Source organism: Lonchura striata, chromosome 1, assembly GCF_046129695.1.
Source record: "Lonchura striata isolate bLonStr1 chromosome 1, bLonStr1.mat, whole genome shotgun sequence".
NCBI classification, from domain to species: Eukaryota; Metazoa; Chordata; class Aves; order Passeriformes; family Estrildidae; genus Lonchura; species Lonchura striata.
In genome coordinates, this window is record NC_134603.1 from 9,802,961 (window position 1) to 10,379,676 (window position 576,716).

The following is a 576,716-nucleotide window of genomic DNA, read 5'->3' on the forward strand; positions in this document are numbered from 1 at the left end:
GATTATTTTTCTAATACCAATTTAAGTTCCCTAAACCTGAGTGTGCAGAAACATGTCAGGGGAATGTAGGAGGGAGAGCAGAAAGGGACAGATACACCTTGGGGAGGCATTGCTGCCAGTGCTTCTCCTTGGCTAAAGCATGAGGGTTTTGGTCATGCATGGGAGTCTCACATATTGAATGGCCTGATCACCCCTGAGCTCACACCCTGCCACAAGAGCTTTTAGGTACTGTAAAAGAGAGCCTTTGTTCCAAGTATCATATAATGAAAAAAAATCTTTGGTATTCCATGGTAATGTGAATCACTTGATCCAATATTTAGCAACTTAAACAGGCGCCAAGCAGTAGAGTTATTTGGGTATTTTCCAGAAGCATAGTTTATCATTGGGAAATGCCACTTTGTTGAAATGGAGATTTCTCTTGGGAACGTGCCAGTTTTGATGAAATTTTCTTAAGAAATGTTTCCATGGTAGGATAGGATTTCTGGTCAAAATGCCAAAGAGAGAGAGAGAGAGAGATGTTTTCACTCCTCTAGGAAAGCCAATAGGTTATTTTTAGGGCACTTGGTGAGGTCAGGACATCCAGATGCAAATGCATACCCAGAGCACATCTTTGGACTGCCCAGTTATCTGGTTGGGTATCTGAGCAGTCCATTTGCTGTTCTCAGCTGACTTCAGCATCCTCTATAAGAGCTACTCTGCATTCCCCAAATAACTGGTGGTGTAGGAATATGAACCCCAGTCCAAACAAGTCTTGAGACTCAGCCAAGCTCCTTCTCCTTTCCTGGCCAAATATTATTTATTCATTAGGAATGTAGTCATTGGAAGGAGTAGCTATTCCTCACTTAGCTTTAGTGTGCACACCCAAGTCTCAAAAGCTATGCAACACCAAAGCTTGTACCATGTCCATGTTTATAGCCATGCCTAGTTTGCCTTCCCTCCACACAGCAGCCTGGTGGACACCCTGCATCTTGCATGTAGATTAAAAAGTGCTGAGCAGCAACATGAGAGACAAAAATGCCCACATGTTCTGGAGGGCACATCCCAGCTCCACCTAAATCCAGTAGAGGACCCTGGTGAAGGTCCAGGGGTGGGTCTGGTCTGAGATGCAGGCTGAATTCCATCTCAATAAAGACAGCAAATGCAGACACTGACCTCAACAGAAGTTAAAGACATGGGTCACAGTGGATGACAGCTGCTAGGGTTGTGTGGATCCACTCCTTAAATGAATTAGATTAAACTAAGAATAGTCTTATTTCTTTAAATTTAGTGAGTGGTGCTAGATATCAGTTTTTGAGTTTGGCTCATCTCTGATATCTCCAGTTGAGTGAACTTCTGACTTTTTGCTGGTAAATTTCCATGGTTTTGAATTCTTAATGTCATCTCAGCAGACAAAGACCACAGGTTTTTTTCTTTTTTTAAACCACAAACCATTTTTTTATACCCAGAGCTCCTGAATGAACCACATTGTGGGCAATAATCTGTGAGAATTTTTCAAAGCTTTCTCCATGGAGTAAACATTATTTGCAAGTACATCATCCATCAGGGCTCTCTGAGGTATCGTAGTGATCAGCAGCATAAACAGAATGTTTTTTATCATGATCCCAGCAGGCTTTTTTCTTATCTACAGACTCGGTGCTTTAGATTATGTAGGAAAGGGTACATAGGAAGCTTACAGCATCTGAAATTTTTTCATTTTATTTCTCATTGCCTCATGTGTTGAACCAATGCAGAAAAAGTATATTTATATACTCAGTTATGAGGACGGTTCTGACTGTTGCTGAGTCAGAAAGAGTAGTTTTAGCAGGCCAGGAAGGGGAAGTGCACAGACTGGAACAGTTGTTTTGCCACTCTGATTTCCAGTTCATCACTTGACATGCCCCCAGTCATGAAATGACAGAGGGGGACAGAAGCTGAGCAGTGGCTGCCTCTGCCCCACTGCAGCCATGGGGTGTGCTTGAACAGAGCAGAGGTAGTGGGAATGAAGGGTACTGATAAAAGTGGAGTAAGGGATAGAAAACAACCAAAGGGAAAGTCTTTGCCTGCCAGAGACTCCCACCATGGACCTGCAGGTAAAGATAAACCAAGTGGTTATTGCCACTGTCACCTCTCTTTCACAGTGACACTGGTATTTTGGTCATTCCCTAAAGGTTCCACACATGGCACAAGCTGCAGTCAGAATTCAGCAGTTTTGAAATCTCAAGTTCACACCCCCCCTCACCCCTTGCATACCCAGGCAAATATGCTTTTCCTTCTAATGCAACAACAGGGTCTTCAGGACAGTAATAGTTTATTGATTTTTTTTTCCCCATTGGTAAATGTAGTAGAGGACAGACAGATGGACCATTGAAGTAACATTGTCAAAACAAGCAGCTGATAAAGAAGATTTATCTAGCAAACAGCTCACTTTAAGATATTAGTTTGGGGCAATCTATGGAGTGTAAGGGGAACATCTATCCTCAATTTGCCATCAGTTTCTAGACAGCCTGTACTGAAATAAAACTTGACGCAATTCCATCACCATGAGGATTGTCATCTACAGTATAAGCATCCTAAATATTTATGTTTGATCATTATTTTACAGTCCCATGCTTTAATACATGTGCATACATTTGAAAATATTTAATAAAATACACATATAAAGTTTAGAGTAATGATTTTTAAAATCACTTTTCTAAAGAAGTCTGGACATTTATTCTTTCCTTTAGTCATCTTGAAGGGAATATGACAAGAGTTTCAAAGGACCAGACCTCTATTGCATAGCTTACAGACAATGTCTTAACAACCACCAAAAGTTCTAAGACACTAGCTTAACAAAATGTGTGATGAAATCCAATCCTGATTGACAGAACACCTAAGGACAAGCCTAAGTTTCATTTTTAAGAGCAAATATTAAGTATGTCCTCGAGTCCTTCACAGCCCCAGCAGCTGAGCCAGGTTAAGGGACTTCAAGGCACCATTGCCTGACACATCACGCCTGACCCACATGTCCCTTTGCCATCTGGCTTGGTCTCAAAAAGCATTTTTTTCTCTCCCCAGCAGGCTGCAGCCACACCTGGATCCCCAGGATCCCACCTGGGAATATGACAGCTCAGTGGAAGGGCAGCAGCCCAGATTGTTGTCACAAGGAGGTACCAAACATCCACACACTGCTTTTCTTCAGAAAACTGAGTCTTTCTCCTTCTCTTTCTCTGAGAAGCCATAACAAAAAGGGAAAAGTATTTGTTTAGATAAGTTTGTTGACATGTAGCTAAGTGTTTGGAATTAAGGCAATACAGAATTTAAATTGTGGTTATTCACTTTGCACATTGGAGTAGAACTCAAGGTTGATTGCAGGTATTTCAGATACAGTCAAAACACAGATTCTAACTTAGGTCTAAATCAACTGCTTGCTTTAAAGCATAAAAGGGTCTAAAATATGTATATATAGAGGTCAGCAGTAAATTTTTATTTATTCATAAGCATCTGTCTCTACTAATGGCTGTGTTTGCAAGTATAACAGAAATGAAACATGGTCCCTTTTTCTCTGACTGCCCACTTGATCCAATAGCAAGATCCAATGAAATAATTAATTGTTGCAAAGATTGTACAACTAAATTCCTGGCTATTATTTCACAGGTATGAAAATAAATCAGGATTAATTCCATTGGTTTAAAACATGGCTATAAAATTTACATGGGTAGCATCAGCACCAGAATTTATATACAGTACATTCAATTATTATGTAAGTTTAAGCTTTGAGGAACTTTGATTTTCAGAGCAGCTTATCTGCCTGAACATAAAAATTCCTCCAGAGATCCCAGCAGCTCCAAAAGGACCGGGCTGTGAAAAATTTGGAAATACCACCGAGTTTTTAAGAAGTTCTCAGAGGTTCAAGTATTTGGTGCAGATTGCATCAAAATGAATCAATCAGCCTTCTAGGTAAGCAGGCAAAGTTTGTAGGCAGGAATGAAGTAAATGCTATACACACACACACACACACACACACACACATATATATATATATATATATATATATCAAGGTATTGGTATAGGTATATATATGTATGTGTATGCATATATGTATATATATATATATAATATAGATAGGTAGATAGATAGATAGATAGATAGATAGATAGATAGATAGATAGACAATATTTTTGCTAGTTTGTGCTAGTCCTGAGGTCCAGATATTTTTTTTCCTCCTGATACCAAAATTAAAAAGACAATTAAACCTTCTAATTTTCCAGTCCTGCCTCAAAAATGTTTACTCTGATTTAGCTAAAACTTCCTAAAATTTTAGAGAAAGCAAACATGCTTTTCCCAGGAATCCATGCACCAGAGAGCAGAAGAGGAATTGCTTTTTTTGTTTTTTTCATTGTTGAAAAAAATTGTCATTTCATCAAAATGTGAACATAACAAGGAAGCCTGATTATTTTTTTCTGGACAGATTTTGAAATATTTATGTGGACAAAAGTGGAACAAAAGCAGTTACAGTCTTTCTCTGAAGCCTTATATCTGGGGTAATGGTTTGGAATAAATGTGGTAACCAGTAGTTTCTATCCTTCTTAACTTATGGGATAAAACCAAACCTTGTTTCCCCAGCATTTTCCTGCCTTATTTATTTCATTATTGAACTTTATAAAATAAAAACCTTGTCTATCCATGCATATTGGGCAAAACAGGAGCCAGGTTTGAATGGGGGCTTCTGACCTGTGCTATTTTATAAACAATCACCTCTTTGTTTATTTCTGGCTGCTGCCAACCATCTCTCTGGACACTTTGTGCATGATGAGTTCAGTGCAGAGACTGAGTGACTCTGTTGCTGTGGGAGTCACTGGGAACTGATGGAGCAGAGACTGGAAACATCCCCCAGCCAGAGAAAGCTGCAGGTGCCATTTCATCACAAGGACTCACTGCAAGAGAAGACTAAGGATGTGACTTCTCTCTTTCAAGGATAGAGATGGAGAACAGAGCTGACCCTAAGAAATGTGCTCTTCTTAAAACTTTCTGAGCCTATAATATTAAGATGGGTGTTTGCTATGCTAGAATTACCGTGGTAGTCTCTAGGTATTTAAATGCCTAAGCCCCAGCCTATTCCTGATTTTCTCTGTCTAGACATGGACTCTAGGATCTTTTATTACAGAAAAATCTAATGCAGTGTTTTCTATTGACCTCCAAGCAGTCCATGCCAGGCTGAAAATCTTTCCTTGAGAACACTTTGGCAGATGACTGACTTTGGCCTTGCAGCGGGGCAAACATTGGAGGAGGGGATCTGGGGACAGGTGCTGTTATTCTTGGATTCACAACTCACATCTGCTGCAGTTTTAAATCTTGCCTTGCTTCCATTCTCCAGCCCTCAACTATTTTAGTGACTTCAGCGACTTCAGCTCCCAGCTCCAAATTTAATGAGTGTCTATAATCTGTCTACAGTAAACGTGTGGGTTTGACTCAACACGAACTTGCAGAATGTGACACAGACAGTTAAACCCAGCCAAGGAGGATTTGGGTTTGTTTTCTCTCTTAAAAAGAAGCTGTAATCCATTCAAAGTATTACCAAGGTATTTTTGAATCAAGCTAACTCATTTCTGAAGTTCACACTGAGGTAATGTGTTATTAACCTCAATTGTTCTATTTTAATCTTCTCTGTCCATGGGAACAAAGTTGAGTTTTGGCTTTGACTTTGGCTTAAAAAATAATCATCTACCATCCTGACAAAACTCAGAAGTGAATGGAGCTGTGTGAAGGAGAGGACAGCAAAGGACATGGGGTGCTACATCCTGCTGAGGCAAAAGCCAGAAGGATGAACACTATTTTCCAGACCATTACATGCCACAGGCTCATATGTCATGGGTTTACTCGAGTGAGTGGAGGTTTCACCTCTTACCAAGAGTGTCTGATCACTTCCACCCTTGGTGCTCAGTGATTAATCTACCCTGTGGTGCTTCCAGTTTGGAAAGCAGAGGCAGCCCAGAGGGAGAGGAGGCTGCTCAGCTCCACACTCTCAGGGATTACTGTAACTGAGTGCCTCCAGATCTTCACAGATGCCATCCTCTAATCCTCTGATGTATTCAAAGGACCAGGGACCATGACAAACTGAGAGTGACTGTGGCTAAAGAAGTTCTCTAGAAGCCACCAGCTGGCACTTTTCAGCAGTAGCTATAATCGAGGTTTACTGGCCAATTCCTTCTGAGCTGATTTTTCACCATGTAAAATGATTCTGCCTGCTCTGCTGCACTGATAGGGAGAGGCAAATGGGAGACAAAAACCAAGTGGGAAATGCCAGTTGGCACTGAGAAAAGTGATGTGCTTAGTATGGAAATGCTGGTGTTTCATGGTATTTAGCAAGCCCCAGGTCACGCTAGAGGATCTTAAAGACCTTCCCATCTAGGAAATATGGATAATTATTTTACAATTTCCTAACAAACAAACAACAGCCAAAAAAATTGTTTACTTGTGCAAAATATATCAGAGCAAGTGTCACAATCTGAAAATACTTTCACCAGTTCACCATCCCTCCCTGCAGCAGGAAGGAAAGGGTGGGCAGGGCAGATGTCAACAGGAAAACATCTGTCTCAACACCTGGCAGAGATACAAGGTAAGGATGTGGGTGGCAGCATCTTCCTGAAGGGAGCCTCAGGTCTCAAAAGCCTGGAAAACAATTCTCACAACTATGCAATAACTTAAAAATAACAATGCAATATATTCTGCGTAAAGTCTTCACATAATTGCTTGTCTCTCTTCACTCTGTCCTCTTGGCAAGGAGATCCAGATGCTGATTTCGCTGAAACCTGCAGATTTCACAGTCATTTTTCTGTTTCCTGTGAAGTGGTTTCTGCCTTTGTATTTCTCTCTCCTTAATTAATTCTGCATTATCCAACAGCCCCTTTTGGCATTCCTGATTTTTAATGGTCTTAGCTTTATATGGTTTTCAATTATAATCCTTAAAACTAAAGTGTATAGCTATCTATTTAATGCAGTTTTCTGCCTTCCTTCCTTTTCATCTCTGCAATATGATTCTCTCCCATCTTTTTTTCTGCAGGCTGCCAATGCCAAAACAAAGCTAGTCCTATTACTCCGGTCATACATTTTTAATGAATTTTTGTTTCATTCTCACTATTCCATTCTTTTTAATAGATTTCTATCTCTTTCATGCATCGTTTTTTACAGAGCTTTCTCACAGGTCTCCCTGCTGAGACTCTTTACCAGTAAGTCTCAGAGAAATAGAAAGACTCACATCAGCCAGCCAGAGAGAAGCTGGATCCAGTGCACAAGTGCTGGGAGCCCAAGTGCTCAGTGCTGCATCTTCACCCAGCTCCAGCACAGCATGAAACAGAGCTCCACAGCTTCTGGCTGCAGGAAGCTCAGGTGCAGCTGGCTCAGAAGAGTCAGAGTGAGCTTTTCTGTGCCATCATACACTACACCCCATGGCATTCCTCCCCAAGACAGCTGCCTCCGGGGAATGGCTGTCCAGCCACCTCCTGCAGGATTTTTCTAAGCAGCATTGCATAGACTATAACCTTGTCTTGTTTTCTGCCCCTGTCAGGTGTGCTTAGAGGAACATGCTGTGCATGCTTATAACTTCCATTCAGGCCTAGTTTATGTTCATTCAGTATTTTGTATTTGAACCTCTGTCTCCTTGGTTTATCCTCTCCCAAGAAGCCTGCAAGTGCCTTTGTTTCCAAAGTCCTTGGGAGGAGTTGTTTCTCCACTACTATTCTGTGACTTTTCAATTCCCTACTTGACTGCAAATAAGAAGGAGAAATGTTTTTGGATTCTGGATATTTCAGCATTTCTGCCAAAATAAGTATCAGTCTTTTTGGATGAAAGAAAAATGTCACTTTTCTCTGCCAGAGAAGAACCTCATGAAAAAGACTTCTTTTTCTTCTTGCCTTGCCACTTTTGAACTGAAATATTCTGTTTCATAGAGTTGAAATAAATTGGTCAGAAAACGTCTTCAAATCTATCACCTTCATCAGGACCTTTCTTTAGCAGCTAAGCCCAAAACCACTGGTGTGTCACTCCATTTCATTCCTCCAATACACTACTATCAAATCTAATTTTGGGGGCCCTCCATGGACTGTGGTTAGCTTATATTACATATCACATATCACATCCCTATCTCCAAAGCCATTCTGCCTTTAGAGCCTATTCAGATAGAAGGACTTATCCAAGAATCCATATTGAATGGGCTCGGATACTAACCTATGGCTTAATGTTTCATTTCTATAGGATGTGATGTTCAAAATATTATCACAGTGAGTAACTGCTCTGCCTCTGAAGACATTTGAAATGACTGGATGCTATTTAACAAGAAAAAAAAAAAAGAAAAGAGAAAAGGTCTATGGGATGGTCTGCAATTCTATGCAAGAAAAACAAGACTCTTCAAATATACAAATATGGATTTTTCTATGTACATTATTTCACGCAAGTATTTAACTTACAATTTCTTAACTTCAAGTTTAAGCTACCAAGTCTGTCTTCGTGAAGTACAATTATACAAAATCAAGTGTCAGTAAATATATTTTATGTGCACAATCTGTTTCCTGGAATTCAGGCAAAAATATTAGAAGAAAAGAACATCCTCACTGTTGTTTTAATTTTTTGTAGGAAGAAAACTAAACCTTATGGAAAATTCTTCAAGTATATTGTAAATCTGGCTGTTCTGTTGGCTTCCTCTTACAAATTCCAAAGTGATAGGGAGGACCTTGTACACAATAGCAGCTGACATTTGAATAGCTTGTATGAGGTTTTGCATCTCAGCCTCAAACACCTGGCAGTATTTCAATTTCTTCCCCCCCCCCCCCACCAAAACAAAGTTTAGAAGGAAAATAATTCAAAATTGAGTTGTCTGGAATTATTTTTGGCCTGAACTTGAATCACCTTTGGCATTAAACATACCTTTCATTTTGGTACTTGAGCTTTGCTCAAGGAGATGGGGAAGAGCACAGGCACAGTGCCATGTTTCAGAACAAAATACCCATTTTACATTACATTCCCACTGCCTGTATCTAATTGCATGTGAATATGTGACAGGAAATGGAACAGGATACTCAGCATTCAATGCTTTTAGGAAACAGATAATCGGTAAATTGGTCTTTGTTATAGTTAAAGGAACAATTGTTTTACTGGACTTACCAAAACCAAATTACACCAGGGATGCCAAAGAATACTGACAATCTGTACTCTACTGGGCGAAAATGGGATAATTATTTTTCTATCTTTTTTTTCTTTTTGGTTTTTGCTCCATTTCTTTCCCTGCTTTCATGCTGTCTCTGTGTAGGTGCGTGACTGGTAAGAAAAAATTATTTAATTTCGAATGCTGTTAAGATAATTAGCTGTCACATACAGGTTTTACTTATTCCTTCCCCAGTCAGGATAATGTCATGGCTGGCCCTACATTACAGAAATGAGCTGTGTTCCTAATGATCACCCAGCCTTTGAGATAGAAAGTGGCTTTGCATTTTTTGAGCATTTTGAGAGAGTGATCTATTTATATACCAGTGATCAAGTGGTTGAAGGATGTGGGAAACCTTTTTCTTTTTTTTCCCCATACTTCCCTGAGAAAGATATGAGGAGAAAGAATGCTTTTCAAAAAGAAGTGTCTAAACAGATGCTCGTAGCCTCCACCCAATGGTAACAGTAAATGATTTTCCCATTAAACTCTCCCTTAAACAACTTTCTTCTAGACCATTCCAGGGTGGTTGGTGAGCCCACATTTGAGGAAAAGTGTTCTTTTCATATGAGCACTTCCAATCATTGCTCAGCTTGATGGAACCTAAAAGGTTGTGGTTTGTTGTTGGGTCCCCTAAGGTCCATGACTGACCTACCTGATCTTTCCTTTCTCCTTTTTCCTAGAAACCATATATCCACCTGGTTCAATTAATTGCATAAATTACTGAAGCATTTTTTGGGTTTTTGTTTCCCTTGTCTTTGCAGGGGAATCAGGAAAAAGAAGCATATAATCTGGATGGCAACTGTTCTTGCCTTCATTACACAGCATGATCTGCAAGTGGTGCAGATAATATTGGAGTGGATATGGTTTATGTACCCACCATGGACCCAGCCTAGAAAATGTAGTGCTGTTTTCTCAAAGAGTCATCATAACTAGTCATCTTGCCCAGTGTGGTTTTGTTAGTGCTAATGACATTAAAATATAAAACACCTGTTAAGGAGCAAAGCTAACTGAATGACACAACTTGGTGGGTAAAATCGGATGAGCCCAGGGGACAATTTGAGCAGCTTCTGGAGTTCTAAATCATTTCTCTTAAAATAAGAAAAGGAAACAGTGAGGAAAAGAGTACAAACATCTTACAAATATATATTACTTAAAATAAGTCATCTAACAAATATATATGATCTTAAATAAGGCTCGTGGGCAGCAAGATTATATTTTACTTTGTACATTCCTGCATGGGAGAAATAAAATATTTATATTAGAAAGTAGAGGTCTAATTTAGCTTAAACCATTTGAAGACTGACATGCCAGATGACAATCAAATTAATAACACTTTATAGTTTTCAGCATCTGTAACAGTAGGATAGTGAAGGACTTCATTAAAATTTACAATGCCCCTGCCAGATATTGCTATTAGAGACCACTAAAAGGAAGGTGACTTGCCCAAGGTAGTACTACATTGAATTTATAACTCATGAAGCTCAGAGTTCTGAGTTTTATTCCCTGGTTTAACTATATATAAACCCTTAACTATAAACCCTTAGCAGGTAAGCCTGGTTCCTCACCTGGGGGTCAGGCAGTGCTGGCAGGGTCGCACATCCTGGTGTCTATGGTGGCAATGACATCTTTTTGCTGCTTCTGTCTTCAGACAATTTGATGTGTCTCTTTGCCTCTTAAATACCATCTCAGCTGGAGATAAGCTAATTTTTGTGGATTCTGCATGGACAAAATCAAGTTCAACAGTCTCTGTCTGACAGATGACTCTGTGGCAGCTGAGACAGTGCTGCTGCACACAGTGAGAGCATTGGCTTTGTCTAGTAGGAGCAGCAACCACGAGCAGCTCTGAAAAATGACACAGATGTCCATTTGTTTTTTAAAGATATATTAATCTTTCAGCAAAGTGTTTCTGAAGTTGTATTTGGACTTGGCCTTCGTTAATGTCCCACATTGCTAATTGATTTTTCTGACCTTCCCAGCCCATATGAAAACAGGGCGGCTGGGGCTGCTGAGGGGAAGCTCTGTTTGCTACCACAAGAGCCACATGGCCGGCAGCCAGCAGCACAATTACACCACGTGCCTGGAATGATAATTGAGCCATTGCTCCCCTCTTCACTTTTAACCTTGTTATTGCCACTGATGCAGCCTCAGTGTGACAGATTGACAGACCAGACAGGCCACAAAGACTTACTGCGATGATGCTGCATAGAAGGTCCTCTGAAGGCACCACAGCGAGAGTTCACTTGGGTGCACCCAAGGAGGAAATAAGACAAATAGTTCTTATTAATAATTATTATTGTTGCTACTACTGCTGTTACTGCAGCTGCTACTGTTACTGTTATTACTTGCTGCGCTCAAGAAGGATCTGGGACGTGCTAGGGTGATAGTTTCTACTAAGCAGAGAGCAAGATGGGCAAGAATATCATGTCCCAGGAGGAAGAGCTACCATTTTTCATTCCTTCCATCCCCTTTGTACAGCTTTTACATCCCCTCTCATGGCTCTGTTCCAGTTTTTTTTGCCTTGTCTCAACCCCATTTTTCTGTAGCCTGACCTCTACTCATCATCACAGGGGCTTGCAAAACTCCTGGGGAGCCTGAGGACAGTTTCAAAAGTTGGATGTGGAATTAAGGAATTAAATTCTAAGCTGAAAAGTTTAATCAAAAATGGGCCACCAGTAAAGAATTTGGCAGGAACTTTCCCTCAGAATTAGGCCCTTTGGAGATTGATGGTGTTCAAGTCTGTCTAGCACATAATGGGAGACAGTCCCTTTCCTCAAAAAAAAATTTACAGGCAAAGTTCCAGAGAGGAGACCAAAGAATGGGAGATACATGCTGGGAAATAATAAAGAAGGACACAAAATTAGTTTATTTGACAGAGAGAAAACTTTGCTTTAAGATTAGAAATGAGGCAGAGAGGGTAAACAGTGGTAAGAGAGCAAAGCCTTTAGTATAGATGTAGACTGATTTAAGACTTCACATTTTAGTATTCCTAATTTTCAGAGCACATTTTTTTCCTTGGGTTTTTTTTGTTTTACTTTTGTTTGCTACTCTTTTTTAGCGGGGTTTTTGGGGGGATGTTTTTGTTGGAGTGGGGCTTTTTTGATTTTTTGTTATGTATACTTTGTGGTTTGGGTTTGTTCTCTTTTTTTGTATAGAAGCTGCAGATCTGTTCCCTTTTAAATTTTACTTCTCTTTAGGCAGGATACTTTGCCTTTTAGGTAATGAGATTTTTTTTTCTAGTAAATTCCCAAGATTTTCTCTATCTCTAGGCTAAACAGATGTAAAGACTGCATCTACATTACTTTAACATTTCTAGTCTTATTGCTGGATCCTTTTATCAGTATTTTTCATGCTTTACACACATCTCATGCGTACCAGGACAGTAATTTTTAGGCACAAATTTAACATAAGAATTCAGTCCAAATTTAATTATAAAATAACTTAATAACAATATACACAGCACCAGTAGAAAACAAAACCTCTGAGACAATATGAGTCATAACAATATAACAATCCATTACTTGCTGTCTTCTGCTTTTTTCCTCTTCTGCTTTCCACAATTAAATACTAATGGTCATAAAGAGATTTTCTGGGGCTTTTTCACAATGTAATTTTTCTCAAAAGCATCTACAGTTGCTCGTGCACTACTGCTCAAAACATACAAATACGCTGCACCATCAAACATTTCAAAAGTAGAATTTTATTGCCAGTTGGAGCATATTTAAAGTGCTCTTTACCAATTAAAGCTTGAGAGAAGCCAGGGAAGAGATGTTTATAGATATGCTCTGCGCTGTAGGGGTGGATTCAGACACAAACTTCATGGGGGCTGTGCAGCATCACTGCCTGTCCTGTCTGACTGAGCACTGCACTTAGCACGGCTGATGGAAGGATTAAATCCCATTAAACTGCCACATTTTCCTCTTATTATTCCCCCTTCACCAGGAATTTATCCAGCAGCAGGCTTGGACCAAAACATCACACACACACTCACGTGTGGGGCAGCTCTCGTTTTGTACTGAGACTCAGAGCAGTTCTGACAAGGATGTGATCTCCCAGTGACATCCTGACTCCTCCTCTCTTTCTCTCAGCTCTGCTCAGCTTCAGAAGCTCTAAATTTCCACCCACAAGTGAGACAGGAGCTGAGTAGGGTAACTGATTTGGACACTCCTATTGGAAAAAAGAAAGAGGAAAACAATATTGAAACCACATACAATAAATGAAATGACAGTGCCAACTAATAAGGGAGAATGCATAGTTTTCAGTTGTCCACATAAGAGAGCACTGGTTTAGTGACAAATTTTTTTCTTCTTTAAATAATCAAAATTAGTATTGATATTTCTGGATGGGATGTGAAGGAAAATTCATGAGTCTAAATTCACAGAAAAAGAAAAAATTCAACATTCTTATGGACCAGTCTGGCATGACACACATAGCTTAGTATAAGCACAAGGGTTCAAGTTCAGACCAATACTTTGTGCTTTGCTCATCATTGCTGCTCTCTCAGAGGCAAAGCCTGACATCTCTCCTCTGTCAACCTCAATGTTTTATTACAGCTCACATTATTGTGTTTTTTTATTAAAGACCATGCTCCTGAAAACATGCATTACACAACAATGTCAGTTTTCTCTTGAAGAAAATTAAGTTTCCAGACCACACTGCTCCAAGACAAGGCTTGGAAAACATGAATCTTAAGTTAAACATAAAAGCCTCAGAAACCAGATGGAAACTCAGAAGCATGCAACCATCTCTCTATTTTTTTTAATTTTTTTTTTTTAATACCCCCTTGCTTTTAAAGCTGTCATGCAATTTTTTCTTATACCTGACTCACAACTTCTGAGTGCCCAAGGTTGGCAGTCCATCTTCCCAAGATAGGAAGGTTTGCCAGAGAGAAGCCCAACAGCTCTGAGCAAGAGGGAAAATGAACCAAGCATCACCCCTGAGCTGTGCAGAACATCAGTCCACTGTGCAGAACATCACTCCCTCCAGGCTTTGTCAGGCTGTGTCTGCTCATGGCTCCAGGCTGCCTTCCCCTGCCCAATTGCATGAGCTAGGCAGGAAGACTGTGAATATTTAACAAATGTGGAGCTAAGTCAGGAGCTGAAGATATACAAACATTAAAGTGAAGACAGAGCTCTCTTCAGGATGTAAATCTAAGGACTCTCTGGAGATATTTCCATTGTCTGCAGAGGAAACCTTCTGATGACCATGACCCTCATCTAGGCATATGAATTAAGAGCCTAAACTCAAACTGGATGAAACCAGGCTGAATCCTTGTGTCTTCAACAGCTTCCTCTTCCAAGACAGACTTTTACTGCTATCATGAAGTGATTCTGTAGCTAAGAGAAAGTTCTAAATGGCCACCTGAGCCAGCTCACAGGAGAGTGTAGATAACCCATACCACTCATACATATCTCATTTTTCAGCGTATGTCATATGGATTAAAATTCATGCCTTGCACCTGCAGGACATTTTGGTGTTATGCAAAAAAAAAAAAAAAAAAAAGTCAATAGGTTTCTCCAGGTGTGCTTTAACAAATGCATGGGAAAATTTATATACAGGGGTTACAGAAATGCCTTTAAAAAACAGTCCCTTGGTTTGGGTATTTCAAGCTACAAGCTATGGTGGTGGTTTGAGGGGTATGAAGCAATCCTCGCAGCAAGAAGCAGGGTCATTAACTCATTAATCACTAAAACAGCAGGAATATACTTCCTGCTGCTCTCCATTAAAATCTCTAAGATACCTCCTTTGCACACACTTCTGTCAGAGCTGTTGAGTCAGCTGGGTTTAGCAGTGGGTCCTTCCACAAAGGCTGAGCCCTGGGCAGCAGATGCAGGGGTTGACCAAACCATAATCTCCAGTTTCACCCCAGATATTTATGGTTCCAAAGACTGGAAACAAGAACCACACATCTCTCCATGCCCAAGTGTCAGCAGGAGAAGGTGTGGGAGTTGAGAGGAAGAGAGGTTTTGGAAGCCACGGGGATAATTAGGAAGAGGAGGGTGGTGTGATCAGAGGCAGAGGGAAGCACACAGATGTAAACAAACACAACCCAAGATGCTGAACAGAAGCAGAAGGCTCCCAAAGCCTGAAGTTTGGAAATACCAGAACTAGTTGCTAGGGCAACCATAATTGGCCCCACTGTGTATAAGCTTCAATTAGATAAACCACAAACTATTTTTTCCACAAGACCTAAAGATCATTTCCAGTGCTGGGTGTGGCGTTGGGCACAAAGGCTGATGCCTCAGCAGTCCCACCCATAGTCAGGGGATAGCTGCAGGGACAGCAGAACAGAGCTGGGCAAGCAGCAGCAAAGGTGCTTTCACAGTAGTAGAAAGCACAGCCACAGATCCAGCAAACCAGGGCTTGTCCTTTGCTGTCTGATATCATGTAGGAAATCACAGATTCCTGTATTTTCACACCCAGTCATTAGTTGGGGATTTCTTTGGATATGTGGCTCAATGAAATTGTTCAAGGCCAGGCTGGTTGTGGCCCTGAGCAACCTGATCTACTGGGTGGCATCCATGCCTGTGGAAAGAGGGTTTGAAGGATGAGTTTTAAGGTTTTTTCCAACCCAAAGCAGACTATGATCCCATGATTAACACTTACAGGTCTAGAGGGAACACTTGCAGTTGAAGTCAGAGCACACTTCACCATGGAGCAACCCGACACATGAGGCTGGTCCTCCTGAAGAGCTCTTCTCTGTGTCATTGCAGGCTTTGGACAATTATGTCTTTCTAGTAAACCCTCATAGAAGCACCAGAGGAAAGTAGTATCTTGAAGTGACATGAAAGCTGCATCTGCTTGTTGAGTACTGAGGTCACAGACTGCTCAGAGCAGACACAAAGGCTGCTGGGGCTCAGCACAGAGGTGTTGGAGAAGAGGCTGCATTTCTGCCTCCAAAATCAACATCTCCTTTCCTTGTGTGAGCACCCCAGCTGTGGCCACATTCCTGTAATACTCGTCATGAATAGAACATTAGCAGCAAATACATGGCAGGCTTATTACACTGCTCCCCATGCTGCTGCTGCTGCTGCACCTGGGGAGCCAAGAGCCACTGGGTGACCTTACAGAGGTCATTATCCTGAGTCCCTGCCCCTCCTCTTCTCATATTTTGCCTCTCTTTTTATTTCATACTGGTGGCTTTTAATTCAAAACTTATCCTCACTGCGCTTTCACACTATGAGACATGATTTTAGTCTGGTTTTAGTCTGGTTTTTCAACCACTTTTCATTTCATTCTCATAATCTAAAGAAAACCATCTAAAGTACTCCCAGGTCTTTAGCGTGTCACTGCTGTTACAGCGTTATCAGTACCATCATTTCAATATTTCTGCTCAGCTCCATCACTAAATGATAATTTTGGATGCACACACAAGTATTTTTGAAGATGTTTTTGCTGACCAAGAGAGGAGCATGTTATTTTGGACCTCCCTTTTGAACATTAACACAAACTAAAATGAAGGAGTAGCAGAAAGGAAGTGAGTGGCTCACACAGTAAAATTGCTTTTGAGAAGAAATGACTCAGCCATTTTCTGCTTAAATGCAAACACATACTCAAAAATATCCCTGCCACATTATGCAGAAATCACCCTTGTTTCAGCTGGAAAAATAAAGAGCCATTGGAGCATGATGAAAGCAGCCAGAGCCAGGCAGCTCCTGCGCCAAATGCCCCACGCTGCCCTCCCCTCCCCTCGGCTCTTCTGCCCCTCCAGTCTGACCAAAAGAAAAGGGTTTAGAAAACCACAAGGGGAGGGGGATCATTCCTGGCCTGAAATCAGACTTTTGCTGCCAAGCTTCAGCCCAGAAGCAATTTCGTACAGCTGAGTTATAAAACTCTGGGCAGAAAAAGGCTGGGAAACAGAGAAGGTAGGAAGAGGGATTTTTGATGGAAAGACAGGCATGACCTTCAGCAATGCAAGTGGGTTATGCTGGAGTCTTCCAGGGGCATAGGAAAAAAGATGAAACACCATCCAACAACAATACAAAAAATTGAGATATTTTTCTTTCTTCCTTCCTTTTACTATTTTTATTTATTCATTTCATTTTCAGGCCATTCTTGCTCATTTGTCTGAGTTGCTTTGAAGTACCTGTCAGTCAAACCACTGAGTCATATAATCAGATATTGTCATTTTAATGGTGACAATGTCTCTTGAGCTGTGTTTTTTGTGTTTTACCTTTGGCAATTATTGAAGACACTTCCAGAAGTTCTACAAGCCCAAGGCCTGTAGACATCAATTGGAGTTCATCTGCATAAAATCTGCTTCTTAAAAATAATTTTCTGTGTTTGCAAATGTTCTCTATAAAGTGCTAAAAATCTGGACCTGTCTGACTTTAGACCAGTGGGTAAAATACCAGAAATTAACAATTTTGTGACTATTTAAACATGAGACTGTACTTGTAATTCATTCATTCTGATGCAAGTATATGTACAAACAGTGAAGAAGAAAAATTACATAGATAAAAGGGAGCTGCAAAGTGACTTGCCAAGTATCACACACAGGATTTTGGCAAATGGAGGACCTTTGTCTCATCACAGAATACAGAGCTGTGCACTTTTTATCACTTCCGTGACCTCAGAAGAGTGTTTCCCACCCTTGTAAATTAATGGGTATATTGATAGTTTTGAAACAAAATGAAAAACATACAAAGAAAAATATTCACAGAAAGTTTGTTGCAGTGTTGTCACAATATTTTTTATTTCTAAAAGAATAAAAAATAGATGCAATGTTAAACATTCATTTCTTACTTTTATTTTGTTCCTGTTTTGCTTGCTTGCATTTTGAGGGCTTCTGTGTAGGAGTGTTTTGGATGGGTGGGAACAGGGTTTTCAACATTTTGTGGAAACACCTCCAGATATTCTACACCAGTCAACCTTGTAAATGGGTTTTGCTCCAGCATAAACTGCCTCTTAGTGAGCTTGAGCTTGATCCATGGTGTCCGTGTTTATATGCCCTCAACCTGACCTTCAGAAAACACCACAGTACAGGAAAACAGGAATTCTGTCTTTAGGCCATTTACATCTTTGGTCTTGTGGCTTACACCACTGAGCATAAGTGCATCTGTGGTTTAGGGGGAGGTCAGAGATCACCCACCAGAAGTTACTGGACAGTCAATGATGATATCAGCTATGAGGCAGATGTGATTTTGTTGGGAATGGAGATTTCTAGATATTGATAATCTTGAAATGTTGGTAAGTTGCATTGTGTGAACATAGGACAGAGCCTTGTACTTTGCATTTTACACTCAGCTGCACTGGGGCTTGAAGCTCCAGGAGCACCAATAGTAAAGATAAACAGTGTCTTGGATGGCTGAACAGTTATTTAAATTCTCTTGTATTTTGACAATATTGTGAGGGGCTTTTTGTGTCCTTGGATCAACTTGGGGAGCTACTTGCAGAAGGGAGCTATTCTGTCTTGGATTTTGAGGAAGCAGTGACTACACCACAGCCTACAGAAAAATCAGTTCAGGGAACAGATGCTCAGGAGTCATCCTGCTCATCTGATGATAGTTGCTCATGTCCACAGTCATGTGAGAACCACTGACTGAGGGCCTGAGTAAGAAATGTAAAGGAAATATTCACCTTGCAGTAACTAGGATTATAGTCATGAAAATATGGCTCTCTCATCAAGACTCAGCATATTTTTGTGAGACCCTTCAGTGCACTCTGCTGCACAGCAGACACTGGTGTAGATGATTTTTTTTTTTATACTCTCTAAAAATAGTTCATAGATTTGTATCTTCTGGTCTCTGTCAGAATTAGGAATAGGGCCAAACCATATCCAATTACCAAGTTACCACTGATGCTGGAAAATATGAAAAAATTAAAATCCAAATTTATCCTTGGATTTTACTACACAGTTTTGCCAAACCACATTTACATAGTTCACAATTTGAAAAATAAATAGGTCTAAAAAATTTGAAGAATTTTCAGAACTAAAGTCCCATTTTTATATACCACTTCAGCCAGATCTTCAAATGCAGGGAAGTATGCAGCTTCCACTGAAGTAATTTGAAAGCAGTTGGGTCCTGAATGTCTTAGCTATTTAAAAACTCTGAACTTCAAAGATACCAGATCTTATATCTTATGCAAAGTCAAAAATTGGGCTTGTATATGACTTGTCCTGTCTGAAACCATTTAACTGGTTTATCCTGCTGTAAACAAGACTGGATATTTGATATAAAATTATGTGTTTCATATTTTTTGTTCCATTGGAAGACTGAAAATAAAACCCCTCTGACTGTTTTATTTATAGTGAAGATGCTTAGACTACCTCCTATGCAGTTTCGTGTTCATATCACAGCTGGTGTAAGCTGGTCTCAGACCTGGACAGAGGTTCCAGACTGGACACCTCAGTGAATTCTAGAGACTTGTATTGTCGCTGCTTGCAACTCAGATTCTCCATATTTGCCTTTTTTTTTTTTTTTTTTTTTTTTTTTGAGGTTTGGTGTTAGTTTCACATGCAAAATATCCAATCCAGGGTGCTGGTTTGCCTTTGCAGCTGTTAGCTCTGTAGAAAGTCAGCCATTTCATCCTAAACCAAACCCAAAATGTAGTTAAGAGTGAAATGCTGTGCAGAAGGCTAAAGGAAATGCTTCTGTCTGCTCCTAGATTATTCAGTCAAAAATCATTTTTAGGTTATCTGGCCACTTCCCAGCCTTTCCTAAATGGAAAATTCAGTCAGCCCTAACTCCACTCCTTTTAGATGTTTTTCTCCAAGTTGAAACCGACTGGAAAGATGCAGGACCAGGGAGTGTCTGCCAGGAGGCAGGGTTTGTGTCCCACTCCTACACATAAAGCCATAAATCATATTCTGCCATCAGATCATTATTTTTCTTCTGTTTCTTATAAACACAGCAGCAGCATCAAATGAAATATGAGCCTTCCAAGGCTGTTGGATTTCCTTGTATGTACTGTAGAAGGCAACATTTGCAGACATATGGCATGCAGGCTACTCTTAGAGAAGCATTTTGAAAACTGAACTTGTACATTTTTGAGTCCAATAATTGTAGGTGGTCTGAGTTACTTACCCTAAATCACTTCAGTGGTAACTATTTCTCCTAGTCCTACACATCAGTCTGTATGACTTTATGTTTGACAGGATTTTACTAAATAGATATCTCAAATATAATCTCCTGAAATTCACTATAAAATATTATCTTCTGAATGCATGGGGATTTTTTTGGGATTTTTTATTTTTAATTAGAATTTCTTATTTGGTTACAACACCCAGGAGTATGTTGGTCAAGCACACACTACTTGCAGTGTTCTGGTGAACAATCTGGACCTACTCTCATTCCTTCACCAATTTGTATTTCTTCCTGATTTTTGCCTCTTCCTTTGCCACAGAAGTATTGTTAGAATAATGACAAAAAATTTCTCAGAACTTCAGTTGTTACGAAAGAGGAAGACCATAGAAGTATCTCAAATATTTGTTAGTTTTGCTGTTTTGACTTACATTTATCCCCTATCTACAAAGAGAGAGAGAGAGAGAAATGTATAGGTCCATACACAGATACTCATATCCATGGATAAATACACATACCATATCTTTATAATTATTTTTATGTGATTGATTATTGAGATACCCTCTTCTGTGTAGGAACTGTGCTGCATAGGCCTTTTTGGAAACTGCATATTTCAGGCATGGCCATGGAAAAGAACAAAGGAAGAACAGCTTTAGTTTTCCTTGGTGTAGGGAATCTATGTGGGTACAAGCCCAGAGACTCAAAAGGGTGATGGGGATTGTTGTGGCAGTCAAGCGAGTGTGAAAAGCTTTGTGAAAAGACAAAGAGGCAGGATCTGGCCACGTGGGACCTTGTCTGCAAGGGTGGTAACATTGTCCTGACAGCAAGCACATCCAAAAATCCTCCTATGAACTCTCAAAAGCTTTGCTGCTTGCACGCTCTGCCTGTGGATGCTTCAAGGCTGCTGTGACCATGCAAGGGCCAGATCCAAGCCCAGAGGTCTCTACTTACAGGTTTGGAGGCAGGGCACCCTAAACCATCCCTGTAACTGAGCATCTCATGCATTCAGAGTAATTTCTCAGCTTTTGGAGAACAATTCTTCTCTGCAGAGCAGGGTGGCCACATTCTAATCACCGGTGAGGAGGGACCCTTGTCCCCTGCCCTTCCCCAGATCATGCCCAGGGGAGGTTTAAGAGACAGATCATCCAAGCCAAGCCATTATGGTGACTGGGTCTGGCATTTTCACAGCACAATTGATCAGTTCCTCTTCCTAGAACTGTTTCCTGACACCATTTAAACTACTGGTATGAATACAGCCCTTCACCTTGCCTCAGCCACAGTGAGGCACGTGGTCAGGAGCAGCTCACCCCAGCCAGAATCCCTCCCTGTACTTCCCTGTCACACTGCATGGCAGCTGTGACCCATCCACAGTGACACTGGTCCGAGGACAGCCTTTGTGCTGAGCGTGCAGCAGGTTTAAGCACAGTGTGCAGCCTTTAACATGATTGCATTCTTATTTATTGCTGCACTGACACAGACAGTTCAGCTACTCTGCTGATGGATCCCCTCATACATTAGCTCAGTTAGAAACCTGATTTCCTGCCTCTAAGTGAACTGAGAGATGCTCTAGATGCTGATACAAATGTCTCATAATCCAGCTACAGCATACCATTAGGATAATTGTCTTGAGACCAGGTAGTGCCAGATTGATGGTCCCCGTTCCATTTGCCAGCAGCGCAGGTGCAGATGCCATTAACAAATGCATCCACGCCTTTTAAAACACTGCTGAGCCTTTTGCTCCAAGGCTAACCTTCAGCAAGGAGTTCCTCGAGTTAATTATTCACTGTGTCAGTACAGATAAAATGCCCAAATTAGAATTAATAAAATGCTAGAAAGTTAACCCTGAAGGGAATATCTCAAAGAATGATGCTACACTGACAAGGAGATTGAGTAGATGACCTAATAAGAAAAATTTAGTCCCTTTTCTAATTTCTGTTTTAAGGCTTGACCAGATGTGCTCAAATCTCAAGCATATTACTTGCTTTGAAGTACTCCTCCAGCCCCGGGTGCCTCTCAAACTAATTTTTCTCTGTGTATAGAATTCCTCACTGTAGTCTCTTTGGCCTTGTTGCTGCTGACAAGACTGATACGTGCATTCACACCCAATTCCACTCAATTAACACTCACTGTTTGTGCTGGAGTGTTCATAGTGTAACAACTTCAAGGAACACTTTGGATAAAGCACGAAATCTTGTTAGTTGTTTACATCTCTTTGTTCTCAGCCCACCTCTGCTTTTAGTTGTGTCTGCAGAATTATAAGTACTTAAAACTAATGAAGTAAAGAGCATAAACAGAAGTGAATTATTGAATAGGCCTTCTTCACACCGAACTCTGAGATTTCAGGTGGTGTTTAAAATTCAGTCAGAGCTGCAACTGCATTATCTTCTGCTCACTCAATCCTTGATCGTGAATTGGAAGCATTCATTATTTATCCACATCTGTCATTCATAAACCTGTTTATTATGAAAGGGATTGAACATTTCCCCCATACAAATCCTATTATTCCATTGGATTTGTAGTCATACCATACTGCCCCTTTGAAAATGCTGCTCTCTATTCCTTTAGTAACATTGAGCAGTTGCTGCCATTCAGATAGACACAGGATAAATTCCACATTTCAATGGTCCTTCACGAAGTAGCTGCACTCAGTCACACTGTCATTCATCTCACCATCCACTTGCACCAAGCAAAGCAGTGGTAAAACCATACAGAGTGCAATGAAACATCTGAGGGTCCTGCCTTCCTCCCCAGTGTGTGGTAGGGGAAATCACTCTCAGACCAGGGTGTGGAGCTGTCCTGGACAACAGATATACCACAGCTGGTGTCCCCTGACACACACTGGGGGCAAGACATGGTCCAAGGACTGCAGGGAAATTAAATATTGGTAGGACAGTGATATTTGTAGCAAGAGTGAACAGAGGACAAAGAAACAGCACTGGTGATCAAAACCATGGCAGTCTTGGGAGTTGTTCTTAGAAAATGAGCTAACAGGAAGTTCTTTCAGCAGAAAAACAGGCCAACAAACCATGCCAGTTTTTTTTCATCTGGTGGGAGTTTTTTGGTATCAACCTTTCTAAAGACAGATATTTGGAAGGTAAGTATTACAGCAAGTATCCATTTGAAATGCAAATTTTCTGTACAAATGTCTCCAGAGAGAGCACAAATCTGAGATAATATTTATGATTGTTATTATTTATTATTGTTGTTGATACTGATTGTCATGTTACTCCTGGACTGAATGGGATGGCAACACATTAAGTAACAGGGAAAGATCTCTTAGTAGAATTACAAGGAAATATGGCCATTCTGGCAACAGGCTTGTTTTCCTTTATTCCATTGCCCCAGAATATGGCAGAAAACTACTAATATATAGCCTGGGTTCAACTGCTTCTAGGCACCACTGTAGGCACTCAAAAGCAGACCTGTTGATGCTGCTCACTGCATTTCCAAGCACACTTTTGGCTCCAGGTCTGAGCTGGGCTCTGCTGCTCTGATCAGCCAGCTCTGTGCAGTCACCACAGCTTTCCCCAGCAAGGCAGCAGATGTCTCCTGGGACCAGAGCCATCTCTGCCATAAGTCATTTGGTTTCACTGATGGAGGACTGCAGCTACACTCATCCCAGGGGTCTGGACCTTGACTGCTCCTCTGCACTGCCATATGCTCCACTATAATTGTAAGCTGCAAAGTAAAAAACAAATATGCAGCTTAAACAAGCCTGCTCTGTGTGGTGTTATTTCACTTAAGGATTAGGTGAATCAGCTTCACTGAAGAAGGCAATCTCTCACCATATGCCCATCCAGACCCCCAAGGGGCTGCTGCAGGGCAGGAGGGAGGTGTGTGCTGTAAGGTGTGCAGCAGCTCTGTGTGTCCCTGTGTTAATGCCTGGCTGTAGCAAATGGCACTTAGAGAAAATGATCTATCTTTAAACGAGGCCTCTTTGGGTAAATACCTGAAATCCAGCAAGGACTATCCTGAACTCTCAAAGAAGGAGCCTTGAACACCCATGTCAAAATTCCCACTGTCCTCAGTGAGCCCAGAGCTTCATCTTCAGACTCCTCTATTTCAATGCACAAATTCAGAGCAATGAAATTTTAAAAATAGAATCACCTCAGCTCCTGATGCTTGCATCTCTAAGGCAGCACTTATTTACCTGAAGCTCTCCTTTCAGTCAGAGGAGAGGCAATTAGCACAAGGAGTATCACCCACAGAGTCAGGCATATATATATATCACTGAGCATCAAGCTGTGACAGCTGAAGTACTGGGGCACCAGGAGACAAACAGGCAAACCTTGCATTTGCTTTTGAGACAGGAACATAGCAAAAAACTCCAACCAGCCTCCAACTAAAAAACCCCAAGCCTTGCAATCAATAAGGAACAGCAGAAAACAAGAAAAAAATATCAATATGTCAAATGGTAAAATTGAAATACATTGTGAGGAAGAAAAGATTAACCTGTGTGTATCTACCATAAAGACAAGTGATAGTGAAAGTTTCATAGGCATATTCTTTATTAAACCAATCAGAATAATGGGTGAAGAGGAGGCAGACAGGCTGATGGGCACACAGCCTTCTTTCAGTGAATTTCTGCATTGTTTTCATGGGCATGACACCTCAGGCTTTCAGATGTGTGCCAGCTCTTACTCATGTCCCTTCAAGCTGATAGAGGGCATGGCCTGAATTGGAGCTTGTGCAAAGCTTCAAAGTATTATCTGAGATACAACTGTGATTCCACCACTCTTATAGCTATACAGAGTGAAGTCTTGGTGGGAAACTAGTCAGATATTCCCTCCATGAGGCAAAAGGAAGGGCAGAATCTTAATTTTCTCCCCCTGTGAAGTGCTATTCTGCACAGTTAGCAGAAACAAAACACTATTTATGTCACTAGCAATGGCATATTTTATTCTGAATTCTTGAAGGAAACAGACATCTAGAGTAATGAAGAGAAAATAATAATAATTTCTTTTGAGGAGAGAGATGCTTCAAAATTGAAAAAAAGTACTGGACATGTTGCTCTGATAGGAACCATTTATCTTGCATCTGCACCCTTAACTTTCTCTCCAGCTCCAATTATATATGAACACAGCTGTGTACATGAAGGGTAAATATCCACGAGTCCAATAGTTCAAGAGTCATGTTTGCCTCTCTTTAATTTCATTTTTCATATCTTCATGCAGTTCTACCTACCTTATGGGCCTGACTTCAAAAACTCAGCTGGTGAAGGGACACATAAAGTCTGTAAAGTAGCACAATTCTTATTGTCTCTAAATAGATCCCAAACATACCCAAAAGCTTTCAGACATAGAAGAGTGGCCTTAGTATTAAAAGAATTTGGTTCATTACAGCTAGAAACGACTTTTTTTCCAGCAAATTCTACTTAGTTGGCTGTAAGATACTCATTTAATTATTTCACATAACAGTATCAAAAAAACACAGTAGGTATGAAAACAGTAAACAAATGGCACTGATTTTTTTCTCATTTACCTTAGTTTTATACCACTTCAGTTTCACTTTACTGTTTTTTATCTCATATAAATCAGTAGGTTTCTACCACAACCAATATCTCCAGAGTGATTCCATCAACTGAGGTTTAGCTCTATTTGGTTCAGTGAAACTACTACTATTTGTGCCATAGTAAATAGGTAAATCATCAGGTTCCATATTTTATATGTTATTATACTTCTCCTTATGAAAAAATATTACTAAGTGTATATGAAAAAGGTTTTAGAGAAGTGGGAGTGGACAAATGAGGAACATTCAAGGATTTCCTAAGCAAAAAGATAAATATATTTTATTGTGCACAATAATTAGCATTAAAACATTCTCAGCACTTCCAGGGTACTGCTCACACAGCAGCTTGGTTACAGCTATTTTTTGTATCTTTCTTTTTCCAGTGCCCCAGACAGTTTGGGTCATATTTTGTTGCATAAAGATGAAAAAATTAATTTAGATTAAAGGTGTCAACAGAGGGTAGTTCCATCAGTGAAGTGTATTTGTCTCATCTAAGCCTCTACAAGATTTCCAGCAGAGAAATGCCCATTTGCTCTCTTCCCTACTCCACTCTATGGAGCTCTGTAGGGTAGAGATAATTTTCTCGTGCCTTGGTATTGCTTTGATTCTGAAAGGCATAGGCATGGATTAAGGAAATGCCCCAGCTGAGCAGCTGTTATTTGTGAATCTATCCTCAGGCTAATCATATAGCTAAAGCTCTAATAAAGCAGTGAAACTGGAGCCTCAGTGCTGGCAGGGCATTTTTTGGCATGAATTGCAACTCATCTTAACAGAAAGGTAAAATGGTAAAAAAACAGAGAGAGTATTTATTTTAAAGCTGGAAGACATTGTTGTTAACGAACCAGATTATGAACCTCTTACTCACAATTTGGTCAAAAAAATAAAGGCAGAACAGCTCTCAAGAGGCTGAAATTTGAGGTAGTTTGGTGAGCATTCAGGAAATATATTTTTCTGTTAAGGTTTGAAGTAAATACAGCAAATCATTTTTGAAACAGCAACAATAGTCTGAAAAGAATGTGTCCAGAAATAGTCCTTATTTTAAAGGTCTGGTCCTCATGTTCATGGATCAAACAAATTCCATGTGGAATTTATGCACCTACTGGTTAAGGGGAAAGAACAAAAAAAACAAAACAAAACAAAAAAAAAAAAAAAAAAAAAAAAAAAAAAAACAACACCTATTAATTTTTAAAGTGACTATATTTGATCTTATGTCATTGGGAGTTCAAAATTGTCAATATCACCTTTCCAAACAATGCTTTTTGATATTTGCATTAAAAGTCTGAACATTCATCTTGCCTTCCCCCAGTGCCTTTCTACCAATTATAACTCAGGAGGCAGTAACAAATTTTTGAATTTGACCAATTCAATGAACTATCATAAAGCACTTACAGGTTCTCATGATAAAAATAAAATAACAAAGCTGTTGATTTCTCCTTTGGTCTCTTTCATAGATGAAGAAAAAAGAAAAGTGGAATGGAAACTATATGTTTTAGAAATGCCCTAAACAGGCACTACCACCTGTTTATTCAGTGGCAGCAGTGTTCTGCCAGGAGGTAGAAGGTTGGGGGTCAGTTCCCATTCCCCTCCCAGAGATGAGAAGCTAAAGGAGTTTGTTACTCTATTGCACAGGGGAATATTCTGCTGGGAAATACTTTGTGTCTTACTTTTTTTTTTTTTTTTTTCTCCTGTAGATCTTGTTCTACTCTGTATAGAATATTGAAATATTCATTAGGCCAGAGAGAACAACTCTATATCATGGTGTTTAGGCCGTGCAGAGGAGAGACAGGACATCACTTTCATGAATATTTCAATATTATAAACAAAGTAGAACATAGTCTAGCAGAGGTATTGAAAAAACATTTCTTCTGTCTCCATCCTGCATTGGGGAATACCAGTCTGCTACTTGGGGGCTGTTCCTGGAAATTTAGGTGGGCTCAGATCTCATCTGGCAGATGAGGAAACTAAAACCTTCTTCTTTGCATTTTGAATGAGTTCCTGCCAGATGAACTATTGAAAGACAGGAGACAGGTGGCTTTTTAATCAACTAATCTATCTTTATGTATATCTTTTTCTTTTCTGCTTCTCACCTTCAAGAATGACAAGCTCATCCTGACTTTTGGAGCAGTTTTAAGCCCACTGAAATGCCACTCTTGGGCAAAACAATTAACAAACAAAGCTTACTTAAATCTGAGCATATTTGTATGTTTTTCACAGCTTTAGGTTCATCTCTAGAATTATACAAGCCATGTCTAGGTTTCTTTCTATATCTCATCATACTTGGATAATTCTGATTTTGTGGAAAAGTAGATGGATAAGTTGGAGAGAAGGAAAAGGGGGCATAGGAAACACATCTCATTGTAATTAAAAAAAGATCAATTCGAATTGACACTTGTGAAAAAAACATTGACATGATTTCTATGTTACAAATTTACAGCTGAAAATTTAGTTTCTAGAAGCAGTGCTAAAATGGAATTTGTCCATGATTATTAAATTCATTGGATAGGTAGCTGAAGTTAAATTCAAGCAAAGTGCATTAAAAAAGTCCTAACCACTACTACATTTCTGTCTAACAAACAAACAAAAAATAAAAAGAAAACAAAAAACAAAACACAGAGAAAAAGTCTGCATGCTCTATTGAGCAATTCTTCCTGATTTTTGTGTGAATCCACTCAGGAGGTACAGCATGGTATTTCTTGCCCTGCTATATGGAATGCAGTCCTCCTTTCCTACCTAAAAGCTGGGCTGAGGGAGAAGAATTTAGGCCATCCATTTAATTTTATTGTGAATTTTGCTCTTATGACTATACATTATAACATGGGGGCATGGATAAAGTCAGGGAAGAACTGGAACAGATGAGCCTTTGGATGTTCAGAGCTTTAATTTCCCAGGCTCTGAATGATAGGCATGCTTAGATCAGGATAAAATTTCTTTTGTCATCTTCAGAGCCAAGAATATCCCTTTAGCTGGCTGAGAAAAATAATGTTTGGAAAATCTCTGTGTGATATTATAGTGCTTATATTATTTATTTTGCCTGAATTTGTTCTGTAGCAAGCAATCTGAAAGCAATGCAAGTAAAATAACTCAGCAAGGAATGACATAAATGCAGTGAACTGTCATTGCATATAGCTTCAAGAAACACTTTCCACATACATCCACCTAGTTTTCTTCAGTGCAGTTGTCACAGGAGAGTTTGCTAAGGATCCTACATGATGGAAATTTCAAACACATCTTCCTACTGCAGTTTATTCACCAAAGAAGAATCCCTAGACTCCTGAATACCCAGGGAATCTCTGATGTTCTGGCAGACAGGCTGTCACACAGAGGCAATGAGCCCGTGTGTGTGTTTTTGCTCCCCACAGACACACACTGATTCAGGCTACATCTGCATCCACAAGTGATGTGGTGCAGCAGGAGCACCAGATTATCCTATTGCAAATTGCAGCCATCACAAAGCCACTCGTGCTAAGGACAGCAGCTGTACCATGTGGCTCATGGGGGGTTTTCCTTCAGGACAGTCTAATCTTGTCCCCAGGACAGAACTCCTCTCAGCTGCTGGAGCACAATGGTGCTTGGTTGCCTGCAGCACAACATTTGGCTGGATCTGGCTCATGCACTCAGAAAGAAATGGTTCAAACCAAAACTGGAGAGTGGGGACAATCAGGAGAGTAAAAAGCACAAAGCTTGAAGCTAAAATCATGCCTATTCCTTACTTCAAAGCCATCATTTCTACACTGTTGTCTCAGAAAACCACATGCTCCATAAAAACCTCAAGCTTTCTTTCTCACAGAGGTGGGTAAAAGCAGAGACTTTTCCAAGCCACCAAGCCAGAGCACAAAGGGCTGCACAAAAGCAGCCTGGGTGCAGCTCCCATGGCAGCAGGGAGCCACCCTGGGTGCCTCTGGCATGGCTGTGGCACAGGCTCTGCCAAAATAGCTCCACTCTGGAGTCACTCCAACACTTTGAAGAAGCAATTTAGATAATCTGCTAGGATTATGCAGGTACCTGGAGCTGGGGACTCAACCATCCCAACTGGCCAGAGATATCAGGATGCACCTCAAATCAAACCTGTGTGTATTGAAAGAGAAGATACTACAATTTGAGCATATTGCAATGACCTGGGAGATGTCCAATGGCAGACAGGTTGTGACACTAGATGCAAAACTGTGATCTTTACTTATTTGGGAGTTGTGCTGAAGGACCCAGTTCATACACTGGCAACATCTCACACTGCAATGCCTAAATTGAGGGACATGGGAGAGCCACAGGGTTAGGACAATACCCAGAAAGGTTAATTTTGTGTGGCTAGCAAATCCTTAGGAAAATTCAGATGGCTTTGGTAAACCAAAACATCTCACCAGCTTCACTGGAGGTTTTAACACTTCTGTTTTTATACCCATACACAAATATAAAACTCCACAATGCTCAAATTTTCCATGTCAAGACAAAAATACATCCACTTTTCCCTCTGCAGCTGTACCTCAGCCATAGAAAATGCACTCTTCCACTACTCAGGTGTTATTCAGATCCCATAACTGTTTGACTCAACATTTAAACTCAGCTTTTAATAATATGTCAAAAGCTTACAAAGGAAGAACTTTACTTGAAACTCTCAGTTATAAAAGCAAATTGTCCTAAAAATGCACCTAAGCCTTTTGGAGATGGGGCCTACATCTTGGCAGGCTCCACAGGGTTGCAGCACATTACAATAGTTCCTCAACATAAATATAAATAATCTAGAACATTTTTTGGTGTCTGCACATCTCACACAGCAGGGATCAGACCCAACTGACCTCCTGATGACAGTGTCATATAAACATTAAATATTAATAGTACTGTTACTGTTAATTTGGCAAAATGTGATACTGTGTAAAGCAAACTTTGTCTCTTTTGGCTGTGCTGCAACAAGGAAAACACATGTTCTCAACATTTCTAGCTGAACAGCTTTCTTTTACAAATGTTTGCTTTTCTTAAATTAACATACATGAGTGGGTTGGGGAAGGGGGGATGGTGGGGGTGGAGTTGCTTTTACCTGAAGTCATTCAGCCCCATTTTTGTGAGTCACATTTACACCTACTGGAAATCTGGGCTTAGGTGACACTTGCCTCTAATTCAGAAACAGCCTCTTATTCATCAGATAAACACCAGGAAAAGCTGTCTAAAATCATTTCTGTCTTTGACTTTTGTAGGGTTTTGTGCAGTTCCTGTCATAAATGTAGGTCAGAGACTGAAGGTTCTGGCTGGGTCAAGTAAGTGCTCTATTTGACACAATTGCAGATCAAATGAAATACTTAAGAGTTTAACCATTATATACACACATTTATTCTTATGCTTTCTGTGTGCTGTAAATAGGAAATATTTACTTTCATACAATCTGGAGACAGTATCAACAGTGAAAAATAATCCTCATGAACATGGCTATCAGGATATTTGCCAGCGTTCTCTCTCCTTTAGCATTAAAAAATGTTTCTACCTTACTCCTTCATCAGTGTACTTGAATCTTGAGAGGTGAAGTAAAGATGAGGAGTCTGAAGGAAGTATCCCTGACACTCTCTAAGGACATGTGGTAGAGAATGAATTGCACTCTTAGATAGTTCTGCTACTAGGAACTTGTGAACAGTTCTTAGTAGTAGAGCTAGGGAAGGCTAAATGCTATTAGTTCAACACAGCACAAAAAGATGAGGTTTTGTTGGCCATTTCAAGTGGTGAGAAAAAGAGAAATCAACAGGAAAGTACAGCAATAAATGAGACCTCTAGAGAGAAAATATGATGGCATTATGAGGAAGCACAAGCATGAAGAGAGCAAAAGCTGGTGATGACTCTGTTCAGAGCCGGCTGGTGAGAAGATTGTGGAAAACTGTTTCACTGTCTCACAGGGGAAAAGGGAAGAAGCAACAGTGTTTGTAGAGATAGGTGGAGGATTAACCTGAGACAATGCTCTGGCACTTGAAACATGATGAGACAGATGCAATTGCCAAATCTGGGAACCCCAAGAGACACCCAGGAACAGCATCTGGAGGACAAGCAGCCATCCAAGGGCATCTCAAGTAGCCCTAGGCACTTTCCTGACAGTGGGATAGCCAGCCTTATGTACCTGCATGTAAGGCAGATGGATAAAGAGGTAGATGGTTGTGGAGGCTGATGTGTCCAGTGTTACTTTAGGTTCTGTGAAGTATCTGCCTTTTAGTACCCTAGAGGTTTTTCCAACCTAAATTGTTATGATATTATGGCTTTCTGGTGTCTCTTTGATGCTCTGTATGATATTTTGTTATGATAGGGTTTAGTGGGCATGGTGGTACTCAATAAAAGGAGGTCTTGATGATCTTGGAGGTCTTTTCCAGCCTTAGTGATTCTACAATTCCATACTGGCCAATCCACTGCAGATGTGCCAGGTATCAGAGGGGGTCTCAAACAGCACTGGACTTGTTCTAAACAGCAGTGTTCCCCTCCTTTGACACTACAGGCAATCTGAATTGCAAAGGGAGTTTCTCAGCCATTCTGTCTCAAAGAGGCCACTGAAAATAGTCCAGTTGGGTTCTTCTTTCAGATCTATAGACTGCACCTTCATTGACTATAACATTACCTTAGACATCTCATGCATATGTAGACTTCTCCAGGTAATGTCCCTTTAAGTCTTTAACTCTGGAGATGAAGTTTGGGGCAGTTCTTGGAATATTTGAGTGCTGCTGATCTGCTGAAGGAATAGGGCCAGTCAGTAGAAGTCACAACGTCAGCAATGATAGGTTACAGTTAAAGCTGTTTGAGAAACACAACACAGCCTGGGGCAATTGGATTGCCTGATGCCAGCTCACACTCCCTGGAAAAGCTGCCAGCCATGCTCCCAGCCTGCCCACCATGGGGCTGCAGGATCAACAATTGATTCATTTCCATGCAAACAGCACAGTCAGCTGCAGAGCTCACCCCAGCAACAATAAACATCAGCAGAGGGCTGTGAAAATGGAACTATGTGTCTTTGAGATGCAAAAAGCCATGCAACTATGCTAAAACCATCAGATGAATACAAAGCCTCAGTGAGAAACTCTTACAAAAAGCATTGCCAGGGGTTTTTAGGACCAAGCATGAGACAGGATAATGCAGACCCTGATCTGGTTAGGCAGAGACAGTGAAATGTCCTTAGGGTGAGACAGCAGCCACAGCAGGTCAGCTCTCTAATGGACAGGGGCACAAGACAAGGAACTGAGGCTATAAATAAGCTTCTCTACAGCCAATGAGCCATGAGAAATGCTCCGTGTAGTCACCGAGGAAGGAAGTTACAAGGCTGCAAAGAAAATGGATTGTTACATCTCTGGAAACTAGCACGTACTGCCTCTCACAGCAGTGAAAGCCTGGCAGACACTTGGGTATCTGCACTGACCCAAAACCACAGAACAGAATCACAACAAAAAAAACAAAAAAGTGTCACTGCTGATTAACAGTGAGCGAAGCCAGAGCACTTGGGCTGCTCAAGGCAAAAGTGTCTGCTGATGATTGCATCAAGATGAGTCTTAGGGGAAGTGCCGTGGATAATGAATTTCTCTGGGCTTGTGTTTTAGTCTCAGCGAGCCACAGGAAAGGTCTGGTGAATGTTGAATCACAAATGGAAGCCCTACCAGCAGCATTTACACATGTTTTTTGGAGCGCAGTCAAGAGTTTGCTGGATTAGAGGAAAGTCTCTGAGCGTGCTGTAACGTGGCTATAATCTGATGGGACAAATATACAAGCAGTTGGCATTTGGGAATTACATGGCTGGCCAAATCACAGGGAATAAATCCTCCTGAATGCCCAGCAATACATAGGAAGAGTGAAGCAAGCAAAACAAGTATCCATCTATCAGATTCCAGCCAGGTTCTTGGAGAAGATCAAAACAAATTTAAGAGGGAAATTGCATCATGAGAGAGAACTTTCCCAACTTCTAGTAGGTGGATGGTTGGAAGCCATTCAGGCAAAACTTCAGCGGGGAAACAGAAAACACATTTTGCAAGATATGACATAACCAGGTCCCGCACTCAGACAATCAAGCACATGACACAGTAGCAGAGTTTAAGTGACTCAGCACTCCAGGAGAATTTTAATACAAAACCTCTTCCCCTGGGTACACACAAAGCAATAGAAAAACCAGATCAGCACTAAATAGCCTGAGCTAAACATTCATCTGGACAAAAGAATAATCATGCAGGCAAATCTGGCAGGCTTATATGAAAAAGCAACAGGCTTGGGACAGCAGATGAAATGAAACCAGTAGCAATAGAAGAGTAATGGCAGGGAGCTGCAGCCCTTGTAGAACCGAGGCCAAGGCCAGGAAAGCACTGCAAGGCACCCAGCAATGAGCTGAGTCAGAGGATATGGGAGGTATGAGAGGAGAAGGCCAGAAGAAGGGATGGACTGAGCTGCCTGGTACAGCAGAGACACAAATCCTGCACTGGCAGGAGGCACATGCTGCTGGTGGCAGCCTTCTCTTTCAGAGACCTATGCCTGAGAAGGGCTACATGACTTAGTAGGTCGCTGCAAATTCTCTGCAAAAGGAATAACCATACATGTCAAACTTAGAGTTTACGTTTCTAACTCAAAGTTAGAAAATGCTTTAAAAACTAAAGACAAAAAGTTAAAAATTGAGTAGGTAGTGCAATATTTGTCATAAAGCCAAAAGGAGAAGCACAGGTTGCAAGAGCATGTTTTTTAAAAGGGTCACTAGAGGAGGCAGGCTGGGTGCACATGACTGGGGAGCTGAGTCAGAGACAGGAAGACAAAACCCTTTTGGGACATCTGAGAAGGTCAAAGAGAAACATAAACCTGAAGCTCAGATCCCTTTTTCTTTTTTTTTCCTTCCCATATTCCTTCCTAGGTCTTGCATATTGTGCTGCCCCTCTGAGTGCACCCACAAACTCTGTGGGTCAGGACACCAAGGAGACATCACATATTGTGCTGGGAATGCTGCAGTCTCTCTTCTGCTACTAAAAGCCTCAGCAATACATTCCTTTTTGCATTTCTTCTGCTTCACACCGTGCAGGGACATATCAGCACAGTTCCTCTTAATCTCCTTTTGCTCAAACATCCTCCCTTGCTCAGGCACATTTAACTGCTTATTAGGCCACCACTACCTTAAGGTCAATCATGATTATGTCGTTCAAAATTTCCGAGTGTTTCTTTCCTATTGACTAACCACATCATACAACAGACTAATTAACCCACCAGGTTCTCATTAAGTGGTATTCCTTTACTTTCCTCCAGGACCACCAGCTGTGCTGCAGATTTCCTCTGAGTTTTGGAAAATAACAAGATTCATTATTAGAAATGGATTTTTTTTTTTCTTTCAGTGTTTCACAGGCCCATGGTCAGGTTTAAAATAGCAGCCCTCAGCCTCTGGGGCTTGGGTCAGGATTTAGTTAGATCCTGCAGGGGATGGAGTTGAAGTTTCAGTGATTCTTTGGGGAGTGAAGGAAGGATCCCATCATGAGGAGACCTGGATTTCTACCCATATGCCCAGTTTGGAGGAAAAAAGCATGTTTTATTCTTCCACAGAACTTGATACATTAGATGCTGCTGGTTAGAGTGACAGCAGGTCTGCAGCTGCTCTCCAGCTCTTGGGCAACCCTTCTACCACTTCAGAGTTCATGTTCACCAGCTCACTTGCTTTCCAGAGGAAAAACAAGAATACTGACATGAAAACAGAGAAGGATGCTGAGCCCAAAACAGCATCAATTTACCCATCCTTTAGGTGGTTAACAGCCTCAGACACTACCCAGGATGTAGCAATTCTTGCATCTGGTTTGGACACCCTCTCCTCACATAGCAGCTGCCTGGTGTTCCTATCTGGTGAAGGAGCATCTCTCACCTCTGTCAGAATCCTGCCCAGCCTGTGAATTCACACCCAAATATCAGGCCTGGTAGCACAAAACACCAGGACACCAAAGTGCTCTGTTCTGGCAAGCCAAAATGTTTGATCCTCATACTTAGGTTTGTGGTGAACAAATTAGACACCAGTGTGTGCAGGTGCCTCAGCTCTGAACAGGCTTTAAAAACTGAAAACAAAACAAAACAAAACAAAAAAACCTTTAAAAATAGCTTATTCAAAGAATAATGGCCCATTTTATTGTCTCTCAATCACTTCCTAGTCAGTGTGGACAATGTGTCTGATATCACTTGCAACCAACTGAAGAGAGAAGGTTTCCTAATTTCTCCATCAATACCTGTAATTTGAAGGATGTTAAGATTGTAAAGGAATGCTTATGCATCATTTAAAATACCATGGATAGGCATGTGTAATGAAAATTTATGTTAATTCGTATTAAGTTTAATAAAATGTCTATAATTAATAAAAATTTCTATTGGCCTGTTGTAAGTAAAAGAAAGATTTTTTTTTTTAAGCTAAATTGAGCATAGAAATAGATATCCCATTTCATGAGACTCAGCAGCAAATTGTTACTTTGAAATGAAAGAAAAAAGCAAGACTTCAAAAATTTTCATTAAAACACAGGTAAAAAATTATTTGTTTTGATGTGTTCCCTAATCCCAGCCACTCTGATGTATTTAAAATTTAATAATACTCAGCTGTTTATGAAAATATATTACTTCAAAAATAAGTTGGTTTAGCTAAAATCATTCTCAGCATATCTTTATTCAGGCATTATTTAGTCTGATTTTTTTTTTAATGATACACGTGTAAATTAACTATTACCTTTTTTTATTAGAAGACGAGGGGAGTGTTTTTGCAGTTGGACCATAGAAAATAAAGGCATACAGAAGATTGCAAGGCTACTTTTATCTCAAATAAAATATTTTCCTTCCATAGCAAATTTTAATTTTTAAAGTTTCTAATTTCTTAATTAAACTGTGCAAAAGGGAAACACAAGGGATAAAATATTCATAAGGAAGAAAATCAATATATTGCTAAAAGGCTGTATATTACATGAAGTACATTAGAGTACATCAATTTTATGAAGTTGTCTTTCAACTGCTAATTACACATTCATTACAGGATTATAAATCTTAATAAAGTGATTGAGTCAATGTACCAGAGGAAGAAGCCTTTTCAAGTCTATGATTTGCATGACCAGGCTGTGGTTTCCAGCCTCACATCTGGACAGGTCTGCTGTGACAACAGGACTTCAGGCCATGGAAAATCTTTGTGTGAAGTCAGGAGCAGCCTGATGGGGCTTGTCCCTGCCTGTTCTCATCAGGGGATTTCCCCTCGAGCTGCAGAGCTGGAGCTGGACTGGGGCAGTTTGGAGAAGGGCCAAGGGCAGAGGGACACAGAGGGACACAGCTCAACAGGAACCTACGGACCTGACGTAGGACGTGCAAGAGGAAGCAGCTTCCTCAACATTCAGCCTATGACTTAAAAAACTTCTTAACAGACACTTCAGGTTGCTTGGGAATATTTCCTGTTGTTCCAAACTCCCTAGACAATCAGAACTCAGTGTCTGCAAACCATATTGTGCAATGTAAACTGTCAATTTTGAGAGAGACTGATGCACAAATCCTAAGTGTTCATCCATAGCCAAATTCTGGTTTTAATCTGGCCATCCCAAAAATCACAGCATCATGCCCTATTTGGTGCTGAAAGATCAAAATTACAGCATTTGATCCTGCAAAAAATACCACTGGGAGCCATGGAAGTGTGGAGCACAAGGGGCAAGAAGGACAGGTTCAACAACTTCCAGATGAGAATCTTCTTGTTCAGATGACTCTGACCCATGCACAGGATCTCATTACCTGTGCACAGGTAATGCAAGAAATTGTGGATTACATAAAAATATAGTCAAAAAGTAAGGCCTGCTTAAGGGAAGTACAAGTTATTCCACTGAGATGCCAGAGCAGTTTTCCAGGAAAAGCTTAAAGCAGTAGTTTTCTTAAGTGTAAATTACAGTGGCTCACTCATGCACCCTAAAAGCCACATTTAAACCAACTGGTGAACCCTGCCCACCTCTGATTTACAGCATGTTCTGTTTTACAAAACCTACTTAGACAACATATGGGAACAAGGGGGGGGGAGGAGACAAGAACATCTGCTTTCCCTGTCCTGGGTTTGCACTATTGCTGCATACAGCTTTTTGCTCTGGAAGACTTTCAAGTCTGAAAGAGTCACCAATCACTTGGATACAACAGTGTGCTCTGATGTTGCTGCTGTCTGTCTTCCTGCTGTGACTAACTCAGGATTTTTCTGGTTTTGACAGAGTGCTGACGTGCCTGGCAGTTTGCTTGCAGACTTTGCTGGGCAGGGCCGGGGGCCAGGGTCTCCACACCCCACACCCACCAGGCACCTCATGCTCATGGTCATCGATGAAACAGCTGTTCTTATTAAAGATTTCCAATAAGGGCACTCAATAAATGACTCTGTCTCAGTCTATACCACTGCTGTCACTTTCTATGTGTATTCCAGGGATGAAAGCATTATTTTTAAGAAAGACCAGCATTTCCATTTTGGAGGCAGCAGAGAGGGAGAGGAGACAGCCAGATGTGGCATTTGGCTTCGGAATGCGCCAGGGCTGGGGTCCAGCAGACAGAGCAGAGGTATGGCTCTGGTATGGTTGTGCTGTGCAGACTGGCTGGCTTCTGACAAAAATAAGATGTCTCCTCAAGAAATTGGCACAACTCTTATGAAATACAGTCCTTCAAGCCTCTACTGTCCTGGGATAAAAGGGTTTTAAATGCTCTTTCTAGTCCTCATTGTTACTTCTATGAGCTCCTATCCCCATAATTTGTATGAAATGTGGCAGGAACTTGACCCTTCCCTTGACAAAAATCTCCCCCCAGCACATGTGAGTGGAGAAATTTCTGCTTGTCTGAAACGCCTGGCTGCTCCTGGTCAGAATAATGTGTGAGCAGCAACTGCACAGAAGCAATCCCTGTGCCTGTATTTCAGTCAGAGAGCTGTCCTCAGCCTCTCTGCACACACCACATCTCTCCCACAAATTTTCTTGCTCCCTTCTTAACTCCCACATAAAGCACATAAAGCCTTGGAGTGGGGACTGATGGGGCTGTTCTGCTTTGCTTTATGACCACAATGATCAGTTATGAAATCAGTGTTTCCCAAGGCACAAGGGTAAGCACTCTGTGTAAAATCACTATAAAGATGGCCATGACAGTTGGGTTTGAAGATGCCAAGAACATGTCTGACTTGAGGGAAAGAAAATGGAGCAAGTTCTAATGTTCCCACAGGGCCAGATCCTACCACTCACACATCTGGTCCTTTGAAATCACTGCAGCATTAAAGATTCAGTGGCTGATCTGGCTGGCTGGTAGGTGGTGAAGCAAGCTGGGGCCCAGAGGTAACCTTGGGCAGGGGAGGAAATGCAGCCCAAGGCCAGAGGATCTCTTAGGATCCATTTGCAGGCTGCACTACCAGGATGCTCGAAGAGACACCCAGCAAGAAGCAGCAGCTTGTGAACTGGAACAGATTAGTCAGATGCCACTTGTCCTGTGCAAACAAATCCCTCTCTAGTTCCATGTCCTTCAGACAGCAGACCTGCTCCCAGAGCAGTGACCTGGCCTCTGAGCACCACAGGAAAACAGAACCATGAACTGGAAAATGGGTCTGAGAGCAGCTGCATGTACCTCCCAAAGCAGCCTCTGCTACCACTCCAGTAAGCACAGGCCTGTCTGCAGCTCAAAACTATCAAAAGTCACCACTAATGAGTATCTCCAAAACCAGTGTTATTTTTTGCCTCCATTACATTTCTCTCTTTCTTTATTTTCAGACTTTCTGGGTCACACAATGATAAAGGATGTCATTTTGGTTGTCATTAATGCTTTCTCTTAGTGCCATAGCTGAAAAGTTGTCCCAGACACTGCCTTGTCCATAGCTTTGTCATTTTTCTGACAAGTTATTTCCCCCATAGTAAGGTGCATTCCTTTACTGAACCCAAGGAGCACTAAGTCACTACTTTTCCAGTAAGTGGCAGCTATCACTCCAGCTGTAGAGAAATTAATATCTCCCAGCCTTCCTCATCCCCCTCCCAACTCCAAAAGGAAATGTTTTTCAAAATCCAAAGTACAGATCAGGACACTACCCCAGGTGGTGTACTTTTTGTGTCATTCACATTTTTGTCATACCAACAGTTAAAAATAAAAAGCAGTTTGATGCAAGAGCCCTTGCCAGGTCTCACAGCTTTGTCCTCCTGCCTTCCTGCATTAAACTCTGCACTCCCTCGTGGTCCATGCTCCTTCTCTCTGTCCAGTGTGGGCTCATAATCTTCTTTCACATTATTTATATGACACCAGTTTCTCATGCCCTGGTTTGTTGGCTTTTGGGGCCCACTGGACCTCAAGGAGAGAGCAAGATGTGTCATGGAGATGGTGACAGTCCAAGAACTCAGCCCCCACTCCTTAAACTGCCCTTCCCTGCTCTGTCCCTACATTATCACTCTCTCCATCCATACATTCAGTATGGTTTTATCCATTATTTTCCCCATTAACAACCAGGTTTTGGTTGCATTTTCCTGAGCAAACAGGCAGAGACAGTGGGCTCTGGCACTGCTGGTGTCAACCAGTTCTGTTTAACAACTACCACTGGATTTTCAGATGACCCAAACTTTGCTTGGACTCATTCTCTGCTTGTGCCTCTGTGTGCATCCTCTAAACCCACAGGCCACTCTTAAGGCCTGGAAGATGGCAGGACATCCCAAAATAACTGCATCGTTAGCCATGTCAGACAGGAGAGACTCAGCTGAGGAGAAGGCTGCAAAGCAAGCTCAGACCTTCTTGGACACAAAAGAAATTTCGTTAACACTCAAACCAGTATGAAGAAATAAATACCAATAAGCCTCAAGGCAGGAGAGGAATTCAGGTGCATCATTTCAGATCATGAAGTAATTACTTGCTTTCAAAATGTCATTTGAAGTTAGATTCACCTGAACCCAACCATTAAGAACAACTGCAGCTGTGATTGCAAGGCCCAGCTTGTTTTTACCCATCCCAGTCTGGCTCTGCTCCCTCACATGTCCCCATCAGCTCTTTAGGACCAGGGTCTGTCCCACAGGGCTCAACCTTGCAGCCACTTCACAGCCTGTAGCTCTCAGTGATCCCCACCTGCACCTGAAAGACAAGGGTGATCTTCAGCTCTGAAGTTCTCCAGGTTCATCTGAAAGATTGTTTTGTCCAGTGGGATGCCATTTGGTTTTCCTGTCTTTTGTGCAGAGGAAATCTGCTCTTCAAAAACATTTACAGGAAGGGTGACAAAGAGATATCTCTGTTCTGTTGGAATTTTGAGTTTATTCTCATTTAATGTTGCTGAGGGTCCAGAGCCATAGCAGATGACAGCTCCCTGTCTCATGACTACTCTTTACCATTTGCAGCATGTTTTCTGGAGTCACTGGGACAAGTGGAAGGAAGTGGGGAGGAGGGTTACAGACGGTCACTCCAGAGACCAACACTTCCTGTTCTCTCACCTCCAGTCACCTCAACACCCCAGGTCTGGCCCTCTCTTTAAGACAGTGTTGCATAGTTTTACTTGGACATTGCTGAAGTGGTGAAAGAGAGGATCTGGATCTGACCATCCAAATTGCACACAGAATCATTGCAGACTGCTTTTGACAAGTCAGTTACTATCCAAGCTGCATGCCTTCACACCCTGGATGCTAAGTCTGAACAGCACTATGAACATTAGCCCTTCCCAAAATATTCTCAAAATAACTGGTGAAAAAATATGGAAGGGAAAAAAAAAAGGGCAAGGAAAGCACTGATCCAATCTGCACTACCCTATGTGTGACAGAGAAAGCTCAGCATCCTCAGGGATTTGTCAAATACAGGACAAAACATGAAGATGTGTTCTGAGGAACATCTGCCAGTTTCAAAAATGTGTGCATGTCTCATCAGGGCGGTTTTCTCTCACCTGCTGACACTCTCAATAAAATCTCATGTTTCCATGGATACTTCTGCATTGGTTTTCTGTAATATCCTTCCTTCTGTGCTTCTTGTTGTCTGCACAGCTGGTTAGGAGACATCACAGTAGCCTTCTGGAGGTAGATTGTGGATCTGCAAGGTGACTTACACACCACCTAGGGGAACACATTTTTCTGACCATTGTCTGTACCTTTACACCAGTGGTGTTCCACACCAGCCTTAGTAACTCAAAGGCCACCCCTTGTGATGCTCCTTGGAAACAAAGATCCCCAAAGACCGATCCAGACTGAGAATTATATGGTCTCTCTCAGCCTGCCTAGGTCCCAGCATCATCCTTGATGTTACCATGGTATCATCTGCTGAAATACCACAGTTTTTAGCCTCTTCAGGGAAACATGGGAGGCAGGTGGGTTTGTATTCCCCTTTTTCTAGAGTTTTCTTGTGAAAATTGAAAATAAATTATTGTTTGAATAAGAAAGGATAAAAATAACCTTAAAAAATCCCATCACTGCATTTTGTTGAAGGACGAATGAGCTGGAGTTTTTGCAACAGCAATAGTCAAAGGACAGCCCATGGAAAGGCAGAAACCCACGCAACCAAGAGGGATGTGGAATGAAATCAAACAAGAGGAAAAGGCAAAATGTTGTGATAAATGCACCAACTGTATTTAAGAAAAATTAGAGGAAATATTTTGCTTGTCTTTTTAAGTGACTTAATGACAGAAATACAGCAGAGGCAGACTTGCAATTGAAAACCTTTTACCCTGCTTTAGAAATTATTATCACAGGCTTAGATCCTCCTAACACAGCTTCTACCAAAGAGAATCAGTTTGAAAATTCATCTTCCAAGTCAGGTAGAGACTCTATGGTAAGAGCTACGAAGCTGAAAGTGATTTTCTTTTACTTAGGCCATAGATTTGATTCAGCTTTCATAGAAAACTAAAATATTTGTGAATTACAAGGAGAAACTACTAGTGACACTGAAATCACTTTATGGCCATACCATAAATCCAGCTTTAGGACACCTGTTGTTAAATAAAGACCACTGCAACTTTACAATAAAAAAACACTTACATGATAAAAACTCAATCTACCAATACTGATTTTCTCAAAACCTTTGGGGAAGTCGACTTCATCCTGGCAGGCTTCAGATTGGAAAAAGTTATCACTGGCTTCTACTGCTTGACTTGATGACAGACCTCTGTCATTCCAAAGTCAAGCTGAATACCAGCATAAAAAACACAGAGCCAGCCTGAACTTTATGGTAAGCACTCAGCTAATTCCTTGGAAAAATGGTTCTCAGTCTTGTTTTCCTACCCTTGGTCTCAGTGGAAGTGAGCGCTGCTGGGCGATGGGTGAATGCACAGTGCCCATAGTGGGACTGCAGTCTCTGTGCTCCTCTGCCTCTCTCTGTGGTTTAAAGAAGGAGAAATTACTTTTTATCCCAGTGAATGCTTCAGAAAGATAAAATGAACCAATGCCAAAATAACTGGAAATAGTTGTTACCACAATATTAGCTCGCTTTGCCTGGGGTCTGTCTTGCAGCAACGTGTCAGGGTGCTCCAGTCCCTCAGCAACTTGGATTTCTCACCTTGAAAATTCAAGTACAAAACCCAGGGTGGTATCAGCCGGCAAAGTGCCACATCCTTGCCACTGTATGGAGTGAAATCCTCTTCCTGGCATCTAACTCGCTGTGCCCCAGCAGCAGGTGATGGGAGCAATGCAGCCAGCTTTGCTCTCTGCCCAAACAAGACTTTTAACTCATTTTGTCTGCAATTTTCCTCCTTCTTGCTTCCCTGTGGTAACATAGCCTATTTTGTGAAACAAGATAATCTGAGACTCCACTGGAAATTACCCACCTCTCTGCTGAAGCCTATTGCTTTATTTATGGCCAATTTCTCTCCCACGGCATCCAGAAAAACCCACACCAATGAGTGAGGAAACAGGAGTCCCTCACTGCCTTTAATAATATATTTCTGTTCCAGACCTCTATTTTGAGGGTCCTAATGTTGGAACTGCTTGATATTTGTCTTGTTTTGGTTTTTTGGGGAGTCGGACTATTTCTGAGATAAAACCAATGTCCACGTGTGGGGCCACCTTGTATTTCAGCCCTATCTGCAAACAACATTTCACAGGTAAATAAAAAGAGTCATCCATTTAAAAATCATACTGAGTATTTAATAGATTTAGAAACTGTCTTTGAAGGGCTCCCCAGTATCCAAAGAGGCCATCCTAGGGAGATACACACACATGCATTTTTGTTAGCAAATGACACTGAAATGAGCTATTGAGCTCAGTGAGTTTTTCACATGATTTAACAGACTTTGTGAAAAATGCAAATAAATGCACAATACACAAATAAAGAAATAAGCTACCTTCCACAATTCCCTTGGCTATTCCTTTTTGCCCATCCTACAGCATTTTTCTTTTCTTTATTCCTCAGGCATTGCTGAAAATACTTTTATGTTCTTAGGTCGAGTTCTGTGTGTGCTGGCAAATCACAAAATATTTGACAATGGGAAAAGACTGTGGCTATCTCAATTTTGTCAATGAAGAAACTACTATAGAAGGAGGATTTTAGAGGAATATGTCTTATTTGCAGCATGTACCATCACACAGTTACCTCATTTGTAATAAAAGTTACAACTGATTAAATAAAACTTTCGTTCACTCAAATACTTTCAGGAACTCATAAAAATATACTGAACCAAGATGAAGAGTAAAAATAGTGGAAAATGCTTTATGGATCAGAATTCTTAAAAATATTTGTGATTTCTTTAAAGCCTTATTTTTAAATATTTGGAAAATGTTCATATAATCTTTACCTTATTTTCCCTTATTTTTCTTTTACCTATTAGTGCTCACTCAAAAATAATCCATTAATTCATATATTTGTGTAACCATAAACTCCAACAGGAAGCATCTCAGAAGCAGCTGTTACATGTAATGTTGTTTATTTAGATTTATGATACTTATAGTAGAACAAACAAAGCAAAAAATTAATTCAGAGATTTAGGAGCAGCAAATATATTGCTGCCATCATTAGCTATACAGTTCACCCTTTTGTGTTTCTCAACACTATGAATTTCCCTCAAACAATTCAACACACCTGGACACAATTAGGAAGAAAAATACAAAACACCTTCAAAGTATTGCAATTAGGTTTGTTCTGGCAAGTCCTGCATCTGTATTCTGGTGGCAATTGGCTTCTGGTGCAAAGCATTGTGCCAAAAGTAATGTTTTCTTTTGCATAAAACATATGGAGGGCTTTTGCTGAATTCCACTGTGCAGCATGCCTCTGGTAATGCTGTTGTCCAGCCTGGGAGAGGGACAGACCAAGTTACTGCTGGGAGCACTGAGATGTTATCAGGGCTACTGAAAGGAGATTGTGGCTTGCAAGTTGGTGTGAAGGCTTTTATTGCAGTCAGAGGCCAACCAGCAGCAAAAGGTTTTCAGGAGAAATCTCTGATCTGCAGGAGAATGCTCTGATCTGCATGTGGTGGCCAAGAGCACCCTCAAACCCAGAGGGTGTAGGCAGAGAGGGGATTTATTGGATATGTGAAACAAGGAAAATACATAGTTTGCAAAATTATCCAGCCTGAGCCTGTACTGGCAAAGAGCAAAGTTGTGCATCATGCTCAGTGTATCTGTATCTCTATCCACCAATTGTTGTTTTGTGTGACAAATCTTTGGTCTCAAACACAAAACAGATTCTCTATGCAGAGTGCTCGCAAAGAATTTGATGATATTGTCTGAAAAATATTTGCATTGTTTAATTTTCTTGTTAAACTAATACTAAAACTTTTCTGAGAATGGTTTGCTGGCCATTGTAGTCATATTACCAAGTTCAGCAAGATGTATTTTGTCAGTGGAACTCCTCAGAAATAGAAAACTAAAATGAAAGCAAAAAAGCCAACCTCAGAGCACTCCTTCTTTCATAAACTTCACAAAAACTGTGGGTAGTAAATGGCTGTGTCACTGCACCAACTGATCCTTGTAGGGGAAGCATTGTCCAGCCCTCTCTGTGTCCACTCACCCATTTTTCAGCTGGTGAGGCTGGGCTCAGGCCAGAGGTGAGGCATCACATAACAGTAGAGCTCAATATTACAAGAGAGGCTTTGTTGTCCTTTCTCCTATGCACACAAAAGCTCTGCATTCTAGTGAATATAAAAGAAATGCACTGTTGAGAGAGAGTTTGATGCAGATCAGCAGGGTCCTGGAGATCTGAAAGCACCTGAAAGTACCAGGAAAGGATTTTCAGAGAGATTTGTACCTTGGACCTGCATGGATCCAGGAGTGAGGCTGTGCCTGCTGAGGTCTAACTGGGAATATTTGCAGCTCAGGGTGGCAGAAAGCTCTGAAGAAGAAATTGTGACTCTGACTTGAAAAGAAAATGGGCAATTAAAGCTGGTGATTAAAATATCTCTTTCATGCTTCAGTTGGACCAAGCACGCCTGATGGCAGGTTGTGAGCCAAGAGGGGGCTGCAAGGCAGATTAAGGGGTTTGGGGGGCTGCAGGGAGCTTAGGGCCAACAGTGGCAAGGATGAACATGTGGGTGTAGGTGTGTGGCAGAAGCATCAGCAAAAAACCCTGCCAGCTTGGCTGGAGAGTGAGACAAGTTTGCTTTTCACCAAAGCATTTCCTACTGCCCTTGAGGTGAACTTAGGCAGGAGCAGATGAGGGCTGAAGAGATGCTAAACCACAACATGACCTTCCTATGTGCATGAAAGGCTCAGCAACTGGCTTCAGATAAGGAACAAAGTAAGAGGGACTCTATCAGTTTCTACAATTAATTTCAGTGACTTCTCTACACCCCTGTGTATGGCTTTTTTGCACATGGAGTTTTGCAGTCTGTGCAAAGAGCATTGAGCACTGCAGAACTAGGGAGCTGTATTATTTCTGAGCTGTATTATTTCTGTTCCATTCAAACCCACAAAGCTGTGCCCTATGGGGAACATGCTTCACCATCTTTGGGCACATGAGACATCTGGAGCAATTTCCAGGAGCTGTACAAAGTGAACACAGGTTGTGCAATGTGTCCCCAGTCTCCCTCCCGGGAACAACAGAACTACCTGAGTTAAACTACCTTAGAAAATGTTGATTTTGAAAGACTATTAGCAAAATCTACTGTATTTTAAAAACAAAGACATATAGTGGAAATGTTTGGTAACCTGAGCTCCAGCATGATTCAGTGGCAGCCACACTGTAAGGATGGAAGACTGAAATTTTGTTTCATCCCTGAGTCCTGTGGGTCCTGAAATTCCTGCTTACAAGCCAAGAGAGCATCAAGTATCCCCAAACAGTTCTTGGGCAAATTCATGTATTAAAGTGACATTTCGGTTGTCATTGAGCAGAAGAACACCAGAATATCCATTAATCTGTCCTCAGAAAGAGATTTTGCTGAGATGTGAATGTTTGGCTTTTGGTTTTGTTTAGGTTTTTGTTTGGTTGGTTGGTTTTTATGCCCAAACTTTTCTTTTAACTCTTGGATTGGAAAAATAAGCCAGTAATGTTCACTTTAAAAAAAAATTCTAAACTTGCAGAGATAGAGAGAGCCTTTAAAGTTGTACTTGGCCTCAGTTCTGTTCCAGACCCAATAATCTTATCATTGATTGAGGTATTCTTAATGGGCCCTTTAAAAAATAAATAAATGAGAATTGGTAGTTCAATCAATGTACTATCTTTTATTCAATATTCATCCCAATTGATTTTCACCTCCAAGCTTCATTTTAGTATGAAGCAGGGCATTGTGTTAAGGAAGTTGAGGGGGAGCTTGTAGGTTTTGGCACTGGAATGAGTGGAAATTGTGGTTTTTAGATTAGAGGAAGGTGTGGGAACCAGTTTTTTAGTGAGCTGTTGGAGCAGCAGGGCTTGTGCATGCTGTTTGTGCACATGTTTGTTGTCAGCCCCACAGGCTACCAGGGGCAGAGGCACCAGTGGCTCCCACTCCAGTCCTGTGCTTGTCCTGCCACCAGCTCCCTCCACTGCAGTGACTGTATTGGGCCACCCCAACATCCCTGAGCTGCTCCCCAGGTGTCCACTGCCCCCTTAACGGAGGCATCATCAAATCCCCATGCCCACTTTAGCTGCCTGGGGGAAAGAAATTCCCTTTCCCAGCTGGGGCATCTCCATTTACAAGACTTCCAAGATCCTGAGGACTGCAGCTCTCCAGCAAACATATTTCCAGATATTTTCTGTGGCTGCACTATATACTCTGTGGTTCAGTCTCATGAGATATGCAGGGCTTTCCATGGCAACCACAGAGGTAGCTTTTTTTCTTAAAGAAACAGTGAGTAACAGAAAACAAGAACTTTACAGGCATAAAATCCACCCACTTAAGGACACCAAGGTAGCCCATCAAAACAAATCCTGCTCCCAGGAATGCATCTCTGTCCCCACAGGGAGCAGGACTGTGGAAACAATCACAGTCCTGGGTGCACTACAGAACAAGGCAAAAAGAACAGGAGGAGCAAAGCAAAAACCTGTCCAGTTTGTGTCTCACCTGTCTGTGCCCCTCCTTGCCACACCTGGCTAATCCTGTCCCAGTTCCCTCATCAACAGTCTGTGGTCAGGTTTTCAAGTGCATTCACACTAATTTCTGCAAAAAAAACCCAAAAAACAAAAACCAAAACATATCAAAAAAAAAGCCCAAAACAAACAAGAAAAAGCAACAAAAAAAAAAAAAAAAAAAAAAAAAAACCAAAAAAACAATCAAAAGAAACCCACAAAAAAACCAAGGTCATTTGCCCGTGCTTCACTGTCTGCCCAAACAGACATCCACACTGGCATCTTGACCATGATCCCAGCTGGTCTCCATCTTCTTTCTCCCTCTGTAGTCAAAAATCATTTCTCAGTATCTCCTTCAGTATCTTAATCTTTTTATGCAGCTCTCTGACCTCCTCTGAGATACAGAGTTGCCAGTTAAGTGGCTGGGCCATTCATAATGGTCCGTGCAGCACTTTGTGCTTTATTACCCCATATTTTTTACTGGGAAATCCTTTGAGAAGGCATCTTTCCACTTCAGCACTAGTGATAAAGGAAGGAAGCAACCACTTCTGAATTATTCAGCTAGCTGGTATATGCGACAAAAAATCATTACAGCTGTAATAAGGAATTTTGATAAATTAGAGGTAAATTTGGAAAATAATAGCAACTCCAAGGGATCCGAAGGGACTAACTTAGGATGATTAGAATGCCTAAAAATCCTCCCCAAATAAGGGTGTTAAAAAGGCTTCACTAATTCAACAAAGCTCTAATGGGTACACATAGAAGGAAAATACATGTTCAGGGTGGAGCTGAAAAAAACCCAGATAAGCTGCAGAGGATATCAAGAATCAAAACCCAAAGAGAAACCTTACACCTTGATATGGTTCTCCATACCTGACCACATGGCACAAAAAGCTGGAGTACCCAAACCAAGGACTGCCACAGCTGCCCTCCCTTGGCACAATCACAATCACCCATGTCCTGTGAATTCTGAGCATGACCTAAAACAGTCTGGATTTTACCCCTGAGAATTAAATCTCAGACTCTCACCAGGATGAGAAGCCAACATTTACATAGGGGACAGTTACCTTCCCAGCATGTTTTCCCTTTAAAGCATGGGTGTGGTCACTTGGAGAAATTTATATTAAAAGAATGTAAATCATCTGTTTGACACCAGTCAGAGAATGCAGCCACGGGGGGCAGTGGCATGGTGCACCAAGTGCTACAGCACAGTTTGGAAAACAAGTTACATGATTTGCTTGGAGTCCCATGGAAACAGACAGGACTGGCAGCAGAGCTCTGACATCCAAAGTTCCAAATCTGAGACGTAACCACAAAACTCCCTTTCCTTCCTCCCACGGCCGTGCTTGTGCAGCTTCACTGGGGGAGGGAAAAAAGACGTCAGTGCTCGCTAACTGGAAAATTAACTCAGGAGCAAAAGAAATCCTGTTTCCAAACTTTTAAATGACAAAGACCTAAGGGAGGGAAGGGGTACATCAATAAACCCAGGTAATCTACAGTGTTCTGCTAACTGTAAGCTTTATAAGTGAGCTACTCTCCAGATAGAATATGTATTCATCGTCACAAAATCACTGGAGTAAGAACCACAACAAATTGTTGCAGCTCCTTTGAAGTCCGCCAAGCTTCTGCAAGCTGGGCAGGCTGAGGACAAACTTTGGAAAACTCTCTCTTCATTTGAATATTAAGAGGACTAATAAAACAAAGAGGACATGGTAAGTTCTGGAGGCTTTTTTTTAGTTGCCAAGGGACAATTTGGATGTCAGCATGGTTTTTAATAGCTCTCTCCACTCCAGTCCTTTAGTTGTGCTTACAGAACCAGTTGCAAAGAGCATCTCCTGCTGCTTTGCAGATTAATTACCCAATGTTTGGGTGAAGTGCTGTGTCAGTGCTAAGCATTATTGCTTCCAGCACCACCACTCTGCACGCAGTGAATGCAAGTGGCCACTTTGGGAGGGCCACAGTTGTTTCTGCAAGACCTCCACATTCCCCAAAGCCATGTCCCACCCTCTGCTTCAGCAAGTGGGATTTCTCCATAGAGATCCTGACCTGCTCCAGCAAAAATGAACATAAGCAGCAAACACTGTGTGGTGAGTCAGCATTTCATGCACACTGACAGACCAGATACGAACCCTCAAAGGATGAATTCTGCCTGATTCAGTGCTAACACCCATCAAATCCTGCCTCATTACTCTTCTTACCTAGCTTAGCTGCCTACAGATTTTGTGTTCCTCCACCTTCAATTTCCTGTGCAACTGGACCCCATATCATGGAATTTATACAGCCACAGTGCCTAAAGATTGTAAAATGTTAATGTCTGTCTTATAATCACAGAAGAATGCATGGATTCTGCCATGGTGGTGGCTCCCTGCACATGCCTGGCCATAGAAAGCAGGACTTTAGGGTCAGGAGTACCTGCTTCTCACTCCACCCAGCAGGGGCTAATGAGACCCACAACACATAGCAATTGGTGTTTTTTCCCACGGTCCTTGGGACAATGCTGTCCTGTCTCCAGAAGTCTGCATGTGTGCTTTTACAGGGGAAAGTTATATAAAGTCCTCTCCTTGCCTGTTTTACTCAAAAGCCAGCCACCATCATGTCCTACACTCAAGAGAAGAGACCTCTGGTTAGCTGCTGTGGTCCCCTTCCTACAGCTGCCTCAAACTCCTTTTCACACTGATATCTCTCAAGATCCTGGGCTGCTGCAGCTCCACTCCTCCCTTGACAGGGCATTATTTGAAAGAACAGCCTTGGCAGTATTGCCTCCTACATATGTTATGAGCCAGCTCAGGCACACTGATCACCATTTCCAGCACAAGGAGGAGGAAAGCACAGAGCAAATCAGAATCAGGCTTTGTTTTCTCACCACCTTTTTAGCAGAAGTCTGGGAGAAAAGAGGAAGCAGCTGTGAGAACTGAGGTTCCCATTTATGTTACCATAGGAATTTCCTGTAAGATGGTGTGTACATTTTCCAAGGAATTCAGTTATTCACTCAACACTTATGCTGTCCACAGGGAAGAGAGATGGGAAAGGAACACTCATAGAAAATATATCCACACACAAGACACTTGTATTAATGCAAGTTTATACCTCATTGCTGAAATACACATGGAAAAAAATTCACATCACTTTTACACAGATCACTGAATTATTATTTTCCTAAAAGGAGCACTACAGATGAGTTGGAGCCAGACTTCTCAGAGCTGTACTACAGAGGGATAATGGGCAGCTTGATCTAACTTTGAACCTGACCCTCCTTTGAGAGACCTCCAGAGGTCTCTGACAACCCCAGTTACTCTGTGGTTCTATGATTAAAAATGAAATACATTCTGTATAGAATGTTTATTAGGAGGTAACAAGATTTTTAAAGATGCCTGATTTTTTCAGTACTAAGCTTTTATTTGAAGTCATCAAATCTGCCTGAAATTCTCCCTGATATTGTCTCCATTTATCTGAAAATTTCCCTGGTTTGCTTCAGAAGGCAAAATAAATAAGCCATCTCTGCATAAGAGCATAAGCTTATTAGAAATGCCCTTCTGTGTTAGATTTGTCATCCATCTATTCCACCAGTGACAGTCAGAGATGCTATTTTGAGTGAATACACAGGCCCAGATACTATTTGTAGTTAATTTCCCACACATTCCCCCAGCACCAACATCAGAACAGAGATGTTCAAGTTCCCTCTGGGTGCTGCTCATGGCCTGTTTCACAGTCTCCTCTAGCAGCAGTGTCAGAAGTTAGGGGACACCCCACAAAAGCAATTCTTTCTTTTTTGTGCTTTTAAAAGATCCTCTGCTGGTTTCAGCGCGTGTCAGGCAGTTCTGGTGTTGTGTGGTGTGGTCAGTAACTGCTCTGCAGTCACAACCCAGCACTTCCTCGAGGCTCAGTCTCCATCATATTCCCCCTTCAGCTTTGTCTTCAGCCAGAAGAGACTCAGCTTTTCTAGTTCCTTCTCATACAGCAGCTTCTCCAATCCCTAAGTTATGCTGGTCACTTTCCTTGCCGTTTTCCCTAACCCTCATGCCCTTGAGATGCAAAAACTCAGCTCATGCACCAGACTCAAGGCATGGAAGAACCAAAAATGTAACAGGAAAATGACTCTTTGACTGCAACATCCTTCCAGATGAGCTCCAGCATTTTATTGACATGCTTTGTTTCCACTTAACATGCTCAGTCAAGAATTTCAGAGAGCTGTCACTTATGGCTGCAGGATCTCTTGACCGAGTTCTAACATCATATTTTTTGATTTGTTACAAGAAGTCCATGCAGATATGTGAGAGCAAGAAAGCTCTGTGAGTAGGTGGTGTAAAATCAGGAGAACTAAAAGTACTTAACTCATTTATAAATGATGAGCTAGTAATCTGGATAATTAAAAATAACTGCCTTAGGTCTGCAATTAAAAAAAATCTTGATTGCACATCCTTAACTCTGTCCAATGTCCATAAGAAAGATGGCCTGGTCTTTAATTGTAGTACTGCACATTACATCTCAAGAAATACATTTGTTCAAGTATTGGAGCTTGGTTTATGTTTGTTTGCAGAACTGAATTTCATTCTATATACATTTTCCTTAGAAAATTGTTCAGGTTTTGATTTCTTACATTCTTTAGAAGCAATTATGTATTTGTGCACATGCTGTAAGTGTCTGAAGTATCAACATTAGTGTGGCTTCTTACAGCAACATATAAATGCTTATCTGGGCAAGAGAGATACTCCTGCCATACTTTTCTCCCTTATATGTTCAGCACATAAGCATGATGGATGTATTTCTCCTACACGGTTTCCATAGATTAAGTGTTTGTCATGAATTAAACCTGAAGAAGATATAACATACTCCTAAGATGCACAGAACTACTCCAGGGCTGAAAACAAAGAAGGATGTCCTTCTGGATTAATAATTTTATTTTCTGAAAAATTAATAAAATTCAGAGAATCATAGAACAGTTTGTGTTAGAAGGGATCTTAAAGATCACTTAGCTCCAAACCCGTGCCATAGGCAGGGACACCTCCCACTCAACCAAGTTACTCAGAGATCTGTTCAACCTGGCCTTGAACACTTCCAGGGATGGAGCATCCACAACTTCTCTGGGCAACCTGTTCCAGTACCTCAACACCCTCATTTTAATGAATTTCTTCCTAACATGTGATCTAAAGCTACTCTCCTTCCATTTGAAGCCATTACCAGTTACCCTATCACTACATGCCCTTATAAAAAGTTTCTCCCCATCTTTCCTGTAGCCTGTCTCCCCTTCCATTCCCTTCCCTTGGAATGTCACAATTATACCACTCTGAAACCTTCTCTTTTCCAACCCAAAGAATCCAAATTCTCCCAGCCTCTCCTCAGAGGGGAGCTGCTCTATCCCTCTAATCACCTTGGTGGCCTCTTCTGGGCTCTCTCCAAGAGATCAAAGTCCTTCCTGTGCTGAGAACCCCAGAACTGGGTGCAGGACTTAGGTGGGTCCTGTCAGAGCAGAGGAATCCCCTCCCTCCCCTGCTGCCCACAGGCCTTTGGATGCAGCCCAGGACATGTTTGGCTTTCTTAGGCTGTGAGTGCACTTTGCCAAGTCATCTCCAGCATTTCTTCCACCAGCACACCTAAGTCCACTTTGAGAGGGCTGCTCTTGATATGTTCTTCTCCCAGACCATGTTGATACGGGGGATACAGCACCTTCCACTTGGTCCTGTTAAGTCCCCTGAGATTCCCATGGGCCCACCAACTGATATAATCACAGCCTCAAAAACCAGTGTCAGAAGTGTACTGTGATTTTAAGAGTAATACGTTTGTAAGAAAAATGTAGGCAAACAACCAGATGATTAGCTATTATGACAATTAATGTAGTGAAGGAAAAAAAAACAGTAGGAACAACTATATTGAGCAGTATTTGCAGTTAAACTAAGTAGGTTTATGTCATCATTCAGATCCAGCAGCCTGCTGCCACTTCAGGAGATGTTTATTCTTAGTGTTTGGCAGCTGCTGAGTTCTGGGCTGTGGACTGTGCATTCTGATTTTTTTAGTGACTTTTATTTTGTCATGGCCTAAAATTATGAAGCATTTGCTCTGAAGAGCTCTTAAGAGCTTTTCACACTGCTGCCTCTTTTATTGCCATAAAATGGGAACATACACAACCTAAGGCTAAATGCTGCTCTGTACTGGACAATGAATAAGTTACTACGGAGAGAGCCATGTATGCAACTCATTTCAAAATCTTCCTCCAGGCTCTGAATACAAATTAAAATCTTTTTATACTGACTTCTTAGCTTGTAAATAAAACTGAAGGTAGGTGAAGAGAAGGGTCATCCGTCCTGGAATTTGAGCATATCTCAAGGGAGTACTGGTGCAGCAAACCTGATGTTTGGGCTGCCACAACATGATGAAGATACAGGAAACAATATGAAAACAGAAAACTCCATGAACTTCAGCATCAATGACAACAGACAGGTCTTTTATAAACCAATCAAACCAATCTTGTTATGCCTTTGAGCAAGTCCAGGTCACTCCTTCACTGACAGTGTGCTGGTGTAGCAACAGCACTTCCCTGGTGGCATTATCTCAGGGAACACAGCAGCATTTAAACCCTGGGTGAAGAATCACTTGGTCCTAGGAGAGTCTAAACTTCCAGTCTGGGGATCCCCCTGTCCATCATCTGAGCCAAACATTGAACAAATCCCTCCAAAATTCCATTGTTTAATAACATTCTCTTCACTAAATGAGACAGTTCTCTTTTTTCATCCACTGAATGGCTTTCACAGATGTATGCAAAATGCAAAGAATGACCATTGAAATAGACCCATGGAGAAAGCGTGGAGAACAGGGGAGTTATGACCCTGCTGGTTGAGAGAGGCCACCTGTAAGTACTTAGCTCCTGCCTGAACTAGGATATCCTCTCCTCTGCTTTTGAAATTGCTGTGGCTGACCTGCCTGTGCTATCTTCATGGTTTCTAGCTTTGAAAGAAAAGATTATAATAACCAGATTGTCATATTGACATCATAAATCCTGCTACATGTGAATTAAGTGCATCCATTCTCAAACTGTGAAGTTATTTAATCAAAACCACCCAGGAGAGGAAATATTTAGGGGGTTTATGATGTCAGATCATGACCTGGAGTGGCAGCGGTGGGTGCTACTGCTGCCAAAGCAGTAGATGATTAAAATAAGATTATGTTTGTCCACAGCCAGCACTAAAATAAGTCATTTAAAAGGGAAGTTTGTTTATAGCACAGTAGTATCTACAGTTCTTCTAAATATACTCCTTCTTCCAGGAGCCATCTGCTCTGTGATGAGCAGAACTGCTTTAAAGCAGCTCAACCTGTGGGTCACAGTGCTTGGGGAGAAGGAGCAGCCTCCTTGATCCTACTGTCCTTCCTTTCCTCTTCATTTAGCAAAATCCTAACATCAAACAGCAAAGAGAACAATGCAGCTACCTTCTCAGAGCTGATGTGCTATGAGAATTTTCTTTTTTACTCTCACAGTAAATTCCAGATGTCAGATGTTGCCAGTGGATGGAGATGTCAAACAGGAGCAGGAGCAGGAACAGTCACATGGAAGGAGTTGCACATCCACCCTTGGTGCTGGGAGAGAAATTACATGTGGAGATGCAATCTGTGCTCCAGAATGACTTATAGATATCATACCCAGAGTCAGGGCAACCTTTGGAGTCTCCTACAGCTCAAGCAGGAAACTTTTAGAAGTGCTGTGGTACTTAAAGGTCAAGGGACAGACAGTGACACCATAGAATATGACACTTCATGGTGGAGACTTGGTCTTACCTCAGTGGTGTTTCCTGGCTCTTGGCTTGAGGGAAAGCTCTCATCAGCTCAGCTTCACACACTTTTCTGAGAGTCTGTGCCTCCCTTGTTTGCACTACACTCATACATTTCTTACTTTGTGGTGTTCTTATTGTGCAAGAAAAGGACAACAATCCTCTCCAGAACCACAACTGTACCTTCCACCTTCTGATTGTCTCTATATTTCATCCCATTAGCTGTCATTAGTATGATATGACCACAGTGATCATAAGGGAGACAGACCATAAATTTTGTTTGTCTTTGCTGGGAAAAAACATCTCTTGATCCATGGGCTGGCTACTCCTGTAGTAAACAGTACAGAAAACAGCTTGGGCTCAATTTCCTTCCAGCTCATTCTGTTCTCATGATGAAAACTCTTCATGTCTTCTGTTTTACACCAGTCTGCACCTTGCCATTCATGGGCATGCAAAAACAAGTGATGGTATTGCACAAGACCATATCTTATTCAGCTGTGGACACTGTTTTAATTAATTTGGAAAAACATACACCACAATTGGCAAGACTGGTATTCATTTGATTAAATCAATGATCTAGATTTTGGTCTGACTCCTGTTTTGCTGAAGTTGGGCAGATGTTAAATATAATGCATGTGACTATTAAATAGTGTTTCCTCTGTGTTCATGTGAGCACATGCATGTGGGGAACTGGCAAGTCTTCCTGACTTAAAAGACAAATGGAAAGCACTTGAGCTTGGGACAGCACAAGAAGAACTTGGAAAACTGGATGACCTTGTGAATGAGAGGGAAATTCTCTCTGCTGTGCTGTGAAGTGTGGCCAGCCAGCCTTGGGGAAACTTATCACACACACAGAGGGGAAAACAATCCATCACTCATTGCCTCAGCCATAATATTAATCTGAAAATCAAATATTTCACCAAATAACTGCTGATGTTGTTCTGTATAACCAAACTGCAGAAATATAGCCCTCAGAAGGCATGTCTGACACCAGGGGCTGCAGCAGATAAGCAAAATGCTGGTGGAAGATGCCCTACATCTGCCTAGAAACCTTCCAGCCCCACTGCAGCTCTTCCTGGCAGCAGTAATGTCCAAAATAAACCATGCTGAACATGAGGGAAAACTCACCAAGGTTGAGCAATACTCTGTGTTCATTGCAATCACATTCAACATCTGTCAGTGTCCTCAGCAGGCTACTGCAATGCAGCTTGCTGTGAGAGAAGCAGGGCTTGGGCTACCTCTGCCCCAGGGCTGCTTTGCTGCTCAGGTCCTCTTGGACTGGCATCTCTATTGGCAAAGTGAAATTACCTTGGTAAAATAAAAACACTTCTACTTTACCCTCAAAAGACAAGATTTTTCCAGCAGGAGCATTTATATCAGGGATGAGGAGAGCAGCATTGAGAGAGCCAAACCTCTGCTCCCAGCCCCAGGGTGACTGGGCAGCATCGTGGGTGAGCTTCAGCTGGGCAAAGCCACAGAAAAAATGTTGGGGCTGTATCACATCACCCTCAGGCCAACACCACTGGGGATAACCACATCAGTGCTGGCCTTTCTGAAGTCCCACTGAAATACAAATATGAGTCCCTGTCCTCTCAGTAAGCAAAGGTCCAGGCTGCCTCTTTTGCCCCTTCCTTTGCAGGCCACTACTAAATTTCTTTGCTTGAAATAAAGTCCAGGACAACAGGGGGTAAAGTACTCTATAAAGACAGCCCTTGCTCTCTTCATTTCTCTGCACTTCCCATGCTTGGGACATCATCAGAAAATACCAAATTGTGGAGCTGGACTTCAGTATCAAAGCATGACATTTTTAAAGAACCAAATTTCTAAACCAAGCATTTTAAAAAAAATCACGTTGCATATATGAACCTTTTCCACTGAACTGTGCCCTGTATTCACAAAGCATATTTTCTCCTCCTCTAATCTCACTGCAATCAATCCTTAAATTATACTGGACACCTTCATCACCACATATAACATAAATATCAATTCTGTTAATTCTTTCTGTGTGGTCCAACTTCACAGAAACCTCACAGCAGTTATTATTATCATATTCCACAGTATCCAATCACTTCTCATTGCATTCACACATCCAAAAACCTGTCTCCCCCAGATCTCTGCAATGTTGCCATGAGCCTGCAGTAAAAAATACTGCGCCCAACTGAAGAGAAAAGCAAAATATTTAGGTCAGCTTGGAATAAATCAAATTCAAATAAGAATCTGTTTTGCAGCCACGTTAAAAAATAATAATAATTCAGTGGAGGAAAAAAAGCAAAACGCTTACTGTGATGTGCTGCTTAGGTAAGTTGGTAATGCAGGTATTTTGATGGAGAAACTAGGTCAAGTTTCTCTGAGACGTGGGCAAGGCCTCAGAGCTTGTTAAGCATTGTAGGAGTCTGTGGTGCTTCCAGGCACTCTGGTGAGGCGAGGACACTGAGGCAGAGCTGTTTTCATGTGGGTGCTATGGCACACAGTGCTATCAGCAGGGAAAAAGGTCAACAGACCTTTAATTTGCATCTCTCCCCTCCCTGTCCCTGGGAAATCAGCTGCTGAGAACTGAGGTGAGGTGCCCTCAAAAAAGAACTAATTTGCATCTACTAAAGAGCAATAGAAAATGAACGAGGCTTTCAGAAATTCTCTGTTTGGGTCTCATGCTTCACCTGTTTAATCCAAAAAGTACATTCAGCATGTACAGCACCACAGGGCCCACAGTGAGATGAAACTCATCTTCTTCAAGTGAACCCAGACATGTCCAAAGGGCACAGACCAGGCAGGGCTGTTTCCTCTACCAAGGGCACCTGCCTCTCCCCTGATGAGAGACCATCCTGACACAATTTGGGAACTGGGACCATCCTGCACAGTCACAGGGCAGCACTGAGAATCCATCCCTGCCATCTTCAGCCCACCCAGAAACCACCCCCTGCCACCTTGAAGGAGAAGCTGGGTCACACTGAGAGCAGGAAAGGTGCTAGTGGTCTTTCCATTAGGCTGCACACCATGGCATGGCCAGAAAGAAAACACATTAGTTTCACACAAACGCCCTCTTCTGCTTTTCTCCACCGTGGCATCAGACTGCAGCATCCCACCCACTGGACCAGACCACACACAAGCAGCATGTCTTGCCATGGCATGCATGTTAAACAGGTCCAGAACACCAGTTCTTAAAAGAATGTGAGCTAGAGGACCCCAACTACTGTACTGTGACTCCAAAAGATGGAGAAGCAGACTGGCTGCCAGTTGTGCCAAAGACTCCTCATATTTTGCCCCTGCTAGTACCCATGGAGTCTGCCTTTTCCAGCCCATTTCAGGTGGCAATTGAAGGATCTACTCTTGCTTCAGCAGCTTCTCCATTGACAACTCACTGACACAGCTCTGCTTGTGATGAAACATTTCCAGACAAAAAGTCCTTCTTGACTCAACCCTCCTGACAGGAAAACAGAAGTAAGATCCTTCCCCATGTGTGTGACACATGACTCACCTTCACAGATCTCTTTCCCAGAATAAGGAGAAAAAAAAATAGGAAGTACAGCCAGAAGAAAACAGCAGAAACATATCAGAAAAACAAGAAAGCAATGAAGTAATAAAAAAACCTGCTACACAGAGCTTCTACAAATCTACAATATAATCATGGAGATTATAATGAAGAGGCTTTGGAAATACAGACAGCACAATGTGGTGTGAGTTAGTGCTTGCAAGAGGACAGCAAATCCAGGACAGCATCCAGGACACTGCTATTAGTGTGGGATCTGTCAGGCCACATTAACACTGCAAATATCTTAGTGACCTGCAAAAAGCATTTGTGAGAAGGTAAATGAATTTCTGAGCTTTGTGTCCTTGCTGTTTATATCCTGCTAGTCGCTAAGTCAAAGTCAGCTGAACAGCTCTGCCAAGCCCCAGCTGCCTCCCTGCAGCCCTCACGTGAGCAGCAGCCACAGCAGTCACATCTCCCCTGTACCACTGCCAGCAGTACATTAAAACTTTGCCCTTGGTTACCCAGGCACTTATTTGGAAAGGAAGGGTGGGAGTCATCTGAATACATGAAGAAAATACAAAATACAAAATACAGAGAAATGCATCCCAGACCATCACTGAGTTTCCTCTAGCAATGAAATGAGAGGAACCAGCACCTGGGGGCAATAATCTGCCCACCTTGGAGCAGGCAGCAGATCTAGGGGAACTTGGAGGGCTGATACCTCCCCAGTGGCAATGCAGGGAGGCCACCTGATAAGCCCAGGTGCAGATGGCAAAAAGGAGGGGACTATTTCCATTCCCACATGCTGGTACATGCTGCATGGTCCATTAGACCACTGACACCCACCCCAGGGTTTGGGGTGTCCCTGAATGAAGTAAATCACCAGATTTCCATTTAAATCAAAGACACAAAAGAATTGGGGAAATTGTAACATGCTTCCCAGCTGGTTAGATTTGGTCTGTTTTCATATTTTCCTAATTCTCTGGAATTAGCTTTTCCGTTATTTAATTTCATGAACCAATGGGGTTTCCTCCCCTTTATGGAGGCTGGCAGGTTTGGGCCACCTGTTCAAAATCTGACATGAAAACCACCTGGATGACAGAAACAACAGTAGAAAGGACAGACTGCTCAGAAAGAAAAGCAAAATAAAACCGCCTTCGCAGCCCCAAGATTTTCACACTTGTATTTGCAAAGATCAATTCCCTGGCCAGTTTCAGAATACTCAATAAGTAGAAAGGGTCCTTTTATCCCATACCAGAATTGAGCCCAAGTAAATGCCAGCTTATCAGGTCCTCCCTCCTTACCCCCTCTCTGAGGAGCCCACACTGAGTGAACTTGCCCCACTTGCTGTCCCACTGTGATCTTTTGGGCACCCCAGCAAGAGGGAAGAGAGAAGACTTCTGGTAGATTTGCAAAACAGAATATGTTGCATTTATGTCCATGAGAAGAACTGCTCACTAGACACAGTCCTGCTTGCCAGAAGAGGCAACAGCTTTTCTTCTAATGCCACCCCCATGTGGTTTGCACTGAAATCCCAAAGCATCCTCCTCCAGCAGCTGAGCAGACAAACCACAGCACAGCCACTTTCTCTCTCTGTGTTTCAGTTTTCCTCTTAGCAGAAGGGATAATAAAATTACCCAGCACTCAGGAATGTAGCTTTAATTCATTAATATCTATAAGTAGCTTACAGCTCCTCAGCCATAGGGAGCTCTGGGAATGCTAGTGGAAATGCTTTGCATCTTGTTGCTGTACTTCAACTTTCCAAATTTCCCTATTGTATCCACTGATTCCAATAATTTGAGCTCTGGATTTTCTGACTTGGCAAATTCGAATCAGCTTTTCTCAATGATTCTGTGAGTGAAAAGGTGCTCTTTGTCAGAGAGAGGAAATGGGGAGCAGCACTAGGCTCTCTGTATGCTGGGTGAGTCAGCCACAGTTTGTGCACCTGCTGTGACTTACAGTCTGAATGCATGGACTGCACTCCGAGATGCTGGTGCTGCAAACAGATGGATTTTGTAAATCCTGTTAATGTTTCTATGTGTAAGAGCTTCCCAGCAGAAAAGGATCATGTCCACGTGAGTATCAGATCCACTTACCCTTATAAATTTTAGCATGGCAGATTCATTTTAGTCAGGCTGGAGATATAAACAGATTTATCGTAGAATGGGCACCTGGTTGTGTTTGTGAGAATGGTGACTTTCAGGAAATTAAATTTTAAATTAGCTGCTCTAAGCTGTAAGAAGAGGAGAAATGTGTGCCTCTACACACACTGGCTTGGGTGAGCTCAGTTCCACCATACTCCAGCAAAATACCCAGCCTGGAGACAGCACTGGGGTTGTGCATGCAAATGGCTTGTTCTGCTCTCTCTCAATCACAGGGTTTTATTCCAAAAAAGTTACTGGAATGTTTTGTTCTCATAAGGTTTAAGCAGCTTAGGCAGGGAAAATTGCATAACCCGTTTTCTAAGTTTCAGACTTTGACATGTACTGAGCTCCTTTTGCTTAGCTCATGTGTGGTTGCCTTTTGCATGGAATGGGACTAGAGAAGTAAACAAGGAAACTGAACTGGATAAGAAGGGAAAAAGAGTTCTGGGAGTTGCTGCTGCAAATGCAGGAGAAAGGGAAGTGGGAGGTAGCAGAAGCACAGCCTGTGTACACATAAAATTGCCAAAATCTCTCTATTCTCCTAGGCAAGGAGGCTGCAACAGGGTAGGGCACACACATGCCACACATCTGCTTGTGCATGCCATCATCTTCCAAGGGCACTGGTTGTTCTGGACTGGCCAAATATAGCAAAACAAGGGGGGAAAAAAAGTGGTGAAGGCTAACAAGCATCAGCGACCACAGCAGAATGCTCTTTGCCACCCCTGGAAGCAGCCTCTCTTGGCTGCCTCAGTGGTGGGTTTTAGCATGGCTGTGGTTTGGGAGGAGAAGGAAAAGGAGGAGGGAACTGCTAAAAAACTTGTCATTTTGGTATGTTTGTGAAGGGCCCCTAACACCAGGAGGGACTGAGGTGCTGGGGCAGGGATGTGGCAGTCCAGCTACAACCCCACCACCCGAGCTTAGAGACTGGCAGAAGGTGCACTTAGGACCTGGTGTCCAAGAGGCTGAACACAGCTCTCAGACCTGCCTGTGATTAGGGCACCATGACACTTTACTTCCCTGCATTGCTGGCATCATCAGTAATGGAATGCTAAAAACCCGCTGCAGACTGTAAATCCCTCACTGCTGTTACCGGAATTTATTATGTGGGCAATTAACATAGGCAATCCCATTACCACTGCTGGGATTTATCTGAGTAAATCTCACATGTGTTATTCTTCTACAAAAACAAGCCATCAACTTTTTGGCTTGGCCTAAGTTTCCAAAGATAAATGTCTCCCCTCATTCATTACTAACTACACAGCTTGTGGCCATGTGGCATGAGTATAAACAAACTGAACAAATGTCTAGTATGGGAAGGAATGAAATGTTAATGCAAAAAATTGATTCAGTGATCTCTTTGCAGGCAGTGAGATGGGTATTTCATTGCCAGGTCTGACTATGTAATATAGTAACTGTGTGATTAGCACTTAATGACCAGAGTTTGTTTCTTTTCCTTCCCAATCATTAAAGCCTTGTTGATTTGCTCAGAACATATCGATAGTTTCTGAATATATAGACAAGCAAATAAGAAAGCACAACAGCCTGCTCAGGCTATGTTTATTTCGCTGCACTGACACAAGCAGACCTTGGCTGATAGAGAGGTCTCTACCAGGGCCGGGCAGAGGACAAGGAAAAAGGGGATGAGGCACTTCCTGAGCTCTCAGTGCTGAGAAGTACCAAGTCACAAGACCACATCCATCCAGAGAAAGATGACTGAGGCTCTGCTGCTGTTAAATCTTGGGGTCAGCATCCCACAGAGCTGCTGAATACGCAGACAGCCTCCCTTCCTTTGCTCAGCTCACAGCCCTGAGCACAAACTTTGACTTCATGAGCCAGTCACAGCAAATCCTCACCTGCACAGGACCCAAAGCACTTCTTCTTCCATTCTTGGCCACAAAAGTCTTGGCTTCCAAGGTGGTTTCCTGCTTCCCTCCCCCATTACTTTCTGCAGCATTTCAGAGATTCCAAGGCAAAGCTGCCCTTCATACAGAGCACCCAGTGTGTCTCTGCACCACATGTCCATATGCATTTTAGCACAGCTACTGCTATTATTTTGCTTTTGATGACATCTCCAGTCCTGAGAGATCTGATCTTTCACCACCATTCAGGCTGCTACAAGTGGTGCTCAAAGTGGGGCTCCTGAGTACCATGGCTGGGATTTTCAAAGGTAAATTTAAGGTATTTAAATGGGGTAGGTGCCTACCTCCTGAAGTTTTACAGGAAGAAAGCATGGCTAATTCCTTTTGTTATGACTGCTTTTAAGAAAAGAGGCTCTCTGCCCACAGTGTGCAGCAAGGATGCTCTCGTTCATGCTGTGAACTGACCTGTGTGAGTACATTTATGTTCCTGCTCATCACTTGGCCCAGGGCAAGATGTATGTAGGCTTTGTGCCAAAATCTCTGCAGAGATTCTTGTTCATGTGGGAGAAAAAATCCCAAAACAGAACAAGCTATAGTTATGGATAAATATTCATCTGGCATTCAAGAGAAATGTAAAGATGCATCTCAAGTCAGTTTCCATCTGCTAGTGATGATCCCAAGCTCCGTTACTGGAAGCAAAACCCAACAAGCTAATTCATGCCTATTGCCTGCAATGCCAGAGAAAGCTGTTTCCTACCCAGGTCTGTGTTACCAGGCAAACTGTCTGCCTGAGTGATGGACTTCATTATGTGCAGGAGCTGTGCCAGGGCTTTGACTCTGCAGGTAGATGATGATCACAGCATGAGGGAGGGTGGCATGGTCGAAGGGATCAGCACATTGCTCTGGCTTTGTCTCCTTGCTCAGGGATGCTCCTGCTAATGTGCATGGATGGACAAGGCAGATCCCAACATATCAGTAATGAACAGTTTTGTCATGTAACCTAGATATAAAAAATTATGCTTGGGCAAAAGGAAAAACCTAGAGGAAAACCTTGTATTGGTAAACAAAACAGTCCAGGAAGTTTGAATCTTCTTAAGGGCAAGTGAAGTGATACATGTCTCACCATTGAACCCTCAAACCAGAACAGTTTCATCTTCACTACCTGCTGGCCCCTGCTGTTCTCCCAGCTGTGCCACAGAATCTGTGGTAACACTGGTTGGGATGGTCAAAAGCTTTAAGTCATTAGTAATTATGGAGAGGGTCTCCAGCCAGTGCCCTGGCCCTGTTTAGGTCATTTGCCTATGTGTAGCCAAAGGGCCTGACTCAGGAGTCAAGCCCTTTGGACTAGGAAGTCCAAAGCTGGCTTTTCTCAGTGCTGTGCTGTGCTGAGGCTGTGAGTCTAAACTGGGAATTCCCAAAGGGACTTGAATTCCCCTGTAATTAGTAAGGGAGCCTGGAGCCCATGTACCGTCCCACTTACAGCCCACTCCCACTGGACAGGCAGAGGGTCCAGATGGCTGGTTTTGATATAAAACATGTTTCCCCTATTTTTGTCACTGCTTCCCTGTTACTTATGTGTTCACTTCACCCAGCTGTGGTTCTCTCCTCATTGCAGTCTGGCTGTGGCCATGACATCGATGAATCACAGCAGAGCCACAAATGCAGGGCTCAATACCTGAGTGCAAGCCACACACCCCACTGAGCAGTACCAATCACTTACATAGAGCTGGAAACATGGCAAAGGAAATGGATAGAAATCTCCCTAAATCCAACTTCAAAAAACTGGAAAATAACTCACTGAAACCACTTTATCTCTGGGTTTGTATTTCCGATTGATACTGCTGTAGGTGGACATGTTAAAAAATTGTAGGTGTCCCACTGAATTAAATTTTGAGGGTTCTGATGATGTCATTTTACATTATAAATAGTGTCTGCCTAAAGCAGTTGAATTCATTCTTATAATGCTTTTTTTTTTTTCCCCTTAAAGTCATGGTGCCAAGTCCAATAAATTGGTAGGAGAACTCCCACTCGCTTCAGTAAATTTTGGATCAGATCCTGCAGGATTAGCCCACATGCGCTTTGCAGAGCAGGGGCTTGCAGACAGCAGTGACAGATTGATGAGACCATTTCTGTGACCAAGCATTTGCCGACAGGGGTTAAGTTTCCATGGCCAAGCACTAACAGACTTATGCCATCATTTTAAAAGCCTCTGCATCCATTATGTTGAAAGTGAAATGAGCACATCTGGGTGCCTGGACATGAGAATGATTAATAAAGGGGGGGAAAAAAGGCAGAATACTGAACAGGTAAAGTAAGGAATATGGGACTGTTCTTCAAAGAGTTTGGAACATATCTGTGGGGTTTGTGGATCTGATGAGTGGCATGTGCTCTTGCACAAATGTCCTACACTGATAAAAGCCCAGGTCTTGATTCCCAGCTGAGGGCTGCTGTCAAAGCTGTACAGAAGTGCAGTTCCTGCTCACTTTGGTAGGAGCTCCCTATGCACAGCAGAGAGCACAGTGGGAGCAGTAGGACCCAGGTCAAAACTCCTAACGTGAGGAAATTGGGAGTTAAATCTAACAACTGGCTGCATGCACAGAAAGAGTTTAAATAAACATACTCCAGTGAGGGGACAGGCAATATGTTTGGAAATCTAGACAGACCCTTTCTGCCGTCTGTGTTTTGTTTCTGAGTCCAATGCTATGATAATGAATAAGCTGTTTGCTCTTTCAACTGTGTACCACATGATAGCTAGTTTCCATCCAAAAGCTTTGGCCCCTGCTTGTAAATTGATCCTGTAAAGTTAACTCCTTTGTTCAAGAGGTTAAGTATGTGATGTATCAAATGGGCTTTTTGTGGAAAAGCCCCAGAGCAATACACTTACTGAGCCACACATGTATTACAGAATAATTTGCAGTAAAGGTATGTGGAAGAGCAAAGATGGATCATACAAAAAAAATTTAGGCTCCAGTTCAAGAAAGAATCAGCTCAGAACAGAAGAGAATTTAAGTATAACTCCCACTGAAATATGGCTTCTAATCACATGTTTCAGGTCAAGAGTGTAGTTAATGCTCACTCCAATAGGGAGGGATGTAGACATATACATAAAATCTCTGAACTGGGGCATGGATAACAAAAAGGCCTCTGGAGTCTGGACTGGCCAGATCAGGAATCAAATTTGCACCCAGTCTCTACCAAACCTACCAGGGAGACCCACAAGGCAAAAAAAAAACATTGGAAGAAAAGAGCAAGATCATCTGGAGATACTACAGAAGACCAGAAATACAATCTCAGGTTGCTTCCAACCACAAAATATGGCAATGACACATCCCTGGGATACGGCAGCACAGCCAGGAAATGAAGACTCATTGGCCTTCACCACTCCTACATGGACACCTTGCTTACAGAAAAGTGGAATGTGAGGATAGCAGCCCTGGACTCACAAGATCTATTTGTTCTTTTGATTCATGCCTTGGGCATGACCTTGGGCCACATCCCTCTCACAGTATGGTGGCTCTTGTATCTGCCCCAACCTCCCATGTGAGAGTAGAGAAGCAGGAAATGCTCTCAGCCATGGGAGCCACAGAAATCCCTTTTGTACATGGAAAAACACCTACATTCTAGTTGCTGTAACCATAAATATATTCCAGGAAGCAAAAAGGGCTTCTGTAAAGGTAGTTTTGCCACCATTGAGAATTCAGAGTGAAAAAGGAATCTGAGGAGAAAAGGAATCTTTCTCACAAGAAACAGGACTGTCTTCATATTGTCTTCTTCAGTGAAATTAACATTGCCTAGGAAGGATGACATCTCCTTTAACATCTTAATCCCTGTCACCTACCCCGCTGGCAGTGGGATCAAATGCATCTTTGGCAACAGGCAATTGGCATTTTCAAAGCATGTTAAATTCTTCCCTTCTGCTGCAGTACATCGGGACATGGAACGTATTGGCAGCCTTGCTCAATGTTATCATTTTATTTGAAACTCTTGAAGGAGCATATTTGTCTTATCCTTTTAGGTTTTTGTTATTTCTTTCTGGTAGCAAGAACCAACAACAGTGAGGTACTTTCCAGAGAAAATAGTGGCACAGTCTCTGCTTTGCAGGGTCATCAATCCCTTTAAAATCCTCTGCAGGGTTGTGAAATAAGAGAATCAGAAACCCAACCCCACTGTTGTGACAATGTAAAGGTATTTTCAATATTTCTCTTTACTGGGTGTCTGTGTGTGTGTGTGTTTAACCTTCATCTGTTTAATAAGGAGGTTTATTTTTCCATTTTAAATGGGAGGATTGGGAAAATAAATGTTCTTGATTTCCGTGCTTTAATCCAGCTCCTGCTCCAAGGTGGAGCATCACATCAGCTGTGCTGTTAAAAACCTAAAGTACTTTTCCTCTTCAGGGACCCTGGAATAAGTAATTCTTATAGATGCCCCAGCAAAGTCTGGAACAGCATTGGCTCAAAGAGTTTGTGGGGATTTCAGGACTACAGTCAGCATCTCATCTGATCTATACTGGTAGAGCTCTGCTGTGTTCCTCAGAGCTCTGCCAACTCATGCCAGGTGGGGATCTGGCCCTCAGCCTCTATTAATTGTCACAAGCACTCAGAGATGAAAAATACATTTATCACAAAGTAGGGAGGAACCTGCATGAGCTGCCAAAAGGAAAGGTGTTCACTCAGCTCGGCTCAGAGGGGCATTGCCTCAGTGGCACTGGGCACAGCCTGCCAGGAGCAGGGAGGCTCTCACTGATGTTAAACAGCAGTGACAGAGAGACCAGACAGAGCTTTGGAGTTCCTCCTCGCCCTATTTTTCTGTCTCTTATTTAACAAGGAATCAAGTCTCCCCTGTTGGTACAAAATGCAACAGCCAAGGGCAGGAAATATCTTGCAGGAACAGAGACTCAAAGGGTTGTGTGGCTCTGTTGAGACAGGATTTTGAGGGTAAATCTGAGCTTCTGCAGATTGGAGATATGGAAGGGGGAAACTGGGAGCTCCCAGTGGAGCAGGGCTACATGCAGTGATGGTGGTGGATGAATTCAGAGCAGCTGACTTTTCCTGGGTATTTCTCTCCCTGGTTTGAGAGGTTTCATAGGGATTAGTGAAGGATTTGTCAGGCTGTAGTGCCAAACCAGTGTTTATCCACAGAAGCCTTTTGATTTTTTAATTGTGTCAGAGATCTGTAGCTGGCATCTCTCTCTCCAAACCTGGCCAGTCAGTGGAAATAGAAGATTTATACCCAGCCTTTGTTTTAGGACTGGAAGTAGGCAAAGGGAGGGCTGAGATTTCTTTTATCTGGCTTTAAAAAGATATCCCCTCCTCTTCATCTGTTTCCAGCTCATCCTTTTGGCTGGCAGACATGGAAAAACTCCTGCCAGAGCTATGGAGGGGTGGGGGAGGCAGCAGTGTCCCCCTTAGTAAGAGAGCATCAATAACAACACAAGGCCCCCTCAGATGCACACGAGCCTTTCTGTTGGCTGCTGTGGGAGTTGCCTGCATATTTTAGGAGACAATTAGGCCAGTGCTGTGTACACTGCCTATTCACTCTTCATCTCCAACCCTGGGGAGCAGGAGGAATGATTTATTAGGGAGAGAGACTTAATGTCTTCTGGCTTTGGTCAGCTGTGATGTGAAAATAGCCTCATTGAAAGCAATTAGTATCAAACCCTAATTAAAAACATAATCATTCTTTGGGTTGCTTACAGACAGCTACTGCACTGGAGCACAGTCTTGCAGGGGGAGGACAGGGAAGGTGTAAGAGGAGATGGGGAGTGGTGGGAAAAGGCAGGAGCTCCCACTGATGAAGAAGGCAAGAGTGGGCACCACTTGGGAGCACTCAGCCCCTCAAGGAGAGCTGCCTCGCAATGGGAAAGTCTCCATCCTGCTCTGCTGGGACTGTGCAGTGACCTGAAAAGCTCAAGAGTTTGTGTTGACTAGTGCATATCCAGACAGTTCAGGAGAGACCTGCACTGCTCTCCATGGCAAATTCTCAATAATCCTCCCAAAGCAGAAACAAAAACTAAACAAGTGATGGAGCCTGAGCTTGCAAACAGGCGTGGGTGGCATTGTTCAAACTTTGGTCCCTGCCCAAATGGGGCTGGCTAAACCCCAGCACTCCCACGAGGTCTGTACCAGCAGAAAGCCCAGGTTTTCATGGGTGCTGGGATGAGCTGCTCACCCCTGGGCTGTGGCATTGCCTGCCAGACCTCATGTCCCTGCTGCTGTCCTGAAGCACAGCGTGGAGCTCCACATTAGCTCTCTCATTGAAAAGATGCTTGTTCTGCCCTTGTGCCTGGTCCCCTGTCAGGTTTATTGTCACTGGTTTCAGTGACACTGACTGAAACCAGTGCAGGGAGGGTGTTTTGTGCCTTTATACTAAAATGGGCCCTCTTTTGGGTGGCCCACTTCAAGCCAGAGGCTGCAGAATGGGATATCATGTGTGGGTGATAGGGAAGCTCCTGTGAGGCTGGATGAAGTCTCCAGTCCCCACTAGCCCTGTGGTGGGGGTGCTCCCCAAGCAGTACCCTGCCAGGTCTCCTCACTACATACAGTGCTCCAGGGGACACAGCAGCTGCACCTCTGATAACAAATTAAACATGCCCAGGCCCCTTCTCTGTCACTGAGGCCAACCAGCTTAGAATAGCCTGCAGCTATACCTCTGAGCTTTTACACTCTCCAGAACAGTGTGGTGTCTTCCAAGTTTCCTGCTGGGAGAGGTGGCTGACCCGTGCTGCTTCCTGAACTGCGCAGGAGACTTTCCTAACAGTGCAGACAAGTTCCAGCACTTTTGATATGGAAAACCTCCTAGCAGTATTTAATTTATTAGTCAAAAGAGAGATTAGATGTTTTCAGTATCTTCAGGTTAATAGAGGATTGTGATTGAAAGGGCTATTCCAAAATGCCTATGGTGTGTGAGAATTTTTTAGGGCTGGTGTTCTGGGAAAAGCAATGTCTGCTTGAGCTGAAGCCATTACTAATCTGAGCATGAGTCTATTCAGCAAGTTCACATCCGCCACATCTGCTGCAGCCAGGGGCTGTGGGGTTCCCGGTGCACGCCTGCCCATCTGCTGAGCACCCACCTGCATCCCACAGCTCTGCTGCTCTCCCAGCTCCCGCCCAGCCCTGCTTCCTACACGCCAGGAAGGAGACAGAGCCGGGCGCTGCAGGTGTTTCCAGTCAGCCCCACCGGGATGCCGGAGCAGTGCCTGGGATCCTGCAGCCCTGCTGGGGAGGGGATGTGCCCATGGTGCTGCTGATGGCTGTGATTCCCCTTCCACAGCACCCACTTCTCCACTGCCTTCAAGCTCACCACACATGGGACCTGTGAACAGCCTGAACAGCAAGCCAGAGCAAAGCTGGCCCATAAACAATACACATTGCTCCTTGTACTAGAAAACAGACTATTCTAAACATGAAAATTTGTGTCTGGAGTCTGCTCCTTAGGCTTATTAAAAGCTTTATTAAAGTTATATATATTTTAATTAAGCATCCAAATGCTTCATCACAGTTTAGTAAATCAGATGACAGATGGCAGCCCAGTAAACCAACCATATTTCAGCATTGTACATGCGTGGCAACATATACAGCAATGTATATGGGGGTAAGGGAAACTTGCTGATGACTCAGTACTAAAGTATGCGATCCCACTCAGGTCTGATAAGATTTCCATATAAAGAAGAGGTTTCCTGTCCTAGTTTCATTGGGATAGAATAATTTTCTTCTTAGTAGCTGTGCAGTGCCGTGTTTCAGATTCAGGATGAGGATAACTTTGGTAACACACTGATGTTTCAGCTGGTGCTGAGCAGAGATTTCCCTGAGTCAATGTGCACCAGAAGCCAGGAGGGAACACGGCCAGCAGAGGTGGCCTGGACTGGCCAAAGGGATATTCCACACTCTGGAATGTCAGGCTCAGAGCATAAACTGGAGGGAGCTGGCTGAAAGAGGGCTGATCACTGCTCAGGGATGGGCTGGGCATCGGTCAGTGGGTGGTGAGCATCACTTGTCTTTCTTAGGTTTTATTCCTCTCCCTCTTTCTGTTCTCTCTCCTCTCATTGCTTTTTTTTTTTTTGTTTGTTTACTTTACTTTGATTATTAAACTGCTCTTATCACAACCCATGGGTTTTATCTTTTTCTGATTCTCCTCCTCATCCCCATAGGGGTGGGGGAGTGAGTGAGCAGCTTAGTTGTTTAGTTAGGGTTAAACCATGACACTTCCTTATCTGAAGATTCAATAAAACTTCGGTTTCTGTTCCTAAGAGGAACTGATGTATGCTATCAGCTGTCCAATTTATTCTGAGGCGTCCTCAGGTTCCCCTGCATCGCTATGAATCACTTCCCCAGAATTATGCACAGTTATTTAAAATGTATGCCTGGAGTATTTAAAAAACAGAGCTAATTGCCAGTTTTGAGCTCCTTTTGCACAGTCTATCAAGAAGATTTTGAAGATTAACTGTTTTATTGTACAGGCAGGATTAGATCTTCAGCTGCATAAACTAGGACAGTCTCACTTCAAATTCCCATATATGATCTTTATCTCACTTGTGCATATGTCTTCAGCCTCAGGCTACACTCACTTCTGCATCCTGTGAGAAATCCAGTGGGTGGAATAACCTGTTATGTATCCTAGTGTGGGAGAGATGCTGTTATAGCACCTGCCCTAGAGCCCACAGAAGGCAGAAAAAAGCTGCACTTAGATTTTAGGATCAGGCCTAAGCCTGGCACAGCAAAGCATTGCATAGATGAGTAATTTACTTCCACTATGTGTCTCATTTTCAGTGACTTCAACGAGACTCAGAACTGAGATTTTCCAGAGACTGATTTGATGCTATGGTGAACAGCATAGCATTGTTGAATCAGAGCCTGGCTGGGGTTCTTTCATTTGCAGAAAAAGGAGAAGGGATTGCACTGAGGGATGCTGCTGCAGACCTTCCAGGACAGATCCTCTCACTGCCACTCAGTCCACCACATGCCAGATCCAAAATTTTCAGATGCTGCAGTTAACCTGCCACATTCCCTATGAAAATGTCCTTCACAACTTAATATGAAATTCCTTGTTAATGCCTATTTTGGGGCTTTTTAATAATTTTAATTCTAACAGGAAATTGCATATAAAATGCTGTAGAATAGACAGGAAATCTGCTGAATTTCAGGGGGTAATTCTGATTTTTTCTACAGTTCCCTGTCCTTGAAGGTCCTCATGATTTCACCAATGTTAAATTCTGCAGGACTTTTCCACAGAGAAAATCTGTCATTTATTTTCTTTGCAGTTTCAACTGAGCAAATACAGACAAAATAAAGTTTACTGTGTCACAAGGGAGGTTTGAATCTGAAGTCGCTTTTCAACAAATACCTGGAGCTGTGAGTGATAGCTCATGCCCAAGAGCTGAGTATGTTATTTGAAAAATCCTGTTACATGAGCAAATGAGAAGAGGAAAATATCTTGCTTAAAGCTTTTCACTTTTCCAAAGTTTCTTTTTTTTTCATTTCTTCCTCTATCTGCCTTGATTTTAAGAGACTGACTCAAAAAAAGTGTACTTTTCCTACTCAAGAGACAGCTGTAGCCTCAGAATTATCACATCTAGTCAAAACTGAATCTTGATCCATGTGTTTCCTCAAGCTCCAGACTGTTTTAGACTCAGGGTTGTGATTCAGGTGCATCTTCCAAGTGAAGATTAATTACATCTGGGTTTCCTTGAAGCTTCAGAGACCCAAAAGGCTGCAGAGAGACCAGCAGAGATTTGATTTTTAAATGAAGGAAGACCCACTGGTGCACATACATCTTTATATAACCAGTTTGTATATGCAAGAACAGGATGACTGAGTATTTGTATATGCCTTTGTCTAATTGGAAGACTAATTATCCAGGTATAGATTTTAAACAGAATGGAGAAAAAGGGCTGAAAAGAGCTAGAAGAGTGCATTATCAATTTCATCCTACCCAATCTATGCTACTCCATCCCAAAGACATACAGAGCCTTCTTCCCTGGGTGGGGATCCATCCACTCCTGCCATTCAGGCACATTATCAGGCATGCACAGGTGTTGCTTTAGAGTAATGAATCATTAAGTTTGGAAAAGACATTTAAGATTATCAGGTTCAACCATCAACCTAGAACCACTGACATGTTCATGATTAAATCATGTCCTTAAGTGCCATATCCACACCTTTTGAACACTTCCAGGGATGGTGACTTCACCACTTCCATCAGCAGTCTGTTCCAGTGCTTTACAGCCCTCTCTGTGAAAAGTTTCTTACTAATATCTAACTAAATCTCTCCTGCTGTTACTGGAGGCCATTACCTCTCATCCTTACATTGCTGTGTTAAACAAGGCCAAGCACCTATGTGCTATCTGGATGCATCCAGCATTGAAATTTGAGCCATACTATCAAAGCTGATTCATAATGATAAATAACATAAAAATCAAGAGGAGATTTTAGGCTTTGAGTTATCACAGCAGTGCAGGGAACCCTCCACAAAATGTATGTTTCGATTCAGTGCCCTGGAAATCTCACATCTGCAGCTAATATTTCTTTTCCAATTATTGCTGTGATTGGATAAAATATATTTTAATATCTTTGTGCTAATAGTTCTAGCTAGAGAGAGAGAGAGGTATTTCCACTGCACTGCAAGACCATTACATTTATTTGTACAATTCACTTAACTCTGGTCCATGATATTGCCAGAAGCTCTTGATGGAATTATGATTCCATAATTATAGCTTTTTACATTACAGTCCTTAATAGCTTTAGGGTTGAATTCTCACTTGCAATAAATCATCAGGGCTTCATTGATTTTATTGAAGTATATGAAGGAATGTCAACTTACACCAGCTGAAACCTGAGGTGAGATCTTCACCCTTTGAAGTCCTTGGGAGTTCTGCCATCAGCTAAAGGCAGCCAGAAATTAACCCTTGCTCCTCATTTTTCATAGCCACTTTGCTACCAAGAACTGCATCAAGACAATAAATTGTTGAAGCTAACGCTGTCAAAAGCAAGATGCTGCTGCTGATTAAAATCTATCATTATCACTCATACTCTAAAAGGCTGGGCACTAAAAGGTTTCATTCCCTACCACTCTGCACCTTAGATTCCCTTTGAATCTAAGGCACAGACCAAGTGCAGCATCCCACCCTCAACTCCTGCAGTACCCTCATACATTTTTATGGCAGTTCTTATATATGCACACATAAATTTAAAGTTTCAAATTATGTCACTGTGCACTCTCAGCTAATTTACTGTTCATATATGAGCCTTAGTGAAAGGAAAGTATAAATAACAGGGAGACATCCAGCATTTCAAGTGGTCAGCAAATGGATGAGTTCACTCAGGTTCCTCTGGTAACATCCACAGCCTTCTGACAAGAAGCCAGACAATGGAAAAGGAGGTTAAAATGCTCAGTGTGGGGAAATGCATTGCACTGGGGAAAAAAATATATAATATTCATATGTAGGTAGTGAAAATCACTCACTGCCATAGGTCACAGATTTGACCACTTGGGGTGGATGCAGCTATCAGTCACTTAAGAATAAGCACAGTAGGCTGTCAAGACTTTCCCATTAAAATAACATATACAGCATCAATGTATTTTAATGATAACATTTTTGTGGGCTTAAATTTTGCTATTTGCATCTTCAATTATGGAAAAGGAGCTGCTGAAAGTTTCAGTCCAAAAGAGACATTGATTTTCTTTGGCAACTGAAATGTGGATGTCTGTGCCTTGCCCAAAGTCAGCTTTGCAAGGCACATCAGAAATCAGCAGTTGCTAAGTCTGAGCAGTGAACTTTTGATTACAGCTTATTGCCCCCCAAATCTAATTCCTTTAAAAATCAAAACAGATCCTCCAGAGGAGGATTATTAGGAGTCTGCTAAGGATAGAGCAGCACAGGCCCAAATTTACCAACAGATGAGATGGCTGTGGCACAGGTGAAAGAAGGCATAAAATGTTTATCCCTTTAAGCCACAGTGACTGATGTAGGGTAAGCTGGAGGGAATGCTCTTGGGAGAGCTCTTCTGCACTGCACTGCTCCAGTTTTGCTTTCCTCTCTGCTTATGGTTATAACTGTCTTATTTGTGCTTCCACTAAGATAAACATAACTTTTCCCTATTTCAATCCATTATGACAAATTTATTGGGTTCACTCAGAGAAAAGCTATCTGTTGCTTCTTGATAGGTCCAGAACAGAAAGATAAGGGTGGGCTGGTGAAAACATTGGGCTTCTCATAACTAGAGAATCCATGGCCAAGGGACAGGCAGGAGATGAGGAAGCTCCTGCTCCAGTGCAGGCTGTGCTCTCCTCAGGAGCCTGTGGAAGCAGGAGCACCCCTTCAGCTCTGATGCATCAAAGGTGGCATTTGGGAAGAAGAACCATGACAAACAAAAAGCAAAGACAGAAAGTCAGGAAAATGGAAGAGTAGTAAAGCATTTCCATGGAACAGATAACTGAGAAGGTAAAATCACTTGGCCAGACACTTAGAAGTGGGCAATTTAGCTTAGAGGATAATGCACTGATGCCACAAGCTGCCCTGAAAGGGTAGAGCCCTTGTCACAATGGGCAGCTGGAATCCTTTCAGTCCCACTGCAGCAGGAAATGTAAGGGCAAGGAGGTGCCCAGCACGCACTCCTGAACCCACATGCTTTCATGTTAATGAAGCTCTAAAAATAACATTCTGTATCAAATGCAAATTGATAAAGTCAGTCCAGGGGTTTTTTTCTCCTCTGCTGTCACTTGAAAAATGCTGTAAGCAGTTTCATCTCAGTCATTTAGTACTAACAGATGCCTCTGCTCCTTGCACTGATAGAAAAAAGTGAAGTTTTCACATAGGGAACACAGTTACTCCAAACTACCTGCAAGTCAGTGATGAATACAGCCCCAGAGACCACATTTTTCTGGGTACAGCACATAAACAGAGCATTAACCAGGAGAACGTTAATTACACATTGTCGCTGCTGCTCACCCAAAAGGAATTCAGACTGGCAAAACATGATCATAAAAAAGAAGGCATTTGGAACAAATCAGTGTGTGTGTGTGTGTGTGTGACATAAAAATGTCATTTGCATCCTGCCTAGGAAGGCTCTGCAAGCCTTGCATCTGCCTCTCAAGGTCTCCACAGCACCATCAAACACACCCTCAGATGATGGTCCAGTGACTCTGCGCTCCACTTAATGAGCACTGACAAGGAGATTAGAACAAAACCCAAAATACCCTCTGGTAACATTTCCAGATATAAAACCTCATTTTCTAGGGAGTTTTGAGGTCTTTTTTTTTTCTTAATAATTCTGTTTTAAGACAGACTTCAACATTCCAATGACTGAGGGCCAAGACATCTGGGTCTCTGAGGTTAGAATGTGCTGTGAGGACACAACTTCCTGATTCTCTGCCCAGTTTCATCCCCAGAGTCTCCCAATCTGCTCAAAACTGCACTGTCCCCAGGGCCCAGAAACCAGATGAGGACAGAGCAGCACAGCACACCCCAAGTAGTCAGCTTGCACCCATCAACCCCTTGGAGGAGACCAGGAGATCCATTCTGCCATGTCTATGACTGCTGGAGATGACACAGTGTAGAGAAGAAAGTCCCAAAGTGTCAAATCAATTCCCCTGAGCCATAGAAAATTCGCTTTCTTCTCAGACCAGTTTAATGGAGTACTGATCATCCATCTTCAGGGCACTCTGAATGAAAGCATACCTGTCACCACCATCACTACCAAATCACTGCTCAGAAGAGCAAAGTGACTTGTAGTTTAAAGTCTATACAAAAGCTACATTCAACAGCTGGTTCTGTTAGAGAAACACTCTGTTGTTAATGTGTGCACACACATGGGGCACAGCCTGGTGTGAGCGTGCCACTTTAGGTTAAAGCCACCATTGCTATATAAATCGTGCACAATCATCTGTAATCTTTGCAAAATACAAAATACAGTTTGCTCTCTGTTGCCTGTTCTGCACAGCCCTTTCATTACAGAAACATCTGTTAGAAGTGCTTTAGCTGAGAGCTTGTCAGACTTTCCATTATAAACCCCCATATTCAAGGGGTTACTGCAAGTGAGCCATAAAAAGTTGCTCCAGGCTCAAACTTGGCATAAAAGGTCTCCAGTGGGAGAATTATTTTTTTCTAAGCCCAAAATGTTAAAATACATGCAGTTAAACAAAAGCAATTCACTTTCCCTCAGAGACTGCCTCTCCTGATTCTATGTGTTAGACTTATATGTACTAACATTGTGCATGAGCCTTTAAAAGCAAGCTGTTGATTAATTAATTCATTAAGCAATTTGTTAAAATAAAGTCATCGATTTCACAGCCTTACTGATTCATTTAAGTGGACAGATGATTTCAGATAGAAAAGCAGCTACCACATAGAAAATAAAGTATTCATCCATATAAAAAAGCAAGGTGGGGGGAAGTACTTTTAGGTAATATTTTCATCCTCAGCTTTAACTAACTTTTCTCTTGCAGAAAATGGATTTACCCCTGGGCTGACAGTAGGATACAATGACAAAAATGACCCGAGGGCAAGTAGAGAAGCTATTTTTTTTCAGAGGCAGCCTGCTCTAGAAGGATGGTGGAGATTAGCAGAAAGATGTTAAGTAGGAGGAAATATGCTTGTTTAAAGAAGATAAGCAGGGGCAGGTGGGTGTGTGCTTGTGTGTGTTTCACTGCACTGTACTGATCAAGGCAGTTAAGGTGATCCACTGATCCACAAGCAGCGGTAGAGACAAAAATCCTTCATGCAGCCTGGGGACAATGAAGAAGAGGCAGAAACCATAGGAGAACTCAATTTAGGAAAGACTGGTTTTCAGGTAAAGGAAGATGAAGCAAAGCAAAAACCCAGGAGACCTTTGAATTGAAGAAGGGCTCATTTTTCAAGCTTGAGGCTATGAGCAGTGCTGATGTTCAGCAAGGCAGCCCTTGGGTATAGAATGAGGAAAACTCTTGTTACACCATTAATTGTACTGTACCCAGCAGCTGCAGCAACAGACCTCACTGCTGATCCTGCAGGAATTTAAACCCATGAGTAATCCCATTTAAATTAATGGGATTATGTCTCAGAAGTGTAGAGTTAAGCATATGTGTATTGGTTTGCTGGAGCAGGCCTGGGGCAATGAGAAGGCACAGGAGCACCCTGCCTGCAGTGTGCTGCCATCTCACAGCTCCTGCTCTTCCACCCATCCAGCCATTGGGAAGAAAGGCTGCAGAATGAGCTACGAGGTTTCTAAGGAAAACCCGCAAACTGGGGGAAGTGACACAGTGATTCACCATGGAATGAGTGCCACCATTGAGTGGCACCATTTCCTCTGAGTCAGTCCTGAACAAAAGTCCCAGCAGAGCTGTAAGATGGGAAACTGTGGCTGTATGTGCGGTCCCATGGAGGAGATGGAAAACAAACATCCTGCTGGTCACCGCCACAGAACGTCTCAGTAGCTCATTTGGAGGGTTCGTTTTTTCACCCTGGTGTTTCTGGCCAAGATCCAAGTGCTGTAATTCCAGTTCACCCTCCCAGCATGGGCTCCTGCTGTCTTGTGGCCTTGGTTGCATTTCTGAACACCAATGAGCAGCTGCTGGAGCCCTGATGGGGGAGGGACGATGTCTCTGTACACACAACAGATGACCCAGACACCCCTGGAGAATGAGCATGACATGAAGAAACAACACTGCAACCTTCACTCATGATGAGGAGAGCTTTGGTTTGTATTAAAATCAGACACTGCTCAGCATGCTTGACTACAGCAAAGTGGCTCCCCAGCCTTCACTGGCATTGGAACAACTCGAGATTTCCCTACATTCAAATGTTCCCTTTAATCCACACCAAGGCTTCAGCTCTAGCAGTGAGCTCAGGGAAGAGCTGTGAACATTGTGCAGTACCTTATGTGAGTAATACACATATTACATCCTGCCTATGGACATAAGAGGAATATTTCACCACTGCAATCTTGCTATCAGCATGTGGCATGTTTGAGAGGCTCCTGATTCTTGGATGTTGGCCAATCTCCTCCAGAGCTCTGGAATTAACATTGACATCATCTGATGCACTGTGTCACACCCTCTCTTGAGCATCAGGAGCTCCTAGAAAGGAATAGCTCAGACAAGGAATCAGTCACTTAAGTCATAGGTTATCTGAAGTGAAGGCTACCCATGGCTTCCTTCCTTTTTCCTGTTTTCTGCAACCTTATTCTATGGCAGTTGTCACCATATTTCTGAGGTCAAGAGCACTAAGATTATCCCTCCCTCATGTTATTAATTATTATTATGAAACTATTAAAGTCCTCTAAATTAGAGTGTCCCAAATGACAGATAGTTGACTGGCTTGCCCCCCAGTGATTCAGTTTTCTGTTTTTGCTGTATGTTATTTACATGTTTTGACTGGTTCAAAAAAACTCATTTCTTAAATAAAAACGAATATTAAAAATCTGAAAACAAAAGCTGACATTAAGTAACTTGAAATCTGAGATTTCCAGGTACAAGCTAAAAGGAATTTCCTGTCGCTACTATGTGTATTTCTACCTTTAATCACAGCCATATTATTTTCTTATCCCTGGTTTTCCTCTATGCCATGATATGAGCAAATATCAGGCAGGTCCTACAGAAGCCTTTTAGAACAGACCAGTCTTTTAAGATTTGCCTTTGCTGTAAGAAGGGAATAATGTTCACAAAAGTTATATACTATTCCATGTATTGGAATACTTTTTTTTGGACAGTTGTATGTAATGTCAACTCTACCTTTCCATTATGAAATTTCAAACATGCTCATCTCTACAAGTCCAATTAAAAAAATATTTTTCTTTGTACATTCTTTATGTAAAAGTGATGGAAATAGTGTATTTAAAATGAATGGGAATGGCTTGTAATCTGTTACTTTAACAGGAAACAATATGGTATTTCCATTATCAATTAGACTGTGTTAATAGTCTATAATCTGTCATGCCAAGAAATGACAGAAGCAGCTTCTCAACTGTATAAAAGTGTCAGGGGTTTAGTTATGTTTCTGCTTTAGAGAAATGATAACTCATATGTCCATCTGGATCTAACTCAGCTGTTGTGAAAGAGCAGCATCAGCATCCAGAACAGCAGAAACAGCAGAGTCAGAGTTCAGGTCCCAGTACCATCCTGTTGTTTCTGCAAAAGCAAGGCAAATAACCCTGGAAAAATACAGCAGAATGCATCAGGGAGAGGTGTTATCCTTGGCTTTAAAGCTCTCTCTGAAGTAATCTCTGTGGGTGTTGATTTGCCTTTCTTTTATTTTGCTTTTAATAAGATCTGTGATCCTGTAAGCATTTTGCATGTCACAGTGAAACTTCACCCTAGAAAGGGACTGAAATGCAGATTCCTCAGCTGTGGTCCACAGCACAGTGGTGAGCTCACTGTGCCTGCAGTATGCCGACTTGCACCCTGGACTTCATTGAAAAGGAACAGAGCCAAGGGAAGGAGAAAAGATGAGATAAACAGCAAAAGCAGAAACCATGGTCAACTTTTACAGGAAGGTCAATACCCATATTCCTCTAAAGACCTCTTAAAAAGAGGCATAAATGCTTTTTCAGTATGATTTTCCATGTAATGTAAATTGCCACAGGGATGTTACACAATGATTTGGAGGATAAGTGCCCATGAGGCAATTTCTTTATTGAGATGTGGAGCTCATCACAGAAAAGCTGGAAAACACCTGCAGGTGTGGGAATAAGTTTCTACTCTTACTGAAATAATATACTCTGGTTATTGTGCTGGCTTTTCAAGATCTCATGGCGTACAACATCTATTTCTGTCTGTCCTCTGAAGGATCCCTTCCTTTTTTTTTCACAGATGAGCTAATTTACCTGGCATCTAGCAGAAGAAAAACCATTAAACTACACATTTAAGATGGTCCATGATGATCAGAAGCCAAGAGACATTGGCAAAGGGAGGAAATGAAATGTGTGAAATGCAAGATTATGCCAATCTTGAGATGCAGTGTTAGAATTGGCTTTCAATGCATCACGTATGTTTTATTCTCTATGAATAGGTACAGCACTGAACAATTCAGAAGTCTGACCTGAAGACCTAAAAACTGAGGGAAAGTTTCCTATTGACTTCAGGGCCTTTGGATTACAAGTTTTGCAAGAAGCACCGTTGATTACTGAAATAGCCTCAGTCATATGAAACCCCTGAGAAATTTAGTTCACTATGCTGTAGCTATTTCTGCCACTACTTCTACCTTAGCTGTCTGTCTCAGGCTGATCTATTTAAAATAATTATTTCTTTCTGGAACTTTAAAGGCTTGAGTCATCCAAGATGATGTATTTGCAGGGAAAGCTCCTTTTCCACCTCCTCCCCCCACCCTCCACATCACAGCACTGTAGAGGCCTTGTACATGAAACTTCACTCCTCCATTAGAAGAACTTGAAATTTGACAGTAGCTTGAAATTCAACAGTTTGAATATGGTTTTGCAAACAGACATATACTTTCACATCTTTGAAAGCCAGTATATACCACAGAATCACAGAAAAAGCTGAGTTGGAGACCCACAAGGATCATGGAGTCCAACTCCTGGCCCCGCACAGCACCATTCCCAAGAGCCACATCATGTGCCTGAGAGCATTGTGTAAACACTTCTTGAATTCTATAAGGCCTGGGGCTGTGACCACGTTTCTGGGGAGCTTGTTTCAGACCACAACCACCTTCTGCCTCTGGCTGAAGAAACTCTTTCTAATATCTAAACTAAACCTCCGCAAAGCGTCCTCTGACACAGCTTCAGGCCATTTCCTCAGGCTTTGTCACAGGTCACCACAGAGAAGATATCAGTGTCTGCCCCTCTGCTTCCCCTCACAAGGAATGAGGTCTCCCCTCAGTTTCCTTTTCTCCAGGCTGAACAGACCAAGTGGCCTCAGACACTCCTCACATGGTTCCCCTCAAAACCCTTCATCATCTTTATTGCCCTCCTTTGGACACTCCCTAACACTTTAATGTCTTTCTTATATTGTGTCACCCAAAACTGCACACAGGACTGCAGGTGAGGCCACTCCAGTGCAGAGCAGAGCAGCACAATCCCCTCCCTTGCCTGGCTGCTGCTGTCCCTGATGTCCCCCAGGACAGGGCAGCCCTCCTGGCTGCTAGGGCACTGCTGGCTCATGTTTAACTCTTCACAGACCAGGACCTCCAGGTCCCTCTTCATGGCTCTGCTTTCCAGCCTCTCATTCCCCAGTCTGTGCACACATCCAGGATTGCCCCATCCCAGTGCAGAATCCAGAACTTTCCCTTGTTGAACTTCCTATGGGTGGTGATTGCCCAGTCCTCTGATTTGTTGAGGTGTCTCTGCCTGCCCTCGAGGGAATCAGCGGCTCCTTCCAATTTTGTATCATCTGCAAACTTGCTTAGTATCCCTTCCAGTTCTGCATCCAAGTCATTTATGATGATTTTGAAGAGCACAGGATGTAAGAATGATCTAGATTTCCATGACCAAAATTGCCTGAGACACCCTTGCTACGTAGGATATGTTAGCCCCGAGCTGACCAGGGCTGATCTGGACTGCAATTGGGTCAGTACACAGACATCTGAGAACTGCCAAACTCACCCCAGCTGAGAAGAGAGGGAGGCTGAATCAGGGATCAATCAAGAAGTGAAAACTACATATTCACATATCCAACAGGGATGGGAAGAAACTTAAGAGACCGAAGATGGGGAAGAGACAGCTCTGCCACAGCTCTGCCCACGCAGCTTTAAGTGACTGATCTACACTCTCTTACAGTATGGTTATGGTATATTTTACAGTATGCATTGAATTTTAATTTTTCTGTGCAGATTTCACAGCCTTCCTTCCTCCTGTGGCTTTTACTACCCAGGAAGGGAGAGAGGCGGAACAAAAAGCTGCAAACCAAAGGGAGTGTGGGTGTGAGGGGGTTTATGTGTGCTTTGGGTTTGAAGCTTTGGCCTGAAAAGAGATATTTCTGTTAACAGACTACAAAAGAGGGATGATTTGCTGTACTGAAAAAGTTAGAAACTCCTGCAACGTCAACACAGTTCATTGAAAGTTAAGAGGGGGCGTGTTATTTTTAGGTGCTAAGTAATTCACAACATTTCGCATTTAAAATAAAATATTCATCTGTATCATTATGAGTCATCTTTGTTCAGATAGTTTACTAAAATATTCTCCTTATGTAATACTATCATCCAACATGCCTGAGATCTCTATCTTATTTTAAAGTTGGTGTACAACAGAAAGCCAACAGATACATTTGTGTTTTTAAGGTTAATGGTGAAACAATATTTCAGGTATAGTCACTATTAACAAGTTGTAAAATGTTGACTTCCCTTGCTATATTTTCAAATATTCTGTGTCCTTTCTATTATTTTTTTCTCTTTTGCAATTTATGTGCTGTACTCCTGCAGCCAGGAACATGTGTTTCCAATTACTTGAGCTTTCCATACCAGCTTTGCGTTCAATAGCAACATTTTTTTTAAGGTACTGCTCCTCCTCCCACAGAAGTTAATATTCCTCCCCTTTTTCAGGCAGCTAACAGCAGTGGCTCTTGATTTCAGGCTTATTTTAGAAATCATTTGATTGGGAGCTCCCCCAGACAAGAATATTGCTTTCTTCCAAATTTCTTGTACATTTTAAGTGAGAAAACCAAGCTTTCCTATTGAATGTATATGAAGTCTTGAAGCAAGACAGGGGAAACTGATGTAATCCAGTCTGCCTTGCATGACATTTTCTCTAGTTTCTTATACAGCAAAGAATCTGACTTAACCACTAGAGCCACAATGATAGAAATATGAGGCATCATGCCATCCTTAAAATGCATGCTTAGGCCTTACAAATCCCATTCCTGGAGCATCTGTGCAACCTGTGTCCACGTAATATCTTGTAAGGTTGTGATTATTGTGATTATTAACCATTTGTACATGGAGAATTGGGCAGATAGATGTTTTTACCTCTGTATTGGCTTAGACCTCAAGCTTGTATTTGACTTTTCTGCACATTTCTGGGACCCACCACTGAAGAGGGATCTGAAGTTCCTTAAATGTTTCCTGAGGAGGTCAAAAAGCCAGTGAGAGGGCTAGAAGTCATGTCCTGTGAGGAGCAGCTGTGGGCTCTGAGCTTGTCTGGTTTGGAGAAGAGGAGGCTGAGGGGTGACCTCGTGCTCTCTAACAGCTTCCTGAAGAGGGAAGGGGAAATAGAGCTGCTGAGCTCTTCTTCCTGGGATTTATTGGTAGGACATGAAAATGTTTTAAAGTTGTACCAGGGAGCTTTAGCCTTGATATTATGAAGCTTTTAATGGAATCACAGAGTCATTTTTTTTAGGTTGAAAAAGACTTTTAAGATTTTCAAGCCCAACCACTAACCCAGCACTTCCAAGTTACCATTAAACTACTAACCCTAAGTGCCACATTTACATGTTTTTTTGAATACCTCTAGGAATAGTGACTCGACCACTTCCCTTGGAAACCTGTTCCAATGTTTAACCACCTTTTTTCTGTGGATATGTTTTTCCGGTGTCCAATCTAAACCTCAGCTGGTGCAAGTTGAGGCCATTTCCCCAGCTATTGTCACCTGTTACATGGGAGGAGGGACTGACCCCCACCTCTCTATAAGCTCCTTTAGGCTGTAGAGAGCAATATCTCTCCTGAGCCTTCTTTTCTCCAGGTTAAATACCCCCAGCTCCCTCAGCTGCTCCTTATAGGACTTGTGCTCTAGACCCTACCCCAGACTGCTTTGCCCTTCTTTCCACATGCTTCATAGGGTGTCAAAATAGTGGAAAAATCATCCAAGAGGGGTGGTCAACACTCCAAGCCTGTCAGTGTTTAAGAGCTATAAGGGCATGGCCTTAACAACATTCTTGGTCAGCCCTGAAGTGATCAGGCAGTTGGACTAGATGAACATTTTAGGTTCCTTCCAACTGAAATATCCTATTCTATTTATCATCTGCATCAATTAGACATTGGTTTTCACTCAAGATTCAGTCTGAGAAAGACTCACCATACAGCCAAAATTCAGACACAGAGCTGGAAATTTAGATGTAGACCTTACAGACAGTGCCAACATAGCCAACATAAAACACCTAACAAGAAAATGGACTCCAACCTGAGGCATAGTCCAGCAAGGTAAGAGGTGTAGCCAGAGAGACCCAGGCTGTGTCTTGCCTAAGCAGAAGGTATACAAGGCAATGTTTGAGTGGAGTGGAGCAGGGTTACTGCACATCCTTTCATCCTGCTCCAGGCTGGGATTAAGACAAAACACAACTAGACAGCAGTTTGGCTGTGCCCTTGTATTTGTCACTTTAAGTGAAGTTTGGGTGATTTGACCAAGGCTTGAACTCGAACTTGGCATTATCCATGAACCTCCTTAATGACTTCATTAACAATTTAATCTGCCTCCTAGGACTAGATATAGATCAGAAGGGGCAAGCCACTGGGGCAGAGTGTGGTCTGGGCCCCAGGCAGCAGAAAGGCTAGTCAGAAAGTGTTTGGAATAGGTTATAAACCTCTGGCCTTTAGTCACTGAGTAACCAAAAATTGACTAGCAGATCTCTCATCTGACCTCCACGAGAGGAAAAGTCACAATCCCTTGTTTGCATGAAAAGAACCACACGAACACTACTTTGTGGGTATCTCCTTTTGAAGTACAAACCTGGTGAGTATGTGCTGAAATTACAAAGCAGGAATGTAAGATATATAGCCCAAGAAGAGTCATTCAGAAAGGGGATTAATTAATGCATGGTGTTGCATGATCTTCCTCCATGGATGTGCTTTGTAGACCTCAGATGCTGTGTTTGAAATCTCCAATGATAACATGTCAGAGCATAAATGAGAGATCCTGGCTGAGCCAGGATGAATGTTTCAATTGGTGAACACTTGCAGAGGGATCCACAGCAAGTGAGAGTGGGATGAAGGCAGCCACCACCTCCCACAAGAGATGAAGGAGCTTTTCCCAAAGAGAAGCCTATAACCAGAGTGTAAGCCAGAACAGTGATGTGATGAGGAGAAATATGGAAATGAGTTATCTGCAGAGCCCATTCCTTCTTTGGGGAAGTGCTGCAGTCTCTGTGACAATAGCGAGTCTCTTCTCTAATCACTATTTCTCCCCACAAACCCCTCTGGTGCTGGCCCCAGGTGCATTGGTAGCAGAGAACAGGCACTGCAGCCCTTCTGAGCATGGGATACAGCACTTTCTGATTCACTGGGTCTAACACAGGCCACCCATCACCCACACTGCCCTGGTTTTCTCCCCTTAAAAGTCATCTTTCTGCAGCAATCCCAACCTTCTGCTGGGCCATCTCCTTCTCATCTACATACATCGGGGCCATAACACAGTAGACTTCTATTTTGCCCTTTGGCTTTGTTTCTCAGTCCTGCTTCCTCATCAGAATCCTAGGGTTTGAGTTTTGATGACACCCACAGATGCATATGCATAAGCATAAAGATCTAAACTCCTAATCAATTACAGTCATGGAAAAAAAAGGGAAGTGTTTATCTTTCTTTTTGTAGGCATGTTTCCATGATGCCCATCACCTATTTTCAAAAGTTGTGAATACAATTAGAAACAACATTATTTTCCCAGTGGCCTTTAATTTTCTGGACCACTCTAAAGCTCTCCAGGCTAACGACTCATGCTCACAGCCTATGCTGCATCCAAATATTCAGTGCTTAGGGCATGTGATGCTTGCAGCATTTATAACAGTGTTGACTCTCACATGTCTATGACAAGTCTCATGGCACCCATCCATGCTTTCAAATGTTCAGCTCCTTGTGATAAAGGATTGACAAGAATATATAGCACTAATTTTTATGCATACATTTCATTTTCATTTGTAAAACTAGCTTAAAATAATTGCTCATATGACTCCCAAAGACCCAGATCACGAGAAGCTTGCATCTCTTTAAAAAAAAAAAATCCTCTAATTGCTAAACAAATCTGGTGATCAACTGGGGTTTGTCATACTGTTTGTTAATGTCTGGAATTCTTGACTTCTGTTTGTCATTTAAGTTTTCTGTAACAAACCAGTGGCACCACATTGAGAAGGCATCTTTTTCAACCATTTTTTAAAAGGAATCCAAGGAAAACTTTAGTGACAATTGGAGAATAAGACCAGTGTGATCCTCACATGTCCAAGGTGTCCTTTCAACCCAGCAGTTTCAGCACAACTGACATCCTGGAAACCTATGGAGAAGGATGTAGAGAGGGTCAGATTTCTCCACACAACATTTTTATTGCAACTTGGGTCTGTGGTGCATAATTCAACTTCTAGTTGTCACTCAATATTGTCTAGACTGTCCATATATCTTTGGGAAAAGATGAATCTAACAGCTACTTTGACACTATGAGGAGCTCTCTATGTGACATCTGCTTTCTTTAGTATCCTTTACCATACAGCATTTTTTGAGCAGAGCCAGTAAAACAATTGTTTATACATGTCTTTGGTTTCCTCCCTTCACATGCCAAATTGGAAGGAAAATAGGGGTGGGGGGGAAACTGTGAAAATACTCCCCATTTTTGCCATTGTAACAAGGAACAATGAAGGAGAGGCAAAAAAGGAGATGCTTCAGGGTTTGGGATTTTTCCTCATTTCAAGAAAGAAAACTAAAATCAATTGAAAATGAAACATGCCTCCTGAGCATTAGTGCAGCCTTTAGGTACCACTAGGGTCAAGTGCTTCTTGTCAAGGCAGTTTCTAATGCCTGGACCTTTTCATAACGTCAAGGGGTGCTATTTGCTTAATAAATGTATAAACATGTTGTTAAACCTGTTAGAACACAGCTTCTGCTGTATTTCACTGAATGAAAAGTGGGGAAAGTGACAATGTTTCTTGTGTAATGCAAGAGCACATGGTTTGCTGGATGGAGGGGGCTTGGTGCTTTTCCTATTGCAACACTGCCAGCAGGGATGCTCATCTCAAAAGTGAACCTCCTTGGCTGCTCATTTAGGAAGGAGCAGGACTAGTAATAAAAGTGGTAGGGATCTCCAAGGAAATGTTAAAATTGAAAGCCAGTGCACAAAGAGATATGTTTTGTAGTGCAGCAAGAGGTCTCTAAAGTTAATTACTGAAGTTTTCAAGAAAAATAGTGTTTATAGCTTATGGTAAATTGTGTCAGTGTTTATGAAATCCCTTTGGACAGTATTTTCTACTGATTTTCTCTAATGCTTGCAAAGTTTTATTATATGCTGTAGAAAATCCAGATAGAGTCACAGTGTGATTAGGGAACGTGGTTTAACGTGCCACAGTATTTCTCTGGCATCCAGTTTCTGGTAGCTAGAGAGAGAAAGGTCTGGGATGGCTGAGACACAGGGCTGGCCATGCTCTAAAGGGAAAGTACATTAGTTTCATGTCAATATATTAAGTCATTTTTTTCTAGGCTGTAAAGCCTCCAGGTGACTGAAGGGTGGAGAATGACAAAACTGGGACCTGCAATTTCTTTCTCCAAACATTTTATTTATTCTGTTGAAATCTTATCCAAATCCAGTAAGTAGGATGGTAAAGAGCTGATCTTTCTTTCCAATCTATAATGAAAAAAAAAAAATCCTAACTATTATCATATAGGGCTTGTAAGTGAAACATGAAAAGTAAGAGAGCTTGGGGCCTCATATGTTGCTAATAATTTTCTTGAGCATTTTGTTCATGATCTCTATAATTATTTCATGTGCTTTATCTTTCACATGCATATCTAAGCTCTTTTAATATTTAATGAACTGACTTGTCTTAATTCAGTAGCCATAGAATTCTTTATGGAAGAAGTGACAATTTTGTTATCAGCTCTAGGAGTACACAAAGCTTCATCCTGAGGATATAGAGAGCAAGTGACCAGAAAGCTCAGCTGCTGAGGGCACATCAAGGGTGGATGTGGTTGAGAGTTTTTCCCAATTTTAAAGCAAGCATCTTCACATCTGTACTGAGTAAGGCCTTTTTTTTTTTCCTAAGGTGATGGGGGATTTTTGCAGCTGCCGTATCCTTCCAGGAATCTTTTTCCACACTTTAGCTTTGATAACTCTGCTTGCTTGGGTTTGAAAATTTCTTTCTACCCCATTTCTTCTGGAATGTTTCTGTAAAGTTTATTATTATCAGCTTCATTATTTTGCCTACCATTCTATCTCTGTTGTCCCCTTTTCCCAAGATGGGCAATAACATCTTTTTGTAGAGTTTTTCAACACAAATGTCAATAAAATTAAACTTTTCACAATAAGCACAACCCTTTTTTGTACTTACTTTTTTAACTGGAAAAACAGGAAAGTATAATTTTTTGGGGATTCTTTCTGGAAATTGTTGTTATAAACTTATAGTTTTCCATTAAATATAAATTATTCCCCCCCACTCCTTTGAAATTTTTCTAGACGGAATCCCAGTTTTGCAGAAAGCACTTGCTCTTCTCCTTACAGCCTACTGAAGGTAGCTGGAGGACACTAGTCTTTTTAATTATTGCTTTATCCCCTCTCACCTTGACCTAACTCTGCCCTGGTAGGGAATGTTTGCCTACACCTAACTGATTTACAGCAGATGTTAGTGGTAATAAATTATATCCCACTTCCCCCAGATCCTTTTTTTTTCTAGAGCTGCTTGAATGTTTTCAAATGAAAAGTCTCTCAATCTTAAAAGGCTTTTTTTTTTGACAGACTGCATATTTTGAAGTTTTATGCCTATTTTCTCTATTTTTTTTTTCATTTCTGTCTAGTTATACTGAAAAGGCTGCACTTTATCCCTTTTCTCTATTTTTTGCTTTCCTTTTTCTACTGAAAAGTGTGGCACTGAGGGGAAAATACAAGAAAAGAGAAGGTGAAAAATACTATGAAAACAGAAGGACTTCTATGGAAAAAAAAGTGAATAACTGAAATAGCTCATTGGCAAAGCACATGGAACAAGAAAAAAAAGGGAAAAAGTTCAACCCCGACATGTTTTAATTTTTCCCTGGTTTTCCACCAATTCCTTCCTGACATCATCAAGCAACAAGGACCATTTGGTCCTTGTTTCATGCAGCACGTGCTAGGCAAGGCAGATGACTTCATGCCTCTAAAGTCAAGTATTTGTTCTACCAGGTCTTTGCACAGATGCAGCCACCAGTGCTCCAACCATGATCACAGGGACTGACCCCCATCACCAGGCTCATGCTTTCCAAAATGTAGTAGGAGAATGACTGGGAAAATGAGGACCCAACTTGAAAGATATATTTTGAGCCAGAATTAGGCTGGAGAAAAGATGAGAGTTCTGATGAAGGGATGCCCCCAAAGCCCCATTTTCCACCCCAGTTCTGCTGCCAGGCTCCCTGCAGCTAACACAACCAAACTCCATAGTCCAGGCATGATGTCCAAGCTTGGCCATCTCCAAGGAATGCTGTAACCAATGCTGGCTTGTCAGGGCTTCTGTCTTTGAATTAATAAGCAGAAACACATTGCAAGTAGTAGAAGGTGCTGAAGGAAGCATTTTCATATAGCACTTCTGTTTTCCTAGCACGAAACTTCATGTAATGATACAGGTTAATATGGCATGTGGGACTCACATTAGGGCCATTTCAGATGAAATAATTGCCAATGCCTTAAGCAGGGGCACCAGTCAGTGGATATTACCTCTGTGTCTAATTACTTCCACCAGCAAGTGAAATTCAAGGTACTAATTTTTATCCTTTTTTTAAAATTTCTATGAAGTCTTAGGAGAATCAGAAAATCTAAAGACATTATGGTTTTTTCTAACATGCTTTAGGCAGGACTGTCCCAAAAAGTCAATTTTCAGAGAGAGGAAGCATGTTTGGAAGTGGGAGTCCATAACCTCTGGAAAGCAGAGAAGCCTGGAATTGCCCTCCTCCAGAAAACACAGTGAAGTCCCCATTCTGCAAACATGCAGAGTCTTAATTGTGTGTGTGTGTGTGTGTGTGTGTGTGTGTGTGTGTGTGTGTGTGTGCTTGTAATAGTATGAATTTAAATTTGGCAACTCTTATGCAAACTTCATTTTGTTAATTACATCTATGGGGGCAAGGGGTCAGCTCTATGCAATATGATTGTTTCTCCTTGCCTTTGTAACTAGCTAAGAGCTTTACATTAATAGTGTAACCAAGGTAGAATATAAAATAAATATATAAAGTCTAGAAGTGATATTTTTTTGATGACAAGTGAACCACAAGACACAAAGAGCAAAATGTATATTCTGAAAATAACCAATGAAACAGGCGTCATTTAATTTTGCTAGGGACTCCAGAGTTTGTTCCAGAATTCATAGAATCATAGGACAGTTTGGGTTGGAAGGGTCCTTAGAGGTCATCTAATTCCAGTCCCTCTGCCATGGAACTAGATTCCTTGACAAAATGGCATAAAGGGAGTCTCCAAACTCCCCTGTTGATTTAAATAGCCTGTCCCTACAATTTCCAGGGGAGGAAGCAGGGGGTCCCCCACTGAACCAGCCTGGAATAAACCATCAAATATCCCACAGTGTATGGGAAATATCCCCCACACAGCCATACAAATCTTGTGTTACAGCAAAGGAGAAGTGGAAAAAGAACAGGCTAAACTATCTCAGGACTACCAAGTATCCACAGTCAGTGAAACATAGGATTTCAGGCAGGTTGCTGCAGGGCACAGGGTGCATCTCCTTCTCAGGGGAGGAAAATTATGCACCTTTCCAATAAAGCAGCACTATGTAGAAATCAGTGGAGTTAAAAAAGGCAAGGGCAGGGCTGAATGCAGGGCTGCTGCTCAGACTTGGGAGCGCTCAGGCTGCGGAGCCCCGCGGGCAGCTCGTGTTTCCAGGCGCCTCAAATCGCAGATCTGATTTCAGGCTCAGCCATGGGCAGGCAAGGGGTTAACAGGGACGCTGCATGTTAACTGTATCTGTGGAGATTATGGCATGTTTATCCAGTGTTCAGATTTCCTGTCTGAGTGTTTGGATTTCCTGAAATCCCTGCTATCAGCCCAAGTGCTGTCCACTGAGCAGACCTTTTTCTCTCTCTCGCTTCCCCCCACCCCCCCCCCCCCCCCTTTTTTTTTTAACTTTGCTCACATGGTAGGTTTTCCTTCCTGCTCTCTTTCCAGTTGTAGTGCCTGTGTCTCCTCACCAGTCAGGACATTTATGGATGCTGATCAACACCCTTAGACTCCACAACTCTGAGGATTGCCGTACATTGGATTTCCTTTTTATTATTATTATTATTTTATTTCATTTTATCATTTTGTGGCAAGAAAACCTGAAGAAACATGCTCTTTTTCAGCTGCCCATGGGAGAATATCTTTTAATCTGAGATGGAATAATGGCCTTAGGCTTGAGGACCAAATCTGGAATGGGAATTCAGACTGCACACGTCCTGGTGAGTTACAGCGCGTGGGGGCTGAGCGTGGCTGGCAAGGGGCAGCTCAGAGACAGGGACAAAGGCTGAGCCCGTCCACTCAATGCGGCTGCGGAGCAAACTGCGAAAAGCAGATGGGTGAAGCTGAAGCCAGAACTTTTTCCAAAAAAAAAGCAACTGAAGTCCATTTTTCGATCCTGAAAATATGCACACTGCTCCACAGCCCAGATAATGTCTAGGTAAACTTTGTAGCAAAATGTGTAAGGCCAGATTCTGTGAGTTCTTTCTCATGTAAGACACTTTTACTCACATAAAAAACCTCAGTGACTTTAAAAAGAGCTCATGTAAAAAAGGACTTGCAGAATGGGGCCTATATTGTAAATTGTAATGTCTCACTCTCAGCAAAAATTAACTAAAAAAAAAAAAGAAACTTAGCATTTTCTTATTATCTTTGCATGTTTCCTTGGCATTTTACATTTTATTGTGAATCTAGATTTAAGTTTTAAGAAGAATCCGTGTGCCAACTATTTGCCCTATTGTCTCTTAAATAAGTTTGCAGTAGGAGAAACAGTGTATTCCATGCAGCAGTTCCGGGAGGCCAGAAAGGGGCTTTCTGTTGTTGGAGGGAAAATGCTGAGTGCTGTGCTGCTCTGAATGAACTGGAAAGCTGCATTCAGACATGGGGCTTAGCTGAGGTTTTAGCTTCATTTTTGGATGTTAGAGTTCATGATGACATTATCAGCCTTAGGTGGTTTTAGCTAAACCACAGTCACAAAAGCAATCAGTTGACAGTCTCAAAATCGGTGACTCAGAATTTGAAAAGAAAAAATCTTCCTTTCAGGCCTCTGAAACAGATTTCGTTATTGGCATCCATGGAAGTGTTGCTGGAGTAAGTTGTGGAAGATAAAGCATCATCAGTGTTGCAACTTTTGCTCTGTACCATGGCTGGAGGCCGTGGTTGTGCTGAACATTCCTAAGCTGCTCACTGGAGCCAGTCCAGGGATTTGATTCTCTAATAGTAGGGGAAAAACTTGTTTCAGGATTTTCTTAGATGTAAGGAAACATATATAGTAAAATCAGCTTTTTATAGAAATTTTACTCTTTAATAGTAGTTTTACTGTTTTTCTTAGACTATTGAACAAGTCCTGAATTCTAGTGTACAGCACTGCATGAAACAAGAGACAGACATTTAAATTTTGGGGGGATTTAGTAGGACAGAATACTTTCCTTCTTATACCAATAAAGGAAAAGAGACATTTTCCCAGTTCTTTGCAAAGCTTTCAGATTTGAGGTTTTAAGCTAACTGCCTGTTGTGCCAGCTATCTGTACAACCCTTTGAACATGATCCCGCTGCTCATCTTCAAGGTTTTCTTTGCTAAAAGCAGGAGGAGCCAGAGGAGCCAGACCAAACTAATGTCTTGCCTGCCTGGGAACCTCCAGGAATTTAGTTTTAATTATGGACATGGAGCAACACTGAAACTGGAGACATTTTATGCATTGAAAAGTCAGTTCTTGCTGTGTATGTAGGATGTACTCTCATTCTGGAAGGGGTCCAAGGAACCCCTCACCTGAGTTAGACTGGACCATGGTGCCTTGCCCTGCAGTTACTGTGCAATTTGATGGTCTGTGGTCATGGATGTGATCAAACTGACTGCAGCAGAAATGTGCTCCTTTCAAAGCTGGCAGAAGAGTCAAATGTCATCAATGATCTGTGAACTGCAGAAAATACAGATGAGGAGTCAGGGAAGGTATAAAGACTCATCTAGGTCTACCCAAATCTTCTAGATTTGGAAATTTTGTTGGCCTTCCTATGAGCCAGATCCTTGAGACTCAGTCGGCTGTGGGATTTTTGCCCCCTTTTTGTAGGGCTGTCAGAACTTCTCCGGTTTCAGCCAGGTTGGGAATGCTGTGGGAATAGCTTTTCTGGTGGTATTTTGGTATTTCCTCTTCTGCTCACACCCAGAGCAGGAAGTACAGAAGCACAACCTTCAGCTCATTGTGTACCGGTTTCTTTTTATAAACCTGAATTCTCTGCCCGTCCCCCTCTCTTTTTTTTTTTTTTCCCTAATGGCCCTCACATAGGATTAATACTCTGTTGGATTTAGACTGAGAATTTTTAATATATTTTCATATAACAATACTAAGCACTCAGTAGTTTCAGTAGTTCCTTGATAATTCCTTAATAAGCGATTATCACTTAATAATTTTCAATTGCGGAAGTGCAATATTCCCAATCCCATGGTCAATAATGTCAATGTGCCAGTGTACCCCAGCAGCTGCTTCTGCTGGCATTTACTCCTGAACATTAAGCATCATGAGGACTAACTGGCCACCAGGACCTACTCAGTTGCCCATGAAGAAATTCTGCAAATTCTTTTTTTTTGTAACAAACTGCACCATTAAACTCTCTAAGATTAGATACTCAATGTTTTAATGTTCTTTCCCTCACTCATTTTCTTTTTCTGCATCAGTGAGGAGGTTCAACCCATGCACCCTCACTCCATGTGTCCAACTTACTCACCATCACAACTGCCAGTCCTCCTGCCTTTCTTGCTGTAGTTGGCAAGTATGGATAAACAATTTTGACAGGTACAGAGTCCTGCAGAGCTAACTTCATAAGCAGAGTGATGTTTCACTGCTCAGATGACAAATGGACCAGAGAAACTAAACCACTTTCACTGAAAATGTTCCCCACATAAAAAAAATTAACCCTTCCTTTTCACACAGTTTTCTTCAAAAAGCAAAGAATTCAATTTTGTTTCATACCTGAGAAAGCATATCATGCTTGGGTTGCATCTATCCCCTTGATTATCTTAGCCATGCTGTGAGCCCTTAATCAGCCATTTTAGAAATGAAAATAGAGTTAAAATGGATCTTAAAGTCGGTCCATGGCAAAATAATTATCTCTATCTCCACTTGGGTCTACTTTTAGGAACACTATATGAACAGCTATATCAGTCATGACTGGAAACTCTCTCCATGAGTTTGTAAGACAATTTGCTCCTCAACAGTTTCATAATCTTCAAAAATAAAAGGAAACACAAGCAAAGGGAAGTTAATTTACTTCACTAAAATCCTCTGTAACTTAAGAGGATTTAAGCAGATGCAAAGCAATTACTAAGGGGATTTGAGTTCTTTGCTTCTTTTGGGGTGTTTCCTTTCTATTGCTGTTGGCTCCAATTCTCTTTCTTGGGCTTTGGGGAGCTGCAGAGCTCCAGAGAGGGCACAAGGAGGGGGGGATGGAATGACAGCCTGGGTCATTATTTCAAACACTGATTAGCAGCAGGCTCAGCCTAGACCACACGTCACTCCTCCCATGTGACACCCAGGAGCCAAGCTCCATCCATGCTGAACAGGGTGAGATGTGAAGCTCCTTGCTCAGTCCCCCCTGAACTCCAAAGCTGGGTTCAGCCCCACCAAGTGATGCTTTTAGTGCATCTATCTTGACTGGAGTTAACAAAATCCATCTGTCTCTGTGAGTCAGCAGAAAAGTATTCAGCTTTTATAAAAGTTAAAGGACAAGGGATAGAGCAATGTCAAAGCACAGAAATCTTCCCCCAGCTTGGCACTTGTACATAACACAGGGAGAGGGGGTTGCATTTTCAATTCCTATTCACCAGAGGAGCTGATTTACACCAGCAGAGGATGTGGCCCATGGTGTGTATGACCACGGCTGCTGAACAAGGCTCCTTTCATCAGCAAACAAATGTGCAAACGGCATCACCCAGCACTCACCGTGACACGGCGGCTGCTGGCACTTTAGGAAAGTCAGAAGATAACTCTATTTTCTTCTCATCAAAAGCAAATTGAGGAAGTCTCCCCTCTCCTCTTCTGCCGCCACTGCTACCACCCTGGCTTGAGCAAGTTGATCCTTAGGTATTTGTGTGGGGGTTTGTTCTCAGTGGTTAACCACATAACAATTTGAAGCATGTGGCTCACTCAAAAGAAACTGCCTTTAAACTTCTGCAGACTGTAATTGTGTTGGAGAGAGTGAAGTCCCAGCTGGGGGCTGCTGGCCACCCTGGGGGCTGCGGCAGGAACCCCTAAACATCCCACAGCAAGGTCCCATGAAGAAGGAAGAAAAAGCTGATTTTATGTCTAGGAACTTCTCTTCTTGAAAACGCTCTACAGCCAGGGCCAGACGTTCCCACCTCAAGTTTTGTGTCTTTACTTGGTGTGTCAGAGCAAAACACTTGACAGGAAACAAAACAGAGAGAAAAGGGGTGGCAATAAGGGGAATAGTGTTTTGGCACAGTACTTTATTTATATTTTTGCTGTGAAGCTGAGAGTGCCTGAGACTGCTGCATGATCCCTGCAGGAAGGGGTGAGGCAGGCAGTGTGGGACTGGAGAGCCAGGCTCTGCAGGGCATGGCAAGGAACAACCCTGTTTGGGGTGGTAAAATGCCTCATCAGAATTATTCCATCCCTCAAACCTGAATTTATCAGACAGAAAGACTTGAGAAAGGAGGTGTGCAAACAAGATGAGCGTTTGTGCTAGAAGGGGTAAAGACGCAACACCTGCATGGTGCCTCAGGACTTGTTATTTCAGAGCTATGGGGCAAGGCTAACATCCAGTTTTAGAGTCTGAGGCTTAAAGAAGCCAATAAAACTGAAGATTGCAACATTTCTCCATGGGAGAAGATGTCTGTGAGACATTCTGCAAGTAATTTGTAACTCCCTAAGGCCATGGGCTTTTGATTGCCATCTGATCCAGCACATCCTCAGTCCATGGTTAGGACAGCCTCTCCTTGGCTACACTTAAACATGCTCCTATGTGTTAATTGTGAAAAATAACAAGTGCAACTAAACTTGTTCACCCAACTACAAGCCTCACTTCTATTTTTACCTTCACATCAGGTAAAAATACTGTATCTGTACAATTTCCAGAATGGCACTTGATCTAGGAAAGCAAACGGCTTTTGGAATGTGGCCTTAAAGGTTGAAAAGTTTAACTCATTTGGAGAAAGGGTAAATAAGGCCTTGCCAAGTCTTCTCTCATGGCTACAGTGACAGAAGCTGTAGCCTGGAGGCACAGGGATAGGATTGGTTTCCAGTTAGAAACTGAGCTATGCCCCCAGGTCCTGGGAGGACTGCAACCCCACACATTCCCATATCTGTTCTCCAGTCTGAGGAGAAAATAAATCAGCTCTTTAGTGGCTGAACAACACCCCTGGGATTACCACCTTCTGTCTCTGAATTATGATGGACAAGTCACTGCATGGCACTATCCAGACCAGCAGTAGGAGCAGCATTGCTGACTCCAACTTTCCTTTTGTTCATGTCTGCAGCAGCCAGAAGGGAGCTCATATGTGGGAAATGCGGAGCATGTGGTTGATGTGCTCCTCAGAATTGATGGGGCAAGGAGAGGGAGATGTCTCCTGCCAAGCCTGGCACAGCATCATGTCCTTTTTACAGCAGCTGGTCAAGTGCATAGAGAGCAATTTTGTCCTGGCCAGACCTGCCAGCCAAGAAAGGCATCAGGACATTTCAGGTGTGGCAGCAGCACTCTGGTCACAGAGAGCAGTCACAGACTTTCCCAGGCATTTTCCCAGGGAAGGCTGTGAGAAGATCAGAGAAAGAATGAGAAAAAATTCTTATCTCAACTTCTTGCGCCTGCTGTTGTGCACATGTGGAATATGTCATGGAGATTTGTTTACCAAAGGGTGATTTCTTAATTGGACACTGGATGGTGTTTGGATTGATTGACCAATTAGGTCAAAGCTGTATCGGACTGGCTGTAAGGGTTACTGGATTTCTTAATTAGTATAGTATAATATAGTATAAAATGATAATAAAGCAGTTGATCAGCCTTCTGCAATCATGGACTCAATGCTAATTATCACTCGGCTGGGGGCCTGCAGTGACATTTCAGACACTAAGGCAAGCCTAATTGTATCAGGATTCAGCCTAACACCAAGCCCTTAGCACAGTGCTATGAATCTACATAGGAACATAAAACCACCTGAGCCAACACTTCAGGATCTTGTGGCCGAAGGTGCATGAAAGGTTCAAGAGCTGAACAGGGAGGACATGTAGTGGTATTTCCACAGATAATGGTCCTAGCATTCCAGGATCTCATCTGGAGGATTTTCTGAGCTTTCAGAGCTCATGCTTAGGATGTACTTGTCCTGCAGATATTTGCAACATGCTTTGTAGGTTTTTTACTACTTAAACCAATACACATTTTAGGCATCCATTCAAAAAAGGCTCTGATAGGTACAAGAGATTTCTAGATAAAAATGAGTAGGCAAAGTCATGGAAGGAAATTTGTCCTGAATTTACAGTCATTAAATCATTACCAACAGTGACACTACAATCCTAGTTTCCTACCTGATTTATGGTAGTGAAATATTCCAGATTTATTTGTGAGTAAATAAGATCTATACCAGCACCATGCAACTCCAGTGTTTTATTTATATAATTTAGCATGGAACTATACTGCTACTTTCCTTCTGCATTAAAATTCAAGCAGTTAAGTATTCACACAAATTAATATGCCCACTGATGTAATTATTTACATAACAGCATATTTGTCATAAAATGTGTAATACTGCATTCTCTGCTGATGTAGAATATTGCCTCCATCCATCTGATAAGGGGCAGGTTGTAGTCACACATCCGTTAATAATTATTTCAGCAGGTATCCTTTTATTCTTGTTCATAATTAGTAGCTGAGTACTTAGCAAAGCTTGTCAGGATCAGAAATTCCTACAATTTAGTAGTTATCTATATTCATGAGCAGAGGATCTCTACCTTGGTAGAATAATTTCTGAACATATTTTAAAATAATTAAGATACTTAAACTAACAGGTACCATAATTCTGTATTAAGTATAGAGCTTTTGAATGATTATCAACTAGCAGGGTACAATTCTGATGTCACATGTGTCCTAAATGAATCTGATTCCAGATTAAATCAATGGTAAGATAGGTCTTAGCCAGAATCCTAGTTCTCACAGGTCATTTAAACTTTGTCATTTTTATTTTCTGTGTTTTTGAAGCTGTGGTATAGATTGATCTATCATATTTCCATATTGACCAGGATGGGGTTAAAAATCTAGTATCCAAGGTGGGGTTAAAAATCTAGTATCCAAGATGATCTACAGCTGGCATTTATTCTCACTACCTATACAAATGGGATTTGGCTCAGTGGAAACAAATTTCCTTACTATTGAGAATATTAGACTTAAAGGGCGTCAGTAGCAGAGGAACAAGGATAAAAAGGTGATTGTAAGTCATGTTGTGCTGGAGCCATACAACAGCCTACCTGACACCTGGTCTGAATTACACAAGTCTCTTGATGGTTGAGATTTATGCTTTTCTTCTCAGAGTTCCTTGGAAGCTCAGAGCAGTAATTAGGCTGTTTCCCCTATAGGGTGGTATATACATGTCTGCACAGGGCAGTTCATAAACTCCTACACTTCGTTCCCTCTATTGCCTTCCAGCACAGAGCACAGACTCTTCAGGGAGAAACATCCTTCCCTCAAGGATCATTTCTAACACTACTTCTGCCCACCTTAAGACAATTTTTTTTCCCAAAGAGCCACAAATGGCTGACATATGTATCTACTTCTCAAGTCTGGGATCTGCAACAGACCTGTGTCCTGTGAGTCATATCAGCAGTGTCCTAAGCAAAGCCCTCCAATAGCTTCAGCTTGAGCAAGAGGGTTAGACTTACAATAAAGTCCTACCATAGATTAACACCATTAGACAGATGACGCACAAGAAGGAACACGACCCCAGTCAGTAACACCAGGTTTAGCCTGACCCTAAGGAAAACAAGGAATCTAAGACAACACTTTTCCATGATGCTGGTGCTGAAAGACACCTTACCATTTAAGGGAACCTTATCCATGTGGTGATTATTTACATTCTGGGGAAAATAAAGTAACTTATATCGTAGGAATTAATATTATTTAAATAGGGTTAATAATGTGTCACTGAGAACTCTGCAGTATCTATAGCCTGTCTACAAGTGAGGCTGAGGCAATTGCATTGTGTGTGTATGTGTCTCCCCAACACTTTCAGCCCCCTCAACCAAGACAGATGGAGGAACAGAGGTCTCAAGAGCTCCTACACATTTTGCAAAAATAGGCAGATTGCTAGAAGAAAAAAAATACTGTTTGAAACCTCTAACTACCTCCTCCCAAAGGGAAAATCCACAGCTACGGTGAGGCTAAAAGAGAATTTCCATAGGACTGTAATGATGTGCTCACTGCAACCCAGGAGAAAAGATTCCACAGCATTTGCCCCTCCAGGCTGCCCATAAGGGGTTTCAAAGTTCCCAAAGCCTCTTGGTGTTCATGCAAACCTATGTGTGCTAATGTGGAGCAATAACAGTTCAGTGAAAGACACCTGTTGTTATTTGTCCCAGGAGTTAAAGTCTCTCTCCTTGCAATATCACAAGCCATTAAAGCACCATGTTAATGCAAGAAGTGTTTCCTGGAGATAATAATGTGCTGGCATCAGTATTGCTTCCCTACTAGTGTTGGCTGCTAGTACAGTGGCAATGTTTTGAGAGGACCCTGTTTGCTAAAGCTGGTCATTGAAGGTAAAATCTTAATTAGTAATTTTAAAAATTTGCCTAGAATTCAGAACTTTAGCTCATAACAAATTAGATAGATTGGATTATATTATTTAAACACCTTTTTGTAACTCAGGTTGATTATTTTAGCCTAGTAAGGGTTTTGCTGGACAAGAGTTCAGTGCTTCCTCTCAAGTGCCCCAGTGCAGGACAATGTAACTCTGCTCTGAGCTGCAGAACATTTGTTTTTACAATTCAAGGCCTGTTCTAAATAGAAATCATCAGGTGGGCCAGGCTGTTGAAGATAAGTCAATTTGAGTCTTGTGGAAAGACACTAGGCCCCCTGCAGAATGGGAACTTGGGAGAGAAATGGGGATGCTCAGAAAGGACAGGTTTGTGCTTTTGCTCCTTAGCACCTCCAACCATCTTCAATATACACGAGTTTAGAAGGTTTAGCAGGAGATGAGTGGTGGCCATGAACACCAGAACTGAGCAGTACCAGCCAGCTCCCACTCCAGAAGCAAACTGCAGCAGGCTTTTCTCTGGTTCCCACAGATGGAATGCAAGGGAGGAGGAACACCACAGTGACCAGGCAGCATCTGTGTGAACAGACAACACCCTCTGATTTCAACAGTAGTTATCATGAAAAAATATGTTTCTGCTTTGTCGTTTCTTGCACATGACAGAAAAAAACCAAAATTTTATTTCCCAAGAAAGGAAGCAGCTTCATTCTGCATTCTGGAACATGCTGGGCAGATCATGTTCTTCTAAGTACTGAAGGATATATATGTGGGATTTCACCATTTTTAAGCCCTCCCAGGATATTTTTGCAATATTAATTGTATTAGTTACAGCACTGTTTTTGCAGCAAACAGTATACCCAGTGTAAGGAAAACTGGCCTCACTTGTGCTGTTAAGTCTTTCTTAAAAGTACAAACAATTTGCAAGATCATAACTTCCCTCACAGACACTATGCTTAACTGGGGAAGAGTTCTCTTACAGGAGTAATATTCTTATTTCTGTTCACATCTGCACAGTATTTTCCTGATCAGGAGATCAAGAGAAAAAGAATCTGAACAACTGCTTCTCTAAGTAATAATGAACATAGAGCTGTGCAGTAAATCATAATGTTCAATAAAATGAAAAACAAAATTTGGCTGGAGATTAATGGCTGGGAAGGGACTTACTGAATTAAATTGGATCAGATGTTCCCTGGAAAAAAATCTGAGATATATTCACAAGGCTCTGTGGTGTTGGTTTTGTTTTTCACAAAGGAAGATTTAACTTGATTGTTTTGCAACTATTAACAATTTTTAGGCCTTGCAGAGTGATCTCAGGGTCTTGTGGTAGAGGATAGGCATTGGCTGGAAATTCTGGTCCCATTCAAGCAGAGGAGGGGAATGAACATGGAACCTTCCTGCTACACAATGCCACAAACTTCTTAAGTGTTAGAGGAGCATTGCATTTTTACAGGATAAGGATGGCTGATTTCAGTTGCCATGTTCAGGGGTAGATTCATGATTACAGGTCTTCTGCAAAGACTGATATCCCTCAGCTCCCTAAGGCTCTGCTCAAAGCCCAGCTGTACCTCTCATGTTTCCTCTTAGGTGGTTTAGGTGCCTCCTTCTTACTGTGTCTTCTCCTATAATCCCAGCTTTAAGTGTCCAGCCCTTCAGATGTTGGCTGAAGACACATATGGGCTCTGACTCAGGCTTTTGAATTTCCCCAAAGACTAAGGCCTTCTAAATCTGCTCTCAACTTGGTATTTCACTGCCAGATTTGCTTGTGACTCCAACCACAAGCAGCAAAACATTTACACTTCAGGAACAGCTCACTGAAGAAACCGACTTAAAACTGTAAACCAGTGATGGGGACCAACATTTCCTGCTGGTGCTGGTGGCTTTTCTAATCAGAGATGTCGCTTGTTTTATCACGATCCAGACTTGGTTCATTAATATATCAGATGAAGGAAACCAAAGCTGCATAAATTGTCACTGAGTATGCTAGAGATGCTGAAAACTCTTTCTCCTTCAATTAATTTGCTGAACTCAAAGTGAAACAGACCCGTAGCAGGACACATCAAAGGCCCTCCTTGGCAGGCATCATGTCGAAGGTAATGACACACCGCCCTTCTCGCCTGCTCCCGGCAGCCCAGCTGATCTGCAGTGCTGTGGTTAGAGACTTGGCCTTATTCACTCGTCCTTCTTAGGCTTTTGTGAAAAATGGACTTAACAACAGTTGCCTAGAGCCAGAAGAACAGGAGAGAGGCTATGTTATTAAAGTCTAGAATGTAACACCATTTTAAAATTCATCAAAGAGCTCAGAGCAAATTCTCCAGAGACTGGGGACTTAGTCATCCCAGGTTTCTCCAGCTCATTTAGATAATTGTCCTTGAAATAGCTGTCTTCTTTCTTCCTTCCTTCTTTATCTTTTCTTTTCTTTTCTTTTCTTTTCTTTTCTTTTCTTTTCTTTTCTTTTCTTTTCTTTTCTTTTCTTTTCTTTTTTTTCCTTTTCTTTCCTTCTTTTCTTTTCTTTTCTTTTCTTTTCTTTTCTTTTCTTTTCTTTTCTTTTCTTTTCTTTTCTTTTCTTTTCTTTTCTTTTCTTTTCTTTTCTTTTCTTTTCTTTTCTTTTCTTTTCTTTCTTTTCTTTTCTCTTTCCTTTTCTTTCCTTTTCTTTCCTTTTCTTTATTTTCTTTCCTTTTCTTTCCTTTTCTTTCCTTTTCTTTCCTTTTCTTTCCTTTTCTTTTCTTTCCTTTCCTTTTCTTTCCTTTTCTTTCCTTTTCTTTCCTTTTCTTTTCTTTCCTTTTCTTTCCTTTTCTTTCCTTTTCTTTCCTTTTCTTTCCTTTTCTTTTTTCTTTCTCTCTCTTTATCTCTTTCTTTCTCTCTCTCTTTATCTCATTCTCTCTCTCTCTCTCTCTCTCTCTCACTCTTTTTCTCTCTTTTGGTAAGTAAGTAAGTAAATATTCACAGGGCAGGCAGATCAGCTCCACAGCTGCAGAACAGCAGAAGAAACCTCCAGATACTCACCATGCATATCTGTCCTTTTTATAATATGAGCTAACCCCATCTAAATGCAGTCAAAGTGCATCCTGTCACTTGCAGGAACTCATTAGCCAGTTTAACTAATTAATGCACTGGTAATATTATTTTTTTATTAAGCACTTTATTAAATAATAGGAGATGTTTAGAAAATATGTGTTATTTATTTCACATTTTTACCTGCCCTCAAGGCCTGGATGCACTCAGTCTCAATACTTTCCCATCTTCTTGAAAACTGTATGATTTGCTTACATTTGTCTTGGTATAAATTCATGCTGTTACCAAGACAGGCAGCCCAAGTAGTGTTACATGAGGTTGAGCAGGAAACTGATACAAATGAAACAGAAAAAAGAGGTTATTTTTCAGATTTTGGTAAAAAAATAAATCTTACATTACAACATATAATTTTATTGTGGTTATTTTCTGTTACATCTATCCAACAAATTTTGAAAGATCAGTACAACTTGCCTTTGGATTGCCACTGGAAAATATCTGGTGCCACTGGTACATCCATGACAATGCACCAACTTTTTTGTGTTGTTTTCCATTGAAAGGTTGATTTGTTTTCTTCCTCCTAATGTCTCTTCCTGACTGTAGAATTAGAGGTACAGTCTTGTACCTGCCTATGGTATGGTTCAGGCAGAAATAAAAAGGCCCTGCTGCAGTGCCCTTAGGCATGCAGCATCTTTGGAGCAGGTCTTCACCTCTGGAATCAGCATCCTACTCTCTCTTTTAGTCAGTAGGAAGAAAGAAGCCATTTAGCATGTGATTCATCTGATTTTATAGACATCTACTCTATTATATCGGTTTTAAACTTCTACTTTCGTAGGATGAGGTGAGATGCAACCTACTTTTAGCTGGCTATGTTGACCATATCATCAGTCACAATGAAAGGAGTCTGGAGTGAACAGCCAAGGCAAAGACACTTTGTCAGATACATCCCACTTTTACAGTCTAAAATTTGAGTCAGAGTTCACTTAAGCGGAGGTAAATAATCCCATTTACATGGACTGAGTTTGGGTTAAGTTGTAAAGGTTCTGTTCTGTCACTAACTTTTGGGTTTATCTCCTTTTTCTGTGTAGATAGGACACAGAAAAGACACAAATATCCATGCTCATGGATCTGGGCATGACTCACTGTATGGGTAGATACAGACCTGGAGAGAATATTTAGGAACATCTTTCTATGCCTATACTGAGGTTTCTATGTGCCTTGTATTTTGGGAAATTCTCTACAGACACTTTGATAGTTCTACACTCTGCTGAAGGACAGGATGGCTAGAGGTATTACTGAGCCAAAATAAATTACATTTTCACAGGGCTGTTTAGAAGAGTGGTACCGCTTGGTGCATGTCAAAGAGGGAATGACAAACATGGCACTGTGAAGGACAGAGATGTATCAAGAAAAGTGGGGTTGTCACAAACTGGAGCCTGATGGTCTTGTCTTCAGTCTGCTGTAGCCATCCTGTGGGATGAGTATTCTCCTCTTGCACGGTTGGGGGTGTTGGGAGGCTGAGATCTCTGAAGCTTGCTCTTGGGGGAAGAGATTTATTGGAGAATTCAGGAATGCCCAAGCCTCGTGCTCTCAGGCGTAGCACGTGGCTGGGCTTAGGAGGATGGGGGAGGGGAGAGAGAAACAGAGGGTTTAGGAGAGGGGAAGCCCCAGGGAGGAAGGGAGTCCAAGAGAGGGAGGAAGTCCAAGAGAGGAGGAGAGGGCCAAGAGAGGGAGGAAGTCCAAGAGGCCGCATGGCCGCTCAGAGCCCCCTTATCAGGGGCTCCCAGGTGGGCTGGGACAAGGCATGGGCCAATGGGGTTACAGACTCTGTTTTAGGGGCAGGTACAGAGGTGCGGGATGAACCACAATCTTTTGCGGGGTGGGATGGAACAGTCCATTTCACTCCAGGATTCATCCAAGGGTAGAAGTGACATCCGGCTAGCTAAAATAACAATCATATCTATCTATCCTCTGCAACAATTGCCCCTTTTCGTTAAACTTTTGAAAAGGTAAATACAGACTTAATTACTATTTTTGCACAACTTGGGGTACATAACATATTGCTAATGAAACTATACTTATTACTCTAAAAACAATCAAGCTTACTTTACAGAGTTCCTTCAGCCAAGATGCAGAGCTCAAACCTTCAGATAAACTGTTTAGCTAGATTATTAATTGAAATTGAGGTGGCATTTATTTCTTTACTGATTGAGCATTTTAACCTTTTGACTGCTTTAGTCTAATGGAAGAATTTAACTGAGGTAGTGTTATTAAAATCTTTTGAGGAAGGTTCTACAATTGACTAGGTTGAAAAAGTCTATTAGAGCTTTGTATCAGTTAGAGATATGGTATCAGAGCTTGCAGTCTTGGCCAGAGTTACCCAGGCATTTGTCTTTGGTTAACCTATAGGTGAAATCTCAATACAAAAATTTGAAATAAGAGAACAAATGTAACAACAAGGGTACAAAATTAACATGCATGTGAAAATAAATGTCCATAGTCTTGAATTGTTTCTGGCAGGTAGTTTTCATCTCGTCTTAGCACAGTTCAAATCTGAGCGCTTGCTTCTTGGTTTGCACCTGCAAAGTCACTGCCATTGGTGAGGGCACTGCCAGATTTCGGTGTATGGTAAGGCTTTACATTCTTTGCCGGGATCCATCTGAGTCCTTCGCCTGTAGAGACACAAGCAAACCCTCTCTCCCATGTTACGAGGTTGCATGGGCTTTCTATTTGTCCTGTGACTGAGGTCTTGATCAAGACTTTTATTTTTACTTTTTTGTTGTTCAGGAAGTGTCTGTAAATGGGGATGTCAGGCTGTCCTATACAGCAATTTGAAAAATTGTATGCGTATGGGGCTTTGCTGAAGCTATTTTGGGGTGTGGCCTTATATATTCCCCTCTTCTGTTTAAATAAGCTGCTTTCTAGGGCCTCAGATGTCTTTTCTATGGTACCCCCTAACAGCTGGTAACAATAGGAGAAAGGGAAGCTACTATCTCCTGCCGCTACTAGGAATTCTCTCTCGTCCAGAGATGGGACAGCTGTCCACTCTCTGGGACTATGAGGCTTGGATATATGCCTGTCCATCAGTTGGAGGCCATCAATGATCCCCTGAGCATCTTGGGAAACTGAGGCAGCAGGGGTGGTACTGGTAGGGCTAGCACAGTTCTCCGTGGATCCTGTACTCGTCAAAGCAGTTGCCAGGTGCTGTTCCTCTTTCCCTGGCTGCGTGCTAAGCTGTGAATTAGATGCAGCAGCTGCCAACAGCTGGGGCAGAGGGGCAGGAGTGGAGACTGTCAGCAAAGGCTCATGGGAGAAACCTGAGGATGTGGAGGGCTCTCTCCAAGCTGAGGCTGCAGCTGTGGAATGTGGATGCAGCCTAGGAGAGGAAGTGGGGGCATCCAGGGGCTGTAGGGGCGGCGGTGGGGTGACGAGAACTACTTGTTGCACGGCTGGCCGGAGTTCCGGGTGGGCACCCGGCACGGAGGGCTTTAGCGGCAAACCCGGAAGCGACTCGAAATTCCCCGGCAGCGGCGGTGGAACTCCTTCTGGCGGCTCCAGGGGTCCTGCCGGTGCCGCTGCTGAGCTCGGGGGTTCTGGTTGATCGCACATCGCGGCACGGGCGGCGTGGGGATCAGCAGGCTCCATTGGCGGCGGGGCAGAGGCGGCGGGAACTGGCCGGACCGGGGACACCGCGAACCGCGCATGCGGGGAGGGCGTCACGTGGTCCGCCGGCCGAACCAAGATGGCGGCCGCGTCTGCCGCCCTGCCGGAGCTCTCTGGGGTTGGGGCCGCACCGCGGGGGGTTTGCCGGGAGGCGGGGGGTGGTGGGGTCTCGGCACGGGGCGCGGCGGGAGTGGCAGGCGGCGCGGCAGAGGCGACGGGGACCGGCCGGACCGGGGGCACCGCGAACTGCGCATGCGCGGGGCGCACCACGTGGTCCGCCGGCCGAACCAAGATGGCGGCCGCGTCTGCCGCCCCGCCGGAGCCTGCTGACGATGGGCACGTTCCGCGGGGGGGTTGCCGGGGGGTGGGGGGTGACGGGGTCGCGGCGCGGGGACCCGGGGTGTCCCCCCGTGGCCGCGGCTCAGGCTGGGGTGGAGGCGCCGGGCTTCCCGGTGCTTCCTGTCGCATGTCCGGGATTGGGGGCGTGGCCACGCGCTCTCCTGGCGCGGGCAGCGGCGGCAAGGCAGCGGCGGCGGCGAGCGCTGGATTGAGCGTTTGTAGAAGCGCGGCGAAGGCGCTTTGTAAGGAGCCAGCTAAAGTAGCAACCGCCGCTGCTATTAGAGGGTTTTCAGGGGGAGCCAGGGCGGGCACGAGCCCCGCGGCCAGTGGGGGGGGCGGGGCGGCCGCGGGTGGGGTCATGGTGGAGTCGGGAGGGGCGGGGGCGGCCGCGGCGGGGGCCGCCGAGCCCGGCGGCAGGCGGCGCGGCGCGGGGATCGGGGGGGTGCGGGGGGTGGTCGCGGGGGCCGGAGCAGCCGCAGCGGTTGGGGGTGGGGTCGCGGTCGCGGCGGAAGCGGCAGGGGTGGAAGCGGCCGCGGGGGCCGGCGCCCGGTGGCGCGGCGCAGGGGTTGGATGGGGGGTCGCAGGGGCCGGGGCGGCGGGAACCGCGTCACTCAGGGGGGCGGCCGCGGCGGTTGCGGCCGGGGCCGCGGCGGGAGGGGGAGGGGCGGGGCGGAAGGGGATCGCGGCGCGGTCGTCAGCAGCCGCGTGGGCCGGCCACATGGCCGGGACCGGCTTTCGCGGAACGAACAGTTCGGCCACAGCTCTAAAAGCTGGGAGTAACTTGCAAGCAACGGCGTCTCTCCTGGAAATCTCAATAAAAAGCCTATCACCTACTGAGTCCCAGAATTCTTTGGTAAAGGCGGCTGATCGATCTGCATGAGGGAAGTGGGGCAGGACCCATTCCAAAAGGGATTTTAACTCTTTCTTAGGCAAACTACTGTTATAACTACGTAAAAGATGGTTAAATTGCTTATAGAGATCTCTATCTTGGGTAGAGTGGGATTGTCCCATATTTTAGACCTGTGTAGCTCACCTCGAGTTCGCAAAAGCAGAGATCCTCTCCTCAGGACTCTGCACAGGTCCCCTCAGAGCTCCGGGCGTCTCTCCGGACGGCTTTTCCGTGCTCGGGACCTTCAGACCTCCCCCCTCGGGGCTTCCAGCGCAGGCAGTGCTGGGCAGTGCTCGGTGCGCTCTCTTAACGTGGCCACGTGCCACCGGCTCACAGCTCCTTGCTCGGGCAGTCCCAAGAGCTCCAAAAGCCGGCTATTCACAGGCGATGGTGCTCGAGGGTAAAATGCCTCGGCAAACTTTAAAGAGATAAGGCTTCTACGTTGCTTAGCAACGACAGCCTGTGCTCAGAGCGAAGAGGAGGCTATCACAGGTAATTACCGTGCATGGAGGTGTCGAAATTCGTGGGTTCCTTTTTCTTTCACGTTGGGCGCCAGTTGTGGGATGAGTATGCTCCTGTTGCACGGTTGGGGGTGTTGGGAGGCAGAGATCTCTGAAGCTTGCTCTTGGGGGAAGAGGTTTATTGGAGAATTCAGGGATGCTCGAGCCTCGTGCTCTCAGGCGTAGCACGTGGCTGGGCTTAGGAGGATGGGGGAGGGGAGAGAGAAACGGAGGGTTTAGGAGAGGGGAAGCCCCAGGGAGGGAGGAAGTCCAAGAGGGGAGGAGAGGGCCAAGAGGCCGCATGGCCGCTCAGAGCCCCCTTATCAAGGGCTCCCAGGTGGGCTGGGACAAGGCATGGGCCAATGGGGTTACAGACTCTGTTTTAGGGGCAGGTACAGAGGTGCGGGATGAACCACAATCTTTTGCGGGGTGGGATGGAACAGTCCATTTCACTCCAGGATTCATCCAAGGGTAGAAGTGACATCCGGCTAGCTAAAATAACAATCATATCTATCTATCCTCTGCAACACCATCCTACAAATATATATCAAATATATTAACTTCTGTGAGGTGTTCAGACACCAGGACAGTACATGACCTCATGAGTGCCTGACGAATCGATGAAGGCTGGAAGGAGGAGGTGTGGTGCTTGCTTTGCCTGAGTGCTGCCAACTCAGGGTAGAAAAGGTGCTGTAGGAAGGACATCAAAGGTTCAAATGCACCCAGCTTTTTGTGCAGGGACAATTTGATCTTTAACACAGATGCAGTAGGTTTAGTTTCTAATTTTAGTAATGACTCCTTTCTAAAAACTCAGACATGATTGATCTTCAATACAGCTAAAAATCAGTGGCTACTGAGAACAAGTGGGGGCACTGACAAGACTGCTTGATGTCATAAACACATTATGTTATTAATCTATAATCTATATACTATGCACAAGGTATTTTGCTATAAACTTTTTACTAAGTAAATAATTAGGCAGTGACTAAGCATACAGGGAAGGTGGGAAGGTGGGAAGCACTCTTGTGTGTTATTAGCCCCTCACAGGTTTCAGAAGTGGATTATAAGTAACTCAAAATCTTCGACAGCAAATGGCAACCTCATCATCAAATATAAAAAAAATACCCTTGACAAGATCAGTGAAAGCCCTGCAGAGGTCTGAAGCTGGGTAGCAGACACTGATTAGGTGCTGCCTTCACAAAATGAAACTTCTTCCCTGAGCCCAAGAAACAGCTGATGGATATAGTCGGAAGTGATAAAAAGGTCGCTCTTAAATGGATACAGGGAGATTTAACTCACAATGCCACCATCCTGAAGCCCTTAGACAAGTAATAAAACACAGTCTGCAAAGACTAGAAAGCCATTCAGTCAAAATACTTACACAAATCTTTGTCATCTGAGTCTTAAAGAAAATTCACCTCTGAACGAGACTGCAGAAAATGACCAAACAAGTACCCTTGAGCCCTCTGGCCCTCTCTGGCAATGTGCTATAAAATCCTACACTAAAAACTGTCCAGTCTTAGAATTATGTTTTGCAGCATGAATTCCAAATCACTGTTCTATTGCACCTGCAGAGCCCATCCACGATCATTTCATAATCATATGGCAATTATATGACATGAGACAGAGATCTAATTTCCATTCTAACAGTAATAACCATCTCCTAAAACTAGGCTCTTTTTAAATCAGTTGCTATTTCTAAAAGCACCATGCAAGAAAAAGTCTGAATTTTTAAGTTGATTTCCCATACATATTCAAACATGAGGGTATTTCAAGATGAATAGAAGAAATTTCATACTTTGCCAATATATTTAAAAGTTTGGTGTAACAACCTGAGGATTAATAACCCTCTCAGCTTGACATCAATCCAGTGCAAAACACTGGAATTTTTAATTCCAAGTATTATTTATAAAGAATCAGATAAAAATAATACAATTTATTACTTTGTTAATTACTCATTGCATACCAATCAGGATGGAATTAAGGAAAATACATTTTATTTCAAGAAAGCTATCTTGATATTTTTTTTCAGGTTTTAAATTTTCCTGGGGAAAAGAAAAATCTATACTACTTATGTATTATTTATGAACTTTGGTAGCACTCATGGAACTAAACAAAAATTTGATTAAAAATTTAGAAGTCTCCAAAATCATCACTGTAATGATTGAATAGATTAAAACCTGAGCAATTGACATTCTTGGAAACCCTCATAAGTGGAGACTCATCATCAAGAGGATGTCACTGAGCCTTCAGGGTCACTCCTGGGCTCTGTGCTGGGTTGATTTCCCACCATTGTTTTCTTTCAGGATTCAGCCCATGTCTATAAGCATGCTAATACTTCGATAATATATTTTTATGGAAGCACTGAAACACATAATGCTAATTCATGAGGTCAGGTGGAGCTTCTATTGCTTAGATCATACTAAAATCAAGTCCACAGACAAATATCCTCAGATTTGCTTCCCTGAAGTTTGTTAGACCACATCTTAATAGTGTTATCCAAATCATGGATTAGGGCAAAGCCAAAGAACATATGTTTGTCACATCCTGTTTGGATGATACCAACACAGACACAAAGAGAACAAGCAGATTTTGGCATGAAATGAAAGATATTTTTGTTAACCTCACAGTTGTTAAAGAACATGTCAGTTACCACTTGGACTGAGTCATTTAGTTCCATATTTTGACCATGAAAGTGTCTTTAATAACCTTTGCAAAATGTGATTTTGAGGACAATCTTTAAATATGTGATATCTGCTTTTCAACAGAACATACATAGAACAATTGCTTGATTCATTGCTGTTCAAATAACCAGCTTATTTTTTTCATTTGCGGGAAATAAGATTTTTCTACCTGCTTTATTTTAAAGCTTTTTGGGATATAAAAGCTTTCTGCTCAGTCATTAACTGTAAATTGCAGAATCAAGCAGTACCCTACAGCATTTCCAGATGAAGGAGTCTGTTTATACAGAAAGCACAAGAGCTATAATTACTACATGATCACATTTGTATATCAAGGTCAGATTTCTGTGATTCACACTATTGTTTGGACATAAAGGGAGTTGATGTTCAGCATGGTGGTGCACAACTACTATTGTTACTGTATCAGTGACTGTAGAAACAATATTAACTTTTGCTTGTTTGAGTTTTTCTAGTTAGCCTAACTCTGTGGAATATGGAAAATATGGGCTGGCTAGTATTTGCCCTAAAATAGTGATTAGACATGAAAAAATACGGATTTATATTATTGCTACTCAGGTCATATAGTCTATTATGAAAGAAAAAATGTCCTCTAAAACGAAAAGCAAGGTAAAATAGGCCATTAAATGACTTTTGCATGAAATCACACAGAGTTTAAGCAATATTAAGTGCAGGTAATTAAAACATGTAAAAAATATTTCCTGATATTTTCCTCTCCTCTGCAAAATCCCTGCATGATTTTTTTCTTGATTATTACCCAATACATTGACAATTTTTATATTCTCTTCCTGAGAATCGATTAGCTTTCCACAACATTTGCCCTGTTCTAAAACCTTAAAAATATAGGGATTCAACTCATTATACTTATTAGTAACACATTAGGATTAGTCAAGCACTTAGTTTGTACCAATTAATCCAATATAATTGTATGTATTTATAACTAGGCACAAGAACAAATGTTTTCCTCATCTAAGGACTAATAGAATCTGCTATTGTATTGCTGTATTGTGTCGAGTTGTCACCCAGCTGCCATTGATGTCACCCTGCTCTTCGTTAGGCCCCGTCCTTGCTTAAGCCCCATTAGATTTTCTCTTTTCAGGTGTAGGTGTTCCCGTGTGAAAGGCAATCATATTTCTCCAGTTTTCACTGTTCGCTATATGTTCTGGGCTTTTATATTTCATATCCACTCCCTGCTCCCACTCACATACTTGTCATATATAAGGATTTTTCACAAATCTGTCATGTTACCTCCACATTGCCAAGGAGAGTCAGGGAGCATAGTTTTTGTTTTTTTTGTGGGGGTGAGAAGAAGAGTCAAAATGCCATCTTGACACAGCCCAAATTCTACTACTGTCATCAGGTCAAGGGTTTCAGAAAAGCTGTATTTAGCCTCAAAAGACTCTTTGCCCAGATAATGGGTGTATGACTTGAGGAATTTGCCATCTGAATGATGCCCTAATAAATTGTCCAAAGTCACTGAATTAGTGTTGAATTCACATGAGCACTTTCACCACTAGGCCAGCATTCCTCTCTCTAGGAGAGCCACATATGTGTCCTTTTCAGCATTGTTTCTCATCAATCAATGATGATAACTTCAACCAACTTGATTTCTTTATAAATATTTCTCTGGATTTCTTTGCTATTTTATTTATTTGCTGATTGCTCTTGTATCAATAGATCCCAAAATGAGTAGGAGACCTAGAAAGGGATCATAATCATTCTATAACCAATGAGATGTAACCGAAAATGCTCATAATGTCACTTATACCAAATGAGCAATTAAATAATATTCAGTAGTTTATTATAGCAGACATAAAGAGATTCTGTGTCTTTTTAGACTTATGAAAAATAAATTGCCATCCCTTTAAAATTTAGTTCAATGTAAATCATAGTTACTTGTAAACTTAGGTCAGCATCCGATTTAGAAAATAATGAGCCATTTTATATTTTTTATTTCGTGCTTTGATTTGAATAACATAAACCTATGATGATAGCGACGTTTTTGCCTACAAAGATGAATAATATAATTAAAAGGAAGAGGTGTGCTGTAAAATTAAAGAACCAGCAGGCGTCATCATGGGTTGAGTCACATCCAGGGTTGCCAGTGGCTATGGGTTTGTTGTAAGATGGTGGTACTCAGTTGTCTGCCAGGAGATGCCTTTCCCAATCCACAAAAACACAGTGCAGTGCCAGGTCTGCCTTCTAACAACTTCTTCCTGCATGGAACACAATATTCAAGCAAAATGTTCTTGACTTGAGGCAGATACTCCTCCTCCTGGCCTTGGAATCAAAGGCCACACCCCCTCCTTATGAGCAGGGCCCATAACCATTTCCCCTCCTGTGCTGCCAAGCTGGTGGCATACCTAGTAAAATCTCAGATCCTTTCCAGGCAGCAGGTAAAAATCGGAAGTCTGCTGGTAAAAAAGATGTCTAACCCTCTTAATAATAAAAGAGCTCTTGACAGCATCACTTGAAAGTATCCTAAAGGCTCAGAAACAGAAGGGAAAAGAGAGATACTAACATCCCATCCAAAAACTTGTATGTTCCAATTTTTAATTGGATCTCATATGTCTTGGAGACAGGGATTATTCTATGTTATTTTTAATGGTAAGGGTTGGAAAACTTCCAGACCCACATGACATATCTGGAAACACAAAACAAACAGGACAAACCCCATAAACAAACTACAGCAGTCTCTGGAGAAATAGGTCAAAAGGCGTAACAAGGCTTCTCTTAGACAGAAGGTTAAAAAGAAAACACTCATAGGGAAGGACTTGTGTTTTTCCTCATGGAATCAAGGAATAAAGTGATGTGCTCAAATGAAAATGGGCAGACTGGTTAATCAAAGAGTGCAATCTGGGTATGGCCTCTCTCCCACTCCCCTGTTGCCTGGGCCTCTCTGTTTCATCTTATCCTTATGGGTCTTTGTCACCTCTCCCATGTGCCAGCTCATGCAGTCCACATCTCTCTGACTCATGGGGCTTGTCCCAGCCTCCCTGATTTACCGTCTCATGGCAATGGCTTCTCTGTAGTACTCTCCTTCTCAGCACCCATATCTGGCCTCAAGCCCCTGCTAATCTTTTTCCAGCTTGTACCTTTGGACCAAACATGAAGATCAGCCCAGAATGTCCCAAATTGAAAGGTATGTGCCAGCCCTACTCACCTGCTCAGGGCTCTGTAGCATGTCTAGGACCTTCCTTTCCCCACAGCAACACAAGTGTTAAACTGGAAAGAGTATGCAATATAGTGGCAGAAAAACCTGATGCAAAATTGTGAGACCACTTGTCCATATCCTGCCATGACTGTCTCCCCACACCCTCCTGCCCTCTCCCACATGCAGGATTATGTCCTGTCAGAACACTTCTTGTTCCCAGTCTCTTTATCCTTCAGATCTTATCTCCATCTTCTAAAAAAGATCAGTCTGGTGCATACACCTGACATTGAAATTTTCAGCTTGAATGGTTAGACTGAAGTTATATCAGAAAATAGGGTCTTCTGAAGTGTCAGACAGCTTGGACAGGCAAGTCCTCACCAGCACTGCACTCAGTGCAGCTGACTGAGTAGTTGCCACATTCAGTTAGACAGAGAGTTTTCCCAGCCAGCTAAACGAAGCTCTCCTCTAGCAATTTTTAACAAGGTGTTCTTTATCAGGGAATTTCTAATGGAACTGTTTACCACAGTGAAACTCACAATACCAAATGCAGCAATCAGATAATGAAAGATAATATTTCCACCACTAAAGAATTAACACACATTTTTTCAAATTGACTGTTTAAATAAGTGACTTTGTCAGTCCCATAGCTTTGGTCAGTTTTACTTACTTGATCTTTTCTCCTCTTCTAGGTAGGTTTCTGGTCGTGACAGATGAGACATGAGATCTTCAGCATCCAGGCTTTCAAGTTTTTCTTCAAGAGATTCACTATGGAATCGGTAAGAAAGACAAAAGACATAAATATAAATAACTAGTTTAAGAAGTAAAAAGCAGACCAGATGTTTTATCAATTCTAATACCTGCTAGTGGGTTTTTTTCTGCTTAATGCCACTTCAGACTTTACTATAGTGGGTGTTCCACAGTAAAAGTCTAACTATTGCCTTTCAAGAATCAAAAGTCCCAATAAATCAGTAAATCCTTACAAAGCATCGACCACCTGACCAATTATTGGAACAAACACCAACATTTATTATATTGTTTGCTTTGCTTTCATAGATTTCAAAGCTAGATGAGGGGTCTGGGTATACAAAGGACATTGTAACTCCTTTCAACTCATCTAGATCTTGTAGCTGATGTTGTTTTAACTTTGAAAACAACAAATCTCTCAGATCACCCTGAAAAATCTATGGCAAGATTTGTGCGGAGGCTTGAAAAGAGGAGGGACTCTCTTCTTTGCATGATGTAAAGTGCTGAATAGCACACAGTTGTCTAAATATGCTTTTTGTTTATTCAGTCTCTGAATGGTGAGTTCTCTCATTTTAAAGTTTTCATTCTCTTTCACTGAACCACTAAATGCTACATTTGGATTGCCTGACTTGAATCCCCTACAACAACAATACTGATGGTTAAGGTTGAAGTTTTCTTTGTACTGGATGCACAGGCTGGCCTACCCTGGCACAGATCACTGCTCCCTGTGTGACCACAGAGCACTGTGGGACTTTCATCCTTTCTTCCTCCCTGGGGGAATCAGTTGACCATATTGCAGTCCAGACCAGCCAAGAGGGTGAATCACTGCTGCTGATCTTCTCAAAACTGAATAAATCCTCCTCTAGCACATTTGCTTTGTCACATGGCTATACATACTTTTCCCTTTTTAAGTCCATGAGGTCTTAAATTAGCAAGAGTTCAGAAGTCAAACAGTCATATTTAAAAAAAATAACGCTATTAAGCTGGACATTCCTATTTGATTTTGAAATGGCACTTCCATTTTTATGTTCTACTGCTTCTAGATTTCCTTGAAGGAAATCACAACCACCAACAAGAAAATAAGTAGTGCTAAAATCCCTGAAGTTAATGAAACCAAATTTCCTACAGATCTGTGTCTGGATGAAGCTCCTGAGGAGGTGCAAACCATCATTGAAACTCTTCCCATGACTGGGACACTGAAGGGATCTTTCTCTCACACTAATCAACTTGACAAAAAACAAAGTGACAGCAAGCCTTTCCTATTCAAAGGGCAAGAAACATTTTTCCCCTGCTCATTTTTATTTTCTCGCAAAACTTCTAGGAGCTGAAGATTTTTGACATCTTTCCTGACGCCCTTTCCAATTTTCTGAGATCAGCATTGCTTTAACAAAAATCCTTAGAGGCAGAACAGATGAGCAGATGGACAACCTCTACAGTAGCCAATGGAGCACCAGTTAACTTAGGAAGCTGCAAGCTAAATTCAGTGGTTAAAAGTAGAAGCAAATAAGTAATCAGCAAAAGGAGCTGCTGTGATGGACCTCTAGACTGAAATTCTGCACTGCTAAATTTCATTTAGCACCATGTGAACACTGGCCCAACAGAAATTTGGTACACACAGCAAGACTATGTTCCAAAAAACTTCCATATGGTTATCTGTCATCCTGGGTTTTACCAGACCCTTATGACTTCAACATTCAAACATCTACATTAATAAAACCTGCAAACCATAATTTTAAATATGAGTAATTTTGCTTGAGCATAAAGGAGACATGTCTCAAATTATTTCAGATCTTATGTATCATTAAAAATTCTGATTTCCTCAATAAAAACAAACAAATATGCAAACAAAATAAACATAGACAAACTAAAACCCAAAAAGCATCACTCCTGAATTGAAAATTTATTATGCTACTTTCAAGTCTAGAGTCTGGCCAAGTGATGCATCCTTGAAAACAGTAGGTTATATAAGGGAAACACAGATGTGCTAATATGTTCAGTGGTTGCAAGGACCTTTTTTTATAACATCCAACATCTGCAGATTTATTTCCAGCCTTTCTCTAATGAGATGCTATTTAGAAAATTATGAGAAATAAAGTATGCAGAGACAACACTATAAGCTAGCACCTAAACTGTAACTCAGTAGGCCCATACACATTCACATCTGTAAACTGTGTTTTAGCAAAGCTTCCTAATGACTTCTGTTTATTATCATGGGGGTCTTCGCCCCTCTTTTTCCACAAAGTAATGCTAATAAAACTATAATACAGAGGTAGGAGACCCTCACAAACACAGATCTTTCTGATTTATATTTTCACAGTATTACAACTAGTAGAAAGAAATCCTTTCATTTACTTGCCAAACCTTTTTGTCTGTCAGAAAAAGTGCTGCCTAAACCCCCAGATACTTTTTGAAACTCTTACAATAAAATATATATTAAAAATACTTAGTTCTGACACATCAGTATTCAGCTGAAAAGGACCAGTGTTCTTTCACCTAGAAAATGAAATGTAATTGTCTGCATTCCACAAATAGAGAAATGATGCACACAGAGATCAGTTGCCATGTCAGAGACATGAGTGGCAGCTCAAGGACATGATCCCAGGTCTACAGAGGCTTTATTTCATTCTTCAACTGCTTCACAGGTTCTGAACCTTCATTTTTACTGCAGGCAAAACACTGCATGTTGCCATCAGCATACATTTAGCAGCTTCAGTAGAACCAGAGATGTGCCTGGTAATGACACAGCCATATCGTTTCCAGAGGGAAAGAGAAAATATTGAAATGTTTGCAATGTGGGTTGAGGCTTTATTTCATTCTCTTTTTATTTTGGAGAGCCTGCTATGCCAGCTGCCCTGCAACATGTTCATTTCTGCAGTATCACGCTCTGATTTTAGTCATTGCTATTTCTCATATTAAAAAGAAAAAAAAAAAAAAAAAAAAAAAAAGCAAGCACCCAGCTACTATGACTCCTTCTTTGGAAGGACTCTGATTCCTCTCATTTCAATAAGAGTATCCCTTCATGACATATTGCCTTCATCTTGTCCTTTGCAATCCCACTGGAACAGCCTGCTCTTCTGCCAACATGTCTGCAGTGCCCTTCCCAACAATCCTTCAAAGATTTGCTCAGTGTCAGGAATGCAAGGACAATCATGCCCAGGTTTCCCTGTGATGTTCCTCAGCCTCACCAATGCAGTGATGGTGGGTACTGCTGGAACACCACCTCCTTCAGGGTTGGCAGTTCTTGCCTGATCATCTCTCTGAGTAATTTTCACCTGGGTAAGGGTTAACGTCAAACCTGGGAGTGGCTCCACTGACAGTTTTTTTGTCCATCAGCACTTGTAAGAGTTTGATATCTTTGAACTGTCCAAAAACCAGTCCATATAGAAGAATATGCTGCTGTGCTTTTATATTCTGTAGATGTTATAAGAGCTGTGTTTGAATCTGTTGTCTCCTGATACACAGAATCATAGAATCATAAAATATCCTGAGCTGGAAGGGACCATAATGCCACTCAGTTCAACTCCTGTTTTTGCACAGGACCATGCCCAAGAATCCCATGTGCCTGAGAGCATTGTCCAAGTGCTTTTTGAACCCTGTCATGCTTGGGGCTGTTACAGCTTCCCTGGGGAGCCTGTTCCCATGCCCAACCACCCTCAGGGGAAAAACCTTTTCCAAATATCCAACCTAAACCTCCTCTCACACAAGTTCCAGCCATTCCCTTGGGTCAAGTCTCTGGGCACCAGAAAGAAGAGATGAGTGTCTGCCCCTCCTCTTTGCCTTGTGAGGCTGTTGGAGATCACAATGAGGTCTCCCTTCAGTCTCCTCCTCTCCAGGCTGAACAACCCAAGTGACCTCAGCTGCTCCTTGTATGGCTTCCCTCCAGACCCTTCATATGCATTATTGCACTTCCTATGAACTGAAGTAAGGTTTCTTAATTGATCATCTCTAACAAAAACCATCTGTGAAATAGAAATACCAAATTCAGTACACCTGTAACAAGAAAAGGACTATATCTGTCCTGAGCCTGCTGCCTCTTGCTGCAGGTGAGCATTTTGCTGTTTTCTTTTTTGGAGAATGCAGAGGTGGCAGGGGAACAGCCCATTGCTTGTTGTTACTGGGAGCCTGGAATGCCATTATGTGTTTGTCTGCTTGACACTTGATCTTGCATGACAAAACCAAAAAACAAAGGCAAAACTGAATCAGCAGATAGTCAGCTTAATCCTGTGTAACTAAATGCTGTACTTCATTTTCAGTACTGTTATTTTCAGCTGTCCTTTGAGATCGTTATTTGAGCTTTGTTATCATTCAGCCAAGCTACTTGCCCAGGACATTCACATAAATAAGATGCAAAATATATAATTCAGCAAAATATTTCTGTTGTTCTAATTTAATCTCTTTTCATTTTGTCCACATAGTGTTAAAACCACAAGATCTTAATGCTACTAAAATGTCATTTATAATGAGGACACAATGGGCTCTCTTTTTGCTCTCATTTTAATATTGAAAGAAAGTGAAAAGAACCTTTTGTTTCAGCCACTATTGTAAGTGCTAAAAGGTTTTTAAAATAACATGTAGTTTCTAAGACATTTGCTATCTTATTTTAAATATGAGAGGAAGACAAATGGTGGGAGATGCCAGTATTAAAATTGAAATCAGCTGATTCTTGCATTCAACACAGTCACAGCAGCAGCACAAATTCTTGACACAGCTCATGCAGTTCATAAGTCACATTAGCAGATACTGTCCCATAAAAACCACAGAACTGCAATCAGCATGTTTGCTGGACCTGGATTTTGGTCTTCTTCATGTTCAACAATGTGACACAGGCACGAAGTATTCTTTTACTTGAAAGTTACCAGACTATTCAGTCCCGGTAACATAATTTCAAAGGTTTGTTTGCAAATGTCAAAGTCAACAGCCTTCTTTCTCAAGTAGAAATACTCTGCAGTTTACCATGCACGTTTCCTTCAAGCAAATTAGCACCAGTCACAATGTGTGATGTAGGCTTCAGTGTTTAAAATAGACTTTGCCTTTTCCTGTGAGTACACCATGCACTTGTGTGATCTTAAATGTGCAAACATGCTGCGGGTCAAAATACATAGTTGTTACATTTCATGCAAGGCTGTCAGCCGTCCGACCATCCTCTGAGAGGACACAGCTCCTGGAGGTGAAATGCCTCCTGACTAAACATTTCCTGCTGAAGTACAGAGTGATATTACTTGTCCTCACTTAAATGGGGTGGTTTTGCTTTGCAAAACAAAACTATCAGAGTTCCATTAACAAAAAAAAGTTTACTGAGTTTTAGCACGTGAGATATTCCAAAACCAAAAGCATAAATCATCCTGCTGAGATTCTTGTTGAAGTTTTTTTTATCCCCTAAGCCCAGCATCCAACTCATGTGAAAAGAGCTGATATTCAGAAATATTTGTGGATATTCTAGTATTATGGCCATAAATTTAAATAAGCCTTTCCCATTAATTTTGTTAGAAGTTATCTGAAAATAAGACTATAAAAATGTAGGAACAGCAATTTACCATATAGATGTTTTTTTTCAGGAAACCTCAAATCAGTTTTGAGGTATCAAATGCCATGGATGTCTGTTGTCAACAGATACGATGATCTCATAGAGTTAGGATCAGGAAGAGGATGGGAAGTACTCCTGACTGCTGTGTTTAGCTGAAATGGATGAATCTAACGTCAAACCACAAACATACTCAGGATAGCAGTATAGTAGAGAAACACAGCCTAAGGATATTTTCCTTATGCATTTTAGCACACTACTTCTGTTGCTATTTGCTGTTGAGCTGGTGACATTCTCCATGTTTGTGGAGATGCTAAGGAGCATAAAAACAACAACTAAGAAAAGCATGTGCATTTCAATGATTTGATGTTTTAATTAAACAGTACTGTCTGTCATACTATAAAATCAGCACTTTTATCCGCAGTAATAGCCAAGACGGAAACATTACAAGTCAAGAAATGAATGTAGTTGTAAACCAGTATTTGCAAAAAGGCATCATGTTCATACTTGAGAATCAAAACCCCTTGAATTTGACATGTGAGATCCTGCCATGACTACACCTGCACTAATCCTGTCACTGCACAGAACCGATGTGTGCAGTGATTTCCTTCTCCAGCTAAGAACTCACTTCCATGCCACACTGAGAGCTTGCAAATGGCCAGGAGGCAGCTCATCTGAGCACGCTTGACAACACACTGATGCACAGCCAGGGACTCGGGTCAAGCTTGTTTCCAAAAGCAGCAACCACACCTTGAGTTTGCATCTCTGAGTTTGCTTCCTACGCAGCAGGGAAGTGTGACCTCAGGCTGGTCCTGGGGCTGCTCTCTGCAGGCAGCATAATCACATCCCACGGGAGATTCACCACCAGCTTCAGCCTAGATGAGGTGTTGATATCCTGAAGAGCTGACTTTGCATGACTCAAGCTAGACAGCCACAAACACTGCAGGGCCACAATCTCATCTATCTGGCTCCTTATCTGTAGTGGAAAAATAATCTTGCTGTTCTCTACCACATTGCTGTATGGTTTCAATAGTTAATTGCATTGATGATGTGAAGAGCTGTGCAAGTGCCATGTAGCTTTTCACCTCTGGCACATACTGGCCATGCTGCAAAGTTCACAGTGATGACAACATCATCACCTGTTCACTCCTGCTCAGCTCCTGTAAGCGAACTGATGATTTCAATCTAAATATAAGCTGTCCAAAATACTATAAAATGAAGAATACTATCATTGCTTAACACCTGTGTTGGTAGTTCATCATTGCAATATTCCTTAGACTCTCCCTAAGCATGGCAACTATCACCAGTACTGCAGAATTTGCTGTAATTAACTCTTCTGTTTGCAATCACAATAAAAACCAGGGAATCAAGTGGATTTATAGACTGAGTCACTGGGTGGGATGGCAAGACAACACAACTTCCTTGGCTGCAGTGCATCAGCAGTAAGGAGTAAGTGATTTCCAGTGCTGCTTGCATGATCCTCACTGGCATTAGCTTGTCCAGGATGGACAAGATGTATTTCACTTCAGAATACCAAAAGGATTGAGATAAGCATAACTCATTGGCAAACCTTCCATGAGAAAAAGGCTGTGGCACAGCCTCACCCAGGATCTAGCACAGACTGACAGTGTTGTAGCAGCCACTGTGAAATATAACTTTCACACTCTGATGATTATTCTTTGACATTTGTGAAGTGAAACAGTAATTTCAGTTAGTGACAATTTAAAGAGAGGTGCATCTTACAAATTTAGAATTGAATCTCGGATACTGATTGCAATTCAAAACAGGAAACGTGGTTAAATCTGAAATTCACTGAATGCTATTTGAAATACTTACATAATTTGACTAGTTTAAATATTAGCACATTTTTACAGGCAGCTAGTATATTTTTATTAACATCACATTAATTAACTGATCTTGTTTCCAGTGAATTTAAATGAAAATAATCCAAGTCTAAAGAGGTCATACCTATAGGGCTATTTTCTTTACTAACATTTGAATAGGGGAAGGGGAAATGCTGCTTTTAAGCAGCAAAACAGAGCACTGTATCTCTCTGGCAGAGTAAACAATTTCAGAACTGTCAAAAACAGACCAAAAGGCAACTATTATCTTCCTTTTTCATTTTTAGGCCTTGTGCCATTCTCTTTATTTACCAGTATTCTTCTGTATTCATTCTTTTTCTTAAGACATTTAATATGTCTTTCCAGAAGACAATTTTTTTCCCTGATGAAGAAACACAAAAGCTCAGTTGCGCTTACTCTGCTCTGCCTTCAGTTCTGTCACTCTTCACTGCCACAGTTTCCCTGGCCTGTCTACTACCTTTCTTAGTTGAATATGCTCTTCCACTCTGTAGTATAAATTTTCACGAAATAGTATGAAAGAAATTATGTCTTTAGCAATATGTTCAGCTTCTGGGGTGATTTGTTTGGGAAAACAGATGAGGTTATTTTACAATCCAGAGATTAATGGTCAAGCTCAATAACTACAGTCTGAAGAACAACAATTCAACCCTAACAGTGAGAGTACCAAATTAATTAAACCAGTTTGTCCACCAGTGTGATAGATTTATCCTCACTTGAAATCTGCCAGCGAGGGATCAGGGATCTTCCTAATGTGAAAACTGTGGCTGACCTTCGGGCCACTAGGAACAGCTGAGTGACAGCCCATGATTGCTGTTCAGCAGGAATTACAGGGGATGACCACAGAGACCCTGCTTGGCCCTCAGGCCATATCCTTCACCCATCCAGTTTCCAAGCAGACTAGGCCAAAACAGTTCTTTTGGCTGTTACCAGCAGCTCTTCCCTGGCCCAACCCCTCAGCCAGTTCTTTACTCTCCTTTCCATACTGCTTTTGATGCCACCAGCCATTTTTATCTTCTTGGTCTCTCTTCCTTCTCCACTGCTCTTATGAACACAATCATCAACTGATTTTCTTCCTACCTCTCCGGCTGCTTCTTCAGCGCTTCATTTTTTTTTGCCGAAATCCATTTCTCACTGTAACTCCCACACAGTTCTTTTCTTGGCTTCCTCCTCCTCTTGCCTACTCTACCTTTCAGAGTCTCATGACGTTTAACAATCATCTGTACAAGCTCAGAGCCTTTGTGCCAGAAAGCTGGATCACGTGAAGCAGCAGCAGCAGCAGCAATCACATGGCCGTATGGAGGGCTTCTACTAAGGCAATGAAATCACCGAAACATGTTCAGGCAGGACCACTGCTCAGGAGTGCTGGTCATATTTTTGCTAATAGAACTGCACAGAAATAATTTTTTATGGGTATACTCAAATCAGGTATCTCCTTTTTATCCTTACTCAGGCATTGCAGTTTTTAGTTGATACTGTAAACTATTTTTGAGCTGCACAGGCATTTTATTAGAATTATATATGAAACCATGTACAAGCCTAACCACATTGTAATGTGGTAGGTGCTTATACAGTGAGCATAAAATGCTTTGAAATGGATACAGCTGTATAATAGTGCTCATTCTAAATTGTTCAGATTTGAGAATATTTACCGAATGGCCCAGTTTCTGTGTAGAGAATCCCAAATATAAGGAGGAAATCACACAGTATGGCTAAATAAATCACACTGATGCAGCAGATGACCACAATTACTTGAGCCTCCTGAGACTTAGCCTTCTTTAGTAATGAACATATGGGACCCCAAACCTAAGCTAAAAAAAAAAAAAAAAAAAAAAAAAAAAGTGTCTATCTGTCAGCTCCCTGAATTACACGATACAACAATGGCTAAAGGACATGTTAACTATTCAGAAAAGCTGGCTGTGAGCGGACACAGGGCTGTAACCCGCGGTTCAGGGCACCGCGCTGGGCTCTGCGACCCGGCCACGGCAGCACCGAGACAGCTCTGCTCCGGAAAGGCTCAGGCACAGAACTGTTTACTCAAAATCAGCAGTAGCAACTTCAAGGGCTTCTCTAAATCGTAGCAGGACGTCTTAAAAATTAACTAAGTCTAAGGAGCGTAAAAACCTATGCAGTCAAGACTGCCGACAGGGGTGGCTCCCTCAGCGGTGGCTGCAGGAATCCTCGGCTCTACATCACCGGCGGATGGGGCTCCGACCGGCTGTGAGGGACCTCGGGAAGGGTAAAAAAGAAGCAAGAGACCCCGCGACCCGCCCTGGGGGCTCCCCGGAGCGGGAGCGGACACGCAGCCTGAGGCGGGCAGGGTCTCTCCTCTCCGCGCCGCCAGAAGGCACGGGACGCTCATTCTCGCGCTTAGGGACAGCACTGCAGGCCAGCACCCGCCGACCTTGTCAGCTCCCACCAGAAAGCCTTTTTTAATGATAAGAAAACGAAAGAGCGGCAGCCTCCCCCCCTCAGCAACCGCGGGGCCGGGGGAGGGGAGCGCCGGCCGCGCCTGCGCGGAGCCGCTTCCTCGTTGTGGCGCGCAGCGGCGGCGGGCGGCGCGTGCCCGTCGGCGGTGCCCGTCAGCGCGGCCCCGCGGCCCCGCCGCGCCCGGCCCGGCCCCGCCTCCGCGCCCGGGGGGCGCAGCCCGAGCCCGCGCAAGTCAGTGCTCGGCGCGGGCGGGAGCAGCGGCCGGGCCGGGGGGCGTGGGGGGTCGGCGCGGGTGGGGAAAGGGGCTGAGCCCGGCGCGGTCGCCGCTCCCCTCCCGCCGCCCTCCCCGCAGCGCCGCGGCGGGGCCGAGCTGGGCTGCTCGGAGGCGGCCGCGGGAGCGCTCCCCACCGGCGGGGCCGAGCCAGGGGCGCCGTGCGGGGGCCTCACCCCCTTCACCTCCTGCCCGGAGGAGGAGGGGGCGGCCGGGGAGAGGCTGGATGTAGAGGGCGAAGCCTCAGCCTCCCTCTGCGTCTCCGGTGCTTTGATGCTGCGGGTCTCTGCTGGCTGTTAACATCTTCTTCCCTCTGCTTTTTTTTTTTTTTCGTTTTATTTTTTTCCCTCACCTCTCCCCTCGAAACTTGGCTTCTTCTCTCTCCGGATCTGTGTGCCCGGCTTCTCCTGGGCTTTACCGGTGGGGCAGGATCATGCCGGACCAGATCACCGTGTCGGAGTTCATCGCCGAGACCACAGAGGATTACAACTCCCCGACCACCTCCAGCTTCACCACCCGCTTGCAGAACTGCAGGAACACGGTCACGCTGCTGGAAGAGGTAAATCGTCCACACCCCACATCCTATCCCCTGTTTTTTATCGTTCCCCCCCCCCACACACACACCTTTTTTTTTTTCCTTTTTTTTTTTTCTTCTCCTTTTTATTTCTTTTTTTTTCTGTATGCCTTCGAGAGAGCATCAGGGACGGGGCAGCACCACCCGCCCAAATCCACAGGAGCCAGAGGCGTTGGTATGCATGTAATCTGGTCTTTTAATTGTGGGACTTTGCCCTTGTGTTGAGCTAGTTACAGAAAGCTTTTCTGCTCTGGCGTCTCAAAGATTAGTACGTAAAGTAGTTATCTGAACTTAAATGTTGCTGTGGTACTTCTTGGTATTTTCAGTGTTGTCAGTTGTTGCAGTAGAAGAAAATGCGTGAATGTTGGGGATTTTTAGAGGGAAGATGAAGGGTGAGTTTTGTTTGGGAGCGTTAGTAGAGGTTTTCCCCAGCTACTCGTTACATCCAGTACGCAGAACTCTGCAGAAATCTGCCAAGGAAGACTTGGTTTAAGCAATGAGGTAAGGATGAAGAGATGAATGTGGAGTGAGGGAAATAATATGAAAACAGAATTGGTGGAAGAAGAGGAGCAAAATAATGCAGCAGAAGAGATTTTATGGTCTCAGCACTTCAACCTTGAAGGCTCAGTGCTGGGTTTTTTTTTTTTCATGCTTGTTATGAGCATCATTTAAATGTTCACCCTGCTCTGCTGTCAAGAAATAGGAGCATGAAAATGGGTAAACTTCCAGAGCTGGTTTCCAAGGAATATCAGTCCACTGCTTCCTATTTGAGGTTTCAGAATGATTTCCAATGGACTAGGTTAGTGGATATGAGGAAATGTCTTCCAAATGACTTTAAAACAAGATAGTGTGCAGCTCTTCTCTTGCCCTGTGCTTGCTTGAAGGTACAAGCATAATGACGCTGAAAGAAGGGAGACTTTTGCTAATGTGGCAGGGTTGCAGTTAGTTGTTGTTTTGGATTATACACTTAGTTCATCAAGTATTTGTTGATTCTTCAGGAACTGGCACGTATCTAGGAGATGGATTTAATAGAGTTTTTTAATTCTGCTGAATGTGTTGGCATGAGCAAAACATTTGGTATGCAAGGAAAGAGTATTAATTATTTAATTATGGTATGTGCTTGATAGTCTTGGGTATGGAAATAGAACTCCACAGGAATCAGATCAGCTGAAGTTTTAATAGAAAAACTGTCTATGTTCAAAACGGTAACAGTGCAATTGTCTGTGGTAACTGACTAGAGTGATTGTAAGTTCACATTTAGAATTTTATATTTTGTTTTTATTGTGTAACCTAGATTAACATCTGTAACATTTTCATAACTGTAACTAGTTTGGGTTTTCTTTTCTCTTGTACCTAAGTCATGGCCACTGATAGATTTCTCAAAAATCAACCTGTTAGGTTAGTGTTTGACAGAATTGCTGCCCCCTGTTCTTAACTATGTGGAATAGGTGCAGCCATTGATATGCTTGTTAGTACACGTGACAGCATGCATAGAGTTAATAAAAATATGTGTTTTGTCATCACTGGTGACTTAACTTCTAGGGTAAGAATACAGTGTAATGCTTTCATGGTTTGGGAAATACATCAGTACAGGCTAAATGTGATAATGCCTGTCTGAAGAGAAACAAAATATAGAAGATAAATACACAGTGTTCTGCACTGTTTGTGTGGACTGTATTTTAGAAGTTTTAATGTCAGATTTTACAATAAATCAGGGGAATAAAGAATGGTGGGTACTTCTGTTGATTGTGTTTCTCTTTTTTGAATTTCTTTTGTTTGTGTAACTGTTTTATGTGCCCTATTTGAACTGATTGCAGTTTAAACTGGACTTGTTTTGCTTTTTTTTTTTTATTATCTGTAAATATAAAAAAGCTTTATTTGGTGAGAAACAAGATTTAAACAAGCTCTACTGTTTCACGTGCAAAAAATCTGCAACTCTCCCAAACTGATATGTATTAATTTGCATGGGGAAATGCAGTCAGGATGTGGCTAGCAAAAGGCTCCTTTGGAGTCTTTGTGCATGCAAGCTGCAATTACAGTGAAGACATAGTTTTGCTGCTACTGCTTTTAAGCTGGGTTGGTTTCTACACACCTGTTTACCTAAAGCAGTGAATTCTGTGAAACAAGAGATTAAAGTGAATAGTTGAAGTGGGTATTCTGTAGCTCCTGCTGCTGTTGTTGATGTGTTGTGAATGACCTAAGAATCCTCAAACAGCTCCTGAACTTCAGTGTTGAGCCTGCTGTGTTAAGGCAAAGGGGATGATTCCATCCTTGCAGCTGTTTAATTTTTACTGAATGTTGCATCTGGACTGGGGTTCTCTCTGGGCTTCTGTAGGCACTGTCAGGCTCTGTGCTGTTATGGCGCTGCTGCCTGAAGTATCTTAGGTCATTATTTTACAGCTAATTTAATTCAGCACAACCTGCACCTACCTCAGTGACTATAAGCTAGTTTGTGGATTAACTAATTATTTTCTTTATTCTAAGCGATGTTGCAAACTGGAACTATTTTCTGAACGAAAATGGAAGGGAAATGAAACAGATTTAATGAAAGTTCGGTCTGTTTCCCAGCCTCTGAGTCTGGTGTAGTTCCTGCTCTAGCTCAGATCAGTGATTAAATAAGAAACACCTTTTTATAAAGAATGTGACGAAAAATAAATTTTTTCGGGTGGATGCCTTTACCTTGTTCCCTGAAGTTGTTAAAAAATTCTGAATTTACTGTTCCTGCCTAACTAACAAGTATTCTGAAATAATATGTGATGGAATCATTTGATGATTTTTTCACTTACTTGTCCAGCAGTAGAGGAGCAGTCTGTTCAGCTGGGTGAATTGCTATGTATTATTTCCTAGTTACCACTCTTTTCCTATTAAAATAATTTTCAGTGGAGTGTTTGGATCCAGTTACATGCAATTTTGGAACAAGTTTCAATTGAAAAATCAGAGCAGACGTGTTTACTGATTCTGATGAGTTTGCATTCCTAAGTTTTCAGTGGAAGGCCCAACAAAACACAAAGGCATACCTTGCAAAATGAGAACCATGGAAGTGCTTCTCCAAAGGACTTCTCTGTTCTCAACTTATTAAAAAACAAAAGACAAAACAAAAAAAATCCTCCACCCAAACTTTATTTAAATCTGTCATAATATTAATCAAAGACAGCAGTACAAACATGTTGCTCTATAGCAGTTCATTGAATAGGAAGGTTTCATGCTACATTGTTTAAAACTACTTAAGAAGATTTGCAAGGGATTTTTTTCCTTTTAAAGTGACCAAGCTTAGATTTTTGTCATCCAGTCACACCAGATTAAAAAACAGACCCTGCCATATTTCTAGCCAGGCTTAGGCATCTTTAACAGTAATTACCAAAAGCTGTAAGATTGTTTTATAATATTTTTTTAGAGCATGAGTGTTATGTAATTGCTTCCAAGTAAACACACATTTTAAAGTTCATTCTATTGCTAAAATAATAGGCTTTTTTCTCAAACTCATAGAGAGAGGAACAACCATTATATTGTTCTATAGGTCGAGTTGGAGAGAATTTGCAATCTGTACTCCTTTTTGTTGATTTCTTCAGCCTAAACTTATATTAATGCAAGAAAATATATTTTTAACATATTTCTGCATGCAGGTGGGAGATGTCTTTTATAATGCAACACCTTTCCTCTTTAGAAAGGCTGAGAGAGTTGGAGTTTTCAGCTTGTAGAAGAGAAGGCTCTGGGGAGACCTTAGAGTAGCCTCCCAGGGCCTAAAGGTGATGACAAGAGAGTTGGAGAGGGACATTTTACAAGGCTGTGGAGTGTCAGGACAAGAGGGAATTGCTTTAAACTGAATTGGATGTAGGGAAGAAATTCTTTACTGTGAGAGTGGTGAGACACTGGAACAGGCATCCCAGAGGAGCTGTGGATGCCCCATCCCTGGAAGTGTTCAAGGCCAGTGTGGATGGGACCTTGAGCAACATGGTCTAGTGGAAGGTGTCCCTGCCCATGGCAGGGGGTGGAACTCGATGCTCTTTAAGGTCTCTTCTGACCCAAACCATTATATGAATTTGTAATAACCATATGAAGAGGGAATTATTGCATATGTAAATGGATGGCTAATTACTTTTTTAAAGTAAAAAGCCTAAGTGGTAAATATAGACACATCACTGATACAATCTCTTAAAATGCAGCCTCTGCTTTGTTTTGACCAGACATGCTTTTATATCCACAGAAGCTCCATGATTTTTTATTACTCAAATAGATTTTGAAAAGTTGATTTTAATCATTGAGTTAATATTACTTTGTAAGCTAGTTGGAATTTTTCGAGAGTGATGACATCTGTTCTGAGAATAAGTAGTGCACATGTGGGATCACCACAAGACTGTCTTGATTATCATTCTGCTGTGTCCCAGCTCCAGCTGAAAGGACATCTTTGCACCCAAGGGATAGTTCAGTTATCATGACCAGGCAGTTCTGAGTCTTTCTCTTAAAGTAGCAGATGTTGTACAGGACTGTCTGGAGACAGAGATTACCCTTAAATATTTAAATTCTCTTTAGTCAGGCTTGTAAATATGAAGGGACAGCTAGAAGCTGATGATAAAATAAAGAATAGCTTCAGTTGTGATGATGCTGATTTTGCAGTTTAATGCCTGTTTTACTGATGTACTTCTGTAATACTTGAACATTTTTAATGATTAATGTTATTTCTTTCTTTCTTTTGCACTTGAATGAGAAGCTGAAAACTCAGAATGTGCTTTCTAATAATTAGATTGGCTGCAGATATGTTTGCATTTTGCTTTCAGGTTTTGGTTTTGTTATGTTTTGGTTTTTAATTAAAAAAAACCCAAACCAACACTATTCCTGCAATGATTGTTGGTCATTTTGTTTCTCACTGTGCTGATCTGCCTGAGCACAATAGTCTGTCAGTCTAGGCTGGTCCTATAACAGATGTGTGCATAACATCAGTAAAAGAATGACTGTGTGTCTCCTGCTCTGCTTCACACATTTTGTTGTTCTCGGTGCAAGTTTGCTGTAATCTAACATAGCTTGAAAGGAGAAGCTTTTTCATGTTATTCTTCATGTCCTGGATAAGTCTCTAAGATTAGAGATGGGAAAGGGGAAAGTATGGGGTTGTTACTTTTTTTGTTTTGCCTTTTTAAATTTTTTTCTTTCAAAATGTGTTGTGTATGAATCATTTTCACAGTTTCCCATATGTAGCCTTCCCTTTGGGCTTCAGTTTATGCATTTATTTCTTATTCTACTGTGAGGAAGGACTTTTGGTATAAGGATGAGGGGACAGCATTTTTCCTCCTTATAATTTTGTTCAAACTTGTGTAGCACTGAAACTGCTATAACATCAGATCTTCTGTGGTGATTTCATACACTTTTCTACCACAAGATCCTTTTCCAGTGACAGAGTATTCTTTTCCAGTGAAAGAGTATCGAAATCAAGGGAGGCAGGTGAAACCATGCATGAGAACAGGAGCATTTCCATTCTGAATCATCTTTTGCTGGTACTATACACTGACTTTGTTCATTAGCCTGGGCTGTGATAATGGGTAGGATCTATTCTCTGTGTTTGTCAAGAGAAAGAAATAATAGAAAAAATTGATATCTCTTAATTTCTTTTGAAACATTGCTTCTATATAATCAAAACAAATTAATGATATTTCTCCATTTTTTAAATTAAAATATATTTTTATTTTTAGGAAATAAATCCAGGGAACTCCAGCAGCACTAGATTTAAACACAGCTTTTCCTAACCTTGTAAACTATTACTTATGGCAGTTAGAAGGAGTCTTGCATCACAGAGAGCTTTGCACTTCAGAGCTGGTTTTTTATGTAACAGACCATGAGCAATCTTCAGTTTTTGAAGAAATACTCTTTTGATAGCAAACCGTCCTGAAAATAACAGATAAGAAAAATTTATTTGTGTAGTTAATGAAACTCAGGATAATTGTTGCTGCTTTTGCATTAAATGACAAATTGCAACAGAGTTGTAAAGATGGGCATGTGAGCATTCTGAAATACAGAGGCCAGAGTGAGAGCACATGGGTGACTCTGGATCACAATACTGAAAATCTGATACAGATGGAGTTGACAGCAGTGTATTGTATTTAAAATGCAGCTGAGGATGCTTTTATATTTGCATGCTACAGTATTTATTCATTTAGTGTGTAATCAGTTTTACCCTTCATTTGATAGCAGTCAAAGCATTTGTCTGTAATAAGCACGCAATCTCCTTTTGCTTAAATGTGACTGATGTGAGGAAAAATAAGAAACACTCACTGGTAGCTCAGAGTTTCAGTCATGGCAGATTAATTGGCTTTGCCTTTTGAGAATCTGTATTCATTTTATGCATCTTTTTGAAAGTACTTACTACATTTGGTACTTCATATGTTTTTTTGAGACGTACTGCTTCTTGTTTTGAAATCCCAACAGGCTTCTTCATGTTTACTCATCAGTTAGGAAGCTGTGAAAGTGCTCTTTGGTGCACTCTGTTCAGTATGCTGTGCAGATAAACCCTGACAGAGTGTGTACCATATAGTCATGGGAACTTGGCCTTGATGGAGGGGAGACACTTAAAGTGACACGACTTAAAGTTTAGTTTAATGTTTTGGGTGGAGTCCTGTGGAGACACCTTCCATAGTTAAAAAGCAATAAAAAAGTACTTTGAAAAAAAAAAGAGAGGGGGGAAACAACCCACAAAGCCATGTTTGCATTTCAGCAGGGTGTCACTGAAGGACTGCATGTGAATGATTCAGAACAGAATGAGGTTGGTTTCTTACTATGAGGAGTAAAACTCAATTTTCATAACTGTTTATGATTTATAACAATATGAATAAAGATGGTTGTTAATAATTTTAAACAGCAGATGTGAAGCAAATTTACAGAGGATAATTGTAAGACTGCTCATAGCATCTCATCTTGAATGGAATACTGCTTTGCAATAAAACCATTAAGTGAAATCAAACCTAGAATCCTAAGTATTGTTTCAAATGCAAAGGTAGGCAATATAAATGTGCTCTAAAAAAAGGCTCTCAACTAATAGTGTTTTTATATCTCATGGGAAACTTCTCAGAGTCCAGTTAGTAGCATATTTTGGTACTTCTCTTAGAGACTGTTCAGCCAGGTTTGTTTGATACTGGCTAAATCTAAAGTTTATTGATGAGTACCAAAGAAAATCCCTGAGATAATAGCATGAGTTTCCTTTCCTGAGGGAGTGCAGCTGGAAGTCCACTCCCTGCTGAGAAATGCAACAAACAATTGTCTTATATTTCTGAAGAGAGAGTGTTGCTCTGTGTTATTAATTTGTGACTATATGTTATGGGTTGTAAATATCACTATCAGTGGGCTAATACTGAGGTTTTGTATAAGCATTGTGACAAGTAAGATTTTGGAATACAGTGGTCTTGATCGTGGTGATTATGGAAAACATTTCCTTTAATGATCCTGTGGAAAAGCAACAAAATGCTGTAAGGATTCAATTTCCCACTTTATACACATAGATGTGCATGTGGTCTTCTTGTCTCTTAGTCAGTGGTGAAAGGAGAGGCCTGAAGTTGTGCCAATGCTATGGTTAAGCTGGAAAGTGTATGCTTTTTCTGTCTTTTAAATAGCCACCTCTTTCTTGTTTTTCCTTCTTGTTACATTTCTTAACAGAAGAAATATAAAACTCTTTCTGATGCAGAGATAGAAACTTAAAATGCCAGTAGAGTCTTTTAATTTCTTGGTTTTCTCTTGGTTAAGAGCAAAAAATCAATATGGTGCTGGAGGTAACTTCCTACTAAACTAAAGTCTGTAGGACTGTCAGACCTTAGACATGGTGTGCTCTGGGAGCCTTCTGTCCAAGCTGGTGAGAGAATGGACCAGGTAAGGGATCTGCAGGGTGGGTGGGACATGGACTGGGTTGCCAAGCCCAGAGGGTGGGATCAGTGAAGCAAAGCCCAGCTGGCATCAGGTTGCAAGTGGCACCAGTGCCTTCCAGGATCAGTTTTGGGATTAGAACTATTTAGTATCTTTTAATTGTGTGGATGGTGGGCTTGAGTGTGATCTCATCAAGTTTATTTGGATGATAACAAGTTGTTCAATGTGCTGGCAGCAGTCATCCTTCAGTGGGACCTGGAGAAGTGGCCTGATACAGGAGGAGCCTTGTGTGAGTCATTGAAGAGAAATATGAAATTGTGCTCCAGGGATGGATGGAGTTGCCATGTGCAGCAGTACAGGCTGGCCAGAAGACAGTTTTCCAAGGAAGAACCTTGGACTCAGGTGGATGAGCTGTTGAGTGTGGGTTCACAGTGACAAAGGCCAGCCACATACTGGGCTGTGTTAGTGAAGTTGCAGCCAGCAGCCAGAAAACAGTGGTTCTTCCCCTCTGGCAGGAACTGTAAGACCACATCTAAAGTACTGTGCTTGATGTTGACCAATACATTAAAGAAATTATAGACTGCCAAAAGTCCAGGTGAGGATCACCAAGATAATTAAGGGCCTAGAGCACATCACTTAATGAGGGAAGACTTCTTCAGCCTTAGACAGGAGACTAAGGGAAGGTCATGTTAATTTCTCCAAGCATATAGTATATGTAAAGGGAGAAAACTGATAGAGTAGAAATTCTGATTACTTTTGAGGAAGCTTTGAAGGGGTGTATTTGTGTTTTTTTATTATTATTGTTATTATTTTAGGGGCTTGTTTGTTTTGAACCATAAGTATGGTGAGCAAGTGCTCAGAGAATGTGAAACCTCTTGTCCTCAGAGACATTGAAAACTCCACTTGACCGTAGAAGTAGGCTCCTTAAAATTGTTTGGACTGCATGATTTAATCTTTTAGAATGTAAGGAGGCAGGGTAAAGCGGTTGTTTACTTTCATGAATGTGTTTTTGTGTTTTCAGGTAGGAGTTTACAGTAAGCTTATTCTTGGAAAAACAGCACATTTAAACCTAATAAAACCAGTTCAAGCAAAATTGAGATTTTTTTTTTCGTTCAGTGGAAGACTGCTTTAATAGAGGAAATGGGATACTACTCACGCTTCTGCAAAGGTGTAGTTGAAAAAGCTTATCAAATTTGGGGCTTTATATGATTTTTTAGGAATAGTTTGAATAGTTATTAAATGTTGGAAAATTATATAGTTATTTTTAAATGACCAGTCTGTACTTCTAGCCAGCTAATTTATTCTGTAAAGTTATAACTATATTACAGCTGAACTATGTGTCTGCTAGGTTAATTTTTTTAACTTTAGTTATTAACTTTTCTTTGTAGGTAAGTGGTTTGAATTTTGAATTCTGGAGATCCCACTTTGAATTTATTAAATTAATTTCCTTTCTTCTTGTAAAACATATTACTTTTCAGGTAAATTATCTTTTCATTTTTTCTTTTTGATTCTCAAAGCAAGAATTTTGGACTAAAGAGGGAAATACACCTGAAGAAGTGTCGTTAATACAAAACTTAATCTTTTCTATAGCACTTCAGAAAAACTTACTAGGGATGGAGGAGGCAGGAAAGGATAAAATATAGCAGGTTTTGTTTGTTGGGAGAGTTGTCTTGTTATGAGACTGCACTAGGATTTAGATATTCTATTTTGGTTAGGTTTTAAAAACTTCATTTTCTAAAGTCATGGAATATGGGGAATTTTTTCCTGATGGCTAATCTCAACCTACTATATTTCAGTTTGAAGCCATTCCCCTTTGTCTTATCACTACATGCTCTTGCTTAAAATCTCTTTCCAGCTCTGTTGTAGCCTCCTTTAGGTACTGGAAGGTGCTATAAGGTTCCCCTGGAGCCTTCTCTTCTCCAGACTTAACAAACCCTCAGATTGCTGAGGAGACTCTCATTTCATAGGAGTGGTGCTCCAGCCCCCTCATCATGTTTGTGACCCTCCTCTGGACTCACTCCAGCAGGTCAGTGTCCCTCTTATGTTGGGGACCCAGAGCAGAACACAGCACTCCAGATGGGGCCTCACCTCCTTCAACCTGCTGGCCACACTTTTCTTTGTGCAGCCAAGGGTACAATTGGCAACTGCACATTGCTGGCTCGTGTCTGACTTGTTTTTGACCACCAGAATCCTCAAGGCCTTCTTGACACTGCCTCACTCAATCCATTCATCCCCCAGCCTTCTGATATAGGGAGTTGCCAGGACCCAGGTGCAGGAAGTTGAGCCATTGGTTCAAACACTTTGGATGTGGTCATCAAGCCAATTCCTTGTCATCCAACCTGTATCCATCAAACCTGTATCTCTCTAATGAGTGACAAGGATGTTGTGTGTGACCAGGTCCTAGGCCGTACAGAAGTCAAGGCTGGTGACATAAAAAACATATGACAATCAAACTACACTAAAGCAATGCTCATGCAAAACAAACAAAACCATTTAAATTAATATTTCTACATGGTAATGTCATAGGCTTGAAAGTAGTTGAGCTGTTCTGTGCAGTGTGGAGTAAGGAAATGAAGACAGCTGTTAGAAAAATGTAATGGTGATGTTAAAAGCAACTTAGGATGCTTTTGTTCAGTGATAACAGAGTGCCTGTTTACAACCTTCAAAAACTGTTTGTTAATTGTCAGTTTATTAAACCGTTGAATTTTAATGAAGTTGAGTGATGCCAGGATGAGTATAGCAGAGTGTGAAAATTGTGTCAGGCTGTGCCACATTGTAAGTAAGGATCATGACAGGACCGTGATGGTCCATCCCTGTGTTCTTAATAATGTAGCATATAATGCTGATGGTGTTTGTGAAATTAGCAGGAATGGATGACTTTTAACTAAGAATTTTTAAGGAGGTAGCTTTAATTTAAGATACATGGATGTTGTAGGTTGTGTTTTGGCTGTGTATTTTTCTTGCCTCACTCAAGATTATGGGGAAAATTGTTAAATGAAGAGTGATGATGCTATGACAATGCAAGTGGGATATCCTGACAATGTCTGTTGTCCAATCCAATCTCTTATCTTGGAAAAGTATTTGTATTATCTGTGTTAGTCATGAAGTTGAAATGTATTAAAACAGACAATGAGTTTATAGCAGACAAGAAGTTATAACTAACTAGAAATAGGAAGTTGAATGAATTTGCTTTAAATGTTTTGACAAAGCTGTTTCTACTGTAAAACTGGTCTCACACACTACAAACCTTATAAATGATGCTTTGATTTCTTTTGCAAATTGTTCTTCCTATGAGACTTTGCCAAAATTAAGCTTTTATTATTTGATTTGGGAAAAGCTAATTGGGCAAAACAATATGATTTTGATTCTTTTGCAAGGCAGATGGATATATATTTTTAGTTTTCTAATATATTGTCATGGCTGCAGCACTTAAAATGGTATATTTTTTAGGGGATATTTTGTGGTGGGAATATTTATTTGTTGCCCCTTTGGTTGTAGCTTTTCTTCCCGCGTGTCTAGTGTCTTTTAGGGAGGGATGAAAGAAGCCTAAAAAGACTTTTGATGTGAAGACCTACTTAAATTATTTTTCATTGTTATGATAACAGAATGGTCTGCTCACAGATTTGGAAGGAATGGTCATATTCCTTAGGTGATGTGATTCAAGCATACAGAGAAGTAAAATCTTTTGGGGTGGGGTCACTTGCAGAAGCCCAGGTGCCCAAATATTGTCTGCTCACTAGTACAGTTATAAGGAAAGAGATGCTAAATCTCTCTAAACCCTCCTTTTTAAAAATGTTTATAATCCTCTGGTGGCAATTTTGTGGCCAAGCTTTCACAGGAAGTGCTTGGAAGGAGACCTTGTTTAAATTGGCAGAGAAAACATGAGAAGAAATGCCATTTTTTTCTTTGCTGACAGTTTGCAGGTTTAATGAAGCTCTTTGCTGCTGACTTAAACCCTTAGATTCACTTCCTGCACTTCCCTGTCTCCCCATTTCATTTGAAGTGCTCCATATGCTTCTCTGCTTGCTTTTTTCCACCATGTCTAGGACAGGTTTTTCAAATGGTTTTTTTTGTGGTTAAAACAGCTGTAATGGTATTGCTTTACTTCAGCAAAGCCTGCTGTATTTGCTGAACTCATGTGTAGTTTAGTACAGCTTCCTGTTTTTCTCATCCTATTTAATTAGGCAACATGTTGCAGCAAAGCAGCTTCCTTTAAAATGAATCAGTGAATGTTGTGCATATTGTAAATATGAAAGCAATTCATGTCTCTTTGAATCTTAAAAATCATGGGTATTTTTCCACAGCTTTAATGTTTGTGTGGAAGGCCAAACCTGGTTGCATACAAAGCAATTTTCTCCCTTTCTGTGTATTCATTTTTGATCTGATTTACTTTTTTTTCTCTATTGTTGCCTTTTGATGGTAACAATAAAGAGCTGTCCTGCCTTATTTTTTTTTGTCATGATCTCAATTGCTTCATGACATGTAACTTGTTCCTACAAGTAATGGTTGTGCTTCATTGTGTCCAGATGAGTGTATGCCATTAGATAACTCATCAATAAAATTGACAAGTACTTATTAGAACTGTATCATTTGTCTTGCAGTGAGCATGGTATAGTGTTATTGTTCTTATAGCAATATAGCTGTTTCTTTAAAACATTCCCTGTGTGTTCCCTGTGAGAAAAGGAAAGGGAAATGAGGAGTTAATACAATGTAGCTGGTGCAGAGCATAATTCATATTATAAACCTGGGAAACAATTACAGGCTTGGGCATTAGTATGAAATCGCTGATTGGTTCATGACTCAAACTGGTAAATACTGGGTGGAGTGATGACATTTTGCTTGTAGTTGAAGTATGCTGAAAGCACATGTACAATGTGTACAGAGATATCTGGATGGATGCCTCTTCTCTGATAGAGTGAGTGATTTTGCCTGTTGTAAACAGGCACCTGGACCTTTGTCCATGTGCCAAAAGTTAAACCAGAAGGCTGTGCTTTAGACTTACTCAACAGGACGTTTTGGAGTATCATTCATCAAGTTGCTAGATGACTCTCTAATTTGAAACAAACCTATAATCTTGTGGTAGAGAAAGAAAACCTGACTTTGTTCATTGTTAAGTAGAGCTGGAACTTGGCCTGAGGCTTTAAAACTAAGTAGATGCACCTGTAGTGAATGTTACTAGGTGCAAGAAACAGCTTACGTGGTGTTAGTGATTCCTCTATGTGAGTGAAGTGCTTGAAGGACTTCCCAATCATTATGGACTGAACTACCAACCTGCTGAGTAATTCCACCATTTGGGGAGTTCATGGTGCTTCTGCTGGAAGAATTTACAAATGTAGTTAAAGCTTGACCACAATTGAAAATTTTAAAATAAAGATCACTCTCAAAACAGCTGTAAATGAGTTAAATGTATAAAATACTAGGGTTGGATTGTTTGAATTTTTAACTATTGCTTATATATGCTGAAAGTCTTTTTAGTGTTGTTTCCTGTCTGTGAAAGCAATTGCAAGAAAAAAAATTATATCTCCTGGTCAGTTGAATGCTAGAGAAGTGGGTTTGTTCCTGTCCAGTTAATGAGTTTTTCTGAGGAAATCAAAAAATCATGTAGTGTGTTTTCCACATGATCAGTAATTGGAATTTCTTAATTTCTGAGAACTTGCCTTGAAGTTAAATAGCCTAGCTGAATGAAGAGAATACTGTGGCCTCCATGGGAAGGCAACTGAATGTATTAATTGACCATAGAAAACTTTACAAAACACTGGTGTACTGGACACTTAACTGTACTGGAAGATCTTAACTCTGATAGGTCATCTTAGTGTCTTTGAAAGGGCCCCAGGTAAATGAAATCATACTGAAAAATCCCGAGTTATAGTAGGGTCTCATAAAATGGCAAAAGAATATTTCATATTTCTGTTTTCAATGCAGGATTTGAGTAGCATGTAGTTTTAATGAGAAGGAAACATATGCAAGCCTAGAAGTTTATAATAAAAGTAGACTGAAAATGTTTTAAAAAGCAGTTCACTGAGTACCACTCAGCCTTTTGGGAAGATGGGCTGGGATAAATTAAAATGGAAGTCTATAGAGACAGATGGTCATTTAGGGATGTGTCTTACATGTGGTAACAATTAAGATGTGAATGGAGCCTGCAACTGGGCTTCTGTAAGCTAACCTTACTTTTTACCCTCTGTGTGTCAGGGTATATTCACACACATCAATACAAAAAATGTACACACACTTCAGTATAAAACTGAATAGAGCTACTGCTTTTCTGTCTGTGCTGTGGTTTCTGGCCCACTAAGCAATGCACATGGAGGATACTGACAACTAGTGCTCTTTCTTCCTCAATATGGGCATTTAATTTGAATTCAGCTGATGCATAGAGTTGACCCAGGCGTGTCACTTCTCTCTTGAAACTTAAAGACAGTTGGTAAATTTAGGGTGGTATAGAATCATAGCATGGTTTGAGTTGGAAGGGACACTCACATGCTTCTATTTCCAATGTTCCACTTATGAGAAGGAAGATCTTCAACTGATTCATGAGCTTTGGTTTGACTGCATTGTTTTCTCAAACAGTCTTCCTGTAATCCATGTTTGTATTGGGCTTGTATTTTGAAGCTTTATCTTTAGAATAATTTTGACCATTCTTAGGAAGCTTTTAAATGAGTTTGAAGAAGCCCTACTTCATACTTTGTGTGCAGCTTTTAAAGCACTTTTTCTGGTTTTTATTAATAATGGAATTTAAAAAATGGAATACAACAATATGTTGGTTGAAGAGATAGTTTATGTAGAAAAATGAAAATGCATGGAGCAGAATAATAGATGTGTTCCTCAAGTGCACATGTTATGTGGATGTAATGAGTTGTGCTGTCTTGGATGTTGCTTCCAAAAAATTGTGAGCCATGTGATGAAGTATAGAGCCAAAGGTAGATAATGAGAGTTTATGATCATGTTCCAGGATCTGCTAGGGACCAGGTATAGTTTAGTACTTAATGAATTGAAGCATCATGTTACTGCTCCAAAATGTTAGTCAGAACGCTTTCCCTTTCCTCAGCTGAAATGAAAGTTATGTTTAAAAGCTTCAGCAGTATTAAATTTAACATTAAACTGAGCAGCATTTTATAAAGAAATTTTATTAATTTCTTCTCTTTAAGCAGACTTTGAGCAGATCATTTGGATGGTACTTTCCACCCAGCTTTCCATCGTTCTGTTTTACCTTGTATATCTTGTCCCTTCTTGACGAGCCTAAAGTTGGTTGATATCAAGTCTGTGTGGATGACTCTGAAATGCATTAGTGCTTGTAGCAAGACCTCCAATAGACTTAGATAACAATATTTTCTATAAAAGCTACTTTTATTTTGCAGAAATAAATCTATTATTCACAAGCTGGTCGATTTTGTTTTCTTGGGTAGTTTTTTCTGAAAGATGGTGTCTGTCCCTCTAAACTGTACTGGTTCTGTCCTACTTATCCTGCTATTAATTCTGTCCTGTTACCCATTTTTGTAGCTGCTTCTGAGACTCCCTGGCTTATTTGAACATGATAATGAGAAAAGTGAATGGTTAGGAACTGAAACACACATTGTAGGTGGAGAAGTGTGCTGTGATTGAAACAGTTAAAAGTCTATGTGCTCAAGATAGTTTCAAAACTTGTTTAGGTTGTCAAATTTTTCTCCAAAAACTACCACCACATTGAGTCAAACCACAATTTCTCCTAAATCTGTATCCTGCTCTTTAACAGTAATTTATCAATAGCATTTGTTTTGGGGAGAGCATTAACAGGAAAACCATGATACTATTTCAACAGTCTGGTGCTCAGAAATTTTCTGAGCTGAAGATGATAAACTATTAAGCACACAGATGTTTTGAATATCCTTCTTATTAATTAGAATTTGCTAGCATCTATGAAAACATAAATTTCACATCTTACCTGTTGGTGTTTAAGATAAAAAACAGAGTTTTTAATTAAAATTTCATCCTTATGGTTTAATTTGGCATTTTAATAGTATGAGAAAAAAAAAAAAAATTCTATGTTTATTTCCTCTGATCTTACAGACTGTAGATGTCTCTTGCTTTGCATCAAGCTCTTCTTTTTGAGCTTGAAGAACATTAGCATATACATATTTAATCCCACCCCCTTAGGAAGCATTTCCATAGTTGAGGTCAACCTAGTGTCTTTCTTATATCCCTCTTTTAACTGTTTGAGGTACAAAGAACAAAATGCAGATGTACCATGAACTTCTATCTTGGTATAAGAATGCCTTTTGTGCTGCTTTTATTCTGTCTTCAGTGTTTGATATCCTGGTAGTTCCTAAATATTCAAGGATAGTTCAAGAAAACTCTTAAAACTGCAGCATGTATTTTGTCTACCGTGTTCATGGTTGATTCAGAGACTCGCATTATATATGTAAATTTACAAAAATGTTTTTTTATGTGCATTGCTTTATGCCTTTTCATATATATTTTTCATGTGCTTTCTTAAAGGGTAGTTAGAATTTGTGAAGTTACATGACCTCTTCACATCTAGTTTTCATTTTTCTTTCTTGAACATCTTGTATAGTCAATGAACTTTGTCACTTTACCAACCATATTATTTCAAGACTGTGTAGTTGAGCTACACAGATGGCAGAACTGATACCTAATGACTTCTCTTGAATGGCAAAATGGACATTTTGGAGTTAATTCATATTTCCTTTAAATCTAAACAGTTGCTGCTCTGGAAAAATGGCTTTTCCTCATCTCATGCAGTTGTTTTTTTATCAAGCACCTTTGGTGTTGAACATTGGTAGATCTTGTTGAAAATTCAGGTAGACTATATCAAATAGGTTGCTAACAAACCTATTTGTCCACCGAAAAGCAGATGAAGTATATTAAATGACTTGGATCCTGAGATAGCTCTTCACAAAACTAATGGTTTGGGTTATTTTTGTTCTCCCTCTCCCTATGTTTGTCAGTTTCTTTGTCATTTTGAGGTGTGGGAATGAGAGAGGAGGTTCACAGCTGAGTTAAGACAAGATTTTTGCTTTAGATGTGTTTGAAAAATATATTGGTTTGTAGGCATTTAGAAAAATAGCCACTGCAGATCTCCTGGTTTGTGATTTTTACATTCAGTTTGCAGAGTGCTTCTATGATTTCCTTATTTGCCCATGACTTCATCTTTTTGGAGGATGTCTTCTTTTGGTAATCTCATTTACAGGCTCTTTTGTCATTGTGGTCATTCTGAAAAGCTGTTTTTTAAATTACAGACATTCATTTTCTTAGATATAGTTATGTAAAACATTACAATCAAAGGTCTGAAGTTGTGTGTTGTAGAACGGGGGAAGATCTCCCAATATACCTTGTTGAAAAACTGTAATACTGAGAATTATATGTGAGTACTAATTTAATACAAGTAAGTATTTATACTGTTTCACCAGGAGACCATCTCACATTAAACATAATTTTAGTGTACTTTCTAAAAGTTTTTGTGCTTTCAAATAAGCTAAGGTTAATAATGCAAATATTTGTACATTTTCAGGAAAAAAGACCCTTTTAGGCAGCTGACCTTTGCTAAAAGCATGGCCAAGACTGGAATGCTTATGGAAGAATTTTACTTTAGAAGTACACTGGAGACATGAGCATCTAAATTCAAATGGGATTGCTGAACATATTTTGCATGCATTATCCTTGTCCACTGATGTGATGTTCAAAATGTCAGGAGACTTCCTTTCTGTGTGAAAAATGAGACAGCACTACTGTGGGTCAGCAAGCATTAGAATACCCTGGCCTGAAGTTGTCATCTGAGAATTGGGCAGATATTTACTTCAAAAACATGAACAAGTACTTAAAACTGGGCTAAGTCATTTAGTAGAATCAAGGGTAAGGTTCACAGTGTTAAGAGTTTTTTCTCTTGCTTAGTTAAATGTGTTAAAGTAAAAATATTTATTCTTTACAATGTTACCTGTGTGTCTTTACAGAGAAGATTTTGTCCCTTCTGCTGTCCTTGTGTCAGTGCATTGCTGTGGGGCAGAGCCTGCTGGAGCTGTATTAACCACACGAGTGCCTGCGCAGGAAATGGAAACTTTCTTGCATGCGCTGCAAGAGAAATTGTGACATGATTGTGCAGGTGGCACTGCTGGTGGGAAGTTCTGCCTCTCTGCAGGGAGGATGTCCCTTCTCTGCTCTGCTCCTGAACAGGGTTGGTTAGGGAGGGAGGTGGGATAATCAGTCTTCAAGCGGACATGATCAATTCGGGATTTAAAAGCATGTAGCCAGCCACTTTTAGTTACACTGTTGGCCAAAGCAAAGGATAACTTTGGGTTTTTTTACGTTGCCTTTCGGCTTGGTTTCTTTTCAGCTTTCTTTTGATCACCTGTGCAGCACAGCAGCACCAGAGGGTGTAAGTCCTCCAGGCTTAACTTGTTATCCAAGCAGTTTCTTTGTTCTTTGCTTCAGTACACGGGCAGATGAGCCTCTGGTGTTACACAAGTCCCCTTTAACCGGGGGTAGTTGTTTGTGCAGCAGGAGTGGTGTTTGCTGTCACCCTTCCTCCCCAGCCTTCTGTTCTCACCAGGCTTGTGTGCCTGGAGCAGGGAGTGAGCAGCACTGGACTGTGCCATAGCAGTGGCTCTTGCCACAAGTGGCTTTTGGCTCTTGCTGCTGAAGAATGAATTGCCTACCTCTCCTTACTTTTGTTCCTGTGGTTTGTGGTTCCTTTTTAGGGGAATACTTGTTTACTGAGCTGGATGTTTTGGCTGACAGTTTTTAAATGTGAAAAAAATATACCAACAAGGCATCTGCTTTACAACTGGGATTGAGCTGAAATGGCAAAAGGAAAAAGTTCTGTGGAAAGAAAAAGGGATGAAAAGGGAGATGAAGTTCTTCAGGCAGGGTGGAGGAATAGTCTTTTGTATTATCTTCAGCATGTGGCTCTCTTCATCTAGTTTCTTTTTTTTCATTACAGGATGGCAAAATGTATCATTAGATTGAACTAGGAATTTGTTTGAAGCCTGAAGGTACCCAGAGTTGTGGGGGTTTTTGGGATCTTTGATGTTCATTAGGGAGTAGTTCTGTGCCAGGTAATGTTTACTTTGCCTTTTTTAGTTTCCTTTGCAAACTGCAGTTGTACTGTTTCATACTTCCTCCTGTAACTGTTGATGTTTCTTATTTAGCTTTTCTTTCCCAGACTAACTCCTAGGCTTTAGAAAATTTGGTTGTCTGACCTCTGTGGGATTAAATTAATACAAGAAAAAAATTGAGATTACGTGGTTTTGAGTTTTTTCCTTTGTATTAGTGGGTTTTTTGTTTTGTTTGTTTTTTACAAAGGACTGTAATTTTTTTCACAGCATGTTAGTACTAAAGTTTCATGTAATAGATTATCCCCATGTGGTCATTAAGTCAGTATTTAAAATAGTACCGTCTTAATGTCATGCTTTGTGCTTGTTTTTTATATTTTTCTGATGATAGACAGTAAATTGTACTTTAATTTTATTTTCTGTTCTGAATATTTCATTGTTTGTTTTTCGGATAATTTTAGATAAATGTTTTTTAAGTCTAATGGAAACTCTTCACAATCTTAAGAGTTGACTTCATAAAATTAGCAGAACTTTACATTTGGTGTCATATTTAAACTAAAGTACTGTTTAGAAAGACAGAGTAGTTATGTCCTTCGAATCATTACTTACAGCAAATGGAAACTGTTTTTACTTTGTTTCCTCACTCTCAATACATTTAGTTCTCTCCACTCCTCTTTTTACTGTGTTTTCTCAGTCTCAATACATTTAGTTCTCTCCACCCCTCACATTGTAACCTTCTGTCTGAAGTCATGTGGGTGATCTGGTACTACAGCCAGGTGTCACGGGTATTAACTAATCAGATTAAGAGAAACTGAAATAGAGAAAGGAACTTGCACGGAAGGTCAGAGTATTGTGACAGCAGTAATGAAACGTCTGCGTGGTTTGTGTAGGAAGCTGCCGAGTTTCAGTTTGAGGCCAGGAGCTGACTAGATGCCTGCACCAGGGTTACTCTGAGTGATTGATAGGAGGATTGCTCTTTGAGGGCTGATGAATAAGCTGGATTCCTATCTCTGTAATCGTGTTATGACCCAGGCTGGCCTGAGCAGGTCACAGGGCACCACTGCGGCAGCTGAGCCCTGTTGTTGCTTTCAGCCAGGGATACCACTGAGATGTTGCAGGCTGCCCAAGAGAAGTCTGAGGAGACAACCTACAACCTTCTGGGTATTCTCACTAGCCTTTGAGATGTGTACTTCGTCTGTTTTGTAGTGAATAGCATTTACTGATTGTTACACCGTTTCATTAAATGGTATTGTGGGAAACATACCTGAAAAGCATTATCTAATTCATGAAAGTTACAACTTGCATGATAAAGTTGAATGAATGGTGAATTAAATGATAAATGGAATTGTAATTTAATTTTAATTCTAAGATCAAAAGCAAATTGTAACCATTGAAACTAAAAAAAAAAATGTTGCCAAATATATTGGGTGCCTCTTGGAATAAGAGCTGGCTTTGTCCAATATGAAGGCAGCTTCTGGTGTCTTCTCACAGGAACTACCTTGTAACCTGTTTTTTATTGCTCTGCCTACAGCTACCAAAACCTTTCCTCATAAACCAAATGCGCTAAATAACACATCCACTTAGCAGAAAAGTTATTTTGATGTTGAATTTGAGAATGTCCTTATCCAAGTTGTGGTAACAACAGCTGTCAAGTATGGCTGTGGATTAGGGAATAGAGAATAGAATGGTAAAAGATTGATCAAAACAGCACACAGTGCTAATAGTGCAATGTTTTGTATAACACTCTCTAATGTGAAATTGCCTGAAAGTACTTGCTAAGATCTAGTTTGACTGTTAGTGTACTTAAAGGACATTTAAATCAGTTTTTCAGAGATATTACATGTGTACCAAGTTTGACGATTTCGAGGGAACCAGACTTTGAGTAGAGTTGGTCTGGAAGCGTATGCAGTGCCTGTAGGAGTCCCTGTGCATCCCTTGTAGATTTTGCAGAATGGATACAATGAGTGTGTGCTGATGTTCAGGTTGCTGAGTATGTACAGGAGTTTCTGATGCATTTCATGTGATGGTACTTAGGCTGGGTCAAAAACCCTCTGGGAATTCAAACAGCTGCAGAAAATCCTCAATTTGTCTAAGCACAGTTTCTGAATTCCTTAACCTGTCATAACACTTCACTTCCTGGATCATCCAGCTGAGGTGGGAACTTGTGCTTCTGATAACCCCTTGAATAATCAAAAGGATGTAATAGGTAGCTGGGGTGTTGGTGGCAGACCTGTCTTTGGTAACTTGCTACATGGTGGAATTAAGAATTCAGTATTATTTTGTTACCTTAAAATCACAATCAACTCCAACCATGGTAAAATGGTGTGCAAATTTAAAACATTGATCATGACTTTGTGAATGGTAACATGCAGTGCAAATATTTCTGAATGAAATAGGAAAAAAATGGGAGAATGATGTTTTATCAAGTTGCATCTGACTTCATTTAGAGTTTTTCTCCCCTTCCTGTCCTCTCTCTCTCACTGAGTCAGCTGGAGAACTGCCTGTCCTGAATTCTTTCTTTCATCATACCTCCTGCTGCACCTGGTAAAAAGCACAACCAGCCTTGATGCAGTGTTTGTATGTATGACTAATCTTATCCTTGAAGCTATGGGTGGAAAAGATGGAGAGGTCTAGACTTAAAATTTTCTTCAATCTTTTCTTTCTTTCTTGCAGCTGAAAATATGGGTCAAGGTGTATTGCAGACTAGCATGTTGTATTTGACAGGCTGATTAATGAATGTGTTTGCCTGAGAGTGTGGTAAAATTTTCTGTCCCTTTTTGTGACTTACTAAGGATGTTATTTTGCAGCATCTGAGTTACCTTTTTTTTTTTTGATGGCGCAGACTGTGACTTTATACACCAGCAATCATATTTTATACAGTGTATTGAATGGGATAAGTATGTGTCATTACAGGCATTGACTTGTGTGTAGCCACAATGAGGTCTGCAGTTTTTGTGGTAACTGGCATCCAACTTTTTTCCTTATAATAACAGTAAGCAGTAACCCATACCTGCTTATCAAGTGTAAACAGGGCATAGAATGAATATTTGAGAAAAACAAACTGAAAACCCCATTACTTATATGTGCATTTGTTCTTCTTCTGTCAGAATAAGATGTATTCAGTTGTTCTTACCACAACTGCAATAAAATCATCATCTTTGAAAAAGAATAGCTCATTCAAGAATACTCATACTCTAAAGGTACTGCTAATGTATAATGTTACACAATTCAGCGGGAATAGTTAAATTGTATACTAATAAACATATTATTGTGAGTATTCCTTATTTGCTGTGATTTGTGATGAATGAGTTGTAGCAAGACCTGTTAAAATTACTCATGTTTACTGATGCCAGTGTTAAGTGAAAAGTTTCTGTTCTTAGTTCAGTGGTACAGTAACTACATCAGTGATGACTTGGGTAGTGTTAAGACCACACATATGTGTTATTCTTTTGAGAGCACTTGAGATAGCTCAGAGGATATTATTTACAGGCAAAGCAAAATCGTGGACAGCTTGTTTTTCATTCCTTTCCAGCAGCAGTTTAGATTGATTGTGCTGCAAGCTGGCAATTATGTTTCATCTTTGGAGGCCCTAAAAGATACCTTTAAGGTACATATATGTTTTAGTGTCTCTCTAGGTACTTTTTGAAAACAGTGCTTCTCCTGACAAGTGAGTTGCTTGGAAACTGCTGGATGATTTGGAAAGTGTATTTTCTGGTTGTAATACTCCTTGTAATGTATGGTACAGATACAGTGAAGACCTGTAAATTAGGTGACTGCAAAAATTGCACAGTGCTGTTAATAGAAACTTGTAAAAACATGGTCTAAGCTATTCTGGGTTTGTTCCAGGCTGGGAGCATGCACGGGGGTATCTATTAATAGTTCAGTTTCATTTTATTTGTTAAGATGCTGTATATTGGTTATATATCTTAAGATTTGTAAAACAAAACAAGACAACTTACATTGCATGCTCTATAGATATTCATACATTGGTAATAACTTATTGGTTCTTCAAGACTTGGTTTTATTCTTATTAATATTGATGAGTCATTTCTGCAGAGGTTATTTTGATTCCTTGTGTCACAAGAAATAATTTAAAAACTGCTGCTTCTGCTAATAAAGAGCAAAAAGCTTTATACTGACTCAAGGCATAAACAGAATAGAGGTTTCAACTGAGCATGCGACTGTTCAGGCATAACAAAATCAAAGCAGCTGGTTGAATAGCTTGGAGGTTTGTGTTTGTGCCAACCTTGCCAAGACATCTGTGTTCTATAAGACATTAAGGGGAGAAGTTGATTTCAAATAGTTGTATGTTTTTGACGACCTGGCATTTGAATACAGGTCTTGTGTAAGTTTCCTTAGTCAAAAATGCAGCATGCCATGTACGGTGTCTTCCACTCCAATCTTTCTGAAATTCAAAGTGTTTTAGTAAGAGTCTGTTTTAATTTGAAGTGTCAATTTTATATCAGCTGTTCTCTTACCAAGCAGAGAGGTATTTGGATTCATTGCAACAGTTGAACCAGCATTGAGTTTTGCCTTGTGAAAACTAGGGGGACAATCTTTGCTTTTGGGGTTTTTGATTAGCTGTTATATCACTCAGCTGTGACACTCTGAGATGCACAAGTTATTTGGCTTTTAGCTCTGAATTTCAGAAATTATTGCCAGAAGAATACTGTATGGTAGCTATGACTGAATCTTTGGAATATCCTTTTTGAAGTAGACCATTGCTTCCAGCTAATTGGTTAAGAATGTTTTTTTCTTTAAGTTTCACAAAGCTTGGAGTATAACTGAGGTTTTATTTTTCCCAAAGATTCTCAAAATATCCAATACACACATTGTAATCTAACACTCATCCTAATTCCAGGAGTCTGTGATACCACACTTAATTTAAAATTACACTTGTAGGATTCAGAAGATACTGCTTCATGTATCATGGAAAATGATTGCTTTCTTTTAAGACTGATGATTCTCTGAATTCTGTGAGCTCAAGTGAAGTCATTGCCACTTTGTTATAGGAATAGTACTTTATTTTGGCTAGGATACTGAATTTATAAAGTTAAATACTGGTATAAATGGTTTAGTTCTTAAACTAAGAGAAAAATTGAGAAGAGCTACGATGCTGCTAATTGCTGTGTAATGTTTGTTTGTTTTAATTTTAAAGTCCCATATGTAAGAGCATGCATACATTTGTTGCATTAGGTAAATGTGTTATTACTCAAGTGACCATGAAGTTTTACCATGTTGTTAAGTGAAGGCACCTCAAGGTAGTAACAAACATTACTCAATTTAATGTAACAAACAATCTGAAAAAAATCTTTGGAATTTAAATGTCTTATGTATTCAAAGAAGTCTTACTTAACTATTAGCAGTATGAAATGTGTAAGTGTGAACTATTTGTTTGTGGAACTCATAATTACAGGCCAAAACCTAAGTCATTGTTTTTCATAGTTTCACAAAGTTTCAGAACAGTAGCACCTGTTCCTGTAGGGCCAGGCCTGGCGAGCAGCTGAAGGTGCTGTCTCTGCATGAACCTGAGCAGAGCAGTCCTGCCTCTCGTCCAGCCCTGGGCTGCACATTCTGCTGTGCCTGATGCAGAAATGCATGTGGAAGGCACAGCAGCAGAGCTTGGGTTGTCTACTGGGAAACCATTTCTGGAATAAAATTTGAAAAATCTGTTTCTGCATTCAGTACTGCAAATCTATTTCTGCAATTAGTACTGCCTATAGTAGAACCTTGAGAACAATTCCTTTTTGTTTTTTAACACCATGGGTTTTAGGTTTGTATTATATCATATTAATTAGTGGTCAGTTAATCTATTAATTCACTCAATTGTTTTGTTAGACTATATTATATGTTCTTTGGTTGGTTTTCAGTTATCTGCTGAAAAAAGCATGCTAAAATGTGTCACTTTTCTGTTAGTTTTTGGGTAGGTAGTGGATTTCTTGGGTTTTTTTGGAAAGATGTGAAGTTTTCTTGAGATCTCAGCCAAAACGGCTGCAGATAAATGTGGTTTGCAAGCTGTTTGCAAGACACAGATTGAGTGACAGACAGAAAGAGAATGGGGAAAATGGAGAATTGAGAAAAAACCCCATGGAATTCTTCAAGTGAAAGTGGGAGGAGGAAAAGACTAGGTGGAACAAAGACTGGGCATAGAATAGGTGAGCTTAGACACAGTAAGGATTCAGAAAAAAAGAGGAGCCCAGAGAACTTTTAACATCAGGCAGAGAAAAGGACACAGTGTTATGTGAGTTGACTGTAGATCTTTCAAGTCAGTAAGTTAAAGCAAATGTAGTCAAAAGGGGTTTTATTTTTAACAGCACACATCAAGGCTTCCTTTGAGAAACCAGAATGCTTTTAGAGGTGCATGTAATGCAGCTTCTTGGAGCCAAGGCCTGAACTTGGTGAGGGTGAGATTTTCTGGTTTTGCAGTGGGTTTTATGTAGTTTTTGGGGGGGTTTTAAAGTTTATTTATTTAATCCAGTCCTTGACAAATTCACTGATCTCTGGGATACAAATGAAGAATGTGTGTTATCTTGAACAGCTCTGCTGAGAAATATGTGCCTTAATTTAATCTAAAATATCTGTGCTAGCTTGTATGTAGACCTCAGCTTTGCTTTTACTTTTTAGGGAGGAGTAACCTTACAGTTTTCCACTTTTAACCTGCTGTCTCTTGCTGTCTTCCACATTTGACCATATTTGGATCTGGCCTTCTGGTTATTTTGTAGACTTAAAGGAATCTTCTTTGAGTTCATGTTGCCTCTTATCCTTGCTAGGGACTCCCTGTGAATGTGCTCAGATGTTACATATATCCCTTTCATGCTGTCAGTACAAACTTGAAAAGAGTGCTCTCTGTCATGCTAGCAAGTGCTGTCTTGTACTCCTCCTCTGTGTAGGAAAACATTTTCATTTCTTTCATGTGTTGCCTCTATCAGATCAGAGACTTTGTCTGACACTTGCAGAGTTCTTACCCCAAAGGAGTTTGGCTTCTGTTTGGGCAGCTTGGTAGTATAAGTAAGAACACTCCTGCCTTTGCTATGATAAAACTTTCTTTTCTTTTTCGTTTTTAGATTATATTACCCATGAAGAAGTTGTCATTAATTGGTCAAGTCCTTATTGCTGTAGAAATTAATTTATTTTCTTCATTTTTTAAAGGAGATAGGAAATGGCATGTACATCCTATCAGGTTTCTGATGATTTACAAACTTTCAAATAGATCTTTATATTAAAAAATAACCTTCTTTTGTATGATATAAAATTGTTAATGTTGGAAAAGGCCACTAAGGTCATCAAGTCCAACTGCCAACCCAGCACCACCACTGTGTTCACTAAACTATGTCCTCGAGTGCTACCTCCATATGTTTTTTGAACACTTTCAGAGATGGTGACCCCACCAGTTCACTGGACAGTCTGTTCCAAATGATATCGCCTTAACTCCTTGAGTATCTGAGGTACAAGGTGTACAATCTAGAGAGACACAGTCCTTTCTAGCTTTACTCTGAAATCCAGGGGATAAATTAGTCTGTGTGGTAAAAGGCTCATCTCTAAAACCACAAAAAGACCCTATGAAATGGTGGCAGATTGGGAAATGGAACATCCCAATCTGGTTCTTCCCAGGTCTGCCACAGGAAGGTGATCATTTCCATGAGACTTATTGTGGGATGGAGGGGAAGACCATCTATAAATTCTTCAGGATGTGTTATGGAATGTTTAGAGAAAGGGCAAAAGGCAGGGTCTGTGATTCTGTAAAAGAGGATTTGTAAAAGTGATTTGGAGCAGAAGAAGCATAGGAAGGCAGAATGGGGGAATAAAGGGGCTAGTCATGTATTTCTGGGTGAGGGGGCTCTCTTCTAAATATATTTGTATATATGGAGTATTGACTGCCAGTGTCAGCCCACAGTCCTGACTGAAGTGGGACTGTTGGGTGTTAGGGGCTCCTGCACTTTGGTGTCCAGTCAGCTGGAGAGTGTGCCCTGTGTGGAGGTGTCAGTGTGCACCAACAAGCAGGACTGGTATTGGCCTGGAGAGTGGCTCAGAGGCTTGGAGCCAGGTATTGAAGTAGCCATAAATCTGAGAGGGACGGAGAACAGAAGTCTGCCAGTTGGCTGATTGAGGGACTCGCAGGTCTAACCAACTCCTGCAGCCATGATAAGATCTCGGGCCTGGTGGAGGGTTTGTGTGTCGTGTCTGTGCACGAGGCACGTCGCATGGCAGTGATGTACTTTTGTCCATGGCAGCTGTAATGGAGCATGAGGAGCCCTTTGTGCTCTGTCTGCTGGAATTACACACTCAACCTTTGTCCTGGCCAGAACAGGAACATGGGACCTCACCTTTACTGAGCTATGGGAATCAGCAACACATGAGCCACTTGGAGGAGTTTCTGTGTATGGCTGTCTTTTTCCTCTGCTGTCTTTTTATCTTATGATACAAGGTAGACTCTGGATATATCTAACATGACCATTAGGCTCTTTACACATTTCACTTCAAAATAAGTGTTTTGGTAAATTGTATGTCTAAGGATAGCAAATCATCACTGAGATATAGCAAGTATCTTCAGATTTTCTTTTTTTGTGGAGCCCTCTGAATCCTGTTGTCAAGAGGGTCACTTTCCTCTTCCTGCAGTAACTCGGTCACATCTGCCCTTTTCTGCACAACCTGTAACCCACAGTTCCCTCTTTCAAGGAACAATAATGAATAGAATGTATAGAAATGAACATAAAATTTACAGAAGTGGAGGATGAGCAAGCACAGTCATCTTAGTATTGCCTTCTGACAATCAGACTCCTCTGACAGTAAGAAGTCTTTGATAAGGGTCTCAATTTTCAATACTGCGGTGTTCTAATTTGGAGCATGAATGTTGTTTTGAATTAAATTTCCCTAATATTCCTCTTACCATTCTGTGTTTTATATCCTGGACCAGCTTTATAGAAGACAAAACTGGGTTTGTTTTGTATGAAAATAAACTGGAGGATGCACTATCAGGTATTACTGAGCATTCAGTGCACAGAGCAGTTTAGATCTGGTCTGGAGTAAACCTGCTATTGAAATGCATCTTACATGGATAAGTTTTGTTTCATAGATCCTATCCTATTATTGGGCTCTACTTGTGGCTATAGATATATTTTCTATTTCATGGAGCAGCACAAATATGTGGGATGATTGGTTGGTTGTTTTTCCTCCTTTAAACAATAGCAAAGCTTCACCTAGGAGGAGTTCCCTTCTTTCTGATGTTCTCTAAGGGGTTTTGTTTCTGTGCACCATCCTGATGAGGCAGCTGCAGGTCACATATACTTCTTGAAAACATTCGGGATTGCAAATCAGTTCACCCTTCCTTATTACGGTGTGTATTTAAATGCTTTTCCACTATGCTGCTTCTTTCTCTTCTTCATTATTCCCTCAGTGCTTATGACTTTGTCAGTTGAATGTCTGTAAAATAATCCTTTGTTTATGGTCCTCAATCTCTGCCTTTCATCTTTTTATAACTGTTGTGAAATGTACCATACAATCGCATCCACCATGGGAGCTGGTTAGCTGCAGTTGCCATCACCTTCTGTATTATGTGACTTTAACTATGATATTTCTGTTTTGTATATTATACAAACTCTATGTAACATTGGCATTAAATCAGTCTATTTCTAAATTCTGTAACTCTCCAATTTTGTGATTAACAAGTGTTGCCTTTATGATTATTCAGTATATAACTAGAATTTGAACATGTTCCAAATGTGAATGCTTAGAAAGTAGTTCTTTACTGAATCTTCTATTTATATTCCTCATGTGAAAGAGCTGGAGGTTTTCTTACTTTCCTCCTTGTATTCAGGCAGAATACAAATCAGCAGTAGGATTTTTTTGCATCATTGCACACAGCTTCCTTTTCTACTGCTCCGTTCTATTTGTGTCCTGCCTTCAGCCCTGCTCGGATGCAGCCCTTAGCATTCTGTGCACTACTGGCTTGCAGGCAGGCAAACAATGCGACGTTCATGAAAGCTTTGAAAGACTGCAGTTGCCAGGTGTAGGATTTACTGTGTTCTAGCTGCGTGCTGGTAACTTCTAATAAGCCAAGACAAAATTAGAACCCTACAATATTCTCTTGTGAATTCACAAGGAAAGATTTGTGGTCATGGGGATGTAAGTACCTTTGCTTGCTCAGCCCATAGCTGTCTCTAACCAAGGTGAGAAATGGATGCTTATGGAAAGCGTGTAGAAGCAGTTTGCAGTGATATTTCTCTTGGTATGCAGTTCCATTGCTTTTTGAACAGGGATATTTTCAGCTGGAGTTGCATAAAAGCTATTGTGATTAAACCATGACCACCTGATTTAGAGGTAGCATCACGACCATGTCTTTTACAATTTCTGTTTTCTCTACCCTCAATTTAATCCAAACCTGTGATGATACAAACTGGAATTTTATTGTATTTTGCCTGATGGATGTTAACAAAAATTTTTTGTATTTGTTTGTATTTGGGTCAGGGTAGATACTTTTCAAATGCAGCATTACTCATTCTCAGTGCAGTAAAGGGCTGAATTTACCATGGTAGGTTTCTACAGTGTCTGATATACTAAGATTCTTTCCAAAAAAGTATATGTATAAAAAAAAAAAATCTATATTAAAAATGTTAATCTTAAAAGGCTCGGAGCTAACTTAATACAGTCAGTTCATTTTTCTGTAAAGGATTATGGATTTTATTAAAACAAAATGGCTTTCTGGGAAAACTTTCTACTCCTAGTGTTTCAATTTAATGCATTAGTTCAGTAACTTTCCATTCGCTGCATAAAGACTGGATGTCCTTGAGTCACATAAAGAAGTTAATTAACTTTCACTCTTGGTGTGTATAGGGCAAAAGTTAGAGTATCAGACAGCTGTCCTTGTAGAGACTACAATACGTCACGTTTTTCTTTTTCTATGACTATAAAACATTCTCCAACCTATACATGAAGCAATTACATTCTGTTCTATTTTTAGTTTAAAACATACTGTAAAATATGCAACAGAAATTTGAATGAATTATATATTTTGCTTTGAGTTTATTCATTTGATTTTTAATGGAGTGCATCAATTTGATTTGTAGAATGGGGGGTAATGTCTAAGGGGTATGTACATTTAAAAACAAAAATATATTAGATGTTTCATTGGTGTGGTGATAATAATTGTTCAGTTAATTCCTTGCTACTTAGTTACTGTTAGACCTTTCAGAAAATTTTCCCCCTTCTGTGTGCAAATAGCTTTTGGGCATTTGCAATGATACGTGATTCTCAGATCTGAAGAGGAAAAAATGTCCTAATTTTCTGCAGGACTTTTGTGACCTTTTTTCCCACATTTTTTGCTGAGGTTTGTCTGTACTTGGTATTGTGCATATATGCTTATGTACTGGTGAATCCCTTCTTGTTACAGCTTACCTAACAGAAATGCCATTAGTGAGAGGAGAAACATTGTGATGGGTAGTCCAGAAGTTGGTAAGAACCTAGGAGCTTTTCTGACACTGCCAGCAGTAGAGGATAAGGGCAGTAAAGGGTAGAGTGGTAGTGATACCTTCTCCAGTATGGTCTCCCCATCTCCAGTAACATGCAGCTCAGGGTATGGAAGAACAAAGGTATTAAATTTATATTTAATTTAAAGGCTGTACTGAGTTTTCTTCCATGACTTTACCCATTTTGTCTTCTATTTTTCAAAATATAATTTTCAAATTCACAAGGAGATCCAGAGCTTACCCTATGTGATGCAAAGCACTATACTTTTCCTTTTTTTTTTTTTTTTTTTTTTTTAATTTGCTACCTTCTGGTTTGTTTAAAGTCCTCTGCCCTTTATGTTGGAACAGACTATGTTCAGCCACTGACTATGAACCCCACTTTGCCATTTGGGATTTTTATAGGCCAGTGAGGCCAGGCAGGGTGCTTGGCTCTCTGTGCTGCCATGTTCTCCACTCCAAAGATGAACCTTGTGCCTGCTCTACAAAGATCAGAAGGGCTGTACTTTGTCTTGGGTAAGAAGGAGGAATAGCTGAGACTTTTGAAGGAGCTGCTCTGTGAAAGGAAATTCAAGGTGAAATATTTCTAGAAAAGCTACTGTCAATTTTCCACAACTTCTGTTGCACCCCTTGGTGTTTTCTTTCTATTTAGTGCTCTGTTGAAGCCAGCATCTGGCATACAGAACTGAATTCCCCCTTATTAAATATCACCTTTTTCTGAGCAAGAAGTGAGCTGAGAGAAAGTGCTGTCTGCTTGGAGTGATGTCTGATGTAGTGGATAAATGGTGTTATAAAAGCAGCAGGAGGTATTTAAACCAGGTTACTAGACAGTTAATAATATAGAATGCTGGAAGTTACATAAAGTGCTTTTCAGATTTTGCTCCATTGATATTGTCAAGTGCAGTAACTCTGTAGCTGCAGACATAAAACTTCAGACCATTCTTCAGCCATGGTTTATACACTTGTAAAGATCATGAGAAATGGCATAAGGAACAGAAGTGAGTTACTATAGTTTAAATAGTTGACTGAGTTTCTGAAGGATAGAACCATTTTAAAATCAAGAGAAGCAATATAAAATTTAAACAGGAAATCTGTAGACAGAGTGAGGCCTGCTTGGTGAAGAAGATGGAATTTAGCCTCTGTGCATGGATAGTTCTGCCTTCTGACAGAGTTGTTTTCTAAGCATTCCAGTTTTACAGTCTCAAAGTGTATCTTCACAGATCAAAAGTAGGTGGATTGCAAGGAATGCAGCTCAGATGGAATGGATCTTAATGTAGTTGAAGTATGAAATATATCCTGTCTTCTCAGGACACATGGCAATCTTCATGGAGTCCCAGAGTGGGTAAGGCTAGAAGGGACATTGGGTCATCTGGTCCAATGTCTCTGCTCAAGCAGCATCATCCCAGAGCACATGGCACAGGACTGGTCCAGAAGTTTCTTGAATATCTCCAGTGAGAGAGACTCCACACCCTCTCTGAGGAATCTGTACTGGAGAAATTCTTCCTTTTTTTCAGGTAGAACTTCCTGGACATCAGTTTCTGCTCATTGCATCTTGTCTTATTGCTGAGCACCAATTAGCAGAGTCTGGTCCATCTTTTGACACCTCCCCTTAGATACTGATAGACATTGATGAGGTCCCTTCTCTGTCACCTCTTTTCAAAGCTGAACAGGCCCAGCTCCCTCAGCCTTTCCTCATAAGAGAGATTCTCCAGTCCTTAATCAACTTTTTTCCTGCACTGGGCTCAGTCCAGGAGTGTCTGCCTTGTACTGAGGAGCCCAGAGCTGGAGACATCACTCCAGGTGAGGCCTTGCCAGGTCTGAGCAGAGGGGCAGGATCACCTCCCTCAACACGCTGGCAATGCTCTTCCTGATGCACCCTAGGATAACTTTGGCCTTCTTGGCCACAAGAACAAACTGATCTGTGTGTGCAAGTATGTGCATCCTTGGAAGGGGTTAGAGCCACCCTGTGTACAGTTGTGCATCCTCATTTGCAATGGCCAGAACCCACCAAAAAAGGCAATTTTAGTCTGATCTAATTCTTTGACTTTGTGATCACTAGTGTGCTGGTACAAAGAAGGTAATGGGAATGAGTGGTTGGAAGCGGAGAAACAGGAAAACTGTATTTTTCAGGAGCTGTGAAGCTACTGATCACTCTAGCTTGCCCCTAGAACCTGCAAGCATTCCTGTTGTCCTGTTGCTTTTAGTCATAAAATACCTGCTGGAATGTGGAATGCTATTGATTTCAGCCTTCATTTGCTTAACAATTTCATCTTTCCTGTCCAATTTTTTGTTATATTGCTTACCATTTTTTCTATATATTCATTTTGTGTTCCAAAAGTGAATCTTTTAACCATACACATACATTTGGTGTATATTGTTGGACATCTATTGTATTTTTTGATACTTGAAACAGTTGTTACTTCATCAGGAAAAGGAGAACAATCCATTTTCATTCATAAGCCTCCAATGAATTAAATTGCATTTGGAGGTATTAAATTTTTATCAAAAATATTATAAGGAAGCTGCAGGAATGTAAAAATGAAGAAAGTAGCTGTCTCACTAAAAGCAATAATGAAATAGTACTATATTTATTGGTGATAACATTGTGTTATGTCACATAGCATCAAAGTTTGAAGGTGTTTGTCAAGTGAACAAACTGTGGCATGCACTGTAGCATAAATTCAGAAGTTTCTGTTGTGTTTACAACTTTGTCTTGGCAACTTTGTGAGAGCTACCGTGCTGTTACTTAATTTTAAAGTACTGCAGCCTGTTAATATATTAGTTTTCATGTAAAATTATTCCTTGATTGTTGAAACCTCTTGATTGTCTTCAAGACTGATGTTGATGGATGTTGTCTGAGGTTAATTTTATTTAAGCACTAGCTGCATTCATTTGATTTAGCTAATACAATATTTAGAGTGGGCTGAAATGAATAAATTGTTTTTGCAAACCAAGGTAACTACCAGATAAATGCTATAATCTAATGGGGTTTAGTATTAGTCTTAATTTTGTGCTTTGAGGGGGAATGTATAATTAAAAGGAAAAAAAATTAGACTAAAACATGAATAACTTGTTTTTGGATTAAATATACTTAATTATGTAATTACTGCTCTTTTGGATGGATTTCAGATTATGACATTACTTTGTCCTATGTTTAAATATAACTTATGTTCTAATTCCATATTATACAAGCATGAAAAAACGACATGGTAAGAATCAAATTTGTCCATGCACTCTTGTTAATCTGTGGTAGCAATCCTGGTTTTCATTTGCTTTCCCACATTCCTTTCTCCATTCTGAAACATAAATTGTATTCCTTATTTTAGAGAAGGATATCGCCAACCTGTGTTTTTTTGAAGTGACGTACATCCTCATCATAGAATCAGAATGGTTTGGGTTGGAAGAGACCTTAACGATCTTCCATTTCCAACTCCCTGCCCTGGGCAGGGACATTTTCCACTAAACCAGGCTGCTCAAAGCCCCATCCAACCTGGCCTTGAAGACTCCCAGAGATGGAGCACCCATGACTTCTCTGGGCAGCCTGATCCAGTGCCTCACCACACGCATAGTAAAGAATTTCTTCCTAACATCCAAACTAAATCTACCCTCCTTCAGTTTAGAGCCATTCCCCCTTGACTTTATCACTCCATACCCTTATAAAAATTCCCACTCCTGGTCTCTTGTAGCTCCTTTAGGTACTGGAAGGTGCTGTAAGGTCACCACAGAGCTTTCTCTTCTCCAGGTTGGGTAGCCCCACCTCTCTCAACCTTCTTTTCTTAGACTGCTGTTTAGATAAAACAAACCAAAATAAACACAGCAGAGTTCGTTGCACAATTATATTCATTGTGGGTGTCTAGTACAAGTGTTAGCAGAAGTGTTTTATGCTTGAAGAAGAGAAGGATGATTGCGTGTGGTCTTTTCTACCGCCACTGAACATGAACCTTCTCCTTCAAGTCCTGCATGTATGGGGAAGTTCTGTTCTTTGACTAACTTTTGCTTTTGAATCTGTGGAATGTGAATGCTTTTTTCCTGAGTATTTTAAAGAATATTGTTGCTAGTGTAATTTAGCTATGTTTAGGATCTTGGCTATGAATTATGCCTGAAGCATGATATTATTAAAAAAAATTATATAATATTCTCCAAGGGCATCTGTTCTCTAATACAGTAATAAAAGAGAAATAGTATGGGGCTCTTTTTGCAAAATACAACACTAGGTTAAAAATTGCTGTGAAGTAAGTAGCAGTTTGCTTGCAAAGTACTCCATGTTTTCTAAAGTGCTGAAAATTGCTGTCAAATTCTAAGTTTCGCTGTGGTTTTAAAACAATACCTTTAAAATCAGCACTGTATTTAAACTGTCCTTGGTATGGAAGGGAAAGTTGTAAATTCTGTGTTGACCCAATGACTGACAGGTCATACACACAATTTAGGGAATTTAAGGTTACCTTTACACTTCAGGATTGTGGTGTTAAAATATCCTCTTCTTGCACCCTTGATTGATTGCTGTCACTTATACACTTGTACATGAATCAGAAATAGTTTTCTATGCATAACCAGTTTGCAAGTGGTCATAATGTGTGCCAGCATCCCCAAAATAAACCCTACAGAGTATAATCAAACACAGATCTTTGCTTTAGTTTTGATATCCCTTCTCATTTCACTTTTTTTACTTGTATATTGAGGAAGCAGATTTTAATCTGGTTTAAAGTAGTAGATAGAATTATTCTGGTAATTAAACATATATATAATCATATGTATTACACACATATCTGTGGCTTGGTTTTCTTCAGCCTATATAGCTTTTAGAGGTCTGTAGGTTTTCTGTACCACAATGAAGATGAGATATACATCTTCATTTTCTACTGTGCATTTATGCTATTTTTGCATGTTGATTGAAAGGCAATGTAGAAGAAAATAGAAGCTTTGAGATGAGGCTTTTATTAAAATACTGGACTTGACTATCCTGATTATTGTGTTTCCTTTTCTATAATTTTCCCACTAAATTATATATGATCAGAGAATATATTTATATTCAAGAACACAACATGGAAATTAAAAGATTAATGCTTCACATCTAAATTATACTCTTGTCATTTTATCTTTCTTTTTTAAGGGGGTGTCTCCAATCCCCTCATTTATGCATTTTGTAAAGCTTTAGACACAGGCTAAGCAGAATTAGAATTGGATTAAAAACACAACTCCTACTATATATAGTAAAATTTCTGATTTCTATTTTTAAATTTACCTTAACAACGGCAAAGAATTGAATGTATGCTGATTTTATAGATTGGTTCTGGATGGGTTTTTATTCTTCTTTCTGTTATTATCCCATAGTGTCATTCTGTGTTATTCCCTGTAATGAAGATTGCTTGTAAGATGATGGGGTCTCTTAGCTGTTTACATGAATGTAGCTCGAAATTTCATAAGTGGTGGTGGTTGAAGTTTTAACGTGATGTAAGATGAAATCTCACTGAGTCTGCCATCATTGCAGTCTCCATAAGCAGAGGAAAACTGGGCTGTAACAGTGTCCCATAATGTTGTAGTAGTCTTCAAGGTCTGTGTTATACTGGAAATCCTATATTTTTTTTATTAACCTAATGAAATCCTTGGAAACTGCAGCCTCAAAAAAAGACAATTTTTGATTTTTTTTTTTTTTGCATGAAACAGTGCATTAATATACTCACTTTTTTCTCTGAATGGAATAATTTTGAAATTGAATATTGCAGTCTTCTACCGATATATGCATTTAAATATTTCTTCAGGAGGTAGGAGGAGAAGGAGCATGAGTTGTTTCTGTTCTCAAGTAAGAGATCATGACTGTTCCTTCACCTTAGCCAGGGCAATTTATTTTTTTCTTAAGAGGATTTCTAATAGTAGTAGTAATGGCTGGTAGAAGGTCCCAACAATGCCACTCAGGGTTGGAGTTTATGGAGCCATGAGATGTGAGTGTGCTGTGTGCCTGGTGCCTATAACGCCATGGAGAGACTGTGTTTATTCCTGGGTGCCACTTTGGACTTTATTAGCATTCACAGAAACTGTGTACAATATTTGAAGAATTTTGCAGCCAGTAAAGATAGCTAGTCCTGATCAAGTGCATTGTCCCTCCCTGAGAGTTACTGGGATAACAGCTTAAATGCAGAGCCTGATACAAAATATTTTGTGGCTTTAGAAAAAGAAGGAAAAGAGTTAAGAGTACAAAAAATGTTTTGTAGTATATAACTCTGGTGCTGTAACTGAAGAGCTCTCCTGTTAGTGAAATTTACAATCTGGTATAGTGAAGGGAGCAATTTTATAGAGACTTCTCTACTTTTTTCCAGTTCAAGTTGGTAAGAATCCCATTATTAATAAGCCTATATATGTTAGCACATCTATTGAATGTGGTTGTGTTTATGTTGTTTGTATGTCATCTTCTCCTCACTTTGTTTCTTTTTGAAAGAACTTGCCTCGAACATTCACTGTCTTCTGATGAAAATAAATAATCTTGTTCTATTTTTTGGGGGTCTGTTAGTGTTTAGGTATGTCTCTTGCATATAACCTTTTCAGGTTAGATTTTTATTAAATGAAAATGCCACTTTGTAACGTCTTGGGTGTTTTAAACTACAAGAAACTTCAACTAATTATGCTGGGGAAAAAAGTAATTTTGTAAGGTAGTATTTGGTAGCCAGTACTCACACCCAAATCAGTGTATTTCCCCTGGCTTTTGTAAAAAGTATAAGGAGAGTTTTGCAAGAATGCAGGGAGAGAATAGGCTTTTATTAGTTTAGGATTATTCCCTTTGTGCTTTTAAAACAGTGCTTAATAGATTGCTGATGTGGACAAGAAGAATCAAGTCACAGGGAAAAAAGACTGACGATGTGCCATGACTCGCTAAAAATTCAAGTGCAGCAGCACTCATTATTTTTAAACACAGGAGCATTTGTGATGTAGGCAGATTCTTGGGTGATGTTCTGTGCAGCCACTTGCTAGTGCTGTGCAGCCTTAATGCTGGCAAAAGGCATGTGTGCAACCTGGGAATCAGGGACAGTGGCATCTTCAGGAGCTGGGAGCCTGGCTGTGGGTGTGCTGGTTCTGAGCTGAAGCTGTATTTTTATCCCAGCAGTCATGCCAATGCGTTTATCCAGCAGCTGGGGTAAGAAACAGGTAAAGTTGTGCTGCAGTGACATCTTAAACTGGGGAGGTTTTTTCACTGGTTTTGCTGTTCTAGGTTTCTGCACTATTCAGCTTCACTGCTGCTGATTGAAGAAGTGGGTTTGTATGAAGTGAATGGTAGCTGTTCCAGCAGCTGTAGCTAGCTCAAGGTGTGTTGTTGCCAGTGTAAAGATGTTGTCACTAAGTAGTTATGGGTGCCCCACTGTGTCCAGAGAACATGTGGATGGCCTATCCCTGGAAGGTTTCAGTGCCAGGTTGGATGGGGCTTTGAGCAACTTGCTCTAGGGAAAGGTGTCCCTTCCCATGTCAGGAGCATTGGAACTAGATGTTTTCCAAACCATTCTCTGTTTCTCTGATATTTATCACCAAGATTAGTTTCTACCCACTAAAGCTGGTTTAGAGCCTGTGGGAGAAACTGTCACTGGATGGTTTCAAGTGTTGTCACTAATTGTGGGCTTTTCAGCATCTTCTACACAACAAAAATTAGAGAATAAATCTGATCAGTGTCATCAACATTCCTGGAAACAAATCCCTTAGCTTATTTTTCAGATATCTCTAAATGTGCCGTGTGCACAAAATAAGTTAGAAGTATTGATATAACTCAACTGAGAACTAAAAGGAAGAAATTGCCCAAAATGTTAAGCTTTCCCAGCTGTGTCAGAACTTGCACAGAATCCAACATCCACACCATGGTCATTAGAAAAAATGTGATGCTAACTTCATTTTATGCAGAAGTGATCATGCATAGATATTGACTAGTGTCTACATTCTTGCTCTTGCAGAAAAGGCTGCTGGGTAGAAGTCTGGTTGCAAAGAAGGATCCAGTTGTAAAACAAATTACAATCAGCAATACTGTGCTTTTACAAGCAATATCAACTGTGCTCCCATTTGAGTAATACCTGGAAAATAATTAAGTGGCTATTATTTTTGAGGTTAAGAGCGCACACAAATGAGCTGGCTCATCTCTTGCGACCTTTACAGCACTGGAGGTTGGTGATTTTTGTCACATATGGGGAGTTTGGAGAGGCTGTTGAGTTGCATCAGCCCATGTAGCTAAGAGCAGATATGAGGAAAGTTCAACTGATGGAATCAATGTTAAATTTTGACATTACCTGAAAAAGTACTTTTAGGAAAATGTATTTACTCAGTTTGATCACTGAATGCTTTTTTTCATTAGGTTGTGCTTAAAACTTGAAATTTGCAGAGTAAAGACAAGGTTTTAAAAATAATGTTTTTTTAACTAGTCTTCTTTTTGGAATGGCTAGGAAATGGTGGTGTATGAAATGATAATGGCATCAGTTATTACAGTGATAAGTGCTTGTTGATGTGTTGTTTTGGTTTGCTTCATCTCATTGGGACCCTTGGGGTTTTCTTAAGTAATTCAGCACAAGTTCAAGCTGGACCTTTGTATATCTACGTTTTACATAAAGAGGTCTCTAGAAAACTCTTAACACTTGAATACTCCTATTTTTGTCATGTAGGCATGTGCTGAGACCAACAACTGGAAACAATTTTAATTCTGGTGACAGTATAAATTGAGTGGAGAGGGAAGGACAGGAAGGGTGATTTGAATCACTTTTCTGTGTTCAGAATTAAGTGGGTTTGGAAGCCTGCTTATTTCTGAGTGAGTGAGCTACATGAGACCAGCACTTGATGCTAATCTTCTCTTTTGGTTATATTTCACTGTGGCAATTATAGGGATTTGTGTAGTTGCAATTTCAGTGGCATGCAATAACTTACTAGCTGTCTAGTCTGTGTTTATTGTATATCCAATAAAGTCTGGACTTTATTGTGAGGAAAGCTGATACTGCTGCTGCACAGCCATAACTTTGTAAGGTGCTATTACTCTACTTCATTCCATGGGTCCTGTGACTGGGACTTGAGCAGAGGGCAAGCATGTTTTATAGTATAGCCAGCAGTCACTTCTGTGCCAAGGTTAGAGAAGTGTGTAAATTGGTAAGTGAAAGATTTACTACTTTTAGTCCCTTGAAGCTGATAAATCATCCATGTGTGTTTCATGAAGTAATTATTCTTGTGTCTGACAATACAGGCACATGACTACCAACTATTCATTACACCCATTTATGTGTATAACATCAAATATTTTTATATTTCACATTGATTACTTTTTTAATATAAGAAAAAAATTTATTAAAATACATGGAGGGGTTTTTATGTTGAGTTCATAGATTGTGTGTGCTCAAATTGCATTCAAGGTTTTTTCATGGGTATGTCTTGTGCAAAATGTTGTAATGGTTTAAAATATTTATTCTCTGGAATATTATTTTTTGTGGGCAGGTTCTGGTAATGGTAGGATATGGAATCTTTTAGGGTAAACCTTATGCAAATGGTGTGAATTTCTAAACTTCCTCTGATATAAGCATGAGTGGTTTGTTCCAGTTGGAAAATATATCTCCTTTGGATAATAATCTACTTGGGGATTAATAATATTCTATAATATATACTGACATATTAATGTGATAGTTGATGTCTTGAGCTACTTTTTTCTTTCGTTGTTATTAGGCTGAAACAGAAATTAGTGGGTTTTTTTACCCCTCTTCAAATTGTAAAGGTTTGAGAGGTACACAAAATGTATTTGATGTTTTAGTACTCTGGTGGGCTCAATGGGCAGTAGCATCCTTTGTGCAAATGTGTGCCACTGGCTTGGTGCTAATTTCTAGAAAAGCTAAATTTAATATGTGTGCAAAGCACTTTTGTGGTTGGTTTCTGGATAGTAGTTTTGTGTTAATAGAGAAACAAAGGATTATGTTTTTTAAACCATGATTTTCATGTGTATTAGCAATAAGCACCTCAAATATTCATAAGTATGGTTTATAGTATGTAGACTTCTGTGTACAAACACATCAGGACAAATATAGAATCACAGAATGGTTTGTATTGCAAGGGACCTTAAAGTTCATCTAGTTCCAACCTCCCTGCCAGGAGCAGGGACACTTGCTAATATAATATAAGTATTTATGCACATACATCCCCATAAATATATACATATCTGTACAGAATAAAAATATACAAGGTTTTAAAGAAATAATTAGTGGTTTATCTAAATGTGAATCTGTCAGTTTTTACCATCTCAGAGACAGATGGCAAACTAGAATCTACCACTTTCCACACTGTAGTGTAGTATAATTTCTGGTTTAAAATTTAGAGACTATTAAAATGGAGCATGGTCCCAGAATGGAAATACCTTTCACCTGAGAAGAGATCAGGCTCTTGAGAGTTGAGGAGCGGCAAAGCAGTGTCTGTCAGTGTGAACAGCAGTGGAACATGGTGTGAGTTAGGGGATGTCAGCATATACCTCTCCTGACCTGGCCCTGATCTGTGTGCTGTGGCAGGTTGGTAAAAGCTACCCAGTGATCTACATCAATTAAATGATCCACTGGGAGAACTCACCTTGTCTTCAGCCCAAAATTAATCTAATTAATCTAGTTTTATATCTTCAGATGGACAAATTTTCCATTCACTGGTATGAATAGCTACCTGTGAATGCACGTCTTAGGAGGGAAGAGGTGCCTTCTCTGAATGTGAAATGGTAGCTGTAAGTGCAAATGTCTGTCAGTGTGTACTGCACTGATGATGGAAGGTGGGCTAAAAAGGAGCTTTAATGGGACTTTTGGCAGCACAGCAGCTCCTGAGCTGGGTCATGGTGTAGCCTACAGGAGTGCTCTGGAGTGAGGCAGCAGAGACACTGCTTTCTTCAGCAATGCAGATTTGAATCAGGTTGGTGGCTTGAAATGGCAGGCTAGGTTCAAAGCAGCCATATTTTAACAGAAAGGAGAAATTATATCTGGAGTAACTATGTGGAGAATTCCACACTGATTAGTTAGAAGAGCTGATGTTGTACGATTAGATTTTCTTCTTGAGCATAAGCTTCAATATAAGTGAATGCAGTAACCTGAAACTTCAGCAAAGCCAGAGAATCTGCTGAGAATGAGGAGCAAGGGGCATTCCTTGCTTCATTTTATTTAAGCAGATTAAATATGGTAGTTGTTTTGGTTCTTTCTCATTTTTTCCCCTTCAGTTCTCTTTTTTTTTTTTTTTTTTTTTTTTGTGAAAACTGATTTTGCTTTATTTTGAGCTTGCCTCCAGAATGAGCATTTTCCAGAATAAAACTTTGTTCAGCTAATAAGGTAGTGAATCTGTGGTGTAGGTCCCTTTAAATGAGTCATCTTTCCAAAATGCATGAGAGGGTAAGAAAATGTTATTCTGTGGAACTTATAAAAGCCTTCTGCAAAATGGTATCATGGAAATGAAGAAAGAAGCATTTGTCAGGAGTGGGTGGTGGTAAGGAAGACTTCATAGGTAGGAAGGAGTGCCACTGAATACCCAGAGATTGTCACAGAAGCCCCTTGGCTCTCTTAAGACAGTTTTCAATACTATAAATGTATGCCACTTTTAATGGATGATCAGATTTTGTGTCTTCTATGATAGGCAGTTAAAATATTTAGTATTCTAAATACTCAGATGAAAATTAATGGATACTGCAAAATCTTGTTTTAACCTAACTAGGGAAAGCAGGGCTGTTCCTGTCTAACATGCTGAGAAGGTAATATTACTCTGGAATAATAATTGAATTGAGCATTGAGTGCAGCTTAATTCCTTTGCAACACGGTGCAGTTAAAAATTATAAGGAAAAAACATCTAAGAGAAATGTAATATATTTGGAAACAATCTGTCTCCAGTTATATAAAATAAACAAAACAAAAACAAGCAACGAAAAAAACCTCAACACCCAAAAGCACCTAAGCAATCCTACATAACAGGTTTTGTGTATTTGGTATGTAAGTGTGTTTTATTTATAGTTTTGGACTATGAAGAAGTAGTTCATGTAAAAATTGTATTTGCAAGTATAAAATACAAAATTGGCCTGTGATGTCATTTTCACTTAGATCATTGGCTCCTTCAGGCTGTGGATGTCATCCTTGTGTATTGCTTTACTCAGTGATTCCTCTTTTAAAATAATGAATGTTCCCTTTCCTCCTGCTCTCACATTAGTGATTGCATCTAATTCAATAGCAAATCCTATTTGGAAAATTCTTCTAGTCTGCTTGTCATAGTCTTTTAGATTGATAACTTCAGGAAAAGGTTTCCTGGGGTTTTTGTATTTGTTTCTTTCTCCTGAGTGTCCAGTTTGCTTCAATACTAGACCTTGGCACAAAGTTTTATCTCTCAATCTTATAAATGTTAACCATAGTCTTTCTTTCAAAATATTGGTTTCAAATTGTTATCCTGTGTTCAAACTCTTAGTAGACAAGTGAGTCATTATTTTTTTCTGGTCATTGAAGATGGAGAGAACTTCAGTAGAAATGTATGGTAGCAAATGCTTGACATAGCAGGCAGGCAGGAGCAAAAGCTTTTGACAGCATTTTTAGAGGAATCAAAGAGAAGCACTTGCTGTGCACTGTCTTGGAAAGGAACACTGAGTTCCCAATATTTTATTACATTTAAAAATGGTAACTTTTCCTGGCAAAATGTAAGTCAAGTCAAACCCACTATTTTAGTGGGGAGCAAAAGAAGTAACGATGTTTGCAGTTCTTAATGTTTTAATCCATTGTTCTGCTGTAAATGGAGAAAAAAACCCCAGAGATAAATAGCCTCAGAAGGCATTTTTACAGCTTTTGTGGTTCCAAATGTTCTAGTTTTTGCTGCCACAGGAGTGGTTGTATGATTTGAGGAAATGGTTGTTTCCAGTTAAGGAATAGAAACATTCCATTTTATTTTGTTACAGATTATCATGTATTGTTCAGCTATAACATTTTGCATGGTTAAAATTGGGCTACTCAAAACAGAACCATTCTATGTTAATTGGTTTCTCTCAGTATGGATTCCTACTGTAAGTGTTCGCACACAGGAACACTCCATGTTTGGAACTTGCAGATGAGAAGAAGCCTCACGTTTACCTGTCTCCAGTGCTTAACGCTGTTGTTGACCTGCAGCTCCTGGTGTGGTTTTCTGGATCTTCTTAATGCCCAGTGGAATATTCTTCAATTATAGAATCCTAGAATGGTGTGGGTTGGGAGGAAAACTAAGTATCATCTAGTTCCTTCACCCCTGCCATGGGCAGAGGCACCTTCCAGTGGACCAGGTTGCTCAAAGCCTCATCCAACCTGGCCTTGAACACTTCCAGGGATGGAGTAACCACAAGTTCTCTGGGTAACCTGTGCCAGTCCCTCACGACCCTCGCAGTAAATAATCTCCACCTAATATCTAATTTCAACCTACTCTCAGTTTCAGGCCATTCACCCTTCTCCTATCACTCTATGGCCTTGTAAAAACTCCCTCTCCAGCTGTCTTACAGACCCAATTTTCCAGATATTGGAAGGTGCTGTGAGGTTTTCTAAGACTTTCACTGCCAAAACCATCTCAGTTTTAACAGTGAAAGATCTGCTTATGGGGTGTTTTCACTCAGTGTTGCTGGTGATGTCCGTCTGTGAGGAAGTAGGAGTAGCTGACATTGTGCTTTGTTCTGCCAGTCTTCAGACCTCCAGGAGCTCCACAGTTTAAACTTTTTGGATAACAGAGCTGTGCAAGAGTCCCTGCAATGTGAATGGTGTGGTCTCTACCAGGTCCCATGCTCAGTTGTGCTGCTGTCCTGACAGTGGTTCTGAGTAGTTCTCCAATCTCCAGTGATTTGAAAGTGAATATAATATGGCAAACACTGCCATACTGTTTGCCATCCTGCAAACACTGATCTAATGCTACCTAGGTGATGGGAAATTGCCTGTGATCTAAATGGGGAAAAAATATAGCAAGCTATAAGTTTAAATATTTCTGTGTATGATTGGAAATCTAATCCTCAATTCATCATTGTTTAATAACATTTTCTACTAGATCTTGGAACTGTTGCAGAAAATCTGAAATTCTTAAAGAAGTAATCTTGAAAATGCATATTTGATGATGATGATTATTTTTATTCTTCAGTCACATTATCTTGCACAAAAGCAGATATTACTCCTTTATTTTAATTTACTACTTTTCATCTGCTGTACTTTTAGAGTTATGTTGTAGAATTTGGTGCAGGGGGTTAGTGCGATTGTGTATAAACACTATTACTGTGGGAGAATCACAGATGTTAACAAGCAATTTAGGTTGCAGTAGAAAATGTAGGGCTAGTGTAGAAGCATCTGTTATTTCTTGTTTTGGGTCTTTTTCCACAACATAATGCAATTGAATAAAATCTTTGTCCTTTGCAAAACTAAAAGTGTTTTTCTTCTAGCGCTGTCAGTACTGTTCTACTCTGTTGTCAGAGCGTTTTCAGTTCAGCTCTTTAATTCATCCTGAAGGGGTTGAATGACCCCAGTCCTTCCCACAGTCTGAATCAGTTGTACCTGAAACCTTTTCCAGCCTGTGAAACTACTTATTTTGTGAGTTTCTTTTTAGTTGTTAAAGTATATTCTAGCAATCAATGAAGTAAAAATTTAAAGTTTGTTTCCTTCTTGCTGTTGTAGGCATTAGATCAAGACAGAACTGCGCTACAGAAGGTGAAAAAATCTGTGAAAGCAATATATAGTTCGGGGCAAGGTAAGACATTTTTTTCAGTTTTACACAGGAACCAAAGCATTTAATTTCAAGTTTGAGATGTCTTGCAATTCGTCTTGTTGAAATGTATAGCATAAGCAATGCTTAGGAGTATTGTTATTGGACATGAAATGAGTACACAGAAGCTTAGTAGGTTTAAAAGAGGAAGACCTGATTTTATTTTTGATTTTGTAATATATAGAACTCTAAAAGTGACAGTGGATTGGAGGATGAAATTGCTACCTCTCCAACCACACTGGTTAAACTACACAGTCTATCAATTTTCTCTTTTTGCAAAAAAGAATGTAAAACAATTATTATTTACATGAACAGTGCATAAGAACTCTAGTAGAAATATGTAAACATCAAAAAGTATAAAAAACTTCTAAAAAAACCTTAAAACTTTCCAAAAATTATAAAAGAAAACTTAACACTTTTAAATAATCAAAACAACATAGGAGTGCTTGGATTTAAGAATTTTTTTCTTTTCTTCTGATTATACATCAGATTAATATGCTCTCCAGTTCTTTTACCCTCATCTTCCTTTTCAATGGCCGCTATTAAAAAAAAAGGGAATCCCATGGATAAATTTTCCTGCTGTCATAACATTTCAAGCATTTGCCTTTAACTAGAACAATGGCAAAAAAAGTGTTCTCAACTGAATTTTTAGAAAGCACTTATAAGTGAAATGAGATTTAGAACTTATTTAAAAGTTTAGAAAGTAAATAAAAAGAAATACCTGGTTTTGTTTTGTCAGCATGTGCTTTCCCTTCATAATGCGTTTCTCTTCTTACCTAAAATCAAAATTATGTATTGCCCTTCTTACCTAAAATAGTACAGTTATATAATTGTTTTGCTTGCTTGAGGACACTGTTGATGTTTTACTGGGACTGTAGAAGTTACTTTGATGGGAGGTTATTTGGTAAGAATATGAATTTAGGAATTGATAATCAGTTTGAGTGCAGTAACAAATGGTGAACAAAGACATCAATATACAGATTTGGTTTTAAAAATGCTACAACTCGAATGCTTCTACCTCTTCTTCTCTAAAGTTCTAAAAACTGTGCCAAAGGCAGATGAGGTAACAGAGCTGTGCACTTGCCAATAATCCTCTGGATGTAAATACATTATTTTAGAAAATCCCAGTTCCAATTTCCTAACAATAGTACTAATCAGTTTAGTAAATATTTGTCTAAAAAAGAGCACTCAAAAGTAGCTCTTTAGTTTCTGTGTTTATGGAAGTGTCTGGGATTTTTAATATCTTGTAGATTGTTAACTATTCTCATTTGCCAATCACTGATGTTGGTTTGCTAGCACCATGTTTTAATTAGGTATAATTTCAGTTGTTGATAAATGTTTCCCAGTAGACTGTGAAGCCTGATGTAAAGTGAGAATGGTATTTGATGCAAGTGTATTTAGTTTATGTTCATAGAAGTATTCAGATGCTCCAATAAGTTTTTCTATTTGGGAGTAATTACTTAAACAGAGTTTTGAAAACTGAGGTTCAAAACTGATGAAAAGTGTAGAACATGTTAAAGGTATTACAGTATTACAGCCTGTTTTGAAACTATAATATAAATAGCTACCATTTGAATCTTGTGGTAAAAATATTATTGTTGTCAAGGCCTATAAGTAAGGCAGTACTATATGATGAATTAGTTGCACTAAATAAAAGCAATAGAAGGTGAGTTAATGGCTTTGATTGGGTGCTCTGCACTTAAAAAGGAGCAGAGATGGGTAGCTGATTTTTAATTTTTTTTTATATTTTAATTTTTTTTATCAAGCCTTGTTTCAAAGTTATAAGTTAGTAGGAATTCTTTTGGCTCAAGAAAGCTTTATGCATAATCCTCTGGCTCCCTCTTCAGAATGCTGCTGTCATAGATTCTGCTACAGTGAAAAGCTGTGTGCAGGAGGCAATTCATGCAGTGACTGATAAACTGGGATTAGTAAAGCCAAGACCAAAAACATGTTATACATATGAAGCCTTATCAAAATAAATGTGAAGTGAATCAAAACTCAAGCTCATTTTGCTTGCTTGTACAAGGAAAATTGTTGAACCAGTTATATTCTTATGCTTCAGTGATGAAAATGGATTTTGTTGATTATTTACGTAAAGCATTCCAGAAACAGCTATAAAAGGAATTGGGGCTTATCAGTTCAGGAAAGTACCATGTGGCTATTTTTATATTTCAAAAGAAAGTCCCTAACTACATTTTGAGAACCCAAAATTGGAATTTTGTTTTACAAATTTAATTGCTTGCTAGAGGTGAAGACCATGTTTAATTTACTAGAGTAAGAGAAGGTTTTTTAGTACTCCTGTATTTCATAATCTCCTTTGAGAACTCCAGCTGAACTGGTGAGAAAGAGTTATTCAGGGACAATAGAAATTCTTTTATCAGTTCAGTAATCCAATTCTTAACTCTACTAAAAGCCATAGCTAGGGTTTTTTTGGGTTGTAGTGGTTTTGGTTTGTTGGGGTGGTTTTGTTGGGTTTTTTTTTTTTTTTGCTTCTTTGGGGTTTTTTATGTTTCTTTGAGTTTTTTTTTTATTTATGGGAGGTTTGTTTTGTTTGGGTTGAGTGGTTTTTTGGTGTTTGGTTGGTGGTTGTTGTAGTTATTTTTGATTGGTTTGGGTCTTTTTTTGTTTGGCTTTTTTTTTTTCCTTCCTGAGTAACATTTGAATAGTGACAGTGACACAGTGCAGTATCTCATACAGAATTCTTCAGGAAGGCTGAACTTTGTGGTGTGTTGGTTTGTTCCTTTCCAGTGCTGAATTATCAACCACAAGGGTCTCTAGTCTGTTACAAAGAGCTTTAACATCACCCAAATACTTTCTGCTCTTCCTGTACTTCCCTCACCCGTTTGTCATATTTACAGTTAGAGCTACTCCTGTGGAAATGAAAACGTACCAATACAAGAGTATAGAAAACTCTTAGAAATGTCCCTTCCCTAGTTTCATTTTTGAAGGTGTTGCATAGGAAAGGACTGTTTATGGAATCCAGTGAGACAAACAGACACCTCCTTCTCACCACTTGCTCCCTGCCTGGCTTGCTGCCTTCTGGCATGATTGATTGTGTCTGTAACCAGGAACCCTTCTTACAGCAGGGGTGCTGAACTTATGGAGAATCTGTTCTGACTTCCTTTCCTCTAAGATTTGGATTGAATTGTTACAGCAGTAGATGTCACAATTATTTTTGCTGTAGATTTTTCAATCGCTCTTTTTCATTATTTCCCTGGGATAACTCCCAAATATAATCAAGAGATTTTACACAATGGAGAAATAAAAACACAAAATCCATGCAAGACCAAAGGTACTGAGATGGATCAGCAGTCCACATGGTCTCCCACAGTCTTCAACAGCAGATGCTTGAGGAAGAAGAAAAATGGTTCAAAGAGTATTTTAAGTACTTTGTTTAGCACTTTCTCAGCTCACACTGACATGAAGACCAGGAATTACCATAAGTCAGAAATTATGTTGTGATGTTTGATGCTTCTTAATGAACTTCTGCAGCTTATTTTGTCAAGGAATTTGAATTAATGGAAATCTTTATCATTCACAGTCTTGCATCAATCTAGTTAAATTCTCCTGTGCAAAGTTTCCCAGTGCATCTTTATATTCTTCAGTTCTTAAGTCACTTGAGAAGGAGAGTGTCCCTGCCCATGTCTCACAGCATTGGCCTCAAACCCACCAAAATGACTCATCTGATATGAAATTGAGGGAACTTTGCATGTTCTTGACAAAAATGTTTGTAAGAGACTTTGAAATGCCAAAGCTTGCTAGAGTAGAGCCTGAAGAGTTTTTGGTGGGTGCATCCAAACTTTGTTCAGTGAACCATTCTGTCTCTTTAAAATAGCCTTGAGTTGTTTCCATTATTACTCACAGTAATAATGTGAAACTTATATATCTTATAGATCTTCTGAACTCAGCAGCTCTAAGGGGGTTTGAGGACTTTTTTTGTTGTTCCTTTTTTTTTTTTTTACAGAAACTGTCACATTTAATTATCTTCACTTGCTCTTTCTTTTTCCAAAATGGAAGCATATACTTCCTTTTCTAAAATAGAGGAGGAGTGAATTTTGAACAACAGGAACAGGAACTGCACACAATATTAAGGGATAAGTCCACTGTGGCAATATTTTGATATTGCTCTATTGCATGCTGTGTTTCTGCATAATTTCTGTTGTGCAGCTTTGTTTTGCTTGGTACTGAATGTCAAGGTGATAGAACTCCAGAACCTTTCCTTGTAATGTCTAGTAATGCAATAATTTCCTTCAAGTTAGGAGTGTTTTCCCTCATGTGCTGCACTGCCTCTAGTGCACACATCCATGCATTGGCCATTAAACATGAGATTCCTTGAACTTGTGAACTGCCCTGATGGGAGCCTCTTGCTGTGGATTGCACAATCAGTGGGTCTATGTAGAGACTTCTGGTTCACTGGTGACTTCCCTCTGGTGAGAAAATTAACACTTCTTGCTTTTCTTTCTTCCACATAGTTTTTTTAGCTGGCCTTTCTTCATTGTGAGGCTCATCCCTCTATGTCTGCTTAGTTCCTTGTGTTTTTGTGAGGGAGAGGACTTATTGAAAAATCAATAATTTAATGTGGACTTCCTTTCCCTATATGCTTTTTGATGTTCTGGAGATGGGAGTTTTTTGATGTAAAATTTTCTTAAATAAAACCTGCGTTTCTTGTTCAGCATTTTGTATTCATCTACATGTCCACCAATTCTGTTCTGTACTGTAGTTCCTCCAAATAGCCTGGGGAATATATAAGCAATATTGCTGCTGGTGCATACTTGAATTCTCAGTTCTCTCTGGAGATTACTAAAAATAGCTGTTATATTTGATTTTCTTTGTTCCTGTAGTGCTAAGGCTGATATAAATAAGAGGCTTCACTTTGCAACTGTGTAGTTTGCCTATTTTATTCTTTTGTACCTGGATCTAAGTAACTTGCCATTGCTCATGTTATCAGATTTTAAGACCTCGACTGTTAGATTTGGTATAAATCCTCTGAAGCAGAGGAGAAAGAAAATTCTTCCATGAGAACTTCTTCAAGCGTGTCAGTGGTGAACAGAAATGCAAAAAGAAGTAATTTACTTTTCTGGGCTGGGTTATCTCTCAGTGCTCTTGTACTGTGATGATCTAGAGAAATTTGCAGACTCAGTGAGAGGTTTCTTGCTCTGAAATATGGAAAGAGGCTTTTATTACTTTTCCCTTGAACAATCTTATTCCAGAAAGCATTATTGTTATCAAGTTCAGACAATTGTATGGTGGTCAAATAATTTTTCTATTAGTTTTTCATTATATTTCAGCTTTGTGAAGAATGACATGGGAAAGGGCTTTTTTTATTTCAAATAATTTCTGCCATCCTTTTTAACCTTGCCAGCTTTCTTGCTTTTCTAAAGCCTTTCTGAGTCATCTTTCATTCATAAATACATCTTGGCTCTGACCTTGGTTATTTTTCCTCTGGCTATCCATGGAACAAAGCTGTTTTAGAAGAAACTTAAAAATAGTTTAAAGTTGATCAAAATTCTTAAATATGATTTTTATTTTTGTTAGCTTAACCACATATGCCCACATATGCAGAATTAATTATCTTTAATTTAGACATTCTTCATGTTTGTGTGTGCATAATCAATGACAAAAATAATGCTCTTCTGTACACTATTGTGCTTGTGTTCTTCAGTGTTTTCAGGGTAATATGTTTGAACAAAACTGTTGTAGAGAAAGGCCATTTTAAGCCTTTAATTTCTGGACCTTTATAGGTCCAGCATATAAAGGCTATTCTTTAACCTCTCACCACAGTGTTTGTACTTCTGTACCCTTACTTAATATGCACAAGTAGACAGAGATCTCACTAGGCTCAGAGGCATATGCTAAAATATGCTTTGATAATTTTTGAGTGGGAAATAAACATAGTATTTAATGAAAGCTGTGGGTTCTAGTGAAAGAGTACAAATTCTGGGAGTCTCATTGAAGTATTTTCTATTCATCCTGGGAAAAGTTTCCCACAGGGTCACTTTAGGCATGGATCACTGCAGGTGACTGCCTAGGAGTGCAGTGCAGGGTGGGATTCAGCCTTGGGAGTCTTCTGGAAGAGCTGCTGTGCAGCAAAAGCTGCTGCAAAGCTGCCGTGGCTGTCACCCCTTCCTGAGCTGCTTGGATCTGCATATCCAGAGGCATTCCTGTTATTTACTCTTAATATTTCCTCAAAATACATGTTAGAGATCAGACATAAGGGATGCCACAGCATTATTATGCACTGGGAGCTGCGAGGGTTTTCTCAAGCCAAAGGTAAATTCTGTGCTGAATGTTGCCCAGAGTTGAAGGTGTGGGTTGTGAAGAAGATGCACAGCTTTCAGCTCAGAAAATGCCACTGCTGTATCCAGGCCAGCATGCTGCTTTATAACATCTGCCACACTCTGGTGGCATTCTCAGCATGGGCTCAGGTGCTGCTGGCCTTGCTGGGTCCCACTGGGAAGGGAATGATGAGTGAGGCCCCTTTGAAGGAGCTGCGTTCATCAGTGGGTGCAGAGCCCTTCCTCAGTTTTCAGTCATTCTGGCACGCCTCAGGGAGCTGCTGAAGGAGCAGGATGTTTGGCTGGGGAAGTTGTTCTATTTTCATCACAGTGCTGAGCATTGCTTACAATGTTGAAAAGACATGATTCAGTTCTGGAAGACAAATCTTATTCCCTGTATGTACTGCTGTCAGTGATCACGTCTCGCTCTTAGGGTTATTAAAGTCTTGTGTGAGGACTTGTATCTAAAAAAATAAATATTGTCGTGCCTGTTACAGCTTTCTGTATGCAACGGACGTTCTGTTAGGACACTAGGAAGTAATTTCTGAGTGCATGAAGCACCTACAGTGAGATTAAAGAATGCTCTTTGCTCTAAGCATGTCTGGTTTCACATTCCATATTTTAGCGCAGGCTACATTGCAGATTTAATTTTTCAGCTATGTGCATTTATGGTCAAGTAGGGAATTGCCTTACCTCTTCAATAGAAAATATTTAATCTCCTTTTGCAAGATTTACATTGATACTAGTGTAGAAATTGAAAATTTCTTATTCTTACAGAGTACTTGCATTTTGTATGCCTTTGTGTGGCAATTACAGAAGTAATTATAGGAGTATTCCTATTAATTCACCATCAAAACTTCATTTCAAGATTGAGGTGATTTGTAGTCTGGGATTCTTGAGAATTTCCTCTATATTGTTCTAGAACAATGATCTGTTTCCTGCTTCCTCTTTCTGAGTGGGAATATCTTTTGCCCTTCTATAGATAAAGGAAACAAACTTCTTCAGCTCCTTTTCACTCTCTTTATGAAATAATTTTAAAAAATTCTCCATGAAACAATGCAGTGCTTAAAATCAAAATGCTGGGAAATACTGTGGTGGAAAAAGCAAGGACAGGGATTCCATGATCCAGCAGGGCTCTTTCTGACCTTCCATTATCCTTGCTTTTCCTTCAGCACAGCTGGATATGCTATGTTTGAGCTTTATTCACTCAGGACTTAAACTAAAGTTCCTTCACAGATAAAGTCCTATATTTGTACAAAAGCTTTTACATCAAAACAAAATGCATATTTTATTGTTATGTGTGTTTTCCTTGAGTTCAGTGCTAAGCTATTTGATTAAAACTGTATGCTTTTGGAACAGTTTTCTTAAAAACATATGGCTTGAATTGCAACTCTGTATTAACATATGATTAAATACTTGGCCTCTTGAAAACTTCATAATTAATGTCTGATTTTTAGAATGTGACTGGTGTGATGTGTGAGCTTTGGGGCTTGGTATTTTGGTAAATAAGGATTGTACTTCTTTTTAACAGGTTTTGACATTTTTTGTTGGAGCTTTGGTGCATTGTTGTTTGAGTATCTGCAGTACCTTAGAAGAGTTAACTGTTTAATTCTTCACCAGCTGTTTTTTAAAGTCCAAATAGATTTATGTATTGTGAGACATTATTCATGAGACATTAGTCATGAGAAATTGTTTGCAACTTACATCTTTTTTTTCCTTCTCTCTTTTCAGTCATTACTTTTAATTCAGATGCTCTCAGGCAATATCATAACTTGACTTTAAAAAAATTAGAGAATTTGGGGGAAAAGAAACCATGGTACCTCCTGGCAGCTGTTCTCTCTTTCCCTTCCTCCCTTTCATTGCACAGAACTTGTGCTGGAGCTCTGTGGTTTTGTTTTGTGGTTTGCAGAAAAAAGCCCACATAGTAAGTCTAGGCAATTCATTTAACTGAAATTTCAATTTAATTAATACTAATAATATCCTCTAAGACAGATAACAATGATAAAGCTTTTCCCAAAGGGCTGCGGAGGTAATTTTTTTATTTAAAGATACTAAAATAGAAGTAACAAAAATAATGAAAATACATGCCAGAAAGGAAACAAAATAGAAGCAGGAAAGACATTTCAGATACAACAGTTTCTAATTCATTCTTGAGTCAGGGATTTTTCTCACTTTCACTGACTTCAACTGCATTGGCTCGGTTCTGACCTCTCTGTATGTGCAGTTTGCTGTTAAATACATTGGAAAGAGTCTTTGGCTGTGTACCAATACACATTCTGTTTTCTGGGATAACTCGGTGTACAAAGCAGGCAAAAAGAGAACCTTTGTAAGATGTTTCTTCTTTTGAACTTACAGTCAGATTCAGAATTGGCCTCCTTACTTTTATATCTGTACTTTTGACTTTTTTGTTCTGTAAAAATGTCCAACATTTCAAAAGAAAAGTTCATGTATGCAAAAAGTTCCTGTAATGTGCTGCTAAAAATTCCAGTGTTGTTTACAAAACAACCTTATGTTGTTTCACTGATGTATTATTAATGTTACTACTCTATCAATAGCTACAGAGTTTTTTTTTCATCTCTGTATTACATATTTCAGCTTGCTAATTTAAAAAGCATGTATATGACTATTGCTAAATAGTTCCTTTTAATCTTAAAATTCTTTTAATTTTCAGTAGATGTGTTGACTTGTTGCTTTTCTCAAAGTACTGTTTGTTAGTTATTGAGTTGTAATAAGCTTAAAATTATAACTGTCTGGCTACAAAAAAACCTGATTTTTGATTTTTCTTTGCAGATCATGTTCAAAATGAAGAAAACTATGCACAAGTACTAGATAAATTCGGAAGTAATTTTTTAAGTCGGGATAATCCAGATCTTGGCACGGCTTTTGTAAAATTTTCCACACTTACTAAAGAATTATCAACCCTGTTGAAGAACCTGGTGAGGAGTTTTGAACTTTCTTAGCTTTTAACTTGTTTCAAAATAAAGTATAATACAAGAACAGCATGATCATGATGACTAAGGATAATTTTTAACATGCTTGCAGTTTTTTTGCAAAACAAATTCAACAGTCTCTTCAGAGAGGATCTCTAAAGGGTGTTATGACACACTCTGTGTTTGATTCTTAAATGGCAGTTAAGAAGGTAAATACAAATGTTGAGACATCCCTAAAGTCATCATTCACAAGTTATTGATGGTGATATATACTTCATGGACCTTAATTTTAAATCATCCCTTAACTTGAAGTCTTTCTTACTAAAAATACAATATCACTATTTATGGCTGTTTTGTTTTACCACAACAGGAGAAACATGCACTTTTTGGAAAAAAAATAATAATATGAGCATGTTTAAATGGTGTAAACGGTCCACTCTCCCTGTGATATATAAAGCATCCCTTCCTTAAATGCCAAGTTTTTGAAGGTGGTTTAAAGGTTTGTCTCAGTTCAAGTTTCCTTTAGGCCTTTTATTTCTGAAAGCTGTTTAATAAAACTAGTCATAGCAAATGTCTTTGAACACTGAAAGTAATGAAGCCATATTGCTTGTGAAATAATTTTTCATGGGCTTTGTAGCTGTTATATTCAGAAAGTCATACTTCAGTTTTACATTTTTCTTACAGTTGGGTGAATTTCCAAGCTTTTTTGATGTGTGAAGTACAAGTGATATTACAGACTTGTCTTCCTATAGTCCCCAACACAACCATAACTGCTGTAGACCACACCAAGAGTCACTGAGCAAAGTTCCCTGGCTTTGACAGTTGCCCAAGACCAAGTCTTGTGCTTTCCTCTGTAGAGATTTCTGTCACTATGGATTAATTTGACTTTTAAATTAAATTTAGCACACAATTCAAAAGAAATATTTTAAATTATGAATTAAAGTGCAGTTTAAGGATAGTTTGGGACTAGAACTCAAGTTTTTTGGAAGCTTTCTAGGCTTTGTCATTCCTAGCAGGGCATCCACAGAAATTTTAAACTTATTTCAGCTAGCAAAGATTTCAGGGCTTATTTATTTAAAATAGCACTGTTCAAGCAGAAAAAAGCACTTTTGATTTAAGAAGCCACACTTACTCAAAACAGCATTATACTATTTCAGCTAGATTATGAAGCATTATCTACCCAAATTCTTTTTGACAGGATTTAAAATAGGGTGTTCACTGATTTACTTCATTCAGCGGTTTCAAATAGACGACAAACTTATCTTACAATTGCTTCAGCACTTAAATAATTTCTTTTTCTTATTTTTTCTTCCCAAGGTAGAAAATTCTGCGTTGTTGTTCTTAAGCATCATTCTGTTTAATAAGATTACACTGAAAGAAAAAAAGATGTTGATATCAAAATAGAACTTGAGGTCCATTGAAAAAGCAGTTGAGAGAAGGACTCTGTTATGTCACTGATAAAGCCCCAGAGTAGGTGCCGTGCCTTATGTTGATAAAATTAATTGGAAAAATGCCAGGAGCTATTAAGATGAATGGCAGGATAATAGGTTTTGGGTTTTTTTGATTTTTGTTTTTTTACCTAGAACAGATTGTTGATGCCTTATTTAATAAAGGTACAATAAAATAATGGATGAACTTCAAAGGCATAAAGATGAATAAGGGCTGGAGCTACACAGTAGACAATGAAAAAAAGTGGTTCACAAATTTTGATCTTTTTTGTTCCATCTTTGAACTTCAATTATGATTCATTAAAATTTTCATAGGAATTGTGATATTATGGATATTCAATGAGAAAGAGGATACAAAATAACTTACTTTCTTCTTCATCAGTTATGGGGTGACTAATTTTAGAGTGATATTCACTTAATATGAAGTAAAACTAGCAACTTTTATTACCTACACAACTTTTGGAAAGCATAATTTTGAAATGATTGCTCAGCATACAAGGGCAAGAATAAAAGCATGTCCATTAATCATTTTAACAAGGCTAATTAAGTTGCTGTGCAGTTTTTACTATTAGCTGTTGATGTTATCATTAAATATAATGTCTGAAACTTAAAATTTATGAATGTAATTGTTAAGTTATTGAATCATTGTTATTAAGATTATCTTATAAGAAGGACACACAATGACACTTCAGTAAAGTTTTTTTTATAAAGGTAAAACACTGGGATTGGCCACTGCCAACCCAGCCCTAAGTTTTTAGCAAATTCTTGAGTGTTCCACCAGAATCAGTTTCTCCGTTTTTTTTTTTGTTGTTTGTTTGTTGGTTTTTTTTTGGTTTTTGTTTTTTTTTTTTTTTTTACTTCTACCTCCTTGGCCATTTCAGGTTTCATTCTTTATGCAGTAGTTAATTATAATAGTGCATTTTAAAGGTGTATAAAGACCTATGTATATGACAATGAGTGTATCAATATCTGTACATTGCTCTAGATGAGGTTTTGGCAGTGCATTTGTAGCAGTTGCAGATTACTTTTTTTGAAAATTTGCATGATTCTTGCCTTTTTCCAAGTGTTTAAAGCCTGTTTTTCTCTACCTATCTTTCCTGTAAATGTCCTTAGCTAGTCTTTGCAGGTAAATTGTCTTTTGTTCACAACCCTCACTAAATTTTCAAATGTGTTTTCATGTGTTAAAGGGTTTTTTCCCTTTATTTTGTTCTATATGTGAAACTATTTTGCTTTATCAGATTGTTTCCAGTTAATTTGGGCTACTGTCTTATCAAGTCTTCAGTGATGTAATAAATTATTGCCAATCTTTACTGTATCGGTATAATACACTGCTATTTATCTTTGGGATTTTTTGTTTTTTTTCTATAGCTGACATACTCACTGGCTACTGTTCAGTCATTTCAAGCCAAAAATTAATGGCTTGAGTTGGTTCTCCTTAGTGGATACACTGGAAAAAGAAAAAGAAGGCTACAGTGTCTTTAGAATATATGAGGAGTTTGAGTGGAACACTAGACCTGTTTGAGTGGTTGTTTTGATATTCTTGTCAATAATCAAACAAGCATGAACTCAGTGGAGTGAAATTTAAACTCCTGAGAGTTTAAAAGGATCTTAGATATACACAATGGACAAGGAAAGAAACACTGTTCCCAAAAAGGGGGGAATATTCAAAGAGCTGGTGCCCCTGTTTGCTCCTTCTGTTCATGGTTGAATTAACATGTGATTTGTGTGTTCCCTGCCTGTGGCACAGCAGGTCCTTCTTACTCAGGAGGCTGTAGCCAAATTTGTACCCAAATGTTTGCTTCAGGGGGATGAATATTGCCTTGAAGTGCTTTCAGAACTTTGCTTACATGCTAGTTGTAAAATTCTGAGTTTGTCACCTGAAGTAAACATTAATTATAATATTTGTGTGTCTCATGCAAGTGTTTATTAATTCTTCCCAGACTTGAATTTACTATGAACTTAGAAATGTGAGGTGATTGCAACTTGATTAGTGAAGTTCAAAGAATTGTTGGCAGTAGTTTATTAAGATCATAATAAATCCTTTTGAATTTAATGTTTTTCTTTTTAGCTCCAGGGTTTAAGCCACAATGTTATTTTCACTTTGGATTCTCTCTTAAAAGGAGACTTAAAAGGTGTTAAAGGGGTAAGTGTTGCAAACTAAATTTTTGTTGCATGTTCATCTGTCTAGTGACTGTTTTCCTTTCAGTCATGAGAGTATTTCTTATGTTGGCATTTATTAATGTGTATTTAGTACAAAGAACAAAATTGACATGACTGCAATGAAATCTTGAAAATTTCATTGTAAATTGTTGTTTTAGTGTGCACAGGAAAGCAATACGTTACAAGATTCAAACCCAGTATTTTTTCTAGCTGCTTTCTGAAAAGTTTTGAAGAAAACAGTATTTTTTGTTGCTATTTATTACTTAATAACTACAAAGAAAAGGTTTAAAAATATTCTAAGACAATTTTCTATTTCCTAAGGACCTCAAAAAGCCTTTTGACAAAGCCTGGAAAGATTATGAAACCAAATTGTAAGTATTTGTCTCCCACTTGACTTTGTTTTTTGTGCTGTTGGGATTTTTAAAATGAATTATTAGTAGCAGTATTATTTGTATTATTAGTATTGCTATTTTTAAGATATAATTATTAATTGTTTTCCCCGAGTAACACACTATCTAGAGAACCAAGTAGAAGGAGGAAGGGCAGTTTCATGGCTCAGTAGTTTCTGGACACTTAAAATATGCAGGATTTGTTAGAGAAGCTAATCTTCAGAATGTATTCTTTAATACTTCTTAATTATTACTTTTTCCTTAAATAATGCTAGAGCATATTTAAGTAGAAGGAATCCTCTAAAATGCTTTCTAATTAAAATTTCAGCACAAAGATTGAAAAGGAGAAGAGAGAACATGCGAAGCAGCATGGGATGATAAGGACTGAGATCACCGGGGCTGAGATCGCAGAGGAAATGGAGAAGGAGAGGCGGCTCTTTCAGCTACAGATGTGTGAAGTAAGAAACAAATTTCAGTTTTTAATTGCAACACCAGAACTTACTATTAACTTTGTGGGCCTTTCTTGAAGGTGGTGAAATCTTCTTTATTGTTTAATGGGGGAGGAAATTGTTTTAGTGTGACACAGTACAGCAATATAAAGAAAATTATTTTAGCAACTCTTGTACAAAACTTGGCTTCTTTTTGTTTTATTCCTTTCCTTTTTTTTAGATTATTGTGGGAAGGTTCTTGGGCTGAAAATATAATGTGGAAATATTTCTTATTTTATCAGGTTTATGGTTTAGCAATATTTTGATGTCTTTCTTCCAGTATGCTTTCTGAAATTTTGAAAATTTCTAATAAAGTGAGAAATGTTAGTGATACATTTAATTCCATAAAGTTGATTTTTTTATATTAATAGTTCTTTTTATTACATTTCAGTGGAGATTACTTTAAATTGCACAGTGTTTGTACTGTCAGAATATTTCAGTAATGACTACAGTAGCATTAAAAAAGGGAAATCTTTAGACAATTGTAAAGGATGAAATTTCTTCTTGCATTTGCTTTATGTTTTGGGGTGTTTAAATTTTATGGAGTGGCCAGATAAATTGTTACCTGTTTTAAATTTAGTTTAGCAGTGGTGGACTGGTGTTTTATGGCTCAGCAAACAAGTTAAACACAGAGTTTAATTAATTGAGCAAATGATGTTTTATTGTTTGAAAACTGTTGAAGTTTGTGATACATGATTATCAATATGTTGTCCATTTTCTATACAGTATCTTATTAAGGTTAATGAAATCAAGACAAAAAAGGGTGTGGACCTTCTGCAGAACCTTATTAAATATTACCATGCACAATGCAAGTAAGTGCTGCAGTGCTTTAAGTTTTAGTTACAATTTTGTTTTTTGCACAAGATTTTGTTTCCATTTGTTTGAATGTATCAGGGCTTTCTTTTTTCATGACTTTGTTGTGCCTGTCTTCCTCTTCTGAGGCTGTAGACTTCCAGGAGAGAGTGTGTGAATGAGTTTGTGGGGCAGGGCAGTGATGGAGAAAGAGGCCGAAGGAAAACCTTGCACGTTGAATACAAAAATTAATTTTATTTCCAAAGACATAAATTTAGAATGCATTTTTATAAATATCTTGTTTATTCTAATTAATAGTTTTCAGTCTTGGTGTAAATTTTAAAACCACTGTGAACACCAGTAATTTCTTTGGATTTCCTTGAGGTGAAACAGGTGAGATACAACCTTGTCATCATTAGAACCACAAAGGCAAACACGCAGGAACTTAAGTTAAATACATAAAAAATATTTTAGAAATTACTGTAGGAGAAACATGTTAGCTATATTCTCTCTAATTTGATATTTATTAAAGTCACAATAGTGTATCTCCACTGTTGAAAAATAACTCTAAACTACTAGGCAGGGTTTTTTTGTTGGGGTTTTTACTTTTTTAATTATTTTGTTCAGTTTTGAATGTGGAAAAAGCTGGATGTGTTTTATTGATTTTGCTATTTTTCTACACGACATAGAACTTTGTGTTGTGGATTTGTTACATTCCTGATAAATCAAAGGTATTTTTCATTCCAGTTTCTTCCAAGATGGCTTGAAAACAGCTGATAAACTTAAACAATATATTGAAAAGTTGGCTGCTGACTTATATAATGTAAGTTTACTTACAAGTGGCTTTATATCTGAAAAGGAAGATATTTTGTTTATATAAGTACATTTTAAATATAAGAACAAGGATCTATATTCAATTTGCATCTTATAAATAAAAATGTCTTACTTGAAACTGAACATAGCAAGGTGAAGAAAAGACGTCTGTTAAACTTCATATGTAATTTTTAGAGCTATTGGGAAAAGTAGCTGTCAATCTACTATTAATACAATCATATATTAAGGTAAAATTACTTTTCAGTGTGAATATTGGAATCAGCTTATGTTATTAATTTTAGTACAATTTTCACTTATTAAAACCACACTACTTAATGATAACACCAGGGTTTTAAAATTAATTAATTTGTGATGTTTATTGAAGAAAAGTAATAATATGGAATCAAAGATCATTTGTCATCCAAGTGTTTTTGTACTCTATAATCAGAAATGCAGTAATCCCATTTGCTGTTGTAATTTGTTGCTAAATTAAACTGCATTTTCATTCCTTAAGTAATTTGTCAAATTCATTTGAGTTATTTAAATATTTCAGAGGAAAATTGAGTTGCATTAGATACGAGATTAATATTATATTAGTAAGCCATGTCAATGTAACAGAACAAACAGTGTATGTCAAGTTTTACATTCATTTTAGCTTGCTTTTCAAGCAGTAAATGCATAGAAGGTGAAGATACAAGAATGGACTGGTCCATGAAAATAAACTCAGCTGTTACAAAAACACAAAATAATTGAGCTAGTTGTTCAGGACATCTAAAATGTTATACTGAAACACATAAAACTTTAAAATTAAAGTTGCATCCAGCAAGCATATAACGGCAATCTCTTTCTACAGATAAAGCAGACACAAGATGAAGAAAAGAAACAACTTACAGCTCTTAGAGATTTGATAAAATCTTCTCTGCAGCTTGATCAGAAGGAGGTAAATAATTTAGATATGTTATTCTTGGAGACAATGTAAATTTGTGAATTTTATATTCATAAATTGGTTTAATGAATGCTAAATTTGTGCAGTTATTGGCTCAAAAGAGTTGGACTTTTAACATCATGGCAAAACTAATATTTACACTGTTCAACTACATATCAACAAGCAATGTTTTTACATTCATTTTCTGTTTCCATTTTATGTACAAAGAGAAATTATTCTCTTTTTTATGTACTTTTTTTATGTACTGTAAGAAGAGTTGTAATGTGTCAGATAAATGCTTCATCTACCCCAGCATTCTGTCCTTGACAATGATAAGGAATGATTGTTCAGGGAAAAAAATGAAGAGAAGGGATGCACACTTCCATCTTGTGTTCTGCTATCCTCCAGCCAGTTTGTGTTGAGGATTTTCCTGACCCATGTGATCCCAAGGCACAGTGAGAGCCAGAGGTTTGCCTTTAGCTGTGGTTTGCACTTTAGAGTTCATCTGCTAACTCACATGGATTTTGGGCTGTTGTTCCCCTTCCAAACTCCTTTTGCTAATAGTATATAGAAAGGAAGAAAATTTCTGTCAGGGCAGTTATAAAGTAAAATTCATCATCAAATGCACTGGTATCTGGTATCCACTGCAAAAGTAGAGGGAAACACATGTGATGTCCATTGCAGATACTCTGGAATACTTCTTGAACTAGGAAATAACCTAATAACACACATCACAGCTTTTACCTGAGGTAATACTCCGACTTTTCAAAATCATAGTGCCTGAGAGAAATACTGAATATTCCATGGTGACAGTGACTGTTGGGAAGGTCAGTGTAGCTTTTCTTCAGCTTTTTTTTTTCCTTACCCTCTGTTCATTTTCTTGTAGGTGTAGAAAACATTCATATTTATCAGGTGTCTATTATTAAATATGAATTCTAACTAATCATTAGACAGCTGCCATTCTGCTGAATATATATAATCATCCAAACATATGATCAACAGCATTGCTAATGTCATATATACATAAAAACATAATTTACAGCCAGGTCACTGAGTCAGCCAAGTTTTTGATGCCAGTTTATAGTGGGTGTTGAGAACAAAATGCAGGGCAATAAACACTGATACTTCTCCAGAATACCCTCCCATTAGTAGCTTGACTGGCTTGGAAGTCTTTGAATTTGTGCAGTTGTTTTTTGAAGAAATGTAAATCAACTGTAAATTATGTTACAGCTGTGCCTTTCCCACCACGGCTGCATGTTGTGTGGAAAAATCTGCTTTTATTTGTTTTGAACTTTTAGAACTGCATACCCTATTCAGGATCTGAGTGTATGTGTGGGAATTTATGATATCCTCACTAGATAATTTTTCGTTCTTTTGTGTTTGGTTTTTTTTTATTTTTTGATATAAAACCTTACATCTTCTGGCCTTTTGGCCAGAAGAGGTGTGTAAGTTTGATCATCTGTAAAGCTATAACCATATCATACTGTTTTTGAATCTTCATGGTGAGCTCACAATATCATATTCTTTCCCTCTGCATCACTTGGCATTTTTTTATGCTGATCTTCACCTGTCATTTATTGTCAAGCTACTCACTATTGTTGAATTCCTGAGAAATTCTTCAGTCAGCCTTTCTTGAGTATCCTGAATAATTTAATAGCTTCTAACAAAATTTGACAATTTACTGTTCACTCTTTTCCATATTGTTTGTGTTAGACACCATATGTGGTGGTGCAGCTTTCTGTGAAACTCATTTGGCTGTTTCATGCTTTTAACCTGTTATCTCACCTGGGGACTTATCCTCTAGTCCTGTGGCAGTGTAATTCTTTCCCTTTCATAAGGAAAAATAAATGTCCATTGAAAGTCCAGGTACACTGCATCAGTCATCATTTACTACTAATTCTTCCAGGAAACTCCAGGAAATTTTTGTACACAACCTTTCTGTTCAAAAGTTGCCCTGATTTTACAGTGTATGTGATAATAAATATACTCTTCAAAGTAATTTCCATTTATGTCCCTTCTGTGCTGTGAAGCTAAAAAATCCTTAATTTCCTGGGTTCTCTGAAACTTTTGAAAAATAGGATTTCAGTAACTAATGCAAGTGTTTTCATGGGCTGTCACACAATTTTATACATAATATAGCCCATTGTGATCATGGCCACTGTGTGTAGATGTGTGGCTTGAAGTTAGTAAGCTAACTAATGTGGAATCACAGATAATAAGGAATGATGGATGAGTAATTCCTTACAGTGTTTTGGTTTTTTTTCTTTTGAATGCTTTCTTACATATGCTTATATAACATAGGTGTACATCATATAGCAAACAAACCTTGGCCAGGAATCTGTTCTTCTTCCTGCATCTCTAGTCCCACCATTCTGACAACACACTCTACATGTTTTTTAGAATTTCTTTCATGGTACAAATGCTGACAGGAATATCACAGAGCACCTTTGAATAGATCCCAATTTACTGTAAAAGCTGCCAGCTCTTTCTAGTGCTCAGTTTTCCCTTACCTCATACTTTATAATCTTTCCTGATTCTCAGTTTGGTATTTTTTCCCTTCCATCTCCAATATGCACATGGACTTACTAGATCACTTCCATAACACTTACAGGGTTTTCCATACAAACATTACATTTATCATGTCCCTATTACCTAAATCACTCTGAACATAATTCCTGCTTATTCTTCATTGGGAATTGATTCCCAACACACAGAGCAACAAGACTTGCTCTCCTCTCATGTATCTTTTCTGCCACAAGCTGATTACTTGGGAAGCAAAGAAAAACTTATCCTGCTCTCCTGGATGCTGCATATGTTGTTGAGTTCATGCTTCTTGACAATCAGCCAGTTCTTGGAAATAAAGTAGGACAAATGGATAGATGTTCTTCACAATGTATTGTGCATTCATGGCTGCATATGGTACAGTCCATACGAGTCAAGTTTCAAAATTGCTTATAGATTATTATGAAGCAGAGTAGCAATTGAAATATGTCTGGATTTTTGGTTACCTATTTTCCTGGATGTGTAGTAAAAAAAATGTAGTAGAAAAATCTCCTCTAAAATATATAAGTAAAGTCAAATTTAAATGTGAAGTCAAATTTTGAAACTTGAATACATGTTGAAATAAAGAAGCTTCACAGGCATCACCAAAATAAACTGTGCAGCTGTTCTGACTGTAATTAGAGTCTGGACAAATTCTAGGACTCTTGAAAAATTCTCTCTGTGTATATATGTGTAATATATGTATATAAAGTTATAAATGTAAAAATAAAGCCATTGTTTTGAAGAGAATTGAAGTTGTTTCTTAGAAGAAAAAGGAGCAGTATTGTGATTCTCAGCTATCCAGGCAAATCACAGGAGAGAAAGGAATATTGCAATGAATGAATCTGCTTTTTTGATAAAATAACCATTTGATCACATTGATGTTCAAGTTTCTCTCTCAAAATCAACACGAGGACTTTTAATCATGAGATTCTGCTACATTATATGAATCAGAGTGTAATGATGCTAGCAGAAATTGAAGAGCTCGATAAAACAATGTGTTACTTAGGTATTCAGTGTTTATTCCTGAAGCTGCATTTCAGCATTCATTACTCCTTGGTTAAGAGACAGCAAAGCCTGATGTGCCCTGAGGTTTCACCAGTCAGCCTCCATCACTGTGTGTATCTAAATCTTCAAGTACATAAAGCTGGGCTTTATTATTTTAACAGATGGTCTGGTGGATTATGATTAAGTATACATTTTCCCACTTATATTAGTGTACCATAATCTCATTGATGGAAAATTGATAGATTAATGGAATTATTGAAGAACATGAAATGAATGGGATTTTCTCCAGTGGATTTGTAAAAAAATCAGAAGTATTCTTACCAGTCATTGCTTTGGCAGGGAAGCAGTTTGAAATAATAAAATTTAGGCCCTACTTGTTGATAGCTAAAAGTTTTTTTGATTGAGAGAAGGAAATTGAAACTAGTGATTCCTGTCCATACTGTAAATTCTGCCACCTTTAACCTCTTTAGAGCTGCTATGAGAGAAGTGAGACAGTTTTGAGGTCTCATAATGCAACTCCGGTTTCACTGTTGTGCTTGTTCAAGGTGTTTATATTTAGCATTATGGGTATCTGTAATAACCTTCTACATTTTTGTGGCATACCTGTCCTTTCATCAGTGAAAAAGGTATTACTGTAATCACTGCAATTACCTGGTTCCCGGAGAAGCTCATCTTGATCGTGTTTGAATCCTGGGATATGCAGCAGTGTCAGTGCTGCAGCTTCACTGCAGGAAGCACCATGGACATTGGCTCTTGTGGCCACTGTTGTGCTGTCCTCATGTCAAGCCGGGGCAGAATCTGTTGCCTTGTGCAAGAATTACCTAATTTTGGAAAATGATTATGGTTTATGAGTCTTGAAAAAAGTATTTTAATGAATGCTGGTGTACTTTTAATTGTGTAAATTATCTGATCTTGTATGTTGCAAAATGGTCATATCCTAAGAAGCTTGAATTTTAAAAGAAACAGCCTTCAATACAGGCTTCTGTTCCCTATTTTGTCTATTACCGCTGCAAATGTAACTTAACAGCATTAAGTTGAATGTAGCTAATTTTTGGAATCGCATTTGGTGTCTGTTTTGTCAGTTATTTCTTTCCATTTTCATTTATTTCCCCAAATCTTCATTTCATATGCTACTTGCAACAAGAACTATATCTCATTATGTTCTTTCCTATGCTAATACCAGCAGGACTAATTCCCTAATTCCCATGGGGATTTGAAATTTGCTTTAGCAAAAGAGCTGCAGATTGTGGTGGTGTGAGCACTGCTGGCAGCACCCAGCTTGAAGCTGCTTCCAGCTACAAATGCCAGTTTTACCAAAGCACTTCTCTAAACTCTGTGGCAAACTTCTTACCAAATGAAAATCAATTGCAAGCACTCTGGATAAACCAAGAGGGAGTAATCTTCAATATATATTGGTTGTGGTAGTAAGAAACTCTGCTTTAAAAAGGAAATGTTGAGAAGGGAGTAATTGAACTATCCATTCTTTTAATTTTTTTTTTTTTTTTTTGGTGGGATGTTTTCAGATGTTATGCAGGTTATTGTTTCACAGGTATATTTAAAAACAAATTGATATGCCCTTAATTATAGCTTTTTGCATATACTTGCAAAAATGAAAAGTTAACTTTGGGCCTGATCTTTTTCAGTGGAAATTCAGAATTAGCTCCTGTGATGGAAGATACATTATAACTATAATTTTAGGCAATTTAAAGATTAAGAATATTGGAAGATGTATTAAAACTTGATCCTGCAGTCATCTTAGTTGTTTTGTGAAGCCAATGTCATATATGCCAGGTTACCTGGAATTTTGTTACAATATTTTGTTACTAGAAGAGACAAAACACCAGTATGCCTAAAAAATAGTTCTTGCCTTCTCTCTATTAGTGTCTTTAGAAAGGGGAAACATTGCTTTAACAATGGGGGCTATAAAATTTCTGTTCAAGGAACATGTTTTTTTTAAATGAATAATAATTCTTGTTTTAAATTATTTGCTTTCTCTTTCCTCTATTGCTTTTGCCTTTCGTGATCGAAGTCTAGGAGAGTAAGTCAATGTTTTAATGAATTTGGGGGATTATTTTTTTCTGATATGCTTGTAACAAGTTAATCCATTTCACTTAATTGTTTCACTAGATCAGGCCAAAAGTTATTTCAGCTGACTTCATTCACTAAAACTCATGAATTATACATACTTTTTATTTGAAAAAAAAAATACTATTATCATTTGTCTTTCTTTATGTACATGTTTATATACATATGCATGCTATATTCTGTTGTTTTCTTTTTGAAATTTTATCTTAGCCTTAGATTGTGCAATATTAAATATTTGTATTCTAAGTCTTTGTTTTGAGATGCATATTTGCATAAAGGCCTAATGCATTAATTAAATCTTGAACATACATCTAGTTCAAGATCATATGGAGTAAAAGCAGGCTCTCCTATGAATATAAAACATGCAGTAGTTCTTATTTAATCTTTATGAATTTGTGACGTTGTAGAGAAGAAAAAAATAGAATAGGTTTAAAAGTTAGGAAAGTTTACTGTGCATATCAGGAGAATGTTAATGTTGTGTTTCCCTTTTTCAGGATTCACAGAGCAGGCAAGGAGGGTACAGTATGCACCAACTTCAGGGGAATAAGGAATATGGCAGTGAGAAGAAAGGTTATCTTTTAAAGAAGAGTGATGGGTATGTTCTGGTGACACATAATAGTGAAATCTACTGCTATGTGCAGACTAATTCTAACAGCTACTGTGGTTGCTTCAGGCATATTCTCCTAATGCACGTGCCGCAAGTACTTGTGAGTTCCAAAATTCAAGCCTGACCACAGAACTGAATTCAATGTAGCAAAGCATGACGAGCCAGCATAAAAAACCAGTCATAGTTCAAAGAAAGTTATTGGCTTCATAACTCTCTAAAAGATGATTAAGATTTGTCACAAATCTCCAAGTTTCTTTTGATGACGCGTTTAGTAAAATTTTGACTGCATCTCTTTGTGTTTTAAAGCTAATCATCTCAAAATGATAATGCTATTTACATGTTTTGAAATCACATCTACTTACTAAAATTGATATGATATTCTTATGTAGGTTAAGGAAAGTGTGGCAAAGAAGGAAGTGCACTGTTAAAAATGGAATTCTTACCATCTCACATGCAACGGTAAGTTATTTTTATACCTTTATATGAAAATAATAAATAGCATTATCTTTTCCTGGTGAATCTGTTGCTGCTAATGTGCTATTGCAAAAAGGGTGTTACTTCAGCTTCGGACTGTTAAAAAAACTAAAATTCATTTCATAAACTGTAGTTTATGAAATGAATTAATTAATAGTTTAATAAGAAAATGGCAAATGTATTGAACAGACTTATCAATTAATACTTCAGATGAATTTGCTTACAAGGATTGTCATGGTATATATGTAAGCCATGTAATTTGGGGACTTGGGAAGTATTTGATATTAGATTAGAGTCAGACAGATGAGTGAATGTGTTTAGTATTTTGAGTACTTTCAGTTAAAAGTTTGGAATGCTGGGAAGTTTTGTTCACAGTGAATTCTTGGAACCAGGCATATATCTGAAGGATTTTCCTGGGAAGGCTCAGTCATGAGGTAGCGCCAAGGTGCTCATGGGGGAGCCAGTACTAAAACTGCCTTGTGGGGGTGCAACATGAACCTGTTGGAAACAAGCAAGAGTTGCTCTTGCTAAAGGAGATTTTCCCATTTCCTCACCTCTTTTCCACCTTTGCCCCAGATTCCACTGACAGCCCTCAATTTGTAAAGCTTACTAATGGTATAAACCCCAAATTCATCAAAGATACATTTAATTATCATGTCTTAAGTGACTTAATTACAGCACAGAATATTGGTATTTATCCTGAGTTTTGAAACTCCAGATCTTCAGCTTTCCGCTCCCATTTTAAAGTTTTAGGATTATATCCTTGTTTTATTTAAAATAGGAGGAAACTTGTAATATGGGCATGCTGTAGTGAAAAACTGCTTTCTAGTTTTGCCATTGTTGATGAAATGCAATTAAAAATTATTATTATTAGTATACTGTAAATATAAGCTTTTTTTCTTTTCATCCCTTTCAAATAAAGTAAGACCATTAAGATTTTAATTTTGTTTAGATTTAGCAATGTGTCTATTTTGAGAGGTCACATCAGACCAAGTGATGCTGGTCTCCAGCTTTTTGAGGGTGCATGTCCAAGCTTAACATACATGCCCACTCCCCAGAAAGGGAAAGTAATCTTAAATCAATACATTTTTAAAATAAAATAAATTTTCTTTTTAGTCCAACAGGCAACCAGCTAAACTGAATTTATTGACCTGCCAGGTGAAGCCAAATGCTGAAGATAAAAAGTCCTTTGATCTAATATCACGTATGTAGCAGCTTTAGTACCATCTTGTATTCTGTGGGATTTCTGATAATGTCATTGCAAGATGCTTTGAGTAGAACACAAGGCTAGAGCTCAAAGTTCAGGTCTGTATCCAGAGACACACGGTGTCTCATGAATGTTCAGAACCTATTTTTATTCTGTTTCTCTGTTCTATCATCTATTTCTGATGATGAGCAAATGGATGTAGAACCTTTCTCTGTGTAGATGTGACATAAATACTGTTTGTGACAAGCCATGAAATAGCTGCATATGAAATATGCAGGAATAGTAGCATATGTGCTGCTCCCTAAGTTCAGAGAGATGTTTAACAGCTTTGTGGAACATGTGTTGTCTGTGTCCACCAGGAAACAGGAAAGACCTTTGGCTATATCCTGCTTTTCAGTCATTGTTCTGCTTTTTGAGTGCTATTTGAGGGAATGACAAATACAAGGAGACAAAATTTATTTCTCTCTTATCCTACATTAAAATATGTTTCTCTTTGAAAATTGGTGGTGCCTTATCTTCTTAGCTTTAAAGCTCCTGTGGTTCTTCTTCTTGCCATTTTGGTCTTGTACAGCAGGTATTTGTATCCAGTCTGGTTTTAAAAACTCTTTTGATGAGTCAACTCAGTGTTTTAGACTTTACATACAGAGTATTAACCAACAAACAGTTCCAACATTCTATATTGAAAAGGACAGTCTAGGAAACCTTTGATTGTGGGAGATATTAGCCACTTGCCACTTTTTGTCTTCACCTGTTGGTTAGTAAAACAATTTTCTTGGCTCAACTGGAGGGAAAATTATATAAAAGGAAAAAAATAATTTTGCCTTCTTCTAATTATGTTTCAGTTTTTACTTCTGAAAGGGTAAAACTTTATCCATGTGTTTATTTTTCTTAATTATTTCAAAACTTAAGACTTTTAAAATACATAAAATTGGTATGAATCAAAACTTACAGTTTCATCTCCCTTTTTTCATTTTTTTTGGAATTGTTATCTATAACTTTGAATAAAGGATTAACAATGCCTTTTAAGAGAAATTGCTGTTGAAAGCTTTATCTGCCAAATAGGTTTAGTACCAAATATGTAGACACATTAACTTTCATCATGTGCCAAATAAAAAGATGTATTTCTTTATTTCAGATAACAGAACATACCACTTTCAAGCAGAAGATGAACAGGAATACGTAGCGTAAGAATGTTTCCATTTTTTCAAGTTTATTTTTCCACTAGAGATGTATAAAATCACACATAACATGTGGAAATATTTTTCTTAGCTAATGCATAAGTAGTGCCTACTGTCTGTTTTTTTCTGTTGTTATGAATCTGTAAATGTAAACTATTTTGTGTCACACTGCAGAGCTATTTTAAAGCCTAGTAACATTAAAACCAAAACTAAACCAAACCCAACTAACCAAAACCCCATTTAGATTTTTTTATCCTACCAATACCTGGTTTGTGTGAAGTGCTAGGGATGATATTGTAGATCAGATTATTAGGATTCAAATGAAATATTTTTCAATTTTTCTAAATCTTCCCTGTCAACTCTGTTCTGTAGTTACTTCTTTTCCTCTTGATCATACCTTTTCCTTGAAAGTAAACATAATAGATAGATAAAAGATCTCCATATGACACATAGAAAATATCTACAGGCAGTGCATTTTTTTTTTTCTGTAGGCCTAGAAATAAATGGCAAAGCACATCTCTGAGATTTGTGTACTTCAGCATCCAGGAACTTGCTTCATTAATGCATGTTTCCAATTAGATTGTTTCCTTTCAAACAATCTTTCTTCCTACTGCATCAGAATTACTTCCTGAGAACCATGTACCACTGTTTTTATTTCCTGTGTCACCAGATGTGTATTGTGTGTGCTGTCTAATGCTCAACACCCAAAAGTGCAAGGAATAAAGTTACTACTGAAGAGGACAGCAAAGGCTACCTCCTTCTTTAATATCCACATTCTAGTGGAAGACTGTGTTTCTCCTATTTTAAAGGTTAAGGGGACATTTGTAGGATGTTTCACTTGTTTGGTCGTGTTGGGTGGCAGTGGCATTGACAGCTCAAATTTGGGAGTCATGGGTGAAATAAAAGTGCTGGAGAGTTATTTGTTGTGCAGCTATTTCCTTCAGGGCTTCCATAGCTTTATGTTGGCCCTTACAGTGCAAAGCTGACTTGCTAGTCATGATTACTGCACTCATCCTGGAACTTAATTATTCCAGTCATTTTCTTAGTCAAGAAGAAAATACAGTTATTTCTTATGATTCATAAGTTTTTGGTACTCTGCCATGAATTAATTTTTACTCTATTAGTTGGTTTAACAGGTGAAGTGATTTGTTTGGGGGTAGGGGAAGAATAAATTAGTAGTATCCTTCTTCTGAAAGGCAAATAAATTTAGTTTGGCAGGCTGTCTGTTGAACTGTTCTGAAATGCCTGGCTGGTTTTGTTTTCTATTAGAAGCACTGAAATTTTGTCTATCACTCTAAAGTCAAGTGGTTGAGAAAATTACTTGCTTTGGCATAGAGAACCCTAGAATATCTCAAGTTGGAAGGGACCCTTAAGGATCATTGAGTCCAACTCCCTCCTCCTCCCATGACTGCCTGCAACTAAATCATGTTACTAAGGGTATTGTGCAGATGCTCCTTTACCACTCACAGGGTTCTTGACCATTTCCCTGGGGAGCTGTCCAGTGGCCAGCCACCCTCTCAGTGAAGAACCTTTTCCAGGTGTCCCATCTGAACCTCCCCTGATGCAGCTTCATTCCATTTCCTCATGTCCTGTTTCTGGTCACCAGAGAGAGGAATTCAGCACCTCCCTCTGCCCCCCTTAAGGAACCAGAATGAGTGCAGTAATTGTGCTGAAGAGAAACTACAATACAACCAAATGTTCTGTTTTTCTGGTGCAGTTCTAAAAAGCTTTATTATCTAAGGTGCCATGGGAACAGCACCCTGTTGGAAGTCTGTGGACTTCCAAACTTAGTATTCAAGGGGGTTCTGCAGGAACTACTTGATGTTACTCCTCAGAGTTGTCATCCTCTTGTTTCCATTTCCTTCTGGTGTGATCTGTCTTGACACTTTTCTCTTGTGTTTTGCCCACACAGCTTTACTGCTGCCTCTGTTTTGTCCTTTTTACTTTGTGAACCAATTGAAAATGTGTAAATAGATTTTCAAATCACCTTCATTATAGACTCATATCTAAACAGAGAAAAAAGCAAGGTGTATTTATTTTTGTTCTAGTTTAACTGGTCTTGCATACATTTTCCTAGTAATTGTTTTACACTGCTTCCATAAGTAGCTCCTCAAATTAAATAATAATAATTTTTACAAGGACATTTTTTAAAAAACATGCATAAAGAGCACTGTTACTTTCTGTTGCAGATTTATTTCTGCTTCCCTTCAAACATTTCCTTCAGGCCAGTGCCTGTCTTGATTTTTATCCAGGCAGCTGTTTCTTGGCCTTTAATTACTAATTGACAGTCTTTAAGTTCTCAGTTAGTTTCTCTAGTAGATAAAACACAGTTGTTAGGGGGAAGTGGCATATGGGTAGTGTGTTTCTGTACGTGCGTGTAAATATATATTTATGTGTAGAATATAGGAAAAGTGGCCTGATTTTTTTGACAAATACAATTATGGTGCTTTCTGGTTTTTTGGGTTTTTTTTTTAATAATTGTGGATAGGGCCAAACATACTCTGGTGATGAGCTTTGGGCTCTTTTCTACCCTGTTTTTCAAGGTTAACAGCATATCCTTACCTGCAGGAAAAGATGCCTGAATTATAAACAAAGCTAGATTTAGAAAGTTTTCTGTGAAGAACTAGACATCTGTTTCTAGTTTATAACAGCAGCCCTCAGATGTTTTTAACCTTGGAAAGACTGAGTTTTAAGGCATTGATACTATCTGATGCTTCTTCCATACAAAAAAAGTTACATATCAATATTTGAAAAATGTTTTGCAATTCTTGTTCTGATTAGGCATTTACCTGGGAACGACAGTGGTGCAATAGCGATTATCAGAAGAGACAGTTACATTTTTACTGCAAAATGAAAAAAAAACCCAAAACTATTAAACTGGTTATTTTTCGGGGAGGGTTTTATATTGACTTGAAAATACTGAAGCAAAGTAAGAGAAATGTGGGTGAAGTCTGGTCCATGAAAGATTAACAAACACCTGTTTCCTGAAGAGGCACCTAGGATACCAGATTTTTGTTGAACCTTGTTTTTCAAAACTGTGAACCTCCAGCAAGCAAAATGCCTTAAAAGGATGGTAAGAAATCTCTGATATTCAGACAAACAAGGTTAACAGATTACTGGACCACCTATTTATTGTGTTAGCTAGAACAGTATTGTAGACTAGTTTAGGTTGGAAAAGACCTCTAATGTCTGTGAGTCCAACCATTAATCAAACACTGCCAAGCCCACAACTAAGCCATGTCCCCAGGTCCCCCATCCACACATCTCTTAGAGCTCTCCAGGGATGGTGGCCCAACCACTTCCCCAGGGAGCCTGTTGCAATGCTTAAAAACAAACCCATCTTTGAAGAATTTTCCTCCTAATATTCAATCTAAATGTCTGCTAGGACAACTTGAGGTCATTTCCTCTTGTCCTAGAACAAGAAGACAAAGCAATTCTGTGAGACTTGATTATTTTTTAAAGTATTTGAAAGAACATTGCAAAGTATTACCAGAAGGTTTTTGACTATTCATTTGGCACTGGCAGTATTGTGAAATAGAGCAAATACTTTGGGGGTTTTTTGGGTCTTTTTTTAAGAAAGGAAGAATAAAAAAGACTAATACAGACAAGAAAAAGAGAAGAGCAGTTAGAATGAATTTTGTAAACTATTAATATTTAATTAACATTGCATATTTACTGAGTTTTTGAGTGTGCAGCCTGCCAGGAAGGCCTGGTAACCAACTGGGCACTTCTTGATAAGCAGCACCAGTCATTCAGAGATGTCTGTCCTTGTGCTTGTGAGGGAAGAGCTGCCACTGTGGTGCCTCTTGCTCTTACCCACAGGTGCCCCAGTGACAGTCCTGGACAGGGGATTCCTTCTCCATGAGCAAACACAACCAAAACAATGATTGCTCTGACAGTTTAGGTACTTGTAATAAGGAAGTCTATCAAACTAACAGCTGGCTCAGTTTTGTTGTGTTTGCATCTAATTGCATCTAATAATTTTGTAATTGTTACTGCTCAGTTGAGTTTTATTCAAATTCTGCCTTTTTAACAAATTAATTAAGTTGTAACTCTAAAAGAAATTATCAACAAATGTCAGAATAAATGTTGTTTGTCTGAGTTTAATTATCTTACTCTGTGTATCTAACCAAACATTGTTATAATATTAGAAACAAGACACCATTGCCTCTTATTTTTTTAATAACATTGAATTTCATCATTAAAATTGCAGAAGAATGCCCTCTAGTGTGGGTTCTTCTCATGTAATGAGAAAGATTAATGTACTTTCATTGTTTTCAGCATGTAAACTTTGGAGCAAATTTGCGTTCAAGACTTTCAATTTCTCTTTTGCTCCTAAGTTGATTTTTTTCAAGCATTTTAAGCACTACTTACTAGATTATTTTATGCACATAAAAATAAAAAAAAATATGTGCATGAAGTATATAATATGGAATGCCCATTTCCCTCTGAAATCCTTTAAAGCTAATCTTTTTCTTGTTATTGCAGTGAGAAATTATGAATTTCAATCTGAAGTTTTCTTTGTTTGTTTGTTTAGATGACCATAATCATTTCTGCGTATTTCAGAAGACTGATGATTGCAGAATATTGGAAACATGAAATGCATTGAGCACACTGCCCATTTACAACATTTCTGCATAAAAAAAAAAAAAATTGCAGTAGATCTAAAATCACTTTACCTGTGAGGATTTCTTTTTAACTTGATATTTTTTCTAAATTGGCCACACTGCATCTGCAATGCGCTTGGTCCCTAGTGGAACTGCTTTGCCCTCTTTACTTCCACATGGAACACAGGAGCTGCTGAGAAGGAGTTTTGTTTGTTTTAAATTAAAACATTATGTATAAACAACAACTTGCAGAGTGATTGGGAGGGGAGGAAATACCATTAAAGAGTCTTGTTTTGTTGCACTCAACTATTGCTCCTAGAGTTTTATGTTGGCTATTGGTATCGTTACTTTCCTGTTATCCTTCCCCCCTTGGTTGCCGTGGCAGTTGTCATTAATTTGGGTTTTCCAGTCTGACTCTGATAAGTGCACAGAGACCTGCATTTAAAAGGAAACTAGACATCAACACATGCACCAGGGTGCTTGCTGTTTCCTCTGTGAAGAGAGAGATGCACACTGGAGAAAGTAGGGGTTATCATTTTCTCCAGGAAGGAGACTTTAGGAAGATTTTGGTCACCTTTTAAAGCAGTTAAATTTACAGGAGCTTAATTGCCCCTTTTGTCTTCCACAACTTCTGCTTATTTGAGAAACCTGAGAACTTGGCTTTAAAATTGTTCACCAAAGGGATGTCAGAATTAAGACTGTTTCTCTCTTCTCATTCTTACTTGTCTTTTCTCAAATCATTCCTTTTTGTCTCTCATTTTTCCCCCTCCTCATTTTCCCCCTCTCTCATTCTCACAATACAGTCCTTCTCTGTAGTTCCACTAATATTTTGTTTCTGGCAAGATTTCTACAGTTTATAGATCAACATGTATTTGCAAATGCAGATCTTCATTAAGGTCTTTTTCTTGTGCTAGATGGATATCAGTATTGACTAACAGCAAAGAAGAAGCATTAAATATGGCATTCCGTGGAGAGCAGAGCACAGGTGAAAACAGTTTAGAGGATCTGACAAAAGCCATTATTGATGACATACAGAGATTACCCGGGAATGAAGTCTGTTGTGATTGTGGCTCACCAGGTATCTCCATTTGTTCATGTCATCAACTTCTTGTTGGGAGCAAAGTAATTTCTTCAAGGAAGTGTTTGTAGAGTGCAAACTCATTTTCTAAGTGATGTTTCTCAGTCTTCAACCTGTTTTTAAAAGAACAAATATGACTTTCCTACATTAGTTCCGTTTAATTCACTAAAATATTTTTGTGTGTTGTCTGTGCTTACTTCCAGCAGTTCAAGCCCCTCTGGAGTTTGAACTGTTCTTGTTGCACTGTGTCTAGATGCTTGTTGCACTTGAATGGAAGTTGCTTGGCATCACTGATCCTGTGCATGCTACTAAGTAGAAGTGAGTAATATTTAGACAATGATTGTGGAAAAATTGACCTGGCCAGGATCTTGCTCTGAGGCTTTATCTTGGCATGAGACCACTGGAATTGCAGCATCGTTTTCAGAGGTGGAATAAGTAGTCTTGTGCAAAGAATGAGACCCAGAGTTGAAATCCTATCAGATAATATCTTCAGAAGTACAGAGTTACAGGTCAGTTTTGTGGCACTCAGAGCTTTAGAAGGGGCAGCAGGTCACGGTATGACTGAGCTGGTGTGGGAGCTGGCAGCTGCTGCAGCTTTCTTGTCAAAGGGACACTTCAAGAAGGTGATGCTCATTTGGAACTGAGTAGATTGTGTCTATCTTGCAGATGCTTGCTGATGCAGAACTGATTCAAATTTGAAGTAGCTAGATAAAATTACAAACTGGGATATAATTATGTCAAATCCTGGAATCTGTTCATTCAATTATTTCATTATGTAAAGCTATAGAAACTTCAGATTATAGTTCTCATTCATCTTTTAATTTGTAGTAAAGTTTTAAGCTTCACATCTGTACTCCAGCTTGCTGCTTTAAAACTCTTGGCTTAATGCTTCAGCAGTTACTATTTAAAGTCAAGGAAGTGATTAATTTGTGCACAAAGTATATCTGAAGCTTTTTCTTTTCCTTAAAAACTGGTCATGCTTCTCATGTAGCATTTGTAGTATGAAATCTATCCTAATACTACATGCAGATCTCCTCCATGACAGCATTTTTTAAGTGATTTTTTTTTCCTGGTCTAGCCAGCATTCCTCAAATTTTCTACAACATGCTGCTGTTTTACATACTGGAAAGCACTATGATTAATCTTTTATGAAGGACTATTTAAAGTTTAAAAAGTACATTTTAAAACTTCAGAGGTTGTCAAATTTAGGAGATCTGTTACTTTTAAAAACAGGAAGTAATTTGTACAGAAAGCAAATATGAAATGTATTGAAATATGTTAATTCAGTATGAATGAATAAGTCTCAATTCAGTGCCTTTGGGTCTGTTCCTAAATCTGAAAAACTACATTCCATTGGTAGCAATTTGTGGTTAAATTTGCACCAGAGTTTGGAGAAAAGTACAGAATGTTCTTAGTTTGTTTTCATTGTTTGAAACATTAAATAAGGAATCATTTCAGAATACATCTCTTACCACCATTACAAACCTTTTCTTGAACTTTGATAAAATACTTTGTTTTCCAATTGTGCAGATCCAACATGGCTGTCGACTAATTTGGGCATTTTAACCTGCATTGAGTGTTCCGGAATACACAGAGAAATGGGTGTCCATATTTCTCGAATCCAGTCTTTGGAATTAGACAAATTAGGAACATCTGAACTCTTGGTAAGCTTCTTTAATTTATATTGGAGTTTTTTAGTCAAATGTTGACATATATCAAAATACACAAATTACCGTTAATCTTTTTCAAGGAATGTGTTTTTGCAGAATTTCTTCTTCATATTTCTGTAGATATTTTACAGGTGCACAGTTATATATTATTGATGCTCTTGTCACTTCTCATTTTGACATCCATTGTAATTAGTGCCATCAGAATTTTGCTCTCAATAGCTGATCTTGACCCCAAATCACGGTAGTCTAAAAGCTCATGTGATTTAAAACATGAAGCTAATTTCACTTGGCAAGGGTAAATGATTGTTGCTAATTCCAAAAGAAAAATATTGTAGAAATTTTAATTTAATGGATGAAATAATGTAATATTGAAGTTACGAAAGGAATCAGATGTGAGACTACAAAAAGAAAAAAAATAAACAAGTCAAAAAATAAACAATTGCAGTAGTTTTATCTCCCTAGCTGTGTTTGGCCTGACAGAAGACACTTGTTACAGAAATTTTGTATAGGAAAATTGAGAGACGGTATAAGGCAGAACTGGATTTGGGTATAAGTTCAACATTACCACTTTCTCTCTTCATAAAATATTGAGCTTATTTGCAAAGTTACTAGTAATCTAAATCAAATGTTACTAAGCACAATCTTCAGTAAGACTGAGTTTCTTTCCCAAAGCAGCTTCCTGATCAGTGTACCAGCACCATTTCACTGTTCATGCTGCTGGTTCCTCATTCTGGTTTCATGTTGGAAGTAGATTGTCTTGAAATGCAAATAATTCTGTATCTGTGAAGTCTATTATACTAGTTCTGGCATAAAGAGAAGCATTTCCTTTCTTTTTAATTGCTCTGTATCAGCATATAATCATTGGGCTTTAATTTTTCAGTCCTGTTTTTTCCATCTTTTATTAATAGTGTGGAAAATGCACATTAATAGTCCTGGTGTTAGGTTGCTGTTAGACCCCAAAAGTCTTCACCTTCATTTATTCTTTTTCTTATCGCAGCTGGCCAAGAATGTAGGAAATACTAGTTTTAATGATATTATGGAAGGGAATTTACCTAGTCCTTCACCTAAACCCAGTCCATCAAGTGATATGTAAGTACTGAATGTTTAAACTCTCTAAATTTTCTCTGGAATATATCTGTGATGTAAAGTGTCTTAAACAGTAACCAAGCCAGGGGCAAGCATGGATGGCAGGATTGGAGGTTTTTATTCACACTGTGGAGCTTCATAGAAGTTCAGTCTCCAGTCACATAGTCACATTTTAACTACCTCAGCTTCCCTGTGTAGAAAACTCTTAGTTTGGGTTTCAAGGTGCATTATTCAACTTTTCAATGGTTTTGAGTTATGTAGTAAACCCTCAGATGATAAACACGGTGGACTAAATGGCACTAGCTCTGCTTTTTCTTTGGTCTTAGTCCCCACAGTCAGAGTAATTTTTGTATATAACAAGAAGACCAGATAAAATTTACAATGTTCCATATTTGGGGCTTGTTTGCAAGAAAGGCATGCAGTAGAACAATAAATAACACACTTTTTATCAGATAGTTTTCTTTTTTCTTTCTCAGCTTCCACATTAGACAAGGTGATTTTAAATTATAATCATTGACCTATTTTTCTAAAAATTTCTAAAGCAAGCTCTATTTTCACACCCCACAGGACTGCACGTAAAGAATTTATCACTGCTAAATATGTAGATCATAAGTTCTCTAGGAAGACTTGTGCATCTGCAGCAGCTAAACTGAGTGAATTACTTGAGGCTGTCAAATCCAGGGATTTACTTGCACTAATTCAAGTCTATGCAGAGGGGGTAGAGCTAATGGAGCCACTGCTGGAGCCTGGACAGGTAAGCTTATCAGGTAAACAATTACTATTTTAAATCATGTGTATTTGTAAAATGCCCAGGATATGGGGCTGCTACTTTAGATGATAAAACAAAATAAATAACATATGAAAATGATGAGTTTTTTCTTCCTTTCCTTAATGTAGCATCTTTGTGGGGAGGGAAAAGAACACTTTATCTTGTGTCATCAATTGTACTAAAGGAGTGTGAAATGCAATAGTGATATCATACACTGTTTCAGTGCCACTACAGTGCATTGAAAAGCACCTGTTCTGCAGTGTGTCTCTTTTAGAAAAGTCCCAAAGAACAGACTTGATAACCCAGGGTCACCTGGTACCACATACAGTATCATGCCTGCTTTGAAAGTAGTGGCTGAAGGAACACATTACTGAATGTCGGCAAGTCTCTGTAGACAAGGAAAGAATAAATCTGATGACTGATGAGACATTTACAGAAACACAATTTGGTACTGGAACCTGGAAGGTTCTTTTATGTGCGTTTGTATATCAAGTTCTGAGTACTTGATCTTCCTTCTGAAATCAGTAACAGCTTTTTGGAAAAATCAGTCCAGGTTGACCTCAGTTATCCATGGATAAATGTTAATCATGAGCAAAGTAGCCTGTTTTTATTTATAATAGATAATTGATGCCTTGTACCCACTTGCTGAGCAATGTTTTCTCCCAACCTGGAGATGTATCAGAGGATGTATTCAACAAGTTGTGTGAAAATAGCTAAGTTGGAAAGGACACAGTGCCTGTGTTCAGTGAAAGGAGTAAGTTCAGTATAGTCTCAGCATTTGAGCTATCACAGAGTGCTTATCATGGAAACACATTACAAATTCTTTGACTGCAAGGCCAGCTTTCTGTATTTGTCATCCACAGCAGTTTCCACAGAATTAGCTCCTCAGTCTTCCCAGCTATTACAGGCTGTGATATCTAGAAAGGTATGAGCAACAGCTGAAATGTAGTTTGCAGTTAGGGCATTTATAGCAGCATTCTCCTCTTTACTATCAGAGTAAATTTTCTGATGTTTAATAAAATAATATTTTTTAAATTAGGACTTTAATTCTAGGTATATATACTGTGATGTGCTTTTTTAATTGTTCTTTATGATCAATAGGAGTTAATGAAATATAAATTTAGATTAACTTCTTGTGTAACTTTTAAATGGAAATAAGCAGCATTTCTGTTTCTATTTCAATGCATTAATGCATATGATATGTATAGAAAATAAAGCATCATTGAATTCAAGTAAAAGGAGAAACCCTGTTTATGGGGGAAATGCCCCAGGCACCAGCTTTGTGCTGAAAACCACTCAGCTCTGCCTAAAGAGACCTGGGGGTCCTGATGGTCACCAAGGTGAACCTGGGCCAGCAGGGTGCCCTTGTGCCAGAGGTGACAGTGGCATTCCAGGCAGGAGGGGACACATTGCCAGCACATGGAGGGCAGTGATCCTTCCCTCCACTCAGCACTGTTGAGGCCACAGCTGCAGTGCTGTGCCCAGGTCTGGGCTCCCCACAACAAGAGTACTTGGGCATGCTGGAGAGAACGCAGTGAAGGGCCACAACGTGTCTGAGAGTCTGGAGCACCTGGAAAGGCTCAGAGATCTGGGACTGTTGAGCTGTGAGGAGGCTCAGGGGCATCTCATCATTGTATGGAAATACCTGCAGGGAGGAAAGAGGGAGCCCAGTGGTGCCAGTGGCAATGGCACAGACTGGGCCACAGGAGGTGCCCTCTGAACATCAGGAAACCTTTTTGTGTTGGGAGAATGACCAAACACTGGCACAGGTTGCCCAGGAATACGGAGTTTCTGCCCTTGGAGATATTCCAAAGCCATCTGGATGTGGTCTTGGGCAACCAGTCCTCAGTGGCCCTGCTTAGGTGGAGAGGTTGGTCTACCTGACCTTCACTGCAAATCTGTAGGAGTTTTAATGTATGTGGGACTGTGCTTGGTGCATAGAATAATGTGACTTTGCTTGGTGCTCACCAGGCTGTTGTAAAGCAACAAGTACTGCAAACATACTCAGTATTCCTTGACAGGATCCCTTTCAGTTACTGGTAGATAAAATGGTTAAAGGCTTCTCAGGATTTTTCCATCCAGCTGGGAAAAGTGAAAATTGAGTGTAGGAAAGCTGAGATCTCAGAAAATGTATTGTCATTTCCTTTGAAGCACATGGTGTCTTTCAGAAATTAAAAAAGATCATTTTCATCATAATTCCCTAATATTTTTCTTTTGAAAGACTTGTAAAGAGTGAGTGAGATATATCTCATAGGTCTGCTACACAAGCTTTGCAGAAATAAGACTGAAATCTAACTTCTCTTTACATGTGTTTAGGAGCCAGGTGAAACAGCACTTCACTTAGCAGTCCGGACTGCTGACCAAACCTCTCTCCATCTGGTTGACTTCCTTGTACAAAACTGGTATGGATTGCTAACTTTTCATTAAATTGTGCATGACAGTTGTGGATGTTCAGAGTTATCCTGGCAGTGCCTTGGACAGTGTTTGCTCATCATTTATCTTTCTCCTTAGATAAATTTCAAAAGAGAATAGTTTAGTTCCTTTGAGTTGACCTTTGTGCTCCTGATCAGTTGACAAAAGGAAAGATGTGTAGATTAAAAACATTGAAAGCAGTTACATAAAAATAGGATGAAAGGAAAAAGTCTGTAGTGCATGAGAGAACATTGATTTAGAGCACATGATGACATGAAGCCATACAAACAAATAGTTCAGGTACAGGAGGGATGGCAGGTAAATGTTCCAAATTCAGGACACGTGCAAAGGAACTGTAAGAGTAGAAAACAAGGCTTTTTCTCAGAAAATTATGAACAGATGCTAGATTGACTTTGAAAAAGGTGTTACAGAAGTTAATAAACTGTATTAAAGCTACTGGGAACATAAATTTCTTAATTAGTAATTTTCAACATCTAGTTTATTGGCTGAGTTCTTCTTTGTTGTCAAAGGCTGTGTTCATAGAAGTAAAAAACCTTAATGAAAAGTGTGAGTGCTCATTATAGGAGAGTGTTATTAAAGTAACAAATGAAAAATAACATTCCAGTATTTTCAAACTGTTTGAGATCATCATTTGAAAAATGTTTTAGAAGTCCAAATTACTATTTTCAGCCTTATTAAAGGATTTTTTTTTTATTTTGGATGATTATTTAGTTTATTTTTTTTAGTTATAAAGCTTCATGGTTTCTTCAGACAGCTGTAACCTTGTGTGTATTTCTGTCTGCTGTGTGGGTTTTTGTGGCAGTCTCAATTTTAGGAGCATCTTTACAACCCTGTGAGCTCTGCCCAGTATGGGTAACAGTGGGAAAAGCTGTCATCTCCTGAGCTTTGCTTTTCTGGTTTATGAAAATATTTTATTGTTCCCAAAATGTCAGTAGGAGTTTTTGAAAAGCCTGGGTTTAGAACTTAAAACTAAAGAAAGTTTTTTAAAAGCCCTGTGAGCCCCTTTGCACATCTGGTTTTACCCTAGCTTGGTGTGTTGTCCTTACATTCATTCTCACAGCTGCCCTCTTGATTGTTCCTTGACTGCATGGGATTTATTAACCTATTTTAACTGTATCAGAATTATTCAGATATTTCTGTTGGGCTAATTTAGCATGTTTGAAAAAAGAATTGCAGTGAAGTGGCAACTGGCATGACCTTGGAGAGGTCTGAGTCTCTGAGTTTCACATCTTTAGTTTTTTGAATGAACATCTGTAGGTTTTCAGTCCTTTTCAATCACAGCTTAGGTATTTCCAGTGTCCTTGGAAGAATTCTTCATAGTCTTTGAAAGTAATGTTTGATTTAATTTTTTTTGTCGTCATATTTGTCCAGTAAAGTTTTTATTTATATGGATGATAGATCTGAAATGAATACCACAGATACTATACTCTTCTTGAATATTTGGGTTTTTTTGTATTTTTTTTTTTAGTGGAAACCTGGACAAACAAACAGCATTGGGTAATACAGTTCTACACTACTGCAGTATATATAATAAGCCTGAGTGTTTGAAATTGCTTTTGAGGGGGAAGCCAACTATTGATCTAGGTAAGTTCATTCTTTACAGTCTTTAAAACCAGGAAATACAGATTTTCTAAAATTTCTTCCCATTATTTTAGCCACTGTTTTATTTCTCTGTGGTAAGTAAACTTCTAAAATAAAACTGTTAGAAAGATGAAGACCTTTTCACAAAAAGCCTAAAGGAAACATTCAGTTAAGAAACTGAGTTCTTAGAAGATAATAGTGACAAACATTTCTAATATGAAATACTAATGGCAAACCCTAAGCAGAGTTCAGAGTTCTGTTTCTGACCTATTTTAAACTGCCTGGAATTTAGGTTTATTGTTTATTCTAGAACTTGTATTTTATAATGCTTCAAATGTTTAATTCCACTCTAAGGTACATGGGCTTTATGCATTTAATTCTTCTGTTGATGTCAATGGCAGCGGGTGCTGTGGTTTCATCCAGCACACCCCAGCCAACACTGCCACTGATTAGGGAAGGGAGACCAGCCAGAGAACAAGAGATTATCCTAACTGTGAGCAAACAGAGATTCTATTTTCAGTTAAACTTTTGGTATGCCATTGTAACAAATGAACTGATACAGGTGCAGCAAGTGTTACACCTGTCCCACACACAGGTAGGTGCAAAGAGAAGCTGAAAGGCAGCTGAAAAAGCTGATCCCATTTTTCCTGAGTTAGGAAAGTATCCCATGAATCCAGCTTCTTAGGCCCAGGAGTTAAATGTGGTCTATATATATATCTATATCTATAAAACATTTCCATTCAGTCAGTTTGTGGTATAGGAGAGAAGTTTTTTTAACAACTGATGCAAACTGGATTTTATTTCTCCCTTTTTCTTCATCACCATTACTTTCCTCCACTGCCTGGTAAAGAACTGTTGTATAAACTGAAGTTCATAGTTTAGTGGCAGAAGTCACTGGTTTCCTTGGCCTTTTTATAGACCTTTAGAATATGTTCCAGTATTACCATAAGTCAGAGAATTTAATATGACCATTTTTGGCAGTTATAATGGGAAAGCTATTTGAGCAAGTTAAAGTCCTTTATTGGCCCTTCCATTGAACTTTCTCCTAGGTAGATGCTAGAGGAGTGTTCACACCTTTTTGGTGCCTTGTTTCTTGTGGGGTTTTTTTTTGGTGAGAAAGATGGTGTGCTTTTTTTGTTGATTCTTTTGAGTGATCTCAAATGACCTTGAAATATCAGGTGTATACTTAAAAGTTGAAAGTTTGGAATTTATGTAGTCCTTAAGCTATCTAGGTGTTAACTGCACATAAGAAGTATTATATTTTCATTCCTTTTCATATTGAACCATCTCTGATAGATCTTTCCATAAATAAATCCTTCTTCTAGGGATCTGAATTCTTTCAAAGTCACAGGCCTTTCTAGAAGACTGCTTTGTAAATTCTAGGATTCCTAACTGGCATTCTCTGTGTAATATTTCACACTGACATTATAGATCTCAGTTTGATAATTTTCAAGTTCCTGATCACAGAAATACTTTACAATCTGGATGTGCTGTGGAGCATTCTCTGTTCCAGCTCCACAGCATTTACTGATGTACTGTGAGAGTGCATTTTACCTAGGGTTTATCCACATTGGATGTGAGAGTTGTTTTTGTTTACTGAGACTTGCTGAGCATCTAGGAAGGATTCCATTAGATGCTGTGCCTGAGGACATCCCATCAGACTCAGATATCAAGATATCAACTTCTTTCTTACCAGGTGTTATTTTAAATTGTAAACCATTTTACAGCTTTGATAAAGACAAAACTAGAAAGTTTTAAATTTATTCTTGTTCAAATGTCTTCAAATTAAGGCTTCAAGCCTCTAAGTAAAATCTGCTTTGATCAACATTTACTTCTTTTTTTTTTAAGTCATAGAATTAGTTTTCTTTTTTTGAGCTGCTTTATCCTGCCTGCTTGCTTCTCCTGCTTATTCAGGTAAGAGTTTATTGGCAAAGGCATTGAGTGCGACTGAGGTGACTGCATTTCTTTGTGTTCTCTGCAAGGATGGTTAGAAGGGATTTGGGAACTGTTGCAGCAGATCTGCTGTTCACAAAGAGCCTGATGATACATGAAGTGCATGAGCACTTAGAGTGGAATCTTTAAGAGCTGCAGCTGCTATAGAGTAAACAGACATTTTTGAGCACTTTTAGAAGTTACTGTGCTATAAGTAATGAAATTCAATAAATTGTTTCTCAAGACATCACAAAGAATTGCTCTTTTTTGTTTTGTTAATTTTGTAGTAAACCAAGCTGGAGAGACGGCTCTGGACACAGCCAAAAGACTGAAAGCTGTCCAGTGTGAGGAACTGGTAAGAACCAAGCCTGGGTGGCAAAGGCAAGGGGGAATATTTGCTTCTTTAAAAATGTGATATATTTAATATATCATTACCACTGCATCTCACGTGGTATTGCTGTCAGCTGGCTGTGTGTTGATCTGAAGGCCCTACCACAGATGACTATTTTCTTACCTAAAACACAACAGTAATTTTCTTTGTAACAGTTTAAGAAAAAGATCTACTTTCTAGTGGCAGTACTAGTTATTTTAACCAGTGTATTTGAAGACCTTTAATACTGGAGGGTCAGATGTGTCAATAAATACATCATTCAAGGAGATTTGGGCTTCATCGCTTCAAAAGTTCTTCTTAAACTTCTATACCAGGAGTACTGAACAACCCCTGTAATATTAAAACTGTCAAGACCTTTTAGGTCAGGATCTTTGTTTGTCTTTTCCTGCGATGGCTTTTTTCAGATTATTTAACAGGACAGATAGTTCAGAAATGGTGCAAGTCTTTTTTATAAGGAGAATTGAAACAACATACTCTACTGAAAGGAGGAAGAAGCTTAAGTGTAATGTCTGGAAGTTGTTGTATCAGAAGTTGTAGTACACCAGCTTCTGTGGCACTTTGTCCCTCTATTGAACATAATCGAATCAAAAACCTCCTGGAATTTTGAGAATGTGTGAGGGATGTTAACAGACACCACTCAAAAATATTATTGATGTTCAAGAAATAAAGGTGTTAAGGATTTTCGCAGGTACTCCTCTGAAGCTTTAGCCAGGAATAAGGATTTTACATCTGACCAACCAGTTTGTTTGTTCTTGGCCCTCTAAGGTGCCACCAGCATGCATTTACTAGGCAAGTGAATTTAATTACTGTCAAAGTATTAAAAAAATCTAAGTATTGTGGCAGTTTCACATTCAAGACAAAACCAGGAGAATTTACAAAACATTTCCCACTTATTTCTGTTTATTCTTTTTCCTAATTTTGGTGATCTGAGGATATCTACTTCTGCTCTGCAGCTGGTAATTTTAATACTTTTCCTGTGCCAGTTGAAAGTTCTTATCATGAATTAATTGTTGAATAATCAAAAGACATTGTCCTTCACAAATTTGAAAAAAACTACATATTTTTGGGGATGTACATCAGCATTGTGGTGTTGTTGATAAGGTGGGACTGGCTTCCCAGTTAATGCCATGTCTGCTGTGTATGTAGGTGCTGTTTCCAGTGGTTTGAGTATTCTGTCAATGGATCAGGCAGATCACCTCTGCAGCACACAATTGGGCTGGATTGCTTTTTTTCTTTATGGTATCCCTTTTAAAAACTTACATCTGCCATTAATGTGGACCAACTGGCTGTGTTACAGAACAAAGAGTCATATGGATGTTATCAGTGAGCTTATCTAGCAGTTAATAGTAATAGTGATCCAAATTCCATGAATACCTCAGTGATTATTTCACTTAACTCTCATAGAACATTTAGGCTTTTTTTTTTTTTTTTTTTTTTTTCTTTTCAAGAGGAAAATTATTTCTGCAATTTTTTCCAAAGCAGCAATGAGTTAAGAGTGAAAAAGAAACATGAATGAACACACTATTTGCCTTGGGCAGTAAAAAAGTACAAGATAAGTAACTAGGTGCTTGCACTGTGAAATTTAGCTGTACCAAACTTATTTCTGTTGCATAACTGGAGTCTTAACTGTGTAATTAAATTTAGTTTCGGCTCAAGTGGGCTCATGAATACTTACATAACAGATTGGAAATACTGTCTTTATTCCAAATTTTATTTCAGGAAGATGGTTAAAGGCACTCCTGAATCAACTACTATCAAGTAGACTACATTTTAAAGCATGATAAGGACTAAATAATGATGGAAGATCTAGACACTGAAAAGGAGAATTTATCTCCTCAGAATAACCATTAACTGCTCTATTCGTTTTTTTGCTGATCATTGAGGTAGTTTATAAAAATGTGAAATACTTTATTTCGGCTGGCGAAGTCGAGGAATTTTGTGCTTAAGACATATTGGCCTCATCCAGGAAGAGAGAGAGGTGAAATAGCTAAATAAAACGTAAATATCTTTTCATTTGATTTGAGTACAAGGATTGTGATTTTGATGGGGCCGCAGCTGTATGTACCAAAATTTATAAATAGGTTTTGCCTTTCCTTTTTGGAAAGAAGGACTCCAGATAAATTCTGCTTTTGTGCATATGCCTTTTCTTCGTGTCATCTTTTCAAATGATTTTCAAACATGGTGTCTCCTGCCCGTTTTGAGAAAATCTTTCCTTTTTGCCTTTTAGCTGTTTTTCTGTACCTCACATAAATGAAGGATGTTTGCATGGTTGCCCTGAAATTGCTTTGTTTTTGTTTTCAGTATGGAATAATTTTAAACTTCTAAAAAATCCAATTTATTTCTTGCCATTACAAAATTAACTTAATTAACACCAAAAGTATTTTAGTAAGGCTTTTTATTTCTTTCAGCTTTCTCAAGCCAAGGCAGGAAAGCTAAACCCACACGTGCATGTGGAGTATGAATGGAATCTTCGGCAGGAAGAAATTGATGAGAGTGACGATGACTTGGACGATAAGGTGAGTGTGAATCACTGATACAGCTTGGCACAAAAACAGTTAACATCTCTGCTCCCTGGAAATAAATGGGAATTAGAGATCCCCTTTAGCCTTTTATTTTCTTACAGATATTTTGGCGCGGGGAGGGGGGGAACCTAATTTTGAGGCCTGTGTTAAAGACTGCCTAAGTGCTTTTTGAATATACTTTGTCAACCTAGTTATTATGGGCTGTTTCAGAAGTTTGACTTTGACAGGACATACAGTATAATATAAATCAGCAAATCTGGACTGCTTTGTTGCTTCATCCTCTTCAGGATTCTGGGCTGTTAAATTTTAACTGGAGGAAATCCAAAGCTTACATACTTATTTTTTCTGTAAATTCATTAAAAACCTAGTTATTGAATGAAAAACTCTATTCTTCATAAACCATGCTATGCTATTTATTCTTGTTTAAAAAAAAAAAAACTTGAAGTAATAGAAAGGCAAAACTTGGGGGCATAGAATAATTGCCATCCTAGAGTATGTGAAAAATTAGCCTCAGTGTCCTACTTTAGCAAGTCAGTTAATTACTGTGTGCTCTATTTCTGCAATAAATGCAAATACACCTCTCCTGTTTTATATGAGTGCCGCTGAAAGAAATGTGGACAACTTCTCATTTTCTGTGACACTTGGGACTGAAAAATTCAGAAACCAAAGTAATTTGCATGTCCTCAAGGACAGTAGAGAACAAAATAATCATCTGTGTGAGGAGCCTCTGGAGGATGAGGGATGCTGTGCTGAAGATAATAACCTGAACCAGAGCTGCAGGGAAACGGATCATGCTCCATATGCACCCATTAACGTACAGCAGCCAAAAGCTAATGTGTAAAATTTCTTCAAAGAGCAATTAGATGTGTTTAAAAAGAGCTGTATCATGGATTATATTGCTAGTTCAGGGACCAAATAAATCTGATCTGTCAGAAGAGTTTTTTCATTTCTACTAGGCATCAGTGGAGTAATAGATTTTATACTTGAGGATAATTGTCTAGTCTGAGTAACATGCTCTATTCCCTGAAAATTACTCTTACATTCTAAAACTTGCCAGGCTTTTATTGGCATTTTATTTAGTATATTATTAGTGTGTATTTCCTGCTTTAACATTAAATCTAATTTTGTGTTCATGATGATTTGCTGATGGTACAATCTTAATTTTCATTTAGAAGAGAGAGCCTTTCAGGTTGAATTGCTGAAAAAGGGAGAAATGGGGATTTTTTGTCAAACAAAGAAAAAAAACTAGGCTCATGTTCACTAAATTATGTTCTGGTATGCTATTTTCCAAGCTTACTAACTATAATTAGTGTTTAGACAGCTGTATCTTGTTTTTCTATTCACAGCCTAGTCCTATAAAAAAGGAAAGATCTCCAAGACCCCAAAGCTTTTGTCACTCCTCAAGCATTTCTCCCCAAGACAAACTGACTCACCCTTCATTTAGCACTCCCAGAGACAAGCAAAGACTCTCCTACGGAGCCTTTACCAACCAGATCTTTGCTTCTGCAAGCACAGACTCACCCACCTCTCCAACGTCTGATGCTCCTCCTCTTCCTCCTAGAAATGCTGGCAAAGGTAAGTCTCTCTCCAAGCTACACTTGCAAGCAGTGATTTTAACACTGTTGCCCTTCCTTTAACTAAGGACATTGCAGTGTTTCAGAGTGTTCTTCTTATTGATGCAGTAGTGTGGTACAATGCATGTTCTAAACTTAAAAGACCTGGGGGCACTTTGTAATTGACTCATTCATAACACTGAACATGAATGGGTGAGGAATAAACTACTATGCTAAATTAAAGTCACTTAATTTTATGAAACTTACAGCTGCAGTGGATTGTGATGGTTTGACTTAGATATCTTCAAGTTTAGAGGATATATTTATGGAACAAAACTCTTTGCTATATTATAATTTGTGCAGATCTACTTCTTAGGACAAAGAAACCTTTCATTCCTTTTTACATGTTTACTTTAGAAATTGACAAATTGTGTTTTTACAGTACACTTGTTAGAGAAATCTTTAGTTGTGATGAGGGTTACAGTACAGTTGGACACTTCAGCAGTTATGCTGATGCCCCCTTTTGTTAGCAGTACTTCATTTGTCACCTGGTAATTCAAAATGCAGAGATGCTCTCACCAATATGTGAAAGAGTAAAAGGGACAGGACAGCGTGGGCATCATGGTTCAGATGCTGTGCTTAAGCACTACTGTTTCATCAATCTTTGTTACGTACTGCCAACTTCCAAATGGATCACTTGGCTCTCTCTTAAACAGGTTTGTTTCCCATCATGAGGCAAAGCGATTTTGCCAAGGTTTGCATTTTTCACATGAGATTTTATAATCCATATTTCCCTGGGTACTCAGCTATATTCTTTGTAACTTTACTGTGTCAGCCTGATTGTTGGCATTACAATATTCTACTTTTCCTTCCACTCTCCCATCCCTTTTACATGCTCAGTCTCACAGTCTGCTATGGATTGTTCATTGCAAACACAAGGTACTGGCTTAGATGTTCCTTCCTGACCTAGGATAACTTCTTTTTTTGTCATGAAGTTGCAAGACTTGGAAATTAATAATGCACCCCATTTCCTGAAGAAGGTTAATGAGATTGTGTCTGGTATCTGTACACACTGCTTAGTATGTTGTCAGCTTTCAACAGATTTTAATGAACTTTATTTCTTTGTCAGTATATAGTGGAGCTCTCATACAGACTTAATGAGAAAATTGTCTTTTTCTCCAGGAAGGGTAATATTTATGTTCCTATTTCATTCTAAGTATTCATTTTGGTTTCTAATGTTGGGCATTTTTCTAGCTGTTCCTAAACCAAGTTATCAACACAACACCAAAGCTATTAGGAAAGAATTGAGGCATTGAGTTTTCATGTGTTTTCATGTCAGAGGTTATGCAAAGAAATCCTTATTTATATCACAATGAAATAATATTTTTATATAATAAAATTGCCTTCTAATGTAACATTAACTGCTTCATCAAAGTGGAAAACGTCAGATTAAGGGTAAACGTCAGATCAGGGTAAGTCAGGTTGAATGGAACTGCTGTTACATTAAAGTCACTATGCTTCTCTGCCTGAAATTCTACAGTCTGTGAGTGATGCTGGAGTGGAGCTTTGGTTGATGCCCACTCAATACTGTGAAATTAGAAACTTCTGTTGTATACATGCCTGTGTTAAAAGTTGGGGGGAAAAGCGACAAATGTATAGGACAAATCATCAGTGTTGAAAGGTTGCTGTAGATGCGTCATTTTCAGATGCACTTAGAGTTCATTTTAAACTGTCCTGCTGCTTGTTATCTCCCCTCTTCCAGCTCTCAGATTCTTTAAAAGAAAATGAAGCAGAGACTCTCCACTTCCATAAGACACTGTTGACACATCTGAATTTTGAAACAGTCAAATTTCTTTGTGTAGGAAAACATAAACCTGTAGAAATTTTCTCGTCTTTTGGATGAGTAGTAATAGAGTATATCTCTTACATTGAAGTTTACCCAGCCTTACATGTCAGATGTGTGTTTTTGTTTAGAAAGTTCATTTGAATATCTTATGTTTAAGACTATGTGAAAACACAATGTTACTTTTTTCACTAAGCTCCCTAAACAGCAAGAGTAACAAAAGCACTGAATCGGTATTTAAATTTAAGCTTACCTTCTGTCAGAAAACAATCTGATCTTTGTCCCTGTGCTGCTGTAAAGCCCTGTCAGATAGCATGAGCCCCTGCTAGGACATGGAGTCTACAGGGATTGGATAGCAGGTGGATCTGCATTTTAGAAGGAGGCAGACAATTTTTAAGTTTCATAAGTTTTCATCCTTTGGGACATACAGATGAATCTGTCTTTCCAAAGCTTGTTTTATTTTTAAGAAAACCCCTTCCCTGTAGTCCTCTGTTTCATTGCCTAGTGAAGTTCTGGGTGGCAGAATTCTGTGGTGTTCCTGAGGAGCCACAGTGGTCAGGAAGCCATCCACTGAACTTGTGTTGGGGTGAGGAGGGAATTTTAAAGTTATTTACATAAGGCACATCACTCTTGCTCATGGTTTTCAGTGGACATACTGGCTAAAAATAACTTTATGAGTACAATAGTTGGAGGAGAGGATATGGAAAGGTTTTAAAGTTCTCCACACATCATAATAATTCATGTCCAGATTTTTCATTTGATAACTTTTCAAAATATTCCTAAAAATGCTGGAACCTTCCATACTGTCTCATTTGTGGATACATCTTACTTGCTGCTGTCTCTGCTATAGATTTAGTTAATCCTAACAGATTGAAAAGTACAGAAGGAGTGCAGTGGTTGGCAGAGCCAACTACCCTGCCTTTTTCAGTAGTCTATCTAAGCTTACTCAGGGTCAATTTACTTGTGTTCTCAGTCAAATCTTTAGCCTGTAATTTTCTCATAATCATCTTTTTTATTGCTCTCTTCAACTTATACCTGTGTTATAGCTCCAGACATCTAGCAGGTCTTCTGCCTATTGTTTTACAAAAAGTTTTCCAAGAAAAAAATAAATTAAGTAGTTGCATGGCTTGCCTCAGTAGGTAAATTTTGCACAACCTTCATTGCAAATCCAGTGTGGGGGTAATGTTGCTAACCAGCTTTGGAGGAGCGTTAGGCAGTCTAATCCAGGTTTCTTTCACTTCAGCTGAAAGCTAATTGATTTTAGTGGTTCTGCCTGTTTAGCCTGGACGAAAATGGAGGTCAGAGGGATAAATTGTGTATCATGAAGTTAAGTTTGGCTCTTCAATACCTACAAGGTTGCATAGTTTACACTCTGTCCCAGCTCTGACATGAGGTACCTAAACCCAAAGGCACTTCCTTTGTGGTTCAGTCCACTATTACTGCAGACACAGTCACATCACCTGCTCCTTCATTAGATCAGACTCAATTTCTAACCAAATTAGTTTATTTTAATTTACTAGTAACTTCTAGAAGTTGTCTGACTGCCTTGCACACAGGATTAGGAATCCTCTTGGGTTCACTAAATTACTTTGTGCATGTGCCAACATTGCCCTTTGGCTTTGGTGATGTTTCTGTGGCTGGTGGCTGTCAAGGCGCTGCCTGGATGGAAATCGTACAGGTCTCCATGTCTGGGGTGTTACACTAAACAAATCAAGGGTATTTTACCTTATGTGATTGAAGAATATTTTCATTCTCCTGATGTTCAAGTTATCCTTTCATCACACTAACTCTTCTCTGTGCCTTTGCTGTTAAAATCAGATTTCTGAAATACAACTGGCTGGAAGTGTCGGAACAGCAGTAAAATTTGCTGTTTCTACTGGAAATGCCACATCAAAGAATCCTTTGGTCCTAGGTTTTTTTTTCCTGATTGTATCATAATGTGGCATAGCAGGCATTACACAGTCTCTACTAATTTGCAATTGAAGTCCTTAATTTATAGCACAAATATATTTATTCTCATTTCCATTATCTCAGCCTTTGAGGTCATCCTGTTTCTTCTGAATGCTTTCAGGATTCTATACTTCTCTTGCTTATACTTGGAGACTTTAAAAAATGTGTTGCACATCGTGATTAAATAATGCTACTTATTCCATTAAGGCTTTGTATTTTTTAATACCATAACAGGAATGGAAGACTATCTGATGACTGCTGGTTTCATGGGCTCTTCTGTTTCTGAATCAACCTACAAAATTCTTTAGTATAACTTTTATCTCTTTCTTTTCAAACTGAACCTTTTTTTAAGCAATAATTACCTAATGCATTTCAAATACTAATGTTGAATCAATGCATATTCATAGCTTTCTTATTCAGAGTGATCATGATCATTTTGTCTTTAATTATGCCCTTATTTTCGGTACTGAAAATAAATGATATTAAGTAAGACAAACTGAAAAGGCTTTTACTAATATCTATGCAATAAATCACTCATGAGAAATTTAAAAATAAGGATAGCAACATTTGTTAAGAAAATACTATTTTTAATATAAGTTACTTTCCTTTGCAGTGTCCATTCTACCATTAGCAGGAATTCTGTGTCTTCCCCCTATGTGTCATTAAGTGGTAAAAAAAAAATTACACATGTAAGCTTTTTACACTCTAAACCCACCATTTTTTGATTGAGTGGCAACAGCTTTGCATGGTTTCACAACTACACAAATGAATTGTTAATACACTAACTGCACAAACCCTAAAGGACAATGTACTACTAATTGCACATCTTATCCAGTTATTTACCTTAGTGCAATAATTTTGAGATTATTTGATCTATTTACACATGAAAGCCTGATCTTGGTAATACAAAAAAGAGATAAAACATGACAACAGTTATTACTGTAAGCATTTGCTTCCCAGTAACTGAAGAAAAGAAAGCCTGACAGAAGCAAAATGAAAAACTTATTCTAGGTCAAGTTTTTTTGGGTTTTCTTTTTGGTTTTTTCTGGGTTTTTTTTTGTTGGATTTTTTTTTTTGTTTTTTTTTTGGTTTTGGGGTTTTTTTTTTGTTTGTTTGTTTTGTTTTTTTTTTTTCTTGTGTTAGGAAAGTGTCCTTTATAAAATGTGAACTCAGCTATGTGAGAAATTATGATTAAGACATCTATTGGAGAGGAAATTACTGGCTCAATTGCTACCTGGTTAAAATCACAAAATACCTTCGATCTAGTAACTGGTCTGATTGTTGCTTAAAGATATCTAGCCTAGGTTTGTATAATTAAGAATATCACAGAGGAATCGTTTTGAGCTGTTTGTTTTACACACACATTTATGTGTATACGTGTGTATACACAGACACATGCAGTCAAGGTGAGCAGCCCTGGTCCCGACACAGGAGGGATTCCTTAGCCATGAAAAAGCCATCAGCAGCTGAGGGGACATGGGCAGGGCCAGGGGCAACAGGGCCCAGCCCAGAGGTGTGTAAAGGAACCCTTGGAGAGCACCACAAACAATGCAAGCAAGCAGGGCGTGGTGGGACAGTTTGGATGGGAATTTGCCTGGAATGACATGCAGGAAGGGGCTGTAACTCTGCCAGCCTGAGCAGGGAGCAATGGTAGCTGCCACTGAGTTATCAAGGCGCACTGAATGAGCTTTAAACTAGATTAGAAAGGGGAAAGGGACAAAACCAGGCTTGCTCAAGGAAACCCTGGGGGAAGCACACCAGTGTTTGAGGGAGTGTGTGTGCTAGTCAGGGCCTTTGGGCTCCTGACTCAATGCAGTCATGAAGCAGAGAGCCCTGTGACAGCAAAGACATAAGGCATGGAAATGCATCCAAAGAGTCTTGTAGAAATCAGGGCTTCTCCTCCAAAAAAGGTGTCAGGATCAATATCCCAACTGAAGAGTGTCTACACCCCTGAACACAGCACGGGCAACAAACAGGAGGGGCTGGAAGCCATTGTGCAGCAGGAAGACTGCAGCTGCCATCCTTCTGGGATGATTCACACAACTGGAGTGCTTAATAGATGGCTGTAAACTCTTCAGAAGGGACAGGCAAGGAGGGAGAGGCAGTGGGGCAGCTCTGTAGGTTAGGGGCTGTTTTGCGTGTCTCAGCTGGATGATGGCAGTAGGGTCGAATGTTTGGTGGTAGGAGCCAGAGAAAGGCCAACAGGCAGATGTCCTGGTGGGAATCTGTTAGAGACCACCCACCCAGGATGGAGAGGCAGCTGGGAGAAGTCTCACAATTGCTGGCCCTTGTTCTCATGGGACAGGAATGTCCAGGATGTGTCTGGAGTGGAAGAGAACTTTCCTACTCAGCTGGTGAGGAAGCCAGCAAGGGAAGGCACCTGCTGGACCTGCTGCTCATGGAGAGAGAAGGACTTGAGTGTGATGAAGGCTGTCTGGGGCACAGGGAATCATGAATTCTTGGACAAATAAAGGGGGGGAGATCAGCTGAGCTGCCACCTTGGACCTCCAGGGGACAGATTTTGGCCTGTTTAGGAGCCTAGCTGACAAGAGTCCCCTGGGAGACTAAAAGGAATCCAGGACATTCCTCAAGAAGGAAATCCCAAAGGCACAGGAGCAGGGATGTGGTTTAAGGGAGGATTTGGCAGTGTCCCACTCCGTGATCTCAAAGGTATTTCCCAGCCTAAGTGATTCTATCATACAGTGTATTTTATACTAATTATACAGACAGTTCATACATCATCAGGTCTTGTATTATTTCACCAGTTGTTTCCATAAAATGATTTTGTTTCAAGCACTTTCCCTTTGTTTTCTTTATTCAAAGCATGTTGTCATTTTACACCTCTTTTTGAAATTATCTTTTGAAGTTTTCATTTATTTTGTTTTTATTTGGCCATAAGTTATTTTTGCATTTCAGCCATGTAATCATTAGTGTATGACTTTTCTATTCATATTTATTCCTTCTGTCAGTTTAATAAAGAAACAAGTGCTAGGAGTCTGAAAGTATGATTTGTAATACCTTAAACACCTTTTCCCTGACACTTTTGTATGCCATGGGAACTTCTGAAAGCTATGAAGGTATTTTTTTCAACTCCTCAGTAATATCTGGATGTATATAACTAATGTAAAATCTAAAACATGCCATATAACCTAATTTAAGGGGTTTTTAAAAATCTACTACAGTTTATTTTTGTAGAGAAGATTTCTTCCTCTTATTGGCAAGTAAAAATATTAATTTCAATTCATGTTTGAAGTTAAATTTTGGCAAAAAGCGCACAGTAGTATTTCAATGCCTTTCCTCCCCTTTTTTTTCGCTCTGAGCCAGTTTTGGGTGGTTCGGGTGCGGGTGCAGCGGGGCGCGGTGCAGTGCGCGCTGCCGCCGCCAGGGGGCGGTGCGAGCACTGGGACCGGGCAGGCTCCAGCGCCGAGTGCGGGGACGGGGGACAAGGGATAAGGGACGGGGATAAGGGACAAGGGACAGGGGACAAGGGATAAGGGACAGGGGATAAGGGACGGGGATAGGGGACAGGGGACAAGGGATAAGGGACGGGGGACAAGGGACAAGGGATAAGGGACAGGGGACAAGGGATAAGGGACAGGGGACAGGGGACAAGGGATAAGGGACGGGGACAAGGGACAGGGGACAAGGGACGGGGATAAGGGACAGGGGACAAGGGATAAGGGACAGGGGACAGGGGACAAGGGACAAGGGACAGGGGACAAGGGATAGGGGACAAGGGATAAGGGACAGGGGATAAAGGACGGGGATAGGGGACAGGGGACAAGGGATAAGGGACGGGGGACAAGGGATAAGGGACAGGGGACAAGGGATAGGGGACAAGGGATAAGGGACAGGGGACAAGGGACGGGGATAAGGGACAGGGGACAGGGACAGGGGGTAAGGGACAGGGGACAGGGGGTAAGGGACAGAGGATAAGGGACGGGGACAAGGGACAAGGGACGGGGTCAGGGGAGAAACGCTGCTGGGACAGCCCGGCTGCGATCGCCACGTGCTGTAACAATTACTGTTAACAGCAGATATTGACTGTTCCTGCCCCCCTGCCACTCCTAGATGCATTCACATTGCATCAGAAATCAAAACAACTTTTGATTCGTATTTCTAAAAGAAAGAATTGGTAACTCACAGGAGTTTAAGGGATCATCAATCAAAATTTAGAATGAGAAAAGTTGGGTTTGCTTTCAGAACCATCTTAAGGCACAGTTTAAGTTATTTTGCTTACTTAAGCTCAAGGAAGATATTAAAATAACAAAGTGTGTGGATGCAAACATGGGAACAATCACTAAATGCACTGGCATTTGACTTGTTGTCAGTTAAAGGTTTTGTGAACTTGGAAGTAAATTGAGAGCAACAGTTGCAAAATATATAATTTGATTTGCAAAAGTAACCAATTAATTAAGCCAGGACCAAAATCTCTGCTGGGGTTGTGGTTGAGAGATTATCCTGGGATTATCCTGCACAGCAGAAGGCCTTCCAGGATTGAATCTGGAAGACAATAGATTGAATTATTGACTTACTAGGGGCAGTTCTATTAAATTTTTCTTTTCTGTTTATAAGAGAGAGAGAGAGGTCACCTGCTGAAAATATCTGACAGGCAGATTCATGCTTATAGAATCATGGAAGTTACTTTTGTCAGTGTTAAATGTTTCACCTAAGGAATTTCAACAAATACTATTTCTCACTGATTTCAATATTTCTATAATATATAATAATTTTGGAAGGGATGCACGTATTGATAATTTCCAGAGAATATTCATAAATATTTTTGAAGAAGGCAGCTCTAGGTTTGTGTGCTGCATGGCAAGATATATGTCCAGTAACTGAATGAAGGTTTTGTCTCAAGTACTGTTCAAATAAGGTAGCTTTTCAAAAATAGGCAAGTTGGTTCTACAGTGCTAGAAAATATGCTGACAATAGACTTGAAATTTCAGATATAGACTTTGCTTTTAAAGTTTTATGTCAATTTTTGCATTTATCTGGACCGATGGCAAAGCCATCTGACGCGCAAAATTTACTGCGAGTGAAGACTGCAGTGAAGTCTGAGTTGTTGGTTAGATTAAAACAAGGCAAAACCAACAAACCCACAGACTAACAAAAACCACCCCAACAAGAAACCCCCTGGAGTGGTTCTGGCCTAATGCAGAGCCACTGCAGAAAGTGTTAGAAGCCATTTCTTAGGGCAGTGGTGGCAGCTGACTCCAGCAGTCGTCCCCTCGCTGCCGGCTGCGCCCGGCTCTGCTTCCTTGAGCTTCTCGGTCGAGAGGTTTGTGAAGGTCAATGCTGCAGCTGATTAGGAACATCTCCTGTCTTCCCGCTGGGTTATTTTGTCTTTCAAGCTGTATCTGTTCCCATAATGTGTGAAGCATTCATTGTGTTGAATAATACTTGTGCCAGCATTCAATCAGAGGGATATAAAAGTATTTAAGGATAGGGGTGACTGCATAGGCTCTTACGAGCAATGCTACTGTGAAATATCTAATCTCAGTCCCAGATAGGAATTCTCTGATGTTTATTTTATTCATGCCATGTACAACGATTTGCATTGCTTTTGGAATGCATAGTTTGATGTATTTGATCTACAGAAAAAAGAATTAGAGAAAATCTTCTCAAGCTAAAAATCCTATTTTGAATGTGAGAGAAAAATTTGTAGGCATATTTTTATTTCTTTCCTCCTGCCTTCCAGTTTATTAACAAAATTGGTATGAGATGGTCTGGAGGGCTAAAAAACCTCCCCACATACAGAATGTGCTTTCATTCTAGTATAAATTAATAGCAATTTTAATCCCATGTGGTAAATATTACTTAATTTTAATATTTCATTATGCTTTTTTTTAACAATGCCTAAAATTAGAAATCTTGGCACGATTAATCCTGTATTTTTTAAACATAAGTACACATGTCATTCTATTGTCAAGTTGCTTATATTCCCACAGCTGAGATGGTTAAAAATGTGGTGGATGTGTCGTTTAATCTAAACAGTGTTTTGGCATGGCTTGTCTTTTTATTTTAGTCTTTTGCTGCACTTCGCTGTGGGTCTGACTGTGAATTTTTCAGTGCTGCTTTGACGTTTATGCACATGTATTTGTAAGAAGGTTGTTTGTTATTTTGCAGGCCCACCTTCAACCCTCCCTCTAAGCACTCAAACCTCTAGTGGCAGCTCCACTCTTTCCAAGAAGAGACCACCTCCCCCACCCCCAGGACACAAAAGAACCCTCTCTGACCCACCAAGCCCACTACCTCATGGACCCCAGAATAAGGGCCCAATTCCTTGGGGTGAGTTTTGAAATGCAAAACAAAAGGGCAGGGGAAAACCTTGCCGATGGCTGATATATGATCTTTGGTTTCTCTTTACCTGGTGCTTGCTTTCCAATGATTGCAGCTTGATGTAGCGTCAGCTCAGATAAATCAGCAGTTCTAGCTCCTGTCACTGCCTCCAGGCTGCCGCAGCCGAGCCGCACTTGAGAAAGCTGAACCTCCTTCACGCTGCCCTGGGGCCCAGCCCAATCCCCTCCACTGCCTCCCTGGCTCTGCCCTATGCCCAGGCTGTGCCCTCACCCAGCCCTCAGCCCCTGCTCTCCTCTGCCCCTGCCCCTGCTGCCGCTGTGCCCAGCCAGGAGCCAGGGGTGCAGCTCTGGGGCACCAGAGCCGCTGTGCCTGTGCAGGTCTCACAGGAGCTCCTTCCTTGGGCTCTGGGCCATGCCTCTCCTGTAAAGTGTTCACACCTCGCTGGTGGGAATGTGTTGTCTTAATATGTACTTGGCTTTTGTGATGTTGTCTGTACATACACAAAGACTGATAGGTTTGCATCCTGCTACCAGAAATAGAGCGTTTCAATTTTTATTTTTACCAGGAGACCTTTCTGACAGATGCTTTTTGGAAACTATTTTCCAGACTACTCAGATTCTTCCTGTTTTGAATAAACATTGCTCTGTGCAGTCAAAATCTCTTGGTAGCTATAAATCTCAGGCATATGTGATTTCTTTGATTTTATTTTTGATGGCAGGATTTCCATTAATCTGTAAATTTTTAAACTGGAATCCAGTCCTTACACAGGCGCATCATCCAAACATTACTTGTATTTTAAGAGAATCCTCTCTCTATTCTTGTACGAACACACAATTGCTAGCCTAAAATAAAAAAATCGCTAGACTAAAAGCACTTTTTTTTTCAGCAAATTGAGTTAAATTTAGTAAATCATGGAGTACTCATGTGTGATTTAATCTAGGATTCAACATGAAAAGTATAGAGTCCAATGAAAAACAAAGACTTTTTCTCAAGGAATAAAAATAAAGGACTCTTTTCAGTTTTTTACTTCTCAGAGGTCTAGGAGATGGGAAAAAAAAATGTTTCCTATGTTGTGGAGTCCAACAGCCCTGTACTTTTTCAGAGTTAGCTAAGACATTTTGAAGAGCTTGGACTTCAACTATGTAAAAAATCCCAAATATTTAAGTCCAAAACAGCACCTAAAGTACCATATATGCGAATACTGTATAATGTATCACTGTTAGGATGAAAGGTGTGATAGGATTAGATGCTAGGCAGGTGTCAACTTTTCCTTAAACACATTAGGCAATAGATAAAGGAAGAAGAAGAAAATAGGGGAAAGGTGCAGGTGTGCAGTTGAAGATGAAGAAGCCTGTAGCAGTAAAGCAGCTTGTCAGAGAAGGGCCAGAGAAGAACATGGCTTTTCCTGTCTCTTCACTGCTTTTCAGGGCAAGCTAAACTTCAGTGGATGGAAGGGGGGCCTCTACTTCCCATTTTTCTTAGATCTGTACAAAAGCTTGTTTCAAAGTCCATTTGGATTTTTAAGCAAGTATTTAATTTTGTATTTATAGAAGAGGGAGTTTCTTCTATCTGCCTTTATGTTTTTTGCTTAGATATTGTCAGATGTTCACTGCTTTTCCTTTCAGAAGCTTTCTTCTGTGTTGTTACATTTCTTGCTACGTGGAATTTCAGCATTTGTCTTCTAATCTGTGCATTAATTGAAGTTTCAAGCAGAGCAATCCGTAGCTTATGTCTAAGCAAATTGAGTTACTATTCAAAGATGTTCTAAAAATGTCATTTAGATTATTTTGTATTTCCATAGCAACCATGAGATATTTTTCCTTCCTTTATCCATAGGATCTACATGTTTGCTGTTTTACCTTAGTTCCTTTTTTGCACCACTGTTAAACACAAACATATTTTTAGCAAGTCACAGCATGAGCCTTTTCTGCTGTTTCATTTAGACATCAATGTGCCAAGAATGGTATTTAGAAAAATGTGTCATTCTTTTGAATGAGAAGTATTTTGTGTTCTTGGATCATTAAATGTCACTTCGCATCCATTTCAATGACAAAATTTGCTAAAGGTTGTTGAAGCTGGTTCTGAGATTGACGTGCTGTAAAAGGAGAGGTAAAGGGGATGAAAATGCACTAAACCAAAAGGGTTGGTGTCATTATACCTTGAAAATGGTGATTGCTAATGAAGAGAAGCTTTCTGCTGAAGGAGTCCAGAGCACTTGGGTTTGGCTTTTACTGCCTTTTGACAGAATTCTGTATACCCAGGATCTTTTCTTTACCAATGGCTAAAGTGCAGATTATGGGAACATACAAACTTAGTCACTAAAACCAATAAAGACTGTTTTTGCATAGGATAAAATACCAATCCTTAGAAATTTAATGTTTTGTGAATAAAATCACATTCATGGTGGTTTTAAAAAGATATGCCTCACAGTGCAAAATATAAACATCAGTGAAAAATGGATCTGATACTGGCCTGCTGTATCTCCTTCTATGCAGAGAAAATTGAAACACTATTTCAAAACAAATGCCCTACAGCAATGTCATTCAATCTTCCCTTGCCAGGAGATGAGAGCTTCCAGTGAGTTGTTTTAAAATGTTTTTTATGAAAGGTCATCTTGGATTATTTTGGTCCCTCCTGCTTTTTCAGCTGCAAAATTATTAATAAAGAATAAATTTATAAATTATCTTTAAGATATGTTGTATTGAAGATGCATAGAGGAATACATGTTTTGCTTTAAATTGCACCCTCTGCTGATTATATTTCAGTTATCCTAATGATTTTTTTGTTGTTGTTGTTGTTTTTAATTGTGCTTTTTTTCACCTCAGGTAATGATTTGGGCCCACCTTCAACTAAGGCTGCAAACAAGTTTGAGGGGATGTCTCAGCAGTCAAGGTAAAATCTGCATGTATGAAGAAAAGATGAAAATTTAAATAAATATAACTAATTTGTATATTAGAAAAGAAGAGCCTTTCATAGGAAATAAAATCCTAGCTATGTTTCTTACTTAGTTTTCTGCATGCCCTACTAGCATAGAAATACTTTGGCTGCACTGAGCCTCCTACGCTTTGTTCCTTGCTGTCCATGGACAATCCATCCTTTGAGCAGGATGGACAGAACGCCTTGTGCCTGAATCTCTCTGCTGCTCCTACAGAAGTGCTCTCTCAGCTGGGGAATGCTGCCTCAGACCACAGTCTAGCAGGACAAAAGTTTTATTTTCATGTCTCCTGGCATTTAATTTTGTCTGCTTCAGTGTGAAGTGTCCTGCCTGGAGCAGCAGCGTCACTCTGGGTACAGGCTGGTATCGAAGATGGCTCTGTAAGAGAGAGTCTCATCTCAGTCTTCCAGTTTAGCTGTTTTCCACTTTGTCAGGCTCCTGTGCTGCCACACAATCTGCAGTTACACAAACTGCTTTTAGCTCATAGTTCATCAGCTCAGTCCAGTACAAGTGTCTTTTCAATAGCTGGGGCAGTAAGGACAGCCATACATTGCTGTCACTTAGAGTTTGCTACTCTGTGCTGTGATTCCAAAGTCCTGAGGTTCAGAGCCTGGGAATTCAATAAGCACCTGCCTCAGGCACACAGCCGTGCATGACCACCAGTGTGTGGGATGGGCTGTGGCTGGGGATGGATGTGTAACCTCAGACAGGGCACAGCAGAAAAGGTCTGTAGGAAGGTCTGGACACCCCCAGACTGTGATTTGCCTTGTCAAGATAGGGAGAGGACCTGTTGGTGGTAGCACAGCTGGCTTCCCATGTTTGCCGAATCCTGGCTGGCACTGGGCACTCAGGGGAAAAGTGGTAGTGTTCCACAGCACAGAGAGCTGGGCCCATCCTTGATTCTTGTCAGACAAGGGTAAAAGTATGGTCCTTGTACCCCATGGTAGGAGGTACCAGGGTGGAGCTGGGCTTTGATGATCTTTTTGGGATGCTTCCAATCCAGGATATTCTATGATTCTATGACTTATTGAATCAAGATTAAGTTTGGCTGTTCTTTCAGCTTCATGACATGACGTATTTTTACTATTTGAAAAACAGCTAGAAATTAAAAGTGTTTCATCATGCTTGTTTTGAAACATTGGCTGCAGAGATGAGCAATACCAGGATCAAGGCAGTTGATGCAGAAGAGTCTCTGCTCTGTTGAACATACACTGGCAGCTTTCTCATTCATTTTTCTTCTTTTTCTTTTTTGAGTCATTATTTTGAGTTGATACTGGAGGTTTTTTTATGCATTGTTAGATTTTTATGCCTTAAATCAATATGCATTCTTCTCTTCCACATTCCTTTTCTATAAAAATGACTTTGGTGGGGTTTTAGAGGAAAAACTTAGATGGGAATAGCTAACATACGTGTACTACAGGTTGACAGAGTAAAGCATGTTGTTTTTCCACAGTCATCAGTATTTCCTGGGAGTAGCAGAGACCTTGTCTCCTCCTGCAGCAGAGAGTGTGTGTGATACAATACCACACATGTACAGGAGGCTCCAAGGCATAGGCTCAGTCCTGGAAAGCTTCACTGACATAAAGCATAGATTATGTTTTGTATGTTTCAGTATAACTATTTTGAAGAACAAATTTTTCTTAAGGTTCAGGATCTGCCCACAGAGTTGGTCCTTCAGCTTTACCTATTTTCAGAGTACATTTTGCATGTACCATAGTTCATAGAATGTATCTGCCCCTTAGCATTGAAGCTGTGTAGGGTTTGTATGTATTTTTCTCTGGGAAAAAAAAAAAATTAATTCTAAACAACTCTTTGAGTTTTGGGATTTATCCACAGACAAAGTGATTATACAAAACGGGCAAAATAAATGTGGATTTCTTTTGGGATTTTTTATTTATGAATGTATAATGGGGGAAAAGGAGAAAGAAGTCTATTTTATAACAGTTGTACGCACTAATCATTCACATCTGTTGATTTAGCACTGGGACAGCAAAGACTGCACTTGGCCCTAGAGTTCTTCCCAAACTACCTCAGAAAGGTAAGAGATCTCTGTGGCTATTCTCATAATGGCATCTTTTAAATGTGGGTGAAAGTAAATACTTGTTTTAAATATATGGATCTTTTCAGCAGAAATTTCATTTCTAAAATGCCACAAACCGTGAAAGTGTCACAAAACTGAAAGGATTTTGGAAAATGGAGAAGGCTTTTATTAAACTGAAAAAATACACCTAGGGAGGAAAAAAAATCATGAGCTAATTGAAGCTGGAAGAGACCTCAGGAGGTCTTGTGGTCCAGTCCAGCACCCGGAGCAGGGCCAGCTTTCTGCCATGAGAGCAGGTTGCTCAAGGCCATACATTTTGAGTATCTCCATGGATAACTTCTCTGGGCTTCTGTTTCTATCCTTGACCAGTCTCATTGGTAATTTTTTTTTTTTTTTCCTATTATCTCCAAGTCCCATTTCTTGATAGCTTGGAGCAAACTGTATCTGTGCCATGTTCTGGCAATCAGGGTTGTGGTCAGTGCAACTACTTGGGAAAGAATCAGATGCTGTTGCATGCTGATTTATACATCAGTGACAAGATTGCTGGGACCATCAGCCCAGGGAACACCTTTCTTTTAGAAATGTTCTTTCCTAGTCTCTTTAAACTCAGTGCAGGTTTTTTGTTTTTGAGTTGTTGCAGCAGTTGACTATAAAGTAGACCTACTTCAGACTACAGAATCCATAAAAAATACATAATATCTGTATGAGTGGATGATCACAGTAGAGCCTGGAGATCAGGAAATGCTGCTTGTCCAAAATTCTGAAGCCAGATACCTGAAATTGAGAGTGCAAATCATTTTTTAACATAAAAATCAAATGTTAATTTTTAACTTTGTTAAATTACAATTATTCTGCCATGTTATCTTTTGAAAGAGACACCACTAGGGTGGCACTGTGAAGGAAGTCATCACTTCCTTGATTTAAAATGATTTAGGTGAAAATTTAAGAAGGGCCAAATCAAAGCACTTTGATAAGTGCTGCTATCAGTGTTTTTCATATCATTTACTTACATCTCAAACCCCTGTTGATGATCAGTGTGTTTGCATTTCCTGTGAGGTAAGGCAAGGGCACAGCCATATACAGGGATCAACAGAGACATTTTTTTAAAATGAGATGTCTGATAGTAATTATACCATTTCTTTCATGGAAACTATTCAAATGGGTTTGGTTTGGAGTGTTTTGTTGGTGAAGTTCTTTTTTTTGGTGGGGGGAGGGGATGGGTTTTTTGCTTGGTGGGGTTTTTGTAATGGTTTGTTTTGTTTTGGGGGGGGGTATGTTTTTTGGGTGTTTTTTTTTTTTTTTTTTGTATAATTAGCCATAAATATTTTGAAGTGGGTGATATCCAAAGGGAGAGAGACTATTTTTTTGGCTGGTAGAATATTATACTAAAACAGTGCTGAATGCTATAGGAAATTGTTCCTTATGGATAAAATGTGTTGCTTTCATCACAGGTTGTAAATTTTTTCTCTCTTGTCGCCCTTCAGCTGTTTTAACATTAGGGCTATGGGATTTAGAAGGGTGTGGGTTGGGGATTTTTTGTGTGTACTAATGGTTTTGTTTTTTGATGTAGATTTCAGTTGAGTTTTCTTAGGGAGCTTAGCAGTAAAATCAATAGATAACACTGGGAAAAAGAACTATATGAAAAACTAGTTTCAAATTCCTTCAGTGAAATCTTCAAAATACACATTTTAAAACTTTCCATCTTTACTAAATTGTAAATATATACAATAATACATTTTTTCTTACTTTTAGTGTGAATGTCTTTGGTACAATATGTTCTATACAGTGCATAGATAGATATATGTTCTCACTCTCTCTCTTCTGAAAAATTTTACAGGTATTAATCCTGAGAGTCAGGTGGTTTTTTGTATGGAATTCAACAATTCAATTAATTGTCTTTAAAAAGAAATTTTGTTACAGTCATGTCAACTAATCTGTAGGCGGTTTTGCAAAGTCTTTCATTATATTTCATAGTTTTTGGTTTGGGTCCAAAAAGTGATTCACTTTATTTCATTTGAAGTAAATAACCTATGAATTGACATCTAATAGCTGTTGGAATAAGCACTGCTCACCTCCAGGAGGAGCAATTACATGAGACCTCAGTGAATAAGGGTTATATAAAGTTGTATTATCCTGCTTTTGTCATAGACTAGGAAGATTTATGGGCAATTAGGGGGCTCAGTGACTATGTGGTCATTGACACAACTGCAGTTTTTATATATGCCTAACTTCTTTAATATTGAAATATTAAGATTGTGAAAAACATTGTTTTGCTTTTTTATTTTAGTGGCACTAAGAAAAATAGAAACCAGTCATCATCTTTCAATAGATAAATCCCATCAGCACATGGAAATGTTTCAGAAGCCCTCACTGTCCATTGATATACCACAGAAACCACAGCCTGGAGACTTGCCCCCAAAGCCTCTGCCTCTGGAATTAACTCAGAAACCTCAAGTGGGAGATTTACCCCCAAAGCCTGGAGAACTACCCCCAAAGCCTCAGCTAGGAGACTTGCCACCAAAACCACAGCTTGGAGATTTACCTCCAAAGCCACAAGTGAAGGACCTTCCTCCAAAACCCCAGCTAGGAGAGCTGTTGGCTAAAACTCAAGGTGGAGAAGCAGCACCGAAGCCTCAGCCCTCAGAGGCAAATCAAAAGTCTCACTCCATAGATCTTTCTCCAAACGTACAATCCAGAGATACCATCCAAAGGCAAGCATCTGAAGAGTCTAATGACATAACACACACCCTGCCAGAAACCCCTGTGCCACTTCCCAGGAAAATAAATATGGTAGGTATTACTCCAGCTCCTTGGAGGCATCTGTGGAAGTCTTTGAAGTTACTGTAGGACTTTCTGTGCAGTCTTGAGCTATGCACTCCAGGCAACTTAAAGCTATGGGCTGGGGTGGGGAATGAGGGGCTCTTTTTGTGCCCCAAAGCAGTTTCAGAAACGTTGAGGGTTTTCAAGGCCTCCTGCATGTTTAAAGAAATACTTGCAGCATAAAGCAATAACATTGAAGCATGAAAATGTATTTAGATTTATTGGGATTTATGTATTTATTATATCTATGCCAATCACAACTCTGAATAAATTGATGGTTTTCTCTGTTGCCTTTGCTCACAGGTCTGTGTGCCTTGGATTGGTAGAATATTTATATATTTGACATAGTAAGCTTTAAGAAGAAGGGATGTTAGCACCTGTTGTCAGCAGATGCAGAATTTAAAGTAAAGTCAACTGTGACAAAATAGTAACTGTCCCTGTTGATGTTTAATGTTGATGTACTTAATGGTTGAGGTGTAGGTTGAGATGTATTGATGAAGTGGTGAAAATTGACATTGCTGCATGGTGTGTAGTAGTAGATCTGCAACATTAACTTGATTCCAGCCCCCAGGTTATCTTGCTGTTCATTTTTCTAACCTGTACAATTTCCAACAAAGGATTCTTAATGCATATGTAGATTGAGATAACTGTGGAACTCCAGAGCTCTCTTAAGATTTTCATAATGAAGAATACATCAAAAGGAAGATGGCTTTGTTTGCCAAATTGGCTATGCAAAACACTTATGTAAAAAGGAAATAAGACTTCATCCCAGTGAAATAGTGAGAGCCCTGTGGAGCCATCATTCTGCTTGGCTTCTAGCATGGACTTGCCTGTAAACTCCTGTCTGAGCTGAGGAAAACAGAATTGTTGCTTGGACTTCCTGAGTATTCTGGAATTTAAATATTACAGGGATCAGATCAAAACATGTTTGTTTATTTATGTCCTTTTAAATATAAGCAGGCAAATTATGCTGGTCATTCTCAGCTACTTGTCACTTTATTAAAGAAGAAAAGAAAGCAAATAATGGATTACCTGTTTAGTTTGATTACTTTTGGCTTTTTTTTAACTGTCACCCTACTGTATACAGAAAAAAAATCTGATAGGTTCTTCGTTCTCAAAACTCAGGCATTTTCATATGTGCAGTAAATTAAATAGTTCCACTATTGTGCAGTGATGGAAGCTAGTCTATATCTTCCCAGGAAACATACATATATACATATATACATATATATATATACATATATATATATATATATACACACATATGTATGTTTATATGTATATCACCAGGTTTTTGCACATCTTTGCATGCACACTTGTATTTCTTTGTGTTCTGTGCAAACTTTTTTGCTTGAGTGATAATGTGCAAGAATTCCTGTGAACTGTATCTTGCCTCCATTTTCATCCCCTGGCTGGTGAAGTGCTTCATCCCAGTGAGCAGTGGGACCCATGCCAGCAGCCACAGGACTCATGGGCACCTCTCTCTTGGCCTTGACTATTTAGCCACTAAACAGAGAAGCATAGTTTGTGGTTTGTTATTTTTATTATTATTATTGGTAGTTTTAGAAAATTAATTGTTCAGAAATGTAATTTAAAAATTCCAATGCTGAAAGTTTATAAACATTTGAAATTATACTTTTAGAGAAACACAACTTGCACTGGGTGCTCCTGAAATCACACTGAGCACTTGAGCATTCTTTTATGTGTGTGGTGGTTTCTACAAAGGAGACAAAATACTCATTTTTAAAGAAAAAAAAAGTGTTGAATGTAAATAAGAGCATGGTTTGATTATTAATTATCACAGCATCTCATTACTGTTCAGTTTTAAGCATAAAATCTCTTGTTAATAAGCACTTGTTGGGTACAGGGAATCAGTCGGTGGTTGGTATTTGTTTTTTAGTTGCAGATAACATTTCCTGGAATTGTTTCCATTTCTTTACACAACAATGCCACAAACTGTTCTGGAACATGAACAAAATATGTTCTGGAACATATGTGCTCTCTACATACCATTCTTTTTTTATACCTTCCCATGATTAAATAGACCTTGAGCTTGAATACTGCTTTTTACTGCTCTCCGTGAAAGGAATAAAATGTGAAAATCTGATGGAACCAGAGTAATTACCATCCTTTCTCATGTGCTTTTACAGGCTGAGTTCCATACAGTTTTCTAAGTTAGAGGAATGTGAATTTCTTTATTCTTTTTATTGAACAAGACAATTTTTACTTTGCAGAAGTAGTTGCTTCCCTTCATCTCTGGAGGATTGATTGGGAAGGAATGGTCTTGGTTTGTAAAGGTTCTCTGGAGTTGAAAGCTGGGACTGTCCCCAAGCACCCATTCCTATTGAATTCCAGTCCCTAGTGCTAGATGAAATTTTTGTTTAAATTATATGAATATATATTTTAAGAAAAGAGGAAGCATTCTTTGAAGTGACTTCTCACTGCAGCAAACCTTTGCTGTAGAAAAAACCCTTGATCTCGTATGATCTTCAGGTAGTTCTCTTCATTTGTCTTGAGTATTGGGGGGTTTTTTTTAAGTTTTATATTATGTTAACTGCTTTCTCCCTTAAATCCCTCTGTAATTATTATTCTTCTGTATCTTGAGTTTAGTGTGAGTGCTTTTTTGAGTATATCTCTTCTGCTGTTGAGCCTCAGGGATTTTTTTTTTTTTTGCCAAAACATGGAGGAATTTCAAGTGGGTAGGTAACAGCAAAGAGAAGACTCCCTAGGAAATTTCCTCTGTGAAGTTAGTTTTGGCTCAAATTCCCCTAAACCTGCTGACTTTTCCCTTCATAGCCCTTCTGCTTCTCATCTCCTTCTGCTCTTATTGGGTTTTTGTATTCTTGTTATCTGATTACTTCTGTTAAAAGAAGTAACTGTAGGTTTTGAAGAGGTGTGGGTATGAAAATACAGGAATATAAAGCAGCAGGAGTGTTTTGCTGTGAATATTGCTTACCTACTCTATTTGGAAATCATTTAAGTCATCTTCTCTGCCATAAGAAACATATGTTTGGGAAGGAGTCCATGGCTGAGGCTTTTTTCATATGAATTAGCAGTATGCAGCAAAGTATGACCTAGAAAATACTTGGACTCAGAATGATAGAGCTGTGAGAATATCTAGTGTGAATTAGCATCAGAAAATAGTACTGCCATCTGACATAAAGGTAATTTTAGTAAGTAATTGCTAACATTTGGATGGAAAAATCTCTAAAAAAAATAATTTCCAAACCTGTAAGCAGATTTGAAATCAAAGAATCCTGTATTTTTGCATTAGATTTAAAACCAAAACTGTAAGGAATACTGGGGTTCCAATGCAGCATTTTCCTCAGCCCTTACCTCTCTTGGAGCATTTAGAGGAGACTGGATTTAATTTTCTGTTCATGGTAGGTTTGTTGATGAACCATGTATTAAAGGAGAAAGAAGGTGTTTGCAGACTAGAACAATGTAAAGGCATTATTTAAACTTTCTTCACTAGAGGAGACAGAAGTTACTTAAGCCCTCTTCAGGGCTACATGTTAAGCACTACACATTACGTTCTGCTTGGAGTTCTGAATCTTAAGGAAAAAAAACTACACCTGTGTAGGTAACTTTTTATTTTATTTTTTTAATATCCTCGTTGAAGCAGAAATTTTGGATTTCTCTATTCCCAGTTGCAAGGAAAGTAATTTATAAACTTCACTTTGTTGTTAAAAAAAAAAAAACACAACAAAAGGCAAAATTCATATAATATATTTTTTTCTCATTTCCCATGTCCTTCATCTCAAACTTCGTTCTGTTTTTAGGGAAAAAACAAAGTTAGGCGAGTGAAGACCATTTATGACTGTCAGGCAGATAATGATGATGAACTCACATTTGTTGAAGGAGAAGTAATTATTGTAACTGGTGAAGAGGACCAAGAGTGGTGGGTATGTATCTTTCCCTTTTACAGTTCCACATAACTTCGTTATGACTTTTATAAGAAAGCCTCTTTTTCCAAATATGGAGGATTTATTTTTATTTTTGTTTGTAGGTGGTGGGTTTTGTTTTTGTTTTGCTTTGATTTTTGTTTTGTTTCTTTCTGCCTGTGCTAACAGCCAGTCCTTAAACTTCCATTAGAGAAAACCCCTTTTATTTGGGAGGGATAATCTGTTAGAACAAGCTCCAGTAAGTTCAGCTTTATTGCTGACTCACACAGCACATATTTACACATGTCCCTCTCTGTAATGCACACAGCCTTTAATTAACTGAAGAAGTGGTGATTCTTACTCTATAAACTTACACCCTCCATGAAAATGAGATGTGTAACTATTTTCAGTTCACCCAAAATGTTGTTATACCTACAGAAGTTGCTGAAAATCTAAAGAATAGTTTACAATTGATGCTATAAGCTGGTGGTTTTCTTCTTAAATGAGAGGCAGATAACATTTTGTTTCCCTTCTTCCCTCCTATGTCCCTGTTTCATACCACACTCCCTCTGTTATGGACTGCATATTGTTCAAGTGCTAGCACCAGGTCCTCCGTGAAGGCTCCAGCCTTTCTTGACAATACAGCTCATGTCCCTAAGGCCCATCTACATCATATGTCCCTGCCAAAGAATTATTACTGGGGATAAGGAGACAGATTTCATTTGACTAAAACAAATTCAAATTGCAGTGCTGCCTGTGATATCCTAATCTAAGTGCAGCACAACCTTTGCTGTTTTGTTTCCAGCTACGTTTTCCTCTCACTCATCATTTAAGCGTGGAAGATTTTCAACTGAAAAGCTGATATCAAAAGAGCAGTGCCCAGTGAAAAGTGTCTGTGTTGCCCATATCACCTTGTCCCTGATTACTGCTGCATTCCCTGCTGGATCTGTTTTCTGAAGTGGCTTTTTGAGCCTTTTGGGGGCATGCCCAGCAAGTTGCATGAAGCACCCCAGTCTGAGTGTTTCTGAGAAGGGAAACAAGGGCTGTTGACTCATATGCTTCAAAACTTTGGCTCTCCAAGAGGAAATGGCCAGCCCTATATGTTTCCCCTTCCCATTTTGTAAGCTGGTGGAAGAGGAAGGAAGGTACACCATTATTCTGAAAGCAGTGAACAGCACTGTAGCAGGGTGAGAAGAGGGTTATGTGGTCAGTCATGGCTGCTGCTCCAGTGCTATTCCACAGCTGTTTATAATTATGTATTTTAAACATGGAAATTTCATATAAAATATTCCATTCTTTTTAAATCTCTTTGAATACATTGATTAGCTATTTCTTTATAAATAATCATTATGCAAAAGGTGTAGGTAGTTGTAGCTGAAGGAAACTTAATCAGACAACACTGTGATTTGTTATAAACACTAGTATGCACCTAAATCATTAGGTATCATGCTAATTCAATGAGAAAACAGCTGGGCCTTTATCACCTTAAGTGAAACATGCAGATTATCATAAAGAACTTCACAAATATAGCAGACAATACCCTTCAGTCAGATGTTCAGGATTTATTCACTAAACTAAGTGGTTTGCAGAGATATTACTAAAAACCTGCCTATCAGACAGAAGAAACTCGGGCTTCTGTTTTGATGAAATCTTGAAATTCAGTGATGTATATAAGTTTCCTAAAAAAAATTTAGTTCTGTTCTCTTTAGATTTAATTGGCTTAATTTGTCTTATTTATAATATGCTTGTGCAATTTCATTTTGTTCCTTTACAAATTCATGTGTTAACTAATGTCTGCTTCAGACTGTCCAAGAGGTGGTAGAGGCTCTGTGTGCAGTTCTGCTGCATTTGAATGCAGTCTGTGAAGTCTGTGTGTACAATGCACATCTATATGTATATGTATATATGTACCTTCTTCTCCTGTGTTGCAGATTGGCCACATCGAAGGACAGCCAGAGAGGAAAGGGGTCTTTCCAGTGTCCTTTGTGCACATTCTGTCAGACTAGTCAAAACAAACAAATCCTAAACTTGAGCATTGCACATTCTTCATGCAAGACGGGCTTTTTAGCAAAAGCGAACGCTGCTGCCTCCCTGTAATCCTGTGCACAATTGTATATATAGCTGCTGTTACAAATTAAGAATTCATTTAAGTTTCACCTCATGAGGTTGAATTATATGTATTGTAAATATACTGTGTTATTCTGCCTTTGCCAGTATTATGGTAGCCTTGGAACCTGGCACGCCTTATCGGGTTTGTTGAAGCCATCCTGGGCATTTAGCACTTCCATCTCTGTCCGTGCTGTCCCACACGTGTGGACTGCCAGTTTTCCAACATAGGTGGTCTCTGTCACCCACGTAACTGTACAGAAATTACTGTTCCTAATAACCTGGTATTCTCAATATACAATTAGCAGAAAGTTAGAATGAGTGAATGGTTTTGGACAATTTAAAGATCAGTCTGCAGTTCATAAGTGTATGCAGTTTACAGCTATGAAACCCACTTCGATATTTATTTAATATAGTGCTCAGTTAAGTGTAATTATGAAGACAAATATTCACTGACTTTACAGATAACAGTAATGTTTTACAGTGTGCATACAGCATCTCATGTTTATATTATGTGGACCTATGCCAAACTGTGATTGCAGTTCCCCTGTGATATTACCTCACTATAAAAAGTTACAAATTTATTTCATTTGAAAAACTTTAATGAAAATTAGTCATGTTGTTCTTTAGTAGATATGTGTGAAATTTGCTGGTTTCTTTCACTGAATTCTTAGTAACCAAGGACTTCTAGCAAATGTTAACTGTTGACATTGTGCATGCATTTAGACGCTTACTTGAAACCTGCCTTTGTACAAAAGTAGTACTGTAGTCATGTAGCTACATTTGAGGAAAAGAACATTTTAACTTAATTGCTATTCAGGTTAATGTGAGCTTGCAACGGTATTTGTTTATAGCTAAATTGGCTCTTTGGAAATTGATTTTGTGGGGTTTTTTTTTTCCTCTGTCTTCAACCTTGCTAAAAGTTAGTTACCTAAAATAATTTTTTTTTAAGTGGTGATATAAGGATAAATTTAAATTATTTTTAATGCTCTAAAAAGTGGAAGCTAAGATGACCTCTCATGCATTTGATCAGGCTGGTAATGATAGATCTCAGATCACAAGGATAAGGCTGGTTTTCATGGAGTTCACCAAGCTGTAAGGTGTAATGGTCGTAACCCAAAGCACAAAGTAACAGACATATGGTCACAAAACTTATTTCTAAGAAAATACTTGGAAGGTTGCATTTGACCTGAGGTTTCTTGAAAGTTGGTATAAAGTTGCATTGCCAGAAAACACTTCAGTGTATTACTGGAAACTTTAATTTCCTGTGTCACTTTCATAATTTTTAATCCTTTGAAACATCGTGCAGTTATGTTTTTCCCATGGTTTGTCTGTAGTGGGTTCCATGACTTTCATATGTAGTTTTGTATGAATTGCTTTAAATGTTATTTTGGCTTCAGTACCTAGTGCTGCTATTTCAAAGCAGATTGTCTTGGCTGCATGGAAAGATTTTCATTTCATAAAATCATATCTCAGACTTTCTGAGGACTTTCATTTCTAATACAGTTTTACAAGACTGTAGTCAGTGAATATTTAATTCTCTTTGTGGTTAATTTAGAAACAAATATATGTCTAAATCCCACATGGAAAAAAAAAGCAAAATATTTATCAACTATTAATGGTTTTATCATTTATTTTAAAAAATTCATTCAAAAAAAAAAATATGCAATGAGTGAGAGAGCCTGCTGGCATCTAATCTTCAGTATTACCAGCTCCAGTATTTCAGAATTTTCTTATTCTATTTCTATGGAAAGAAAGTCAGGTTTAGCATTTATTTAGCATTCCATTTTATCCATTACTACAATGTTTTAAGTTGCATTAAAGAACAAAACCTATTCACTTTTGTGGTCAATTGTATTTTTAAGTGATCTTGAAATAAACTGATAAATGCAAATCATATAAAGAAAACCTAGGCATGTAAAATTATGTAGAGTCAAATGTCTATTCTTTTCTACGCTCTTTAAAATAGTATACATATGCATTTTATAAAATTAAATTAGTTCCATAAGGAACAATAGTTCTGTTTATTCTGGCTTATTGTGGGTCATAAGAAATCAGAAAATGTATGATATTGATTGAGTTTAAGTACAGTATTATATTTGAACTCAATGAGCCGCTGTCTGCAATTTTGTATATGACATAGTATTTGGAAAGTCTAAATCTTTATGGAAAATTAGCTGATAAAGGGTTGGGGGGAGGGGTAGGGGAAGGTGCCCCCAGAGGGGGAAGTTTGCTCTGCAGATGATGTCTTATTTACTGTTGAACAACAGTTGCTATTTATTTTTTTATTACATAGTACATCAACATGTACAGAAATCCGATCTGGTCATGCCACTAGTTAAAATCTTGACTTCTCATTGAATGTTAAGGTAAAACATCAGTACACATGTCTATTCACATGTATTTAATGTGACAGTTTTTGAGTACTGTATGTGTTAATTTCTACTTTTTTAATATTTAAAATTGCTTTTAAATAAATGTATTCAGTTGATCCCAGATATCTGAACAAGGCCCTTTTTGTCAACTGGAATATCTTCTAGGGAGAAAGTCTGGATTCCAAACAGGTAGAACTAAGACATTTGAAATGTTTTGAATATAAAGCATTCCTTATATAATGCAATTAAATGTGTATCTCTTTAACAGCTGTTAAATATGGATGCAATTGCCTTTATCTGGAAAACTTTACTTACTAAAGTTAGCATCAAACCACTTGTTTCGTGCATGAGTTTCGATTGCTTTCTCTCTGGCCTCAGCAGGCTCTGTGGGCTCTCTGCCCCCTCTGTGTTGCTTCCACAGCAGCCTGTGGGGCTGAAGGAACCATTCACAAACTCTGTCTGTGCACAGGATCTCCCAGCCTGACAGCAGCTCTCACACCAACTAGAGCAGTACTAATCTTTCCTGGATGGAGTGACTTCGTTGCTGAGAATTTCAATCCTGACCCAGCTTGCAGAGGTTATTTTTCCCCCATCCCTGACTCAGTTCTTGGATGTTTCTCATTTAAGAAACATCCATTCCTGTCAAAGCTACTCCAAAATGAACAAGTCACTTGAAATTGCTAGAAAGCAATGAGAACAGCCTTTAGCCAGAGGAAAAGCTGGAGTGTGGAGCTATCAGATCTGGTTTGTATCAAGAATAGTAGCTGCCAGAGCACAGGGCTCAGAAGTCTGCTGTGGTGAGAGCTTCTTCAGACTGGATTGTGGCACTGGTGTGATGTCCCACCATCACAGAACATCCTGCTTGCTTTGTTTGGGGCTTTCAAATCTACACAGGCACAACATGGGGGAGCTGGAGGGAGGAAATACAGATATGGGGCAGGAGAATCACTCTGGTTAAATATTATGCTCTTTCTCAGTTTCTACTGTGTCACAATATTTCAGATAACAGCATTCAGAGAGACACTGATTCCAAGAGCCTCCGTTCTCTGTCCTACTTGTATTATGTGTTCTTCAGTGACATGTATTGATTTCTTTTCCTAAGTCAAAATTAGGGTTGGATATCTCGTACACTGTTTGGAGCAGCAGAGGACAAGACAAATGCATGCCCAGAGAACTCCGTTGTTCAAAGTTTCAGTCTCCTTACCCTTCTCCTGGCAAGCCTTAAGCTCATAGTTAAACAGAAAATTGGTAGGCTATACCAGTGAAAGTGATGCAAATATTACATACCAAAGAGTGAAACTCAAGATAGCTCCCCACTGCACAACAGCAAACAGTTCAGCCATAAATCTGATTTCGTTTCAGATGCTTCCCCTCCCCAGAACTCTCTAGTTCTATGTGATAGTTCAACTGAGTGTTGAATAGAAAACAACTTTATTTTCCTATGCCCCACACTGTTGCATAGTTTCATGCCAGTCACACCCTAGCCTGGGAACTTTTCTATGCCATGAAACACGAACTAGACAGAAGAGAAAATGTCCATAAGTAAATAAAGTTCGGCTTCAGGCCTTACATTCTTACAGAGTGGTTCTCACCTGAAGAGTTTAAGACTCTCAGGGATGCTTTTATTAGACTCCCTTAGCCCTTCTGAAACAGCTGGAGGCTTTTCAGGTGGATGCAAAATGTACACACAACTGTAAGATGTTTTTCTCTGCATAGCTGCAAGACAACATTTTCCTTATCTAATACAAACTAACTATTCTAAGTTGCCTTAATGATACTTTTAGGGCTATACATAACAAGATTTATAGCTCTGTCATCAGCTGAGGGAGTGCTCGGATTTCTTCTTGAGATACGCTAAGTGCTGTTTGTCAACTCGTGCTTAAGCTGACACCCCTCCCCGAGCTGCGGCGGGCACAAAACCTGCACGTCTTGGCTGGTTCTGGTCAGCTGCTGCTCGGGAACAGTAAAACCGATAGTGTGTCATGGTACAGGCTCTGCCTTGTTCCTCTGTAAATTACAGAACAGATCCTCCCGGCTGCAGCAAGGCGGATGTCTGCTCCAGTCCTTTTGTAATGGTGGGGGCAGGGAGGAAAGTTTGTGACAGCTGTCACATCTGCTAAGCTGTCAGAGCAGAGGGGAAGCTGATCGGTCATTTTCTGCACCACCTAAAGAATGTTTTCCAGCTTACCTGGAACTTTAAATCCAGTGCTGACTCTATTAATGCTGTTCCTACCAGTTTGACCTCAGTTCTTATGTGTCTGATCAGAAAAATCCCTTCCCCTTGTGCTTTTTACTCTTCTCTGAAAGGCTGTGTGGGACTAGGTCCATTTCCACATGGTGTTTTTCTTTTTTTTCCCTAAGGCTTGAAGATAATTTTGTGCCTCAGTTGCCACCAGAAATTATGAATCTGATTTCTCTCTTGCAGTCCCATTGAGTGGGTAAATCAACCCTGAGCAGTCAAACACAACTGCTCTAGAATGGCTGTATTAGAGGTTGTTTCTTGTATTTAACTTTGTTCACTTCAAAACAGTAGCATTAGGCTTTGTTTTTTGATAACTAATTGATTTTTCCAAGTATTTTTTTCCAAGGGAATGCTCCAGGAATATCTTACTACCTCTGCAAACTTATAGGCTTAAGTTGCTCTTAAACCTATTTTAGTAATGTTTTTCATCTCTCCCTGCTCTCACATCCCTGCTACAGTAGGTGTCAACAGTCCCTCTGAGATGGGGTTCTTAGTCTTTAAATAAAATTCAAAAACTTAGGTATCAGAAAGGACTAAACTGTGCTCCTGAACTTCAGACTGAAGGAAAGACAAGGGACCTTGAGCTGAATGTGCACAGAAGAGGTCAGCAGCTGTTTGGTGATTAAGCAGGGGTTTACTGTGGTTTTCTGTTGGAGCCTGCAGATTTCCTTAATGAGCTGACACCAATGGCCACTTGCTGCTTTAGACACCTCAAAGACAAAGCAGACCTTTTTTTTCAAATAAGTAAAGGTTCTACCACCTGTAATCACTTGTCTATTTGGCATCTATTCCCATCCTTGGCTCCAGATCTACATATCCAAATGCCTTCCCTTTATTCACTGGAGGGTTTGAATTCAGAGCTGTAGCCCTACTTTAGCAACTGTAGGCAGGAAAGCAAGAGCCCCAGGCAGCTGACCAGTAAGAGAGCTGCAGCCAGCCACATGCTCTCATTTCAGCTAAGACTTTTTTATTGTGTGGAAACCCACCGAGGAACTGGAAAAAAAAAAAAACAACAAAAAAAAAAAAAAAAACCAAAAGCCTTGTGGAGCAATTTCAGAACCACTGCAGTAGTTCTGACCTCTCTGGGATAGTAGTGTGGGGATGGAGAGCAGATTTGTGATCCAGGATACTCCTCACTCCATCCTCCCTACAGGAACTGGGCCAAGCTCTGCAGAAAGAAACAGGAGAACAAGTGCTAAACCTGCTTTGATAGGGTGCATAGAGCTGCTTAAAAGGGAAGTTTGGCAGTCTAGAGAGCAGGAAACATCTTCATCTGAAGTGAACTGACACCAAGTGATGCTGGAAGATAGGGAATTCCAAGACTTTGGCAGAGAGTAGAAACAAATCTGAGTTCTACATGTGCTACAAGGTAGAGATGTGAGAAGAGCCGGGGATGGAGGCCATCACAAATCACAGCTTGGTGGACCCCGGGACACCTTTGAAAAGGTGTAAATGACTCCTTTGTTGATGTGAAGGTCAATCGTAAGGAGCCAGCAGCTCTCCTATGAGCATGGCCTCTGGGCTGGCCATATACTCACCTGAGAGATCAAGGTAATGCAAACTCCTGTGAAATGAATGTTCCTTGTCCAGGAGAAGCAGCAAGATCTTAGCAAACAGCACTTGGGGTGGGAGGGCAGCAGGGCAGTGGGACCATCTGGTGAGCATTATGCGAGTAGCTGCTGTAATTGCTGGGCTCTGTGAAGGAGCAGCAGAGCCTATTCCTCCACATTTGGCTGTAAGCAAGGAGGTGCTGCTGCCCTGCCAGAGCAATCTCTGGCTGCAGCCTCACACAGGACCCAGACCCACCTTTAGTTATGGTTCTGGCACCCCCACTTCTTCCTTGGAGCAGATCTGGAACTGTCACCTTGCTTAGGGACAGATGATCCTTTAACTTGGCACTTACGTTCCCAGCCAAGTCTGTCTGGATGAGATGCTGCTGGGTCCAGCAGAAAAGCTCCTTCTATTCCCTCTTCCCTGCTAGGATGTAGAGAAATTTGAGAGGGGAAAAAAAAATTGGAGGTGGAAAACCCCTCTCTACTTTTGTTCCTGTCATTTGCCCATGGCAGTGTTCTATCTAAATGATTTTCATGCAAAATGTAACCCTGGTAATGTTTATTTAGATGGGGGCTACCAGGGGTCATCACTTCCCTCTGTCCGTAGAGCAGGCGCCTGCTTTGTCCATGATCCCCAGCTTTAGCTGCTTTCCTGGTGGAATGTAAACAAAGGCACCAAATGCAGGACTTCTGCACAGGGGTGCCAATACCTACAGCGCCTCTCTGCATCGCAGCCTCACTGCTGCCCAGGTCTCTCCCTCTACTTTGGGCAAAGGACAGGACTTGTAGCCGTTGTGGTAAGACCTGGGCCTCGGGGGCTGCAGAGTGAACTGAAGCATCACAGCCCCCCCCACCTGTGACTGAGAGTAAAGCTGGGAAGCAAAATACCAGTTAGAGAAATTACCTTAAGATGTGTTACACCTAATCCCTGTCCCCTCCTGAAAGGGATTGATGGTGCAGGAGAACAGCATCTGTTGCTGGAGGGAGAGCTTCCTGAAGAGCAGATGGAGAGGCCGTGTCCTGGGGGGACCCTCACTCCTCCTGCAACCAAGATGTCATCAGCTGTCAACAGGATGGAGAAGATGAAGAAGAAACAGAACAAGGTGCCTCAGAGATACCACAACTTATCTGAACTCTTAAGTGTAGCTCTAGAGATGGAAGGCTCTCTTGGGGTTTGAAGGAGAAATTAGGTCTTGATGAGTTTTTTCTTTGATCCTCCAAAGCTAGTCTTACAGACAATGTCTCACTGAAGTAGCTTGGCTGCCAGACTGCATAACCAGGCCTTGACCATAGCAGGCACCAACACCTGCATCTGGAGTTGCCAACAGCCCTGTCCCAGGATGTGGCTCCTTCCCTGGGCACAGGCGGCCCCAGGTGCTGCTCGGGCCGGGGCAGCTCCAGCAGAGCCTGCAGCCAGGAGCCTGGTGGAGGTGGCTGGGTTTTGTTACACACGTTTGAAGCCTGCAAGGTGCTCCTGCATGTGGCTGCTCCCTTCCCATGGCTGCAGAGCCTCGCCCGCGTTCTGCTGTGCTGGGTGTGCTTCGTGCTCGCCCGGAGCGGCCCGTGAGGGCAGGGCCACATGTGGCTCCAGCGGGTCGGACCCCTGGCACGGAGGGTCTCTCCTGGCCCCGGGATGGATGCGGGGCTGATGCGAAGGCTCTGACCTGGCGCCCATCCCTTACCCCGGCCCGGCGGGGTGAGCACCCCGCGAGTGCCGCCGGCCGCTGCCCGGGGCGTGGGGAGGGAGCCCGTGAGGGGCCCGGGGCCCGGGGCCGGGCGCGGCGAAGGTGCCGGGGCCGCCTCTCCTCCCCCCGCGCCGCTTCCTTTTATATCGATGCGGCACCGCCGCCCGCAGCCACAACCTGCGGCCGTGACGCCGCCGGCAGCCGGAGGGACGAGGCTGCGCCCCGTGCCCAGGTAAGGGCTGCCCGCGGGGCAGCGGCGAGGGGCGGCTCGGCGGGATGGGGATCGCCTCAGGAGCCGGGAGGAGCCTGAGCGGAGCCCTGGGGTGGGCGCCCGTGGGGAGCCGCGGGGCGGAGAGGAACGGGAAGGAGCCGGGGCAGCTCCCGCCCCGCTGCCCCCATCCCCGGGCAGGGTGCTCAGCGCTGCCCGGGCAGCCCCGCGCCCTCCCGGCCGCCGGGTGCTCCGTGGGGCCGTGAGAGAGCCCCGGGCGGCTCTGGCCGAGCTCCGCTTCCCCCGGGCACGGGCGCTGCGAGGCCGCCCTGGGGCTCGCCGGGAGGGGCCGAGGCGGACCCGCCCCTGGCTGCGAGGGGCGGCAGGCCGGGCAGGGAGGTCCTGTGTGCCCCGGGTCCGGGCACGGACGTGGCAGATCCAGCGACGCTGTGACAGCCCCCACACCAACCCACAGCAGCTCCAGTCGCTGCCGGACTGAAGCCGAGCCGCGGCACGCTGGGCTGGGAGCCGTGGTTTGGTCCTGTGTGCCATGGGTGCTGCGTTCTGGGCTGGGAGCAGCAGTGACCATGTTAGATGGAGGCCTTTTGTACAGATGCTGGGTGCCAGGCCGAAGACTTATTATTTGTCCTTGTTCATGCAAATCTTGTGCCTAAAAGTTCAGCCCAGCCGGGAGAAATGTGCTGGACCGGCTGGTGAGAGGGTGAGCACTTCTGCTTTGGGGGATCTGGTACTTCCTCATCTGGGCAGGAACGGTGGTGTGGTTGTGATCATGACTCTGTGTGAAAAATACCCCTCTCTTGAGCAAGCTGTAGAGTTTCAAAAGGATTAGTGCTGAAACAGAATAGCACCGAGCAGACCCTAAATAGAGATTACCCGGCTGTATGGTTTGGAGCAGAGTTACCCTTTTGCCATTAAAAAATGAATTTTTATGCCTAATAACCATTTTTAATTTAAGCAAAAATGTGTACATTCTCTCATCTAAGACCCAAAAAGCCATGAAGGATGATGCTTATTCAGTGTTTTGTTAGGTACGTGATTAAAACAATAGAAATGCCCTTTTTTAAAAATTCAAACAAACAAAACACTGCATCTTCACCCCAAACTAAGAAGTGCTTTGAAGAGATGTGGGGTTTTAGTGGAATTTTAATGTCCTCTTTGTTTCAGAGCTTGACTGAAAATGAGGTTGGCAATGGCTGCTGCCTGTTTAATGTTGAGGAGGACAGAACTGATGCTATGGGGAGTTGAGGAGTGTTCTCGGTGCCTACATGTGCTCTGAAGGACTCTCCTGGGTGCAGAAAGACACCCTGGGTCATTTCAGTGCTTGGCTCTGCTCAGGGTCATCTTGTCTTAGAGAGAGGCAGCATTTGCTGCATGGCTCTTCCTGGGTTCCCTGCTCAGCAGGGATCAGGAGCCTGTCCTGTCCAGGCTGCAGGATGCTCTCCAGCTGCTGTTGCAGACAGCAGTTCCTACCTGCTGCTTGTCCTTGCTCTCTGGGAGCACTGCTCAGGCCAGAAGCCTCATCAGTGCCTTCTCTGACAGTTGTCACCCCTTGCTTTCCCAAGGTTGGTGATGTGGTTTCCTCCATGGCTCAGCAGGGTCCCCTGGCATGAAGGAGCTTCAGAGCAGGTCTGAGGCAGTGAGACTAGGAAGACTAGGGAGCACTGAGCATCCAGTAGAACAGTTGTACCAACAGGACTTTTAAAGACAATTCCAATAAAGTCCAGAGCATCCTTTTCTCTAACTGAGATCAATAGTTCAGACTGCTCAGCAAAAGAGTGTGTGCGATGGATTTTCAATAATCAGCACAACACAGCACAGCTCAGGCTTGAGGAAAAAATTATTAGGCCTCATTCTGTGCCTCTAGATGTGAATGTGCCTAGCAAGAGCACTGAGGAGACTGATGCACCGAGGGGAGTTAAAAACGTTAATGCTGCCTCTGAGCATGGAAGGGCACAGCCACTCTCAACTGCTATTTATTTATTTGAACTCAAAGGTATCAGAGGATACGCAGTGGCTCACAAAAATAAAGGCTGGTATTTGAGATACTTCCTGTTCTTGTTGGAGGAGAACAAGGCCCAGAGTATTTTGAAAGTAAAAGCATATTTCCTGTGAAAAACTGCTGAAGTGACGTGTGAGATTGTTTCGGAGCTGGAGGCACCGGCGATGATTCAGGCCAGCAGTGCTGGCAGCTGGGCTGGTGTGGGGCCGAGGGGAAGGTGCTGAGCACCAGCCTGTCTAAACCTGCAGACAGGGCACAGGCACAGCCTCATGTGCTCCTCTTGCTGCCCTGGGAACAGGAAGACAGGCTGTGTCCTCTGGCTGCAGGCAGCCTCAGGGGCTTGACTCGGGTCTAGAATTTGGTCTGCCAGCAGGTATAAGCAGACCTGCTCTGGTTAAGTACATGCTCCAGAAGCTTCATAGAGAGCCAGTGTACTACCCAAGCACAAAAGTGATTCCATTGTGGTAGCAGGACTGCTTCTGTAAGATGAAGGTCATTCCTGCATTGCTCTCTCTACCCTGACTTAGAAAGACTTGTCTCTGAGGTTAGTTCAGTCCAAGACCTGTCCTCCTGATTGTCTGGTTTAGGTTTTCATTTAGTGCTTATCATGGCTGCAAGCCTGCTTATCAGCTGAATCACTGCCCCCATGCAGACCTGCACGGTTCCACAGAGAGCTGAATCCAGCTCTCTGGCTCCCAGGAGCCTTCTCTCCCCTGCAGCAGCTCAGCTCCGAGGGAGGAGGTGGCTGGGAGCAGAACACAGCCCTGACAGTCTGCTGGAACACAGTTGCCGGAGCTGGTTTTCAAATCTGCAGCAGGGCTGTATCTCACAGTGGGTAGGAAGCACTTTGCACAGTGTCTGCAGTTACTCAGCTGTTGGAAACCTTTGTTCTGTGCTGCTCTGTGTGGAGCTTGATATAGCTTGGATTTTTTTTTTTTTTTTTTTTTTTTTTTTTTTTTTTTTTTCTTTTTGGTGCTTGAGTTCTATTACTGTCTTTGCTGGGTGTATTTTAAAACAAATGCACATATGAATTTATTCCCTTGAGGTCTTTCTGTACTAGAGATGCTCAGACTGAGTGTATGCGTGACCTTGTGGAAATAGGTGGGATAAGTCTAATAGGTAGCTTTGATTTCCATTTCCAGCAGTTTTTCAGGTGGTGCAAGCTGCTTTTCTATCATAAAAATTCATTTTTCCTAAAATTTCTTTCTAGAGCTGGGTTTGCTATCTGTTTTGCAACAATGCTCTATGAATTGATCTATCCCAGGGTACCTAGTGGACAAACTCATTTCCTAAAGGCTTGCTGGATAGAAAGGGAAAAAAACCATGTCTTCTGACTACATCAGAAAACTAGGCAGTGTATCTGAGTCTTGCTAAAATAGTCTTTGTCTCAACTGAGAAATAGGACCCCCCAATCCTAAGCATCTGCCTTGTTCCCAATCTCGAGGTCAAACCTCCTGGCCACAACCCTCTCTATTTAAGAAAAAGATGTAGACACAAGTTGTAATCTGCGCTATGAAAATCTAATCTGTGACCTAATTTGTTGTGATACCATGAAGAACCTGTCAGTAGCAATCATCGTAACGTGTGGCACGGAGGCACTGCCGGCTTTCCAAGAGTGCTCGCTCGCCGTAGCCCCAGAGGAGCCGTGTCATGCCGAGTGAGTACATTTGGCCTCCTCCACTGACAAATCTGGGAATAATGCAACTCTCAGGTCACTTTTGTTATTATTTTATATGGAAATGGCAGTCTTTCAATGTGTGAAGGGAGCCTTTTCTGAGGATCTCTGTGGAACAGGGTGGTTTGAAACATGCGGGAAGGAATGAGATGCAACCAAAACTGGACAATTTTCTGTGTGTGCCATAATAGCTGTTTACCTGTCTGTTGTTCATTCTCCATGACCATGGCAGCAGCTTAGATGAAACCAACTCACTGGATGAGTGGTTAGAGGAGGGACTTGTCTGAATAACTTCTCACCAGTGGGAGCTGTGGTTGCGTGGGCTGATTCTCACAGGGCAAAACTGGCTGGCTTCTGGTACAGCCCCTTTGGGCCAAGTATGTTGTCCTTTAAGGAGCAAAAACAAGATTTTTTTTTGGTGCATTGCTGAAAACAGAGCACTGTCAATCTTGTTCTGCAAGACTAGAGAACGAAGGAAAGGTTTACAGGTCACGAATGCACGTGTAATAGGCTGGAAAACTGGGAACTGTACTCCTAGGTCCCTGCACTGCTACATCTGTCAGGGAAAAAAATCTTAACTAAGAAACTACTGCTGTATCAGAAACAACAGAGCTGGGCTTCCATTTTGTTCTAGAAATAACTGTTTAATTTTTTTTATATTATCCTTCAAATGCTTTACTTTAAAGTACTAAATTAAAATTTACAGGGGCATGCAGTCTGTTGAAAATGGCTAAAATCCATGTCTGGTTAGTGAGACCATCAATTCATTTGGACTTTGACATCCAGTAACCTAGATCCTGTAAGATACATGTGCATGATCTGCTGCCTCTCTTTCTTGCCCTCACTGGAGCTACCTGTACTGCTGTTAAGGCATTAGATCTTAAGATGTCTTCTTTATTTTGAGCCTCCTCTTTATTTTCAATGCTTTGTTCCCTAGCATACATTAGGTGTATGTTAGCATAGAATACTTGCATTCTGGTAGTAATCTGCGTGTTCTTTTTTTTTTTTTTTTTCTAATTTCAGTGTACTTTTGCCCACCCTGAGCACTCAGAGCTCAAGTTTCAATGTGTTATTTGTTGATTTTTGTTCACTCCAGACTTTTCCCTCCACCCACTCACTTCCTCTCACAAACGTTTCCTCATTTCACCACTTTTTCACACCCATTTCTAGCACAGGGTTGCCTCCCACTGTGGGCAGGCTCAGCACTTCATCTACTGTTCACCTCTTCGGGAGATGGGCGACAGTTCCAGGTGTGAGGGGAGGAGCAGAGGGAGGAGAAGGTGCTTGCCCATGTCAGGGGAAAGGTGCAATGGCAGGGAGAGGAGGTCTGGGTGCAGGTGTAATTTTGGGCAGCAGGACCAAAGGCATGTAAGCAGGGTGGGTGTATGGGTGGAGGGAGTGAACCAGGTGGTTTTATGTGTGTGCTCATGATGGGGCACAGCACAACCTCTGTGTGTGCACAGCTGGGAGACAGCCAGGCATGCTGGGCTGGGACCTCTGAGGTTTGAGGAAGGTGCATCTCCAGACCACAATGCAGCCAGCCAGAGGCTCAGCAAAGCACAGGCAGCTGAGGTGGCACTTGTGATAGCTCCAAGTTTTAATGTGCAATTTTGTTCTGTCTGCCTTTTATTTTTAACATAAGGTTTCTCACCTCCCCTTGGACAGCACCAATTTCTCAACCACAAGGAGTGCATCTGGCAGCTTACAAACTGTTAAAAAGAGGAAAAAATACCATGATGAAAATAACATGTCTGTAGTTTTAAATTAGGTAAGAGCTAAAATTAGTAGGAACAGGCCTGTCTGTCTGTGCAAACCAGCAGAGAATTACATTCATCTGATGCTGAGCAAGGCAAGCAGAGGTTTGCAGCTCACACTTCCTTCGCCTTGTCCCACTCCTGTCCTTGCAGCTTAGCTTCCCTGCAGGGCTCAGTCACCAGTTAGCAGAAAGCTGTGCAGATACCACTAACCTTGTGCCAGCACTGAGTGCTACTTTCAGCACTGTGAAGTGTTAGCAACAGCCAGAGCATTTTTACCACACTCCTTTCATTTCTTTGCTCAACTGGTGTGAGTGCAGCTTTGGATGCATCGTGCTAAGGTCACTTGTTTTCAGAGCCCTGGATGTGGCCTGAGTCACATGCTGGGGCCTGGATCCACCCACCATTTCCTCGGTGAGATAGGAGCCCCCAAGACACTTGTTTTCTCTTCCCAGCTGTGGTTTACTTTCCTCTTCTGTAATTGTGTTTCTGTTAACAGGGCCGCAGTAAAAAACAGTTGCTGAATTATTTACCTCACCAGAATAACTCTCGGGTGGTTTGGTTCTTTGCAGACTATTTTTTATTTCACACCCTGGCGTAGTTTTCATTCACAGCATGACCAATACAAACAGGTTTATTGGTGCAAGCTAAAGTGTGCAGCAGACTGGTGGGATGATGTGTTTGAGGGAGCCTTTACCTCTCCCCCTGCTTCCCTGGGAGCTGCCATGCTAGGCCCTGTGCCCACTGCCTTAGTCAAACTCCTGGGAATTAATGTTCTTCCACCCCTAGCATATCCAGAGGAATCAGAGGTCACTTGGAAATCAAAATTAAACAATGCCTTAGTGCAGCTTTGAAAAGTTTACTCAAAGGGTTGGCGTTGCTCCAGTGCGGTGAAACTGGTGACCTTCCTCCCATAACAGCACCAGAGAGGGCTCTGGTTTGGCCCTCAGTGGCCAGGGATGGCTGCTGAGCTTCACCCTGGGTGGCAGGGCTGGATTCACTCCTTGCACCATACTCCCAACCAGAGCATGCACAGAGCAAAACCAGGGAGGGCTGGACTGTGTCAGGCACGTTGCTGCCCAGAAACCTCTGGCAGGGATTGTAGTAGAGATTTGTGAAGTGCTCAGCTGCTTCAGGCAAGGGACAGGGACCATCCCCAAATGGGAAAAGCCACAGAAGACCTGGAGTTGGCTTGTTTCCCTGGGCTGCACCTCCTCTGAACTATCCCATGGAAGGACAACTGGAAGCTGTCTCTGCAGGTCTCATCCAGCAGCACGCTCCTGGCAGTGGACAGCTGCTGGCATCATGGAGTGATGGATGATTTATGTTCCACCAACTCCGTGTCCTGACAGAGACAAGGCACAGTGTGATGGGGAGTACCTCTGTGGTCTGCAAGCTCTAGGGATGATTTGGGCTTCCATGGTGGTTTGTCTGGATCAGTCAACAAAAGTCATAGATAAAAACTAGGAGCCCAATTCCCAGAACTGAGGAGGGCAGGTGCTCCTGCCTGTGAATCCTAACTCTCACTGAAGGACTTGCTGATGACCAAATACCATCTTCTGTGCTTTAGTAGGTCTGTCAGGCATCCTGCTTACATTGAAGCATTAAGAAATATTTGCTGAACATGTTAGTGTTCTCTTGTCAGTGCACTCTGAGTATCACAGATCTCACAGAGCGTACAGCAATCCCTCATATCTGAATGAAGAAGCCATTCCCATCTCTATTTAAGGAGACTGGGACCTTGTTTCTTTCCCAGGATTACTGCCTTGAAAGGAGATGGTTTTAGGAGTGCCTCCAAGTTGCAAATCTTATACCAGGACTTCTTGTGCGAGGATCTACAGCTGATACATCCTGGTTACTAGTGTTACTATATGTTACTATATGTAACATATGTTACATATAGTATGTAACATACTATATGTTTGCATTTATGAGGAAAACGTGCATTAGGTCCAATTGCATCCATTCATAGGTCTGTATGCCTGGACATGACATGAATCACAACACCTCTAAAATACATTTATGCATTGAGGTATAAATGCACCCAGGACCTGAAGTTGCTATTCATACAAAAAAAAAAAAAAAAGTCTTTTAAACTTGTTGAGGTTCTGTTTGGTCTGCCATCTTTTCTTTTAAAAATAAACTACCTGATGTGAGAAGCACTTGGGGAATGTACTCAGAACTCTTGTTCTGTGGGAAAAGGCCACCTGTGTGGGGACTGCGTCACCTCACGTGCTTTTGCACAGGGCTCCCAGGAGATCACATAGGTGGCACAGGAGCAGTGAATTCTTCCTCCTGTAGACGCCTGCAGACACCAGTCAGTTTGAGGAAGCAAGAATGGAGAGCAGGGGCCCAGAAGGACAGTGCTATGTTCAAGTGAGCACGTAGAAAGGGACGGATCCTGATAACCTTGGGTGCCCGCTGAGCCTGCTGGCAGGCTGGAGCCCTTACCCAGAGCCCTTGGAGAGGACCATCTGATCCAAGGTCACCAAACAGATCATGCCCTATCAGCACATTGCCCAGTGCTGCATGGGTTTGGAGCTGTTCCTGGGAAGTTTTCATAGACTTGAATATAGTTATGTGCATGTTGCACAGTGTCTGGGCTTTTCCTCTTCCTCTCAGCTCTGTTGGGCACTGCTATACAAGTGTCTGCAAGGGAAGTTGTGTTCTCAGTCAGTGCCCAGATTGGTGTAACTTCCCCTGGACAGTGTCTCCCCGAGCTGCAACCCTGTCTGCACCAGCCCTGCTGGGGAAGGGGAAGAGCAGAGGCTGCTCTGCAGGGGGACTTTGGTGAGGAACTTCCCCTGCATTTGTTCTCCTCCCCTAGTTCCTCATGCATGAGATGATACGAGTCCTCATGTTCCCCGTCAGGTGACATTCACCAGCTGGGGTTCTGCAACAGGGGATGCTCAGGAGCCATGGGCTTCCTATGAAATCCCCTGTGGAATAATAGCACGCACCCCACCCACACTACTACCCATGTGTCCAGCATGCCTCAGCCTCTCATCAGCTCTGCTGCTGGGAGAGCTTTGCAGGGCAGTTAGAGGTATCCTTGCTTTTGAGGGAAGCCCGAGCCAGCCCCTGCTGGTCCTGCCTGCTGGGGTTCAGCATAGGAAGCAGATCTATTTTCACTCTCCTCTGATGGGAGCTGCACCACCTGCTCAATTCCAGGGAGACAGGAGGGAGGTGAGCCATGTTTCTGCCCCCAGTGCCCTGCCTGCAGCCATGGCAGTGCCCCTCAAGCCATGGTCCAAGGGCAGGTAGTGGTAGTTCACACCTAACTCAGGCCAAACCACTTGCCAAGCTGGTCTTCCTTCAAAGTTGCTCCATATCTGCTTTACCCTCTTCTGCAGGATGCCTGCAGAGCCCAAACCAACATTCAGGCTTTGCTGTGTTCCCTCAAGGTTTGACCTACTCACTCTCTGTCAGCCAGTTGTGGGTGTGTTCTAAATATTTGTTTAGATCATCCTTCTCATATGTGCTGAATAGTTTTTGAGCTGGAAGAGCAGGCAGAGAATTGGCCTGTGAACAAATTAAGCTACCGCCTCTTGGTATGTTTTTCCTTTGTTTTGTTTTGTTTCCTGCACTATTTTGCTGGGCTCCAATCCTGTGAATTTCACTGACATCAATAAAGCACTGACAATTTCCCCAGTGGATCTCGGCAGGATCAGAACACTTTGGAGATTAAAGAATATCAGATTGTGTGAAAGACATATTTTCAGAGGTCACTGAAATTTGGTCGCTTGTTCCAGAGCCTCCTTTTGCCCTAGACACTAATATTGCAAGTGCAGTAGGTGAATTTAGGTTCCAGCCCCATGAGAACGTACACTAGTTAATACAGAGAACTTTAGAAATTGTCTTTACTCTCTCTGATGTAATTTTTATCCCTTGAGTGTACAGTGATTAAAAGATAGTTGAGGAGCATACTAAACATTCATTGCACATTTCTCTTCCAGTATCCAGCTGACCTCAAATCTAGAATGAAATGAATTTGCATTTGTTTCTAAAAGTATCTTATTTTGTGAATCAAAATGTCAACACATTTGAAAATGGTCCCTCATGAGACATTTGTATCTCTTGGAGTTTAAATTGCTGTATCAATGTCCCATTAATACTAAGGGTGTTTAAAGGACAAATTCTCTGCCTACTGCAGTGAAAGTTTACCCCGAGGTATGACATTTCACCTGCCACTGAGTATAAGATTGTTGAATATAATGGACCAGAATAGCAAGATTTGCACATGCTGGTAACAAAAACGGGTGAACAGCAGATCCCATTACAGAAGCCTTTCTCTTTTTTTTAATCTCCTCCTTTTTCAGACATTTAAACTTGCATGCTAAATTACTGCACTATTCAGAAGCCCATGCTTGAATTTGAATACAGTTTAGTCATGTAACATACGAGCAGATAAAGAGACCCCTCAAAAGGGTGCAAGGAAATGAGAGCACCAGGGTACATCCAAGGTCTTGTGGCACAAAGCCTGGCTCCAGCTGGACCACAGAGCCCCATCACATGCTCTCCTGGTGGCAGCTCTGCTGATGGACAGGGCTTTGCCACAGCTGATCTCTGCCCTCACCAGGGCTCTGTTCTGAGGGAGCAGGGGGACAGTTGGCAGGTCTTGACCCCCTCCTCCTCAAATGAAATATGGAGACAACTGGATGGAGCTATCGGCAAACTAAAGCCCTGCACATAATCTGAACCCAGGGGCCCGGCGAAGCCGAGCCTGAGGCGAGGCGTGTTTACCCGAGGAAGTGCCAACACAGCCCGGAGAACATACCATAAAATTGCACCATACTGTCCCTCCCTTGTGCTGTCACGGAAACCAGATGCCAGGATGGAAAAGCACCAGGAGATGAATAAAAAAGCTTCAAGTGCCAGAGAGCCCTGCTCAGCCCTACCTTCTGCTGCAGGCCATCTATGCTTCCCGGCATTCCCTGGTCTCCTGCCAATTCCCATCAACAGCTGTGGTTTGTGGTTGTAATGCTCAGCATTTGTCTCCTCTTTCTCCTAGCAGACCTGCCCAAAAGCTGGATGTGCAGCTTGTAGCAGTTCAAGACTCCCAGGACTCCCAGAACTGGCCTCTAAGTATGAAAACAAATCTTTCTTTACTCCTTTATCTTCTCCAAGGCCTGAGACATTGCAAGTGTGGGTTTCTAAGGCTTCTGGGCCCTTCTGATGGCATTTGTGAGGAAAGGTTACATAACACAGCGCTTTATAATAATTTTATTTCTTTTAAAGAGCAAGAAAGTGCCAGCAGTAAATCGAAAGCTGGATTGCCAGCCCAGAAGCAGCCTGCTTACTGCATTTAGCAGATGAAATATTCTTCACTCCATCATGCTTATTCCCAGTTTCTGTGTCTATGTATTGCTGTTGAGGCTGCAGCTTGGGTAGGAGCGGCTCCAAGATGTTAGCAAGTGTCTCTTAGGAATCCCACTCCCTGTTTCAGGAGGCCCCAGAAGCTCATTAGATGTTTAATAGCTTCCAGTCGCTGCTGTGCTGGATGGACCTGAACTGGTGACCAAGGGGGGAAAGGTTCTCTCACACATTTACAAACCCTGAGGCATCTGTTCCCCAGACACAAATTTGTCTAATTCCCCTAAACCACTGATGATCTGCCCTGAAATGATACTCCCATTCCCTTAGGAAATCCCTTGGGTTGATATCAAGTAGATAGTTATTTTTGGATTCTTTCCCAGAGAGAGTGCACTGTATTGCTCTGAACCCTACACACCAAATAAATATATCATCCTACTGTAGTAAAGGTCCAAAAAGTTTTATTGAAGGGGAAACAGATTATTAATAATTAAGGGTAGTTCACTGTATTGGTTTTGAGCCAAGTAAAGCTAATAGAGCTTTTTTTTAATAGCAGAGATAAAAGTGTAGAATATTGAGACTGAATTGATTGCAGCGTTTAATGCAACATAAAGTCAATTAATGAATTTCAAGGGTTAACACTGCATTAAAGTGAAACATGAAGCCCACAAGCAATGTATTAAGCATTTTTAAAGATTAGCAAAAGCAAACAAACAAACAAAAATTTAAAAAAAAACCCTTCCTTTTTTGATCAGTAAATGCCTGTATTTTTTTCTTTCTGAGGGAGAAACTCATATGACCAATATTTTTACTTCTTTTATCCTAAAGGTCTGGGTGGTTATATGTATGTGTGTGCTTTTCCCTCACCCCCTTTTAGAATAAAATAAAGCCTTTACAAGAAGGTGATCAGTGATTAATTCTAACAAAATCCTCCTACATCTGCTTGCAATATTCTCATGGCAGGGATGGACAGGAGCATAGAGGGAACAGTATTGGATAAACACTTTTGTAAGAAAGGCTCTAAATGAGAGTTCTAAACTGCTATGTGTTTGGACCACCGCATGTTGTTTATTGTCTACCCAACTACAATTTCTTAATTTAAAAGTATATTTTCTATTTCTCTGCAACAACAGAAGAAGATGACATGGAAAAGAGAAAACAGAATCACTGGGTGATTAGCTGTACTAATGAGGATGAGGAAGGTTTTAAAACATTCTGCACTGAACAATTTAAATGTTTATCACAGAATAAACCTGCAGCCATTCCTTCTCACTGACAGCCATTATATTGTAATGTTGTCCCTTTGCAGCCTTTCCCAAACCATCCACTTAATCTGAAACCTTTGTCCAAGTCTCAGTATGACATGAGGTCTTTTTCTGCACCGTGGTCTCCTACTGTCTGCCTTATTTCTTGGTAGCCATTCAGTCTTCCAGTGGGTACACGTGCCCCTCTTTGCCATCTGGCCACATTCAAGTCCTGAGTGCAGCCCCCTCTGCACTAAACCCAAGCTTGTCACACTCAGCTGCAAAACCTTTCACAAGCTCAGGGGCAGAGTCTGTCATCCGAGCAGCAGCGTTCTCTGCCTTAGGACAGAAGTGACCCCATTAAAACCACTTAGAAGCATGCACACTTATGACTGGCTCACTGCCCTTATGCCTCTCCTTGCTCTCACATGGTTCCCCAGGCCCTCTCACATCCCTGCTTAAGCTGGTCTTCTTTCAGCAAACCACAGAAATGTTGTATTGTCTACAACTGCCCCTAGCCTTTTAAAGTAAAATTCAACTGATAAAAAATTGAGATTAAAATAATAATGGGAGCATGAAGGAGCAGGTACCATTTGTCCTTTTTTTAGAAGAGAAGAAAATATAATTAATTGAAAAATAGAGTCCTGTGAACAGTGTAACTAATGAATTGTAATTTTCTCCTGATTTGCATTCTGTGTGCCCTGCATTTCCCACTGAATCTCTTTCAGTGCAGAACTTCTGGGCTCCTCCCTGTTTCCAGTTCCCTCCTTCCCTGCTATGTTCCCAGTGCTTCCATTGCAGCTCCCCCAGTCTCTTTCTTACATCTTGCCAGCCAGGCAGGATATGACCCACACAGGTTGACTGGGCAGTATACACATGCTGTTGGGTGTTCAGCACCACAAACCTGATTTACAGGGGAGTGCAGGCTGTGTGTCCTGGGATAGAAAGAATGGCTACCTGGCACAGGCCAAGGGCTCACAGACAAGCTGGAAAACAATTCTGAGTGATCAGCCTCACTGCATGACACAGACGAGAGACACTGTGCTGCTCCAACTTTTGTGCCCAGGTTTGTTGATTTAGGATTAGCTTGGTTGTAGAAAGCCAATGTGTACAGATCTCAGCACTTGTGTTTTCCTCTCATCTACAACTTAGTCTGCAAGCTGCTAAGAGCAGGAATTGCACCAGTGGTTTTTTTAGGCATTGTACAGATATTTCCAATTTAGCTTTTTGCGTATGAAATTATTGAAATTTAATGGCATCATTTCAGGCACTTAGAAGTTTTCAGAATGGGAGGTACCACTGCCAGGCTTCGTAGCCTTCTTGCTTAATGTGATATGAGATGTCTGAGGTCAAAAATAAGGTCTAAGCTTCAGAGTTACAGCCTCACAAGAGAAGGCTATTTTGCTTTTTTCAGGTTTTTAGCTTATTCGCTGCCTGAGACAGAAGTAATTTAGAATCAGGAGAATATGAGCATGTATTTAAAAGGTCCTGCTGGTTTGTGATGCAATCCTGCAGAGGCGGTGTGGTCATGGGGAAAAACTGTCTAGTCTGATCATTAACATAATAGGTACCTAAGCTGTGACTCCAGGAACCCAGATGTCTCAGATGGAACTGGATCCAGATTGCAATAAACAGGCACAGAATGTTTTCCAGCTCATGCATGGGGTTTATCAGCTGGACATAAAAAATATTATCTTTTAATCAATTGGGAAAACTCAGAATAAGTTTAAGCAACTACAGTGTGCAATACCAGCTTTACTCACTTTTCTTGCTGACTGAATATTAAACAGCTGTATCTGGTGCTATATTTAGCCCTAGGTGCCATATTCCTGCTCAGGAAAAAGGAAGAGAAAGATGTCTGGTGTACAGTGTTACAGTTCCTCAGCAGAGGAAGTGTTTAAGTGCCTGCCTAAATGCTTTGTTTCATGGAAGTGTTCATCTGCACTCAGTCTGTGTCTCACAGATTACAGCACAGGAAAATCCTGGCTTTCCATTTCCTCTGCTAGCAAACTCTTCCTTGCAGCTAGAGGGACTTGTACCTGTGGGATCAGTAAGGACTCTTTTTCTGTCCTTTGAGCTACCCAGGTATCTTAAAATGATTGTGCTCAAAGATTCTGCTTCATAACCCAAACATGCCTACCATCAGGGTGATGGGTGACTGGAAATTTCTTATCCCACAGGAAAAGAGTGCTACCTAACCACTGCATATGAGGTCATGGGAGAACCTACAAGAAAATGTGTCTACTGATGAGGAAAGGGTTTCTTCAAAGTTCTTAATTCAGCAATTTGACACACTAAAATGATTTTAATGTGTGCTGCTCTTTGGAGCATATTGATGGCATTGCAAGAAGGCAGCAGTATAAAGGTATACAACAGATGATTGCATCAAAACAGTGTAATTTTAAAGAGGTAGATATAGTTGGTGAGCTAATAACTAAATCATAGTCTATTTTTTCTCTCATTATTCAGTAGCCTTGTACTCAATATCACTTAGATCACACACAAAGATAAATTTGGTTTATAGAAGTTCAAATGAATGCTGCAGAACCAGTTGTGGTTTTGATTTACTAAATAGAATTCTAGTTTTCAGATGGGGCCAAACAATCAGGTCCTGTCAAACTGAAACAGTGGTGCAAAGACAGAACAGCGACAACAGTGACACTTCAGTCCGGGGAGGTGCTGAGCACCTTCAGCTCGTGGTTGCACTGCTGGAGCTCAAGGAACACATCTTGTGGGATGCAAGATGCTGTCCTCTCTTGCTCAGAGGTGCCTAACACTGTTGTTCCATGAAGTCCATTTTACTCACTGAATTTTGCAATTGTCCCCTGAGACTGATGCTCTGCAGAGGCCTTCGCTGAGGTGCTTTCATTCAGTTACCTATGTCTGCCACAGAAGATAGCAGCTTCCCCTGTGATGTGAAGGGAAACTAAGAACAGCTGTAGCAGAGGAAACAGCTGAGGCAAAGTGAAATGGTCTCTTGACAATGTCCCTTGGTAACATGTAGACACAGCCCAAAAATCACTTAGGAGCCAAATGCTGTTCTGAGGGCTTCTAATAACAAATAAATTAAGCACTTTTGAAAAGAAAAAAAAAAACAAAACAAAAACAAACCTAACCCACTAATAAACGAAAACCCTGCAATGATTACATCATGAAAAGGATGTGATCAAAGTAAAATACCAGTCTCATGCTCCTGAGGTAGGCAGAAATCTCTGTGAAATCAATGAATATTTGTTTCCATCAGGGCAGCGCAACTGTGTCAAAAGCACCCAAAAGAAACCAAAACAAAAAGCTGGGTTCTCTTCCAGAGAGTCATGAGACAGCATAACTCTCTGGGACATTGTCTTCCCTGTTCTCTGAAACATTGATTCTGTCCATTAACTGGAATACTATTATGCTGCTGATCTGAAAAATTCTGTGGGGAAGAGAAGAAAAAGAATATATAATGTTTGTGAGAAAGTTCCAGTTCAGATATATATGTTTTATTTCCTCCTGTGGTCCTGAGGGTTTACTTTGTTTAATAAACTGGCCTGACTGGGGCTAATGGGAGGTCAAGTGAAACTCTGCCACTCTAGATCACCCAGTTTGCAGCCTCCTCTGACTTGGTGAAGCCCTCACTTAAAGGCACTGACTGCTACTCAGAGTGAACAAATACAGCGGTATTTAGGAGTCTACAATGATATTTAGGAATTTTGCTGGAGAAAGGCACCTCTCAAATGAGCAAAGGTGATGGCCCAGCACCTGCTGAGGTGATCACAGATTTTCCAGTACCCCAAGCACAGACACACGGCTGCATCTGGGCTTTTCCTCCACTGAGTGCCCTTCAGAAGCACTCAGAAGTTCAGAAGCACAGTCTGCAGCCATGACCTCCTAAACTTGGTGATGCTGGATTATCTCAGTTGCTTAGCAGGCCTCTTCCCTTGCCAGTTTGCTACCAGCACAGGTTCACCACTGCAACTACTCAAAGCACTTCTCAGTGCAATGGAGTCCATGCAACGATCACTGAAGAAATTCTGTATTTCACAAACTTTTATAAGCAGCTTAAAGATCTCAAAGTCTAATACTGTGTTCTGCTCTATTCTGTAGCAGGTCTACTACTATAATTTATCTTTCTATTTTCCAGTAGAGATAAAACATTATTAAAATAGCTGCAGTTCCTCTTTCCACCTTCCTCTATGCTTACTGGTCTGTAATCTTCTTCTTCTAATGCAGGCTTAACACCTGACATTTTCTCTTTCTTCCTTTTTCTTCCCCGTCTGTCATATAGATGAGCTATATTTTTAAGGTAAGGCAGCAAAATGTGAAAGTGTGAAAAAAAAGAGCTTTATTTTGTAAAATCTCCATTATTCTTGACCACAGTCCAACTGACAGCACTGAACCTTCTTGTGATATTTGACTTAAAGAAGTGTTCATTAGTTGAGAGCATGCTGTGTGTTTTAACCGAGGCTCCCCACATGAAGGGGCTGTGCTGATCGTTTGTCAGGATCAACTGCATCACCAGATGAGCAAACTCTGAAATAATCTTGGACTTTGTAATGGCAGAAGAGGAGATGACTGCTGCAATTAGTCACGTGAAGTGACTGGGGAGATGACAGGATTTCACCAGGTCTGTCAGGGTAAAAAGACTGAACTCCAGAAGCATCTCAGTTTTCCCACTTGCTACCTAAATATCAAAATGACCTTTTTTTTTTGGGTGGGGGGAGGAAGGCATTCTGAGATTGTGAATGCCTGTTTCCATGCAAGTATAAAACATTTGGTTTGGCATGATAGTATCTGGAAGCACTTCAGTGGTCCTTATGAAGTGATTTGACCTTGGCTTTTTGTTTTGTCTACATTTCTGGAAATTTATGTAGATGGTTCACATTTTGTTACAACTGTTTATATTCTGAAGAACGACATCCATATCAGAGGATTTGTACTATCTAAATGAAAGCCCTAGAGGAGTCTGTGGTATAAATGTGACTGCCTCTGCACTCTCTCGTCTACTACCGTGGCACTTGAGAATGTGGGAAAATCTGGGCAGGGGAGGGCAAAACCTGACGTTAGTTTCATCTGAACTGAAAGGTGCTATGAGCCACAACAGTGTAACAAGGGAACCCTGCAAAGCTGCATTTCTTCCATTCTTGATATTTTCCAGAAGAAACTTCATCTCTTTAACCATTTCTTTAAGAGAATAATCTTTATCCATAAGATGTTTATTGTCTGTTTACATCCATGTAATGGAAGAGGTGTTGCTGCCCTGCCCCCCAGAACAAACGTGACTCTGTCGGTGGTCAGGGCGCTCTATTGTCCCTGCTGAGTGCACATGGCACAGGGTGATGGTCACTTCTTCCCTTTGGACTCTCCCCCCTAGGCTACCATTAGGTTGAAAAGCAACCCAAGTATTCCAACAGTGCATGGCACTTAAGGGCAGCTTTGCTCCTGTGGCTTTATTTATCCATCTGGCTATCCATATATAAAGTCAAGTCAGCTTTTGTCACTGGTATATGAACATATATATGCAATACATATACATCCAAGAGTACATTTAAAGCTTATTAATCCCTTCTTAATGAAAATCCTCTGACTTCTTTCTTTCCTGTCAGATATACCTACCTGACACCAACTAACAGCATCCTCAGGCATTTAGCAGCATAGAAACAGTTATGTTCTGTTACCACTCTTTTATTCTATGATACTAACTGAAAAATATAGCCTTTAATTCTGTTTTATTGTTGTTGTTTTGGGGGTTTGGTTTTTTGGGGGAGAGTTTTAATATTTATTGCAGTGATAGCTTGGTAAAATAATTTTGCATTCAGAAGAAGCAATTAAGAAATTAAAAATGGAGGCAGAACTAATAGAAAATTGCTGGGTTTTTTAGTCATGCAGCATTTTCCACAGTGTTCAATAATTTTTTATGCTTCAATTATTATGTTAGATGTGGATGTCTTAGTGTGCAACTGCTGTTAAAGCATCAGTGATCCTCAGCGTCTGGGCATCCTTGTATTTGTGAAAGATGTGAGATCCAAATCAAAGGCATCTTACAATTTTGGAGAACACTAAAGACTATTTATTATGATAAACCTGCTCATGGTTTCAGTAGGGAATTTTCTTTCTCTAACCCCACTCTGCCAAGCCCCAAGTGCTTTATAATGTTATGAGCAACAACAACTGTTCATCCCTGAGGCTGGTTGTGTGTAGCTCTTCAGTTCTGTGTAGGACAAAATTCTATGGTATGACAGGTGAGACCCCTGGTTTCTATTAAGCCCATATGGTGATGAGTCCAGCATTAACTCAGAGCACAATCCTGCTTCCCCTGAATTAAGTTCAGTGGAACCTGGATCACCTCCTGCCTGGCACACGGTCTTGTAAAGCCCTGTAGATTTTAAAGAAGATGAGGATGTGGTGATGTTATAACCTGCCTCATCTCATGAAGGAGTGTGCATCAATTCACACCTCAAAATTTGTGTCCATTGCAAAAAAATCCTTTCTGTGGCAGAAGTGAAAAGTCATGTCAAACATTTGTTCAGCCACTTACACAAATAACACTCAGGCAGAGCTGGAACTTCTGTCATTCTGCTGAAGGTGCTTCTGTGAAACTCTTTCTTCATATCTTCTTTGACATCTTCTCTGTTTGCTCTAGTCTGTACAAACCTCTCAGAGCCTCCAGAGCTTGTCTGAGCACTCCCTTTTCCCTGCTTAGCTGAGAGCAGTGGGCAGGTGTGTGGTGCACCAGCCCTAGTCTTGCCTGACTGCTACCCAAGGACCAAAACTCAAGTGTGGTGATTTCCTTTGAGTTCACCAAACAGGTTTTGCAGCCAACTATATTCACAAATAGCTTCCTTCATATGCCAGGATACTCTTTTAGCTAGAATACTTTAAAGTTATTATAGTCAATCCATATATCTTGAATCATAATAAGTTAAAGACAAACTAAGTTTATCAGATTAAGTCAACACATGTGTAGGTATAATAATAAAAAGATAAATACTTTGACATATAAATAAATCTCTGACCTATTTTCCATTTTTTTGCTTTCTCAGTGGGCTTGGGTGTACATGATATTCACTAATATTTGGCACTTAACAAACTGCTATCAGGCTTCTGAAGAGGAACTAGTAGAAGTTCAATCTTTCAGATTGAGAAATACCCTTTGATTAGAGCTGTAATGATGATGTTTTACTATTCAAGGGTGCAGGTTTTGTACTGCCTGGCTCTGTCTCTGAACCTTCCCGGTGCTGCCTCACTGAACAAGCTATGAACTTCCCTTGGTGTCAGAACAGCTCAGTGTGAAGGGCAGGGGAGACTTCATAGCAAAATTTAGAAAAGTGTTGTCTAGATTCCAGGCTACTTTAAGGAAAAAAACAAAACAAAACAAAACAAAACAAACAAAAAAAAAAACAAACCCGAAACAAAAGCAAAACTAAAACAGAAGAACTTTTAATTGTTTTCTTTCTAAGTAGGTCTATGTGGAATTTTACTAAACCCTGAAACAAGGTATTTGTGCAATCCCTCTGCTTTGGCAAATTTATCCACAGCAGAAGAAGCAGTTCAGGGTGTGCTTTGTCCCTGTGTGAAGATACCAAAATCCTGGGTGTGACATGGAAGGTGAAACCTTCATAAAATCAGAGAATCACAGAATATGCTGAGTCGAAGAGATCAACAAGGAAGATTGAGTCCAAATCCTGGCCCCGCACAGAAAGCCCATAATTAAGTCCATAGGATGTTCTTAAAATATGTTTTTGTGTTTGAAGTAATTTCGAATCATTTATGCTGGAGAAGACCTTTCAGATCATTGAGCCCATTCATAAACCCAGGGAAAAGTCACCACTAAACCACAACCCTAGGTGCCACATTTACATGTATATTAAACTCCTCCAGTGATGGTGACTCCACCACTTTTATGGGCAGCCTGTTCCAACGCTTGACAACCCTTTCTAAGAGGAATTTTTTTCCCCCTAATATCCAATCTAAACCTTCCCTGGTGCAACTTGAGGGCATTTCATCTTCTGTCTCTCATCACTTGGGAGAAGAGACCGACCCCACCTGGCTACAGCCTCCTCTCAGGGAGCTGTACAAAGCCATAAGGTACCCCCTGAGGCTCATTTTATCCGGGGTAAATAACCCCATAACCCCATGTGGGGCTTTTTGTGATTTTTAAACACATTTTGCACATCTTTTGTGTTTTCGCGGAGATGGAGGTGGAAAGCATTCCAGGATCAGCACGAGTGCAATGGTATGGGATTCTGGAAGTGCTCACTGAGGGTTGGAACTTGCCACATTTTTTCAAATAGCTATTTACTTATCTGTGCTTTGATCCACCTGGGAAGACATTTCTGAAGGGCTTTAAGGCAGCAGCCTCGCTTTTCCCAGATAAGGAGCACCCCGTCTCCCTTCGCTACCTGGCCTTGCCAACTGCAGGCACTTCAGACCCCCGATGGAGGCTGTAAAAAAGCACCAGAACCGCACACCTGGCTCAGGGGCGGGTCAGTGATGCTGACTGAGCTGTTCCCGAGCTGTTCCTGAGCTGCTCCTCAGCTGCTCCTGGGGGCTGCGGCAACACCGCGGCGCCTTTAAGGGGCTGCCCCGCTCGCCGCCTCGCCCGCCCGCCTCTCTTTCGCTCCCCCGCCCGTGCCCGAGACACTGGGAGTCGAAGCAGGTGCATGCGCAGTGCGCTGGCGGCCGGGCGCGCTTGCGCAGTCACCTGCTGCTGGCCGCCCCCCCCCCCCCCGGTACATCCGGGTCAGCGCACGCCCGCCCGCACGGCCGGTGCCCGCGGTGCTGTGCGGCCGCTCCCCCCCCGCTCCCCCCTCCCCGCGCGCGCTCCCGCCGCCCGCGCGCGCTCCCGGCGCGCTCCCGCCGCCCGCGCGCGCCGCTCCGTCGCTGCTCCGGCCGAGCGGGGGAGGCGGCGGCTCCGGCTCCGCTCCCGATCCCAGCTCCGCTCCCGCTCCCGCTCCGGATCCCGCTCCCGCATCGCCGCGCGCGGGGCGGCTCGGTGAGTGCCGGGAGGGCGGGAGGGGCCGGGCGGGGCGCTCGCCGCTGCATCCCTCGCGTTCCCCGGGCGCCGGCGGCGCGACCCCCGCCCCGTTCCCGCGGGGCCCCGCTCCCCGCCCGGCTCCAGCTGTTGCTCTCGCCGCTCCCTCGGCGCTTCGCAACTTCTCCCGTCCCGCCGCCGCTTCCCCCGCACGCCGAGGAGCGGCCCCGGGGCGCGGGGGAAGCGGCGGCCGCCGCTGCCTCGCCGGGAGCCAGGCGGGTCACCGGGGACCGGCCGCCCTGCCCTGGGCTTCCCCGGCGCTCCGGCGGCTCCTTCCCCCCGGCGCGGGCGCGGGGTCTGGTTTGCGCCCGGTGCGAGTGCGGGCGGCTCCCCGGGATGCCGGTAGTGCCGCGGGATGCGGGCTGGAGTGACAGCGTTAATGGATAACGGGAGGCGGAGAGCTGCTGAAGGGACATCTGCAGTCCTTCGGAGTGCGGCTGAACATGCAGCGGGTTAAGCGGAATACAGCGATCATCGCAAATTTGTCATGGTTAGGGTGTATCCTGCAGGTTTGTGTGCAGCGCTGTGATGCTGGGGCTGTAATTCCAGGTGGGGCTAAGGTGAATTTGGAGGCTGCAACAAGAGAGCGTTGTTTCTAACCTATTCATTATATAGCCTATAAAATAAAATTTTAATTCCGTTGTAATTTTCTCCCATGTAATTCAATAATAAGGACGCCTGCAACTTAATTTTTTGTAACTTATTAATCTGGTGTCATATCTCACTTGGTAAAAAAATACAAGAAGTTTCTTCACAGAAACATTTGAGACCCAGAAGAAATCAAGGGACTGTGTGTTATGAAGGTTTTTGAAGTTTTTTTTCTCTATCTGTTCCATAGCATCAGCATCCTGGATTCAAATGTCAGCAACAGTGTGACAGCTGTCATACTGCTGTGATAGTGGAGTCTTACTAACAGTTAAAATCCGTCATTCTCAGTTTCTGGTAACATAATATGGAAATACAAGTGTACATTAGCATGTATGTTAATCTTCAAACCACTAAAAAACATTTTCTAGATTGATCTGATAATCTGGGTTCTTCCTTATTGCTGTTTCTAGTGGTAAAAATTGCAAAGTCTCCTTTGCTCAAATTCTTTCTCCCCTCATTGACATAGAATTTTCATTCTTTATGCTCTGCTTGGACTTTAAATACAGGTTTTAGTTAATCAGCATTTTCTGTTGTAGGTTGTGGCAGATTTGGGTGTTGGGGAGTAAATAGCCTGAGATTACTGTTGTTAAGGTTGGAACATGGATTCAAACTTAAAAGCTTCCCACTTACAAAAATCTTTGTTTATCAAGGTGTAATATTTAGCAGAGTTTGTCTTTGGTTCTGTGTGGCAAGCTTAACAGCAAAATCCTAAACCACATGAATAAGATGCTGCTGTTACATGAAGTTGGATTGTTTCTTGCCTGGCATACAGAGAGTATTCTATTGTTGAAACAGAAGCTTTGAGTAGGAGAGAAGATAGCTTTTTATCCCAGTCAGACTGTCAGATTTGTTATTGCATATATTAGCTGTCTGAGCAGGGGCTGTGGAAAGAAGTGATCCCAGGATTGTTTTAAAATATCCCTGTCAAGAAGTACCGTGATTATGTGAAAGTAAGGAATGAATTTGATCCCATCTGTTACACAACTTCCATTTGTCATCAGGTGCTCTAGATTTTCTTCCTTGTTTGAAGTTTAGCTGGGGCCACCTGAGGGGACAGATTATAGAAGAGTTTGTCTTTTGAAAGTCTCTGCCTCTTCCTATGAAACCTTCCCTGCACTGGCTGTGGAAACCTGGTGTCAGCCAGTTCTTTTCTTGCACACACAACTATCCTCTATCTTGATAATGAGAAAAAATGAATCAATTTTTATTGTGTCTATCAGTAGTTATATCTATTTCCAAAAGAATGAATTGTTAAATTAATTGAATGCAGGAGTTTAAAGACACTCATGAGGGCACCTTAAGGTGCCTGTCACCAGACCTCTACCAGTGTTTACTAAACACTTGGAATTAATACTGTAAAGAGACATAAGGGTGGGGAATATTTGTATTGCAAACTACTGAATTATTGAGTAATACAGTAACAGAAATTGTCTCTGTCATTTGGAAAAGCATATGTAGGGGCCACTTTGGATTTCTGCAGCTGCTTTGGCATGGTGAACATAAATGCAGATTTTTTTCCTCTCGCTGTGTATCTTGGAGAATGCAAACGCACAAACAGCCTGCAGTCCCCTTTTTCTTGTTCCTGCCTGCCAGCTGGGGGTATAGATGGAACCAGTGCATATCTTGACATAGTGGAGACAGGCAAAATTAAAGCTTGTGTGCAAGGAGTTAGATTTGTTTTTAAAGCAGGTTTGTGGGTGGCTGTTGTAGTTCATTTGGTCGGTGGTTTTTAGGAAATGATGGCACTAGTGTAAGTCAAGGTTGTCACCTTTGCCTGTCCTACCTACAGGCTTGTTGTAATTAATGATACCAAGAGTTTCTGTTGTTGATGTAGATGGGCATCAGTTGAGAAGAATGACTTCTGTTCGTTAAGGTAATGTTAACTACCCTGAAGTACATTGCAAATCAATTTAATGAGACACGTTCATTGTGAAAATACATCTTCAAAGCTGAAATATTTTGAGTGTTGTCAAATTGCATCTCATGGATTATCAGCTGTCAAGCAAATGTGCTACAGGCAAGGCATGCAGCTCATGTGAATATATGTGCTGAATCCACACAAGGCTTGAATGTCAGTGCCAGCTCCTTTGCTTAGAACCAGGATGCAGAGAGTCATCCTGGTAGTCATTTTGGTCCAACTGAATCCCTCCAGTCTGTCAACATAGCTTCAGAGGTGATGAGAGTGGGGGGACTGGGGATATGAAGGCACCTCTGCTTGGATTGGACCGTGAAGCATTGGCACTGCTTACTAGCTGTGGCACCTAGGCATCAGGCAGGGTAAGAATTATTTCAAATAATTTTCCAGCTGTTAATGTTGGCCACTTGTACCATTCAATGTCTTTTTTACTCCCATTTGTTTGGATATATCAAGAGTACTTTTAAGTAGATGGATGGTCCTCTTGCACACCTCTTAAGTGTTCCTTTATTATTAATCTATGGCCACATAAACTTTACTTAGCATTATCAGTATTTTCTTCCTTGTTATAATGGAAAATTTAATACCTCTACCCAATGTAGAGAAATCTGCATTTCTCTCCATGTTTACAATGACAGGGACTTACTTGATTGCCTTTAATTTAAGGACCTCTTATAAAATCACCTCAGTTTCCCCTGTCTGTGATTCAGGAATGTTCTCTCGAGTGCCACAAGTTGGCTGCTGCAGCTGGCAGAGTGTTTCCAACTGTCTAAAATTTGCTGAGAGTAATAGGCTCTTACATAGGCACTGTTTTACATCTGTGTACACTGTGTACTGCAATCATATAAACAGCAGAGCTTAACAGAAACCAATGACAAACAATGAGCAGTTTTAGAATTGAGTAGGTAAAGCTGAAAGTATTTTTAGCTGCAGCACTTTCTCCTGTGTTCCCCATCTCCTGTGGTTTTAATTGCATTCTGCTTTTTAGAAATGGCATTTTGTGCTCCCTGTCACGTGAAAGCCTGAGGTACAGAGAATACCTTCACTGTGGAAACAATGAAACTAGTTACAGGCAAAGTATAATTGAAAGGTGTAGCGAAAATGATTCATTCTTTGGCCTTTCACTCATGACCATTTGAATTTCAGGATAGTTGTAGGACAGTCATGGTTGTGAGGTAAGGGCTGACACTGTTTAGTATGTTTATATGGTTTATGAACTCAAATCTGTTGTTACAGCCTTTGTTGTCTGGTTATGCTGATCTCTTAATTTACTGTTGCTCTTGAATATGGTGATATTGATGAAATGTTTAGTAATTTAATTCTTGTTAACTCTGGCAATGTAACTCTTGACAATCAATTACATGCTGTTCATGTAATTGATTTGTAAAAGTATTTTTGGGTCCAGACTTATTAGCTTTGAGTATTCTTTAGGATTGCTTTTTTAGCACCTGGAAAAAGAATTTTTGATTCTAGTACATAAACAAGTATTGACTAATTTGTGTGTCTTGGGAAAGGCTGTTGTTTGCCTTCAGTGCACTAACCTAAAGTTCTGATGCTGTATTTGGGGAGTGGTATCTGACTGTCCAAACCCGCCATTTTTTTTCCTACTACATGAAATCATTTCAGGACTGTAGGAAAAATTGGGAACTAAATATTTTTGAAATGTAGAGATTGTACTTATAAAGTGTATAAAATGTAGAGATTGTACTTATGTACAATCATCAAGTGTATAAAACTAGTTTCCTGTAATAATGTTTGTATGGGAGGATATATTTTTATTCTTCTACTCCTGTTCAGTGGAAATGCAGTATGGTTTGTGGTCTTGATTACTAAGTGTTGGACTGATTCTCTGGCTTATATCTACAGCACTTGGGATTCCCAGGTGGTCCCTGTACAAATAGTGTGACTGGGTCTGGGACAGCTTAGCTTGTGAGATTTGAGTGCGTTCAGTTTGGTGTGGCTGTAGCTACAAAAATAGCATGCCTTGCAAAACAGGCCTTCTGTCTGCCACCCACACCAAAACCTAAAGCTTGATCCTGTAGGCAGTTAATACGTTTATCTGAGAGGCTGATTCCATCAGCAAATGCTTTACCTGAAATTGGTGTCCACCAGGCAAAATAAAAAAAAATTATATTGGTAATCACTTTATATATAAAAAAGTGCAGCAGAACTCTGTCCTAGATACATTTTTAAAAGCACTTTTTACTTCAGACTACAGGGCTTAAATGTTCCCTGGTTGCAGGAGGCAGTTCTGTGAGCAAATTCTGTTTAACTGGCGTAGTTCAAAAGACTCTTAAATTCAGCCATGAGGCAATTCTGGTTCTCCTTCAGTACTAGATGATTAAATTAAATGGAGTGTTAGCATGAGTAACTTTTTCTGGTGTACTACACAAGGTAATAGATGAGTTCCTAGGAGCCCTAGTTGTAAATTAGATGACTGGAAAGCCCCGTTTCTGTGTCTAGTGGCTGTAGCAGTTGAATAACTTCAAAAGTTATATCTAATTGCGTATTCTCCTAGTCAGGTGTGGCACTGGATGATGGCTCATTCTCGTTTTTATTACAGCAGTCTTGAGGGTAACATCCTCAGGGAAATGGATTTCTTGCCTTTTTGTGTTGCACAACAGAGGTGTTTGCTTCAGCCTCTGATGTACAAATCAGTTTGACCCTCTACTGAATAAAAAAAAAGCCAAAAACCAGACAGTCTTCTGAATTCTAGCACTGTTATTCTGGGGGAAAAAAAAAAACTGTAAGAATTAATAAGAAATACTATCATAGCAGTGTTTTATGTTATTTTGTGGATTTTTTTTTTTTGTGTGCTTTTTTGTTGTTGTTTAAACAGAACCTTCTTGTTTAGTGTCCTTGAAAGTGAAAATTCTTAGGCAAAGTGCATTCTGGGCATGAAAAGGCAGTTCATTTCTTGTTGTATTTGCACCTTTTATGTGCTGAGACATACGGTTACTTGAAACTGTTCCCTTCAGAGGTGGAAGTGAAATAAGTAACCACTAGACTTCATGAGGCTTCATTTCAAAGATAAAATTGCTGACCTTTTACATAAATGAAGATCATACAGACAAGAGAGAGCATTGTGTAAGGATTGCTTATGGAAGCAGTTAATTGATTCAGTTTAGATTTCCTGCGTCTGTGTGGGGAGATGTGGATTTGTCAGCTGAAAGGCAATTGTATTGCATTGATGGTTTTGAAATTTCTTCCTATGGCTACTTTGCTTGTTCCCGTGTATAACTGACTAAAGTCATGTTCTCCTAAGCATGAAAATAGTAAATGCTTTATCTGTTCTTACCTTTGCATCTTGGATTTCAGAACTAATTAATTCAGAATTAATTTCTTAGCAGGAGTAACAGAATAGCATAATCTAGTTGGTATCACCAACCTTCAAGTTTGGAGGGCAATCCTACAAGAACTTTCAACAAAGCCCAAGTTGTTTTCTTATCTCTTCTGAAGTTTACAGTTTTATCAGTGTTCGAAGTTTTCATGGGGAAACTCACCATTATTCTGTGACTCTGGCTTCTGAATTGACATGGGGTAGAATTGTGTCCTGGTAGGAAACTCACTGTATTTGTGACTGGCAGTAGAGTCTAGTAAATGGCAGTGTAAGAGACTATTGATTAAGACCTAATATTTTGAATGTGACCTAATATTGATGTTAATATTGTGTCAGGTTTTCAAAGGAATTTCAGTCAACCGACTTCAGTAACTGCCAAAAGTGAAGCTTAGGAACAGATGTTGTAATGGGAGTCTTAAAATTTGACAGCTCTTCAAATAACTCTAGTGTGTCTCTGCTTTAGAGCAGAGTGTTTTTGCAGGGCTGATGCCTCTAGCTTTGCTTTTCTCCCTGTCCCTAGTCCAGAATGGGCCTCAGTTTGACCCCATTACAGTCCTATGAAAACTCATGCTCTAATAAACATGTATCCAGGCAGGCAGCATGGAAGAAGAAATGGGTTTGAATGGAGAGGACAGCTGAGGTGAGGAGAGATGGCAATTAACTAGGAGGAGGAGCAACTTGCTTTGAGTTGAAAGCAGGGAAGAATATTAATTAGAATCTGGGACTGAGTTAGGCCCAGGTTGATGATAAACTAGCAGAGATGGTTGAGTTGTGAGCTCTTTGGCTGTGTGGAAAGTATTGGTCAGTACTGTGGGAGTGCGTAGGAATAATGCTGTGTCTCACCCAGCATCTTGGGGACATCGAAGGAAATGAGGACTTGCTCGACAAAGAAAATATGTCAAAGAGAGCTGATGGGCAGAGAAAGGCAGAGTAGAAAGGTTAGAAGCTAGGATTTTGTAAAGAAGGCAGAGAGGTCTGTTGGACAAGGAACTTCTGAAGATAAAAGTAGAGTTTAAAAATCTGTGAGGAAGGGACTACAGTGGAACAAACACAGTTTTGTCCATTGCCATTAGTAGCCAATGTGTCTCCGCCACTTTAGCTTAATATGTATCTCTAAGTGGTAAAAATTTGTGTTGTGTTCTGATTCTAGTCATGAGCTATGTAACTACAAGGATGAATTGTCTGGGCTCATCTCCTGGTTAAGAATTTAGATTGTTTGGCTGCAAAGCAGTGCTCAAAAGTCCAGAAGTTGCAGAGAGCAGCCATGAATACATATTTGTAGGCCATTTCTTCCATTAGTACCTCGCTTCATCCCCCCAAGTGTCTAGTGCTAGTTCCGTCAACACAGTGTTCTTCAGTATGTCTTCATTGCTTTAGACTGCACCATGCTCTTGCTAGATTGCTCCAGAGAAGCAGTTAATTTCCTCATGGACAGTGGTGCTGCTTTATGTAAAGTTATTATCAGAATGGACTAGTGAGATGAGGAAGTAGTTTGCTTCCTATTTTACACGAGGAGCGAAGGCACAGAGAAGTTCAGTTCGTTTTGCATGGTTAGAAATGACTGTAACTTGACATTTTTGACTGCTTTACATATTGCAGCCACATTGCTACTTTCCTCTTACAATGATTCCCTTTTAATAATGAATTCTAACGTTATGCTTATTTCTTGTGTTTGTAGTCTCTTTGGGCATGTAGCTGCCCTAATCGAATCCGAGAACAAGGCAGTGCTCCAGGTTGAGCTGGTTATTGCAGCAGTAAGACATGGCCGCTCAAAAAGGCAAAGTTGTTTCTAGCTTCTTTTGTAACTTTGTTGCTTGCTCAGAGAAATGAGGAAGTGTTAATTCCGGCACTATGTGACTCTGGGGAACTTGTACTCTGGTGTTAGAAGCTCCTTGAAGCATTTGGTATTGATGCATTCCTTCTCTGTGCTGTATTCATACAGCTTTAGGGCCAAACTGGCACATGTTGTGAAAAGACACCTACTTGGTGTTTAAGTGTTCTGGAGAAGTTGAAGTGCTGTTGCAGCCTTATTAACAGAATTGTGGGCAATGAATTCCTTTCTCTGCATCATGGTGAGGGAAGGAGGGATGAGCTGTTTTTTTCTTTTTCAGGTGGGAGTCTCTCAGTTTTCCACATTGCTCAGCTTATCTGTTTAATTTGACAGACAGTTCTGTCCTTCTGTCACCACTGCACCCATAAGTTCTTTCTGTTTTGGAGACCCTTGTGGCTTCTTGAGTTTCTTTATAGAAATGAAACTATCAACCAAGGTAAGAAGTATAAAGCTACTGTTTCTTCTCCTTTCTTCTAGGAGTGGTAAAAAAAGATTTTGCTACCCTCTTGGAAAAAGTGTTTATTCTTAGATAAAGAAAAGACCAGTAGCCTCTGCTGGTAGAGCTGTGGTGTTTTGCCTTTTCTTATGTTGGCTTATGTTCAGTTAATATTTGGCTGACCAGCTTCTCAGCTTGGAGGACTAGAAATACTGCTGCTATAGAATAATTTTGGTGGCAACTTGCTCTCTCTTGAAAGTGCGGCATTCATTGGTAGCAAATCTCTCTTCAGTCTTAAGTTAGAGAAGAGAATGATCACAGGAGTGCTTTTGATCTCAAGAGTCAGTCTGGGTTTCTTAGAAGCACAGCTGTCTTCTGATGTGATACTGGGAATGTGACAAACATTGGTCTTCAAACCTGAGGTGCTTTCATGTGGAAAAGGATACATAAACAAAGATTTTAAACAATTAGAACCCCAGGTGCTGTTTCTGGCCTTCTGTAGGCTTTTTGTGTGTTTAGTGTGTGATCTGTCAGCTCTGCCCACCTTTACCTCTGTGGGTGGATTTATTCAATTTAAGTCTCTTCAGTTCAAGTAAGAATTGTAGTGACACTTTATAAAAGAACACGAACTGCAACATGCTGAAGCACAGTTACATGTGGGTGAGTCAGGAGAGAGCTGGAGTAGCAGCACTAAAAAGAAAAGGAAGTACATTCATGATAAAACTTTATTTAAAAAGAGGAAAAAAGCAACCTACCTAATGAAAAAAAGCAAGTCAAAAGCCATCTGTCTCCAGAGGATGAAATGCAATAAAGTGATATAGTTTGTATCTTGGTTACTCTCCGTGTGTGTAGATTTTTGTGTGTGTATAAATCTGTAACAGCACATGTGCTTGGTGTGTGTAGAGCACACCATGCAGCTAGTCAGCTGGATTGTGTCTCAAGACACTACTCAAGCAGGGCAGTTTATATCTAAAGCAAATTTGAGCTGATGTAGAACCCACACGTACTTTTAGGAAACTAATATTTTAATTGCTGGTCAGTGACTGCTGGTGAGTGAATACTTCAGTGATATTTTGGTGTACGACTGATAGAGCTTTTGCTTATGATCATGTTCCATCTGTTGAGGGCAGGTCCTCCCTGCCAGGGGACAGGCATGCACACACTCCCTCATCAGGGCACTTTGTGTTGCTGACAGTTGTCAGGAAATAAAATATGTTATGTACAATAAAGTTCGATTTCTCACAATGTATTGGATTTACAACACCACCAGAATGGTTCAGTACGGCATAATTTTGTGGTTTGGCTGTATATGCCATAGCTTCAGTGAAGGAACTAAAAGTCACACACTAAGTTCCAGTAATTTGTATTTAACTTCCACAGTTACATGGCTTTTACTTTCTCAGAGAACATGTCATCTTTGGTCTTAGTATTTTAGCATGTTAAAAAAAAAAGTTGAAAGTTAAATGCTTTCTTTGAGATGAAAAGTACAATTGTTGTGCTTAGGAATGGTCTATTTCCTGCTTCTGAATCAGTGTTTAAAAAAAAAAAAAGCCCAACAAAAAAAACCCAACCAAATGTATTTACTTGGTAAAATGTTCTCTGCAAAAGGATTGGTGTTTTGTTTTTGTCATGTGTTATACATGAGCACAAATTTAATTTCACAGTTCAAGATACTTTTTCATAACTTAACCATGAGAAAGATAAGCTATTTTATGTTGGTACTTCAGTGTAGTTCTTCTCAAGGACAATGCTCTGTCTTATGTTACAACTTTTTGAAAGTCCAGAGACAGAAGAAAATTGAACACAGTGAGTGAAAGCCTTGTTAGATATGTCTGAGCAGTCATCACAGGGCTTTATAAATACCTAATTCTTTGAAGTGCTTGTGTGTAGTTTTTTTCTTGATTTAAAGCTGGTTTATTTAAGGTATTTTTTTTTCTCCTTGCCTTAGGCAGTCCCAGAGTATGAATTTCCACACTTCATCTGCTGCCCTTCACTGAAGGAGGGCACCTCGTAAAAGTATTTTCTCTCTTATCAGGCGGTTATTGTGTGTAACATCATCTCTGCCTTACTGCTGTCAGCTGTGCTCTGCTGCAGAAATTGCTGAGGCTGCTCTTACAGGACGGGCTCATAGCGGAAATGTGGAGGCTGTGTCCTGCCTGCAGTGCTGTAATAGAAGTAACTGGAAGGTGGGGTTCATGCTCTTGTTTTACGCCTGCTCAGATAGTTTCACTCTCACTGCTCTGTCCTTCCTTATCATCTTTTATTTAGCACTTACATAAAAGGCTCTTCTTCCTTGTACTTCAGGAAATATCTGACATAGATAGCATTCTTTGTGTTTTCTTTTGCTCTTACCAGCCATACTTTTCTCTGCTTTATGCTTCTCCTGAATGCTTCTATACCAGAAAGTTTAGAGTAACTAAAAAGAGCTACTAGCATAGTCTAATTGAGTAGTACTGTAGGTCTGGTTGTTATTCTACTGTTTCTTTCATTTAGCATCATTAATATTTGTTAATATTATTAAAGCTGAGGCTAGAACTCCTGAAAACGAAGTTGTTTGAATTTTTCATAGAATCATAGAATGGTTTGGGTTGGAAGGGACCTGAAAGATTACCCAATGCCAAGCCCCCTGCACCTGATGGAGAACCTGTTTATCAGTTCTGAATGCAGGGCCAGTCAGGCCAGGAGTTCAGAGAGGTTTTCTTTGAACTGTGATTTGGAATTGGCAATGGCTTGTTGAATAGGACATGGCTTGCTTCCTTTTTTTTTTTTTTCTTCCTTTATGCTAGTTCTCAGGGTTTCTCAGTACTTGTAATTGGGGCAGACTGTAGTAGTCTGGTTTGCATTTCTGACAAATACTCCTTTTGGGTCTGGGTAAAGTTTATAGTGCAGAAGCAAACTTTTCTTCTTTGTGAGGAGCCATGAGACACTACCCTTTTCCAAAGCAGTGCTTCCAAAAAAAAAAAAAAAAAAGAAGAAATTCTGCTTTTCCTGTGAAGCTGATCTTCAAGGTCATTACTTCAAACTTTTCTAATATCATTTGAGAAGAGCTAAATTCAGCATCTACTGTCTGATTTTACAATGAAATACATTTATGCATTTCTTAGTTATATGGCAGTAATTCTAAAAATCTCTCTTGGCTTTTGTAATTTTTCTTGAACAAGTTGGAAAAAGGTAGATTTTTTTTTTTTTTTCTTAGACAGGTGGAGTCAATATCCTTCCTTCTCCAAATTTTCTATGCAATAAGAAGCCTGTAGGCGAAGTTTGTCTCTGACACAGGAGCCCTGTCCTCAGCCTGGAAACTGTGATTAGCTCCTCCTTTGCCTATAGTACCTGTGACAAATAGTTGACTCTCTGTACCTTATCAAGTGGGACTGATTTAATTTTTAAATAGAAATAGTATGGTCATGGCTTTTAAACATGCTGCATTGTTTTAATAGCCAGCTACCCGTCAAAGAAATTATTTTGGAAAACACTTATGAAGGTTCAGCCCCAGAACTCTCCCGTCTCAATGAGACTTGCACCTCTTACTATTGACTTACATGTATTTTATCTAACCTGTGTTTATAGAAGACTATAGCATGTATAAAGATTGAAACAGTAATATCTGTACCTTTGACTTACCCAGAACAGAAAGGATGGAAGTGTGTTATCTAGTCTATTTGCCTGGTAATAGGGGATCTGTTCTATCTGCTTATCATATTTATAAGAAAATGATTAGATTTGCATTTGTCTCGTGGACTAGCTTCTGACTCACTGGAAGGCTTGGATAGAAATGCACATTCTATTACATAATACTTGTAAACATACTATTTATAATACATCAATATAAAATATATATTTAAACACATGATATGAAATACTCTGGGATATGCAAATAATTGTTTCAGAATTCATTAGATGGAGTATGCAATAGAATGAGCTGTACTAGCTGATCTGAGATATAATTTTTTTTTTTTTGTTGAGTGAAATGCTCTAATCCCACTTGCTTAATTTTTCTGGGGTAGGTGATTTGAAAAGGTCTATCAATTTCAGTGTGATGACAAGAACTGTAGTTGTCTATTACATAAATAGAAGTAGTCATCTAAAGCTTGGACTTAAGTTCACAGTTCTGCTTGCCCCAGCCTGTGTACTGGTTGGGCCACACAAAACAGGCTTGTGAAACTGGTCCAGACTTCAAACAAACAGCTTGTGGGCTTGTAGGAGTTTTAACCAGTGAATTTACCCATGTTAGTCCAGTGGTGTTGCTGGTAGAGCAGAGGAAGTAAGGCAAGAACTGTTTCATGTCTGGCAGTCACGGCCTAAAATATTTTATTTAAAGTGCTAGAAAGACCAAAGGAAATAAATACAGATCTTAACTTTATACTTTTGAACTTGCTGTGTAAAAAAGCTTTGTCTTTATAGCTAGTTGAATTGTCTGCTTTCTCCCATGTGAGGGTGGTTGGGTTTGGTTGTTTTCTTTTTTTTTTTTTTCCAGTAAATAGAGTAATTTGTATTCCAAATGAGGAATTTGTTTGCATTATTCACTCATAAATGTTAACGCCTTTCATTTATCTTGAAAATCCTTTGAGAAAATTCTTTGGCTGTGAGGAGCGTCAGGTTTTGCTTCTAACAGGAAAAAAGGTGTGCAGTTCTCTTGTCTGACACAGCAGAAGATGAGCCAAAGAGTTGAACTGTGGCCTTTGGCAGTTCTGTATCTTCCCCTGAATGCAAGGCTTTTCTATTAAAGGTTTTTTGTTTGTTTGTTTTTGGTGGTTTTTTTTTGTTGTTACTGTTTTTACCATGGTTTTTAGCTTTCTAAAAGAAGACCTAAGGATGTGACTCAACCTTGCAGAAGGAAGGAAACATGAATTGTAGGCTGCTCTCCTGTTCTGAACTTACAGCAGACCTTTGCAGAGGGCTCTGTATTGTTGTAGAAGTGTAGGACTGCTGTACTGTGCATGGCAGGCAGGGAGAGCTCAGCAGTGGGAGTGTTCTGGCTCTGTGGAAAAGACATTGCATGTGATGACATCTTGTGTGTCACTACAACAAAAGTAACCTACCCTCTCATTCAAATAATTTCAGTCCACAGGAGTATCAAATCCCATTCTTCATTCCCTATGTTTTTGGTTGTGGGAACAAAATGCTGTGTATCCTAGCTGGTATGAGAGGAGAGTTTGAGATGGTGGATTCAGGTTTGCTGAGACACTGGTGTGCTAACATGAGGAGTGTGCATAGGAGGATGCTAATACTATTGGTTCTCCATTTTTATAGATACTTTAATCATTTTGTCACTTAAGAGGTCTGAATATGATCATCACTGTCATCTGTTGTTCCAAAATAAATTTGTATTCAATACAAATTTAGAAACTGAAGTGGTGATCATAAATATTAAACTTCTTCATTTATGGTAGTATTCTTTGTCTAAAAATAGTATGCTAGCTAAGAAACAGAAGATGCCTTTCTTTATTCCACTTTTTCTAAGATCATCCACAGTCCCATGAAAGATACCTTCTTCATGGTGTTACTCTAACTAGTTTTATTTTCTCCTGACTGGGGGATGGACAATGTACTGCAGTAAAGTTTTATAATAAGTTAAAAACCAAGAAGAAAAAACGCAAAAAACTTCAAGAAGTCAGCACAAATAACCACTGGTAGTACCTCTGAGCCAGGGGAGAAACTTGCATAACCATACAAGCAGTTTCTCATGGCAGCTGAGGCAAGTGGCGATTCCCAGTACTTTAGTAGTATGAAGAAATTTTGGGAGATGACTGAGACCTGGTTGATGGCTGATGCAGGACTTCTGCAATACCTACTTGCTTTTAATCTGTTGGGTTCCAACTGGAGCTACAGGGTAAGTGAAAAAGGGGAGACTTTCAGGGAAGTAGAGATGGAAGGAGAACGGATGGCAGAAGATGGACTTTGTTAAAGCTGCAACCTTTGGGTTGCAGTGTTGGGTTAATGATCTGTTCAGATGCCATTTAAAAAAGTACAATTATCCAGGGCTTTTGGAATAGATTAAAGAAATTCCTTTAAGCTTCTGTAGATCAGGCTTGTTCTAATAAAGGTTGAAGAGTCCAAATGAACCGAACAAAACCCTACCATACCATCACTGCCTTTTTCTGCTTGTTTGCAGAGATTGAGTCTGCATGGATTTCAGTAAATGGTTGACCTAGTTTCTTGGCTAGCAAACTAACATAGATATCTACTTTTTGTTAAAGCTGGTTATAGACCCAGTTAACGTGTAAGGTGATTAGAAATCTTAGAAAGTAAATGTAGTTTACGAAACTGAATGCCTTAGACCTTGATTTTAAGGAAATTGAAAGGTAGTGTGGTAAAGGTATATTAAATAAACCATATAGCACTGGCTGACAGAATCAGGAACTTTTCTTCTCAACACTGGAAGTTGGTACCCAGTTATGAGCAATATCTGTAAAATAAACCAGGCTGGTTTTTCTCCCTCCCTTCATACAGTACCTGAATGGCCTATGGCACTTGCAGTCACTATTGGTTGGAGAGGCTGAAGATGTTCATATCAAATGTGCAGGGGTAACTTGTAGTTCAGGCAGTCTCTGCATTACCTCTGAAGTGGTCCCAAGGATATTTCCCGAAATACCTGCTGTTGGACTAGGTGAGCACTTCTGTGAATCCTTTTGACTGATTATACATTGCAAAAAACACCTATTTGCATTTATTACATAAGAGTGTAATGGGTAATAGTCTGTGCTCAGTGTCAAAGTCCTTTAACATTTAAAGAGAAAATTCAGGGCTTTTTTTTGTCTTAGGATTTTAGCAAATATGGAGACAAAGAAAGGATATTCCATGAAAAAATCTCATTACAATGAGGATATTCAGATTTAAGTAATGCTTGAGTTTATAACTTTTGTAAAAATAGGAAGATGTCTGTACTTATTCTTGTATCAGTGCTGAAAGTCAGTGTATTTGAAGCTAGTGGTAGTGCTGTTGTGATACTGGTTGTGAGATATTTTTGACACTGAAGAATAGAGTGAGGGAAACCAGTCACCTTTGTTATTAAAGGTTACTAGATGAAAATCCTGTACCTCGAGAGCTGTTTCTGAACTAGCCCTAAATGAGGACCTTATATCATTCCTGTGGTAGTTTTCATTATAAAAGATGCTGAATGATTATTCATGTATCACTTTTCAGGGTGGAATGTGAATTTCTAAAGCTGCTGATGTGGGCTCTAATCAAACCCCTCATCACCTACATACTGGCATCAGTCAACTTGTTGGCATTTCTGCTCTGCAAATCCAAATTTCATGACTGGGTTAAGTTTCAATTGGAGTATTTTTTTTTGCAGGAAGAGGAGGAGGTTAACCTGCTGAATGGAAAAGAAACAAGTTCTCCCTCTTTTGTTTGTATGATGCTAAGAGTTCTAAAAGTGCGGGGAGAGAAGGGCAGGAAGAAAATACTTGTTGATTAACAGCTACTATAATTTTCAAACAGAGCTGTACTTACCCTCTTAGTGTTGTTTAGTATGGAATTGTACAATTCTGTATAAAGGTAGTGCTGTATTTATTGTGTGGTTTCTTTTTAGTGCCAGTAGTGTTTTCTTTATTTTGTGAGAATACTATAAAAACTGAATTGTTGATACTGATCTGCACGAAACAGAACTTGATGGGTATTTGCTGCATGAAAGTGGGATTTTTCTGCTACCAGATGTAGTTCAGGGGTTTTAGTTATAGTGATTCCTGTTTGTATTTAAAATGTTGTGTAAATTGACTTTTTATAGCTATTTTGGTGGCTTTGCTTTTTTCTGATGTTTATGGTCTTCATGTAGTTCAACATGCTACATGAAAAAATGAAGAGCAAAGGTGCAGCAAAAACTTAAATAATATAACACAACCAACTTCCCACTACACCACAGCTTCCTACCTACCCCAAGCTCCACCTTATTGCTGCTGTGGGTTTGAATCCCCCACCCTAGTCCTGCATTAGGGAGGCCTGCACTTCCTGTGTGCTTTTGGAAAGGTGTTTGATGCTTTCCCCCCCGCCAGTTCTCCAGCTGCCAGGCTGGATCAGTGATAAGGCTACATCCCATCACATCTCCTGGGGTGCTGTCCTCATGGTATGGAATTGCTTGAGGCTCAGGTCAGTGTGGGAGGTGTCGGGGATGCTGTAGTCAGCAGTGAGCAGCTCTGGGCAGTTAGAGCATGCCAGTGCTGTAGTGGGAGATGCCTCTGCCAGAGCCAGTCCTCTGGGGACATTCCTTGGACCATCCTGGCTGGCCAAGAAGCAATCCAGTACATCTCATCAGGCAGTAGGAGGTCTCCTGCTGGGTTCCCAGTATCTTGGATGTGGAGGGCAGTGCAGTGTCTGAGTATGTTGCTGCCCAGAGCAGTGTGAGGTTCAATTACAAGCAAGGAACCTGAGTCCAGGCAAGCCCTGGTATCAGTGGAGGCTGGGAGATGGAGGGGTTCAGAGCAGCCTTGAGGAGAGAGACTTGGGGGTGTTGGTACATGAGAAGCTCGACATGAGACATCAGTGTGCATCTGCATCCCAGAGCCAAGTGTCCTGGGCTGCATTCCCACCAGCAGGGCCACCAGGTCAAGGGAGGTGATTCTGTCCCTCTACTGTGCTCTCATGAGACCTTATGTGGAATACTGTGTCAAGCTCAGGAATCCTCAGCACAGCAAAGACATGGAGCTGTTGGAGTGAGTCCAGAAGAGGCCCACAAAAGCAATCAGAGGGATGAAACACTTCTGCTTTAAAGGCAGGTGGAGACAGTTGGGGTCGTTCAGTCTGGAGAAGAGAAGGCTCTGGGGAGACCTTAGAGCACCTTCTAGCACCCAAAGAGAACTTGTGAGACAAATGGGGCCAGACTTTCAACATGGGCCACTGGCACAAGAGGCAATGGTTTTAAACTAGGAGGATCCCAGATTTGGATCCCAAATAAGGGAGAAATGTTTTGCAATGGGAAAAATGAAACAGCTGCCCAGGGAGTAAAGGTAGTAAATGCCCCATCCTTGGTAGCATTCAGGGCCAGGTCTGAACAAGCTGATTGAGTTGAAGATGTTCCTGCCTATGGCAGGGTGTTGGAGTAGGTGACCTTTAAAAGTCTGTTCTAACCCAAGCCATTCTGATTCTGTGCTTCTTGGCAGAAGTGATGCATTGGGAAAATCTGTTTTGAGATGTTTCTCTGATCTGGTGATGTGTTGATTTTGCATGATGCATTTATGGTCCGAGTTCTGTTCTGGTTCTGTTGAGTAGTTCAGAATCAGAAAGACAACTTAAAGCAAGTTAATTTTGTGGACTTGTGAATGTTTTGATCTGTTGTATATGCAACTACTGCTTCTTTCCTAATAGCAAAAGAGGGCAAAAGCTACACACATAGTTTAATCTTCTCAACTGGGAGAATTGAAATGAACTTTTCTCCAGCTAAAAATGATGAACAGTTTGGCCTAATCTGAAGTCCATCGGAGGCAGTCAATAACATTGTCAAGGAAAGCTAGAGTTTAACTCATTATGCTTTATATATTCGCTGTGCTGCCAGGGAAAGTAGCCTGGGAAACTGTAGGCATATGTAATGCTGGTAGTTGTGAAATATCCTAAAGATCCAAGATTTTGTTGTTTTGCATTTCATGTTAAACATAAGTCCTACCAAGAAGTTAAGCAGGACATCCTACCAGGATCAGATTTCTTTCAAACCAATGCTGTACTTCTGATCCTTTCAGAAATCTTTTCCAAATGTGCCATGTCTGTACTGTAGCCATTATTTAAGACCTTGGTTTACTATCCTGTTGTCTCAAAGCAAATTTATGCTAAGTACTGTTCTCCCAGATAGTGCTGACAGACTGTTCTGCTTAAATAAAATTGGGAATCACAGTCTTTGTAGTTGTGTCATATTCACAAAGAAGCGCAAACTCTAAACTGTATCTTAGTGTAAAACTGATATAAATTGTGCATGTAACTGAAACAGTAATTTGGCAGTACTTTTATGTGACTTTTTTTCAACTTACATGGATTTTGATTGCTGACTAGCAGCTTTTTGTGCACGTGTGTAAAGATGAAGAGGAAATGATGGCTGTCCCAGTTGCACAGCAGCACATTTTGCTGGCTACTGTTTAAGTAACTGGCACAGTCCTGTAAAAGGTGTCTGGGGAAATGAAAAAAAATTTACAAATATCAGCAAATTCTTTTTGCTGTTTTCTGTGTTGTACAAGGAAAAAAATACTTTTTCCTTCTTTTTATCTCAGTATCCATTAAGCACCACTTGGTGAGACCTGACTTTAGACATCCACATATACAACTATCTCTTGAGAATGGACTATATTTTTCTTCCCATGATACAGCTTGAAGTGATGATAAGTAGGAGGTCTAGGCTCAGGTGTATGAAAGATAGTTTAGAAAATAGATAGGTTAGATAGATATGAAGGTTAGGAAAAAGAGAAGAGAAACCAAACTGAAACTCAACTGATAATAAATCTCTGGTGTGTAAACTCAGAAGACGAGACTGTCTCACTATATAAATGTTCATGGTGACAGAGCTGAGTTTTATGGGGAATTTCTGAATACCTGACAGTCTCTGTGGTGTTGTAGTCTTTAAAGAGTAAAGCCAATGGGAAGGAAACTTTGATTTATCCTTAGGAGTTGGGAGGAATTGTGTTGAATAAACATGAAAAGTAAAATTGAAATCTGTTTGAGTATGTAACTGTAACTTGTTGACTGATTGTCATGCTTTTTGTGTCAAGGGCTGAGTGTGCTTGGGATTGGAGTTAGACTGAAGCATTGGTGTGAATGGCAATGTCTTTGGAATTAAAGGTGGTTGATGAAAGTTGCAGTTTTAACTCTAATCTGTAAACGAGGAAGTTGAGATTTTTTTTAGTGGTTAGGTGGTAGAAAGGTGTAAGTGTATACAGATATTAAATCCTGCAAGTACTTAGCAGGCAGAATTCCTCTGTTGTAACACAGACATTGATGGAATTTTGACTTTGTTGAAAAGACAGGCTGCTACATACTCTGTAACTACAGCTGCTTTCTTGGAGCCAGTTACATCATTGACAGCATTGCTTTAACTGTTTCTGGCATGACAGCCTTCCCCCCTCCTGATCTTTATATTTTTTTTTAAATTTCCTGCTTTCTCAAAGCTAACCTTTCTGTGCAGTGCAGCAATAAAAAACATGTCTTCCTGTCTCTCCTGGGAGATAATGGGGGCTGGTGATAAAGTGGTTAATATTGCCTCCTACCACTACCTCTGTCCAGTTGCTCCTTCTAAGCTTAAATAAATTTGTATTAGTTCTGTTCAGAGTTTATAGTTCATTATGTTCATTTTCAATGTCAGTGGTTTTAAGTCTCAAAACCTTCTGTCTCAAGGCTTTTCCCCTGACAGTATCAGGCTTGTAAAGAAGTAGCAATAATTCTTACTAATCCAATCTCAATAAATGGTTGTCAGTGACAAGTTACTTGTGGGGACCTGAATGGGTTATGTCTGTAACTGTCCTAAGAAATTTCATCATCCTTCCTGCTTTTAGATGTTTTTCAAAGAAAGAAAAAGCTGGTATTTCAGGCCAGCTAACCTTATTTTTGTTGAGAGAAGAAGTGGGCATTTTCAGGTCTGATGACAGAACAGATCTTTAAGGTAGGAACCACTTACTGTCTTGCAGATACTTTATATAGGATATCCTCCCATCAAAGTTGTGAAGGCAAATGCTTTAAAAAAAAAATTGGAGATAAATTTAATCCTGTGATCTTTGTCTCAAGTAATCTTCACTGTCAGAGTGATTCAGGGGTAACATGAGATTGATTGCCCTGATGCTTGTCTTTGAATTCTGTACAGCTGTGCCAGTTTAATATTAGTTTTGCATGTACTTCAGAATATATAATGGGAGACTCTCTTCACATACAAGGAAGTATTAAATTTGCCTTTTTTCTTTGCCTGTTCCTATATGTACCACAAATTTTCCTTAACTGTTTGTATGGTATCTCCTCACTGAAAACATCCAGGAATGGCATACCTTGATTTTTATCTCTTTTCTACCATGGAAAAGAACAAACTGCCAAGACTTCTGTGCCAATTAAAAATACTCTTCTGCACTTCTTTGTAATTATAGCTACCTAGAGACAGTGTAAATTAAAGAATCTTTAACAGTACATTAATCTAGACTGACTGAAGAGATACTGGGATTTGCTTAACTTCCCCTTTTAGTCAAGTAACAGAGGTAGGCTGAAAGCCTGCTTGCTCTTAACTGTGATACAGTACATCTGGAAAAATTAATGTTTGGAGTAGTTGTAAGTTAAGAGATTTATAAGAACAAGGCTGGTAGCTGCAGATACTTCTTCATTTTCCCCTCAGGTAAGTGCAAAGTTTATTCATATTGGAATAATTTGCTTCCATATACAGAGATTTCTCCCAGGCTTGTACTATTTGGCCTGGTCTCTTGTCCTCAAGTAGATTCCTCAAGTAGATGAAGGACATTTTTTTTTTTTTTTTGTCTTTCTTAACTAAGCTGTGGATCTGGAGTTGCTTGCTCTTTAATTTTAGCATCTGAGTATCAATTCTATAAATAGGGAAAAATAGGCTTGGTTAGAATTTCTGAAAGTGGAAGCAAAGTCTTAAGGGTCAGTAATTTCAGAAGTGCTCACTTTCTATTAAATATCCAGCTAGATATTTTTAAAGAGTAAAAAGGTCAAAAGTAAGTTTTTTATTCTTCAGCACACTAAGGAGAAGGCTGAAAGCTATGGATTTGCATGTTGGGAATGGTGTTTATGGTGTTGACTTTAAACTGTGTTGCAACACTTGAGTGCTTTACTGATTTGAATGTGCCTGATAACAATGCTTGCACGCCAGAGAAGCTGGGTGAGGGAGCAGCTTGATGACAGATCCAAAGTCATGAACAGTTGCATAGGTGATAGAATGTATTAAAGCAGCATTAATACTCAAGCTTTCAAAAGACTTCACAGTTAAGAAAACTTTTGTGGAGCTCTGATTCCTGATGAAAGGTAGCAATATATTCGGGTTAAAACACTGTAAAACTGTTCTGTTGCTCTCTGTAGAGCATGTTTCTCTGTGTTCACCTAGGAAGGGTACTGATGTGGCTGAGTGTAATTTAGAGCTGTTTTTATGTAAAGAGTGCATGATGTTTAGGGTTCTTTGCCTCACATATTTTCCCACTGTAAGCGGACATAGGGTAAAAAAAAAAAAAATAGTGTAAGATGTGAAATATATATCCGGTATTTAAGCATTTTATTTACTTACTAGGACTTGCAATGGAAAACTTTGACAGACATAAAATTGATGATATGAAGTATTAATTTAAACCAGAAATTCTAGAGCTGTCCTTTTGTGCAAGACAGCAGCTTTGTGGGAGCCCAGAGTGCAGTGACTATAGTGAAAAGTTGCCATCAACAGCAGCATTCTGAAGAGTAGAATGGATCAGGTGTATCCATCTATGGGAGGGTTTCTGGCTGTGTCTCTTTTTCTGTCCCTCTCCCCCACCCCTTTTTTGTCCCTACCTGGTCTTAAGTAGACTTCTTTTCACCTTGGGTATCTTTTGAACTTCCATGTCACTCTGTGTGTGATGTAATTCTGCTTGAGTTTGTGTGCTGAGAAATGATCCTCTTTGCCATTCCCCTGCTCTTGCAGTCACACGTCTCAGAGGAAGTAAAGTCAGTGTTCTGCCTTTGGGCTGGCAGAGTTAGGGCTTATTATGACAAAAAAGTAGGAAGAGCTGCAGTTGGAAGGAGATTGAGAATCACTGCCTTAAGCAGTAGCTTTTATTGTCTAGTAGAAAAGTTATAGCTCTATTTTCTGAAATAAATCTGCTTCAGTGGCTTGGCACTACCCCAATGTACCTTTTTGGAACAGTGATCCTTGACATGAGTGCTGAAGCAGCTCTTTCCCATTCCAGGTGGAGTGCTCGGTGGAAGAAACTAAAAGTATGTAAAATGCTGTAAAATTCCTTATGATAATCAAAATTTTGGTAGTGTGCAAAAGTTTAAGGTAAGGAAGACAGAGAGTTTAATTTCCTACCAAGTGTTGCTCTTGTGGTGCCATGTGTGTGCACAAAGGCAGCATGTGGGGCTCCAGAAACTGCCTCAAATACAAGGTTTCTCAGTGAATTAGTTTTTGTTATTTTTGTATTCCAGTATTAACAGGATGTGATACCTCTTAAGGCAAGGTCTGTGTGCCAGAAGTTACAGGCTTTGTCTCTTCTCTTGTGATATGTTGTATTTGCTGGTTTCAAGCTAGGCTGAGGAAGTGTAGCTGCTCATGCCCTCTGCTATCTGTTAGGAATGTGACACAGAACCAGAGTCAGAGATGCCACCTTTCTGAAATATCATTGTTTCCTTGCCTGGCTCTTGAGAACATCTTTCATGAGCTCATGAACTGCTTAATGACTTCTCTGTCTAGTCATAAGCATGCTGTTCATGATCATGGAGGATAGTCTGGCTGACGAGCAAAACAAAAAGCTCGTTTTTAATTTCCAGGTGTGGTTTCTTCTTCACTTGTTCTATAGACTTGTTATAGACTCTTGTTGTGTGAGAGAGGACAAAATTTGTGCATCTTGTTAATGGTCTGAGCAAAATTTCTTTTGCTCGAAGGCTTCTTCCACAGGAGCAGCTTATTCTGTAAATTAAATACACATACTAAAATGCAAATCGTACATTTATGCTCATTTTTCATCTTAGGAAATTGTCCCATGTAGGTTCAATGTTGTTTTTTAAGAAATGTGTTCTAACTACAGGACATCTTAGGGCATTCCTCTCTGATAATCCAGCAGTAGCCAGTTCATTGGTCTGGAGGAAACTTTTTTCTTCTCAAGCACATTGTTTGACATGTGCATATTTTCTTTTTTTTTTAATTATTTTTGTTATCTTAGGATAATTTGATCAGCAGTTTGGAACACTTGAATGATTTTATAATTAAAAATAGTCTTAATAAAAGATTTTTTTGAACTATAGCATGCATATTTGAAGTGAAGTTACTGTTTATGTCCAGGATTAGACCGGGCTGTCTCAAATGATTAGTTAACTTCTTACTGTCTGTAGGGCCTTAACTTAAAGGCTTAGGAAGCTCAAGTTTTCAGCAGTAAAACAGTAACTTCCATTATTTTTCAGACTGATGGATGAGAGTTTAATAATATCTTTGCTGGATAGGAATGCAGTATCTGATTATTGGAGTCTGTACTGCTTCAGCAACTTCTGTGTGTAATGTGATGTAGCACAGAGATTTTGGAGGTATTCTGCATGTGTGCTTCATGTAGAGTATCCTCACTGAATGCCTGGAGAGTCGCTGAACAGCCTCTTCTACACTTTTGGCTTACATTGCTGCCCATACCAGCAGAATTCAAAGACAACACACCTGGCTAAAGTCCTTCTCTTCTTAGTGTTGAATGTTTGGCCTTATCCTGAAGGAAGGTAAGATAAGATAAGGAACTGAGGTATGTCAGTGTTAATTACCTGGAAGCAAATAGGAAGTCATAGTAAACAGGGATCAAATGCATGTTTCTCTAGTTACTGCAGCAACTGCACTGAGTTTCTGTAGCTGAATGACTCCTCATAAAACATGTTTATACAATAGAAGCAAAGTTAGTAATAGGATATGGGGCTTCTTTAGTTTCTCTGCAGTGATACATTAACTGAAAGTACATCCAAGTGAAACCTTTTCATACTTTCAGATCTAGAAGATCTTAGTCATTGTTGGTGGCTTTGCTTTTAATACTATTTTTGCTGATACTTGTATTTTTAAGAAAATAAAAATTTGCACAAAAATGAGATGGAGGTTGAGAAGGCCAACATCCATTTATAGATTTGAGTGGTATGACAATGAATAAGTTAATATTTGTCTTTTTACTAAATTATTGAAAGCCAGATTATTTTTTATTTAAAGACAAGAATGCTACTGGAAGCCTCTTGTTCATCCAAAGGGGTTTTGCACTGCTCTTTGTGAAGTTAGCCTTCTTTTTGTTAGTGAGCTTTCTTTGGTGCTTATGACAATACCATTAGGCAAAAGAAATTTTTCTAGTTCAGCCACAGTGACAACATATCTTTATTAACAAGATTTATCGTTATGTAAGTCTTCTTACTTCCTCTGTCTTGTTTTTCTCACATTCCAGTATTCAGAGATTGCTGGAAAATGTCTGTTGTTGGAAAGGTCCTTCTGTAAGAGATTTCTGCTATAAGAGCACCCATAAATCACCCAGTTCTTTGGCAGTGTCTTTGCCACATGAGATGTCCCTGATAAATTGTGTGAGTTCATGAATGGCAATACAAATAATTCCATAGTAGGTAATGTTTGTTTTAGCCCACACTGGGTATGGTGACCCTCAAACTAAACATTGTGAAAGTTAACTAGCTTTACTTACTCTGAGACTCCTTCTGAGAGAGATATTGGAGCTTTCTGTAGTTGCACTGAGCGAGGTCAACAAGGCTCAGTCAGTCCTGTTAGAGCAGATGATTTAACTTTTCTGAGTGCTCCTAATTGTGCATGTGTGTAGCCTTCTTTTGTCAGCAGCCAGACGCATATCTGGTGTGCAATTAATTTTTGTATCTGTACTAAATCCAACACACCCTGTAGGCACTGAATCATAGTCCGTGGACAGGTGAGTACTGCAGCACCACGTGATGGATCCAGCTCCTTGCTGGAAGTTACACATCGATGGTGCACGTGCATGCTCTTCCCTTTGTACTCTCTCCAAGCTGGAGCTTGTGCTGGGCTTCCGGCACACAGTTCCTGTCACACTCTTCCCAAAACCACCTTTCTGAGGAGCTCAGGAGCCTCTGCCCTTGTTTGGTTGAACATTAACCTCGTGTGTGGCACTGCCCGTGCTGTGGTTGAACGGTGCAGTGAAGGACCCTGTGGGTTTCTCATGGAGGAGCAGCTCTGCCTGTAGAGCAGCTCTCTTATCACATGGTTTGATGGAGTCCCTGATCCAAATTTGGAGACTAAAAGCCAGGCACAGTAATTTCAAGCCTGGTTACATATACTAGTACAATTTATCCCTGGTTTTCAGTGATACTCTTGAAGTTGGTGGTCCTAGGACTTTTTTCAGGATGCTTGAAGTGCTTGTACTGATGATACTCTTGTTGAATGTACCAGCATGTGCTTGAAATTAGTGGTAATAGGGATGAAGGGAAGCTGGTACCTATGTGTGTTTGTTGTTGGAGTTTTACTTAAATGCACCAACTTTGTGTCTACCAGAATTATGCTGGCCCTGATTCCACAGTTTTGTGTAATGCAGTTCCTTTTCTTCATGTGTATATTTAAGTTGGGTTTTGTGGCTGTATTTCTTCATGGAAAGTGGTTCTTTAGAATTTGTTACTCTTAAGTAAGTCTTTCTAGCCTCAGAAGAGCAAAACAGCTTTGTAGTGTGACACATCTCTAAATAAAAAATTAGTTTTTATTTTTTTTTTTTGAGTTTTTTTTTTTTTTGGTGTTTTGTTATTATTATTGTTTGACTTCTGTTCCAGGGTAAAGTTTGATTTCAAAGCATGAGCTAACTGCCTTGCTGCAATCTCTAGAGCATGTGTGTGAATATTTGAACATTGGAGTCTGTAATTTTGCTTAAGCAGAAAAATGTAAGACTTGTTCTTAAATGCTTCCTTTGTTACTCCAAATACAGGGTAATATAGAAAAAAAATTGTTATGCTCCTGTTTTGACTGAGGTTGTAACTTGCATTGTACATTAAATGTAGGAAAAATGCCTGTGGAGATGATGGCATCTACAAGTATCCTTTGAACAAAGATCTTGTGCTATCTCAGTGCATATTTAAATGAGAGGATGTGAGAGTGAAAGAATGGCTTGAAAATTCATCAGATTTCCTGTGCAGAAATAGGAGTCCAGTTGCCTTTAATGTCTTGGTAGTGGGAAGCGGATGTAAAAGCTGAGAGTCGGCAGACAACCTTCTCAGGGTGAGACTTTCTACTCAAGGTCTCAAACATAAGCTATGCAATTTTTTTTTTAACAAATACTGGATCCTAAAAAGATCATTCAGACTGCTTAAGCTAGGAGCTTAAACTATTTACTCATCAGATAAAGTTAGGTATTGTAAACATCACTAAGAGCTGGAACTAATGCCTGCCTCTCTGTGGACTAGATAACAAGCTTGTCTAAATCCAGCTGATTATAAAATAGCGGGGGGAAAAAAGGATATATTGACCAACTACCCAGAGCAAGGGCTTCGTAGCATCTTTCCTAGGCTGTCTTCTCTCTTCAGAATTTTTAAATTACGGACTTGTTGGCATAGTGATGGGTAGAAGGGACACCTGACTCTATGCTCTATTTAAGGAGTCAGGAATTGATTGTGTGTCTACCTGAGGAGCAGACTCGTGCCTCCCTCCCACCTGAAGCTGGGACACTTTCTAAATAAGAATATGAAGGACACTGAAGCTGGGATGTGTTATGAATAGGGGCTTCAGGTGTGTATCCAGGAAAGACTAAGCACAACAGAGCCTGGTGATAAGGAATTTTTACAGAGTGGGAAAGTCTTTTGTGTTTAGTCTTTGCCTAGGACAGATCTCTGTCTAAGGGAGATCTTAATTAAACTGATCTTGCAGATATGCAGCTTTTATCCTATAATTGCAAGTCTTGAAGAGTTTGTGTCGCTTGCTCCTAACTGTAACAGTTAAAACTCTTAGAAAGCAGAACTGGTCCACTGGCTCTGCTCACATGAGGATCTTACATTGTGCCTCTGTAGGTAGTAAAAGAAATAAGACTGATCTTGCAATCAGTCCACGTGTTAATTCCTGGTTTCTGTAATGTCATTCAGTGCCTTGTTTGGGTGTTGCGTATCCAAGGAGAAAACATACACTATCTGAGATCTGAGGTAAAAAAATTCGTGGTATCTGTACTTGAGAGTGAAGGAATATTCCAGGTTGTGCTTTGTGCCTGTTTCTCTGTATGGCAAAAACGTTTCTGCTCCTGACATTCATTATAAGAATTATCAGACTTTCTGCAAGGACTCTGCACTTCTGACCAAGTTTCTATAAGTTACATGATATGAAATTAATTGTCCTCCTTTGTATTTATCAAGAACATCCTCTCATTAGAAATAGGAAAAGATGAGTACTGTCTCAGTCTGTCTGTACGTACTTGCCCTTTTCACCCTCCTATGGAAACCTGCTCCATTACTAATCTGGAGAACATGTCATCTGTGTCCTTCCTCTTCATCTCTGAGTTGAGTCACTCTAAGGACTTGAGTCACTCTCAGAAGAGTAGTTCAATTTCAAAAGGGAACTGGAGAAAATATTCAACGTGTTATTTCAAGTCTGCCATTAAATAGATTCTTCTCTGCTCACAGTTAAACTTTAATCCTGTCTAATATAAGAGTATTCAAATGATTGGCATATTTGCTGCTTCCACATTTGTCTTTGAAAGAGGCATATGCTTATTGTATGGCTAAATGAAATAAGTATTTAGCAGTTTCAGTTTAGTTGTTTTTTTGCACAAGAGCTGCTTTCTTCTTAATGCTGCATTTGTAGCAAATGCAGATAAAGGTTCCTGAGCTCCAAGAAGCTGGATGAATTAGGGCTTGAAGGTCAGATATAGCCTGGTGGGAGTCAGAACTTCTGCAGTGTGAGCAAAGTCTACTGGAATTGGAGCATACACTATTTCCAGTTGTAATTAATAAATAATAAAACAAAAAGTGACAAGGATAGTCATCTACTAAAATTCAGTCCTTCTGTAATACTTAGTTATTTTGAAAACCTGTATTTTTGAGGGAAGTTGATAAACTGTACCACAGTACTGAGCTTGAAATACCAAGTCCAGTGTTTGAAAGCTCCAAGTCCAGTGTTTGAAAGATGGCACTGACAGGAGAAAGTGTTCGCAATTGGAAATCCTTTGTATGACTTTGGAGTAATTATTGGAGGAAAAGCTGTTCAGTGTACTGTTTGGTAAATTACACTTCAGAGAATACATTATGTTGGGCTGATAATACTTTAAACCTCTGCCAAATGTTTGCTGTGGGACAAGGGAAGGTTATGTATGTCTTCCATTCCTGTCTTTGCAACTCTTAGTTAACTGGATGATCCTAATTTACTGACAAAATTAGCTTCTAGTACATGAATAAATACTAGAGATATATTTTTAACCATAGTTGGTGGTTTTGCAGCTCAAACCTGTAAAGACTAATATGCTTAAGTCCTGTAACTCATGCTGTTCTGATGAATGAAAGAAAAGGAATTCTTTTGGTGTTGAAAATAGTCAGGGTGTTGCTAGAGTGCTCCAGTATTATGTGGAAGCAGGGCTACAGGCTTCTGGAGGCAAGTAGTTTTGACTTTGGCTTGTGTCTTTGCATCAGTTTTATTAACTACATGATGTACAGTTGAAGCTCAAACTATTGAGTTTTAGTGTAATTATTTGATCTTAAACACTTTGTTTCAATTCTGTCCTGGAAATAAAGGAATGACAGCTTACTTTCTCACCTGTGCAGAAGTAAATAACTGGGGTTTTTTGAATAGTTCTCAGAGTACCAATTCTTCAAATCATGGGAGAATTTCCTCTTTCAACCGAAAATTGAAGTTTTGGCAAGATGTGTTCATAAGGGGGGAAAGTAGTCTGTATCATTTTAGTGGGGTATAAAATTCTCAAGTTTTCTTGCTGTGGACCTATTAGTGAATTCTAGTATTTTTGTTTTCCTGTTTTTGTAGGACACTGGTTGTGTTGCTTTCTGCCTCTTTGCATAGCTATTTACTATGAAAGAGTAGCCTGCCAGAAGCTCTGCAGGGGTTATTTTGACTGTGCAATGTGTGTGCTGTCTTAGTCTGACACCAGAATTGTTTGTAAGCTACCATAAACTTTCTAACACTTAGTTATCTTTATGGATCTTTATGGCTTATTTTTTCTTCAGCTCATTTTGTATACTATGCATTTCAGATATTTCTTAGGATGGGCTGCTGTGTCTAGCAGTCTGTTGTGATCTGTGTTAGGGAGGATACATTGCCTTAAATCCATATTACTGTCTCTCCTGTGCTTTCTATGTTTTGGACTAAGCAAAATCAAGCATAGGCAAAGATGATGTGTGCAGTGTGATTTTTAAATGTGATTCATATCTGTACAACAGTGTTAGGTATACAGGCTAGGTGGAGTTACTCCTAAATGGAATTCAGACAAAGCTTTTGAGTTGAAATAGCCTGTATGTTAAGTTGTGAAATCTACATTTTTCTGGGCTTTTGAAGATGCTGTGTAGGTTACCAAAGAAAGAGAAAATGAAATGGCATCTCAGGCCTGCCCAGGATGGTCTCTTCAATAGTGCCCTTGGGATGCCAGTGTGTGACTGGAGCAAGGCAGAGAACTGGAGTGTGGGCAGTTGAAGGTTTGGGTGGAATTCAAGGACAGACTGACCTCTACATCTGTTTCCCTCTGCATCTCAGCCCTGAGTCATTCCTGTTACCTGCTTGTGGAGACATGCAGCCAGCTCTGACACAGGCCTTTTCTGAGCTGTCTTGCTTTAATGGTGGCAAAGACTGCAAAATTATTTAACTTGAAGCTCTGTTTAGACACTGCTGTATCTGACAATAACTGCGTGTTTTGCCGCAGTATTTCAGCAAACTGTCTTGAATGGAGTACCCTGAATCCCTCAGTAAAGCTAACTAAGTCCTGTGTTAGTGGCTTTACCCTTTGCTCCCGAGGACATAGCCATTAATAAATTTCTCAGCTCAAATGAGTGTGAAACTTGGAGGCTTGAGAAGCACTAGCTGTGCTTCTGCCTGTTGAAACATGTACTCTAGGGAAAAGCAAACACTGTGCGATTCACAGAAGGCTTTTTGCATCTTCATGGTTAATAGTTTTCTTGAGCATGAATTTTGTATGGAGAACAAGATTTAATCAGGTGCTGTGCTAATTCTGCCTTCCCCTTAAGTGGCAAAACTAGTGAAGTAAAGGGATGGTCGCTTACATCAAGAGGTGAAGTGTCCCTAATTTAGCAGGAACAAGTAGGTTTATTGTCTTCTTCCTTCTTTTGAATTCGTCATCCTACAAAGCTATGCCAACACAGTGTGTGGAGGGCAGGCAAGGATATCTCCTGGGAATGAGTTTACTCTTTTGTTGTTCACCTGCTATTCTCATTAGCCTGCCAAAGAAACAGTGTTAATTTACTCCACAAAGCTCTATTGAATTAAAAAAAAAAAAGTTTGTGACCAAATCTTGTCTGTAAACTAAGATGGCAGCTAGCTTGATTTTTCTCAGCTCTGCTATTTAGACCATGGATTACAGTTTGGGGATCTGTTATTTAAAAAGAAAAAAAAAAAATCTCTTGACAGGTTTTATTAACTGAATGGGATTTATCTAGATTATATATAAGGAATTGTTGCCTTGAGGGCTGTAGAGATCTTCCAAAGGGGCCACATTATCTGCAGCTTTTTCTGCATATGCTCCCACTTCTGCACCCTGTCCTTTCTGTGTGCAGTGCTGCCCAGTGCTCCTGTGCAGCAGCCTCCTTCCTCTCCAGTTCCTCCTATCACACCAGGCTTAATTCTTTGCCCCATGCTGGCAGATGATGTGCTTCCAGTGCTTTTCTGGATTTTTCCATCATCTCTTCAATCCACTCCCAGGTGAGATTCTCCCATCCAGAATTGCCCCACAGCTATTGCTGCTGGCACTGGCTTCCCTTTTTCACCTGAAGCCAGTCTGCAGGAATGGGTTGTGAGGGAGAAGAAACTACAGTACAGGAAATGCTGAGCAGCCAGGAATTGCAGCAGCACAGGACTGGAGAGGGCAGAAGAGTCTTCAGTGAGCTTAGATATTCCTTTCAGTAAACCAAAATCCTGCTTGTGATTTCAGTGGTTGCAAGGAGATTTAATAATTTGAATTTGTCAACGTGATGCTATGTGTCCTGACAGTGGAACAGCAGAAATATAACAATATTTCTGTTTAATGAAATGATCAATCATGCTTGAAAAAAAATCCATTTTTGGTACTGAGAAAGAAGCTTTTCATACTGCAGTGTAGCAGGGTAGAAGGAAGTGTTTTTGATTGAGTGTATTGAAGGAACTTGTTGAGTTTCTTAAATGGTCACTCAAGCAGCAAGACTTTCAATCCTCTTATGGACTGTAGCAGTGATAGAACTGCTCTTCTCAGCTCTTGCCAAGCAGCATGAATGAAAGGATCTTATGGCTTCCATTCAGTTTATAAGATAATTGTTAACCTATACAGTTGTCTGGCAAGAAGTCCATGAATGAAAGGGACTGAACAGGGTGGTGGAACAATTGTTTAAACAAAGCCTACGCATAAATGGAGTGAATGTGTTTTGGGTGTTTTTTAGATTTCCTCTTCTGCAAGAAAGAGAAATAGTGCTTCTTATAACATTTGTAGGAAAAAAAAAACAAAACACTAACACATTAACTTGACAGGCAGTTGCTTGTCTTAGATACTGCCTTGACACAAATTGGCAAAAGTTATCATTAGTTAAAATTATTTTTCTTTTGTTTTGCTTTTCAACTGTCTGTTGCAATTATTGCTTCAATGTAGCAATAGGATTCCTTGAATAGGAATCCCTGTGAATACGATGCATTGGTTTTATTTGACCATTATATTTGGTCTAGTATCTTAGAGTCCTTGCCTCTTTTTCTCCTAGCTGTGCTCCTCAGGTTGCAAGATTTTCCTTTGCAGAGAGGGCAGGAGGCAATGGGTGGCATCTTTTGATGATAGTTTTCACTGTGACTAAAATCATTCCCCAGCCTCAATACTTTATAATGCTTCCTCTTCCCTCCACCCTTCCCAAGCCGGGACAATTCAGTAATGTTATAGTGTTTGTGATTAGAAATTTAACTGCAAAGCAATGTATTTTTGTTAAATGCCCATTAATCAGGGTTACCTGATGTAAGAGGAACTGCTGATAGCTGATTAAATACAAATTAACACTGAATATTTCACGCCTCTTCAGCTGGATTTGAAATGACATGACAGGGATTTTATATTTCTAAACCAAATTTGTGCTAAAAACAGACGTGTTACAGAATATGCTTGACTTTGCTTTAAGAAACAGAAAGAGAATTGGAGGACAAAATGGGAAGATCACTCTTTAAAAGAAACTTTGAGATGTGAGATACTAAAAAGAAGGATTCTGGTGCCAAGAATACCTGAAGCAGGAGCAGCAGTGGTTTTACTGGAGACAGTTAAAGTGACAACACTCAAGTATTTAAATTAGCTGAAATCCTTGAAAGAGAAGCAACCTACAAAACCCCAAAGGGAAAAGACTTATGAACCTTTCACCACAACAGAAAGGTACCAGTTCTGGGGAGTTCATCATCCAGTTACTGTACTAAAAAGGGTAGGCTGCTTGCTATATAAATATACTCTAAGTGAGGAGAAATACCCTCCAAGTGCTTGCAATGGAATCTCAGTGCTGCAATGGAATCTCATTTCCATAGGAAATACTGTTTTGTCTGAGCATACAGATACTGGTTTTTCTAAACCAGAAACTTAGCTTTGAAGCAGAAAATCCTAGTAATCCTAGAGTAGTTCAGGTAGGTAAAAACTCTGACTGGTGGCATTTTCTTTAACTGATGAAAACTGTAGCAATGAAGTACTTTTCCCTGTGTGCAGTATATGTGGCACTGTAAATAAAGCTTGAACTGAGACCTACTTTTTTCTGCTGCAATTATGTGTAACTCGGCTCCGTAATGCAGAGATGTAATGCTCTATTTTTTGTGCTGTAACTATATGTAACTTAACTCGGTAATGCTGAGATGCAATGCTCTATTTCTGATGCTTGTGATCATGGCTAGCTAATAGCCTTACTGATTCACAGAAGAGTTTGGAAGGATGCTTCTCTGTTCGATTGTAATGTCACTTCCATAAAATCACGGAGTGTTTTTGAAATCAGCATGTCTCATTTGCATTCCTAAAGGATTATGTAGGTTCCTTGGCACTGCAGGATTAACTTTGATTTACCCCTGGCACTGGTTTATGTGATTGAAATACCATGTATTGTTTATGTTTAATGGGGTTCTGTTCTTTCAGATTGTGAGGACGAGCTGCTGCATCAATAATCTGAAGAAGGGAGTTCTCTGTTAAGACTGCAAGAAGATACTACTAACTGGTAAACACTTGGGTTTCTTTGTTTGTAGAATATTTCTTTGTTTTCCATAATATTTTAGGCCAAGGAGTACAAAGTATTTTGATCTGTTGAAACAAGTAGTTCATGCAATATTTTTTCTTTCTAACTGTCTGTAACTTACCAGACAAAAGACTCAGTAGCAGTGGATAGCATGTGGGTATTTAAATTGGAATACAAATTGATTAAATTCCTGCTCTCTCAATAGAAGAAAAAAAAGACTGTTTTTATTTTCTTGTAATGACATGTTAGATATAGTCTGTTTGCCTTTTTAGCTGAGACAAATACAATGTGTCTGTACTGTGTTCTATATAAATACTATTTGAAGTGTGATAGTGCAAACAGTGAAACTTCAAATATAGTGCTTCAGAGTCTGGAGAGAGAAAAGAGGAAGCCTTAACAGAAGTCCAGATGCTTTGGAAGATGCCATTAATATGCTTGTAATTATTCAGTGGGTGTTTCTTGAGGCCTAATGTTCACTGAGAATGTATGATAATAAAACTAAGGATATCTCTTGTGATTCCCAGACACACCAAGTCATATGCAGGCTGCTTGTAGGTACAGAACAGTAATAGAATCATCAGTGAAGAGCTATGAGCACTTGATAACAGTGTGCCAACCCTTAAGTTAAGAAGATGTTAAGCTACAGTATTACACAGCAATCACAAGGAAACCTGAGAATTTAGGACATTTGGATATGTCCTTGACATAGGTAAATCATATGCACATTGCTGGTGGGTACCAGAGTTACAGCTCACTTCTCAAATGCTTAATGTTGTAGATGAAATAGCAGTTTTCCTCTGCAATTATACCTTACTATACTTCTTCCATAAAGCTTGGATCTCACCTTTCTGTTTACTGCTGCCACTTGAGCTGCAGGGCTCATTAAACTTGTGTCAAGAGAACGTTCTTTGCCCAAATGGGGTGGTGTGGCTGGGTTGAAGGACAAACATGGAAAGAAGCACATCCTAGCCAATAAGAAAACATTAAACTTTCATGACTTAAGTATTTACAGATGCTTTATTAAACTTCATTTGCCAGTTAATTTGCCTAAATTTTATAAGCAGTCAAGGATAACTTTATGAAGTTCTTTTGTGTAGTAGTTGCAGAGAATATTAAAACGCTTGGTTTGGTTTTTCTGCCAAACCTAGATTAATGATAGGAAAGTTTTGAAAGCTTATAGTAGTCAGCAATGTGCATCTGTCAGAATGACATAGAAAAAACAAAGTTTGACTTTTTTAGTCTTTTAATATAAAGATGACTTTCATAGTACAGCTATTTCTGAGTGATAATTTCAAGAGTTCTGTTGCCTGTAAAATTGCAGTTCCTGAAGCTAAAATACATATGAGACTCATTCCTAAATACTGGGTTTGAAAGTGTATGACCTTCAGCTTACAGGAGAAAAAACCTCTGGCATGTAGTGTGCCACTGTTTGAGGTACCAAAGCACTGTACTGCCAATATAAGTTTTGAACCACGTTATCATTATCTGATAAATTTGGCTTATTCCGATTGTGTATGATGTGAATAAGTAATTTGTGTCTTTCACTAAATTTGGGTGCATAGCTTGCCCTGTACAGAAGACGAAAAAGTTCATTAGTCTAGAATTGAAGTCTTCTTTTTCCCTACTTTGGCTTCCTTTTCCAGCCCATCATCTCCCGATCTCTCTCGGACAGAGAAGTTTAACAGGATGGTCATGCTGAGTGAAAATGGGTAGTTCTATGAAGTAGTTCTTTGTGTGCAGCTGTGGTAAAGTATTTGTCTTAATTCAGTATTTCTTTTAGGATCAGTAAGTCTTTTTTAGTTTGGGGTAGTGCTGCATAAACTTGGTTTCACTGTTTCCAGCAGTAACTTTGCTTTGGGAAGACAGGAGCTAAGAGCTTGCTGAGCTCTACTGTGTTTTAGACCTGACCCAGGTTCTCAGCATAGGCTCCCAGCTCTGGGACTGTGCTGAAAAGACAGTGTGACACGTGGGTGCTGCATCCCTTGGGGCAGAGCATGTCTGTGTCTGAGTCTTGCATGACTGGTGCCAAGATAAAGATTCTAACTCAGCTGGTCCTTGATGTGGTACAGACTAACCCAAATGGTTGCAGAATGTGCATGCCCATCTTATCCAGGTGGTGTTTCTTTTGCTTATGATGTTTCAACTGTCCATTAGCACAGGCACTGAAGGATGAGTAGCATTTCAGTGATTGCCCTATTTTTCTTGTATTAGCTGTTCTTTTTCATTATGCTAACTTAACTTGTATGGAATTATTTTTCCATAGTATCAGTTGTTCTGAAAAAGATCTTGATAATTGTCTTCTGCTTTCACATATAATCTCTGATAATTATTCACTCTCATTTTAGTGTTATCTCTTACGTGCAGCTTGAACTTGTCTGCATGCTTGAAGATTTAAAAATCCTTCCATGCAATTTAGAATTGTTCCCCTGTAGTGATGATGGGGAGATGTTTTGAACAAACTGATTAGCATGTTGTGAAGTCTGTGTTCTAGTACTGATATTGCACTGGTATTGTGGGTGGATTAACAGGTTTTGCATTTATTCTAATTTTAATAAATATGAAAACACCTTCAGTATTACATTTACAAAGTGAAAGCAAATGCATACCTGCCATTTTCTTATTAATTTTGAGAACTCTTTGTTGTGGCTTGTATAGCCTTTATGAAAGTAACATTTGTCTGGCTGACACATCTTTAAATGTTTTGCTTCCTCTTGTGAAGAATCTGTAAAACTTCTCCAGTAACAATGTGAGTCTTTTTGTGCAAATCCCTTAATACGTGTTAAACCTAAAAAGAGCAGGAAAATTTGTTGTCTCCATACCCATGTGCCTAAAAAAGGTTTGAAGTGAAGGGTCTCATACAGAAGAGATACTGTATTTGAGTAAGGCCCTATTCCATGTGTTTACAGAATTCTGTTTGATTTTGACTGGTGGGAAAGTTTGTATGAAGTCAAACATGCTGCAAGAAATATAAAGCTAGGTTCTGTTTTATTTTGCTCAGTGCTAAATGTTTCCTCTATTAAACAAGAAAATAGATTTTATAACTGTGTAGCTTTTAATGGCTGCTTTCAGAAGGGTTGGTTTGTTTGTTTGAGGAAACCTCTGTAACCAACACAGAAATTGGTGACATTACAAATACTACTTAAAGCTTTCAGTGCAAAGCCCACCAGATACCAACAGCAGGGTAGTGTGGGAATATCAGTGTAAAAGAATGATCTGCCACAGTGATGTTATAGAATGTAAATATGTTAAGAAAAATCACCTAACAACTGAAACCACTTGTACTTCCCATTTGTGCCACAAGTTAAAAACAATCTTCTTTGATAATGTTGCTCTGAATATATTGTAGGTTTGTCTGTAAATTCAGCAGAGCCTCTTGAATTGATTTCTCATTCATGTGAAAGTGGATTTGTGTAAATGGCTCTTAGTACATGGAGGCTAAGTACTTGTTGTGATTTTGACACTCAAGATAATGTAGTAGAAATTCTGATCATGATACTGATAATTCTACCAGCATGCATTTATTTTGCATTAATGGTGGTGTCTAAAGGAAAAAAGAGGAACAGCTGACCTGTTTTAGGCTAAACTGAGCTGTCTTGTACTTATTTCCTGTATTTTGTCTTGGGGCTTGTTTAATGTGCCTCACTGCAATAACACAGGAATAGATTGAGGTGTTGGAAGCTTTTATGCAATGCTGTGTTCTTTAAAGTTTAATAGTATGTATTATCAATGTAAATAATCTGCCTATGGTGAGGAAACATAATGTGGTATCCTTTTTCCCCACAGTAGATGTAAAATAAGTTAAACCCTGAATGAAGATCATAGTAATCTCCAAATGATCAGTGACAAGATTTTTTTACTGTAATCAAGTGGAATTCAGTGTCAAGCTCTTCCAAAATATCTTTCATTTACATGTAGTAGTCCTACTGCAACAGTTAATAGAGTAGTTTAAAAATAAGTGAATTTGGTTTAAAGGCTAATTTAGTAAACTGTGCTCTGCTGGAGACTTCAGCCATGCTGATTTGTTTATGAAGGTAAAGCTGCTATTTTTCTTTACCTGTAAATAAATTTCAGGACAACATGAATTGTTTAATTCTGTTTGTCCAATGAGCCTTCAAATCAAAGGCATTAATATAAGGGTTGTTTTGACTTTTTGAAAAGCCACTTTTAAACATGGCAGCAAAATATGTAAACTTTTCTCATCAGAAGGACGTTTGACCTGAAAAGCTGTGCTTGTTGGGACAGGTGACTGGAGGTTCATATTCAGTTTTATGTGGTCTGTTATATTAGGTTAATGTCAGATGTTGCTTATTTCACTTCCTGACTTAGAGAAGAACTCTAAAATACTTGTTAAAGGAGAATTCTAGGTTTTGGGGAGGGAAAGTTGTTGGGTTTTTTTTTTAACTCTTTAGGCACTTGAACTATAGACATACAGTCCTCTAGTTCTTTTTAAAGTTCAGTTTACTGCTTGACTACATAACTGCAGTTTTATTATTTAGGATCATAGAATGTCTCAAGGTGGAAAGGATCCACACACATCTTAAAGGTCAGCTCTCTGCTCCTTGCAGGACTCCCTATCATTGAATCATATGACTTAAGAGGGTTGTCCAGATGCTTCTTGAGCTCTGTCAGGTTTGGTGCCATGACCACATCCCTGAGGAGCCTGTTCCAGTGACCAGACACCCCCTCAGTGAAGAAGCTTTCCTTAATGTCCCATCTGAACTTCCTCTGATGCAGCTTGCCTCCCTTTAGGTGATCATGGAATTAATTTGAGAAATTATTGAAAAGAAATAGTGTGCAGCTGTTGAGACTCAATGCCATTAAATTACAATGCCGGAATTAAGACCTTGTTGTATAGCTCCTGGTTTTTTGGTCTGCTTTCCTGCCTCTTGGACAAATCTGTTGAATACACACAACAGTTCCTAGGAGCTGATTTGTTACCCTGTATTCTGTAATTTCCATATCACATGCTACCCAATAAACATTTGAGACCCCAGGTTAAAATATCATGGTTAGAGTGTTCCTTTCTGGACAGCTAATGATTGATAGAATTACTTTTAGCATTCTAATCATCCATGTGTTTACTAGAATAATTTCAAAACTGTGTTACTGCAATGTAAAACTGATTGGAAAAGCTTTTTCATACCCTGCCCTCTTCTATTTTTTAATTGCAGCTGCAACCGTTATTGCAAATATTTGTGTAGGTGGAGCTCACCAAGCTCCTGGACAAGCTGGAGGCACTTTCAAGAGTCTGTGTTCTGTGACAGTTCCTCTGCCAGGAGCAGAGCTGTTCTGTCCTCCGTGACAGAAACTACTGCTTGTCCCAAGTCTCTCATGGAGTCACCCTTTGGAAAGTCCTGCCTCTTTTGTGGATGAGTTACAACTGGAAGGAGCTGCCTCTGCTGAGATTTGCTTAGTGGGGCAGCCCTGGGGAGCCTGGGGGAAGGACTTAAGTGAACTGTTTGACTGTCACCTAGAAACTGCTCAGCCCTGAGCCTGGTATCCATAGGAAGGGCTTTTCAGGCTTTTAAAAATCTAAACTGTGTTCTTAGCAATCTGAAATAAACAAATGCATTGTCTCTGAGCAGCAGAGATGCTGTGTGGGAAACTTCCATAGTTGTAGCATAATCAGCTTAGGTCTAAGTTAATCTTTTGAGTTTTACTTATCAGAGGGGTAGGGCTTCAGCTCTCAAATTTTGATACTGTTGATGAACAGTTGATGGTTAGAACTCACTAAAAACTGTAAAAAGATATTTTAGGTGGTAAGTGACTAACTCTTCTGTGTCTGGGGTTTTTCTCGAGGAAAGTGTTTGGGGTTGGTTTGTTTGTTTTTGTTTTTTACCCTGAGAGTAGAAATCTAGATTATAAGGAATAAGGACTCCTCTGTTCAAGCATTAGGGAATAGGGCTGTGGGTCTTGGCATTGCCTAGAGCTGCTCCTACACCACTAATAATGTGAATGGGAAAGCCCTGCTGACCTTTCCTTGTCTTACTGTTTGTGTTGTGCAAGTGGATGAACACTGCTGCAAACTTCCTGGGACAGGACATGGTTTCATTTCTGTTTTGATGATATTGAGCCAGAACTTTCTGTTAAAATCTGTCATATCCTAATAAATTATATCATCTGTATATCTTAGATAAATAAGCTGTTGAATCACTTGGGTGGTACTCAGGAACACTTCACAACTGGGTGTTAACAGCATAAAAACAAAGGAAGTATCTACTGTGGCAAAGCAGAGATGCCAGATAGTCCTGGGGAAGTTAAACATGCAGTGGAGAGCAAATGCCAATGGCATTTAAAGGTGTAGGAATGATATGCCATGTCTCTTCCTACCTTAGGAATATTTCAGTAATTTTTTTGAGGAGTGAAAGCCTGAATTCTAGAAAGTTCTTAAAAATTCTGCTACTAAATCACTTCAAGGTTTGGATTTATGAAAGTTCAAAAGAAATACAGGAGATAATGTTACCAAAAGTAAAAAGTTCAGTTGTTTGAGTAATTGACTATTAGACACAGGGCTTGCTTTAATAATTCTTGCAGACTTTTAAATTTTTTTTTTTTTTTGGTGGTAAAACTGAAGCTGTATCGCTTGGACTAAAGTACCATAGCTCTACCCACTACTCTACTACCAAAAAAAGCAACCAAACACAAAAACACAACTCCAAATTAAACAGCTAAAGAAGTCCCATCTCTGCTTTACTAAAATTCCTTATTTGTCTTCTTGTTATGTATTTTTCTCAACTTATTTCTGTAAGTGAAAAAGCTTATTTGGCAATAAGTTAAATATCTGGCAATATTTAACTTTTGATCTGATTAAAAAATCCCTTGTAGTTGATGTTTGACTTGCAGGGTTTTTTTTTCTGTGTAGAGATTTGAGATGCAAAAATGAAGATTATGATAGTTTATTTTACTGTAAGCCAAAGTAATTGTTTGTTTTGGAAACAAACCATTATGCATAAGTGGATGAAAATATAAATTTTCATGCTGCATACTGGTTTTATGTGAATATCCTCTTCTGCCATACAAGCTTCTCAAGTATCTTTTAGTTTTTCCTTTTTTTTAAATTTTCTGAAGTTGTTCAGAGGAGTGTATGTATAAAACCTTTTGTCCCTCCTATTGGTCTACAATGCAGCATCTAAACTTTTCCGAAAGCTTTCAAGGAATCTTTTGGGTTGGAACAGGCATGCAAGATCAAGTCCAACTGCCAAGTCCACAACAATATAATGTGATACATTAACTACAAAAAGTGTTGGGGAAAAAAAAACCCCTTGAAATTAAGTTCATATGAATTGAAGCTGCTATGCAACAGTAACAGCTTAGAAATAATGTATCCTATGAAAGTATAATAGTTAGGGAAAATGAAATAAGCTTGAAAAATTATAATGGAGCAGACCCTCTGATACATTCACAGTCCCTTTCTATCATTAAATTACAAATTTAAAACATGAGTTTCAATTACAAATTTAAAACATGAGTTTCAGTGTAGCAAGTAATAGTAGGTACTGTGGCAGCATTGAGAAATTACACAGGATAGGGAAAGATTTAATATAACATGTGGGCTTCTAAGATGCAATTTTGCCTCACCAAGATAAATGAAAATGAATGGAGAAGAAAGGTTTGAGCTGGTGCTTTACAATCAGAAGTCAAAAAAGTGGTTTTATAGCAAGCAACCAGTACATTTGCTCTTCGTGAAGAACTGAGGTCACTTTGCAGTAGTGGTAGCCTGCTTTGCTAATCTTAGTGTCATATACAATTGCCATACACATATAGAAGAATCTTTGTCTGCAATCACCAATGTTAAACACCAGAGTTCACATGCATTTAGCATTGAACCATGGGTTCATCTGCAGATGTCCTGAAATTCTCTTTGAAACATGATCTTAGTAATGAATTACTTTTTATAGCTTAGACATCTGTTATTGTTACTGAAGTAAAAATCAAAATTTATTACTAAACATTTCTGAGTTTTCTCATTTTATTGCCCACAAGATGTGGGATGTATTTGACTTGCGGTTCTGTTTTGGACTGGGCTTGGTTTTTATGTTTTAATGTGTGCTTCTAAGGGTAACAGGTTTTCTAGAGCTGTTTCCACAAACTTTATTTCAAGTCTGAAACTGAACCAAGAGAGCAGGAACATCTAAAAATTGCCAGGGCAGGTAGTCTTTGAGCTAGATCCTGTTTTTTTCTGTATCCAAGGGCCATTAAAATGAACGAACTGAGAACATTTGTGCCATAGTCCACAGCTGGTTCACATGGATTTCAGTTTGGTGGTACTTACCAAGAGGAGTCTGGTGCAAGCTTGAACTGCAAACTAAGAAACTGCAAACTAAGAATTGAAACATTTACTCTGTCAAAGTAGCAGTCTATTGTGTTTTGAAAACAGCTTTAGTCTGGCTGCCCAGTATTTCATGTAGAGTACATTAATCCCATGCATGCTTTTGCTAGTAAGTGTTGTAAGCTTTCTGAAGTTAATACTTTCTGAAGCTCCCTGATGAGCTGAGATACCAGTTGAGTAGACAGAAAGTAATTTAGATTCTTGGTGCAAAGCTGTTGATTATTATTTCTTACCACTCAGTGTTTTCAGAACCTGAGTGCTGGAAAGCCTGAGAAATCATCATTCTTGTAGCAAATCATGACTGACAGCCACTGACAAGTCTGTGTCTGAGTGTAGAGGCTCCTTAGTCCAGCCAGAGCTGGGCAGAAGGCAGTGGTTTCATACTGGAAGTTAATGGTTCGCTGTTCGCATGTGAAATCTCTTCATGTATTGCTGAGTTAAGCAGCATCAGTTCAATATGAGGTGGATGCCCAAAGCACAGGGCTTACTCAGTGGTTATCTTGTTTTCATTGAGTTTTTTTTCTCCATTGTGAATGATGAAACTACATCATTGATGAAAGTTTATTTACTGCATCTTTTTTATCCAGGTACCATTTGACTTGTCAGCTACAGGCTTTTGCTCTGACAAACGGAATGATGCTTGGTTTTGTTTCTGTTGTGTTACATTTTAGATGAGTCTCTGTCCCTCTCTGATGACTCTGGACGGTCTTCCATTTTGGTTCTTCAACTGTTGTGACAGTTCTTTGAATTTCTGTTGTAGTTGGCCTGAGATATTGGCATATGCTTTGGCCTATTTGTGCTGTGGTGAAGTTAGGCTGCAGTTCAAGGGAAGGAGTTGTGTGTGTAAATGAGATCCCTGAGATAGAATGCATTAATCTTTCTGCTGTTTGACTCCATAAGCTGTTACCTATTGAGCAAAGTTAATTTTCTTGCCCAGAATTTTTTTCTCTGTAATGTAACATTAAATATTTTACTACCTCAGAATCACAAGGAATTGAAAAATGCTGGGTCTGAATTATTTAATTTTCACTACCTATTAAGTTGTATAGTTTACATGTCTCATTTTGTGCCTATTTGTGGTATTTCTATAATAATCTGCAGATCTAAACCTTGAGGAGAAGTGAGAAGGAAGCTCAGAGGTTTTGCAAATCCTCTATCCCAGCATGAAAACCCAGTTCATGTTGAGCCTTCAAGAGTTCTTCATTTAGAAACTCTTTAGTCTAAATTAAGGTGCATCCAAAGTGCAGACATTAATTCTGTAAAGAATCCATTCTACCAATCATTTCACATCTGTATTTTTAATGCGTCTTTGCTGGTGTTTCTCCCTGACTAGAGATCAAGTCAATTTCCTACCCATTTAGGCAGTGCTGTACTATATTGCTCAGTGCTAACCTCTAAATATAAAGTACTGTGATGTGAAATCACACTATGCAAAAAAATCAAATACCTATTAGCTTGCCAGTATAAACCAAGCAACAGCATCAGTGGTGCTCAGTGTGAGCTGTTTTGCACAAAGGCTTGTTCATAGGTACTGAAAGACAGGAAACCAGTTAATGGATTCCTGTGCTAACATCCCATTGCCTGTTATTGATGATAGTCCAACTGACCTGTAATTCTCAGCTTTCCTGGCTGCTTCCCTTTTCCCTTATGCCTTTACTATTCTCCTCCTGCCTTCATTACCACAGGAGTCCTAGAAGGCTTTGTTAATTATTAACTTCCACTCATTCATTGAAGCCTTCAGGACAAGGCACCTGAGCATCAGCACGTTGTTCTTGCAGGTGGTAAGTGCTTATGTCTCTGTGTGTGCAGCATTGTGTCCAGAAAGATGGAAAGACCTGACCTCATTTTTTTTCCCTAATAATTCTATCACTTGGAAATAAGTGTATTTCTGTAGAGATGAATTAGTACCATTAGAGGAGTTTTTTTTTCCAAAGTCCCTAAGCTAGCTGCTACAGTTGGCTTTTTTTCCTTTTTCAAATTTATTTCTATAGTCTGCTCATTCTAATGAATTTAAAATTCTTGTTTTTGTTTATAGCTCAGTCCTATCTGACTTTTCTTTCACTCTTTGTCAGAAAATTAGCTTATTACAGTAGTGTTGGGTGACACTTTGGTTTCAGTTTCTCTTTGCAATGCCAGTTGTGTTCAGCCCTGACCTGCAGGGGACTAGCAATTTCCAGAGTTTTATTTCTGTTGAGCTGTCTCAAAGCACAAATTGAGCAGGCTGAAGTCATGAGAAGAAAAAAAAAAACATATTTAAAATATGCCTAATGAGAGTGGGTGCATTTTAGGGAGTTGCAGCAGCTCCTACAAAGACAGTGCTGTTAATCATGTTTTTGTCCTGAAGTACTGGCTGTTGCTTATTTCTGAGAAAGTAAGGGGAAGCTGAAGTCAATAGGCAAAGGCAAAAGCAGCTGTTACCCATACTCAAGTACTCAAGTCTGGTCAAGGGGAAAATTTCTTTGAGAGAGATGCATGCAGTGGAAATAATGGAGAGTTAAATTTCTACAGTTGTGTTTTTGCTTATGTTCAGTTCTCTGGGTTGTGAAGAGTCATTCTCACTGTGGTCTTCACTCTGCTTCTTGCCTGTGCTGCTGTATATCTGCAGAGCGTTCTCTGGCTAATGTTATACTGTATTTTCCTGTGAAGCTTTGAGTTGCTGTAATACTCCATATCTTCTCCTTTAAACTGTACTATTAACATAACTATTTCACCATGTTAGGATGGTGGTAATGATGTGTGCAGCACACTGAGGCTGTCCAAGAACACTAGTTTTCTTTGTTAAGCAAATGATTTTCAGTGGTGACTTGCAAGTGCCTTCTCTGGAGGTCAGCATGCAAGCCTTTAATTTTTTCAAGTGCACATTTGTGTGGTTGGATTAGAATCTTGTGTGATTTTCTTGTTAAAGCAATGTGAAATGCGAGTAGAACAGTTTGCCACTGGTATTTTATTGCAGCTTTGACTCTTTAGTTATTAAATTTATTTTGGAATTTGTGTGTTTATGCATTGTCTAATATGGCAGCATTTTTCTCTGGAAGCACACTCATTGTCAAATAATGGCATTCCTTGTTTATTTGTATGCCTAGAGATAAAACACAGTTCTGAATTACATTTTCTTGGCATAGTTTTTAAAAGTCCCAGTGGTGATGGATCCAGTACTATGTTTATCAAGTACATACGCAAGAACATGTCTTGAACAGATGTGTGTTTGCTTTTCCAAGGTCACATTGCATCGCATTTAAGACTTTTAGTGTAAAAAAAATTAATTTCCATAATCTCTTTTTTCTTTTAAAACAGACTGGGGGCCAAGAACAGAGTGCAGCACTGGCTGTAGGTAAGAATTGAAACTTAACCTGCTTGAAAACTGCTGACAAATAAGCAATATTGTAGTGTGTTAAAGGACAGAAAATGGGACTCTCAGTATTAGTAATTTTCCCTTCCAGAACTTGTTCTCCCTATTTTTCTTCAAGAACTCTTGAAATTTGTAGTGTTCTCTGGGAGTCCTGATCCCTGGCTGAATTTATGTCTCTCTGTTTAAAGATGCTAAACCAGGCTACAGGGATTTGATTTTTGCTTCCACAGGGCCTAACCACAGAGCCTGGTGAGGCTGATTTTGAAAATTTTTCACCAGAGTGATGTGAAGTGTCATTACTTCAAAAAAGGCATTTCCATTACACACAAAGTGGTTTGGCCATTTGTGTGAACTTACCCTAGAAAACTGTGCAACTTCTTGAACTATTTGAATGGGGAGATAATGTTTTGGTGGTTTTTCTCTCTGTCTTTTTAGTAAAGCTACTGTGTAACTGAACCAGATCCCTTATGCCAGAAACCAGTACTCTGAACCAGCTTGTGGGACTGAAGAGGTAGCACATGCTCATGTGAAGGTTTTAGCTCTTGGTTTTATAACCTGCTGCTTGTCATCTAAGCTACTTCATAGAGTGTCTGTGTTATACTTCATGTTTATTGTGCTTTGCCAGCACAGCTATTAATCTTCTGTCACATTGGGAAGGTAATGGTACCAAATGTGAGGTAGGATTTATTTTTCTTCTGTTTTTGATTAATCATCAAAAAGCCATTGAATTCTGGGGGGTTGCTTAAATGGATTTGTGTTGAGGGTTACTCCAGGCTAGATACCAGGTGCCCGCCAAAGCCTTCTGAGTTGGAGAAGGGAGACAAAATACTACAAAAAGCTCATGGATTGAGATAAGGGTGGGGGAGATCCTTCACCAGTTACTGTCATGGACAAAACAGACTCGGCTTAGGATAATTAGTTGAATTTATTACCATTTGATTTAGAGCTCCTTCCCCCCACTCCTCCTTCCTTACTAGGCTTAGCTTTATCCCCAGTTCTTTACTTCACCCCTCTGCTCAGTCAGGGGAGGTGAGGAATGGGGGTTACAATCAGAGCATCACAGGCTGTTGCTGCTGCTGCTTCCTCCTCAGGGAGAGGAGCCCTTCCCTGTTCCAATGTGGGATGTCCCTCCCACAGGACACTATCCTCCAGAAACTTTTCCAACACGAGTCCTTCCCAAGGGCAACAGTTCTTCACAGACTGCTCCAGTGTTGGTCCCTTCTGTGGGGTGCAGTCCTGCAGGACCAGGCTGCTCCAGTGTGGGTCCCCCACAGGTCCTGCCAGGAGGCCCATGGGTCCATCATGGGCTTCCCACAGGTTCTCAGCCTCCTTTGGGCATCCACCTGCTCTGGTGCAGGGTCCTCCACAGGCCCTGGGGGAGTAGCAGTAGTACCTTTTTTCTGTAATAGCTTTACTTACAAAGTCCTTGAGGGTATTGTTAAAGCTGCAGCTGAAACTAGTGCAGACGTTTAATTTACAGCACTGTGTGCATTTACAAATTAAACATTATAAAAGTCACTGAAGTGAGTCAGACCATGGTCCCTCTATGCAAGTCCAGGCTCCAGGATCATCATCTTTCTTCTCTCTGCATGTATGCACTTGATTTTGCACATCCTTCCACAACCTCCACTTATTCCTCTACTAGGGCAGTGCTGCTTTTGCTTAGGAAGGTGAAAATCATCCAGAAAAGCTAGGAAAACTCAGACTGCATTGCTGGGAATGATACTGCCTGCAGGAAGAAGAATGCTATCCAGCAAATGACTACAGCATGTGGCAAATAACTTCTGTTTTCTTTGAAAAAACTGTGAACCAAGAGTGTTTCAGGTATTGAAGGGAGAATGTTTGTAAGTCAAGATAATGGTGTCCACTTCAGCAGAAGCAAGGGTGTCAGGCTTCTGATGCTTTCAACTTCACCAGATCTGCCAAGACAAAGTTAGCTGCCAGATGCTTGACAGCATCATAAGCCATCAGGGAATCAGCAGTGTTCAGAGTTGGGAAGGACTGGCAAACCCTACCTAAGCAACATGGAAAGTAAGGAACTGAGGACTGGGAGAGTTTGGTTAAGCTTTAAAGAATGGGGCAAGCTGAACCTAGATGTTGCTGTTGAATAGGTTAAAAATCTAAACCTTTGTGTGAGCAGCTGCTTAAGGAATAGTAGGAGAAGGGATATTTGTGGTTCTAGTATGTATTTTCAGGTGGAGTATTTTTTAGAGCCACATGTGATTATTAAAGGTGTTCAGTATTTTTAATGTCTTTCCATTCTGCCTATGTACCTGGTTTTCCCCAGGAACTGCTGAAAACTTCTTGTAAGATGAGATGAGCTGGACTTGTGGAATTCACAGGTAGACCACTGCAGAAAATCATTACTCTGCATGATATTCTGTATATTTGTTAGTGATCTTAATGGATTTCAGTGTATGATATCATTGAAGAATAGCAAATGTTTCTCCATATTTCCAACAGAAAGATGAGAATTAATTGTCTTATATCTTAACCTTACTGGGTACCTTTAGTTTGATTTTAAGGTTAAAATAAAATTTGAGATGATGGGAGAAATGGAAAATGGGATAAAAAGGTTAACATATTTGCACAACTAGAGAAATCTGGACCAGTCAGGTCAGGTGTGTTTTTTTTTTTTTTTTTAATTTAGTTGGGAGTTTTTTAACACTTGCTTTCCAACAAGAAAAACTATCCAGGTTCAGTAAAAGTAGTTGGTGGTATGTGTTTTGAGGGGCTCTGAAGAAGTAACTGGATGTGACAAAAATGGCTATAGGTCCTTGATCTTGAAATTAGTTGCATTTGAAACTTCAAATAAATAAACAACCATGTAAAGACCAGTTTTATCCCTCTTCCCTGCCTAATGCCTATCTATTTGTTACTGTTTCTGAAAACAGATGGGATGGGAAGGAGCATCTTCGTACTACTCATCCTCTGTTGTACCATCATCATCTTGATGTGCTTCATTAGCCTTCTGTATCCTGCAAACATACTGTGTCTGACTGGTGTCTCAGAAAAGGAAAGTCCACAGAATACTCAGAAAGCTGTCCTGAAATAGGGAAACCTGTCCTTCCAGCTCCATCACTTGGAAGGCCACAGGCCTTCCTTTCCTCCTTGATACTTCAGAGCTGCTGTGTCACTGAACTGAATTCTCAGATGGACAGTGTCAGGTTCATGCACACAAGGTTTGTGGTTTAGCACTGTGACATTCCAGTAGAAGTCCCTTGAAATGGAATATGTTAATGGCTATTTATATCCATCAGCTTGATGACGAGGTAATTTGTCATGGCATCGTTAGTGCAGGGTTGCAAGTCAAGGCACTGAAGGGATGCAACATTTTGGAACTGAACTCTATTATTTTACCTGAGTGTTGCAGAGCGATGTGGGTGCTTGTACTTGTCCTGGTGCATTAGATGGCAGCACTGGCTGTGGGATCCTCAGTGCAGCTTCACCCAGCTCTGGTAGTGACACGTGTGGCAGTCTGATAGATGGGAATTCAGCTCCTCTGAAAGGAAACCATTTCCAAATCAAACTAGGCTGGAAGAGGAGTGCTGTTTCTCATGTGAAATAACAACTGGAAAATGGCACATCAACTGGACTAGTTAAGAAATTAGGAACTGAAAACATACTTCTTTTTTTAGCATTTAGATAAAACTTGCAGATTTGGTTTTGGGGTTTTTGGTCTTTTTTTTTTTTCTGGTTGGGGTTTTGCTTTTTTTCGTTATACAGATGTGATTGGCAGGAGAAGGACTTTATCATACAAATTATTGTTTGGCTTGGTTTTTTTTTTGGAGATGAGAGGTTGAGGGTTCTTAAATTATAGGCTGACATCCTGGAAATATGAAACTTTCTTAGTAATGTGGTAGTATAACACATAGTTCTAAAGGCATGTCATCTTTCATAGAGTGAGCAGTTTTTGTGTAAAAGAATATAAAAAGTGTAAATCTGCCGCAGCTCTTACTGAACGGGGTTTTTTTGTGTCTTTATGTCCTAATAAAAACGCTCCCCGTGTACTGGCAGCGGCCGGGATCCCTCGGGCGCTGCTCCCGCTTCCCTGGCTCCGGCCGATCCAGCGGGGGGGCGGCGCCCCCTGCCGGGGAATCGCCGCGCTGCAGTGGCAGCGTTCCGTCTTGTCCGGTGATTTCCCATTTACCTGGGAATAGAATTACTGTGTAATTGTAAGAATAATTATGAGGGACTGTAGTCAGGGGCTTGAAAAAGATCACGAGAAACTCATGAGCTGGCTCTGTACTCCCCGGCGCTGAAGGAGAGAGCAGAGTGTGAACTGCCCTCCAGTGGAAGTGTCCCTGAACTGAATGGAAAATGTACGTTTTCCCCATGGCTGCGATGTCACGGAATTAAAAAGAGCATTTTGCAGAATTAAGCCAAAGCGTGTTGGGCTTGTGTCCTTTTGAAAAAGGAAAGCGTAATTAATTATTTTTTAACCCCAGGTTCACGCTTGGAAAAATTGTGCAGTTATTTGTTGAAGAGTAAATCAGAGCAGATTTCTGGAGCATAGTCTCTGCCCTATTCAATACAAGTTCTGTTTTAAAAACAAGCGTAATTCTTCCAGACAAATTGGGTTTATTCCAGGCTTTGGTGAGCATGCTTAGTTATTTTATTGTAGCCCCTGTCAAATACATTATTCAGTGTCAGCTGTACCACTAAAATGTTCCCAAATTAACAAGGCTCTACGACTACTTCTAAAGAAACTGTGTGTTCTTCAGTGCCTTTCCCTTGGTTTCCTCTAAGAGAAAAAATGGACTGAATAAACACTCCTCTGACCATACTTTACAATTCTGGTTTTGAGGAATGCGAGTCTATTCACTAGCCTGTTTTCCCTGGCAGACCTCCATCCTCCTGATATGACAAGTTTTGAATTCAGTTTTGTTCTAAAGGAGGCTTTATTGATGATGTGTGATCCCAAAAAAACAAAAAACCAAAACAACTGCAGCTAAAACAGGTTATTGTATCAAAGTCAGTTTAGCCAAATGAATTGACATCAGAGGCAGCTTCAAACAGCTCTTCAGTAGTCTGAATACTTACTTTCCTGTACAAAAACATTTCCTATCTGACTGTATAATTTGTTTTCAGATAAGATGCTAATGATTGAAGCCCCAATATACAGGCTGTTTTAGGGGGTTTGGAGGGGAATTTTTAGCCTTCATGTATTTTACTCTTCTTGTGGTTGGTTTTCAGTCCATGGTTTGTGGCCACTGGGTGTCAGCAGTGCAGAGCCGTGTTGCAGGTCTGGGCGTGGGTTTGGACTGGGAGCTCTGTCCCAAAACTGTCTGTAAAAACTGCTGAAATCTTAATGCTTGCTTGAAAAACTTGTCCATCAATGAAGGAAAACTGTGTTTTTTGCAGAACTGGGGGTGGCTCTGGCACTTCACTCATGTGTCGTTTGATTCAGCAGATTTACACAGGTGACATAATTTGAGCTGGTACCTTTAATATTAGTGATGTTACTAGAGCTGTGACGAATCCTGAATATGAAACCAGCTTATCCAAAATATAACTTGCTTCAAGCTAATGGCACTTACCTCCTAAAGCTTCTCCTTCCTAAATCTACTGGTGATAATGAGTGATAGCTACTATTTTTAAAATATTGACTCTATTTTTTTTCTAGTATGTATGACATTACTTAGGGATTTTGTATCATGGAAGATTATCCTTATTACTTAAAAAAACCACTGAAATAATAGATTAAATTAGACTGTGTCAGAAGGCATCTCTGCTGCTCAAGCACTATTCAGAAGATAAATAAATATGCATTAGTCTAGGAAAAACATGTTTGTATCCAGGGAGAATGTTGCAGCCATCAGAGAGTGATTCCTGCAGTGCATTTCACCAGCCTGTCTCCATCTCTGCAGCAGTCTAGCATTTCAGGCTGAGGGCAGAAGTGTCCTCACTGGCTGTGGAGCTTTGCTGCTCCATTGGCAGAGAAAGGCACAGGAGCTCCCATAGGCTGCCAGGCTGTGATGCCATGTGTTGCTAAGGGCTGCCTTGGATTCAGCTGATGTGAGCAGACACCTATCTGCTGCCTCATTTCTTTTTGCTTCTCTCTTTTTTTTTTTTTTATCCTTCTTCCTGTTCATGGCTAGATACTGTTCAATAAGCCTTGAAACAGGCTGATAGGATTATCCTTCTAGAAAAAACAGTACAGGGAGACGTACAGTGTTTTGTTTATGTAGTAACACTGCAAGTGTTATAACATGGTGGTATTCCACTCTAATGCTAGACTTCTAATGCTATGCATGTTTTTTGCTTCCTATTTTGCCAAAAGTATCTCTGAATTGGAGGTTTATGCCACACTTACATAACCAAATGAAAATTTAAAAGTCAAATCCCTGGAACAAAATCTTTGTTCTTCATTGGATATGCTTTCCATATAGTGATGTGCTTAACTACATATGAGATTTTCAGGGAGTGCAGTTTTCATACTGTGGATTTTAGTACTGGAAATAGCCTATACATGTCCAAAAGATAAGCTGATGTTCTCTTAAAGCAGATTTTCTTCAGGGACCACAAACAAATTTTTTAATGTATTTAACTTTTTTTTTAACTCTTTTGAAAGCATATTATTTATACAATAGAACAAAAAAAATTAGAAAATATCACTTATGAACACCTTTGTAGTGGTTTACCTATAATGAAAGTTCTGCAGCTGCTCACCAGTTGCAAGCAACATCTTTGTTAATGCAGTTTTTCTTCCAGGTGTGAGAGGGGAACTTTCTTTGGTGCTGAGATGAATTTACTTGCATTGAGTATTTCTATTCCATTTCCCCTGGGCTCAGCCCAGGGGGTGGGGGGCACTGTAATGTGTCGGGGATGTTTTCCACAGGAAGGGCATGCGTGCAAGGCTTGTTTGGAAAATATGCCTTTGCTTTCCGCTTGTCTGATCAGGACTCTGCACGCAGCATCATACAACCCCATAAGGCTGTAATGGGCCAAATCATCCTAATCCAATGTGGCATTCCGTATGTCTTCCTCTGCAAGTAGGTCAAGTTTAAGCCATGTTCCTGGCTTGTGCTCCCATTTCCCATAACCTGCTCCATGTGGCTCAAGTGTTGTGCTGGAGTGCAGAGCATGCCAGCAGGGATTCTGAGCAGCCTCATAGGGACAGTCAGTTTTTGGACAGAAACTAGTGGTTTTGTTCTGCTCTGATCTCGTGATGTTAAATTTGTAGCAGGAGAAAACTTCAGTGGCTGAAATGTGTGCTTTTACTGAGTCTTAGGCTGTTAGTTTACCTAATGAGTTGCCTCTGGGCACTGCACTATACATTTTTAAAATCAGTAGTACTTCTGGGAGAGAAATTGTACTGTGTTCTGAATGAGGATGCCAAATAAAACTGGATAGAGGTTGATACTCTGTAGCTGTGGAAAAACAAATAAATAGTGACCTAAAGTGTACTTCAGGCTGGACATGTGAATATTTTGATGTTAGTGATTGCAATATGCAGAAGTCTTCTTGATAAGGATTACAGCTTCAGTGTGCATTTTTTTCCATTTGTGCTGGAAGAGTTGTGGGTGGAAAGGTGGTTTAGCACTCACAGAGGTCACCTTCAGTCAGTGCACTGAATCAGCTATTCAGCTCCAAAACAAACCCTAGCTACTGGACATCAAAATCAACAGTAGGTCTTGCTGATGGCTTTGGTATTCATACAGGCTTTTGTCTTTCTGGAACTGGAGCTGATTGATGTGGCAACATGCTCAAGAAGAGTGCAGTGAGTGCTGGGAGTGTTCTTCACTAGTCAATGGAAGCTTGGTGTCAGGGTTACCTAACTGGAACCACATCTGGCTTTCTAAACTAGTAATTTTACTTACTTCAGATGAAGTTGTGGATTTGCAAGGAAACTGTAAGAGAGCTTGGTAAATTGGTACTAGCTGAGCATGCCACTATGTGGTTAATTACCAGCATAATTCACAGAACTACCAAAATTTTCCTGCTGGTGATGATTTTACAAGGCATCAACTATCAGAAGAGGTCACTGAAGCTAAATGTTAATAGCTAGATTTGTAGGCTGCGTCTCATGCTATGTGTAAATTGTCATCATCTTTAGTATTAGATCCATTAGCTCTCTAGTCTTTCATATGTTCAGTTCTTTCATAAGTTTTGGACCCAGAAAAATTGCACAGAGGCTTTTTTTTGTGATATGGAGAATATTTTGTCAGAGGAGGGGATGGTGCATCTTGAACAAAACAAGAATCTCTGGTAAATCTTTTTTTTAATCTGTCTGGGGCCTGTTGCATCTTTGAGCTAGGTTGCTTTACTCTAGATTGGTCCAGGTGTTCTGCTTACACAGCACCTTCTCAAAAGGTCAGATTTCATTTTCCTCTCTGCAGTGTTCCCTCTGAGTACAGCAGGTCAGCTCTGCCTGCTGCTAACTTATGAAGGAAAATAATGTTCAAAAGTGATGGGCTATCTAACCTTAGCTGTGGCATATTGACCTCCAGCTGCTTCCATGAATCTGGGAAGTTCCACAGAGGGCACCATGGCCTTGTTTCTAAAAGGTCATTTCAGAGCTCAAGAAGGAAGTGCTTAGCTTTGCCAGAAGAGCAGATTCTGACTTTTGGCTCTTGCATTCATTACCTGGAATGCTAAGCTGAGAGAAAGCATACTCCAAAAAAGTGCTTGAGAAATTATATCTTCTCAATATCTATCTAAATTGAGTTTTCAAGCTCTTCGTAGCTTAAAGTCTTTTTGGATTGCAGCTGGGAGAAATGGCTGTCTTTAGAGTTCTTAAAACAGAGGAGGTTTTTCAGTTTTAAGGAGGCCCGAGATCCTTGAGTAAATGTACAGTGCCTCTTGATTCAAATTTCAGAAATACTGGGTTTGTCCAGTTTCAGCTAGATTTCCGTGCACTCCATAAAACCTGAATATACAGTGACTGTTTTGCTGTTAAGAAAGCAAATGTGATTGCACATCTTGTGTGCAGAGCTCTGATGTGACTAAAATTTATAAAGATTTTTTCAGTACAATGAACACACAAAGTGAGAAGTTTGAGTTGTGAACTTAATTATGAAAGTGTTCAAGCAGCTTTGTGTTCATGTAAATTGAAATACATTCCTATAGCACATCTTGTCATCTTGCTGCTGTCATAGTTGAATTAATCTGTTATCATCAATTTCTCTCCTTTGCTCAGGGAGGCCCTTCACTGACCTGTTACCTTTAGATCAGTTGCATCTTCTGCTTGAATATCACATTGACTGTTCCATTGTAGTGCCAAAGCTTTTATTATTAACTCCTGGAAAAGAAACCATATATTCTTTCTTGAGGGATGAAGGTATTTGTACTGCAAAACTGAATCCCCAACTCCCTACTCATATTAGGAGGTGGTAGGTGCTCAGTGAAACAATCTGTTCTGCAGTGCCTCCATGCTCTTCTGTGAACTTAGCTTCAAAATATTTCAACCCTATAAGCATGCCCCTTCTCTGACCTTCACAAGTAATGTTATCCAATATTTAAGCCATGTGCATGAGCCTGTAAACTCCTTTGGAGTCTGGTTAATATCAAAAGAAAAGGCAAAACCTACACAGAGACTTTTTTTGAGATATGGAGAATATTTTGTTGGAGGAGGGGATGGTGCAGCTGAAGCACAGCCGTAATTGCAGGTACAGGAATTCTCTTTAGGCCATTATCACTATTCACTGCTACATGTGTGCTGCTTGATGTTAATGCTGGAATTGAAATATGTAATATGCTGTTCTGAGATTGAGGTTTGGTTTTTAAATCTGAATCTGTAAACTGGGTCACCATTAAGCAGCTTTACTTATGTTTTTTTATTGGCCCTGTTGAAAATATTTGTTTAAGGATGCCTCTGTCTGCTCCCCAACAAGAAGAACATTCATAATCTGGAAGACTGAAATACAAAGTGTCTTATTCAGTCCTGTGTTGCAGAACACACTTGAGAGATACGGAAAAGTAATTATTCCACTTTCTACTGTTGTGTGTTTACACAGCATTGGTGCACTTGTAGTTTTAAAAGAGTTTGCCATGCTATGGGATAGGAGGTCCTGGAAAAGCTGCCTCTTTGAAGAACCATGTTTTAGTGGATTAGTTTTCAAGAAGAGTCCCTCAGCTGAATGCCCTAATTTAAAAATTCCTTGACTTAATAGGTGCTTCTCACAGGCTGAGAAGTCTGATCTGAATTCCTGGGAAATAAGTTTGTTGTTGGGAAGCAGGTCTTGCATTTCCTTGAGTTTCAAGGAGAAGATTGAACACATGAAAAAGCCAGTGCACACCTCCTGATGATGCTGTGTGTAGAGTCCTCTGTGATCACCTGGGTTACACTCCACGTCATAGTGCTGAAAGTCTGGATTCATTTGGTCATTCTGTAGAAGTTAGAGCAAAGACTTGGGTTATTTTCAGCAGTTTGGGATTAATTGCCCCTTCCTTCTCAAGCTTTGTCTGGTTGCTGAATCTTGCAGATCCCACAAAATAAATTGTATGCTGTTCTTAGTTTGACCAAGAAATTCTGTCAGCCCAGGTTCTGAAAATTTGTTTTGCCAAAAAATTTGTTTTGAGTTCACATTTTTTCAGTTTCCTTGACTCTTAGTAATGATTCTTGGTGTCATGTTATCTTACCTCCAGGTGAACATTATTCTTCAGTAAAAGAAAAAATCAGGAAAAATAGAGGATATACTTGTTTGTTGGTATCGTTAGACTAATTTGAAAGTTGATTTTTTAAATGTTTTTTTGTGCTTGAATTCAAATGTCAGATTGTTCATGGCTTGTTCTTAAATAATTTGTGTTGAGATTTTTGGGTGTGTCTTGCTTGTCTTGCAGCAGCACTCTAGTGAGCTCTTGGCATTTCAGAGCAGTGGTTAGTGGGTAGATTTTCAACCACTGTAAAACATGGGAATGTTAATGAAAAGGCTGCTTTGTTATGAAATGCAGTTTTCATACTCCTGCTGCAGGTATTGATTTCTGAGACTTGTGGTAACATTTGAAACTGTTTTGATAATTTACCTGATCTCAAGTAATCTAACAACTATTTAATTTTTCTTCCACTTTTCATTTCTTTTAGCTGGGATGTGACAGCAAACATAAGAAGAACTGTTGAAACTTGATTTTTCTCCTGGTTTTGGGAAAGTCTAGTTTTACTTGTAACTCTGTGATTTAATGGGAAAACTGTTCATTGGCCACAGATGACTACTGCTGAGAGGCTTTCTGAAATCTGTTTTTGATTACAGTGAGGTAGTAAAAAAGTGCTATAATGACACCAGTTCCATTTGAGATTCCTTTTGTCCTAAACAATAATGGGTTTGTCTGACACTGAGTGCTGCAGTTACGCAAAACAATTTCTCAGTCATCATAGGTCACATGTATTACACAGAGATGAAGAGCCAGTAATTCACATCTTTATTTTTGTGAAAGATTATAACTTTTCCAGTTTTTCAACAATCACTGCTCTCTAAGAAGGAACATGGAAATGCACTGTACTGTGCACAGGTTATGCTCCCCATCGGAAGTGAATCCAGAATGCAAAATGCAATGGGAGCCCTTCTCCAGTGAGACCCAGGCGTGTACTTAAAATAGGAAATGATTATTGGAACTAAATTATTTTGCCATTTTTATTTTTAGGTTTGCTGGCATGGGTAATCTCATTAAGGTGCTAACCAGGGACATAGACCACAATGCAGCACATTTTTTCTTGGATTTTGAAAGTAAGTCTCTCAGCCCTTCACAGCTGGTGCATTTCAAATGGTAACAGTAGGGTTGCTTATACCTGCTGCAGTGAAGGCCAGGGGACTCAGTTGCAAAGTTGGAATTTGGAAGAGTTGCATGTGGTTTTTCTGTTATTTTTTTTTCCCTCTCCAGTAGTAGCCAAGCCGCCATCATGCTGCTGTGTAAATTTTCTTTCCATGTGCTTAGTCATTTTGGGTCTCTGTGGTCAGTGATGTCCATCCATCTGCCTGCAAATCAAATAATCATGAAATGAGAAATTCTGTCAGTATGCCATAGTAATCTGTGCTGAGCAGTTGTTCGCTGTGATCCTCTCATACACAAGAGTGGGTGCTAAATCATTCCTGATCCTGCTTTGGTCATTCATTGTGCCGTTAATGTAATTTTTTTTTTTTTTTTTTTTACATCTGAAAGTCTGAAGTGAAACTGAGTTTCACAGATATTTTAAGCACCTTGTGTAAAAAATCTGTGGCATATCTCTGTTAGCATTTTCTGCACACTGAAATGATGTATCATGATGTGGTTTTCTACAATGGCCTTCTGACACAATTATAAGGGCTGACAAAATTAAAGCTCTTTTCCTTCTATTGTCCCATCAGGTTAAAATGTAGCATGGCTAATGCTTTCAAATCTGGTACTTGGCCCTCAAGGCAGTACTCCTGCTCAGGACACTGGTGCTAGGGTGTACTGGGACAGAGCAGTCCCTGGCAAAGCCTTTGCTTGGATTCTGCCCCTTTCCCCAAGGGGCAGCTCCGAGGATGTTGGTGACACGGTCACTCCTTACAGGAAAGCTGCACTGCTGGGTCACCAGCTGTGCCTCCTCGAGGTGGGGATGTCCCTTCACCCAGCCTGAAGGACGGGTTCGTACCTGATGGAACTCTCTGGTCTTCTTTTCCCACTGCTTCAATCAACTACATTTGGGCTGTTCTTTCTTATAAAAAGAAAATTCTCTTTTCTCTCATTCTTGTCTTGGCAGGTACCTTAACATGGGGAACCTTCTAAAAGTTTTGACATGCACAGACCTTGAGCAGGGGCCAAATTTTTTCCTTGATTTTGAAAGTGAGAAGATGATTTTATATATCTATTACTCTTTGCCTGCAGTAGACTGCATTTGTCTTGTACTAAATGTATGTTTTCATTTTGCCATCCTTCTAACTGCTTTGCATGCCTGAGCTATGTATAGTTGTTCAGCAAACTTTGGTAGAAAGCAATAACCTGTTCTAAAATATCCTCAGGTCCTAAAATGTAAAATCTTTATTTCAGGAAGGGTTTTCAAGTTACATTTGACTGTTGAAACCTGATTTGGTTTCTGTTTTTTAATCCAAAATTTTGCCTACTTTTAATCAAAATGTTAAGAATAGTTGTAATTATTTGGAGACTTATGGAAGTTGCAACTGACTTACTCAAATTTGTGAGTTTTGTCCCATGCTCCTTAAAGGAAGAACTGAAATGAAACCTGAGTCTCATCACTTCCAATGTGACTTAATGCTGCATGCACAGACTGGCTCACAGCAGCTATTCATAGCTCCAGCATCATCACGTTAAAGGTTTATGTGAACCTTACTGGATCTGGCACTGAAATTTAACCTCGTGCTTCTTAAAAGGGAGTCTCAACGTGTATAGAGATGAAATTGATTTTGAAAAGAGGAGACATGTAGCTTGTTTGATCAATGCCAGCTGTTCTAGAAGGTTCACATATGTCAGTATTTCTGCTTTTGGTTTTTGTTGCATGATACAGTATAGCCTAAGAATGGCAGGTAAGTGTTGCTGGCTTCTGCTATGCATGTTTAATTACTTTCTTTTGAGATGTTCTCTTTCTTTAGCCAGCAAGCATTAAATAAGAAGATTAATGTTTAAGTACATTTTGACCATGTAATAGAGTACAATGGAATAGCATAATAAAAAAACTGATGAAGTATTATGATATGGATAATTTGAGGTGCATTAAATCTTTTTTCCCCTGAATTGTTTTTCAGTTGTTTGATGAAAAATTAGCAGTTTTTAATATTATTTATATGAAAACAAATGCTTGAAGAAATATGGTTTTGCTTTAATCACACTTGAAGTTACAGCTTCTCTAAACTCTTACCCTGTTGTGTTGATTTTTATCACTTGTCTCTTCTGAATACATTGTTATTGGAAGATGCTAGCCATACAAATTATTCATAAAGGGAAGATTATCAAGGCCTGTGTGCAAAAATTAGGAATCAAAATTTGCCTAAGACCAATTCTCGCATATTATCATCATATTAGGTAAAATTTGGTCAAGTGGGAGAACTTATGTATGAGGCCATTGGAGTTGTGAAGCTCCAGCTTAATCTGCAAATATTGAAAATTTAACTGGAATAAATGAAATTCACGTCAGCTGGATAGAAGAGGCATAGTTCTAAAATAAATTGCAGTAAAAATTGCTCATTTTTTATTTTTAAATACAGATTCTTTAGCTATCAGTTTTGGTTTAAAATGCATGTTTTGAGCATGAACAGGATTTGGCATGAGAGTAAGCAGGTTGCTGACATGAAATGCTTTCATATACAGTCAAATTAGGTGACTTATATTATGGCTGAATTGTTAGACTGTTCTTTGTTCATTTTGGACCCTGTTCTGCATTTGTTTCTGCTGCTATACTGTGTATCCGTGCTCCTTTCTCCTCTGTTTCAGATAGCTTGCCTTGACAGGATCTTGGCTTTGACACAGCCAAGATCTTTCTTCAAGACTTGGCACTTAATCTTGTGATACTTAATGTTGTGCTTTTGTGTGGAAGGACAAATAAGCTCTGTATTAAAAACAAATTTGCCAATTCTGTGTTACGCCTGACTCAATAATAGACGGCTTGAAGTCTTTTGTTCTTAAATCCATGTATGTGAGCAGGCTCCAATGTTTTTTACATAGTACCATAAAGAACTAAAACCTAATGTTCATAAAGCTTTGTAGTGCTAGAAACTTCAAATTTTAGACTTCTAACCATTATTTTTCCCCAGATGTTTATCTGGGTGCTAGATGCCAGTGATTGGTGTGACTGACTATCAGAATCCATGCAAAAATTATGATGAGCTGTAGGCTTTTCCTTGCCTCTGCACTGATTAAGCTTATGCTTTCTTTGGTCATTCACCTTACCTATTTGAAACAAATAGTTGTCTGAGTGTTTTTTTAAAGTCTGTGCAGTGCCATTAGAACATGAGCAAAGCACACAGGTCAATATTGATTACATAAATAAGCCACCTAAAATATGGGAAACTTACAGCTCAACTTTTACACAGTTGCATATCCTTTCCAAATTTTCTGATTTGAATAGTAGCTAAAATACAGTGTACTTTGAGATGGTGATATCGAGCTAGCACTGGCAGTATCTTGCATTATCCCAGAGGACTTGGCCAGATTTCAGAGGAGCCACAGAGACAGCATTCTCCATAGTAATGCCAACAGAGATGAATAAATTATTTCATCTCCAGCAGTCTGGCATTTTTTTCCCCTTGTTTGTGAGTTTTATCCCAGACAGTTTCAGATGACTTGATGTGTTCTTCCTTGGGAAAAATCTCAGCTTAAATAGTTTGCTGTGCAGTGTAAACTTTTAACCCCAAATTTCTCTCCCTACTAGTTCTATAGGCTAGCCAAATATTATTTTAATAGTCACTAAATGTGTGTGTTCCTCACATGCAATATGTTGTCTCACTTCTGTAGTATTTAGTTCACATAACGGCGTTTGTATATTGTTTCAAGTCTCCTCTTCTGTCTCTAATACATTACTGTGTGAGCATTCTGAACTCTGTGTATATTGCATCTAGTGCAGTAACATTCTGATTAAACACAAATTAATTTAAATATGAACTCCAATGTACTTACAGAACCTCAGTCTTTCTTACTATTGCATTAAAAATAGTAAAGTTGCCCTGAATAACCACAGGTCAGCTCCTGTGGCCACAATATCAAACCTCAGAACATCTGGGTGAGCTGTGATGTGCTTACTGGGTTTGTTCTTTCTATGGAAAGCACTGCTGATCAAGGCACAGCCTTGTAGCAGGACCTTAAATGGACTGGGGAGAAGGGAAATCCATTAAATTGTGTATCTCCTTCATCCTTCTGATGCCTGGCACTGCTGCCTGCTTTTTCTTAGCTGAGTAACTCCAGAAGTGCAACTCCCTTTCCTGCTCTGTGCACTCCACCTTGGGGAAAAGGAGTTCCACAGTTGGTGATTCTCAGGTGAAGGCCCTGTAGCTTGAGCCCTCAGGTACATGCTGAGGGGTGCTGTTCCCATGGTATGGGAAGGCTGTTTCCATCTGTTCAAGATGACAAGAGTGCTTAGGAAGAGGGACCTCTCCCTCTTTCTTCCCTGTGATGGGCTTCCAGAATACATTGCCCTGACCAGCACTGGGAAACAAATAAACCAAGTTTGCTCTGGGTCAGCCAGCATTAGGCCCTGAAGGTTTTTTATATTGTGCATTTTAACCCTGTTCTAATAACATCTTAAATGTTTTGTGAAGGGATTATAAAATAATTTAAATTTTCCTTTAAAATTTGACCTCATTTTCAGAGATGGCAGAGGAAATGAGTTGGGACAAATCAGGTTTACAGATGTCTTTTATTGGAGAGGACTAGATTGATCAAAAATGAAATACATACGAAAAGAAATAACTCAGTACCTATTTGGTTTTCAAATAGAGTGATGTTTAGAAGTTTGTAATAATCAGAACAAACAAATTAAAAAACCCCACCGTCCCAACAAATTAAATATCTGCTATTGGTTTAAGTTACCTGGGACATTTTAAGGAAATGAAATACAGTAGTTGGCTGTTTACATCCTACACTAAGAGAGGTGATGATGGTGTTGATTTGCCTAGCCAGCTGTCCAGTGAAAACCACTAAATTTGTATCTAGGAGATGATTTTCAGTTCTAAACATGGAGGGTCATAGTGCTACAGCTGTTCTGCTTGTTGGTGGATTTTGAAATGAGGAGCAGGAATTCTTTTGGCCCCTTCTGCTTTGCCCCTCCCAATCTTGAAAAATGAACTCTCCTTGCTACATAGGGTAAAGAAAAAAATGGCATGAAAAATTAAATAGCCAGGAGATGTTCTCAGTGTGAGACAATCCAAGTGACAAGTCTTGATTGCATTATTTAACAGCACAATCTGGAATGCTACAGAGCTTCACGTCTTAGTCTGTATCTCACTGTAACATTTCATGTTCGTGCATGAGCTGCTGCCAGTCAGCTGGTGCTTCCCTGTCTGCTCTTTTCCCTCATTTTTTGTCTTCATTTCTTACAGCAGTCTTCAGCAGCTTTCAAAATTATGCGACCTTTGTGATGATCTGAAAAGCACTGGCCACTTTTACTCGATGCCTAATCAATGTGGTGCTCTTTTATTTATTTATTTTCAAAGGAGTGACCAGGTTCTTTTTAACCTGTGCTAATTCTTGATGTTTCTCAAAATACTAGTTAAACTGTTGCAAGGTCTATATATAGGCATATTTGCTAATAATGCCCACTCTTTATGCATTAAACGATAAAAATTAGAGGTATTATGAAAAAAAATACAGCAAAAACCAGATAGGCAATGTATATGAAATTTATTTTCTCCTAATGGAAACTTTGTTTTTTCTTGTGTTTTTCTAGTGTCTAATACTAAGATAATGTGTGAGTTTTATTTCAAATGTGAAGATGTACCTAACTTCCATGGGAAGCATGTCTAAAAAAAAGACATTTTACAGACTCTTCAAACTGCACAAAGTCATGAGGATATATTGTCCTTAGATAGTTTCTGTCTGTCCCTATAAAAAGGAATCTGTTGTTAATACTCTCTTTTTTGGCATTGGAAATAATGGACTAAAATGCAATGATATTTATTCCATAACACATTTTGCCCATGTTAACAGAGAAGTGGATTTTTTTTGTAAGAGCTTTAGTAACTAACATTTTTTTTTTTTTTTAATATGAGTCTAAAAGGAACCTTATAGCTTCCATCATCATTTTAAAAGAAAAAGAATTTGTTTCAGGTAAACCATGTCTGAGATACTTGTCCTAGGTGATTGTTTTTAAAGGTTAAAATATTTTGTTGATTCTTCTCAAAACATACTTCTTACAGAATCACATTTCTTTAAATATGTATATATAACTTTTTGAAATTTCGACCCAATATGCTTTTTGGGAAGACCTTAGCTAATTAAAAGATAATGGAAAACAGCTTATATCTTCAAAGACGGGACAAAAAAGAAAAAGCCCTTCACAAGCTCACACTAGGTCTTTTTGTTCTCAGCTCTGATTGTGCGATAAGTGCAGTAAGGAATAATTTTTAAGAATCAAATATATTTAGAAGTAAAATATATGGCTCTTTCCCCAGGCAGTTAAAGATGAGGCAGACAAGATGAAAAATAATCTGATGCAGTGGTTCTAGATAATAATAGACATGGATACCTCCTGTGCTATCTGCAGTGAGCGTGTCTTTTGAGAGCTCTAAGTTTCTTCCAGTGAGCCTCTACTGCACCCCCAGGTGAGATTATATGTTAAAGACAACTCATCAGGATTTTTTCTCCCAGCTCAGTTTTAAAAAAGTCAAGAAGATAGAATCCAGGTGAATTTTTGGGATGGTAAATAAAGAGACTACTAAAATGAATACAATTAGTCTCTTGGAGTTCCTTATACATTGTAGTAGCTCTTCAGAGAATGAAAATTCTTGATGAGTTGCTGCATGAAGAATTTGTCCCATAGGTGATGGTGTGCCTATTGAATTCCATGTTGTTGTTAAAAATAAATATATATACATTTAATATGTTCTGCTGTTTAGATGCCCAACCTACAGAATCTGAAAAGGAAATTTATAATCAGGTGAATGTAGTGTTAAAGGATGCAGAAGGAATACTGGAAGACTTGCAGTCATATAGAGGAGCTGGCCATGAAATACGAGAGGTGAGCTAGAGCGTTACAATTGTGCACAGCCTGTGGTTGTTCATTGTCTGATCCTAACCAAATACTGCTGGGGTTTAACTTTGCTTGCAGGAGCTGTTTTGGCAGAGCATGTTTTCTTTTAAAATCACTGTCTTGAACTTCTGCTCTGGAATGTTTCTTTTTAACAGCAAAACAGATGTTGCTTGTTTCAGTCATATTAATCCACATATGTAATAGCAAATGATGCTTCTCAGAGTTTTTGGGGTGTTACTAATATTGATTTTTCTTTGTGTTCCCACACAAGCTCATCTCGAGTTGATAGTGAGTTTGGAAAGAGTGTGGTGTGACTACAGTGCAATACTGAGTAGTGTTGACATCCTCTTATATGGTAACTGGAGAAGCCTGGTTTGGTAATCCTAATACAAAAGGCTCTCATTTTCAATCCCTTTTAATTGGCTTTTATTTACTAAAGTAGATGTTTGGAACAGCAGCAAAGTTCCTGTACAGGGTGGAATAAATATTCACCCAACCCCCTTTCTTCCTCACATGCAGCTGGGGGCCTGCACATGGGGGCTGCTTTGCTCATGAAAGAAGGAGTTACTCATTGTAACATATTCTTAAGAAATAGTATTAGATAGGAGGAGTCTCTGTTCACTCCATAGAAATTTGAGATACTCCAAGCCATTCAGCTTTGAGAGTTTTTCTCTCCATGGAATTGCTAAGGTAGGTTTAAGAAGGATGACTGTGTCACACACAACCCTTTGGAGGGGAGACAGTTTACTTGTTCTTCAAGGAAGCAGCATGTTCAGGGACAGGCTGTAGGATCAGGTAGGAATGTGTGTGTGCAGATGCCATGGAGAAATGAGAGATACTCCTCTGAGAGGAGGAAGAAATGGCAAGAAGGAAACTCTCTAGGACCAGAGAGGAGTGTGCTGCAAGCCACAGCCACAGTTGACTGAAACAGTTCTTGAAATCAAGAAGTTGACAGTGAAAATGCTGCAGGAGAGTTATGAGCATTTTTGTTTCTGTTTTCTTAGTATATTTTCAGTTGCTGACTGGAGAGGTTGAATTTAAGGTATTATATGTCTGGAGAGTTTACTGTAAAGACAAAGTCTATACATGTATCCTTCAAAGCTGTGGTGTATGCTGTGTGCTGGTGGTGCTTTATGTTGTTGATTATGCTTAAATGTTCCTGCTGTAATAGTTAGCCTGAATTTCACAGCATTTTTTTTCTTTGCAAATTTGGGAATTAGTGATAGATATCAGCATTAAGATAAGGCTTTGATCACTATTTTTTTTTTTTTTTTTTGCTTGGAGTAAGCAAAGTTAAGTTGTTAATTTTAATTAACTGGGTCTGGTTATGTAAATTTTCTTATCTGAGTAATTTGATTTTTAACCATTTCTTTATACTCTCTCCAAGTTGTTTTCCTGTTCAGGATGCTTACTTTCAACATAAATTTTTAGACCTTTTTGGAGCAGACATGGGTTAGTACATGCTTGTCTCTCAACTGAAAACTTCTTAGTAGGTAGATTTTTAATTATTAGCTCTTCAAACAGTTGTCTTGCATAGGTGTTTTGGTTTTTTGTGTTTTGCTGTTTGGGGTTCTTTTATCAGCAGTGTATCAGTTATTCCAAATCCAAGCATACTTTTCTCTTCTCTTTTTCTAATTTAAGGCCATACAGCATCCAAATGATGAGAAGCTGCAGGAGAAGGCATGGGGTGCAGTTGTTCCACTAGTAGGCAAACTAAAGAAATTCTATGAATTTTCTCAAAGACTAGGTAAGTGGAAAATTGTTAACTTGGGGGTTTTTTGGTCTTAATTAGTATATTTGGCATATTCAGATGTGATCACATTTAGGTCAACTCCTTTGTGGAAAAGAGCTCATATTGCACAGATTCCTCCATACACTGGATAACAGCAATCTTGCTTCAGTGGATATCTGAGAGGGGAGAGAGAATGGAATCATCCTTGTTACTCTTCCTCTACTTCTTTAGTAACTCAGGAAAGCAGTAAGCAGCTGATTGATTGGAAATTAGTTAGCTAAATAATCAGGAATGAATTCTGTCAGTGTTTTTGATACCAAGAAAGAGACTGTATTATTCCTCCCTAAACACCAGAAATAATTTGCTGTGTGGGAATGCCTGATCTTGGTTCATACACATGCAATACTTGAGATGGTGCTTCGTGCCTCCTCTGAAACTCACTGATGTGATGGCAATGCTGATAAAACCTATGAGACTTGTTTTTCACCAGCTTTCTGTTGTTATCTCACTTTTAATCAAGTTTATTAGCATAGTTTGTAAAAAAGTGTATTTAAAACATTAAACTTGTTGCAGGCAAGTTCTGCTTTTTAAAATGGGTGAGATATTTTTCTCAAGAAGATGAACAGGAAGCTGGATTATAAATTTATCTTAAATAAGGTATGACTTCTGCTTACAGCTATGTGCCTCTTGAATTCTGTGTTCTCCTAAAGGCTGAAGTCTGCTAACATAGATTATTGAAATATGTTCTACACAAATGTTGCGGACAAAGCTTGAGTAGAACTTTTCAAGAACTTATTTTTTGTGGCTGTCAGTGCTGATGAGACATGGTCTGTACAGCAGTTTGAATGTAAATATGACAGCAGCTGACACATAGACGAGCAATTCATCAAGCCCTGTTATTATTAACCACCATGTATTTTGGCAGCTGTGTATTTTAACTCTAGCATGCAGAATAGCAGCCAGTACTGACCCAAGGTGCAGGTGTTGTTGCAAACTCCTCTCGTGTGGTTGCAGAGGCAGGACTGCGGGGCCTGCTGGGAGCCCTGACGAGCACTCCGTATTCCCCAACACAGCACCTGGAGCGAGAGCAGGCTCTTGCTAAGCAGTTTGCAGAAATTCTTCACTTCACACTCCGATTTGATGAGCTCAAGGTAAGAGCTTGTCATCAGAAGGGCTGGAAAAAGAAGCCAAGTGTGTTTACTAAAGCAATCTGGGTTGTGTTCTGTTCTGGAATAGAATGTGCAGTGGATACTCAAATATCCTAATATGCTTCGCTTGCTCTCCTGACCTAGAGTTAGATTAAACTGGAAAGCAGATGAAATACCATATTAGCTTTAGGCACTTGCATTTCAGCTCACATTAATCATATTTCTTCACCCAAATTTGGCATATCTCTTGGGATAATGCTGCTGCTTTTAGCTTGTGTGCACTCATAGTCCAGCTATTTCCTTGCTATGTGCAAAGAACTAAGCTGAAATTATAATTAATTTGCTGGTCTGATCCTTGGAGTCAAATTAGCAAAGCAATTTTTTTCAACCTACTAACTTCCAACTTTTATTTAGGAGATTGTTCCTTTTCTCATTCCTGTTAGAGCTTGTTCTGAATCTGAGAAACCAGAAAGCTTTATGTTGTGCTTACCAGTTCACAGCATGTCACAGTCCTTTTTGCTTCACATCAGGAAGTGGAATATTTTCATGTTGGGTGTATTATATTTTATGAAAACTTGTCCTTACTTTTCTTGAATTTGTCACAACTGTCTTGCTTCCATATCTACATAGATGACAAATCCTGCTATACAGAATGACTTCAGCTACTATAGAAGAACTCTGAGCCGTATGAGGATTAACAATGTCCCAGTAGGTAACCCTTGGATAAGATGAAATATAGTCTTCTACCACCTCTCTTCTCCATGTACAGACAGCTAAACCCTTTCTTCTACTTTTTAGGCAGAGGGAGAAAATGAAGTAAATAATGAGTTGGCAAACAGAATGTCTTTATTTTATGCTGAAGCGACGCCAATGTTGAAAACCTTAAGTGATGCCACAACAAAGTTTGTGTCAGAGGTAAGAGTATAAATTTATGGCTTGGGTAATGTGCTTCACAGCACTGCAGGGCCAGACATAATGGTCATCACAACCTCCACCAGGGCATCTAGAAATAAAACTTGGTGTTTGGAGCCTCAAGAAATGTAATGCGTCTTTCCCAGATTCTGTAGAGTTAGGGACTACAACCAGGCACTTTGTGTATGCATCCCCAAAATTTAATGGGTAATGTCACATCAGCAGTGATGGCTTTCCTCAAGCAGGGAGCTGGGACAGGTATTTTGCCTGCATTGTGGTGGTTTAGAGCAGAAATTTCAGAAAATTGGAAGGGAAACAGCTTGATTCTCTCTGCTTGAAATAGAGAATGGAATTGAAGTGTAGCTTCCAGTTTCCTCTTTGCCCTCCCAAGACTCTTTTGTTACACTGTGTAAAGTCAAGTATACTACATTATTGCAAAAGGGAGAAGGAACCTGAACTGGAAAAGTATTTCAGCATGTTGACACATCCCTATATTTACCCTTGACTGCCTAAGTAAATATTAGTTGTAAAATCCAATCACCACAAGTAGTGTGCTTGCCTTCTGGTAACTGTGATGATTTTTGATTTATGTGTAAAGAATGCTCACTATTTCTTAGTAGAAAATAATTTTACATTACATGATTAATGCAAAGTTACATCTGTCATTTAATGTTTTTTTTTTTTTTCACCTGAGTTCTGCTTTATGCTTGAAATGCCTTAAGAAAACTGTCTTATTTTACATTTATTTGTGATGGTTGTCTGCCACAATTTTAAGTTTTGCTATTACAGCAGATGAATATATTTGGCTATAGAAATTTTTGTCTTTGAAGGAGCAGGTTAGATGATGATTCCTTCAAAACTTTCCAAAAGTCAGTCATGTCCAGGGTGTAGTTCCTTGGCTACAAACAAGCAGCCAAAACCCATGTGGTAGCCTTTGCTCTGTAAATTGCTAATCTATATGATAACATTAAAAAAAAGCCAGTGGAAGTCTACCTGACTTACCATAGTTGTGTTGATGCTTTTAATTGCTCCACATTGCTATGCCAGCAGATAACTGATTTGACTTAGGTTTTGTAGTATAATATTTCATTATAATTGAATTGTGGAAACTGTTCACCTTCTTTTGCAGAATAAAAATTTACCAATAGAGAACACAACAGACTGCTTAAGCACCATGGCCAGTGTGTGCAGGGTCATGCTGGAAACCCCGTGAGTACCAACACTGCTTGGGTTGGGTGTGAGTCACCTCTCTGTTTCAGACCTGACTTGTGATGCATGAAAGAAATAAAATTGGAGTAATTAGGAAATGTGATGTTTTCTTTTTATCAACCTAGTTGTTTACACTGACATGAAACCACCTTGTTTCATTTTGCCAGCCATGGAAATCGTGCGGTCTACTTTTCTGAACATATTAATATTTAAAAATAGAATGGCTATGGAAGCTAGACAACCTCTTGGCACTCTTTATAAGTGGTTTTCTCATGTATTATTCAGAGAAATAGGCTATTTGAGCATGATTGCCTAGGGTCTCCTGAAAGAGGGGCTGTGGGCAGTGCTCTGGATGTTGTGTCCTTGCTGACTGGCCTGGCTGATTGCTCCAACAAAAGGACAGTGCTCTTCTCAGGGGAATTAACAGACAACTTCTAGGCATGAAGGCAGTCAGTTGTCTTCTGTTTATTTAAGAGGCACTGGGATATAACCAAAGTCACACTAATCTTTGGTTATTTTTAAAAATCTGTTGCTTCTGTATTCTAAATAGTTTTCTATTGGTAAAATTACTAGGGCATGAGCTATCTCATTTTAATAAGTTTCTGTCCAAATACCACAGGACATTTGTTTTGGAGTACACTAAGAGCTCCAAGCATTTATACTCTTACTCTTCTTAGGAATGGACTGTTCCAAGTAAAAAAGCAGTTAAAGGTTGTCCATTCGCCTGCCCTTTTTCTTCTAAGTCAGAATTTCGAGTGTGTATTAGAAGATGGCAGGGAAAAGTGTAGGAAGCACTGGAGACAAAGTTAGTATGTATTGTTTTGATATTTTTAAAAATTAATTTTTTTAAATTGAAAGAACCTGATTGCTTTAGGTTTGAGAATTTTTATTAATCTTCAGGTAATTTTCTAAACAATCATCTGACTTTTGGCAGGTTATTGAAAGGAATAAAGAAAACTCTCAAAAGTTTGGGGTTGGTTTGTTTTTTCTCTGAGGATTTATAGTAGAATTTATCGCTTTAATCTTAATTTGGGAGTTACTAGTATTTACTGTTATCTTGTGTTTCATAGATAATAAGCTGTGTTTTTAAATTCCAGTGAATATAGAAGCAGGTTTACAAATGAGGAAACAGTATCATTCTGTCTGAGGGTAATGGTGGGTGTCATCATACTCTATGACCACGTGCATCCAGTGGGCGCTTTTGCCAAAACTTCAAAAATTGATGTAAGTTTACTGTTGCTAAATAATCTCCTGAGTATTTAAATTGTGTGTAGGCTCTTTTTGTGTCTTGCAGATTCTAGTAGCAGATGTATGCACTGGGTTGGTGCTAAACACGTAGCTGTGAGCAAAAATATATATTTAAGTAGTGAGAAATACAAACAAGGCCTTCAGACATGTAAGTGGGTCATGAAAAATCTGTTTTTATGTAATTCAGGTAGTGTCTAGAAATACTTGTAAGCAGTGGTTGTGATGAAAGATCCAGATCAGAAAGTAACAATGGCCCCTGGTTTGTTCCTCACTGACTGCTCAGTTCACCATCCACCACACTTTGAGTTAACTTTCTACTGTTGTTTCTTAGTAAGCCTGTGGAATACATGCTTTTACTCTGGGTTTTGTGGTTATTTCAAAGGGAGTATTATCCCATTGTATTAACTACAGTTGGTCATTATTTCACTGGCTGAATGCAATAATTCTTAATGGATTTATGATAAACATGTATTTTTGCTCACAGTTCCTTTTTTTTTTTTTAAGGTTGATGAAGCAGAGCTTGAAAGTTGCATTCACTAAAGTTGTCATAAAATGGTTTGGGTTGGAAGGGACCTTAAAGATCATCCACTTCCAGCCCCCCTGTCATAGGCAGGGACACTTTCCACTAGACCAAGTTGCTTAACACCCTGCCCAACCTGGCCTTGAGCACTTGCAGGGATGGGGGAGGCACAACATTCAAAGTCATTCTCCCTCATCTTATCACTATGTGCTCTTGTAAAATATCTCTTTCCAGCTCTCTTGTAGCCCCCTTTAGGTACTGGAGGGTGCTCTGAGGTCTCCCTAGAGCATTCTCCATGCTGAGCAGCCCTAATTCTCTCACCTTTTCCTCACTGGAAAGGTGCTGCAGTGCTCTGATCATCTTCATGACTCTCCTCTGGACAGCAATGTCATTTTTCTGCTGGTGACACGGAGCTGGTCCAGGTGGGGTCTTAGAAGAGCAGAGCAGAGGTAGAGAATCACCTCCCCTGCTGTGCTGGCCACATTTCTTTTGCTGCAGCTCAGGACAGTGTTGGCTTTCTGGGCTGCCAGAGCACTTTGCTTGGTCATGTTGAACTTCCCATCCAACAACACCCCCAAGCCCTTCTCCTCAGGGCTTCCAGTCCATTCCCTGCCCAGCCTGTGTTTGTGCTTGGGATGGAGTTGCAGGACCTTGCACTTGGAGTTGTTGAGCTTCATGAAGTTCACAGATCCTACCTCTCCAGCCTGTCCAGGTCCCTCTGGATGCCTTCCCTCCCCTCCAGACTGGCAGCCACTCCACTCAGCTTGGTGTCATCAGTAAAGTTGCTGAGGATGCACTTGATGCAGCTTTTTAAGTAGCTAAGCCAGTCTGTGATAGGAAGATGTAATACTGAAGGCTTAATTCCTTTCTAATATCCAGAAAATGTCTTTACACTGCTGCTATTTTTAAATACTAATTTTTGATCTTTTACATACTGAATATAAAACATTCCTGTAAACTCAGAAGGTATTAGCATGGAAAAAACTGTAATTTTTTTTAACTCCTAGATGAAAGGATGCATCAAAGTTCTTAAAGACCAGCCTCCTAACAGTGTAGAAGGCCTTCTAAATGCTCTCAGGTACTCCTTTATGTTTCTTGGGGTTTTTAAATGTTTTGATGTGAGTTTTCATAAATTGTCCAGGGCATTTTCTTTACAGCAAAGTATTCAGTGACTGTTACAGGGAAAGATGAATGTAATTATTGCAAGCTTTTCTTCTAATGTGTCTTGAGACAAGGATGTGTGAAGAAGCCTCTGTGTTTTAACAGGGTTGTGAATTTGCAGTTGTTCATTCTAAGATAACCTTTTCCATGCATGCAGGTTAAGAATGAGTCAGTATGGCATGGTAAGTAACTAGAAATTGTTTCTTTTCAGAAAGACCTAAAGGCTTGAGTGTCTGCTGTAGAATAGATGAGACAAGAATTTGTGACATTAATTGGAGAAGTAAAGAAAAATTAATAATTCAGTATATTAATCCAAAACCTGCTAATTTGGGTTGTAAAGCTGTATCTATAGTCAGTCACATGTTCATTGTGTGGGTGTTCAGCATGGGAGAAGTGGCAAGCAGTGCAAAAATGTGATAGGCAGATGAAGTCTTTGTTTTTGTCCTTGCTTGGAAAAGTATCATTACTTTGGTAACAAATAACTGTAACTGGGTGTTCTTACTCACGGTCTTGCTTGGAATGTGGCAACTTTAGTTTGTCTTGTCTGAAATTGTGCAGTTGTGATTTGTTTTCCTTAGTAGTGAAGCTACTTTAATTTCATTTGCCTTCTTTTTAGTTTTTGTATCATGATGTAGTAAGGAGTTAAATAGTGTGGTGGATTCTTTTGCAAAGTTGGTTCAGATTATTAGTTAAAATTTTTTAAATCCATGCCTAATTTGAAACTTCATGTGATTATTTCCATGCTAAAATCATGTTCATCTCTGAACTTCATAACATGATCAGTCTTTAAGATGTTAATCAGTAAAAACAGAGGCTTCCAGAGGGAAAATGCTGCATTAACATTTATTTCTCACTAGTTTATTGTGATTGCAGCTGCCATGATCACCAGTCTTTACTAGTAGCCCATTTTTCCCATCGTTGCTGACACTATGAAAGTACATGGAAGGTGTAGTTCAGGTGCTCGCTGCACTAAGCAGTGACATTAACTTTTGGTTAATTACACAATTAACTTTGTAGTTAGCAGTGTAAATCCAGTCCATGCTCTCAAGCTGTGCTTTCCCTGCTCCAACCCTTCCCATGGGTTAGGACTGCTGTAACAGTCCTGGTTTTGTACCTTTGATTACTCTCTAGGTAGGATATTTAAATCTTTTCTAAACCATGTTTGGAACTCTTAGGAAGAGATGCAGGGTGAGCTGCTGTGTGCTCATGTGATGAAAAGACGTTCGAGATGTCATTGTAACAAATTAAGTCCAAATCTAAGTCTTTGATTCTGGAGGAGTGAGAAGTCCTTGTGTTTTCGCAAGAGACTGATAATGTGTTTCAAAAACAGATGGAAGGTGGTATAGGATTTTGGAGGGAGATCAGCTCTTTGTAATTTCAAATTCATCTGAGTATTGTAATCATGTTCAGCTTTTTCACATGGGCAGAATACCAAGAGCAATAACTTCTCAGGATTTCAGAAAACCTTAGGCTTCTTGTTTGTTGAAAGAATAAATTGCCAAAAGGTGCTGAAATCTACAGTATTATTAACTTAAAAACTAAAAAGTAATTATTTATTTATCAAGTGAACAAGTAAATAGTACTGCAGTTGTGGATAACAATGGCAGTGGTAATTTAACATGTTAAATTTAAATTATGAAGTAAGGTTTATTTGCTTTTAGCTTACGAAGGAAGATCAGGGAAATTAATCATACAAGAAAGTCTGCAACTAAGATGTCTTTTAAAAATAGAGATAGCTAGTTTTTTTATAGTGATTTAAAAATGTGCTGTTATCTTAGAGAATTTTGAAAGGAGAAGAAGCTGAAATAAGCACATGTATGTGCTCTTCAGTTTTAGCAGCACAGTTACTTCACTAAGTAGAAAATTAGGTTGAGAAGTGATTAAATCCGTTGTCATTCAGGGATCCTAGGAAGGTTTGACTACTGGAAGTTTTGAAAAAAATGTTCTCAAGCTGTCTTATTTGAAGATTTTTCTTGTGGGCAGAGCCCTCAGAGTTAGTGGGATGGATAATTAATTATCTGTCACAAGTGGTACTGTGAGCTTACTGTGAAAGCCAATGTCCAGCTGAGGCTTATTTTGAACTCCCCTTGGTGCAAAGCTGCTAGATGCTAGTTCTGGTTGGCAATATCATTTTCTGATCAGAATGTCTGACTTGTGTTCTCAGTGATTGTGGAGTGGGTGATGATCCATGGCTGAGGGTTTTGCTCTGGTACAGTCAGGTTGAGCCATAAACAAAGAAATTACACATTTGTAAGATAAAGTGCAATAGCATCTATGCTCATCTTGACTTTATTTTTGTGTTTAGGTACACAACAAAGCATTTGAATGATGAGACTACCTCCAAGCAAATTAAATCCATGTTGCAATAACAATTACCTGGAATTCGCACCTGCTGTAGACAGTATTCTGCAATGAATGAGATGCACAGATATTATTTTTTTTTTTAGTGATTGCAACTACTATCTCGTTCATTCTTGCTTTTTATTTTCTCTCTTCCTGTTTACTCTTTTTTTAATCACTTTCTTGTACCTAAGTAAGCTCAGACTTCTTTTCTGTGCCAAATCAATAAATATTATCAATTCTGGAAAGTATTTCTACTTTTCAGAATAGCCATCCTAAGTGGCAGCTAATTATGCGTTGCATTTGGATTTCTCTGTACTGGGGAAAGATTTGTGACTTGAACTAAATATTTTTAAACTTGTGGTTTTTTTCTTTTTTTGAAAAACTAATATTTAATATTGCTTCTTCTGCATGGCAAGACTGCCTACTTCTGCTATTTAAAAATCCCTTGATGACTTCATTTTCTATTGCAGCTTATTTTCATGTGCAGCCATGAGGAAACTAAAAGCAGATTTGTTTAAATTAACTGTGTTTGTACAAAATGGTACCCAACACAAAAGTTTTTTTAAATAAGTAAAAACTGTTTTGTTTAAAAGTTACGTTTGCATTTTGACTCATTTTTGTAAGGATGTATGTTGTATGTTTAACCTTTAATAACTAACGTTAAACTGTGGTGTGTGCGTAGCAAAATTACGTATGCATGTTCATGTCAAATGATTGGCTGTGGATAAGATAATAAAATCAGCTTTCATTTTTCTAAGTGTGGTTTGATTTACCAGTATTTTGAGTGAGATGTCTTCGTGCTCTTTTGGATTTTTACAAAAAAATAAATTTATAAATTTTATATAGTGAAAACTCTGCTGTTTCATTACCAGTAACCAGTGGCCTAAGCCACTGATTTAAGCCTGGCTGTTTTAGATTTCTTGCTCTCCACTCTGTGCTGCTTCTCTCTCCCTGAGAATTATTACTCAGGTAGGGTTTGTGGTAAGCAACTTGGTGCAATCCATATAGATCCCAGTGGACACTGCTGAAGAACCTGTGTCTGGGCTACACATACTCCTTCCTCATACAGCCATCAGAAATGACTGCACACTGAGCTCTCTCCACACCAGGGGGTGGGGAGATGAACTCCCCTTGCTCTGTACTGCTGTGTACCCTTATGGATCTAGGTATTGTACTGTGTAAAATCTGAATAATCACAGCATATTAAATAATGTTTCTTCTTAGGGAAACAGTTTATAGCAACAAGACTTACACAGGTTGGTGAAGAACATTAAAGCTCTTTTGGGAGGGAAGGGATTAAGGGGGAAAAGTACAGCCCTTCCAAAGACCTTGGCAGGTTGGAGAGATGGGCAGAGAGGAACTGTCTAAAATTCAGTAAAGGCAAATGCAGGATCCTGCACCTGGGGAGGAACAACCCAAGGCACCAGCTCAGCTGGGGACTGACCTGCTGGAAAGCAGCTCTATGGAGAAAGACCTGGGGAAGAGCAGCTGTCCGTGAGCCAGCAGTGCCCTGGAGGCCAAGGCCAGTGGTGTCCTGGGGTGTGTTAGGAGGAGCACTGCCAGCAGGCTGGGGAAGTGATCCTGCCCCTCTACTCAGCCTCACCTGGAGTGATGTCTGCAGTCCTGACCTCCTCAGGACATGGAGCTCCTGGAGTGGGCCCAGCACAGGGACTGGGAACATCACTCTTACAAGGAAAGGCTGGGGGAGCTGGGCCTGTTCAGCCTCAGAAAGAGAAAACTGAGAGGGGACCACATCAATGTCTGTCAGTGCCTGCAGGGAGGTGTCAGAGGATGGACCAGGCTCTGCTCGGTGGTGCTCAGCAACAGGACAAGAGGCAATGGGCAGAAACTGATGCCCAGGAAGTTCCACCTGAATATGAGGAAGAACTTCTTTACTGTGCAGTGACCAAGCACTGGTACAGATTTCCCAGAGTGTGGAGCCTCCTCACTGGAGATATCCAAGAACTGTCTGGACATGATCCTGTACCATGTGCTCCAGCTTGAGCAGAGAAGTTGGTCCGGATGATCCACTGTGGTCCCTTCCAGCCTTACCCAGTCTGGGGCTCTGTGAGAACAAGAATTGAGAATGACTAGGAAACTCTGGGACATAGCATTGTTTTGCACTGATGAACAAACATGAGCACTCTTTGTGTGTGGCACCATTGTGATTATGCCTAACATGAGTTGTCAGTGTTCTGGAAAGGAGACTTGAAACCTGCAGGCAGGTGTGACTGCCCTCAGCTTTATTTGGTGGGCAAGTAATGTTTTGGAACTGCATAGCATGCTGGCTCCAGATAGAATTTATCAGTGTGACCATGCTTGATTTCCTATGGATATTCCTTCTGCACCATCAAGAAACATTTTCATTTTTATCTTTGTTTTGAAAAGAAGATATCTGCAAAATTGTAATTTATGACACTTGAAGACCTTGGAGGAGGTTCAGGTGTGTCCTGTGGGTATCTGTATGTCCATCTCTTAGGGCAATACATTTTTTCTTTTTAGCCAAAGATGCTTAGCCAAGGTCTCTGTCACAGAGAAACCGACCCATGTGCTTTGGCTGGCCACAGGAATAAAATACTGCTTTGACATGATACTACTCTAGTCCTTTTGGCATTATCACAGTTGAATTGAGCTGAGGAATTATAAAACTGGATTTGTTTGGGGTTTTTAAAAAGAAGAGAAAAAAAATCTTTCCTGGAATCATGTGAATGCTACAAACTGTATACAACTGACCCTTCTGCAGAGATCTGAAAGGGAAACTGTCCTCATCAGTTCATCACCCTGAAGAAAATATAATAATTTAGTGTCAGCCTTGTTGCTGTGAATACAGTTATAGAATAATAATCCCAGGAGGAGCAAATCATGTTCCTTCCAGTATTACTTTTTGTAAGTAAACCTTTCTAAAGGAAAGCTAATTTACAGAGAATGGGTTTTAAGAACAACTTTTGTATTTTCCCATTTTTACTTCTGATTTTATTGAAAAACACTTGAAAGAGTAAATCAGGTCTGAGTGCTGTTGTGGCAGAACCAGCCATACAGCATATTTCTTCTTTGTCTTGCCTCAGTGACTGCTGCCTAAAACAACACTATTTCTTCTTCAGTTGACTGTTTTGGACAGGTCTTCCTTTCTGCTGCCCTGATGGCATTTTTGCTTTTAAACATTGTTGTTCCTGTGGTCTGAGAATAATTGGAGTTTTCCTTTTTTTCCTTTGGCATTTGTGTTTTGCAGTGTACGCAGCTGGGACGGGAGATTAGAGCTGGCTTGCCTTGGAGTTGTCTGGCCCACTGCTCCACAAGCTTCCCCACTTCTGAGGTTTCCAAGAAAACAGCCTTTTCCAGTGCACCAGGCATCAGCTGTTTGAAGTTTTGAGCTGAAACTGGTGTGTGTTTATTTTCAAGGTCTGGTACTTGCAAAACCATGCTTTAAATTTGCCCTCTTCATTTTTTCTGTGCCAATGGACAGGAGAACAGCTGGCAGGCCCGGCACTAAGTATGGGTCACTAAATAGCCTCTATGTAAGTTTGGAGGGGAAATTTGGCAGCATTTGGATGGCACCACCCTGTTGTGTGTGATAGCCCATAATTTTGGGGGCTGGGCTGGGTAGCACTCAATGGTTAATGTAAATGCTGTGCTCAAATTAGCCACCCTGCGTGTGCTGTGAGCTAGTGTAACCAGCCTGTAGCTGTTGTGGATGAAAGGCCTTCTCCTCATGGTGCTGTGTCTCTGAGTGTAAACACCATTGCTCCTTTCTTGCAAGCCTCAGATGCCAGGCACAGATGGGTCTGTGGGGGAAGCCTCTACAGTTGTGTGTGTGATGTGTCACAGACAGTAAAGACACTGCATGGCTGACAGTGTGTGCCATGAGTGGAACAGGTCTGGAGCAGAGGACCCTGAAATGGCCATGTTTCATGTGGGCTTAGCATTCCTGTGCAAACATCTCATTCTGGATGAGCTGATGTCCTCTGGCTGCTTTCTCCTGGCTTTACACAGCCAATGCCAGCGTGTCTTCTGGAACAGGGGTGTGATTGCTCATCTTCTTTTTCTTTGAGTCTGCTAAGCTTGGTATTGTCTTTCTGTCCCTGCAAAGACTTAGACTGGTGAAATAATTAGCAAGGAGTAGTTAAGGCAGTTGCTCTGAGTTTATAGCTAGATGTGTGATTTGAGGAGTGTGTCAGTAAGAAGTTCACTGTGATAGTTCCCTGGATGCTGCAAACATGTGTAGTCAGAAGTCCTCTTGGATGCAGGAGGCATCTCTGAGGGGGCCTTTTTTGGCTGTAGTGATGAGATTGCTTATTTGTCAAAATCTTGAGAAATAACTCTGTGAAGCAGCTTCTTTTGTCAAAACAGAAAACTGTAGTAGCAGCTCAGGGAGCAAGGACTAGAGCAATCCCAGTATAAAGTTCATGATATCAATTTGCATATGAATTTTGTAATGAATTGCTATCACACAGGCTATTTAAAAAACAGATGATTGCAACCAGCTTGGTGTCATCTGGCCACTGGTCTGGCTCCCCCTGTGCTAATGACCCTTTCAGGCTGGTTTAATCCCTCAGTTTTATTACTGTGGTAAAGCTGGCTGGACAGGGTTACCTCTTCTTTCAAGGTTACAACAAAGGGCTGTACCTGATGACCAAATCTAGCCAGATATAAGCTGTCTCGTACATCTGTGTGGTGCCATGGACTCTGTCACAGCTGTAGCAATGAGAAGTGGGCCTTTGTGGGCTTCTGTGGGCCAGTGGTGAAGTTATCAAGTCACTGCATGTGTGTTACAAATTACAAGATTAGGCCAAGTGGTAGAATCGAGTTTTCTCAAGGGGATCTGCCAGATTAAGCACTGGTCTTCTGATCTCCTGAACATATACAGGGATACCTTGTGCTGCAGGAAGATGTCAGATACAGCTGATACTGCTGAATCACTTGAACCCTTGGATGTTTAATTGTATAGGTTCACTGCTGTAATTATTTCACCAGCAAGTGCTCCTCTGCATGTTAAAAAGTTACAAAGACTTGGTGTGTTGTGAACATGCTTCCATGACACTGCCATTGTATGTCAGTGGTCCTGGAGCTCCCAGGGCCACACTTCCTTGCAGGCTTTCCTCAATTGCCCTGCTCAGTCATATGTTTTAGAGCTACAGCTTCACCCAAGACCCTCTGTTTTCCTTTTGAAAACATTCATCTTACCTGTCTTATATATGCAAGTGTGTTGGTGCTGTCAGTTATTTTCCATATACTTGTAAGGAATTATTGAGGACAAGTCTTAGGATGGCTCATGTGATCTCAGTTTGTGCAAGAGGAGTTGGAGAAATTCAGGAGGTGTATTTGTCTTCTCCCCTTCTGCAGTGTGCTGTGAACTGAAGCAGTCTGCTACCCCCTGCAGGCTCCTGCCCCAAGGCCCTGCATTCCCTGCTCCTGCCTGAGCCCTGTCCCAGAGCCAGCACTTTACTGCAGGGATCAGAGGTGTCCAGGAGTTGAGATGAGGAGTTACAAGCACCTGGTGACTGTGATGGTGAAATGAGATACAGGAGTGCTGTGTCCTGTCCTGGTTCCTGCTGTGGGGTTCCCTCATTAGAGGTGGCAAATTCCTGTTTGGAAAATCCCAAGGTCTCCAGAGGAGTGGTTCTCTGCATTCTCCCCATCCTTGCAATTCAGGGTGTATCACTGATGTCCTCATCCTCAGAAGCAAGGAGAGCTCCTGCAGGTGACAGCGGTGACCTCTGTGGTCATGGTAGTCTGACACAGCCCCAAGTCAGAGCTGGTCTGGCAAGAACATGTATCTGGCTTGATCTGTGGTCTGACCCATCTCTTCCTTGGATGCAGGAAGGAAACAACTGAGCTGCTGATTTTGTCCTATGTTCCTGCATTGTGTGATTTCACATGTGCCTATTGTGTCAAAGTGGCTAAATGATGGGCCAGCATCCAGGCTTGGGAAAGGAGTATATGCACATCCAGCTCATCCAGTGGGCTGGAAACACACCCATCATGTGAAGGGGCACATGAGATGTGTCCAAGTGCAGGGTAGAGAGACATGAGGTGTTGCAGTATAAAACTGATGTTCCCATAACCAGCTGTGTGACCCCTGCTCGGTATTGGTCAGTCAAACAGTGTGGGAGTGCTTTACTGAAATGTGAGCTTAAGTAATGTTGCCATCCTAGCTGTGCTTCTGGCTTTAAAGCAGTTGCCTTTATCATCTTCAGTACCCTTACTGTTGTTTTTAAGGTAATAGACTCTACCTTCAGTACTGTACATCTTTGAAATTACTTGTAGTGCTTGAATGTGAAATGCCAGTTAGAGGCCCAGGCTGGAGATGCTTTCTTTCTGTGGCAGCTGATAGACTGTTCTGACTAGAAGAATGATGATTTAATGCCATTGGAAGGAAAGTTGGCTGATGTCATGAGGAATTTCCTAACACTTCTCTTACACTAACGTAAACATCTTGCAAGAGAACTGTAAGAGGATGGCTCCTCAGAGACATTTAGTCTGGATTGAATAAAGGGCAAGAAGTGCCTATTAGGAAATGTTACTGCACTGAAGTGGCCCAGACTGATTGACATGTCTTTTTCATTTTAAATTGTAGTTTGCACTGGAAATTATGTTTATGAGGTGTTCCTGCATAGGCAGTTTGAGGTGTCAAAATCCAGAAGCTGGGAAGCATTGGACCAAAACATCCTCCACAGAGCATCAATAACAACTGAAAATATAACTTCGGCTGGAGTGGCAGCAAGCTTTCTTTTGTATTGTATAAACCAAAAATTGCTGCATGTTGGGAAAGAGAAAGCAGGCATCCTGAAGATGGCAGTGATGCTCTTTGCAAACGAGCCCTATTTACTAGCTGAGCACCGCTGTTCTTTGAGAGCGACTGTCCCACCCGCAAACTCTCCCTCCTATAAATTACTGCAATATTGCTTTTCCCTTCAAAAACTCAGTGATCCATTGCTCTCTTTGTTTCTCTCCCCATTTTGACACATTAGCACAACTTGCTTCATGCTCTGCCTTTGCAAATGAGGAGCAATTGAAGCGGGAACGTAATTGCGCGTCTGCTCTCAAGGAGGGAACACGTTTTGAAACAGAACGGTCCCGGACTCCAAAGTTTTGCCTCTCCTGCAAGTCTCTAAAGGATTTTGAAATATGCTGTTAATCAAAAGCTAATTAAATATTTTAATTAGTTTTTACAGTGTGAGTTTTGTTATAGAAGGTTCTCTCTAGGTTTCTGTCATCAGTAGCTCTTGCTCAGGAAGCAGAGCAGGAAGGTTTCAGTCAGTTGCTTAGCTGAAGGACACTCAGCCTCACAGGCACCATCATCTTCAGTGTCTGTCCCTCTTCACCTATGGCAGAGAAGAGCTGTCTCTTGTCAGTGAGGCTTTGGGAATGATGCTGTTCACAGTTCATCAGCTGCTTCCCTCCAGCTGAATGTTGCTCCATACTTGGCCAGCTCACAGCCCCTCCTATGCTTTGGACTCATATTTACTCTTCAGGTCTGAGTCCTGGTCTCTGCAGCCCCAGATAGCTCCCCAGCAAAGTGATGGCTCATTTGGGGCTTGGATCTGGAAACCCTTAAAAGAAAGATCCAAAGAGAGAACAAGCCCACCCCATCTGCTCAGGGGATGGATTTATTCTGCAGCCTAGGGAAGCTGAAGGTTAAACCATGGGAAATTTCTGTGGTCTGAACCTAGACTAGCATTTACAGTTACTACTATAAAATGCTCTGTGCATGTGTGTGTACATCTCTCATCACCTCCTGTGCTGCTTTTGTCAGCACTGTAAGGTTACAGGTTAAACCTTTGCTGAAGGTAAGGGAGGAGCTGATACTGGGCGGCACTGCAGGGATTTCTTTAGCCTGCTACACCTCCTTCCCACCCGTTGGCTGGGGCTTTTGCTGGATTCTTATTCCCCAAAACTGTTCGGTGTTTTGGGGTTTTTTTTATGTTTTAAATAATGTCACTAACAACAGCCAAAACTTGACACTGCATACAACGCAGGGAAATTTCTGGGGTCTGATTAGCCTGAGGCTGGGAATATCCCACACTCGATTTCTCCTGTAAAGGAAGAGTCTAGCTCTCTGAATCTTCCCTGCATTTTCGGGTCTGAGCAAGCAGCCAAGGCTGTGCTGAGACGTCCAGAGAGTGACTCGGAGGGGCTGTGTAAGGGGATCGGAATTCGGTCAGTCTGTGCCGCTTCCTCCGCAGCAAGGCATTGGAGATGCAGGAGGGCTGCTGGAGCCAAACACTGGGCTGGGCTTTGGGGACACAGCGAGGAGTGCCAGGGCCAGCAGACAGCCTGAGCCCCTCTCTAGACACAGCCTGATGCTTTGATAAACCACACAATGCCTGAGCATCAGGGAGCAGGGCTCTGGACCTAAAACAATGTGTGGCCAAGTCACCGATGAGATCGAGACTCCCTTTTTAAGGAGATTTTTGGGCAAGGATAACAGATCTGCTGATAGGGATGGTGTAGGCTGTAAATGGGGAAAGCAGACAAATCTACATTGCGTGAGTTTCTGGGGGTGTTAATCGAGCTGTATTTCTTCTTCAGGAGTGATTTGGTCACTCAGCAGTTCTGTCACCTCCTCTAATCAACAGCCTGTTGCCTGAAATGCCCATTTCTCAGCAGGCAAACAACATCAGTGCTTGCTGAATATCAGCTTTCAAGCACGAGATTTGAATTTGGGCCAGGAGGAAGGGCTTGTAACTCTTTAGTGGCATCACTGAAAGATTAAGACCAATCAGGATGCAGAGCAAATGCTGCTTCCCACCCCATCAGTGTCTATTAGTGCTGCTGACCATTAGCTGCCATCTCACAGAGGAGGAATTTTTCAGGAAAATGCACAGAAATAATTTGAATTTCTCATGGGGAGTCTCACACAGTGAACAGCAAACCAAATGGGCTGCCCAGGATTGGTGTTGCTAGATTTGCTGAGTTCCACAGGAATCATCTTCCTCTCACGTTTTTGTTTTGCTGTCTGAATGCAGCTACCAGAGAAGCTCATTAGGCTGGCTCAGCCTGAGTGCAAGTGCTGCAATGGGATTGTGTTGTGCTGCATGGTCTGTACCAAAGTCAGACCATTGCTCCCAGCATTCCAGCTCATGAGGGGTGTGCCCAGCCCCAGCTGGCTGCCACCACTGCTTTGGAGACAGTGGCACATCATGGTGGCATTGTCAGTGTATGTCAGTGCTGCCACTGTACCCTTTTTCTGCTGGTCCTGACACTGCCTGGAGTGCTTTGCTTGCCATGCTTTCATGACTCATTTGTATTGAGGGATCCAGTCAAGGTTGGAGAGCTCTTGCTTTGGCTGTTACAAAATGGGTGGTGAAGATTTGTTGGGGGAAAAAAAATAAACCCTAAAACAATAAATGAATCCAACACTGTTTGGACGAAAGAGAAGTAAAGCAGACTGCACATTAATAATTAAACTTCCAGAGAACTGAATAGATCATATTGTATATCAGTGAGTCCTATGGTCTTCCTGTATTGCTTTATACAGTCGACCTGTAAAAGTGTTTAAGCTTGGGTCCCCTGGAATGGGAAGCTCTTTTCTTATTCTACCTTTCTTATATGCTAGAAAAACACTTTAATACAATTTTCAGCACCTGATTTGTATATTTATGTGTGTGTACATATGTGTGCATATAGGAAATACAGATATTTGTAATGGACAAGCTATTGTTTGCAGCTCCTGGGAGAAAAAAAAAAATAAGGTAGCTGTGATAATGTTTTTCCTGTAACAAAGCATCTGGGTTTAGATAATAATATATTTCTATAATTACTGTAGAAAATCAAATGTTTATAGCAAGCAAAGTATAAGTTACAATTGCTTTTCTAGGAATTTAGGAGCTGCTAAGCTCCCCCAGACCTGCAAGCCTTCTAGCCCAGGATTTGACAATGACCAGAACAGGCCAGACCAAGGGTGTTCCAAGAAACCCTGCAACAAGCAGTTAGGTTATCCCTTATCTCAGAAAAGTTTCCATTCCTCCCCTTCCCTCTGTAATTAGAGGTTAGCTAATGCCTCTCAAATCATGACAGTTTACATCTTTCCTGAGACTTCATTTCAAAAATAACATTAAATATTTACTGCTGTAACTCTGGTCATGCTCGTTGCTCATCAAAATGTCTAATCGTGGTTGGAGTCTTGCCAGGGCTTTGTTATCTTTCAACTTCATCCCATTTTCCTCTGCATGATCATCTAAGGATGGGTGAGAGCTGTAGAATGACCAAATAAAGAATGGTAAGTTTGTGGAAATTACTGGAAAACAACTTTTTCTTTATATAGTTTTTCCATTTCACGTAACATTCTGTTGCAGGAGCACAAAAGCACAACACTACCAAATTTTGGGGTTGTTTTCCATCTTGATATCTGTGTGTTGGTGGCGTGTTGCCCAGAGGTGGCCCTTTCTGATGGGAGCTGCAATGGGCTGCTGGCTCAGAGCCACCTCAGGTGCTGGGGTTCAAGACCTCGGCTGCAGCAGCTCCTTCCTCACCCTTCTCATGTGCTGAGGGTGGTTCTTGAGGGCAGAGCTGCAAATACTGCCCTGCAGAGAGCAGACAAGGGGACTGCTGGTGACCCAGGCATGAGCTGTTTGGGATTTTGTAGGGCCTGGGCACAGCGTGCTGGGGAACCTGTGCCAAGTGAGGCAGGTAAGTTGTGCCAGTGTGGAGGCAGATGTGGGTGACAAAGCCACCTTTGGCATAGAGGGGAAGCAGAGTCAGACACAGAATTCAGCTCTATGGAGAGGCACAGTCAGCTGGACACACCCGGTCTGCCTGGGGATGTGTCTCCAGTCAATGGCCAAATACCATCCTTGTGCTGAAATGGGGCACAGAGCAGCCCCAACAATGTTTGATTTTCCCATGAGCCACAGGCTGGGGCTTTGTAACAGGTGAGAGCAGCCTCATTCCAGCCTCAAGGTTTGAAGTTATGGTGGTTCACTGCAGCTGGCAGCTCGCTGGAGCACAGAGCTCTTCTGAGACACCTTGGTCCCTCTGGGATTAGCCCCACGGGGCTGGGCTGGTGTCTCTGCCAGGCATGCTGATCCTGGGGTGAAAGCAAGGCACTGGGGAATGAAACAGGGCTCTGGTGGGATGATACCTCATTACAGAGTCCCTGTTTGGAGTTAGTGATGGATAAGATCCTGCTGTGATATTATCAGGATGGATCTCAGTGTTAAAAGCTGATTTTTGATGTGGTGGAGTTTAGTTTCCTTCCTACTCCTATCAGTGATAAGACAGTGATATTTAGCTGGGATAAATACTCTGCTGTATTCTGCAGCCAGGGCTTTCTTTTTTCACCTCTCATTTGCTTTAATAGCAGGCATTATTATAAATGCATTACTGTGTTCAGGAGGGAATTGTGAAACTGGCAGTTGAGAATTTCTCAGTCTCTCTTGTTAAAGGGAGGCAGCTTTTGCTCAGACTGAGTCAATATTTAATCTTAGATCCATCCTTTCCTGTATCTGCCCCCATGGTCAAAACTGCTGAATAGTGGGGAAAACAAATTTTAACTTCTTTTGAAGTTCAGTGAGCACTCAGTAAATATTCTATTTAGTATGGAGGAAGCTTTGCATCTGGAAGAAAAAATCATAGGCACTTTCCAATGTTGATAGGTGGATCTTCAAAATACAAAGCATCTTCCTAATAATACACTCTACTAATCATAGTGGTGTGCTTATTTGTATTTGAGTACGAATGAAGGTACCTCAGAGCCTTTGATTTAAAGATTGAGCACTCACAGTGCTAGAAGCTGTAGAAAGGGGTAAAAAATAAGAGACCAGCTGTTCTGGTGATCACACCAATGTGATTATTGATTACAGATTGGAATACAACATGGAATAGAAGAGACAAATTAACTGGAAGAGCTGACTGGTCATAAAAGGAAATATTTCAAAAATGACCATATCCTAATTCACAACTTAGCGGTCTCCAGGTGGCACAATTTACAGTAGGGCTGCCCACATATAGGGGGTAGAACATAATTTATTTGCTTGCTGTGGATGTTGAAACCATACAGTGCTCACATCTAAGAATAATGGTTTCCATTCAATGGACAAAAAGGTTAAGGTATAGTACCAAAGAAAAGTACAGGGGAGCAGGGAACTGAGAGCAGGTCTCCCAAAGCCATGCCAAACCACCCTAACCATTGCTTAAGATCACACTTGTCTTGAGGCAGCACATAAACCCATCCTCATGCATTTAGATGTCTTCATCAGCAGAGAGAGACGTTTGGGAAGGAGGCATTTAAAAATCTCTTTGTTGGGTTTATAGTTTCTTTAAAGCCACTTAGTCATTAGATAGCAGGTTGAAATTAGTCCATACAAGATGAGGCATCAACAGAGTCTTTTCCCAAAGCTCCTTATTAGCATTGATTTTTCAGTCAGGAGAAGAGTCGGGTATGGAAGATTAAATTAACGAGGCTGCGGTCGGTGCAGTTTCCCGGAAATGCCTGGCATCCTGTGCAGGGATCTTGTCACATGGTTTTTCATGATACAAGAACTGAAGATTAAGTGGCAAGAACACATAAAGGTCATTCTCATTTTAGGGTGTTATTTTGACTGTGTTGAAAACTACTTTTCCCTCTCTGTCTTTCATTTCACTAATAGATGGTGGGTGACATGACATGATCCTCACTTTTCAGAACTTCATTTAGAAAATTTCTTGGTGATTCTGGCCTTCAAAGTCATCCAAACACTTAGAAACAGTAAATTGATTATTTCAAGAAAATCCAGTAAGAATTTTTTTTGTTGTTGTTTGGTTGGTTTGGGTTTTGTTCGAAAGCCATATGTGAGGGAATGCTCTGCAAATGGTGTGCTGGAAGGAGGGGATGTGTTCCTAGTCCTTGTGTCTCACTGCTTGGCTTTTGCAGACCAAAGGGCTGATGCAACATCTTGAAATTGATGGGACTTTTCCCCCTGTCATCCATGGACAGCAGAGAGATGGGATGGGAGGAGGCAGCCTGGCCAAGGCTGGAGCATTCCCTGGTACCTTCAGGTATTTCCTTGTGACTACAGGAAAATCTAGGTGGCTTTGGTCAGGTGTGTCAGATCAATCTACAAAGGCACATAGTGATACAAAAAGGGGGAATGGTTTTAAACTGGTAGAGAATAGGTTTTGATTGGATATTCAGAAGATGCTGGAATATGTTATCCAGATGCTGAACAAGTTACCCTGAGAAGCTGGGAATGCCACATCTCTGGAAATGTTCAAGGACAGGTGTGATGGGGCCCTGAGCAGCCTGGTCTAGTAGAAGGTGTCCTTGTCCATGACAGGGTGGCTGGAACTATATGATCTTTAACATCCCTTCCAATCCAAACCATTCCATGATGATTCTATGATGATGGGTTTATTGCTGCTATTTTCTGAAGGGCAACACTTGAGCCAGCACAGGTGCAGTTATAAACTCATGGCACAGACCCTCGAGTTGTAAAGTGTTTTCAAGACAAGGAGGTCACAAAACTCATGCAAATATATTCTGACATTTTCCATTTTCTTTTTTTCTACACTGGAAGCAGCAAGAACTGGATAGCCTGGTGTCTGTGTACTTCTGGTGTTAAGTGATTGGACCATAGAGCTTTATTAAGAAAAACCTGCAGGCTAGTTTGTTTTGCACCCGTGAAATCACCAGAACTGTAACCCTGTGCAAAGCTGTAATTAAAAACTTCTTAAATGAGAAACAATGATAATAATCATGATCTTTGCCTGACAATCAGTGTTCTCTGTAGACATTGTCAAAGTCCTGCTGCTAAGTGAGAAGTCCTTTTTTGGGTTGTTTTTCCTTGAATCATTTCACAGACCCATTTTCCATTCCACAGGCTAGTTCCAGCTCATACTGCTTGGCCCACACCTTGCAGGCTGCAGATGACTGGGGATTGGGCTAGTACATCATATGGGGGGAGATCTCAGAGGCTGTGGGGGAACTGATGAGGTGACTCCTCTGAAGGAGCAGGCCTGAAGGTGACCACGGAGGGGTCACAGGAAGGAGCCAGCTCTGTTTATCGATGGTCAGTGGGGTGTTGATCTGCTGAGCCCTATGGGGGTGGTGGCCTCTCTGGAGAGAGGGGACAGTAGCTAAGGAGATTTATGAAGCAGGGACTTGAAATACCAACTGTATCTCCCCTTTTAGTTTTTTTTTTTTTAATGTCTTTAGACTCTCTATTAGGGGGATTATGCAGGTTTCCAAGCCTAAATTTTGCCTTGTGGGAAGAAATGTGTCCAAGTTTTTGTTTCTCTGGATGCTAACATGCCAAGCTGGGGTCCTTGAGGAAGATGTGACGTCCTGTCATAGCAGCTTCTTTAGCTGTCCTTCTTCCTTTCCCCAAAACTATGTGTTTGAGCACTGCAGAACATGTCATCAACACTAGAGCAGCCAGTTGCTTTATTCTAGTTGATGCCATCATTTTATAAATTAGATCAAAAGACAACACTGGGTCATTCTGTCCTGACTGAAGTGATTAAGTAGATCTGTGCTATTAACTGCAGTTATCTTCTGAAAATGTCAGACTTCCTGCCAAGATCTTGCAATGATTTAAATAAGCATCTGCTGACTGAGAATTCAAACTCTGGATTGGAGGCCATCATTTGGAACTCGTAAGTGAAAACCCATGGATCGAGCTGCCCCCTTGGATCACTGGATCCTTCATCTTGCTGCCCCTTGGTGTTGTAGTTCTGCACAGAAAACTCCTGTGCCTAGCAGTTTAGTATCATCTTTATGGTTTCTTTCCAGCTGAGATATCACATAGCTGACAGTTGTTTATTGAGAGGCAGCAGTGCAGAGAGAGAAGTTCTAAGGAAATTAAATATTCTTTTAAAGTGGCAAATCTGTTTCTGCATATTCCCTCTGTTATTTCAGTGGCTCCCCTAGACATCTGGCAAGTATTTTGGCTGTGTCTGAGAGATTTTGGAGAAGGAAGGAACCTTGGCACTGGCTTTAAATGCAGGAAGACATAACCGAGAGGAGAAGAAATTGCTGCTCTAAGGAGGGAGAGCATTTGCCACATTGCAAAATGGCACAGGGAGCTTTTACTGCAGGCTGAGATGGGATTAACATCCCTGCAGCAGTGTTTTGAGCTGCCTCCTGATTGTCTGGAGATGGCTCAGGACCTGCTGCCCCCCTGCCACGGCAGCGCCGGCCGTTAGCATTCTTCATCCACAAATGGATGCTGAATCACACGTCGGCCTTTTAATAGTTCCCTTTAGGATCCGAGGACATAAAACATTAGGAAACTTGCAGTGCTGTAATAAAAGCCACTGGGGATGTTTGGTAAGATAAACTATTAGAGGTTTCGTCCTGCATAAGTAGTATGTGTGTATATATAGGTGTGTGTGTGTGTTGATACATAATGTTTGCTTCAGATGAAGTGCACAGACAGAAAGTCAAAGCTTACTGGCCTCTTCCAGTTCAGGGCAAGACCTTTGATATTGCTAACATGTGAAAACACAATAGATGCTGAATTTTGTGTATTGGGTTTTATTGTTTTCTTAGGATTGCTTTGCAGCCTCATGAGGATGCAGCAGAAATAAAATGCTGAATCTTTACAACTGCAATGCCCTTTGCATTGACAGTGTAAAGGCAGGGCTCCCAGCTTTTATTTCCCTTGGAATTTTAAATGTTGTCTTGCCTATTTCACTAAACTTCTCCGAGATCCAGTTAACTTTATTGCTACCATAGGAATATTCCCCTGGTGCTGTGAGGCTGCAGGAAGCAGGTCAGACTGGTGGAATAGTAGGGGAAGGACAATGGAGATGTCTGACCTGTGCCTATGTCCTTGCTGGTCACTGTTCCAGGACATTTGCTATGCTTACCCTTGCCTTTGCTTCCAGTGGAAAGATTCAGAATTGTGGGTGTTTGGAACAGTGTGTTCACTTGCAGGCTCTTAGGCATAAGGTCACTGTCACTCAGTTCCTGACGTGGTTTAATGGCAAGGGTCAACTGGGTTTGCTGGGTTCAACATCATGTTTGGGTCTCTGCCTCAGCAAAGAAAGAGCATCTCCTGGCTCATCACTGCAAGAGCACCTCAGCTTTGGAGCAATGACTTTGGGGCCTGGGACAGATGGGGATGGTAAATTCTCCAGCCTGCACTGTGTTAAGGGAGTTCTTCCACACGAGTCCTACGGGATTGTCCTCTCTCTCCAGGCGAGGATTTTCCATTTCTGAAGGTAAGAGTGCTGAACTGTGCAGGGCACGTTTCTTTCCTGTTAACTCAGTGCTGTGCCAGGAGAATTGGCCCCTGGTGGGCTGGTGTCAGTGGCTTCAGGCATTTCCCTTCCTGGAATGCTGCAGCCATATGGACACAAGGACACACGCCGCTCTCACAGCTGGTGGTTTTGCTGCAGCTGACTTTTTTCCCTTTAAACTTTCAATTGCCTGAGACAATACTCAAGCTCAGAAGCACTGTGGGTGTGATGATCCTTTGCTTGTTGGCTGAAAGAATTTATTTGCTTGTTTATCACCCACCCTTGTAATACCTTAAACCCAAGGTCAGGAAAAGAAAAGATTAAAAAGCCTATTTTATAGTCTCATGTAAACACCAGGGCCATCAGAGGCATTATCCCAGTAGGATGTTAGACCTCAAATTCTTATATTCTTGTATTTTTGCATAACTTTGTCAATGTTCTCTGAGAGTAAAAACTGTTGTGTCACATCCTCAGCTGCTACAAACTGTCACAATGCCAGTGAAGTCAAAGGGGAACAATAATTTACATCAACTGAGTTTTCTGACATTGTGAAGTGGTGAAAAGGGGACCCAAATGGTTCCCCACATGCCCTACACTGAGTGACCTTCTGTGTCCAACTTCTGCATGGCAGATTTATCATTTTCTTGTGCTGCTTGGCAGTTTCAGTCTAAACCCTTGTCTCCATTTCCTTCTGCCAAAAGCAAAATAAAAGAAATTAGCCAGGTCTCCATAATTCTGGATGCATCTCAAAATCCCTTGGAAATAATGTTACTGCATTCTAGTAATATTTGGCATGAATTTTTTCCATCAATGGTGCATGGCTACTAATTATGGGCTTTTCAGGCAGCTGCACCAGGCTGTCTATGGGAGTAAGGAGTACTGAGGATCTTAAAGCAAATAATTCATCTCCATTACAATTTCAGGTGACAGATGTTGTTTTGTGAAACATGATAAAGAACCCCAAAATTCAGTAGGAGATGGGGTTATAATTTTTGCCTTAGGGGTTTTAACAAAGTGAGTGTATGTATATATATATATATGTGTGTGTGTGTGTGTGTGGGGGGGGGTAATATAGGTTTTTTTTCACCTGTTTCTCTGATTTGTCATTTACATTTATCATTTACTCATTTACATGTCCAGTAAATTTCCTGTAGAAACTTGTTTCTTGACCATGGAATTATTTTAACCACATATTTATTTCCTTAAAATAATTTGTATACCTTTTTTTTTTTTTGCTGCTTCCTCCCATCAGTTGTTTTTTTTTTTTTTCTTTCCACAAACAGAGGTTGTGCTTTCCACAACCTCTAACATTAATGATATCCAAGTGTAAGTATGAATTTGGTGCAAATTTGGCAGATTACTACTGATTTCTCTGGCAGAAGGAATGGAGAACATCACTTATGAGCTGTGAGTTCTCTTTAGCCTTTAGTATGAGTAGAAGTGCTTTTTTGTGGGCCCAGGTACCACAGTGATGAAGCACAGATGGGCTTGGACACTTAAGCATGAAGCAGGGAGCAGTAGGGGTGCCAGGATCTGCACTTTACCTAAAGGCTTTTGTTGCTCTGCACCTTAGTGACAAGTTCTCACCTCCTTCATACCAAATTGTGAGGCAGTTAAAGGGAAGAGCAAAGAAGAGCTTGTTTCTCTCAAGCTGCTGGTGTCTAATATGGGACCTCCCAACATTGGACTGACAATGGGAAGAACACATGGCCTCAGATGGGGTCAGGCAGAGAGTGAGACTGAGAAAAATCTGCTTTATTTCAGCCTCTCTTACCTGGTTGATCTGAGCCTCATCACTATTTCAGCTGAGAGATTGAGACACAGTGAAACATTGCATGAGAACCTGAATCTCTCCAGGTGTCTTTGTTGAGAAAAAGCTGCAGTGTTTCCTCCTCAAGCTCAAGTTGACTTGGGGACCCACCAGTTCCAAATATGCTCAGCTTGTGAAATAATGAGTTATTTTTTGTATTCAAATTGTGTGCACACCATATGCTGTGGGAGAAGAGAATGCAAGTTGTGCTGGGTTTAAAGTGCAGTCTTTTCACGTGCTCCCTTCACTCCTCCTGTCCTTTCCCCAGACTGGGAGTCCTTTTTACCCTCCTGCCCTTAACCTGAGCTCTGTAGGACACCAGCTAAGGGAACATACTTGCTTTGTATGGTGAATTAATGAGTTCAAATGGTCACCTTACACAGCAGAGATGTGTGGGAAAGAAAACCTGTGTCAATGTGAAACATGTGTGTGCCTGTCCAGAGGATGAGGCATCTGATTCATAAATCAGTGGCAGGGAGGTAAGGAGAGATGTGTGGGTTTGGTAACAACTGTCAGACTTAAATGGTGCATTTTATTCTTTTTCATCTTAAGTCTCCCAAGAAGATCATATTTTTGACTTACATGTTTTCTCTCTGGTGCTGGCCAGAGCTTAAAGCATCCAGAAGGTCAACGTGTTCCCATTTCATGTCATCTTGTGATTCCCGGTGATGCTGTGGGCACACAAACTCTTTCAGGATCTGCAGAGTACTCATTTGGGGAAACAAAAGCAGGCTGCAAAAGCTGTCTGAGAACTGTGTCTTGAATGTCCCTCTGGGTGGGTTGAAATTTGGAGTGTGTTAATGCTGCAGTGAGTGGGATGTGAGGAAATTCAAAAACTGCGTATCTGTGCTGGAAGCATTTCCAGCACAGACACAGGAATATGTTGTAGGGGAGGATGTAGAATGTATTGTATTGATACTGCTTGTATCAATTGTCCCTTTAATACAGACTCTGACTGAATTTTCAGTAGCTCTAGACATCAGACAGGGAGTTCTCCCATTGCAGTGAAATCTGTAGCCCATGAAGAAGCTGCCTGGGGCAGGCAGCTCCTGGAGATGGGGTCTGAGACCACAAAATAGCTTCAGGACTGAGCCTGTATTTGGCAAAATCTCTTCCTAGTGTGATTTCATGTTAGTTGTTGTAGCTGTGGATATTGAGGAGAGCCCCAAACCTGGGTGCTGGACTTGCCCATGGAACCAGGCTGAGGTATGAGGAGCTGGTCTGGGTCAGAGAGAATATAGATGGAAACAAACCTGTCTATTTTGCCAGAAGACAGCAATTTCATCTGATATTTTAGAAAGGCCTCTGTTTTCACCCTTGGGCTATCTGCATTAGCAGTCCCTGAGCATTGCCTTTTGGGCTGAGGGAGAGTAAGGCTGTGCTGAAGTAAACCACATCATGTCTTCTCCCACACTGCAAAGGTCAGGCTGGTCCTGCCACAGCTCTGCAGTTCCTGTTTATACCATACATGACGTTCCCAATCCCTTCAGCACTTGTGGTATAGTTTCTGCAGCTCTTCCTTGATAACTAACTCCAACTGGCACAGCTGAGACATCAGCAGGATGAATCCTTGGAGTGCAGCCAGCTCTGGCTTTGATTTTGCACTTGTGTCACTGATGTCAATCCTTTGAGCAGGGCCCTTGCTACAGTGTGGGGCAGACACATGCAAGAAGTGCGTTCTTGCCTTGCGGGGACGGCCAGAGTCACAAGATCTCAAAGGGGATGCCAGAGTGAAGTGTTTGTTGTGGTCCAAGCCACGCTTATTTCCTCCTCCAGTGACGCAAACCCGTGTCATTCCCGTTTGGTGGCTGAGCACGTGCAAGGGCAGATGCTGCCCACCCCGGCATTCCTCCACTTGTATGTGGGCAAACCCAGAAATGAGGGGCTCCATGCAAAGGTAACTGGGTGGAGGCACTTGGTCCATGGGCTGCTGGAGCTCTGAACCAAGAGCTGTGGGGCTGAAAATCTCTGAATGAAGATTGGAGAGTGTGGGGTGTGTAGCATCTCATGTAGCTGAGACTGGCAGAGGCTGGTTTTAAACTTCTCCAGCTGCAATCAAGAGCTTCCCAGCAAGAGCTAAACATTTGCTACCAACATCTAGAAGAGCTGTGTGGAAGAAATAGCATACTTGTAACTGGTCTGTGAAAATAACACCACTCCTGCTCCTTGCTTTTGTTGTAGGTGTGTGGTTTTTAGGGCAGGACTGTGTGTGAGAGCAGCAGCTGTTGACTTGCATTGCCTTACAGAACACTAGTAGTGGAAAATGCACCTGCATTGCACATGCAAAGACATTTATATTGTTGAAGAATATTCTGTAGGAGTGATTATTTTCCAGGGGACACTGGTCAGTCCCTTCCTTTTCCTGACAATGTGTGACTCTTTGAAAGCATTGGTCTCTTCCTGTGGTCTTCCCACTGGACAGACGGAACAACTTCTACTGAAAGATTTTCTGGATTGAAATAACAAAGCCTTTTTCTCTGTGAAAATCAAAAATTTAGTACTTGTAAATTCTTCCAAAGGGAGTTGATTTATTTTATATTTTTTCCCCCAGTCTTTCCTTGTAATGGAAACTTTCCTAGTGTTTTACTGGTTTATTTTGAAGATTTCTAGATGCTACAGCAATAATGGAATTTCCCTGCCTTTATTTCGTTTTGTGCATACAATTGCATGCAAACTGAAGGTCTGACTTGATATACTCAGCAAGACATGGGACAAATTCAAAGGCTTGTTAAAACCCAAGTCAAACTATATGTCTGAGATATTTGGCTCTGTCACCTGCAGCTGGGAGGCTTCTGTGCAGAATAACTCCAAAACGCTGAAGGGGATGTGGCTATATCTTAAATAGCTTTCCCAATAGAAACCTTTGCTTTTATATTTGGGATAGAATATTTCTAAAGAGCCAAAGCACCATATGCTTTGATTTACTATTATATGAGTTGGAAAATATAAGTAGAATTACATAATGTTACATAAACATTTTCCTTGCTTGACTGATTAATTTCCCCCTACATACACTTTAAAATATTGGGGTTTATTTCTTTAAGTCTCAGATCTGATACTTGAAATAACTTTTTTTTTTCTGACTCACAGAGGTCATAAAAAACTAGATTTGCTTCTATTATAAATTAATTAAATTACAGAGCAGAACAGAGAGTTACTACAGGTGCAGAAAAGCATTCTCTGCCTTCCTAACTTCTCCAGTCTTATTATCTGGCATGACAAATTTCTGACAATTGACTTACCAGCTTTCCAGCAGCTATGGCCAGTCATTCTTCTTAGTGAAAATCAGCCAATCCTTTTTTAACAGGGAATTAATGAAGTGATGAAAATTTACATCAGCGAAGGATTTATCACAGAGCCTTACTACTGAATTAAAGGTATTTATGCTTCCATAAATACCAACCATTTTTGATAATCCAAGACTTGAAGTCTTAATTCTGTCACTTTATAGTTAAGCTGGTAGAGAATAAATGAAAGAGAGATATTTTTCCATCTTTAGTTAAAAAATCATTATTTTGTTCCTCCAGTAAAGAGAAATGATTACTTGAGGAAAAATTATTATCGTGCTAATTGGAGATCTAAGAAATCTAGCAAATTTATGCAGAAGGTTTTCATTGTGTGCAATAAAAAGGTATTCTGATATCCCTAAAACTTTCTTTTATCTTCACATCTGCTATGCACAGTAATCAAGTGTCAAATGCCGATATGCATAGGGCCAAATGGGCCAATGAATCCTCCTCTCCTTCACTCACTCTGAAGTCTTTGTTTCACTTTAACAAGTGAAAGTCAGAGGTAATCTGTATGGTCTGACACCTGACTAATCACCTATCATTTAAATAAAACCTTGAAGAACCAGTGTGGTCATTGTGAACCTACTCAGGAAGCCCTGAGCCCCAGAAATAGCATTCCTAAAATATATACTGAGCTATTATTCATTTTTTCAATTGGATGGGTGCATGCTGCGAGGTGTTGCTATTGTAAACTGTTCACAATTCTCTCCTGTTGTGTTTAAAACCCCCCATGCCTGGATTTGTGCTCTTCCCATTGGATGTTGGCAATGTCTTTGTAAAGTATTTCTTGGAAGAGAGGGAGAGCATGCAGGTGGGCAGTGACATAAAGACCAGGTGCTATCTGTACTCTAATTAAGCCAGATCAGGAGACAGTGAGTTCTTCTGCACAAATAAGCAAAGACAAGTCCCAGATGTCATTACTAAAGTATTTCTTGTCTTCTTCCTATAAGAGAGAACATATACAAATAGTCCAAAAATACATGGAAACTTACTGAGAAAGCCCTTCCTATAGGAATGAATATTTGTTATTTTTATATTGGGGTGGTGCTCTGGAAAGATGCTTCTGGGTGCCAAGTGAGGATGATGTGGGAATATACCCACTGTCAGCCTGAAGTAACTTGGAGTGTGATAGGGAATGCCTGGTCTTGGCTCTGCAGAGTCATGCAAGTTTCCACTGCCTCACTTTCTTTTTCTTCCTCAAATAAAAGCAATCACTCTTCCTATGAACACATGCGATTAGAGGTGAGTATTTAGCAGCATTAATTCATGGTCTTTGTGAGAGCTCATTCCTTCCTTACCCCACCCCAGAGCATTTAAACCTTCCCTCTGCCAAAATATAATAAATTGCAGGTCTGGCCCCTAATGATTCCTCATCCAGGAAGTCAGGGATGAGGGCAATTTATCTCCTAACGATTAAACCTGCAGAAAAAAAAAAAAAAAAAAAAAAAAAAAAAAAAAAAAAAAGGTGAATTGCCTGAATGAAATGACTGTCCATGCATTATTCAGCCACCTGTGGGGGGTTCTGCAGCAGAACAGAGAGAGGCCAGCATCGCAGATAGGTGGGTTCCTCTGGGATGGGCAGCCCATGCTGAGCCCCGCGGGGACTCGGGGCTGCAGATGGCAGCAGAGGCTGCGGGATGGGAAGGCACGGGCAGAGCTGGCTCCAGGGGCTCCCAGGGAGATGGTGGGTGGCTGCACGATGGCTCAAGCTTTGCAAGGCCATGGGAAGAGGAAGGGTGCTCACCCCAGATTGGGGCTGGGAACATCAGAGAGGATCGGTCCTGCAGAAAAGAGTGGTGTGACAGAGAGAAGGGGACAGGAGAACTCTCTGCTTTGGTGTGTGCTTGACTGCCCTGTCTGTCTGGACTGTCCAAATCCCACCTGTGCTTTGCTTTTATCAGTCCCTCTCTTGGCCCATGTACAAGGCTGGTGCTGTGTGCGTTGCCTTGAGGGCTTTGCTTCCCCCCCAGGTGCAAGGGGACCTGTCCCTGGTTCAGGGACAGGAGGGGACAGTGGAGGAGGTGCAACAAATCATCTGCCATGCTGCTCTGCTTTGATAGTTTGCTACATGACTTTTTTTCTCCAGTTTTAATGATAATGCCTAGCTGGAAATACAGATGTCAAAATTTTGGTTGTGAGTGCAAGTTATGGAGTCTCCCCTGTCCTGCACCTGGAATATCTCAGCTTCTGTGGCTTTTCCTTTGTCTTCTCAGTCAAAGAGCCAACAGGTGGGATAGGGTGTTCTACAGAGAATTCCCTGATATTTGCTCCTACAAAAGACAGGGTTCCTAGTTGAGCTGGGACTGATGATCATTGTGTCACATCTGGCACATGAGGCTGCACAAGACTTTCAGAAGCATCACTCTTTCCCATCCTGCTTTAGGGGTTAAACTCTGCTGGCTGTCCTGACTGATGGGTCAGCTTTAGTACATTAACCCCATACTATACCTTCCCTACAGGGTAACCAAGGTGGGAACCATCTCATAATTTAAAATCTGAGAGTTGAGAGATGCAGGGGAATACATCCAGATAAATGCTCCTTGGTGAACTCAGATCTTGGCCTGATGCTGACCCTGGTGTCCCTGGAACTGCTGCTGGCGAGCAGTGGGAATTTACCACTTGTCTACTACTGTACAACTCTTCCCTGAATGGTCAGCTGCAATGCCCTGGAAAACTGATCCAGGGCCAACATGTGTATTTGCTAATATGAAAAGCTGCATTTTCCTCTTGGACAATCTTTGGATCCACACCCAGTCTCCAGCAAAATCATCTTAATTTTTTTTTTTTAGTCTCCTTCTAGCTTTAGCTGATGTAGGACTAGGGCAGAGGGTGTGCACAAGTGCTGATAAGTGAGAGCTGCAGTGCTTTCACTGAAGTAGCATTACTTGGCAGACTGAATGCAAGCCACCTTTAAGATGTGCCAACTGGATATTTTGCGTCTGGGAAATAGGCAATACCTCTAGGGTGCTACAAGTTCATGAATTTTCTTTATTTTGATTGCAATAATACCCTTTGCTCCAGCAAGATTTGAGCAAGTTTTGAAAAGTAGCAGGGTTCTGACTGATGTGTCTCCACAGTGAAATGTTTTCTTCTTCCTAATCTCAAAGTATGGCAAATGCTTTTGGCAACTGATCAGGACTAGAAAGAGTTTTTCATCCAAGAGCAGTGAGGAAAACTGTCTGACTGTGGGTGAATGAGAAGTGGCAGTGCTGTGGGAAGTAGGATGGCATGTCTATACCAGGAATGGATGGCAATCCCAAATGGCTGCTCCAGCCTCATCCCCTGTGAGTCAGACCTGCCTCATACCCGAATTTCCCATGAGCAACTCTTAAATGGCATATCATGTCACGGAGACTCATGCAGTTACAAAACACACCCTTAGCTGAAAATGGGCAAGGAGCACTCTGGGGTCTGTCACTGAGCCCTCCTGTAACAGCCTGGGGACTTGCATGACACGGAGGGTGTTGGTCTCACATCAGTAACTGTCCAGACTTACTGGAATTGGTTGAACTGAGGGTCATGTGAGGGCTGGTGAAACTGGATGGATGCATTGTAGTGTGAGAACAAAAATAAATGGTATTGCACCCATCAGCTCTGGTCCATGAATAATAGAGAGTCTTGTTTACAGGATGTGGGACAATTGTTTAATTATCTCAGTGTTTGCTGGTATTTTTCTTCCTTTTTGTCACATTTTAAGGCAGCATGTTTAAAAACAAGGTCACAGGAGATGGAGTGAGTCCATGGAGCCCTCATGCCCACTCTTGGAGTATGGACCTCCACCAACAGTGACCTCCAAGAGCCATTCCCAGGGAAGATCACCTTTCCCCCTCCATGCCCAAAGGTGCCATGGGATTTTTGTTCACTGTTCAAAGGGCCTATGAAGGAGACAGCGAGAGCTAACAAATGATCCCTCCTGCTCCTTCTTGCCCTCCCAGCAGCCTTGGGGTCGTGTGGCTTTAATTAATCAGTCGACTCACGTGGCAACACTGACACAAATGGCACCTGCTGTCATCCTCTCCCACGTAAATGCTGGTGATAAATGGCATGGGCTGTGTTGGCCAGTGATTCCAGTTGGCCGAGCAGAGATGGATGCTTGTGTCCCTCTCTGTGACAGAGGAGTTAATCATGATGAAGAGTGAATATGTAGGGCAAGCAGCTCCAGCCTGGTCTTCCAAGGAGGATGCTGTGGTCCAGTTCACAGGGAGACTTTACTGGTGGTTTAGAAAGGCACAAAAGGTACCAAGGTCTCTGTCATGTGCCAGCAGATGGATTTGGTGCAGGTCAGTTACATTTTAGAGGATGTTTTAGGTAACTGCATATGGGAGGCTGGTAGCTGCTCCTTATCCTCAGTCCCTCCTGGATGCAATGTGCTGTGAGTTCCTCTTCCAGCAGAAATGTCCTGCCTGGTGCCACCAGGCACGCAGCTCTGCTCCAGCCTGTGGGAGGCAGAGACACTGCTTCTGCCAGGCAGGACTTCAAGGCTGCTCAGAAGAAATGGTCATTAGGTGTATCTTCAGGTCCTGCTGACCCAAAGGGTTTTCTTGATCCATTTGGATTTCCAGAGAGACAAGTCTGGGCTTTCCAAGTTCCTTGAATCTGCCACTGCTCCTCTCCCTGTCAGTACTGTCCCACTGTGAAATCCCAAAGCTCCTTCCACCATGCGTGTACCTTCTAGGACAGGATTCTATGAACAGGAGTGTGATTCACCACAGATCCTGTTGTGAGGTGATGCAGCAAGGGCTGCCTCCAAGCCTGGAGTATCAGAAAAAGGGTCAATGCCATCAGATGGTCACATACTCCTCCCTGTGTTTAGCCAAGGAGATGTGCTGGTTTGTGTCAAACATCTGCATGGCTCTCAGGCCAATACTTCTCCCAGCACCTGATCTCAGCCATTGCTCTCAGTGATAGTGACTAGCAACAGTAAAAAGGAGCCAGGCCAGAGGGCATGTATGCATGTGCCCAATTTTCCCTTTGCAGAATTGTTTTACAGGTATCAGACACTCAGGTGATGTGGTATCTGGTGGTGGAAATGATATGGGGGCAGGAGGAACAGTGTAGTGGGCAGAGAGAAACCAGCTGACATTCAGCAAAAGCAAATGCAGGGTCCTGCACCTGGGGAGGAGCAACCCCAGGCATCAGCCCAGGGTGAGGGATGACTTGCTGGAAAGCAGCTCTGTGGAGAAGGACATGGGGTCCTGGTGGACAGCAAGCTGTCCATGAGCCAGCAGCATCTTTGCATCCAAGATCAGTGGTTTCCTGGGGCACATTAAGAAGAACACTGCCAGCAGGTTGAGGGAGGTGATCCTGCCTCTCTACTCAGCCCTAGTGAGGTGTCTCTGAAGTGCTGTGTCCAGTTCTGAGCCCCCCAGCACAAGAGAGACATGGAGCTCCTGGTTGAAGATAACAAAGATGAATAAAGGACAGGAGCATCTCTCTTGTGAGGAAAGACTGGGCCTGTTCAGCCTTGAGAAGAGACGACTGAAAGGGGAGCTCATCAATGTCTATCAAGGATGAGCTCTGTGGGAGTTGTTTGGTCTGTGGTGTAAGGTATGGATGGGCATTCAAAGTCTAGAGCGCAAAGCCTTGCCCTCTGGTGCTCAGACTGGCTGCACACAGTCTGCAAAATCTCCAGGCTCTCTTTTAGACCTGGCCTACCAGATCAAAAAAGCACAAAATACTTCCACTGAGGGAATCATTGGAGCCTTCTCCAGCAGACAAGGAGAACACTTTTAATGTCTGCAGTGTCCTGGTGGCTATGCTATGTGACTGAAAAGTCGATATTTGTATTGTTATTGACTTCTGCAGAATGAATTCAGCAACCCCTATTAAGGATCTCATTCTTGAAGTAACTTCATAGTTATTGAGAGTAATCTTCATAAATGATGTTATGCTTCCGTGTAATCTCATCCAATAGATCTTTCTGTATCAACTATGATTTGTTTTAATGGGGGAATTGATGCAGAGTTCCTTGGTTTTTTTCAGTCTGTGCTGAGCAGTATGATTTAAGACTGAAAATACATGTTTTTTGTCTTTTGACAGTGCAATTTGATTTTGAAGAAGTGGCCAGTGTTTTCTGCTCCCACAGCTCATTGTACAGGTCTGTGTGTCAGTATGGGGGCATTACCCAGGCTGGGGTCACCAGGGCGACCTTTACTCATCCTTCTGCCACTGAGCTGGACATGCAGGGAACTGGAGATACTGTCTGCATGCCAAATGAGATCAGTGCTCCCAGTCTTCCCTCTTCTGCTTTGGGACCCATTGATCACTGTCAGTGAATATCTGCTGGGTGTCCCCTGAAATAAAGCTTTTCTCTGTCCAGATTTCATCAAGGGCTAAAAACTCCTGATATTTGGATAGTTTCCTTTGGAAAAGAGAAAATAAAATACATTAACTCTGCTCCAAATCCCCAGAATAATTAGAAATAATATCAGTAAAAATGGTGGGGTTAACTCAAAGATGAATCGTGCTGCTGATTTGTGATGCAGTTGCTGTGGAGAAGTGGAGGACCACCCATACATTCCTCAGGCAGTATTGCTAGTCCACATCCATGGACCAGCTTAGTTCTCTCACCACCTCAGATTACAGCTCCTGGCTGCTGTCTAGGATGGGACACAAGATCATGCCTCTGACTAAATATTTCACATCTTCCAATCCATGTGAAACAGAGAAATCTCTTCCTATCCTCCTATAGCTCCAGGCTAGAAGTTGTTGAACCTCAGTGCTAGGTGTGGGCTGCCCAGAATTTCACTATTAACTTTCTTGGTGTGAATGAGAGTGAGGAAAATTTTGAGATATGCGGTTGATGCTGATCTCCATAAGTGCAAAGATGTCCCTACCATCTCACAGGTGACTCCAGAAGAAGTTGACAGACAGGATTAGAATTGGATGGATGTCTCTCATTTCCAGCCTGCAGGAACCGCTTCGAGGCAGGGATCAAAATTTCCCTGGGAAAGCAGAAATGGAAAGTGGAATGAGTTGGTAGGGTTTTTCATGTTTCACCTTTACAGCACTTTTTTCCCAGCTTCAAACTTTGGAAGACCTGTGTTTTGGTACTGTTTACCCAAAACCTACTATAAATACACAGCTGTTCCCTTGGTTTCTCCCCAGTATTTTTACTTTATTATGTTTCCCAGACGTGTGCATTTTAAAATCCCTTGTCACATTACTATCAGACCCAGGGGGAAGCACAGACCACTGTGTTAAATCACACAGCAGCAACAAGCCAGGCACTACTCAGTGGTGCATGGATGTGCCAATTAAGAGTGCATCCTACTTTCTCAGTCTGCTTGCTTTTCTCATTCAGGGGGTCTAATTGTTTGCTTGCAATTATTTAGAGAGTCTAATGAGGCTGAAAAGAGGTCAGATCACCTGTAAATGTCTTAGAAGTCTGGAAGCAGATGTGATTTTTTATAAAATTTATAAAATCTATAAAATTTAAAGCTCCAAATACTTTAAGGTAAAACAAAAAAATCTCCCCAGAGTCTTGACTCTGCAGAGTCAAGACTCTCCTAGTCCACATAACCTTCAGGACTCTGGAAGGAAACTGCCTGCTGGAATTAAAGACTTGTTGCATTCAGTCTGTCACTTATAAAACCCAGTGCTGCCATTTCTGAATAGATACTAATATGCTGATATTTTTGTTCATCATGCCCTGACTGTAGACTTCACTGCTGGAAAAAAGAACCCCACAGGAATAATGATAGTTTTTTTACTTGGGCCACAGGTGGTTTCCTTGATGTTTGTGCAAAATTCCAATTGGTTTTCCTAGAAGAAGTACCATGACCCTTTTGTGTGTTTATCAGCCACAGTAAACTATACTTTATGCATGACTGAGGTTACAAAGATTGTGGCTTTTTATGGCATGTCCTGGGAAGGGTTCCTATTCCAGGGAGTTAAGTGGACATAGATGAACCTTAACCCTGTTTTGGAATTGGGCCCTCTTTCACCTCAGGAAAGTTGTGTTGGCCTGAGCTGGAGCATAATCACAGTTGAGTTTGTCCTTCTCAAGATTACTTTTTAATATTGCCTCTTATAATTATATTATTAGTAATTATTTATAGGTTTGTTATTATAAACCGTTAATGTAACCTATCCATATCCCCCTGCAGATCCTTCCTACCCTCCAGCAGATCAACACTCCCATCTAACTTGTTTTCATCTGCAAACTACTGAGAGTGCCCTTGACCCCCTCATCCACATAATTGATAAAAATATTAAATAGAATTATCCCCAAAACTGAGCCCTGGGGAACACCACTGGTGACTGGCCACCAGCAGGATTTACCTCCATTCTCTGGGCCTGACCATCCAGCCAGATTTTTACCCAGTGAACAGCGCACATGTCCAAGCCATGGCAAGCCAGTTTCTCCAGGAGAATACTGTGGAAAATGGTGTCAAAAGATTTGCTAAAGTCCAGGTAGACACTGTTGGAACTCAAAATGTCCCTCAGACATTTTTGGAGGTTCCAGGCCCTGGTCAGAAGCATTTTAGACCCTGGCAGGCAGCTGGAAACAACTGTGATTTTGAGTTTGAGCCATGGAATGAGTTACCAACTTTGAAGGTGGAACAAGCACTCACAAAAGTTTAGATATTATAGTAAAAGTAGTTACAAAGTAGAGGGAAGAATTTTTTAGTATTGTACAGGGGGGGGTTTAACACCTGTACAGGGGGGTTTTTACTTTGTACATGGGAGTCAGAAGTTTTAAGATGGAGGAATGTAGGCCGGTCCTGTTTCTCCTCTCTCTTCTTCCTTACCTCCATGTTCTTGGTGATGTTGGCACTTATGGATTGGTTTAGAGTAGAAAAGCACCATTTAATATAGGTAATAGGTATTGGGGGAAAACTGTAAACATTTAACATGAAATGTACCATATCAAAGATAGCAGCAGCCAGCAGTGAGGGGAGAGAAGAAGACAGCAGACAGAGAGGGTGTCAGGTGTGTGTTCCTCTACCTGAGCTGCTGACCAAACCGCAGTAGCCAGAGAAGAAAATATTTTAGATAGCTTGCAATAAACTGCCTTGAGACTGAACAACAAGAGGCTGCTGAGTTTTCTTTGGAAGCATGGGTTGGAGGAGACACTTTACCACCACACGGGACCCCTGAACCAGGCCAGGGTTCCGACAGACACATCCAGCTTTTCTCTCATCCTCCAAGCTGGTGTCCTTGTCACAGAAGGAGAACACATTCATCAAGCTGGACCAGCTTTTAATAAACCCCTGCTGGCTGGGCCTGATCCCCTGATTATCCTACATGTGCTGTTTGATGGCACTCAAGGCCATCTGCTCCGCAGCCCTCCTGGGCACTGAGCTCAGGCTGACAGGACTGTAGCTCCCCACATCCTCCTTCCAGCCATTCCTACAGATGGGTGTTTATATTTGCTGACCTCCAGTCAGCTGGGACCTCCCTGGTGAGCCAGGACTGCTGATAAATGATGGAGAGTGGCTGGGTCAGCTCTTCCACCAGCTCCCCCAGTACTCTTGTGTGGATTCCATCCAGCCCCATGGAGCTGTGTGTGCCAGTGCTGTAACAGCTCACTGACCATTTCCCTGGGACTTGGGGCTTCATTCTCCTGCGTGTCCCTGTCTTCCAGTCCAAGGGGCTGAGAGCAACTGGCCTCTTAAAGACTCAGGGAAAGACGGTGTTAGGTACCTCAGCCTTTTCCTCTGTCACTATGTTTCTTCTCTCATCCAATAAAAGAGGGAGATTTGCCTTTGCCCTCTTTTGTTATTGTGTTTATAGAAACACTTTTTATTGTCTTGTACAACAGTGGCCAGATTAAGTTTTAATTGCGCTTTGGTCCTTCTAATTTTCTCCTTGCATAACTTCATGACATTCTTGTAGTTCTCCTGAGCTGCCTGCCCCTTCTTCCAAATGCCATAAACTCTCCTTTTTTCCTAAGTCCCAGACAAAACTCTTTGTTCAGTCAGGCCACTCTCCCCCACTGGCTCATCTTTTGGCACAGGGAGATAGCCTACTTCTGCTCCTTTAAAATTTCCTTCTTGAGCCATGTCCAGCCTTTCTGGATTCTTTTGCCATTCCAGAAGTTCCTCCTCAGGGGCTCTGTCAGCCAATAAAATGTAGGTTACTGACTGTCTTTGCTCCATAAAGCTCCTGAACGCATGAGAAGACAATATTAATAGCTCTAGTGCTCAGAGAGATTTTAGCTCAAGCTTACACATTGGCAGATGTATAACATGAAGCACATGTATAGTCTTCAGGGTTAATCAGCAGTGCCAGTTCAAGAGGTGCCAGTTGGGTTTTTTCTCCAAAGATTCCTGAGAGATTTCCTACTAACTTCCCACAAAACCAATACTCTCCACCTACAGAGTATTTAAAGTTTTGTCTGGGTAAATTAATTTCTTAAGATGCTTTTGAATTTTGGCCCAAAGTAGCTTTCCTAATTTTACCTATTGTATTTCTGTTGGGGCTGACACAGGAATCCAAATTCTTGAAGTCTCACTGTATTACCTTACAACTTCTCATCCTCCTCTTACTTTACATTGATATGAAATAGAGGCTCTTGTACCCATTCAGTATTCCTCTTGGAGCTCTGTGGAATCATGCTGCACAATGTTTGTAGGGTTCCTGGAAGATTTCTAGTTGAAAAAACATGATATTGGAGCTGACAACTTTTCTTCTGTTTTTTAAATTTTTTATTTCAAGAGTTATAAATCTGCTTGCCAGTGTTCCATCCTCCCATGGCTTGGTTATTGGTCTGTTCCACATCAATGTGTTCATTATATAATATGCTGATGTGGAAATTGCTGGAAATTATTGCTTCCTATTACATAACTGTTGCTGCATATCAGGGGAACAGAAAGTTTGATGCCTCTGGTTGCTGTTACACTTTTGAAGATCCTTGAGTGTCCACCATCATTAGCCTTAAACTGTTGCTCAGTATGGTTTTATTGGAATTTTGCAGGTTTTTCTTCAAATATCTTTATCTTTGCATGTTTCTTTGCTGTTCTTATAAACTCAAAGCTGTTATTTGTGGTTATGCCCAGTTATGGAAGCTGTGGAGATCTAGATCCCTGCAACACACAAGGATCTCAGGCAATGGGGTCAAACAGATTAAATCAAGCATACATAGGGTTCAAACATGCAACAGAAATGTGGCAATTAAACCCATTGAAGTGTAAGGGCTGGGCTGGTGTAGCTCTTCACAACCCTCAGAGCACATGCTCTTGTCCTGATAATGAGGTCAAGTCTTTTATCTCCAACTTTGATAAAGAGCATTAAAGTTGCATTATATTTCCACATATCTGGAGATAAGCAATCCTCTGGACAGTCTCCAGAATTTGGCTGATTAGTGGTAACTCATGAAACCACTGTTTCTCAACTGTGTGCACCAAGTCCTTGGTGATACTAGTACCTGATAGAGCTACTGGCTCTGTGAAGTGGCAAACCTCAAGCCTGTCACAGTGGTTCTGTTCTCTCAGCCCGTGTTCTCTCTTTTAATATTCTGTAGAATATGCTGTAGAATGATTCCACAGCAGCATCAGACTAAAACTGTGCTGGCAGTTGCACATTTCAGCAAACTGAAACCAAAGTTGTGTGGGTGGATTTGAGTCAGTTTGGAAGTCACCAACCAACAGTGTAAGTAATGAACCCAACCAGAGTGTACCCTACAAACTTTTGTCACGGCTCATAACACATTATCCAGCAAACACTGAATTGAATGTGTCATGCAACAGGGGCATATAATTTTGGGAAGATGGTTACAACAGAATCAGAATTTTCAGAGTGAAATAATGTCCTGCATCTGGAACAATTTAACATGTAAATTTCCAGTAAGAATTATGCAAAATATGTTTTGTAGATTAAGATCTTTTAAATGGTCCTGGTATGTGTTGAATATTAATGAAGATGCCTAGTTAATATATGTGGGACCCTTTATAATAGGTATTTTTGAAAAAAACATAGAGGATAAAGTCTGTCTACCACAAGTGACATTATGTAAGGTAAGACACCAACTTCTCTTATGGGTTTGTTTCCTATTGCTTTGCCCAGCCCATTCTGTTCATTGAAAATATTCAGCCCTTACTGTCCATGTGTTCTGCACTTTGTCTGTTCAGCAAATTCAATGCATTTCATCTGAGACCATGCACAGGCTGAGCTTTGTGGTGCTTCATGTGGCTCTGCTGGGTGTTCAAGTTGTTACTCAGGTAGGCAGAGAAGGGAGCACAAGATCCAAGATGGGCCAGGAGATCAGGTTTCAATAACTCATCTATCACACTGCTATCAGATTTCTTAGTTAACTCTAGGAAATCACCTGAGCCTTTCCAACTGCTGTTGGAAACACCAATGCTGGTATCAATGACAAAAATTGAGTATTTGTTTAGTATCGAATACATGTGGAAAAAAGAGATGCTATTATTTCTGTTTCTTCCAGTGAGACATAATTTTAACTGAATCATATTGCAGAATTAGGGACATCTTTAAATTAAGAATCTACTTCTAGTTCTGCTGAGAATATGTTTGGCACAGTAAGATCATAAGTCATGGGATAAATCCAGGCTGGAAAAGACAGCATAAAATTTTTTTGCACAGCCTCCTACTCAAAGAAGGGTCAGCTGTGAGACTGGAGTTTCATCCCATGGGGCTTTCAAATCTTTCAAGGATGGCGAGACCATTACTCTCTGTTCCAATGCTTGGCTGTCCTCATGGTGATCTCTTTTTGCCTTTTGAAAAGTGTATATCTATCAAGGGTGTGATTCTGCTTGTTTTCTTCAGACCAGTGAGTCCAGACACTGCACTAGTCATCTGAAAAGAGTAGACAGATCCCTCAGACTTAGGTAAGAGGCAGAAGTATTTGGAGTAAGCAGGAATAATTGGTGAGCACCTAAAGAGCCCACAGTCAATAGGGAATCAGGGACCTTAGGGTCAGGAATTAAGAAGGTGTCTGAGATCATACTTAAGTGGCACCTTTTCTTAATTTTTTTCATTTTCATTTTAATGTTCATAATTAAAAAAAAAAAACAAACCAGATTTTTTAAAGTTCTCTGTAATGGATTTTTATTTCCATTTTCTACAAACAATTGAGGACTGAATTAGAGGGTGCTGTAGTCAGGGAGGGTTAACATGTAGTTAATGTGCTAGGTCAAGTGATTCCTATGTCAGCAGTCATTTGCTAGCAGCTGTGACCAAGGAACTGGGATCATGAGTGCCTTGATAGTGATTTCCGCAATGTCCTCAGGCATGCTTTTTAATTTCTTTTTAGTTCCTCAAGCAGAAAATTATGCTGCTTATTTTGTCCCCATATTTGTCATGTCTATTTAGAAAGATAGTGTGAGGAATCTAACACAAACAACCTTGTTCTTGGAGATCTCTGTCCTACTGATGTACAAATAATAAACAGAACAAGATGTCATGCTCATGCTTAGCTCATGCTGAAAGAAATGTTTTAAAACAAAGATGTTTTTTGTTGTTAAATTGTTCCTGCCTTGTCACCTGAACTCTGTCTGCTTCAGAGGATTCCTCTACTCCTAATTATCTTTTCCCTAACTGTATCAAGAGGTCCATTGTATAGGAAAGCTTCCAGTCATTCACTCTCTCACAAACCTTTCTTCTGCAGGTGCCTTAGGGTAGTGAGGAAAACCTCACGGCTGATCTGTTTGGATTTTGCTCCACCGGATCTTTGGTTTCTTTCAGCTGCTTTTCCTGGGGTTTTCCTGGCATACTCTGATTGCATTTTATGTCAGTTGAAAAGCAGATTACTTTTTATGACTTCCCAAAATGCTGCCAAAATCTCTGTATAGGAAGGTGGGAAAATGCCTACCAAGGCTGACCACAGGTCTCCAGGACTTCAGGGTTCAATCCTCTGTGATATAATTTGTGAGTTGCTTTGCAGGGGATGAAAAGAGGAGGACTCCCTACTTCTTTTATTTCTTCCTGGAATTTTTCATCATTTTTCAGACTGGTTCCCAAGATTTCAGTGAAAGTGAAAACAACAATCCAACCACAAAATCTTTAATCAGGTTTATCTGTATAAGGAATATTGAAGTGAGTTCCCCAAATCCTCTGAGTAGAAAAGGAGGATTATCCTCTTAGAAGACTACAATTAGACAATCTTAACAGAGTATTGAATGTTCTTTTTGGCTTGGTTCCATCACTTTTTCCAGAGTCCCTCAATTTCCATCAGATGTGTTTTTTGACCGAGTCATCAGTTTTGCAAAATAGGATCAGAGAGTGGTACATGTACCCATGTATACCCCTGTCTGTTAAAGCCCTGAGGGACAGAGATGGTGCTGCTAATTATTCACATGGGTTTACCTACAGAAATCTTGCCTTGAATAATAATATTTTGTGTCTACTGTTTCTTAACTTGCATTGTATAATTTGTTCTTTCAGTGATAATTACCTAGATAAGGATTGGTTGTTTACTGTTCTGAAATAAAAACGCTTCTGATGGTAATAGGACTCCACATAGAAATATTAAATCTGATAGCTACAATGCTCAAGACTTCATTTAGAACTACTGTAAATTTATACCCATATAAACCTCATGAAGGTGATGGCATATTTATGGGTTAGCACCTGATAATTGATTGAATATCAAGTAATACTTTTTTCCAGAGGATGTACAATTCCCTGCAGTCAGCTGTGAATGAGCTGAAGTGTCACATAAAGTCATGTCTTAACAGCTGCTTGTCATTGTGAATAAGGGCCTTAGCTTCTTGATCTTGCTTTTCCTCTATTTACAAAATTTAGTTGTAAAGGGAGATGTTCTGCTTTGGGTTAACCCAAACAAAAAACCAAAAAAACAGGATTTTGCCTCTTGGTCTTTTTAAGTATAGTACTGCTTGATGGAGGGAGAGAAGTAGAACTTCGGAAATCTTGTTTCTTATGTGTTTGTCTATTGGCAAGCACGAAAGGTACAATTTCTTGGAGGATTTTTCCAAGGATTTCTTCAAGGATTCTTGATGTTTAAAATACATTTCTGCAAATCAACCTTGCTGTCAATAACAAGTCTTGTCCCATCAGTTGCCAGTATCCAGAAATCCTGTAGGAATGCAGCCTCTCTGAGGCTGCTGTTCCTCTGCCATATTCAGTTCACATCTTCAAGCTAAGATTTTCCTGATCAAGTGTCTTAGACTGTTTCTGCTGTAGTACCTGGTGTTTGGGTGACATATCTTCTATGGGTGTTCCTGATTTAAACCACAAGGGTTATTAGTTGATTGAAAAGAAATCCAAGGCTATCTGGAATGTTCTACCAACAAAATACTTAGAAGCACATGGTGGGTTAGTGACACAGAACTACAGACTGGAAAATCCTTGGATAGGACTGTGGGTCTCCTACTCTAACCTGTGTGTTCCCTCCTGCTGAAGCCCCCCAGCAGGGCTGGCACAAACACAGGTGCTGTGCTCTGCTAAGAGCTGCTCTGACCACAGACACTGAGATCATGTCTGGCATCTCCTTCCCACCACTGTCCTGTGAGCAAAGCTCAGTGTAACTCCTGTGGGCAGTGCTCCTTTTCTTTGCTTTTATGCTTAACCTTTGGATATCAGAGTTTTAGATTCACAGAGCACCAACAGTTCTCTAACAACAGAAATTTAGTAATTGACAGGACTGAGATTTTGGTCGCTATCCAAATGGTTTAAGGACCTGCAGTTACCCATTTGTTGAGACTGGAATGACTCAAACATGTGAAGTTTTTCTGCAATAAAAGAAGGAATTAAAGCAACTGAGAGGCTCTTGTTGAATCTTTTTGACTCTATGTTCTTGTTCTTATACTCCCTATCCTTTAAGGTTTAACTATATTTTTTGTAGTCTATAAAGTGACAAATCTATATCTTGAACACCAGTGTGTTATTTTAACTGTAGGAGGATTCACAGCACAGGAGGCCTGGAGTCAAAAGGAAAAGCTAACTAGAAATACTCACAAATATATTAAACATGGATTGGGAAGTAGATGAGGCTTGTTTCACCAATATATTCTATTTGTAGAGACCTGCTCATGTGTGTACATGTCAGTATAGACACATTTCTACAGATATACCCAAACTTTAACAGAAAAGCACCGATTGCTGGGCTGAGCTGGTGTTTTCCACAAATGGGCTATAGGCTGAGGAGTCAGAAGTGGGACAGTGTTGAATAATGTTATTTATCACTTGATGCAGGGATGCAGCTTCCTGGAGGCCAGGAGGATCAGCTCAACTCCATACTCTGTCTGTCTTAGGTGAAGGAGAATCTTGCTGATTACCTCAAGGCTGCCTGATCTTTTTCCTGATTTCTCTATTAGCCCCCATTGAGGTCTGAAATATACTTTGATTCTGTGTAGGACTGTCTCAAGGATCGAATAGGTGTTGAATACATGGTGTTTCAAAAAACCCACCTCTGTCATCATCAGGTCTGAAAAATCCCATAGCTTTGAGCCATGCCATTCATGGGGGTTATTCTGTGTCTCTGTCTGAACTTAGAGTGTTTCATGACCGAATTCCTGCTCACAGTCATTTGTTCAGGACCTCACACAGAGACCTCACTTAAACTCTGCAGTTGCCACATTGATTTGGTACAACAGTTTCAGATGTCTGGATTTTTAATTTTGTTTGGGTTTTTTTTTTTCAGTATTCTATCAGTTGGAATTTCATTGCATCCTTTTAGCACTTTTCTTCTCACAATTGCACTGTATCATTTTGCAATTTGTTCAGTTTTGCTACTCTGTTGGAGACTGGCTGGGCTTTTTCTCTTACAAAAAGGGAATTTATGTTTAAATAGAACTTAAAATAAATTAGATAAAATAAACAATACTATATAGATCAAAACTAATTCTTATTTTGACAAATCTAGACTTCCTTCATCTTTGACAAGAGGAACCTCTCAATTTTGTGAAAAATATGTAATTTTTTCTTATATAACTCCAGTGTAGCTATGAGCCATCATTTCATATTCATAGTTGCTAAATGTTAATTGATGTGAGGAGATGTGTTCATTGTGCTCTGGAGCATTTCCCCATCTTTCTCACCAAAATATTTTTCAATAGCTAGGATAATGTTTTTTTCAATCATGGAAGAAATACATGAAAATATACTATCAATTTGTTTGTAGAGGGCTGCCAGCCTGAGTGGGAACAGACCAAGGCAGCCTCTGCCAGATATTTAGAATGCATGTATATTTATGGCATTATTCATGGAGGTGTAATTTTGGTTTGAATTGTGCTGAGGATTTCTTTGTTTATTAGTTTGCTTTGTGATGTATGTTTTTTTTTTTTTTTAGGACTGTAATGAATAAATTCAAAAATATAAATTTTATTTTAGAAGTTTCAACAAAGAACATGTTGAGGACTGGGTTTGTATGAGAAGTATTTTGTATCATGTCAAAATGCTTGCCTTCCTTTAATTCCATTAAAAAACCTGAAGAACCAAGTGTCTTCAGCCAACTCATCATAATGGATTTGGGAAAATGATGAGCAAATGATTGTGAGCCATATATAACCATATGTAGGTATTCACACAGATGCTTGAAGAAATAGGCAGTGGGGCTGCACCACTATTGGGGGGTTACAGGAACAAGTCATGGGGGCAAAAAGACTGATGTAGTGAGAAATGGCTCTAGTGAGATTGGCAAAGGAGTATTTGGAGAGCAGAGCCTCAAATAGACTTATGAAACAAGATACAGCAGATTTAGATCAAGTGGAAGCTGTCCCCTTGATTTGAACTCATTCCCAGTATGATGAATTTCAAATCTGGGGTCTAGGCAAGTGGGTGGAACTTGTTGCTTTGAGAGCTATGTAGTGAGGGTGTAAGAAGATGTGAAGCTGGAAGGTGAGAAGGAAACTGCTGAAACCTTGTTGACTCCTGCCTTGTCTGTGATATTAAGCTCAGCTATCATGAAACCATCACTCTTCACCCTGTTTGTGCCACTAGCCAGCAGTATTTTGGCACTTTAATTCATGCTGGCCACAGGTGTTGTTCTGATGCAGCAGAGGGACATGGGGTCATCCCTGCCTCTCTGCTGGGTGGTTTGGTTTCCCTCCACTCTGCCAACATTACCAGGTGTGAAAGTGTGTCCTCATTCAGAACTTGAGGGGTCAAAGAGGAAGCAATGCTTTAATTTAGAACTTTTGAGAAGACCAGTTTAGGCAGCAAATACCAGAGCAGGTTATTGGTAGGTCAGAGTTGATTTCCAAAGGAGGGAATGGTGGCAGTGAGCGTCTCAGGGTAGGCTGGGAAAGCAACCTTTTCCAGGACTGTCTGCAGCAGAACAGGGTGTTATTCCTACATCCTGCTTGTTTCCATCCTGCTAGGCAACTCATAAGCCTTGACCCTGTCTGTCTGTGCAGCCTTTGATGCTTTGACTAAGCCTGCCTGCCAGCACACTTTGCCTTCTCCCTGCTCTCTCCTGCCTTTTCTTTATTCCTTATACCCCGTGGCTTTGCAGCTCATTAGACAAAAAATATCAGTTCAACTTGACACTGTGGGAACAGCAATTTACAATTTTTTTCAGTTGAGTTCTCTGCTGCTTCTCCTGGATTCCCGATGAAGTGGAGGGTTACAGACACTTTGACCATCGGAATGGTTGGTAATGACCTCGGACTGAGGAGTACCCAAAACAAACTCCCTGAATGATGAAGCTTAGGCTATAAGCAGAGCAAGGGTCACCAAGACACAGGCATATTTTCCCCCTGTTGCCTCAGGGTTAAGAGTGGGTAATTGGTATTTCCAGTTTGGCTTCTTTCTCATTTTGTGTCATCCCATCATAGCATGCCAGGATGCATCACATTAAATGGCATCAAATAGTTGGAGAGTGTGACACTATACATTATATGACATGTCATCTCACACCCTGTCATAACACAGCGTACTCAAAGATCAATGGGGACCAAAAATTCATTTGTCTGATTTCATTTTATCAGTCAACCTAAAGGGAGGCAAGCATATTAATTATTTGCATAGTGGTTTGCATCCAGTGCTGGTGGGAAGAGGATGGGGAATGATGGCAGAAGGACAATTTGTATGCTTCAGAACAATTTTAGATCTACTCTCTATGCATATAATGGTGGTCAGGGGGATGTGACAGTGAAAGATCAATCTCTAAAACTTGATACATGATGAAAAACAACACAAAAATAATAAGAAATGCTGGTTCCTCAGTGTGAGCAGGCACTGGAATATCTGCTCTGCAAGAAGGAGTGATTGCACAAGGATGTCTAAGAAAACCTGTGTTCACAGTAGATCTTAATTTGTAGATTTTTGTATGCTTCAGCAAACTTGCTTTAGTGTCTATAAACTATCTGATAAATGAGCCTTCAACGGATTTAGCTGGGGTGCTTTATGACATTTTTTCCTTGTTTTTAATGTCCAAACTCTGTACAGAGGCCAACAATGTTGATCTCAGCTATACCCATATGTAACCTCCATGTTGGCTGATGCTGTCTGAAGAGTTGTCTCATGGCATGAGACTGGATATGTAGAAAAGGTGACAGCAAATTATTTGGACACCTGAAAAGAAAAAGGTTCAATTTCTAACTGATTTGCTAAACTATAAATAAGTCTGGGCTCTTCCTGATTTCTTGATGTGCTTTTTTATGTGGATAATTGTATTCTGTGGCCAGAAATTTGGAGACCCAAACTGAGATTAGTATGAATAAATGAACAAAGGTTGTTTGAACTCATCAAACAGGTGAATGTCACAGCAGCTTAGAAAATGTTCCTTGATAAGTTACAGGTGTCACATGAACTCACAGACACAGTGTATGTAAAAGAAGCAGTCATGCATCTCAGTGAGTGAATTTAAACACAGGGATATGTGCTGCAAACCGTATGAGCACCACTTACCTCTGTGATTCCTTTTAAAGAGGGAGATGCTGAATTGTGGAGCACATCCCAGGAATTTGTGTCCTAATGTTGCTGCAGAATATGTTGCTGGTAACTTGCATGTGTGAGCAAACCACTGGTGTTGTCTCATACCTCTGGCTGTGGAGAGAAGCAGCTCCAGTGTATGGTTCAGTTATATCCCCCACATCATTCTTGTTCTGTAATGCTTTAGCATTAGTTTTAAGGCACTCCTGGAAGTGGCTTATGCAGTATGGTGTAAGTAGTAAGCAATGTTAGCACTGGAGTAACACAAAACTGTGTCCAGTGCCAGGGTATTTTCCTCTGGCCCACATTTCCCCCTGCTTTACAGACCAGTTGTAGTTTGACATGTGGATGAAGGCTCACATCAGTTCTTCCATATGAACTGGGTAGTGCTTCCCTATTTAGCACAGATTTGCAGAGAAGAGTACACATAAAACATCTGCACTGGCAGCTCTGTTTCTTGTGGTAGGAAACTGCATTCCCCTCCTTTGGCTGCAGATATCTTTGGCAATGTCCCAGGTTTGTGGAGTGGGTTGGTGAAGAGACCATAGTTTGCCTCTGGGGAACAGGATAGGAAGGCATTGCTGGTTCCAAAGATGTGTCTGCAGCAGGGAAATGGATTTTACTCACACACATCCGTCAGGGAAATATCCCCAAGTCTTTCAGCTTTATGACTTGGATCCATGCAGGCTGCACAATGGAGAGATGTGTAAAATCAGAATGTCACTGAACAGTATATCCTCATCCTGTACAACCAGTGCTAAAGTATATGGAAATGAAAAAATCTTTTCCGGTAGATGACAGCTTCAGATGAGTCATTTATTTTGGAGATGAACGCTGCAGCCATGACAGACATATGCAAAACTCCCAAAGACCAGGTCTGGTCACAAACTTCTGAGAAAAGCCATTTTTGGATGAAACTTATCATTGCTTGTAATTAGAGCATGCTTTCATCCCCAAACCAGACCAAAAACAGTACCCCAAAACACACTGAGGATGAAGTCATCCTGTTTGTGAGTTGATAAAGCAAGTCATGAATAATGGCAGATGTACTGTGAGGGTTGTTCTCTGCTGTTTCAAAGAGACTTTTTCTCTTGGTGCAACTTGCTTCGGTTCAGACGTGGTGTATCATGAAAGGGAAGAAAGGAAATTAGTAGGTTTTATCAACCATGGTACTAAGCCAATATGGTCAAAAGGGAAATTATTTATATTTTCCCAAAGAAGATTCTCTGCAAACAAATACAGAAAGTGGGAGTGAATTCTAGGAAAGGGAGGTATTTTACACAGATTATAACTTATGACTCTCTTGTGGCTCAGACCACAGTATAACAGGGCTGAAATCTTTACTATAAACTCCTATAGGCATTGTAAACAAGAGAGTGGGAACAAGTGTGGTATGGAAAGTTCATGATGTATAGGCTTAGAAGAGGTCAGAGGTGAGGAAGGGATTGAATATGAGTAGAAGGAGGAGAATAAAGAAGAAAATACACTTGGAGCTTCAAGGTGTGAGTTTGAATTTCCCTCATGATGGTTGCCTATGCTATTTCAGCTTTTGCTGGGAGAATGTATCTCTGCAAAAGTAGGCAAAGGGCTGAGACTGTGATCAGAATGTGTTCTGCAGAATTTGTACAGATGACAGGTCCCAGTGCTACTAAGAAATAATTGTAGAGAACATCAAGAAAGCAGAGATTTAGGCCACCTCATTGCAGCCATTCAAGTGAAGTGTCCCATTTAGGGGCCTAGCAGGTTTTAGACCCCTTCAATAACCATTGAAGGCAGGGAAGGATACAGGTCTCACAGACAATATGCATCATTCTCCTGTCTTGCTAAGGCACAAGCCTTACCTTGTGCTTGCTCTGGTTCAAAGTCAAGTCAATAAAGTGGATTCCAATAAGCTCACTGTCACATCCACTGAAAAGTGCCTTCTGAAGTCAGAAATATGGGTGGGCTTCAGTCCACCTATAATGTCCATCTTACTTTTGGGGCATCAATAGAGCAAGACAGGCATAAACCTGGGGCACCTCTGCTGGAGCAAATGAGTTATGCTAAGATGAATCCTTTTTTTTGACTGGATGGAGTCCAGACAAACAATACAGACTACATAAACAGCCAAAGATAAACAGCAGAAAGGGTACACTAGTAGTTTTGATTTGGTGATCTGCTCAGGACCAGTCCATATCATGGGCAAATTGCATGGTTTCCTAAAGACTGCTCAACGGATGACATCTCACTTTGCTGACCTCTGACTGCTGTGGTGGATGTGAGTGAGAAAACTCATCATACTTATGGTCAAGAACTAGCCAGGTTCAATTCAGATGAAGCTTTGGCTCACATGGTGAAAAGTGATTTTAAAAATTGGGAGTTTGATTTTCAAAGAGGCTTTCTCACAAGCAGGAGGGCTGGTTCTGGGAACAGTGCTGTGGTGATGGGGTGTGGAGAAGACAATGTGGTTCCCTATGTTGGCCTCATTGTTGTTTTGCTTATGCAACATTCCCCTCTGCCCACAACACTTTGGTGACCAGAACTTGTGAACTGTTTTTCCTTTTGGCCACATTTTATTGCTGTTATCCCTCAAGATCATCAATATCTAATTGAATGTGGGTTTTGTTGTACGCTCGATGAATTCCATGTGTTCATCTCTTAGAAGCAATTTACAATTAAGACAAGAAAAATTGCAAAAAAATAGTGACAACTCCTTTTCAGGGAAAAGTAATTGAAATGACACAAGCCCAAGTCCTGGCTGAATTTCTCAGTTCTTGACATGGCTTCAGCAGAAAGTGCTAGAAGTTCTGGCAAGGTTTGTTCCAGAAACATATAAAAAAACCCATATTTATCATGTAATGCCCTGTTGATTCAGTAAAATGCAGAGCAGGTTTAACCTTTGTCTATTACCAAATTGAAATGATCAGAAGCATGTAAGTGAAAGAAGTTTATTTATATCATGTGAATATATAACAACAAAAACCAAAGCACATAGGATACCCTGATGAAAATTGGAAATTAAATAATGCACAAAATCGTGTAACTGCTTGAGCAGATTGAAAAAAGGATGTGACAATTATACCAGCCACCTTTCATAAAATACTACTTTCCATAACCTGGGATGTTATATTGCACTGATTCTGATCTTGTGTGATCACTGACCAAATGGCAATACAAAGGAATTAACACCCACTCACACACACACTGGGAACAAAGAAACAAACCAGGCAGGGGAAGCAATAATATGAGGGGTGCTTGGGCACAGAATATATTTTGCTCTGAAGAAGAATCAGTTTCTTGTGTAAGGGATGAGAAGCTATCAAATTTACCGTTTCCCTCAATTTCTTAATTAATCACGACCATAGACAAGCATTTCATGCCTTTCTTCTCGCTCTGTGCTTTCCCTCTAATAGACATTTTTCCTCACGGCGTCTGGCTCATTAAGCACTCAACAGCCCATTGCACGATGTTAACCCGGTGCTATCTGACCGTGGACTTTGTGTAGATTTCCAGTTTATCATATTTTTCCCTGCTCAGTGCCTGTGATCCATGCAGTAGTTCTGGTGATAGCCCATTCATTCACATTGTGTTGAAGGGCTGACTATAAAATTCTTTTTTCTTTCCCCCCTCCTCTTCTTGCAACTTAATGCCTCTTCTTGCTCTTTGATTCTGGCTGCATTCTTCTGGGATTAAGGGTTTTCTGTTTCCTAGAAGGAATAAAATATGACTATCTGAGCCAGAGGAGTAGGAAATCTCTCTGTAAAGTCCTTAATGGGGGTTTTTATGGGATATATTTTCACCTCATTTAGTTTTTATTTCAGAATGGCCCTTTCATCAGTCTGAGCATCTGAAGGAAATGACAACTTTATGGGAAGGCAAGTAAGAATCATTGGATTAAAAGGAGATATGAAAACAGAACTCAAAGAATAGAAAGGTTTAGAAAGAATAAAGGCCTAAAAGGCGATTCACTGAAGTCAAACTAAAATGGTTTTTTGGATGGAGAGATTCCGGAGACATTCTACATGATGGCCAAGAGCTGTATGGGATGGTTCATAAAAGTGGGCAGATTATCTTTCTTCACAGATTTTAAAACCAGTAAAGAGGCTTTGATCTCCCATGCTGCTTTCTTCTCAGCAAGGGCCCTGATCATCCCCATAGCAAGGTGAATACTTCCTTCAGCCAGGTTATGCATCAAAGAAGACAAACTGGCCTTTCAGATGTCATGAGATTTGCAAATCTTCTGCTTTCCTGGGAAAGTTATTTCAGTGATTATCTGAACTCATCATTAGTATATATAAAAATGTAAATTTTATATCACCTGTGTGATTTCAAACTCTAGCTGGTCAGACATTACATGCCTTTTGTCTGCTAAACTGAGCAACTTTTTATTGTCATAAATATTTTCCAGTTCCAAATACAGACTGTAATTCCATTGCTTCTCAATTTTTTCTAAGACAAATTAAAGAGGCTGAGCATCTTACATCTTTTGTTTTAAGGAAGAATTTCCAGACATAGAATCATTGCTGTAGCCTTTTTCTGATCACTTTCCAGTAATTCAGCTTCCTCCCTGGACTCTGCATGTTATTTGAATAATGGACTCACCAGCACTGTGTGCTGAGGTAATAACAACGTTCCATTTGGCTCAACATGCTCTTTGTATATCCAATACAAGAATTGTATCTTCTGTGTTACAGGATAGTATACAGGAATTTGAGTACCTGCTTCTGAATATGCTCTTAGAGTGGCTCTCTAAGACATAGAAATAATGTGTTTTACTGCAGGGCAATGTTGGGAATAATGGTGTCAATTAAGCTTTGAGGACACTTGGCCTATTCCCATTATTGTTGAGTTCTCCAAGTGTTTGTGTCCTCTGAAAAAGTCACCATCCTGGCTAAAGATGTTGAACAACTTTTGACAAAAGTAGATCTCTGTAGGATGCATAGGAAATGCCCCCCTTTGATGATGATTTCCTATTAACAATTGTTTTTAGGAGTGTAACTCTGGAAGAGACCTCCTGGGTCATTGAGTCTAATCCTCAGCTATTTCAAGTAACCACATCATACAGTTACTATTAGAAATCTAGTTCAATTTTAATCCATTTAATATGTGCTGTATTGGTTTTAATATAGTGCTGCTTTTGTGCTGAATGCCATGTGATAGTAAATCATTAAGTCATTATTTTATTTCTAGTAATGACAAACCCAGCTGAAGTGATTTTTATATATTGCAACTTCAGTCTAGAAACAATTAAACCCTCCCCAAAAAAAGATTCTGAGGTTTTTCTTCCTTACTCATTTCAAATGAAATGTTTTTAAAAATTAAAATAACAACTAAAATTACACCAATCATGTACTGAGACACATTGCTGAAAAAAAAAACATGTGGGAGGTTTTTAGTAGGATAGTTCAAAGTTCCAAACACATTTTTTTCCTAAGGATATTGATTCATAAGAACAGGAAGATAAAACGTAGATGGCAGAGTTAATTGCCTTCCGCAGTACTTCCTTCCCTTCTTCTCCCAAAGGTTGCTCCTTTCCTTTTCCTGGAAGCTGAGTTCCATGTGAAGTAACATTTGGACTAAGGCCATTTGCATCTGCTCTGTTAAAACCACCCAGACTGGAGATGGTTTGGGAATACACACGGTGTGATGTAACCTCTGCAGTGCCACAGTCCTAGGAGGCAGAACAGGTCCTTGAGCGAGGTCCCTGTTTAACCTGCAGGCTGCCATGAGTGAGCAGCCCTTGGCCCAGGCTCTGCTGGGCTCATGGTGCTGGCGAGGCCAGGCAGGGTCTGGCTCAGTGTCCTGCAGAAGTGACGAGCTGCAGGATGAGGTGGCCACTGTCACCTCTTGCTGAGCTCAGCCATGGCTGATGGCACGTCCTGATGGGCTTCCTCCTCTGTGTTCCATGGCCATCAGTGATCAAAGAAGATGCCTCTGTGTGTTTTGGGAGGAGTGAATGCAGCACTCAAGCCAGATGCCTGTGTGCTCTGAGGGTTTTGCTGTATATCTTCCTTTCCATTTGTTAACAGGGAGCTAGATGGAGCTTAGTCATTTATTGAAATATACTTAATTTTTTCTAGGAGTGGATTTAGGTAACATGTATATCTTTCTGTCCTAGTTTCATCCCAACTATCAACTCAGCATTGCAGAGTTACTCATTCACACTACCCTGGTGGGATGGGTGAGATAATCAGAGGAGAAAAAGGGAGAAAACTCGCAGGTTGAAATAAAGACAGTTTGAAGGAAAACAAAAGCTGTGCGTGCCACCGAAGCAAAATAAGGAATTGATTCACTACTTCCCATGGGCAGGCAGGTGTTCAGCACCTCCAGGGAAGTAAAACTCCATCAGTTGCAATGGGGACTAGGGAAGACAAACAAAATCACTCCAAATGTTCCTGCCTTCTTCTTCCCCAGCTTTATATGCTTTATAGGATGCTATATGGTGTGGAATGTCAGCTGGGGTCAGCTGTCCTGAGACACCTCCCAACTGCTGGTGCACCCCCTTGCTGGAGGGGTGGGGAGAGGAGCAAAAAAGACCTTTTCTGTATAAATACTGCTCAGTGGTAACAAAACATCCCTGTGCTATCAACACTGTGTCCAGAACACCTCCAAAGCACAGCCCCATTCCATTTACTATGAAAAAAATAATTACTCTGCCCCAGTCAAAGCAAGAATATTTTCTTAAATGCTAGGGACTGAGCATTTCTGAACTCATCTTTAAGAGTTGGGGATGAGAGAAGAGTTGGAAAAAAGCTGGGTCTCAGACAATATATTCAGCCTCATTTATTTGATGAATTATACTTCTTGAAACCAGCCCACAGATGCAAGGCTTCCCTGCCCCACTGTCATAATCACAAATGTTTGCAAGAAATGTTTTTGTGCCAGTGATTTGTGTCCAAACAAAGAACAGAACTTTGGAGGCTTCAAAAGGGGAGTTATTTGGTCCTGCTACTTCTATAAATGTATTTCATCAGGGACCTGCTCAGGTTGGGCATCAGAGTGGAAAACACTTGGGTAGTAACTTAGGGAAGCCATTCCCTGCACAGCTGAGTGCTGGTGGGATGAGGGCACTGGTGTGATGGTGTGGAACTGAAGCCAATAGAGCAAAACTGTAATCTCAGAACTTTTCCCCTTCCATTTGACGTGACTTCCAATTCCTGTTCCTGGTAGACAGCTTTTACAGAGACTGCCTATGCAGAATTTAGGACCCAAAGATCTTTGTAATTTGCAAAGACCACATTTAAAAACTGTATTTAAAAAATAATCACCTGGTTTCTAAGTCTATATATTCTAAGTCTATATATACCAGCTGCATTTTACTTGAATTCTGATGGATGGAAGGACTCTCTCATTTTGTCAGTGTTCCAAAAATGTGAATGTTCCAGGGAATTTAATTTTATTTTAGATTATTCTCCCTGTTCTATCCAAGGGGGCATGCAGTATTTGCTATTGACAGTTTAGGAAGTTGTCCAGATCTGGCTTTTTATAGCACTCTGATGTGGCCAAATGCCTAATTTCTAGGCATCACAATATCCAAACTGAAAGCAGCTAAGGCATTTTATTGTCCATAGCCTCCCTTATGCCTTAGTTCCCATCTCAGCACTGGGGTTGCCCATTCTCCCTTCTAATGATGGTGTGAGGATAAATACATTAAAAGGGATGAAGTGCTCAATTATTATGGTAATAGGGCTCCTATAAATACCTAAGATATATATGTATATTTGGATTTTAGCAGAACCTGACTTACAACTGCAGCTTAAAAAAAAAACCTGCCATAACCCCCATATAAATTCCATCTTTGAATATTTGATCAGATGCTATGTGGGTGGAAAAGTATGTTTCATCACTATTGTGATTGCTTTCTTTCTTTAGCTTTTCATGAGTAATAAATGTGAAGAATGTCCCAATGCTTTTATGCTCTCCCAGTCAGTAATATTTTCTCTGAACCTGTATATGAATGTTTAATTCATTAAATGGTATCATGCAACTTTATGGTGAAATCATAAATCTGCTCTGTTGCATTGCTTATTGGAAAATCTTCCACCCCAAGCAAGCCCCTAGCACTATAGCTTGCCTCCTTTGATTACATATGGCCTTTTTTGGTTGCTTCCCACTTTCTCTTAGGTTGTTTTCTCCCTCTGCTTCCAAACTCTTCACTTTATAGTAGTGAATCCCACTGGTTTAAGAAGAGGACTTTTTTACAAGTCAATATAGCTCACAACAAGGAAGATACATGTTGTCCTGCCTTTTACTTCATAGGGATTTTGTGCTCAATACTGCCCAGATCTTCAGGATTATTGTCAGTGCAGCAGTGCTGGAAAATTCCCAAGGGATGTGAGACACCTGTGAAGGTACTTGAGGTTAAAAAACTCAGAAGTGTTTTTACCTTCTTGTTAGCCATTTCCAGTGTTAGCAAAACTGTGCAGGATAGTGTGCCACATGCAATATCATCCACTGCCATCCTCCTCAGCATCATGCTTTATTCATGGTCATGAGTAATCCTACAAGGCTTTCAGGAAATGTCTCTGGAGACCTGGAGGTGGGTATCACTAAATTGAAGAGCTCCTAGGAAAACAGTTTGATAGCAAGAACACAGGCTGCTAAATATCTGCAGAAAAGCCCAATGTGCAGCCTGCACAATCTGCCAGAGGGGTCCAAGTTTTGGCTGTGATTATAGACCAAATACCTGTCCAGACTGATGATAAATTAACTGTTTTTTCTAGAGTTCTGTGGCCTGTTTTTTGCCAGAATCCCAATGAAATGTAGTCAAAGCCAGCATGGCTGTGAACAGCACCCCAAGGGATAGATGAAGATGCTCCCTTCTTGTGGCTTCTTGCAGCTGCCTTATCTGTGAGACCATCAGCATGTGCAGCTGTGAGACAGGGCAAGCTGCCCAATGCTCAACTGTTCCAGATTCTCTTGAACACTACCTTTGAATCCTTCTTCCTGAGCTGTGTTGTGCTTTTTGTGGCCACAAATCAGCTAGTTGGGCAGTAATTATTAGTGAGGGCTCGTTGGGGGATCTTTGATGAATTCTTAGTGGTCCAATCTCCACATCAAGAAACTGCCCAGGCAATTGGAAATAGTTGGTGGCTTCTTGGTAGCGTCAGCTGAAACTCTCAAAAGAAGAGATTAAACCTTTACTCTAAAACTGGCTCAGAGGCCCATAAGTTACAAGAAAATTGCCTTCTCTTGCTATGTCTACTGCTCATGGCTGCTAATGCTTTGGATCTCTTCTGCCCCCATGCTCTGATTTCCAGAATGGTCAGCAGAAAGTTTTCAATCCAAGATATGGTGCCACTATGGTATCATTGGGCATAACAGTACAATTCATGTCTGTGCCTAAAATCAGCTTTCCTAAGTGCCTAGGTACTACCAGGAGCCATAGGATACAATAATGTTTAGGCATCTAAAGGCACAGAATGAGATAACACTGGGTTTTAAAACCCACATGTGAGCTCACACATTGTTTTATGGAATCCAAAAAGCTCCTTTATTTAAGGTGGGCATGTGCTCAAGTGCTTTGGTCTATTTTCTCTGTTTCCTTTAAAGTCTCCTGTATTTTAAAAGAATGATTACATTTGCATTGAGGAATGTCCTCTGTACAAAGGGTGGGATTCCAATATATTTTCAGGAAAGTGAACCAGGCAATTATCTTGCAGGACCAGTGCGGGCGCCAGAATGAGGAGGTGTGGTAAAGGGGAACGTGTGATTGATTTCTCTTCTACTCCAGAGCTCCAGGATGAAATGCCTGACACAGCTGTTAGCTTACACTGCTTACAAGAACGAGGAATCAATCTCACCAGATGTTGTTCATTTCCTCTGTTGCTGTGTGGCCAGCTCTGTTGTACAGAGGATGAGGGGGGCGGAGAGGAGGGAGGGAAAAGGGAGAAAATCTCAGTCTAAATTACACAAGAGGGCCCAGTGTGGGAATTCAGCGTAAATGAGGAACACAAGAATGAGCCATGACTGAGAAACTGGAAGCTGGAAGACAGAGCCTACTCATTCATGAGCCTTATTCATTCTCTGGGGAGCACAGCAGACTCCTGTTCCCTGTGGGACAGCACATGACCATCTTATGAGTTCTCCTGAAAGTTAATGTTTCCAATTAAAAGTATGCAGGAGAGGCACATGGGGAGGCTTTGGTAACAAATGATTCAAGGCCACATCTGCCAGCTGCATCATGTGCTGTGTCGGGTGAGTCTGGGGGGTGCTTGCTCACGTGTGTAGAGTCTTTGAGCCACATTCGAGGAAGGGATCACAGTGCCAGCGTGGTGTGCTGCTGCCACAAACACACTGCCTGTGTGCTTGGGGTTCTGTGTATGCCAGCAGAATTTCCACCTGCTTTCCCCAGGCTGTGCTCCTGTGCTAGGAGGTGCAGCTGGGGAGAGCAGTCCTGACACAAGAGGCGCCTGGCGCTAGGAAGCAACTAGGATGTTATCGAAGCAGCGCGACCCCCCTGCGTGGGGAATAATGTGCTCTGACTCCATGTGGCAGAAGGCTGATCAATTGCTTTATAGTATCATCTTATACTATATTATACTAGAACTATATCATACTAAAAAGATACTAAATAAAAATCCGTGGCTGTCTCCAGACAGTCACGACACGGCTTTGATCCAATTGGCCAATCAATCCAAACAACCTTCACTGGTATCCAATTAACAAATCACTCTTCAGTAAACAATATCCAATAACACATTCCACATGGGCCAAAAAACAGGAGCAGTGAATAGAGATAAGAATTGTTTTCTTCTTTCTCTGAGCCTTCTCACTGAGTCTCACAACTTCCCAAGAAAAATCCCGGGAGACAGAATCATATCTCTCTCTGTTCAGAGAACATGAATGCCACAGGATGTTAATTCCCTCTTCCAGCTTTTTCACCAGAGCAGTTGTCATCTGCAGATCCCTAAAAGATTTCTTTGTAGGTGTGACTTGTTGACAAGCAGAGGCAGAGGAAAGCACCCTCAAATGAGGAGGGCACTTAAAGCTAAGGATAAATGTTTCAGGAAGAGAGATATGAAATGAGCTACCTTTGCAGATGAGCTGTAGAGGTGCCACAGACCAGGAGAGGGCATGGTGATATCTGTTTCCCATGGAGAAAACTGTTTTAGTAAAGCAGTTGAACCCTGGCTTAATTATCATCATTTGTTCTGGAACATCCATTCCAAAGTGAATTGATTTTTGTTGTACACTTTTTTGACACCTTTTTCTGCACATTCTCTATTTCTTTGCTGTATGGAGCTTGTAGGTTACTGCCTCTGCTTCTCTACCATCCTTAGCAGGTGTAAGAAAAAGGGGAATGCTCACAGGGCTGCTGCCATGGGAGGTAAGACCAACTGCTCATCATCAAGCCCTGGTTTTAGGTCTGTGAGGAAGGGTTACTGCCATGCTTTGTGACTTTCTGTCTAAAACACTTGAAAATAAGTCCATCTCTCTGCTATTTCACATTTAATGCATTATTGGTAAAAACAAAAATCCCTTGGACTTAAAAACCAAACAAAAAAGGATATTACTGAGGAAGGGACAGCCAACTTCCTGCCCTCTGGATGTAGGACAGATATATTCTTGCTGAGGTGAGAATTGGAAACTGAACTGTAATGCTCTCAATAACAGTGTTGTGTTGCATGATGTGTGGCCTGCAATTATGGACCAGGATCAACCTGCTCTTAAGATGTTTTCTCATGAAGCAGTTATTTCTGCCACGGGTGGGAGATGGGGTTCTGTAGAACACTCCTTTCACTGTTGTGCCAGTTCTGGTTATCAAAGGGAGTATAAATTAACTGAGGAAGCTTTGTGCTGAAAGTAATGCAAAGGTTCTGTTCTCCAGATGCAGGGATGCTAAATTCTGAAGCAATCTTTTGACATCAGTGCAGATAATCTAGATTTACACCAGTGCAAAATGTGGTCATTCAGATGAATTATCTGAAGTGACTCTTTATGGGTGAATAGAATGCTCTCACAGGGCATGTTAGAGGCTCTGGTGAAAGGAATTATTGTATGGCTCCTGGGAATGTGGATGAGGCATTCTGATGCTCTATAGTTACATTGATCAGATCCTCACTATTGCTCAAGGCAACCTGGGAGTTATTCCTTAAAGTCCATAAATTTCCCGTTTCATTGCAATTACACTCAACCAACTCCTATTTTGTCACATGGCTTAAATAGACCACTCTGAACATCACCTTGGATATCCTTTACTCACTGTAGTCTTTTTTGAAGTCTTTTATGCAGCCCATGAGGTGTGCCAAGGGGACCCTCTCCTTCAGTGCCAAAGCTGGCAGCTTCTGTTAAGTCCTTTGCTCAATGCAAACCTCCTCTGCCATTGCTGAAAGGCAGAAAAATGCATGTGCAGTTTGAAGCAACGGTTGAAATTACGTGGAAAGAAAATGACAGGAGCAGCTGTCATATTTTTAACAAAACTTGGTCACTGCGGATATGAAACCTGAGAACTTGCATAAGAGACCCGCTCCAGTGAGTGTTGGTTTAGTCCACAGAGCAGCTGCAGGAAGGGGGGCATGTCACCGCTCCCCTGGAGCTCCTTGGCTGGGGAATTGTGGCTGCAGGTTCCCGAGGGCCCCCTGGTGTTTTGCGCAATCTATCTTTAGAGAACTGCGCGTTAATTTCTGAGAAGGGCACTGGCTTCGAGCAGGGGCTACCTCCAAACTGACAAACCACTTCCTGCAATCGTTAACTGAATTAAGAACTTGCTGTCCCCCTTCACTCCGCTGGAAAGACCCCACTTCCCACCCCTTCACCACCACCACCACTCCCTTGGCATCAGGAAATATTGGTAAAGACAAAAGAACAGGGAAGGTTGAAGTGATACTAATTCATAGATCTCTCCCTTGCCTGTGCCTTCTACAAAGAGCTCTGATATCAGTCCCATTGGCTGTCTGCAGGAGCTAAAGCTTTGGCAATTCCAGAGTGTTTTCCAGTCAAAGGAAGGAAGGCGCCTGTGTGTTTGGTGCTTTATTTGTATTTCTACCAGGATAACCCTCCTCTGACACTGATGCAGAAGGGTGTCGTAATTTTTGGTGAAATTTTAGGAAGTAAAAGAACACCTGCAACTCCTGAGACAGGATTTCCTTCTAAAAATATCCCGGATCTTGTCAGTATCAGCTTCCATTAAAGGATATAGTAAAACCTTCCAATCATCAGTGTTGACTTCAATGATCTATTCTTGTAGCCCTTGAGAAAAAGAATAGCGAAGCTACTCTGAATTCTTTCTGTTTGATTTTGTACTTGGTGATGGTGATTGTGGGTCTTTTTTTTTCCTTTTATTTGTTCCCAGATGGTCTTTTAATATCTACTTCACTCAATTTTGGCATATGTGTGTCTCCAAAATGTCTTTCTATTGGGTAGATTTACAAGTGGTTACTTAGTACACATTGCTCTCTCCCTGGGTTCCTGGTCCTCAGGCAGACTTATTTATTCCCTGTGGACTTTCAGATGCCAATCAGAATTTTGAAAATCAGTAACTGAAATGGAAATGTTAACTCACTAACACTTTTCAGTTATGGACAAGGTAATTTATTTTGAAAGCATGTTTTTCTTTTATTTTTAAGATTCCAGGATCATTGCAGATACCAGTTGGTTCTATACACATGAAACACAGAGGTAGTTTTAAGACTGTAAACATACTTTAAAACATGGTCTTCTATTTCATTTTTATTATATAAGCTCTATGGAAACATGACCCTTACTTCATAACTTAAATGGTCATGAAGGATACTCTTCCTGCAGACATGTCTATCTCAAAATAGAGTATAAAGGTTTTGGCTGTTTTCACATACAATTATAAATAAAAGTTTGTTTTGCAAACAAGTATTTTCTCTCAAATCAGCTGCTTTCCTTCTACTTTGCCACAGATGTGATGCCAACAAGAATCAAGGAAGAATTAAATGGGGGACATATGCTCTATATTAGTATCCAAAAGTGGGAAATGCGTGGAGGAGTGCATAGCATGAGCAGAAGAAGCCAAAATCAAGAATGTATGCAAATATAGAAGAAGCCATTTGAATTTCTTATTAAATTTTGAAGGCTACTTCCAGGTGCTTGCTTTTTATCCTGACAACATTTGCAGGGTTGAGTACTATGTGTTAAAAGACCTTCCAAAAGTTGCTGACTTGTGTCCCAGAAATAAACAGAAAAGGATCTGGAAGCCTCAACTGCTACTGTCTGTGCAGGATGAGCAGGAACAAATGACCAAGCACAGTTTGTCATCCTCTCCATCTGGAATGGGGACACACAATGGTGCATTTTAACTCTTGCAGGAGAGGGACTGAAGAAGCATGCAATCACTGCAGTATCCAAGGTCTTGATCCAGTATTTCCTGAGTGTGTAGGGCATCTGAAAGCAAGATGAGCCTTTCACTTAGCCCAAAAGACAGAACTAGTGAAATTCTTTTCAGCAGAACAGGTTTTCATTGGGAAATAGCATTTCTTTGGAATAAGCACTTTCCCTGAAAACATACCAGTTGGAGTGAGATTTGTCATTGTCATTGCCGAAAAAGCTGCAAACTTCAGAGGTTTGTAAAAACTGAAACTGCCTAAGAAAGACATACAGGCACGTAGCTTGAATACATTCTACAATATATACACCCCAGGAGTCTGGAGTGTATAGAGGCAGGCATTTGCTCCCACCAAAAGCATTTGGAGTGTTTCCATCTTTCTTAATAGAAGCAAGATCAGGCCCTGAGTATGAAAAATGCAGAGGCAGATAGTGTGAGCCCAGGGGAGATGCTCATTTGTTTGGCCATTGCTGCATGTCTGTTGGATGCTAACGTTAGCTGCAAAATTCCTTTTTCAGTAGGAAACCATTGATGCCAAGGATGACAGCTTCTGCACCTGTGTACATTGCAGTTCAGTCCACAAATGCACTGAAGCTTTCACTGGCTCCTTGGTAAAGCTGGGAGTGAGTGATACCCACTTCCACTGCTGTAAACAAGGTTTTTGAGATAAATAGATAAAACACGCTATGAACACACGCAGGATTGTGTCACTGTGGTTTGCACAGGGGTTGGCTATCGAGCTGCCTCTCTCCCACGTAATTCACACAAGATCAATGGGCTGTGGCTCACAGCCAGCCGTGCACCCTGGGCTATCTGAACCCACTTCCCTCACCTCTGAGAAGAGCATCCTGCCAAGCTTGCCCAGAGGAACTTTGCAGCAAGAGCAGTTCGAGTTGAATTTGGATTCTTCACTAGAGGTGGAAGGTTCTGAGAAGAGCAGGAAGTGTGAGTGAGACTGTGCAGCCCAGTGGGTCCAACAGCAGCATCTGGGCTTAGCACAGTGACTGCCTGCTATTGCAGATGGACAGGAGCATTCACAGACACTGAAAGGAGGAAGGTGAAGAATGTGGCTCTGTAAGGCCTTTCTGAACTCTGCATTTTCAAATTATACATTTATCACCCCTTTTTGCATATTGAATTCTTACTTGCAGATACTCTATTTGATAATGGAGGGTTTTTAATGGTATAATTTTCAACTAAGCACTCTGTTGGTTGTCTAATGGAAAGATCTGTATTAAACTGCTTTTACAGTCCCTGACCTAGGACTACAAACCTCTGCCTCAAGAGGCAGACTAAGACTAGACTAAATGCAGGTATGCTTGTTCACAGGTCTGTTTTCTAATGTATTTTTCACCCACCCACTGCCAGAGTCTCCCACTTAGAACTTGATGTGATGTAGTCCTTTGACTCAAATGCCTCAGCAAAAAATGCACACAGAAGATCTACTAAGATATACCAAAGCAAAGCACCACTGCTATGAATTTTTCTGGGCTACCCGAGAGACCAGCAGTGACTTTTGAAAAAGATTCCTGAATTTCATGGGCCCATTTCAAGAAGCAGAGCTAATTTTCAGCTGTATTGGCCAGAGCTTGTCCCCACTGCAGCAGAGGCTGTCCTTGCACTGAGTAGGTTTTCACACCCCATGCTGCTTGTGCAATTGCCCATCCTTGGTGCTCTGCTTTCTTGGCTACTCCCCTAGCCTTTCCCCATCTCTGCTCCTATTTAAGAAAGTTCAGCTTCTCGGTGCAAAGCAATAGAAATTAGGGCCTGAAGGGATTTTGTGGGAGCTGTCTAGTCCCTCCCCCTTGCCCACAGAAATGCAGCTATACCTAAATTTGTACATGAGGAAGGGGAAGAAGGGGCAGAGAGGCTGTCAGGCTCCAAGCTACTTTTGGCTTGGCTCTGATTAGCACCAAGCACAGGTGTTAAGCACCTCTTTGCTGTCAGATTTTCCATGCAATGTGTGTCCTTAATACAGGCAGAATCTATTTTTGGTTACAACACAATCAGCTATCTTTATCAAGGGGTTTTCTACAGGACCCATCTGTATAGCAGCCAAGTACTTCCCAGACAGATTCAGTCTTCATGGCAGGAATGAGAAAGCGTTTATCTGACAAATTATTTAAAAATAGTATGGGCAGATTTATTAACACCTTATAAAAACCTAGGCAGCTGCTGCTAAGTATAAAGTCAGGCAGCAAAACGATGGGTAAAAGCTGGTTTATATTTTACGAGAAGTTTTCTAGACATAAAAGACCACTTTTTTAAAAGTGATTTTTTTAGAGATATGATGCTTTTGAAAAGTTTTGTTTGCAATTCACTTATGCATTCTAGACACACAACCCACAAAATAAACATCTTAAACTTGAGAGATTCACTTCAATTTACTTGATTCCAGTCACTAATTATGGAGATTAAATTTCTCTAAGTAACATCTAACCTAAGTTTACATTTTCTGCAGAAAGCTTTGCACCATTTAAATCTATTTAGAAATCTGTTAAGTAAAACTGACTGAGTTTAGTTATAGCAAATATTTTAGCTAATAAATTTCTTGGGACTGTGTTTTATCTTTCCGGCATGCATGGATGAAACTCAAGTGCTCCCAAAGCCTCAGCAGATAAATAATAAATGATGCAAAATAGCTTTTTGATACATAATAATATCATAACTTTAAAATGTTGGGTTTGTTTCCCCCTAGGACTAGAAATGAGTGAGTTGTGTCCCTCTGGGAAGTTATTAAATACCAAGAAAAAAGAGCTAGTTCTAGTGTTGGAAGCTGGTCGATGCATCTCTCACCACACCCTGGTTCCTGGTAATCGTTTACACTCATCTCTTACACCCTTCCAAAGGGTGTAGCTATGAACTGTAAACTACTGCCAGCTCTGTATGTTGCACCTACCTTATCACAGGCGAAAACAAATTTCAAAGCCATGAAGATTCCAATCTTTGGTATACCCATGCACAGAAAAGCTGCTGTTTTGATTTATCAGACACCTTTTTTTTGCTTTACTCCATTGTAACCTCATGTTTTATACTCTTAACCCTTTCTCAGCTGATACTTGAGCCTGTTATCAGAGGTCTGCTGTCTCTTGTGTGTCCATAAAGCTTTCTTACTCAGATTAATCTCCATTTAGACAAAAAGTATTTCTCAGCTCACTAAACTGATAGTTATCCCTTGTGACCACGTGGCTTATTCTTGGGGCTCTTGGGTTTTTAAGGCAATCCAAAATCTAGCCAAAGCTGAAATCACTTAACTGAAGTGGTCAGGTGGAGTGTAGTCAGTGTTACAGGTGAATAATATTTCTTAATCCATTTTCAATTATGATAAGTAAATTAAAAATATCTCTTAAATATTTTAAGGCTCAATTATAACCTTAGATAATCACATAAAATACCAAATCTTCCCCTCTGCGATAAGTTTAAATGGAAGTTAGACTTAACCCTTGATTTTCCTTCTTGGCAGGAGCTGAACAGGCTGAGGACATGACATCTTCTCTTTCCCCTTCCATTTGCAGGAGCAATATCCTTCCTTTCAACATGCCTGATGTCCCCACAAAGTCCCTGTAGCTGTTACTGCAAAGCTCTCAGGACAATTTCTTAGCACCCCACAGAGGTCTTGCCTGCTTCTCTGCTGCTGCCTTGGACAAAGAGGCAGATATTTGCCATCAGCTTTGACAAATGACTCCTGCCACATCAGGCGCAGTAATTCAGAAGTGTTCCTTGTAATATTTGTCAAAACCTTTGTGAAAGCCCCTTTTATATATATTGAAAGAAGCCTGCAATTAGGGCAAATTTAAGTAACCCCAAATTAGGAGCTAAAGAAGATAAAATTGTCTATGCAGCTCCAATTTGATCTCTTCATATCAACAAGTCATCTTTAATGATGTGATTGCAGACCCCTGCACTTTTGGGACTCCCATGCACAGTAGTCACTTAACACTGGGCACCTCAGTTCAGAACTCCTGAGTGCAGCACCACTCATTTTCCAAGTTTTACTGTCATGGTAGGAGTCAAATGTTATGCCAGCTCTAAAGGAAATATTTGCTCACTAATGCCCAAAGACTTAAGCTATCACTTTCATTTTTGGTGGCAGAGAGATTCAATAGCTTTTAATACAGGTCATGATTTCTCAGAATCCTTGGTGCATTGTGCATGCTCAGGGTATGGCTCCCTGCACCTCCAGTCACAGCTGAGGATTTAAACAGTTTTATCCTTTGCTCTGAATAGGAAAAGAAGGCTGAGCATGGCAGTATGGATTTGAAACTACTAGAAAAATTGCAGAAAGAGTCTGGGTATGTGGCCTTTGTTTCATCATGTATTTACTAATTTTGTAATCTAAATATTCCTTTCTAACTCTAAGTTGGAACGCAGTGCATTTTTAATTATATTTTCAACACAACCAAAAATTTGAAAACAAAGCATATAACATCATTAGGAATCTGAACTTGCCATTGGATCAACCAAACATTTTGAATTCAGTGTATAAGCCCTGCCAAATTAATCCACAAAATTAGTGTGTCCCCATCTCCCCTACCGTCTTGAAGAAAATGGAACATGTGGCCTATAAGTGTCCCAGCTGTTTGTGGAAAACAGAAGAATGAGGAGATTTGAAAAACAGAGGCTCAGACCATGGAGGGGAAGTGGGTTTAAGACAGAACAAAGAAGAATTTGGGGCTGGAGTGTAGAACTAATGATTCTTTAATGTAATCACATCAGAAAAACTGGCATTTTAGGAAAGAAGAACAGGGGATCTTTGTGCACTGCTGAAGCCACTGCTATCAGTGCTGGCTCCCTTGACCACTGCGTTCAGCTCACACACGATGGGAGGAATGCATTGTATTTTATCTCAAGCTTCCTAAAGGACCAATTATTTAACACCTTGTTCCTACTCAGAGACAAATTAGAGATTTCTAATGAGGCATCACCAGGTTTCAACCAGTCTCTGAGCTGACAATCTCTGTCCTGTGGATGTCTGAAGCACTTCATGAGTTTTAACTCTGCTTTGCTCAACCTTGAGCCTTCTCTTGCTTTATCTCTCACTTCTGTTAGTTTTGGTTTTGATATCAAGAGTGCAGATTTTTTTTTTTTTTGCCTTCCTTTTGTTGTGGAATCTGTGGATCTGTCTTCCATTAGTAATTACCTTGTGGGAGGGAGGCAACTTCACAAGAGGCTATTGTCCTCTGATGTAATACACTAGTCCAGCATCCTGCAGACCCATTACTTTCATGTTATCCAAGATCATGATAGATTTTCTGCTTCACTTTTATTATTTTTTTTTTTTTTTTGGTGAAAATGCTTCACTTTTTAGCATCAGCACCTAAAATAACATGCTGGTCTGGGCAGAAGTGTTCTCTGCAAGTGGCAGTCCTGTTCAGAGAGTGTTGCTTTGTTCCAGGTTTCATTCTTCATCTCTTTTAAGTGCCCTTTTAACATTTTCTTTTTATAGCAGCAATAAAATATAACTATCCTAGAGCTGAATTAATGCTATTTTTAAGTCAAACTTTTTTTTTTTTCAAAAGAGAGCTACAGCATTTGTGGCCAGTGAGACATTACTGCTGCAGATGTTATGTTGTGGCTCACAAACAAAAAGATTTTACATGTGAGATGTCATGTTTGGGGTTATATTCTATAATAATGCTCTTTATGGGTACAAAGGGATGATGATCTAGATTTTTTTCCTCAGAACAGCCAAATGAATTGCTATCAGTCTTGTATTTAAAGTTTTTTGAGTTGTCATTCTGTGCTGCTTCTATTTGTCTATTCCGGCCCTTTTAAATAGTCTTTTCTTCACAACATTACTCAGATCATATTAGTCAGTATTGTTCTATGTATGAATTTTCTCTACATTCTGGGTATTTTGAGCTTTCTTTTGCAATTTCCATATTTAATAATTTCTCCCTCCCACTTACCTCTGTTTTTGTAGGTTTTTTTTTTTTTTGCTTTCTCTTTTCCTATTTCCCTGCATTCCTCTTCTGCTCTGTGCTCTCCCAGATTGCTGTGCCTCAGGTGGACCTTCTGACAAAGTAACTGCAAGCCTCATCTCAAGATTTTGTTCCATATGAACATTGTTCTTATGACAGAAAGGTTTGTTCTCTTGGTTTTCACAGGCATGCTTACGATCCATTAAGATTGGCTGAATATTTTTCCCAACCCTGGATGCTTTCCTTCTCCTTTCCATTGGGAGCAACCCAGGGAATTAATGGATAGAGAGGCTGTGACATTATTGAGGATACAGCTGGACCCTGGGAGTTTGCAACATGTGCTGGGACTGTGATGAGTTTGGTTGGGCCTCAGAAATGAATGGAAAATCTCCCTGGAGAGCAGAGGGCACTGCTTAGTGTTTGCTGCCACGCAGCAGTGCTCATGCAGGCTGGAACCACAACCTCCAGGAGGAGCACGGACAGGGGCTGGTTGTGTATAAATATTGCTTCTTCCCCTTGCCTTACCAAGATGGGTTTTCTTAATTTAAAAAGTGAAGGTTTCATTCAAAATCAAAGATAACTTTTTGGGTGGTCCCCCTCCCAGAAGTCTCTGGGCAGTGCCACCTCTCCAGGCAGATGACTGCCCTAATGTGCCACCTCTTCAGGAGTGCTGTGTCACTGTACGAGCTGAGCATTGCTGCTACTGATTCTATCATCACACTCTGGGTTGTAAATCAGGTATCACCCTGATCTGTGCACCCCATTTAAGTTAATAAAGGATCTGCTAGCATGTGAGGTAAAATCTACTCCATGTAGGTATTGTTTAAATCTTTCCAATAAAGAATTAGACTTGCTTGTGTAGAGGTAATATAGTTTACACCTATTTGTGTAAATTCTGTTTTTATGGCAAGACTTTGGAAATTACTGTGCTGGTTACAAAATATAGCAGCTCTTTACAAAGGCTAGATGCAAATTTGATTTGTGTTTTCTTCCAGTTTTTGTGCTGTTTGTCATGATCCTTCTTTCCAATTTTTTTCAGTTCTATTCCCTTCTGAGCTTTTAATTTTCTTCCAGTTGCTCCTTTGATGAACACAAACATCTGAATATGACCTGTTTTCCTTCAGAGATTTCAATCAGCAAATTATGTTCTCTACTTATGGTGTGATTGTCTTTTCCAAACTGAAGTCTGAATATTTTCTGCAATCTTATTCTTGGTTTTGTTTCTCCATTGCAACTTTTCCCTCCAATTAAAGAGTCCCTAAACTCTCAAACAACACAATTGATGCAATAGCCACAATTTTGTGTTCAAAACCTCAGAAGCTCCTTTCCCCCTCTTTTTGAGTTCTCATATATCTTGTCACATATTACTTTCAAAAGTTTCATTCCATCTTGAAAGTTTTTTTTTACAGTCTTGCTTATAATCTCATCACTAGTTTGACCTTGACTTACATGCATATTATCAAACAAGGCTTGTGATTCTCTAATGAAAAGGCTGCTTTTAGTCACCTGTTTCAGTATCTTTGTTTGCCTTCCTGAAGGCTTGATCCAATTGCTTGCTGTGGGCTGACAGGGTAAAAGCTGTTCTGGCCTTCTGTGTGCCACATTCTTTGCTCTTATTTTCCCTTCTGTTCCTAGAAAAACTCATTTGTAGCAGCCTCCACCTCTGCTGCCATGGAACACTGCATTTCAGCAAAACTGCCATTTTGGTCCCAGAATTTTCTAAATAAAATGGCAAAAATCTGCTACATCCAAAAGAAAGATTATGTTGTGTTTTTTGTTTGTTGGTTTTGGTTTTAAAAATTTTAATTTTTTTTTTTACTTACTACTACTTTACTACTTTTTTTACTTTTTTTAGTTTTGTTTTCTTAGTAATTGCAATGTATTGATCAGCTTTTCCATATTTTCATTGGTTCATATCTACATATTAAAAAAATAAGCCAAAGTAGTAAGTAACCTGTGTTCTCTCTCACAGAAAAAGGGCCTTGGGCAAGGTGTGCTGTGTTTGTTGAAGTGTCACTAATAAACATATTCACCTGCAACACTTCATCACCTTTCCAGCTTTTTTTTTTTTTTTTGGACTCAATCCTACATCCCCGTTTTTGACTGTTACATGCTCTGATTGTCTCTCAGTATCTGTATTACATGTCTGCAATTAAAGCTGTGCTGGGCTTTATCTGCTTAGCAGTCAAATGTAGGAATAGGCACCTTATTCTCCTACCTCCTGCTGAGCTGAATTGGGAATACAAGTAATGCCACCCCTTTACTGGTCTGGCTACAGTGCTCTAATGTTAAGGGATTTTCTAAGGCACTCTCATCTGAGGGCTGTTACAAATTTATTTTTCTCTGCTATAATTTCATTGTTCATAGAGCTGTTTTACTTTATTTTGCTCAATGCAGACAGAACAGGGAGAGAAGGAAATGATTTCAAGCAAATATCTGTGCATCAGGGTTAAGGGGAAACACATTCTCAGTGTGAAAGGTTGTGATAGTTCAGATTCATTTTGAGATCTAATGCATGCATAATGCATTTATAATACTATAAATAGGTAGCAAGTAATAAGAAAAACTCCAGTATTTAGAGCTGCCTGGACATGAAAGCTGTTTGTAAACAAGTGAAGTGAGCAAGGGTCACCATTTGCATGTGTGAGGATAAATCCAGAGCTGGTTCCCTGTGGATTACTGGGCATTTCTAAATTTGTCCTCATAGGATAAAGGCAACTGTGATTTAATGGCATTTCACTCACTGAGGATACTGACCTCTTCCCATGCCCACACTGACCACAGGATACCAGGAAATTAGGATACAAATCTAAGTGTAAGAAAGGTATGAACTGGAATTGAATTTGTAAACTGTAATTAAAAGCCAGGACAGAAGCTCCTATTGAGAGTTTAGGTGACCTTAATTCACATTTGTTTGGCTAATTCTAAGTGCACTAACCATTGGCTCTCTTGCGCATAAGGACATCCAGGTTCAGCCGCTTCATAAGGAATAACATACTCATTCTTTTGAATTTACATAGAGGAAAGGGAGTTCTGAGGTAAAAACAAATTAGCAACATTACAAAGAGACATCAGAAAATGATACACCAATCATAGTTACAATGAATGGGGCAAAAATCTTTTCTACATTACAATTTAAGATAAAGGGCACAAAATTATCATAAACGCATTCTGTATTGAGGATGAAAGCAGGATTCATGACACGATGCTTGTGGTTTTCAAATTCTAGCAGAGCAGCAACAGGTAGCAAACAGTAATGCGGTTTTTCCAATTTGATTATTTGATTGCGAAGTTGGCATATCATTGTAGGCAGTAATTAGAGAGGATGATCTTTCCTTCTATAAGATATAACTCAATCCAAGAAGTTATTTCCAAATTATCACAAGCAATGGGGAAAACTTGTATTGAAATAATAAGGGAACTTTGGGCAAGGTACATTTAGGAGATGGGATAAAGGGTGAACCTGGGCGCCACTGTTTCAGGGGAAAGAAAACAGTGGAGCTCTGGTCCGGGTTTCCAGCTCCACTCCCTTTGAGGGGGCCCCCCCCCACAGCAAAGGGGAAAGCTCTCTTACAAAGGGAGGTCCTCTAATGGAGGGGCCCCTCCGGCGATCCCTCCCATGAGAGAGGGGCGAGAAGAAGGATTGGGGGATTAATCCAACCTCACCTCCCCCCCAGTAGGGGCTGGCCTCGCTGCAGGATGGTGCAGGGCCATTGTGGGAGGGGTGGGTCTGGTGGGAAAATGTGGGCGGAAGAGAAGGACCAAGGCGGGAAAATTGGATCCCTGTAGTGTGGCCAGCACCATCTTGGGAGGGGGTGCTGGGTGCACTGCATCTCGCCCGGGGAGGCACGGCCAATGCCACCCCTAAGGGAGGATAACAGTGTCCGGCAGGGCGCTTGGGGCGGCTTGGCCGCGGCCATCCCCAAGGGAGGAGGTTTGGGGAAGTCTGTGGGGAAAAGGGAAGGGGGAGCTTTGCAGAAGCCAAAGGGGAAAACTACAGGAGAGGGGCCCGAGGTGGTTGGAAGCCGAGGAAATGCGTGGATGTGAAGGGCCTCTCTTAGGATGTTAACAATTCTCCCATAGCTGACGTGTCACCGTTTACAATTCTGTCCCATTGGTGTCCTTTCGACCCCCCGTGCCCCCATAGCCCAGAATAGGGAGGAGAGGGTAGAAAAGGCAGCTTTCCGAGAAAGAGAAGGAGCTTTCCAGTATGAATTACCCCAGAAAAGACTGAGCAAGGCTGCGTCCTCCTCGGAAAAGAAAAAGCCTCCTGGCCGCCAGGGACATGCAAGGCTACAGCCCCCGTCTGGGTGTGGATGGTGGTTAAAACTCAAAAGAAAAAAAGGTAGCTCAGCCGCCCGCCAGGGTCCCACACCCTGTTCTGACCCAACTTACCCTCTGGGCTCAGGCGGTGAAATCTCTATCTCTTTCCCCAGTGGTGGAAAATCGCGATAAACTGAGGACGTATTCTTTCGTAGTTTGGCTCTCCCAGAGACCTGGGTGTTCCCGTTAACCCAGAGTTCGTCCCCTGAATCTCTGGGTTCGGCCACTGTCAGCCTCTGGTCTCCATTCAGATGCTGTCCCCTGACAGGCCACTCTTCGAGCTCAGTCCATCGAGCCTCTGCCAAACTCTCCTCTTTGTCCTCGGGTCAGTCTACCCGGCTCCCGGCCCCTGCAGTCCGGCTGCCCCCACAGCGTGGCTGCTTCCGGGCCGGCGAGGACTAAGAGGGTCCCGGAGCTTTGGGTTTGTTTTCCGCCTGGAGAATCCATTCCTCTTAACGTCTGCAGAGCTCTTGTGGCAGCAGAGTTCCTTTCTCTCTTCCCCCTTTCACAAATTGATGGAAATAACTATCCTCTGCTACCATTTGTTGCCGTGCGAGACCGGCTCCAGGTGAGTGCCGGCGGGAGCACGGCAGGAGGAGGGGAGAGGCGGTGACTGCTTTTCCCCTTCGGCTCTGCGAGGCTCAGTTCTAGTGCGGGAACAGACGAAATGGTGACACGGGACTCGGGTGCAAACACGTGTTTATTGTGGGAGCGTGTCCTCGAGACACCGGGACACCGACCGCGGGTTGATTATACCCCGTGCTGGGGGCGGGGGGGAACCTGAGCTGTGGCCAACGCGGACAGGGCGGGAGGCAGGGGAGAGGGTCAGGGAAACCCCGGAGACACTGGGGAGGCAGGAGCGGCGATGGGAAAGGCGGGGGGGCAGGGACAGACCGTGTGGCGAGGGGAAGTGATAAGAGAACAAAGGATCGGGACAAGGGACCGTGGGGGGAGGGGGGAAGGGCGGGCTGGGTCACAGGACAAAGGGGGAACGTGCGGGAAGGGGGGAGGGGGAATGGGGGGGAAAGAAGAGAAAATTAAAAATCCTGCATTACATTAATTACATCTATCCATAAATATACTTTCTTCATCCTTCAATAAGAACAAAGAACAGCTGTACTACTGTTAGTTGTAATGTGAGTATGAACACATCTCTAGAGATTACCCCATCCCAGGCCTACGTGTTCATCTCAGATCTGACTTTGTGAGACAGTTTGGTCTGGTTTTTGTATCCAAATTTTTAAAAATTCCTTCCTATATATGTATAGATATATGTGTGTATGTATATACATGCTGTTTCTTGGGTTTTTTAATATGTATCTATCTTTCTGGGACCACTGGAAGCATAAAACTTTTTTTTTTTTGACACAACTGTGTGGCAAGACTGTTCTGCCCAGTGTTGAGTTATTGTAATTCTGTATCAGCAAGGCACAGTGTAAAGAAAAGTAGTTTCTAGATGAAAATGTCACTTTTACTTCTCACTAGCCTCCAGACAAATGAAGGGAGCCCTGATGTTGTGCATCTCATCCCCTCGTCTTCAGCACTTTGCTCTGTGTTCTGTTAGTGGCTTTTTGAAGCATTATCTTGTCTAAAGCAGATGTCCTCTGAAATTTACTGTAGATCAAATTTATTTCTGTCCTCTCTTTCTTACCTTTTTCCTGATAATCTTGCCCTTAACCTCTGTGTGCCATCACAGACCTTTCTAGCAGACATCTCTAACTATAACTTTGACACAAGGGACTTACTACCTCACTTGCCCCAGAGGAGGTTATGGTTGGCTGATAGAGGGAGAACCAGGTTGCTCTTCCTCTCCAGTGATGGCCCAAGAGACTGGGGGACACAAGTTTTGCAAATATTACCCAGGGCAATAACCCCCAAATGGAAGGGAGGATTGAGATCACTCTCATTTTGCAGATGACACCAAGCTGGTGGGATCATCTGGAGGGCAGGAAGGATCTACAGAGGGATCTGGACAGGCTGGATCAAAGGGCCAAGGCCATTTGTATGAGGATCAACGAGACTAAGGGCCAGGTCCTGCTCTCAGGTCACAACAACCCCCTTGAGTGCTCCAAACTGGGAGCAGTGTGGCTGGAAAGCTGCCCAGCAGAAAAAGACCTGGAGGTGCTTGTCAACAATGTGTGCCCAGGTGGCCAAGGAGGTCAATGGCACCTGGTCTGTGTCAGCAATAGTGTCACCAGGACCAGGGCTGTGATTGTCCCCCTGTACTTGGTACTGTAATGCCACACCTTGAATCCTGTGCTCAGGTTTTGGCTCGTCACTTCAAGAAAGATGTGGAGGGGCTGAAACATGTCCAGAGAAGAACAACAGAGCTGGGGGAGGGTCTGGAGCATAGGTTAAATGAGGAGCAGCTGAGGGAGATCAGGGTGTTTAGCCTGGACTAAAGGAGGCTCGGGGAGACTACACTGCTCTCTACAACTGTCTGAAAGGAGGCTGTAGCCAGGTTGGGTTGGTCTATTCTTCTATTCTCTCAACAAACAAGTAAAGACACAAGAAGAAATGGTCTCAAGCTGCACCAAAATGGTTTAGATTGAAAATTAGAAAGAATTTATTCACCAAAACCATTATCAAGCATTGGAATGGGCTGCTCAGGGAGGTGGTTGAGTCACCATCCTTGGAGGGATTTAAAGACGTGTAGATGTGCTTAGGGACATGGTTCAGTAGTGGAGTAAGCAGTGTTGGGTTTACAGCTGGATTTGATGGTCTTAGAGATCTTTTTTAACCTAAATTATTATAAGGTTTTCCTGGAGGTGGTCATGACTGGCTGATATTGAGTGGGAACCAAGCTGGTCTTCATCTCCAATGATGGTCCAGAAAGCTGGTGGACGCAAGTCTGGGCAGACATACTTGACATCTGTATGGGGTGACACTTGGAACTTCTGTTTCCCAAGAAAGGTTGCAATTGGTTTTGATTTAAAATGTGATGACAAAGTAGGAAAAAAAATGATATGTGAATATGTGCCACTGAGTTAAAGAAGATAAGCTGACTACTCTTAGTGTTTAAAAATCCAGACAAAAAGTGGCAATAACTTTCAGCTTTTCTGCTGTATTGTGACAGGTGAGCAGTGGTAGTGCAGTATATAATTTTTAAAAATTCTCTAGTTAGAATTTCACTAATGAGAATTTCTAGTGAGGTTTCAAGATTTTTCCTAAAAATTTTTCCACAATAAAATGTTTAGAACTTTAACTTCTTTTTTTTCTGCAAGAAAGCAAATTCAGTTTTACATAATTTTACAAGGAAATATATTTGATTTTGATATTTATCCTTCCCTAAAGTAAAACTCCCAGACTGTTTTGCAGAAAATGTTTCAGTATATTCCAGTCTTATAAAAATGACCAGTGATATTGCAAAATTTTGATATTTGGTTCAGATAATATCACTGCTGAAGCAGAGAACCTTAGTCCTTGCATACCCAGAGAAAACTCTTAATGCAGTTATTTGGAGTAGTGTGCAGTCAATTAGATAGCAGGACTTGAACCACATGGATTTTGGAAAAAAATTTTGTGTGTTATAAAAACCTACTGGCTTTATGTGTTTGTGCTCGCACTACCTCCAGGAGATTTTAATCTAAGCTAAGTCAAGTGAGGTAAGATCTGGTCTCTAAGGAATCACACAGGAGCTTCTGGAATGGGGTGGGTGATTTAGCAAGAGAATTCTTTCTGCACCGATTGGAACAGAAAGCATAAAGCTGATGGAGTTCCCAGCTAACATACCAGAGATAAAAAAGAGCCCCAGATATTCGTGTTTATGAAAGATCTCCTGGCATTTTGCAAAAAAAAAAAAACAACCAAAAAAACAACCCAAAAAACCCAGGAAGCTGAACTTCAAACCTGCATCCTGGCTGATTGCAGCTTGTATTCTCCTCCCACAGACACCCTTCTTCTAGCAAAAGGAAAAGGGTATTGTGCTTCCCATCTCCTTTTACTTCTTCCCAGCAGGAGAGTGCACTGGGAGAGCTGCAAAGTTCCTCTGTTCTGACATGCGCTGTGAGCACATGGCACACATGAATTCAATCCTCAAATTTAGTTGCCATGACTGTTTGTGACAGGAGAGATGAATGCTATGGATTTACATTAATGAAAGCATGAGAGAGGTAAGATTACAGAATCCCAGAATCCCAAAATAGTCTGGAAGGGACCCACAAGGATCATTACAGTCCAACTCCTGGCCCTGCACAGGACAACCCCAGGAATCACACCATGGACCTGTGATTTTGGGATTGTCTTCTCTGCTTTTGGTGTCCAGGCTCTGGGCAGGGTACACAATGCAAATGACAATCCTACCCAGATTATTAGTAAGTCTTAGTTCTTCATGGGCCCCAAAACCTGATTGAATTTCTATTTGTTGTATACTGTGTATGGTTTTTGATGCCTCTTGCTGTCCATTGTCATTCTGATTAAGATAAACTGCACTGACTGGCAGAGATGATGATATTCATAAGTGTGAGACATATTGGTACAATCCCTGGGTTCATTGATCATTCAGACTCCTGCTGCCTTTTTCTAAACTCTACAGTCCCCTTCTGGAAGGCACCATGTAGTCTTTTAACCATCAGTTAGTGGTACAATGCACATCACTATGTATGTGATTTGTTTGAAGGACCAAGTTTAGATGGAACTGACTACAGCAAGGAAATATGTAAGAAGATGAGGTCTGTTGCATTTGGATTGTAAACCTGTGTGTGGGTGAAACCCATGCTGAAAGCAGGGGAGACTGTAGAACACCACTGGTTCCACTGCTTTGGAGACCACTGAGGCACTGCAGGATCTGTGGACAGAACAGGTACATTCCTCAGGTACAAGAATCACACACTCTGTGGTCTTCTGGGGGAGCTGGGCCTGGTGTTAGGGAGTCCAGGCTTTATCCTGTCCTGTGACACACATTTCCTTCTTGAGCTTGGACAACTTTTGATCTTGAGCATTAGAAATGCAAACACAGTTGGACCTCCTTTTTGTAAGGGCCATGGGGAAAGGAAAATATGGAATATTCAACCAACAAGATATAAACCAACAAGGAAATAAAATAACTATATGCAAGTGATGTTTTCACAGAATCACAGAATCATGATTCTGTAATTATATGCAAGTGATGTTTCATTTAGTCTTACCAGTTTGCTATGAATTCATCAAAAATCCATGCCAATCTTTCAACTGGCTGTATCTGTCTGATGAGAGATATTTATTTTGTGTGACTAATGGATGTGAATAAAGATAAACCACAAGAGCACATATGTTTTCACAATTATGTCCAATAAAAAAATTCCCTTGGCCAAAATCTTTTTCAGAGATTCCTAATTTCAAAAAATACCCATTGCAAAACCAACTGAAATTAAAGCACATTTTTCTGAATCAGTTTTAGTTTTTCATTCTCCAATTGCTTTACAGTCTTCTTTTCTTTTTTCATTTTACATTTCAATTCACATTAGCAAACTTTCTCTGCCTGAAGGGTATAAAATATTGACCATTTTCTCGGTGCTCTCTGCAATCCCTCCAGGGATCAGCAGGGGCTCCTCTTGCACTGTGGCTAACCAGGCTCTCTGCTCTCCTCCCTTGCCATTGACCAGCCCAGGGGATTTCCTCACTGGCTACCTGGTGCAGATTCTGTAATGCTGGGGAAACACAATCGTGCAAATAAATTCATGAATTCTCTCATCTTCCCTCTCACAGAGCATCCAAAAAGTGTAAATGGGTGGATCACTATGGATGGGTTTTCAAAGGAGACTGACTGTAGTCTAAAAGCCAGGCAATGACAGAGCAGCATCACCACCACATTCAGGAGATTATGATCACTGATGATGTGGGCAAACTTTGATATAGTTTTTCTACACCTGCAGTTAATGCATTATGAATCACAAATCTGGATAACAGAGGAAAAAACCCGACGCAGGTATCTTCTCTGATGATATTACATTGTCACAGATGAATGTAAGCCTACCTAGAATATAATGCTCTTGTTTGTCTGCAGTTTGTTTAGTTTAGCTTCCTCTAGCTCAAGGATCTTTGTACTCAGCATTTGGGTTTCAGGTCCCCTGGGAGCTGAGGAGTTTGACCCAGGTGACAGGGAGATGCAGCTGACTGGGGTGGCCAAGGTGGCTCGTTATGGCATGACCTGCATCCTCTGGGTGACCAAATGTCTCAGGTGCTTTTCTTCACATGCTGCAAAAAACAGGAACAGAAAGAAGTAGCTCCATTCCACCAACAAGATTGGCCAAATGGTCACAAACCTGTATTCCTGATAAACAGACAGACTGGACAGTTGGAAACCCATTTAATTAATGGAGGTGGGGCTTAGGACAGAACCAGCTTTCTGAAGAGAACTGAAGATGATGGAAAAGGTGAGTCTTTACCTAGTTTATGTTGAATATTTTGTGTCATTACTGAAAATCTGAGAGGATTTTTTTTTTCAGCTGCTTTCCAGAGTACAGAACCCCAAATCTCATACTAAGAAACATTCATTGAAGGTTATTATGACCTATCATGAAAATAATTAGACACTAAGAGCAGTTTCTGTAAACTGAGTTGTAGATATATGATACAATGCAAATGAATGCCTCTCCATTTTTGTTACAGAAACATGAAGAACAGTAGTAATTGATGGCTCAATCTTTCCTAACCTTTAGTAATATGAAATTCTTTATTTTTTATAGAGTGGGAGAGAAGGGAAGGAATAGTTTTTGGAACCAGCATTCATGTGATCTTGCTTTATCACTCTGCCATTCTCTATACCGTTTTTGTTCATCAAAGCTCAAATGAGAGAAGCTTTTAAGGTTGGGTTTCAAGTCTTTTAACTTCAGGTGTTCACAGTGTAGGTGTCTGGGTCTGAGCTGGCTGGCAGTGACCTGACCTCTGTGAATCCCAATGCAGCCAGTGGAGTTCAGGGTGAGATCTGACCTCCTGAGTGAGGGGCCTGTCTGTGCTGGGGTCTGTCTGTCTTGCTCCCTAAAGGACAGAGATGCTATTGATCAGCTCTTGATGGACTTTGTAGATGTGCTCAGGTTATAAACCTATGTTATAAGCAGTTAGATTTGGCACCACAGCTCTTAGGACTTGCATTCTAAGTGCCACTTTGGTACTCTGGGCTCTTCGGAAGCTGCCCAGTCTGCCAGGATAGACAGGTATTATCCAGGATACCCATCCTGGATGAATGCCAGTAAATCCTCTGGGTAAATTTCCAGCTTTCATTAAAATTCTCTATGATTTGCTTGTACTTTTAGTAAAGGTGTGATTTCATTCCATGGCTTATGCTGCTCAAGCTGACAACTATGTGCTGGACATTACCTAGGGCAAAAGTAGGGGAGACTTTCATGGCACTGTACCTAAACTTGGGAATTTGGTCCATAAAATACCCCTAACAACCCAGGCTTATGCACCTGAATGAAAATGATTTTTTTATGGTTTGCGTAGCCTGAAATTGTATGGACCAAAAGTGAGGAGGCTTCTCTATGGATGTAGGGGATGAATTTGGGGTCAGGTCCAGGCTTATGCTGAAGCTCATCCCTCTTGATTTGCATGTGTGATAAAGCTGGCCAGGCACCCATCTCTAGAGAATTGCCTGTGCATCAGAGTACTCAGGGCTTGCTTTGCACACCTTCATCTTTGTTTCCTGAGACATGGGCTTTGTCAGGAAGAGCATGGCACCAGCTGTCTAACATGGAGAGAGAGTGGGAACTGGAATGACAGCCAGGTGCATCACCACTGAATCAGACCTGACTGCTAGGACCAGCCACTCCACCTGATGTGGCTGGTTCTGTTTGCCACTGGCTGGGTAGGTCAGCTGTCCCAGCTCCTGTAACACGTCTTGTGCCACAGATCCTCTGTGGACTTGGCTTCAAAATAGTTTGGAGGAGGTTCTGTCTCTTGCAGAACTCATCTGCAGTTCTGCTCTTGCTGGGACATGTAGACACCACAGCTATGAAAATAACATCTGGCTAATAAAAGCAATCCCAAATGTTGTGGTTATTGCAATGAACACAAAACTGTTGTACCCCTTCTTTCCACATACTTGCAGTATGCTAGAATGATAAACATGAATTACCAGGTAAGGATTTATTTTGAGTACTGTTATTGAGGAATCAGCTGTGCTATTCTCCTGACAGGCAATAGGATATGCATGACTAATTCCCTGAGAAATGAAAGGACAATGTCCTTTGTTAATATTAGATAGAGGGAAAACATTTGCATTATGAATGCAATGATTTTGTTACTGAATGTAATCAGCTTTGCTCAGTCTATTGCCCTTAAATGATTTCTCTGTCTTGCATGCAGAGCAAAAAAAACCATTTCACAGCTTCTCATGAAAAGTGTCCAATCATTACTGCAGCCCTTGGGACAGCCCAGGCTGTGATAACATTATTCAAGATGAATTGGTGGGGCATCTACGGAACCTTAATGCCTCTGGGTTGTATTTCAGACTACTGCAGACTGGTTTATATTTTTCTCTTCACTCACAGAGAAGTTTTTCCAGTCACTAAAAGTATCTTATTCACAACATCTCACCTGACTATTTGTTACAGTACAACTGCAGATTTTTACTTTTGTGAGGCCAGAGCAATGAACTTAGCTCTTCTGATAAAAAATGGCTTAACCATGAGCAAACTGGAGACTATATGATCTCTGAATAAATTAAATAAATTAGAGCCCTGAAACAGTTCAAAAATCTTACAAGCTGTTCACTCTAAAAAAAAAAAAAAAAAAAAAAAAAAAAAAAAAAAAAAAAAAAGAACAAAAGATCAAGGGGAAAACTTATCTCTTCCTGTGTGATTGATCTTTTTCTCTTCCAATTGCCCTCTGACCTACAATAAATCATTTTAGAGTGTGCCAGGAAAATCCCTTCAATAGCTTTAGAGCTGGGAGGAGAAATGTTTTGTCTCTAAAAGTATTATCACAAAAAACATCCATACAATAGCAGCTTTTCTGTTATTTTTCCCACATCCAGTGAGATGATGAAGGAAGGTTTTTCCCCACCCTGCTGTGAGTTGATAGTGTTTAATTAATATTCCCACCTAAAATCCATATACAATTTTAATGCTGTAGGAGATATATAGAAGCAGACTTGGATTTCCTTATGGCTAAAGAGTGTAAGAAGAAAAAACACACTGGAGGAATTATTGCCCTGCTTTTGGAGTGGGTTCTCACTTGGAAATAAGGGTATAATTGAAATAATTCTTCATTAAACAGTCAAAAGTATATTGTTGAAACCATTGTTCCATTGATGTCAGGAGGCAGGAATGGGAATGAAGGCTAACTTTCCTCTGATCTGTTTTCAGGTAGTATGATCTCTCATGTAATTTTTGTGGCAAATTTCTTCTAGAAAACCTCTGTGCCTGCAAAACCACCTGAGCTGTTGTGAGGAGTAGCAATGCCTTCTAACACATGTTGGCCTCATAAAACCTGAACTTGTTGGCCTTTGATGAATGCATCCTGCACAAGACATTCATTTCACGAGTAATTTGGAGGTGGGTGATGCCTTATATAATGACAAAAACCTGGAAAAGACTTTCTGTTGGAAGCTGAACTAGTTCCCACTACAATAGTGGTGAAAGTTGCCATTATTATGCTGGGTTATTAAACATATTTTAGAACATTTGGGATGTGATTTCTGTGGGTAAAACAGGCATCTACTAAACATCTACCTACATGTGGGCTAATAACTATGCATTCTCAGTAGCCACTGCAGACCAGAGAAAAGTTTGATGCATTCTGAAGAAAACATCTAAAATGGCATTCTAAAAACATCCTCAAAGTGCCTATTTCTTTTAATGGGCTTTTAATTTCTATTTCTGGATCTCTCAGAGCTTAATTTAGAGATAGATGTCGGTGTTTCAGATGTGTGATGTTAGGAGAGATGAATCACAAGCAAATTTATAGGCATTTTAAAAGCAGAACTCCAAGCCTAAACACACGAATAGATTCTATAGCATTTATATATTGAGTTGATATATTTAATTTTATAATTATATGGATTTGTTGCATGTTATATATGGCAAAAATTTGTCAAATTGTTCTCCCATTTAAATTCAATTTCTTGTGGTTTTGCTATCCACAGCCCCCATCCCTCTCTTCAAAGAGGCCCCCCACATATTTACCGTAAAACATCCCAGAAATGTCATTATGTAACTCTGATACTCTCCTAATCAGTTGAGCTCTGGCTGGGTGGGTAACCCCAGAGGCAGCAAGAATCTCCTGCACCTACAGCTTGTCCAGCTTCCTGTTCTCAGAACTACCGACCACAAGAAACTCCTGTGGTTACTAACAGAAGAAACAAGTTCCCTCCAATCTCCCAGTGCACCTTGTCACTTGTGGTTTGTGAGAATTGCACTCTGCTCTTATCCAAAGCAGTCAGGAGCAGTGCAGGCTTTGCACCCCTTTGTGCTGCTGCTTTGGGGTCCTCAGCTCTTGGCTTCGAACTTTCCAGGACGGGGGGTCCATTCTGTGGGAAATTGTTCAAATTAGTGCCACAAAGAATAAAAATGCCTTGGGAAAACTACCTGTACTCAATCATAGCCACTCTGTGGAAATGAAACAATGCTTCCCTTGAGATTTTTTGATTTATTTTTCATTTATGTGTATGCTAAATTGTGAGATTGTTTGGAAGAAGATCTTGGTGCTTTCTTCCTTCTAACACTTTCTGAGCAGCCTGTGTTCATTTATATCATTACCTTTGCTGTGAGAACGATAGGAAATGAACCATTCAATGGCAGTGAGATGGGAGCTGGGTGATGTGAAATTACATGTTTCCTAATTAAACCACTAATGACCATAAAATATGCCACCAGGTTCTTTTATTATAATACATAGCTACAGCAGAAAAACCTTTGGAATATAGTTAGTCTCTTCCTTTTCATTTCCTTGAACCTTTACGTGCATTTGTTTCTCCATATGATCCAAAAGATCAGGCCTTGGAAAGCATCTTCCTTTGTAAAAAGCTGCCCTGTGCTCTGTCAGTGCATCTCTCCTGTCACTGCTTTTGCCCTGTGACTGCTTGGCTGTGATCCTGGTGGGATTATACCAGCCTCTAATGGGCATGTTTTCCCTGGTTGCTCCTGGCTATTCTGCAATAGCACCACTCAGCTCCATCAAGGGAATAACTGCAATTTTCTCTTCCCTAATGAATTTCATAATGTAATCAGTGTAAGGCCATGACTGAGAATGAAACTAAAATTTGATGTAATGGTCAGGCAAGAAATTTGACTTGGAGCTTTGTTTTGACTGGGTCCCAAATGAGGAGAGGCATTCCTGACAGCTCTGAATATACTCTGTGGATGGTGATGACTCCAGTGGCAATAAAAAGGTTCACAGTTTTTTTTGTTTTTGTCTTGTTTTCATTACCACTGTCATGTTGCTTCTATCTGTGAAGTTTGGGTTGCCAGCTAATGAACTGCTTCTAGGGACAGGAACGGCCTTTGGCTTCCTGCAGAGATTAATTAAAGAAAATTCAATAAAATCACGCTGGGAGTTCTTGTGTGGAGGCTCAGCCTCCACAGGGTGCTAGCTGAGAGCAGGTAGACAGCTGAAGATGTCACCAGGCACAGAAAGGTGTCACCAGGCACCCAGGGGTTCTCAGAAATACTCAGATGTTGAGTGTGCTTGGGATGTTGAATATTAATTATTAGGGGTAAAACACCAGGGACAAACTGGTGAAGGGGCATTGAACTTCACACACACAAGGACACAGCTCCAAGTTATTTTTGTACTCTTCAGCTTGACTCAGTTTAGGTTGGACCTAGTACAGTGAGCAAGAAATGGTCAAATCGTGACAAGCCTCACTCCCTTCCCCACTTTTTCATGCATTCAGCAGCAACTGGCCATTTCAGTAAGTCTGGGGGAAAATTCTGTTTGGACCTGCACATCTTTTTTGGCTTTGTGACAGGACAGTTCAGGACTCCCAAGCCAAACATCTGTTTGAATCTGAAGACTTACAAAATGCAGATCCAGAGAGTTTTTAATGTAAGAAGCAATTTGGCTTAGTCAACATGTTGGCATGGGAAACACCTGAATGATGCCAGATCAGAGGAGACCAATGCAGCAATGAGCGGGCAAAGCAGCGTGGCTTTTTCTTCAACATGTCAGCCCAGCACAGGCCAGATACCACCATGAGTGCTGCAGCTTCCCTGAGTTCCCTTGGTGAGCCTGAGCCTGAGCCTGGTGGTGAATCACCAGGACTGTTGTCTCTCTGAAAACACTGATTTCCCAGGAGGGAAATGAGATGGCTGTCTGGGAACCCTTGAGTTTGCAACTGGAAGGAAAAAAGCCACCTGTAGTTCCATTGTGCTCAGTTGTGGCTGCAGTTACCGTGCCAACATTCCTCCCTCAGAGCCTTATCCAAATGCTGTGGCTCTTCCCCCTGGGCTGGTGACTCGGGAGCTGAAGCAGTGGGAGACTTCTGGAAAGACAGCTGGGATTTCTCCTTGCTACAGGCAAGGTGGCTGCTACTTTCACACCACTGAGGGTGGTGGTGAACATTCCTGGTGGGCTTTTGCTGGCTTATTGTGCTGATAAGCACTTTTGGAGTGCTTTGGAGGGTCAGGGCAAGCTGTAGCATTTTAGGTGAAGTGTATGCAAGGCTTCACAAAGTCATTTATTACAACTGCTGTTCCACTGCCAAAATCTCTGCTATGGTCATTTGGCACCTGTCTGTAGAGTTGAGCTTAACAGAGACTACAGCCACCAACAGAGACTTGGTCCTCTCTGCTGGAAAATCCCAGCCTTCCAGGATATCTTGCTGCAGCTATTTTATTTTGTCTGCAGCAAAGCTGGACAAGTGATTTGGCATTGATGGGCTAGGCTGTTGAAAGCATTCATAGATGAGAGTAGTTCCACCACTGCAGAGGACTCAGCTCACCCCCCACTGAGGGCAGCAGTCTTACTTCATTCAGTGAAGACAGGCAGCAACAGTGCTGACCCCTCTGGTTTCTGAGCCCAGAAGGTGGATAATCTTCCCCACCTCTTGTCCTAATATGATTTATTTTGGATATGTCTAACCTGACACCTTGAGTTTCCAAATCCCATGGCTCACCCATTTGTGAGTATTTGGCATCCCCAGCGCTGTGCTGAGCTGCTCTCCTGCCCTTGATTGGGATGCTCTGATGCTGTGCCCCTGTGATGTGCTTTCCTCTTCTAGGCAATGGCTCATGGCTCTGGGTACACCACAGGTGGCACAATGTGTCTGCTCATAGAGAGACGCACCACAAGGATGCTTCATGAACTGATGGTCATGAACTATTTCTGACTGGGTCCCAGGCCATCTCTTGGGTGGATTAAACTTAGAGCTGGTCCACAGGATAGTTTGGAAAGGTGATGTTTCCAGAGAGAGCCACTCAACATACAGCAGAAGGCTCAAACTATAGTTTCTGAAATAAGCAGGTGATGACATAATTTCTCCTGCTCCTGAAGTGAAAAGTGAATATTGGTGCTAGGCTGTGTTCAGGACCTTGCTATTTTGGTTTGGTGGTTACATATGCATTAGGAAACTCACTTGGTGTTCTCTCCACTTGTGCATTGTGCAGAGCTCAGTGCTCTCAGCCTGCAAGGGTAATACTGATGAATGCAAAGTGCACTGAAGTTTCACATCTTTTTTTTAGGATGAAAAAAACTGTTCAATAAAATGTATGTTTGATGGAAAACAGCAAATTCCATCAGTAATGGCAAAGAGAAGCCTCACAGGGATGTCACTTCCACACAAATGTTCTCTAAAGAGGAGAGGTGAATTGCTGAGATGAATGATACAAAATAGCTGCAATAGTTGTGGATTGTTTTCTTGGTTTCCCTTTGTGATAATGTGATTGCTTCAAGGTACACAATGCCTTTCCTCCCAGGACTCCAGTCAAAACATGGCTTGTGGAAAGCAGTTCCCCTTTACACTTTGACTGCCTGGTATTTACATTCTCTGCTCATTGTTTGTTCTCACTTTCCTCTTGCCTCCGTGCAAGTGCCTGCTGAGAATTGTGCCATTTGTTAGGGACAGCCAGAAGATGTTGACTATACTGCCTTCCCTGCAGGAGTCTCCTTTGCAGTGGTGCTCATGGCAGCTGCGTCTAATTTCCTGAATGGTGTGCAAGGCAAACGTGCAATCAATTAGGTGTCCTGCACAAGTGATGGGATCACATTGGTGGGATCATTGATTTGAAGAGCAGAAAGAGCTCTTATCATGAAGCCTGATCTTGCATTTTCAAGGTTTTGTTGCACATTTTATTAAAAACCCTTTCTCTCCTTTGTGATCTGTAGGAATAGGCAGCACTATATGTAAGGCTGATGCCCACATCCCAGGGGCAAGCCCCAAGAGGAAATGTAAAGTTGGAAACCTGGTGAATTAAACTGGTATTTAGCTGCTATAGCACTTAAATGCTGATTTCAGCAACTACTTGGGATATATGGAGATCCTGTTTGGGCATCAACAGGACATCATGCACTGCAGTCTCCTAGCACTAAATTTTGGAAAATCAGGCCAATGACTCCCTTTAGATTTTCAGTTTCAGACCAATAGTCTATTAGAAAGATTATCTGTATGTTCTATTGTAAACTGTATTTTTGCAAAGATAGAAAATAACATTTCACATACAGCAAATTAAAAAGGAGTCCTTAAGTAACAATCAGAAGTTTCTACACTTCTTAGAAGCAAACATTCTCCCCTCCTCAATTAATGTCTCCCTAGGCAAATCAATAATTTTAATTAAATGCCTTCTTTCTCAAAAATCCTGTTAGAATCATAAAATGTCCTGAGTAGGAAGGGACCCCTAAGAACGATCAAAGTCCCACTCCTGGCCATTTATAAAATTACACCATGTGCCTGATAGAGCCATCCAAACGTTTCTTGAACTCTGACCAGTTTGATGCTGTGATCCCTTCCCCAGTGAGCCTGTTCTGCTGCCCAGCCACTCCCTGGTTGAAGAATCTTCCTAAATTCCAACCTAAACCTCCATGACACAGCTCCATGCCCTTCCCTTGACCAAATCTATTAGTTAGATTTGGTCCAAGGTAGCAGCTATGGGGACTTCATGTGACTATTTTAAAATAAGCTTTGATTTCTTAAATCTTTAAGTCAGGCAGCAGTTGCTCAGGAAACAGAGCAGGTGGGGGTCTGTGTTGTTTTTGACAGTTTACAGGGTAAGTCCAGCTGGGAGGAGAGGATGGTCTCCATTGCATATGAAGTGTGGAATGCCAGCACCCAAAGGGTGGGAGTGGATGTGGTGTTCTGCCAGGTCAGAGATGCAGCATTTGTGTTTCACTTTGGTCTGGTGTGAAGGACCTCACTCACACTCAGCAGTGCACACCACTCTGCATAGTCCAAATTAAGCTCAGGTTACTTTCAGCACCACACTAAAGAGTGTTGCTGTGCTCTTAAGTTACTCTCTTTCCTGACTGACGTAAGACAAAATTTAAGGGGAAAAGTTTCTTGACATTGTAATCTTAACAGAACTCCACAGGTGTGTGGGCTGATCCCAGATCTTCTACGTGATTGCTGCCCACCATGCAGCCCTTACTGACACAGATAAAAGTAACTAGTGCTATTGGGAAAGTTGATAGCTCCAGAGGCAGAAAATTCAAAACTCTTCTAGAAAAAGGAGTCTTGTAATCAACCCAAAGGTACAAGAGAGGCAAAGATCAGAAATCACTGACTTTTCTGTGCATGTGATAAGAGTTCTGTGGGGCTTTCTCTATGGCCATGTGAATCAAGAGCTATTGTCAGCCCCACTCTTCCTGAGACCACCAGGAAAGCTCTTGCTGATTTATCTAGATATGAGGTCAGACCTGCAAGTGTTGCCCTAAACAGGCAGAGATCAATGGGAGAAATAAAAAGCTGGAATTTTGTTAGGCAGCTGGGTCAAACACCAGCACAGCCTGGTCAGAAATGACCCTCTGACTTAAATTGTGGCCGTCCTGTGCAACCACAGGAGCACTTGATTTTCCTTCCATTTCACAGGCAGCCTTTTAGAAGTATAGGTATATAAGTAACTTTTATGGTTAGTTTCCTCTAACTAGTGTTGGTAAAGGGGTTACTTCCAACAATACATGAAAAAGGTATAGTAAATGGGCCATAGTAAATAAAGACAGTACATGTGTGCACCACAGCAGATCAACCACTAATCTGTGCCTCCTGTCAAAATACTGTTTATTGCTGCTTGTCAGTAAAGACTGACCAGTAGATGGAGATGCCAGGTCCATCTGGGAGCCAGATCACCAGGAGGAGAGTTTTTTCTTTGGGTCTTCCCGACAGATTTCTAACAATTAAGCAGATCTCCCTTTCCCTGAGACTGATGTCCAGCTGTCATTAGAGGGAGCTCTTGCCCCTCTGAGCCCCAACCTCCCTCTGCGCTCCTCATGGGACCTGCCCGAGCTGCCGTGCCAGGAAATTCCCTTGAATCCCGAGTTCGCACCTTTCTGTAAGCACCGTCAGCCGTGCCAGCTCTTGAGGGTGCCTCGCAAATAAAGACCTTCACTTTCATTTGTTTGGTTTTCTGTACACAAGAAGAAGAAGAGAGACATCTGAGCTGAGCCGTGGAGGCGCGGGGATCTTCCAGCGCTGGCTGGGCAAGCTGGGGAAGCCTTTTAGCCCTTCTGTTAACCTGCATTAACAAAAGCAGGGGAGATCCTTGACATAATTTTCTATCATTTTAGTAGCTCTTTGTTTGAACTATCAGTCTGTCCCCTCATCCTGACTCTGTTCTCATTTCCATCGCAACTGGAGTAATCCAAACCAAGCCAGGAAGTTACATGAGTACAAACCACTGTGAATGAGATCAGAGTTGGTCTTTTTGTAAAAAATAACAAAAGCCTGTGACTAAAACTTAGCAAAGTCAAGCATTTGACTCAGTGGTAAACCTTTGCTTTTAACTTGTGATGATTTTTCTTGGAAACAATCATCAGAATGGTGGCTCTGAGTACTCTGTCTCCATGCATTCCTTGCTTGTTTTCCTGTTGGGGATGGGCACATTCTTAGGTTTTGTATTCTGACAAGAAATGTGTGGAGATTAGATACACGATGTCACTGGTGTTATTCCAGGCTGATAACATCACACGGTGTATTTCATACTAAGAGAGGGTGTAGATTGAATTACTGCAGGCCCAGCATGGGTCGTGCAGTGAGTGTGGAAGGGAGTATTTCAGTTGCATGAAGCAACACGTGGGGCATTGTTTTAAATGTGCATGGGCTAAATCAAAAATGCCAGCTATCACATGAGGTTTGTTTTTTAATGGACAGGAACAATTGTGTAAATGGATCCCCATGCTTATTAAGCCAAATTCAGATTGGTGGATAAAATTTAAATAGGAATTTATTTGGGCGTTTACTCCAAATATCTCAAAGCTGGGAGCTGGCTCACTTGCTGCAGTGGAACTGTGCCTTGTATACCTATAAACCACTATTCTTAAAACTGTGCTACTCATTTGAAGTAGATAAGGTTATCTTGGTATTTGCAATTTCCCTTCTACTCTTCTGTTTTTCCTGGGGAGAGCATTTGGCACTGTCTCTGCTCTAAGGTAATACTATTTAATTTTCCAAAGCAATTTGTCAGGTTTCTAAGTGTGACCATTCAGCATGTAAATGCAATGCATAATCCTTCTGCTGTCATCTTACTCACTTAAATTAACTGAATACAAGGCATATTTTTGTAATCTGTCTCTGCTCTCTTGGGACAGCTTTGTAAATGACATGTTACATTCCCGAGTCTCAGCCAGGCAAAGAGGTTTATTCAGTGCCAGTAAAGAGCAGTTATTTCCTAATATGTATATTAACTGCTCAAAATGTTGTTGTGAAGATCTGAGAAAATGCTCTGTGAACAGAAAGCAAGTGTGAGCAAGCAGTGAGTGGCTCTGCTCAGGCTGTGTGTCCATCAGGCTGGCAGTGTGTGTCCATCCAGCACACTGCTGACAGACCTGGCCTCTTTGCCTCAAGTGCTGGGTTGAGCTGTTTTGGGGTCAAAGTGCCCACTACCAAGCAGAAGGTGCCCAGGAGTCAAGTGCTGTTTGTGGGCTCTCTGTAAGCCAGCAGCAGCTGCCACTGCATTCAAAGAAGCAGCTCTGCCTTTCCCTGCCCTTCCTGTAGCCATCACTAAGGGTGGGTTTTTCTCAGTTCTGCAAGTAACAGGATCTTAGAAATGACCTGATTTAAAACTACACAGGAAATGGCAACCAAAAATCATTTTGACTGATCTGATTTATTGTAAAGCCACAGACACTGGCCCCAAGGCATGGTGAATAAATAGCAGAAATAAATTGAATGGAGCAGAAACGGAACTACTACTTCTGGTTGCAGTGCTGGTTTATGGTGGTTTAAAGTGAGCATTAAACTCCAGGTTAAGATACCTATTGCAGCCAAAAGCTCCTACCTGCCTCAGCTCCACAGTGCTGAGCCATTAATTCCCTAAGTTAAAGGGCTCCAAATGGAGGTGTGCTCTGTCAGACCCCTGGCTATACCCCTGCATAGCTTTGTACCCCCTCTCTGTCTTGGGCAGTTTGGTTCAATCAGTGCCAGTATCTCCTCTAGTGAGTTCTCTTTCTTTCTTCTTCTTTTGCTGCCTTAGTCTGTCAAGTCACGGTCTTAAATTTCAAGCAAAGCAAAGAAAATAGTTTCACAGGGTTCAGAATTCACCAGGGGAAACCACTGCTAAGGGGTATAGATGGCAAAAGCATAAAGAATTTTTTTAAAGGCTTGTAACCTTATGAAGGAGGCCTATATTGACAATGATTACAGATGATGATCTTAGGAATGCTATTATTAACTAATTCTTTAGAAAAGGATCATTCTGCATATTACCTGCTCTGCTCTGTTCCTTGAACCTAATGTACCCCCTCTGTCTCCTCCTAAATGTGAGAGGGGCTAAGATTCAGGACAGCAAACTTGAGTGTTCAACTGTTCTGGCTTGATCCAGAACAGCCATTCCTACACTTCACAATATTTTAATAATCTGTGAATGGAACTGAAGATCTGAATGTGCATTGTCACACAGTGCACAAATTATCACCTGCAAAAGCAGTAGCTTATCTGGCAAACTGCATGGCTGTATATTCTCAAGAAAGAATAAGATCAGGGTGTTAGCTTACAAACATGAAGCTTTCGAGTCCTGCACAGCAAAGATAAGACCAACTATGTCAAACTTCCATGTTCTTACTCCAGATGGTATTCTGCTGGGGACACTGAGCTCTTGAGGAGAAAGGAGGAATGTGAAACCTGCTCTCTTTGGTACATAGCTTTAATGATAATCATTTATTTATCCCACAAGCAAATGTTTGTAACTGAAAATTTGCACAAACTATTTGGAGACTTGCTTTTATTTGCACGAGAATAAACAGAAAAGGATTTCTTTGCAGCTGTTGGATGTGGGACAGTGTGACAATGAGCAGAATCAGGCCTTTAGTATGTCATGGTGCCTTGTCTCCCTGAGTCAGATGCAGCAGAGTCAGGGAGAGCTCCTCATTCCTGTCCTCTGCTTATCCCATTGGTGAATCAAACTGCTATTTAGCTGCTATAGCACTTAAATGCCAATTTCAGCAATGACTTGGAATATATGGACATCCTGTTTGGCCATGGACATGACATCATGCAGGTGCAGGTGTAGCTGCCAAATGGCAATTAGGAACATTGAATCAGTGCGAGGGTTGGTTTTTTTGGGTTTTTTTTTTGGTTTTTTTTTTTTTTTTAGTGGATTTTAAACCTATCTCCTTAAGTAAGAGGGAAAGAGAAATACTCCATCATCCCTCCACCTCCAAATACTTTTCAGGTCATCTCTGGACAATGTAAGAACTTCTTAAATCTGTGCCATTACTTATTGCTGGCCCAATGAACTAAGAAAAATTGTTACCCTCAGTGACTGTGGAGCTGTATCAGGTGAAAGAGGGATCCCTCCCTGCTGGGAAGCCTGTGGCAGTAATGCCAGGTGGTGTGTGAGGAAGGGAGTTCTTGCAGTTGGCTCTGGGCTTCTTTGAGCTCCTGGGGACAGGGAGACCTCTCAGGGTGTTCTTCAGATATGTGACCTCAGGCACACTTGAGGGCCTATGGGATTTATCAAGAAAAAGAGAGATGGTTGTATCCTATCACTGTGTGATTTGGAAACTACACACAGCATGGCACTGCCAAGTGAGCCTGTTTTCCAGTGCAGTGAACTGCACAAAGCCCACTTTTAGTAGCAAAATGCACAAAGAGCTCCAAGGTCTTCCGCCACAATAGCTGCCAACAGAGATGCAGGAATTTCAGGGCTGAGCTGAGCTGCAGCAGGACATGCAGCAGGGAGGGCATCCTGCCCAAACACAGCAAAGAAAGAAGTGGTTTCATTCGGAAAGGCAGTTTCTGCTTTTCATTGAGAGTGGGAAGTGTGTGACAGGATCCAGCGAGGTGATGGAGGGAAGTAACCTGGAGGGAAGTAACCTTTACACGCAGTGGGAAAAGGAATTCATTGAAGAAATACCTCCCCATCCCTACCCATCCCCTAAACCCATCTTCTGCCCGAGGAAAGATAATTTACCAGATATTGGTCACGCTTTTGTTTTTCTCAAAGAAAAGTAGGAAGCTCTGAGCGCCAGACACACCGATCCTGCTTCCTCCTGCGGGCCGGAGCAGCAGGCGCGTTCAGAGCGCGTCTGGGGCGAAGCCGGAGCGCTCGGCTTTGTCCTTCGGGCTCGGCCACCGCCCGCCGGGCAGTCGTGCCTTAATCCCCCGGAGCGCACGGCCCCCGCTCGAACATTCCCCGCATTCCTGCCGCCTGCTGACACGCAGCCCATTCAAAGCCGGCTCCGAGGCTGTGGGAAACCTTTGCAGCAGCTCTGGGGCAGCCACAGCTCTGCTCGCGTCCCTTGTGCCAGGCATGCCCTTCTTCTCGGGCTGCCCGGCCGCCCGCGCTGGGGACGGAGGTAGCTGGGGAGCCGCGGGACAAAGCCCTGCAGAGCCACCAGCAGCACCATGGCTGGGTGCTCGCTGGCTTCCAGAGACCTGATGTGAATCCCACTGCTTGCCAGAGAGAAACTGGGGCAGGGGCCAAGAAGGATTTTCTGGGGAGGCTGGTCTCCAATCACAGGAGCATGGAGGTTGAGCTGGGATGGAAAGAGAGGTCCAGAGAAGAGGACAAGCTATGGTGACTGTCTATACCTCCATCCCCCTAATGAGACCTAGCAAGGTGGGAAGGGTAGTGCTTCTGTCTAGAGTGTGCTGTAGGCAAAGTCTCATAAAGTCTTAAAATTCAAGAGAACGTGACATTTCTGCTATCCCAGAAGGGTGGAAAATTTTTATCCTTGTCCTGCCTGTGTGTTTGGCAAACCTTAACATAAACTCTGGTCCAGATCAAGGCTGAAAAAGACGGCTGACCTTCTCTTGTTTCTCTGTTTGCAAAGTGGAAACAATAATAATTATTATTATTACAAGAATTAATAATTCTATCACATAAGGAATGTTCTAAATTTTTTTATTGATAAAAAATTAATGCAGTCATCTGCATCCTTTAAAAAGACTGAGAAGTCTTGAGAGTATCAGTAAGATGGTTGTGCTGAGTAAGGATTGTGCTTATGAGAAAAGGATAAGGACCCAGGCAGTGGCAGAATAGGAAGGATCACAGTTATTTTTTTCTCAGTCTGTTATGGTTTCTCATTTTCTAAGAATTTCAGTGACAGGTAAGAATTTGGAAGCTTTTGTGGGCTGATAACAATGGCCGTTAGGATTTGACAACTGTGAGAGACAGGCATATGTTGTCCCCAAAGATATGCAACACCAACCCTCAATGCATCATCTGTGGACGAGTGTTTACATTGTACAACTTTCTGAATCAACTGTCACTTTTTCTCACTCTCTCTCTCTCTTTTTTTTTTTTTTTCTTTTTTTTTTTTTTATGAATGAAGTCTGAAGCAAGCCAGACAGAAAGGAAGGCTGCAGCATGTTTTATAGCTTGTGTTTCCTTCTGGTGAGGATGTTACATTTGTTGAAGCGAATTTCTGAAAGAGATGTGGAAGGGTTTTCTGGTCAGGGTTAGGGGATATTTCATTCATGCAGGAAGTTGCAAAAACTGAACAGAAAGTGTATATTCTAGAAGTTTCAATTTAAAAAAAAAACTAGGCTGAAGGGTAAAATTGCAAAATACCAGCTGAGGCTCAAGAAATTGAATTAAATTCATAGTCTTAGTATAAAAGTTTAATGTTAATAGCAATTGAAAATGCTTTAAATCCAAGACAGAGGAATACTTTTTCTTTCAATCTTCTAGTGCAAATTTTTGAAAATACTCTTTTCTGTGATGTATTTCCATGACAAATAATAGCTGCCTCTTATATAAGCAGTTCCAGTACAGAAACCTTGGACTGAACATGGGGAATTCTTCAAAGTCAGGTTGGATGGGATAGACATAATATCACCTGAATTTGGGTTTAAGGAGTTTCAACATGTTGCTTTCAAGCAAATCACCAGAGCAGCAAGAAATTGAAATGCTGCTCTGTTGTCCAGAATGGATGCATGAGCTGATTTGAACAGGGATTGTGGTTCAAATGCCTCTAATACTCCACATACCAGTGCATCAGGGAGTGGAAGCTGATGTGTTTTAGCTTTGTTCTGTTAAGCAGTTAGTTTTTCTCATTCATTTGTCCTAGACCCATGGCACACAGCTTTACTACAGATGTGTAGTCTCAGTGGGAAGGATGCAGGGGGATGGGAAGGGAGTGTTGGTATAGGCAGTGAATTATACCTTACTGAGCCACAAGGATTCGTAGTTTTATAGGTTTTGATGTCAAAAAGAGTTCACTTATGATATCTAGGTTCACCCTTTGTGTCACATGGGTGAAAGAATCTCACCCCAAACTTTTTACACCACTCTCAAAGTTTCTGTTTGGATGTCTGTGTACTTTTAGAGAGACAAAATCAATCCCAATATAAAAGTCTTCCAATGAATTTTCCAGATCTCTAGTTAAGGTTATGCATAGATCCAACTCAAGTTGAGTGAGCCCCTTATGCAGAGCAGTTTCAGCCAGTTCAATCCCTTCTTGCATCACTATTCTAAATGGATAATTTCCCAGGTCTGAGCACATGATAAAAAATAATTGAGTTACTGATAATGCCCATTCTATGAAACATGTGCATGCTTTAAACCTGACCCACTGAGAAGTGTGTTAGTTTCAACTGCCTCTACAGTGGATTTCATTTTCATTAGGAGCTAAGCTGGCAAAATTTACTTTGCAGCTGCATTATGCTAAGGACACATGCATGGTCAGGCACCAACCATTACTGTGGCTTAGCTGACAATCAGTAGCCTGATTAACTGCATGAATTCACTCATGCACCTCAGCCCAAAAAGAGTGGGTGGAAAAGATCTAAATATCGATATTGTTATCTCATTTAGTTGTCCCTGGACACTTTTTATAAGGTAGAGGAGGCCTTGAATGCACTTCAGACGTCGGTTTACTGCACTATTTAAAAGTGAAGGGCAAACAGAAGCAAAATTTACATTTCTCCACCCAAAAACAGGACCTCTAACTTCAGCTTTTTTTTGTTAGAGAAAGCAGTCTGTGAAACTTCAAAGGTCACGAGTGTTCACAACAGCAGCTTAAAGTCTCATCCAGAAAAAGGACATTTTCTGTAGCTTAGCCACCTCCTAAAATCACATGAGGGCACTGCTCTCAGGACTGTGACTGCTTTGCCTGTGTGATCTCATGGAATCAGAGCCTGGAATGGCATGTAAAGTGACAGGCTGACCCAACAGATGGTTTCATTAGTACTGCACAGGTCATGACAGCAATGCCTGCAGTAGCCCATGAGCATATTGAGAACTGAGTGCCAGGACACTGGGAAAGCAAAGACAAGTTGACAAAATCACCAGAAGAAAAGTAGAATAAGTAGGAAAGTACATTAAACCTGCAGGCAGACCAGGTTTTCTGCTGGTGTGCACACCTGCCTCTCCAACACACCAGTGACCAAGTGCTTGACATGGACTCCAACCAGGGTTCAAAACCATGAAATGTTTGGAGGTCTCTGCCCTGTGTTTCCTTTGCTGTCATTTCTAATCATTTGCAGGTAGTTTACAAAAGGGATATTTATTCAACAGCTTGGTGTCTGTCAGTGCTTTGCAGCCGGACTGAACCAGCCTCCCCCAGTCACAGCCCCATGAGCCCCATTCAGCAGGGCTCCGTGGTGTTTCATGGTGTGTTCTATGGAGCAGAGACTGCTCCTACCTCTGCTCCAGAGGATTGCAGAAATGGCTGGTGGAAGGGAGCCTTGGGGACAACTCGTCCTTCCTGCCTGAGGAAACGAGAGTATTTTCAAGTGGAGGGAAATGCAGAGTCCCTGTATGGATGGAAGCACAGCTCAGGGCTTGCAAGAACAGAGCATCTCAATGCAGTCAAGAAACACCAAATGGGAAAAGAAAACAGAGGAAAGGGGGAAAACCCTCATGGTTTTCCCAGAAAAAAAAAAAATCAAACAAACAAACAAAAAAAAAAAAAACTGAGAACACATTTTGTCACATATCATGGAGAAAATGTACAGAGGAAATCTTTGAACTGGAGAGAAGTAACTTTTGATGTAATCTGGGTATAAAAATGGAAGATTTCTACTCTCATGGGAGGAAACTTTGGGGTTCAGCAGAAATTTGCAGCCAACATCCAGTTGCACTAGAAAAAAAAAGTTACCCACTGCTGGTTATCAACCCAGCTGGGCCTACATGCCTAATGGAGAAAACTAGCTCAAAAAAATAGTCTCTGGCAAGGTTTTTCCTCTGCTGAATTTGGGTGCCATTGATCTACTGAGCTTAATTAAACAGTCTGTCTGTTTCAGCTTGCACAATTTAGATAAGAAAATGACTACTCGTCCTAGACTCAGAAAGAAGCAGCTCACTCTCTTCCTTATGTGGCATGAGCCTGTCATTGTCCTGCTGCCCGGTTTGTAGCACTGAGCTGCCTGTGCTCAAATCGAAAGCTGCTCCCACCACAGAGCAGAATTCTGTCTTGCTTCCCCTCTAGATGGCAAACTCTCCTTAATTTTGGAAGGGGAACAGCCACAGTGATTGCTGCTGGCTTTTGCAATCATTAATTTTCAGCACAAATTTAGTTTCTAGCTTTGAATCAACCAGACCCAAGATTCTAGGAGTGGCAATGGAAGAGGAGGGAAAGGGTGGGGGGGAATCAATGGGGACATGCATGAGTTTCACAGATTCCTGGTGAGTGAAAATGAGAATTAACAGACATTGATACACCAAATACATTGGGAAGTGCAGTCTGGCCCCAGCAACTGGGTGCTGTGGATCTCCAGGAGCTCCTTCTCCAGGAGTACTACATAGTTCTGCTTAGGTGCTTCAGTTATGATTGAAGCAAGAATAAACCTGAACTTGTATTTATTTATTTATTTATTCATTCATTTGTTCATTTTGCCAGTGAGAGGAGCCTCAAGCAAGGAGGATCCCAGTTTCTCAGTAGACAGCAAGTTCTCTTGTTCTTCACTTGTCAGCCCATCCCCATGGGTTTACCTATCATCCTGTTTCAAAGTCTATTTCTCCTTTTCAGCTGCCATCTCCTGCCAAATGTTTTCTCTTTTTTCAACCACAATTCAGCCCTTGACACTCCAGGAGTTGGGCTTTAAACCTTGTAGATCCCTTCCAGCTCAGGATACTCTGATGTTATGATTCTTTAACTCCTGCAGCTATGCACTCCATTCCCAAGCCCCACCTCCCCTCTCTGCCCAATTCCCATTTTCCCTAAACATTCAGATCCAAAACGTGGTCAGCACTTTCGCAAAGCACTTTGGCAAAGGCACAAATAACCATCTCTCAGTTGCCTCTCAATATCACATGCTCCCCCAAGATGCAAATATTTGAAGTCCTACAAAATGAAGAAAGTTTGTTGAGTCAGTTCTTTACCATCCCCCCTTTCCCAGAAGCACAGGGCCTTGGGGGAGAGTGTGGGCTTCCAGGGAGGGATTTATCTGCTTAAAGTGATTGTCTACAGTGGAGTAATCAATATCTGAGCTAGCCACCTGGGCTGCAGTTGCAATCAGTGGAGAGTTGTCAGCAGAGTTCAGGGAATCTAGGGTACTTCCTAAAGTGGTGACCCACTTTAGTTAGAAGTGTGGCCCTCCCTAAACTGCCCATAAAGAGAGCCTGGACATTCTGCTTAGATGGAAACTCATGCCACAGGCAGAATTAGGGAAGATGAATCTCATTTTTTTGTGCCTCGAGTCACCTGAGGTGACATTTTAATTTTATCTATTTATTGGAATTCAGAATATTTCAGACTTCCTCTTTGTACAGGAAACAAAACAGCCTTTGGCATGACTAGTAAGACTTCCTCCTTCCATTCTCCTTGAAAGCTTTTAGAAATAAATTCTCAGCCCCTCTAGTGGAATTTTTAAATTTAAAAAATAAAAAAAAGTGAGAAAAACCCTCTGGAAAATAAAGCAAGAAGGCAAATGTAGTGTTTTCCAAATAAGAATTGGGTAAACATAATTTCTTATGCATACTCTTGATGAAAAACCTAGGCAGGAATATGAGGTTTCAGAAAGGAACTCCTTCTTCTTTCATTTTTGGTATGATGAGGGGGATGAGGGACCAGCTGAATATCTGTGTGAATATCTGCTGTCTTATCTAGCACTGCAATATTTTCCTATGGCGAGTGAAACACCATTTGTCTTTTCTTAATCATCAGGTCTCAGGATAGAGAAGGAACAAGTAATTTCCAGACTATATAGAGTCAGCTTGATAAATTGCTCCCCTTCCCAGTGAAATATTTACTTTATGTTGCTATGTTGGTACCAAAGGAAGGTGCTAGGCTTATTCCTGGATGGGAACATGTTCTCAGGATAAGAGGGGTTTCAAAGCTGCACACCCAGTGACTTCTCTGTTCATGAGACAGTGGAAGTGTCTCCATTTTCAAGCAGCTGAGCCAATGGTCTTTTATTACAGAGACTGACTTCTTATGCTTCATGTAATTTGGTTTGAAAACAATCAGCTAATAGAAGAATCAAAATTAAAACTGCTTGTTTTACCCGCCACATTCAGATCCATGGAGATTTAATATAGAGTTGTGCTGGAAAGGAAAGGCCCAAGGAATGTGAAGATCTGGAGCTCACAATGATGCATTGGAGTGCTCCTGTTGAGGCATTGCAAAAGGCAGTGAGCAGCTGCTTCGCAAAATGCATGTAAAGTCACATCAGCTCATGACATCTGAGCTTTGATTTTTATGAAGGTCTTGCTCAGTTGTATGTGAGTTTTTAGTTGCAGATTATGTTTAGTTATCAGGTGATTGTTATCCAGTCTTCAAGTCACAGAAGATTTGTACTTTGAATATTTGTTAGGACTTCAAAAAGCCAGCTTATTTTGTATGTAAAGAAAAATATATTAATGAAAGAAATGAAGCTGTGTGAAAAGTGCCAATGGTTGATCTCAATTTAAGCAGAGACCCCACCAGTAATTACATTACTATAAGCATACTGCTGTAAAGCTCTTATTCCTCATGGAAAACTATTATTTTTTATTAATTGATCTGTACTTAATAATTTCAGCCATGACTCAATGCCTGTGTTCCAGAGATTGTAAGGGTGCAGAGGAAACAGACATAAGTCAGAAGCAGAGAGTCTAAGGCTGTCTTTTCCCAAATTTTCCTTTATATTTACAGATGGTTGGGAATTATCCTACTAGGATATACTATTTTTGCAGAACTAAAATTCACATTAGGAAAGACATAAGTTTGGCATGAAAATGTTGAGGTGCTTTTTGGGAACTTGAAAATATGGTGGGTACCGACTGATTTGGGAGTCCAATGACATGTCCAATTGCTCTTGCTGGTATTTGCCAAGGAAGCAGTCTGTCTTACATCTGAACTGGAGGCTCAGGGTAGAACAGAACAGTTGCAGATAAATCAGCTTTCCTAGATATGGTAAGGCCCAGTACCTCCACATACAATCACCTCTGGGAATGGGTGGATAAGGGAATTAGCCTTGTTAATTATTTGGTGTGGTGAAGGGGTTAACTATTAATCCCACATGACAATATTGTTTTCCTGAAACCGTGTTATTTTCTGTGGAGCAGAAATTTCTCTGATTGAAAGAGCACAAACCTTTGAACCTTTACAGTGCCAGTTACTGCTGACTGACTTTCCTGCAATGCAGGCTAGCAGGTACCTGGCTTAACCATTCATCTCAATTGGTCCATCATATCTCTGCAAACATCTCTAAATCCAAATTGATTACCTTTAATGCTATCTCAGGATAAACCCTACACAAGTTGGTCTTTCAGTGATTTGTAAATGCATACCTCTCCACAGGCTGTTTATCTGACACGTCATATGGAATTAATGATGTTTATTCCCAGCTGACCAATTTGCATTAGTGCCACCTTTACCCAGTTGCATGATATGTTTCAGCTGACCCTCCACAATTAATCATGCCCATCAACACTGACTGTACAACATTCACTCAGTCCCATTAACCAGCTGGCAACTACTGATTCATAATAGCTGAAGGTACTCATTGGAGTCCCTGTGAAGTAAAGCAGAAATTCAATCTCACATGATATTTTTTCTCTACGTGTACCTTACAAATACTCTGGACTTAATTCTGGACTAAAAAAGGAGGTAATTTCTCATGCACACAGCACTCTCAATTTTGACTAAACTCCAACATTTTGACTGATCCACACAGTTTTATTTACTTAATTCAGAAACAAAACAAAACAAAAAGATTTTACCAGCAGAGCTGTTATAGTTGAGAGAGACAGGGATGGCCTTCTCCAGGTGTGCTTTAGCTCACTAAACATTAAACCAAGAGAGGTAGCTGTACCTTTCCATTCATGACTCTTCAGTTTACAGAGAATAATCATAGGCCAAAATGGGTGGGAATGGCCTAAGAAAGGGCATAATAGAAATCTCAGGAAATCTTCATAGGTATGCTTCCAAATGAAAGAGGATTCCTGAAGGATGAGGAAAGTCAACTTTTCTGGTGGAGAAGAATTTGCTTAGGACAGGTTTTGAGTTACTTGCATTCCACATCAATCATTAGCCTAAATATATGGTCTGGTGACATTTCAGATGCCCAAACCTTCAGCTGCTGGAGAAGGGTACAGATTTCATGTAGTTTATGTGTCACATCTAGAAGACTGACCACATCTGTCTACTTCAGATACAGAAGGGCATCTCAAATGGCATCAGATACTTGGGTTTAGGTAAACCAAATTTGCTTGAGAGTTATGTAATATCAAAAAGTTAAAGAATCCTTCAGACTGGAGGAGATGCCCTAATATTTGGGTTCTTTTGGACAGGTAAATTGTTTGTGTCCATCCTCCATGCCCACAGCCTACTGTGGAGGATATACCCCTGCTGTAATATTGAGTGACTGATTAATCAGGGCTCATCATACAGTGGTTGTGAAAGGTGTCTGCTGGCATATTCAGTTCGAGGTGGGTTGAATTACTCAGGTGCCAAAGACTGATCAGAAAAAGACAAAGGGATAAATGTGTACTTTAAAGGTCCTGTGGGGTCACTTTGTTTCAGTTGCATTATTTAAGATTAGAACGGTCAAAATTTAAATAATGTCCTCCAACTTAGATAAGAAAAAGAAAAAGAATTCCCTTCTTCTGATTTTGTTCTTTCTCCTACATTTCCTCTCCTTTTCCTAACAAGATCCTTTTTGCATGGGATTGTCCCTTTTGCCAGGGTGTTGCTGCTTTTAATGGTGTGGGAGTCGGTCTTTGGCTCTTGGATTAACCCAAAGTTCAGGTCCTTACTGCTCACTTAAAAGGAAAAACCAGGGATGTGTGATATTTCTCTTTGTTGTAATCTGCTTATACTAAGGGGAGATGAGGTCCTTGCTGGTGCGATCAATAATAGATACTGAGGATGCTCAAAACATTTCAGGCAGCTGTCTTTGAAGCCTCTGTGTAGCTGCCACCTGCAGGCACACCTGGATGGAGCCCAGACAAATCTGTACAGGCAATGGTTAAGGTTCCCTTGGAGAAAACAGATTTCCTAAAATAGATTCCTAAAATCAATGGCTTGAGTAGTGTTTGTCACATATAGTATCTTCTCTGACAACTTCTTTCTGCATCAGCATTTGCTCTCTCTTTGCAAGCTTAGTTCCATAGTTTTCTCTGGAATGGATCTGGCCAGTTTTATTTCATTTTCTGCCAGCCTTTCTCACAGAACACATTACTCAGTCAAAGCCTCCTGGTCCACACATGCATTAAATACACCTGTGACAGGAACAGCTTATGTACCCGTGGTGGAGGTTGCAGTTACTTGTCTTTGAGGAAGGCTTGGCCCAAATCAGCACAAACTGCTCCTCTTGAGCAGTATTTTCCCAAAAAACATGGGATCAAATGTAGCTTCAGCTCTCCCCCCACCCCCTCACTCCTTGTGTTGAACCTATTGGCAATGTTTTCTGTTAGCAAGGTCAGTAACATATGTATTAGTGTGTATCAGTGTATTTTATATTCATGCATCTGTGTGTGAATATATATATATATTCTTCACCCCAATAAGTTCACTTTCCCAAGCACACATCTAAATCCCTTGACTACAGTCTAGTATTAAGCCAAGCCTTTGAAACTCTGAATACAAAATTTTGAAGAAAAAAAAAGCAGATTTGCTATTTAACTAGAAAAGCAATAATTTCCTTTTTATCTTACTAAGCTGTTAATATCATGATTTCCCAAATAGTTTTCACTGGTATGTGAAAATTCAGTCCAGAATTATTTGATTAACAGCTGCTTGACTAACAGGCTCAAGCAGATTACCAAGGCTATGGGAATTGCTCTACAGAAGTGCAGAAGTGTACCCACCTCATCATGTGAAAAAGAGTCATGCAGGAAGAGGGAGAAAACATGGACCTAAGAAGACTCTCAATGTGTGTAAAAATGAAGTAATTAATTAGTAGATTGAGGCTGCCAGTCCAAGAGTGTGGGTTTTTTCTTTTAAGATGACTCCAAGAGCTATGCTAATTGGGGTTTGTGTGTGTGGAATAAACAGGTTCCTGAAGCAGTGTGGTGACATTACTGCAATGCCTACACTGCCACCCAAGTTCAGAAGCTCTGCAGTGCTCAAGTGAAGTGGTGATTGGGCAACTTTTCACTCCATAATTGGTGCATTTCAGGGGTAAACATGTTCCTGGCTTATGACAAAGGTGGATTAATTTTGCTTTGGCTTAGATGTCCACAGTGTAGAAGCACATGCATACCAGCCAGTCACCTATGGCTTTTTACTATTTGATGGAGAGAAATAATACTTTTCAGAATATTATTCCTGTGATGCATTTTAGATGTCAACTTTACTGTGAGATAATGCCCCAGAAGAGCCTGTTTCTCTCCACTGGTGATAAAGGAAATTTAGGTGGTTAGCTCAGAAGTAAACAACTACAAGGAACTGACTGGAGTGATGTCTGACAGAAAATGCAGAAAGCATGAGTCTGATGGCTTCAAGCTGTGTGTGTTCTCTGCACAGTTACATTCTTCTGGCAATGGACCCCTTTCTATTTTGTTGTGATTGTGATTAATGACGCATTTTCTGCCAAGCAAATTTTATCTGGGCCATTTGCTGACCTTTGCAGCTCATATTTGCACTTCAGTATTCATTTTTAATTGGATTTATTTTGGTCTTAGTGAACTTTTCATTTGGAAAGCAGAATTTTGACTTGACCTGCAAGTATCAACCCTTTTTGCAAAGTCAAGCCCAGTGCTGCAATAACATTGATCTGACCTTGTTATCATTTACACTACAAATAATCTGCTAACTAATCCATTTCCTAAATAATTCATTCTCAGTAGTCTAGTTTTAGCAGCTTTCAGTAATTCTCATGCTTCTTCTGAAGTGTACTGTCAGTTTCCAGTGCCTTTGGAGCTGCCACATCCAATAGTGGGGAAGATTTCATCCTAACTTCCCTGCAGTAAGGCTTGCTTCCAGGTACAATTAGGAAAATGACAATCAATTTTTCTACTTCTGTGCCTCAAAGGAAGAACCTGAATTTCTTGCATCATGCTGTCAGAGTTATAAAAGTTCACTGCTTCTATTATGTCTGATATGTGTTGTTATACAGCATCCTCTTCAAAGTGGGTAGAAATTCATGAGTGCCAATAAATACTAGCTATATCAGACTGAAAGGATTATGTTGATGATTCAGTTCAGATCTTGGAATCAGATGGAAGGAAGGTGCATGGAACACCCAGTTTGCCCTATTCCTGTCTATCTACATCTATAACAGTTTCCCAATGATTTTGTCTATCAATGCCCTCTAGGAAAGAAGCCTGGCAGTCATTAAAACTAGCATGATATAGAAAGTGAGATAGAGAGAAAAACAAGAAAATGTGCAGAAGAGATCAACAACATCAATTATATTCTGTAGCCACAGGACTGAAAAAGAGAGAGGCTGAGGATATTTGGACCACAAGATGGAGAACCAGAAATTGCTTGAGTCATCTGCTTCATGAAAGATCACTAGATATGTGAAGGTATGAAATCACTTACACAACAATGAAAAGAAACCATGGTAGTGAAAATTGCTCAGGATATAAAAAAGAGAATTCACATCACTAAACTGTAAGTGAAAAGTCAGTGATCAGATGTGGCCAGCTCCCTTGTAGTCAGTGGAGAAATGATTATTAGCATTAGCAGAGTTTAGGGTGCACAACACTATTTTCAAGGAAACTCTGATATTTGACTGAATGTATTTCATCTGGCCTCACTCTTGCAAGACCGAATAATTCCATGATGCCTTGGGCATTTACCATTACAGAGCAAGCCAAGTACTGTCCTCACTGTATAACCAATTTATAAATGTTTATTTCCTGCATTGTAAATGGAACCTTCGTGTGTTCTTTGCCAAACACACTGACTTGAATTTTATTCAATTATTCATGAAGAAGCATGGAATACTGAAGACCAGGAACTTTGGTGATTTTATGCACCAATGTTTGGCACTTCAATGGCAAGCAAACAGTGGTTTCCTACAGACATAGTTACACACTGGTGGGGCAGAACCAAAGTCAACAAACATCTTAATTACCCTTGGTACCATATCCACAGGTATCACATTACAGCCCGTGTACTTCAGAGAAAGCCGCAGCTTAGCTGCAAGGAGACCAGAGCCTTTGCATCAAGCAAGGTCAAAAGTCAAAGGAAATGCCAGTGGAAGCAGTAGTCACAGTAAAGGAGCTCAATAAACCCCTCACCTTCTTGTTTACTCTTGATTTCTCATTTATTGTATAATAAAGGCAAATCTAAATGCATAACAGCACAAGAAGCAGCTGGACTGTGTTTATTCAGGGGGACTCAGCTGCTGATGGTGACAGGAACTCAGTTAATCAAACCACACTGCTGTTCTGCTCCTCAGTGCCCTGAGGCCATGCATGCAGTAGCTGGAATTAAGTCCTCACATTCGAAGTGATGGACAGGATGTCTTTGACAGCCTCATGGGAGAAGGAAAAGTTGCCACTAATATTAAGTATGTAAATAAAGCCAATGGATGAGATTAATACAACTGCATGTCTAGTGCATATGAGTGGTTTCTTTAATTGAATGTGGAACCCAGATAATTCTGGCTTATTGCTTGACAGCTGCATAACCACCAGGCTGCCTTCCCACCTTCCTGCAGCCAACTGGGACAGACTCTTGATCACAGCTATACTGGTATAGTCTTTCTGTCTTAATGGGTTTAACTCAGATCATAGATTAATGCAGCTACAATAAGGTCCAGATTTACTGAGGCAGGTCCTTGAATAGATGTGGTCAGGGCACAATTGTTGTGGCATGAGGTCTTGTGGTATGTGTGGCTGGAGCATTGGGCAGCTGCCTTTGCAGGCTTTGTACCAAGGTCCAGCTGTCCTTAAGAAGCTGTGGCCCTCACCCTGACCATTGTCACACATTGCCACACCTTGTTGGTGTGTCACCTGCTCTGATCAGTGTCTCTCATCCTCTGCCTCCACTGCCATTGTAAACATGTTGACACCATCAACAGTCTGTTCCTGTTCTGCTTGACATGTCACCATGGACCCTCACAGGGATTGCCAGGAGGTGCATCCTGATTGCCAGCGATTTCAAATGGTCCCATCATTATGGTGCTGATGTGTGGTGCAAATCTAAAGCAAAGGATATCCCAAGTAAATTTTCTTCTGGTTAGAAAAGGTTATTTTTTTCTCTGTCTCTCTGGTGATTCTTGTTTTCTTCCTTCCATCCTGAGTGACCCCAGGGGTAGCTTCTAGGATGGAACATGTATGACATGTCCTTACAGAAACCCAGAGTCCAGCTCCTGGGCAAAGAGTGGTGCAAAGTCTCAGTTAAATCTGGTGCTCTGCCATAATTTCTTGTGTGGCATCGGACAGTCCCTTAGATGCCCATAAATCACAAGTAAGTTGGGTGTCTGTCCGTGTCTCAGGTACCTGTGCACAGCCTACTCCTCACTCCTGCTGGTGCCTCCACACTCAAGGAGTGTTGAGCAAGCCGAGGTCCTGTTACACTTGGGCTGAACAAAGAGCAGAGAAGTGACAGCCATGATTAAAGCAGCTGCTCTGGGGAAGTGATCTGAAGATGATGTCTTAGGGACTCTGAGGTGCTCAGGTGCTGCACTGATTGCTAAGAATTTACCAAAAGCTTCACAATGTTTATGTGGATTAAATGATTAATTTTAACAGTAAAATTGCCCATTTAGTTATGCAACCATTTCAAATAGCCTGTTATATACTAAATCACACACCTGCTATCAAGTCAGTAATAGTTCCATTTTCTGCTCTCTCAGTGTAACTCATTGATATAAACAGATTCATCCCAATGACTAAATTTATCCTGGTGCACAATCTGACTTTTCATAATTACTGAAAAGAAAGCTGATACTCAGACTAACTGCAGAATTATGTCCTTACTCTTACAGAAGGAGAGGGTGGTTGTTTATCAGCATCTCATAGAATTAAAGCTGTAGCAGATGTATTATATGTTAAATACAGCAATTCAGTAAATAGCGTGGGTTTCAGAACCTGGGATGGAAGTGTTTGCATGTAATGCCTGCCACAGAAAAACACAGGATGGGCAAAATTACTCTTTTTCTGCATTCACAGAAGTGTTAAAAATTGCCAAATCTACTTTGGGTCACCTGTAACAAATTCCAATTCCCAGAAGCATATGGGAGAATTTTCAAAGTCAAAAATCAATGGCTATGAAATTACTCATTAGTCTAGGGGAGTGTATTTGCCTGTTTTCACAGTTAACATTAATCTTCCTATCGTAATAGTGGCATAGACAATTTGACACAGTAAAGTTGATCTGTAAGTGCTTTAATTAAAGCTCTGACAGCAAATTGAACTCTTATTTTACTTAAAGAGCAGACAGAATTCATCTCCCTCTCACCTGAGAACTCAGGTTCAGAGGAAGACCTCAAGACTGACACAAGTCTGGGAGGCGCATTAGGAAAACATACTCATCAAACTCTAAGCTAATGCTGTTATGTTTTCTCTCCCATGATGTTGTTATGGTTTGGATTCTTCTTGGACATTAAGACTCATCACCTCTTTAGCAAAGGTCTCTGGACACTTGAAAGTGTTGGTTTGTAGGACCTGGGGGAGATTTTTAGCTGACTAGCACAAAGGTAAGAGATGAGAACAGCATCTTCTATGAGCAAGGCATGGAAGCTGCACAGTGAGAGGATATGACAAGGGGAAAATGTCACATCTTTAGTAAGGAATCTTTGATTTTTTTCCCTCATGCTGGAAAAAGGCAGTAGCCCAGAGGAAGGAGAGGGTTTTCACAGGCTTTGACAGACTCCAAGCGAATGCTCAGGAAAGAGAAAGAAAGTAAGGTAACAGTCCATTGCAAATTTTATTGATTTCTGTGGCTCTCCTGTGCCAGGTAAGACACAGCCCATGGTTGAGCAGGCTTCAGATGAAGGCCAAGGTACAGAGGTGGCAATGGCAAAACTGCAGTTTGGTCTTGCAAAAGCATTAGTGTGTCTGTGACAGGATGCACAGGATGGAGGGAAACCCCCAGCAGTGCTATTGAGTCCTAATGTACTTTTTCCCCAGGGCTGCCACCCTCCTGGCAGCTCTTCCTCTTCCACTGCTGACCAAAAGTCTGTGAATGTTGTAGAGTTGCATCTGCTGAGAAGGCAAAGTTTGGGAGCCCTGGCTGCATTCATTGCTCTTAGACCCCACAGCACGGTGGGCACACCATCAGTTCGATGACAGAATGCTGCAAGAATTTTGTGCTCCTGGGTTATTTAAGTGATGCTGATGCCCAGAGGAGTTGTTCTGCTTCCTGTGCCAACATGAACTTTGCCTTTGCTGATGACAAGTCCTTTACTCTGTGCGTTAGAGACCCCACCTTTCACTGATTTAGGCACAAGAGGTTTCTGTCTGTTTCCACTGACTGGAGAGGGCATCTATAAGGGTGTGGAAAGACCTGAGCAGCTTAGAGTCCTGAGAAAAAGCTAATATCAATCAAAATGAATAATCAAACATTTGCAATCATAGAAAAGAACACCTTAACTCCTAGGAGTTCAGTGAGAGAATTAGGTGGTCTGTAAGAAGGTGTATATCAGTTTCCTACCTTATCAACTAAACTAAACTGGGATTAATGGCTATAATTCAGATTTCTCTGTTTTCAGTTTTCTGTTCCCAGGTTTCCCTATGCAAAAGCAAGTATAAAGTATATCTATTTCTTACAAGGTAGAAACCTCTGGTGAGATGGGTGTTAATATTTTAATTGAGCTTTGATTTAAGAAGTCATCTGAGAATTGGGAAACTGTAACACCATACACCTTTGCTGTCATAAATTCCCTCTGCAGGTTATCTCTCTCTTTCTCTCCCTCTCTCTATCTATTTTTTTTTTTTTTTTTCAGCCAGGGTAGAAAAACCCTAGAAAGCCACCAAGGCTCATGCCTAATTTTCACAAAGTGTGAGGCCATGGTGGTTAAACCACAAGAAAGAGTCATGAATCTTTTCTAAGTCTGGCATCTCCTTTTGGGACTCGCATAGCAGTTTGGTTTTGTAATTATTTATAGAACATTAATTTTCAGTCAGGAAAGAACTAATTGTTTACTATTAGCATAACACTCAATTTGAAATCATTAACAAGAACTTTTTTTTCACTAATCTTAATCTAAGTCTAAAATGTATCCCCAAAGTCCATTAAAAATCAAGCAAAATCCACTGTTAATTAGCAAATTGCTCCATTACAATAGCTGTAAGTTTTAATAAGTTCAGCCAAGGACTATGCAGCATTATACAATAAATTTCCTGGTTTGTCACATTTGAGAGTTACTAATAAAGAGAATAATTTAGCATTATAAAAGTGCTTATTTTGTCTGGGAAGGCCTCACAGTATGTCAGTATTGTATAAATTCACATGATGGCAGATCAGAAGAGAGATATAAATTGTCTGGTTGAGTAAATTAACTGAGGATTGATTCTCTCTGTTTTAATTTAGCATCAGAATGCTAGAAAACTTCTAAAAGCAGATGGGCTATTGATCCAACAAGAGAGTAATCAGTGCATCAAAACAGGGAGAGGACAAGAAATGGGTACCCTTGAGGCTCTTCAGCAATTGCTGCTTTAGACAGAGAGGTCTTATTCACAGCAAGTAAGGAAGGGGAAGAGGAAACTGGGGGAGGAGAGACTGCTTTGGGACAAACATGCATGTAAGTGAAGCTGAAAAAATATATCTAGCAGGAGAGGAAATGTAAAATTTAGAGAGAAGATCTTAAATCATAAGAGCATGGGGGAAGGGAAGGTCTTACAGTCACTCACTGAGGACACATGATCCATCAATGTCCATCCTGTCTGCAGGGCACCAATTGCCATGCCCATGAAATGAGCTTGGGAGACCTGAGGGGATGGGCTCCCAAGAAACCAAGAGTTTTCTGCTGTGTGAGGTCCAAGTCCTGGCATGAACCTCCATGACAATTTACTTCTCTCTGAAGTTTCTGAAGGTATGGAAATAATTAATGACCTGGTTGTGTCTCTTTGGCTCTGTAAGCAGAGCATTTCTGTGTCCATGCTAACCACACCGAAATGATGCTGTCCGATGGGAGGCCGTGTTACAGGCAGAGTCAGAGCGTTCTGACTCCTGCAGAACGTTCTGTTATCTGCAGCATCCTAAAAGCAGCATGGGAGCATCTCTTCTTGAGAAGAATAGGGAGGAGAAAAATAAAATTCTCATGTTTTGCCAGCAATGCTTAACACAGATCCTGGAGGGAATCCAGGAGCACTTAAAGCAATATTTTTATTTCCTTCATCTCAGTTACTTTCCCGACATAGCTTCTCTCTGGCAAAATCTGGATGACCCAGAAGGGGCTCTGTCTTGTACACACCCTGTAAATCTGTAGTCCTAATACAGCACTTGGGGAATATTTGAGGAATGCTGTACCCCATTTCCAGACAGTGCACCCTTCTATGGTGTGTCTGTGCACACAGATGGGGGCTATGGGATGTGGTTGTCGACTGATGCACCAGAATGAGACTGGCCTATGAACCATAGACTTCCTCAGTGAATCGAAGTAAATCATTGGCTCTTTCTGCTATTCACCTAAAAACAGGATGAAAATTTCTTTCCCCTTAGCCCCTGTGTGGCTGTTTTGATTATAAAGCCTTTCTAGGAAGATAGGATTTCTCATTATGTAGAATGCATCACACAAGAAAGTCTGTCAACACCTAGCTGTCTCTCAGAGAGTTAGGACCATTTCACACATCTCTGGGTTTACTGCAGACCATGGTCTGCTGGGATCCTACATCAGACCTGTCAGCCCCCTGTGGACATCCTGGCTGCCTTTGGGCTCTTCACAGTTCTCGGAGTCACACCTTGTTTGCTGTGGTGGATCCATTAACAGCCATCAGTTCACTTATTTGTGTTTCTAAACACTTATGAGGCATAAATTTGGTTGAATGAAGTGGATGTTCGATCCTTGGAAGTGTTCAAGGACAGGATGGATGGGGCTCTGAGCAACCTGGTGTGCAAGGTGTCCCTGTCTGTGACAGGGAGTTTGGAAACATAATCTTTAAGGTCCCTTCCAACCCAACCATTCTGTGATACTCAGATAAATCTAACAAAGCAATAACATTGGGAACTTAGTGACATTTAGCCATTTTTTATAATGCTGAACTAATTCCAAAGTGTTTACTGACCTGAGGATGCTTCCAATAAGTTCCAGTGACTCCCAAAGTTTGCTCATCGTGGGCTTTCTTTTAATAGTGATTAATTTATACAGCTATTAAGCCATCCTTCAGCATTGGTGTGAGCTGCTTCTCAGTTACCAGAATACTCTTGGAATGGGTGGAATGGCTGATGCTCAGAACACTGATGTTAGGAAGATTGTGGGACGTTTTCACTTGTTTTGGATTCAGGACCATCCCATCCCCTATGAGATAGTAATTGTGCCATTGGCATCAGCTCTTCCTCTTCCCTCTGACACCCAGAGGAGGAGCCATCATCATACACGGGGTTAAGGTCTCTGTGAACCAAAAGCAGGCGTTCTCCTGGCTACAAAATTCTGTGTTTGTGCTGGCCAGCCATAAAATGAGTACAGTTTGTCCCGATCTTGATATTCTGAACTAGCTGCTCCGATATTGCTGGTTCAGAAATGTCTATGTAAAGAACAAATGGGCAGGGCTGGAGATGCTCCCTGTAATTCTGAGGTTTGCCCCTATCTGGGGACATTCAGTTTGTGGAAGCAATTTCGTATCACAGGGACTCTGGGAAGGACAACTAAAATCTACTTTCTTCCTTGGGATCAAGATAAATGCTCCTGCCTGAGAGACATCAAATAGTTCTCTCTTATTTTGTTAAGTGGCAAGGGTGCAGTTCATTGAAATCAAAATACTGTGCTTACTAATGTCTTGTGGATTTGAGTCTACAGCTGAGACACAGGCAGTAAGGATGTTTAGGGATTCACTGAGAAGTGGAAAAAAAATTTTGTTTCAGCATTTTTTAATATTATAATCTCAAAATTTTAAAATGTTTTTTAGAAATTTCAAATTTCTGTGACAAAATGAAGTTGTATTTACACCTACATTAAAAATTCCAGTCTGAGTTTGCAAGGAAAATTTGAGTATTAACAAGCTGAAAGCCAATAAATCCCTACCCTAAAGCCCAAATCTTTAAAATACCCTTTAATTTTTTATAGGATTTAGAGTTGTAATAACTTTGAAGTAGGTTGATAATGCCATGTAGGCAGAATGTAAACCTCTTCCTTCTGCTGCTGGCTGATTCAGCAGCTTGTCACTCAGTTTCTCACACCATGCTTTTCTTTTCACCATGTTGATAACCTGTGTGCTTACCTGAACCCTCCATTAGCTGGCAGGGAGATGTCAGAGGAGAACACTGAGAAGTCTGTGGTCCAAATGGGGAAGTGTGATGTTATGACCTCAATTCTAAAGGTACTGAAGCCAAAGGACAGTAAAAAATGTAGCAGATATGGTGTTCAAACCCCCCTTGCACTCATTCCCCTGTTCACTGATGGTTGCATGTAAATGTTCCTGCCAAAACTAGTTGTCAAACTAGTTGTCAAACTACTTTTCAATTGTTTTAGTTGACAATGAAAGATGTTTGAAAAAGGTGAAATTGCAATGATGACTTTAAAGGGCTTTCTCTGGGGGGAAAAAAGTTACTTGTGTTAATTATTATGTGTATTATAATTGTATCTTTAGCCTTCATGCAGAAGCTGCCTTTGCCAGAGAAGAATTTGGAATTAACATCCTGCAGGGTGTTAATCCAAGCAGACCAGACAGACAGAGAAATGATTATCCCTTACTTATCAATGGAGAATTGAGGGATTAAACCTTGGCTCCAGAGACCCAGGTATGACCTTGATGGAACTAAACCCAAATAATCTAAAACCCTGTTCAGTGCTATTGGCTAACATTATTTCTTTGGCCTTAATAGTCTGAAAACAAACAAAGAGCCAAAAAAAAAAAAAAAAAAAAAAGCATTGTACAGGTGTCCAAAACCTGTTATAGAACCAATTAGGGAAGCATGATGATATTGCATTGAGAACTTAGGTTCATTCCTCAGAAAATACCCCAGGGAACTGCTGTTGCTTCATTTATGGCACTGAGGAGTTGACTGTTATGGATGGGTATGAGGGATATGAGCAGCACATTTAATAGTGAGGGGTAAAATAATTTCTTAGACCAGCTAAGATACATAGAAGAAGCAGGCAGTATTTTAGGCAGTCAATTCCTTCCACTGGTTACCATGTCATAATTAGATGATAATGGGATTGCTAAGTATTCTTTAATGGCTTTTAAAATATCACAAGTCATTCCCTCCTAGCCAAGCAGTTTGTTTCCAGCAATTATGCAGTCTTTGTTTTGAAAGGGCAACAGAATCCCACTGCAAGTGGTTCCCTGAATACAAAACCTGTCACTGTGGCAAGGAGCACTTGTGGGTTCCACTGGATCACTGGTGTGAAGATTGAAACTCTTTGGTTTTACATTCTTAGACCACAAAACAAATGAAAGTATTCTGTTTCTCTTGAGTATTTGCATGGCCCAGTTCAGTAAACGATCTGGTTCATGTGGTGGAATCATCCATTTAGCAAAATATCCACTGGAGCAGATTAATTTATCAAGGAAAGTGCACAAGCCTGAGTGTGACCACACTGTTTCTGATTCAGAACTGGTTTAACTGTCTCCTTCCTGCTGTGCTCTGGTCCTTTAGGATGGACATGCCCTCTGAGGGACCTCATGTCAAATTCCTGAAGGATGCCCAAGCAGGCCACATCAAACCCTCCTGAGAGGAAGACTATTTCTCTTCTTGGCCTGGCATTATCACTAGAGGGACACAGATATGAAACAGAGACACAAAGCCCAACTACACTGTAGGTGAGTGAACCCTAAATAACTCTACAGGATCAAACTGTGAACCCTAAACATCTCTACAGGATCAAACTGCACCTTCATCAAGCCATTTTCACAGAAAATTTTGCTCTTGGAGCCACTCTAGGTCTTTTTATTCAGTACTGCAGGTAGGGACAGGTTAGCATATGGATACACACACTTTGATTACTGCACACTTCCAAGGGTCATTTTCCCTGGTGGATACTTGGCTGTGAATGCTGCCTTCTTCTTGGCCCAGCTGAAGCACATTATATGAACCTTCTGCCCGAAGGATGGGGTTGCACGATACCAGGAGTAAAAATTTATGAAGAACCTCTTAGGACTTCTCTCTTTTGCTATCCCTCTTGTCTCTGCTATTTCCCTGTGAAATGAGGCTGCCTGGAAACCAGAAAGAAAAAGGAGAAGAGAGGGTCTGGATCTTCCAGGGTTATAGATTTCTTTTTCAGTAAATAAATCTGCAGAGACTTGTGGCCACCAAAATGGTAGCTCTTGGTGTCTGGTGGTGTTTGAATACTCTACCCACTATGCCAGAGTGAGCAAGTATTTTCCCAGTTAATTGTTTTCAGCTCTTCCCTGTTCAGTGGCTTATGGAAATTTATGATTCTATGATTCACAAAGGAAATAAAAATACTTCAATTGGTGTAATGCGTCTAACATATAAAGTTTATACAGATTCTTTCAGTAAGTAAAAGCATGATTTTATTGGCCAATATTGAAGTAAGTAACTGAGTTTTATTGCTAAATAATCATGCGTCATTCAACTTGGTTTCTTTGAAGATGTCCTGAAAATTGCCACTGTAAAACAATGCAGAGCATTTGTGGTGTGTTGCTCACATCACAAGCCATTGTTTTAACTGACATTGTAGTCAACTATTTAATTATACCCATATCATCACCAAGCCTTAGGCTTTGAAAAAAAGCATCCTAATAGAAGTTGGATGAAGACCAGTCTACCTCTAGAAAAATTTGGTTTCAAACTAGCCGTATGCCTTGCTAGAAAGCCATTCTGGGAGGCTCTGTTGTGCCTTTGGGCTGTAGCTCCCAAACTGGACCACTTTAGAGCAGGAGAGCTCTCAAGTCCTGCTCTGTGCAGCAAGGAAGGGGTTGCCAGCAGTTTTCAGCACCAGCCTTCACCCAGATGGGGATTGCATCACACTCCCAGGGGTGAGGAATTCCCTGAGCCCAGAGCATAGGGGTGGGGATTACACTAGGCAGTCTCAGGTTGGCTCAAACTGATGATCTCCTCCAGAAAAAAAAAAAAAAAAACAAAACAACCCTGAAACAAACCCAAACAAAAAACTAAATGCAGACTGTAAGGCCAACACATTTCAAGAACCAGACAAAGGCAGTACAGTGTAGAGCTTCACATCCTTAGGGCTTTGGAAAAGCATATTGCTTTTAAAGGACAAACACACTAGTGGAATTGCTGTTCCTTCATTCTCCTTTTCTGGGCAAGTCCAAAACTAAGAGCCTTTTACTATCCTGTTAAGGAAGGAATGTCTTGTGGGAGATGCTTGTTAAAATCTTGGCAGTGTATCATTGCAATGCACCTTTCCAAACAAACCCACAGACCTTATGATTGCTTCATGGTGTTTAATGTGTAACAGGGAGTTCTGCTGCTATTGTAAAAATACCAGTTGACTTTTAACAGGACCATTAATTGATACAGTATCTTATTAGAACTCTTGTTTAAGTGGCAGTAAAATGTTAAACATTCTTGAATGTATTAATAAAGAAAGGCAATTAGACATGCTTGTTTCAGGAGTCTTGATAAATGAATAAATCTTGAGTTAATTACAGTGCTGGGCACTGAGATTTAGTTCTCAGAGGCTACAATCAGTACATTTCAAAAGGACTCATCATAGTTAAGTATGTGCAGGCACTAATGGTAAATCTGGCAAGAATGATTCTAAGAGATAACAATTCTATTTTCTTCATTATTTATGATTATTTTTTTTCAAAGTTCAGATGAAATCCAGTTAACATTTCAATCTGAACATCTCCAGAGGTGTGAGAGGAAGTTTGACCTCTTATTTTTCTTCAGATCCTTTGGTACCATCCATTACCAGATCAGACCTAAGTCATGAAATAGGGTGACACTGTACATAAACCAAGGCCATTTCCTACCTGCCATTTTTATCTCACTCTGCCTTTGAGGTGGGATAGAGATTAGACTCAAGGCTGAACACAGACCTGAAACAGTGTCTGATTCTCCACCAGAACCATTTGCTCTAGAACTGTATCAGTAAATGCAGGAGGTGTATACTTAAATCTTGTTATATACATGATGATTCAGCTTTCACTTACTGTTTTTAGTAAGTACATGTATTTTTACACATAACAACTTTGATAAAATACACCCTTGCTCTAATTCTGAAAATCTTTGTGATGCTGCTTTTATGTCTGTTTGCCTGAACATCTGGTCTGCTATAACTGGTGACCATATTCTACCTGATTTTTAAAGGTTTTGATTGATTTAATCTATAAATGTATGGCTATCCTATATCCAGTAGTAATGTTTAGTAGACTTTCTACTTTTACAACTGGTTCTCACTCTGTGAAATGTTATTATCTTGAACTCTGTCTGTCCTGGCCAAGACCCAGTGGCACTATTCTGCAGAGTACAGGGTAACTAATATGTGGAATATTCAGATTTTTATTTATCTGTCCAATAACGCTCCTCTATTCCTCTGGTCACCATGAAATTCTCCAGAACACATTGCTTTTCAGATCTCGGTTTCTAAGATGGAATTTAACTAAAGCTTGATGGAAATGCAGAGAGGAGAGAAGCCTGGCTCCCGATGTAGGATTCAGGAAGACTGGACTCCATGACATTATTCCCCAAACTCAGAGGCAAGAGAAGCTAGGTTTTGGAAAGATGTGTGTGGTTAGTAACACAACAGTTTCAACAGTATATTTCTGACATGCTGCAAACTGGAAATGACGCCATGCTGAGAACAGCTCAGAGTGTAAAATTCAATTTAAGAACACGATTCTGCCATGGTTATGCAATTTAAATCATACATGTTGCACTGTCTTTTTATACCAAAGATAATTTTTTGACAAACAGAGCATGGGTTTGAAGCTGAAGAAAGGTACAAATAGCAGAACACAAACAGGATCCTTTCTTTTAAGTCTGTGTGAAGAGGAACAAAAGGTTTTATTACCTCAATGTAACTCGAGGCTCAGTGAAAGTAGATAAGCTGTACTCCTCTGAAATAAGCATGGCAAAAATTGACCCACCAGCAATCACATGGAGATCATATTTTATTAATTCTGCTTTTTACTAGGCAACTGGTGCATAAATGCAAAACTTTGAGTCTTTACTTCAACCATTTACTAGAAAGATAAGACTTAAATGAAATAATAAAAATCCTTATGAGAGGCAATCAGAAGAAAAGTTGAAAATATAGTTTCTAGTTTTCATAATTTCCTTTTGACCAGATAGTTGTTTGCATTTCAGTTCAATCAAGCCATACACACTGTATTTTGCCTTTAGTAAGCCATTGCTTTACCTGGGCATTTTTTTTATTGATTACTTCAAGCTGGAGATTTCCTTTGCTGGATTTCTGCAGTAACTGACAGTCAAGTCTGATGACAAAATATTGGTTTGTGAGAGCTATTAATAAAGAAATGTCAACTGTTTGTGAAGTCAGCAGAGAGATTTCTGATCTCTCTCACTCTTTGAACACAATGACATTGCTTCAGTTTTACAACAGTCCCTCTGCACTCTGGAATCTGTCCCAAGAAATTTACTTTTGAGAGGGGTGGATGAAGAATGATGATTATGACTCTAAATTCTAATTGTTATATCCTAGCCTAGCAGAATGACAACTGTGGATAGCAACAGGGTCATTTCTGTAATGAGAAAGCCAGTGCTATTTGTATTGTGTGGCTTTTTATGATTAGAGAAGCAAATCTAAGCAATTTATAAGGAAGTTAATTACTTTACAAATGTGCTCAGATTTGCTTGTCTGCAAAGCTGTGTGCCAAAAGATATTTACAAAGGTTTTACTTGGATTAATGGTGGGAGGCCAGAGGGCCAGCACAATGCTGGTGCAGAGCTGGCTGTGTGGGAGCTCTCCTGAGTGGGAGCACTCAGAGCAGAGTGCCTCTCCTCTCTGCACGAGGCAGGGATGTTAGAGCCCAGCACAAGGAGGTATTGTTGTTCCTGTGAGCAATCACAGCCTCTGCTCCCCTGACTGTTTAAGAGATGGGATCAGGAAACCCTTGCCTCATTTTGGGGCAGGATACCACCTACTCAGTGCTGCCTTTTCTTTGCACTCTCCTTCCTGCCCCAGTTATGATCTTTGTGTCTTGCTGGATAACAAACAGGGACATAGAGCTGGCTGGCCCCTGCTGCCCTGGCGTCAGAGACAACCAGATCCCTCAGGCTCAACAAATATGAGTTATGCTGCAGCTCATCAAGCATTACCAAGTTCTGTGTAACTGTTTCTGGATGTTATGGTGGATACCTCTTTAAATGCTGCTGGGAAGGTAAATCAGTTGTGATGGAGGTCACCACACATCATGCTACATTTACAGCCATGGTACCCCACTGGAAGCAGATCTGAGCCCTCTGGTACCTCAACACCACACACAAACCAAAGGGCTGAGCCTCTGCACAGACTCATCCACATACTATGGAAATTTCCTCACTCCCAAGGAAGTGTGCCCAGTGCTAACCCACGGCCAGGGAGGGTTTGCTGTAATGGTGCCTTATTTATCAGAGGGTCTGGTGATCTGCAGCTGAGGGGAATAGAAACAATAAGTATCAGAAATGTTCAGCTCAAGTGAAACCAGCTGAGGACTCTCAGAGGTCTCTACCCAATAGAAGGGGTAAGTGACAACACCTCTGTATTATTAACTCAGATTGTCCCCAACAGTGTTAGGTTTTAAGCCCATTTCCAATGACAGAATCCATACAGGGCACTAACCTGATCTGAGATCTTTTACCTTTTCTTTCATCCACCCTCTTCCATTTAAAAAAAAAAAAATACCATCTTCAACCAAAATGCTGAAAAATAATGTTTTTAGCTGAAAAGATGAGAAAGAAGAAACACTGTCATTACTACCCAATGCCAAAATTACCTGCTTTCAGAGGTGAAGTTTCCCTGACCAACTCATTATGCCACATTGCTCCTGGAATTAAATTAACAGGTCATTTTAAAATGGAAAGGGCTGAGGACTGATTTTCTTTAAAGCCTGTATTCCTTTATACAGACCAGTTCCCTTGTCTAATGTTCTCTACAGCTTGGTCACTGAGGTAATGACTCCCTGAGACAGTTCTGCAGCACAATGACAATGCCTTTTTCTGGCCATGTGCCTGATTTCCATGCCAGATCTGGCAACTCTTCATTTCAGCTGAACTATCCTGCTCATAACAACAGAACAACCAAAGCAAAACATCACCAACAGCATGGGGAAAAAAAAAGAGGTCAGAGGGGTTTGTGCTTTAACACCTTTATTAAACTTTGCTTTCTTCACCTCACTTAAATATTTGTACTGGCTATGTCCTCTAAACAAGATCTTACTTGGTTTTTGTCTTAGAAGAAAGCTTTTTAAGTGAAATGACTGCCCAGGAAATTTTATGACTGATATTCCCAGGCAAGATGACACTTCTTCCACCTGAAAGTAAGGTCTAAGTGGACCTGGTTTATATTGAAGGGAAAATGATACTATCTACAAAGGCAGTGCTGTCCTGACTGCTTCAGGCTGTCCAGACAGTGCTGCCAAAATAAGAACTGCATGTCTATCCTGGATCTCATTTTCCACTTGTGAAAATCTGCCTTCCTCTCAGGGATGTCACACTCCTCCTCCCATGACCCTGGATCAATACCACCATTCTTTGGTCTGATGTAACTTTATGTGTTTAAATAAAATTTTTGTGCTGTTTATATACTGTACTTGCTGCTAATAATGTATAATAATAATAATAATAATAATAATAATAATAATAATAATAATAATAATAATAATTTATCCATTATTATTATGGCACTGCCTGTGCTTGCTGCCAGGATAGCAAAAAAGGTATGTGGAGCTTCAGAAGTAAAATTAGTTAATTGAGGGGGGGTCCATGTGCAACATTGGGGAAGAATTAAGAAAGAAGTGTTGGTAGATTTGCATGGAAGGAACCACAGAACAAGGAAGAGGACGGGTTGCTGTCTCCAGTGAGACCTGCATGGCCACAGATCTACAGTGGACATGTGTGTACAATGTGAACTTCCCACACTCCACATCTGGGGCTTGGGATGAAAGCTGTGCAACCTCCCCTCATCCCCCACGTCCTCTCTCTGTCAATAATAGAGCAAGACCAGAAAAATGTAGGGCTACTCTGATTTGAGTGGCATCAGCCAGTGTGTGCTGCTCTGCTGTGCTGCTCCTCGTGTTGAAATCAGGTGCTGGGAGAAGCAGAGATGTCACTCTGGGCCTCCTTTGCCTGGCTCTGAGGGGCAGTGCCAAGCAGCCACCACAGCTTCCCTTCCTGCATGTGACACCTGGCATACACTGTGCCAAATGGGGCTGAAAGATTTCTCTTTATAAAGCCTTAGCAAATCTGCTCTTCAGGAGCTGTGTGCATCCAGTTTGGAGTCTGCAAGGGAGAATGTAAAGCTTGTGCTGTGGTCAGAGATCCCCAGGTACTGCAGATGTGCCACATCTGGCAGTCAGGCTGGACTATGGGATGCTCACACACACGTGTCTGGTTGTGTCTTCTTGTGTACCTCTCCTTAAATGCACCAGTGTAGCTGTGAAGAGGGCTGAGAAGCTTTCTGCCACAATGAGGGAAAATGAACCCTCTATGCTGCTTTTGCAGAAATGTAACAGAGACATTTCTTTTATCTCTGAGCACACCAATAGGACTAGTCTGAATTCATCCACCTTCAAAAATTGCACTCTTTTGTGCAGTTTTGGAAGCATCATTTTTGCTGAGCATGGAGTCCCGACTCCAAGGAAGATAAGCCAAGAAGCCTTAACAGTTGCATCTTCAGGAAAACTGGGTGGCAAATAGAGATGTTTGTCCCCATTAAAAGATGAAGCAGAGTTACAGAATGCTGTGGTGGACAGTGGTGTTCCTGTTGAAGGAAAGACAAATTGGAACCTGGTAGAAGATGGTGTCTCCATTTGTTGTGGGACTGGTACCCATTTCTACAGAGTCCAGGTTCTGCCTGGAAAAAATTGTGGAATTCCAAAATGATCACATATAATTGGAAAAAAAATGTCTTCATTAGGTACCCTAAAACTACAACGAACACTGGCAAAACAGACAGATATCTTATGTAGTAAAAGCTAAGATGCCTTTTGTCATCTCCCTGTCTGTGAAAAGTTTCTTGCTCCATATTCTGTGGGGCAACCATTTTAGATCTCCATTTCAAACCAGATTGAAATGTAATCTCTACCCTAGACAGCCATCAGCAGGAAGGTCTCCAGACAAAATACTGAGGTTAAAAAGGGAGAACATTCACCTTAAAATCAAATTCACCATACACTGTTGGCCCTGCCAACAAGCTGGCCTATTTGAAACAGTAGCCAGGAGCAGGAAAATCTAGATTTATTTCAAGACATCTGGAGCTATTTGTGTTTTTATTGAGGGTGTATTTCAGAGTTCACAGCCACTGCAATTCAGGCTTGTGTATGTGGTCTATGTAAGCTATTTTGTTCCTCATGGACAATGAGGACGAGTCCCATGCACAGCAATAATTTTCAACCACTACCCTTTCCTGCAAAAATCTTCAAAGATTAAAATGCTATCAACATATTTAATTCTTGTTTTATATCACCTAAATATTGCCCATCACTCCTTAGAGCTGGATTTCACCTTAGATAATGGCACTGCCATTATCAGTTGTATGTTAGCCAGGCAGCAAATGAAAAAGATGATGAATTTCTCTGATGCATGTGATAATAGTTATCTAAGTGTTTAGATTTGTACCAACTCATTGATAGTTATGCACAAAAAAATTAATGAGATTAAATATATGAGGAAAAATGCAGTCTTTGAATTCAAAGATTTCCTTTTCCTTTGAAATAAATGTTAACTCAGTATTCAGAAAGAAAGTTGTATAAAATTATGTGCCTGCCCCAATGTGCTGAGAACTATGAAGGAATTACATTTGCAGGGCTATGTCCTTTTCCTTCCCTGGATAGCCAAGCTTTAAATGCAAAGCTTCAATTTGTCAGGCAAAGTTAACCCGAATTCTAGAACAGAGAAAAGATGGAGAGAGAGAGCTGCATTTTTAATCTTTCATTATTTCAAGCCTCAGAGATGTAAGGTTTTAATTCAAGACCACTGCTGCTTTCATTTCTGTTGAAAAGCAGTCTGGCTTTGAATATGAGCATCTTTTTAAAAGGTACTGTAATAATTTTATCAATATTCACACTGACAATTTATAACTAGTTTCACAAGTTTCAAAACCTTTAAGAGTTATTTACCTTCTGGATTCTGCTTTTAAAAACATTTACAAACTGTTACACATATTTTAAAAAGCTGAGCTGTTATTGGTGATTTTACACTGGCAGCAGTGTAAATTCTCAATCAAATTCTCTGTGCTATAAGCCTTTTGGGCACTACAAGTTAATGACTGAAACTGAGTAGCAGTAAAATAATGATTAATGGAAAAACCTCATGTCTCCATTTCAAAGCTATCTCAAGAGCTATGCTCATATAGCTGCAGATAAAATATTTCTTAGCTTTGCAGTCTCCAGACAATGAAAAATGGCATCTTATATATTTCTAAGATAGACACTTCCCTTAATATTGGCTCTGTTATAAGAGAAAATTTTGCTTTAAGTAAGGATAAATATTGACATATTTTATTATGGAAAAGAAACTCACATTTGATTCAAAATGCCACTACTATCTTCTTCAGTGAATTATTATTTAATCATTATTTAAATTTTGGGTTGATTTACTTGGAAAAAAAGACACTTCAAAAGCAGATAGTTTAAGAAGCTAAAGCAGCGCAGAAACAACAAGAACCCGAACATTTAAAAAGCACGGAAAGCTAAGAGTGACATAACCGGGAAAAACACTGTGAAGGGGTTTTAATGAGAAGAAATCATGACAAGTTAATGCCTCTTATAACACGTACTTTGGGTTTAAAATGTTTCATATGGGGAGTTTTAGAAATCATGTGTGAGAGGTGCGCTTGTGAAGCCCAGGCCAGGCTGTGGGGCCGCGGCTCAGAGCTTGCGCTGCCCTGCCAGGAGCTCCATCACCTCCGCAGTGCCACGCCCTGCTCAAGACAGAGCAGCTCCTGGTGAGGGCTTTAGTGCTGTCCATGGACCCTGGATCCAAACACAGGACTGCAGAACAGGTGGATTTTAAACTTAGGGAACACTGAATTATTGTTGGTGTAAGTTTGAAACTAAGTGTGGTAATGACACTGGAGGCTTTAGTTTGCAGTATTGATCACTGGATTTCTCTTCTTTCCCATAAAAGAAGCGTCTTGTCTTGTTCTGTCTTATATAAATTCATTATTTCATTTTATTATATCTTATTTTGTTTGTTTTCTTTAATTTGTGCTAGCATTGGAATTGGGCTGGAAATGCTTCCACCACACAAAATGCTTCACGGTTTTGGAAACAAATACCCATTTAATATGGAAAATGATCCTTAATCCCTTAGTGTTCTGTATGCAAAAAGTGAGAGGTAGCTTCTGAGTTCCATGTCAATAAAGGCACTCAAAATGCAAGAGTTTGGTGCTTTTGTGATTCCTGGCAGATGACAGATTTGAACTGGTTTTTTCCAGGTTATTAATTATAACTACTTTCAGTCTTCCACTCTTTGGGCAGAATAAGAAGCCTTGTCCTGATCTTTGCTTATAGAACTTCCCTGAGAGATTTTTATCTCTCTGTAAAAAAGATTTCCTTTCCCAGACAGGTGCTGTCATTTGTACAACATTCTTGCACAATTCAATCTGGAAAAAAATATTAATTCAACACATTTCAAGCCCCTTGGAGAGCAGGAGTGCTCACTCTGAGCTGGCAGCATCCTTAACCTCAGCAGAGACGTCTGCTAACAGAAAGAAATGGCAGCTGCAGAGCAAAAGGTGAATTTCCATGTACAGAGTGCCTGACTTTGAAAGGTTTTGAACAGCAAGACTAAGACACAGATCTTGATTATCCTTAACAGTGAGAACACCATAATATTTTGTTTTTAGGACATGATAAGATCTACAGCATTTCCTCAACAAATTGCTACAGAAACCTGGGCAGAGATGTGGACTGTGGGGAGGTTCAGGTGACTATCAAGATGGCACTATCAAGTCTTGTAATTACTACAGCCTCCAGTAAAATTAATCTGTAAGCTATTGTCTTTCTAAAGGCCACATGTCTAGAATTTTTTTTTTTCTCCTTTGTGCTAAGATACAGTTTCTCAAGAAAAAAGTATTGCTAAGCAAAGGGCACCTGTCTAAAATTACTAAGGCTCAAGTAAGAGATTTGCAGATCAACTTCGTTGCCCTTTTCCCCTTGCAGTAAAACTACATGCTTTTCCTACTGAAAGTATGATAACAAGAGAACATGCCCTTGCCTTGATCTGTGAACTCTAAAAATGCTGAAAAAGTATTTGTGAGGAAAATGCAAAACTGGCTTTCAGCTTTGAAGGATTTATTTTTCCTCATTTTTTTAAAAACAAAATGCGTATGCCATAAACAATCTGTATTTATTCTTGTGGCACTCTGTTTTTCCTTCAAAGAATTATTGCAAGGTTTATTTACACCATTTATTGATTTACACTCTAGGCAAAGCCAATATATTTTCAATATTAAAAAAAACCTAAAAATCCACATTTGAATTTGTTTGTTTTGGTAGCTGTATTCAGACCTAGTAAGAAAATAAAATTTACAATCTACATGGAAGTGTGGAATGTCTGTATTTCATTTTGGTTTTCATTCAATATAAAAAGACTAACTATCACTGGCAGAATATAACACTGCAGAATAGTTTGATTTAGAAATAATAACAAAGCATTATTTATTTTCATATTAAAGTTGAACAGAGTTTTCTGCTGTGAAATAACCATCTGGCCCCCTCCTTGCTATGTCTGCCTTTTCTTGTGCAACTTTCAGCTGGAGGAAGACTTGTTGTGTTAACACACTTTTCCACTGAAAATAATTTTATTAAACCAGCTTCCATCAAAATACATAATTGCAAAATGATGATTATTAAGAATCTAATTAAATCTTAACAATAGTAAAACTTGGGGATTTTCCAAGCTGATTTCCTACAGCTGTGTGATCACTGTATTTGCTCCAGTCCTTAACTGCCCTAGGACAGGGACAGCTGTGCAGGGCCAATGAAGGGGTTTTGTGTGCTGGATTCCTGCACCATCTTCTTCAACCTTTCTTATTAGGAAAGAATCATAAAAACAAAAAGGAGAGAGTTTGATGAGTTGACAGTATAAAACTGATGACAAAATACCACGTCCTGACTGATAAAACCAGTCCTAAAAGGAAGCAAATGTTTTGGGCCCTTGCAGTGGCTCTCTCATGATTCAAATGTGGCCAGGGTTAGTCCTTTACCTGGTGCATAAAATTCTAAGGAGCTGTTTCTGAAATCCTCTGCAAAGGAAGATGCCACGGAATAGCAATGACTTCATCTCTATTACAGTTTCTTTGGTAATAGTAAATATTATTAAGGCACTGCTTTTCTCCCATGATAATAGCAGCAAAATCTGCTGTGTGTTGTTGTATGCTACAAATTACTTTTCCAATAAAAATATATTTGCAATTGAAAATACCAGGAAAACAAATTAAGAAGGTGCATGGCTTAGTTGTTATTAGCATATGTTAAACATTGCCACTCTATGTTGTACATGACAATTAAATGTAGGGACCTGAAGACTGAGAGTCTGTGTTATAACTGTGCAACCTTGCTCTGTCTGCAGATATCCTTCAAATCTGTGACAATATTTCTTCAGGTGCCATAATCAGCTTAACTATGGCAATTTACTTCATTGCAAGATTCCTGCTCCAATTCAAAATTTTAAATTCCCCTGGGTTGAATGTAGCTGTGGATGAGTGTCTAAGATAAATTCTTTCATTTTATGAAATGGTGCAGCTTTACGCACACAGATTCTTACTCCGAACCAACTGCTCCATGACAGGAAGGAAACAGCTTCAAAATCAAATTCAGAAGCTGCTTTTCTTCCCCAAAATATAAGCAAATTTTTCACTTCATACCAATGTGTATATTCACCTGAAGGAAGAACTTAGCTTCAGTTGTCAGAATGAGTCTCATTTTTTATAAGACCAAAATTACTGTGGATAATTTTCTAGAAGTAAATGTACATGTTACTTTTTCAAAAAGTGTGTGTGTCACTAGTGATGTCTATACATGTACCTGCCTCCTTTTAATGCATAAGAGTTAAGTGTCAACATAAACTTCAGCAGCTTCCAGATTTTGCACAAATAGATATTCTCTAAGCAGCTCAGCAGACACATCAGATACATAGAAGTGGTATTAGGACAGTGCTGTTACTTGGGTTTAAATCATTAACAACAAAATAAAAGTGCTTTGCAAATTGTCTTTTTCCCTTCATCTATCTACAATTCTGTGCAAAGTAACCAAAGAAGCAAGACCAGGCTCCAGCCACTGACATGAGATGACTCAAAGTGTCACAATCAGTGAAGCTGGGAAGAATTTCTCTCTCATGAAGCAGTGTCCTGATAATCCTGGATACCCTTCAGCGGGAAGAACAGCCTTTTATAGGGCTCAATTTTCTGCTTTGAATGAAATTTGCTGTGTCTGGGTCACTGTGGATCATGGGAGACATTTTCAAAGGCACTTCAGGCACCAAGGACCTCAAATACAAAGAGATTTGGTGGTACCTGGATCCTTTATCTATTTCCAAAATGTTCTCATTAAGGAAAAAAATATATCGAAAAACCTTAAAACAAATCAAAGCATTTATAAAGACAAGTGATATGTGGTGTGGTGACAAGAAGTGCAGCAACAAGAAATATGTCGGTGTTTTAAAGCACAGATTTAAACTGTCACAATATTTATTTTTTTTTTTTTACAATGACATTTTGAACTGGAGATAGCAAGTAATGAAATAATACTGGTAAAATAAGATATAAAGGTTCTCCCTATGGACAGGGCAAGTCCCTCAATGCTGATAACAGCAGTCTGTGCCCAGACTTTTTGATTCCCAAGCCCTGGCTCTCCTGACAATGCCCTGCAAAAGATGCTGCAGGTCCATGAGCAGTTTGCATCAGATCTCCACGCACTTGGATTTCACTCTGCTCTCAGAGCATTAGCTCAGCTTTACAGATTCGATCTCTGGTGCCTGGTGTGGTTAGGAGGGAGCTGGCAGTCTCACCCCCTGGCATCGAGCACTGAGCACATTGCACCCAGAAAGAGTCAGTAGCTGATCCAGCAGTGGCTTGCTGTTTATAGGAACAGCTCAAGATCCCACAGTAAATTGCCAGAAAGCTGCTTTCATGACAGACCACATTCCTTTCCCCCTCATCGCTCCCCTCTCCACATGGCATAGCTGGATTTCCAATTATGGTTGAACACTGATGTGTCTTTTATGCCCCTTTTATTTTTTTTTTCTAACCTCAGAAGCCATTGCCAACCTGCTCTTCTCTTAACTAACCATATTCTTCCCTCATCAACATGAACAAGTGTGGCACCATTGAGCCCTGTGTAAATAGCCACAGCGACATCTGAAACAACAGAAATGTTCGTATTTGCTTGATGGAGGTTTTTAACAACATGCTTGGAGATGTCGAGGGTTTGCTTTACATCTGCAGCATATTCACTATGTGATCTGTTGATGGGTTGCAGATGGCATCATGAGCCACTGCTTGCAGCAGAAGTAACAACCCTGGTCACATTTTACCACATTAAACAATTTACTTGGGTGGTAATTACACAGCAATTAACTTTGCTGCCTCACAAATGCTATGTGAGCAGTCTGGCTTTTGCAGTTTTTTCTTCTCTGTCAGCTTCAGTCTTTTATCTAAGGCTGGGTACAAGTGTTCCTGCCAGAACAAGCCATTAGGAAATGAGGGCCAGCCATGATCTCTGTGGGAAATAACGTCTGCTCCTCTGGGCAGGGCTGGGAGATGAGCTACCGGGGTATATTTTAGCTGCCACTGGATTACTGTTACCATTAAAGAACAGTCTCTGTCTCAATCAAAACATTTGATGTCTACTCAGAATCTGTTGTCCAGGCTCCTTCTGCAGTCACTGGATGGAGCAGTATCTCGACAGGGGGATTCACAGCTCTTGTCAAGTGGTGACGTGAAGTTCTGATGCTGAACATAGACGTGATGTGTGTAAGATGCACTTTTAAAATAACTACACCTACATGTTAGGTGAAAGGAGCCCTGTTCAGCCTGGCTACAATGTGAAAACATTTAAATAAATTAATCTGTGTATGGAGCGTGGACAAAGTCTTTACAGAGAGAAACAGCTTGACCTATCTATTTCAAAAACATTTACTTACAGGTGATAAGACAAAGTGGCTCTCTGGTACTTTTAAGATTTATAGCTATAAAACTTACAGTAGAAACATTTGTGTGGAACCGAGGTGTTATCAATCACTGAGACCTCTGTGGTGCTCTGTGGTAGACTCGACATGAAGACTGGGCATCTTTCCAAAGTATATGCTGTAATACATACAAATGATGTGCTACATATTAATGCGATGAGTCATGTATGGATATTTTCTCATTGGATGGCTAGAGTAATCTTTCTGGAGCAAAGTCTGTGAAAAATTTCTTACATACATCCCTTTTGTCTACAAGTTTTGCTGATAACATATCTTTATTGTATTAACATATTTTCATCACTAAATTATTAATAACTACCTTTGAAGAGGAAAGGTGATCATGGAAGAAGGCATTGCATGAAAACAGAAGTCATCCAGTTCCCATTCTGCCAGTGATTTTATTTGTCTCACTAAGGCTCAGAACTTGCAATGTTTTTAATATTGCTTTTGAATCTGTAGGAGAATGATTCATAATTGAACTTTGGGCTATATGGATTGCATGTAGAATTTCTACAATGAGAGCACACCAACGCCACTTCTGCTTGTTTGACATCAGTGCTCAATGATTATCAGCTGTGGCTCTCTCTTGTTCAGGGCTGCCAGATTTTTGCATGTTAATCAGGTGTAAGAGAATGAGTCTCAGCTCATAGTTTGGCACCTCCAGTAGCAGCTCAGAATGAGATCTTTTCTTTTTCATAACTGATTTTTTTTTTGCATTCCTCTTCTTTTTCTGCAGAGACTGTAATCACATTATGTGTAGACATTTCGAATTGCAGATACAGCTGTAAGTGCCACTTTAGCATAACTAAAAGCCAGCTACACAGGGCAGTCACACTTGACAAGTTTCTTTTGAAGGCTTTGCCATTTTGAGCAGTGTTACTGGACATTGTGGATTTGCTGACATTATACGAGATGGACTATAAATTGATAGATTTTGCAGCATAGAAGGAAGATGGCATCTGCAGAAGGCAGCAGTTTAAAGTCCATTAAAAGTCAGTAGTATTGTTGTTTTATAATCTCCTTGTGTAGTTTTTACTCTCTGACCATCTGTTCTGACAGAACTTCTCTATGTTCTGAACAAAATCCTGGTAAGATATTTTTCTAGTGCCATAAACTTAATTCAGTATAAGCTCTGATCACAGTAGGCCAATGGAGTTTTTTACCTGTGTTTAGATAAGTATTATGCCAAAATTGCAGTAAAGCAAATGGCGTGCTGACTGCCTAGAAAACTCAACAACTTCAATTTTTCTCCTTGTCTAATATTTAGCAAGTGTCATTTAGCTCTGTGGCATCTGGACAAGAGCAGTCCAGCAAAAGCTGTTAATGTTATTTTTGATGATATGTTTCCCTTCCTGACTATCTTGCTTCCTACAACAGCTGTTGGAAGCACTAAAATGCAACTTCTACCAGTCTTTAGGTTATTTTTATTATTATTATTATTGCCGCTATTGTTATTATTGCTATTTTCCTAGTGTGACACACACAGCAAAAGTTTGGCAACAGGCATTTAATTTGTGTATGGAATTTCTGTTGTGGCTCATTTCTTCCAAAATGACAAGACTCTTCTCAGACTTGTTGTCTTGGTTTGACAAGACAGGAGTCTGTGAAGGAGGGCAAAAGCCTCCTGTGCAATGGAGAAGGTAAACCCCCTCCCTCTGAATTACCAGGATTTTTAAATTAAAAGGCTCTCAGGTAAAGATATGGGAATGGGAGTAACAATTCTTTACTAGGAGAAAACTAGATAACAATTTAAAAAGGCAAATGCAATTGGTACAAACAAAACTAGTGATAAAGTCCACAACCTGAGGATTCGTGGTGTTGGTAGCAGTCCGGTTGAAATGACAGCTGCTCCTCTTGCAGTGGTTGATGAATTGCAGCTGCAGTGGTGATCTTTAGAAGGGTATAGTTCTCTCTGAAGATCTGGTGGCAGTGGGGCCGGTCTTCCTCTGCGCCGGGGCCACCTCCGAGCTCCGCCGCCACCGCCTCACCATGCTCCAGCCGCTTCTCTGGGATTCCCGCCGAAGGAGCTGCTTCTCCGGGAAATCCCGCAAAGAAAGGGCTGCTCTGTCCCCCAAAAGGTACCCCTTTATACAATAAAAGAGTGCTTGGCTTCCCCCTCTGGGTGGAGCATCTCACAATGGGATGGTGTTACGTTACCAGCCCTGCAGTGAGTCAGTCAATGGCCCATTAACAAACCATTACCTCTTCTACCCAGAAAGAGAGTAAAATTGTTGAGACTTTTACTAAGCTATCTGAGCCATCACTACTGAGTTAGATTAGAGTTTTCCTAGTTTATATCAGACTGGCCTGGAATTTTTTGTGGCAAAAATAGTGTAACAGAAAATCCAGTTCTAGCAAAAGAGACCTTTTACTTTAGGTACTGATTGGACCAACTAAATAGAAAATTCACATTTGTTAATTTGAACCAAAATTTTTACTATTTAGATTAATCCATATTTGTCTAATGCTGTGGCAACATTTAAAAGATGCTGTTGGAAAAGTACTTTTTGCCACTTTCCTTTTTTTTACAGATCAGTATTTGCTTGCAGAATAGCACAGATATCCTAATATAAAATAAATTAAGGTTTGTGTTGCTTTAAGGTAGTCCGGATGTGTACTAGCTGAGTATCTAACCAGGGAATATCACCTAGGCCTTATAAAGTGAAAACCAAGAAATTTCCCTATCGTCTAGATATTTATGTGATCTTCATTAATGTAGTGTAGGGTCATATCACTTTCTTCCTTCTCAACATCCATGAGTCAGAAAATTTCTAGTATTTCTGTTTTTCATGTGAGAATGGAAGGCCAGTTCACACACTTGCTGTCTGTGAACAGGAATAGACAGGGATTTATGCTGCATGCTCAGCTACCTGCTGGGCTGAGGTTAAAGGCAGTAAAAGGAAGTTTAGGATTAAACCTCGTCTTTGCAAAATAACTGCCAAAAGTAAGAGAAATGTAAACTATTTTTGTTTTGCTTAGGCCAAGCTAGCTCTTTGTGGATGGGGACCTTCAAATTCAACCTTTACTTGATTTGGAGCAGAGCTTGAGTATCATTTTTCTTCTCCAAAAGGAGTGAAAATGAGAGTCCTTCTTCTGGAAGAGTTACACTTTACCTAGAACCACTCTTCACCACAGCAGCATCTCAACTCCACTAATTCAATGATGGTTAGGATGGCTTTCTCTTCTATTATACAACCTATAGGAAGAGAAAACAGCAATCTGGTGACTCAAGAACTCTCCTAGAGCTGACTCATAGTATCAGGTTCATGTTTTGGTCTGGAGAGTGAAAAGCCATGCTTCTCCTGGTGCAGAGACAGGCTGAAATAACTGGATAAAGTAGGGCAGCAGTGGCATCAGTCCTGCTGTCAGACTGCTTGCCACCTTGGGTGTGGGGACAGAGGGTAGCATACAAATTTTGAGTGTGGAAGAGGCTCTGCAGATCACCAGATGACTTTACTTATTTCAAGAAAAAGAAATGTCATTGCTGAAGGGGTTCCCTGAAAAAGGAAACCACCTTGGTGCTTTCAGGGTAGCCAGAAACTGAGTGGCAGGATTGAAATTTTAGTGATGCAAAAATGTTAGACTTTTCCATTTAATGGCCTGAGATCAGCCTGAAAACTTTAATCAATCTGCTTTAGAAGCAGGTTGTTTTTTATGTTGGTGGTTAACACCTTAGATGAAAAGCACCGTAACACTATCCTTGTTTATGGACTCTCTGGAAACACTCCAGGATGTGACTTTGTCCCATGACTGTACTTTGAGAAACTTCCTCTTCTACTGTGGTGTAATTATGCTGCGTGGCTGAGATTTAGAGTCTGAGCTGAGCACGGGTGGGACTGCTGAGATGCCAGCTCGGAGAGAGCCCAGAGCCACCCGCAGTGCAGAGGTCCTGGGCTGCCCCGGAGCTGGTGGTGCCAGTGCTGCCCCGAAGATGGGCATGGGCAGCAGAAATGAGCACCTGAGGACCTGGCTCTCTTCTTGATTCTTGACTGATGAAGCTGGAGAACCATGAAGTCACCCTGACAGTTTCAGAGAAGCTGAGGGAAACAGGCTGTTACCTAACTTTCCATGACAGCTCCATTTCCCACAGGACTTCTCCTCTACCTGAGAAATCTCAGTTAAGCAAACCTGCATGATTACTCTCCAGGGAAGTAGAAGAAAAAAGTGAAGAAAACAGAGGGAGCCACATGAAGGAAAAAAGATATGCAAGGAAAAGTTTCACTCTTTGCTTTCATGCTGCAGTCACTGAATTTAGCTGTTTGTCCACTAAAATAATATCATAAGTCATAGAATAATTGAGGTTGGAAGGGACCTCCAGAGGTCCCTGTTTTATTTTTCATTCAGACATTCTCCTGATCTGAATGTGGCAATCTGTCAAATAACATTCTTTTTATAATGTGTCTTATTGTAAATATGTAACTGTGATTTGCATCTCTCCAATCTAAGATGTAATCCTAAGGATTTTCCTGCCCTGACAAAACAAATACAGCCTCAGTATTCATAAAAAGTTAGACATTGAAATAATATTGAGTAATCTTTTAATTGTAAACAATGTGGTCAAGGAGATTCAGTGTGAGAAGAGCAGGGAAAGGCAATAAGGATTCACATCCGTGTTGTGGATTCTCCCCAGTGTGTACATGGCCAGAGGAAGAAGCTGTGCATGGGTGACTGCTCTGACTCAAAAACATTAAAAAAATCCAGGCCTGTAAACACATGACTAATTCTGTTTGCCTTAATCTTAATTTTCTCACTGATGCCTCCTATTGTGTCTATATAATAATTTATGCCTAATATATTTGAATAATCTGCATATGTATGACAGGATATACCTAACAGACAAAGTCAGCATGTAATTCTAAACATCTGCTAGAAAACATTACATGTTCATATATGTGCTCAAATGTTTTGTAAGCACAAGTTGTTGTGAAAATGTCTGTTATTTCGTTCCTTCATCTGCTGTAGAACTGAGGGCACTTTAGAGACCTAGTAATTTTACATTCATGCCATTTAAAACTGAATAAAGTACAAGAAAATAATATAGGAAATTACGCATCACTGGAGGAAGAGAGAAAGGTTGGCTGCATTCCTTATACTCATTAAGAGGCTTTTCTTCCAGATTTCAAAAATGTAAATATGATTAGTTCTCAGAGGAGTCAATGAGAGTTGAACTGCATGAGGAGTCAAAATAAAGGTCTGTCTAGCTCAGCATCCCTCTCCTGTCCATCTTGTGCTCAGTGTAGGACAAACAAGGTATTCTTGGGACCTTGCAAAAGAGAAGTTCCATATAAGAAGAGAAAAATTCACTGTCTCAATCTTCTACATGGTGTTTCCTGAAGGAATCAATACATGTTATTTTGGGGCAAGGCATGGAAGGAAAGTTTCTGTTTCACAGGTGCCTAGACAAGGTATCCCCTAAGACTCTTTCTTGTCTCCACCTGACAACTCAACTTCTCTGGGATGAAAATAACTTCCTTATCCTCCTGAAGCTTCCTGAACATAGTCCTTTCCAGCCTGAAGTACTCTCTGATTTGTCGGGGGTGGATTCAGTCAGGAGAGAGGAGCAATTAACTGTATCTTGCCCTGGTTTCTGCACCTCAGGACCAATCACTCCAGCTTGTGATTGTCATCACGTCATGCCAGAGTCTGCCATGTGGTTGCTTTCATCTGCTCAAATTAACACAGGGCTGGGTTCAGTTGGCCAGACGCTGCCACCAGCTGTATTTAGTTCTCACAGCCTTGGCAGGTGCAGAAATTCTATGAGGTTAACCACCAGCTAAGGGATGCAGAAACCACTTCTCATGTTTCAAGCTATTGTATTTTGTGTGGTAGGAAATGTCCCTTCTATCTATATGGTTATTGATCATATCATTAAAACGTAACAGTGGCTGGAAACTAGAGCTGTGCAAAAGTATCAGTGGTTTTCTTTCCCAGAGATATGATCAAGAAATGTTACCTCCCATGCCCTCCATCAGGCTGGTATTTAGATAAACCCAATATTTCTAAATTTAAAAAGCAAATGTTTAACAACAAGGCATTGAATTTAGTGATTCTTTTTTTTCCAGGCAAAAATTTAACAAGGATAAAGAAGTGATCAAAACCATAGAATAATCAGAGACAGCTTTGAACCCAGCTTATATATCTATTATTTTTTCAAGTGTTGGCCAAAGTTTTGGATTGGGAATGGAATAAAAAATCAATCCAAACATCTCTATTCCATCATAAATTAACAGCAGGACTGTGCAGGGAATCACTGAGATCACTGTATAGACTCACCATTTAGCTGCCTGATCATAGATTTGTTTCCCTACAGCATGAGCCCCCTTGATTGGTCTCACTTCTTTTTTCCTACTCCTGCTAGGGAAGAACAGCTTTATTGCCATTGGGTATAGCACTTTGTACATTAGTGCCTTATAATGTTCTGCTGCACATGCAGAGCACTCTTCCCATGGTGAGACCAACAGTCCTTTGTCTGGATTTGTAAGTTCTATGGGGTGCAGATTTCCCAAGTTACGTCTGATTTATATTTAGTTAGGTTTGTTTGCATTTTTTGTTGGTTTGTTTGTTTTTGTTTGTTTTTTACAGAAATGTGCTATGTGCAATTTCTGAAGTTATGATCAAACAAATTAATAAATGTCTAAACCTACTAATTGCAAAGTGAGCCATCATGGTAAGAGTCCTGCTGAAATGTGTGCTGTGTGTCCCCTCACAGGCCAGAGCTCTCACAGCTCTCACAATGTGCCAACTAAAACCAGCCCTATGAATCTTCATTAAGCCAGAAATTATAGGCACTATCACAGGTCTAATTCTGACTTTCCATCTGTGTCTGATATTGTGCTTACCAAAAATACTACTTCATTTCCAAATAATTTACAAAGGGTGTATTTTTCCCCACTGAGAAGTTGCATTGCAACAGCAAGCAGCAATTCAGAGCTTTCAATTAAACATTGTGGAAGTAAATGGCAGTAAAAATGAAATGGTTGAGCAGAATAGGAAGGAATCTAAAACCAGTTCCAATTACATTCATTTTTATTTCAGACTCTTAAATTTTAATGCCTTTTACAGGTACACAAATAAATGAGTTATGCAGGATTCACAAATGTTTGAATTAATTCATACTGTTCCAGAAAACTCTAGTTCAGAAGAAACAGAAAGTGGAATAATAAGTTCTAAATGTGCCAGCTGTTGGCCATAGGTCTCCTAGTGATTCCAACTGCAGGTTACAGCACCTGCTGTGTGTCTTGTGATCAGGGGAAGGGGTCACACCTTACCCTGACAAAGTCACTCCTTATGAATATCACTGGGAGACAGCTGGCTTCTTATTTTGTCTCCAAGGAGAACAGAGGTGCTCCTTACTTCTTTTCACACTTTGCTCCTCCATCCTCAAGTAGTATTGACAATATAAGTTGCTTTCTCTTGCCCTTGTATCACTGCACACAAGGGCACATAGTGATAGGACAAGGGGGAATGGCTTCAAATTGAGAGTCAGTTTAGAGTAGATATTAGGAATTATTTTTTTACTGTGAGAGTGATGAGACACTGATACAGGTTGCCAAGAGAAGCTGTGGATGATCCATCCCTGGCAGTGTTCAGGGCTAGGTTGGATTGGTCTTGGAACAACCTGGTCTAGTGGAAGGTGTCCCTGCCCATGGCAAAGGGATTGGAAATAGATTATATTTAAGATCCCCTCCAACACAAGCTATTCTATTACTCTAAAATAACAAGCAGTTACAGTCTCCCATATTTCGGACATTGGTAGCTGTCATTATAAGCTCAGTAGCCTGTTATGAAGATCCAAATATTAATTTGTACTTAGATTTACACTGCATCATTCTATCTGTAAGCTGGGACCTTTTCACTTAAGCTCCTTGTGGGTTGCAAATTTCCTCCATTTCAAGGCTATTAACAGCTAATGGGATTTACAATTGCTAATTATAATTCAGGAGCTCTGCTCAATGAAAGTTTGAAAGTTCCTCTGAGGATCTTACTGTCTGATGTCTGATGATAAGAATACTCCTCTTAAGGCAAAGGTCTGAAATCACAGCTCCAAAATGAAGCACTGACTTGCTTAAACAGGAAAGTAATTTCTCTTATCCATGAAAGAACTGGAATAAGGCTTGACCCGGGCTATTTTATCATTTTGGGAAGAATTCAACCCTTTATAAATGTCAGAGAACATCAGTGGCTGACCTGAATCATACCAAGCCCATTTTGCCATGTTTTGAGTACTCTGTGTTCTCACCCGTCAGTAGAAGTCAAAGAATCTGAGAAGCTCAGGTGGGATTTTCTGAACCAACCAGGAGTCTACTAAAACATCATTTCCTACCAGTTTGTACAATCAGCTTCAACTTCCCAGACTGCCTTTCTACAACACTTCTCCTCTGAAGTGAGCCAGGGTGGTCAAAACAAAAACCTGTTTTCCAGGTCTGGAAAACAAGATACCCCCTTGTATTCGGTTATCTTTTCTTATATGGGAAGTAGCAATGAAAAGTCAGATGGTCACAACACTGGTTTGCAGTGTGGTTTTTGTACCAGACATGAGATGCTGCTATGTGTCTCTTGCTCAGCAGCCATCACCCTCATGGAATCATAGAATTGAATAATAAAATATGATGTGTTGGACTGGACCCCCAAGGATCATCTAGTCAAACTCCTGGCCCTGCATAGGACCACCACAAGAATCATGTGCTTGAGAACTTTGTCTAAATGCTTCTTGAGCTCTGTCAGGCTTGGTGCTGTGACCACTTCCCTGGGGGGCCTGTTCCAATGCCCAACCACCCTCTGGGTGAAGACTCTTTTCCTAATATCCAACCTGAACCTCCCTCGACACAGCTTTAGGCCATTCCTTTGAGTCTATCACTGGTCTACCACAGAAAAGAGATCAGTGTCTGCTCCTCCTCTTCCCTCACAAGGAGATGTAGACTGCAATAATGTCTCCTTTCAGTCTCCTTCTCAAAGCTGAACAGACCAAGTGACCTCAGCTGCTCTTCATATGGCTTCCCACCCGCCACCAGACTCTTCACCATTTTTGTCCTCCAATTTCATAGTACTTCCACATCTATTTGAAGGCTGGGTCACACTGAATGCCTGGCACAATGGACCTAGAACATGAAGAAGGCTACAGAATGCCCATTAAATTCTGCTGAAGCTGCAAAAGTGTGTGAAGAGGGGACACTGACTCAGACACAAATGCAGCTCTTTGTGCAGCTGATGAGTTCAGTGTCTGGTCATCTTGGCTTGTGTTATAAAGTTCACACAGGAACAACCAGGAACAGAAAAAGGAACTTTGATGTTCAGCTTTACCTACATCCACTAAAAGAATCATTTTTTGGTCTCATGACTCTCATGACCTTCCCTCCCCACCCCTGCCCCAGCAATGCATTTCTTAGTGTTACTGTACTATTCTAAACTTTCATTATTATTCTTCAGACAATTACACTGACATCATTGCCACTCCCATCACATCAGGGCATACTGGCTAGATAAAAAAGTGAACCTGTCTGTTCTCTGTCTGCACCAAAGACAACTGTTTTAGTGAGGAATTGAAATATGAGGCTATTAAGAGTATCAGGTTCTAATTTTGCTAACAACAGGGTAACTTCACTCCTCTTTTCCATGCTGCTTTGTAATTTATTCTCTTCTGAGAATATCTTTGATTCTGGGGCTAGGAACACACATGGAGTTATCAAAATTTGTCTGAATTAAACTTGCTGCATCTCAGATAAAGAACGGAGATAGCACTAGGAGGAGCATGGAATCCTCCAGTTCTTCCCTCCCTTCTATCCCTTGTAGTGAGATCAGAGATCCCTGGAGTATAACAATAGTTTATAAAGGGAAAGGCAAATCCTCACCCCTCTCCTGCTGAGGCCTTTCCCTGATTTCAGGCTGCTTTCTGAGTGCAATGTGGTATGGAGAGTAGGGTGCTTGCAGAGAAGTCCTAGACTCTTTAATCCCCAACTGTCACCCTGATTCTTAAGATTTTCTAAAGCCTTCTGAGTTTACATTCTGTTAGAAAACTTTCCCACACAATTTCTATAAACAACATATTGTTTTGCATTCCTTCATGGGGGTGGAGAAACTTGATGTACTAGTGATTTGTCCAATGTCTTTGGAGAGGTGGTCCATTCACTCTCCAATCCAATGTCACCTTTGGAAAAGTATAGAAGTTAGAGTCAGAAAATAAACCTTCTTCATTACCTTGCAAATAGCAGGTGGCTCGCGTCGTGCTTTCACGTGTCCTATAGCGACACCCAACCACTCTGGTTTGGCATTTTTGACAACCTTGTAGAGTTCATTTGCAGCCACAGGACAATGGACAACCTTTAACGGGAGACTGGCTGATACCTCTGGAGTTGTTTTCACACTGATAAGGATTTGGTTAAGGTACATATAAACAAGGAAGATTTTCTTGAGTGCTAAAGGACACAGCAGCAGGGGAGGCAGCTTCTTGTTGGTCAATCATTGGAACATAACTTCTGTTATTGCAGTGGGATCTCCTGGAAGCTGTTCTGTCCCTCAACTGACTGATCCACCTTTGTCCTTTGTGTGCATTAGCAAAGGGGATAAAGAACAAAGCCTCCCTCGTTCCAGAGGACAAACCACTCATCTGTGTCAGCTTACAGTCACTCCTCTTGCAGTTAAGCTCCTTTAGAAAAGGCATAACAAACTCTGGCTCAGACTTTCTCTCAGAGAGCTGCCAGCTCCTCCCCACCACCCATCTGTGCTGTCCAGGGAGAGCCCTGCCGGTTCTTACACAGCCCAGTGATACATAAAACCTCCCCTGGGAAACCTGGGAACACAACACCCAACTCTTCCGTCAGGGTAGGTAAGGAGGAGTCTGCTGTTCTGGTCTGGATTCCCTCTGTGTATAGACCTTAGGTGTCCTTACTTCCACTGGAAAAGAAAAGTGCTCTGAACAGAGGCTGAAGTCCTGCTTTGGTAAGACAGATGAGCATAAGTCCAGCTCATGTATTTTCTGTCAACACTTTTCAAGTGTGAGACTCTAAGTGTATTTTTATAATTTCCAAAGTAGATATTTTGTGAGCCACCACCTGTGAAAATCCTTCAGCTCAGCTGTATTGTGGTGTTTTTCTCAGAGTGCTAAAAGTGCTGGAGTTAGTAAAAATTTCTCTTTTTTTATGTCATCATACTGATGACCTGATATCGGAGCCATATTATATTTTCGAATGCATCTAAGTCACAAAGATTTTATTTATGAAATATTAGCTCCCTTCATGATAGCAGTAATTTAAAAATGTCCAGTTTTTGGAAGGACTAAAAAATTAGAATGTTTACTCTGTGGACTCTTTAAGAATAGTTCTTTCTAGAAAAACAAATAATCTGAAAAGAAGAATTTACAGGAATCTGATTTAAATAGTTTTACCTAGTTGGCATCTTATCAACCAGTTGTGGCACATAATTCTCATCAACATTCATTAAATGGCTGTAAAAATACAGAAATGAAACATGCCTCATCCCCACAGCTGCAAACAAAATGTGAGAAGAAATAGTGCTTTCAGTATCCAGCCTGGTCCTTATTTGCTTTTAATGACATGCCACTGGGGCAGCATTGTAGAAAATTGTCCTAAGAATTCCTGCAAAAGGCGGCATTTTTGATTCAAAACAGTTGGAAAAACACATGTCTAAATGAAAGTGCATCTAGAGGACCAGCTGTTGAGATGGCTGTACCACTTGAGGTCTTGGAGAATATAGTGGAAAACTGTCTCAGAACTGGCAAAGTAACAAGCTCAGGACTGATCTTCCCACCAGAAGTCAGTGTGCCAACAGGAGTGCAGATACAAGGGTGGGCAGGAACTTGTGAAGCCACAGCCACATCAAAGCAACAAAGACCTATAAGTGGGATTATTTCTTGAAACAGTCTGGGTTTTGTGCTTCTTTTAATATGGAAAATTTCACCAGGCTATGACTGCCTTACTAAGGGAGGTACTAGAAAATGACAATTCAAGGAAGAACCATCAATGGCAAGAAAAATGTGACTTCACAGACATGACACAGATTCATTATGCAATTATTAAACTCCATTGATTTATATGGGAAGTCATGTAAACTATCACTTACCAGAAGTGTACAATTGCCAGCCTCTAATGGACATAAAATTAAAAAGAATGGTGAATGGAGGTTATGTACAAACAGTAAAGAAAGAAAGAAAGAAATCCCTCTTTTTACAGTTTCTGAAAGTAATAGCAGACACACCTGAAAATGAAGTACTATGTTGGTTGTTGACTAGTCTCAAAGGAAAATCTCTGAAAACCAGGGAAGTGGGCCATGTTTGATAACTTATGGAGGTCTGCCCCTGACATGCACCAATCTAACATCCAAATTTCAAATCCCTGAGTGATGATTTGCACCTACATGGTGGGCAAGGGACAGGAGGGAGCATGCTGCAGACATCTCTTCTGAGAGAGCAGAAAAGCAATGTTAATAAAGCAGGGGGAGAAGTGTCTGGGCATTAAAAGCAGAAAGTCACCATGTCACTGTTTCAGCTGTGCTCTGCACACCGAGGAGCTGGGACTGCCAGCTCTGAGAGGAGGAGGCAGTGAGACATGGAGGAATTCAGCTGATTCAGTATGAAATAACCAGATGTGGAATTTTAAGGCATGAACAGGTGTAGACATCTCTGAATGCACTTCTGTCTGGGTAAGTGCCCTGCAGAGCCACAAGATCAAAGTTAGGCTCTGGTGGGGGAAGAGAGGTTTGTCTTTTGAAGAACTAGGGGAAAGCTCATTTTGTGAGCAGACGGTAAGTGAATAAATGCTAGCCGGGAGTGTTCAGGGCTGAGAAAATCAGAACAATGAAAAGTTTGCCAGGATTAAAAGCATCATCCTCTGCAAGTTTCCTCATTATGCTCTTTCAGTCAACTGGCTGTGATCCAGCATATGCTTGGGTAGAGCTCATGGTTACATAAAGGAAAACACCTGAACTCTTTTTCATATGTGCACCCACACACATATGGGTACATAACCTCCAGATTTAAAACTTGTCCTACTGGGAAGTGAAGAATTGCCACTGGACTTGCTTGTGAGGCATCATCTCTGCCTTCATCTCTATCCAATTTCTTTGTCTGCAGCATAACTGAGGTTGCAAAGGGCCTCACACATTTGTGTGTCTGCCACCAGAAACAAACATAAAATTAAAAAAATTGGTAGAAGGAAAACAATGGGCTTTATTCAACTCCCAGAGTCTCTTTGTTTTACTGCTGACCACATGCATGGGCTTTGCTGCTATCCTGATTTTCACCAAGTCAGTTCTCTATTGGTCTCTTCTTGCCTGGATAAAACTTACCAAGTCCATACCTGCCTTTCTGCACATGCATTCACTGGTGGTTTCTGCATGGACAGAGATTTGCTTGATATGTGGCATATTAAAATTTTGCATTTCATCTCACTCTTATTACTATTGTGATTGCTAAGCATGGCTGCATTTTCAAGCAGTGCACAAACACAGAGCATAAAAAAGGCCCTGCTTAGAAGAATTTGAAGACAGACATCAGCAACCACCATCACCACAACAGCAAAACAATCAGAAATTGAGAGAGCAGAGATTTTTTTCCCCTCTTCTCTTGCCTTTTGCTAACCGCCCCTCTCATCTCTGTCCAGCAGTGAAGACACGTGCTCCACCCTGCTTTGTCCATGCAGAATGCTGCCCCTGGCACAAAGGGGCCTAATGACACATCTGCTTTATTCAGGGAAGGCAAAGGAAAAGAACACACTGGAATGCTGCTGACTGACCCATGCCATTGGTGTGGGTAACACCAGCACACAGAACTCCAGCAGGCAGCATGTCTCAGATGCACATTTGCACACAGATGAGGCTACACTGCTGCTGCTTCCAGCTCTGCTCAGCAGTGGTTTATGTTGGCACAAGCACAGTAAATGCATATCCTTCTTGAAAGGGGAAAAAGAAAATGGAAGAGGAATCCTCAATCTTCTCTCTCCAGGCTTGCTCATCCCCAGCACTCTTCCCTGTATAGCTCTCAAAAGGGCAGATCTGAGAGCTCCCAACTTTCATCCCTCTGTCATGAAACCAACACATTGGGGCTGAATGAGTGCTGGCACGTCTGATCAGAAACTGTTCTGTGTGCATGGGAGGGCTGCCATCTGAAGAACAGCTCCCAGCTCTTAGGTGAGGGACAGTGACTGCTTTCACCTCCTCCATGCATGAATATGGATAAAACGATGACAGAGAGACAGGAATAATTTGAATTTGAGGAAGTCAGTCCTTGGTTGCTGCTGTTCATATCACATTCAACATAGGTTTTGCTGTCCTTGCACTGCCATTTTCCAGTGTGTTACAAAGTTTGGACTGACAGATTTTAAACTGCATCAAAGGAACTGTCAGAAGTGAAGCTACAAGTTCTGACAGCTGGAGAGTGGACAGCTGATGCTTTAGACACCTGGGAAGGCCTTCGGAGTCAGTTTGAAGCTCTAAGATAAGCACATTAAGTGGATGTATTGGCAAAGTAACAAAGTTATTAAGTATGATGGGATTTAAACTGTCATTATACAACCTTCACTATCCTGGCTTGCACTCCATTCTTGTTTTCTGGGCTGCCTGTGCAGGGACACACTGCTTCTTGATGCCTGGTGATTCCCACAGTGGTGGAGTCCCACATTATCATGGGGAGCAGGTAGCTGACCTGCTTCACCTGTGATCCCAGTAGTTACAACTCTGGCCTGGATTTTATACTTTCTAGGTGAAAGTTGGAAGGGTCTCACTTTGTCTTCTGCCTCAGTTGATTTTCTTCCCTGATCACACAGGGTCATTCTTCTCTGACTAGCCTGCAAACCTGTTTTGCAAGATTCAGTGTAATAAAAGAAGATGATTTGAAGCAGTTGGAGATTTTGTTACCGGTTTACTTCACTGGATTTGAAAATTCAGTACTAAATCTCCACCACCAAGTCTTTTTTGCTGGGCTGTGACAAACCCTTGGAGTTCCTACCTGAAATACATAACATTTGTTGCACAGATGTCAGAAATACATCTGTGGTGACACATACACACACAACCCAAACTCATTTGCAGAGCAATCCATCATCTTAGTGATTATTTTCCTTTCCTTGTTTTCCCATGAATATGATTAATTCACTTCAAAACTCATTCCTTCATCTTGAGGGCTAATGCAAGGCTTATTTAGGACAAGGTCTAACCAAGACATGCAAGGACATTTGTAGCTGAGCCACGAGGCCCTGTTCCAGATCCAGCTGAACATGCAGCCCCAACAGCTGATCCAGACATCTACCAAACAGCTGGCAGGATGCAGCCCACAGCTGTTGGGAAAAAAACAAGGAACAGTGTCTGTTTAAAGAGGCAGAAGAGATAGTTTAAATCCTATGACCCAGGGACTAGCAATACACAAAAAAAGATCCTTTCAACCACCCATGGATGTGTATGTATGCAGACATGCTTAATTGCAGTAGGCTGCAACAAAGTACAGTGGGATAATTGCAGCCTCAGTGCAGCTAGTCATGGCAGAGCTGCATCATTCAACAAGGCTGTGTTGTTTTACTCCCAACAAGAGGAACCCCATGGGATCATTCCTCCATGTGAGGGAGATAAAAACTGGGGTGAATGGCAGTATGTGTGAGTGGGTCTGCCCTAGATTCTAAGGGTGAAGAGTTGCATTAATGAGATGGTTCCATTGCTGCCATGTGATGCAAAGCTATGCCAAGTGTTTTGATGGGTTCTGTGTATATCAGGGAGCAAAAAAAGACTGAGACCATCTGTCTTGCTGCTCAATGAGATCACTGTTTAGATGTCAGAGTGGCTTAAGATCAGATTTGAAAAGTTTAGGAGTCAAGAAGTAAAGTGCTGTAATGTTTGATATTTAGAAGCCAGGTCTCTGGAGTAGGATCCAGAAGTTGAATTGCTCCTCACATGATGCCTTGGAGCACTGGTCTCTCCAAGCTGCTGCCCAGACACAAAGAATATGCAGTTACAGATACTGGGGAAACACTGGTGACAGTTATATGGGTAGAGTCCAATCCCCCCAAAAGCCTCACTCCAGATAACAGGGAAAAGGCAAGAAAAATATTGTACTGACCTGACCTGGTATCTGACTTGATTATCTCCAAGTGAGGTCTCACCATAGTCTGCGTTGGGCTGACATGGGACTGTACACAGGCCATGTGTGAAGATACACCCATCCACAGCTTGCAATCTCCTGTATTTTTTTCACATAAAAGCTTGAGGATTAATGTAGTCAGAGATGGAAAACCTCCCTTAGCTGTTGAACCCCAGCCCCCTGCAGTATGGGATTATCCTCTTGGATAGTTCAGTCAAAAGGGAAAACAGAAAACCAAATGAAATTAGATATTTGGCTTCACAGAAATCAGTTTGGAAGCTTCACTTTTATGAACATCTGGTAATGTTGCCTCCCACTCATAAATGTCAAATGCAGGACTCTCTCTGTCCCTTTGGTCAAGATCTTCCCCTTCTGCTGCAGTACTTTATCCAGGGAGGAATTTAGAACATTTCCTCCTTCCCAGCAGGTTGGAAAGTGGAAGCCTTAAGGTAAAAAAAAAATTGTTTCCCACTGCTTCATTTTGCCTTGTGATCAGAAGGGACCATTTTATATCTTCTCATTCATTAAAAGGTCTTACACATTTTCCTGGTCTTTGTGTCAAAACCAGTAAGCAACTGTAGGTCAGAGCTTGTAATTCATTATATAACAATCATTTATTTAACTGTAGGTTTTTGAAAGGTCTTAATCTGGAAGGTCAGCTGGAGTTGGCTCTGGCCTGTGGACCAATTTCCCACAGAGGAGACAGGGACATCTGTTTTGACAGTGAATATGCTGACAACTGTAGCTAGTCCAGTGCCAGCCCTTGGTAGACCCACACACCACAGCTGGGGTCATGGGAGCACACAAGGACCCTGAGTATCAGATGAGCTCTGGACCACATCTCTAATTTGGCCTCCCAAAGAGAGTCATTTAACTAGGATTTAGTTCCTGTTGTGGGCAGTCAGATGTTCCAGGTTAAATTATTGCTCATCCTAAGTACAATGAAAAATCTAACAACGATTGTCACATGGATCATATTTGAAACAGAGGATGGGCTTGAATACTTAGGCTACAATGGATAAAACTTAACTAGTTGTAACCCATTTCTAACCTCAGGGCAGCCTTTCCTCCTGCTATGCTTTGTTCTGCCCACATGTACATAAGATCAACAAGATTTCCATGTCAGCATAGGACCAGCAAAGAGTATGTGTCCCTTGTTCTTTTTTTGGGATAGACAGTTGACCTCAGCCCTAAATTCGCTGAAATCAATGTTTATTGCCTTCCATAGTTGTTAGTTTAAAAGTGATTTTGATTAAAAAATAAAATAATATTTAGGGAAAAAAAAAATGCCTCCATTGACTTCTCCTCAAAGGTAAAGAACAATAAAAACATGTCAGTGTGAACAGACACAGCTAGAAGGGATCCTAGCTTGATGCTGGTACAAAGATTCGGGGCTGTGAAAGATTGCTCTTCCCAAAGGGGTTTTCCTTCCTTTCTCACCATGATCAATCATCCTCTAAGACCATAATTAACTGTCTTGTGAGGTCCCTATGGAGTGGGAAGAGAAGAAACAAATCCATGTGACTAGACTCTGTGCAGGGGCTTAGCTTCACATTTGACATTACTCCTCTTACACCAGACTACCTGGGTGGTGCTTCTGGCTGCTCCCTGGAGGTGTTACATTAATGGTGGTGTGAGCACATCTTCCATTAATGAGCTCCTGCGTTTGAAAAAGGAAGACATTCCAAACGATAAAATGTTAACTTTTCTACTAACACCTTCATGCACATAGCCCACATGAAATGACTACAAATCAGTTTATCCAAAATCAGCATCCTTTGCATTTTTAATTTTATCACTTGTCTTAAAAATAGCATTCAGTGGTCCAAGCCCAGAAGGTGTAGTATTTAGAGACTGCCCTTGACTTAAAACTTGTAGTCTAAATTCAGATGGAGTGGAATATAAGAAAACCACTAGAGAGATCTAGTAAGAAAACCTTGATGAAATTCTATAACTTAAAAAACTGTGGAGCATTTTCTGTACTCCTTATTTCTGTCTTCATGAGGAAGGCTCTTCAGAATACCACTAGCCATTGCTCATAGAATCATAGGATATCCTGAGTTGGAAGGGACACACAAGGATCATCTAGACAGGCATTTGCTTTGATTAAACTTTGTATGGATGATGATTGCCCAGCCCCCCAGTTTGTCTTTCTCTCTTCACGTCACTGCTCTTTCCCTCTTCATGTTGCTTGTATCTGTCTAAACACTGTCTTAGGAAGAAGATATGCTCCTTCTGCATCTTTCTGTCAAACAGTATACAACTCTGCCTGAATTCACCCTCACAAGTATAAGCTAAGCAATTTAAGTGAAATGTCTCACTTTTTGTTGTCTTTTGCTTACACAAACATGGACCAAAACACACAATTGAATGTTGCTAAATTTGAATGGAAAATATTAAAATTTTAGATAAACATTTCAGCAGAGTTTAGTGTTTAAATTTACAAAGCTCTGTAGAAATATTTTATTCATTAATTCAACAGTTCTTTTCTTGACCTTTCTTAGGGACTTCAAGAAACTTCATTTAGTCTTTCCCCAGACTAACCCATCCCAGGACTGCAAAAGAGAATAGAGTTCAGTTCTGTTCATGACATTCACCTTAAGAATGCAGTTGTGCTCTGCCATGGAGCATTTATAAAGCTGTTTTCATGGGTTAACTCATCCTCCAACTGTGCCATGGCAACACTAGGAGACAAAAAAGAACTCTGGATATTTTAATGGTTGCCAGTACAGCCCATGCCACAGCTTCAAAAACCATCATGTCAGCAATACCAATTTCTTCAAGGCATTTTTGCCAAATAAAATCTTAAATGACAAAAGCAAATTCGAAGTTCTGGTGTATTTCATATATTTTCATGCCTACATCTATGTGCCTTCAGCCTTCTGATTTATTTTGTTACCCCTTTGCGAGCTGGACCATCTATTTAGTTCCTTCCACAGCATAGTCATGACCAAGTCCAGGATGCTTAGCACATATGATTATTTAACTAAAAAGAGCAGAGAAATTGCCCATTTTCCTGAGACATCCTAAAAGAGGAGATTCTCAAATTTCTCATGGCAGCCAGTGAAAAGTCAATGTGTTAAAAAGTGCTATGAAAGACACCCTTTAAAATACAGTTAGAAGTTGCCTAAAAGTCATCCATCTCCTCCAAATGCCTATGGCAAAATACTAGTAATGACATAAGTGTAGGAGATTATAAATGTATCTTCATGTAATCCTTCATTATATAATTATTGATCAACATCCACAGGGACAAAATAATTTTTGTACATGAGCTGGTGTGAGACAACATTCAGATATGACAATATTCACCTGATGTTGTTTCCTTGCCACCAAAAAATCGGCATCTAAAAGGTTTACCCTTCTGCACAGCATGGTGCATCCATAATACCTCAGCCTTCAAGACTTAGATACATATTACTATTAAGTAAGTCAAAGCTTTGTCAGTTTAAGATCTCAATCTCCTAAAGGAAAGACATGGTATTGATCAGAACTGACAGTATTTTTATGGTGTATAATTTTGGTAAAATCATAAGCAATTTCCTGGTATCATTTGGATAAAATTTATACTATATAGATTTCCTTTCCAAACTATAAGTGAGCAGGGAATTATTTATCTAGGCTGATTCAGGATGTGGAAAAAATGATAATGTAAAATACTAGACTTTCACTAGAAGGGAAATGGCATGTTCACACTCTCAGGTGTAGCTCAAGTTCCTGGGCTAAAGAAGTTCCATTAAATACAAATAAACAATTGAGTGGTTAAAGATTTGCTCTTAATTTTTTAATTTAAGTTGGACCTTAGCTGGCCTCTTGCAGCTAAGAGCTGTACACACACCCAACAGCTTTTCATCAAAGGATAAGCTAAAAAACCAGCACATGAGTACAGATAGAGTGAAAGACAGAGACAGTGAAAGTTATAGAACTAGACAGAGCAGGTGACTTTTTGCCATTTCAGTGCCAGATTCTTAAAAAAGTATTTCTGTGATTATTTTTCTTATATCTATGATTGTTTTGATGATAGGTAGCGTGATCCCATTTCTTCCATCTTCTCCGAGTATTAATTTGGAAGACCTGTGTATTTCTGCTTCTAGTCCCAGCAGAAGCCAGACCATGAAGACCTGCAGAGAGAAATTTTGAATAGCATCAGTTTTATTATTTCCATAAAACAATCAAAACTAGAGTGAATTCTGTGGGAAGATTTGGTCTCCTCGAACTCTTCATGTCAGAGCTGATCTGGCCATACAGTTTAGACATCATCTGCAAGATCACATCCTCAGCCACACAACAGCACCAGGTTGGAGAATGGGTGATAGAATGCATGGACAGCTCCTGTTGGGTAAATACTAAGAGATTATGACACTTCAACCCAGAAAATAGACAGTAATGATAGAAGTCTGTAAAATCATAAACAATGCAGGGAAAGTGCCTCTTACAGAACAGGGAGATGTCATGTAAAAGTATTAGGAAGCAAGTCCAGAGACAACTCTTCATACAACACACTGGTAAGCTGTAGGACTGCTCCCTACAGGATGTGGGGGATCCAGGTTTAGGAAGGAACTGGACCACTTCATGAAGGAATAATCCATTGAGGGCTATTAAATACAAAAAAATCTAAGTCTGGTTTAGAACATCACTAAATTACAAATTATTGGCAGCTGGGATGCTTTTCTGGGAAAGTATCCTTGAATGCTTTCCCTAGCTCTTCCACAGGGATCTACAATGGGGCTAAACTGACCTTTGATGTGTGATAGTGTAGTTGCTCTTGCGTACTTACATCACAGCATTACTTTAGACCTAAAGGAAGAAGTGCCCAGCTTGTATAATTGTAAAACTGTACATTTCAGGATTTGTCTCCTGCTTCAGAAAGCAAGTTAAGCCTGTAAAGAAGCTTCCCACATACATTTAGCTCCAATGAAACTAATGCCAAGATTAAGGCCCACACTTAAGCCAAACTGGAACACAAGCTGCAGGTTCAAAGACACAGGAGGAAGAGATGGTGATGGGAATTATCCACATTCTAAATGTGGACCCTTCCAAGACTCTGTTGTATTCAACTACATATAAAGTATGACAGAGAATTGTTCTTTTAAAGACCTTGCTTCAGCCTTGCATATTCATTTTGAAACTTAGAAAGCTGTTTTGAACAATGAACTTGGAAGATAATGTGGTTAATAGCTGAGCTATATCAATGTCCCAGGCTAAACTTCCCAGGTGACAAAGCATCAGCGGGTTTCTCTTCTTTAACTGAAAACTCAACCATGAAACCCAGAGCAATTCATCATCAAACAGATTTTTCACACCTGTTCGGAAAAGGTAAAAACCACCAAGGAACCATCTGGTGTCAGAAGCAGCATCTGGAGTTGTGGGACAGCCACCACCCAGCTAGGAAGCAGAGGTGTTATTTTTTCCCTAGGGTACTGACCTATGTTCCACCACCCTCTTCTTGCATAGTTGAGAGATTAGTCTCCCTCTGCCCTCTACTCTGTCTATAAGGAAGAGGCCTCTGTGATGTGCAGTGACCTGGCTGCACCAGTGTTATTTGAAAATGATGGCAAACAGGCCAATTGTTATAGCTGGAGTCTTAAGACAAATGTTTCCTTCCCCTTAAAACCAGAGCTTCTTAACTTTGGGACAAGTGTAAATAAAGAGATTCACCTTAGGAAAAACATATATGAACTTTTTTGCTATGGCTTTATTTATTTTTATTTATTTAGTGCATTTTGAACAATGGAAACCTGTATTTCATATGTTTTTTATCTCTCTTCAATCAAGATCTTGACACTTTTGATTAAATCTTTGATTGACCCAAACCTGAACCCATTTTCTCAAGCGTGGAACAAGGAAATACTCTTTTTTCCCATACCTTTTAGGATGACTGGTAATTTTCTGTCATTACTGTAACATTTCTCAGCATGTGCAATCTTGCAATATCACCTCAAGCTTTTAATTTCATCCAGAAAAATAGCTTCAACTTAGTGCAAATTATGCCAGATACTGTCTCTTTTCACATAGGATAAAAGAATAGCAAGTGCAAACAACAAGAACTTAGATTATTTATTTAGCCCTCAAAGTGTTTAAGGCTACAATGCTCATTTTAATGGGGTCATGCAGACAAAAACTTCACTGGTTTTTTGAAGAAATCAATGGAAGGTACCAGATTTAGAAAAAAGTCAAGAGCAGTCAATCAGTGCTCTCAGTGCAGTGTTGTTTGGAAGGTGTGACTGTAGTTATCTAAAAGTCTATCTAGTGTAAAGAATATTAATTTTGGTGCCTAACCTCAATGGGAGAGGTAGGAAAAAAATTATCTCTCTTAACTCTCTGTATTGGGAGTTCCAAATTTTAGGGGGTGGTTAAATAAGTTTAGGGGTTGTCCTTGAGCCTTATGGAAAAAGGGATACTCTCATTGGAATATGCAATGTAAGATATTCTGCTGTGAAATAATTACCAAAAAAGCATGCAACATCAGAGTTTCAATCCATTTGCTATTCTTATAAATCTACCAACCCTTGTCATTAATCCAACCTTTAGTTACTTATTAATACTTCATTACTTGCCTAGATTTTATGGTCATGGGCTGTCTGATGAAACCTTCAAGGTAAAGCTGGGTGGTTTCTGGAAGATTGCTAACAGGAAGCAGGACTCAAGACACCAGAGAAGTTGAGCGTGATATATGTTGGTTTATTATGATATAATGTATTCATTTGCATATTTTGTACTTATCAGAATAGATCAATTAATAATGATCCTGGCAGGCATATTTACAACAGTGTCTCTGTGGAACATTATTCATGTAATTTTAGTCATTTGAATCTAAATTTTAGGCAGCCAACCTTGTGAATTTAGTCCAATGCTTTTTTCTTTTCCCTCCTCTAGGTATTTTTAGAGCAAATAGTGCTGCTTTTGTTGTTTCATTGGCTTTTTTAAAAGCCTTTTATTTGCATGTTGAAAAAAAAGCTCTGCTTGCATCTTTTCCCTGCAGAACCAGCCACGCCGTGTTGTAATAATAACCAAATCCCTCCCCACATCAATGTCACAATGTTTGTTTTAGCAATCTTAAGTTCAGCTGCCAGCTGTTCTGTTCTTTGGATTTTATTGCAGGAAGTATAAATTCCCCTAGGTTTGGCTGGAGGTGATTTTAGAAGCCTTCAAGTGAGGGGGAAGGGTAATGGAGGCGGGATGGGAGAGCAGGGAACAGCGTGTCTATTTTTGTTGGGGCGGGGTGACAATCAGTTAAGGACTATTAAGCTTAATGGCCTTGATGTTATAGCATTGCATCTCTTTTTACCATTTCTTAATCACTACAGAGTAATAACATCTTTAAAATTTATTGGGGCAATTAGAAGAAAGCGCAGTTCCTTTGACCCCAGCTGTTTCAAAGACTTCTATGGTTTTCTCTTCTTTCTCTCTCTCTCTTTTTTCTTTTTTTAAGGAAAAATAATCATTGGATTGAACTTCTCCTTAAGCAGTTTCTACCTTGAGATTTATGTCAAGTTCCAAGTTGCTGATCAGATGATAATTAAACTCAAAAAGAGAAGGATTGTATTAATGAATAACATAGCTATCTTCATGAATTTAAAATTGTGTGAAAAAGATATCACTTGGGTAATGAAAAAAAGTCCCCCAGTTCTTTGCCTGAAATTTGAGGCAAATACTTTTTTAAGAGGTTGGAAGAAAGGGATGGAAATTGACTTAACACTTCCCTTTGTTTACATTCCTGGTGGCACTTGAAGTCAAGTGATACTGAAACACAATAACAAAGATTGCTTCTTGTCTTTTATCAGTCTAAATGTACTGTTCCATGCCCATTCATCATCCCATTTCCTCCTTCCAGTTCAGCTTTTCTCCTCTTCAATGCACTCTCTTTAATTTTGTTAAAAATCTGTGAATTTTTGTGGCTCTGAATTCCTCCCTCCTTTTCTTTTTTCCCCACTGCCCCACCATGTCCCATGGAAAGATAATTGCCATTGTTCATTTTGTCTGTGTTTCCCACCCTAAAAGATAGTTTGCTTCTTTGCTCTGATACCAATGGAGAAACAATGACATCTATAATCAGGTTTTTGATCATTTTTACACTGATTTTTTATAGCTTCCATGTCAGAAAGAGGAAGAATTACACATTTTAAAAGAAGAGATGAAACTCATGGATTAGAACATTAAATATCTAAATGAGACAACTAAGTTAGGAGTGTAGTCAACAGTGTTTCAAGTAAATAGCTATCAGAAAATGATAATTATCTTCAGAGTGCTACTCAACCCAGCTGAATCTTAATTCAAGTTTTCAACTACTATCTCTTTCTACCATCTTCATAGAAATGCCTACAAAAAAAAGTAGTATTTGAACTCAGATAATCCAAAGACCTGGACACGTGCCAAATTGTTGTAGTGAAAATTGTGTCAAGATGCAGGTTTTGTTCAAATGGAAACATCCTGGATAACCTTTCTGGCTTTTTCAGAACAGACAAGTGAACTTTGAGTTCCCACTTTCCACATAAGCATCCTAGCAGGTGGCAGGGCATCACCCCCTCTTTTGGGACATGCTCCATTTGGAGCAATAATTCCAATTAGGTCAGAGTGAGACAGACCTCACAGCCCCATTAACCACACTTGGAGACCCTGTGTGTTCATTCAATCACTGGGAACCCCCCTGAGTATTTACATCAGCAGAGGTGTCCTGATTAACATCATCATTCAACCTATTTGATGATAGAGTAATCTTGTTTTTCCCTACAGTATGTTATGAAAAGTATATACTGAAGCAATATGGAAGCAAATGTTAAAATAGCAGCAGTTTGCCAAATACACTTTTTCTTTTCTATCCAACTTTGTCCTTCTATTTCTGCTTTAATCACTGGATCAGCTTTCTTCCATTAGAGTCCTAGAAGTAGTATTATGGGGCTGTCATCCTTTTATAACCTTCAAGACTGAAATCATATCATCCCACATTACTTGAGAAATGCCATGTATTTTCACAATACTGTATCATCTTCTAGGTTTGATCACAGTGAGGCCCTATTTATTAATCACCTCCAACATGAATCTAAGCAGTTACCTGAAATTATACACAATATTGATTATGGAGTTGAAAGTATGGAACATGAAGGACCAGAGCTTTTCCTGTGGTCCTGTGCTGAGAGATCTAATTCAGTACTGTGAGATCAGGATTCATGTATAAACTGCCCCAAAAGTCTGCAGATACAGTCAGAAGTCAGCCAGTAGTTGAAATTGGGCAAGCACTGGCTTATCACAGCTTCCTCCATTAATTATTTTTTTCCATAATGTACCCAGATATTGTACTACCTAATAATCCATCTTCAATCCATGATAACAGAAATTTTAGATTAGAGAGTTAATGTCACAGCCTGGCAACAAAAAATTCCAAGAGGATTTTGTGCTCTTTTTCTCTTTGTTTTTGAAGATATAAACTCATCTCTCTCTACTGAAATCAAACTGCAGACAGAATGTCACAAATATATTAATGTGTCTGAAATATTTCTCTTTTTTAAAAAAAAGAAACACTTGAAAGTTTTGAACAGCAATATTTGATGATTTTAAGTTGCTCTAATTTCAGCTTTTTTTTCCCCTTCTCAGAAGACTCATGATCCTCTAGCATAAGTCAGGATCCTAATGAGCTAGTTAAATGTTATGGATTCAATAAGGCTGTATAAACAGACACTATCGAAATGGCATACAGAGAGCTGGAAGATCAGTGGTATAAATAGGCACTCTTACAGTAATTATGTAGGAAGCACATAGATGTGTCCATGTGCATTTATTTATATATAATGGGAACAGACATAGATGTGTCCATGTGCATTTATTTATATATAATGGGAACAGTATTTTGTTATTGTTATACTTTATTGAGCCCATTGATTACATTTACATAATGTCATTAAATATCTCTGCAGAGGCTCATCTGCATCAATATTGTTATAACTCTAAATCACCAATGGATTGGGCTTCACAGTCACAGTAAATAGTTCCCTCTAAGATATGCTACAGAGAAACAAAACCAAACTGTGAAAAACTGCAAGACATTGCTGTCCTACTAATTTAGTAGTTTGGTTACTGCTGAGAGCTGAAGTCTGTTTAGTTGTACAGGCAAAGAAGTTAATGAGAAGGAAGGAAAAAATACTGGTTATAAAAAGTCATGAAGTCCTGGAAGACCAATGGAGATCTCTGAATATTCATTCAGCAATAAATTAAGGAGCAAAAGCCTTGAAGGAAAGCAAAGACTTCCATAAGCATAGAAATAAACTAGAAAGGCCGTGATATCAAAGAGTATAGTGTATAAATGGAGAAAATTGATAAAATGATAATTCTAAAGGTAGCAGTAAAAACCTCTGTTTATGTAATTTACCAGAATGAATGCATGTGCTAATCTCAAGACCCTGAGATCTCCTTTCCAGAGTTAAGGAGCTAATCTGTCTGTATCTACCTTTGTTGGTAGCAGCTTTTGTGAAGAAAGCTGAAGAGAGAAGGTACAAGCCTGGGCAGAGACACAGCTGTGATGCCACTGCAATGCAGCACAGGTGACAAAGCCCCGGTTTAAATGCAAATCCAAAGGGTAGGGAGGGACGAGCTATTACTCCTAGCTCTAAAGAGGTGTGTTCAGGGCCCTGACACCAAGGGGAGCGTGGCATGAAGATAAGAAAGCCCTGTGTGTACTATCAGCTCTTGTACAACTCACAGATGGTGAACTAAGCTTGTATATGGTTTTTGGTGAGCTTCACATTAGAAGTGGTAGGGCCATTCCCAGTTCTGAATCTCATTATTTTCAACATCTGAAATTGAGAAGGGTGGTAAGTGGTACTTCTTTTAGAAAAGTGGTCCAAATTGTTACAAAGGCTATAATTTTCAATGGAAATATAAGCTTGAAGTATTACAGCTTCTGTGAGTTCAATAGTGGCTCCCTATAGATTTGCAGAAACCAGGGCAATTTTTGTGGCAATTTGTTGAAAGGACATTCATGGTTCTGAGTTGCCCTTCCAGGGAAGCAGTAGGCTTCCCTTCCTGCAGAGCATTGCTGTAAAGCTACTCAAATGCCACATGAAGCAGCTGTCTGCAGCATTCTGTACAGCACTGGAAACTATTTTCTGCTCATTGAAACTCAGAAAACATGGAACAAAATGATCAATTGAAATCTAAACACATAAGTTAATGTGTAAGTGTAGTTGTGTATGGGTTCAATAGTGTTGCATGTATTTTATGGAGCGTAAAGGATTGGTTGTTTGAAAAGAAATGGTGATGTTTGTCTGACATTTCACACTGACTGATTCCAGTACTTTATCTTCACCAGTCATGAACAATTTTATTTAAGTTTTGGGACAATTCTCTATTTCAGGAGATTCTTTTTGCTCATATGCCTGGGAGGACTTTACTTACAAGTTCCAGCAAAAAAGTTCAGTTATTTTAATGAAAAAGATTAGGGGGAAAAAAGATACAGTTTTGTTGTTATTGAACCACATTTTATGAAAACCATGTTTTGAAGCAAGTTTCAAATTTTGAGGTTTGTGAACTTTATTAGTGATAGATCTCCTGCTGATGTCATGTTGGAAATCCCAGCATAAGTACCTAAGCTATAAATAAAGGAAAAACCTTAGTTAACAGTTGCTCTGAATTCTATTTTGGACAGATGACCTTCCAAATCCTCTCTCCTCATGGATCTCATGCTAAGATGGCACAGCTGAATACACTTCTCCCCACAACTTCTGATCCAGACTGTGTTGGTATGATCCTCCCTCCTCTGGCCTGATACCCAAATCCTGGTGTGATGACAGGAGGGTATCTTCCCTCAGCTTCAGATGGGATAAAAGCCAGGTCAAACAACGAGAAGATGACAACACACAGGTACAACAAATGTGTCTGCAGATACCAAAACAACGCAGGTAGTAGCTGAATTTGTGTTCAATTTTCATTTGATCAGCAACTTGGAAATTGACATAAATCTCAAGGTAGAAACTGCTTAAGGAGAAGATCAATCCAGTGATTATTCTTCCTTAATAAAAGAAAAGAGAGAGAGAAAGAAGAGAAATCCATAGAAGTTCATTTAGCTGACTAATGAACTTCGTTAGTTTCTTTGCCAGGACTGCAGCAATTTCTCCCTGTGTTTCTTACTGTTCTTATTGACATGAAGCACTGCAATGTATCAACACTGTTCTCAACTGGAAAGAAGCCTGTAGTGTTGTTTTTGTTTTTGCTGGGTAAAGGACTCAGGGGACTTTGGAGTAAATGAGATGGTTTCTTGAGATTCATGCAAACGGTGAATAGGGTTCATTACGATGTTGTTAAGCAAGAGCAAGCGTGGCAGGAAAGAAGGTTGAAATCATGAAAAGTCCAATGTTTTTTTCCATACTCCCCTCCTTTACTGTTGAGGTGAGCAGTCCATTCTGAGTACCTCATAGTTATTTTCTGGCCTAAAACTTGATCTTTCCTTTCATGGAAACCTTTAAGGGAAAGGTGAGAAGCTTCAGAATGTGCAGACAACTGATGTTCTCTGCTGTGTCATCTCAGTTTGGAGTGGGAACATGGACAAAATATGGAACCAACAAGCCTGGGAGTGATCTGAAACTGAAATTGATTTTCAGAGACTGGGAGATATGGTGCATAAAAATATATCTGGGTGTCAAGAGGTCGATAAATCATGATGATTATTTTCACTTTGTCTACTTGTAGGAGAATAACAACTTCTTCTCCAAGCAGCTGCTGAGTGAAGCAAAATTTGTAGCCTTGTTTAATTTGATATTTAGTCTACGTGTTCAAAGGATGTCAATCCACAACTTGAGATACTCTTCCTAAAAAGCATCACAAAAAAAAAGTGTTCCAATGTCTGTGAAGAAATGAGATAAAAGCCAGAGTAGCTATATTTGGAGCAGTGTTGGTAGACATTATGCTAAGTAAACATGAAAGCAGATGCTTATTAGTGAGGTTGGAGGTTGAAAATGGAAGATGTAAATTCTATGAGTATAATTGCTTTTGCATAGTAAAGAGTGCACATGAAAAAAAGCTGTCATTTTGTAATTAAAGGATATTTGATAAAATGTGCATATAAGGTATAACTGAAGTTGTATATTCACCATTAATTATGGCATTTCCTAACTGATGATTACTTGATCTTACCACCTTATTGCTCTTTAAACAAAAGGGTTATATTTAATGTATTTATACACTCCAAAATATGCATATTCCTCTGAACCAGATAGCCTTCTGTATATAGAGTGTGTACAGATATTCTTGATTTTTAATTAAATAAAAAGTATAGGGAATCAGGTATTTTAAAATATTTTGAAAGATATCAAAATAAAACTTAACACTCAGGAATCATCATGAACCAGAAATACAGATGAGACCAGTGTGTATGATAAAATAAAATTTTGTCTATGAGAGTTCAAATGGCTGATGAGTTTCAGTCAGGAAGGAAGGGCAAAAGGATTTTGAATAAACAAGTTTAATTACTAATGTGATAATAGTACATTAATAGCACGGAAAAAACAGATGACATATTGGAATTGTTTTCTAAATTGAAGTTTGTTATCCTACTGTTTACACTGAAGGTGTCTGGTTATCAACAGGATGTGGAATCATGCTTCAAGTCAAGCATGTGTTCAAGTGTTTTTCTTCATCCTCAAGACAGTGAGAGTGTGAGCACAGAGCTCCTCATCTCTCCATAGGGAAGAAGTGAGCAGCACCATGCTGCTTGCAAAAGCTGCTGTTCAGCAGGGCCAAAGGAAGAAAACCAGTGATAATCACTTGGTGGGAATAATTAGCATTTAAAAAGAGAAAAAAATAAAGTGTAGGATTATTTTTTTTCTCCTAAAATTGGTGAAAACCACCCATGCCAAGGAAAGACACATTTAGACATACTGTGGAAGTATCAGAAGTAAAATTAAGTTCTAAATCTAGTGAGACATGAAATCCAAAGCCCCTATCTGTAGAGTAAGCCTATAGCACCTCGTATTAAGAAGATTATGTGGGGATTAGTTCCAGTGTAACTGACATATTAAAATATATGGTGACAGGTGTTTCTAAATTACTGTAACAAGGTGGAACCTTCTCTCATACCCAAAAATTTTGACAACAAAAGAAACTGGGTTTTAAGGATAAGAAGCTGCGGACAACTGGAACAAAGAGAAATCTATTGACAGCAAGTGGAAGACTCTGGTGTATATTTATCAAAGAGACTAGAGTGTTTTCCTTAAACTTGGTCATGTATTGTCAAAAGAATAAAAAGAAAAATAAATTCTCCTGAAAAATTCCCCCCTACTCAGTTGAAAGTTCTCCTAGCAGCACATTTCCAACCAGATTTCCTGAGATTATTTAACATTTCTGTGCTGTCTGGTGAGGAGTCACAAACAAAGAGGGGACGAGAATCCTCAGATGTGATCTCTACATCAAGTTTAAGAATTTTGATCAGGATGCAACAGCTGAAATCCAACTCTAGAGATAAACAGTATACAATGAGTGGCAAAAATCTGTGCCTGACTTATTGTACTCCTGGGCTACTGCCCTTAAGTCATTTATAAGTCACTGGCCCATAAAGGAGTGACATGACTTGTGTGATGTCTTTCCCACATGGAAGGATGGGTCCAACTCTAAGTGGCTCAATCCAGACTGAGCTCCAAAATTCTCATTCTTAAACCTATGAGACAGAACCCATGGTTCTTTGGAGACCCACTGTGATTCAGGAAAAAAACAAAACAAAACAAAACAAAACTAAAAACCAGGAAAACTGGTTAGGATTATTTTTTTTTACTTTGAACTAAATTGATGACTTTAAGTTTTACAGTGTGAATCAGAACCAACCACTGCAGCAAATGAGGGAAGGAAATGGACAGTTAAGGTGGTTTATCTCTATGGCCCCATCTTGATATAGTAGTGGAATAATGAAAAATGGGAAACAAAGGTGGAGTTAAAATAATTCATAAACTATTGTTGCACTAGTACATTACAGACACCACCTCAATCACACAATTTGCTTGAACGCTGAGACTATTGGCAAAAAGGCTTTAATCTCTCTAAGATATTGGTATTTAAGGTCTCATTTAGTATATTAATATATGCTTTGTAAATACAGCTTAGTTTATGTGTCTAGAGTATGGGCCTTTGCTCATCTGAGCTACCTGCCTGTAAGGTGTAATCACTAACAGCCAGTGGAGGCTGATTTGCACTCATTTGATCTCACAGCACCTATTTAAATTGAGATACTTTCATACATTTCAGTGGCAGGCTCTTTACTGATTAAATGACACCTAAGATGATTTTCTTAGCTGTGAATACCTAAATTGTAGGCATTATGACTTAGGGGAATCTCAAAATGTCATTTTTTCTTTCTTAATTCACAGGTATGCAGACCTCTTGACTTTCCTGTTCCAGTGAACGACTCAGGCCACGTGCTGGTTTCCAAGGCAGTGGAAGAGGAACTGGCTGTTCCCTCTATTGCGTTGCCCTTCTTGGCAGGGATGCTCTGGATCCCTTCCTCCCCCAGACTGTATTGATCCTGGGGTCTTCCCTGATCCAGGTCCTTAAACTTGGCCTTGCTGAACTTTTCCCAGGCTGAGAGGAGTAGTCCACTTCAATGGAATATTTCTTAAGTATAGACTACAAATGTTGTTTTCAGTCCAGAGTAGATATGTTCATGTGGCTCTCAAAAAACCTGCAAAGTGCTAGTAGTTCAGAACCTCTTTGTAGGAGATGACTTTATAAATGTTCTTGAGCATCTTTTCAGCTGGCCTATATCCAGCAGAGGTATCTCCTCCCACCTTCATAGCACAACGACATGGAAACTGAAGCCCTTTGTTGTAGAATAAAGCATTGCAGGAAAGGTCCCCCTGGGTATTCATGCTGCTCCAGTAGTAGTAACAATCACACAGTGGAAGTCATCAAGTCATCACACTCTTTAGACAATAGCTGAGAGTAAGTGGTTTCAGCAGAGTTTGACTCCAGCACAGACACAGGTGCCTGGTCTGGAGGTATTTACCAGCACACAGCCCAGATTAGCCCAGGCTGATGGAGCTTTGCTGAGGCCAGCAGAGGCATTGGATTTAGACTGCTTGAGGGTCTGCCTCACTAGTTTTACTACACTTTAAACATTTGTATTTATACATGTGGATTCTTTTGATTTTTAACACTTTTTGGCATTGCTAACCTCCTGCAGATGAATAGTTAAATTACCCTCCCCCCTGTGCACTTAATAGTATAAGTGGCATTTGCAGGGGTTTTAAGAGCATGTGCCAAGCAAAAGAACTTTCAACAACCATAAGAAAATGAGTTCTTATGATCCCCTGGCTGGAAGTGTATGCAGGGGCCTTGCATGGTGGCACTGCAGTCTGCAAATCCTGGCACCGTTTGGTTTTACATGTGCCGAGGAATGCCTGCCCTTCCTCTGCATTCAATTTCCCTGTCTCCAGCTTTATTTAGTTAGATGTTTCTCTTGTGCATCCAGTAAAACTTGACCACAAGAATGAGTAGTTGCTGTTTATAAAATCAGCACATTGTTATGTCATCCAGATGACAGGAGAAGTGTGAAATGCTGTTAAATACTCGACTATAACCACAGCTCAGTTAGATCTAGACAGTTAAAGTGCAGTGGCGTCTAGGTTTCCTGAAGGGTTGACTCTAGAAGTGGGAGGCCCACTTCACTTTCAGGGTGTAGGAAACAGAACAGCTTTCACTGAAGTATACACACTTATTCTGACTCTTTCCTGGTATAAATGAAGGAGCAAGACTACCAGTGTGACAGAAAATACTAGATACATCCATAATTTCTCTTAAAATATTAAACTTCTGGGAAACTCCAGAATATTTGCACTCACTTAGAGAATGATCACACTGATACAATGGCAGTTTTGTTAACAGAAATGTTTTAACAAAATTATTTCATCTTCTTATTCTAATGGGAAAAAATAACAACTAAGGAGTTCTGGACACTGGGTTTAAAGTCTGGCATTCTGTTCAGGAGCATTGGTTAAATGTGCAAGTATCTTCTTGTTCACAAATGATTTTTTTTCAGTACTATTAGTGTGGAGTGGAAGAAATTTTGTTTTTTTCATTACAAATGTGATTCCTTATGATGCGTTATAAGCTAGCCAGTATATTTGACTCTGTATCCAAGTAAGATATCTAAAGTTGAAAATGAACCAGAATTGCTGAAGGGAGACACTTCCCTGCTCCAAATGTATTGTCTGCCCACTGACCCTGCCAAAATATAGGGAGGAGTGGTAAAACAGCTGGGTGACAACCCTCATGTCTTTCTCAGTTTTTTCCTAAATTGTGTCCCATACTACCTGGTGGAAAGTACAACCTGCCATGACCTGCTATTGATGTCAACAACCCCAATAAACTAACACTTACCAACATTGCAATGTGTTAATGTGAATGAGGTGGTTCCTTTTAACTCCACACCCAAACATATTATTGTTACTGGCAATGTATTATTGAAAGCAAGAGATGAATTTAAAACATCTTCATTTCTTTGTAAAACAGAGAAATACTGCTAGCTTGAACCTCACACCCAGAAAAACATGATAAAGAAATACCTCCCCCAGCTTTTCTTCAGAAGTGGTGTTTCTGTAGCTATAGGAACAGGAATTCTGTATAAAACAAAGAAATGCTTTATAAATGAGAATGACCTTACGATCTGGGTGGGGGGGAATCAAAACAGACATTATTTAATTTCCCTGTCCAAAGATGTGAATTTCCTAAAACAAAAACCCAGTCACTTCCTGGTTTTTGTGTCTGCCACATTAATCTCAGCATTTTGGAGGTGGATCTCAGCATGGTCCAATTATACAGGGTCTGTCTTCAGTCTCTAAAACTGTTTTTTGCATCACTGTAAAAAACAGTTGCACTGAGTTTAGTTTTACTGATACTGATTGAATTATTACCTGGATTTATTCGATTTTGTTGCAGTCATCTGTAACAAGAAACATCTTTGATGCTGCCTCCTGCTGCCCAACCATCTTTAGAAAATCCCATTACAAAACTCTCAGGGGGTGATGTGTCAAAAGCATAATTTGTCACAGAGTTGGTTCCTACAACAAGATGTGAATCCTGTTGTAGGATTCTTTTACCTTGCCTTGCTCAATCCTGCTACCTCCCAGCTCTGAGTTTCTGTCTGTTCTGGGGTTCCTCAGGTTATCAGTCAAGGTAAAAGAGAAGTAAATTTCATCTCTTAGCTTCAATTTCTGCCCATGTGGAGTGACAAACAACTCATTCCAATGAGCAGCTGCTGTCCATTGCTCCCTCCTTCCCTTAGAGGATTGTGGCAAGCTCAGCATTTTGTGCATTGCAAGGACATAGAGTTAAGCCCAGAAAAATCCTATTTAAAAGGTACTATTCCCAAGATCATGTAGAGGGATTACAATTTTTATCTGTCCACAGCAGCCATTTCCTATGGAAGAGTTAATGTTCAATAGTAAATTCTACACCAAACAAATATAGGACAATGCTGGTCTTTTTAACTTAAAAACTGAGCAAACTTTATCTGCTCAGATGTAGCACTGGAGAGAGCAGACACTGGTGCCCATGAACACCAGGAGTGTGGACTGGTGTGTGAGCTGCCCACTCTCTCTTGCTTTCTCCAACTTTCATCCAGGGAAAATTGTTCCTTGTACATATGGAAGCTTCTTCTTTCCTTCTGAGAGCTGAACCCGGTCTACTTCAAAGATTGTCTTTCATCTACCAAAAACTTTAACAAAGTTGGGTGCTTTATACAGTGAACAAGGACTGCATATTTCTGAAACTGGTCAATATCTGCTTTAATGATCTCCCAGAAGCTGCTGCAGATGGTATTTGGTCTGCTCACTGTCTCTCCATGATTCTTCTTCCAGTTATGCTCACAAGGAGCTCATCTCCCTCTCCCTTTGGGATAGATACCCAGCTACTCCCATATTTGGCCCAGCAGCAGTGCCCTGTCACACTCCTCTTTCCAGGAAGTGCTTTTAGAGACAGAAAGGATCAAATGTTATCTCAAATTTATTTTTTGGATAAGTGCATTATCAGGGCATGCATCATGAGCAGGGATTACTTTCATTTAAATGTAAAAACAAAACCAAAACAAAAAACCTAGAAGAACATAGTGATGCACAATTCCCCCAGCAAATTATGACTTAATATTTCGAGTAAATTAGTAGATCAAATTTATGAAACAGACCTTTTAAAGGTAGGAAATTAGGGGCCTGCATGAATTTGTGTCACAGGCTCCATTTTACAAGCTACATTTTATAATTCACAGTACAAAATGAAAGTAAAGAGCTCTGTTTCATCAACTACTTATATCCAGCTGCTATGAAAATAATATGTTTGATATAATCCATTTGACATTTGATCAGTTTAAGGTTCTTCTGACAAGATATAATCAACTCATTATGAAGAAACAGAAACCTTCCTTGTTACAAATAAATTATTCCTAGTCATGATTGAATTACTGTGTATTCAATGAAAATGGGATGGAGGGGTTACCAGTAGAAGTGGATATTTTATCATCAGGCCTGTGTGATAAAAGCCAACTCAAGCCACTTTATGTTTTCTCTCTTCTATGCTCTGATTAATGAGTGGCATTACTTTTTCAAACCATCAAATTAGGTCTTTCCTCTCCATTTTTTCACATTAAAGCTGTTAGATCAAAGTATAAAAGCTGTGTCTTTCCTTTTTATGCTGGATAAACAGCTTGAACAAAGTGTTCTTTTACATTATTTTGTTAGTTTATTTTTAAAACTCTCAACAGTGTTTGTGAAGTAAAGCTAGCTTTATGGTTGGGGTGTGAACTGTCTAAGAACATGTGATTAATTTAATTTTGGTCTTGGCATCAATTATGTTGCACACTGGGTTCTGCACTATTACTTTGTAGGAACAGGAGCAAGTTGTGTAATTTTGCTGGAATTAATTAATTAAAAATGCTTCTCCAGAGGCAGCTGAGGCAATGCAGCCATCAGGACTACAGAGCTGATCATGTTTGGGACTGAAGGAACAGCACAGTGTGCACCAGTCTGTGAGATCAGCTTCCATGATTTCAAAGGAATTTGCACATGCACAATCTTTTTACAGTTTTTATGGCCTGTAAAATCGATCAAAATAATGTTACATGGTGGAAACATAAAAACAGCAATGAAAATAAATCTGGGATGACAAGTTTGGGGAGCAGATCAACATGTGAGGTGGAACCCTGCAAACACCACAAGACCTGGTTGCTGCTTCAAAAGCTTCTAATTATAACTGGGCTTCTTAGATACTAGAACAAAACCACTGGGGCCATTTTGAAGCAAAGGCACATAAATTACCCAGCAGCTACTGATTGTTTCTCTAGACTTCCAGAAATATTGCCTCTCATAGGAGCCACTTATTATTTCTGCATATCTAAAGCATAAAGAAGGTTTCATATACAGCTAAAAGAAAGAGGAACAGACCTGAGAGCTATGCACCATTTCCCCTTCTCTTTCTTGTTCATCTTTGGCAGGAAAGAAAGAGAAAAACCTATTACTTTGTTCTTTGCCATTATTATAGCATAAAATGTATGATATGTGTGTGGCTTCATAGTTAATAAAAAAAAGTTTCCTGTACTGTGGTTAATTAATGTTACCACACAGGGTCATCTGAAGTCCAAAAAGATCTAAACAAATTGAAAATGAGCAACTGACGCCACTAATATTGTAGAAAACTAGAATAATGCAATATGCATAAAGTCACTCTAAGTCTCACTAATTCCACATGTGCCAGTCCTGACTCTGCTCTGCATTGCCAGTTACAAGCAGTACAATTCACCATGACACAGAGGGATTTAAAAATTAACCTCCAGCTATTCCACTAAGTACCATTCACTAGAACGTGATGGTCGCTCACGGGAAAGTTTACAAGGTCTTGCACACTGCCTATTGAGACTGAATGGTAAAGTAATACACTCTCACGAGTCCCTGCTGCTTTTCAAAGTGCAGTACTGTAACCCTTGCCAAAAGTCAGAATAATCTCATGTTGCCACACTTTTAACTCTCTTAGGTGGCTTTGAAAGCCATATCATCCAAGGTCTCCATCATGCTGACAGGTTTGAGTCTGCAGTTTCTTCTTGAGGGTTGGAATTCTTTGTAATTTTTCAACTCTATTGCTCAAAGTAACTTTGACATGTTTCCTTTGGTCTTTGTTTCCTTCTGCATTTTGTCCCTTTTTTCTTGGAGCTTTGAATCCCATTTCTCATCTATTTACAAATGTTTTATAAGGGTTTTTCCCTTGCCGTGGGTCAGCTGACTATGCTTGCTTTTCAGAGGGATGTGAATAAAGAGATGGAAGAGACCTATATACATAATTAATATACAGAAAATTTATAGCACTGGTTTCCTCATTTAATCAAAATTAGATAATCTCTATGGGAAAATACATGACTGCTCTATAGAGAGCAGAGACTTTAATATATGTGTAGCTAGCCAGGATTTCTTCAGTTCATGCTTTTGTTTCTGCTGTTGTTTGTAATGACAATTGTGACAGACATGTCAATTGTGCCTCTCTCACTGAGCTAATTATATGTGATAACTATTTTCTGGAATTCAACCTCCTCTGAAACATAAAAGTTTCTTGGTTGTCATGCAGCTGTACTGTTCACACATGCACATAGGCAGAGGATATGAACTATACTATTGTGTATAGGATATGAACTATAATACAGATGTTTTAACTAAGACTATGGAAGTAGGAATCTGCATTTTTAGAGTGGGCATTTCAGTTGTCTATGCTATCAAGTAGCCATAATTTAGTCAGCAGCCGTAGCCTTTGCCAGTGAAATTAAAGCAGTTCCTGCACAGCTGGGAGAGGATTTGAGAGCAAGATCTCTGTGGATACTTTGGGGGCATGAATGGCCAGGCCAGTGGTGGGAGGGAGTTGATGGAGAAAAGCAGAAAAACTCATGGGAGGGGTAGAATTTATCTGCTGTTGATGATAAATAAGTTTGTAGAAGAAATTTGTATTAAAACTAGAAGAAATAATGACTCTCTTCCCACCATCCTCTCTCAACAGGAAAGGGAGTTGAATTTGCTAAGAAAAAATATAATCTTGGCAGTGAGTGCCTGTAAATACAGGAAATTTAAAATCTATGGAAGTTAGACCTGCCACATTGCAAGAATCTGTCTAAGGAACTGCTAAGAGAAAGGCTGCTTGGGGTGACTCCTTTGTTACCACGGGAATAGAAACAACTGATTTAGCAGCACAACATCCAGTCAGATTGGGTTAATTTATGTGTATTTTACAAAAAGATTTTTTTTTAGCTTCATGATCTTAATTTTCATAAATATTTATCTATTTATTTGGCAATATTCAACCAAAAAACCAAAACCACACACCTTAAAAATTATTTGATATCATGATTTGAACAATTATTTTGTGGAGTGTGAACCTTAAAAGTTTTTTTCTTTCTTTTTTTTTTTTTTTTGTTTTAGAAAACAGATTAGAAATAAAGCAAAGCAAGGCTGGCTGATTGATATAGATTTTTAACTGCTTCTTGCTAAAATCTATTGTATAGACAAGCTGATGCCAATAGCGAAACTATTTCCTCTGATCAGCAATAAAAAAATTATTAGGGATTGGCAAATGGATTCAATAAGATAATTTAAACAATCATTATTTTATAAATGATGTTTTAACTGTCCTCAATAACTGCAGAATGTGATTAGCTTAGTTCCCTTCAATCAAGGCTTACTCTGTTTTCCCCTCTTAAGACGTGAGCAGATTTTTTCTCAAATCAGAAATTACCTGGAATTACAGAGCTTTATTCTCTGAATAATCTTCCACTGTAGAAAGGGGTCCTAACTGAAATGACAGGTGTGTTTAAAGGTCCTCAAACTACATTCTGAGAGAAAAAAAAAAATCATCCACTTCAAATGCATAGATTTGGATTGTATATAATGGAATTGCTATTGTCATCATTTTGTCTATGCAATGAGTTTTAACAGGGGCATTTAAGAAGACTGAGGACCTAAAAAAATTAAATTTTGAGTTTTCCATTTGAGACAAAATCCTTTCTATTATTTTCTACAGCAAATATGGGTCAATTGCTGAATGCCTTTGTAAGGATATTCTTGATGAAAAGTCTGGCTAAGGAACCTGGATGAAAAACTGGATTCTGGGTGTTAAACACAAGAATGGCTTAAAAATTCAACTAGAATTTCATAGAAGAAAAGGGGTCCCAAACAGCTACAAATTGCAAAGCTGGTCTGTTTCAGGGAGCTTTTAAGCCACAGACTTCAGAAGAAAAGCTCCTATCATAACTCTGCATGATGTCCCTAATCCAAAGAGGGGCAGGAGCCATTCAGGTGTGTGAGCTTTGCTGTGCATCTCCTGTTGCAGGCATTGCCATGGTTTGTTAGATTGTGTCTCCTAACAGCAGTGGGACTAAAGCCTTCTGAATTAAAAAACAGAGTTTTTTGAAACTGAAATTCTTTCCAAGTAAATTTTTTTGGCATTCCTAATTTCAGCTTGTAACATTTGTCATTTTATGTCACTTACTTACAGCTTCTTATTACAATGACAGATTATAATATTTTAATTTTATTTCAGAATCACTAGAGAATTGCCACTTATGTTTTAATATGTTTCCTAGACCAAACTACCTCCTTTTTATTAAATTTTAGGAAACGCCACATACAGAAATTAAACAAAAGGGACATGGGAAAATTTTTTTTCCAGTTTAAACAACTATCATTAAATTGAAATTTCCTGTAATTACATTATAATAAAGAAATACTAATAACATTAAGCTTAAATAATGTTCTAGATTTAAAATATTTTGCAATTAAAACATCTAGTTATATGTCACTAAAGTATTTTGAAACTGGATAAAAACACATCTCATAATGATGGAATTTCTTCAGAAAACTGAAAATTCCCATTTATCACCAGTTTCATTTTGTAAGCTCTTGCTCAGCATCAGTTTTACATCTAAATCTCCTAGCTGACATGGAACTTATTTAAAACATAACTCTGAGGGATAAGCTTTTGAGATACACATCTCATTTCTGAGATGGGCCCAGTGGGACAGCAATTAAGCAATCATCTTCCAACCCAGTTCAATAATGAAAAATAAAGCCTTGAAAATCAACCAAAACATTACTTGAACATATATTAGTGTTGTTTATTATTAAATAAAGTTGTCATTTATAATTTTCTCCTGCCTTTTAGTCATTCCACAAAGCCCCAGCACAATGCCTGGAGCACTGTTTTTATTAATACCTTCCTCAGGAAGAAGGCTGTAAATTTTTCTACATTGTGGAAAATGCATTCTGAAGAACTTCAGTGAAATAAAAATCCTTACTGGGATATTTTAAGTCATACCACACTTAATTTTGCTGTTCTCGTTGTTTGGCAATAGCAGTGGAGTCTTACTAAGCCCTGTGAATGCCCTCAAGTCCCATGAGTAACTTGCCAAGGGAATTCATGTTGTTTCCATCAATAGCAACATCCCAAGACCATCCAGGACTGCAGCTGAAGCAGCCTGGAGACTTCCTTGGCTGATTGCAGGGGGGTCATCCTGATCTGCATGGACAGTTCCTGTGCTCAGATGGTTTTGCTTCCAGCCACAACCATTTTCTCCCTGTAATTCCGATTCTTTAGGCATTCACCCCTTGCCAAGCACAGCCAGGGAAATTCCCAGGAGGACAAGTCTGATGGCTGCACATCCCCTCTGTGCTGCTGCTGCTGCTGCTGTGATGCAGAGCTGGGCATGGTGTGGACACAGGGCACAGCTGCAAAGCTCCTTTCCAACCAGTTGCTCTTCATACTTATTTCTTTCTTGTCTGGCTTCTGAAGAAGGAGGGCATAATTTTATGGACTGTACAGAATTTTTCCACTGGGAAAAGAAAATAAAATATATTACCACCAAGGGAAAAAGACAGGAAAAAGATTTCGGTATCTTTATCCTTATGTTCTTTCCCAGCAGCAGTGACAGAGAGAGGCACAGAGAAATGCTTTGCTTAGTGAACTAGATGTTTCAGAGAAATATATATATATTTTTTCCAAATAGTTTTGCATAGGATTATTTTTCTTTTTCCAGAAAGAAAATAGAAAAGTATAGAAAAATATTCCACCATTTGGGAAAGGTTCTATCAAGACTTTACCAATAAAACTAGTGAATGTTTCATCCTAAATGAATGAATTGTATTTAAGTCTTCCAAAGAATAACAATGCCTGTTGTTATTCTGAATTCCATTCATAATTCACAAGAAATTACAAAACTTACACTATTTTGCTCACTGTGTTTTCTAACACAGAACTGCATCACTGCATTTAGTGAAATATGCAGTAAGACATATTAGTGCAACTAGAGAAAAAACAGGACTCTTAAGAATTGTTCCAGTATCTTTAGAGTTAACCATCTGCATTCCCTAAAGGCTTTTCTCACAAATGTGATACCCTGTGCATCAGATGTGACCAGCCAAAGAGCTACTTATTGATCCAGGAGCCTCATTACAACTTGTACAATGTGAACTTACCATCACTGGTCATGCCATTAGTGTAATTATCTTATTTCATTAGTGATAATGCCATTTCACATTACAGTATATCGGCTCACTTAAAAAGTAATAAAGATTTGCAATCCAGAGATGCATTTGTTAACTTTAGAGCATGCCTCTGAACTTGTCCTTGCCCATGCTAGCTACCAGGATGTGCAGCAGTACCCAAGGTTGTGAAGTTCTGAGGGTGGCAGCCCTCCTACACCAGTGGTGTAATGAAATTTAAATAAGTGTAAGGCACTGATGTCCATGCCTGGCTTCCTGGAGTTTAGAAGAGACAACTGCATCTCTGGGATCCTGAAAGACAGTTTATTTCTCATTAATGTGCCAATAACTATAAGCCAGACCCACTGAGGAAGCATTTTTGCTCTCAACATCACAGCCTCTCTCAGGATCTGACCTTTCACAGTGGCTTCCAAGCAGGATGCAAACATTGGTGGGTGATACACCAAAATGTAATGTATGTGAGTATTTTTGGAAATTCCCTCTTCTTCTTTTCACACACTGACTAGTAGAGCAAAATGTAAGTTTCTGTGGAGACTACCAAAAGTCATCACCTGCTTGGGTTTAGAGCTTGAGGCTGTGCCTAGGGTCCTTCATTTCTGGTCAGTAGAAATGGTGGCTGGATCTTGAGTATTTGTTAATCTAAGTAGGCAACACCCATTATCAGTCAAACAATGCTTTTCTGATGTTTTCTACTTCTCCTTGGCCTCCTTTTTTGTGTCTCATCTATGAGACCAGCAAGGAAGTTCTGGGATGGCTCCATTTCACACTTTTTCTCTCTAAGCTTTTAGTGAATGAGCAGAACATCCTCTTCCAGGCCACGATTCTGCAGTGACAGAAAGGCTTTTTCACACCAGAGACCTGCAGCACTTGGGCTTTGAATCACAGATCACAAAGCCCACTCAGACTTGGCACTGGAATTGCTACATATGTTAATTCATCAATTTTAGTTTTGTATATTTAATTCACACTTATGCATTTTAATAGCAGACAACCTGATAGGTGTTTTTCAGCCAAGTAAAAGGCTAAAGTATATGGAAAAATTGTTCAGAAAAAAAGGAGAAATCTAGCATGATAAAAGAAAACACAGGCTTTCACTGTCTTGTCCTTGCTTTCAGTTATAAAAATATCCCAGAGCCCTTCTCAATCTCAGATGAGAAGTGACTTTTCTTAGGGAAGAAGTTTCTCAGACTGGACAAAGCCTGAGTTCTCTCTGTCAGATACACACAAAAGTGATTCACATTTTATGCAGTTCGTGTGGTCTCTACTTTTATTTCTTCTAACTAGTTAGTATTAATGGAACCTGCTGCCTTAGCACTTTTGTTCTTAAAGTTTATGACAGCATGAATAAAGCAACATTTCAGATTACTTACTTCTGGCCAGTCCTTGGAAACACACTGACACTAGTGTGTTGTTTTCTTTCACTGGGTTTTTGTTCCTAAGGATTGCCATTAAAACCACAGTTAGTAGAATGGGGTGTCTCAGTTCGCCACTTTGGTCAGTCTCAGGCATTTGGCATGGCATGTAAGGGATGCAAGAATTGCCATCTTCAGTGTCAGCTCTGAACTGTGTCTTGTCCCATGTCCAAGAACATTGAACCCAGGAATTTTGGAAAAAAGCATAAGTTCAAAAAATAAGATTTATCATATGTAATTAGCAAACCATGCTCAACTGTGACACCAGTCTGAAGCTGGAAGCTGGAACAGTATTTAGTAGTTGAATAACATTTGAAAGATGCTTTGCATCTTAGTTGAACTATGAATCATTTTTATTGTAATGGAAAAATTAAATTTTACTCTTTTCTCTTAATACTCTACCTCTATGATAGACAAGTACAAATTTGTATATAAAAAAAAAAGACATTGAGAAGCTCAAAAGTCAAAAAGCATTTATTAAAATTAATATCTAATAAATGATTTTAACATGCTAATAACTTGAACAAGGATGACTTGGGACTTTCCTCTAGCAGCAGTGTTCAAAAAGAGTTTTAAGGCATTTCATGGCAACTTAACTTCTCAAAACCAATGAGCCTCATTATCCTTCTGTAAGGCTGTAGATGCTGGTGATGAATCTCCCCTAACAGTTGGTAATACAGGTCTTTAAATGTAAACAGATGCTGTTCTTTCATGGCAGATGGATGCAGTAAACTCACATTCTAGCTCCTTGACTCCAGGACACAAGTTAAGAAACATGCACATTCAAAGTATTTGCAGTGAAATATAAAATAAGAAACCTGAACATCTAAATCTTTCTGCTTATCCAAAACTGTCACCTTATCATGTTCTTGTCATTCAAAGAAATTGTATTCACTAAGAAAACACATGGGATAAATACCAGAAATCATCCTGATGTTGACACATAGAGACAAACACACTCACAAAATGGTCTTAGTTCTGTACAGCTGATCATTTAATTCAGTAAGTCTAGACAGTATCAGAGCACTACACACTGGCAGAAATAATCTCACATAGTCAAAGTGATGGATTAGCAAATTTCATCACTCTTTTCTAGTACTGAGATTTTATGAATTTGGCATTGTGGGTTTTGATTTGATGTTATGAAAGATGGACTCAATAAATCCCTTGTTTGTGTGTATTTAATTTTTCACTATAGTTCTAGCTGAAATGATGATTTCTTCATAGTACACATGAAGATAGCACTGTTGAGGGTAAATAATGATGTGATATATATGCAAAGTGTCTAACTGGGGCAGGGGGGGGGAAGTGTGGGAGGGAGAGAACAGCTGCTCCTTTCAAGATCAATCTCAGGTATCAAGAGTGTGAATTACTGCTTTCTAATCTCCTCAGTCATGCCCCAAGACTGTAAAACCAAAGGCTTTATTGCAGAATTACTTCTAGAAAACCATCTAAAAATTATCTGATCTTTGAAATGGATACAAACTCACCATATCTTTGGGAGAAGCAGGTAAAGGTCACACACTGAAATTGCTGCTGGTATAGACAACCAGACATGCTGGCTATTGCTGGCTTAAAGATATTTGTAATGACAAACCTTACCACGCCATCAAAAAAGTGTAAAATATAATGGTTAGAATCTGGTCAGGAACATATTGCAAGCAACCCTGACCATTACAAGAACAGGATGCTATTCTGTAAGTACTACCCTAAAATATTTTATTGCATCTATTGCCTCTAGGATTGCACTGTATTCAAAGGAAAGTGTATGGTTCCCACAGAAAATTATTCAAAGCAAGAACCTTCCTTTGATTCTTTGAATATGCCTTTGAGGAACCCTTCCCTCTGCAGAAGATGGAGCCGAGTCATGGATATTTTATGGATTGTCCTGCAAAGCCCTGGTGCTGCTGCCCACCCACACCAAAGGGCAGTCACTGCTCTGTGAATCCACACCCTGCTTCTGCAGTGTGAGCTTCTCCCTGAATCTGGCACAAAGATTTCCAGTGAAGGCAAAATTCCATTTTGCTATTGTAGGGCTGAGGTTCAGACCTGTCAAGAAGAGACCAGCTCTTCCCATTGCCCCTGCAAGAACCTGTCGTGGCTGAGGGGACAGAGACTGGGAAGTGTCATCCCAAATTTCACATATTGTGTGGATGCTGCTGTTTCAGACACTTTCATACATACTCTCAGACTAATGTCTCTATGTCCTGACATGTGTGGTGAGGAAAGGGGGATTGTGCTGCTCAGCTTTGCCAGTCCTGTCTGACAGAATGCTTTCCTTGAAAATCTGTGGAGCAGAGCTCTGCCCTTCTGTTTTATAAAAATCCATGCAAAGACAATGGGAGAAACAGTTCAGTAGATTACTAGAGCTATGGCTGAAGTTACCTGACTAGTGGTGAGTGCCCTTCCTTTGCAGATTTTCTCTTGTTTGGGAAGAGGACATTACTGGGAGGAAAAGATCCACCTGACTATAGGATTATGGTAATTTTTTCTCGTTAAACCTTTCCTCTGAAATTTGATTAATAGAAAATACAGCCACTCCAAAACAGAAAAGAAAAAATAAAAGGAATGTATAAAATATAACATAATAATACAAAACCCATACAAAAAAACATGTCAGAAGAGTTTAAAGTCTTACTGCAGGAATGCTGGCTGTGTTTGGAGTGATGCAGTACATGAGTAGGAACTTTATTTCTGAGTATCTCTGTCTTTAGGAGAATTACCTAAAATTTGTGTACTAGCAAGAAGAGGCATGGTGGAAAGGGCAAAGTGGGGCAAGACAGCTAAAACAAAGGGCCAGATGATAATCATTAGCTTGCACCTAAAGGAGACCTGTGGCATGCTCCTGAACAGAAAATACACTATGAGTGTCTTCTCACTGTGTGAGTTTTCCAAAGGATTCCTGAGCAAACAACCATGGGTAGTTCAACATCCTAATTATAGCCTGCTCACCCTCCATTCTTGAAGTGTTGCTGAGTTCTCTGGCATAGCATTTGTTTGAGTGTGTTTCCCAGAAGTCTTGGGCTTCCTGCCATGGTAATACACTTGATTTATATCAGACTTTTACCAGGGGACCTAGGGGAGACCTGATTGTGGAGCTGATGATGATTTTTTCCTTCAGACCTGAGAGCCAAGAGCAGTCCTTAATCTGTTCATGCCTGTAGGTGTCCAGATCAAAGGTCCTGGAGTCATCTGCTCCCTCAAGTTCTCCCTTGAGATGTGATATCTGCCTCCGTGTGGGATGAAGACCTTTATCTTCCTCGTGCATGTTCACTTGACAAAGTACTAAACTATTTTTTTTTTTCTTTGGGTTACTGTAAGGTTTAAAGCTTCTAAGCACAAATCACTTTTTTTTTCTTTTTTCTTTTTTTATTTTTTTTTTTGTTAATTGTTTAAAGAAAGAAGTGAGAACATGGGGCCAAAACACCTCTCAGCTCCCCAGGGTGCAAGTCTCTGGCTTCAGTCCAGGGAGGGAATGAGACTGAGTCCCTCCACACTGGCAGCAGGAGGATTAAGTACAGTGAGTCTTGGCCCCATGTACAGAGCAGGCCCTGTGCTCTCCACATACCACAGAGCCAGCCTACTGAAAAGGTTTACAGCTAGGATGAAGCTGGCAAGGCAGGATTTCTCCTTTTTGTATATGGAGTATCCCTTAAGTTTCCACTGTGTTAAGATTATTTGTTTCTTGGAGACATGGAAACATGTTCGACAAATAGTGCAGGAAAATCACATCACTTGGAACTTTCTTGGCTGAAAGGTCCAGAGTGGGACTGTAGCTGATTATTATTCCTTTTATATTCTGAGGAGGCTCAACAACCCTTAACTGAGCTTGATAAATAAGAACTGATCGTTACTTGCCAGTAAATAAAACTGATTTTAAAGTTGTGACTTCCAAGATTCTAGTGACTGTAGCTTATTTATGAACACATCCTGGGCTAAATGCTTCCCTGCAAAGGATACACATAGAATAAGTACATAAACTGTGAATGAACAGTGATTGCTAAGTACCATGCACATCAAGGCTAAGTGCTCTTCTGAGTTAAGCACTGTTCCATTGTTTGCTTCTGCACGACACCAGAGGAGGTGAAATCTGCAGTGATGATGTAAGAGTAAGAAAAAAAATCTTCATAGTGGCGATGTACTGGCACTCAAAAGTAAGAGCTGGTCATGATATGCAGCAAAACCCAAGAGACAAGGAGCTTCTGATTCATGTTTTTTCTTTCAGAGATAGACACCAATAGTATCCACAGCTGAGAACACAAGATCTGAGGGTTGCTGGCCAGATTTCTAAAAATCACAACTAACTTTGGAGGTGTAACTTGGGAATATTTGACAGCTTGATTTGGAGAAGGAAAATATTAAATGCCAGCTAGAAAATCAAATGCAAGGTAAACCATCCAAATTTGCATAAGTATCCAGTGAAATTATGGCACAGCTGGCAACTATGTGCTCCAGCATATGGAAGACATTTGATATCTTTATCTCCAATCCCACCCAAATATCCTGTGCTTTGGTGTAATATAAACATGGACTTTTCCACAAAACTGTCATCATGAGAGATTCAGTCTAATAAGAGAAAAGGCTACTTCTGGGTAATTTATTTAAGTATACTAGATTATACTTGAATAATATCAGCAAAACTTTCTTTGTCTTCTTCGTCTGTACATGGAGAAGGAAGAAGTTCCAGAATAAACCTCAATAACTAATTCAGATCCTTTATTTAAATTCTAAATGTATGCATATATTAGTACACATTCTATTGTGTACTAATTGTACATTGTACATCTCTGAATGGTGCTAAAAGTCAGCACAGGCACCTCCATCACCAGCAGGTTATGTCTAACACTCCTCTGTGAAAATGGATGTTGAAAGACAGATGACATCTGCTCATTTCAGTCACCTGAACATACCCTTGAGAACAGACCTAAGAAGTCAATGAGAATAATGGAAAAGAACAGTGCTTGAATGAAAATAATTATGAACTTTACTTAACATTCTATAACTTCACAGCTGAAGAGTAGAAGGGATTTGAATCATGTAGGGATTATTCTACATTGTTTTGAATGATGGTAAATTGAATTACTAACAGGGTATTACATTACCAGCATATTTTCATAGTGCTAACATTTCAAATGTCCCTGAAGCACCAAGTATAGACTGTTACTGAAAGGAAGAAGACCTACAATCATTGGTCTGTTCCAGTATGGCATCTCCTTTCTAGAGTGTGCAAAATCATGTGGCTGAATATTCTGAAAATACAAATCAACAGAGGTCAAGTAGTACAATCTGAAGGAGGGAAAATGAAACAAAAAAAAATCCATTTGCTATAAGAATTTCTCCCAATTTTAACATAGATCATGGCTTTTCATGTCTAAAAAATTTCTAGGCATGTAAAGAGCTTCGAAATGGTAGGAGAATCTACCATGGAAATTTAAGGGTGTTACTGGTTGATTTTTGTCATTTACAGATAATTAATGTTTTTCCTCAGATGGAGCTATCTTTCTTTAGTGAACCTTTGTTCCCAGGAAAATGTTGAAAGCACCATTTTTGAGCCTTTCATCACCAGCTGGTCTATATAGATGTTTACAAGGCCCTGTGTCCATCCATCCAGAAATAATCCAGGTGGAAGGCAATCAATTGATTTGACCACTGCATTGCTCCAATCCTGTGTGTTGCATTTGTGAAATCATGGCAGATACAGCTCCATGTTTTGTCACTTTACATAAGCCAAATTTTCTGAATTGTCAGGTTACATCATGCTATTCTGTGAGTTCTTACAGGTTATTTGATAATATTTTCTCAGCTTGAGTCAAGGCTAGTAAAATTATCTAAAGAACAACTGAAGGTAGGAACACCTTTTCCCAGACTGTATATTTTGTCATCAAATTGTTATTGGCTAGTGAAAATCCATGCAGAATAATGATCCCACATTTGGTGGAGAGAGAAAGATATCCTTTTTGCATGTAGCCACAGGTAAATTTCAGCTGGGAGAGATTAATCACCTTTGCAAAATGGCCACCCAGGTAAGGGCTAGATAAAAATTTTGGCACAAAAGAATTTCCTCTTAGGGTGGATTTGATTTCATTGTCCTGGCTTTTGCATGTTATTTAATACATGGGATGGTTGAAGTCAAGTGGAGAGAGTCAAAATGTTCTGTTCCCTGATTCCAGTTTGGTAGATGACCTCTCTGAACTGCTGGTAGTCTTTGGAGAAGGACCAGACTTAGGGCTGAAGCTGAAGTCAAGGCCAGGAATAGAAAACAGTTTTAAATTGATCTCTTGGTCTTCAAAAAGTTAAAAGAAACCCTCTTTTGCTGGTTTATACAATTGATGTACAAGGGAGAAAAATATTTATATCAGAGCTTCAGTCATCCAAGTTCTGAGTCATGTGAGTAGCAATTTATTCATGTTAATTCAATGAATGAATCAGCTTCAAAGACAATGCTCATATGACTCCAAATTTGGAGGATCAGGTCTTATTTATGTAATAGCTTGAAGAGGGAGAAAACCAAGAACTGCCTTTCCTAATATTCCCTCCTTGTATAATTTATTTACATTTTTTGTAAACATTGATTAGCACAGATGGTCCTAATAAGATTTTTACATCTGATCTGAATACATTTTGCTATTATTTTGCCCTTGAGAAGCTAGAAAAGAGGAGAAAAAAAAAATCCCTGCTCCTCAACATCCTATAAAGAAAAAGAGAGGATTTTTTTATCGTATGAACAAAAAGAAAATCTATTTGTGGGTAGATCTTGTGTGTATTCTTTGGCTGAACTACCTTTTAGTCAGAAACAAAGATGTAATTGCAGAAACCAAATCTTAATCAACACATGTATACCATTACTTTACTGAGTTATTTTCATTATGTATGAGATGGAATAAATATTAATACTAACCCTGGGCAAGAGACTATAAAATAATTTCAGAAATCATGGTGTAAGTAGGCACAGTGACAATGAGCTCATTGTCTAGCCTTAAGTATCTTTTAAGAGCCAGCTTAATCAGGAAATGCTAGCAGGCTTTCCCATAAAGAAACAATCCAAGGAGCACTAGTGCAGCACTGCAAACTTCTCTCCTACACAGATACTGGCTCACTGTGACAGAGCTCTCTGTGACTGGGCTGTAGTAAACACATGGTAAAATGGCCAGTCAATCTAGTTCATTTGCATACTTACAGATTTAAAAAATAATGAAAAGATTTTTTAAAAAATTACTTTTACTTCCTCAACATGGTTAACTCACTAATTTGCAGGATTTTTTTTTCTTATGGACAGTGTTAACCAGAATCAAGGAAAAAAGACTCAAAGGAAGTTATATTGTATTTCATTTCTAGAAGGGCAGGGAAGTATCTTCTACAGTGTACAATCTCTTTTCTGTACCTGAAAATATATCTGGAATCCAACTAGGTTCAGACACTGAATTGCAATTTTGAGCATTTATTTCTGAGAGGCAAAGAGTAAAACATATTATAATGACCACTACTTAGATTGTTAGTCTTTAATTGGAAACATCTGCTTAACTTCCAAATATCTGCTATACAGGAGAACAGATTTAATTGCAGACAGTGGAAAACCTGTTTCAGAACAAGCCTTTAAGCAGTAGTTTTGTCACTCATTTGGGTACATCCAAGATAAAATGAGGTCTGAGCCACGGTTCCTCAGGAGAGGCAAACTAAAATGTCTTTGTCCCTGAGATTAAGTCACACACACTGACAATCAACAGTAGCTCAGATTTGATCCTTAAGATCTTTGGTGGGGCAGCAGAGCATCTGGACTCCATGTCCTGCCCTAGTTAAGGGTTAATTATTCACTCAGTGGAAGGGGCAAGGTTAACCACAGTGAGCATCATTTCTCCTCCTTCTACCCCCACATTACACTGATGCTTGAAATGGGAAAATGGAAATTGAAGTCTGTATCCACCTTCTGTCTATAACAAGCTGAAATCACTTCAGGATGTAGAATGAAATGTAGGAAGTTTTCCTACATCCAAGGAAAATATCCTAACCAGTCATCTGATAGAAAATTAGAGGATAACACCTTCATTGTTCATATTTCAATGATCTGATTGAAGAAGGATTAAAAAACTTTGGTGAATTCATAATGAATTTTTTTTCTTTTTTTCTTTTTTTCTTATTGCAACCACTGCAGACACATTATAAAGTAGAAAACCATATTTTTTAAATACAAAAATACAAAGGTATTATTACATTAGTCCCAGTAAAGTCAAGTCTTATAATGAAGTAGTAGTTTTCACAGAATATTAGGCATATTAGGCACTACAATTAAATCTTCCTCAAAATGTAATTATCAAAATAAAATTCACATATCTTTCAGATTACAAGGAATTAATTTAGAATAATGAAAGTTTGTGTAGAGTTTAAGCTTTCTAAGTCCTTTGTCTGGCACTGTTTTTATATACTCTAGAAGGGTCTTGCCAGACATTCTGGATTTGCTGAGCAATGGCTCAATAGCAGGGTTAATTGATTAGTTGTGAATCCCACTGTTGATATCCATTTTACCAGGCTGGCATTGACTGTGTGGCTGTGGGATCAGGGTGGTATTAATGGCATTGAGATCAATACACAACAGAGAGTAGTCATGAGCCTACTGAGTTTAGAAAAGAGAAATATTACTTAACATTTACTTGAACAGGAACTTTCATTCAAAGTCTGTATTTTTTTATTTGAAACATTGTGCTCAGCTCCAAATCACATGCAGTAATATGTGAAACCAAAACCAATATTTTAGTTTTACTGGGACACAACTTCTGCAACAACAGTTTGAAGTCCTCATTCAAAAATCTGATGATTAGAAGAGCTCACTGAAACAATGTATTTTACATACATCATTTTAATTAAATTTCTTCAGGAATACACCAGGCCTCCAGCCTTGCTAAACATAGTGAAAAACCATAACTTAATTATGTAGGTGAAGGCAATGACAAATTTACCTAATTTTAACCAGAGAGAAGTGATATTTAAAATTTGAAAAAGACTCAAGATATAAGCTTCAAACTTTAGTTTTAAAAGGTGTCTCTTTCTTCAGAAACAAAATTATTAAGATTTCTGTTTGTCTTAATATTAGAAGGTAAGATTCCCTCTCTGTTCCCATTTGACTGCAATTTTTCATGTTAATGGTCTATTTGGGAAATTCAGTGTCCTTCTTCCCAAGAAGAATGTGGAACTAAGAACAAAAGTCTCTGTATAATAAATATTAGAGAAAATGTGAATGGCATAGAATTTCATTAGTATTTCTCCAACTTATTATATTAAGAAGGTGAGGTCATGCTCAAAGAAACAACTGTGGTGTCTGTCTCTGCAAAACTATGCTGCTGCCCAAGCTCTGGCCTAAAGGAGTCATGGATCAGAGACCTGTTAGGAAATATGGAGAAGGAGGAATTAACTCCTAACAACTGAGAAATACATGTTGAGTCCAAAGTGCCTGGAGAATGGGACATCAGTGCAGCTTAGTACCAGTGTACTTTGTTGTTAGTTTATTTTATACTAAAAAATGGCACAAGAATTTTTGTTTGTCACGGGGAAGACCCATTACAGACCAACTCAGTCTAACAGAAAAAACTGAGCAAGATAAATGTGGCAATTATTTGGAACAATGCAATCAGATGAGGAATAGGGAAGTCTTTGTCCGGGCTCAAGATTTTCCCATTTTCTATGCATACATCTTCATTTGTTTTCTTTTAAAGTTTTTACAGCAAGACTTGAAGTCCAACTACAATAATGGAAACAAAATGTTTAGCAATTATTTTAAATTTCACTTACTACATATCATGGCAGACCAGTTTATCTTTATGATTGAGGATGACCACAAAATTCACAAGTGGTGAAGTACAGAGAAACCATAAGTGCCAATTACACAAGGCTGTATCCCTTGAGTGAAAATAAATTGGTTATTCTGACCTCCACACACTGCATGTTTGATTTATATAGTTTCATACCCTCTCTTTATATTTATTATAATAGTTCCAATACTTTCAATTACCAGTGCTGGCTACTGTCCTTGGGTTGGCACCTAAAATAATTTTGTATCTAACTGATAAAGCATTGACAGGAGAGATTTACAATATTAGTAATAATAAGTATTTGTGCATAGTCTTGTAGCTGTTTCACTCTGAAAATCTCAAAACACTTTATAAATGGTGATTAAGCTCTATAACTGGGTCTTTTGTGAGATAGCAAAATTTATCTCACACTCCTTTACACTGCAAGATTAACAAACAGCATTTGATCCTTGCTAGTATAAGGATTTCAGATAAAAGGAGGAAGCAGATGGACTCTGCAATCTAGCTGCTGTAAGAAGACTGATATGGATTTGTGGTTAGAGTTGTTTCAGATCTTAGTCATGACAAAATTCAAGTGAATTTTGAAAGGTGGTACTGTGACTGAAATCACTGTGGAAAAAATAGAAATAAGATGATACATTTTTTAATATAAAAATACAAAGATATTATTATACTATTCCCATTAAAAGGCAATTATACCCTGTCTTTAGAACACCGCAATATGATAGAAGACATTTCCGAATCACAGGAATCAAAGAAGATCTCTTTTATCCTCTACTTCAACTACCAGGCAAGAAAGATGAATAGAAGTTGAAATACCACATGGGTATTCTCTCCTTCTTCTCAAAAAAAGGCTGGATTTTTTGACTTAAAATACTTCTTGAAGCATAAACAACATTGGAATTTTTTGAAGGTCTCAGTTTTGGGACAGTTCATTTTTCTGCTGATTTCCAAAAATATCCCAAGTAGGAATGTAAGACTGCTACATGTTACAGTGCATGTGCCTACAAACCTCATCTGTCACTGTACCAATATTGCAATACCAATTGCAGTACCAATTAGCAATACCAAATTTCTCATCAGTGCTAATGCTCAGCTGCATGGCTTCTACTATGCTGAGTATTGTGCATGGACTTGTTATGATACACCTACACTTTCTCCATGAGGACTGCACAGCTAGGCAAATTCAAAGTAAAAACTCTTAGGAAAATACTTGGCAAAAAATAAATACTATTTGAGTATAAAGAGAAAACTATTACAGATTTTCAACAAATTTGCCTTCAAAAGAATAACATGAAGTTTTCTGAATAGTACTGGGTTTATTTTGTGTTTTTTTGTCAGCATTAACATCTTGTGAATTAGCATCAAAGGAAACAAGAAAAACATTTTATATAATTGGAATACATCCCATTAAATGAGAGTCAACAGAGATACATCAGAGAAGGGATTAAACTGTTTAAATGGCATTAAAGATTAAACAAACCCCATAGCAAAACACTATCTTTTCCATGTGAGTTTGAATATGAAGGATCCCAAACAAAAGCAGTGTGGCTGGTGCATGGTTTGAAACATCTCTTGTCATCATGAGGTTGCACTAAGTCAGGGTTAGGGTTAGAATTTGTGTTAGGGTTAAAATAACATCTGCCCCTTAGTCTGACATCCTTGCATAGAAATTACAGCTGTGAAAACTTGCAAGAAGCTTTAAAGCAGATAGGTGAGAAAATGGCTTAAGTGAACAGTTGGTGCACTGGTATCTGTTCTTGTCTCCCTGATGTCAGTGGGACTTTTGCCATTGTTCTCAGTGATGCCAGGAGTTGTCTCATCTTAATTTGTTTTCTAATTTTTATCTACAGTTTCCATTAGGCTGGCTGCAGTTCAGGAAAATTATTGAACCAGTGGATGGCTTCTCATATTTTTGCCTTCCTCATTCATCTCAGTAAGACCATTCTTAATGAAAAACTTTTGCAATCACCTCAGTGCAGAACAATACTTATTACTAAAGCATATTTGTAAAACAGAGATGTATTCCAGCTAGGATAAAATCCTCTCCTTCCAGAACAAATTTTACACCTTCCCTTAAAGTTTATTCCCCTCTTATACTAGTCCCCAGTCCCACACTCCTGACTGAAAATGCTGTTTTTCTTTAGGAAAGAAAAAAAAAAAAAAAAAAAAAAAAAAAAAAAAAAAAAGAGTCAAGTTCTCTTTAGAGTTGGGTCTCTTTATAAAGGTTTGGCTGAACTTTGCAAACTTTACCGAAGGGGGAACCCTTTCCCACAATCCATTTCAAGACCAACCCCTTTGATGTCACAGCTGGCTCAAGTAAACTCATTTCCTTCTTCCCTAATGTGTGTCTGATGCAATTTTGGCAAGCCATCTCTCCCTGCTGTTGCTGCTGCCTGTTTTGAAAGGAGGCCAAGTGCAATGTTTAATGTGAATGTTTGGTTTGGCCTAATCATCTGTGCTTTGTTTCACTGGTACTCCACATTATATATTTTTATATCCAGATCTATCTATAGAGATCTATAGGCATTTCTTTCCCTCTTTCTCTCCTCCTTTGCAAATAATTCACACCACATGTTTTCATTTTATTCCTTTGTGGTCTACTCCACCCAGTTCCTAAATCAGTAAATCATCTTCATGCTTCTTCCCACACTGACTGAAATTAAGTTCTCAATTACAGATACAGAATTGATTTTTCAAGCCTTTGTAGTAGATGTTGATTAGTTTCTTGGTGAAACTTGAAGGTGCTTGAAAACAGTAGAGAAGGTTTTGGAATGGCAAGGTTTGCCCAATATTATACATAGTGCTTTAATATAAATGGCAGTTTGAAGATGTGAGGGGTATGTCAGGAGCAACTTGTGAAGGAAATGACATAGTGCAGTAAAATTGTGGGGATCATTTGCTTCTCTTGACAAGAAGATATTGATGGGGGGAACTCACCAACTGCAAGAAATGATCTGAACAGCCCCAGAGCAGAAGATGTGAGCCTGCAGAGCAGTGTGTGTTGAGGGTCATATGTGAGATTCCCACCTTTTTGACCTTCTGCAAAACCTCTTTTTCTTAACATGCTTACTCAAATTTGTTTCAGGGATTAAATTTGACTCTAAAGTTGAACCTGTATTAGGAAATCAAACAGTATCGGGGGGCATTCCTATGCCCTGGAACTCGATTGCTTATGTTGCTGTACTGTTAGAATGGCCCTTGGCATTGCTTTGCCCCCAGACAACCTTTTAGACAATTCTGTGTATTGTTCAGGAAACAGTAGGGTCAAAGGCCATTCATGTTAAACAAAAAGAATACTGCCCTTGCTGTTTTAAAAGATAAGGGAGTTTAAAACAATCTTTTGTATTGCTCAATATCTGTGCCAGAGAAGGTGCTGGAAACTGCCAGAAAGGTTGCTGGGAAATGGTGGATTTCCCAACACAGTTATCGCCTAAGAGGCGATTTTTTTTTTTTACTGTACCTGGTATTAAATACCTTCTTTGCAGCTTAAATGCAGGAATGAATGTTTCCTTCTGCATGTAGTTCAGAGAAATGCATTTTCTGTCCCTTCCTCTCCTCTGAAAGTAACTCCAGTTTATTTTAGGTAGGCTGCACTGAATGACCAAATCCATTCCAAAGGACCCTTCTCTTCTCATTGACTGTAGAGAAGAAGCAGGGTCCAGCTCTCAGACAGTAACTTTGGGATCTAAAAGATATTCTGCAATTGAACTCTTTGGCAAAACACTAATGAGACAGAAACTAGGAACGCTCCTGAATATGGATAAATAGTATTGCAATAAAGTGATGTGGCAGCTTAACCTTGGACAACTTCCAGATGCCTGACCAGCTGTTCTCTCAACAGGGTTGGGGAGAAAAAAGATGGAAAAGCTCCTTCATCAACATAGACAGGGAGATCACCTGCTAGTTCCCATCACAGGCAAAACACACTCAATTTGGGAAAAATCAATTAAATAATTACTAATAAAATAAATTTGGATAGGGAGAAAAAACAACAAAAAAAGATCCACAACTTCTCCCCACACTTTATTCCCCCAGCTGGTGCAAGAGTGGGGAATGGGCTGTGGTCACTCCCTCCCATCCCCTCTCAGTTGCTCCCTCCAACCCCTATGTCCAGCTACCACTGCATGGACACATAAATGGGGTAAAATCAACACTCAAAAAAAGATAGAATGGCAAGAGAGCCTTTTAGACTCCTAGTCTACAAGTTGTTTTTTCTGGAAGTCAAGTGAGACTTGACCACAAGTTTCAATGCCTCACACAATTGAATAGAAATAGCAAGAGCCCACCCTGATTTCAGGTAAATGGGAAGGCCTGACAAGGTTCAGGTCATAAACAAGAGTCTATCAAAATTGTGAGTCTTTGGTATAAACTAGAACCTTAAGTTTAGTAGTTGCATTTGAATTGTCCTAGTTTTCCTTTTTTCAAATGGGCACCTTTGAAGAAATAACAATTACACAGTAGTGCATTTCAGAACACAGGCCCAAGCTCTTCTGGATAACAGGAGAAAAAGGAGTGAGAAAGGAAGGTGAAGTCTCAGAGACCTGACAAAAACTTATTCCACAGTTAGATGGTCAGCATGTTTACATAGTGCTAAGTGTTTGTTCTTCAAATAAAACAAAAAAATCACACACCCCTGCATCCCAAAGAACTGTGATAGAGCAAGGCACTACCGTTGTACCTCTGCTCGGCCAGTCAAATTAATTTTCTGATATCTTCAAAATTATTCTATTATCTGTTTACACTTGTATATCCTCACCATCTTCAGTCAGCATCAGGAGGAGATTAGTGTGGGAGGAAATGTGATCTCAGAGTGAAGCTCTCAGCTATGAGTGAAGAACATCAGTGCATAAGTGTACACAGAGCAGAAGGAACAAAAAATTCCCAAAGCAATAGTACAATAATAGTTACTTTTATTTGGCTAATTACATCCAACTGATTATTTTTGGTGATTCAGTTCTGCCTGTTGTCTCACTCACTTTTCATCAGTTGCATTAGAATATAAAGAGACACAATCAATTTTTAGACTAGACTCTGCAGGAAAAATACATTTTAATAAAAAATCATGGTATGTAATTGGACAATATAAATTTTGGTGGTTGGAAGTTGAAACAATTATTAAAGAGAATTGGCTTTTTCATTTTAATAAGGTGACTGTTTCTTTCTGAATTGCGCACAGAGTATATTTTGCGTGTTTTAAATAATTTTAATTTTATTCTGACATTAGAACACCAACTGCAATAGTAAGATAGCAATTTTCTTATATTGAAGATTTGGATTTGACTAGATGAAAGTACCAAAGAAGAAAGGTTTCCTGAATTAATTTCTATTTGCAGCTGTATTTTAGATTTCAGCTTTAATTCAGGGGGAAAAAAAGTACGGAATTTTGGAATATACTGCAGAATAGATATTTCTGCTTTTGACTAGGCATACTGGGAAACAGTTCAAAACAACACTGTTAATTTATAGAAGATATTCTTAGCACAGAGTGACTGCAGTCATACTGATCACCATGAGTGATTGGAGTGGATATAGATCAAATAAGAATTCATGAATTGGGTAAATGTTCAGAAGATACGATACCTGACAATTTTAATTACCTGCTGTAGTTCTCATATCTCCTATAAGTCAGTGCCTATGTCATCTTTATTGCCTATTAAGCAATTTTTAAAAAGACTTTCAGAAATCAAAGAATATAAGACTTTGTGATGATATTACCTACGTTTGTGAGATTGGACTCAGACCTGGAAAATAAGTGAAACAGAAATTTGTGCACAAATGTGGTCTCCTTATGGTGTGAAGAAGAAAAATACAGTAATGTCATTCTTATGCTGAAATTAGTCTTATTTGTGTTATAGATACTGACCACAGAAAACAGAGTTAAATCTATGTGTTTGAAATAATTTATGGTTTTCTACTGAATTATATTATAGATACAAGAATAAGCTGTCCAATTTTAAAGCAAGCAAACAAACAAAAAAGCCCCACAGAAATTTAGTGAGATTCAAATTGGTGAATCCATGTATTCTTCAAAGAACTTGAGCCCCATAATCAAAAAGAGAGAAACAGGCATGATATCAAAATTCCTGAAACTAACTGCAAATGTGATAGAAGAAAAGTAAAAAAAATCAGAAGAGTAAAGGCAAAAATTAGATCATATCGTAAATGAATACAGCACAATATTTCATAGTGCATTACTGTAAGAGGATGGGATACGATTGGTATGATCCTTCAAAGAGAGAGAAAATCATTGGCAGAAGGAGCTGAAACAACTTAAGTCCTCTTTTTGTAAATTCTGACACAGGATGAACTTGCTGGGCTGACATATGTAAGCTGGATACCTTTTATCCATGCCTTAAGAAAATTCTTCCTAGCATACTCAGGTAACTGGCCAAAGAGATTTCCAAGGAGACCTCAAGGAAGCTTAAAAAAAAAATAATATTATTTTATGAAGAATTAATAATAATTTCGACCTATCCACTTTCCTCTTGCATCAGTAAAGAAATAAATTATTGCTGTTGTTTAGTGGGGATGGTGCAAAAAGCTACTGTCTTAAATCACAGAGGGGATGACTTATGTTTGGCAATAGAAAAAGTCTTAGTAAGAGAAGTTAAGTTCTGGAATAGCTTGCCTAGGGAAATGCTGAATTTTGTACCACAAGGAAGTTTTAAAGAATATGGGAGATAAATATAATGAGATATTGAGGAACAGTTAATTTGGCATTTGGAATACATCTGGCTGAATAATTTATAGTAACTTTTCATCTCTACACTTGGTCAAAATGTTTTACTTTTTGTAGTGCTGGGGAACTGTCAGGGTACCTTTTTTCAAATGTATATTCCTATATAGATAAATAGAAATAGTACTGAGGGGAAGTTTGCCAGAATATTGCTATTTCCACATATACACATAAATATATATATATATTTCCATATATATGGAATAGCAATATCATAACATAGTAATATATTTACATGGAAATGGAAGAGACTTTAGCCTACAAGAGGGATGTTTAGCAGGGCTTTCATGATGTACATGTATATAAAAGGGACTTCTAATAACTCCGTTACTGAACTTCAACAGCTTGGTTTCTTTCCACTATCAGGCACAGCTTTCCTATATCCATCATCTTTCTTTACTTTTTACCTAAATAAAAGGTGATTATTTTTGAAAATAACAATCTGTCTAATTGATTTTTTCTTTCAAACTTCAAGATGAAAACTCTCACGTTTTACAGTGACTGAAGCCCTAATATGTACAGAAGTGGAGCACATGAAAATCTTCAGTAGCAGCAAGAAAGTCACACACATATTGATGAGAAGACTTGATAACTTTGTAGCTTTGACACAAGTGGATAAATTGATTTGGAAAAACTAGAACTGATCTGAATTGTCATCCCTTTACATTTTAATCAGACTGGGTATTTCAGTAATAAGTTCTAGTAAATTTCAGACTCTTCATTCACCAGAAACTTTGAATCACTTGGGCAGAATTAGCATCAAGTCTGAGCACCACCTAGTATTGGTGCAAAGAAATAAGGGAATTGCAAAATTCTGAATGAAAATAATTGTTGATACTAACAGTGGAGTCAAACTAGAAAGAGAAAACCTGAAATATGATTTAGGTAACAAAAGTACAATCTAGGTGGACTGTAGCCACTAACTTCAGAAAATTCACCTCCAAATATGCCAGTCCACTACAGCCTCTACAGATGTCCAGCTGGGAGCTGAGCTGAGCACAAGAACACCATAGCACAGTCCTCCCTGCGAACACCCATATAAGCCTCCACTCTTTTGTCCTTCAGGTGGGGAAGCTGGATCCAAAGCTGTTGTCAGAGCTGAGCACCAGGAGGTCCCAGCACAGAGTTTACACCTGCCTATGCTCTTCCTTCCACAAGAATTCCTACAGACCCACCCACTGCTCAGCTTGCTGACCTCAGTGCCATATTGCAGTACACTGTATAGATGTTTGCTGCATTTTTCAAGCTGTAGCCCAGGTCCTACCAATATCTGGTTGGATGTCTTGAGGAAGCTGAAGACACATCTCTATATCTCTTCCCTTATCTTTTGCAAATAACAGTACTGAAAGAACTCACTGACTTCACAGCACCATTGTGAGACTGAAGTTATTGTTACACTGTGACTTTGAAGAGGTAAATGGTAAGCATTATTATTTGATCATCACTCTTGAGCTATTAAAAAAAAAAAAAACCAAAACAAAAAAGAAAACACCAAACCCCTTCTGCAGTCAGGTTGCTCAAAAGAAGAGATAAATGCTGTGATGAAAGAAGGGCCTTGAGCACAGATGTGAAGTATCTCTTGAAACCTGTGTGATCTCCCCACCTGCACATCTCTCTCCACCTGCTCAGCAGCCCCTGCTGTCATTGAATGGAAAACATTTGGCTTTTTCACTAGTGCAACAAAGGGAAACAGTGTACACTGAATATTCTCAACCCCTCCTCTACATCTGTCCTTACAACCTCTGATATATAGACTGCATAATTGTCTCTGAGAACATTTTTCTAACCTCCTGAATAGGTGCTTTAAAAAATGCTTGTGAGTCTTCTTGTTATATCCAAGGGGGGCAGCAACATCAACATTTTGATTATCACTGTGAAAGCAAAATGAATCTCTACTAATTTTCAACAGGATTTGGACACCTTATGGAGTTGTGAGATCATTTTAATCCATCAGTTTCAAGAAAGTAATGACCAAGAAACAGACAGGTGGCCATAGACGTGCACATGTTCCCTATGAAGTACACCTCCTTGGGCTGAGATTGTCAAGGACTACAATACATTGAGACTTTGGCCACCTGCAATGCACAGTGAAGAGGCTACAGCTTCTCTCTGGCCAAGTGCTTCAAAAAGAGGATTATCTTTTGTCACACCTACGGTACATTGCTTTGTACTAACAGTGTGGGATTTTATCACCACGGCCAGGGAAACAGATCCATGGAAAAGCAATACTGCTCTCTGAGCTCCTGTGCTGTTAAACCATGACCTCAGCCCTCTCCCTCTTATGTGCTTATAACTTGATTAGTCCTCCATCACCAGAGTGCCTTTTAAGATAGACAAGACAGGACTTTAATTGGTGAGACAAAACATTTGTGTTTCCTCATCTCATATAATAGAAGACTAGAACAAAATCACATCATTTTTTCTTCCTTTTCAAGTCAAAATTTGTAAAGGTTCAGAAATGAAATAAAGAAATATATTTTCAGCTATTTGTTTAGGAAGTAAGAAATTAAGGTTCTTACTAGTATTTGTAACTGTAAGATTAACTCAGTAATCTGGTTTCTGATCTGGCTCCTACCTGCCATGCCTATCTCTGGTACATAGGAGAAGTCAATAGCACTTAACTTGTCTAATTGAAATCAGCCTGCTGACTGAGTCTGCCCATGGATACAGAAGCTGGACTGTAATAATCTGTTGTGCAGAGAATTAATCTCCTGGGAGTGAGGCAGACCTAATTGCCAGCCTCAGTGAAAAGTCTGGATTTGCTATTGCTGCTTGTGGGCCCAGCTGGAGGAAAAGGCCCAGAATACAATTTAACTAATCTCTTCCTGAAATGTTTGAAGCATGCCTAATAGTGCATCTTGTGCAATTGGTTTTCATAGCTCCAGTAACAGGGTAGAGGCTCTTTTTTAATCACACTTTAACATTAAAACAATCTGGGCCTTGCATCTGGCTCAGGGCAATGGCCTGAAAGTCTCTAGAAGTTATGAGTAACCCCAGGCTCACAAATGGCATTTTGACCATGTGTTTTGCAATTACAAATCAGCATTTATGTAGGCCACAGCTATTTTGCTAGAAAGAAGAGTCTCTGCCAATGGCAAACTGAGAGCATAAATATTTCCCTTGCATGAACAGTGTATCAGCATATCTTTTCAGCTTTGTTCAAGTGATGTATCCCACAGGATAAAACACAAGGAGGTTGCAGCCAGCACATCATTATCTGGGCTATTTTTCATGAAAGGCTCATTTTTTTCATGAATGTTCTTCCATATTTGTCCAAAATAGGCTGCTGAGAACTCTGAAGACCAATTGATAATGTTAAAAAAGAGTATCAAATCTAGTTTCCTAAGTGCAAATGCAAAAGCCAGTTCATGAGAGTCATTCCTGGAAATAAAACTAACAGCTCCTGTATGAGTTACCCCACATCTTTTAGAAAGTATTGTCTTGACTTAAAGGGCCTAAATTTGAACTTTAGAAGAAACACCCATAAACCTTTCAAAGGTGCAATAATGGTAAAGATTGTATCAAACATCTCATACATCCTAATGTATAATTCTTCATGTAAATATGAAATCCATGAAGGATTCATTTGCCCTTTGTGGACTATAAGAACCATGTCATTAAACACCTAACATTGTTTCAATATTTTTAGCTTGCTCTCAGTTCAACAAATTCAGAGACTTAATTTTGCAACATAATATGGTGGTTCAAATGTAGTAGATGCAGGTGGAAGTGGACAAGCACATCCACAGTCCTTACCTGCACTGACTTTAGTTAGACTCTGGGAAGTTTCCTGTAGGAGAGGAACTTTTTTCATTGCAAACCTTCAGAGTCAACATGCAATAAAAAACCAATTGTTTTATTGATGAAACTGGAGCCTGGCTGATGTTGGGCAGTGTGGACAGTGGCATCAGAGGCAGTGACAGATGTCAGACAGACAGGGCATCTTGGATGTGTTTTTCCAAGTATAGATGAACCTTTTTTACTGCAGAGCACTGCTGTATGGATGAACTGACAACAACCAAAGCCAATGTTTTGGAATTACATGGTAATTCAGACCACATTTTCTGCTGCACTTTCCCCATTTGTGAAATTGCCCTCTATTCTCCCTTTGAGGTTCAAGATCTCACAGCCTCCCCATTAGAAACAGGAACTCTGTGAATGGAAATCAGAGACTTGCATCCTGCTGTGTCCATGCAGATGCTTCAGCTGAAAGCAAGCAGCAACGAGATGTCTAATAGAAGGCAGCTTGCAAAGTGAGGAAACAGGAAGGAGAAGGAAGAGAATCTGAAGATCTCTTAAGTGATTGGCCTATCTAAGTATGGTCCCATTAGCCAGAAGCACTACTGAACCTAAAGGCTAGAAACTCCCTGAGACCACTGTATGCCACTTCTGGTACTGGAGTTCCTTCTTCATGTTTTGCCACAATGACTAGCTTTTGTATGGATAGCAATGTTATTTTCCTTAATGGGAACTTGCAAAACATCCACAGAAGATGGCCCTGAACCACAAAATGAACTAGTGGGTTCATTATGTTGAGCTCAGAAAGTGTCATAGCAATACAACAGACTTAGTAATATTTTACCTTCCCCAACATACATGTCTGTGAAAATAGTCTTTTATATTTCCCTTTGTGTACAAATACTGCTTTTTCATACATGTTTTATATAGTTTGTTTCACTTGGTCATATGCAGATCAAACCTCAGCCACCTTTAGTGCCAGCTCTCATTTTCCAGTCTGCTCTCCCATGTGCATTTATGTGACTTCAGCTATCAGACAAAAGTAATTGTTTTAATATTTCACTTTATCAATAGAAAGATGACATCCCTTGTCACATAAGAATGTCATCATTCATTCTGGATTGTTTTATTACTGTGTCAACACTCAGGCATCTGAAATAAGCTTTAAGTACCTTATTTATGAACCTGGAGAGACTCACTTCAAATTTTAGATTGGAGTTAGATGTCTCAAGGTTATAGGGCTTTGTCCAAGGTGAGTCAGGACAGTTCATTGATCAGTCTTGAAGTCCCAATCCTTAAGACAGAGCCTGTAGGGCTGAGGACTGAAAGAGATCTTTTTTCCATTAAGAGCATCCTTGCAGAAGAAGGCATCCCAGAGGGTAGCCATTGGTAGCTTACACCCAGCTGATGGAGCCCACTCGAGAAATATGAGGACAAAGAGACATGAGACCAGGGCAGGGAAATTTTCTTGAATAACAGCATTATCTGAAACAGCAATGATTCAAATTTTTACCCTGATTCATGATGGTTACATCTTGTTAAGTTCACTGAAAGGGCTTCATTTTATGGAGGGTACAGTGATACTTCAATTCTCTCCTCTATATGCTAGTTCACAAAAGTGCTAAGAATTTGCAGACTGTCAAAACATAGGCAGACAATCCTGTACATATCCCAAGATTATATTACAGCCTCTCCAGACTCCTTCTCTTACACACAGAGACACTTCTCTGGACACATCCCTAATATTTCCAAGAATGTTAATGATATTCAAATTAACAATGATATTCATTAACAAAATGATCTTTTAAAGCAAAAATGGGGATTAATTTTCTTCATGTAAGAATATGTAGTCCTAATAAACAGCTTTTAATCATGCTGTTAGACACAGTTGCAAAACCAGTGATAGAAATTAACCAGAAAAAAAATCATTTATTTTCTCTGGCTTCAGGGGAAATTGCTTGTATGCTTTGGAAATGAATCCCTCGCTGTGCTGAAACTTGAACATTACTCAGTCAGAGGGGACCATGGGAGAACATGCTAGAGTTTTATTGTGGGTTCCCTCTGTTAAAGCCTTTCCAGAATTTAAGTAAAATAAAAGTATTGCAGTGTTCTGGCCAAAAATAAAATAAAACAAAATAAAATAAAATAAAATAAAATAAAATAAAATAAAATAAAATAAAATAAAAAGTGCAAATAACACGACTGTGACTGAAACCAGGAGAGCTTACACAGTTGTTCTTTGAAGGGTAAGCATATTTGTGATGAAAGAAAAATTGTCCTGTAGGATTTTTAAATAAAAATAACCTAAATTATCAGGGTTGATGATAAAAACAAAATCTAGTATCCAATAACTACCTGAGCAGACAAGTAGAGCTCTTCTGGTGGAAAAAAAAGCACATCTTCACATCTTCACATTCTTCTTTTACAAACACATATGTATTAAAGCCTGATTTTATCAGAGTGAGGCAAATATTAGCTGAGATAGAATCAAAAGGGTCTATCAGTGTCAGTGCTCAAGTATTAAAAGCTAGTGCTGCACCAATTCATAAAATAATTACACAGATATATAAATATTAAAAGATTGAGGGGGTGGAAATGGGGCACATTGCTATCCCAGTTATTTAAAAAAATAGATTTTAAAGTAAAATATTCGAAACCTAAAAACATAGATAACAACCCAAGAAGATATAGATATGGATTTTTAGAAACAATAATTGCTTTATGTTGATTCAGAAAGGATTATTTGATCCAAGCACTTTGGCCAGTACTTTCCCTAGCAAAATCTTCCTCTCCCAAAAAAACCCAAAAAAACCCAAAAAAACAACAAAAAAAAACAAACCCCAAATCCAACAGAAAAAAGAAAAAGAAATCATTTGGATTCAACTCCAATTAAAAAAAAAATATGAAAACAAAGAAAAAGTTCTGAAATGAAAAATTAAAAGGTGATCAAAAATTCTGAATAGAAAGAAGTAATTATCTTGGAGGGCTTTTCTCTATCCCCTATTTCCACAGTTCATTTCTTCTCCTTTTTTGTGGCAGAAACCACTCACCATTTCCTAATTGCTTCAGTGACCTCCAGAAACTGCATTTTACTGTCAATTTACTATTCAGTGAAATGATACCACCAAACTAATTATAAAAGCATTTACTAATGTCAACTTCATTGTTTCATTCCATCACTTTAAATTGTAAGGCCTTTGTGGCGTAGACCACTTCTCAGCACAGGCAGCTGAGTTCCCAAGATCAGGACAGCATCCTAGGCTCCCAGTTTGGAGACTTTGGGTATGGCTGCACTCATGGGAGAAATACTGTCAAATCTCTCTTTGTGGATTCCTGCATCTGCCTTGAAAGGGGCTCGGTTGTGATTGGAACTTCTACCTATTGACTCTTTCTGGTGTAGGCAGGAGAAGTGGGGTAAAAGATTTGAATTGAGTCTTGTCCTTTTCTGAGCACACACTAATCATTGCTTAGTTACTTTTGGTTTTACCCACTGGCTTTGTCTGAGGTGTGGTGTGCATCCACCCTTCGCCCCAAAGCAGACAGTCACTTTTTGCTGCTTAAGCGCTTCTATGTTGTGCTTAAGCACAACAGTGGAATATTTTTGGTAGCAATTAGACAACTGGCTAAATAAAAGCTGAGAAAGAGAGGGAAGAGGGTCCTCTGCTTCCCTCTGCTTCCTTCTCTCCGCTGGAAGGTGGGGCTGTGTTTTATATATTTTAAACAATCCAGCTACAGCTGTGAAACTGGTGATAGAAATGCTTATCAAAGCAACTTAAAAATGCTTGCAATTTGTGCAAGTCTCCCCAAGAAGAGGAGGAGGAGGAAGAAATTCCATGGTAATCCATGTTATAGAAAATGCTCAAATGTATGTAATGCTGATTATTACCACCTGCTCAGCCTCTTCTATGTTACAACCCTCTTGGGAGAATCATACTTTAGGGTCTTGTCAAAAAATGTCAGCTTTATTTTTTTGACCAGATGCAATAACTTTCCTTGAAGACCGCCTGCTTTGGATCCCACGTGAAAATACCATTAAGCCTTCGGAGAATGTGTTTGGGGATGGCAATCGATTTGGGACTAGTTTACGGCTGTTGCAGAGCTCTGAAAGGCCCATTGCACCCCCCTGCCCCTTACTGAAAAGAAAAGGCTGAGGGAAATTCTATCTGTGTCATTCCTTCTTTATTAAATAAAATACAAATAGGAAGCACTTGATTTGACTGTCTATGATTTCTTTTAATTAGAGCCCTGAAGCCATCCTTTTCCCAGAGGCTAATGTTGTTAGATAATCTTGAACAATGTGTGTATGCATTACAAACCCTGCAATTCAACCCCCTTTAGACTACAGTTACGTGTCACAAATGAGTTGACAGCAGGCATTAGGAGGTGCCTCCCGTGAGCCAGGAACAAGGATGTTAAACGTTTGTACATAAAGAGCTCAGGCAAGCTTTTTCTGACCTCAGTAGCTTGCAAACAAAGAGACTGTGTTACCAGGATTTCCGCACCTATAAAACAGTCCTTTCACCTTTGTGTCTTAAAATGGTGTTGTCAGTGATATTCACAGTGGAAACTGTTCCTCTGTAACATGTTGTTTTCCTTTATTTTATTGCTTGGTAGCTCCTTTTGCTTTCTGTAGCAGTTCAAAGAAAGAAATTTGAAGTGGGATATATCTGTTTTAAAGGGTTTCAAGATCTAGCCAAATGCCAAAAAATAGATCAGACAAGAGCATCTCTGGTGATTGCTTGTCTGTCTCCAGCACATTGCATGCTATTGATGATCCGTGATTCAGACTGGCCCCTTGCAAGGTTTTAGTTCTTTCACAGGTTAATAATTAATGTTACAAGCATTTGAAATGAGGGTCAGGGTACGGTCATTGCTGGTAACTAATTGGGTTTTCTTCAGGCTTGTGGTGAGTTCAGGGTGTTAAGCTTTGAACAGTCCTTTTCCTAGGACAGAGCCTGGAGGAGGCAACTGCAAGTGGAAGGCTTAGATCAACATACCTGGGGGCCTGGTGCTCAAATGCTGACACTGATGGTGACTCCCTGTGTGGCCTAAGGCAAATATCCTACTGTCTCAGGCTCATGCACATAAAAATCCAGCAGTTTTAATTTTTCTTTTGTATTTTGTATGGCCAGCTATAGCATCATCTTCTCAGGTCTCACATGCAGATCTTGAAGGTAGTTTCAGCATGTTATGCACTGTTGTAATTGAATAGCAAATGGAAAGACAAAAACTCATAAACTTTGAAGCAGTTAAACAAATTCTTCCATCTGTAAGCAACAGGGCAATTTTTGGCTTCCTCTTCAGTCTTGAGGGCCAATGTGTTTTCTGTAAACTGTAAAAGAAAATTTGTCAAGACAGTTACATATTTTTGACAGATGGAGAGAAGGAAAAGTAATTTCTGCATGAATGAGACATGTAAAAGGTCTTGATAGAGACATAATTGTCAACTACCTGATGCTGAGTTATACTTATCTTTATGGTAGAAGATGGAAATAAAATGTATGATGTGCTACTGGTCACTGATCCAATCCCAGTAAAAAGGTATTCTGTATTAGCTTCTTCTAATATGAAGTTTCACCAGTGAAAGCAGGTGAATGTTGATGTGTAATACTGAAAAGAATTAAAGCTTTCAGTGAACTGGGTCACTGCAAGTCAGAGCTTGTCAAGGTCCCTCCATGCACCTACAGAAGAGTTTTATGTGAGTCTTCCAGAGCTACTCACAAATGCTTGGGAGGAACTTGAATGCATAGTCCATTTGTTTCTCCATCACCACCCTGTACTCTTAGTTCAAGGTTAGTTGCCATTTGACAATAAGTCTTTCCTTTTTTATCCGGAGTCCTGTAAACTCTGAAACTTCTGTGCAAGTTTTGTTAATAACTTTTTCAATTTTGGTCGATTGTTTGCAGTGTTGCCAGTCCTTTTTAGAAAGGAAAAAAATTAAAAAGCAAAATCACTCTTCCTTCATATATCATTACTTTTTTGTACTACTAGATAACTACCAGAAACTGATTTTCCTGAATGAAAAATACATTCAGAGTTTTATGCAAGTGTATACTTGGTTGACTATCAGGGGTTGGCTGTGCTCTTTGAGAAAGGAAGGAAGGATACAGTGTGTTTTTCAGCTGTTGAAAGAAGTGGGGGAAATTTAATTCAATCCCTCCCATAGGACATCTCTGTGATCATCCCAAATGGCATGTGGCTAAGTTGCTATGGGAATTACTGGAATTCTCTGTGAGTCTGGTGCCAAGCAGAATGTATTTGCTCCCTTTGACAAAAGAGGGAAAGAACTTTTCAACTGAGAATCCATCAGAAAAGGATTTTGTAGTTTTGAGACAAATAAGAGAAAAACAGACATCACTCAGAAGAAATCAGAGACATGTTCATGCTAACAGTGCATAGCACAATCCCACATGATCAAGTCCAAGGCCATTTCACTCAGCGCTGGAACTGGAGACCATTACATATAGGAAAGCTAACTTGGCAAAAAAATGATCCTGTGGATATGGCATGATAGGAAATAAACGCTCGTAGTGTATGAACTCTTTGTTGGTGATCCAGAATACTTTCAGTCTTAGTCCATAGATACCCAAATGAAGACTTTGAATATCTGTATAATTTCATTTTATTCACTGTAGAGGGATTGAAGAACAATCTTGTGGTTATAGCACAGACCTGGAAGAGAGGAGATCTGGGCTGAAGCCAGACCACAATTGAAAACTTCAGAAAATAATTCCGAGTACTTACATCAGGCATCCAGAAACAGAAGTATCCCAAATTAACTATCTCTTTTCTAGCTGCTTACTTAACTTCTTTTTAACTCCATTCCCCCCCCCCCCCCCCACCCCCGTCTCCTGTAAATGAGTTTAGGGGTAAGGAGGATAATTTTCTTCCTTTTTAAACAATTGCTTCTTTATAGAAAGGAGGTCATAATACTCTCAGCACACTACCCCATAATAATACTAAATCACTTGCTCCTTATTTGTTATCCATTGCAAGTGTAAGGTGTGCTGGGATGCAGAAGGAACAGCCTAACCAAACACATCTTTTTACAATAGAAAATTTTACAAAAATAATATGAAGAATTTGAAATAAATATTTTCTTCAACCTTCATATTTTTGAACAATTCTGCTCACATAAAAATCTTCTTTGTCTGATGTTAGTTTTAAATTTATGAAGTTAACTTGGTCTTGCTGTTGGAATGCCTTGGCTTCTGCCACATTACAAATTTGGAATGTTAAATAGAATTAATGGGGGCTATTCTTACTAATTGCTACTTGTGAAAAGTTAATTATATTCTCTGTCTTGGTTAATATACTGTGGCATTTGGGACTAGCTAGGCATGACCTACCTGACCTTTCCTGTTGTCAGTTTTGGAATGAATGGTGTGGAAAACAAAGGCTAGTTGAGATTAGAAAAAGTGACTGCAGGTCTTTAACCTACCGTAATTCATTTTAAGGAAATATGTTTAAAGTTAACTTAATCAATAAAAAATGATGGTCTGTGTTGCCAGGAGTTGTTAACATCAAAAGCACTTCTATTTTATTTTGTGGCATAGTTCCAGTAGCTTTTTGAAGTTCAAATACATGAAATTTATATGCCCATGTTGCACAAAATTTTTACCAATAAGATAGTACTAACAGAAAAAATTGATACCAACCTGCACTGCATCCTGACAAACAAGGACTCAGAGCAGGAGGAAAATCTTTTATTTCTTACAGAGCAGTGAAAACTGGTGAAAACTGACACTTCATAAAAGCTAAAATGTCCCATCAGTTCTGAGGACTGTTTTTTGCAGCTCTAGGATGACTCTTCGAACATAGATGAACTGATGCACAGTTTCAGGCCTTCATTGATAGCACAATTCTACTTCAAGTCCCCTCGTGTTTTCTGGAGCACCTGTGACCCTGGTCTCCCACAAAACATGAAAGTGCCTATTACCAGGTCTTCCTGGAACTTCTTGTTCACTTGTTCCCTCCTAGAAATTCTGGAAAGATTTGCTTTCCTTCTTTATAGCAATGAAAATGCATTTGAAGCTTGGATATATTTTATGAAATATAAAGTGCTGTTTTCTGCTCCTCCACACTTTGAATGTTCTTGCTCTACTTCCAAGGCACCCATCACTTCTGCATCTTTGATTGTGACTTCTGAAGTCTAAAGGACCTTAGTGCTCCATCTATACACTAGGGATAATTCAGTGCTCTGTTTCTAAACTGGAGAAACTGTCCCTTCCTTCTTATTTTTATTTGACCTATTGTTGTTTTCTTTCTTTGTTTTGGGATTTTTTATTTTTTTTTTACATTTTGGACACTTAATAGTATTGTGCAATGCACTTAAATGGGAGTCTGATCTTTGACATTCCCTATTCTATTATTGTAATGAAAATATTTAGCAAGATGCAGAAAACATTATTACAAAACTCCAGAAGATCACAAACAAGAACTAAATAAGAACAAATTAATTAATAGATATTTATTACCATTACATCATTTTTAAAGCACTGTAGGTGAAAGGAAGATGAGAATTTTTCAGTCATCCACTGGGCTTTTGTTATAAAAATTGGCACTTTTCTCAGAGCCTTGCAAGTTTATGGTCTATTTACTTTTAATTAATTTCTGCACTGTTCTACTTGTTGCTCTAATATCTTGTTATTAAACTCCAGGCAAAATTTTGGTTCTAACACTTCAGCAAATTAGCCCAGTTTAATTCTTTTTTTCAATAAATCTGCACAGATATACCACCACTACTTTTCTTTATCTCTCCCAGAAGTCTTCACTGACAATTACCATACATTTAATTAATATTTTTGCTAAATTACAGCTAAAGCCCTACAATGAAGAAAACTCAAAATTTTACCTTTTGTAGTCAGAATGAGCTAGTATCTTCTGACAGGTAATTTTTGACAGGGTCCCAATATCTCCCCATATACAATTCAACAGTTCTAGATTTCATCCCTTCAAAACCCATCAAATTCCTGAAAACCAAGCTAGCCAAAGACATGAATCAGCATTTTCATCATTGCTTGGCATCTATTGCTTTCTAGAGCAATGACTATTTCCAGCTGTGCCTTCCTCCCCTCTCAGTTAAATGTGGGTGGCAACATGTACCAGTGCTGACTGGTTTATGGGCCCAAGCCAGTGCTGCAAGAGACCACTTCAAAAGATGATACCACAACAACTAAGTGATATCAGATGGACTCAAATTTAGTGTATTTCGAAACAGTTCCCAAAAATGCTACCATTTTCCAGGTCTAAGTGTGGTGTTCTTTTTTACAGCTAAATTGGGTAATTATAGGGGACATGTATCTCACAGCTATATTCACCCAAAGGCCTTTATTGCCTTTATTTTTACAGAACAAGAATGTCTGAGCAGCTCAAGGCCCTGATTGCCTGGATGCTGAATACTCCCTGTTCACTGTCATATTCACATGAGAGGGTGCCTGCCTGGATCTGTGCACTGTGGACAAGATCATTGTGTTGGGCTCTGCAGGCTCCCAGTGAATATGGACACTAATAATGAGTCATATAAACCAGACAAAAAGTTCCCACTGATGTCAAAGGCTGAGTACAATCTTGAACTGTTATCCAACCAGTTTGCCTCCTCTTTATTTTGGCTTAAGAAAACTCATATCGTAGGATGTACCACCAAAGTGACATACAGTTTCAATAAGCAAAAAGACATGCTCTGAAGCCTCCTTAGTGTCTTCCAAGTCCTCAGGCTGTTACAAAATCTGGGAAAGGATTAGTTTCAAGAGTTGGACCACCTGCCTTGGCACCAGAACATCAAGCTACTTGTCCCTGGCCAAATATATGAAGAAGACAGGAAGCAGGTTGGCACACTGAATTCCAGTTTTGTAAAGGTGTCTCTCTGCCTGCCTGAGCTCATTGTTGTTGTTCAAGGGAGAGACAGTATTTTCCACATAAACCTTCAAGTATTTGCTGCTGAATGTCTGGTGCCAGGCACTAATCTCTCATGAGACAGTGCAAACAGAACTTAGATTTCTTTTTCAGTCATTTGAATTTTACTTCCCCACCTGTAGCTCCAAATACTGTGAAATCTATACTCTCATTTCATGAAGTTTAACTGCCTCCCTCTTTTGTATCCCACCTCCCATCTTTGGCCATCCTGCATGTGTTTTGTATTAGGAAAAGACACAAGGACTTTGGGAGAAGAACAAAGTAAGTGACACTTAATAAACTTCACATGCATTATTAATAGAAGAATGAATTGGAAATAAAATCACTAGTAACTGAGTCAAGAGGAATGAGATACAGTGGTAAAGAAAAAGCATTAAGGTTAAAAGCAAAGAGGAGAGCATAAATGGGAAAGATTTGAGAGAAACAGCAAAGAAAAGAAAGACAGTCAAACAGAATGAAAAGCAATAGGTAATGAGGTGAATCATAAAACTATATGCATAAAATAAGGCAGTCAGGTTAAGGAATAAATGTCACAAACGAGCCTAAGATGGGCTCTTTTGAAAGTTTGCCCCCTGCTCCAGATGCCTGTAAATTTAGACTGAGCTCTCTTGATAGTTTGACCTCACTTGTCTGAAGTGAAACCCTTTCCTAATACTATAGACTACTTCATAGATAGATGCAAGGCCATTTATTGGAATATTTGTGACTTTTCCCTTTGCCCACTCTCTTTGTGAACTTTAGAACATTTTATCTGCATCTGCATAAAATCCCAATGTTGACTGAATCAAAGTGATCTGAAAATCTCATAAGTCATTTTAGTTCTTTCAGCAGGTAACGAATGCATTTCAAAGCATGATATTTAATATGCTTGAGTCATACTCAGAACATGATGTGTGTTTATGTCTTTCTTTTCCAAGTACATGAGAATATAAGCAAAGAGGCAGCTGACCTGCTGCTTTGCTGTGCTCCTGTGTGCCCACTAAATGTGCTGCTGTAATTTATAGCCCCCCTTGTTTGTCTCTCCTCACAGTAACCTCATCTCTGCCATCTTAGAAAGTGATGTATGTGAATCAATTACAAACTGAGGTTACTAGGATAGCAACACCTGAGAAAATGCTTTGTCTGAAGCTGGGACCTGAGTGTCTTGAGACCTGACCAGAGAGCAAATAAAATAAAATTAATGAGATAGAGAGGAAGCAATAAAAAAAGTAAATGGAAATAAATAAAGCTGTCTAATCAGCTGGACAGCTCTTCAGCCTTTCACTGTGAACCTGAAGAGTCAACCCATAATTATGTACAATTCCTTTTATAAAACTGATGCTGACAATCACTTGGACCCGAGTGATCAGTTTTGTTATGTGGCAATGATGGGTCTTAATTCCAGAGTCCATTTTCTTTCAGCAGCCCATTTCAGTCGTGGTCTAAAGTCAGGTATTCTGAAGTCCTAGTGGTCAGTGCCAAAGATTTCACAACTTTTACCCTTAGCTAAAAGCAAAAGAAGGATTCCATCAAAGTTTACTCATCCCCTTAGTCTTAGTTTTTAAATGGAAGAATAGGGAACATCTGGACAAATAGCTTGGCATCTTTTTGGTTTGATGACTCAAAGTTTGAGTTTCAATAATGCCTTGTAGCATCCAGTCACAAGGCACAGAGTGACTTTAGGTCCTTAGAACTGAAAGATTTTGGAAAATTCCATACAAATGAGGCCCAGACATATAACTCTTAGAAGCAATTGTGGTGTTTCTTTCCACTTAGCTTTGAATTAACATTTGTTTGAAATAAAAAGGAGTTTTATTTTTCCCCCAACCCTGTTGCTTTTGTTTTCTTCTCAGTTTTGAAGACATTTTCTTTTTCTTTTTTTTTTTCATTTGGAATATCACATTCTGACAGTTTATGATTTTGTGAGGGAGCACTATTGCTTCTTTTGACTTGTTACTTTAACCCTGTAGTAAATTTTGTTTAAGTCAAGGAAAATAGATATATACAAGAAATCTGAAAAAAAAAAAGTTAAAAGAAACAGCCTCAGTCTAAATCAGTACCAAAAAGGTCTCTGCAATATAGGTATGTCAGTAACAAAAAGGTCTCTGAAATATAGGTATGTTGCTTTATTATTATTTAGTGTTGCTTTGTTATTATTTATTTCTTGTACATGAATTAATTAATTGACCTCTGTATTCATATGTTGGTAAAATGGAATTTTTATGATTTTTATGATTTTTATTTTTATTTCCCGTAAAGAGCTGAATGAACAGCTTACAAAACTCTTTTTTGAACTATGGTGGAATAGGTAGTAGCAAATAATGTCTTGTTGAAAGCAAGTTTCCGTTCTCAGCTTATAAGGGTGGAGATACTTTTGCTTGGTTCCCAGAGGTGAAATTCTGCCCCATTGAAGTTTTGCCATTAATTTCAGTTGGGCCAGAATTTCGCCCCAGGTCTTCAAAACCAGCTTCCAGATGTACAGTAAAATACCTGAGTTTTGGCCAGCTTCCCTCCTCTCTTTGCCAACCTCATGCATAGAACAAATACATAGAGAAAAGAAATCTTATAAAGAGTCTCACAGACCTGAACAAAATTTCACCACAAGGGATTTAAAGAAATGTGAAGAGATTCTATATATAAGAATCAATCCTTTCACATATATATATGTGAAATGTATATATTAAAGAATCTCTTCACATATATGAAAAGAAAATTTATCAAGATTACTTGAAGCATAGGTCACCAACCAGACATTCAGGACATCTAAGTCTCCTCCCAGTTCTGCCACTTGTGTATCTGGTGACTTTGAATGAATCACTGTAGTTTACTGACATGTTCTTGCATGTAAAAAAGTGAATAATAGTTGATTTCCTCTAGAAGGTACTTGATGAGCTACAGAGTAATCCCACTGTATAATTTGGCTTGTTTTTTTCTCCCATCTAGTGAAAAATGGACATTCTTTGTTCATGTTTAGCATTTTGCAACATGCAAATTAAAGAGTTGCCGATATCATGCATATGGCTAAAAAATTATTTATTGGGTATCTAAATGGTGCAGTGCAGTGGTCCAGTTCCACACAGTATTCCATCCAACGCCTCCTTGGGAGATTTATTCCACAAAAGCTGTTTTTTCCCATAAGAAAATAGATACTTTTTGTGGAAAAAAAAAAAAAAAAATCGGTAGAGCATGTTTCTACATCCCAGTAGACTGTGAAGAACCCAAAAAGTGAAGAGGGCTCAGATCTATAGTTTTTATCTGATTTTATGTTCCCTATAATTTTTCAACAGCTTTAAATGTAGAAAATATTTTATGAGAAATATAAAATAACACTCAAAAATAATTGTTTCTTTTTTTTTTTTTTTTCCTAATATGCAGCAGAAGCAGCTATTTAAAGTTGTAGTCTGCAGTCTGGAATGTGAATTAAAGATTTGCAATCACCAACCAAATGAAGTCCAAGAAGGTGAAAGTGCTGGATTCTGGACCAGAGATGGAGCAACCCTGGATGTGTGCATAGACTGGGGAATGAGAGGCTGGAAAGCAGCACTACAGATCAAGGTCATGATCTTTGGACAGCTGAACATGAGCCAGCAGTGTCTAGGCAGGCAGGAGGGCCTGGGGGACATCAGGGACAGCATCAGCAGCAAGGCAAGGGAGGGGATTGTGCTGCTCTGCTCTGCACTGGGGTGGCCTCACCTGCAGTCCTGTGTGCAGTTTTGGGTTACATAATGTAAGAAAGTCATTAAAGTGTTAGAGAGTGTCTAAAGGAGGGCAATAAAGATGGTGAAGGGCATTGAGGGAAACCCTATAAGGAGCAGCTGAGGTCACTTGGTCTGTTCAGCCTGGAGGAATATGAGGGGACACCTCATTGCAGTTAATTCTCCTCAGGAGGGGAAGCAGAGGGGCAGGCACTGATCTCTTCTCTCTGGTTGACCCATGACAGGAGCCAAGGGAATGGCCTGAAGTTGTATCAGAGGAGATCTAGGGTTGATATTAGGAAAAGGTTCTTCACCCAGAGGGTGGTTGGGCACTGGAACAGGTTCCCCAGGAAAGTGGTCACAGCATCAAGGCTGGAAGAGTTCAAGAAGTGTTTGGACAATGACCTCAGGCACATGGTGTGACTCTTAAAGATGGTGCTGTGCAGGGCTAAGAGTTGGCTTTGATGAGCCTTGTGTATTCCTTCCAACTCGGCATATTTTGCATGATTCTGTGTGTGTGAGTCTGCCTTGTGTATTTACTTTTTGTTTTGATTTTACTTTGTTTATTTGATTTTTTTTTTGAATGGTATGTGTTCTTAACAGCAATCTATTTTGTGTGAATGAAATAAATGTATGTGTCACGAATGGAAAAGATTTAACAGAGTTCATGGCCAAGAGGTACCATTATCTATTTACCTAGGACTCTGATATATTAGACTCCTTTAAATATCACCTACTTATTCTTTATGAAAGCTATATCTGCTTCTACTTCATCTTAAAGAGGCGTTCTAGAAAAACAATCCATCTGTGTTGCCAGTGGTTCGTCGTATTGGTTAAAAACACTCACTGTTAAATATTTGGCCATTGTTTCTTGTAATAGTGCCTTCCTCTCCTAGATCAAAGCACTTCTTAGTATCCACACTCTTCTTCCTGGGTAAAGGATTCATGCTTGTCAACTCTCCCTCTCTTCTTCTGATCAGATAAACAGATTAACACCTTTTAAGTGTCTCCATAGACAAAAATTTCATCATCCTCAAAAAGTATTACATTTTGAACTTTTTTCTTCTGAACATTTTCCATCATTTCTGCAACAATTAAAAGGTGCAGAATGCCAGTGAAGTGTGCATTATTCTTCCATAGAGGGTCGCAGAAGACTGTGCTGCACACAGGGCATGGTCTCCTCTCCCTGTGGCTCAGTACCCTTCACTTGCACGCTAAAGATGACATCGATCTATCGATCTCTTTTGTCACAGAATATATGTTGTGTTTGCACCCAATGTACCTCAGGTCCTCTTCAGACTCCTGATGCTTAGGAGCTTAGCTGGAATGTTGAGCAAGGGTAACCATCACACCAAAAGCTACATGTTTATCTACCACAGTTCAAGTCAAATAATGGGAATGGTTACACAGGGTAGGTATAATAGATACAGTTTATAATTTCTACTCCAAGCAAAAATTGGAAGGAAAAACCAGTATTCATTATCATAGCCTCAATAATGTACAGATTTTCTACAGGTTACACATGCCAGAGTACCTAGATCTCTCAAAATGTTCTTGAGGTATTCTGGTACTACAGAAGTTGAAGGAATTATTTGTACCACCTTCTTGACTTATTTCTGCCAAGTTCTGCTGGAATTCCATGACTTCCCTGGTTGACATTGGCTCTGCTTAACCAGATGTGTTTGGGGCATTCTTAGAACTTGAGAGATGAACTGGCATTCAGACCAGCACTTCAGTGGCCACTTGCCTTGTTTGCCTTCCTGCAATGTTTCCCCAGAAGAGTGCTCACCCTGGGGCCACCACACTAGCTTTGCACCTGTACTCCACAAAAGGCATTTCCTTCAAAGAAAACATCAAAGCTCTGAGAAATAACCATGAGAAATATTTCTATGAGGATCATTCTAGCTATTATCTTGACACAGCCGCTGTGTTCTGGGTACTTAACCCAGGAGATTAAATCTTTATGCGCCAGTGCAAAAAGATCATATCCCTGTAATTTTTCATATATATAATTTCTCAGCTGCCTTAGTTTAAACTTGTCATATTTATGGCACAACTATAAGTTAGGTGAACACTTTAAAATGCCATTCTCAAAGGACAATTCTCTAGAACTACTACAAAAAATAGCTTTCCTTGTCAGTATATTGGGTGGTAGAACTTAGCACTGCAGCCAGTTATATTTCTCAGTCAGTGACTGCTTAATATTGTCTAAGAGAAAAATCATTAGGAAATCTGTACTAATAAATTACAGTACAGTGTAATTGAAGTAGGAACAAAATGTAAGATTCTGTATATAACTGCATTTACTGCAGAAGTGACTTATACAAGAGTAATCTACCTTGGATGCTTAGGAAAAAACTGAGCTGGAAGAGGTATAGATAAAAATTGATTTAGCAACACTCTATCTGCTTTTGGTGATCCTGCACCTACTCTTGAAACCATCTCTGCTTGTCTGGTGATAAGTTAATAATTTCCATGTCTCCAATAAATCATTGTAGTGTTTCTTGCCTACTGGTAAGAACCTTTCTGTACCTTGAGGATCATTAAACAGAACACATTTTTTGGATTTTCAAATTGTTGTCAAACCTGTACCATGCTAACTGAAAGTGGCTGGGATAAGTAATGTGCCTAAAGGCAGATGACAAGAGCTTGTGCTTAAATCTCAGTGAATTTTGTGTGATTTAGGCATTTAATTACTTGCAGTGCCAGACTGGGGTGACTGTGTTCCTGTCAACACTGAATTCTGTATTGAGTTGATTCTGTTCATCAATCCTTAAGGACCACAGTGGTCAGGAAACAACAAGACTTTGGGCACACTGAGAAACACAGCCTCAAAAGTCAACTGATGTTAAGCACTGAAGGTGATGTGGGTAGCTAGCAGGCAGAAAAATGCACTTTTGGAAGAATACTGTTGATTTATAGAATATTTCTGGTTACCGTCTTAAAAAAAAAAAAAGAAAACCAAAAAAATTTGGAATTTCCAAGAATACAAGAGAATAAGGAAATCATAGACAGTTTTGGAGTGACAGAGAGGGCACACCACATCAAAAGACCTCCACCACCACTGACATTCTTGCTGTTGGCCTTGGATGGAAGCCTAAGGACTGAACAGGCAAATTAATCTTCACTCCTTCCTATGACCCCTCAGCAGGCTGAGAGCCCATGTGGAGAGGAAGCTCTTATTGATATTGCTGCTTAGGCTGCCTTTGAAAAGCTCAGTCTCCATGGTTGCTGAATTGGTTTCTGGATCCACAAACTGACCTAAGTGAAGATGGTCATCTTTCTGCACAGGCTGCTGTGCAGGGCAGCTCTGCGAGCCTGAGTTAGGTTCCTGCTCTTCTTGTTCGGAGCTTTCCACTCCATGCAAGGTTCTGCAGGCTTGCAGCTTAATATACCTCACTCACCAAAAGTAAAAACTTAAAGCAGAAGTAGACCTTCAGGGATTTGGATGAAAAGACAACTTACTTCCTGTTTAGGTCACTAAAATCATTAAACTCCTTACTGGAAGTTGGCAATTTTAATTCAGGATATGCTGCTATATTCTTGGTTCAAAAGATCATGGTGTTAGTGCAGAAAGAATATATATGGGCTTTACAAGGCAGGAATCAGTTTGGTATTTTCTGAGACCAAAACCAGGTAGGAAACTAAAAACCAAATAAAAGAACAGTGAACCACTGTGTTAACTCTGGTATGTCATGAGCACTGGGTTGGGAACTGAGAGCTTAACCAATACATTGCTAAGAAAAGCATTTAAGTGTTGTTCACAGCAAAGATTCTGAGGCAGACATTCTCTATATGCTGCCTCCGTATCTGCAAGGAGAGCTAATCAAAACAGCTGCAATGGACTTGTCACTGGCCTAAAAAACATTCCTGGATACAAGACAGTTTCCAAGGAAAAGAGAAGGAGCTTCTCTAGTCAGAAGGACTAAGAAAGGACTGTTCTTCAGAATTGCTCTTTCAGTATTGTCCCTTATGAATCTTATGTCTGTTGTGATTTGAATGTGACTTGCACAGCATAAAGATTGGATTTCAGGTGTGAATCTGAAGCTGGGACTGTTTTGAGGTTATACTGCTGAAACGAGTGCTGGACCGGAGTTTCTTTGCTCAGGAAGCAGCTGAGGCAGCAGGGCCTCCATCATTACATCTTGGTGCAGCTCTGCACTCACCAGACCATTTGTCTCTAAGTGAAGAAATGGCATCACATTTTCAGCTCTCAAATATATGAAGCACTCTCACTGCTGATCAGCTTTTCTAGGCTTGCATCATAGGCTTTGTTACCATGTAAAGCTTGCATTTCCAGCTTGCTACATCAGCAGGAATGTCTTCCTTTGAAGTGGTCAAGGAGCTCACAGCTTTTTGGAATCCTCCTGAGATACTTCTAAAAGAGATACCTGTAGATATAACCTGCCAGCATAACCTCTTAGAACACTGCTGAGCTCAAAAGCAAATATTCACATACAAAAACCACACTAAAAAATCCTGTTGAGTCAGAAAAAAAATATATATCTGTAGTATGTAAATGAGCACACCACTGAGTTCAAGTTTGATTTCTGGTGATAGTCTTAGCAGTCTTCAGTCTTTTTTGTCTACCTTCTGAATGTATTGCATGCTAAATTTCAGTAGCTTTTTTCATTCTCTGCAGGACTGTTGGGAAAGATTCTCTTGAGGTTCAAGAGCCTGGACTTTTGTATTACTTTTCTGCAAAAACAATTAATGATGATTAGAGAAAGTTAATTAGGATGAGAGATTTTGCAGGTAGGTAAGTCAGAAGTCAGACATTCAGAATATAAGTCTGTAACCCAGTCTCTCCAGACTTACTGGGGTGAGAGGTGTAATTCCATAGATTCATATCATGTACTAAGATGGGATGAATCACAATTTTGGAGCTGTTCATGAGTTTTTCTAAGGGTGTCCCTCAGTTCTATGCTTAGATTTTATACAGCCACAGGAGTGTGGAGGACTATGGGAGTTATTCCTAAACTAGCTGCAGCTTTCTGCCTCTGTGACTGGATCATTTCCATTACCTATTTAGTTTCTTCAGGTTACCTATGTATGAAAGATTTTCTCTCTTCTTAATCTCTAAATAACTCCCAGAAGATCATGAATACATAAATATTGCTTGGGCACCTAGCTGTAACCTCACGTGGTTGTGATGGTTACACAGCCATCACCTTGTGTCCATGGCAAAACAAAAGCCAAATCAACAACAACAACAACAAACAAACAAACAAACAAAAAATTAAAAAAAAAAAAAAAGAAGCACCAAAACTAGAAAAAAAAGATTAATTTAGGCTGGCTAATTAAAACTAGTTTGGTCAAGCTAAAGTGCCATTGAAAGATGGAGCAAGGTGAAGTGTTACAGATTCTTTCCACTGATGTTAAAACATTGGTGTCCTGGTTTATGGCAAATTTTGGTACTTTGGGGTAAATCCCTAACTTTATGGATACTCTACTGACCTTTGGTTAGACAGACAGAATATCTTTATGCAGTTTCATCAATACTTTAGGTGGAAAGCATGGAAATTATACAAATGTTTCAGACAACAAAAAATGCAAATACAGATACATGTAAAAGGAAAGATGAATGAATTGCCCTTATGAAGAAGAAGGAAAAAATCCTGGCTTGTGTGGTGATGAGATCATTGTAAAAGGAAAAGTCTTGGTCCTGTAAGTTTTAGACAACATTGATTATAGTGGACTTCCTTTAATATTGATGAGAAGTTTAATTATAGTTATTCAGCTCTTACAAGCATTGAAAAATGTACCCAAGATTTGAGTATTTTCTCTGTTCTGAATGAGCCACAAGTTCTGCTCTCTTTTAACTGATATAGGGCACTGTGGATTTTGCTTAGGCAGCACAGGTGTAGCTGGAAGATGAATTTGCCCAGAATGTTTTCCCACATTAACAATCCATTTGACGTTTAAAATGAGCTACACAAAGGCAACAGATTAATCAAGCCAGATATTGTAGATATGCCTGAAGCACAAAGGAAAACAACCCCACTGAGCTCAGAGCTGCATTGCCTGAACTATAAAGCAGGTTTTCATTAAGTGTGTATGATTCAGACAAATTAGGAACTAAGTACAAGGGAAAAAGAAAACCAAACTATAATCATTCCTGCACACTAAATTAAGATTTAAAACAATAGAGCTATTTGACACACTGCTGATCACGCAAATGTCTGTGTCTAGATGCTTATATAATTTTGTGTCCACCAGAACATGCCAAAGTTTTTTTGTTGTTAGATTTTCCCCCCACTCTTCTACTGAATTGTCAAAGGTTCTTGGCTCACAGAGTTAAGGCACAAACTAGGATCCCTCATAAAGCAAATGTACTATGCAGTTACTAAATCACCGTGATTTCCCACATGCCTACATTTTAAAATGTGCACATTATTTTCAGATATGGCTAAAAATGACATCTCCTGAAGATGTTGTTATTTCATATAACACTGAGAAAAAAAAGTAGTAATGTGTGTTCCAAATTTAAGAACTTTGTAGTGACATAGTTGCATATTAATATACTTCTGAATTTATTTTTCAAAATACCATTGGATTTTACCACCATAGTTAAAATGAAACATGTTCTACTGAGTATAGGACTAGCTTAGTTTAGGTCCCCATTCTGTTACAAAAACTTTTGAACTTGGTTAAGACATTTAGAAATCAATAGGTTATAGAAGCCTAAATTTTACTGAAAATCTGTAGCTTTTTATCCAGGTGTGTTTTTGTTTCCATTTTTTAGAAACAGGGTTAATAGCATATCTTTACTTTCAAATATCTTGAGAAAGATGACTGAGCTCTAAGAAATAATGAGCTTCTTTTTTTACTTTACAAAATAAATTAAGAAAAATTAGAAAAATTGCCTTTTGATTTTTTAAAAATACTTCTTTTTCAGTGAAAGCAATTAATTCTATCCACAAATTATTACAGTCAGAGAGCTTGCACACAAAGATACCATGTGTGGTCAGTCATGTGAGTCACTCCATTCTTTCTGACAAGAGTTACACCAAGAAAAAAGCAATTAAGTGAGATATTGTTCCTTGTGCTTGTCCTATTTGCAAAATTAAATCAATCTTCCTTCCTTCCTTCCTTCCTTCCTTCCTTCCTTCCTTCCTTCCTTCCTTCCTTCCTTCCTTCCTTCCTTCCTTCCTTCCTTCCTTCCTTCCTTCCTTCTTTCCTTCTTTCTTTCTTTCTTTCTTTCTTTCTTTCTTTCTTTCTTTCTTTCTTTCTTTCTTTCTTTCTTTCTTTCTTTCTTTCTTTCTTTCTTTCTTTCTTTCTTTTTGCCTCTTTTTTTTGAGGTGCCAACTATTTGTCTTTCTGCAGGAGATTTATTTCTGTGTAGTTCACAAATCATTTTAGCCACTCAAACTGTTTGAATCTGAAAAAGCTTTCCTGCTGTGTGGCATAATTCTTTGGAAGAGGTCACTTTTTCTTTCCATTCCACAGTTGCTAGACTGTAGGTGGAAGTCCATACATTTAAACAGCAATATTTTTAAGGCCTTGTAGCAAAAGTAAGTTATTTAGATATTAACTTCAACACCATGGAGCTGCCATATGCCTTACCCTTTCTGATTTCACAGAATCCATTAGCTGCAGATCTCATGGATGTGGGATCAGTCGATGTATTCCACTTCCACTGAAGGCACACATCCATAAATGCAGATGCAGCTGCAGTTGTTAGGTCCAAAGAGATTCCTACTGGAAAATAAGCGATGGTGAAGTGCCGTGCTGTATTCTCTTTTTGAAGACTTTTAAAATAGTTTAGATGGATTTAGCAAAAGCAATAGCAGATTACTCGTAATAGAGTAATAAATTACTCTTTCAGCCAGAATGCTGGGCTGAAATAAGATGTTGGACATCTGTGTCCAGAATCCAAGCATTGCAGGCAAGTTACAAAGCTGTCAAATTACTTGGAAGGATCTGTAGAACACTAGCTCCATGAACCTATTCAAACACCTGTCAAAAAATGCTTCTAACAAAAATATACTACAAAATATTTCCTAGCTCTCTAAGGCAAATCAAATGTTACATAACTACAATAAATATAACACTGTTTTGGGTCTTTGAAGTATCAACTTTTTTAACTTATGGCAACCATTTTTATAAAATATCTCAGGGTATCGCAGAACAAAAATCACTTCAATCATTAGGAAAAGGTGTAAATTATGGTGGAATATTTGTTTATTTAATCACTACAGTAGGCAGTGAGTGGCAGCAGATATTGATAGTACATCATAGAAGTAAAGCTGCTAATTTTAAAATGACAATTTTTGCGCAAATGTGACTAAATATCATGGAAACTTGCAGTTAATATTATTGTGGTTTTATTCCAGAGATAAGATATAATGACACAAATAACACTTAATCATTCACTTAGAACTCCTTCAAGCTCTAATAAAAAAGCATACTGTAGAATATCTCAGCAGAAATGGCTTCATGTCTGAAGCAGCCGTATTCAAAAACACACAAATAAAAGCTTCAGCTTTCTCTCTCGCCGATGGTGCTGTCTGCAGTACAGACAGTGGGAGAAAGCTCTCTTTTGCTTTCAGTTAGTTTTCTTTAGCCAGCTGAGGCAGAAAAGTTCCCTGGACTGTGGCTTTTCTTTTTCTTCAAACTGTTCAGCCTTGCTCTGGACTGAACAGCCAGAAGAGCACTGGGAGCTCACGGCTGTGGCCCATCGGGGCCCGGGATGTGGCATTTTCCAGCATAAAAGGGACTGATAAGAGACTTAGCAAGCCCAGCTATACCCCACAACAAGGACTCTCTCTGAATTTGTCATCTCTTCAGAGCAAAAAGAGGTTCCATTGTTTAATAGTATTTATTTTTCCATGTTTTTGAGTACTTTGCTTGTAAAACAAACAGCTTTTTCCACTTTTCTCAAAGGGGATTTTTGTCTCCTGAACTAGGTGGAGAAAGAGACACTTAAATTTACTTTATAGAAGGACCCCTTTGGAAATTTCCTCCCTAAATTTACCTTAAACCAAGACAGTTTTACTATTTTTTTGTCATCTCACAGCCCTCTGGTGCAATCTTGTTCTGCAGCAGCTGGCCACAGCAAGCACAGGAGCCACAGTCCTCTGAGAAGATGACACACTGAGAGCAGATGGAGCTCAGCTGTGATATTTCAGGAAGATGTCAAGCCACAATGTTCAGATACTGATTCAGTCTTCCCCAAATTACAGAGGTTTCCAGACCCAAAGGTTGGCTTCAGGCTCAAATTTTCTGATTTTGCATTTTTAAAAACAGAGTTTAATATTCACAGCTTGTGTTGGTCTTGTGGGAATACTCAGAGTAGAGTACATAGAGAGAGTTTGCAGTGCAACTGTTTTATTTCTTCTCCTCCCACATCCACTTGGGAAACTTTGCTAATATTAAAAGATTTAACACCCATTTCTGAATGTGAAACTGGAGTAAGTTGAGGGTGTGAGGATAGGTGACTATAAACAAACGTCTTTGCTTTTTCCTTCATCTTTAAGAGAAAATAATGGTATTTTTCATCTGTGTTTCTTTATGAGGCTGCATTTCAGGACCACATGGTTTTGCTAAAGAATTGCTACTGCTATATGAGCTGAGAAGGTCTAGTCTCAGTCAACCCACTGGGACACAAACGCATCTTCAATATATTTGTGTTAAAGGGCATTGTGTATACAAATATTTTTTTTCTTTAATGCACTTGGAAAACATTCACAATCCACTTTAAGAAAGGTTATTGATGATTAGAAAGTGTATATCTCCACCATTTGTTAAATGTGTAGATCTCTAGGCTATCTAGTTGATGTCCATTACCTTTGACTGCCCCTTTCACCTTTCCATGTGGCTTATCTCAGTCCTCTCTTTGATGAGTTTAGTGAAATAAACTATCTTGACTAACTGTGATATGAACCATGTGCATTTGAAAAAGGAGAGTAAAATAGGGTTTAAAAAGGACCATTCAGTGATCTGACAGTGATGCTTGATCTGAAGTTTTCAAATTTGGCTGCTGTTGTTAAAATCTGGAGCCCACTGCTAATGTTATTGCTTGAGCACAGCCTTTACAACAAAAGGCTTTCTCAGGGTATCAAATTTTTATCTGGGGTGTGTGCAGAAGGAGCCCAGGTTCTTTCTTTTCTCCTTCACCTGGGGAAAGTAAACTTAAATGTCTATAGCACAACAGAAGTCACTAGCCCTATGCTAAGTATTGTTTTTTTACTAAGCAGAATTTCCTCTTGATGCTGGTCTGATCTGTAAGAATATTTACAAACAATCACACTGTGGTTTGAACTTTACATGGCACCATAGGTGAAGAATCAACTCTGTCAAAGCAACTACCTCAACTGTGAACCAGTTGAATGCATCTCTCTCCAACATGACAGGAACTTCTCATGAAAGGTGAGAAAACAAGGCTAGGCTTCTCATGAGAGAGCCACCATTTCCAAAATAATTATCTTTCCAATTCAGGGCAGGGATTTCAGCTACAGTGTAGGATTATGTGCAACCTCATTAGCTCATTTTAACTAGGTTCAATCCTTCTTCTGAGGTCTTGTCATATATACAAACCTTTGAAGTTTCCACTCCAGAAGTCTATTTTCATCTTCTCTGTGCCACAGAAACAGCAAAACACATAAGTAAATATTGAGGCTGTAGCTCTCAGAAGAAGCAAACTGCTGAGAAGTAGTAAAGATGCTAATGTGACCACGTTTTCTTCAGTTTTCCACGTGAATTTTCTTCCCTGACTATAGCACATTTAAAAAAAAAAAAAAAAAGACATTACTTCCTTGTTTTTAGGTGATTCTTCATTATAGTTCTGAGACAGAGATGAAGAAAAAAGTGCATACCTTCTCCAACCATTAGGATATATAAAAAAGGATATATATATATAAGAAGTTCAATCCTTAAATGTCAGATATTTCCCCTGAAAACCCTTATTAATGCAAAGTATCTACAAAGGTGATTGAGACAGTTTGCATGCAAAAACTCTTGACTTTCCATTCCAATGTATGAATGATTTCTTTTTCCCAAAAAGGGGCTAATGGCTGTTTTTTTCTTTTCTTTTCTTTTTTTTTTTCTTTTTTTTTTCTTTTTTTTGTAATGGGAAGATTCCTTATTTTTTTGACCAGTACTAATGTACACATTGCTGTCCTCGAATACTCATTCTGACTCCTCACATTATTTCCAGAGGATACAAACTAACATGAACAAACTCAGTTGGTATTATTGCTGAAAAACAGTTTGAAACGTTAAAATTTAGATATATTGGCAAGAAAATATCAAATGTCACATTTTGGGGGTTTTAGGTCCTTAGTTATAAACCACAGTATACAGTACAATATAAAAAATGTCACTAAATAATTTAAAGAACAGTCACACTCTGAAAAGTGAGTAGAAAAGAGCTTTGTAGGTACTGTGGTTATATTGTCTCATAAATTCACTTACTTTGTCTCAATGAAATACATTACGTAGATCCACTTCAGAAGATGCAAACCTCAACTTATCCAGAGTCCACTTGCACATTTAAAACCAGAGTTGTGAGACAAGGCTTTTTTCCACAGCTGAGAGCTCTGAAGGAGAGAGGAGGTGATACAACCTCCGGTGTCCCAGCTCTGTAAGCCTCAGGGTGCGAGGGCAGCTCGAACTCCAGGGCAGAACCTGCTCAAGCTCAAGGGCAGCAGAGTCACACTCAGGAGACTCAGCATTACCAGCAGGGCACGTTGCCCCAGCTGATCATCCCAAAATCTGTCCTGATGTCTGGACTTGAAATCCTGTCCCAGAAGAGCACTGGACCATGGCCTGGGGAAGCACAAACCTGTGAGGAGCTTGGGTGGACATCTCTGCACCTCACACCTGCTGAACACAGACCCACTGCTACATCTGCAAGGCAGATTAGTGGAGACAAGCAGTGCTGTCCTGGAGCAGTCACAGTCCCTGCGCACGAGTGGATCACGTCTGCAGAAAGGAATGGAATGCAGCATTTTTACATCCAGTCAGTTATTTTTGCAATATGACCCATTCATTGTCATTTAAGCTTGTAGAAGCTCTTAGACAAAATGTTCCTGAATTAAGCATGTAGTTTTGTGAGCTGAATTTACAATTTTATGTAAATTACACTTACGTAATTAAGAGTCCAATTTTTAAATTAATTTGTACCTGCAGAAATGTGTGCTGTTGAACATGTACTTCTTCCTTTAATTAGCTTTGTCTTGCCCATTTACATACTAATTTTTTCCAGCTGATACAATTATTTTTAGCCTCCTATTAAAAAATTGAAACATTAGGTAGAGAGGCAATGAGCTGAATATACTTCAGTCTTTTTCAACATGAGAACAAGCCTGACAAAGCAGAAGGTCTGATCTCTCTTGAACTTAGAATGTGCAGAAGCTCAGTATAAGGCATGAGTCTCCAGAAAGCTATGCACCCATTCATTCATTGAAGGACCAGACCCAAAATAGATTTGAAATCCTATTTGTACATACCATATATGAAAGCTTTGTTTGTACTTCCTTCCATTTTTAAATACAATTAAAAATAAAAAACACTCTTCAGAGAAATGCATACCAGTCTGCAAAATTCCCCCTTTCCCAGGGCAGAGGCCAAGAAAGAGACAATGTTTCTTTTCCCCGAAATAGGTTCTGGTTGCACTAAACAAAATCCAGGAAGAGAAATAATTGTCTGTGGTCACAGACAGATCAGGACTCTCTTTTGGTAATTTGGCTCAAGATACAGGCAGACATATTTACTAAATGAAATTTTAGTGCACACATTTTAAAAGTAAAAGCTCTGCAAAATACAGAGTTGAAAGTGGCATAAATTACACAGGATGAAAGAGTCAAAAAACATGCACATACAATAAAGTACCTGGTGCAATCTCTTTTGTGGGAAGTTGCAACTTTGCACTCACATACAAATACTCCAAATGCTAAATTAACAACCATTAGCCCAAGAGGAACAAACATTCTTTAAAGTTGGAACATAAAGTGATTAACAAATGACGGTGGAAAAACAAGTTGAGATGTGGGGATACAGGTCATGTTTTTTGAAATAGTACACAAAGAAAATTCAGAATTGGGAGTTAGCTGCTGGAAGTAGAGGGAGAGCGTGAGGAACTTTTTTGGGGTAGTTTATGCTTACCATAGAGACAAATATAACTGTGGGATTAACTTAATTGCTTGACAACCAAAGGAAAGGAATAATGTTGAACATTGTATGTGAGAGAAGAAAAGCTGTTGACCAGCTGATATCTGGAGTCATGCATTACAAGGAGCTAAATGCTCATAGCTTACAGATTCCTTCCCACAGGGAGCTGGGACATCCCCCACTCTCTCCATCTGTGTGCCGTGGCAAGCAGGAAAACCATTCTCTGAAGCTCCTGCCACTATGCTGAGCGTTCTCAGACTCTTTCCGTCACCACTTGAAATAAGAGTATGCTTTTCCCTTGTTAAAGAAGATTAATCTGCCATGATGTCAGTGACTGAGTGGACTTCATGTATTTGGTCTCAGTCATGGTATTTTTACTCTAATTGGAGACAATGCTGCTGATTTAGACCATCTGCTGAAAGATGACATCCTTTTGAGGCACTCACAGACCATAAGCAATAACCTCTCAACACGCATAGAGATGTTTTACACTCTTATCCAGCCCTTCCATAGAGAATCTCAAAGCTCTCTGCATACCAGTGTGTTCAGCTTCCCAGAGACTTCAACCAGTAGATGAACTCCTGCTTCATACATGGCAAGATGAAACCCTGAAGAAGCCAAGGAACCTGAATTTGAGATCACCCAACAAATCTTTATCAGGATGTGGAATATAAACCAGGTCACCTTACATGTGGTTCTGCACTTTATTCATCCACTGGTGCTCTGACCACACCGTGCTCCATAAACTTCATCGTAACTATGTGGGAAATGCAGCTGTTAGTTCAAACATTACCTGTTTGAACTAAAACCACACCAGCAGATGGAAATACAGTAGGTTAATAGCTATTCCAAGAAGCAATCATTTAAGGTACCAAGAAATTGCTTCTGTTAACCTTTTCCCTTTGTGACATTTGACCAGTATATATGCGGGTTACAAAGGTCACCCATTATCACCGTTTTATGAGACTTGGATTGCCTCTGATCTTTCCCCACATTTTGTGTTCAAAAGCCTTTACCTGATCCAGAAGATGGTAATACTAACCAGCTACAATACATTTTTTTTCTTTTGACCCAGGGTCCACAGTCATAGAGAAAGTATAATGTAACTTTCTTTGCAGTTAGATATTTCTTACAGTCTTATACCAATTTTATGGCAAAATCTTCTTCCCCTACATCTTTGATCCAGCCTCAATTTCATAGTCATTTTTAGAGTTTGACATTACATTACTAAATATATTTTGGATGTTCTTTATTTTTTTCAGTTATGCATGTCTTCTGATACAGTTTCACTGTCAAACTAACCTCCCTGTTGTGCTCCTTGTGTTGGTACCCAAGCTTCTCCTTCATAAGAAGCTTAACATAGGTCTGTGTGCTATCTAACAGAGTTGTAAAATACTGGGGTATGTGTGGCTTATCAAGTCCTTTGGAGGTTCAGGCAATCAGCACTCCTAATGTCCCAGCCTGATCTGTATGCCTTCAAGGACAAGAGTAATTCCTGAAATAATTTTCCAATGTGATATAAGAAAGAACCCTTAGGGGAGAAAGTGTGTGTTTTGATCTAAATTCACATCATACAGGAAGTTTTACAGAGAAAAAGAAATGTGGTGATGATTTAATTATCCTCTTCAAAGCAAAAAGCATGTTATTAGCAAGAGGCTGTGACTCAGAGGTTTATACTTGGTTTAAGTTCTTATTAGCGGTGTCGAAACAAGGGAGATTGATTGATTCTTGTTCACTCATTAAACTTGTTAATTTACTAAGATTCATTGCACTGGTGTTAATTTGAGAGTTGCAGGAAGTTGCAGAAAGAAATTTAATATAGTGCAGACAATGTTATTTTTTAAAAGATGATCATCTATTCCCTCTAAGGCATCCTTTAAACCCCATTTTGGAGGCTTCTTTTCTGTTCTTTTAACATGTCTAACTAATTAAGTAGTCACCTCCTGACCCAAAGCATTCTGTAGAATTTTCTCCAGAAGCAGTTACTTCAAGAAACAACATTTTGATGTTTTGAAGTTTTATTGCTGTTATTTCTGCCATGGGAAAATAAGCACTAGACTTCGAATCATGAACTGTTCCAGCATTAACCATGCAACCTATGCATCTTGTGGGATTATCTTTCTCTGAGTTAGGCCATACCCAATACAATTTCTTTGTGAGATGTCTTATCAGCAATAAAATATGTGAATACAGGGTCTGTCATGGTGGAGGATATTGAGCTCCTTCACAAGGCTAAAGCAAACTAAGGTGTGGACTAAAGGAGATGAAAATAAAAAAGCTATTTCAGTTTCTACCCTAAATCAAAACCAAACAGAATCAGCAAGTGTGCATGGCAAAACACATCAGGTTAAACCACCTCCCCACTGACAACTGCCTGTAATTTATTACAGCATTGCTTTGCACTGTTTAGTACAAACTATCAGGATTTAAGCAATGGGCAGTGATTATGAATATCCCAGTTGAGACCTTTTTGGCAGAAAACAAGTGCTCAGTGCTTTATATAAAAGCATAACACCTTTAAAATATCTCTGTCTTGTTACAAAACAGCAAATATCCCCCCTTCCCTACTGAGGTTTGTTTCAGGAAATATTGGCTGTGGTGTGACAGTTAAGATGCCCATGATGAAAAGAGTCTGTTCTCTGTTACACTCTGAATGGATTAGTATCTTGTTGGTTCAGGCAACACTTTGCCTTTCCAGTCCTTGATGCCGAAAGGTTAGGTAGGAGCACAGGAGGTCAACTCTGTTTCTTTTTATGGAGACAGAAAATGGCATAAAATGAAAATAATTTCCTGTGAAAGCTGAGGACATTCCTTCATTAGATTTGTTTCCTGTGCTAGGTCATATGGTTTTTTTCCCTTTCTTTTTTTTTTTTTTTTTTTTTTAAACATGCATTGGCTGGTTTCCTGTGCCCCAAGGGCCTTAGTGATCTGCTTTTATGAGACCAGGCCCACCAATGCTGTTTTGTATGGTAAAAATGAATGAACTAAATTAATCAAAACCATCAGAGGCGTTCTTGATAAGGGATAACAGGTGATATGTATTTGATATAGGCTAAGTTACTCAGGCTATAAAAAACAGAGTTATTGCAAACCCACATTCTAAATAGCCACCTCACCTCAGTACCTCAGAACTGCAGGTGACACATCCTCTTCCAAACAGCACCAGCTGGACTTCAAACAGTTCTGGTTAGTCAACTCCCTCTTTTTTCACTGTTGAACATAAAATGCGTAGCAATAATAAGATCCAGAGATCTTTTATATTTTTTTTCACCCTCGTAAAAGCTGCTGTTGCCTGGCAGGAAGGAACAGCTGGTCACCTCTTTCCCTTGCTCTGGTGGAATGCAGAGCGAAATGGAGTCCTTCATTCCCACTGCCCTGAATCCCAGCAAACTGTCAGGAGAGTCCCAGAGATTCTCACTAAACACAGCATGTGCTAGTCCAGCACAAAGGAAGGAGATGAGGCAATATGACAGATCATGCTGACTGGCTGATTTCTCTGCAATATCACAGCTAAAGATTTCTTTTTCCTTTTTTAAATTATTTTTTTCATTTTTGTGACATTAAGAAAAAACACAGCAAAGATGAGCAAGTAAAAATGTGTAAAAGGGCATTATCTACAAGAGAAAAAATTCTTGTTGTTATAATAAATGGTTAGTTCCTTACTTAGTAACCCTCAGAAAGGCAAATTGAACATTAAGCTGTATTTGGGAAGGAATAGGGAGCAAACCATTCCTGCTGTAAAATACATTTACGCCTGTATTCTAGTGATGGGGCTCAATTTAGGATGTTTTCCTTCTCTCTCTCCCCCCACCTTCAGGAAGAATACAGTAGAACTAGGAAAGTTTTTAAGGACAAGGGTAATCAGAGGTATGGAATATTTTCCATATGAGGAACAAATAAATAGACCGGGACTTTTAAGCCTGGAAAAAGAATATGAGTGAAAGGAGCTATGCAAAAGCATGAATGACATGGAGAAGGTGAATAAGAAATTATTGTTCACTGTCTCTTGCAGTGCAACAACTACTACATCAGCCAACCAGGCAGCAGGTTCATGGACCAAAAAGTGATATTTCTTCAACTAGACATGAAGAACTCCTTGTCCCTTGAAATTGTAAATGTTGGGAGCTTTCATGGTTTCCAAAACTGATTGGAAAAAATCATGAGAATAAAAAGGAACAGAGAAATTTTTATTAAACACAAAGACATGACAATCCATCTTAGCCACAGAGTTGGTCTAACCTGATTCAGCTGTTCATGTGCTCTCATGCTGTGTTCTCTGAGAGGAGATTATGGGATTTCTTGTAGCTCACCTCTAAGTACAGACTATTTTGATTCTGACTGGTTTTTAAGCTCAAAAACCTTTGCTCAGTTCAAGTAGGAATTTTGTCTGAATATGTGTTTATTAAAGACTGGAAAAGAAAAGACATCCCCAGGAATTCTTGTGGAGTGAAATGCTCTGTCAATGCAAGTAGCTGTAGGTAATTTTGAAACCCTGAGTAATTACACCAAGAGTTTGTGCATAAGACTTCATTGATTTTAGTGCATGAATACATACAGAACTTCTTCCTAAGAATTTTAAATTGATTGTGTCAGGCAGATCATACAAAACCCAAGGACTTTGGGAAATGTTTGCCTTCTTCATTTTTTTCTTGCTCAGTAGGCTAAAAATACACTGTCTGAAGTAGTGCCTCTGAGGCATTTCATTCCTTTTAACTTCAGACACCTTACCCACCATCTGAACTCTTGAACAAAAGCTGCTGTAGAACTCAGATCATTATTTTGTATCCTACTGTACATTCAGTTCACTTCTTACTCAAGGAATACAAGATCTGCAATTTTGTCACTATTTTTGTTTAGTAGCTCTTTTTCTTCCCTCTGAGTATTTTAGTGTTATACAGAAAATATTTTACAGCAGTACCTAATGAACTGTTTCCCTTTAATAATTTTGATGGACAGGCCATAAGGACACAGAGTGGTCAGCAACAGAAGAGTCTGTATGTTGACTGTAGCTGGCAAATATTAAAAGCCACTACAAGAAATTTTATTATGACATATTAGATTGTTATCCAAGGAAGAGTCCTCAAAGGACAATGCATTTTGTTCCTAACAGACCACCTCTTATCCCTACCACTTCAATTCAAATTATTTCTTTACAGTGGTCAACTGTTTGTGTCATTTTTGACACCAATTTGTAATACCTTCAATTTCAAAAATTGTTGTCCTGAAGGGAGGTGATGTAGAAATACAAACTATATTACAAGCTGAACAGGGGACCACAAAAACATTGAGAGTTAAAGCAAAGTGAAGATATATTAAACAACAATTCAGATAGTGCTATAATGATGTTAACCTCTACCTTCCCGAGAATATTCAGAATGGGCCAAAAGAAGTGAGTAAAGAGACTCATGGATAAACAGAATATGATTAAAATTGCTGTATATTAATAAGCAGCAAATTTATAACAAGAAAAGAATGATTTTGATATGAAGCTGATATAAGGCTATGATGCAGAAGATAAGTTGTTTAAATGGGTCTATCTATGTCTAAAAAGAATGGAATTCCAGTGGAAAGAACATCCAGGGAAATTATGGAACTGGGCAGAGATATGAAACCAAGTATTTCATGGCACACTGCATTCAAGTAATGAAAGAAAACCCATGAAAGATAGAGACACAAATCTCCATTTAGAGATTTAATCATCAGTAGGAAAGAGTTATCAGGATACAATAAAGACAAATATGGTGAAATAGTTAGCCTTCCCAGTCCCAGCAGTGGACCTACAGATACCCTCTTAAATGGAATTTTCAACTAACCATAAACAACTTCAATGTGATCTATTCTACAGCTTTTTGCTAGAGAAAACATTAGGGGTTTGCTTCCAAGACATGTGAATGAAATTTGTAGCTATATTACATATTATTGACAAAAATAATCAACACCTCAAGCAATATGCACTTCTCTAAAGATAGAATTTCATGACTGTAACCACACACATATATCTGTGGATAATTTACATCATCAGGTAGTTCACCACAAAAATTCGTTAAAGAAATAACAGTAGTATGAGGTAGTATTAGCATATTTAAAATAATTGCTTGATTAATAAATAGTTCTTTAACATTATTTTAGAATATGACAGAGCAATCCAAAATTTCAACCATACTTATCAAAATAGAGTAAATTCTCTTGCTTCACAGCATATGCTGGATTTTGTCATTGAGAAGAGCACTACCTTTGGCATCTGCATCATACTCACAGTTGGCATTTGGAGATAGAGAAAAGTTTCATCAGTTTAATTTCCTGAAGTGTTGGCCCGATCTTCGATTTTGAATTCAGCCTGCAGGAATTCAGGGGAGGTTTATTGTTTTGTTTTGTTTGCTTTTGTTTGGGGTTTTTTTTTGTTTTGTTGTTGTTTTTTGGTTTTGGAGTTTTTTCAACAGATAGATATTTAATCTCTGACACAATTTTTCTGAAAATTCTCCTATTTTTTTTTTTGCTGCAATTTTTAAAAAAATCTTCTCATTTTTCATCAAAAATTATTCAAAGCTGTAATTATTGGTCATGACATGGTCATGGCTGTAATAATTTTATCTGGCCTTCAGAATTGGCAAGTCTAATTCCAATTCAGAGAGATTTTCTGTCATTTTTTTCTGTCATTTTTTTTTATAATTTCATTTTTTGGGGTAACTGAAAAAATCCTTTTGGCAAAGTTTCAAGAGGCATCACTTCATGCTTTTGAAGAGTTTTGGGTTTTTTTTATTAGAACAACTTGAAACAAACAGTCTTCTGATGAATGGTGGTAGAATCATTCCCCTTGCATCTGCTTCATCAGCTGCTTTTGTTACAGGGTTGTCAAACACAGGGGAATTCATCAATGAGGTACAAACTGCTTTCTGCAAGATCTGAGTTCATTGTTAGGTCAGTGATATATGAATTAGAACTCATCATTTTTCTAAGGAGACATCAGACATCTCCTTGCCTGCGGTTTTACAGGTATTCTTGGATGACTTCTGTTTCATCAGCATATGCACTAATTTGGGCCACCTCTAAAGTTGCTGATTTGTATTTTTTTAGGCACTGATCAGAACAGCTGCTGTTACAGTTCAAGTATTGTTCAGCAGAATTGTAGCTACATCACTTTTCATCTGAAAGGTGAAAATGTCTGCAAAGTACTTTTCTGGCGGGAACATTTCCCTGGGATGTATGCAAAGGAGTTTTTTCTTTCTACACTCTGCAGTGAGAACACCACTTGCCTGTGTTAAATTCACATTTTCTTATTGCAAGGCAGAGGCTACAACTTCTACCTTGAATTCAGCTGTAAAAATTTACATGTTGTTTCTAATGTCACCACAAACACTGCATTCTGCTCTCAAAAATCTGGATGCTATTCATTAACGTGTATGTCTCTTTATGTTGCCACTTTCCCTGGGTAAGATAATGTTGTTTAGTGTATTTCAGCAATAAGAGGCAGGAATACAGTGCAAGGAAGGGCTCAGGACAGAGAAAAGTGATCCTTCTCTTGTGTAAATCCTTCCTTCACAGGGCAGCTGCTATGTCAGAGTTGTTAATTTTATCTTGGAAGTTCTGTGCTGCAGGCAAAGAGAAAAATATAATGGTTGATCTCAGGGGTGGAGAAGAAAGTTACATGGAGTAAGAGGTGAGAGGTAACTAATGGCTGTGCTTAGCTTCCTTTTGTTCTATCTTCCTGTTCCATGGAAACATTGTGACTGGCTTTTATTTTTATAATCCTTTTATTTTTATATTACATGTTGTAATCTTGAAAGTACGTTATGTGTGAAAAAGGTTCTCCCTTTGTTTGTTTTAGAAGCAATGCCGTTATCAATGCATTGCACTGTGAACCCCTGGTTTCTTCACTATGAGAGAGACTAAGTGCCCTACTCTCACCTTCTTCATCAGTTCTTTGTAGGTCACCTTGTCAAAGGTTTCTGTGCTGTTGTCATGCCCAGACAAGCTTTTTTTTCCTGGACTTGAAGTAGGTGTACTTTCCTTGATTGATGGTTGATGTGGGGAAACTGCCACACGCTCACACATATCCATGCACAAGGAATAGATTAAGCATGTCAAATCAATTATTCCTCACCTATTAGTCCTCAACTCTTTGGTACTTCTCAAAAGGTTGAGAGATTCTGGAAGCCATAGTGGGATTTAGATTTCTCCTCTTAAGCAATTTGCCCACTTCTTGTGTGAGGCCCAGAAGAAGAAGGAAACATTTTGTTGGAGGGTAAACAATAATTTCACTGTCTACAATAAATGACTCCAGTCAGCAGTGCCAAGGTTCATTCCTGATCCTGTAATGAGAAGTGCTCGAAACTCTGGCAGTGGAAATTGCAAAATGTTATTTTTACCTCAGGCTTGTAAGGAAATGAGGCTTGTTTGATCATACTCTGTGTGCATGCATGTGTCTATCTATCCATCTGACCTTTCCTAATAATGTTTGAGGTCTTTGTCTAATTTTAACAAAATCTGATGAAGAGTTAGAAATCACAAGCAGTGTTAAGTACCAAAAAGCATCAAAAAAGTAAGTAACTCCATTAAAAGGGATGTTTGGTGTCTCCATCGAGGGAAAGGCAAATATATTTTACAAGCTATCAGAAAGGGCTATTGAAAGCCTATATTAGCTCTTTTCTACCTTGAATGACTGCTTTTAGTTCAGTTTTCTTTTTCCACCTAAGTTTTGCCCATAGGCTTTTCTTGTAACCATTATATGTAAGAGTGGTAGCATGCTCCAGACACTCAGCCAGAGCATCCCATGGGAAAAGCAATCAGTCTGAATCAGTTTGTGGTAAAAGGGAACTTCTGGCCTATGTTGCTTACAATGCTGACAGCTCTTTTCTGATTCAGCATCCTAATACCTTGTTGAAGAGGTTGAGCCTGGTAAATGCTAATGGAAAGCCATGGCATAGTTGTCAAATTAAACTATTCAAACATCAAAAGTTGGGCCATCAGAAAATATGAGATTTATTTCAATATCTCAAGGCTATGTTGCATTTTGCCTTCTTGTACTTGTGATTTGGCATAACACACTGAAAATAAGATACAAGCCACACAAACTTGAAAACCAGAATATATCTTTATCTATATCTATGTCTATGTCTATATCTATATCATCTATATCTATCTATCTATCTACCTATCATCTATCTATCTATCTACCTATCTATCTATCTACCAATCTCTATATGATCTATCCATATCCATATCTATCTAATCTATATCTACACAGGAATACCAGCTGAATGGTTAGGCAGATGGGATTTTCCCAATATCATTTTTGTTAAAGTTTCTGAAATTTAATCTAAAATCTCTGAAGGTTTCTCTTGTGGCAGTTTTACTCTAGAAGATCTAGAAGGAAATCTATTGCCGGCATCAGAAGCATTCCACTCCACCAAGTAGTTTGTTCCTTAAAACTGCTTAGCTTACTTCTGATAACTTCTGAATCAGTGCCACATTGTTGTTGATATCAAGACCAAATAATCCACATTAACGTATTTGGATCCAGTTAGAAGCATTACTGTTAAACAGAAACTAAATTAGCAAAATATCCTGAAATACAAATATGAACAAAAGTATCTTATTAACTAGAACAAAGTAAATCATTACAATACATTGATAAGAAAAGGTTAGAGTTCTAATTGTAAAAATAGGGAATGGTTTGAAACAGCAATATAAGAAATGTTGTAAAAAGTCTGAAGTATTTAGAGCAGTTAAAAGAGCACACTGCAGAGTAAACATCTACATTTAAAATGGGAAGTGTGGAGAAGAAAATAGTTGGAAAATTCACCTTTGAAAACTTTTTCTCTGTATAGTGACTGAATAATTTGGAAATCTTACTGATTTTTATCATATTTCTTTTAAAATCAATTAAAACATACTTTAAAAGTAGATTTCTTTATTTTAAAAGGATAAATGAAAGGTCTGCCTGAGATAATAATTTAAGTTTATCAGAATAAAGGTTTCTCATTGACCTGAAGTGAATATGTTTTGGTTTGTGGTTTTTTTTGGTTTTTTGGGGTTTTTTTTGCATGTTATTCCATTAAAGAATTTTGCAAGATTCTGTTTTGTTTCTATTTTCCCCTTGGTTGGAAAATCCATTTGCTGACCAGATATACAAAATAGTCACGAAAGCAACATTTTTCTGTCAAGCAAATCCTTACCTGTATTTTGAGCAATGATATACTAATCTTTGGTGTCTTTTGGAGATGATGCATAAAATATTTACTATGCACTTAGTGTACATCATTTCTTTCAACTCAGAATGAGAAGGTTCCTCAAACTTTGATTGCTTCAGTCTAGAACCCACTGTGGATTAGAGAGAAATTTGCAAAGTGGGAGTCAGCAGGTTACTCTATTTAGGAGTAACCAAAGTAAAAGTGTGTCCTGTTCCAATTCAATCTGCTAGGAAGGTTGGGCGAGTCCTTTTGTTAATCTCTGCAGAGTCTCTGCCTCAAATCTGGAGAACAAAAATAATGCAACCTTGTTAGTAATGTAGTTTGAAATTGATGGATAAAAATGTTATCTAGAAGCTAGATAATAATAACAATTGTTTATCATTGACTTTTTTTAGAAAATGTGGGAAATACACAAGAGTGCCTGTGGTCACAAAGCAGGATAGGAGTTGGGATTGGTGTATAAGATTTGTACTTCTAATACCCTATTTTCATTTTCTCTCATTTTGAAACACTTTCTATCATATTTAAATATTCTAGCATATGTAAATGCTTTCTTAGATCATAACAATAATTACTTTTCTTCCTATCTAGTCTCATAGCCATCCTGTATGATCTTCATATTCACATTGTTGTTTCTTCCTATCTTCATCTATGCCACAAGATTTAATAATACTGTGTCCATCAAGAAAAACAATAGTGCAATCTGGAGTATCCATAGTCTGTGATGGTCTGGAGGCTAACTCTGGCAAATGAATCTAAATGCCACAGCATGGTGAACATTAGGGGCCCCACAGTTCAACTGTGAGTGGGATCCATGTGCTATGGTAGGTGAAACAGAGGTGTACAAAGAAGAACAGGAGTTGTGAGTGGTTTTCTAATCTAAGAATAGACTAAGCAACTCCTATGGAAGATAACAGAAACTGCAATTTTAGTATTCCCTGCATGAGCACTTACTGGGAATGGTCATGCCAATGAATACCTAAAGCAGCATGACCTCTTTGCAAAAAAGCAGCATGCATCTTCATTTGCACTGCAACCAGAATCTTTAAAAACATTTACAATTTTTTTAGCATTATAAGCTGAAATGTTTGGTTCACCTAGTTGTTTTCCCATCCAGAGGACACATTATTTTGACAAAGCAAGTTTGAAAGGACTTGTATTTGATAGCAATTCAGATTCAACCTTGTGGAAAGGTCCAAGAAAACCACATGGAATAGCTGGCACTGATCTTCACTCAGCACTCTTGGAGTGTTACCCTTCTAAGGCATGATCAAATCACCCAGTAAAGGGAAACAGAAGACAGATGGGTTTTCTTTCCACCAAAATGAGGGATGACTCTAAATGCTGGGAACATCTCATCAGTGACGCTTACTTCGACCCTAGCCTGCAGCTTTGATATGAATATCTCAGCTATTCCTTCCTGCAGGGACTAAGAGATAAAATTTGCAAGCTGGGAAGAGGGTGGTGTGTGGTCTGACCTTGAAAAAATAACTGAAAACAACTTTTCCTTTTGTTGCAATGAAGATACACTACAAGACAGGATGTGCCTGTACGCCTTGTGTACATACCTTAAATCTCTTTCCCCTCCTATAGTTTTCCCAAACTGAGCATTGGCTTCAAGAATTATCTTCTCAGCTTTCCAGAATTTGCGGTGTGTTTCATGTTGTTTAAAAAACTAGGGCAAACCCAGGGAAATGACTTCAGCTGTGTGGTGAGAATTGCTAGCTGCTAACTGAACCACAAGAGTACTGCTGGGAAACTTTATGCTTGCATCTGATAACCATTTTATGGGAATGTGTGCTGACCCACAGCTGTGGTTGTCCACAAAATACTGGGAGCATGAGTCCTCATCCACCAAATATATTTTAGGGTCTATTCTTAGCCTCCTTTTTTATTTATTTATTTTTTTTTCTGTAGCAGATTCTTTCTTTTCTAAACACTAAGATTAAATGGAAGGAAAAAATACTCGACAATGTTTTTTTGTGTTAATTTGTCTCTTTAAATGATTTGTAAATGGAGGCAGCTCCATTAACCACAGATCTGGTGTGAGTTGGCTAAGGACTGAACTAATTATATTTATTGATTTATATTTCCACGTCTGTAACTTCCAGAGAATGGCTATTAATTTCAATTATAGCATTTCTCAACTCAGATTGTACAGAAATTTAAGGGATAAAAAAAGCTATCCTGCCTCTACTAGAAATATCTCAGTGATATTAGGACATATGTTCCTCAGTTTTCCTTCTCTCCAGGACACACTTCTGTGAATTTATATATATATATATATGATAAAGAAAATTTATGGCTAGTTAATGAAACAGAAGGCAACTAAGCTGTGGTGAAGCTAAGATTTTATGCTTGACTTCTTTGGGGGAAAACTTGGATATTGAGTTTTCCTAGTGCATTCTCCTGTGTGATTTTTGGAAATATTTCAGTGTTCCAGCTGAAAATAATCTCATACTTCAATACTTCTGAATAGATGAGTCACAAATTTTCTAAATCAGGCCTAAATGCATTAATGTGTCAGGTGAAACCCTATAAAGACCCATAAAGGCAAAATTTCTGGGAGAAATATTCAGCATGAACAGACCTTCCTATCACTTTTCAGGTATGAAAGGCCAAAGCAAATTGCCACACATTTTGAACTTTTCTGCCATCTGTTTAATGGAATGATGAGGGTCCCAAAAATCCTCTGAACACAGGTAATCTACCTGAGCATAGAGGCTGTGAACACAGTTGTGTCTCTTTTTTTCAGATTAGTTTGGATGAGATTTATTGATTTAGTCATGGAATATTCCTATAGGCAAAGATAATATGCATTAAAACCAGAGCAAACTGGGTATACAGTTGCAATCTCACCACACATACAGCATTCCATGCACAAGCACACACACACATTTATACAAGTTAGTATATATTAATCTGGCTAAGTAAAACAATATGCAGAAGAAGGTAATTAAATTCTACTTTAGTATCTGATTTTTCTTCCTCTTTTTATTGCCTCTAGCAACTTGGCTGCTTTTATAAACAATCTCAGGTCTGATAGCACTGAGCACAGCAAACTGGAGCAAACTATTCAAATAGAGTGAAGACAGCTATAAGGTTTCCCTACTGAGCCCCTGTCTGACCTAGGAAAGCTCCTGCCTGAATATTCCCTGAGGTCTCATCAGACATTTTCAGTCCCCACATCTCACGGGATTGGAAACTGGCCTGCAATGTCCCTCCTTTTCTCTATTGCCCTATTTGGCACATCTTAAATACCTTGAGGGTATTGCTATGCATTCACTTCAAAAAAGCTAGCATTGTGGAAAGAGTGTGGGGATGAGCACTGGCAAGATGCACATGCTGCTTTCAAAGAATGTTGGTTTGGGGAAAAAAAGAAAGCCCCCAGTGTGTCAAGGCAACCTCCTGAGATACAGACCTTTCTTCCTTGCCTTGTTCCTATGGAAAGGAAGAGCCTCCCATGGGAAACTGAGGCACAATGACTCTGCCAGAAACCTCCAGGAAACTGTTCTACACTGGAAAAACAATTGCAGTGAAGACTAAAGGTGCACATGTACCATGGTGACAGGAACATCCAAGAGAGGAAAAACCAACAGACAAAAACCAACAGTGCAACTTGCAAACATTTTGGATTCTACACAGACTGTGAGCACGGACCTGCTCTTCCCTCCCTGTGCTGGGCTAATGTCCACATTGCAAGCTGGAGACTGAGGAGCTGTGTCTATCTGCACCATTCCTGCTTGCCAACAGAGTCACTGCAGAGTTTGGGCTGCCCTGCTCTGGAGAGTGGTGTAGATGCAGCAGGGATGGGTCTGGATCCAGCCTGCCTGCACAACAGCACTGGCAAAGGAAACTGCTTCCCATGGTTTCTTCCCCTCACTCCTCTCAGGGCACTTAAGGCAAGAAAAGTTTGCCAATTTGTCTGCTTTGGAGTCAGCAATTTCACTTGCATGACAGTCTAGTTCAGTGAACAAATGAAATGGTTTATTTATAAGCTTGCTTCTCACCAGGGAGCCAATTTATGCTTAAAATTAGCTAATTGTCCCTTTGATGGATTTCTACTTGAGTAAATAGGGGTCATTAAGTTTTTCTGTTAGGTTGCATTCAGAAAATAGCTATCTGACAAGAGGCTGACCTTACTGAGAAATCCCAGGTAAAGTCAACTATTTGGAAATGCTATTTAGCTTTACACGTTAGCAAAGTGCCGAGGGAGGATGTCATTACCCCGACAGTCTTCTCATACCTCAGGCCTTTTATGAGTGGAGGTACAAGTTAGAATAACTTGAGATACACTTATAAAAAGTCACTTTTTGAAGTACAGAATGATTTTAATTTCCCTGCTTGGAAACACTAGTACTCCATTAATGACTTATCTTATCAGACCTCCCAAAAGACCATTGACTTCTCTTGAGAAGAAGCAGAAGTGCTAATAAAACATTAGGCATTCTCCCAAAGTCAAACAGTTGGCTCAATCTGCACTTTCTAAGCTCTGCCAAACCCATTAATACATCTCCTCTGTTTACTGAGATATGGTACACCTGCATTTCAAGCTCCAAATGTACAAGGAAACTTTTGAAATATAGCTTATTTAAACCAAAGATATCAGAATATTATAGTCCATTGTTATCTATGATTTTTCACTACAGCACATCTTCAGCCCTGGGGATGTACAATGCCAAAAGCACTCAGTGCAAAAGAGAGGTATAATTTAAAGAGAAATGTATCTTGTTGTAGGGAAGTGCTGTGGCACTGAGAATTTGGCACAGCATTATTCAAAATTTAATTAATGACATTGAAGAAGGAGCACACACCACATTTGTTAAATCTGAAGATACTACTAAATTATGAGGTGCTGCAGGCTGTGGGGGGGATGGGAAAGTAACAGAGAAGGAACCAGAGTTGTCAGATATATGGGCTGGGAATACTTAGCTGAAATCCATTCTGGACACAAGGCAAGTCAAAAATTAAAGTAAAACTCTTCAGTCTGTATTAAGCAGAAGGGAAATGCTGAAGAGCTAGAGAATGAGAGGAGATGATGGTGAGATAAAAATGTCTGAATCTGATAAGGATCAGTGAAATATGAAATCCCAGCACTAACAGTGGCTCTCTGTGACCATTGTCTTTTTGTCAGGACATGTCTTTTTCCTACATGACACTGGTGAAACATCTCTGAGAGTAATCTTATGAAAAAAATGTAGTGGTCCATGTAGTCTAAAATCCTGTCTTCAAAAGGGAATAATTCTACATAAATGAGGATAAGATGTAAGGAATTCTGGAGCAAAGAGTTGTTGAAGGGATGAAGAAGTGGTGTGCCAAGAAAAGCAGAAAACATTTTTTTATAAAACTCTATAAGAGACTGGGAAGAAAGTCCTCAGTCAGTCGCAGTGAGGCTGTCAAGTGGGAGTACTGCTGCAGGAGGATTTGTCCTGCTAGAGCCAGAGTCAGTCTCCCAGTGTGACTCCACACATAGGCACAGGTCTGGAGCTCTACCACATCATAAATGACCTGCACACAGGGAGAATTCCCTACCCAACTCTACAAATTGTATGTTCCTCGGTGTCCTGAAGAGTGATGGTTTACATCCATTTCAAAATTCCTTAGGTAAAATATTAATCACTTAGAAATTATCAGTAAACTACTGAGTTCAATGCAAACAGGATTTCTTGCAATGGATATATATTATATGGCAAAGTCTGTGGAAGAATAGAAATGACTGCATAGCAGCGTGCTTAGATTCTTCCTCTTATAAATCTGCTATCTCCCTCTTGCTACTCCTGTAACAACTTTCTCTCCCCAAAGGTCTGAAAGATATCAGATATCCATGAAAAATTTTAAACTAATTAATCAGGAAACTGGCCATGGGAATCTTTCATATGACTCTGAATATTTTGAAATCTCAGTGCAAAAGCAGTTTTGTGGAGAATGAAACAAAGGCATAGGAAATTAAATTTCATTATTTGATTGCTTTTGTTTTAAAATACACAAAGAAAATTTTCAAAGTTATCTTAAACAGAACAAAAATATTGAATAGACATTTGTGATTCTTCTCTTCCATCCTTTGATTTAACTGCTACTGACAAATACAATTGCCAAATGTACTTTTTTCTACACTGAGGAGAAAGGCACAGGGAGGTGTATTAGATGAGCAATTTCCTCTGAACACTTCGTTTTAGGATGCTGTATTGTCCCCAAAAGCATAATTCTCTATGTTCTACCCCACAGCAACTGGAAGGTACAACAAAGCTGCAAAGAAGGGAGAAGTTTCCTGTTAAATATCATTGCTGCAGAAGCTTTGTCATGAGAAGAGGACAGCAGTCCTGGGACAGCCTTCTGCCACTTTCACTGACACTCTCCCTGACTGCAAAAGGAGCTTTCTGTGCATCTTGCAGCCACACTGAACTCACAGATCCACAATCTTATCTCCTTTTTTTTTTTTTTTTTCTCTTTCATTATTTTTCAAAAAAACTTTGACAAGCTAGGAATTTGTTAAGAGTAATAAGAATGTAAAACTCACTTGACCCCTTCAGTGAAAATAATCTACTGTTACATAGATTTCTCCACAGTCTTGCTGTCTACTGCTTTTGTGATGCTACTGCATCATATGTGTGGAAACTGCATGAAAATAAACACTGCTTATGAAGTGTATCCTCTATAGAGATTTTATTCAGCACATTTAAGCAGTACCTATTATTTGATTTTCATCAGACAATGATTACTTGTGGCAACATTCCAGCATCTAAATTGGCTAATTGTGACTTCTTCCCTTACATAAGGATGAACTAACTTCAAATCTATTGTATGGAGCTTAGATAGGACTGTTCTGATCACTTCTAGAAACAATGTAAAGTGAAAGACATCAGCTTAATTTTATATTATTTTGCTTTTATACTTAATATTATAATTTATTTAAAAATTGAGAAGGGATCTTTATTTTTAAGCTTTGTTTTAAATACAGACAATTTTTATTCAGTACTATTATGCTGGAAACCAATAAATGCACAGAAAATGTTTCTTCATACTAAACTTTTTACAAAATTACTAACATAGGTCACGACCATAAAGCAGTAGAGTAGAGATTTAGGAAGTATTTCTAGGATTTACCACTACTTATGACATTTGAAATTTTTGCTAAGTGAGACATAAAACCTAAAATATGTCTTTGTTTCCTCATTCATAAAATTCAGATAATTATAGTTTCTTTCCTTAAACATGTGGTAAGAATCTACTTTTCTGACTATTTTAATGTGTAGCAGGTTATTAATTATTTCTACATACAGAATGAACTCTTGGACTCCTATTTTCTGTCTGATTTTGTTAGTGTAAAGCTTTATATTTTTTCTCTAACAATAGCTCTGCAGAGAGTGGGATTGGGCTCCAGTGTTTTCTGGTGAAGAGTTAGATGTTGATTAGCTGATTCTCAATGAGGGAAGATGGACTCACATATTGCAAATTGTGGTGCTCTCTGGAGGAAGCCCAAATCAATGGACTCTGGATTGAGGCACTCTCAGTCTCACCTGTGGAAATTGCTGCACCTCTCCACTGAATATTAAAAACCCCACTGGATATTTCAAAAAATGTTCCCCCAGGTGTCTCTCCTCTTGACACCCTACCTTTTTTGAATCTTTTTCTTTGTCACCAGATTTTCTGGGTGTTGAATGGGTGAGCACATGCAGCTGCTGCAATTCTCTGGGCTCCATCCCAAGGCAGAACAACCCTTATCTAATTCTTGAGACCCCTGGGGATACATCTCTTTTACAATACATAGAACAAATGGCTACTTTTGACTGTTATTATGGAAAATAATGTAATACACAGTGGTGTTGAAACAGTTTTTACTCCGAGGGGTCAAATTATGATGTGTTTACTTCAAGGGGGTTTTATTTTTTTGTTTGTTTTGGAAAATAATGTTGTTTGATTTATTTTTATTGTTTTATGCTAATCTCCATCTTCTCAGGTTGATTGACAGATTGGGGTTTTGTGGAAACAGTGAGAGATGAAAACTGTAGCTAAAGAGAAGCAGCAGACAAACTGCTTAAGAATGCTGGCAGGTAGAAAGCAATAAAAACCTATATACCTATGAAGTGTGAGTCTGCTTAGTAGCTAAGAATAGTTTATTTTCCTCTATATTTTATTTTTATTATGTCTTTAATTCTATAAACAAACAAACAAACAACAGACAGCTGTTGTGTTGAATCAGCAGCAACAACAAAACATCAAGAAGGAATTAGATATTTCTAATTTTCTCCTTATGGAAGTGTAAGAGTCCAGCAGCTGCTGCAACTGGCAGTAAAGTCACCATTTCAAAGAACTTATTGAGCAGTAACTGCTAAAAAATCCAGGTTGCCACTAAATCACAGTTCTTCACTTGGTTCCCACACTATTGCAATGCCTTAAGCTACACACAGCTGCCACACAGCTCCCCAGAGGTGGCTGCATTTCAGTGGCATGCAAAAGAACACCCAAATTACATCAACAGGCAGATTAATCCACTCTCTAATTCTACATGACAAGCAATAAACAAGTTCAAACTATCATTTTATTCAATAGGTGACAGAATTTCTTCTTGGACAATAGAAGCTAGTGTCCCAGCACATTACTAGAAAATGCTGAATGGTTACAAATATTTGGCTACAAATATTTGGCCACCTCTCCAGCCTTACTGCACTGCGTGTGGTCACTTAGAACTATTTTGATGCAGTCTTGTAATGCTGCAAAATCAGCGTGGTAACTTTCTATACTAACTTCATTTTGATTTCCACAAAGGCAAATAGTCATGAGATGTAAAATGCAATGTTGAATGAAGTTCCATCTCATTTAAAATCCCAAAATATCAAATGTCCATGCAGGGCAAAATTTGAAGAGGCCTGTTTGGACTGGAACGGGGTATTTATATTAGAAATATGGTAGGGTTAAATGTTCATAAGAAACAGTGTGAAAAGTAAATTTTATGAACATCAGTGAAGGATTCTTTTGATATATACATATATCCTCTAAACCCAAAAAAATCAATAAATAAAAATATAGATGAATAAATATAGAAAAAAGTGACAATAGTCCATTTTGTTGTAATAAAATTATTTTGACATAATTATTTATCAAATTCCTTTTCTGTGCCTGGAAAGGCAAGCAGTAAGCGGCACTTGACTTTCCAGCAGACAATTTTTCCCATCAAGTAAAAGATATGCCAGTGTTTTTGATAAATCAGATGCTCAGTGACACAAAGGGAAAATAGTTCCTAAAGGCACAGGTAAGATACCAAAGGCAGTTGAATAAAAAATGAAAACCAAGTTTTTGTACATCTCACCAGAAACAAAAAAGTAGCCTTAAATATCTCCATTATTACAAAACTCCAGTGTACTTAACAAATCCCATAACTGCTCTGAAAATGAATAAGAACTTATAAAAGATATTTCACAAAGCCCCAGACTGTCTTCAAAAATAATATAACAGCAACCCTGGTATCATCCCTTCTGTTTTTCTATACAGGTTTTATTAACTCCATATTAGATTACTAGAGCTCCAGTCTTCAGGGCAATTTTTCAAAAGGAGGTGGTGCTTAACCTCACAATTTACTTCTTCCAGAAACCTAAAATTCCCTATATTAGCAACAAGTTCGCTATAATTTGGAAAAGCCCAAGTCCTCTAGCTTCTCTTAAATCAGAGCAGAGATTCAGGCTCAAACTACTGCTGCAAGCTCAGTAGGAGTGATTTATTTGAGCTGCTGCCATCAAGAACATATTCTTTTTGTAGTGCTGTGTCTTGAAATTGTTTACATAATCTCAGTTTGTCATTTTTAGATTTTTTTTTTTTTTTTCATCTGTGCATTTGAAGTGAATATCTGGAAGGACCTGCCTCCTCCTGAAAAGCACTTGGTGACTTGTGCTGCAATAAAGTAACTTTCCTTGCTCTGTTTTGACAATTTTGGAAGCCAACAAATAAGAGAAGTTTAACGTTGATTGCACAGAGTCAAAGCCATGTATTCACCAATATGCTCTTTTTTCCCAGACTCTCTTCCTTTGTTTGCAATATGGGCTGAAGAAGGGTTGTCTCCAAAGTTAATCTGAGTTGACAAGCTTCCTTCATATTTTATATATGCCTGAAACTCATACAGGCACAAAGCAGCTGCTTTCTGCTTATGCACAAATGTCTTCCCCCAGTCACTGACTGGGGTAACACAACTGTCCCTGCAAAACTATGGAACAGCAGCAAAACCCCACACCTTGTACAAAAGCTTTCTTCAAGGCCAGATGTGTAAGGAAAAGGTGCAGAAGGTTTTGAAGTGCAGAAGGTTAGGAAAGACTGTGTAATCATAACCTCTTTGGTCACACATTTGGTGGTCATATTTTACACAGTGTTCATTCCAGACCAGGTTTTCAGCCATGGGAAAGATGTGGTCATTTTTTCTTAGATGGTTGGGCTAGGTCCTAAATGTGTCTTTGGATGCTGTAACCAGGACTGGCTACTCTTATGAATATAATAAAAATGTTAATAAGATTGAAATCATGAAGGGGAGATATGAATCATAAGGAAGGTAATTGGTGAATTTGAAATGGTAGAAATATTATTAGCCAAAAAAGTTTGGTATTTTAAAACCAATGATTAATCACTTGTAAGGTCCTGGTTAGCCCTGGCATTTAAGTAGAGTTTTACGTTGTCTGTGTCATCAGTAATTCAATATGCTCACACAGCCATTATACTTTAATGTTTTTTTCTGTATTTTACTGTCCCAGTCTGCTTCAACCACACACTGGAAAATGTACAAAAAAATGTGGTGTTGCACCATTATTTCTTATTCATATCACCAGGCCACATTAAGACAGCTCAAATAAATTCAAAATTCCAGATGTTGAAGTTAAAAATAAAAAATTCAGGGAGAGCAGGTAAAAGGAGTAAAAGCATGTGCAAGATAAACATAAGAGAATTCTATTTGGAAAGTCCTAAATAACAGTTTCCTAAGACAAAAAGCATTTGAATTTGGATGGCTTGACAATGTGTAGTTGTGAGCCGTTTCATTTCTTATTATTCGTTTTTCATAATCTCTTCTCTGTCCAGGCCCATGGCTTGTGTACACATTCCTACTGCATGTGCACACTTCCACAAAAACACATGGAAATTGAAGTTGATAAGGAATAATATATTTGGAGCTTCTTCATTCATAACAGTCTTTGGGTGTCGGGTGTGTGTCCTTTTGTGGTTGAATTTTGTGATCTGACACTCTTCAGCCTGATATTTCTCACTACCCTTTTGACAGCTCCAGCTTGCTGCTTACAAAAAACATGCTTATTTAAATTATCTGAATCAGAATGAACCAGGCCAGCAAAATCTGTATTAAACAGCTTCAGTTAGCTGAACTCTTTTGCAGCTGAGTTAGGTTAGGGGGCATTCA

At 40.1% G+C, this 576,716-nt stretch overlaps 2 protein-coding genes and 1 long non-coding RNA gene across 16 annotated transcripts; 2 read left to right on the top strand and 1 right to left on the bottom strand.

The window, feature by feature from the left end:
• Positions 1–114,033: 114,033 nt before the first annotated feature.
• Positions 114,034–124,625, bottom strand: LOC116183268 (uncharacterized). The gene is made up of 4 exons (XR_013339696.1): positions 124,472–124,625; positions 115,935–116,032; positions 115,277–115,338; positions 114,034–114,329 (listed from the first exon to the last, which is right to left on the bottom strand). It is a non-coding gene; the product is annotated as an uncharacterized LOC116183268 (long non-coding RNA).
• On the top strand, positions 115,956–243,242 carry ASAP1 (ArfGAP with SH3 domain, ankyrin repeat and PH domain 1). 8 transcript variants are annotated; one of them, XM_077782038.1, is made up of 30 exons: positions 115,956–116,043; positions 126,522–126,651; positions 171,622–171,694; positions 180,775–180,920; positions 184,431–184,505; positions 184,844–184,893; positions 185,240–185,369; positions 186,126–186,211; positions 186,939–187,014; positions 187,858–187,944; positions 193,508–193,516; positions 194,058–194,158; positions 194,560–194,629; positions 195,761–195,848; positions 196,987–197,035; positions 202,551–202,714; positions 204,245–204,378; positions 205,382–205,473; positions 206,038–206,224; positions 208,556–208,641; positions 210,141–210,256; positions 212,473–212,540; positions 214,985–215,092; positions 216,445–216,673; positions 226,574–226,735; positions 229,573–229,639; positions 231,662–231,720; positions 234,011–234,513; positions 238,326–238,448; positions 240,359–243,242. In XM_077782038.1, the coding sequence occupies exons 1-30, from the start codon at positions 115,985–115,987 to the stop codon at positions 240,431–240,433; spliced, it is 3,402 nt and encodes a 1,133-aa protein (XP_077638164.1). In that variant the 5' UTR covers positions 115,956–115,984; the 3' UTR covers positions 240,434–243,242. The 8 variants fall into 8 exon arrangements, with proteins under 8 accessions (XP_077638164.1, XP_077638157.1, XP_077638166.1 ...); XM_077782031.1 differs by lacking the exon at positions 115,956–116,043 and adding an exon at positions 125,503–125,630; XM_077782039.1 differs by lacking the exon at positions 115,956–116,043 and adding an exon at positions 125,985–126,052.
• Positions 243,243–248,512: 5,270 nt separating this feature from the next.
• Positions 248,513–344,179, top strand: CYRIB (CYFIP related Rac1 interactor B). 7 transcript variants are annotated; one of them, XM_021542354.3, is made up of 13 exons: positions 248,513–248,620; positions 302,685–302,763; positions 314,405–314,441; positions 326,043–326,125; positions 332,921–333,042; positions 334,696–334,801; positions 335,801–335,937; positions 336,565–336,642; positions 336,733–336,849; positions 337,976–338,055; positions 339,153–339,279; positions 340,831–340,901; positions 343,290–344,179. In XM_021542354.3, the coding sequence occupies exons 4-13, from the start codon at positions 326,053–326,055 to the stop codon at positions 343,351–343,353; spliced, it is 975 nt and encodes a 324-aa protein (XP_021398029.1). In that variant the 5' UTR covers positions 248,513–248,620; positions 302,685–302,763; positions 314,405–314,441; positions 326,043–326,052; the 3' UTR covers positions 343,354–344,179. The 7 variants fall into 7 exon arrangements, with proteins under 7 accessions (XP_021398029.1, XP_021398026.1, XP_021398031.1 ...); XM_021542351.2 differs by lacking the exon at positions 326,043–326,125 and adding an exon at positions 327,121–327,203; XM_021542352.3 differs by lacking the exons at positions 248,513–248,620; positions 326,043–326,125 and adding exons at positions 269,442–269,576; positions 327,121–327,203.
• The last annotated feature ends 232,537 nt before the right edge of the window (positions 344,180–576,716 follow it).

Bases quoted from the DNA above. Each gene is read 5' to 3' on its own strand.
- ASAP1 (XM_077782031.1), top strand. From the start codon at position 125,518: ATGCAGTCAAGACTGCCGACAGGGGTGGCTCCCTCAGCGGTGGCTGCA. The intron at 184,506-184,843 runs GTAAGTGTTGCA...CTATTTCCTAAG, and splicing joins ACTTAAAAGGTGTTAAAGGG to GACCTCAAAAAGCCTTTTGA. The intron at 197,036-202,550 runs GTAAGAATGTTT...TTCTTGTGCTAG, and splicing joins GATGAACAGGAATACGTAGC to ATGGATATCAGTATTGACTA.
- CYRIB (XM_021542354.3), top strand. From the start codon at position 326,053: ATGGGTAATCTCATTAAGGTGCTAACCAGGGACATAGACCACAATGCA. The intron at 326,126-332,920 runs GTAAGTCTCTCA...TCTGCTGTTTAG, and splicing joins TTTTTTCTTGGATTTTGAAA to ATGCCCAACCTACAGAATCT. The intron at 333,043-334,695 runs GTGAGCTAGAGC...TTCTAATTTAAG, and splicing joins CTGGCCATGAAATACGAGAG to GCCATACAGCATCCAAATGA.